Source organism: Ovis aries, chromosome 7, assembly GCF_016772045.2.
Source record: "Ovis aries strain OAR_USU_Benz2616 breed Rambouillet chromosome 7, ARS-UI_Ramb_v3.0, whole genome shotgun sequence".
NCBI classification, from domain to species: domain Eukaryota; kingdom Metazoa; phylum Chordata; class Mammalia; order Artiodactyla; family Bovidae; genus Ovis; species Ovis aries.
Window position 1 is genome coordinate 59,639,844 of NC_056060.1, and position 567,971 is coordinate 60,207,814.

General features: G+C 40.3%; 3 protein-coding genes, 1 long non-coding RNA gene and 1 other non-coding gene across 9 annotated transcripts; 3 read left to right on the forward strand and 2 right to left on the reverse strand.

The window, feature by feature from the left end:
• The first annotated feature begins 38,038 nt into the window (after positions 1-38,038).
• LOC132660052 (craniofacial development protein 2-like) lies at positions 38,039-41,656 on the forward strand. Its single transcript, XM_060418054.1, has 2 exons — positions 38,039-40,636; positions 41,489-41,656. The coding sequence occupies exon 1, from the start codon at positions 38,077-38,079 to the stop codon at positions 39,103-39,105; it is 1,029 nt and encodes a 342-aa protein (XP_060274037.1). The 5' UTR covers positions 38,039-38,076; the 3' UTR covers positions 39,106-40,636; positions 41,489-41,656.
• An 85,118-nt stretch (positions 41,657-126,774) lies between these two features.
• FBN1 (fibrillin 1) lies at positions 126,775-404,022 on the forward strand. Of its 2 annotated transcripts, XM_012181624.4 has the most exons (66): positions 126,775-126,923; positions 127,551-127,895; positions 162,121-162,203; positions 165,021-165,119; positions 177,202-177,297; positions 180,600-180,695; positions 255,269-255,466; positions 258,770-258,895; positions 266,628-266,753; positions 272,570-272,728; positions 281,194-281,373; positions 281,975-282,115; positions 284,135-284,254; positions 287,678-287,803; positions 289,573-289,695; positions 292,816-292,938; positions 293,997-294,149; positions 297,731-297,784; positions 299,287-299,412; positions 302,138-302,263; positions 302,827-302,946; positions 303,140-303,277; positions 304,103-304,153; positions 306,038-306,163; positions 307,914-308,141; positions 309,911-310,036; positions 310,157-310,285; positions 311,076-311,201; positions 311,304-311,429; positions 313,752-313,874; positions 315,009-315,134; positions 317,319-317,444; positions 325,926-326,048; positions 326,204-326,326; positions 327,775-327,900; positions 329,713-329,835; positions 331,531-331,653; positions 331,950-332,114; positions 334,415-334,483; positions 334,580-334,705; positions 336,170-336,292; positions 337,015-337,173; positions 340,447-340,518; positions 344,037-344,162; positions 347,665-347,787; positions 352,409-352,534; positions 354,464-354,580; positions 355,439-355,567; positions 356,142-356,261; positions 358,670-358,795; positions 363,246-363,395; positions 363,724-363,789; positions 364,059-364,175; positions 365,920-366,039; positions 367,545-367,667; positions 368,963-369,094; positions 374,323-374,448; positions 375,021-375,227; positions 376,480-376,605; positions 376,848-376,970; positions 388,601-388,717; positions 388,974-389,102; positions 390,048-390,167; positions 398,442-398,673; positions 401,371-401,545; positions 402,722-404,022. In XM_012181624.4, exons 2-66 carry the CDS (start codon positions 127,732-127,734, stop codon positions 403,109-403,111), a joined length of 8,616 nt encoding a protein of 2,871 aa, XP_012037014.1. In that variant the 5' UTR covers positions 126,775-126,923; positions 127,551-127,731; the 3' UTR covers positions 403,112-404,022. The 2 variants fall into 2 exon arrangements, with proteins under 2 accessions (XP_012037014.1, XP_060274039.1); XM_060418056.1 differs by lacking the exons at positions 325,926-326,048; positions 326,204-326,326; positions 327,775-327,900; ... (29 more) ...; positions 401,371-401,545; positions 402,722-404,022 and adding an exon at positions 318,296-322,640.
• A 127,917-nt stretch (positions 404,023-531,939) lies between these two features.
• LOC132660131 (uncharacterized) lies at positions 531,940-546,997 on the reverse strand. Its single transcript, XR_009601363.1, has 2 exons — positions 539,726-546,997; positions 531,940-537,008 (listed from the first exon to the last, which is right to left on the reverse strand). It is a non-coding gene; the product is annotated as an uncharacterized LOC132660131 (long non-coding RNA).
• A 421-nt stretch (positions 546,998-547,418) lies between these two features.
• On the reverse strand, positions 547,419-559,115 carry DUT (deoxyuridine triphosphatase). Of its 4 annotated transcripts, none has more exons than XM_027971850.2 (7): positions 559,065-559,115; positions 557,917-558,055; positions 555,773-555,864; positions 554,129-554,173; positions 548,691-548,765; positions 548,449-548,519; positions 547,419-547,543 (listed from the first exon to the last, which is right to left on the reverse strand). In XM_027971850.2, the coding sequence occupies exons 1-7, from the start codon at positions 559,087-559,089 to the stop codon at positions 547,487-547,489; spliced, it is 504 nt and encodes a 167-aa protein (XP_027827651.1). In that variant the 5' UTR covers positions 559,090-559,115; the 3' UTR covers positions 547,419-547,486. The 4 variants fall into 4 exon arrangements, with proteins under 4 accessions (XP_027827651.1, XP_027827650.1, XP_042108439.1 ...); XM_027971849.2 differs by having other exon boundaries at positions 559,011-559,115; XM_042252505.1 differs by lacking the exon at positions 559,065-559,115 and adding an exon at positions 558,596-558,830.
• A 3,246-nt stretch (positions 559,116-562,361) lies between these two features.
• LOC114115932 (small nucleolar RNA SNORA72) lies at positions 562,362-562,485 on the forward strand. Its single transcript, XR_003590037.1, has one exon. It is a non-coding gene; the product is annotated as a small nucleolar RNA SNORA72 (small nucleolar RNA).
• The last annotated feature ends 5,486 nt before the right edge of the window (positions 562,486-567,971 follow it).

Sequence of the window (567,971 nt, forward strand, 5' to 3'; positions counted from 1 at the left end):
ATTGGCTAACTTATTAATGCTGTGATTGACGGTTACATTCTAAACCAGGCAGAAATGAATGACCACTTGAATATGGTTGCCTCTGTTTTGAATTCCTAGAGATGGGTATTAAAGTATTAGGAGTTTGCAGGTACAGGTACTTCCTGAAAATGCCATAGCTTTCTCTCATCTGTCACCCCAAATGTATTATGGACTGTATTTGTGGGTTTATCCCATATATTTGGCTTCCCAGGTGGCTCAGTTATAAAGAATTTGCCTGCCCATCGATCCCTGGTTTGGGAAGATTCCTTGGAGGAGGAAATGGCAGCCCACTCCAGTATTCTTACCTGGGAAATCCCATGGACAGAGGAGCCTGGGGGGCTACAGTCTGATTTGTCCACCAGGCTAACTTTTATGATGGCTGGGTGGGTGGCAAGGTGCATCATCCTCCTGCTGATAACCATCTCTAAAAGCAAGAACCTAGAAGTGAACCTTTTAGGAGCTGGAAAATTCTGTGAACTGGTGACCAGATATCGATAAACCTAAATATTAGCACTGATTTCAGTGCTTGAGTTGACATGAAGCTGGAGAAAGGAACACGCTGCCATCTCTTCATTCTGAAGATACAGTGCCTTTTCTCCAATGATTAGGGTGTCATTTCTCATTCTAGGAACACTAAAACAGCTAAATTTATCTTCCACATGGATCTGGTTGGTTCTTGATTATTTTGAGTCCTGGATATTAGCAAACTGAGAATCAAGCCCATTGCTCTCCTAATTTTTCATCTTTGTCTGTTTGTTTTAAATCCTATTTTAACCCTTAGCATCAAGGCTAAAAGTGGAAATCTTCTTGCTCCTTTTGTGGTATCCTTAATCTCTTTTTGGTATCCATAATTTCAAGAGTATTAGGTTACTTTATTTCATACACCTTACACATAACCACCAAGAAAGGTATACATTGGTTCGTGTATAAGTGAAGGGACCACACAGCCAAACTCCCATAGTTTAAATCTGTCTGAAGGGTGATGTCAGAACAAAGAGAAGAGAGGAGCCCCATAAATATCATTGTCACATAGATCTCACTTCATCATGGTTTTAATCTTTTTATATGTTTCTGCATTTCATTTGTTAACATCACGTTAGAGACTTTCATGTGCATGCTCACAGGGGATACTGATCTCTAGTTTTCTTGTTATACCTGTCTTGCTTTGATGAAAACATAATACTGGTCCTGTAGAATGAGTTGAAAAGTTCCCCTGCCTCTATTTTATGAAAGAATTTGTGTAGGATTGCTATAATTTATTTGTTGTTGGATAGAATTTACTGGATAAAGCCATCTAGCTTGGGCTTTTTGTGTATGTGATAGGAAAGGAGGGAAGATTTTTAAGTAATGATTCTCTTTTTATGATTATAGAGCTTTAGATTTTCTATTTCTTCCTTAGTCTTGGGTGAAATAAGGGACATCAATTACCAACCCTTCATAAATTAGAATGATTATAAGAGAATACAACAGGCAACTTTACATGAACAAATTGGACAACTTAGGCAAAATGAAACCTTTCTTGTCTAATATAGGTACTTAAACTTCTGAATTTCCCTCTAAGCACTGTATAAGGCATACTTATAAATTTTGACATGTTGTGTTTTTGTTTTCATTTAGTTCAAAATATTTTCTAGTTACCCCTGTGATTTCTTTTTGGACCTATGTATTATTTAGAAATGTATCACTTACATTTGAGATTTATCTTTTGGGCCTAGCATATGACCTAGCCTGGAGAATGTTTCACACGCATCTGAAAAGAATGCATATTCTCCTCTCATTTGATAGAGTGTTAAAAAATATGTTAGGCCAAGCTGGTTGATAGTATTGTTCAGATCTGCTGTAGCTTGCTGATTTTTGGTCTACTTGTTCTGTTATTAATACTGGGACATTTTCAACTATAATTGTTAATTTGTCCATTTCTCCTTTTGATTCTCTGATACTTCTATCAGTGAGACAAGTATGCCAACAACAATTCTCTCTCCAGTTTTTATTTGTACTGTATTTCAAATTCATTTTAGAAGGATAGCATCTAATGGATTTAGAATTCTATGTTGGCATTTCCCCACCCCTGCCGGGCCCTTTGATTATGTCATTCCACTGCTTTAAAGGCCACCATATGTTTGCTGAAAAGTTAGCTGTGAATTATGTTGTTCATGTATGCTGAACTGGTTTTAGGTGCATATATCTTAATATATTTGTTACATAAAAGGTACTAATGCTTTATCATTAAACTTTTTATCTAGTAATATTTCTTAGAGTTCATTTTTAAGATATTACTACAGCCATTCCAGCTCTCTTATAATTATTGTTTGCATGCCATATCTTTTTTTGTCCTTTATTTTTTAACCTATTTATGTCTTTTGATTTCAAATGGGTCTCTGAAAGACAGCACATTGTTGGATCTTGCTTTTTTACACAGTCACTGTTTGCTTTTGGATTGGAGATTTTTAGTCTGTTTAATAAAATTATGATTGGACTTAACTACATTTGCCATTTTACTTTTGGCTTTCTCTATTAATCACTTTCTCTGTTTCTCTCCTGTGATATGTCTGTTTTTTCCATATCTTATGCCTTTTTTGTTACTAAGTTGCTTGTTTCAGTTCAGTCCAGTTGCTCACTTGTGTCCGACCCTTTGTGACCCCATGGACTGCTGCACGCCAGGCTTCCCAGTCTATCTCCAACTCCCGAAGCACGGTAAAACTAGTGTTCACTGAGTCAGTGATGCCATCCAACCATCTCATCGTCTGTCATCCCCTTCTCCTCCTACCCTCAACTTTTCCCAGCATTGGGGTCTTTTTTAGTGACTCAGTTCATCGCTTCAGGTGGCCAAGGTTATTGGAGTTAGAGCTTCAGCATCAGTTCTTCCAATGAATGTTCAGGACTGATTTCCTTTAGGATGGACTGGTTGGATCTCCTTGCAGTCCAAGGGACTCTCAAGAATCTTCTCCAACACCACAGTTCAAAAGCATCAGTTCTTCAGCTCTCAGCTTTCTTTATAGTCCAACTCTCACATCCATACATGACTACTGGAAAAACCATAGCTTTGCGTAGATGGACCTTTGTCAGCAAGATAATGTCTCTGCTTTTTAATATGATGTCTAGTTTGTCACAGCTTTTCTTCCAAGGAGCAAGGGTCTTTTAATTTCATGGCTAGAGTCACCATCTGCAGTGATTTTGGAGCCCAAGAAAATAAAGTCTGTCACTGTTTCCATTGTTTCCTCATCTGTTTGCATGAAGTGATGGGATTGGATGCCATGATCTTCGGTTTTTGAATGTTGAGTTTTAAGTGAGCTTTTTCACTCTCCTCTTTAACTTTCATCAAGAGGCTCTTCAGTTCCTCAACACTTTCTGCCCTAAGGGTGGTATCTGTGTGTCTGAGGTTATTGATATTTCTCCCGGCCATCTTGATTCCAGCTTGTGCTTCATCAAGCCCAGCATTTTGCATGATGAACTCTGCATATAAGTTAAATAAGCAGGGTGACAATATACAGCCTTCACGTACTCCTTTCCGTATTTGGAACCAGTCTGTTGTTCATGTCTGGTTCTAACTGTTGCTTCTTGATCTGCATACAGATTTCTCAAGCAGATCAGATGGTCTGGTATTCCCATCACTAAGATTTTTCCACAGTTTGTTGTGGTCCACACAGTCAAAGGCTTTGGCATAGTCAATAAAGCAGAAATAGATGTTTTTCGGAAACTCTCTTGCTTTTTTGATGATCCAACAGATGTTGGCAATTTGATCTCTGGGTCCTCTGCCTTTCCTAAATCCAGCTTGAACAACTGGAAGTCCATGGTTCACGTACTGTTGAAGCCTGGCCTGGAGAACTTTGAGCATTACTTTATAGCGTGTGAGATGAGTGCACTTGTGCAGGAGTTTGAGCGTTCTTTGGCATTGCCTTTCTTTAGGATTGGAATGTCTCTGGTGTCCGGAGTCTCTGGCGGAGGTGTGGATCAGCTGTGGCCTGCTGCAGGGTTGGGTGCACTGAGTGTAGCAGTGTGTTCATGGGACCTCTTGAAGGAGGTTCATGGGACCATTATCTTCATTACCTCCACCATAGTTTGGCCTCAGGTCAAATAACAGGGAGGGAACACAGCCCCACCCATCAACAGAAAACTATTAAAGATTTACTGAGCATGGCCCCACCCATCAGAACAAGACCCAGGTTCCCCCTCAGGTCAGTCTCTCCCATCAGGAAGCTTCCACAAGCCTCTTATCCTTCTCCATCAGAGGGCAGACTGACTGAAAACCACAATCAGAAAACTAACCAATCTGATCACATGGCCTATAGCCTTGTCTAACTCAATGAAACTATGAGCCATGCCAGGTAGGGCCACCCAAAATGGATGGGTCGTGGTGGAGAGTTCTGACAAAACATGGTCCACTGGAGAAGAGAATGGCAAACCAGTTCAGTATTCTTGCCTTGAGAACCTCATGAACATTATAATCATAAGGGATTTGATTTAGGTCATACCTGAATAGTCCAGTGGTTTTCTCTACTTTCTTCAATTTAACTCTGATTTGTCAATAAGAAGTTCATGATCTGAGCCACAGTCAGCTCCCAGTCTTGTTTTTCCTGACCATCTTTGGCCACAAAGAATATGATCAATCTGGTTTCAGTATTCACCATTTGGTGATGTCCATATGTAGAGGCTTCTCTTGTGTTGTTGGAGGAGGGTGTTTGCTATGGCCAGTGCGTTCTCTTGGCCAAACTCTGTTAGCTTTTGCCCTGCTTCATTCTGTACTCCAAGGCTGATTTTGCCTGTTACTCTAGGTGTTTCTTGACTTCCTGCTTTTGCATTCCAGTCCCCTATAATGAAAAGCACATCTTTTTTAGGTGTTAGTTCTAGAAGGTCTGGTAGGTCTTCATAGAACCATTCAACTTCAGCTTCTTCAGCATTACTGGTCAGGGCATAGACTTGGATTATTGTGATACTGAATGCTTTGCCTTGGAAGCGAACAGAGATCATTCTGTCATTTTTGAGACTGCACCCAAGTAGTGCATTTTGGAATCTTTTGTTGACTGTGAGGGCTATTTCATTTCTTCTAAGGGATTCTTGCCCACAGTAGTAGATATAATGGTCATCTGAGTTAAATTCACCCATTCCAGTCCATTTTGGTTCACTGATCGCTAAAATGTCAGTGTTCACTCTTGCCATCTCCTGTTTGACCACTTCTAATTTACCTTGATTCATGGACCTAAATTCCAGGTTTCTGTGTAATATTGCTCTTTATGGCATTAGACTTTGCTTCCATCACCAGTCCCATCCACAACTGGGTGTTTTTGTTGGTTTTTTTTTTTTGCTTTGGCTCCATCTCTTCTTTCTTTCTGGAGTTATTTTTCCACTGATCTCCAGTAGCGTATTTGGCCTCTACCGACCTGGGGAGTTCATCTTTAAGTATCATATCCTTTTGCCTTTTCGTACTGCTCATGGGGTTCTCAAGGCAAAAATACTGAAGTGGCTTGCCATTCCTGTCTCCAGTGAACCACGTTTTGTCAGAATTCTCCACCATGACCCATCCGTCTTGGGTGGCCCTATATGGCATGGCTTATAGTTTCACTGAGTTAGACAAGGCTGTGGTCCATATGATCAGTTTGATTAGTTTTATGTGATTGTGGTTCAAAGCCAAAGGGAAACTCTTAGAAGCAATAGGAAAACACAAAAAAAACCCAAAGCACTGTAAATAGAAAAACAATATGATTTCCAGCTAACTTTTCATCAGACATATCATGGCCACAAGGCAGTGGAGTGACATAATAAAGGCCATGTTGCTTGTTTGTTAACTTCTTTTCTGTTACACAGATAGTTATTCACTTTAGTCACTCAGTTGTGTCTGACTCTTCGCAACCCCATGAACTGCAGCACGCCAGGCCTCCCTGTCCATCACCAACTCCTGGAGTCCACCCAAACCCATGTCCATTGAGTCAGTGATGCCATCCAGCCGTCTCATCCTCTGTCATCCCCTTCTCCTTCTGCCCTCAATCTTTCCCAGCATCAGGGTCTTTTCAAATGAGTCAACTCTTTCCATCAGGTGGCCAAAGTATTGGAATTGCAGCTTTAACATCAGTCCTACCAATGAACACCCAGGACTGATCTCCTTTAGGATGGACAGGTTGGATCTCCTCACAGTCCAAGGGACTCTCAAGAGTCTTCAACAACAAAGTTCAAAAGCATCAATTCATTGGCTCTCAGCTTTCTTTATAGTCCAACTCTCACATCCATACATGACCACTGGAAAAACCATAGCCTTGACTAGACGGACCTTTGTTGACAAAGTAATGTCTCTGCTTTTTAATATGCTGTCTAGGTTGATCATAACTTTCCTTCCAAGGAGTAAGCGTCTTTTAATTTCATGGCTGCAATCACCATCTGCAGTGATTTTGGAGCCCAGAAAAATAAAGTCAGCCACTGTTTCCACTGTTTCACCATCTATTTGCCATGAAGTGATGGGACCGGATGCCATGATCTTAGTTTTCTGAATGTTGAGTTTTAAGCTAACTTTTTCACTCTCCTCTTTCACTTTCATCAAGAGGCTCTTTAGTTCCTCTTCATTCTCTGCCGTAAAGCTGGTGTCATCTGCATATCTGAGGTTATTGATATTTCTTCTGGCAATCTTGATTCTAGCTTGTGCTTCCTCAAGCCTAGCGTTTCTCATGATGTACTCTGCATATAAGTTAAATAAGCAGAGTGACAATATACAGCCTTGCTGTAGTCCTTTTCGTATTTAGGGTATCATTTTAATTGATTTTTATTTATTTTATTTTATTTTTTTACTATTTAAAAAGTTATTTTCTGACGAATTGTGGTTGACTAGAGAAGGAAATGGCAAACCGCTTCAGTATTCTTGCCTTGAGAATCCCATGAACACTATGCAAAGGCAAAAAGATAGGACACTGAAATATGAACTCCCCGGGTCGGTAGGGGCCCAATGTGCTACTGGAGGTCAGTGGAGAATAACTCCAGAAAGAATGAAGAGATGGAGCCAAAGCAAAAACAATACCCAGTTGGGGATGTGACTGTTATGGAAGCAAGGTCTGATGCAGTAAAGAGCAATATTACACAGGTACCTGGAATGTTAGGTCCATGAATCGAGGCAAATTTGAAGTGGTCAAACAGGAGATGGCAAGAGTGAACACTGACATTTTAGGAATCAGTGAAAAAAATGGACTAGAATGGGTGAATTTAACTTAGTAGAGCATTATATCTACTACTGTGGGCAGGAATCCCTTAGAAGAAATTAAATACCCCTCACAATCAACAAAAGAGTCTGAAATGCAGTACTTGGATGCAATCTCAAAAACGACAAAATGACCTGTGTTCATTTCTAAGGCAAAGCATTCACTATCACAATAATCTAAGTCTATACCCTGATCAGTAATGCTGAAGAAGCTGAAGTTGAATGGTTCTATGAAGATCTTTAAGACTTTCTAGAACTAACACCCAAAAAAGATATGCTTTTCATTATAGGGGACTGGAATGCAAAAATACTAGGTCAAGAAACACCTGGAGTAACAGTCAAATTCGGCCTTGGAATACAGAATGAAGCAGGGCAAAAGCTAATAGAGTTTGGCCGCGAGAACGCACTGGCCATAGCAAACACCCTCCTCCAACAACACAAGAGAAGACTCTACACATGGACTCTAAACCAGACGGTCAACACTGAAAACAGATTGATTATATATTCTTTGCAGCTAAAGATGGAGAAGCTCTATACAGTCAGCAAAAATAAGACCAGGAGCTGACTGTGGCTCAGATCATGAACTCCTTATTGCCAAATTCAGACTTGAGTTGAAGAAAGTAGGGAGAAGCACTAGACCATTCAGGTATGACCTAAATCAAATCCCTTACGACTATACAGTGGAAGTGAGAAATAGATTCAAGGGGTTAGATCTGGTAGACAGAGTGCCTGAAGAACTATGGACGGAGGTTCATGACATTGTAAAGGAGACAGGGATCAAGACCATCCCCAAGAAAAAGAAATGCAAATAAAGCAAAAATGCTGTCTGTGGAGGCCTTACAAAAAGCTGTGAAAGGAAGAGAACTGACAAGCAAAGGAGAAAAGGAAAGAGATACCCATTTGAGTGCAGAGTTCCAAAGAATAGCAAGGAGAGATAAGAAAGCCTTCCTCGGTGATCAGTGCAAAGAATAGAGGAAAACAATAGAATGGGAAAGTCTAGACATCTCTTCAAGAAGATTAGAGATACCAAAGGAACATTTCATTCAAAGATTGGCACAATAAAGGACAGAAATGGTATGGACCTAACAAGTAGAAGATGATAAGAGGTGGCAAGAATATACAAAAGAACTATACCAAAAATATCTTCACAATCCAGATAATCATGATGGTGTGATCACTTTTCTAGAGCCAGACATTGTGGAATGTGAAGTCAAGTGGGCCTTAGGAAGCATTCTACGAACAAAACTAGTGGAGGAGATGAAATTCCAGTTGAGCTATTTCAAATCCTAGAAGATGATGCTGTGAAAGTGCTACACTCAATATGTCAGTAAAATTTGGAAAACTCAGCAGTGGCCACAGGACTGGAAAAGGTCAGTTTTCATTCCAATCCTAAAGTAAGGCAATGCCAAAGAATGCCTAAACTCCTGCACAATTGAACTCATCTCACTCGGTATAAAGTAATGTTCAAAATTCTCCAAGCCAGGCTTTAACAGTACGTGAACTGTGAACTTCCAGTAGTTCAAGCTGGATTTAGAAATGGCAGAGGAACCAGAGATCAAATTGCCAATATCTGTTGGATCATCAATAAAGCAAGAGAATTCCTAAAAAACATCTATTTCTGCTTTATTGACTATGCGAAAGCCTTAGACTGTGTGGCTCACAACAAACTGTGGAGAATTCTTCAAGAGATGAGAATACCAGACCACCTGACCTGCCTCTTGAAAAATATGCATGAAGTTCAGGAAGCAACAGTTGGAACTGGACATGGAACCACAGACTGGTTCCAAATAGGGAAAAGAGTACGTCAAGGCTGTATATTGTAACCCTGCTTATTTAACTTACATGTGGAGTACATCATGAGAAACACTGGACTTGATGAAGCACAAGCTGGAATCAAGATTGCTGGGAGAAATATCCGTAACTTCAGATATGCAGATGATACCACCCTTATGGCAGAAAGTGAAGAAAAACTTAAGAGCCTCTTGATGAAGTGAAAGAGGAGAGTGAAAAAGTTGGCTTAAAACTCAACATTCAGAAAACGAAGATCATGGCATCCAGTCCCATCACTTCATGGCAAATAGATGAGGAAACTGTGGAAATAGTGGCAGACTTTATTTTCTTGGGCTCCAAAATCACTGCAGATGGTGACTGAAGCCATGAATTTAAAAGATGCTTGCTCCTTGGAAGGAAAGTTATGATCAACCTAGACAGCATATTAAAAAGCAGAGACATTACTTTTCCAACAAAGGTCCATCTAGTCAAGGCTGTTGTTTTTCCAGTGTTCATGTTTGGATGTGAGAGTTGGACTATAAAGCTCAGCACCAAAGAATTGATGCTTTTGATACGTGGTGTTGGAGAAGACTCTTGAGAGTCCCTTGGACTGCAAGGAGATCCAACCAGTCCATCCTAAAGGAGATCAGTCGTGAATATTCATTGGAAGGACTGATGTTGAAGCTGAAACTCCAATACTTGGCCACATGATGGGAAGAACTGACTCATTCGAAAAGACCCTGATGCTGAGAAAGATGAAGGTGGGAGGAGAAGGGGATGAGAGAGGATGAGATGGTTGGATGGCACCACCAACTCAATGGACCTGAGTTTGAGTAAACTGTGGGAGTTGGTGATGGAGAGGGAGGCCTGGCATGCTGCAGTCCATGGAGCCGCAAAGGGTTGGTTGTGACTGAGCGACTGAACTGAAGTTATTTTCTAAGTGGTTATTCTAGGTAGTACAATAGAATATTACAGACTCGTTCAGACTAAAATTGACTGACTTCTGGTATAATATAGTAGTTTTCCTCTAGTATGACTTTATTTCCTTTCCCTTTCTTTGTGCTATTGTTTTATATATTACATCTGTAGATGTTATATATGTGGCAACATTTATTATAATTGTTGCCTTGTATGATGTCTTCTGAAGAATTTAAGAGAAAAATAAGGTGTGTGTGTGTGTGTATATTCCTTTATATTTCCCACATATTTACCATTTCTGCTGCTCTTCATTTTTCACCATGAGTTTTAGTTACCAAGTCTGTTCTCCTTTCCTGTCATCTGAAGGGTTTTCTGCAAAGCAAGTATGCCAGCAAGAAATTCTCTTCAGGTTTCATTTTGTACTATATTCAAATTCATTTTTGAATGATAGCATCTGATGGATTTAGAATTCTCTGTTGGCATTCCCCCACCTCCTCACCCCTGGCCATTTGATTATGTCATTCTACTGCCTTATGGCCACCATATTTTTTTTATAAAACGTTAGCTGTGAATCGTATTGTTCTTCTGTATGCAGTGATTTGATTTTTTTTCATATTCCTTTTAAGATTTTCCCTTTGGCTTTCATCCATCTGAGCATGGTTTGTTTGGGTGTGCATTTGTTTGTGTTTATCCTGTTTAAGATTTGTTGAGCGTCTGGGATTTGTAGATAAATAGATTAATATTTTTAGGATACTTAGAAGTTTTTTTTGGCCATTATTCCTTCCATTATTTTTTTTTCTGCCCTGTTTTTTGTTCTCCCTTCCTTCTGAGGATCTTATGTATAGTGATACACTTGCTGTTTTGCCACAGGTCTCTCAGGATCTGTAAATTTTTCTTCTGTCTTAATATCTTGTTTTTCAAATTGGATAATTCTTATTCATCTGTCTTCAAGTTTATTGATTTTTCTGCCATCTCAATTTTCCTGTTGAACCTATCCAGGCATTTTCATTTCAGTTATTGTGCCTTTTGATTCTAGAATTTTCACAATTCTTTTTTATAATTGTTATTTGAGATTCCCCCTTTGAGTCATGGTCCTGATTCCCTTTAACTCTTTAATCATTATGTCCTTTAATTTAAAAAAAATTTACAGTAGCTGTCTTGTAGTCTTTTATTATTGTGGTATGAATATTTAAATGAGATTTACTTTTTAAACAGAATTTCAATTGCAGAATGCAATATTGTCAACTATAGGCACAATATTGTACAGCAGATTTCTAGAACGAATTCATCTTGCATAACTAAAATTGTATATCCTCTTAACCCAGCTCCCATTTCCTCCTCCTCCTAGAAACCACCTTTCTTTTCTGTTTCTATGAGTTAAACTATTTTAGATAAATAAGGAGATTCATGCAATATTTGTCTTTCTGTGAGCTGTTAGTCTTTTTCATTTGAATCAGTTCTGATGAGATGGATGAAACTGGAGCCGATTATACAGAGTGAAGTAAGCCAGAAAAAAAAACACCAATACAGTATACTAACATATATATGGAATTTAGGAAGATGGCAATGACGACCCTGTATGCAAGACAGGGAAAGAGACACAGATGTGTATAACGGACTTTTGGACTCAGAGGGAGAGGGAGAGGGTGGGATGATTTGGGAGAATGACATTCTAACATGTATACTATCATGTAAGAATTGAATCACCAGTCTATGTCTGACGCAGGATGCAGCATGCTTGGGGCTGGTGCATGGGAATGACCCAGAGAGATGTTATGGGGAGGGAGGTGGGAGGGGGGTTCATGTTTGGGAACGCATGTAAGAATTAAAGATTTTAAAATTTAAAAAATAAAAAACTAAAAAAAAAAAAAATTAAAAAAATAAATTCAACATCTGAGCACACACACAGTTTCTTTTGAAAGCTTTTTGTCTTGAGTATGGGCCACACCTCTATTTCTTACATACTTCATAAATTTTCTGTAAAATAAAGGTTTTATGTAACATATTGTATCAACTCTGGGTTTGACGTTTGTTCCTTTGAGAGTTGTTGCTGTCATTTGGTTGTTGTTGCTGTTGTTTTGTTAGCTTTGTGATTTGCCTGGACTTAATCTGAAAAATCTCTCCCCTCTGTTATGTGTCTGCTGACTTTTCTGCTCAATTTGTTTTAATTTGAGTTTTTAAGCCTTTTTTTTTTTTTAAGGGATACCTCTGCATCTATGCAGTTTAGGTTGTAAGAGACTGTGCTCAGAAACTTCGAGTCAGTAGCTCTTCCGCCCTTGGCTGATTATCTCTGGGTGTGTGGAGCATGTGTTCAAGGTTCAGGCAATATGTGGAGATATTTGCTATTTTAGATTTCTCTACACGGGTTTCACCTGCTATCCAAAAGTAGAACTGCAGACTTTGATTGCTTTTGTCCCTCTAACGTTGCTGTTTTCACTAACAGTTACCCCTGGGTATGGGCTTTGCCTTTCACTCCAGATCAGTTCCTCTCACTCTACCAGAGAAGCTGTTGGTTTTCACTGCCATCCCTGCCCTGTTAGCTCTTCCTCACCCATCAGGCTCCATGGAAAATGGGAGTAGCTCAGGTAAGGATGCTCAGGGGCCCACCGATCTTCCACAGCTCAGTAGCTTCTAAATTTATTTCCCTTTACTTTATTTCCCTAGCCCTGAAATGGTTGTTTTTGAGTATTTTTTCCAGTGTTACGGTTATTTTGGTGGGGAGGAAAGGAGCTGCTGACCTCTTCTCTCTACCAGTAGTTCTCTTATTTTTATCAAGTATGGGTATTCAATGTCCAACTACTTATTGTTTCTGTATTTTTTTCAGTATTTTATTTTGAAAAACTTCACAATCTGTAGAAAATAAACACCTGTGTAGATTTACCAATTGTTAAATTTCTAATTTGCTTTATATTTGTGAATATACATAAATATGCATGTATATAATATGTAATTTTTTTCCTTAACCATCAAAGTTAGTTGCAGACACCATGGCAATTTATTCTTCAGTACTTAAGCATCCATCTCCTAAGAACAAAGATAGTTTTTAAGGTAAATACAATCATATTTAGGAAATTGAATATTGATAAACATACACAGTCTATATTCAGATTGTACCAATTAACACAATACTGGGTTATAACTTTAAAAAAAATCTTTTCTCTTTGCCTTCAAACTGTGGACTCATTGCTGTTCTTCCTTTATAAACAATACTCAGCTATTAATTTTTCAGTCATATATTTATGAAATATAACAATTGCTGGTTAATGTTCTAAGGGATACAACATTTATCCAAGTGAATGTGTGTGTTAATATCCTCATTAACTCTCACATTCTAGAAGGAGGTGGCAATATATATGCATAATTAATATAGTCCTTTAGAAGCTGATAAGTGCTATGGAGAAAAGTAAGGCCAAATAAGGGAAAGATGGAATGAGAGCTAGAGGTTGTCACAATTTTAAATGAAATAGAGGAATTAGATTATACTGACCAGGTAACATTTGGATAAAGACTTGAAAAAGATGAATACAGCTTCATCATTTTTAGATTGTTACCCTCGGGAGCTCTTATTACACACAGTCTTATCCTCTGTATCTCTTGACTGTCATTTTGTGTATTTTTAAAAATCTCTTCCTGTGCCGCTTAGTGGAATCCTCAGTGTTGTCTTCTAGTTTGCTTGTTCAATCTTTATTATATTTGTTGGGGTTTTTATTTTATTTACTGGATTTCTAGTTGGTGTGTTTATACCTATACTTTTTCATCTTTTGTGTAGTAATACTGTCTTTTTTGAAGAAATATTTAGATTCTATTTCCTTAAATTTTTATATTTTTATTTTTGGCTGTGCCACGTGGCATAGGAGATCTTAGTTCCCCAACCTGGGGAAGAACCTGCACCCCCCTTCAGTGGAAGTGTGGAATCTTAACCACTGAACTGCCAGGGACCTCCCTTCCTTATATTTTTAAAGACTTAAAAGTAAAGTTACTTTTAGAATAATTGTTGATATTACTTGGGAGTGAGGACATATCCAAATTGTTGCTTTTGTTGCCCTTCGTAGAACTAGTTTCCCCCTGTGTCTAGAATTCTAGCAATCTAACAGTGAAGAGGACGTTTTTCCTTCTGAGTTCTGTTTCCCCACCCTGTCTAGATTTTTGTGGTTGCCTCCACCTGGACCCTTGGGTTCCCAGTCCAAGATCAGATCTTATATGGGTGGTTTCTGATCCATTAGGGTTATTCTGAATTTAATCACTGCCCTAGCAGGCAGCTTGGCCCAGGTCCTGGCTGCAAGGCTCTGCCTGTACCCTCCACACTCTTTAGGTGCACAGCTTTTATGTAAACTATGACCTCAGATAGAGACTGTAGTTTTTCCGTCTTTCTAGGGTAAGAGAAGCCTTACTTGAGTTACTAGTTTTAGCAGTTATCTTTTCCTTTGTCCTCTTCCAGTAGGATGCTTTTAGTCCTTGCTATTCTGAGAAACTCCTGGCCACCTATGTAGCTTTTCATGTACTTTATTTTCAAGTCTTCAGAGATATCTTGTTTTTTAAAATGTCTCTTCCTGTTAGTTTGTTTTTTCTTTTCAACATTGCTGTGGCATTTAGGAGGTGTGCATGTGTGGTAAGTTGCTTTCATCATCATCCAACTCTATGCAACCCTATGGACCATAGCCTGCCAGGCTCCTCTGTCCATGGGATTCTCTATAAAGAATACTGGAATGTGTTGCCAGGCCCTCCTCCAGGGGATCTTCCTGACCCAGGGATCAAACCCACATCTCTTATGAGTCCTGCATTGGCAGGCAGGTTCTTTACCGCTAGCGCCACCTGGGAAGCCCAGTTACTGGAAATATCCACAGTATTGACTTACAGTGCCATCTGTGACCTAAAGTCTGCTTTGCCATGAACTCTGTGACCTTGGCTATTTTCTTAGCACCTCTGTGTCTCAGAGTGTGCTCTCATTGAGGTTTAGACATATCTCATAACTAGCTAATAATTGAGGTCAACCACATCTAAGAGTATATGAAGTAAGAGTGGTAGGAAATACAGCTGGAAAAGTAAATCGAAGCTAGAAAATAGATGGTCATGAATTCAGAAGCCAAAGAATGAGAAATGTAGTCGATAAAAAAAAGTGGAGAGTTGTGGAATGTTCAGTTCAGTACAGTTGTTCAGTTGTGTCTGACTCTTTGTGACCCCTGGACTGCAGCATGCCAGGCCTCCCTGTCCATTACCAACTAGCAGAGTTTACTCACACTCATGTTCATTGAATTGGTGATGCCATCCAACCATCTCATCTTCCGTCATCCCCTTCTGCCTTCAACCTTTCCCAGCATCACGGTCTTTTCAAATGAGTCAGCTCTTCACATCAGGTGGCCCAAATATTAGAGTTTCAGCTTCAAGATCAGTCCCTACAATGAACACCCAGGACTGATTTCCTTTAGGATGGACTAGTTGGATCTCCTTGCAATCCAAGGGACTCTCCAGAGCTTTCTCCAACATAACAGTTCAAAAGCACCGATTTTTTGGCATTCAGCTTTCTTTATAGTCCAACTCTCACATCCACACAGTACTACTGAAAAAACCATAGCCTTGACTAGATGGACCTTTGTTGACAAAGGTCTCTGCCTTTTAATATGCTGTCTAGGTTGGTCATAACTTTTCTTCCAAGGAGAAAGCGACTTTTAATTTCATGGCTTCGGTCACCATCTGCAGTGATTTTGTAGCCCAAATAAATAAAGTCTGTCACTGTTTCCACTGTCTCCACATCTATTTGTCATGAAGTGATGGGACCAGATGCCATGATCTTAGTTTTCTGAATGTTGAGCTTTAAGCCAACTTTTTCACTCTCCTTTTTCACTTTCATCAAGAGGCTCTTTAGTTTTTCTTTACTTTCTGCCATAAGAGTTGGTGTCATCTGCATATCTGAGGTTATGGATATTTCTCCTGGCAATCTTGATTCTAGTTTGTGCTTCATCAAGCCCAGCATTTCTTATGATGTACTCTGCATGTAAGTTAAATAAGCAGGGTTACAATATACAGCCTTGACGTACTCCTTTCCCTATTTGGAACCAGTATGTGGTTCCAACTATTGCTTCCTGACCTGCATACAGATTTCTCAAGAGGCAGGTCAGGTAGTCTGGTATTCTCATCTCTTGAAGAATTCTCCGCAGTTTGTTGTGATCCACACAAAGGCTTTCAAATAGTCAATAAAGCAGAAGTAGATGTTTTTCTGGAACTCTCTTGCGTTATTGATGATCCAACAGATGTTGGCAATTTGTTCTCTGGTTCCTTTGCCTTTTCTAAATCCAGCTTGAACATCTGGAAGTTCCTGGCTTGGAGAATTTTGAGCATTCATTAGCATGTGAAATGAATGCAATTATGCAGTAGTTTGAGCATTTTTGGCATCGCCTTTCTTGGGATTGGAATGAAAACTGACATTTTCTAGTCCTGTGGCCACTGCTGAGTTTTCCAAATTTGTTGGCATATTGAGTGCAGCACTTTTGCAGTGTCATCTTTTAGAATTTGAAATAGCTCAAGTGGAATACCATCACCTCCACTAGCCTTGTTCATATTGATGTGTCCTAAGGCCCACTTGCCTTTGCATTCCAGGATTCTGGCTCTAGGTTGGGGATCACACCATCATGATTATCTGGGTCATGAAGATCTTTTTGTACAGTTCTTCTGTGTATTCTTGCCACCTCTTCTTAATGTCTTCTGCTTCTTTTAGGTCCATACCATTTCTGTCCTTTATTGAGCCCAACTTTGCGTGAAATGTTCCCTTGGTATCTCTAATTTTCTTGAAGAGATGTCTAGACTTTCCCATTCTATTGTTTTCCTCTATTTCTATGCACTGATCACTGAGGAAGGCTTTCTTATCTCTTCATACTATTCTTTGGAACTCTGCGTTCAAATGGGTATATCTTTCCTTTTCTCCTTTGCCTTTTGCTTCTCTTTCTTTCACAACTATTTGTAAGGCCTTCTCAGACAACCATTTTGTTTTGCCTGTCTGCATTTCTTTTTCATGGGGATGGTCTTGATCACTGCCTCCTGTACAGTGTCCATAGTTCTTCAGACACTCTATCAGATTAATTCCTTGAATCTGTCACTTCCAGTGTATGATAGTAAGGGGTTTGATCTAGGTCATAGCTAAATGGTCTAGTTGTTTGCCTTACTTTCTTCAATTCAAGTCTCAGTTTGGCAATAAGGAGTTCATGGTCTGTGCCACAGTCAGCTCCTGGTCTTGTTTTTGCTGACAGTATAGAACTTCTCTATCTTTGGCTGCTGCTGCTGCTGCTAAGTCGCTTCAGTCATGTCCGACTCTGTGTGACCCCATAGGTGGCAGTGCACCAGGCTCTGCCTTCCCTGGGATTCTCCAGGCAAGAACACTGGAGTGTTCTCCAATGCATGAAAGTGAAAAGTGAAAGTGAAGTCGCTCAGTCGTATCCAACTCATAGCGACCCTATGGACTGCAGCCTACCAGGCTCCTCCATCCATGGGATTTTCCAGGAAAGAGTACTGGAGTGGGTTGCCATTGCCGTCTCCTCTTTGGCTGCAAAGAATATAACAATCTGATTTTGGTATTGACCATCTGGTGATGTCCATGTGTAGAGTCTTCTCTTGTGTTGTTGGAAGAGGGTGTTTGCTATGACCAGTGAGTTCTCTTAGCCAAACTGTATTAGCCTTTGCCCTGCTTCATTCTGTACTCTAAGGCCAAATTTGCCTGTTACTCCAGGTATTTCTTGACCTCCTACTTTTACATTCCAGTCCTGTATAATGAAAAGGACATCTTTTTTTGGGTGTTAGTTCTAAAAGGTCGTGTGGGTCTCATAGAACCATTCAACCTCAGCTCCTTCAGCATTACTGGTCTGGACATAGACTTGGATTACTGTGATATTGAATGGTTTACCTCAGAAACGAACAGATATCATTCTGTCGTTTTAGAGATTCCACCCAAGTAGTGAATTTGGACTCTTCTGTTGACTATGATGGCTACTGTATTTCTTCTAAGGGATTCTTGCCCATAGTAGTAGATGTAATGGTCATCTGAGTTAAATTCACCCATTCTAGTCCATTTTAGTTCACTGATTCCTAAAATGTCAATGTTCACTCTTGCCATCTCCTGTTTGACCACTTCAAATTTGCCTTGATTCATGGACCTAACATTCCAGGTCTTCCTTCTGTGGAAGGTTAGGTAGCATGATTTAGAGAGATTAATGAGGCCATGCTATAGAGGGGCCTTCAAGGTGCAAAGGAAATAGGGAATAACAAGAGGACAGTGTCCTGTTATAATTAGGCAGGAACAAGGATTAAACCAGAGTAGAAATGGTTGGAAGAAAGAGGTTACAAGATTGAGAATATTGCAGCAACAAGTTTAACAGAATCTGCTGCCTGATTGAGTATAAGGTCAAGGGAAAGAGAAGCCCTGAAAGGGGTTTAGAGCCTGGGTGATTGTGAAGAATACTGTGCTATCAACAAGTGTTGGAGAATCAGGACATGGTGAGTTTTAGTGGCTGTGCCCTCCATTGAATACTGCAGTGCTTGGCCCTTTGATGGGTAATGATTGCAAGTAATTTACAGATAATAACTTCATGCGGAGCATTGTGTCAAGCTCTTTGCTAGCTCATCTAATCCTCACAACAGTCTTTTAAAGTAGGCTCTATAAGGGTACTTTTTCAAAATTGAAGTATAGTTGATTTACAATAGGATGTTAGTTTCAGCTGTACAGTATAGTGCTTCAGGTTTTTTGGGTTTTTTTTTTTTGCAGATTGTATTCCATTATAGGTTATTACAAGATACTGGGTATTATTTCCTATGCTACACATCTTTGTTGCTTATCTGTTTTATGTGTAGTAGCTTATATCCATCAATCTCATACCCCTAATTTTCCTTCCCATCCCATGCTTTGATAACCATAAGTTTATTCTATTTCTGTGGATCTATTTCTGTTTTGTATGTACATTCATTGTTATTATTTTTTAGATTCCACATACAAGTGGTGTCGTACATTCTTTGTCTTTCTCTGATTTATTTCACTAAGCGTAATCTCTAGGTCTAGCCACATTGGTGCAAATGACAGCATTTCATTCTTTTTTATAGCTATGTAATATTCCATTTATGTACACACCACGTTTCCTTAAGCCAGTTGTCTTTTCATGGGCATGTGGGTTCCTTCCACGTCTTGGCTATTGTGAATAGTGCTGTTGTGAACACTGGGGTGCATGTATCTTTTTGAATTAGTGTTTTTGTTTTTTCTGCCTGATGTATGCCTAGGAATGGAATTGCTGGATTATAAGGTAGATTTATTTTTAGTTTTTAAAGGAAACCTCATACTTTTTTCCATAGAAGCTGCACCAATTTACATTCTCACCAACAGTGTACAAGGGTTCTCTTTTCTCCACATTGTATCTGACATTTCTTTTTTGTAGGCTTATACACGACAGCCATTCTGACAGGTGAGAGATGATGCCTTACTGTGGTTTTGAGTTCCAATTCTCTAAATAATTAGTGATGTTGAAGCATCTTTCCATGTACCTCTTGGTCATCTGTATATCTTCTTTGGATATACAGAAATATCTTCTGTATATTTTCTTTGGAAAAATGTCTATTCAGGTCTTCTGTCCATTTTTAACTCAATTGTTTTTTCTATTGAATGGTATGAGCTGTTTATGTGTTTTGGATATTATTTGTATCATTTGTTCTATCATTTGCAAATATTTTTTCCAATTCTATGGGATTTCTTGTTTTGGTTTGTTTTCTTTTACTGTGCAAAATCTTCCAAATATTTTAATTTTAAAAATTAATTTATTTTAATTGGTGGGTAATTACTTTACAGTATTGTAGTAGTTTTTGCCATACATTGATATGAGTCAGCCATGGGTGTACATGTGTCCCCATCCTGAATCCCCCCTCCCACCTCCCTCCCCATCCCGTCCCTCAGGATCATCCCAGTGCACCAGCCCTGAACACCCTGTCTCATGCATCAAACTGGGACTGGCAATCTATTTCACATATGATAATATACATGTTTCAATGCTATTCTCTCAAATCATCTCACCCTCGCCTTCTCTCACAGAGTCCAAAAGTCTGTTCTTTACATGTGTGTCTCTTTTCCTATCTCGCATATATGGTCATCATTACCACCTTTCTAAATTGCATATATGTGTGTTAATATACTGTATTGGTGTTTTTCTTCTGACTTACTTCACTCTGTACAATAGGCTCCAGTTTCATCCACCTCATTAGAACTGATTCAAATGTATTATTTTTAATAGCTGAGTAATATCCCATTGTGTATATGTACCACAGCTTTCTTACCCATTTGTCTGCCTATGGACATCTAGGTTGCTTCCATGTCCTAGCTGTTGTAAACAGTGCTGCAATGAACATTGGGGTACACATGTCTCTTTCAATTCTGGTTTCCTTGGTGTGTATGCCCAACAGTGGGATTGCTGGGTCATATGGCATTTCTATTTCCAGTTTTTAAGGAATCTCCACACTGTTCTCCATAGTGGCTGTACTGGTTTGCATTCCCACCAACAGTGTAAGAGGGTTCCCTTTTCTCTGCACCCTCTCCAGCACTTATTGCTTGTAGACTTTTGGATCATAGCCATTCTGACTGGCGTGAAATGGTACCTCATTGTGGTCTTGATTTGCATTTCTCTGATAATGAGTGATGTTGAGCATCTTTTCATGTGTTTGTTAGCCATCTGTATATCTTCTTTGGAGAAATATCTGTCTAGTTCTTTGGCCCATTTTTTGATTGGGTCGTTTATCTTTCTGGAATTGAGCTGCATGAGTTGCTTGTATATTTTTGAGATTAGTTGTTTGTCAGTTGCTTCATTTGCTATTATTTTCTCCCATTCCGAAGGCTATATTTTCACCTTGCTTATAGTTTCCTTTGTTGTGCAAAAGCTTTTAAGTTTAATTAGATCCCATTTGTTTATTTTTGCTTTTATTTCTATTACTCTGGGAGGTGGGTCATAGAAGATCCTGTTGTGATTTATGTCAGAGAGTGTTTTGCCTATGTTTTCCTCTAGGAGTTTTATACTTTCTGGTCATACATTTAGATCTTTAATCCATTTTGAGTTTATTTTTGTGTATAGTGTTAGAAAGTGTTCTAGTTTCATTCTTTTACAAGTTGTTGACCAATTTTCCCAGCCCCACTTGTTAAAGAGACTGTCTTTTCTCCATTGTATATTCTTGCCTCCTTTGTCAAAGATAAGGCATCCATAGGTGCGTGGATATATCTCTGGGCTTTCTATTTTGTTCCATTGATCTATACTTCTGTCTTTGTGCCAGTACTATACTGTCTTGATAACTGTAAAAGCTTCTAAGTTTGATTAGGTCTCATTTGTTTCTTTTTCTTTTTATTTCTTTTGCCTTGGAAAACTGATCTAACAAAATATTGCTATGATTTATGTCAAAGTGTTTTGCCTGTGTTCTCTTCTAGGAGTTTTGTGGTATCATAACTTAATTTAGGTCTTTAAACCATTTTAAAACAAGATTGCCAGGAGAAGTATCAATAACCTCAGATATGCAGATGACACCACCCTTATGGCAGAAAATGAAGAAAGTAAAAAGCCTCTTAATGAAAGTGAAAGAGGAGAGTGAAAAAGTTGGCTTAAAGCTTAACATTCAGAAAACGAAGATCGTGGCATCTAGTCCCATCATTTCATGGGAAATAGATGGGAAACAGTGGAAACAGTGGCAGACTTTATTCTTTTGGGCTTCAAAATCACTGTTGATGGTGATTGCAGCCATGAAATTAAAAGACGCTTACTGCTTGGAAGGAGAGTTATGACCAACCTAGATAGCATATTCAAAAGCAGAGACATTACTTTGCCAGCAAATGTCCATCTAATCAAGGCTATGGTTTTTCCTGTGGTCATGTATGGATGTGACAGTTGGACTGTGAAGAAAGCTGAGTGCTGAAGAATTGATGCTTTTGAACCATGGTGCTGGAGAAGACTCTTGAGAGTCCCTTGGACTACAAGGAGATCCAACCAGTCCATTCTGAAGGAGATCAGTCCTGGGTGTCCTTTGGAAGGACTGATGCTAAAGCTGAAACTCCAGTACTTTGGCCACCTCATGCAAAGAGCAGACTCATTGGAAAAGACTCTGATGCTGGGAGGGATTGGGGGCAGGAGGAGAAGGGGACGACAGAGGATGAGATGGCTGGATGGCATCACCGACTCAATGAACATGAGTTTGAGTGAACTCCGGGAGCTGGTGATGGACAGGGAGGCCTGGTGTGCTGCAATTCATGGGGTCGCAAAGAGTCAGACACGACTGAGAGACTGAACTGAACTGAACTGAGTCCAAGTTTTCCCAACACCACTTAAAGAGACTGTGTTTTCTCCATTGTTTATTCTTGCCTCTTTTGTCATAGAGTAATTGGCCATAGTTACATGGGTTTATTTATGGGCTCTCTGTTCTGTTCATTGACCTATATGTCTGTTCTTGTGCCAATATGACACTCTTTTGATTACTTTAGCTTTGTAGCATATTCCAAGGTCTAGAAGGGCTATGCCTCCATCTTTGTTCTTTTTCTTCATATTTGCTTTGGCAGTTCTAGGCCTTTTGTGTCTTTATTTGAATTTTAGGATTATTTGTTCTTGTTCTGTGAAAAAATGTCCTTGGTATTTTGATAGGGATTCCATTAAATCTGTAGATTGCTTTGAGTAATATGACCATTTTAGCAATATTCTTCCAATTCAAGAATATGGGGTATCTTTCCATTTCTTTGAATTATCTTCAGTTTCTTTAACGTGTTATAGTTTTCAGGATATAGGTCTTTCACCTCCTTCAGTTCAGTTCGGTTCAGTGGCTCAATCGTGTCCGACTCTTTGCGACCCCATGAATCGCAGCCCACCAAGGTTATTCCTAGGTGGTTTTTCATGTGGTTTTACACATTTTTTTTTCTTTCCTCTTTCTGATATTGCATTATTAGTGTATAAAAATACAACAGGTTTCTGTGTATTCTTGTGTCCTACTACCATGCTGAATTCATTTATCAGTTTTAATCTCCAACTTTGGGGTCCTCTGTATAGAGTATCATGTTATCTGCAAACAGTGACAATTTTACCTCTCTCTTCCAGTCTGGATACATTTTATTTCTTTTTCTTGTCTGATTTCTGTTGCTAGGACTTTCAATACTACGTTAAACAGGAGTGGTGAAAGTGGGCATCCTTGTCTTGTTCCTGAATTTAGCAGGAAGCCTTTCAGTTTTTCACTATTGAGGATGAACTCTTTGGGTAAATGAAATTGAGGCTTAGAGAGGTTAAATAATTTGCTCAAGGTTAACACAGTTAACACATGGCAGAGCCAGAAGTCACACCCAGGCCTCTGTCTTTTTTTAAAACAAACTTTTCACTTAAATTAGTTTTAGGCTCACAAAAAGTTTGCAAAGATAGTACAGTGTCGGTATACCTCCTACCCAGATCCCTCTATTTTTTTCTTTTTAATTTTTAGTTGTTTATCTGTTTGGCTGTGCTGAGTCTTTGTTGCTTTGCGGGGGCTTCTTCTCATTGTGGTGAGCAGAGGCTACTCTTTGTTGTGGTGCGTGGGCTTCTCGTTGCGGTGTCTTCCCTTTGTGCAGCTCACAGGCTCAGTGGTTGCAGTTCACAGGCTCTAGAGTGTGGGCTCAGTAATTGTGCCACACCAGCTTAGTTGCCCCAAGGCATGTGGAATCTTCCTGAAACAGGGATGGAATCCATGTCCCCCGTGTTGGCAGGATTCTTATCCACTGCGCCACCAGTGAAGTCCTCTCCAATTGTTAACAGCCTTCAGAATGATGTATTTGCCACTGCTAAGGAACCAATTTCATCCAGCTTATCTCCCCCCTTTATTGTTTTACTCCAGAGTTCATGGTCTTAATCCCTATGCTGTCTTTATTTGACTTGGTTTCTGGCTTCCCCAATGGCTCAGCAGGAAAAGAATCTGCCTGCAATGCAGGAGACACAGGACATGTGATGATCCCTTGGTTAGGATCCCCTGGAGGAGGAAATGGCAACCCACTCCAGTATTCTTGCCTGAAAAATCCCATGGACAGGGAGAGGAGCCTGGCAGGCTACAGCCCAAAGGGTTTCAACAACTCAGACATGACTAAATGACTACAAAGCACGCATGGGTGAATTAGAATTCATTTTAAAGGGAAGTTTTTTCCTCTTTCCTCTCCTTCTGCTTTTCCGCCCATGTTCCCATGAAAGAAAATGAGTTCAGCAGGCTTCTCTACATGTAAAATTCGTTTAACTTGCTTTCTTGGTAGGACATGGGGAAAAAAATAATATCTTAGTGGAGGTTTATGGATTAGGGCATTATATGGAGGTTATGTTGCGATTCCGAATTTACCAACACAACTGGAAAACCCATAATACAATAGAACTGTCTTTTGTAATTTTAAAATCCAACCAGTAGTGATTCATCTAAAAATGAAAAGACATTCAGAAATTTCGAGCAGTAAATATGCCATTCTAAAACTTCTTGATATCATTATAACATTTTTTTCTTAAGGACCAGAACAGGAAATTAATTAGAAATCAAAATGTTAAGTGCAATTAAAGAGAAAATTCTTTATTTTTAAAAGTAACATAAATGGAATGGCTTTTTTTCCATAAAATTCGGGAATAATATGGAAATTTTGTGATCGTATTAAATCTTGTGCTCTTAAAAATGTTGTCTAATGAGTAAATTGAATAGAACTAACAAAATATGTGGTTTTAAAAATTGTTTTGTTTTGGTTCAGACATAGTCCCTGTCTGAAGGATTTTGTTTTCTCACAACAAATTTGATTTGACAGTTTTATTAATCATGTGTGTACTTTATGAACTGGACCAAATTTTGCTTCCTGTTCTCTGATCTTATGAACCATAGAAATGCAGTTCATTTATAAGAACATAGGGTGAACCCAGTTCTTGCATTATCACAATGGCCCTATAGACACTAATGGTTTTATTGGCTGCCAATGTGTCTTTCTGGAGATTTTTTTAAAAATGTACAGTTTCACAATTTGCTCTGCAGAAGCTCCAAGACTGATTAGTCATCAAATAGTTACTTTGATTTTTGAATGCCTAAGTATTCCCATGAATGAATTCAAATTTCTGTTTTAATTGGCCAGAAGTTTTTCAGAATTCTTACCTGCTGGGTTTCTTAAGGCTTGGCTCATGTATAAACACACAAAAAATAGCATATGCCTTTGGGGTACCTATTAATACAGTGGGCCAGTTGGCGAGGGCCACTTTCCAGATATCTTACCTACTGAAAGCAAATTATCATCTTCCAGTTGCCTTCTGAATAAATGTGGTAGGAAGTTCACTTTTAAAGGTCTTTTCCATGGAGCAAATCGAATTGTTAACATATATTTGCCTAGTCTGAAGCAAAAGTGAATACCAGTAGAAATTCCCAACTTGCTCAAAATCAAAACATTAACCAGAGATTAACCAGAGACTCCCTTAGGAGAAATGAAAAGTTCTTTTTTTCTTGGAAGAAGTCTTCAAAGATTATAGATCCAAACACACATGGGTTTGAGCAGCATACGATTTTTAAAAAGATCTCAAAAAATGAAAATGTCTTGTCTCTAAGTTCCTCAGAGTAATTAACATATTGTAGCTGACAAAATCTGTCGCCAGATAGACAGAAGCCTGCAAGTTGAAAAATCTGGAATGCTCTCTCTGACTTCCCATCTCTGCCTAAGAGCATGAACAAACATCAGCTGTCTCCCTCTTTCCATCAGCCTGCTTAGAGTCAGACTCCCAGAGAAGGGGCAGAGATAAGTGGCAGAGGGACCAAATCCCAGTGCCAGAACTTAGCTTTCAAAATGTTCCCTGGGATGAAGGCTCAATTCAGAACACCCACTTGGCCAGAGAAAGGGTTTTGGAAACAGCAGAGTGGCTAACATTCTTCATTCTTTTGTGCTCATTTTCCAGCAAGGACAAATATTTGATTATATAATGAAGAAGTTATGTCTCCTGGCACCCAAAGAACTGACCTACAATGACAAATGTGCAACTTATTAAGCAAATTCCATGGGGCCTGCAACACGTACTAGTCGTTTTCTCAAGACACGTAGTTGCTTTACCACCAAGAGCCCTTTCCCAGTGCTTCCAGCTGGCAAATCGCACTCTCATTCGGATCCATTACTTCATAATCACACAAAGCTTCTCTGTGGCTTTTTTAAAACAGAAAATAACTTGATGTGCTCTCGTTTGGTTTTGCTGCCGTGATTCTAGAGACCATAGATAATCATTAAACTCAAGCCTATGATGTGCATTTCAACTGGAGAAAAAACAGAGCAAGAGAGCCCCCTCCCCATGAGTCTCATCTATACTGCCTCTTTGTTTCTTTAATTGAGAGGCACATCCTGAGCAGAGATGCCTGGTTTCTATTTAAATGGCTCCAAAATGTGTTCCCTTTGTTCTGGAGCGCTCACTAAAGCTAGTCCAGAAAACTTGGCTCTATGGGCTACTGGAGTTTCTCCTTTTCCAACAAAACACGTGGGATGGGTGGTCGTGCCAACGGTGAGCATAATCACAGCAGCTCATTAAGTTGACTGGCACAAATCCTGTGTTTGCTGAGGAGGAATAGTATTATGAGCGGAAATACCTCCATGGGGAGTATTGCGTCGCTGTCATAACAGGTTAAGCTCTGGAGAGCCTTAGGAAGGAGATAAGGATTGCAGTAGCTGCTGGTTGTGCATATTTCACTTGTATCCAAACATACATTACAGTTGTAGTATATAGAATGGTTGATATGCATATGGTGAGAATTTGTTCATAAGTGAGTTTGTATTGTTTTTAAAATACTCATAGATACAAATGGTAGTTGAACCTTTCAAGATGTAAAGTGAAAAGCCTCCTTTCCAGCTCTGACCCCCAGTTCCCTAGTTTTCCACCTTACAGCAGAATCTTCTACTCTCAGTCTATGTACACAGGTGTATATGCATGTACAGCTCTTATTTTATGTAAGTGGTAGCATCTTATATTCTGTTCTGTACCTTCCTTTTACAACAAAAAATTTAAAGCAAGCTTTTTTAATGCTAAAAAATAATGAAAACTGGATATAAAAAGATCAGTCACATAAGTATGGGGTGATCCTTCACAGATAAGTTACGACTGGAGTGTAGGGTGAATTTCCAGTGGAGACAGCCATCATTACCCCAAGGTTGGAGGGAGGCAACCTGGCAAAGGACAAAGCTAAGCATAGGCATCCCCTGCTAGCCTTCTCTTCTGCCTTACTGTCCTGCTCTGTGTCTCTTCCTCTAGACCTCCCCTCTGTGCTTTTTCCACCATCCATCCGCTTTCCCACCCCTCTTCCTCTCCCTTCCTCTGCAGATTATTCACTCAGTTCTTTTGATCTACTCTTTTCCACCTCCATCTCTTCCACCAGCCCATTCTTCTGGATTCTTTGACTAGTGCCCTTTCTTGCCTTTGAAGTTTTTCCTCTTTAGTTGGAGGACAGGAGCTGCCTGTGGTAGTGAGGGTCATGAGAAGGACATTAAGGGTCACACCAGGCTGCGTCTGAAGAGGGTGACATTGAGCTGGTGTCAAAGAGGGGGTTTCAGGGTCTGGAATCAGATTGCCTTTCCTGCCTGCTCAACTGTAAGTAGTGTTTTCTGCCAGGGTTCAACTAGGGAGGGAGAACCAGTAGGAAGGACAGAAAGACAGAGAGGGAAGTACGTAGGTAGATAGATGGATAGATATTAAGAGACTTATTACAAGGAATTTGCTCATGCAGTTGTGATGGCTAAATAAGCAGGTCCAAAGTCTGTAGGACAGGCAGTCAAGAAGAGAGGAATGCGGCTTCAGCCATTGTCTAGAGGCAGGGTCTCTCTTATAAGGCCTTCCAGCCTATTAAGTTTGGCCCTCCCAGGATAATATCACGAACTGAAAGTGATGATTTTGTGTGACTTAAAATCACTCAGATCAGCAAACTCCCTTCATAACAACATTGAAATTAGTTTTTGATTGAGTAACTGGAAGAAGGGACGTGAATGTAACAGAATGTCTGTCATTTTCTTTCCATCCTCCAACTCTTACAACAGAATATCATTTCTAGCCCACACTGTCCAGAAACATATGAGAAAGGGAATTCTGCATCATATAGTTTAACTCAAGAAAATTGAAATACTATGAAATCATCCCAAATAGTTAACATACTGAATAGTTGCTAGATAAATGCCCCAGTCCTCACCAGGTATCCTAGAAGGACTTGGAGCTATTTTGCTTTTTTTTCTTTTGCTTTCCTGCTGCTTTTGTGGTGTCCTTAAGAAATGGCATGGGCAGAAGTAGGACATTCCTTACCCCGTCTCTGGCTTCTAGTTGGGTTTGGCCAATGGGTCGTGCTGGCAGGAGATAGGAGAGAAGAATAGCGAAGTCCAAGTGTTTAATTCCCTGGCTCCAGCCCTTGGATTATCTCAGGATGCCTGTGTCCCTGAACTAAAGGGAATACTTCCCTCAAGGCGTCCTTCTCTACACTGGCACTTCTCAAGCCATATGTGCTGAAGAACCAGGTTTTGTTGTTTTCATGTCATCACTGACTGATCTTGTTGATCTTTTATAGTAAGATACTATAGGCTTGTATGTCTCAGTAAAGTCAAATAGTTATAAAAGTTTTAAGCTACATTCTCTCAATTTTTGTACTCTCATCTCATTGTGGATCACTGACTAGACCATTCAGATATGACCTAAATCAAACTCCTTATGGTTATACAGTAGAAGTGAGAAATAGATTTAAGGGCCTAGATCTGATAGATAGAGTGCCGGATGAACTATGGATGGAGGTTCGTGACACTGTACAGGAGACAGGGATCAAGACCATCCCCATGGAAAAGAAATACAAAAAAAGCAAAATGGCTGTCTGTGGAGGCCTTACAAATAGCTGTGAAAAGAAGAGAAGTGAAAAGCAAAGGAGAAAAGGAAAGATATAAGCATCTGAATGCAGAGTTCCAGAGAATAGCAAGGAGAGATAAGAAAGCCTTCCTTAGCTATCAGTGCAAAGAAATAGAGGAAAACAACAGAATAGGAAAGACTAGAGATCTCTTCAAGAAAATTAGAGATACCAAGGGAACATTTCATGCAAAGATGGGCTTAATAAAAGACAGAAATGGTATGGACCTAACAGAAGCAGAAGATATTAAGAAGAGGTGGCAAGAATACACAGAAGAACTGTACAAAAAAGATCTTCATGACCAAGATAATCACGATGGGGTGATCACTCACCTAGAGCCAGACATCCTGGAATATGAAGTCAAGTGGGCCTTAGAAAGCATCACTATGAACAAAGCTAGTGGAGGTGATGGAATTCCAGTTGAGCTGTTTCAAATCCTGAAAGATGATGCTGTGAAGGTGCTGCACTCAATATGCCAGCAAATTTGGGAAACTCAGCAGTGGCCACAGGACTGGAAAAGGTCAGTTTTCATTCCAATCCCAAAGATAGGCAATGCCAAAGAATGCTCAAACTACCACACAATTGCACTCATCTCACATGCTAGTAAAGTAATGCTCAAAATTCTCCAAGCCAGGCTTCAGCAATACATGAACTGTGAACTTCCAGTGTTCAAGCTGGTTTTAGAAAAGACAGAAGAACCAGAGATCAAATTGCCAACATTCGCTGGATCATGGAAAAAGCAAGAGAGTTCCAGAAAAACATCTATTTCTGCTTTATTGACTATGCCAAAGCCTTTGACTGTGTGGATCACAATAAGCTGTGGAAAATTCTGAAAGAGATGGGAATACCAGACCACCTGACCTGCCTCTTGAGAAACCTGTATGCAGATCAGGAAGCAACAGTTAGAACTGGACATGGAACAACAGACTGGTTCCAAATAGGAAAAGGAGTACATCAAGGCTGTATATTGTCACCCTGCTTATTTAACTTCTATGCAGAGTACATCATGAGAAATGCTGGGTTGGAAGAAGCACAAGCTGGAATCAAGATTACCGGGAGAAATATCAATAACCTTATATATTCAGATGACACCACCCTTATGGCAGAAAGTAAAGAGGAACTAAAGAGCTTCTTGATGAAAGTGAAAGAGGAGAGTGAAAAAGGTGGCTTCAGTTCAGTTCAGTCACTCAGTCATGTCCAACTCTTTGCAACCCCATGCATTGCAGCATGCCAGGCCTCCCTGTTCATCACCATCTCCCGGAGTTCACTCAGACTCATGTCCATCGAGTCCATGATGCCATCCAGCCATCTCATCCTTGGTCGTCCCCTTCTCCTCCTGCCCCCAATCCCCCCCCCAGCATCAGAGTCTTTTCCATTGAGTCAACTCTTCTCATGAGGTGGCCAAAGTACTGGAGTTTCAGCGTCAGCATCATTCCTTCCAAAGAAATCCCAGGGTTGATCTCCTTCAGAATGGACTGGTTGGATCTCCTTGCAGTCCAAGGGACTCTCAAGAGTCTTCTCCAACACCATAGTTTTAAAGCATCAATTCTTCAGCACTCAGCCTTCTTCACAGTCCAACTCTCACATCCATACATGACCACAGGAAAAACCATAGCCTGGACTAGACGGACTTTAGTTGGCAAAGCTCAACATTCAGAAAACTAAAATCATGGCATCTGGTCCCATCACTTCATGGGAAATAGATGTAGAAACAGTAGAAACAGTGTCAGACTTTATTTTCTTGGGCTCCAAAATCACTGCAGATGGTGACTGCAGCCATGAAATTAATAGACGCTTACTCCTTGGAAGGAAAGTTAAGACCAACCTGGATAGCATATTAAAAAGCAGAAATATTACTTTGCCAGCAAAGTTCTGTCTAGTCAAGGCTATGGTTTTTCCAGTATGTATGGTTTTTCTAGTATGTATGGATGTGACAGTTGGACTGTGAAGAAAGCTGAGTGCTGAAGAATTGATGCTTTTGAACTGTGGTGTTGGAGAAGACTCTTGAGAGTCCCTTGGACTGCAAGGAGATTCAACCAGTCCATTTTAAAGGAGATCAGTCCTGGGTGTTCTGTGGAAGGGCTAATGCTAAAGCTGAAACTCCAGTACTTTGGCCACCTGATGCGAAGAGTTGACTCATTGGAAAAGACTCTGATGCTGGGAGGGATTAGGGGCAGGAGGAGAAGGGGAGGACTGAGGATGAGATGGCTGGATGATATCACCGACTTGATGGACATGAGTGTGGGTGAACTCTGGGAGTTGGTGATGGACAAGGAGGCCTGGCGTGCTGCGATTCATGGGGTTGCAAAGAGTCGGACACAACTGAGCGACTGAACTGAACTTATTTTGCACACTGGGCCCTACTTACAGGCCACACTTTGAGTTGCACTGCTTTCCATGACTCTCTGGGTCGGAGTAATCTCTCCCTCCTCATCGCTTGGGGATAGAGTCAGTCCAGTTGTTACTAGCCCTAGGGTTCCCGCATTAGCTCTATGGTTACCCCACATCTACACCTTTATGAATAAACCATTCTCAAATCATCCCATTTTGATTTTTATGTTTCCTGTTACAGTTTGCACTACTCTATTTTTAAAAGCATGGTTAGTACTTTTACCATCATTTACTAATTTATCAATTCAACGTATTTTTCACTTAATATTTAACTGGCATAGCTCATTAAAATTTTGATATAATTTTCTTAACCTATGCATGTGTTATTGAATTATTTAGATTGTAAACCTTAGAATGTTAAGACCATGCTTTGAATCTAGAAGATGTGAGTCATATGGTGTACTAATTTGAGTCTGAGCCCTCCCTGAGGGATTAGTGGCTTTTCAGAAAGCTGTTTGCAAGAGGGACCTACGTGCCTCCAAGGAGATGACGGATCATGATGGAGAGGAGTCCTCATAGTGAAAGAAAAATTCTGAACATGGCTTGGTGTTTGCCTCCCAGATTACTCTGTGGGCTAATGCCTGAGGCCGTTGGATGACAGTGTAGTTGTATTTAACCACCGAAAGCTGGTTCATGAAAACCTTTTTAAAAATCGACATTGTAAGTTAGCACACCTAACTTCTCCCTCTGACAATGTGCAAAGCAAAGGAGCGAGTAGTTTGCTGGCAGAGGTGGTGGCGTCAGGGGTGTGTGCAGTGTTCTGTGGAGGTAGTACAAACGGTAGGCATCAGAACATTATATAGAAACTTACATGACATACATGTGAGTTTCTGAACTTTCCTGTGTTTGCTCACGTGCAGATCAGATAAGTATGTCCCAAATAGTGCATGGGCACAATTAGAATTTAAATTTGAATTTCAGATAAACTAAAATACTTGTTTAGTGTAGGTATATCCCTAATATTACATGGGACTCAAACTAAAAATTACTTGTTCATCTGAAATTCCTTTTCATTTGGGCATCTTGTATTTTAACTGGCAATCCTAGTCATTAATCTTCTCTCCTTGGTCATAAAGGTAGGCGTGTGACTTAGGCCTGGATAGGGATGCACATAAGACTCAAGCTTAGGCAGTCGGTCTCCTAGGATTTTATGTATGGTTGTTGAAAGAAAAAGAAAGACATTGTCTTTCTGAAATGAAGTCAGTTTTGAGATCCTCTTCAGTTAGCCAAGTGAAGGAAAGCATATGCTGATCAAATGCAATACAGTGACTCTGGAATGACGACAGAAAGAGGCAGACCTGGCGACATTGTCCGCATAACATAGTTTGAGTTGGATTTCTGTCCCTTGTAACTGAAGAGTCTTGCTTCATATTTTGTGACTCTGGAAAGTTAGAAAGTCAGTTCACCTATCTAGAGCTTGTCTGACCCCGAAGTTAATGCTTTCTCTACTTTGTCATTCTGCAACTACTAGGAAATTTAAAAAATCATGAAACCCTGAAGAAATAGAGAACACGTGTGTGACTAGATTCTTCTAATTTCTGGTCCTCTGAGCTGAGTCTCTAGTAGAGTCCTACCAAGGTACCACCCTCCTTCTCCTTCCTCTGTTCCTCCTTCCTGTCCCTTGAAACTGACTCCCCAATAATAAAAACCAGAAGCCCAGGTCTCCTAAAACTACTCTGAAAGAAAAGAGGAACTAATTATGTTAAAATCATTGTTCTTGAAAGTAAAAATGTTAAACCTATGGGTCAGGGGTCTCTAATCATCTTAATGTGAGGGGACACCCCCACCACCTAAGACATCTTTCCTTCAGCCTTCATGGTACAAAGAACTAGGAACACAGTTAAGGTTATGAGGTCTCTTTATATCTTACTAGTCAAGTGTTGGGAACGCAGGAGTTGCTCTGCACTTTCATTAAGAATAAGTTGTTTGGATGAAGTATCTTTTCTGAATTAAGAATCAGGGCATCTTTTGATCACTGTAGGTTGTAAATAAAAAGAAATCTAGAGATCAAACAGGCACCGTGGTTCTCAGGAACTGCTCTTGTTCCATTAGCAAGAGTACATACAATCCCTAGCCTCAGGCCTAGGGCTTTATTCCACAGAATAGAAAATTTCCACATGGAAACTGTGATTCCCTAACATTTTTGTATTTTAAAGCAACGAAGTGAGATTGGTCTGGGACAGTAGACATTAGGCAGTAATTACAAATATAATTTATACAGTATATCCAAATTGAGTTGTGGTATGCTGTCATCTAATGTTTTACTCCCCTCTAGTGGATTTTTATATAGCACACGATACCATAAGTATGCTATAGGATAGCAGATTTTAGAGGAAAAAATAATTTTAAATGTATTTAAAGCATGTTCATGTTCCCCAGAATTTCTATGCAACTCTTTAGAATTCCAAAGGTAAAAAACTTAAACTTGGAGTTCTCTTAGTCTTGTCAAATTACTATGCAATTCTTTGGAATTTCAAAGTTAAAAAACTAAATTTGCAGTTATTTTAGTACATACTCCTATTTTGCAGGTGAAGAAACCAAGACCCAGAAAGGGGAAATGATTCACCCAAGATCACACAGTTGGTTTCCAGCTGAACCTCTAATTACTAATAGCAATATGGAACATGTAAACCTCTGGTTTCCACTGAAGTAGCTGACATGTCCACTGAGATGCTTGTTAACTGAGGAAAGAACTATGTCTTGGAGGAAATTGGAAATCAAATTCAGTAAATGTATTATGGGTTCTGAGCACTCTGGAGGGGAGTGGTTTGCACTGGGAAGGTAAAGTTAAGTGTTAACAAGGACCTAGAGATGGAAATACTGACCAGGTAAACCTGCTTGGCTTTCTCTTTGCTAGTGCTGATGGGGCAATGCCTGCTCAGGGGTGTCTTTTGGCTTAGAGATATTTCTGTTTTATAGTCTGGATTATGATTGTAATATTCAGCTCTGCTTATTCTCCTAAAACTTTCACCATCATTCTCCAAAGAATTCCTGCCTCCCCCTGCTCTCCAGATAAACGTGAAGTTTCTTTCTTTTTTTTTTCGGTATTGGAAGTTTCTATTTGAGATACAGTACTAATAGTTTTTAAAACTTGCTATATAAAAGTAATTCTCATTCATTGTGGGCAATATATTAAAATATTTTTTTCATAAAAGCGTAAAAATCTGTCACAATGCTGATTCACTTCAAAAATGTCTAAGAGTCTAATAGACTAGTCTTCCACAGATAACAACTCTAAACTCTGTGTAAAATGAAATAAATGTACAAGCAAAAGCTACCTGAACAAAATTAAACAGGTTATGGTGACAAATTGTCATTTGAAAGAAGGAAATAGCAAAGAGTGAATTTTCTTTGTTTTTTTAAGCTTTTCGCTTCAAGGCATACTACATTTGGCCACTTGGGGCAATTAAAGGACTTCCCAGGTGGTGGAGTGGTAAAGAATCTGCCTGCCAATTCAGGAGACATACGTTTGATCCTTAGGTCTGGAAGATCCCCTAGAGGAGGGTATGGCAAGCCACTCTAGTATTCTTGCCTGGAAAATACCACGGACAGTGGGGTATGGTGGGCTACAGTCCATAGGGTCACAGAGAGTCAGACACAACTAAAGTGACTTAGCACACACAGCCTCTGGAAAGTTAGAGAAGAATCTTAGCAGTGAGAAAGCCAAGAGGGGAACCTAAACTTCTGTGTAACTTCTGTTATCTCAAATTCTGCCTGAATGGGCGGTCTAAGTAGCTTAAATGAGAAAAGCACATCTGAACTGAAATTTGAGTTTAGTGCCCAAGAAACTAGATTTTAATAGTTTAAATCCATCTACTAAACCAACCAACCAGAAAACAAACATAAAGTTAATACTCTTCTGAGGAACATAGCAGGATACATTTTCCCCAGATAATGTTTACAAATATCCAGGGTATAACCCTAAATTATTGAATATAATAGAAATACAATATAAGATCTATTATTGAGGAAAATAACAGTAAACATAGGTAATACCAAATATGATCTAGTTGTTGGAATCAGCAGACAAAGATTATTTTATTGAATTATAGTTGATTTACAATGTGCCATCTCTGCTGTATAGCAAAGTGACTTATTTACATATAGACATTATTTTTTACATTCTTTCCCATTTTGGTTTATCATAGGATATTGATTCATTATGCTTCATCATAGGATATTGAATAGTTCCCTGTGCTATACAGTAGGACCTTGTTTATCCATCCTATATATAATAATTCACATCTGCTAATCCCAAGCTCTAGTCCTTCCTTCCCCCACCCACCTTCCCCTTGGCAACCACAAGTGTGTTCTCTATTTCTGTAAGTCTGTTTCTGTTCTTTAGATAGGTTCATTTGTGCCTTGTTTTAGATTCGACGTATAAGTGATATCATGGTATTTATCTTTCTGACTCACTCCACTTAGTTTGGTAATCTCCAGTTGCATCATGTTGCTGCAAACAGCAGTATTTCATTCTTTTTTTATATCTGAGTAGTTGTCCATTGTATTAATATAGATGTACCACACCTTCTTTACCCAGTTATCCGTTAATGAACATTTAAGTTGTTTCCATGTTTTGGTTATTGTGAATAGTGTTGCTATGAATATAGAGGTGATTATATCTCTTTTAAATATGGTGTTGTCCAGGTATATGCCCAGGAGTGGGATTGCTGGATCATATGATAATTCTGTTTTTAGTTTTCTGAGGAATCTGCACACTGCTTTTCCATAGTGACTGCACCAACTTACTCTCAATAGTAAGGGAGGGTTCCCTTTTCTCCACACCCTCTCCAGCATTTGTTATCTGTAGACTTTTAAATGATGGCCGTTCTTGCTGGTGTGAGGTGGTACCTCATTGTAGTTTTAATTTGTATTTCTCAAATAATCAGCGGTGTTGAACATCTTTTCATATGCCTGTTGGCCATCCATATGTCTTCTTTGAAGAAATGTCTATTAAGGTCTTCTGCCCATTTTCCAATTGGATTGTTTGTTTTTTTGTTGTTGTTATGGAAAATTGTATGAGCTGTTTGTATATTTTGAAGATTAATCCCTTCAGACAAAGCAACTATTATAACTAAAATAATGATGTAAAGATGTAAAAAGTATAAAAATATACTTACAGTGAATGAAAAGATAGAAAATTTCAGTAAAGAAATAAACCATGGAAAGAACAAAACATATTAAAAAATTACCTTATATGTAAAATTTGCTTGATGGGCTTAATAGTAAAAGGAGATGATAGAGGAAAGAGTCACTGAACTTGAAGTTAGATCAACAAATATCTAATCTGAATGTCAGTGAGCAAAAACACTGGTATTTCTGCTATAATATCAAAAGATTAACATGTGTATATTTTGCAACCCAGAGGAGAGGAGAAAAGACAAATGAGATGGAAAGAAACATTTTAAGAAATAATGGCCAAAATGCCCCTAATTTTGTGTAAACTATAGATTTACATTTCACGCCAGTCAGAATGGCTGTGATCCAAAAGTCTACAAGCAATGAATGCTGGAGAGGGTGTGGAGAAAAGGGACCCCTCTTACACTGTTGTTGGGAATGCAAACCAGTACAGCCACTATGGAGAACAGTGTGGAGATTCCTTAAAAAACTGGAAATAGAACTGCCTTATGACCCAGCAATCCCACTGCTGGGTATATACACCAAGGAAACCAGAATTGAAAGAGACACATGTACCCCAATGTTCATCACAGCACTGTTTATAATAGCCAGGAATTGGAAGCAACCTAGATGTCCATCAGCAGATTAATGGATAAGAAAGCTGGGGTACATATACACAATGGAGTATTACTCAGCCATTAAGAAGAATACATTTGAATCAGTTCTAATGAGGTGGATGAAACTGGAGCCTATTATACAGAGTGAAGTAAGCCAGAAAGAAAAACACCAATACAGTATACTAATATAGGAACGGCCAAGAGGAGCTACCCTGCGTCCGAGGTCGGGAGCGATGGCCGGGAGCAGCCACCCCTCATCCGAGGCCAGGGGCAGCACCTGAGGCCAAGGGCGGCAGCAGGACGGAGCAACCCCACGCCCGAGGCCAGGGCAGCGACCCGGAGCAGCAACCCCACACCCAAGGCTAGGGACGGCGGCTGGGAGGGGAAGCCCCACGTCCAAGGAGTGGTGGCTATGCGGGCGCAGGAGGGCCTAGAGGAGCCATCCCACAATGAATGTCAGGAAGGGTGGCGGAAGGAGATACCCCTCATCCAAGGTAAGGAACAGCGGCTGTGCTTTGCTGGAACAGCCGTGAAGAGATACCCCAGGCCCAAGGTAAGAGAAACTCAAGTAAGATGGTAGATGTTGCAAGAGGACATCAGAGGGCAGACACACTGAAACCATACTCACAGAAATCTAGTCAATCTAATCATACTAGGACCACAGCCTTGTCTAACTCAATGAAACTAAGCCATGCCCGTGAGGCAACCCAAGATGGGCAGGTCATGGTGGAGAGGTCTGACAGAATGTGGTCCACTGGAGAAGGGAATGGGAAAGCACTTCAGTATTCTTGCCTTGAGAACCCCATGAACAGTATGAAAAGGCAAAATGATAGGATACTGAAAGAGGAACTCCCCAGGTCAGTAGGTGCCCAATATCCTACTGGAGATCAGTGGAGAAATAACTCCAGAAAGAATGAAGGGATGGAGCCAAAGCAAAAACAATACCCAGCTGGGGATGTGACTGGTGATAGAAGCAAGGTCTGATGCTGTAAAGAGCAATATTGCATAGGAACCTGAAATGTCAGGTCCATGAATCAAGGCAAATTGGAAGTGGTCAAATAGGAGATGGCAAGAGTGAACGTCGACATGCTAGGAATCAGTGAACTAAAATGGACTGGAATGGGTGAATTTAACTCAGATGACCATTATATCTACTACTGCAGGCAGGAATCCCTCAGAAGAAATGGAGTAGCCATCATGGTCAACAGAAGAGTCCGAAATGCAGTACATGGATGCAATCTCAAAAACGACAGAATGATCTCTGTTCATTTCCAAGGCAAACCATTCAATATCACAGTAATCCAAATCTATGCCCCAACCAGTAACGCTGAAGAAGCTGAAGTTGAACGGTTCTATGAAGACCTACAAGACCTTTTAGAACTAACACCCAAAAAAGATGTCCTTTTCATTATAAGGAACTGGAATGCTAAAGTAGGAAGTCAAGAAACACCTGGAGTAACAGGCAAATTTGGCCTTGGAATACGGAATGAAGCAGGGCAAAGACTAATAGAGTTTTGCCAAGAAAATGCACTGGTCATAGCAAACACCCTCTTCCAACAACACAAGAGAAGACTCTACACATGGACATCACCAGATGGTCAACACCAAAATCAGATTGATTATATTCTTTGCAGCGAAAGATGGAGAAGCTCTATACAGTCAGCAAAAACAAGACCGGGAGCTGACTGTGGCTCAGATCATGAACTCCTTATTGCCAAATTCAGACTGAAATTGAAGAAAACAGGGGAAACCGCTAGACCATTCATGTATGACCTTAATCAAATCCCTTATGATTATACAGTGGAAGTGAGAAATAGATTTAAGGGCCTAGATCTGATAGATAGAGTGCTGGATGAACTATGGACTGAGGTTCGTGACATTGTACAGGAGACAGGGATCAAGACCATCCCCATGGAAAAGAAATGCAAAAAAGCAAAATGGTTGTCTGGGGAAGCCTTACAAATAGCTGTGAAAAGAAGAGAAGTGAAAAGCCAAGGAGAAAAGGAAAGATACAAGCATCTGAATGCAAAGTTCCAAAGAATAGCAAGAAGAGATAAGAAAACCTTCCTCAGCAATCAGTGCAAAGAAATAGAGGAAAACAACAGAATGGGAAAGACTAGAGATCACTTCAAGAAAATTAAGAGATTCCAAGGGAACATTGCATGCAAGGATGGGCCTGATAAAGGACAGAAATTGTTTGGACCTAACAGAAGCAGAAGATATTAAGAAGAGATGGCAAGAATACACAGAAGAACTGTACAAAAAGGATCTTCACTACCCAGATAATCATGATGGTGTGATCACTCATCTAGAGCCAGACATCCTGGAATGGGAACTCAAATGGGCCTTAGAAAGCATCACTACAAACAAAGCTAGTGGAGGTGATGGAATTCGAGTTGAGCTATTTCAAATCCTGAAAGATGATGCTGTGAAAGTGCTGCACTCAATATGCCAGAAAATTTGGAAAACTCAGCAATATGCCAGAAAATTTGGAAAACTCAAAAATTTGGCCACAGGACTGGAAAAGGTCAGTTTTCATTCCAATCCCAAAGAAAGGCAATGCCAAAGAATGCTCAAACTACCACACAATTGCACTCATCTCACTTGCTAGTAAAGTAATGCTCAAAATTCTCCAAGCCAGGCTTCAGCAATACATGAACCGTGAACTCCCTGATGTTCAAGCTGGTTTTAGAAAAGGCAGAGGAACCAGAGATCAAATTGTCAACGTCTGCTGGATCATGGAAAAAGCAAGAGAGTTCCAGAAAAACATCTATTTCTGCTTTATTGACTATGCCAAAGCCTTTGACTGTGTGGATCACAATAAGCTGTGGAAAATTCTGAAAGACATGGGAATACCAGACCACCTGACTTGCCTCTTGAGAAATCTGTATGCAGGCCAGGAAGCAACAGTTAGAACTGGACATGGAACAACAGACTAGTTCCAAATAGGAAAAGGAGTACGTCAAGGCTGTATATTGTCACCCTGCTTATTTAACTTCTACGCAGAGTACATAATGAGAAACGCTGGACTGGAAGAAACACAAGCTGGAATCAAGATTGCCGGGAGAAATATCAATTACCTCAGATATGCAGATGACACCACCCTTATGGTAGAAAGTGAAGAGGAACTAAAAAGCCTCTTGATGAAAGTGAAAGAGGAGAGTGAAAAAGTTGGCTTAAAGCTCAACATTCAGAAAACGAAGATCATGGGATCCGTTCCCATCACTTCATGGGAAATAGATGGGGAAACAGTGGAAACAGTGGCTGACTTTATCTTTCTGGGCTCCAAAATCACTGCAGATGGTGATTGCAGCCATGAAATTAAAAGATGCTTACTCCTTGGAAGAAAAGTTATGACCAACCTAGATAGCATATTCAAAAGCTGAGACATTACTTCGCCGACTAAGGTCCGTCTAGTCAAGGCTATGGTTTTTCCTGTGGTCCTGTATGGATGTGAGAGTTGGACTGTGAAGAAGGCTGAGCACCGAAGAATTGATGCTTTTGAACTGTGGTGTTGGAGAAGACTCTTGAGAGTCCCTTGGACTGCAAGGAGATCCAACCAATCCATTCTGAAGGAGATCAACCCTAGGATTTCTTTGAAAGGAATGATAGTAAAGCTGAAACTCCAATACTTTGGCCACCTCATGAGAAGAGTTGACTCATTGGAAAAGACTCTGATGCTCGGAGAGATTGGAGCAGGAGGAGAAGGGGACGACCGAGGATGAGATGGCTGGATGGCATCACTGACTCGATGGAGGTGAGTTTGAGTGAACTCAAGTTGAGTTGGTGATGGACAGGGAGGCCTGGCATGCTGCGATTCATGGTGTCGCAAAGAGTCAGACACGACTGAGCGACTGAACTGAACTGAACTGATGGTATATATATGGAATATAGAAAGATGGTAACGATAACCCTGTATGTGAGATAGCAAAAGAGACACAAATGTATAGAACAGTCTTTTGGACTCTGTGGGAGAGGGTGAGGGTGGGATAATTTAGGAGAATGGCATTGAAACATGTGTACTATCATATATGAAATGAATTGCCAGTCCAGGTTTGATGCAGGATACAGGACGCTTGAGGCTGGTGCCCTGGGATGACCCAAAGGGATGGTACGGGGAGGGAGGGGGGAGAGGAGTTCAGGATGGGGAACACGTGTACACCCTTGGCAGATTCATGTTGATGTATGGCAAAACCAACACAATATTGTAAAGTAATTAGCCTCCAATTAAAATAAATAAATTTATATTTTAAAAAAAATGCTCAGCAAACCCCAAGTCAGAGCACAATCAAACAGCTGAAAACTAAGAATAAAGAGAAAATCCTGAAAGCCACCGGAGAAAAATAATATATTACATATAGGAGAACAGTGATTTGAATAGCACTGAAATCTCAGAAACAAGGACAGAAGACAGTTAAACAACATCTTTAAATAGATACTAGGGGGAAAAAAAAAACCTGTCAGCCCCAAATTGGATATCAACAAAAATATTATTCAGTAAATGAAGGCAAATAAAGACATTTCAGATAAAAGAAAGCTAAGGAAATTCAGAGAACTTGTCATCGTAACTCCACTAAAGAAATGCTAAAAGAAGTTCTTTGGGTTGCAGGGAAAGAAGCTCAGATGGAAACCTGGTTCTTCAGAAAGGAAGAGAAGATTAAAAAAAAAAAAATGAAGGAAGGAAAGAAGGGGAAACACTAGAACTGGTAAATATAAAATAGTTTTCTTTTAGTTTGTTTAAAATACATTACGATTTTGAGCAAAACTTATTGTCTCATGGGCTTGTAATGGAAAGTCAACCCTTGACAACATGGATTTGTACTGAGTAGTTCCTCTTATATGCAGATTGTTTTCAATAAATACATTAGAAAAATTTAGAAGAATTTTGAGACATTTTGAGAAAACTCACAGATGAACTGCACAGCCTAGAAATAGCAAAAAAAAAATTTAGAAAAAGACATGTCACAAATGCATAAAATATATGTAGATACTAGTCTATCCTTACAAAAACATAAAGTGAGTGATGCTTTGCGCTCTTGTAATTGGTGGAACTGTATATCAGCCTATCATCATAGGTAATTGGTTTTTCATTAAAAAAAAGTATGACAATGTTTCTGATACTATATTATGAATATGACTAATAGTATATATCATAAAACTTTATAGTGATGTATTCATTAGTGTATAGACTAGGCTGCTGCTGCTGCTGCTGCTAAGTCGTTTCAGTCGTGTCCGACTCCGTGCAACCCCAGAGACGGCAGCCCACCAGGCTCCCCCATCCCTGGGATTCTCCAGGCAAGAACACTGGAGTGGGTTGCCATTTCCTTCTCCAATGCATTTGAAAGTGAAAAGTGAAAGTGAAGTCGTTCAGTCGTGTCCAACCCTCAGTGACCCCATGGACTGCAGCCTACCATGCTCCTCTGTCCATGGGATTTTCCAGGCAAGAGTACTGGAGTGGGTTGCCATTGCCTTCTGAAGCAATTGTATCAATTATACTCAGCTACTATAAAGCTTCTATAAATAATATTGCTTTTTTTTGTTAACAGTGCATGACATGTTATACCTATAAATATGAATTTATTTTTCACATTATCTTTTTATTTTTGATGTCTAATTAGAAATACATATAACATTTACACTGTTTTGTATCATATAAGACAGGATTGATAGAGATACTGACAGATAATTCATCTTGGTACACAGTTGATGTAAACTTACAATGTTGATGAGTATAGTGCAGTCACTATATATAAATGTATTTTCTCTTCCTTATATTTTCTTAATGATTTTTTTTAGCTTTTTGGTAAGAATACAGTATATAACACATATAATATACAAAATATGTGTTCATCAGCTGCTTATGTTATCATTGAGGCTTGTGATCAATACCAGGCTATTAATAGTTAAGTTTTGGGGGGGTGGTCAAAGAAATATATAGATTTTTGGCTGTACAAGGGGTCATGTTGTTCAAGGGTCAACTGAATATAGGTGTAATATTATGCATATGACAATTATAGCATAAGGATGGAAATGACTGTTAGGTAGACCTATATGGTTATAAGTGTGGTTCATTTTACATAAAGTATTACAGTGATATTATATTTTGATAGCAGTTTCGATTGAACAGATGTATGCATTTTTCAAAACTCAGAGTACATTACAGATTTGTACATGTCTGTATATGTGAATTTTATCTTGAAAGAAAAGTAACATAAACAGTATTAAACTCTAGTTGATAATATGCAAGCCCCAACCTTTAAAGAGATGTATACAATGTGATGCAGTGTTAAGAATCTGCCTGCCAATACAGGAGACGAGGAAACACGTGTTTGATCCCTGAGTTGGGATCAAAAAACTAGCTTCCCACTCCAGTATTCTTGCCTGGAAAATTCCATGAACAGAGGAACCTGGCAGGCTACAGTCCATGAGGTTGCAGAATTGGACATGACTTAGCAACTAAACAACAATGACTACAGGGTGGAGGACGAGGGCTGCTGATCCTGGAGGCACCTCTCCAACTATATTAATGTGTTATATTTGTTTGAAATGCATGAAAAATTAAGAGAGATTAATGTATAGCTAGTTGTTGTTTAGTCACGAAATCATGTCCTACTCTTTGCAAGCCCATGGACTGCAGCACCCTAGGCTTCCCTGTCCTTCACCATCTCCTGGAGTTTGCTCAAACTCATGTCCATTGAGTTGGTGATGCCATCCAACCATCTTATCCTCTGTTACCCCATTCTCTTTCTGCCTTCAATCTTTCCCAGCATCAGAGTCTTTTTCCAGTGGGTTAGCTCTTCACATCACATGGCTCTACACATTAGCTCCAATGTATGGCTCTAATGTATGGCTAGAGGAATGCATAAATGGATAGGTATGTGATAAAGCAAGTATAGTAAATGATGTTCAAGCTGGTTTTAGAAAAGGCAGAGGAACCAGAGATCAAATTGCCAACATCTGCTGGATCATGGAAAAAGCAAGAGAGTTCCAGAAAAACATCGATTTCTGCTTTATTGACTATGCCAAAGCCTTTGACTGTGTGGATCACAATAAACTATGGAAAATTCTGAAAGAGATGGGAATACCAGACCACCTAACCTGCCTCTTGACATATCTGTATGCAGGTCAGGAAGCAACAGTTAGAACTGGACATGGAACGACAGACTGGTTCCAAATAGGAAAAGGAGTGTGTCAAGGCTGTATATTGTCACCCTGCTTATTTAACTTCTATGCAGAGTACATCATGAGAAACGCTGGACTGGAAGAAACACAAGCTGGAATCAAGATTGCCAGGAGAAATATCAATAACCTCAGATATGCAGATGACACCACCCTTATGGCAGAAAGTGAAGAGGAACTAAAAAGCCTCTTGATGAAAGTGAAAGAGGAGAGCGAAAAAGTTGGCTTAAAGCTCAACATTCAGAAAACGAAGATCATGGGATCCGGTCCCATCACTTCATGGGAAATAGATGGGGAAACAGTGGAAACAGTGTCAGACTTTATTTTTGGGGGCTCCAAAATCATTGCAGATGGTGACTGCAGCCATGAAATTAAAAGACGCTTACTCCTTGGAAGAAAAATTATGACCAACCTAGATAGTATATTCAAAAGCAGAGACATTACTTTGCCGACTAAGGTCCGTCTAGTCAAGGCTATGGTTTTCCAGTAGTCATGTATGGATGTGAGAGTTGGACTGTGAAGAAGGCTGAGCGCCGAAGAATTGATGCCTTTGAACTGTGGTGTTGGAGAAGACTCTTGAGAGTCCCTTGGACTGTAAGAAGATCCAACCAGTCCATTCTGAAGGAGATCAACCCTGGGATTTCTTTGGAAGGAATGATGCTGAAGCTGAAACTCCAGTACTTTGGCCACCTCATGTGAAGAGTTGACTCATTGGAAAAGACTCTGATGCTGGGAGGGATTTGGGGCAGGAGGAGAAGGGGACAACCAAGGATGAGATGGCTGGATGGCATCACGGACTCAATGGACATGAGTCTGAGTGAACCCCGGGAGTTGGTGATGGACAGGGAGGCCTGGTGTGCTGTGATTCATGGGGTCGCAAAGAGTTGGACACGACTGAGCAACTGAACTGAACTGATAACCTAAGTAGTAGATATATAGTTGTTGACTGATAAATTTCTTTAACTTTACTATATGTCTAGAATGTTTATTAAAAATATTGGAAGTATGATTAAAATGACATTTATAAAGATTTATATTAATATGCTCCTTTATTGATTTTATAAGTAATGACATTTATTACTGTTGTAAAAATGACTTTTAAGATGGCATAAGGACACCTTTCAAACCCAACTGTGAAAATAAACACAGCTTCCAGAAATGTATTTAACATGGAAGTATCTTAGCTTGAGCTGCTATAAGAAAATATCATAGACTGGGTGGCTTAAACAACAAATATTTATCTTATTGTTCTGGAGACTGGGAAGTCCGAGACTAAGGTGCTGACAGATTTGTTTCCTGTTAAAAACCCTGGTTCCAGAAAGCTGCCTTCTCTGTGTTCTCACATGTCAGTTGAGAGAAAGTTCTAGTCTCCCTTCCTATTCTTATAAGGACTTACTCCCATTATGGGGGCCCTACTTTCATGATCTCACCTAAACCTAATTACTTCTCAAAGGGCTATGTGCTCAGTTGTTCAGTCATGTCTGACTCTGTACAGTTCCATGGACTGTAGCCCGCCAGGCTCCTGTGTCCATGGGGATAATCCAGGCATGAGTACTGGAGAGGATTGCCATACCCTCCTCCAAGGGATCTTCCCAACCCAGGGATGGAAACTGCATCTCCCGCGTTGGCAGGCAGATTCTTTACCACTGTACCACCTGGGAACCATCATAGAATTGGCGGGAGGCTTGAGTGTCACCATATTAATTTGGGGGTAACACAGTCATTCAGTTCAGAACAAGAAGTTACTGAAAAAGCAAGCTCCACAGATGTCATCATATAGCAGTGCCACTTTTAATATTTTGATGAATACTTTCAGTATTTTAAAATATTATATAGTCTCTCTTTTGTCGGGTAATTTTATCATGACTTTAAATATTTCTCTAAAGTGTGATTTTAATGGGTAAATTACATGAAGCTATTAAATTAATAAATGTTCCTACTTGACATATTATTTCAGAATTTTCATAGAAATGTCCACATATTATAAAAAGAGATCACAGAGTAAGAATCAAGAATCAGAGGGCATGAGACTTCTCAGTTGTAATGAGTAAAATTGGAAGACAGTGGAACAGTGCCTTCAAAACTGGAAAAATGATTCTCAATTCATAATTCAATACTTAGCCTGTCAATAAAGTGAATAATGCAAATTTACCTCCAATAAAAAAACAAACCTACTATATGAGATATGCTTCACCAAAGCAAGTTGGCAAGCAAAGTGAAAAATACAGCCTCCGGAACAAGGATCTAATGCAACACAGTGGAAAAGGAAGGACATTCACAGGATGCTTGTGAAGGGAAGTCCCAATGGTACAACAAGCCTAGAGTGGAATCAGTCTGGAATAATGGGAAAGGATGGCAATAGCCGAGACATTAGCTTTTCTTTCTTTCTTAAAGAAAAAGGAAACTTAAAGAATATCTGCCCAGTTGAACTTGAGACAGTATTTTTAGTTCTGTTGAAGAATTGTGGATGAAGTAGGAGAGGTATGTTTTTAAAAAGTTGAGGAATTGTAAAAGACAGTATATCCTTTAGAGAAAACAAGATTGCATGTGAAAGGAGATCTGGAGGAAAGATTTGAAAACACAGATAAAGGAACGGAAAATTGTTGTCCGTGGAGGATAGTACCTAGGCATAGGAAAGGATGGGGCACTGTTTTGCTGTTTTTCATTATATGTGTTTTTCTTTATAAATTTCAGAAACTATTAATGGGAGATGGGTATGTATCCTGCTGGTCCAAAAATTGAATTCCTTGTATTCCAGGGTGCAAGAAGCTCTGAGACGGGTTTACGAAGGCTAACCACATTATCCTGAAACTCCACATAATTGCATTGCATGGTTAGACAACTGCTTTTAGTAGGCCCTGTCACCTACATGTAACATCTGGTGTCTGGGTAGAGTTTCTTACATCATCACCAGACCCATCCTGTGCCATTGTCCACAAACTAAGATAATGATTGGTTATCTCAGAGATACAGTTGAATTGCTGCGGTGAAAGAATGACTCACCTGCAGGCATGCCAGCTGGTTAAAGGCTGGGAGGGGCTAGAAATATAGGGCCACCCAGGACTACTACAGCTTTCCATCATGGAGAGACTTAAAAGCTAGATTAAGGCTTTAGGGGAATGTTGCAGTGACTTTTGTGTCAGGCATAGAGTTGCAGTGGACAACTCTGAAGTCCCTCCACCCAGAAATTCTGTAAAGATTTACTCTTAAAAAGAATGGCTGTTGTTGTTCCATCAATCACTAAGTTGTATCTGACTCTTTGCAACCCCATGGACTGAAGCATTCCAGGCTTCCCTGTCCCTTACTGGCTCTTGGAGTTTGCTCAAATTCATGCCCACTGAGTTGATGATGCTATCCAACCATCTCATCCTTTCCCACCCTCTTCTCCGTTTGCCCTCAGTCTTTCCCAGCATCATGGTCTTTTCCAATGAGCTGGCTCTTCACATCAGGTGCCCAGAGTATTGGAGCTTCAGCATCAGTCCTTCCAGTAAATATTCAGGGTTTATTTCCTTTAGAATTGACTGGTTTGATCTTGTAGTCCAAGAATGGCTACAGCTAGTATTTAGGGTGAGATTAGAACTTGGGAAGAGGTGTTAATTACCTCTCTACTTCTTTTTCTATCAGCATTAATTTATACTCTCTATCTTGCCATTTTCTGTCAAATGTTCCATGTGTGTTTTTTTAAAATGTATATTATCCATTTCAGAAGTCCATGTTCCGTATGTGATCATTGGATTAAACTTGACAAATATGTTAAAATTTTGCTTAAATTTTCTGTGTCCTTACAATTTTTTTGTTCACTTAGTCTGTGAACTTTATAGGTATGTGAAATCTCTCAGACGGTAAACTAATAAATTTCTCCTTGTAGTCATGTCAATTTTTCTTTATATGTTTTAAAGCTATTTTGTTATATTGATACACATTTAGGATTCTTATTCCTTCCTGGTTTATAAAACCTTTTTTTCTTCCAGTTTTATTGAGATATAAGTGACATACAGCACTATATAAGTTTAATGATTTGACTTACATACATCATGAAATTATTACCACAATAAGTTTAGTGAACACCCATCATGTTATATAGATACCAAATAAAAGAAAATATATGCTTTTTGTTTGTGATGGAACTCAGGACTTACTCTCTTAACATTTAATATATAACATACAGCAGTGTTAATTTATTAATCACGTTGTATGTTATATTCCTAGTACTTATATGTCTCATAACTAGAAGTTTGTACTTTTTAACTGCCTTCATTGAATCCCCACCCACACCTCCACTGCTTCAGGTAACCACAAATCTCATAGAAAAAAAATCTTTTTTGTCCATGAGTTTGTTTGCATTTTGAAGTATAATTGACCTATAATGCCATGTTCTTGACACACAAGATTCAAAATTCTATAAATTACAAAATGATCACCACAATAAGTCTAGTTACTGTCATCATATAAAGATATTACTTTATTTTTGACTATATTCCCCACACTGTACTTCTTATCCCCAAGCTCATTTATTTTTTTACTGAAAGTTTGCACCTCTTGATTTCTCTCACTATATCAGGTATCTCCCCCCGTCCGCCCCCGACCTCCAGTCCTCTGGCAACCACTAGTTTATTCTTGGTGTCTGTATGACACTGTTTCTGTTTTGTTATGTTTGGTACTTTGTTTTTCAGATTCCATGTAAAAATCAATCATAATATTTGGCTTTCTCTGACTTACTTTGCTTAGCATAATACCCTCTAGGTCCACCAACACTGCGAAAGAGCAATATTTCATTTTTTAATGACAGTATAATATTCCATATATTTATATGCATATATAATATTGTGTGTATATATGTGTGTGTGTATATACATACACAACACCAATTCTTGTCCACTTATTCATTGAGAGACAGATTGCTTTCACATTTTGGCTGTTGTGAATAATGCTGCAAGGAACATAGGGGTGCATATATCTTTTTGAATTAGTGTTTTTGGTTTTTTGGGGGGAAATATTGAGAATTAGAATTGTTGGATTATATGTTAATTCTATTTTTAATTTCTTGTGGAACTTCCGTGTTATTTGCTGTAGTGTCCACCTATAAAAGCATGCCTTCCTTTTTCACCACATCCTTGCCAACATTTGTTTGTTGTTGTTTAGCCACTTAGTCGTGTCTGACTCTGCAATCCTGTGGACTGTAGTACGCCAGGCTTCCCTGTTCTTCACTACCTCCTGGAGTCTGCCAACACTTGTTATTTGTTGTCTTTCTGATAATAGCCATTCTGATAAGTGTGGAGTGGTATTTCATTGTGGTTTGATTTGCATTTCCCTGATGATTATTGATGTTAAGCATCTTTTCATGTGTCTTTTGGCCATCTATATGTCTTTGTTGGAACTGTGTCTACTCAGGTCTGCCCAGTTTTTAAACAGGTTGTTTTTTTGATTGTAACTTGTATGAATTTCTTATGTATTTTGGATATTAACACCTTATCAGATATATCATTTGCAAATATTTTTTCCAGTTCAGTAGACAACTTTTTCATTTTTGTTGATGGTTTCCTTTGTTGTACAGAAGTGTTTTAGTTTGGTGGAGCCCGTTTGTTTATTTTTGCTTTTGTTTCTATTGCCTGAAGAAATAAAAACAAAAATATATCAAAAATATTGCTAAGACTGATGTCAAAGAATGTACTGTCTGTTTTCTTCCAGGAATGTTAAGGTTCCAGGTCTTACATTTAAGTTATATCAGGCCTTACATTTTGAGTTTATTTTTGTATTTGGTGTGAAAAAGTAGTCCAGTTTGATTCTGTTGTACGTTGTTGTCCAATTTTCATCTTTTCCCCATTGTATATTTTTGCCTCTTTTGTCATAGATTGCTGCTGCTGCTAAATCGCTTCAGTTGTGTCTGACTCTGTGTGACCCCATAGACGGCAGCCCACCAGGCTCCCCCGTCCCTGGGATTCTCCAGGCAAGAACACTGGATTGGGTTGCCATTTCCTTCTCCAATAGATTAATTGCCTATAAAAATATGGATTCATTTCTTGGCTCTTTATTCTGTCCTATTGATCTATATATCTGTTTTTGTACCTGTATCATATTATTTTGATTACTGTAGCTTTGTGGTATAGTTTGAAACCAGGGCATGGGATACCTCCAACTTTGCTGTTGTTTCTCAAAATTATTTTGGCTATTCAGGAACTTTGGTTTTTTTATGACGTTTTGAAACTTGTTTGTTCAGTCTGTTAAAAAAAAAACTTTGATATTTTGATAGGGATTGCATTGAATCTATAGATTTCCTCAGGGATTATGGTCCTTTTAACAGTACCAGTTCTTTCAGTCCATGGTCAGAGATATCATTCCATCTTTTTGTGTCTTCTTCAGTTTCTTTCATCATTGTCTTACAGTTTTCTTAATATAGTTCTTTTACCTCTTTTGTTAGATTTATTCCTAGGTATTTTTTTTTTTGATGCACTTGTAAATGGATTGTTTTCTTAATTTCTCTTTCTGATAGTTTATAATTAGTATATAGACATGCAACACATTTCTGTGTAATTTGTAACCTGCAAATTTCCAGAATTCATTAATGAAGTCTAGTAGTTTTTTTCTGGTGGTATCCTTAGGATTTTCTGTGCATATTATTATGTCATCTGTGAACAGTGGACATATTCTTGCAACCCCAGGGCCTGTAGCCCACTAGGCTCCTCTGTTCATGTGATTTCCCAGGCAGGAACAACATACTGGTTCCAAATAGGAAAAGGAGTATGTCAAGGCTGTATATTGTCACCCTGCTTATTTAACTTCTATGCAGAGTACATCATGAGAAACGCTGGGCTGGAAGAAACACAAGCTGGAATCAAGATTGCCAGAAGAAATATCAATAACCTCAGATATGCAGATGACACCACCCTTATGGCAGAAAGTGAATAGGAACTAAAAAGCCTCTTGATGAAAGTGAAAGTGGAGAGTGAAAAAGTTGGCTTAAAGCTCAACATTCAGAAAACGAAGATCATGGCATCTGGTCCCATCACGTCATGGGAAATAGATGGGGAAACAGTGGAAATAGTGTCAGACATCATTTTTTTTGGCTCCAAAATCACTGCACATGATGACTGCAGCCATGAAATTAAAAGGCACTTACTCCTTGGAAGGAAAGTGATGAGCAACCTAGATAGCATATTCAAAAGCAGAGACATTACTTTGCCAACAAAGGTCCATCTAGTCAAGGCTATGGTTTTTCCATTGGTCATGTATGGATAGATATGAGAGTTGGACTGTGAAGAAAGCTGAGTGCTGAAGAATTGATGCTTTTGAACTGTGGTGTTGGAGAAGACTCTTGAGAGTCCCTTGGACTGCAAGGAGATCCAACCAGTCCATTCTGAAGGAGATCAGCCCTGGGTGTTCTTTGGAAGGAATAATGCTAAAGCTGAAACTCCAGTACTTTGGCCACCTCATGCAAGTTGACTCATTGGAAAAGACTCTGATGCTGGGAGGGATTGGGGACAGGAGGAAAAGGGGACAACAGAGGATGAGATGGCTGGATGGCATCACTGACTCGATGGATGTGAGTCTGAATGAACTCCAGGAGCTGGTGATGGACAGGGAGGCCTGGCGTGCTGCGATTCATGGGGTCGCAAAGAGTCGGACACGACTGAGTGACTGAACTGAACTGAACTGAATACTGGAAAGGCTTACCATTTCCTTCTTCAGGGAATCTTTCTGACACAAGGATCAAACTTGTGTCTCCTGCATTGCAAGAGGGAAGCTAAGTCCATGATCTATGATTCTTAACTTCTTTTTCATGTTTTCTATTTGTATATCTCTTGAGTTACATTCTGCTTAATTCTTTCAGCTCTATTATTCATTTTGTAAAGCCTTTTCTCAGCTGTGTCTAATCTGCTGTTTCGAATTCCAGTTTAAACATTTGTGTGGTTTTCAAAAAATGATTTCTCACTAGTTTTTATAAACTCTTGCTCCTTTCCATATTTTTGATTGTCTTCTTGTTTTCTTTAATTAAGCATACTAAATAGTTATTTTATTTTAACTTTTGATTATTCTAGCATATCTAGTCTTTAGAGGTATAATTCTGAAGTCTGTTGTTTGTTCTGTTTCTGACTCATAGTGTTCTGTTTCTTTATGAGTTTTGATAATGTCTTTTAATGAGAGCTCAAGTGCCTTGGAACTTCATCCTTAGGAATTTACCAAAATCTGGGTTTAATTAAGGTATGCTACTCTGCGAAGAATTAGGTTTGCAGCTCAACATAACTGTAGGGCCTTTCCATAAAAAAAATTTTTTTTTTTCACCCGGTAGAAATTCAACTGCAAACTATGACTTTGGTTAGAAATTCCAAGGAGAGAATTTTTTTTCCTTCTACCTGAGTCAAATATGAAGTAAGGAAGTTTTCTTATATTTTACCTCTTCAGGGCTTTTGTTTTTTGTTTTTCCGTTTTGCTCACTAAGAGCTCATCTTCCAGGGGGCTCACTTTCTTCTATATCCCTTTTCCCATTGGCCACCAGAGACTGACAGATGCAACATTTGGCTTCAGTGCTGACTCACCCTCTCAGCTCATGCTTTTTTTGTGATTTGGGGCCTTGGAAGATTTTCACTTCCTTTCCACATCAACTATTCATTTAATGACTTGTGCATTTTTAAAAATATACATATCTTGTATTCAGTATTTTAAAGTGCATTATACTAGGAGAAAATCTATGACTAGCATATTGAAGGAATTGTAAATACTTTTGCTTCCTTTATTTCTTTATTGATTCACCCCTCTTTTCTTCTCTGTTGCCTTTATTCCTTTTTAATCCTTTTTCCTTATTTCATTTTCTTTTTTGTCATTGTGGTTTTATTTTCATCTCTCCTTGCTATTTTTCTCTTTCTTGTCTGCTTGTTCTTATGTTTCTTTTATTACTGTGTTATCCCTCTTGCCCTTTCATTCCTTTCCTTTTTCTTTTTCTGTCATTCATTTTTGTAATTTTTCAACAAAGGCCAAAAAACAATTGTTACTTTAACACAGGATGATACTTTAATAATCTCTCTCTCTCTTTTTTTTTAGAAAGTTAGCTTAACCATCAATTAGAAAAAAGAGGTTCTTTGTCACTGAAATTAGATCAGATATATAGTGCCTTTCACATAGTAAGTGCTCAATAAATGTTTGTTTTTGAATAAAACTTCACTAAAGGTTCTAAGTCTACTATGGTGAGTACATTGTGGAATCAAAATGTTGCCAAATAGACTGTACCTGTGACTCAGTCAAGCCTAACCCAAACTGACAGAGAAATCGATGGAATGTTAATTGATAGCAGCTGGATGACTGGCATGAGTGCAGCCACAGCGAAGGGCCAAGGATCTCTCAGGGAGTATAAAATTTACATTTATCAAAGACCCCAGAGGCTTTTTAATGAGAATGACCTCTGGTTAAAATTAGAGTTAAAGGGAAATAAAGATAGTAATTTGGAGACTTTTGCTCTTAGCATGTTTTCCACTTAATAGCCACTGACTTAGAAAATTAAACTACGAAATTCTCATAATAGTAATGACTTAGCCTTAATGATCTGAAAAAGCCCATTAGGTGGGTTCATGACTTGTTGGTTAGCAACACTGGGAAATATACTTACTAAGTGGAGAAAACAGGGATATGTCCCAAATTTTACAATACTCTTATCAGTGTCTTAGCTGGTAGCAAGCAGACTGTGGTGACTGATTTTTGCCTCTTAGAGTAGCCTCAGAGAGATTGCTTATTCACTAGAATTGAAAGATAATCTAGATGGGTTTGAAGGAAATTAGACTGAAATTTTTGTGGATTACTAGCTTACTGTATAACTAGAAGACCTCCCACTATACAAAAAGTCCTAGGTTGATACTGGAATAATGTCGCAGGACAAAACCTTAGTGCAGGTTCTAAGATACAGTTTGATTAGGGGACCCAGACAGTTTCCTTTCAGGGCTTGGGATTTTCCCAAGAGAAATTAGTAATCACCCAGTCCACTAAATGGGGTCTCTGGTTTTTGAATATAAAGCTGGCTGATCCAATTAGATAGTAATACACTAGTCCAACTTTTGGTATGTTTGAAATATTGAAATATAATTAGTGTTTAACTATATACTGGTGTGTTTTTTTTTAATCTTTTTTTTTCTTCCTAAGTAGACAGCTTTATTTTCTGTAGCATTTTAAAGTAAATTCCTGACATTGTTTTATTTCATCTATAAATAAAATCCTGGCTATTCCTGAGAAAGGTCAAAGTTATACCCAACTGGTCTGGTAGATAGAGGAAGCCACAGGACCTGAATATGGTCCACGATACTTCTTCCTTACATGCTGATGCTAACATTTGCGTAGTCATTTCTATGTATGTGTCAAGAACATTTTAAGTGCTTTACATTTGTTAGCTTATTTAATACCCTTGACAAACTTGGAGGAAGTTGATTTACTTAGGAATCCGTAGGATATCAAATGAACTCTATCATCATCTAGACATGGCACATGTCCCACTCTGTAAAAAGTGCTGAGAACTGTAGCCACTATTAGGGTTTATCCTTTTTTCTTTCTCTCTAAGCCTCAGAAGGATGGAGCTGACTTTAGTTATTACTGGTGTTTTATCCATATGTAAAAAATTTATTTCTCTGAATAAAAGACCGTTAATTCAAGAGACAAAGTTCTGTCTTCATTGTTTTAACTTGAAAAGTATTCCTTTATCAGACTAATACTCTATGGCATCTTTACATTTTTTTTTTACCCTTGAACAGTGTTATCTAAGTATGGATTCTGCTTCTTTATCATGATCATGAAGAAATGGAAGAAGGTATATTGAACAGGAAAATATAACAGAAAAGGAAAGATATACCCATCTGAATGCAGACTTCCAAGGAATATCACGGAGAGATAAGAAAGCCTTCTTAAATGATCAGTGCAAATAAATAGAGGAAAGCAACAAAATGGAAAGAATAGAGATCTCTTCAAGAAAATTAGAAACACCAAAGGAACATTTCATACAAAGATGGGACCAATAAAGGACAGAAATGGTATGGACCTAACAGAAGCAGAAGATATTAAGAAGAGGTGACAAGAATACACAGAACTATACAAAAAAGATCTTCATGACCCAAATAATCATGATGGTGTGATCACTCACCTAGACCAGACATCCTGAAGTCCAAAGTCAAGTGGGCCTTAGGAAGCATCACTATGAACAAAGCTAGTGGAGGTGATGGGATTCCAGGTGAGCTATTTCAAATCCTAAAAGATGATGCTGTGAAAGTGCTACACTCAATATGCCAGCAAATTTGGAAAACTCAGCAGTGGCCACAGGACTGGAAAAGGTCAGTTTTCATTCCAATCCCAAAGAAAGGCAATGCCAAAGAATGTTCAAAGTGAAGTAAAGTCGCTCAGTCATCTCCGACTCTTTGCGACCCTGTGGACTGTAGCCTGCCAGGCTCCTCTGTCCATGGGATTCTCCAGGCAAGAATACTGGAGTGGGTTGCTATTTCCTTCTCCAGGGGATCTTCCCAACCCAGGGATCGAACCTGGGTCTCCTGCATTGCAGGCAGACGCACTCCGAGCCACCAGGGATTCCAAGAATGTTCAAACTACCGCACAACTGCACTCATCTCGCACATTAGCAAAGTAATGCTCAAAATTCTCTAAGCCAGGCTTCAACAATACGTGAACTGAGAACTTTCAGATGTTCAAGCTGGATTTAGAAAAGGCAGAGGAACCAGAGATCAAATGGCCAACATCCATTGGATCACAGAAAAAGCAAGAGAGTTCCAGAAAAACATCTACTTCAGTTTTATTAACTACACCAAAGCCTTTAACTGTGTGGATCACAACAAACTGTGGAAAATTCTTAAAGAGGTTGGAATACCAGACCACCTTACCTGCCTCCTGAGAAATCTGTATGTAGGTCAAGAAGCTACAGTTAGAACCGGACATGGAACAACAGACTGGTTCCAAATAGGGAAAGGAGTACATCGAGGTTGTATATTGTCACCTTTTAACTTAATATAAGTACATTATGCGAAATACCAGACTGGATGAAGCACAAGCTGGAATCAAGATTGCTGGGAGAAATATCAATAACCTCAGATATGCAGATGACACCACCCTCATGGCAGAAAACGAAGAAGAACTAAAGAGCCTCTTGATGAAAGTGCAAGAGGGGAGTGAAAAGAACTGACTTAAAACTCAACATTCCAAAAACTAAAATCATGGCATCCAGTTCCATCACTTCATGGCAAATAGCTAGGGAAACAATGGAAACAGTGACAGACTTTATTTTTTTGAGCTCTGAAATAACTGCAGATGGTGACTGCAGCCATGAAATTAAAAAACCCTTGCTCCTTAGAAGAAAAGCTATGACCAACCTAGACAGCGTATTAAAAAGCAGAGATATTACTTTGCCGACAAAGGTCCATCTAGTCAAAGCTATGGTTTTTCCAGTAGTCATGTATGGATGTGAGAGTTGGACCATAAAGAAGGTTGAGTGCTGAAGAATTGATGCTTTTGAACTGTGGTGTTGGATAAGACTCTTGAGAGTCCCTTGGACTGCAAGGAGATCCAACCAATCAATCCTAAAGGAAATCAGTCCTGAATATTCATTGGAAAGACTGATGCTGTAGATGAAACTCCAATACTTAGGCCACCTAATGGGAAGAACTGACTCATTAGAAAAGACCCTGATGCTGGGAAAGATTGAAGGCAGGAAGAGAAGGGCAGACAGAGGATGAGACAGTTTGATCCATCACTGACTCAATGGACATGAATTTGAACAAGCTCTGGGAGTTGATGATGGATAGGGAGGCCTGGTGCTGTATTCCATGGGGTCACAAAGAGTTGGACACAATTGAGCAACTGAACTGATATTGAACTGATAGTCTTAGTCTAGAGTTAACCAGCTTACTTTCCCTCAGAAGGAAGAAGGAAAGTAGGTAAGTTGATAGGGTATAATACTATATCCCTCTGCTATAAATTATTATCTACTATGCTGATTGTTCGTGGGGCTTCCCCGGTGGCTCAGAGGTTAAAGTATCTGCCTGGAATGCGGGAGACCCAGGTTCGATCCCTGGGTCAGGAAGATCCCCAAGGAAATGGCAACCCACTCCAGTACTCTTGCCTGGAGAATCCCATGGAGGGAGAAGCCTGGTAGGCTACTAGTCCATGGAGTCGCAAAGAGTCGGACAGGACTGAGCGACTTCACTTTCACTTTCACTTTCATGCTGATTGTTCAGGTTTAATATTTTAGGTTGGAAAAAGGAGTCTTTTCCAACTCTGTAACTCAAAGAAGTCTGATTATTTGCATTTTAACTCAAAAAATAGAGAGTTGTTTGGATGTTTTAAATGGAGCAGGTGAAGAAATTTATTTATTTTATTTCATAATTTAAAAATTTCTGAATATAGAGTATTGTCTTTGAGAATTCAGATATATAAACAAAGAATTTTTCACTGGACAAAGGCTCTAAGTAGGAATATTCCTCCAAAACCATGTAACTATTTTCATATATAACTGTTTGTATGAATGTGTGTGTGTGTCCTTGTAGCATTCTTATGAGTTCACATTTATGTTTAACGTGTAGTCCTTGGAAGTCCTTTTGGTCAGTATTACATATTCCTAAGGAATCAGATAGTTGTCACAATGCTTTATATTGAGTAATCTATCCTTTCTTCAATTGTATAAAATCCTCACTTGTCTCCCAGAGTGGTTTCTTAAATATAATTGCTTCTGACCTTTTATTCTGTCTCATTAGTGTCCATAGTTCTGGGACCAATATTGTAATTCAGGTAACTTCAAAATAAACTTTTATGTCTTATAAGGGAATTCTGTATCAGAATTATTTTGTATCAGAAGTCTCTAGAAAGTTCTAACAAATTCTGATTCTCAAACACATTCTACACCTACTTAATCAGACCCTAAGAAGAGTAAGTCCAAGAATATGTCTTTTTGGAAAGCTCCCCTTCAACCAGTTAATATAGAGCAATATCTATCAAAATAGTTAATGGCTATATAATATCCATTCTATTGTATATATTTTATTGCTATTACAAACAATATTGTAACAAATATTCCTGATCCATAGGCATTTATCCAATAATTTACTTAAAATCAATGCCTAGAAATATATTTTCTGAGTCAGAGTGTGCATATTTTTATGCGTTCTGATGCTGAACGCCTATTGGTCTTCTAGAACTATTTAATGCATGCTCCCTCTTGTTATTGTAAGAGAGTAGCCAGTACCCATGTCCCTCCTAATTCTGGGTTTTCTATTTAATCTTTGCTCATTGTATAAAGAATGTATAAACTACTGTACTACTATTGTAAACTACTATTGTAAACTACTATTGTATAAACTACTCTTCCTGTAGTTTTAATTTGCATTTTATTGAATGTGTTTGTATGTACATGGACAGGCAACATTTTTAGACTGAATTCAATGAAAATTATTTCTTTTACGGAGAAGTGTATCTGTGTGGGAATTGAGCCTGCAGGACCTTAGGAAGAATGAGCAGGAAGCACTGTGGAGAGTTCACTCTTGAGGGAGATGGGATTTGGAACGAGCCTGTTGTACTTGTTTTCCCAGGTCCTTCCTTGTAAGGAAAAGTATTAATAGTTCTAAAAATTACTGACGCCTAGAGGTTATTATCTTGGGGTGGAGTGGTGCTGAGGGAGAAGATTTATATATAAGAAGTGGAATTTTCTGTGAACATGTGGACATCAGATGGTTGTTCTAAAATGGGAGAGGCCATACAGGGGAAAACACAGGTGGGAGTTTGGAGTGCAGTTGGTGAGCAACCATGCAAAAGAAAAAGTCTCTTGATATTTCAAGAAATATCAAATAGGAGACTAGATTTCTTACAATTACCTATGATGGAGGTTTAACTTATTTTATTTGTTCCTTTTTTACATCTCAAGTGTTTTCCTTGTTTCATAGATAAATATTTTCCTCAATTTGTTTTGTTCCTTTGTAATGTTTATGATGGCTTTTTTTTTTTGATACATAGACATATTCTTTTATGATTTCATCTTTAGTGCTTGGCTGTTATTCATAGCTTTCTAGATGAAATTTTTAATCATTCTAAGGTTTTAAAATGGCATTGAAATCCTGTGAATTTGATGAACTTAGGTAAAGTTAATATGTTAGTGATATTGGATTTTTCAGTTTGAGACATTACCTCTACCTTTTTATTTATTACTTTTATTAATTTTTATTTTACATTAGACCACAGTTGCTTAACAATGTTGTGTTTCAGGTTTATAGCAAAGTGATTCAGTTATACACATACATGTATCTATTCTTTTTCTACTTGTTCCCATTTAAGTTATTACCGAATATTGAGTAGAGTTCCTTATGCTATACAGTATGTCCTTGTTGGTTATCTATTTTAAATTTAATACATTTGTGTTTTTAATTTTTTATATTTTTCAGAAAATTTCTCTAGTTGCATTGCTTTGCTTTCTTTGTATGTTGCTCCGGCATATTCCTTAAGTTTATTCCTAGAAATTTTTAATTTTTTGTTCTGTATTGTAATTTCTAATAGACTAATAATGGAACAAAAGGAAATGATTTTATGTGTTCATTTGTAAAAAGCTGATTTCTTGCTAGTTTTGATAGTCTTCCAGTTGCTTTTCTTGTTTGGCTAGGAAGGCAGTCATTATCAGTAAACAACAATGATTTTGCTTTTTCCTTTTCAAAAAATATATATCCTTTGTTTTGTTAGCTTCTCTTATTGTATTGGTTAACACTTCTAGAATAATTTTAAATCATCATGGTAATAGGATCCATTCTTACCTTTTATCTACTTGAAAAGAGAATGTTTTTGTAGCACTGATTCTCACAGTCCCATCTGATATTCTTTAAAAGAAGAGCTCAGGAGTCAAATATGTTTGGAGACCCATATTTATACATTTGAGCTTCCCTGGTAGCTCAGAAGGCTTTGAAGTATCTATAGTAAATACATTTGTTTAAATTTGTTTAATATATGCTTGTTGTTTTCTAAAAGTCCTTAATCAGTTCAGTTCAGTTTGGTCACTCAGTCGTGTCCGACTCTTTGTGACCCCATGAACTGCAGCATGCCAGGCCTCCCTGTCCATCACCAACTCCTACCCAAACTCATGTCCATCAAGTTGATGATGCCATCCAGCCATCTCATCCTCTGTCGTCCCCTTCTCCTCCTACCCTCAATCTTTCCCAGCATCAGGGTCTTTTCCAATGAGTCAACTCTTCGCATGAGGTGGCCAAAGTACTGGAGTTTCAGCTTCAGCCATCAGTCCTTCCAGTGAACACCCAGGACTGATCTCCTTTAGGATGGACTGGTTGGATCTCCTTGCAGTCCAAGGGACTCTCAAGAGTCTTCTCCAATACCACAGTTCAAAGGCATCAATTCTTCGGTGCTCAGCTTTCTTCACAGTCCAACTCTCACATCCATACATGACCACTGGAAAAACCATAGCTTTGACTAGACCGACCTTTGCTGGTAAAGTAATGTCTCTGCTTTTCAATATGCTATCTAGGTTGGTCATAACTTTCTGAATGTTGAGCTTTAAGCCAACTTTTTCACTCTCCTCTTTCACTTTCATCAAGAGGCTTTTAGTTCCTCTTCACTTTCTGCCATAAGGGTGGTGTCATCTGCATATCTGAGATTATTGATATTTCTCTCGGCAATCTTGACTCTAGCTTGTCCTTGTTCCAGCTCATCATTTCCCATGATATACTCTGCATAGGAATTAAATAAGCAGGGTGACAATATACAGCCTTGATGTACTCCTTTTCCTATTTGGAACCAGTCTGTTGTTCCATGTCCAGTTCTAACTGTTGCTTCCTGACCTGCATATAGGTTTCTCAGGAGGCAGGTCAAGTGGTCTGGTATTCCCATCTCTTTCAGAATTTTCCACAGTTTAATGATGAATCATAAACCCCCTCATACCTTATTTTTTTTAACATAATAATTATAATCTTATCCAGCTCATGCTCTGAATGCTTAAGCATGCTATTGGATTTGATTTTAAACAATTTTAAACTCACTTTATATAAAACCCTTTGATTCCTTTTTTTACTAGTAATTGAATGACAGTTCTTACAAAATACCATTTAGTATTTAATTAAAATGATTTAAATGCATTTTTCCTTAGATCAATGTGATAATTCATATTAATAGATTTTTAAATATTAATCTCCCTTTGAATTCCTGAAGTGCACTGTTCCATGACCATGGGATTTCCTATGTGTATGTAGTATTATTTGTAGTATTATTTGCCAATGTTTTATTTCATATTTTTGGATTTATTTTCATAAATGATATTGATTTCCAGTTTTCTTTAACATGTTGTTATCAGCTTTATGCCAGCTTTATAAAATGAATTAAAGTCTTTCCTACTTTCCCTATAGCAGGCCAGTATTATAGCATAAAAATTCTCTGTTCCTTGAGTATTTCAAAGAACTTGCTGTTGAAACACATAGGATCTGATATAAATTTTGGAAGTAGCCACTCCATAGGGTGGAAAAGCCACCCTTTCAGTGGCTTTTCATGGTATATCCAGATTTTTCTCCTTAGTCAGCTTTCATGGCCAGTGGAATGAATCAAAGGACACAATTAATGCCCTCCTTGTATTTGTATTCTTTGCAGTGTGGCTTTGTAGCTCTTCCCATGAAAATGTGAATTCCCTTTCTCTGTGCGTTAAATCTTGACTGACCTTGTTACTTGCTTTGGCCATTAAAGTCTGATAGAATTGACAGTGTGTCATGTCCAAGCTTGGACCATAAGTATTTAACTTGTGTAATTCTGCTCTTGCAACCCTGCCATCTTTATTTGAATAAACCCAAACTAGCCTGCTGGGTAATGGGAGAACACATGCAGGAAACTGCATGGGTCTCGATCCCATCCAAGACCATCCTAGACCAGCCTGTAGCCAGTCAATCCACTGAGCACAGATGGTGCAAAATTCCAGGTAGGATTAGCAGAGCTGTCCTATCAGTCTGCAGCTGACTGAAAACTAATAATAGAGCCCAACAAAATCAGAAGAACCATACAGTTGACACACAGATGTATGCAGCTTTAGTTAACTAATAGTTATATTTCCTTAGAAAATTATCCTTTATGAGGATATTTTAGAATTTATTACAGTAGTTTAACATGGCATTCTTTTATGAATTTTCTCTATTTCCTTCATATCAATAGTAATTTTTTATTGTTATTCAGTAGTTCAGTCATGTCCAACTCTTTGTGACCCCATGGACTGCAGCACACCAGGCCTCTCTGTCCCTAACCATCTCCCAGAGTTTGCCCAAGTTCATGTGCATTAAATCGGTGATGCCATCTCATCCTCTGTTGCTCCCTTCTCCTTTTGCTTTCCCAGCATCACAGTCTTTTCCAGTGTGTTGGCTGTCAAATGGCCAAAGTATTAGAGCTTCAGCTTTGGCATCAGTCTTTCCAATGAGTATTTAGGGTTTATTTCCTTTAGGATTGACTGGTTTGATCCCCTTGCTGTCCAAGGGACTCTCAAGAGTCTTCTCCAGCACCACATTTCAAAGGCTTCAATTCTTCAGTGCTCTGCCTTCTTTATGGTTCAGCTCTCATGTCTGTACATGACTACTAGAAAGATCATAGCTTTGACTATGGACTTTGTTGGCAAAGTGCTATCTTTCCTTTTAATATGCTGTCTAGGTTTGTCATAGCTCTCCTTCCAAGAAGCAATTGTCTTCTAATTTCATGGCTGCAGTCACCATCTGCAGTGATTTTAGAGCCCAAGAAGAAGGAATCTGTCACTACTTCCATCTCCCCCCTCCTCCCCATTCTATTGCCATGAAGTAATGGGACCGGATGCCATGATCTTAGTCTTTTTAATACTGAGTTTTAAGCCGGCTTTTCCTCTCTACTCTTTCACCCTCATCAAGAGGCTCTTTAGATTGTCTTCGCTTTCTGCCATTTAGAGTGGTGCGTGCTAAGTCGCTTCAGTTGTGTCCAACTCTTTGTGACCTTATGTACTGTTTGTAGCCTGCCAGGCTCCTCTGTCAATGGGAATTCTCCAGGCAATGCCCTTCTCCAGGAGATTTTCCCTACCCAGGGATCGAACCTGTGGCTCCTGCATTGCAGGCGGATTCTTTACCACTGAGCCACCAGGGAAGCCCTCATTAGAGTGGTATTATCTGCCTATGTGAGGTTGTTGTTATTTCTCCTGGCATTCTTGATTCCAGCTTGTAATTCATCGAGCCCAGCATTTTGCATGATGTACTCTGCATATAAGTTAAATAAACAAGGTGACTGTATACAGCCTTGTTGTACTCTTTTTGGTAATAATACCTTCTCTTTAAGTCTTAATGTCTTTACTTTTATGTGTAACTGTTTAGTTTTACAAAAGTTTTGTTTATTTTGTCTTTTCAAATAATAAGCTTCTAAATATCTTAACTGTAATATGTTCTAGTATATTATTCTCATTCTCATATTTCCTTTTTTGTACTTTCATAGAATTTATTTTGTTGCTATTTTTTCTAGATTTTTGGGTTAAATTCTGACTTCAATTCTGTTATTTCTTGTTTAATGGAAATGTATTAAGACTATGAATTTTCCTGTCAATTCAGCTTTGGCAGAATATCATGTTTTAAGATACAACATTGTTGTTCTAGTTATGTCTAATTCTCTCTAACTTAGTCACTTTTGTTTCTTTTTTCCTCTAGAAAATTATATATAAAACAAATGTTTAGGTTTAGTTTTAGTCTTTGAAGTTTTCTGTTTATCCTTTAGTTATAAACTCCTAATTTTATGGCACTCTGATCAGAAAATAGCATAAAATGCAATTTCATTACAATTTTGAGAACTTGAGATTTTTTGTATATGGCTTGGGATAGTATTACTTTCTGAAAAGGAACCACTCAATTTTTAACCAAGTAAACCTCTTCATTTGGCTTATTAGTAAGATATGAGACTCTTTATAGCTAGGGTGTTCAGTAATACATTGGGTGGTTAATATAATATTATAGAAGAGAATTATAACACAAACAAGAAGGAGGTAATAGGAAATTTGCATAAGGAATGTTGATGGAATTTCCAGGATAAGCAGAAAGGGAAAAGAGTTCTGGTTAGCCTTGGTCTTTGTTGATAATATTGCTTTATTGTTTTAGTTTAAAGAAGAAAGTGAGAGTAGGTTGCTTTTTCTCTTTGGGACCTTTCTGTAGAGAGTAAAGACTCAAGATTGTATAAATCAAAGCATCCTGAATGTTATCCCACCCCCCCCCCCCATCCTACCTCCACTCATCCTGGTCCCTGTGTGCTATGCTAAGTCGCTTCAGATGTATCTGACTCTGACTCCCTAAGGATTGTAGCCTGCCAGGCTTCTCTGTCCATGGGATTCTCCAGGCAGGAGTACTGGAGTGGGTTGCCATGCCCTCTGCCAGGATCTTTCCATCACAGGGGTTAAACCCTCATCTCTTATGTCTCCTGCTTTGGAAGGCAGGTGCTTTACCACTGATATCACCTGGGAAACCCCTATCCTAGTCCATGGGAATGTAATTTTTATCACTTGGGTGAAAAGAGCAATTTTGCCAATAGCTATCAATAGGTGTAGCATTCATAGTGTGGATTTGCATGTAAGTTCTATCACCTAGCCTGATCTGGGGAGAAAGCTATGGGGTTCCCCACCTGGGCAGCTAACTGGGAAGACAGTTCATAATGTGAACAGCCAGGCAGTAATGATCTAGAATGGTTAAATACAAGTAACCCGCCAACCCTTGGAAATGATTTTTTTTTTTTGCCAGCAATAAACAAGATATCCATGACTACATTCAAACTACTGAGTTCTATTCAAGTTGTATTCTCAATATATACTGATTGATCCCAGTTGATAATTTCACTGCTATTCACATCTTTGTCAGTGAAAGATGGATATAAGTTATCAGAAAATAAAAAAGAATTTCAGCTCTTTTCACTACTAAAAATACAATTACTTTCTTCATTTTATCTGACATTTTAAAAATACAATTTTATCCAATTTTGTTAGTTTTTAATCTCAGTGGATAGGAGAAGAGAAGGGGAATGATTATGGTTTGTTAATGAGCCAGAGCAAACCACCCCTGTCAAATGGATGATTTGAAGGAGGAATAGTAGTAAATCTTGACTAGATTCTGAAGTAGATAAACAGAGTGAAATCACTCAGTCTCTTTTTTAGGGGAAAAAAATGCTTCTTCTCACATCAGGAAGGAAACCACCAGGGGGCCTAGTGGTGTACAGGCATGTAAGTTATCACTGTATCTTTCTACCGTATCTTAAGTTGCCAAGAGCCGTTAGCAACTTCAGATGTCAGATTGTTTGTCTTCTTTTTTCTAGATTGATGTTTGTGAAAAAGAAAAAAACCCAACACATTTAAATGAAATTCTGTATTTGAGGTTGAAAATCTAAAGTCCAAAAGACTGAATCTAGGCTTTTGCTTAATAATTATTCGGTATATGAGGACAATTCTGAAAACAAGTCTATTTTAGTTGCAAGTTCAACTTCAATAGCATTGTTAGTGGGGGTGAATATTTATGGGTAAGCAGTAACTTGTGAATTTTGTTGCTGATTGTATCTGTCAGTGGTTGATTCAAGTTATAGAAATCATCCTATAGAGGACACTGTCCTCCATGTACCGCCTAAGTCCTTGTTTAATATTTCTGTGTATCATTCTCCCAGATTCTATTGGCCTTTGCTTTTTACCACCCAGACCTCTCCAGAGGACTGATCTCATGATCCTGGAGTCACTTTATCTGCATGCACAGGGCGTCTCCCCCCTGCACCCACAGTGTGGCCCATGGCCAGTGACAGATGGTGTGAGGATATGAAAGCCCAGCTAGCCGTCTTGGCTCAACTTAGGCCAACCTCTGAGGTACAATTTATCACCAGAGCACTTCTGTGGGATCTGGCTGAGACTGGAACTATATACCTAAAATTGTACCCTCACTTGGCTTCTACCCTTTCCCAGTCTCACTCCCCCTCCACCCTTAAAAATTTCTCCTAGAAGCACTTCATTAATAAATTACTTGTATACAAACCTTCACCTCAGACTTGTTTCTGGGAAACCTGACCTAAGGCAAGCTCAAGTATTTTAAGAAGAAAGGAATTTATTACAGGGAAGTAGATGTTTTCAAAGACACTGAAAGAGAGCAGAAATCAGAGGCTACCCTTAAGTTTAAGAATATACTTGCCATGGTCATAATCCAAAGGAAACTGCTGCCACCATGGGTACAACTACTCAGTGGCCAAAGCTGGAGACTAGACATCAGAACTCTGTGCCTGGCTCCTCTTGTGTAGCTGCCATGTCTTTAAGACATTGCTTCCAGTTGGAGCCATCTAAAATCTAGAGCATGTTGGGCCTGACTCAATTCCAGCTTCCTACTTATGATACTGCATCTGCCTATTTTAAATGTAGAACCTAGCTGCAAGGGAGTCTGGGAATTGTAGTGTTTACTTCCTAGTGTCGACAGTACAGAAAGACCCTAAAAGTAAGTAGAAGCAGAAACTGATGGCTAAATGATCATAATCACAGCACTAGGGGTGACAGGAAATGAGTTGACATGCATTAACTTCAGAGACCCTGTGTGTAATGTTTTTTGTCTGGGACGTGCGTCTGTTACTCTCACTTCCTACTGTATGTAGCCCAGAGTTGGCTAGTTTAGTGTTTATTTTAGATCAGAGTTTTTCAAACTTTAGTTTATCAGTAATTAAAGGATCATGAAATTAATGTAGTAGCTATTTTTTAGCAAAAAAATTACAGACTTGAAATTGGTCAGAAAAATTGTATTGTTTCATGAGATATCTGTTTTAGTTTTATATGAATATATGTGTGTGTTGGGCTGCAGCCTAGATTATATTTCTTAGTATAAGTCATGGTCAAAAGGCTTGAGAAACAGTCCCTTAAGTGTAACTCCCTCAATTCCATGGTATTTTAAGTCCGGGTGTGGTACTTCTCCTGTGTATTGCGGAAAACTGTGATTCACTTAATTCTGTACACACACAAATACAAACACACACACATATTCAATATCTATGCTGCTCGTAGAGGAAAGGTCAGATACTGTGTTTGCTTTGCTTTCTGTTACCTTTGCACGAAGTCTGTCACATAGTAGTTGTTTAAATCTGTTGAATGAATAAAGGAAAAAAGGATTGTTATGGACTTTTTTTAATCATTTAGCTTCTCTTCAGTTTAGTAAGAAAACTCAAGACTCAGAGAAAGCTTTGAAGACGTGCATGAGCTAGAAATAAGATTAGTAACAGGAGAGCTAAAGCTAAGTAAAAGATATCCCAGCACGGATCAAGCAGTGAAATAGAGCAAGAGCATTGTGGTTCCTCTCCACAGAGGAGAAATTCTGACCAGGTCAGCACAGGGTCTCCCCGTCTAGCCTCACTGCAAAAGCTAGTCACCAGCTCCACAGAGCAAGGGAGTAGGAAGCATGTGGAAAACACATTCCAAATGGGTAGCTGTAATTTGTTGACTAGAGTTTTCATCTGAGCATGGGTTCCATTATTTTCAGTGTTTATGTACTCCCTGTGTGTGTGCTCAGTTGCTTAGGTCAACTCTGACTCTTTGTGACCCCATGGACTGTAGTCCACCAGTCTCCTCCATCCATGGGATTCTCCAGACAAGAATACTGGAGTGGGTTGCCGTGCCCTCCTCCAGGGGATCCTCCTGACCCAGTGATTAGACCCGTGTCTCCTGCATTGCAGGTAGATTCTTTACCACTGAGCCACTGGGAAAGCCCATGTACTCCCTAGGAAGTCTGAAATCAACAAACTATTAATGGTATGATATGTAGATTCCTGTTAGGCGTACCTACCTAACCACAAAGTGAAGATTCTTATGAATATAGCCAGTAACAGTTCCTTAGCCCTTGGAGAATTCTGCTGGAGGGTGGCTGTGTGCAACTGCTGTGTTACTTAATGGAAAGTATGATGGGGAGTTGAGTCCTACTATAACAATATATTAAAAATAATACATGAATAAAGCCAGCCTATATTAAAGGCTTATTAATGTGCCAGGGGCTGTGCTAAGACTGTCATGTAGTTCCTACAACTGAGGAAAGTTTTACCCCTATTTTACAGAACAGAAAACTCGGACTCAGAGAGAGTAACTAACTTGCTCAAAGTGGTGGAGTGAGGGCCTGGTGGTAAGGACTCAAACCCTTGTCTGTCTCACCCCTGCGCTTATGCTCTCAACCACTCTGGCAAAGCAAGTGGTGACTAATTGTTGAATCCCTTCTCTAGCCCTTAATTATTGCTTTCTGCTTCTTTGTGGCCCGAGATTTATTTTAATTTTTCCTGTGGTTGATGACCCATGACATAAGATTCCACATTCGTGTACTATAATCGCAAAAAGCTTATGTGGATGGCCAAGAAAAACTTCCCTTTCAGATTGCAATCATTTGAAAACACTTGCCTTTACTCTCACAGCTTGTATTTATGGTTGGAATGCGTAAGCATTCCGAGTGATTGTGCCTATTCATTTATTTTAAAAAAAATTTGTTAAATACCTACTATGTTCCAGGCAGACTTCTAGACATTGGAGATATTGACCAAGTGCCTGCTCTGACACAGTTTACATTCTCATATAGACGTTATCTTATTGGAGAAGACAGACAATTAAATTTAAATTTGATGTATATAATATAAAAGGTGGTTGAGGGAGGAGAAAATAGTGGTAGGGAATGAAACAATATAAACTATTAGTATAAAAGAAGCTGCAAGGATATATTATACAACAGAGGAAATATAGCCAATATTTATAATAACTATGAATGAAGTTGCTGTTGTTTAGTCACTTAAGTCATGTCCAACTTCTTTTGCAACTCCATGGACTGTAGCCTACCAGGCTTTTCTGTCTGTGGGATTTTCTAGGCAAGGATACTGGTGTGGGTTGCCATTTCCTTCTCCAGGGGATCATCCTGACCCAGGGATTGAACCTGCATCTCTTGCATTGCAGGCAGAATCTTTACCATCTGAGCCACCAGAGAAGCCCCCCTATAGAGGAACAAGGGTGAGAATTACAAGGCTTCCTGGTAGTCCAGAGGATAAGATTTTGTACTGCCACTGCAGGGGGTGTGGGTTTGATCCCTGGTCAGGAAAATACTGTATGCCACCTGATGAGGCTTAAATAAATAAATACAATATTACAATAAGACTTATCATGTAAGAAGAAAGCAAAGTACTTGAAGTGATGAAAGAAGAAGGAAAAAAAGAAAACCCAACCAACCTGGATTCTATGTCCAATGAAATTGTCCTTCAAAGTGAAGGAAAAATAAGGTTTTTTTCAGGGAAACAAAACTGAGAAAATTCATTGCCAAAAGACCTGTCCTGCAAGAAATATTAAACGAAGAGTTTTAGGGAGAAGGAAATTTGTATTGTTAGAAACTTGGACTGTGTAAAGTGAGGAGAAGCATCAGAGAAGAAATAAATGACCATATATTAAAATCGGTTATTTTTCTTATTCTTAATTGTTTTGATAGATAGCTGTTTGTTTTAATTAAGGATAATAGCCATGTATTGGGTGATTATATCGTATGGATAAGTGATGTGAAGGGCACTGCTGCCGTAAGGGACAGGAAGAGTAGGAAGGGACATATTCTGTTGTGAGGTGGCTGTACTACGTGCGAAGGGCAACAGTGTTATTTGAAGGTGGGCTTCAGTTAATTAAAGCTGTCAACCATTCAAATTTCTTTCAAAAGAAGTCTCATTGCTAAGAGATAAAATGGAATTATATAAAATGTTCAATTCAGATCAGAGAAGGAAAAGGGAAAAACAAGAAACAAATACAGTGAGTGGAAAACAGTTACAGAGATGGTAAATTAGTTCGCATTATATATCTTTGGTTAAAATACAATGTTTAGGACTTGCGAATCCCCTTAAGCGGCTTTTGCATTACCTTTCAGGGCTCAGTTCCAAACAGATCAGGTATGAGGGTGCACACTGCCTTTGTGGGACCTGGAGCAACAGTGCCCTCAGTTTGGGCTCCTTTGCCTGTTCTTAGGCCTCTTTTGCCTCCGCTGCCTCCGTTGTGCAATTGACTGGAATGAAACCCAGGGAATCTTAGACCAGAGGGAATGCTGTCAACCAGTGTTGGGGAAGAGGTGTCTCTGCCAGAGGGAGACTGTGCTGACTGTTCTGCTCATTTCTCTGCCCCACAGAGCCCTCAGGAAAGATGTTTCACTCAGAATTTTCTGATAAACTCATGTAGGTAAAAATGACAATAAACCCTTGGGGAAATAATCATGCAATTTATATCCTGGAATTCCATGACACCATCGACTCCTGAGAATAATAAGCAAGTTCTGGCTCTCTGCTTCACCCACCGGAATAGTCTAATTTCCAGGTGCATTTAATGAAATCTTAGTTTTGCTATAAGGCATGTATCATAAAGGCTTCAAGACTTGATGTTGATCTAATAAGTAATCATTGGATAAATATAGTCAATAGACATAATGTTAAATTTTGGGATTCCTATGGAGTCGGACACGACTAAGCAACTTCACTTTCAGTTTTCATTTTCATGCATTAGAGAAGGAAATGGCAACCCACTCCACTGTTCTTGCCTGGAGAATCCCAGGGACGGTGGAGCCTGATGGGCTGCCGTCTATGGGGTCACACAGAGTCAGACACGACTGAAGCGACTTAGCAGCAGCAGCAGCGTGGAGTAAGTAAAAGGGCTCTTGGCAAGGTAGGGTGTTCAGAAATATACCCATGCTTTTTCCCATCAAGCATATCCTTCCCATGATGTTTTCTATCTCTTTTTCCTGTATTAAAATTCTATTTTTAATCTTTATTTTTACTGTAGAACTAGCATAGTCTCATTTTGTCATATTAAAATGTATGCAAGTGATTCACTGTCATATTTAGTTGTCACTGAATTGAGTCCATCTTTCATGCCTTATATAAAACTAACATTTAACTTGATCATGATAAATGTGCTTTCTAGTACTAAAAAGTAATTGCCTAGGGTTATAACATTCCTAAGTGACAAAAGATCAGTTTTGTCAGTTCTCACTATTCAGTTTTTCCTAAGGATTCCAAGAATGTCTGTTAGGAAAAAAATAGGATCTGTCTTTATTTTCCATACTCAACAAACACTGGTCAGTGCATTGGCCGTCTAAAGTCCATCAAGTGGTAATCATTGTAGATTATCACTGTAGAGTACTACAACTTCAAGTTCCCAAGAGGACATTTAAAATGTTTCCCATATTTTAGTGCATTCAGATGCTTTCATACAATTAGACCAATACTTCTTAAATTGGTGTTCCACGAAGTTAATTGCTTGCCACAAAAGTTTTTTGCTGAAATATTTTTGAGAAATTGTACCAAAATAACTTTAAAAGTATACTACACTAATATAAATTTCTAGAACATGGTATATTGTTAAATATTTGGACAGTGTTTAATAGGACAATTTTTTGAATTCCCTGCATGATGAGTTTAGCAGTAAACAAGCAGTTTTAGTATTTTTAGTAGGCATTTTCAAGGGAAATTATGATGGTATATTAAAATTCAAGGAGTCTGAACTCACAAAAGTGTAAATACCTTAGTAACCTTGTTTGGTTTTGTGCATGAGGCAATCACTAATCCCATAGGGATGGGGCTTGAAGATAAAATGATAACATTGATGATAGAGCCAATGTTATGGCTCATTAGAAGAGATGAAAAGATCCTTAGGACAGATCAAATACTTACAGTAGGAAGCTGGAGGTGGGGATGGGGGAGGGGATGAAGATTCCTGATTAAGCACTTGGGAGTGGAAAATAGGTCAAGGGGTTGGTGTGAGGAAGAAAAGAAGAAATGACTTCAAAAGCAGTACCGCAGAGAAACTAGATCTGTAGAGAGAGCATCTAGAAATGAAGCAGTAACATCCTCTTCTTGCTCCACAATATTAAGGAGCCTTCCTAGTTGGCTGGCAGTTTATGGCATCCTGTGCAGACTTCTTGCTGAGAAGAATGGAGGTAGTCAGAGAGCGCTCATACATGGTGACTAGGGAAGGATGCATTTCTCCTGGACTACATTTCCAAGACAAGATGGCCAGTGCAACCCAAGTTGTTGCTATGCACTTCTGCAGGTTATGGTGAAACAAATTACATTGCCTCGGGAGATAAGAGCTGCTTACCTAACGGTTACACTCCTGAAAATGAAGCCAAAGGGCATGTAGAATATAATGAACTTTGGAGTAAAAGATAATCTGGGCCCCAATATGGATTGTCTCTCACAAGTAGTGTGATTTAGGAAAAGTTACTTAACCTTCCTAAGTCTGTGTTTTTGGTTTTTATTTTCATTTCTAAAATAGGTATGGTGTCTGCTTATTCAGAATGTACTAAGATGTCTAGAATAGAATTTTGCATGTAGAAGCCACTTACATGAATACATTTTATTTTTTTTTCTTCTATTTATTTTTGCCACCTCTATTTCAATCTGAGTTAAATTCAAAGGGCATTTTTACAATAATTAGTATGTGACACCCATGTATTAATAGCATCTTTGGCTTTTTTTTAAAAGCCCCAGATATCTTTAATTAAGCTTTGATTAAAATTAAAAGGCCCACAAGTTATTTCAGGTGAGAAATGTTAGAGACCAAGAAGAAACGTATTTTTAAAAAATCAAAATTTGACATTCTGAAAAATACTATGGAGGTTCATTCTCTGAGTTCATAGTCTGAGTGCTCACTTTCCCTCCCTGTCTTCCTCATCCCTGGCTTACTTTTCTTTTAGGAGTGACGTACAGCTCTGAGGGGTTCCATGCCAACAAAGCTCAGGTCCTTAAGCCACACAGTTTCACTTAGGAACTTGAATCAGCCTGCTCCCGGAAGGAAACACATGTTGCAGAAGCCCTGATGCCGAAGCCTGGGCACAGTACATAGAGTGAGATGGCAGCACACCAGCAGGCGGCCCGGTGGACATATGGATGTTCTCACTGTCCACATCCTTCTCAGCACCCGGTCTGGGGAACTTTAGACAGGACTGCTGCTGCTACTGCTGTCGCTTCAGTCGTGTCCAACTCTGTGCGACCCCATAGACAGCAGCCCTCCAGGCTCCCCTGTCCCTGGGATTCTCCAGGCAAGAACACTGGAGTGGGTTGCCATTTCCTTCTCCAATGCATGAAAGTGAGAAGTGAAAGTGAAATCGCTCAGTCGTGTCTGACTCTTAGCGACCCCATGGACTGCAGCCCACCAGGCTCCTCCATCCATGGGATTTTCCAGGCAAGAGTACTGGAGTAGGGTGCCATTGCCTTCTCCATAGACAGGGCTACTTCCTTTCTTTAGGCAAGTCCATTGATTGGAAATCAAACTTGGGCTCAAATTTAATAAGTGCTTTAAAATGTAGTGAGTAAGAGAAACTTTGGAATGTAGTAAGACCAACAAAGCAATTGCCATTGGAAAGATGGCAGTTCTTAAGAGAGGGGGTAAGTGATGCCACGGCAAGGGTGGGGATAGAGGGCACATGGAGAAGCACCAGCGTGTTTGAAAGGCAGAGGAAAAGGGAAGAACAGTTGGCAAAAGGCTTCACTGTGTTTTCAGCAGGGATGGGATTTATAATTGGCATCAAAAGCATTGTTATACCCTGGACTGGGCAATTTGTGTTACGCTCTCATTCTATCATTGGTTTCTTTCTTTTTCTTATTTATTTGGCTGTGTTGAATCTTAGTTGTGGGCTTCTCTCTAGTTGCGGTGCATGGGCTTAGTTGCTTCACAGCATGGGGGATCTTAGTTGTCTGACCAGGGATCAAATCGACCTTCTCTGCACTGGCAGGCAGATTCATAACCACTGGACCACCAGGGAAGTCACCCCACCATTGATTTCTTAATGCTCCATAATATTAAAAATTATGTAAAATATTCAGATTAAAATAGAGTTATCAACAATCCAGAGGCAAAGGAAACCTTTAGGTTAAGGTAGGATGGTTTTGACTGTCCAGAGTCTGCATAATGGCTGAGTATGAGGAGAATTCAGAGCTTTCTGCATAGTTATACAGCAGGTAACTCAGACTGAAGATGGTAGACTTGACATTTTTGTGGTCCCCAGAGAGTAAAGAAAAAGAAAGTGAAGTTGCTTCATCGTGTCTGACTCTTTGCAACCCTATGCCCTGTAGCCTGTCAGGCTCCTTAGTCCATGGGATTTTCCAGGCAGGAACACTGGGTTGGGTTGCCATTTCCTTCTCCAGGGGATCTTCCTGATTCAGGATTGAACCCAGGTCTCCCATACTGCAGGCAAACTCTTTACCATCTGTGCCATCTGGGAAGGCAGCCCCCCCACCCCCCCACCAGAGAGTAGGCTATATGTAAATAAACTGTAACCTGTGCAGCTATAGGGTCATAAGATAATAGATGGGAGCAACTCAAAGAGAGATGTCAGTAGGGCAGCAGCACCCCCAGTTCAAGTCTTGGTTTTCATCTCATGAGTAGCAGGCCACAAAGAGCTCAGCACCACTTCTGGTCAAAATAGAGCCAGAGTTATTTGCTGTGTCTCCATAGAGGGAAGTTGCTGCTGACATCAACCCCAACTTATCTTAAATAGGGAGGCTAAAGGACCCCTAGACAGGACCAACTGGGAAACTGTATGTGGAATGAGTCACACTAGGAAGTGAGCAGAGGCAGTGTTGAAATAGAACAGAGGATCCTGAAACAGTGGAGGAGATGGTCATGTTGGTGTCTCTAACCTAGGACACCTCCCCATGGGTTTCTGGTGTTTGTGTTACTGGTAATTTTTCTGCAGCACTGAATAATAAATTGAAGGCTGAATGGGGTGGTGAGTGCCATCTAAGTGCCCACGGGGGTGACCTCTCACTTCTGACTTTGTTGAATCCTTGCCTTGGATCCTTGCCATTTTTGTCTTCCTCAGCTACCTCCTAATCCCTTCCAGTTCATGTATTTCCCTAATGATATCTGACTCATGACTGGCCCTCTCGAGAGTCTGAGGAACATTTTATATTAAGTGCCTGCTTTGGTCACCTCTGTGAAATCAGTCGGGGTTTTGGACCATTGGATCATTTGTTTTTATGTTGGGCCACCTAAGAGGGCATTGGCTTTCCTGCCATCTAAGTTTGCCCTCTCCCCTGTGGTGTCTGGCTCCAGACTTCGGAGGATACCTCAGGGTATATCCCCTTTACATGTGTTTTGGCCACCCAACTGCCAGCTAGAACCAACTTAGATGTCCTGGGTGGTAAGATTTAATGAGTAGATTTTATTAATTCCTAGATAATAAAATTTAAAAATAAGTCTTCAGATGGATTTAAAAATGTGTCATGTATTATTTTAGGCGTGTGAACTATGAAATAATGGCAATAATGATGTGTTTAAACCCATTAAATCATGTAACTGGTTGAAAATGTTCCATAAAATAGAGTGGGAGTAATAACTGTAGGTCAAATTGCATTCTGAAAGATGACCACACAGGGACTAGGCAGGTTCAAGAACATGAATATACTCTGAGGCAGAAATCATTTTAATGGAATTTCCGCAGAGAACATATGTAGTTTATAAGACAAGGAAAGTGTGAAGGTCTAGACATTCAATAATTGATGCAGAGGTCAAGTGCAGTAGTCCTGGGATGTGTCAGTCAGTGCTGGGGAAGTCCTGCCATTTGTCAATCAGTGTTGGGCAAGTTCTGTGTGTAAAGGAACATGGAAGGCACTGTGGAATTCACACTTGATTGGCTCTAAGGTGCTTTTACGCATCCCATTCAGTTCTCTCATGAATCCTGGTAAGGTGGACAGAGAAAATAGTCGTCTCCCCATCTCACAGATGAAGAAATGGAACCTGTGATACCTTTCAAATTTTACTCCATACATGGAGCAACTGCAGCTTCTGCTAAAACGCAGATTTTGGTACTGTAGATCTAGAGTGGAGCTTACAATGTTACATTTCTAACAAGTTCCTAGATGCTACCAATGCTGCCATGTGCAGTGAGCTCTCACAGGGTGTGAATGATTCCAGCTGGTCTCACCAGGAAAAATCAAAGTTTCAAGCCATGGTGGAAAAAATCAATGGGCATCATATGTTTACTTGAGTAAGTTTGGGCTTCCCTGGCGACTCAGAGGATAAAGAATCTGCCTGCAATGCAAAAGACCCAGGTCTGATCCCTGGGTCAGAAAGACTGAGTTTTATGCTAATGCTATTGGCTAATAGTTAGAATATTTAGTGCATACCTCCATAGCAGAACTTACCATGATGAATTGTATCTTACTGAACACTGAACTGCTTCCTCCAGCAGCCTGTAGTTCCTTGAAAAGAAATAATAGCAGTAATGTTGGGGTTTGGGTTAAGGGGATGAAGTGGTAATAAGTAATGACATACATGTCAGTCTGAGATTGAATAATAGGTAAAATTTTTTCATTACTTACCTTGTGCCAGACTTTGTATTAAGTCTTCACATTACTGCCCTTAATCATTACCACAATCTTTGCCATGAAATAAGTACTATCATATCCCTAATCAAAAAAGAGGTATTTAATGGTTAGAGAAGATGAGTAACTTAGAGCTGATCTTTGAACCCAAGTCTGTCGAGTTCAAGACAAGGGCCATGTCTTACTGGTCTTTGTATTTTGAGAGCTGTTATACAAGTGGAGAGGGTGGCTCTCCAGTTCTGTGGGACCAAGAAGAGGCTAGGCTTCCTCATATCTGTCACAATAAAATAGGCTGCCCCGATGGAGTGAGTTCTCTGACTTGACGGTTTCTTGAACTAGGTGGACAGTTGGACTAACTTGGTGGTTTTCCAACTGTGCTTTTCAGCACGGCCTCAGTGGTAACCTGAATGGAGCCTGAAGTATAGGCTTAAAGGGCAGGCTCTGGACCCCCTTTTTCTTTTACCAGAGTAGCACTGTTTTATCTGATTTGTATATTTGAGTTGGTATAAGGTTGCATTTGAATAAGTACTTCTGATACTATATATATATTCAAAGTCTTCAGACCAATTGATCTCTAAGATCTTATCTAAAATTAATGTTGTAAATTCAGCCAAGGTCTCATGCCCATGAGTGGGCAGAGCTTGGACTAGAATTCAAATCAACTGACTCTTCTAATCCATGCTATCCTGATGCCCAGACCTAGTACCCACTTCCTCACACAATTCACTGACAGAGTTACTGCTGAGGCCCAGTAGTTTAGGGAAAAGAACTAAAAGTTGAGTGACCTTGGTAATAAAAGCTGACTCCTCCACTAATTAGCTGCAGAACCTTGAGCAGTCATATATTTATTCATCAAAAATTTATTCTACCTGGCTATGGATCAGGCACTGTTTGGTTCACTGGGAATATAATAGTGAACAAGGGGAGGTCCCAACTCTCATCAAGCTCACATTTAAAGGGTAATAGAATAAAAGGTAGATAGATAAACAAGGTAAAAAGTGAAAGCACTAGTCATTCAGTCATATTTGATTCTTTGTGACCCCATGCTGTAGCCTGCCAGGCTCCTCTGTCCATGGAATTCTCCAGGCAAGAATACTAGAGTGGGTAGCCATTCCCTTCTCCAGGGATCTTCCCGATCCCAGGGGTCAAACCTAGGTCTCCTTCATTGCAGGCAGATTCTTTACCATCTCACCCACCAGGGAAGCCTAAGATAAACAAGGTGATTTTTACGAATAAGGACCACCACACACACTAAAAAAATAAAACAAGATCAGACAGTGGAAGTGAGAACCCATGAATGAGGATTTACCTTGGGCTGTAGCAGAGGCTCATGAATACCTCTTAACTTTTTCACCTTCCAACAGAATGGAAACTTTTCCAGAAAAACAGAGATCCATGTCTCTTCTAGTTGGATTCATTCTTTTGGTGTTGGCTGACCATACTCAGTGGGAAGGAGCAGACACGCTCAGATCTTCTGAGATGCCCTCTTCAGAAGGCCTGCCTGGGGACCCTGGACAAGTGCTCAGGTAAGGACAAGAAAGTCCTGTGTGTGGCTCTGAGGTATTCTGGGTCTTCCTCCTCCTTGGTTCTCACAGCCTGCCTAAGCTGTGAACAAATGTAAGAAGCATTGGAAACATTGGCTTCTGCACAGTTATGCTGTTTCCCCCTTCTGCCTTTCTTGGCAAGTGGTTTCCTTTTGTAAAAAGAACACCAAAAGACCCAAACTCCAGTTAGAGATTTGTCACTAACTAGTTCCTAAAATTTTAGGGCACAAGAAGATCTTAGGAAATTCTTTATTTACAAAGGAAATGAGATTCTAAGAGGTCGACCTTCATTCAAGGTCATTCAGTGTGTGCAGTCAGGCCTAGACCCTCAGATTTTCAGGGTAGAGTTCTTTCTATCATAAATTGTTCTTGCCCTTTCTCTGGGCCTCCAGTACCTCCTCTGTAAAAGGAAGGGACTGACTTGACTCGTGGGCGTGAAGAGTGCACAGATGTGCTTTGTCCAGCCAGCACAAGGTTGTAAAGTCCTTCAGTGGGAGTCTTTGAGATAGGTCATTGAGTCTCCAGTTTGACACAGACACTGTCATTTCCATTTACTGTTGTCATCTACCGAGCCCTTGTTTGCACAACTTTAGGACCCTGGACCAGGGGATTGCTAAGATTCCTTCTAACCTTGAACATAATAGACCCCATCTTTCTTCTCCCTTCTCATTTTAGACAGCAGTCGGGATTTCTGATGGGAAAAGAGAATACTTTGGACTGCCTTTGTCCCTTTCTGGCAAAAATACCACACATCAAATCAGAGAGGAGTGAGGAATTACAAAAGTTTAGTCATCTCAACCCAGAGAGGCCAAAGTCTGACTAAAGACAGCCTCAACTTATTAAGTTTAACTCATAGAAAACCACCCGGCAAGATCAAGGGGGCAAGTTCCTTTGGGCTGCAGAAGAAAGGGCCCCTTATAGCTAAAACTCCACCCTTTCGGGGAGACCCCTGCATCACACATGCAGAAAGTATGCAAGGCTGGAACACCATGTTTTCTGGGATGGCAGCGTCCCAGTGGATCCAATCTGAAGCTTAATGCTGGGAGGAGCAATGTTGGCCACATATACTGGCCTTGAATGAAACAATGACTATGCATGCTTCAGGGAATTTTACTCAGTATGAGATCACCCCGGCTGTACTGGGCTTTCTTCACACAGCCTGTTATCTGTAACGATGAAGTTAGAGAAGGCAATGAGTTTAAGTATCCCAGGGAGACTTTTCTCTGCCCCACAGAGTGAAGTTCCTTTTCCACCCCTGCCGTACCCCTGCGTACAGAACACTGGCCTCAGATTCAGGGCTGGATTTTAGCTCATATCTCTCCGCTATAGAAATGCACATTGCCACAGGGCTTGTTCTGTCAAAAGACCTGTGTAGCCCGGATGACAAAATGTCAGTTCCATTTTGCCTCATCTTCCTGATCTCTTTATCCATTCACATACTCATTAATTCAGCCCTTGATGCCTGCTATAAGTGCTTACTGTGTCTTACTATGTACCAGACATTACTCTAATTCTTGGGATACATGAGCAAACAAATCGAGAAAAAAAAAAATTCTCGTGCTTACATTCTATCTGTGCAATAGGTGGTAATTCTGTATGAATCCTAAAAAGGTCTAAAGTTTTTATGTGTATCTTCCTAGCCACCTGACAGTCTCTTTGATGGCATTTTAAAGGATACTAAGGGTCTAACACACTTTTTCTTCACTCACTTTTCTCCTTACACCCACTGTGATTGTGGGGAGCAAAAATATGATTTCCCAGATTCTATACCTCTTTTTCTTCCTCCAATTTTATAAACACTAGAAAGCCTCAAGGCTTAATTATCAGCCTTAACTTGCATCCTAGACTTCCAAATGCCCCAAAGGGGCTTTTTAACACATTTGGTTTATACCTAGAGTGTAAAGGCATTTCTTCGATGTTCACATGAAAACTCAAGCTGCTCATAAATGACTTGGTCTCTCCACAACCAGCTATCCATCCTGGTTTTGATATCTCTGTCATCAACACCAGTTTTTGGTTTTTTCCCTTTCTCATTTTCCAGGTTTGAAGCCTTGTCTTCAGTCACTTCTGATATCTCTGATACTCAGTCAACTAATCTACTGCCTTCTTTCATGTTGTTCCTGGTGTCTGTCTCTTTGCTGTCACTGCCTCCCCCTAGCTCCTCTCCAGCCCATTCTTGGATCAGAACATCAGCCTTGCAGGGAACCTCCCTGACTTCAGCCTCCCCGGCCTTACTCCAATCTCTCCTGCACGTGGACACCAGACGACTGTGCCTTAAACACTGCTTTCATCTCACCACCCCCTACCCCTATCAAATGTAACTCCCTTGCCAGGTTTCTGAGGCCCTTCACGGTCAGACTCCCCTCTACTGATCCAACAGCTTTTTCCATTTTCCTCCACACGTACTTTCTGCTCTGATTTGGGTGGGTCTCTTAATGTCCTCCAAACACACAAAGCTCATTCCATTTTTGTTCTTTTTTTTTTTTTTCCTCTCCCTAGCCTGGGCAGCCTTCTCTCTTTCCTTTAGCCTAAATATATCATGTATCTGTTGCTTGGAGTCACCTCCTCCATGAAGGCTTTGTTGACCAGCTAAGAATCCCCTTCCTGTGCGCTTCTATAGGTCTGCAGTTTAACCACAGTGTCTAGTGATTGTTTACATTAGTCTTTACTGGTTTGTGTATTGTTTCATATATTAATCACATTCCAGGCTCTTTGGCCAGGAACTATAGATTATACTGTGACACATATAGTCCAGTGTACTACACTGTGCTACATCATACTATTCAATTTTGTACCTAAGCTTTTGAGCCTAAGTGCTTTGGCTGATTTTAGTTACATAGACTCTGTCCCACCCTACATTTCCCCATGAAATAGAATGCTATTGCACTTAATCATCTCCACCATGTCAAAGATAAACACAAGTTTATTTTTGTTAAGGAAAAAGTATATATAACTAGCCATGTTTATCCCACCTTTCAGAATCCTTATTTATGCACACAGATACATTATGGATTTTCAGGTACCTGGTTTATTCTTCTGTTCTTGGTCCTATCTTTTTAGATTTGCTTGAAAGTATTAATCAAATAAGAATTAACTAAACCCTGCACTTTTAAAAATCCTCTAGTCATCTGATCTCAAAGGAGAAAAATAATTTTAAAAGATTATTATGGAAGTTCACTCCTCTTCAGTAAAGGTATTTTCTTATCACAGAGCTATGGTTTTATCATCATCTATATGGAAGTAAAGTCACTTTAAGGCTGTCAACATGAAAAATAATTTGCTTAGAAGAAACAGGGATATGGTTGTTTATCCTTTGGCAGTATATGCAACTTCAAACTCAATGAGTTAAAAATCTGTTCTTTTCAGAATATAAATTAACTGTTGGGAATCTGTGTACCAAATGATTATGTGCTGCATATTTCTCTCTTAATTCATGCACACCATGTATTGTATAACATTACCTCATATGCCGTAATCATCACGTGTCACATGCAAGATACATAAAATACATCATGAATGTCCCACCAGATATCAAAGCCAACCAAGTTCTAATTAACTTATTCACAGACTGTTTCTAGTTCTTGCCCCAGAACATATAAACATCAGAAATAAGAAGTCAGTCTAAATGTTTGAATATCCTGTTGTAGTAAATTATAATATCTTAAGTTTGCTATTCTTCAGTTATCTGTATGTTTAGTCTGGATTTCTTCCAAGTGTAGTACTTCTTTTTTAATATCACTTTGGAGCAATTTAAAAGATGACATAAACAGAAACTCCTTTTCATATTGAATAGGCTTGTGAACTGTGAATTATTGCATGTGGGTCAGTCACCATTTTAATGCACTGTAGGTTTTTCCAGAGTTAAACAACTCTGTCTTGCTTCATTGCAGAGCAAAACATACTCTTTTTAATTCAGGAGAGTCCATAGGGGATAGCAAAATCTGTAGAAGATAATGGAGCTGATTTTCTTTATAAATCTCATGGATATATTAAGGTTTCTAGCTATTTGGGATCTGTACTGCCTCAGTGGAAGATAATACCCAGAACTTGGAGGCCAGACAAGGAAAATGCATGGTGTGGCTTGGCCTCCATTATCTTTTCAATGCAGAGTGATTGTGTCCAGTGAACTCAGACATAGAGAATATGAACTCTGGTCCATGACTGTGAGTGTCCCTTACTCACCAAAGTCACAAGCCTTGTAAACACATTTCTCCTCCCTACTCCATTCCCCTCTTCTTCTGACACATGCTTTATGTAGCCTCTACTTTTCCCATGTGCTTCAGGGCCTGGGACAACATGAAGAAGGCCAGGCAGGTTGGGGAAACTCTATGTTAAGAATAGTTATGTGCTCCCCTTATCTTATACCAGTCAGAATGGTCATCATCAAAAAATCTATGAACAGTAAATGCTGGAGAGGGTGTGGAGAAAAGGGAACCTTCCTACACTGTTGGTGGGAATGTAAATCGGTACAGCCACTATGGAGAACAGTATGGAGGCTACTTAAAAAACAAATCAGAGCTACCACATGATATAGTAATCCCACTCCTGGGCATAGGTCTGGAGGAAAACCATAATTTGTAAATATACATGCACCCCAGTGTTCATTGTAGCACTATTTATTAATACAATAGCCAGGACATGGAAACATCCTAAATGTCCATTGACCAAGGAATGGATAAAGACGATGTCATGTATATATATATATACATCACACATACACACACACACACACACACATATATATATATCTCAGAATATTACTCTGTCATAAAAAAGAATGAAATAATACCATTTACAGCAAGGTGGATGGTTGTAGAGATGGCACTAAGTGCATTAAGTAGACAAAGACAAATATCATATGGTATCACTTAATTGTGGACCCTTCCCTGGTGGCTCAGACAGTAAAGAATCTGCCTGCAGTGCGGGAGACCTGGGTTCAATTCCTGGGTTGGGTAGATCCCCTGGAGGGAGGGCATCGCAACCGACTCCAGTATTCTTGCCTGGAGAATCCCCATGGACAGAGGAGCCTCGTGGCTACAGTTTCTGGGATAGTAAAGAGTAGGCCACAGCTGAGTGACTAAGCACAGCACAGCAATTGTGGAACCTAAAAAATTGTTACAAATGAACATATTTACAAAACAGAAATAGAGTCACAGATGTAGAAAACAAATTTATGGTTACCAGTGGGGAAAAGTGGAATGGGGGTAAACTGGGAGATTTGGATTGACATATACACACTGCTGTATTATAAACTAACTAGTAAGAACCTACTGTATAGCACAGGTCCCTCTTCTCAGAACTCTATAATGACCTATCTAGGAATAGAATCTAAAAATGAGTGTGTATATGTGTCTATATAACTGATTCACTTTGCTATACAGCAGAAACTAATACAACCTCCACTAAAAATTAATTACAAGATAATGTAAATAAACAACAAGAAAAAAAATGAACAGTTATGTACTCCTTGCCTTGGAAGAAAGAAATTCTTCCTTTCAAGAATACTGGCTGCATTTAAACAAAAAGTAGTCCTCACTCTTTAGAAGCCCCCACCCATGTCTGTTTTAGAAAGCAGGACCCTGTGCCTCTTGAAACAAAACCCTCAGGCCAAGGTTTGAAACGTCTGCAGTTCAGAAGCTCACTCAGGTACTCGTTGCCAGTCAGGAACCAGTGGTTAATTGTCAGGGTTCACCAACCATCTAGTGCAAGGTAGCTGGCTGTCTCTACGTTCACTCTGGTAAATCTGCTAGAAAGAACCCCCAATCTCAGGGTGGAGGAAGCGCCTTTCCAGAGGACCACAAAGGAAAGAAAAATTCTAAGAAATCTTGCCAGCTTGGATTGCAATTTCAGCACTTTTATGATGAATTCTTGTAACATTTACTCATTTTTCCAATTTTTTCCCAGAAAAGGGTACATCTCTGCCTCCCAGGGTTTTGCAAGTAATGCTGAAACATTTTTGTAGCAGCTGTCATTGAATAATACTTACTTTTCTCCTAGTTTTCATCATAAAGTTAGAATTCATTGATGTGGGACATATGAGGTATTTTTCTCTGTGGTTTTGAGACCATCTTGAGGCAGCAGCAATAAAGGAAATGGGTGGAGAATTGTTACTGACTCTATTGAACTTGAGTTCTCCCAAATTGAACACAGTATCTTCCTAGAAATTTATTCTGAGCTCCCTAAACACCAGATTCCTTTCTTTTGCACATTCCAACTTTATCTCCTCTCTCTTTAAGTGGTCTAAAATGTGAATTATTTTTCCTAGTGAATGACATAGAGTAACTATGGAAGAGCGCTTTGCAAATGGTAAGTAGTCAATAAATAGTTCCAGAATAAGAGACAAGTTCAATTGTAGATTTAACTGTCCGTGATTCAGATCAGTTCAGTTCAGTCGCTCAGTCGTGTCCGACTCTTTGTGACCCCATGAATTGCAGCACGCCAGGCCTCCCTGTCCATCACCAACTCCCGGAGTTCACTCAGACTCACGTCCATCAAGTCAGTGATGCCATCCAGCCATCTTCTCCTCTGTTGTCCCCTTTTCCTCCTGCCCCCAGTCCTTCCCAGCATCAGAGTCTTTTCCAATGAGTCAACTCTTCGCCTGAGGTGGCCAAAGTACTGGAGTTTCAGCTTTAGCATCATTCCTTCCAAAGAACACCCAGGGCAGATCTCCTTTAGAATGGACTGGTTGGATCTCCCTGCAGTCCTTGAGAACCCCATGAACAGTATGAAAAGGCAAAATGATAGGATATTGAAAGAGGAACTCCCCAGGTCAGTAGGTGCCCAATATGCTGCTGGAGATTAGTGGAGAAATAACTCCAGAAAGAATGAAGGGATGGAGCCAAAGCAAAAACAATACCTAGTTGCAGATGTGACTGATGACAAAAGCAAGGTCCGATGCTGTAAAGAGCAATATTACATAGGGACCTGGAATGTCAGGTCCATGAATCAAGGCAAATTGGAAGTGGTCAAATAGGAGATGGCAGGAGTGAACGTCGACATTCTAGCAATCAGCCAACTAAAATGGACTGGAATGGATGAATTTAACTCAGATGACCATTATATCTACCACTGTGGGCAGGAATCCCTTAGAAGAAATGGAGTAGCCATTATGGTCAACAAAAGATTCTGTAATGCAGTACTTGGATGCAATCTCAAAAATGACAGAATGATCTCTATTTGTTTCCAAGGCAAACCATTCAATATCACAGTAATCCAAGTCTATGCCCCAACCAGTAATGCTGAAGAAGCTGAAGTTGAACAGTTCTATGAAGACCTACAAGACCTTTTAGAACTAACACCCCAAAAAGATGTCCTTTTCATTATAGGGGACTGGAATGCAAAAGTAGGAAGTCAAGAAACACCTGGAGTAACAGGCAAATTTGGCCTTGGAATGTGGAATGAAGCAGGGCAAAGACTAATAGAGTTTTGCCAAGAAAACGCACTGGTCATAGCAAATACCCTCTTCCATCAACACAAGAGAAGACTCTACACATGGACATCACCAGATGGTCAACACCAAAATCAGATTGATTATATTCTTTGCAGCCAAAGATGGAGAAGCTCTATACAGTCAGCAAAAACAAGACCGGGAGCTGACTGTGGCTCAGATCATGAACTCCTTATTACCAAATTCAGACTCAAATTGAAGAAAGTAGGGAAAACCACTAGACCATTCAGGTATGTCCATGCTTGGGGAGATGAATTCCAACAAATGATTCTTTTCTTGCCCTTTAAAATAATGTGTATTTCTTTTTAACATGTTTACTTCTTTCTTGCATGTTTGCAGAAAATTATATATGGTATAAATGAGATAATCAAAGATCATCTGTAATTGCCTCAGTACCATGATAATACAGAGCTGTGGCTGCACTGTGCTGGAGCGGCTATGAGTAGGTACCCCACGTCCAAGGGCAGAGAAGCCCTGGCAAGACGGTAGGTGCTGGAGTGGGAGCTACATGATGCTGGAGCGACTTTGAGGAGATACCCCACATCCAAGGACAAAGGAGAGAAGCCCCAGCAAGATGGTAGGAGGGGTGAAATCGCATTTAGAATCAAACCCCATCCCTGTCATAGTTGCTCAGAGGGCTCAAACAAGCCTTGTGCACACCAGACCCAGAGATCCCACAGAAACTGAGACAGAGCTATGTTTGAGTATCTCCGGTGGAGATACAGGTCAGCAGTGGACTGCTGCAGGAGCGGGGCTCTAGGTGCAGCAGACTTGGTTACAGCATAAGCACTCATGGAGGAGGTCACCCTTAACCCACCACAGAGCCACCAGAACTTATACAGGCCTGGGAAACAGACTCTTGGAAGGCACAAACAGAATCTTGTGTGCACCAGGACCCAGGAGAAAGTGACTCCATAAGAGCCTGACCCAGACTTTCCTGTGAGTGTCCAGGAGTCTTTGGTGGAAGTATGGGTTGGTGGTGGCCTGCTGCAGGGTTGGGGGCAGTGAGTGTAGCAGTACATGCATGGACCCTTTGAAGGAGGTCACCATTATCTTCATCACATCCACCAGAGTTTGGCCCCAGGTAAATAACAGCACCGAAGAATTGATGCTTTTGAACTGTGGTGTTGGAGAAGACTCTTGAGAGTCCCTTGGACTGCAAGGAGATCCAACCGGTCCATCCTAAAGGAGATCAGTCCTGGGTGTTCATTGGAAGGACTGATGCTGAAGCTGAAACATCAATACTTTGGCCACCTGATACGAAGAGCTGACTCATTTGAAAAGACCCTGATGCTGGGAAAGATTGAGGGCAGGAGGAGAAGGGGACAACAGAGGATGAGATGGTTGGATGGCATCACTGACTCAGTGTACATGAGTTTGGGTAAGTTCTGGGTGTTGGTGATGGACAGGGAGGCCTGGCATGTTGTGGTTCATGGGGTCACAAAGAGTCAGACGTGACTGAGTAACTGAACTGGAATAACAGGGAGGCAGCACAGCCCCACCCATCAACAGAAAATTGGATTAAAGATTTACTGATCATGGCCCTGCCCACCCATCAGAATAAGACCCAGTTTCCCCTTCAGTCAGTCTCTCCCATCAGGAAGCTTCCATTAGGCTCTTATCCTTCTTCATCAGATGGCAAACAGACTGAAAACCACAATCACAGAAAACTAACCATTCTGATCACATGGACCACAGCTTTGTCTAACTCAGTGAAACTATGAGCCATGCCCTGTAAGGGTCACCCAAGACAGATGGGTCATGCTGGAGAGTTCTGATAAAACGTGGTTCACTGGATAGGGGAATGGCAAACCAGTTCAGTATTCTTGCCTTGAGCACCCCATGAACAGTATGAAAAAGCAAAAGGATAGGACACTGAAAGAGGAACTCCCCAGGTCGGTAGGTGCCCAATATGCTACTGGAGATCAGTGGAGAAATAACTTCAGAAAGAATGAAGAGATGGAGCTAAAGTAAAAACAATACCCAGTTGTGGCTGTGACTGGTAATGGAAGTAAAGTCTGATGCTGTAAAGAGGAATATTGCATAGGAACCTTGAATGTTAGGTCCATGAATCAAAGCAAATTGGAAGTGGTCAAACAGGAGATGTCAAGAATGAATGTTGACATTTTAGGAATCAGCAAACGAAAATGGACTGGAATGGGTGAATTTAACTCAGATGACCATTATATCTACTACTGTGGGCAGGAATCCCTCAGAAGAAATGGAGTAGCCATTATGGTCAACAAAAGAGTCTGAAATGCAGTACTTGGATGTAATCTCAAAAATGACAGAATGACCCCCATTCATTTCCAAGGCAAACCATTCAATATCACAGTAATCCAAGTTTATACCTGACCAGTAATGCTGAAGAAGCTGAAGTTGAATGGTTCTATGAAAACCTACAAGACCTTTTAGAACTAACACCCTGAAAAGATGTCCTTTTCATTATAGGAGATTGGAATGCAAAGATAGGAAGTCAAGAAATACCTGGAGTAACAGGCAAATTTGGCCTTGGAGTACAAAATGAAGCAGGGCAAAGGCTAATAGAGTTTTGCAAGAGAATGCACTAGTCACAGGAAACACCGTCTTCCAACAACACAAGAGAAGACTCTACACATGGACATCACCGGGTGGTCAATACCAAAATCAGATTGATTATATTCCTTGCAGCCAAAGATGGAGAAGTTCTATACTGTCAGCAAAAACAAGACCAGGAGCTGACTGTGGCACAGACCATGAACTCCTTATTGCCAAATTCAGACTTGAGTTGAAGAAAGTACAGAAAACCACTAGACCATTCAGATACGACCTAGATGAAATCCCTTACGATTATACACTGGAAGTTAAGAAATAGATTCAAAGGATTAGGTCTGATAGACAGAGTGCCTGATGGACTTTGGAGAGATGTTTTTGACATTGTACAGGAGACAGGGATCAAGACCATCCCCATGAAAAAGAAATAGAAAAAGGCAAAATGGTTGTCTGAGGAGGTCTTAAAAATAGCTGAAAAGAAGAGAAGCGAAGGCAAAGGAGAAAAGGAAAGACATACCATTTGAATGCAGAGTTCCAAAAGAATAGCAAGGAGAGATTAGAAAGCCTTCCTCAGTGATCAGTGCAAAGAAATAGAGGAAAACAATAGAATGGGAAAGTCTAGAGATCTCTTCAAGAAAATCAGAGATACCAAGGGAACATTTCATACAAAGATGGGCACAATAAACGACAGCAATGGTATGGACCTAAGAGAAGCAGAAGATAATAAGAAGAGGTGGCAAGAATACACAGAAGAATTATACAAAAAGATCTTCACGACCCAGATAATCATGATGGTGTGATCACTCACACTCACGTAGAGCCAGACATACTGAAATGCAAATCAAATGGGCCTTAGAAAGCATCACTATGAACAAAGCTAGTGGAGGTGATGGAATTCCAGTTGAGCCATTTCAAATCCTGAAAGATGATGCTGTGAAAGTGCTGCACTCAATATGCCAGCAAATTTGGAAAAGTCAGCAGTGGCCACAAGACTGGAAAAGGTCAGTTTTCATTCCAATCCCAAAGAAAAGCAATGTCAAAGAATGCTCAAATTACTGCACAATTGCACTCATCTCACATGCTAGTAAAGTAATGCTCAAAATTCTCCAGCCAGCCTTCAGCAATACCTGAACCGTGAACTTCCTGATGTTCAAGCTGGTTTTAGAAAAGAGATCAAATTTCCAACATCCGCTGGATCAATGAAAAAGCAAGAGAGTTTCAGAAAAACATCTACTTCTGCTTTATTGACTATGCCAAAGCCTTTGATTGTGTGAATCACAATGAACTGTGGAAAATTCTGAAAGAGATGGGAATACCAGACCACCTGACCTCCCTCTTGAGAAATCTGTATGCAGGTCAGGAAGCAACAGTTAGAACTGGACATGGAACAACAGACTGGTTCCAAATAGGAAAAGGAGTACGTCAAGGCTGTATATTGTCACCCTGCTTAGTTAACTTATGTGCAGAGTACATCATGAGAAACACTGGGCTGGAGGAAGCACAAGCTGGAATCAAGATTGCCAGGAGAAATATCAATAACCTCAGATATGCAGATGACACTACCCTTACGGCAGAAAGTGAAGAACTAAAAGCCTCTTGATGAAAGTGAAAGAGCAGAGTGAAAAAGTTGGCTTAAAGCTCAACATTCAGAAAACTAGGATCATGGTATCCGGTCCCATCACTTCATGGGAAACAGATGGGGAAACAGTGGAAACAGTGTCAGGCTTTATCTTTCTGGGCTCCAAAATCACTGCACATGGTGACTGTAGCCATGAAATTAGAAGATGCTTACTCCTTAGAAGGAAAGTTATGACCAATTTAGACAGCATATTAAAAAGCAGAGACATTACTTTGTCCACAAAGGTCCATCTAGTCAAGGCTATGGTTTTTACAATGGTCATGTATGGATGTGAGAGTTGGAATATAAAGAAAGCTGAGCGCCAAAGAACTGATGGATTTGAACTGTGGTGTTGGAGAAGACTCTTGAGAGTCCCTTGGACTGCAAGGATAGCCACTCAGTCCATCCTAAAGGAGATCAGTCCTGGGTGTTCATTGTAGGGACTGATGTTGAAGCTGAAGCCCCAGTACTTTGGCCACCTGACTCATTTGAAAAGACCCTGATGCTGGGAAAGATTGAGGGCAGGAGGAAAAGGGGACAACAGAGGATGAGATGGTTGAATGGCGTCACCAACTCAATGGACGTGGATTGGGTGAATTCTGATAGTTGGTGATGTACAGGGAGGCCTGGTGTGCTTGTGGTTCATGGGGTCACAAAGTCGGACATGACTGACTGAACTGAAGTGAATTACCATACTGTCGATCCACTTTATTTTACTCTCCTCAACTCCTTTTCCTCTGGTGATCACTACTCTATTCTCTGTATCTACGTGTTTATTTTTGTCTGATTGTGGTTATTCATTTACTTCTTTTTTGTTTATTTGTTTATATTCTGCATAGAAGTAAAAGCATACAGTATTTGTTTTCCTCTGAGTTATTTCATTGAACAGAATGCACTTCATTTCCATTTGTTTTGTCTCAGATGGGAAGGTTTCATTCTTTAGTGTGAGTAGCAGCCCACTGTGTGTATGCATATATATACGTGTGTGTGTGTGTGTATATATATATTATATATGGCTTCTTGATGTATTTATCAGATGGCTCTTAGTTTGTTTCTGAATCTTGGCAATTGTAAATAGTGTGATGCCTATAGGTGACAGAGGATGAGATGGCCGAATGGCATCACTGACTCGATGGACATGAGTCTGAGTGAACTCCGGGAGTTGATGATGGATAGGGAGGCCTGGCGTACTGCGATTCATGGGGTCGCAAAGAGTCGGACACGACTCAGCGACTAAACTGATTTGAACTGATAGGTGTACCTGTATATTTTTGAATTAGTGTTTTTGTTTTCTTTGTGTAAATATCCAGAAGTCTGGGTCATATGTTAGTTACATTCCTAATTTTTTGAGGAATCTCCATACTGTTTTCTGTAGTAGCTGCACCAATTTACTTTCCTACCAAGAGTGTATGAGGGTTCTCTTTCTCCACATCCTCACCAACTTTTTGATTGCCTATTTCTTAACTTTTTGATTTATTTCCTATTTTTTTAACTTTCCATAACATTGTGAGAGTTTTCCCAAATCATTAGATGATTTTAATAGGAATATCATATAATATCATATAACATATTCATATGTATATATTAATATCTTTATTACCCTTTTGTTACTGCACAGGATTATTTCTAATATTTTAGTCTTATAAATATTGAGATAAGTGTGCTGTGACCGATCTTATTTAAAAGTCTGTTTTTAGTTCTGAGTGTTTCCTTAGGGTTGATTTCTGGAATCAAAATTACTAGGTAAATATGTATTGACATTTTAAGATATTTTTATTATATGCAATTTAACACAAAAAGTGTAATGAAAGAAGTGTAAAGTGAAACCCATGTACCCATCACTCAGCTTCAACAATGCTCAACTTATGAACAGTCTTGTTTCTGCACTATTACCCACACTCCCACCATGCCACCACATCCCTCAACATTCTGGGGTGTTTTGAAGCGGATAATACCTTCTAGGTCCATCCACATTGTTGCAAATGGCAAGATTTCATTCTTTTTTAATGAGTGAATAATATTCCATTGTGTATGTATGTGTGTGTATATAGTGTTTCATTTTTATTTCATGAGTAAATAAAAAAAAAAAGAAGCACAATGGAGCAAAATATCCTAATACTGATTGCCTCATTTTTAACAACAGAGACTTGTGTGTGTGTGTGTGTGTGTGTGTGTATACACACACACACAGAGACACAGATATAAAACATTCTCTTTATCCTCATCTAATGATGGACACTTCAGTTGCTTCAATATTTTGGCTATTGTATTAATAAATAATGCAACAGTGAACATAGGGGACCATGTATTTTTTTAAAGTTATTATTTTTGTTTTCTTTGGAAAAATATTCAAAAGTAGGCTTGCTGGATCCTGTAGTAGTTCCTGGTTAATCTTTTGAGGAACGTCCGCACTGTATTCTGTAGTGGGTGTACCAATTCATAGTCCCACCAGTAGTATCTAAGGGTTCCCTTTTCTCCATATACTCGGCAGCACTTGATTTATGATGTCTATTTGATGATAACCATTCTGACAGGTGTGAGGTGATATCTCACTGTCATTTTGATTTGCATTTCCCTGATGATTACTGATGTTAACCATCTTTTCATGTGTCTTCTGGCCTTCTTCTTGAAAAATGTTTATTCAGGTCCTCTGCCATTTTTAAATTGGATTGCTTATTGTTTTAATACTTAGCTAATACTCCCAAATATTTGCAAACATCTTCTCCCATTCAGTAGGTTGCCTTTTCATTTTGTTGATGGTTTCCTTTGCTGTACAAAAGCATTTTACCTGATACAGTCCCATTTGTTTATTCTTGGCCCTTGCCTGTGGAGACATATCCAAAGAAAAATATAGCTAAGACAGATGTCAGTGAGCATACTGTCCATGTTTTTTGTAGAGTTTCATGGTTTCAGGTCTTACATTTAACTTTTCATCCATTTTGAGTTTGTTTTTGTATAAAGTGTAAGAAAGTGATCTAGTTTGATTCTTCTGCATATAGCTATTCAGTTATCCCAACAGCATTTATTGAAGAGATTGTCTTTCCCCTATTGTATATTTTTGCCTCCCTTGTCATAGATCAGTTGACCCATGTAAGTATGAGTTCATTTCTGAGGTCTTTTGTCCATTCCATTGATCGATGTATTTGGTTTTATGGTAGGATGATAGATAGTTTTTTATTACTGTAGCTTTGTGCTTAGTCACACAAATTGTGTCCAGTTCTTTGTGACCCTTTGGACGGTAGTCTGCCAGGTTCCTCTGTCTGTGGGATTTGTAGTGTAGTTTGAAATCAATGGGCCTGACACCTCCTCTAGCTTTGTTCTTTCTTGTGATTGCTTTGGCTATTTGTGATCTTCTGTGGTTCAGTACAAATTTTAGGATTATTTGTTCTAGTTCTGTGAAAAATTCCCTTGATATTTTGATAGGGATTGCACTGAATTTGTAGATTGCTTTGGGTAGTATGGATTTTTTTTCTATAATATCAGTTCAAATTCATGAGCACAGTGTATTTTTCCACTTATCTGTGTTATCTTCAACTTCTTTCATTGGTGTATTAGAGTTTTCAGAATACAGGTCTTTGACATCCTTGGTTAGATTTATTTACAAGCCTTTTATTCTTTTTGATTCAGTTGTATTTTTTCTCCTTTTTCCTTCTGATAGTTCATTGTTAGTGTATATAAAACAATATATTTTTGTGTTTTAATTTTGTATTCTGCAACCATTTCATTTATTAGTCCTAATAGTTTTTTGGTGGTGTCTTCAGGACTTTCTCTGTGTAGTATCATGTCATCTGTAAACAGTAACAGTTTTAACTTTTCCTTTTAGATTTAGATGTCTTTCTTCTCTTTTTCTTCTCCGATTGCTGTGGCTAGGACTTCCAAAACTATGGTGAATCAAAGTGGTGAGAGCAGGCATTCTTGTCTTACTCCTGATCTTAGAGGAAGAGCTTTCAGCTTTTCACTGTAAAGTATTTTTTAAAGTTTTTACTGGAGTATAGTTGAGTCACAATGTTGTATTACTTTCTGCTGTACAGCAAAGTGAATCTGTTACACATATATCCACTCTTTTAGATTCTTTCCCCATATAGGTCATTGCAGAGCATTGAGCAGAGTTCACGGTGCTATACAGTAGGTTCTTATTAGTTATCTACTTTGTATGTGCATGCTCAGTCTCTCAGTCATGTCCAGCTCTTTGCAACCTCATGGACTAGGGCCCCCCAAGCTCCTCTGTCCATGGAATTGTCCAGGCAAGTATACTGGAGTGGGTTGCCATGTAGTAGTGTGTATAAGCCAATTACAGTCTTCCAATTTATCCTTACTCCCTCCACCCCCCACCCCCACCCCACTGGTAACCATATGATTGTTTTCTACATCTGTAACTCAATTTCTGTTTTATAAATAAGTTCATTTGTATCATTTTTTAAAGATTCCACATATAAGTGATATCATATGATATTTGCCCTTCTCTGTTTGACTGACTTCACTCAGTGTGACAGTCTCTAGGTCCAAATATTCACTTTTTTTTTTTTTTTTGGCCCCACAGCTTGTGGGATCTTCGCAGACCAGGGATTGAACCCAGACCCTTGGCAGTGAGGGCATGGAGTTCTAACCAGTGGACTACCAGAGAATTCCTCATGTTGAGTATTGTATTAGCTGTGAGTTTGTCATATATGACTTTTATTATGTTGAAGTATGTTCCCTCTATACCATTATATTGAGAATTTTTTATCATGAATAGGTGTTATTTTTTTCTGTTTATTTATTTTTTAATGAAAGATAACTGCTCCGCGACACTGTGCCAGTTTCTGCCACACATCAACATTAAATAGCCACAGGCAGGGTGTTGAGTTTTGTTGAATAATTTTTCTGCATCTGTTGAGATAATCATATGATTATTATTCTTTTTTTCTTAATGTGATATATTACCTTAATTGATTTACAAATATTGAACCCCTTGTATCCTGGAATAAATTCCACTTGATCATGCTATGTGTGCCTTTTATTTTATTATTGAATTGGGTTTGCTAATATTTTGTTGAGAATTTTTACATGTATGTTCATCAGTGATATTTGCCACTAATTTTCTTATTTTGTGATGTCTTTGGTTTTGGTATCAGGGTGTTACTATCTTTATAGAATGAGTTCAGAAGTGTTCCTTCCTTCTCAATTTTTTGAAATAGTTTCAGAAGAATAAGGGTTAATTCTTCTTTAAATGTTTGGTAGAAATACCTATGAAACTCTCTGATCCTAGACTTTTGTTTGGGATTTTTAAAATTTCAGATTCATCTCATTACTGATAATTGATCTGTTCGTATTGTCTTTGTTTCTGATTCAGTGTTGGGAGATTTATCTAGGAATTTACTCAGTTCTTCCAGGTTGTCTGTCTTATTGGCATATAATTGTTCTTATTAATTTCATATGCTCCCTTGTATTCCTGTGGTGTTTTTGGTAATTTCTCCTTCTTTTGTTTCTGGTTTTATTTGGACCCTCTCTATTTTTCTTTTTTTTAAATTTATTTTTAATTGGAAGATTATTGCTTTATAATATTGTGTTAGTTTCTGCCGTACATCAACATGAATCAGTCATAGGCATCCATATGTCCCCTCCCTCCTACCGCATCTCACCCCGCGGGGTTGTCAGCACTGGGTTTGAGCTCCCTGTGTCAGAGAAATTTCCCGCTGGCTATCTGTTAATGTTTTACATATGGTAATGTATATGTTTCAGTGCTACTCTCTCAGATCATCCCACCCACTGCTTCCCCCACGATGTCCGCAAGTCTGCTCTTTATGTCTGCTCTTTATGCCCTGCAGATATATGTTCATCAGTACTGTCTTTCTAGATTCCATATATGTGCATTAATGTACGGTATTTGTTTCTCTCTTTCTGACTTACTTCACTCTGTATAATAGGCTCTAGGTTTGTCCACCTCATTAAAACTGACTCAGATGTCTTCTTTCTATGGCTGAGTAATATCCCATTGTACTAGAACTTCTTTATCTGTTCATCTGTCGATGGACATCGGAGCTGCTCCCATGTCCTAGCTGTTGTAAATCGTGCTGCAGTGAACATTGGTGTACTTGTGTCTCTTTCAATTATGGTTTCCTCAGGGTATATGCTCAGTAGTGGAGGGTCATATGGTTGTTTTATTCTTAGTTTTTAAGGAATCTCTATAATGTTCTTCATAGTGGCTGTATCAATTTACATTCCCACCAACAATGCAAGAGGGTTCCCTTTACTCCACACCCTCTCCAGCATTTGTTTGTACATTTTTTTGATGGTGGTCATTCTGAGCCGTGTAAAGTGATACCTCATTGTAGTTTTGATTTCCATTTCTCTAATAATGAGGGGTATTGAGCATCTTTTTCATATGCTTATTAGCCATCTGTATGTCTTCTTTGTCTTCCCTGGTGACTCGCCAGTAAAGAATTCATTGGCAATGCAGGAGACCTGGGTTTGATCCCTGGGCTGGGAAGATCCCCTGGAGAAGGGAATGGCACCCCACTCCAGTATTCTTGCCTGGTAAATCCCATGGACAGAGGAGCCTGGTGGGCTGTGGTCCATGGGGTCACAGAAGAGTCGGGCATGTCTGAGCTTTTCATGTCTTCTTTGGAGAGATGTGTGATTTAGGTCTTCTACCCAGTTTTTGATTGGCTTGTTGGTTTTTCTGGTATTGAGCTGGTTGTACAATTTGGAGGTTAATCCTTTGTCACTTGTTTCATTTGCTATTATTTTCTCCCATTCTAAGGGTTGTCTTTTCAGTTTATTTCTTGTTTCCTTTGCTATGCAAAAGCGTTTAAATGTAATTAGGTCCCACTTGTTTATTTTAGTTTTTATTTCTGTTATTCTAGGAGGTGGGTCATAGAGGATCTTGCTGTGATTCATGTCAAGGAGTATGCCACCTATGTTTTCCTCTAGAAGCGTTTTATTTTCTGTCCTTTACATTTAAGTCTTTAAAACATTTTGAATTTATTTTTCTGGATGGTGTTAGGAGGTGTCCTTCTTTCATTCTTTTGTGTGTATCTGTCCAGTTTTCCCAGCCCTACTTGGACCCTCTCTCTTTTTCTTGATGAATCTAGCTAAAGACTTACCAATTTTGTGATCTTTTCAAGGAAACTGCTCTTAGTTTCATTGCTCTTTTCTTTTGGTTTTTAAGTTTCTATTTTGTTTCTTCTTTGATCTTTATTGTATCCTTTCTTCTATTAACTTTGGGTTTTGATTGTTCTTCTTTTTCCAGTCCTTTCAAGTGTAGGGTTAGATTGTTTATTTGAGGCTTTTCTTGGTTTTTGGTAGGCTATATTGCTATAAACTGCCCTCATAGATCGACTTGTGCTTCATCCCATAGGTGATTTTGGAATGTTGTGTTTTCATTTTCATTCATCTCAAGATATTTTTTGCTATACTCTTTATTTGCTGACTCATTGGCTTAGTAGTATGTTGTTTAGACTCCACTCCATGTATTTTTTTCAGTTTTCTTGTAATTGATTTCTAGTTTTCTAAAGTTGTGGTAGGAAAAGGTACTTGATATGATTTCAGTCTTAAATTTATTGAGACTTGTTTTGTGGATCATCATGTGGTATATGCTGGAGAATGTTCTGTGTGCACTTGAAAAGAATTTGTAATCTGCTTCTTTTGGATGGGATATTCTTTATTTATTAAGTCAATCCTATCTAAAGTGTCGTTTAAATGCAATGTAATTCTTAAATGCAATTCTTATAGATTTTCTATCGAGATGATACATCAGTTTTTGTAAGTGAAGTGTTAAAGTCCCCTACTATTATTATATTACTGTTCATATCTCCATTTATATCTGTTAATATTTGTTTTCTATATTTGGGTGCTTCTATGTTGGATAGGTAAATACTTATATGTATCCTTTTGTCTGATTGATCTCTTTATTGTTATGTAATGTCCTTCTTAGTCTCTTAATACAGTTTTTGTTATAAAGTCTGCTTTGTCTGATGTAAGTATTGCTACTCCAGCTTTTATTTCAGATCTACTTGCATGAAATATCTATTTTCCTATCCCTACACTATCTATGTGTATCTGTAGATCTGAAGTGAGTCTTTGTAGGCACTACTTCAAAAAACAAGAAAAATCTCAAATACTCAATCTACCCTTATACTTAAAGGAACTAGAAAGAGAATAACAATAGGTATGAATCTTTTTTTTTTTTTAATTCATCCAGCTACCTTATCTTTTTATTGGAGCATTTAGTCCATTTACATTTAAATTGATTATTGATAGGTATATAGTTATTGCCATTTTGTTAATTGTTTTCTGGCTGTTTTGTAGTTCTTGTCTGTTCCTCTCTGCTTTCGTTCTCTCCTCTTGTGATTTGATGACTTCTTTTAGTGTTGTATTTGTATTCCTTAGGTTTATGTTGAAAGTTTTTGTTTTGTGGTTTGCATGAAGTCATCTATAACAACTGATGAATACAGCAGTCTATTTAACTTGATGGTCCCTTAAGACTGTAATAATTCTAAAACTATTACATTTTTCTAACCCCCCCAATGTTATGCTTTTGATGTCATGCTTTACATCTTTTATTTTGTGTATCACTTGACTAATTAGATATTGATGATTTTATTACTTTCTTAACCTTCATATTAGCTTTACCATTGTTGACCCACTACCTTTACTATATGTTTGCTTTTACCAGTGATATTTTCTTCCCCATAATTTTCTTGTTTCTGCTGTGTGCTGTGCTGTGCTCGCTAGCTCAGTCATGGCCAACTCTTTGTGACCGCTATAGGCTGTAGTCCGCCAAGCTCTTCTGTCCTTGGAATTTCCCAGGCAAGAATATTGGAGTGGATTGCCGTCTCCTACTCCAAGGGATCTTCCTGACCCAGATCAAACCCACATCTCTTGCGTCTCTGCATTGTCAGGTGGCTTCTTTACCTCTGCACTGTCTAAGAAGCCTTTCTTGTTTCTGGCTTAAGCCCTTTTCTTTTCTATTTAATGAAGTCCTTTTAACATTTCTTGTATGACCAGTTTAGTGGTGATGAACTCATTTAGCTTTTGCTTGTCTGGGAAACTCTCTATCTTTCTATTCTGAGTGATAACCTTGCAGATACAGTGCTCTTGGATGTAAGTTTATTTTCCCTCTAAGTTCTTTGAATACAAAAACGTAACAGTCCCTACTGGCCCGTAAAGTGTTTGCTAAAAAAAATCAGCTTATAGTCTTATGGGAATTGCTTTGTAGTAACAGTTGTTTTTATTTTGCTGCTTTAAGATTATCTCTTTAACTTTTGACATTATAATTATAGTGTGTCTTGGTGTGGATCTCTTGGGTTCATTTTGTTTGGGGCTTTCTGTGCTTCTTGCACTTGGATATCTGTTTCCTTCACCAAGGGAAGTTTTAAGCCATTATTTTTTCAAATAGGTTTTCTGTTCTTTTCTCTGTCTTAGCTCCTTTGGTATCCCCCTATAATGTAAATGTTAATATGATTGATGTTGCCCCAGAAGTTACTTAAACTATCGTTTTAAAATATTGTATTTTTTTCTTTGCTGTTTGGACTGGATGATTTCTATTACCTTGTCTTTCGGATTGCTGATCTGTTCTACTGTATCCCTTAATCCATTGTTGATTCCTTCCAGTGTATTTTTCATTTCAGTTATTGTATTTTTAAGTTCTGATTGATTCTTTTTTATATTTTCTGTTTCTCTGTCAAAGTTCTCAGTGAGTTCATCCATTCTCCTCCTGAGTGTAGTGAGCTTCTTTGTATTACTTGAAACTTTTTATTCGGTAAACTGCTTATCTCCATCTCATTTAACTTTTTTTCCCTGAGGTTTTGTCTTGTTCTTTGGTTTAGAAAGTATTCTCTGTCTCCTTATTATGTCTGTTTCTCTGTGCTTGTCTGTATGTGTTAGGAATATCAGCTACATCTCCCAGTCTTGAAAGCATTGCCTTATGTAGAATGTGTCCTGTGTGGCCTGGTGGGGCAGTTCCCTGGATCCCCAGAGCTAGGTGCTCCAGGGGTATCCCCTGTGTGGGCTGCATGTACCCTCCTGTTGCAGTCAGGCCACAGTTGCTGTGGATACACTAGTAGGTGTGGTTGGCCACCAGGCCAGCTAGCTGGGAGTCCTGGCAACAACTGCTGCAGTTGTCTGGGGTTGGCCCCCAGCCTGACTGGCTGAGACGTTTGGCTGCAACTGCTATGGGTGTCCTGATGGGCAGGGCTGGCCTCCTGGAGGGGGAGCTGCTTTGGAGGAGTTCTGGTGCCAGATAGGGCTGCCCACCAGGTGGGGCAGGGTGGGAACTGCCTTGGAGGAGGTCAGTTCTGGTCCAGGCGTGTAGGTTGGGTGACGCTGGTCCTCAGGGGGAGAACTGGGGCAGAGAGCATGATATTAGCTACTCTGATTCATAGTGACAGATATGGCACCCTTCAGCAGTGGGCCAGTGAGATGGCAGGAGAGTAAAAGGGAAATGATGCCTGCTAGTGCTTCCACTGCCAAAGAAAGTCCCACCAGATCCTTGCCCTTCCGGCACACACCCTGAAGTTAGTCAATGAATCTCTCTCTTGTATGACCTAGGGACTTTTCAAGCTCCTGCCTCTGCCCTGAGACCTGATGGAAGTCTGTGGGTGAACCCCTCAAGGGCAGGCTGGATTTCCCACAGCCCTTCAGCCCTTTTGAACATAAGCCTTGTCGGTTTTTAAAGCCATGCCTTGTGGGGGCTTCCCAATGCAGGTCTCCTGGTCTGGGGAGCCTGAAGTGGGACTCAGACCCCTTACTCCCCGGGGGAAAACTCTGAGACTGTGATATCCTTCCTGGTCGTGGGTCACTGCACTCAGGGTGTGGGTTCTGACTAGACTGTTTCTCTGCCCCTCTTCCTGATCTTGCTGTGTTTTCTTCTTCATATGTTTAATGGTAGGAAATCTGTTCTGTTAGTCTTTAGGGTATTCTCAGAGAAGGCAATGACAAACTACTCCAGTACTCTTGCCTGGCAAATCCCATGGACGGAGGAGCCTGGTAGGCTGCAGTCCATGGGCTCGCTAGGAGTTGGACATGACTGAGTGACCTCACTTTCACTTTTCACTTTCATGCATTGGAGAAGGAAATGGCAACCTACTCCAGTGTTCTTGCCTGGAGAATCCCAGGGACGGGGGAGCCTGGTGGGCTGCCGTCTCTGGGGTCACACAGAGTTGAACACGACTGAAGCGACTCAGCAGCAGCAGCAGCAGCAGAGATAGTTGTTTTTTATGTAGTTGTAGTTTGGGTATGTTGGAGAAAGAAGGTGAACTCGGGATCTTCCTACTTCCCATCTTGATCAGGACCCTCAGGCAGCTCTTCTGAAATACTTCTGATCCCTTTGTCTCACTGATCTGTTTGGCAACACACCCTCTGCAGACTTCTTCCAGTTTCATTCAAGTACTGTGGTATAGCCTCTCCCTCAAGATGGCCCCATGGCCCTTCGCATGCCTCTGACCTTCTGCACACATCTGCTTCCCAAGAAAACTCATGCTTGGAAGAATGAAAGAGTTGATGCTTTGTGGGACAAAACATTAATGGATAAATGTTATTTCCTTTCTTTTCCTGGATTCACTTCTAAGAAGCATTTTGCAGTGTTCTTCATCCATTTGCTAACACATCTTGTACTGACTCCATCTTTCTTTTTTTTAAAAAATTTATTTCTTTAATTTTGGTTGTGCTGGGCCATTGTTGCTGCACGCGGACTTTCTCTAGTTGCAATGAATGGAGGCTACTCTTCATTGTGGTGCACAGGCTTCTCCTTGTGGTGATTTGTCTTGTGGCAGAAAATAGGCTCCAGATGCAAGGGCTTCAGTAGCTGCAACGCTCAGGCTCAGTGGTTGTGCCATGTGGGTGCTAGGCCACATGGGTTTCAGTAATTGTGGCACACTGGCTCAGCAGCTGTGGCTTGTGGGCCCTAGAGCACGTGGGCTCCAGTACTTATGGCGTGCAGGCTCAGCAGTTGTGGTGCATGGGCTTAGTTGCTTCACGGCATGTAGAATCTCCCCAGACCAGGGGTCAAACCCGTGTCTCCTGCACTCCCAGGTGGATTCTTATCTACTGTACCACCAGGGAAGTCCCTGACCCTCCATCTTTCCCCACACTGTGGCCCTGTAGGCCGTCTCACAATGGCCCCCAATGTACTACCTCATGGTATTCGTACCCTTGGGTAATCCCCTCTCCTTGACTGTGGGCTGGACCTAGTGACTCTTCTAAAAACAGAATATAATGACAGTGGTAGGATGTCGCTTCTGAAATTAGGCTATAAAAACACCCTGACTTCTACCTCGTTTACCCTGTCTCGCTCACTTTCCCTCTTTCTTTCTCCCTCTTGGAACTTAGCTTTTGGGGAAGACCGCCTGCCATGCCGGGAGCCCTGTGTAGAGGCCCATATGGCAGAGAACAGATGTCATCAGCCAATAACCAGTGAGGGTGTAAAGGCTGCCGACATCCACCTGTGTGAGTCCAGCCTTGGGGTGACCACAGCCCCAGCATTTGGCTTGTTTGCATCCTCTTGAGAGATCCCGAGTGAGAGGCAGGCAAGTAAGCTGCTCCTGGATTTCTGACACACAGAAACCGTGAGGTAATAAATGCACTGTTTTAAGCTATGTTCTGGGGTATGCACTTGTAACACAACAATAGATAATGAATGCATCCTATATCCTACATCCCACATCCCCCTTATCCTTCACTCCTGTTCCTCAGATCACACTCCACAATAAAGTGCTCACATATAGGATTTGGTCTCATGCTGTGCTTCCTGAGGAACCTTGGCTAAGACATACCTTCATGTTTTTTGGTGTTTATTTGTTCATTAGCTTATTCTTCACATGCCATGCAAACTTACTTATTTACCCTAGTATAAGGTAAACGCTTTTGATTTGCTCACTACTCTCTTTTCTTAGCTCGGGGTGGTTTTCCTCAGGACAGTGGTGTTCTTGGCTGTTGTTTCTATACTAAGTGTTCTCATTTTTCCCTTGGGAATGCTTATAAGTTTTTGCCATGCATGTCTCTTCCCTGCCTGTTACCTTCATTCACTCTCTCTGTTTCATTTTTCCTTTGCATTCTGACATATATTCTCATGTTGGTTTTTCACATTTCTGATTCAGTTTTCAGCTAAGTTACTTTCACTACCAGCTTCAAATGATAGTGGCTTATATAATTGATAAAGATACCTTTTATGAAAAACCCTTAGATATTTCTAATTAAGTTCTATATTGCCCTTTGCTTGGCTGATGATATTTTTGAGATATAGAAGATTATGGTAAAAGCCTAGAGCTCTGGGGAGCTCAGGAGAGGAGCAAATCAGTGCAGGACCAGGTAGCAATGACTTGAGGACAATGTAGAGAGAGTGACTGGGTTGCTGTTGTTGTTGTTCAGTCACTAAGTCCTGTCTGACTCTTTGCTACCCCCATGGACTACAGCACACTAGACTTTCTTGTCCTTATTATCTCCTGGAGTTTGCTCAAACTCATGTCCATTGAGTGGATGATGCCATTCAACCATCTCATTCTCTGTCACTCACTTCTCCTGCCCTCAATCTTTCCCAGCATCAGAATCTTTTCCATGAGTCAGCTTTGCATTAGGTGGCCAAAGTACTGTAGCTTCAGCTTCAGCCTCAGTCCTTCCAATGAACATTCAGGACTGATTTCCTTTAGGATTGACTGGTTTGATCTCGTTGCTGTCCAAGGGATCTCAAGAGTCTTCTCCACACCACAGTTTGAAAGCATCCATTCTTCAGTGCTCAGCCTTCTTTATGGTCCAGCTCTCACATCTGTACATGATTACTGGAAAAACCATAGCTTTGACTATATGGCCCTTAGCTTGCTTTAATAATAAGCACAACTATATTATGACTAGCCTACATCTCCCATGAGATTTCACCGTGAGAAGTACAAGCTGCAGAATATCATCCTCTTATATGTTCTCCTAAGACTGCAGGTAGCCTTTCTGTGATTTTTTTTTTATCTCCTTCAAAGCTACCCTTTATATGCGTTTGAATTAGGTTTTATTTATGTCAGAATATTTACAGTGTGATCATACCACTGTGGTTTATTCCAGGTTCCACCCTCTCCTAGAAATGGCCTTGGCGATAAGCAAGCAGTGTCTTTATTTCACAGCTGAGAAAAACTGGTTCACAGAGAAGTTAAATAATTTATCCAAGACCAGAAATTGAACGGAATGGCAGATAATTTTATAACATTCTCCAGTATGTAGAAATTATTCATTTTCTCAATTACACTGTTTTGAAATTAAGTATATTTAAAAGTTGGTTTTTTAAAATGGGGATGAATTTTGGTGGTCCTCAAAATTTATCTTCAGTATATCTAGTTTTCCATTTCTGGGTTTTTTTCTACCTTCTGTCTTTTTCTCATTTATGTTGATCTGTGATGTTTCAATAAATGATCCCTTATCAAAACCTGATCTCAGTAGAAGAGGTGAATCTCTACCTTCATATAAGAGAATCATTTATTAGTGTTTATGGTACTACTTGGGCTTCCCTCGTGGCCCAGGTGGTAATGAATCTGCCCGCAATGCAGGAGACCTGGGTTTGATCTCTGGTTTGGGAAGATCCCCTGCAGAAAGAAATGGCAACCCACTCCAGTATTCTTGCCTAGAGAATTCTATTGACGGAGGAGCCTGGAGGGCCATGGTCCATGGGATCGAAAAGAGTTGGACACAACTGAGGCACACACACACACAGTACTACTTCTCCCTAAGAGTTACAAATAAATGAATCTCTAATTGTGGAATTTGGAAATTACAAAAGCTGGGGTAGAGAGTTGGAGAGCTGAAGACTGACGAAAGGAATTTAGAAAGTTCCTTTTCTTGGTTCTTGGAGCTCACCATGGAAGTCCCACTTACTTTTCCTGTTGTTCATATATGCCTTCCAGTGACTGTCAGGATGCCCCAAGCAGACTACATCAAGAATAGTTATCCTATTTGTTCAGGCTTGAACAAAGAAAAAAAAATAGACTCTATTTTTAGATCAGTTTTAGATTCACAGCAGAAATGAAGAGAACATACATATTGTTTGCAAGTATCCCCTAACTGTCCTCCACTCCGGCCTGCCCACCAACATCCTGCATCAGGGTGGGACATTTACTCCAACTGATGAACCTGCACTGACTCATCATCATCATCTGAAGTTCATAGTTTACATTAGGCTTCACTCTTGGTGTCATACATTCCATACATCTGGGCTAATATAAAAGGACATTATGGCTGCATACAAAATAGTTCTCCTATCCTAAAATCCTCTGTGTTCTGCCTATTCATCTCTCCCTCCCCCAACCCCTGGCAATCACTGATTTTTTTTTTTAATATGGAGCATTTTAAAGTCTTTATTGAATTTGTTCCAATATTGTTTCTGTTTTTTTTTTTTTTTTAATGTTTTGGTGTTTCGGCCACGAGCCATGTGGGATGTTAGTTCCCCATTCAGAGATCAGACCTGCACTCCTGCATTGGAAGGCAAAGTCTTAACCACTGGGGAAGTCCCTGTCACTGGCCTTTCTACTGTTCCCATGGTTTTCTGTCTAGAATGTAATATAGTTGGAAATATACAGCGTGCAGCCTTTCAGACTGGCTACCCTCACTTGGTAGTAATAAGGTTCTTCCATATGTTTTCATGCTTGATAGCCCATTTCTTTTTAGTGATGAATAATATTCCATTTTCAGGGTGTATCAGTTTTTATGTCTAGTTTACCTAATTAAGTATATCTGGTTGCTTCCAAGTTTTGGCAGTTGTGAATAAAGCTGCTGTGAACATCCAGGTGCAGGTTTTTATGTGCAATAAGTTTTAAATGGAGTGTGATTGTTGGATTGTATGGTAAGAGTATGTTTATAAGAAACTGCCAACATGTCTTCCAAAGTGGTTTTACCATTTTGTATTCCCACCAACAATGAATCAGAGTTCCAGTTGCTCCAAACTCTAGTCAGCTTTTGGTAGTGTCAGTATTTTGGATTTTGGCCATTCTAATAAGTGTATAGTATTACCTCATTGTTTCACCTTGTAATTCCATGGTTACATATGATGTGGAACATCTTTTCAAATGCATATTAGTCATCTGTGTATCTTCTTTGGTGGAATATATGTTTAGTACTTTTGCCTATTTTTAAATGTGGTGTACATTTTCTTACTGTGAAGTTTTAATGAGTTCTTTGTATATTTAGAATAACAAGTCTTTATCAGCTAAGTCTTTTGCAAACATTTTCTCCCATACCGTGGCTTGTGTTTTCATTCTCTTGAGACTCACATTTCTATATATAAAAAATAGTTTCTTTTTCATGTTCATTTACTTCCTGGTTCCTGAGAAGCAGCCAAAAAAGCAGAGGTGAAATGAAAAGGACATTGTGTTCTGGTACCCATGGGGTATGGAGATCCTAAAATGTACAGTTAATTTCTTGTACCTTTTAGCTACTGAATTATATGCATCGCATCACTAGCAGCTTAAATAGAGAAGCCAAGGAATGGGGTGTGTGGTCGCTGGGACCAAATTTGCTCCCAGGGATTTCTGCTATATGTTTTGGAAGTTTAGGACTTTGTTGTTTTGGAACTTTCAGATCACAAATCTGTGTTTCTGTGCCATACTGACTGCAGGATCAGCCTTGTCTCACAGACCTAGTTATCAATAAAATGAATTAATTTCTCCAGTGTGTATTCATATCATTGTGGTTTTAATATCAAATACTTTTTATGTACTATTTGCATGTCTTCTTTTGTGAAACTTAAATATTTTGTACATGTAAAAATGAGTTGTTTTCATATTATTGAGTTGGAGGAGTTTATTATGTATTCTTATATAAGTCCTATGTCAGAGATATATATATGTGTGTGTGTGTGTATGCACACATGTAGATAGATACATAGATCTAAAACAACCATTTCTCCTTTTATCTTTACATTTGCTTAACAGTATCTTGGTAAGCAAAAGGTTTTAATTTGGATAAAGTTCAATTTATCATTTTTTTCCTCTTATGATTAGTGCCACAGGATTGAAAAAGGTCGGTTTTCATTGCAGTTAGAAAAGGCAGAAAAACCAGAGATCAAATTGCCAACATCTGCTGGATCATAGAAAAAGCAAGAGAATTCCAGAAAAACATCTACTTTTCTTTATTGACTACACCAAAGCCTTTAACTATGTGGATTACAACAAACTGTGGAATATTCTGAAAGAGATGGGAATGCCAGACCACCTGAGCTGCCTCCTGAGAAACCTGTATGCAGGTCAGGAAGCAAAACTTAGAACCAGACACGCAACAACAGACTGGTTCCAAATTGGGAAAGAAGTATAATAAAGCTGTATATTGTCACCCTGCTTATTTAACTTATATGCAGAGCACATCATGATAAATACCAGGCTGGATGGAATCAAGATTCCTGGGAGAAACATCAATAACCTTACATATGCAGATGACACCACCCTTATGGCAGAAAGCAAAGAGGGACTAAAGAGCCTCTTGATGAAGGTGAAAGAGGAGAATGAAAAGCTGACTTAAAACTCAACATTCAAAAAATGAAGATCATGGTATCTGGTTCCATAACTTCATGGCAAATAGAGGGGGAAATAATGGGAACAGTGACAGACTATTTTCTTGGACTCCAAAATCACTGCATATGGTGACTGCAGCCATGAAAGTAAAAGACACTCCTTGGAAGAAAAGCTATGATCCATCTAGACAGAAAAGCAGAGACATTAATTTGTGGTCAAAGGTCCCTCTAGTCAGAGCTATAGTTTTTCCAGTAGTCATGTATGGATGTGAGAGTTGGACCATAAAGAAGGCTGAGTGCTGAAGAATTGGTGCTTTTGAACTGTGGTGTTGAAGAAGACTCTGATGAGTCCCTTGTTCTGCAAGGAGATCAAACCAGTCAACTATAAAGGAAATCAACCCTGAATATTCATTGGAAGGACTGATGCGGAAGCTGTTCCAATACTTTGGCCACCTGAAATGAAGGGCTCACTCATTAGAAAAGAACCTGATGCTGGAAAAGATTGAAGGCAGGAGGAGAAGGGGACGGCAGAGGACAAGATGGTTGGATGGCATCACCGACTCTATGGATATGAGTTTGAGCAAGCTCCGAGAGTTGGTGATGCACAGGGAAGCCTGGTGTGTGGCAGTCCATGGGGTTCACAGAGTTCACAGACTGAGCAACTGAACTGAACTGATGATTAGTGCTTTTGTTTTTCCTATCTAAACAATCTCAGGCACCCCAAAGTTCAGAAAGATATTACCCTACATTCTAATCTAAAAATTTAAAGTTTTTATTTTTCATGTAAGTCTTTTCTGAGTTTTTTGTATGGCGTTAGATTAAGGTCAAGGCTCATTTCTATACACGTGACTATCAGTTTTCTATTATCATTTATTGACGAGACTCTCCTTTCCTTGTTGATTCACCTTGGCACTTGTATAAAAACCAATGGCTCATGTACATGTGCTTCTTCTTCTGGACTCTATTGTTTATTCCATTGATCTATGGAATATCCTTTTACCAGTACCACACTGTCTTGATCACTCTTTTGATTACTTAGTCATAGTGTAAGACCTGTAACTTTGAGGCTTATGTTTCACAATTGTTTGGGGGAAATTCTGGTTCACCCAAGATTGCATAACCATATTCCTCTTAACTCATTCTCTTTACAAATAAAAATCTCTGCGCAAAACACAATTTTGAGCAAAGGAAGTCTCTGAAAGGCAGAAAAAAGAGGATGCGCTGTCTAGAGATTTCAGGACTTAAGGAAGAACAGATGATATGTTTCTGAGCTTTCCTGTAACTTCTCATGTATCTTGAATAGGGAGTTGAAGAAACCTCCAACCCAGAACCGCCAACAGGCACAGACAAAAAGCTCCCCCAAATCTCCCAAAACCAATAACTCTCTTCCTCCTTGTCAAAGAATGGGAGAAAAGGTGGCCTAACAACAAAAGCATTTTGGGCCATAGCTTCCCTACTCCATCCAAACACTAATGGGAAAACCACAGCACCCTCTCCAACCCCTCAAAAATATAGACAGTGTGCTCCAATCCCCCAGTCTGTTAGCAAGGCTGAGTAGGAAGGTGATCTTCCAGTCCCTGCTCTGATTTTCACATCAGGGTAATGTCTGTAGAGTCCAGTGAGCTGAGCCCATGCCCACTGAGCAGAAAAGGAATTAAGGAGACAGCGCAGGGCAGTGCTAGTTACCATTAGGTTGAAAGAAGAGAGACGAATCCACAGTTATAGTTGGGGACATTAATACCCTATTTTTAGCAATTGACAGAATTACTAAACCTAAAACTGCTCCAGCTATTCTAGGTCCTTTGTCCTTTACCTATAAATTTTGAATCAGTCTTTCAATCTGCATAAAAGCCTACTGGGATTTTAGTTGAAATTATATTTATCTATAGGTTACAGATATATAGATCAGTTTAGGAAGAACTGACTTCGTAATATTGAGTCTTTCGATCTGTAAACTGTTATATCTCTCCATTTATGTAAGTCTTTAAATTATTTTTGCAGCATTTTACAGGTTAGTATATAGGTCTTGTGCACATTAAGTTTATTTTCTATTTTTGATTGTATATTAAATAAAATCTTTTTAAAACGAGAATATCTTTATTGAGCCTTCCAGATATTTTTGCTGGATATAGAATTTGGGGCTAATATTTTTTTTGTTTGTTTCACCTCTCTAAAGGTATTATTCCATATTTTTCTTCCCTCCATAGTTTCTGATGAGAAGTTCACATTGATCTGTGTCAGTGTTTCCCTGTATGTAGTGTGTCATTTCATTGTACCTTTTCAGGATTTTCTGTTTCTCTTTGATTTCCAGCAGTATCAGCATAGTTTTCTTCATGTCTATTCTTTTTGGGGTTTGCTGAACATCTTTAATATGTATATATGGTTTTCCCCCAAATAAGAAAATTTTAGGTCACTATTATTAAGAAATTTTTATGCTGTCTGCTCTCTCTCCTCTCTCCTTCTGTACTGTCAAATACGTGTTAAACCCTGATGTATTGCTCTAAGTCCTTGAGATGCTTTTAATTTTTTTCTCCTGTGTTCTTTTATCCCTATATTTTCCATATTGGATGATATCTATTGATTGATACTCAAGTTCACTGACTTTTATCATCTCAATTCTACTGTTAAGCTCATCCAGTATATTTTTAATGTCAGATATTCTATTTATCAGTTCTAGAATTTCTCTTTTTTTTATAATTTGTCTACTTTTTCATTCGTTATGGGCATATTTTCCTTTACTTCATGGATCAGGATTATAATACCTTAAAAATGTTTGTCTTCTAATTCCAACATCTGAATCACTTGAGGGTTTGTCTCCGTTGTTTGTCCTTTCTCCTGGAAATTACTTGCATTTTTCTTTTTCTTTGTATGTTTAGTATTTTAGATTGTATCCTAGACATTGTGAATTTTATTTTATGAAGACTTTGATTTTGTTATATTTCTCCAAAGAGAGCAGTAGTTTTGTTTTCTTAGGAGGCAATTACCTTATTGGACTCAAACTATGATCTCAGTTTTTTTGGCACTAGTTCACATTACAATTCACTTATTATATCCTTAACTGGATTTGTAGGCAGTCTGTCCACTTATACAAATTTAAGGGTTAAGCAGATATGGGGGATGGATATATACACAGAATTTGTGGCTCCCCCTCCCACGTGTTCTCCTTTTTGGGCTTATACTCTCACTTCCCAGCAGCTGTGTTGCCTCAAACTTTGCATTCTATTTCTTTGGTCCTAAAGTCTGTAGATTGTCTCTCAAGTTGTAGGCATCCTACACAAGGCTGGTTGCAGCCTCTCATCAGATGTAAGGCCCTAAAAGAATGGGATATGCCTTTAGTGCCATATTCTTTCTTCAAGTGTCAGCTCTCCTCCATAATCTGATTCTTTTTGTTCACAGTCCAGTATTTTAGGTAATTTTATTGTTGTTGTTGTTTTGTTTTTATATATTTTCCAGGATTTATTATTATTATCTTTGGAAGACTCAGTCCAGTAGGAGCTTATTCTGTCAAACTAATCATAGTATTTAAAATTTTTAAAAAATCCATTCAACATAATTTTTAATGCTAGCAAATATAATTATAATGGATTTTTATAGAGTTGTGTGCTGAATCCTTGCTGAATTTATAGTTTCAGTCACTTTTTAATAGATTCTTAGTGCATTCTGTAGATTCTTGATGTGATATCAACCATCATTCTAAATTTGGAACATACCATCATACTGTTCCTTAACCTTTTAATGTCTGTAGAATTTTTAATAATATCCCTTTTTAAAATTCCTGATAATGGTAATTTGTGTCTTCTCTCACTTTATCTTGAAGAGTGCTGAACTTACACTATTCATAACAGGCTTTTAAGAGTGTTGAAAATGCTGCATTGCAGTCAGGGAGATGGTGTCACCTTGGGCTAGGCAGTTCCGAGTGGCCAAGGGCAACGTCCAGTTAGGGACCCAGCTGTGAGCTGTTAGCAGTTAATGTTCCCAGCAACTGGGGGATGGGTCCATCCATCCAGAAGAAGAGATCTTGGCAGAGAACAGCATTATCCACTTTGGAAGAGAAAACACATTTCGAGTGTGAGATAAGTTTGAGCAAAAGCAGTGTGTTAAGTAGCAAGAGATTTGCAGAGACAGTATGAAATTGGGCTTGATGAGGGCCAAGAGGCAGAGAGGTAAATATGGAAAGGGCCCCAAATAATGCCCAACAACTTGGGTTCCCTGGGCCCCTAAGGGCCAAGGAAACTAGTAATGTCTGTCCTAGAAACCATGATATGTCTGCCCAACCAATGATATAAACTTTAGTTTCTTTTTTGTTTTTAATCTTTGCCATCTAAAAATTTATTTATTTGACTTTGCCCCATCTTAGTGGTGGCATGAAGGATCTTTGATTGTGGCATGTGGGATCTAGTTCCCAGGGATCAGACCTGGGAACCCTGTATTGGGAGCTTGGAGTCTTAGCCACTGGACCACCAGGGAAGTCCCTAAACTACTTTCTAAAGCTGATGGTTATCTTGTGCTGATGGGCACCTAGGCTAATGGAAGTGGATACATATTTGTACTTACTACAGAATAAAACCTTTCAAAGCCTAGGTCTCCAGTGACAAATTGATAAAGGAAGCCTTTGGTGGTAAAAAGTTGGAGGTCTGGCCTGGAGCATCAGGTGAAGGCATTTTGGTTTAAAGTCAGCAGCAAGAATATACTTCTAGGTTTCTGACCAAGAGAGTAATTCTAATGTACTCTCAAACTTTAAGTAAATGTAAATTTGTTATTGCATAGTATCAGTTCAGTTCAGTCTCTCAGTCGTGTCCGACTCTTTGCAATCCCATGAATCGCAGCACACCAGGCCTCATTGCATAGCATAGATAGGTTTTAAATAAAGAATTCTCTTCTCTTAAAACACATCAGTAAGCCTTTCTTTATTGATATCATTTGGGTATCCCACATGCAATTATAATATTTATCATTCTCATGATAAATAATTTTCATTCACAGATCATCCAGAAGTGAATGTGATACATGGATATAGTTTCTTAATTTTCTCCCCAGATTCTAATTACTCTTCCAAATGGAGATGTGTAGATATTTTTCATCCTGATGCTGCTTGGAGCTGAGTCCATTTCTGGTGTCCCACCTTTCCTCCTTCAGTTCAGTCCAGTTCAGTCGCTCGGTCATGTCTGACCCTTTGCAACCCCATGAATTGCAGCACGCCAGGCCTCCCTGTCCATCACCAACTCCTGGAGTTCACCCAAACTCATGTCCATCGAGTCGGTGATGCCATTCAGCCATCTCATCCTCTGTTGTCCCCTTTTCCTCCTGCCCACAATCCCTCCCAGCATCAGAGTCTTTTCCAATGAGTCACCTCTTCGCATGAGATGGCCAAAGTATTGGAGTTTCAGCTTCAGCATCATTCCTTCCAAAGAACACCCAGGACTGATCTCCTTCAGAATGGACTGGTTGGATCTCCTTGCAGTCCAAGGGAATCTCAAGAGTCTTCTCCAACACCACAGTTCAAAAGCATCAATTCTTCGGCGCTCAGCTTTCTTTACAGTCCAACTCTCACATCCATGCATGACCATTGGAAAAACCATAGCCTTGACTAGATGGACCTTTGTTGGCAAAGTAATGTCTCTGCTTTTGAATATGCTGTCTAGGTTGGTCATAACTTTCCTTCCAAGGAGTAAGCATCCTTTAATTTCATGGCTGCAATCACCATCTGCAGTGATTTTGGACTTAATTACTCAAAATTATTACCCTGCTTGCCTTCCGAATCTCTTCCTAAGAATATATCTGAAACAAAAAGAACAAATGCTGGTTAACAAGACAGGTTTATCTGTTCCAGATCGATCTGCAGGTTTATTAGCAATCAAAACTCTAAACTCTAGGAAAATGCGAATTTGAATTAGCTAGTAAATGTAATTTCTTACAGATGCTCACAAATCTAAACCCCGGATCTCTCCAAAGCAACTCCCTGCATCTCCTTTGCCTCCTGGCTACTCACCTGGGTTTAGGTGTCTTCAGAATTGCCACATAAAATAAGAATCAAACTCTCCATCTTTTCCCTTCTGTGTTCACAATTTCTCGCCACCTCTATTCCTCAATTTTGTTCACCAGCCTCATCCAACCAGCTTCAAGTTTCAGTGTCATCTGGCTTCCCCTCTCCGTTGCTTTTCACATCCCATTGTTCAGCCAGCCGTGATGATTCTACTAAGAAATCACAGTCACTTTTCTGTTCTGTTTCATGTGTGTTCTCACGTCCCTGGAGCATATCCTCATCACCAAGACCCAGAGACTACATTAGCCTCCTGGCCCCTTCCTTAAAGATTTCTGTTCTTCAGTCTTTCTAGCATGGTGACAAAACATTAATTTTCTGGATCATGTCATGCCTATGCTCTAAGCTCTTTAATGAGATGTATTTCTCGATAGTCCTCAATCTTCTGACCCCAACAAACCTTCTGATCCTGTCTCTTTCTCTCCTTCCCTTTTATGCTGCCCACCTAGTTTTGTCCACTTTCTAAGCATGTTAATATACTTCCATGTTTTGTCTTTGGTCTTCGCTTGTATAAGAGTCTCCACTCCCATAGGAGAGGTGGGCTCCACTGCTCATCTGTAAAAGATTTTTCTAATTTTCAACTGTTGGCTAACTTCCTCTTGTCCCCATGGCCTCTCTTGCTCCACTTTGTCTCTCCTCTGAACATTTAGAATCCTGATTCTCTTTGTCTTGTTTTTGTTGTTCAGTTGCTAAGTTGTGATCGACTCTCTGCAATCCCATGGACTTCAGCACTCCAGGCATCCCTGTCCTTCACTATCTCCTGGAGTTTGCTTACACTCATGTCCTTTGAGTCGATGGTGCCATCCAACCATCTCACTCTCTGTCACCCAATTCTCCTCCTACCCTTAATCTTTTCCCAGCATCAGGGTCTTTTCCAGTGAGTTGGCTCTGCATTAGGTGCCCAAACTACTGGAGCTTAAATTTCAGCATCAGTCCTTCCAGTGAATATTCAGGATTGATTTCCTTTATGATTGGCTGGTTTTGATCTCCTTGCTGTCCAAGGGACTCTCAAGTGTCTGCTCCAGGACCACAATTTGAAAGCATCAATTCTTTGGCTCTTAGCCTTCTTTATGGTCCAGCTCTCACATCCATACATGACTACTGGAAAAACCATAGCTTTGACTAGATAGACCTTTGTTGGCAAAGTAATGTCTCTGCTTTTTAATATGCTGTCTAAGTTGGTCATAGCTTTTCTTCCAAGGAGCAAGCATATTTTAATTTTGTGGCTGTAGTCACCATCTGCAATGGTTTTGGAGCCCAAGAAAATAAACTCTGCTACTCTTTCCATTGTTTCCCCATCTATTTGCATGAAGTGGTGGGACTAGATGCTATGATCTTCCTTTTTTTGAATGTTGAGTTTTAAGCCAGCTTGTCCACTCTCCTCTTTCTCCTTCATCAAGAGGCTCTTTAGTTCCTCTTTGCTTTCTGCCATTAGGGTGGTATCATCTGCAAATCTGAGGTTATTGGCAATCTTGATTCCAGCTTGTGATTCATCCAGCCTGACATTTCATATGATGTACTCTGCATATAAGTTAAATAAGCAGGGTGACAATATATAGCCTTGATGTACTCCTTTCCCAATTTTTGAACCAGTCCATCATTCCATGTCTGCTCCCAGTTCTAACTGTTGCCTCTTGACCTGCATACAGGTTTCTCAGGAGGCAGGTAATGTGATCTGGTATTCCTATTTCTTTCAGAATGTGCTACAGTTTGTTGGGATCCACACAATCAAAGGCTTTAGTGTAGTCAATGAAGCAGAAATAGATGTTTCTCTGGAATTTATCTACTTAATAGTTAAGTGTACATTACTTATTCTGTTAGTTCTACTTTCTTAGTGAAGAGAGTTAAAAAATGTTATGTTAGATATAACTGTGACCCCGTGTTGGCCTTCAACTGAAGGTGAATCTCAGGCTGATCCTTTTCTTTTGTGGAACAACGGGAGAAGCTGAAAAAGGGGAGAACTCCCTCTACACAAGGTCTGTGGATTGGGAGGGTAGGCTGCAGAATCCTAGGAGAGAGGGCTGGGGAGGAGAGGAAGAGAACCAGGGTGCGGATGGGTAGAGTAGTTGATCCGAGAGATTTGGTAAGAGAGAAATAGTTTGAGGGAGGGTTTTAGCAGTACAGAAATAAGTCTTGTTATGTGCAGCATGGGATAAAATTCCCTTTACACCTCCTCAAGAGATCTTCAATAAAGACTTATAGTACTTTTACTGAAGATTGATGTTTCTCATGAAGTCAGATTCTGCTTCATTTTTTGTGTGCTAAGGACTGAATATGTCCTCCTCAAATTCACATATTGAAGCCCTAATCCTTATTGTGATTATTTAGAAATGGGGTTCTTGGGAGGTCCTTAGGATTAGATGAAGCCGTGAGGGTAGGGCACCCATGTTGGGGTTAGTGGCTTTATAAGAAGAGGAAAAGAGAGAGATTGCTCATTCCCTGCCGCATGAGGGCTCAGAGAAAAGACTGTCTGTAAACCAAGAAGGTGGTCCTTACTAGGAACTGAATCAGCCAGCACTCTGATCCTGGACTTCTGGCCACCAGAACTGTGAGAAACACAACTGTCTGTTGTGTAAGTCAACCAGTCTGTGGTATTTTGTTACAACAACATGAACCGACTAATACAATGTGACATTGTGTTGTGATAGGCTTTCAGGTGAGGACCAGAAGGGCTAACTCTGTGCATACACACACGCGCGGGCACACACACACATATTCGTATCTAGTCTGTAAATTATTTTGGAACATTATCTTTGACTTCTTAGTGTCTCATACGATGCGGTGGAGTAGTGTAAATATAAGAATCCCTTTGCTACCCTGGCTGTTTGTCTTTGGCAATCCTGGGCCTCTGTGCCCCTCTTCACCCAGTTCCAATAGATCTGAGATCTGACATGGTCTCCAGGGGCCTCTCCCAATGAGGTGTGTGGGTCCCAGTGACCATGCAAGGAGACACGTTAGGGTTTGGGAAGAAGAGAACATGAAGACACATGCACACAGTCACACAAAATCATCCTTTAGGATTTTAGCTTTTTGTATGTCTTACAATGTACACGCCAAGTGGAATAAGCATATAGTGGATGCTTCTTGGTAATTACAGTATTAGAATTAAAATCTCCTTTGAGAGAATGTAGTTAAGGATTCCCAAAGAAGAATTTGCTTCAGGGAGCTGGTCACTTTAGAAATACTGATTCCGAGGGCCTGTCTCAATCTTTCCACCCCAGCCTGGAGCGTGTTAGGGGCAGGAACGTGAAATTTAATAAACTCCTTAGTTCATCCTGAAGCAGCCCCCTCATGGTTCAGTTTCTCACTGAAATCTAACCCCTCCTTTTCTTGAAGAGGAAAGTGACTCTTGAAGGAGTAAAGTGACTTGCTAAGGACACAGCAGATTTGTAGCAAAGTCCAGACCCATGTCGTCTGTCTTCTAACCCTGTGCTTGTTCCATCTCACATAAAACATGGTTGAATTTCAAGCTCCAAGCATAGCTTCCTAGCTTTCCCAGACTCTCTCTTCACCCATTCTATCACTCTGGATGCTTCCCAGGGGTTTATTATCTGTGGAAAGATATCCAGAGTGATGTCATTAATATCGTTGCTAGCAGAGTCGTGCAGAAACCGAGAAAGTTCAAGCTGCAGCATGTTATGCTGCACAAATGACTTGATTTCCAGATGGAACTCACAGGGGGCAAAATTTTAAAACCACTAAGTCATGTTCATTGTGATTAGCAATGCAAAAGCATGTGAGCTTTTGAAGATGTGAGAAACACAAGAGGAGGACTTCTCGCAAACCTCTTTTCAGCATAGGTGGAGTCAATGCATAGTAGCCCTGGCAATTACAATAGAGAATTAAGAAGAAGGAACAGCTTTAGAGAGTTTGCCAATAGATTTGTTATCTCTTTCCATGGAACAAATAACCTCAAAATTTAGTGACTTTTAACACCACACATTTATTATCTCATAGTTTCTGTGGGTCACCAGTTGGGCACTGCTTAGCTAAGTGCCTCAGGCTCAGTGTCTCTCACAGCTGCTATCAAGGTGTTGGCTGGGGTTGCAGTCTCAGCTGAAGACTTCCAAGCTCACTCAAGTGGGTGTTAGCAGAATTTAGTTCATCCAGGACTATTAGACTGAGGGCCTTAGGTCCTTAATGGCTGTTGGCCTGAGACCTCCCTCGGGTCCTTGCCATGGGCCTCTCACAGGGCAGTTCAGAACATGGTGGCTGGCTTCCAGCAGTCTGAGCAGGCAGGAGAGCCAGAAAGGGCAAATAAGACAGAATCCAGGGTCTTTTTGCAGTTTAATATTGGAAATGATGTCCCTCCCATCAGCCCCGCCATTCACCAGGTCCAGCCCACATGCAAGGGGAGGGGATTACCCAGGGGTGTGAGTACCAGGAGGTGGGGCTCATTGGGGGCCATCTTGGAGGCTGCTGACCATGCCTTTGGGAGGACTAGGTGGAGATACCCAGCAGGAACACGGACATCTGAGTTGGAAGCTCTAGGGAGATATCTGGGCTGCAGATACAGATCTGGGAGTTAGAAGCATTTTATGAGCAGGAGGTGAAATCATGGGAATAGATAAAGTCAGCCAAGAGGAACATTTTTTTTTAAGTATTCACTAATTACTACTATCTACAAATTGTTAACTTCTTAGAGAAACTTCAGACTGAGAGTAAAAACTAAAACGTGTAGAAAAAGATAAATGTCACCAACCAAAGCTACTTGTCACTCCTAATGTGATTAAAACGTTCAGATTAGGCCATAAAAATCTGGGCTAGGGCATGTGGCTTTTTCTGTTATGATTAGAATATTATTAAGATTCTGAGAAGAAGCTCATTCCCCCGAAAAATTCCATAAAATAGGTGACTAATTGAAAATTGGAAGGTCTCCTGATGAAGAAAAATAGTCCAGTTCATTTTCCATCAGTTTTAAGCTACAAATCTCATGGATCTCAGTGTTTCCAAGTTTGGGGTAGTGAATATTATAAATATTCATATAATTTGATTAATGGTAGTCATTTACAGGCCGACTCCCACAGGCTCACGATACACCTCCCCTTGGTAAACACCCAGCCCAGGGCGTGTCACAGAAGCCTTGGAGAGCTAAGAGTATGTCACAGTGAAGGATGAGGAAACACCTCCTATGTCCCCTTTGGCCCATGATCTTTTCTCCCTCTGTGCCTTTGCCTCATGCTCATTTCTTCCTTCTGGAATGTTCTACCCGGACAGTTCTATGCAGCCAAATCCTACCCTCCCTTCAAGGCTCTGCTCAGATTTTGTCTCTTCCACTAAGGCTTTCTGACTGGACCACCCCACCCCACCTCCCTCCTCTCTGGACTCTTGCTTTGGTGCCACTCATTTTTGAAGACTAATGGCTGGAGCCACTTTCTCTGCTTGCTTTTATCTTACTCATCAGGGGTTGGCAAACAATGGCTTGTGCGGCAAATATGTCCCCAGTGTCTGTTTTTATATGACTTGCACTTGCAGAGTTGTTATTGCATTCTTAAATTGTTGAGAAAGCTTGAAGAATAGTATTTTGTTTCATGCAAGAATGATATGAAATTCAAATTCAGAGTCCATAAAGTTTTATGTTGGTCAATAAAATGCTTGCGGAAATTTGCTCTCTTCTGCCTCTCGGCCCACAAAAGCTTAAAATATTTAGTATCTGTCACTTTGTGGGAAGTTCGCTGACCCCTGCTACAGGCACTCAATTCCTGCCTCCTGAGAGAGGGTGTAGCCCTTCGGGGAGGACACAGTTCTGACACTTCCTGGTGGCTTCTGCAGAGTCTATCATGGTCTGGAGCACAGAGCTGGTGTTTAGTAAATACTGTTGAATGGAGCTGAGAGGGAATGTGTTTTTAATTTGAGATGGATACAATGTTATGTCCTTTCTTGCTGTCCAGGCCTTTTCTTTATTCCCCTCTGCTGTTGGGCTGGTATCTGTTATGTCTGGTAGAAAAAATGACAGGGAATGCCAGGGTGGGTCACAGAACTCATGGAAAACACAAATGAAATGAAGTCTGGGAACCAGAGGTTTTGTTTTGGGTGGAGAGGAACTGTTTGCTTTGGGGGATTGAGGTAATGAAAGTTATTTCAATAACATAATTTAACAGTTGTACACGCTTTCTGCCAGAAGTACAGCTAGGCAAACCTCACCCAGGGACCCCATCTGCAAAATGAAAAGGGTAAACTCTGAGTGCTAAGCAGAGCACAAAGCTATAATGCACACCTTGGTTCTACTATGTTAAAATACACCATATGGTCAAAGACTGGAGGGGAACTGAAGAAATACAAATTGTTGTGTTAGGGTGATAGGATTATGGGAAAATAATTTTTAAAAGAACCCTTTTCTTTAGTGGCTAAAGTATTTCTACAACAAACAAAACTTCTGAAAATGATTAAAATGAAAAAAAATTTTTTTAATTTATTTTTTTTATGAAGCATAGTTGGTTTACAGATTATGGCAGTTTTATGTATACAACAATTAAAATGAAAAATTCTATTCTTTCTCTGTTGTGAAGTTGTGAAGTCAGTCGTGTCTGACTCTTTGTGACCCCATGGACTAGCCCACCAGGCTCCTCCATCCATGGAATTTTCTAGGCAAGAGTACTGGAATGGGTTGCCATTTCCTTCTCTAGCATGCAAAATTTTTACCTGTTTCTTTTTTTTTTTTTGCTCTTTTTTACCTTCCCCCTCTCTAAAACATAATTTTACAGTGAAGTGGGAATGTCTTAGGATCCTGACTATAAATACAGACACAAACATGTACAAATAAAAGAGACATTGATTTATATAATTTTAGACTGTTCTCAATTAAACTCTAAACTATCTAAAACACTAAGTGGGAAGAACATTACTAACCTTCCACTTAATGCAGTATCTGCACAACCAAGGCTTAATCAATGGTAGTTGTCACTATAAAGCCCTATTTCTGTGCCCTAGATCTTGTGATTCCTCTAGACAGAAAGGGCATCTCCGTCATGGTTGAATCCTTATTGTCTGACATAATGTCTGGCACACAGTGCCTGGCTTTCAATTAAAATGGTTAAGTGAATAAATAAACAATAATTTTAAAAAGTGGGGGGATATAACATGGAGATACTCTGCTAGTAAGAAGGACTAGTTTGCACCTGCTAATCCCAAATTCCCAATCCATCCCGTTCCCACTTCTGTCCCCGTTGGCAAGCACCGGTCTACTCTCTACATTGGTGATTCTGTTTCTGTTTCATAGATAGGAGAAGGCAACTTAATTCTACCTTTAGTTCTTTTTCAAGCCAAGACCCATTCATTCATATCATGTCCCAAGAGGGAGTGATGGACACAGAAGCACAACCAGGCGATGTGACTCTGTCTGAGGCTAGAGGGTTTAGGCCTTTCCTTAACACACAGAATGATAAAGAAGCCTGAGGTGAGGTTTTGAAGTAGCCATCATATCACCCTCTTGAAAGTAAGTTAGTGCATCTCTTTGTTCATTCAACAAATGGTCTTTGAGTCCCTGTTATGCACACGGAATTGTTCTATGTGATGGGGATGTAGGAGCTAAAAATGGAAGCAGGGAGGCGGGGAAGTTGACTATAGTATCTCTTAGTATCCTTTCACTTCCTAAGAGGTCTCAGTGATTGCTGCATAGAATAAATGGAGCTCTCAAATAGGATGCAATAGGTTCAGATTGCAATGAAGCTCCATGGATGAAAACCTTGGCTTCCCAGAAGACATCAGGGAAGTTTTAATGGATGCAGGGAGTGGCTCCAGTCTACCACAAAGATTTAACTGAGAATTTTGTGACAGATGGATGAAGTGATGAAATGAAAAGTACCCTTAACTTGTTGTAAAACACATTGTTTTGAATCCAGCCCTGACTCTATTTCTAGTTCTATGAAAATAAGCAAATTTCTCATATTTCTGAATGTGATTGTATTCATCTATAAAACTGAGACAGAGCTATTTCCCCACAAGTTTGTATTAGTGATCTATCCCTGTGTACTAGACTGTCCTAATAATTAAGTGGCATAACACTGTCATGAAAAGTGTGTGTGTGTGTGTGTGTGTGTGTGTGTGTGTGTGTGTGTATGCTTAGTTGCTCTGTTGTGTTCGACTCTTTGTGACCCTTTGGACTGTAGCCCACCAGGCTCCTCTGTCCATGGCATTTTCCAGGCAAGAATACCAGAGTGGGTTGCCATTTCTTTCTCCAGGGGGTCTTTCTGAACCAGGGATCGAACCTGTGTCTGTCTCCTGTGTCTCCTGCATTGCAGGCAGATTCTTTACCTACTGAGCCATATATTTATTCTGTAAATTCTCTGGGCAACTTTTCTGCTGATCTGTTAGGATCACATGTTGTTGTTGTTGTTCAGTCACCAAATGTCCAACTCTTTGCAATCCCATGGACTGCAGCATGCCAGGTCTCCCTGTCCATCACCATCTCCTGGAGTTGGCCCAAGTTTATGTCCATTGATGCCATCCAGCCATCTCACTCTCTGTCACCCTTTTCTCCTTCTGCCTTCAATCTTTCCCAGCATCAGAGTCTTTTCCAGTGAGTTGGCTCTTTGCATGAGGTGGCCAAAGTACTGAAGGACTGCCTTCAGTCCTCCCCATGAATATTCAGGGTACCTTTAGGATTGACTGGTTTGATCTCCTTGCTGACCAAGGGTCTCTCAAGAGTCTTCTCCAGCACCACTGTTCAAATGCATCAATTCTTCGGCTTTCAGCCTTCTTTATGGTCCAACTCTCACATCCATACATGACTACTGGAAAGACCATAGCCTTGACTATATGGACCTTTGTCAGCAAAGTAATGTCTTTGCTTTTTAATACACTGGCTAGGTTTGTCATAACTTTCCAAGAAGCAATTGTCTTTTAATTTCATGGCTGCAGCCACCATCCACAGTGATTTGAGCCCAAGAAGAGGAAATTTGTCACTGCTTCTACCTTTTCCCCTTCTATTTGCCATGAACTGATGGGACCAGATGCCACGATCTTAGTTTTTTCTAAAATTGAGTTTTAAACTGGCTGTTTCACTTTCCTCTTTCACCCTCATCAAGACTCTTTAGTTCCTCTTTGCTTTCTGCCATTAGAGTGGTATCATCTGTATATCTGAGGTTGTTGATATTTCTACCCATAATCTTGATTCCAGCTTGTAACTCATCCAGCCCAGCATTTTGCATGATGTGCTCAGCATCAGTTAAATAAACAGGGTGACAGTAAAGAGCCTTATTGTACTTCTTTCTCAATTTTGAACCAGTCAGTTGTTCCGTATAAGGTTCTAACTTTTGCTTCTTGACCTGCATACAGTTTTCTCAGACAGGTATTATGGTCTGATATTCCCATTTCTTTAAGAGTTTTCCACAGTTTGTTATGATCCACACAGCCAAATGCTCTAGCTTAGTCAATGAAACAGAAGTAGATGTTTTCTGGAATTCCCTTGCTTTCTCTATGATTCAATGAATGTTGCCCATTTGATCTCTGGTTCCTCTGCCTTTTCTATACCTAGCTTGTACATCTGGAAGTTCTCAATTCAAGTACTGCTGTAGCCTATCTCGAAGGATTTTGAGCATGATCTTACTAGCATGAGAAGCGAATGCCATTTTCTGATAGTTTGAACATTCTTTAGTACTGCCCTTCTTGGAAACTGGGATGAAGGTGGACATTTCCCAGTCCTGTGACCACTGATGGTTTTTCCAAATTTGTTGACATATTGAATGCAGCACTTTAATAGCATCATCTTTTAGGACTTTAAATAACTCTGCTGGAATTCCATTACCTCCACTAGCTTTACTGGCAGCAGTGCTTCCTGAGACCCACTTGACTTCACACTCAAGGATGTCTGACGCTAGGTGAGTGACCACACCATTGTGGTTATCTGGGTCATTAAGATCTTTTTTGTACAGTTTTTCTGTGTATTCTTGCCATCTCCTCTTGATCTCTTCTGCTTCTGTTAGGTGTTTACTGTTTTTCCCCTTTATTGTGCCCATCTTTGTGTGAAATGTTCCCTTGATTATCTCCAGTTTTCTTGAAGAGATATCTAGTCATTCCCCTTCCATTGTTTTCCTCTGTTCTTTGCAGTGTTCTTTGAAGAAGGCCTTCTTGTCTCTCCTTGCTACTCTCTGGAGCTCTGCATTTAGTGGGGCATACCTTTCCCTTTCTCCCTTGCTTTTCGCTTCTCTTCTTTCCTCAGCAATTTGTAAGGCCTCCTCAGACAACCGCTTTGCATTCTTGCATTTCTTTCTTTTGGGATGGTTTGGTCACTGCCTCCTATACAATGTTATGAACCTCTGTCCATAGTTTTCAGGTACTCTGTCGACCAGATCTGATGGCCTCGAATCTATTCATCACCTATGTATAATCATGAGGGCTTTGATTTAGGTCATATCTGAATGGCTGAGTGGTTTTCCCCACTTTTTTTAGGTTAAGCCTGACTTTGGTATAAGGAGGTGATAATCTGAACCACAGTCAGCTCCTGGTCTTGTTTTTGTTGTCTGTGTAGAATTTCTCCATCTTTTGCTGCAAAGAATGTAATCAATCTGATTTTGTTATTGACCGTTTGGTGATGTCCAAATCATCTCTTGTGTTGTTGGAAAAGTGTATTTGCTCTGACCAGTGCTTTCTCTTGGCAGAATTCTGTTAGTGTTTGCCCTACTTTATATTGTACTCAAAGCCAAATTTGATCCCATATGTAGCTGCATTTAATTGATGAGGGCCTCAGATTAGCTGGGACATACTTTTTCATCCTGAACTTCTTAAAGCCATGGCCATTTCAGGGCAGCAGCTAAGAATTTGAAGGAGGAATCTGATAGGTCTGTTAAGGCTTGGCTTTGGAAGTCAGGAGGAACCTGAGCAGATTCTTTCCGGATTGGTGAAGTTTTTTGAAATGAAGAGGGGAAATAAGAGAATTCTAGTCCCATAGACCAAAGAGTATGATAAGTTTTCAAGAGAGGTGGCTCCTGAATCATCTGGCATCAAGAAAATCTTATTGCAAATACATAATTTTCTTTGTGACTGAATTTTGTGACTGGTAGCACACTGCTCTAATGTGTGTTGATTGCCTGGGTTGGTGAATCTCTTTTACCAATCTCTCTTTTTTTTAGAAATCTCCTTTTTCCCCCTTTCCCTCCAACTCTTTAGTTAAACCATGACACTTATCACTCAAAAAGGGGACTATACGACCTAGGGCTCCCATCTAACATGAAGAGGAATTAGAGAGTCTTTACTGGAGGAAGGGACCAAGGAGAAAAAAAGAGGGCTAAGGCCTAATGAAGGAGATCAGCCCTGGGATTTCTTTGGAAGGAATGATGCTAAAGCTGAAACTCCAGTACTTTGGCCACCTCATGCAAAGGGTTGACTCATTGGAAAAGACTCTGATGCTGGGGAGGGATTGGGGGCAGGAGGAGAAGGGGATGACAGAGGATGAGATGGCTGGATGGCATCACGGACTCGATGGACGTGAGTCTGAGTGAACTCTGGGAGTTGATGATGGACAGGGAGGCCTGGCATGCTGCAATTCATGGGGTCGCAAAGAGTTGGACACGACTGAGTGACTGAACTGAACTGACTGAAGGCCTGAAGAAAGCATTTAATCTAAATCTCTCCTTTAGAGGTGAAACCCTGGAAAGCAATTTAGGGATAGGGTAGGAGGTAATACAAATGTTCTGAAATGCTGGAATGTTCAGACTTGCAGGGCACCAGGGTTTGCTCTTTGCTCCGTGAGCACAAACCTTAGAAAAGCCCTATGTTCAGCTGCTGCTGTCCAACACATCACTGAGCAGAGTACTCTGAGAGCAGAGTGTCTCACATGCTGCTGGAGTATAGAGAAAACAGGCAGTTTCTGGATTCCCCAGAGGGTGCAGAACAGTCCAGAAAACTGGTGGGCAGGACAGGGCCTCCGTAGATCTCCAGTCTAACTGTTTCTCTTGAGCCATGGTCCCTCTGCCTAGACTTTTTTTCCCACTCTGAATCCCACCCTTACCTCTTCCTACCTGGGGGAGCTTTTAAAAATGCCTATGTTATGGCTCCATTCCAAACTATGTAAATCAGAATCTCCAGGGGTTGAGTCCTGGTGTCTGATTTTTTGCAGGTTGCCAGGTCATTCTACTGTATAGCCTGGGTTGAGAACTACTACCCTAATTGAAGTTTAGTCATGTGCTTGGATTTAAGTTAAACATCACTTCCTTAAAAAAACCTTCGCTGATCAGCCACAGCCTAGGTCAAGTACTCCTATTATATGTCCTCCGAATAACCAGGACTTCTTCCTCTTGGCATTTAAAAGTTGAGTCATCATTTGTTTCGCATCTGCCTTTCCCTGTAGACTTCTCTGTGAGGGGAGAAACATTTCTGCCTTGCTTACCCAGGAACTTGGTTCAACCATGCACCAGCTGGTACACAGTTGGTGTCCAGTAAATGCATCCTGAACAGAGGCTTGCCTTTACTCAGTCTTGGGTGTGTGATCAAGGCTTCAAGTCATGAATCTGCTCAGAGGATTTTTATAGGGCTATGACTTTAAATAGGCTTCATGTTTTCATCTTTGAGACCATGGTGTTATGACACTTCAGCAGACTCATCATCACCATTATAACCCTGTGCAGCCAACATTACTCTTGCCATCTTGCAAGTGAAAAGAAGTTAAATAACTTGCCCAGGTCCCTATACTCTATTGCCTGGGCACAAATAATTGCTGGTAAGGAAAACCCCTTTCAACAGGATTTCTGTTAGTTTGTGCTGAACTCTTATTTCTGTCTTGACAGCTGGTGGCTACTACATGGGGGATTTTCTGGGGGTCTCCAGTTTCAGTGCCTAGGGCCCCTTTCCCCTAGGGAAATCGATTGCGATTTCCTGCCCTACTATACCCTTACAGGGTGCAGGCAACATGGGGCCTTGCCTATAGAAGGATATCATAAATGCTGTATTCTTCAAAGTCACCCTGTCGTGTTTATCCTGGAGAGGCAGGTGTGTGTGTGTGTTTGCGTGTATATAAGAGAGAGAGAATAGGAATGTCTGGGGAGGCGCAAGAGGGTCCTCCACGGGAAGCCTAGGATTAGTTGTGGGCTGGGCCCGAGATCCGTCCCTTCACTGCCTCCACCCCAAATCCCAGGTTCCAACATCCACAGGCCTCTGGGTGGGAATCCCACTCAGACTCTTGAGGCATCTTGGGTTCAGCCTGGGTGACTTGAACTGAAGCTCAGAACCATGCCTCCTCCCTCGCCTGCACATCAGCCCCTGAGTCCACAGCGGGGGGACCCCCTGACTTGCCCTGCCCGGGTGTCGGCCTCTGCTCGGTGCCCGGCCCCAGAGGCGCAGTGAGGCGGCCACCGGGGAGACCGAGATGGGTCTCCTTTCGCGCTGGGGCCTCCGAGTTGCCCTCTCCAGCGCGCATTCTTGGTACAGGTGGCACAGCTTCACGCGCCGGCCGGGCTTCCCAGATCACGGGAGAGGCTAATCTCGGGTCTAGATCTCCCAGCCGTGCAGCGGGTGAAACCGCTACTCGACTTTTTCCCGTTCCCTTAACTCCTCACCCCAAAACGCTAAATCCTAGGCTGGGCAGGACCGGATCACCTCTGCCTCCTCCCATTGCGCCAGTCCTGCGAGCGAGAGAGGCCCCCGCGCCGAGGCGGTGGCTGGCAAAGGGGAGTGGAAAGGGAGGATGGATGGGGCCGAGGGGTGGAGTGGTGATGAGGGGGATGTAGGAGGGGGTGTCATTTTCTTTTTCTTTCTTTTTTTTTAGAAGTATTTCTCTCGCGAGAAACCGCTGCGCAGACGATACTTGAAGAGGTGGGGAAAGGAGGGGGCCGCAGGAGCGGCGGCAGAGACTGTGGGTGCCGCAGGCAGACAGGCGGCCACAGCTGGGACAGCTGCGGGCGGAGTGGGGCAGCGGCTGCCGCGGCCAAGACCGAGGAACAGCCGCCGCCGCCGCCTTGGGAGCCGGATCCGCCGCTTCTCCAGTGGGTGCAGCCAGGGTCCCCAAAGGGATCGGGCGGCCGCCGCGGCTGGGGCTCCAGCCACGGAGGCTTTTGCGTTTGCGCCGCGCCGAGGGCAGAGACAGGGACTGGGGTGAGGGGCTGTCCCGGAACGTCCAGAGCTGGCGCTGGCCCTCCCCTGCCTGACAGCTTCCTGGCCCGGGGCTCCTGGTGCCGGGCTCGGCGTCAGATGTTGAGGGGTGGTGGCAGTGCCCGGAGCCGGCCGGGGATGGCGCGGCGGGCTTCCAGCCCGGCGGCTTGGCGGAGAGGACAGACTGGGAAGCTGGGGCGTCAGAGCGCGCATTGCGCACAATTCGTGCTAGTAAAAAATACACCCAGCGAGCTCGTCCGGGGGTTTAGATCTGCTCAGGACACAGGGACTTTTGCAGGGCTTTTTTCAGGCGGCGCCCGGGAGGCCAAGGGGTTGGCTGGAACCGATGCTGCCGGGGGCCTGGGGCTTTTCAGCCAGCTGTGGAGCAAACGGTCTTCACTTACCCAAAGTGCGCCACGCGCAGGCGGTGCGCGGATTGGGCTCGGGAATGGGGACCCTGAGGCTTCAGCATCCTGATGCCCTGAATTTCTCCCCCCGCCTCGGCGATTTGTCTGTTGCAGCTGGCAGGGGCCGCCTGAAGTGGGAGCAGCGCCTGGAGAAGGCGGGAGGAGCCCGGCCCGGGGGACGGGCGGCGGGAGAGCGGGACCCCGGCGGCGCGGCGCGCTCCAGGGCGCAGCGGCGGCCGCGGACACAGCCCGGGGCGCGGCGAGAGGCGGCGGGAGCCGGCGGCCGCTCGGCATCATGCGGCGAGGGGGGCTGCTGGAGGTCGCCCTGGGATTTACCGTGCTCTTAGCGTCCTACACGAGCCATGGGGCGGATACCAATTTGGAGGCTGGGAACGTGAAGGAAACCAGAGCCAACCGGGCCAAGAGAAGAGGCGGCGGAGGACACGACGCGCTTAAAGGGTAATGGATCGGGCCAGCTGCTTTGGTGTGGGTGTCCCCTTCCTCTTTTCCCGAGTATCAAGATCCAGAGGAACTGACAGGGTCGATTCTCGACAGTAGAAGGATCCTTGATAAGACTTCCTGGGAGCACCTCAGAGATGCAAGGGTTACCCAGTCCTCGCTGCAGTTCCTGGCCAAACCACCTTGCTTCTACTCTTTACGGATTTCTGCCCCAGAGTTAGAGGTCAAGGCTAAAAGGAATCCTGGGCCATTGTCGAGGCTGATTTGGGGAGGCGAGGAGGTTCTTTGAGGAAGAAGGGGAGGAGCTGCGACTGAAAAGAGGGGCAGCCCATCCTTTCCCTTCATACCAATTCCGGTTGTGTGTAGGGAAAGCAATTGCATGGTGGGCATCTTAGTAGATGCTCTGTTTGTAGGGGAGCAAGGAAAGAAAGGGATTCCAAGGACAGCCGTTCAGAGGAGACACATAGCTAATAGTTGGTTCTCCTTGAAGGTGCGCTTATTAAAATTAGGGACTTTTTCCTTTAGATGTCTACACTGGAAGCAGAGCAGGGCAAGTGTTTCTGAGAACTTGTTTTGCGGTTTTAAGAAGCTCCTTATTTCATGGGGGCAGTAATGCTGCTGTGAAAGGCTTTGAATGAGCGTTTTTAACCAGTCGTGTGTGTGTGTGTGTTACGCACATGTAGTTGAACACTTCGCCAGTCTTCTAATGCCCCTATTACAGAAAATGTTTCAGCAGAAAGTATTTAAATTAGGCGGGTTGACTGCATAAATATTGTCAGTTTCCTGAATCAAAGAAGGGTGGGAGTGCCCTTCCCTTAAAATTGTTCAGATTGAAAGAGCAGTATCTCTGAGAGTGTTTAAATTCAAGACTCTATAGAAGCAGCAGGATGGATTCTAAATGACCCATTTTGTCTCTTTGGAGGATTCTGTAATGAATCCAGAGAGTAAATACACAGAGGTTTCTGTTCATTTGTTGCTCTTTTAATATTTAAAAAATTTTTTGTTTAATTGGGATATCGTTGCTTTACAATCTCATGTCAGTTCTGTCGTACAGTAAGGTGAATCAGTTATACGTATACATATATCCACTCTCTTTTAGATTTCCTTCCCATTTAAGTCACTACGGACCATTGTTGTTCTTTTTTGAATAGTTGTGTAGTTTGACCACATGGCCCTGAGTGATCAAATGATGGTGTCCACTTGGATATGTGGCTGAACCTTTCACATATTCTTTTTTGTTATGGGTTGTTTTAATTATATGTATGCAGTGAAATTTGTGTCTGTATGGCTCAGGTACAGAAAAAAAAAAGTCCAGTAAACTGAACAAATGTGTTTTTGAGTGCTGGTCTAGATCTGGGGCAACACAATGGTCAGAGCTAAGCACTTAGACCTTGGTGAAATATGCAGGATTTCCTGACCCCAGGAAACAGTTATGATTAACTTAGTCCCATCCTGGTCTTTGTGGAAAATAAATCAAGGATTCCAACAAGTGTTGGAAAGGAAATTTGCTTATCATATTAAGCCTGATACTGATCAGACAGCAGATATTTTTTGCCCTGTGTGCATGGCCCATGGCAAGTTCGGTAAATGAACTGAAACTCTGATTTTCATCCATTCTTGAAAGGACCTGATTTAGTCTAGCATTTTTCCTTTAAAAAATATATTTCTGCTATATATATATATATATATATATATATATAGTATATATATATATATACTATATATATATAAGCTTAGAAGCTAAGCTTGACAGCATTGCTCCTAGGCAGAGATAGGAAGTAGGGGGTTTAATTCTGTGGATGAAGGTCTGCAGGGAGACATTAGGCCTGGCCAGACATTTGTCTCATCTCTCTGGGCTATCACCAACCAGCCTGTTTCCTCGGGAGGCACTGACTCAATGTGAAAACAGAAACTAAGCCTTGCTTTGTTGCTTCACAGGATGTCCATGCTTTTACTCACACCAACACTTAGTTTTTTTTGGTTTTACATTTTTTTTTTAAGTTTATAAAGAAACACTTCTCTGTGTTTAGTTAGTATGTAGTTGCTGAGATTTTGCATATATATGAAAAATTTAGCAAATAATTATAATTAACCTTTGTAGCATAACTTTATATTAACATACTATAATAATGAACCTTTATAATATAAAGGTTTTTATTTTTATAAGTCTGTTATTTATAATGTTATATGCATATAATGTATGCATTATATATATATACATATTTGAAGTAAAAAATTAAACTTCAAAAGGATATACAATTAAAAATATTTCTTGCCTACCTCTCAAAGACTTTTCTTATGTATTTTTCTAGAAACAGTATAATACATGTACAAATATAATATATGCACATATATATATAAACTCACTTAGATATGTGTGTATATCCTTTTTAATGTCTGGAATGTACTATAAATACTGTTCCCAACCTGTCTTACTTTTGTATATCTTTACTGCATCCTTCTATCAACTCATAGGAATCTACCTCATATGTTCTCTTGTACAGAATCCCATAATGTGGCTGGAACAGTTTCCTAATGATGGCTCTTTAGATTATATTAAAGTTTTTGCTCTTACCAACATTCTTCTACCTGCATGTTGGTGCCCATGTGAACATTTATGTGTAGTATAAACTGATGAAGGAAAATATAATTGCTGTTTATCAAAAGTCTTCCCATAGGTTTGAAATGAATGCCAACTCTGTTCTTAAATTTGAATAGCTTTTAAAATGTATTCTCTCTGCTTATTGGATTACAATCTCACATGAATAAGTCTTTAACCATGCCATGCTGTATACATCATCAGGAAGAGCAGTCGTGTGTTCCATTTTTCCAGTTATTGCTTAAAACTCCTATTTTGGCTAGTTAAAATATTAGCAGCTTCAAAATCAACCTCTTTGACTATAGCGAAACCTGTTTGCCATTTTGATGTACAGTTTATGAAATGAAAGTGATCTGAAATCCCCAAGTCTGCTTGATGCCCAGTTGGTGGCAGCAACTTTCAGCACCTCACTAATATTTCCTCTGTTTAAAAGGTGCTTTAAGCTCATCAGTGTCTGCCACCCATTGGTCTGGGCTCTCCTACAAGTTACTGTCTTCTTGTCTTTCTCTGATGTGACAGGTGACCGCAGAATTTGCCTGGGTATTCTTCTTGGGATATGTAGTACTTTCCTGTCAGCTTCCTTGAGTCCCTGTCTAGGGACCTGCATGGTTTTCCCCTCTTTGGGTATATAGTCCTAGCTTGTCCTTCTCTCCTCCCATCCTGTTGCAGGTGTTGTTTTTTTTTTTTTCTCTCTCTCTCTCTTCCCACTGGGCAGCAGAAGTTGTTCCACAGTGGAAATTTAAGGATCCTCAAGTTTCTTCCCAGCTTTCACTGTGTTTTCTTAGAGTAAATCGCCAATTTCTGTTTTTACAGGAAATCCTTTTTTTTTTTAATGGAATGAGTGTGGTCCCTATTCACTCTGCAAAAACTGCATTTCTCTCTATTTTGAAATGAGGGTTTTGCAAGTTTTAAAAGTGTTTTCAAGTAATAAATGTATAATAATTTTTGTTTGCCTGGGCACAGCTTAACATGTGCGAAATGACTTTATGAGACATAATAAAATCCTAGCTTTATCGTTTGAATTTCAGGTCACAAGAATTTGCTCAGCTAAATTCTTAACTTCTGTGATTAGGCAAAAAGTGTGCAAGACAATCTAATTTTAAAAAAACATAGCTCTACTTGAATAGCAATAGTCTAACCAGTCTATCCTAAAGGAGATTAGCCCTGGGTGTTCTTTGGAAGGACTGATGCTAAAGCTGAAACTCCAGTACTTTGGCTACCTCATGCGAAGAGTTGACTCATTGCAAAAGACTCTGATGCTGGGAGGGATTGAGGGCAGGAGGAGAAGGGGACGAAAGAGGATGAGATGGCTGGATGGCATCACTGACTCGATGGACATGAGTTTGAGTGATCTCTGGCAGTTGATGATGGACAGGGAGGCCTGGTGTGCTGCAATTCATGGGGTCACAAAGAGTCAGACACGACTGAGTGACTGAACTGATGCACCATTTATGTTTGCTTTATTGCTTTAGCTCCCAGATAAGGAAATATTATAGCCTCCCATCAAAGGGAAAAATTTTTGAGAGTAAAACCCCCTTTTCCCAAATCTCTGATAAGATGGATTGTTGCACTTTTGCCGTATTGCCTGGTTTATAAGTATATAAGACTGGTTGTATTTCACACAATCCCTTGTGCCTGATTCCTTTGGTCTTTGTTTATTTGTTAATTTTTTTTCCAGGGGTTTTATTACCAAAAAAATACACGCGGAACCATTCGTACACAGGATAGATTATGTGACGGCAAACTCTGAGGGATTAATTACACAGAAATCTGTTATTAAAATAAAGAACTTTAACAGGGCACACAGAAAAATTCTGCAGACTTCATAAAATCCATTTTACTTTATAAAGAGGATTTTAAGACTTCATCCAAAGTCAGATAGGCTAATAACTAAATATGAGGCAAAAATCCTGCAGTGGTATGGTTTGTCCTTTCATTTATTGAATAGATTAAGCTAAAGTATTGCGACACCATGAAAAAAGAGGGATATTTTTAAATAAAAGGTTTCAGCAATTCCACATTTTAAACAAGACGGGAGACAAAGTATTTATTTCTGGGATTCATTTTGTAACATTTGAGACATAAAACTTGGTATTAGGATCCTCAGACATAGTTTGTTTGCTTTTTCCTACAATAAACCAACAATAAGCCTAACCAATTTGTGAATTTTAGCCTTAATTTCCAAGGTGAAAATAGATGTTTTCTTAAAATAGAAATAAACTGTATCAACAATTTCTTTGCATCTAGAAACCCAACAAATAGGCCTATTCTAGAAACAGGATTTTGTTTCATGAAATTTTTAAAGAAAGCTGAAATGAAAAATCTGATGAGGGCTGAGTTAAGTAGCAGACACATGGGAGTTTAATATTTTAAGTTTGTTAAGCTTGACTTTCCCATTAGATTGTAAAATCATCAGTGGCAAGAAATGAGCATTCTAACACTAACTTGTTGAAGCTGGGATTGAAAGAGTTCATTAATTCAAAAAGTCTTGATCGAACGCTACCTTGAATTTAGCTTTGTGGTATGCTGGAGACATACTGCCCACAGCCTGGAGGAGTTGAATATTTCCTAGGAGAATAAGATGCATTAAAAAAAAATTGGGAGGCAGCAGAAAAGTAGGAAAAGGCATGGGGTCTAGGAGGAAGTAAAAGTAAATAACAATAACATCTGTAGCAGTGGTAGTGACGTTACGATGACTTTTATGTGCCAGGCATGGTTCTCAGTGTTCTGCATATGACAGCACATTCAGTGCTCACCCCATCTGTGTAGGGCCAGTCCTTTCATCACCTCCCCTCTACAGCTGCGAGAGCTGAGGTATGCAGAGGTTAAGTTTTAAAGACAAATTCTTAATATTAAATTTTCTTTCTCCATTAATTTTAGTTATGGTTTTGGTTTTCATTCCTCTGGACAAAAATGCAGAACTAAGACATTGGTAAAATTCCACTTAAAATTCCTAATATTCCTTCATGCTAGTTCACAAATCCCAGGTATAATTAATAATGTAGTAATATAATATTTTGTCAAACAGGAAGCTTTGATATTTCTGCAAAGACTAATAAAACACAGAGGGGCTTATAGCATGTCTGAACGGTGGATTCTCTGGGTAGCACATGCATTTTAGTATTATATCTTGAACTTTTATTGAGGATGTCAGGTAACCATCACAGGCATCCTTCATCTGCATTGCCCATGGTTCTGAACTGGAGACATTCCTCATTATGTCATTCAGAATCTCTTGCTCTCATGTCCCATGTGAGAAACTTCTCTCAGGATAAACGTGCACGAGGTGTTTCTCTTTCCAGGGGAAACTCGTATGTCTCTTAAGTTTTCATCAGTATGATGAGTTATTTAATTCTTTCATGTCATTTTTCACCTTGGTTGCCTGTAAGCTCAGAGTCATTAATATAGTATAATTTTTTACATTAAATTGCAGCAATAATGATAAAGGATAGCAAGCTCTGGCATATTGTTCACTATTGCATTGTTCATGTATTACTCATTTAATACACAATTATACATACATGTCCATTTAACAGATGAGGAAACTGAGGGATACAGTTTTTCAGTGATTTTAGTTAGTCCTTCAGGGACATAAACTAGTAAGAGATGGAGCTGGGAAATCTGGCTTCCTGGTCAGTGCTCCTTAACCATTGTATTTTGATGATTCTCAATTACAATAAAGCCTATACCTGATAAGTTTCTTCCTTTCTTCCACATTCGTGACACCTTCATTTCCCAAGAATCGTCTGCCATTGCTGTGGAGAAAGGCTCAGCGTTTATCGAAGGCAGACGCACTCCCATGACAAGCGAAGTATCGTGGTGGGAATGGGTTTATTCAGAAGTGACTCGGCAGTGGATGACTGTCAGGAATCAGCAAACGATGGAACGTGCTGCCTGTTTTGAAATAAACTGTATTGAGTGCAGCCACGCCCACTTGCTTGTGTGTTACTATGCTTTCTCACTGGCAGAGTGAGAGCAGTCGTGGCAAAGACGGCAGGGCTCGGCAAAACGGAATTATCTCCCCTTTCGCCCTTTTCCGAAGAAGTTTGCTAACCTCTGGTCCGTGTAAAAAATGAGTCCTTAGTAGGACAGAAAACTTACTGAAGGCTGAGTTTTCGTTTGTTTTATCACTAGGGATATCTAGAAACCGGGCACATACTAAGTATGCAATAGGTAATTTTTGAATGGTTGGCCAATTTTAATTGACTAACTGGGTAAGGTACATTATATATATATATTAGAGCCTGGAGGAAGTACAGGAGAGAAATAAGGAAAAATTTGAGTGAAAAAGGCATGAAACAGAAAGTATATAATATTCTGGTGATTGAGGGACACTGAATACAATGGGCAGGGTTTGCACTCATGACTCAGGGTTTGTGCTACATGTCTTTGCGGGCATGGTTCAAAGTGTAGCCTATGAAAGTGGAGCCCCCTGTAAGTGTGCAGTGTGCCACCATGTATGCCTGTCTGTAGGCCAGAGTGGGAGCGGGTCTAAAGGACACATGATGGTATACTGTCTGATTGTGAAAGCTGAGGATGGCGACGTAATACAGGATTCTAAGATGGGAAGATGATCAGATCTTAGCCACTCTGGCCGAGATGTAAAAGGTATATGATAAAGCGAGTAAGGAGACTAGAGGCAGGGAGACTTGGAAGGCTAGTATAGGAGTCCTGGTGAGAGTGCGTGATGGTCAGAGCAACAGTGGCCGGGGAGATGTGGTGGTGGTGATGAGGAGGCTCAAGCGGCAACATGAGCAGTACTTGACCATTTGGTTATGAGAGGCAAAGGCGAGGAAGCTTCCAATGTACATGTACCTCCATGTACACTGAAACTTATTGCATATAAAAACATTGTAACATTATTAATGAGAAACTAAAGAGAGAGTTATTCCTAGTCTCCTTACTATAAGGAAATAAGCTATTTTATTTGTGTTTTGGTTATCTTATTGCTATGTAACCTATTACCCAAACTTAGTGGCTTAAAACAACAACAATTTTATTATTTCTTATGATCCTGCAGGCCAGGAATTTGGACAGGACGCAGTGGGGAGTCTTGTCTCTGCTTCCCACAATGTCTGTCGGGTCTGAAATGCGTAAGATGACTTCTCCACGTGTGTTTCTGGTTCTGTGATCGTGGACTGGTGCCTGTAGTCCTGTTTACTTTGGTGTGGTTGAGCTAAATGGATGGACAGAGGAAGGGATAAAAGAAGCAAAGAGCCACTTGTCTGACTCTGCTGGGAGCCTTCCAGATTTCAAAGCTCTCTCCTATGTGATCTTTTGCCTGGGCCGGCCCCTGGGGATAGGCCACTGAGTGTGTTTTTGCAAATGGGGAAACTGAGCCCCAGGTGCAGCTACCAGATTTTGTTCAGGTTAAGTGTCTGTTGGGGCTGGATGGTGAACAATAGCCTCTTCATCGCTGGTCACATGTTTTAACCCCACCAGTTGACCACAGACAGAGATGAATGGCTAAAAGCTGGCTGGAAGGGCCTGAATGAGTTCATATGTTATCAGGGTTGGCTGGGTTTCTTGGTTCTCTTCCATATAGTCTCAGATTGTCTCCCTTTCCCCGTGGACCATCCAGCAGCATCGCCAGACTTTGTACAAGGCAGCTGAGGATACCAAGAAAACAAAAGTGGAAGCTACCAGACTTTCTTCAGACAGTCTTGTCTGAAATTCTATGCAAGTCACAGACCTTGCTCAGATTCAAGGGCGTGGGCTAAGAAGCTCTGCCTCTTGATGGAGGCGAGGGGCAGCCTGTGTCTACAAGGAGAGGAGGAATTAAGGGGCAAAATCTTTGGAGAGCAGCTACCACAGTGAGGCAGTGGGTTTGTGAGAAGTCTAATCAGATGTTTCAATTCTAACTTGATCTAGTCTGATTGACTTTGTTTCCCATCCTGGCTGCTTCATTGTATTTTGTTTCCTGCCACCTCAGAATGCTACATTAGTATCTCTGTGATCTTTTAGGTTAATGTTAAGGGCTTTGGTCTTAACTTTGGCCACAGTTCTGCATTTAAAGAATTTGCAAATTCCAGGAATAAGACTATAGTTCCTAAAAATCTGGCAAGTTATGAAACTCCTAATTCCCCCTCCCCGCAGAAGGGGAGGGGGAATTTAGCCTCTAAGAAGCTCAAGGACAAATTTAATGCACAATCACTTAATTTTGTTAATTTAGGTATCTAATATGTTTTATCTTCCTTCTATATGGAATTTTACTTTAAATTTCTGTTAATAGCTCCCTTTTATATATCTGTTGGTGTTATTTACCTCAGAAACACTTTTTTTCTGGAATCTGGGATTATAATTAAAGAAATAGATGTACAGTTGTCAATAGAACTGATATGATAGTGAGCTGAACTCTTTTTTTGTTTTTTTTTTTTTCATTAGTGGAAAAGCTACATTGTTCATAGAATAAAATTGGATTAGGAATACAGTGAAGTTTGGATTATGGATCCAAAACTCTATTATGTCAAATCTTGGTCTTAAGTTCCTATGACTTTACCACTTTCTCAAGTGGTTTTTTTTTGTTGTTGTTGCTGAAGTTATCACTGAGTCTATTTATTCAGTCCCCTCTGAGGGGAAGGGAGAGAGGAAAATTCACTATCTCTGCCATTCCCAGCCAAAGATGTATTCCAGACGGCAAGCAGGCCCAGAGTGGGGGAACTGCTCCATTAGACAAGTGATTTGGTTCAGTGTTTTGAAGGGTTGTGAATTCCTAGACCATCAGTCATACTTACATTCAAATATAAGTATCCAAACACATCTAAGTCCAAATATAGTACAACCATTCTGTGATGTTGGTGTTGGGACATAGGATTTATGTCGGCCCTATGGACTCATTATGTCTGCTGTCAAGTTCGCGGTTTTGAACTGAAGCATAGTAGTGTCTCTGTTAATAAATATATTCCAGAGACAGACAGGTTTTTGTTTTGTTTTTCTGTTTCTTCTCCTTTGCCTCCATGCTCTTCCTCTTTGCCTTCTTTCTCATCATAATCTCCCCCTCCTTTCCTTTTCATTGTCACCTCATCTTCTTTTTCTTCTTGTAACTTTGTAAGCTGAACTACCTACCGATAAAATAGGGATGATAAAGATCAAATAAGGGTTAAAACATTAAGAAAAAGAAATTCTTAATAAAATGTTCATTTTTAACTTGAGGGTCTTGGGGTGTTCAAAAAGAAAACCAGGGATAATGTTTTTGTTAGGAGAGGGAAGGAGAAGGATTGAGGGAGGCCAGAGAAGAGAGTTCAAAGAAAGTTCTATAGTGGAGTTCATCAGCCAGTGGATCTGGGCTAGACAGAGCAGGTGCCGGCGTCTAACAGATCCTGATGACGACTCCTGGCAACACTGGTACCAGGCTCTTCAGGAGACTGAGGGCTTTGGAGGGGAGTCAGGACACTAAAGAAAGACACTTGGATGTCAGAAAACATTCCTGTAAAAACATTCAAAGGAATGTAGTGGAAAAGCAGGTTAATCTATCATTTATTATGAACCTATATATATGGTGCCATGTTGCTCGGCACATCTCCCTTACCTCATGGATAATGGTTCATTGTCTGCCATTTCTGCTGCCCATTCACTGCTAATTTATAATATCATATAATCAGACCCTAATAGGTTGGTACCTTCGCTGAGTAGCTTTTAAAGACTCTTTTATTTGTTGATTTTTTTTCATGATTCAGATTTTATTCCATTATCAGTCCATCCATTACATTAACAAAACAAAAACATTACAAAATATTTATAGTGGGACCAACTTTTGAAATTTATCGATGCTTAAACTGAGGCCCAGAGAAGGTTCATTAAAAGTGTTCAGGGTACTCATTTTTTCTTCTTAACTTCATAGGTATGGAAGCTGAGTCACACCATAGGAAAAGGGGATTTAAGTAGAAGTATGTTGTTGGGCTTCCCAGATGGTGCTAGTGGTAAAGAATCCTCCTGCCAGTGCAGGAAATGCAGGAGACTTGGGTTTGATTTCTGGGTTGGGAAGATCCCTTGAAGAAGGGAATGACAACCCACGTCAATATTCTTACCTGTAAAATCCCATGGACAGAGGAGCCTGACAGGCTACAACCCATGGGGTTTCAGAGAATCAGACATAACCGAGTACACACAAATGAAAATTGATGTTGTTGCGTAGGAGATTATGCTTCTTGTTTGTCTTCATACCCTGGAGAGGGTGACTGTTATCTGTAAGTCCTCAACTGTACTGCAAATAAGCAAAATTCCTGCATTGCGTGGGCATGGACATTTTTCCTGTTGTTGTTTATTTGGCCTCAGACAGTGCGATCAGTCTGTGGGCAGCCTTAATGGCAGGCTGGACACTGGGGTTTTAGCTCCCCAGTCCTACCCTGTTGTCAGTGAAAGCCTCCAGATTAGGTGGGGTTGAGTGGGGTGGGGCTTTTTAAGGGAGGTGGTTGCTAGTAAGGGGGTGGGAGAAAGAGAAATGGGAGGCTCCTCTGGGAGTCTCATGGGTGTAATCCTCCCATCTCCACACTCACACTGATAATTAGCAATTAGTCCTGGGATGAACCCTGGCAATTCTAGGTCTATAAGTTCAGACGCTTATCATGTAACTTGTATCTTGCAACTTATCTTGATTCAACTACCGACACTACCAATTTATACATTTAGATTCCGTGAGATAAGTGTGCCTGTGAAGAAGAAAAAAACAATCTTAAATTCTTCAGTATCATCTATCCCACCAATTTTGTAGAACACTTGCCTACTCCAAGTGACAACGATTTATTGAGCATCAGCTGTGTTTGAATTGGACCTAATGCTGAATTCTCAGAATGAACACCCTGTCTCAAGCCTGTTGATACTATTATCTTCTTCCAGTGACTCTAGGCAGAACTACGTGTGAACTGTATTTCCCCCTTTACTGTTGGGGTTAATGTCCAAGGCGACATGAGCAAGTACCTTTCCGGGAAGGACTTGAGATGCAACCGTCAAGTCGACACCTAGTTTTTAATCTTTCGTGGACTACTGCTGCCTCCCTCCCCAGAGTTGAGGCCACTGACCTCAAGTTTGCAAATTTTATATCCCATTACCACCCTGTGAGCTCTGTCCTCCCCAGGGCCACATAGTTGATGTTTTAGCTGGAATCTGAGAAAGTGTCTGCACATTTCCTGAAGAGTTGGCTAGGAGTGATTTGGCAGTTCAGTCATAAAAACCCAGAGCTAGTGGCTGGGGTATACGTTATAATTACTTCACACCGTTTCCTATTTGAGCCTGGTTGTGGGTAGCTGGGTAGAGTGGTATTGCTTGTGGGATTATATTTGAAGGACCAAGGAGTCATTTTCAATGAACTCTAATAACCGTTGGCTGTGTTTTCAGGGAGGCTTGGAAGTGTGGTTACAGACATGCCTGGGGTCAGATTCTGGCTCCATCACCTACTAGGCAGAAATCTCTGGCTTGACCTGGCTGAGCCTCAGTTTCCTCACTTGTAAAATGAGGTTGTAATATTCACCTCTCTGAGTTTCCTAAGATTGAATGAGAGGATACACTTCAAGTTCCTAGTACAGTGCCTGATGGATTTATCTACAGTATACAATATATTTAACTGTATATATACAATACAATATCATTGGTATCTGGCTATCAAAATCTCCACTTTCTCATCTTGGAAATCATTATTTCCAGAAACATAGGAAGCAAACTTGAACTTCAAAGTTTTTTAATTATAATCTTAATGGAAATTTACTTTGTGAAGGTCTGGTTAAAGTGAAGTCGCTCAGTCGTGTCTGACTCTTTGCGACCCCATGGACTGTAGCCTGCCAGGCTCCTCTGTCCATGGAATTATCCAGGCAATAGTACTGGAGTGGATTACCATTTCCTTCTCCAGCGGACCCAGGGATTAAACCCAGGACTCCCGCATTGTGGACAGACGCTTTACCATCTGAGCCACCAGGGAAGGTCTGGTTATATATACCTAAAGGCAACATGCAGATAAGATTTTTATTTTTCAATTTCCCCTTCCCCCAGATTATTTATAATTAATATGGCCCCCCACCCCCTGCCAATTCCTCCAAAAAAGTTTGCATTTTTTTTACTGGCAGATCTGGCAGATGGCTTTGTCTCCTTCCTGATAAACCTTCCCCCTGCCACCCCCCAAGAACCTTTGTGGAAAGAATTTATATTTCAGGAGATGGAAGCACTAGTCTGAAAACCACTTTCATTGGAAGTATTGCAAAGAGATGCCCTGAGAGTTGGGACTGTTTGTGGTGAGGTTGTTGGGTATTTTGGAAATGGGCTTTAATTGCCTTGTCAGAGGAAGAGTTTGGCTATGATCAGGTCGATAGGATGACCACTGGTAATTCCAAGTCATACTGCCTTTCATCTCATGATCTCACAGGTAAAGAGAGAAGCTTTCCCAGCTTCCACACATCAGATCTCAGAGAGAGCTCTGGCCCTGCTCCTGTCACGTGCCCCTCACTGTGGCCGGAGAAATGGGGCAAGTGGGCTGGCCAGGACTGAGGGGTGTGGAATGGCTTCCTCTTCCCCAAGAGGAGTTAGGGTAGCAAAAGGAGGAAGAGATGGTGAATGAGAAACACAACACATCTGCTCTGGACCAAGAAACCTATCCTTCCCACATTATTCCCACATCCCAGGACTCATTTCATCAGTCCTTGCTCTTCTCTCTGGACGCCTGTGGGCAGGACTTGCTTGCATGATCTGGGGCTGGACTGACTCAGATTGTCCACCCTTGAAAAGAGCCATTGCCTTCACTTTCCAGCTGAGTGTTCCCATCCTTTGGCTTCATGCCTTGCAGCAACATAATGCTCAGTCGGTATAAAGGGATTCTCATTTGTCGTTTTTCTTCTGTGCCCTGTTTCTTTTGAGAAATTGAAAATATTTGTAGTTTTTTCATTTTCCTTTAATGATTCCCGTTTTGATTTTAACGAGAGTTGGCTTTTAAGAGATCTTAAACTATTGAACATCTGGGAAAGTGGGCCAAAACATACTTTATCTTAATTTAGGCAAAGCTTTGGTAGAATTCCTATACCCTTGCACCCTTACACATTAACCTCTAGTTAACTGGTTGGCAATAAACTCTAAGAAATTGTGGTTGCTTTATATTCATTCACAGCCTATAAAAATAAAAACTTCTTTAAATAAGGAATAGTTTAAACAGATAATAGTTATTTTTCTGCTTGTCATTAAAAATGTTCAAATTACCTAATACCTCTTATTCCCATGGGGGTAAATCATACAACCAAAGTTAATAAAAAAGCAAAAATGCAGAAGCAAACAAATACCAAGTACTTTGTCTGTCTGCTAATTTCCCAGGAAATAAATAAACCTCAAATAAAAATTAATCTTTTATTTTTAAACTTTTGAAAACTTTTCAAGAATCTTACAAGAATATGCAAGTCAGGTTTTCCTTCTTTTTTTTTTGGTCAACAGTTCTGACATTATGTTGGTGAATATTTGGCAGAATTCTAGACAAGAGGATCTAATTTAATCTTAGATTGACCCAGGTGCTTATTTGCATTTGGGCCTCTCCTTGAAACCTTGTCACCATTGAAGAATCAGGAAACATATCAGGCTTCCTCACTAAATTATTTCCTCCTCTCATTTTCTATTTCCCATGACTGTAAGAATTCTTCCACTCGTGAAAAGGCAAAATTCAGCCTTCTTATGGACCTGATGCAAATCAGTCCCCTTTCCTTCAAACTCCTGTTAACTGATGGATTTATGTTTTTGTCATAAAGAAAGATATGGTGTCCTTATGAAAATGAATCGTGTCAGAAAGTAGTTTAGTGCCCAAGAAAACCCACTCCCTGGACTGCTATTTTCACAAGGGTGAGTAAGTTGTTTGTTCTGAACATTAGCCTTATTGAATAGCTGCATATATGAGATTCACATTCTTGCCTCTTGCTTAAGATGGTACACAGGTTGGAATTGGACTGTTGTTGGCTTTTATTGGTAGTCCACATCCCACTCAAAAATGCTGAGTTACATAACAGGTGGAAACGGTTCTTGTATGAAGGGGAAAAAATAAAGCAGAAGTGTGGGGTTATGATGTATAAAAGAGTAGGGCTACTACAAGAAGATCTAGGCCAGACGCTGCTGCAAAGTTGTTGTTTTCCAACATTTAATGTGGAAAATTTCAAATGTAAACAAAACTAGAGAGAATACTCCAGTGAAGCTCCAGTTTCAGTAGTTATCAATGAATTCCAGTCTTATTGTGTCTCCTTCTCTTCCCTGCCGCAGATTATTTTCAAGTAAATCCCTGAAAAATAATTAGTCACCATTTCAATATGCATCTGTAAATGATAAGGACTCTTTAAGAAACAAACACAATATTACTATCATTTTTCAAAGTATCGTTAATTGAAAAATATTATCAAATACCCAGTACTTGATGTTATTTTTATATTTGATAATATTGTATAAATTTGATTAGTATTATCAAATTTCCCTGATTAGATTATAAACTTTATTTTTTATAGTTCATTCAAATCAGGATCTAAATTAAGTCCGTCTTTTAAGAGTAATTGGTTGATAAATCTCTTGCTGCTGCTACTGCTGCTAAGTTGCTTCAGTCATGTCTGACTCTGTGCGACCCCATAGACGGCAGCCCACCAGGCTGCGCCATCCCTGGGATTCTCCAGGCAAGAACACTGGAGTGGGTTGCCATTTCCTTCTCCAGTGCATGAAAGTGAAAAGTGAAAGTGGAGTCGCTCAGTCGTGTCCGACTCTTCGTGACCCCATGGACCGCAGCCTACCAGGCTCCTCCATCCATGGGATTTTCCAGGCAAGAGTACTAGAGTGGGTTGCCATTGCCTTCTCCAGATAAATCTCTTAAATATTTTTAAATATATAGATTGGCCCTCTTGTCATTTTTACTTATAATTTATTTATTGAAGAAATTGATTCATATTATATATCACTTCTAAAAATCTGAACTCAGAAACAAAGAGAAGAATGGTGGTTTCTAGGGGCTGGTGGGTAGGGGAAATGGGGAAATACTGGTCAGAGGGTTTATAGTTCTAGTTATAAGGTGAATAAGTTTTGAGGATCAGAGGTACAACATGATGAGTATCGCTAATAATGTTGTATTATATGCTTGCAGGTTGCTAAGAAAGATCTGAAATGTTCTCACCACACACACAGACACGCACACAAACACATAAACACAAAATAGTAATTATGTAACCAAGTGGAGCTAATACTTTGGTGGTGATCATTTTGTAGTGTATAAATGTATCAAATTGTCATGTACTATACTCTATAATATTATCTGTCAATCCTATTTAATAAAGCTGGGGGAGAACAAGAAATTGGTTCACTTCCTACAGAGCAGTGGCACTTAAAATGCCAGACCATTAGCTGCTTGTTTTCGATCTGTGATGAGACGAAAATCATGTGCCAGTAAACGCAGTGTGTCACTAAGCACACCATTTAGCTGAGCTGTTATTTTTTTTTCATAGCAAGGCTTTCTAGATGAAGGAAGCAGGGAGATGATTTACATTCCAGCTTAAGTTCCTTATCTCATTATAGATTAGTAATATATAGTGTGTGGACTAGCACTGATCAGCCCTTGGGCCATCCTTGGTACACAGAGCTGCAGGGTTTCTCACAGTCTGTTGATGACTGCATCCCAGGGGTGGTGGTGGTCACTGTGTTCTGTCCCCTGTTGTTGTTGTGACTTGCTAGTTAGAGCTGGGAACTAGATTCAATTCAGAATCAACTTTTTGGTAAGACTTTGTAAGTGATGTTTGTACTTCCATTCAAAGGTGTCTTCTTGTCTGCCAGCCTCTCTTTTTGTAATGTTAGCTGCCATTGATGATCATTGTCTAGGTCCATTAATTTATTAGGCTAGGAGAATGGGAATATTTGAATTCTGTCATTTCTTCTTTGTTTATTAGCACTGGAGAGTTTTATGTCTCATTTTGAACTTATACTCAATGCCTCACACCCAGCGACGTCTGCAATGCTGCCAGACATGCTTTTTCCACACTTGTCTAAACTGATCCATGACTTCGAGGGTTGTGGAAGAATTATTTAATATCTAGTGCTGAGGCATAGCAGTGATGAGGTCTAACACTGTGGAAAATTTACAGAGAAGGAACCAAGCATTTGAGAGGGCAAACAAGGAAAGATATAATTCTGCAGGGGCCCATTCCTTTCCCCTCGGCCCATGATTTTTTGTGTAAGTGAAGACAAGACTCTCGATGTGTCATTTTTGTTTACAGTAGGAATTTCAGGCAAGGGGTTATAAAAGGTTGGTGAGATTTTGAACTATGAGTGGATAGAAGAAGACCTTTACAGATATTTTAACATTCACAAGTGAATTTTTTTACCCTCATTTCTTTTATTGCTTTTCCAGGAACACTCTTTTTATTTAAGAAATAGGCACTTTTAATTATACATATTGTAGTAATCATTTTACCATTTAAGTCATATAATTAAGCACCTTAAGCTTATACAGTGCTGTGTATCAATTAGTAAACTTAGTCGCTTCAGTCATGCCTAACTCTTTGTGACCCCATGGACTGTAGCCCACCAGGCTCTTCTGTCCATGGGATTTCCCAGGCAAGAATACTGGAGTGGATAGCCATGCTCTCCTCCAGAGGATCTTCCTGACCCAGGGACTGAACCCGCATCTCTTATGTCTTGCATTGGCAGGAGGGTTCTTTACCACTAGTGCTGTCTGGGACATATGTCAATTACATCTCAGTAAAACTTGGAAAAACAATCAAAAAGAAATAGGAACTAATATAGCTTTAGTGATTCAAATGAAACATTCTGTAAAACACTGGTCTATCCAAATCCCCTTGGGAAAGGTATGCAGGGATAAGAACTGCCCCCATGGCTTCATTCTGAGTGTTTGTGGGGGATTGTGTGTGTGCACGTGTGCTCGTGCTAACATACAAGTTGTACTTCCTATGTTTCATGTCAGTGAAAGATGCATGCCGTTCTTTGAGGTCTGACATATTTCTACTGCCTGGTATCAAACTCCCTGGGAAACTGGTAGACTTCTTAGGAACAGAAGCTTTGTCATTGGGAGCTGCTACAGAGGGGATTTGGAAACTGCTTCCCTGGTGGCTCAGAGTGTAAAGAATCTGCTTGCAGTGCAGGAAACCTGGGGTTCGACCCCTGGGTCGGGAAGATCCCCTGGAGAAGGAAATGGCCACCCACTCCAGTATTCTTGCTGGAGAATTCCCTGGAAGAGGAGCCTAGCAGGCTACAGTCCATGGGGTTGCAAAGAGCTGGACACATCTGAGCAACTGATTCTTACTTTTACTAGGTAAGGAGGTAGAATGGGTGGCGTGCCAGCATCAGTTCCTTCTCAGAGGTTGTCACGATGTGGAAGCATTGCCCAGTATTTAGCACCCATTCTTCTCAGTGATGATACGAAGACCGTCACCTTCCTCAGAGCCCACAAAGTATTGAGAGCACAGTGCTGGCATCACTCTGGCTGAGCAGGAGATCTTTTAGATTGGATTTCAGGGCAGAGCTGTGCTGGTGTTTGGGATGGAAGTTGCCACTTTCTCTGTGTGATGGACAGTGTACCGGCAGCCTCTGAATTAGGTCATAGAGACGTGAATCTGGAGGGTTTTTTAGAATATCATTTGGAATATCACCCTGGCCTTTGTGCAGCTTATTGTCTTCCTAAGATGGGTCAGATAGTTGCCTGCATGACCCGATAATTTTGCTTGAAGCTGCTTTTCAAAGCATGCTTGGGGCTGGTGCATGGGGATGACCCAGAGAGATGTTATGGGGAGGGAGGAGGGAGGGGGGTTCATGTTTGGGAACGCATGTAAGAAATAAAGATTTTAAAATTAAAAAAATAAAATAATAATAATAATTAAAAAATAAAATTAAATTAAATTAAAAAAAAAAAGACAGGATGTACCCATGTTCAGCATATACACAAAGCACATTCCAATGGCAGCTAGGAGTAGGGGTTAAATTATCTGCATTTTGAGTCTCTACATTGCTCTCCACTTACCCACTCCCCTAAACATTGAACATGTTAAGAGCTGAGAGATTTTGTGTTTTTTTTTAACCAGGGTGACCAGGGCAGGATATTCAACATGTAGAAACTTTCAGAAACAAAAGTACTGGTCTGTAGGAGTGAATATTCCCAAGATGTGTTCCTTTTATCATTGCTTTTCTTTTCTGGTATACTTTGTGAGGTGTGTCTTAAAATTTTTGGTTCTGCAGACCTCAGAAAAGAAAAGAGCACACAAAAAAGTTATACGCAAATGAGATTATTTAAAGGAACACATTCTCTCTGGGGTATTTATGGAAACATCTTTCTAATCTCTAATCTAAAATCTTTAGTACTAGCCTTGGAATGTTTTATTAATAAATTCTTTTGGTTTTTAATTAGTGATTTATGACATGTTTCCATTGGGTAGCCTTTGAACTATTACTTCACTTCTCTGAATTTCAGTTTCCTCATCTGGAAATGAGCACAGCAGATCATATTCTTGATAGAATTTAAGGAAAGAGTCACACAATCATTTTGTAAATTACAAAGCTCTCTATAAGTTGTTCATTATTATTTTTATTCTACATTGCGACTTCATACGGACTAGATAAATTCAAGATTCAATCAAATTCCCTTAAATTTTAATTAGGCTATTTTTATTCAAAAAACTTCCAGATAACTAATTTTTTAGAAGTAAATGCTTACAACTTGCTTAAATTACAAAGTTAAAAAAACAAATTGTCAAGTTCTTGATTCCTAATTTATGAATTGTTAATTTCTATGAAATAATCTCAACCACAGCATGCCATTAACTGACTTCTTTTAGAAACAAACTCTGTCAATGATATTTTTTCCCTTTTTTTTTTTTTTTGGTTCCTTAGCAACACTCTTGTGTCTGTTCTGATGATAAGAGTCAGTATAAAATTATTTTAAAAGATCCATTGCCTGTTGACTCTTATGAAATAGAGTTTGAGATACAAGCCCTTCAAAGCTTTTGAAGCTGTAAAGTATTTTCAAATGATCCATCTGAAAGAAGGAAAAATTTTACTGTCATACTCCATGAATTCCATTTATGTGGGTCTTTTGTTATTTGATTTTTCATTTTAATTTTCTAAAATTAAAAAGTAGATGGAAACATTGATTTCTTATTAGAAATTGTGTTTTTCATTCCTTTATTTTATTATTTGGTTCCTTAGAAACACGTTTATCTTTTTGTCAAATTACATTCTTACCACTCTGACAAAATTCTAACTTAGATTTCTTAGTTGAAAGTACATGTGAAATCCTAAGCCTTCATTTACCATTTAAGATGCAGGTATTGTGCTAGGTGCTAGGGCTGTATAGATAAATCTGCACTTTCTGTCTTTAAAGGGTTCACATTCTATATAAAAGAGAGAGTAATTACTCAGTTCCAGGAAGTCTGAAATGCTCAAATAACCTGAGTATAAGAGCAAAGCCACCAAATAGCATTCAAAAATGACCTGTTTCCTTGCTTCATTTGGAAGCCACTCTTTCTAACCTTTGGTCTGTGAACTAGCACCGGGTCCTGATTTTACATCATAGTTGCTGGGATCTTCTGCTTTGTAAAATAATGCAGGTACATTGAGAATTAGAATATCCAATCACTCCTCGGTTTTTAAGTTACTGATTTATGGGCTTAGGGATATCCCATACTGGCCCTAATGGACTCCTGCTGGGGGTTGGGGGTGGGCCTGGGCCTGGGGCTGGGCAGCCTTCCAGCCTGGCTGCCCTCTCAGGATTGCGTGGAGTAGCCTGAGTTTAAGGTGGTTGGTGCTCACAGCTCACTGGGCAGCTGGCTGGAGCTGCAGGGACCATGGGTTTGAGTGGCCAAGTTTCCCTCTGGTTGCCTGCCGTGGAATGTGTTTTCCCATAGAAACAACATTTTAAGTCTGTGGTCAGGTTCCCAGACCAGCCTACAATAGCCCATTTAGCTGATAATGTGGCCGAGAGACTGCTATTTGACTAGCCCGGGGACCAAACCACCACCTATTAACATTGTTTCTATTGGAAAAGCCTGTCCAAGTTCTAAATACCAATATAGAAATGACATTTTGGAACCCTACCTGTTTGTCAGCTGGGAGCTGCCAGTCCTCAGAACTGGAGAGTTGAATCACTCTGCCCTCCCGGCTGCTGAAGGACACCATTCTTTCCCCTCAGCCTGATCCCATTGGCTGGCTTTCCTGTCTTTTCCTGGGGCTGCCAGGACATTCAGAAGATATTATCTCCTTGGACAGAGCTCTCTGTTTGAGAACTTCTGGGAAGTGGTGAGAATCGTGGTTTCGATCCCTTATTTCTTCTGTGGGTGGTAAAGAGGTGGGAAGGGACCAGTTGGCCCTTGGGAGTGGTGAATTCCGCAGGACCGTCCTGGGCCTGCCTGTTCTGGATCACCTGCTTACTTTACTTGTTTGCATTTCAATCATTTCTAGAATTTTGCCCACCCTTTAGAAAAGTACAGTGTGGCTTTGGCTTGGGTAAATGGAGCAAATATCCCAGTCTAAGAAAATAACCACGCTCGTCTTGAACTCATGGGTAAATCCAAGGGATTGCTGGGTTCTGGGAAACAGTTCTTCAGAAGCACGATGCGTTTATGTGATACCATTGGTTAAATCCTTGTAAAGGCCGGAGAGATGCAATTATGAGGCACATTTTTGTTGTTGTTTGTTTTTTATTTTTTTCCTCTTTTGAAGAAACCCCTCCTCATCCTTATAGGTTGAATAGTAATTTCAACTTCATAAACAAATACACCTCTCCCCATGTTTAGATGGGAGTTCCTTTTATACTCACAACCAGTAGTGTGATGCCAGCGGGCAAGATACAGATCCCTTGCCATGGAGAGAAGTAGGTTTAGTGCAAGTTTACCATAACAGAAGGCTAGTCAAACCATTACCTTTAGAAGTTTGAGGGGGCTCACACGGGTGGTTTAGTGAACTGTGCAGACGTGTGTGTTCCCAGTATTGTGTAATCCACAGTTCTAGACGTAGAAAGTGCCCTGTGTGGTCAGTAGGAGCAGGACTTGCCGCACACATCCGTGTGCTTCTGGTTTTCATGGGTCAATGTCTGGTTTCCTATTCCAGTGCACCCTGTGGCTTTAAATTCTCCCTCTTTTAAAACTTTTTTTCCCCCCAAAGTAAAGCACAGACTTTTACATGTTCCAGTTCAGGTCTCAGTGTAGTCATGTCAAACTCTTTGTGACCCCATAGACTGCACCGCATGCCAGGGTTCCCTGTCCATCACCAACTCCTGGAACTCACTCAAATTCATGTCCATTGAGACGGTGATGCCATCCAAACATCTCATCCTCTGTCATCCCCTTCTCCTCCTGCCCTCAGTCTTTCCTAGCATCAGGGTCTTTTCCAATGAGTCAGCTCTCCATGTCAGGTGGTCGAAGTATTGGAGTTTAAGCATCAGTATCAGTCCTTCCATTGAACACTCAGGACTGATTTCCTTTAGGATTGACTGGTTGGATCTCCTTGAAGTCCAAGGGACTTTCAAGAGTCTTCTCCAAAACCACAGTTCAAAAGCATCAGTACTTTAGTGCTCAGCTTTCTTTATAGTCCAAGTCTCACATCCAGGTATGACTACTGGAAAAACCAAGCTTTGACTAGATGGACCTTTGTTGGCAGCGTAATGTCTCTGCTTTTTAATATGCTGTCTAGGTTTGTCATAGCTTTTCTTCCAAGGAGCAACTTTTAATTTCATGGCTGTAGTCACCATCTGCAGTGATTTTGGAGCCCCCCAAAATTAAATCTCTCACTGTTTCCATTGTTTCCTCATCTATTTGCCGTGAAGTGATGGAACCAGATCCCATGATCTTAGTTTTCTGAATGTCAAGTTTTAAGCCAACTTTTTCACTCTTCTCTTTCACTTTCATCAAGAGGCTCTTTAGTTCCTCTTCACTTTCTGCCACTTTAGTGGTGTCATCTGCGTATCTGAGGTTATTGATATTTCTCCCAGCAATCTTGATTCCAGCTTGTGCTTCATCCAGTCTGGTATTTCACATGATGTACTCTGCATATAAGTTAAATAAGGAGGGTGATAATATACAGCCTTGACATACTCCTTTCCTGATTTGGAACCAGTCTGTTTTTCCATGTGCAGTTGTATCTATTTCTTCTTGACCTGCATACAGATTTTCCAGGAGGCAGGTCAGGTGGTCTGGTATTCCCATCTCTTTAAGAATTTTCCACAGTTTGTTGTGATCCATATAGTCAAAAGCTTTGGTGTAGTCTATGAAGCAGAAGTAGATGTTTTTCTGAAATTCTCTTGCTTTTTTGATGATCCAACTGGTGTTGGCAATTTTATCTCTCATTCCTCTGCCTTTTCAAAATCCAGCTTGAACTTCTGCGAGTTCTCAGTTTACGTACTGTTCAAGCCTGGCTTAGAATTTTGGGGGTTACTTTGCCACCGTGTGAGATGTGCAATTGTGTGGCAGTTTGAACATTCTTTGGCATTGCCTTTCTTTGGGTTTCGAATGAAAATTGACCTTTTCCAGTCCTGTGGCCACTGCTGAGTTTTCCAAATTTGTTGGCAAATTGAGTGTACCACTTTCACAGCATCATCTTTTAGGATTTGAAATAGCTCAACTGGAATTCCATCACCTCCACTAGCTTTGTTCGTGGTGATGCTTCCTAAGGCCCACTTGACTTCTCATTCTAGGATGTCTGGCTCTAGGTGAGTGATCACACCATCATGGTTATCTGGGTCATTAAGATCTTTTTTGTATAGTTTTTCTGTGTATTCTTACCACCTCTTCTTAATATCTTCTGCTTCCGTACCATTAGGTCCATACCATTTCTGTCCTTATTGTGTCCATCTTTTCATGAAATATTCCTTTGGTATTGCTAATTTTCTTGAAGAAATCTCTAGTCTTTCCCATTCTGTTGTTTTCCTCTATCTCTTTGCATTGATCACTGAGGAAGGCTTTCTTATCTCTCCTTACTGTTCTTTGGAACTCTGCATTCAGGTGTTTATATCTTTCCTTTTCTCCTTTGCCTTTAGCTTCTCTTCTTTTCTCAGCTATTTGTAAGGCCCCCTCAGACAACCATTTTGCCTTTTTGCATTTTTTTTTTCCTTAGGGATGGTCTTGATCACTGGCCCCTGTACAATGTCTAGAACCTCCGTCCATAGCTCTTCAGGCAGTCTATGAGATCTAATCCCTTGAACCTATTTGTCACTTCCACTGCATAATTGTAAGGGATTTGATTTAGGTCATACCTGAATGGTTTAGTGGTTTTCCCATTTCAGTCACCTATAAAAGATTGCAAAAGGATTTAAATTGGCTGCCACTCCAAAATGATCTCCCAGGTTTGGAGAACTGCCTTAGCAACTTGGTTTCCTTAGCTCAGAAATGCTGAAGGGGTGTGTGTGTGTGTGTGTGTGTGTGTGTATGTGTGTGTGTGTGTTTGTCTGTGTGTCTCTGTGTGTGTCTGTATGTGTGTCCTTGATATGGCAACCTAAATTCTTTGGCTTTCAGGTTCTTGGGCTATTGCTTTGGATCAACACAAAATTTCCACAAAACACAACTTAGGGTGTACATAAAATGAAACTGTGGAAGCCTCATCCTCTCTGTGCTGCTGATGCAAACAGATTAGGGAGGGAAAAGCCTCCGTTGTAGCAGTGCATCCAGAGGAACCTCTCCAAGCTTCCTGCTGAGTTCTGTGATGCTCGTCTTTAGGAATTGACCACAAATGCTGGCCCCATCAGTGACTTTGATCAGACACAACAATCTTCCATGAGAAAGTACACTTCAAACTTTTGCTGAGACAAGTCACTTTTCGGATTTATGGTTTTCTTTTGCTGAAGAAATAAGTAGAATCAGATATTTATATATGAGTGTTTTCTCTACATTTATATTATATTTTCTCAAAGGAAATACATTGATCCTTGAGTTAAACTTCACTGATTAGAATAAATTAATGATCAGAACACCAGCAAAATGGCCAAGCCGTGAAACCATTATGCATTACTATTTAACTGTCTGCAAGTGTTAGTAACTTATATGCAGAGTACATCATGAGAAATGCTGGGCTGGAAGAAGCGCAAGCTGGAATCAAGATTGCCAGGAGAAATATCAGTAACCTCAGATATGCAGATGACATCACTCTTATGGCAGAAAGTGAAGAGGAACTCAAAAGCCTCTTGATGAAAGTGAAAGAGGACAGTGAAAAAGTTGGCTTAAAGCTCAACATTCAGAAAACTAAGATCATGGCATCTGGTCCCATCACTTCATGGGAAATAGATGGGGAAACAGTGGAAACAGTGGCAGACTTTATTTTTGGGGGCTCCAAAATCACTGCAGATGGTGACTGCAGCCATGAAATTAAAAGACGCTTACTCCTTGGAAGAAAAGTTATGACCAACCTAGATAGCATACTGAAAAGCAGAGACATTACTTTGCCAACAAAGGTCCGTCTAGTCAAGGCTATGGTTTTTCCAGTAGTCATGTATGGATGTGAGAGTTGGACTGTGAAGAAAGCTGAGCGCTAAAGAATTGATGGTTTTGAACTGTGGTGTTGGAGAAGACTCTTGAGAGTCCCTTGGACTGCAAGGAGATCGAACTGGTCCATTCTGAAGGAGATCAGCCCTGGGATTTCTTTGGAAGAAATGATGCTAAAGCTGAAACTCCAGTATTTTGGCCACCTCATGCGAAGAATTGACTCATTGGAAAAGACTCTGATGCTGGGAGGGATTGGGGGCAGGAGGAGAAGGGGACGACAGAGGATGAGATGGCTGGATGGCATCACGGACTCGATGGATGTGAGTCTGAGTGGCCTCCGGGAGTTGGTGATGGACAGGGAGGCCTGGCGTGCTGTGTTTCATGGGGTTGCAAAGGGTCAGACACGACTGAGCGACTGAATTGAACTGAACTAAACTGAAGTGTTAGTCACTCAGTTTTGTTCGACTCTTTGAAACCGCACAGACTTAGCCTGCCAGGCTCCTCTGTCCATGGAATTCTCCAGGCAAGAATACTGGACTGGGTTGTCATTCCCTTCTCCAGGGGATCTTCCCAACCCAGCGATCAAACTCAGGTCTCCCACATTCCAGGCAGATTCTTTATTATCTGAACCACTAGGGAAGCCCATTTAACCGTCTATAACCATTTAAATGGGGCTTCCCTTGTAGCTCAGTCGGTAAAGAATCTGCCTGCAGTGCAGGAGACCCAAGTTCGATCCCTGGGTTGGGAAGATCCCCTGGAGAAGGAAATGGCAACCCACTCCAGTATCCTTGCCTAGAAAATCTCATGGACAGAGGAACCTGGTGGATTGCAGTCCATGGGGTCGCAAAGAGTCGGGCATGACTGAGCGACTAACACACACACACAACCATTTAAATAGGCATGGGATATTCTTCTCTTAAATAGATTAATTTATAAGAATTAGTTCTCACTATGAGACACTTTTCTATGTTGGCCTCATTTACAGCTAGCCTATTTATGACACCAAAGAGATGATATTAATCTTTGTTAATTATGATTTGTACTTACCAAGGCATTTAGTCAGTGTTATCTTGTGTGATTCTGAACAGACTCCAAGATATTCCTGGCATAACAAGCATTGTTTCTCTGTTTGAAGAACTGTTAGACTGGGATCAGAGGGCCTATGGGTGGGTTTCACAGATGAGAATCTGTACATAAAATTATTTAAAGTATATAATTGCAGTATAACATACGTGGGTTTTTGAGAAGTATATTTGGAATTGTGTTGGTAGGTTGAAACATGATGGGATTAATCAAGGAAAAGAGATTAGTCTTATGAGGGGAGATGGAATTATACACTAAACACAAAGATAGAAAAGAAAGTGAAAGTGAAGTCGCTCACTCGTGTCTGACTCTTTGCAACCCCATGGACTGTAGCCTACCAGGCTCCTCTGTCCATGGGATTCTCCAGGCAAGAGTATGGGAGTGGGTTGCCATTTCCTTCTCCAGGAGATCTTCCCAACCCAGGGATCGAACCCGGGTGTCCCACATTGCAGGCAGACGCTTTAAGGTTGTGTGTGTGTGTGTGTGTGTGTGTGTGTGTGTGTGTGTGTGTGTGTGTGTGTGTTGGGGGAGGGGGCTTGTACATGAGTGACTGCTGAGTCCCTGAAGAGGAGGAGCAGAGCAGGAGTGTAGAAGTTGATGGCGCTGAAAGGTATCTGAAGCTAATAGTGAGATATATAACATTTTATGGTGATTAAAGGTCTATCTCTGAATCCCAGGAGAATAGAATTAGGCATGGTGAATATGAAAAGATGCTTAGCAACTAACGAGAACCTACTGTATAGCTCAGGAAACTCTAGACAATGCTGTGTGGTGACCTAAATGGGAAGGAAGTCCAACTGCTGTATAGTAGCAACTAACACAATATGGTAAAGCAACTGTGCTCCAATAAAAGTTAATTTAAAAAAGAAGCAGCTTAGCTACATTGTCCTGATGGAGCAGAGAGGAACCAGGAAGCCAGGAAAAAGGAATGTGATGTTAATCCAATAGTGAAACACTAGGATTTGGACAAGGGATTCACTAATGGGGTTAGAGGATTTGAGAGCAATTTCAACAGTGGGATGAAATAAAACTAGTGACCCCTCTTAGCAACTGGGAAACATCAAGTCATAACTCAGACAGTCCCCTTCCAAGCTCACCTCGGGTGATGAGGCTAAGTGCTCTTGTTCTGAGCTTCCTTAGTTCCTCAGGCAGACCCAGATGTCTGTGTCTTACCTATCATATTGGCTTGCTTTGCATACTTGTCTGTCTTCTTTCAAGAGCAAAGACTCTTTTCTTAGTCACCTTTGAGGGAATGTAACAGTTTATTTATAATTGCATGGTAACAATACTATTGTTCTTTTACTTTTAAATAAACTTCAAAAGTTCTAATAAATTTTAGAACAGTTTTAGATTTACAAGAAAAAAAACAACAAGAGGATAATATCAAGAGCTCCTATAAACCCTGGACACAAATTTCTCTGCTGTTAGCCTCCTATACTAGTTTGATACATTTATGACAATTAACCGAACCAATATCGATACATTTTTGTTAACGTCCATTTTTTATTCAGATTAATTAATTTTTTAACTGAATGTCCTTTTTAATGTTCAAAATCGCATCCAGGATGCCACATTACATTTAGTTTTCATATCTTCTTAGGATGTGACAGTTTCTCAGAATTTCCTTGTTTGTGATGACCGTGGTAGTTTTGAGGACTCTTGGTCAGGAATTTTGTAGATTATCCGTCAATTAGGATTTCTTGGGAAATGCTTAAGGAGTAGTGAGTTATGCTTCACCTTTTTGAAGGCAGAGTATCTACATAAATTATTTGGAATTTATTAGCACAAGAGACTTTGCTCTTTTCTTGCCTTTATTTATTCAATCATTTATTTATCAATCTTGACTCATAGACATTTATTTTGTACTTTGGGTTATAATCCAATGCTACTTTTGTTATTCTGCTACTTAAATGTTTCTAGCTTTGGCCACTGGGAGCTCTTCATTTGGCTCCTGTATCCCTAACATATGTTCATCATTGTGAGTTCTGTTTCTTTGTTTGGCAGTTACCTTGTACTTTCTATCGCCACGTGATACTCCAGACTCACCTTGTGCACTTCTTGCCTAGTCCTCGAGTCAGCCATGTCAGGAGAAGTCAGTCATTCTCCTTTTATTGGAGAATGGTATTAGAAACCTTGATCTTGGTGTTAAGTATGCTTCTCTTGAAAGTGAAAGTGAAGTCGCTCAGTCATATCCGACTCTGCAACCGCATGGACTGTACCCTATCAGGCTCCTCTGTCCATGGGATTTTCCAGGCGAGAGTGCTGGAGTGGATTGCCATTTCCTTCTCCAGGGGATCTTTCCGACCCAGAAATCAAACCCGGGCCTCCCGCATTGTAGGCAGACGCTCTACCATCTGAGCCACCAGGGAAGCCACTTTTATTTCTTATCTAACAGGGCCGTAGAGTCTCACTGAATATGGTTGAATTGCTTTGTGCTTGTCTACAATCATCTTGTAGACAAGGCAGTTAGTCACATGCCTTACTGTGTGCTCAGTAGTGAATTTACTGGCTATACCAGATGATGAGTTATGTGATCTTGGATACCTTGTTGCTGTTGTTGTTCAGTTGCTAAGTCTTTGTGACCCCGTGGACTGCAGCACACCAGGCTTTCCTGTCCTTCATTTTCTCCTGTCTCTTGGAATTTGCTCAAACTCATGTCCATTGAGTCAGTGATGCCATCCAACCATCTCATCCTCTGACTGTTGGAGGTAATAACAGACCATTTCATTCTAGAGGCCCTGAGAGTAGAAACAGAGAGAGAGAGAGAGAGAAAGAGAGAGAGAGAGAGAGAGAGAGAGAGAGAGGGAGAGAGAGAAAGGAAGGAGGGAAAAGAAGCGAAGGGAGGGAAGCCTTGAGAAACAGACACTGGCTTTGGAGGTGAGCATAATGGAGTTACTAATCTAACAGAGATGGGAGAAAGCAAGAAGAGGATAAAGCTCCTGGAAGCCAGAATAACAATGGTTCATCTTCCTGTTCCTTTTGAAATCATTTCATTCAGAAAAATTGTGTGTGGTAGGTTAGAGAGGTTGGCTAACTGGCTTAAGTCTTCCAACGAGAAAGCCAAGATTGTCTGTGTCCCAGCCAGTGTTGATCCAGACAATCCAGAAATACGTCCCTGGGTCTGGAGAGCCTGGCTGATGCCTGAGGAGGCCATGGAAGCCAATTTCAGTGCTGGGGTTTGAAGTTTCATTACTCGATTTGTTGTGACTGGCAGACGGGTTGGAATGGTCACATGTAGTATTCAGATCACTGCTGTGACCTCTGGCTTCGGCTAAGAAGAGAGCCAGAATAAAATAAATAAAATAAGGGCGGAGCAGTTGCAAAGTTTACTGAAGCAGTGGAGTCATTTATGAGATAGCACAGATAGTTTTTCTTTTTACCTGGCTAAAATTTGTCAAAGTACTCATAAAATAATGATGTGTGGTTCCACAGTATATATAGCTCATTTGCATATTATGGTTTTTTCATCTCATTTTTTTATAAAATTGTAATTATTTTTAAACTCTGAAACTGGACTATTAGGATGTCTACCTTGAGGTGTGTTACATGGGCACCTTTTGTCACGTGGTGGCATATGCTTTTTGATACCTCTCCATAGTTATGCTCAAGAGGACTAAATGATAACTTTTTCCCCTGAAGGTCAAAGACGCCAGCAGGGTCCTTATCATTTAACTTTTACTTAATGCTTATTATTCTGTTTGTCCAAAGTTTTATCACTTCACAACTGAGAAACTCATGCATATAAAATAAGAGTCCCTTGAATTTGTTTTTATTACCCCGGTCTTATCTGAAAAAGACTTTGCATTTGGGATAGGAAACAGAAAGGCTATCCTGGCTGTAAGAGGCCAGACTCACAGAAGTGGGCTCTGGCTTAGGAAAGTGGACACACTGCAGACATCTCACACAGAGGCCAATTCTGGCAATGACGTGGTCAAACGTGGTAGAGCCCAGCTGTTTGCTCCATTGAGAGGGCCTTTAGCTAGCCCACACAATCTCTGAGAGCTGTGTCTGAACTGGATCCAAATATCCAGCCTGCCGAGGCTCACCCCTCCCCTAGAGTGACTGGAGTTGGGTTGTTGCAGGGCTAACATTCAGAGCAACTGGTAAGAAAAGTTACAAAGAGTAATTGAAAAAATGTACTGTATAGCAGTAAAGTGGAATAGAAGCATATCCTTCCCACCATCAACTATTAAGAATCAGGTAAAACAGTTTATGTTTGTCTTTGGTCAGTTGATGGACATTTTGTGATATTTTTAATCTATGCCACCATCAATGCTGCTGAGTGGATATCATCTTATTACCTAAATACATCTTTGCCTTAAGACAGTGTGCTCTAAAATAAGATTTCCTGGGTTCAAATCCCCATTCTTTATTTCTAAGCTATGGGACTTTAGCTAGCTAGCTTGTTTACCCTTCCTAAGACATAGTTTCCTTACTGTTAAAATAGTAATAATAGAATTTAGCTCAGAGAGTTTCTATGAAGATGAAATAATGTATCTTTAGCACGGTGTATCTTTTCTTTTTGAATTTTACCTTTAATTTGCTGAATGCTAACTGCCACTTGCATGGAGCTCTAACTCTGACTCTTTTTTAAATGATGGGTTGGTTGGTATATCTGATGAAGCACAAAGGAAGACGTTTGAATGCTACACTTTTATTTACACAAGAAAGTAACTTCATTAATGATGTCTCCTTTATTAATGATTTTTTGTGCTTAAACCTGAGAGTAAAATCTTTTAGAATGGAAATAATCCAACATGTCTACTTTAGACTTCAAATATCTTAGTGCTTTCCAACTTAAATAAGACATTCATTTCTAGAATTAAACCTGTTTTTCTTTTTTTTTTTCCCTGTGTGTAAGTAGAATAAGTGCCATCCAGTTAGTTTGCAGTTCTCAAGACCAAAGTCAGCAGAGGAGAAAACTTATATCTTTCTAATACTTTGTGTTAAGCCACAAGACATAGTAGTGTTCAGTGTTGTTGAAGAACAAATGGCAATAAGACAAAGCAATTGTCATTTGGTGATATTGGTTGAAGTTAAATAATATATTACCTATTAAAAAGGACAAAGTTATTAAACTCCAAAAAGTCAGAGCATGAAAACAAATCATAATTCAACATTATATAGAATTTTAAGAAATGCAATGAAATGAAAATGTGATAATTAATGAAAGGGAGCTATGAATGCTTCATTCTAATGAAGCAGGAAGTAGTCTGTTTATGAGATAAGAAGTTCATGCTTTTAAAGTAAAAATTGTTGTTTTAAATAAAAGATGATGATCAAAGTATAACAGGACATATTTTTCAAATGAATAGTTATAGATGGGTATTCATTGAGAAAGCAAAAGAACTTTCTATTTCCCCAGATCTCCATCTCCCGAGGCAACCAGTTTTAACCATTTCTGTTTTTATTTCTTCTCATATTCATCCTCTTGACACCATGTACTGTGTTTGTACTTCTGTGTCTACATTTAAACAGTATATATTGGCTTCTTGCCGTGAAAGATGGGGACATAGCTCACTTGGGTCTATACTTCTACTCTCTCTTCTCTTTCCCATTTTTAAAATAATTATTGAATGACTTTTAGTTATTGGTATTTTAAAAAATTAGGTTCTTAAACCTCTATTTCCTGAATCAATTGCTTTATTTCTCTCCACACTTTTCTTTCCAACTTGTATCTTGATTTATGACACATGATGGTTTAAGACATTTACCTTTTGTTTTGTAACCATTGTAAATTGCAATGTCTTCCATGTTTTGTCTGTAGGTTGATTCTAAACATTGAAGGAACAATAAAGAATGTCTATTACTGTGATTTTTCAAATACCTTGGGAAATCTTTTGAATATCTTGCTTTGTAGGGCTGATTTTGTACTCTTTTTTTACCTACCTTTTTTTTTTTTAACCCTGTTGTATGTGTTTACTCCATAAATACACTCATTTTTGTCAGACAATGTGTCCTGGATTTTGTTTGAAAAACACAGTTACTCTGAGTACAGGATACCCTACACAAGGCTCAGGGATTCTCTGAAGCTCTTCCAGGGTTTGGTTTGGAGTTGCATTGGATCCAATGGAGCTGTTGGTGGGGAAGGTTTGAGGTGGTTGACTTTGGCCTGGATTATCATTTTAGATTGAGAGAACTTTTATGACGTTTTGGTGTTCTCTTGCCCCAGCTGTCTGTCCTATCTCTTCCTCTCACTCCCTTTTCCAAGATTATGAGTTGCCCTGGGAAGTTCTGGGCACTCCGAACTGAAGTTTAGGGCACTACTTTGTCACAGGAGGGACAGAGCATGGACAGCATTTGGCTTGGAATTCCCAGCAAAGTTTCTGTCTTCCTTAATCTCTTTTGGTTCCTTTGGCTGAATAGCTAATTTAGATCAGAAGATAATTCCACCACCATGCTGCTGCTGCTATGTGTTTTCATTGTCCTTTTCATTTATAAGCTTCTCATGTTCATTAGGAGAAGGCAATGGCACCCCACTCCAGTACTCTTGCCTGGAAAATCCCATGGATGGAGGAGCCTGGTAGGCTGCACTCCATGGGGTCACTAAGAGTCAGACACAACTGAGCGGCTTCCCTTTCACTTTTCACTTTCATGCATTGGAGAAGGAAATGGCAACCCACTCCAGTGTTCTTGCCTTTAGAATCCCAGGGATGGGGGAACCTGGTGGGCTGCCGTTTATGGAGTCGCACAGAGTTGGACGCGACTGAAGTGACTTAGCAGCAGTGGCATGTTCATTATTTCATCTGATACACACACATTTGATGTGGACACATTCCATTATCCCAATTGTAGAGAAATAAACTAAGGCTCAGAGAGTTCCCAATACCAGGCACATATTAAGCCTCTATCCAATAATTATCTGTCTAGCGTTGGAATAGCCCTGGCTATTTTACCCTGGCTAATCCTACCCTGGCTAAGTATGTATATGGGGCCCTCTCCTTGGCTCCTCCATCCTTCTTCTTTCTCTTTCTGATGTCAGCATCAGTTGGTCTGAAGTATGCATTTTTTCCTATAGGATGTTCCAGGTTCTCTGGGGCTATAAAGGGAGTTCAGGACAGGGCAAAGACTTGAGCTCATTTTCCAATCCTGCATTTTGTTAAAGTGGTGAGTTCAGGGAGAATACAGGAGGGTTCTGTGCAAATATAGTGAGAATATGTGAGTACCCCCCCCAACAGAAAAAGTATTTTAGCTCTGCAATCGTTTTTAAAGGCTTTTACTTATGGGACTATAGTATTTATACCAGCAAGGCTTGGGATAGCTGCTATTTTGTGAAATCAATTGTAAAACCTTTGGTCTGCCTTATCAGCCCCTCACCTTGAAGAACTGGCGTCAATGTTTAGGCTCGCAGATGTGGCAGAATGAATGGTTTCTTCTGGGTGTCTGTATTATATCCTCTGCCTTAGTTTCCAGTGTAAAATTTGCTAAATCTTTACCCAGTTGTTCCCTTAAAGTGTTAAATATGGATCATCGGGATCCTAAATGTGTGGCTTTGTTCCAAAACATGTGATGAACTGTCTGTAAACAAGAAATCCAGAGTGACATGGACTTTATTTTCCTGTAACTGTTGGTATCAACTATGCTTCCAGACTTCGGCTGAAGAAATATTTACATGTTTTGGCTTTTTTTTTTTTTTTCTGACTAATGTCGGAGTTTGCATTCCTGTAATTCTGGTGAAAGGAAGAATTTGGTCATATTTTAGAGGGTAGATTGGCCATAGGAAAAAATTACACACAACTTCAATGAGTAAAAGTATAAGACCTCACATTCAGTAGACTTTATGATGACTTTGCTTAACTAGATTGGTAAATGTATTGTTCAAACTAGACTTGTATAAAACCATAAATTTTTATATCTGTGCATTGTGATAGAACTGTGTTTTGTTTCTATGGTTTTTATTTTCCTGATGCTCTGTGTACATTGGTGATATTAAGCATATCTTTATTGGTATCGTTATGTTAAAATGTACCAAACTACTAAGCCAGCATTGAGTCCCATGAGCTTACTGTTCTTGTCTGCAAAGATTCATACTGTTCTAATAACTTGGGAATTTTTTCCTTTAATTTAGTCACGTATTCTTTTTTGAAAAAAAAAAAAAAATGGAGTTATCATGATTGAATTTTTTTGTTTGTTTTTATTTCAGACCCAATGTCTGTGGATCACGTTATAATGCTTACTGCTGCCCTGGATGGAAGACTTTACCTGGGGGAAATCAGTGTATTGTCCGTAAGTAATAGGCAATCTATTATTTTTCATCATTTTTTTTTGTTTTGGTTGCATGGTGATTCTTCGTATTCTGTCCTGTGTAACTACATACCATTAATATGTTTATAGCAGAGCCTTCCAGCTCTAAGATTTTCCTACTTCCTCTGAATCCAGCTTGGGAATATAGTAACTCAGGCAAGCCACTGTTAATACTTTAATTCAGTGACTTCCTTTAGAATGTTTCTGAGATAGAGGGAATAGAGCCACAGGGATTCTTTGATTAAGGTTTCAGGTCATTGCATCCATTATTCCTGGCTGTGTAGATTATGTCATCACTTTGATTTTTTTTTTGTTTTAAGTTTATCATTGCTGCCTTCCTTATTGTAATTTCTGTGCTGGCCACCTACAAGCCTACCAAACCTTGCATGTTGAATTTGGGTGATGGATACTAAAAGGAAACCTAATTGTTAGACAAAGAGGGGAGGAAGCAGATAGAGCATCATATGAAAATGAGTGAAAAGACTGGAGGAGGAACTCTGATGGTACCAGAGATTCCTGTATTGATTCTGCTTCTGTGGCAAAGCTCAGATTCTCATATCCCACAAATATTGTGTGACAAGCCTCATGCCAGACAAGGTGATGTTTAATGGAGATACTAAGTCAGATTAGTTATGGCATTGGTCCTCCATGAACTTCTACAGTCATCACAGCTGTGAAATAATTTTCAGTTTTTGGAAAAATCCATTAGTATAATAGGGAAATTTAGAGCTGAGAAGCCATTAAGGAATCATGTCACCCCCCTTCTCATTTGGCCAAAAATGGTCCGTGGAGAAGAAGAGATTATTTCAATCTGCATTCTCTTGGTGACCTGAAAAAGTTAATTTCCTTTCCAGTTCTTGATTTTGACTAAAAAAACTTATTCCTTTGGCACCTTGTGGTTTATGTCAAAACCAAAACTGACTGAGAGAGGGATGTAATGGGTTTTGGAGTTTTCTAAATGAACTTGACAACAACACCCTTTCACTAGTGTTTTGTGGAATCCCTGAGAAATGCCACCTTCAGGTATTTAAACAAATGTGTGTAGAGCCTTTTGAAAGCTTATTTCTCAATAGTTTTCAATCTCCATCCTAGGGCTCTTCTGACGTTTTGATGCACTTTCTATCAAGGGCATTATTTTTGGCCTTGCATATTTCATTTACTTCTTGCAAGTTTGTGCAGGAGTTTGATGGGAAGAATCAAGTCTATGAGTATAAAAGAGTAGTGACCAAATCTTGGTCTTTTGATTAAGTGTAAACCATTTGCCGTTTGAACTTACTCTTCAGTCCAGTTAGCAGAGCATTTGGTACCAGGATGATATTAGTCTCTGGGTGGCTTGAAGATGTTAATGGCTTCCTGAGTGTAGAATCAGTACTATTAAGTGGATTCGCACTTCTCTTCTCAGACTGTCGATGTGGTTCACAACAGGACTAAATGTGTAGGATACAAGTTGCTCTGTAGATCAGATGTTCTCAGCTGGCAGGATCTGAACCAGGAAGGAGTCTGAGCCAGGCATGAAATTTTTTATAAAGATATGAAATTTTAAGCATTTACAATAAAATAGGCTACCAAGAATACTGCTACAAGTTTTATATCACTAACTCTAAGTTAGTGTAAAAACAATGTGTATGTGTCTTAGTCACTAAGTCATGTTTGACTCTTGCGACCCCATGGACTGTAGCCCACCAGGCTCCTCTGTCCATGGGATTTTCCAGGCAAGAGTACTGTAGTAGGTTGCCATTTCCTTCTCCAGGGAAATCTTCCAGACCCAGGAATCAAACCCAGGTCTCCTACATCGTGGGTGGATTCCTGCATGGCAGGCAGATTCTTTACCCACTGGGCTACAGAAAGCCCCCATACATACACACATATATACATGCACACACATATACACACACATATATACATGCACACATATATACACACGCACATATATACACACACACATATATACACACACACACATATATACATACATACATACATATCTATATGGGCTTCTCTGGTGGCTCAGTGGCAAGGAATCCTGCCAACGCAAGAGACACAGGAGAAGCAGGTTTGATCCCTGGGTTGGGAAGATCCCCTGGAGGAGGAAATGAACCCACTCCAGTATTCTTGTTTGGGAAATCCCATGGACAGAGAAGGCTGGCAGGCTACAGTTCATGGGCTCACAAAGAGTTGGACACTACTTAGCTACTGAACAACATATATATGTGTGTGTATGTATATGCAGGAATATATATACAAATATACACAATATATATGTGTGTATATATATAAAACACAAATATATATGTGTTTTTTTTGTGTGTGTACATACATACATACATATATGAGAGAGAGAGAGAGAGAGAGAGAGAGGAGGAAATGGCAACCCACTCCAGTATTCTTGCCTGGGAGATCGCATGGGCCGAGGAACCTGGCGGACTACAGTCCATGGGGTCACAAAAAGTTGGACCACGACTGAGCCACTAAACAACAACAATGCAGGATTTTTTTTCTTGTTTTGTTTTCCTTTTATAGACTGTCCTGGGCTTATTGACAGGTTGTGAGCTGTGGAATAAGTAAAGAGAGGCTAGAGAGCTGCTCGTACAGATAAGAGAGCTTCCCAGTCTTAGATTCTATTTAGTCCAACAGGTTTGTTTTATAAATGAATAGACCTGAAGCCTAAGGTCACACAGGTCATGATAGCAAAGTTATCAAGGAACTTGATAGTCCAAGTTTCCTCACCTGAGGACTGGGGCCCTGTGAATCACCGTGCTCTGAAGCCATGTGCTAACAGACCTCTGGTTTTATTCATAGCCATTTGCCGGCATTCCTGTGGGGATGGATTTTGTTCGAGGCCAAATATGTGCACTTGCCCATCTGGTCAGATAGCTCCTTCCTGTGGCTCCAGATCCAGTGAGTATAACATGTCATTATATATAATATTATTTTATGTGGTTATGCCCTATTTTCTCCTAAATTTGCTTTTGGCTTTTCTCTTGCCTGCAATACATTTTTTTTTTTTTTTCACTAGAACATCTGCCTTCTCTGCTCTGCCCAAAATACTTGGAATGGCTCTCCTCAGTCTGGCCTCCCATTTCCCTTCTTCACTCTTTATAGGGAAATTACCTGTGGGACATAGTTACTATGAATAATATAAAGATTGTGGCCTCCTTCTGTGTAGGTGTCATTTTATTTATCTTTGTCTCTCCAATGTAAATACCATAAAAGATACTCAATGACATGATCGTTTAATGAGCATTTTTGACTCAAGGAAACTAGGCATTCTTCCTTGTGGCACTGAAGCAGGAATCTGATTAAACACTTTTGACAACTTGAGACCCCTGCCTTTTGCAAGAGGACAGTGTTAGGAGTCATCATGGCAGTTTATTGGGGATGATTTATCATGAAGCACAAACATATTTTGCCTTTTAGAATTTTACCACTTTGTTCATTCCATGATGCCAAGGAAATATCCACAGTTCATTATTCAGAGACTTTGCTGGCATATTCTGTTGTTTTTGTTTTTAAATGTGGGTGCTCAGCAGTGAATTAGGGGAAATGTGGGGGTTGGGAAGGAGGTGAGTCATTGGTTGTTAAAAAATGAAGTTCATATCTATATAAACAGCCCCTCAACATCTTGACCATTACCAAGGCAAAAATCTTAGGTTCCTTTTCCATGTCCAGTTTCTGGTGAGAAAATACACTTCCCTTACAGCATGTTCTGGTTTTGGCCTGGTTTTGAGAGTATTATGGAATGTTGTGAGCTTCCCAGGTGGTGCTAGTGATAAAGAACCCACCTGCCAATGCAGGAGATGTAAGAGACACAGGTTCGATCCTTGGGTCGGGAAGATCCCCTGGAGAAGGGCATGGCAACCTACTTCAGTATTCTTGCCTGGAGAATCTCATGGACAGAGGAGCTTGATGGGCTATAGTCCATAGGGTCGCAGAGTCAGACACAACTGAAGCAATGTAGCATGCATGCATGCATTGTGGAATAAGTGCATTCTCTTTTGTCGATTGCAAGTAGAGACTTGAGCATGATCAAGATCCTGTTACCTATTAAGGGTCCTAACGTTTAACTGTGGTTCTCATGAACCAACTAACAGAATGGGGCCAATAGTGCAGGGCAGCAGACCTTCTTGGTGCCCACTCACATACCTTGGCATTCATGGGTTACACAAACAACTCTGCCTTTAGAGCTCTGTAACATTTTTCTGGCCAGGGAGCATGAATGGCAAGCTGGAAAGGCTAAGGGGATTAATTAGAAGCACCTTTTAACCAGTGACAAATGGAAAGTGTTGGATTAATGCCTATACTTCCTTGCCTCTCATTTTGCTCAACTGTGAGGTGTGTTATGCACTGTCTTCTAAAGTTCCCTAGTGGGATGGAGCCCAAGCTGCCCATGTAGGAACAGGCTTGAGAATGTACTTCATTAGTTTCCTTCCATTACCTGTCTCACTTTCCCAGTGTTTCCTGAAATTACTTCTAAAAGAAGCCACTGACATTTGAGTTATTGTCTCAGAATTTGCTTCTGGTGGAAACCAAGTGGAGACAAAGTGAAAGTGAAGCCGCTCAGTCGTGTCCGACTCTTTGCATCCCCATGCACTGTAGCCTACCAGGCTCCTCCGTCCGTGGTATTCTCCAGGCAAGAGTACTGGAGTGGGTTGCTGTTTCCTTCTCCAGGAGATCTTCCCAACCCAGGAGTAAATACAGACAGTTGTAGGTTGGGATAGAAATTCTCCTGTGGGCTGGGGCTCATTTGCTTATTGCAATGAGTATAGCATGTTCTTTTTTTGTTTGTTTGTTTTTTGCTGTTTTTTTAACTTTTTATTTTGTATTGAGGTATAGCTGATTAACAATGTTGTGAGAGTTTCAGGTGAACAACAAAGGGTAGAATGTTCTTTCTTGATCTCAGCTTGGTTTTGAATGTGTGTTCTCCAAGCAACAAGAGGTTAATTCCATGTATCAGGAGCACTTGAGCTGGAGGAGTAGGAGGAGGCAGAGTGCTCAGTTGGCAGCACTTTGGGGAACGATCTCCAGGCTGCCTCTGAGGAGTGAGAGCCTCGGGTGGGAAAGGAGACTACATAGCAAGCTGGGAGTGGAAGCATCCCTCAGATTGATCCTTTGACCAGCCACTAACACACCACTCCATAAGGGGGAGAAAGTACAGTCAGGTGGCAAACTGGATATCCAGCTGGAAAAGGTCTTCAATGATAGTGTGAGCTGCTAATGATTTAGTCAAGTAGAAATCCCGAGATGTGGAGAAACGAGGTTAATAAGATCAGAGGGAAAAGCCGTGGTTCTAATAGCTTTCAAGCTGGTAGCGAGGTGTGAGGAGTGCAGTGGTAAGGTCCTGTGGGCCAGATTAGGGTAGAGGCTGAAGTCCAAGACTTGTGCGTGGTAATCTTTGAGGAGGTTTGGGTCTGTTTGTGGTGCTTGTTCACTGGACAAAATCCCCAAGTACTTTGTGGATGAGAGTGAAGTGAGGGGGAGGACACGGATTCATGAGGGTTTTTGAGGCCTTTGGAGCCTTTAAAATCATTGGCTTGGACTCTACCTGAACTAATAACGTCCAGACAGCTTACACAACTAAAGCTGGCAGAATGTTTTATTAATAAGTTAAGGGTAGCTGAGGAATGATCAGAATTCATTTCTGTTCTTTTTAAATGATGTTCTAGGAAACAGCTCTGCCATCCTATAGAGGAACTTGCCCATGGTGTGGTAGACGCATGTGGGTAGGTCCCTTTGCTAATGCCCCTGGTAATAGAAGGCTGATCTAACTCAGTGAAATGTTTGCATTCACAACTTGTGGTTCTGGTAAGAAGGAGTAAATTTAGGTCATTTTACCAATATTTCCTGTGAGAAACTGTATGCTTGTTATGTGATGGAGTCAAGGAGGTCCAAGTGAGTTGTAGGACCTCGGAGGCTTTAGCCTTATTTGAAAATATAAAGAATGAAAGGAAGGTTTTTCTTTCAGGTTGTTTCCAACTTGTGTCCTGTGACTTTTAAAATAGGAAATGATCTCTTAGTGACCTGAATAAGAGATTGCATTTCCAGAAAGTCCAAACTGCCAGCCAGCAATTCCTTTGGACACCAGGAAGTCGTGGCTTCCGTTAACCTATTGGGAGTCTTGCCATCAGTTGTTGAGGCACCAGGGCAAAAAGAGGATTGGCTAGACAGGCTCAGAACAGTGGGTTTTCTGGACTTTAATTCTAGGTATATTAGGACTGCTCTCTACTCTCCCAGTCTCCGAGGCTAGAGATGGATCCTGAGCAATTCTAATTCTCATAAAGACCTGTCATGCGCGATCCATGAATTTTCTCACACTCTCCTTAAATATATATAAGTATAATAGATAAGTAAAATAGATAAAGTATATAAAATAAATATATAAAATAAATAATATAAATAAAATAGATTATCTTTTTAAATAGTATATAGTATATTATTATAAAAGGTGTTTCCTAAATTTCATATTTTAGAATTTTGAGTTGAATTTATGCTCATTCTATTTTATTCTTCATGCTTCTTAAAAGGATTAAAAAAAGTTAAACTTACTAGTTTGAGTTAATGGTAGATTCACATCCAATTGTAAGACATACTTCGTAGTGATCCTGGGTGTCTTTTACCCAGTTTTCCTCATGTTAATGGCTTGTGATACTATAATACAATCTCACAACCAGGCTATTGACATAGATATGGTCAAGCTACAGAATGTTGCCATCACCACCAGGATTCTTCATGTTTCTCTCATATCCGTTTCCTCCTACATCCTCCTTAACCCTGGCAACCACTAATCTGTTCTCCATTTCTATAATTTTGTCATTTCAAGAATGTTATACAGATGGAATTGCATAGTATATAACCTTTGGGAATTGTCTTAATTCTCTGGAAATTCATCCTTTTGTGGTTGTTCTGTGTATCAGTACTTTGTTCCCTTTTATTGCTGAATTTACATGCTATGAATGTCAGGTTTGTTTAGCCATTCACCCATCGAAAGATATCTGGGTTACTTCTAGTTTTTGGTTATTCAAACAAAGCTGCTATGAACATTTATGTACAGGTTTTTGTGTGAACGTAAGTCTATTTCTTTGGGATAAATGCCCAGAAATGCAATTGCTGGGTTGTATGGTAGTTACATATTTAGCTTTTCTAGAAACAGCCAGCTGTTTTTGGAGTGGCTGTACCATTTTACATTCTCACCAGCAATGTATGAATGACCCAGTTTCTTTGTATTATCACCAGCTATCAGGGTTGCTGCTGTTTTCAATTCTAGCTGTTCTAATGGGCATATGGTAATTACATCACTGTAATTTTAATTTGTGTTTTTTTCTACTGGCTTATAATATTTACCATTTTTTTCCTGTGCTTATTTGTCACCTGCATATATCTTCTTGAGTGAACTGTTGTCTCTTCACATCTTTTGCCTAGATTCTAATTGGATTCTTTACTAATTTAGTGTTTTGAGAGTTCTTTGTGTACTTTAAATCCTAGCTCTTCGTCAGCTATGTAATTTGCATACATTTTCTCTCACTCTATAGCTTGCCTTTTCCTCTTCTAATAGAGCAAAACTTTTAAAATATGTTTGAGTCCAATTTATCAATTTTTTCTTTAATGGAAAATAATTGTGCTTTTGATCTCAAGTCTAGGAACTCTTTGTTGAGCCATAGATCCTGAAGATTTTCTCCAGTTTTTTTTTTTTTTTCCCCTAAATGTTTCATTTACATTGAGGTCTAGGTGTTGTTGATACCTGTGGATGTCTGATTCCTCCAACCCACTTATTGGTTTGGCCAAAAAGTTCATTTGGGTTTTTCCATAGGATGTTTTCGGCCAACCTAATATTTCCAAAAAGGCTGTCCTTCATCAGTAGAATTACTTTTAAAGTTTTGTCAAAAAATCAGTTGGGCATATTTGTATACATCTACTTCTGTTTCTCTATTTTATTCCATTGATTTATTTGTCTGTCCTTTCTCCAGTATTGTACAGTCTTGATTACTGCAGCTTATGGTAAGTTTTCAAAATTGAGTAGACTAATTCCTCCTACTTAATTATTCTTTTTCAAAATTGTTACTCTAGTTCCTTTGCTTTTCCATATGAATTTTAGATTCATCTTGTCTGTATATACAGAAAAATATTCTCTAGGATTTTGATAAAACTGCTTTAAATCTGTATGTCAGTTTGGAGAGTATTGACATCGTTACTGTTTGGAACCACTTTTAGTTTGGAGAAGATTTTATCATTTTTAATTCATTTCAGTTTAGTTAGAATTTGGGGTACTTGTACCCCCAACCCAAATCCAAGCTTTAAGGATGTAAGAAGCCCAGGGGAACAATTATAGAGCAGTGGGCTAGCAAGTTTGAGCAAGTATGGTGCAACCATTACTGTAAGTGCAAGTATGAGACTACTGAGAGGATGGGAAGGTAGCACTGTAGCTAGTCTGGAAGAAGTGACCTTGGGAAGGTTTTTCAGGAAAGTATGGGTTTTATATGAACAGAGAGAAGAAGCTTGGGTGGAATCTGCTCAGATTTGTCCATAGAAACAATTGAACTCTTTGCTTTCTAGTTAACCCTCTATGGAAGTGCCTTTATCACTGCTCTCATATAACTTGTCTTTCTTTGTATCTTTTTCAGCTCCGCTAGGTTTTTTGTTTTGTTTTGAGATACCTTAGTGAAGTTGCTCTACTAATTGGTGTGTCTTTAGGCACCACAGACTATGCACTTAGAATGTCATTGCCTCTCCCAGTGAAAATCATTTTTGTCCTGCAGTGGTCCTGGCTGCCCCTATGGACTGTTTTCTCAGGTTTCGAGTCCAGAAGTTAGTCTAGCTGTTTGTCTTGTCCTTTTCCAAGGGCTTAAATTAAAATCATATGTTACCATACAGATGCTTATTTGCAAATGGCTCCCAGTGTTCTTTCTGCCCCTTGTGCCTGCCAAGATAGTGGAAGAATTTTAGGATCATTCCCAACCTAATGCATCCCAAAGAAAATCATTACCTGAGGTATGTAGACCTAAGCACCAGCCCTGCATCTCTGCTGTTCCAGTAGTGTGTTCACTTTGCTCTCTTTGGGCTGATTGTTCTTAAGAATTAACTTGTGCTGGGCTATAATCGAAAGAAAGTTTCTTCTGCTCTTTCTGATGCCTGGCAAATGGAGAGCATTCCGTAAATATTTGTTGAATGACTGAGATGACTGACCTCTACTGGAACATACATAAAATTCGTTTGGGACTCCATATGGATAAGGGTTAATGGCAATATTTTCGTTAGTTCTAGGATGTTGAACCTTACTTGAAACCCTTTGAGGCTTTTTACCCATCTTGGAGGGGAAGTTCTCCTTGGAGCTAAATGCGTGTGGCAGCCATAGACCTGTGTGCAGGCATTTGAACTCCCCTAGTATTTTCAGTTTCTGGTAAAGTCTTAACGCTGATTGAGTTTAGGAATATATTCTAACCTGAGGTGTTTAGAGCATCCTATGAGTTCAAATGGAGCCCTTATTTTTCATTTGGCTTTTTCTAGAGAAATAGAAGTTGGTCTCCTAATTGCCACATATCTGGAATTTTTTGTCACATTAGAGTAAATTTAGAATTTGCATCAATGGCAGGACTCAAACACAAATAAAACCAGTTTGTATACTCTCTAAACTATAGTGAAACTTCGTATCCAGTTCCTTTATTTCCCACAGAAATCCTGAATGAGTGCTCCTGCCATTAAGGAAATACTTTTTCTCTTAAAGGTCTAAGACTCACAAAGAATGCAAATTTGGTAAACATGTTTGTGGAAAAGCAGGTGATTAAAATCCTATTATCAATGGACATGAATTTGAGCAAACTCCAAGAGATAGTGGAGGGCAGGGGAGCCTGATGTGCTTACTACAGTCCAGGGGGTCGCCAAGAATACGATGCAACTGAGCAACAACAGCAATCTGTTGATGAGCTTGCTCCTCTGGCCTAAGGATACATGGTTCACCGGTTTATTTGGACCGTTGGACTAACCGTGCCTTAATGTTTCACAAGTCTGATCAAGGGCTTTTATTTTTTAAAGGAGAAAGAATATTTTATGCTGGAAAAAGTTTACCTGAAAGATGGGGTAGAAAGAAAGTATAAGAACGTATCAGGGAGGTTTTTATTATATTCCATTTAAATATAAACGTATCATTCTTTTCAGAAAGAAGAACTCATTCTGTTTTTTAATTTAAACAAGTCATGTAAAGTCACTGTTTAAACTACTGTTCGCTTTTTTATCTCAAAGTAGCTAAATGGCTTTGTTGCTCATGTGGGAATGGAAATTAGCTCTTGGCATGAACCACTTTAATTGAAATCAGTTTGTGGGTTGAGTTCCTTTGCTGCTTGACAGATGACATCATTTCCTGTGCTTTTCCCAGCCTTCACTGTTTTGCTAAGATAGGATGAAGCGAAGTTTAACTTCAGATTTTAAAGCAACTTACACCTTTTCCTGACCTACTTAGAATATTATCCAAGTTTTTCACCAAATCATTTCTTTTGTATACTTGTAAATAGTTTTTTAGTTTGAAAACACATTTTGGCCAAGACATTTTAATAGAACTGTAGGAGCTTAAAATAACTGTTTTAATCAGTTTCCTGGGTTGATTGATTTCTATAACAATGTTCTGACAGAGAAGTTATTTCTGCTTTTATATATGGGGAAACAAAGATAAAAATATTTTTAATAGCAACCCACTCAGAGCTATGTAAGTGCTTAGGACACGATGGGCAACTTCACAGTCTCTGTGTTTGAGTATAGCTTGTGGTGTCGTTATCACGGAGCACAAGTTAAATAAACAGAAATTAATTTGGCAGAGTTTTATACAGCACCTACAAGCAGGCAGGGAATGCTCTGAGCACTTATGGAGATATAATTAATAATCATGATGCTTCCCACTCCCCACCCTGTGATGCTTGATGTTTTTAAACAAATGGGCTACAGATAGGAGAAATAACTTAAAAATAGTTTTGGTTATAGAACATACCTTTCTGAAGAGAAGTATAAAGTACTCTGGAGTCAGAAGAAAGAGAGTTCATATTTAGTGGGGGAAGGGAAGAGAGAATAGAAGTCAGAAAAGATCAAAGGAAAGAAGAGACATTTGCCATGGATCTTGGAGACAGGATTTCAGGATTTGGTAAGAACATTGTGTAAGTTGTATGTTGGAGGTTGAGAGTTCAGGGCAAAGACAAAGAGATGGGTGAAAGAGGAGATTCCATGAAGAGACTATCACACAGTACCAGGTATTGGGTACAGCACTTTGTAGGTACTCAGAAATATTTGTTGAGTGAATGAATGACTGATAAAGAAGCCTGGAACAAATTGTTGTTGTTATTGTTCGGTTGCCCAGTCATGTCTGACTCTTCGCAACATCATGGAATGCAGCTTGCCAGGCCTCCCTGTCCCTCACCATTTCTTGGAGTTTGCCCAAGTTCATGTTCTTTGCATCCAGCCATCTCATCATCTGATGCCCTCTTTTCTTTCTCTTCTCAATCATTCCCAGCATCAGGGATGTTTCCAATGAGTCATCTGTTCACATCAGATGACCAAAATACTGGAGCTTCAGCTTCAACATTAGTCCTTCCAGTGAATATTCAGGGTTGATCTCTATTAAGATTGACTGGTTTGATATCCTTGCTGTCCGTGGGACTTTTCAGGAGTCTTCTCCAGCATTGCAGTTTGAAGGCATCAATTCTTTGGTGTTCTGCCTTCTTTATGGTCCAGCTCTCATAACAGTACATGCCCACTGGGAAGACCATAGCTTTGACTATACGGACCTTTGTTGGCAGAGTAATGTCTCTGCTTTTCAGCACACTGTCTAGGTTTGTCATTGTTTTCCTGCCAAAAAGCAATGATCCTGATTTCACCACTGCAGTCACTGTCTGCAGTGATTTTGGAGGCCAAGAAGAGGAAATCTGTCACTACTTCCACCTTTTCCCCTTCTATTTGTCATGCAGTAAGGGGGCCGAAGAATTGATGCTTTTGAACTGTGGTGTTGGAGAAGACTCGTGAGAGTCCCTTGGACTGCAAGGAGATCCAACCAGTCCAGTCTAAAGGAGATCAGTCCTGGGTGTTCTTTGGAAGGACTTGATGCTAAAGCTGAAACTTCAGTACTTTGACCACCTCATGCAAAGAATTGACTAATTGGAAAAGACTGTGATGCTGGGAGGGATTTGGGGCAGGAGGAGAAGGGGATGACGGAAGATGAGATGGCTGGATGGCATCACCGGCTTGATGGACATGAGTTTGAGTGAACTCTGGAAGTTGGTGATGGACAGGGAGGCCTGGCATGCTGCAGGTCATGGGGTCGCAAAGAGTCCGACATGACTGAGTGACTGAACTGAACTGAACTGAAGGGGCCAGATGCCATGATCTTAGTTTTTTTTAATATTTACTCTTAAGCTGGCTCTTTCACTCTCCTCCTTCACCCTCATCAAGAGGCTCTTTAGTTCCTATTCACTTTCTGCCATTAGAGTGGCATCATCCTCATATTTGAGGTTATTGACATTTCTCCCGCCTATCTTGATTCCATCTTGTAACTCATCCAGGTCTAGCATTTCTTATGATGTGCTCAGCATATAGGTTAAACAAACAGGGTGACAACAGACAGCTCTGTTATAGTTTTTTCTTGATCTTGAACCAGTCAGTTGTTCCATACAGGGTTCTAACTGTTGCTTCTAGACCCACATACAGGTTTCACAGGAGACAGGTAGGTGATCTGGTATTCCCATCTCTCTAAGAGCTTTCCACAGTTTGTCATGATCCACACAATCAAAGGCTTTAGTGTAGTCAATGAAACAGAGATAGATATTTTTTCTGAAATCCCCTTGCTTTCTCTATAATCCAGCGAATGTTGGCAATTTGATCTCTAGTTCCTCTTCCTTTCCTAAACCCAGCTTGGACTTTTGGAAGTTCTTGGTCTGCATCATGCTGCAGCCTAGCATGCAAGATTTCAAGCATGACCTTTCTAGCATGGGAGATGAATACAACTGTCTGGTGGTTAGCACGTTCTTTGGTAGTACACTTCTTGGGGATTGGGATGAGGGTTGACCTTTTCCAGTCCTGTGGCCACTGCTGCGTCTTCCAGATTTGCTGAAATAATAAATGTAAAATCTTGATGACATTATCGTTTAGAGATTTGAATAGTTCTGCTGGAATGTCATCACATCCATGAGCTTTATTAACAGCAGTGCTTCTTAAGGTCCACTTGAGTTTGCATTCCAGAATATCTGACTCTGGATGACTAACCTCACCATTGTAGTAATCTGGTTCATTAATATCTTTTTAAATATAGTTCGTCCTTGTATTGTTTCCATCTCTTCTTGATCTCTTCAGCGTCTACTATGTCTCTACCATTTTTATGCTTTATTACGCCCATCTTTGGGTGGGATGGTCCCTTGATGTTTCCAATTTTCCTGACGAGATCTCTAGTCTTTCCCTTTTAGCCATTTTCTTCTATTATTAAGGCATTTTTCATTGAAGAAGGCCTTCTTGTCTCTTCTAGCTGTTTTTTTTTTAAAACTCTGTGTTTAACTGGAACATATTAGGGGTAGGCAAAGGAGCCCTGAAAGACCCATACGACCATCCAGAAGAGGACCTTAAATGCTGAGACGGAGGGGGTTCTTGGTACAGTAGAGATGGGCGCCTTTGATGGTGTTTCAGGATGTACATGACATGTTGTTGAAAAGGTGCATCACTCTCAACTTAGCTCTTTCATACTCTGTGAGGGCATAGGGACTGGGTTTTGGCACCTTCTTTTTCCTGTTGTGGTGCTGAGAGCTGTGTAGCTCTTTATAAAAATAGCCCTTTCTCCTGGAATCAGCAGCCTCTTTGTGATACTGAACTGAGCATCCTAGCAGAGTGTACTAAGAAGCAGGCTGCTGGGAGGAGCCTCCTCTCTGCTCCTGGGAGAAGATGGAGGCCCAGTGCTCCATAAAGGCTAAGCATATGAGCAAGCCTAAGCAGCTGATTTCTGCTCTTACACAGAAAAAGGGGTTCTTTTCTCTTTATGTGAAGTTATTGAGGCTTTTTCTCTAGGAATTTACTCCCACAGCACAGAGTAAGCCAAATTTCCATGCCCAAGCCTGGCCTCCCTGTACAGGGATGTGTCAACAATGATGAATGATTAATTCAATCAAGCCTTTAGTCTTCTCCAAGTAAGGTGGTTGATTGTTTCTAGAGGACTAAGGAACAGCCTGGGATTTGGAAAGTGTCTGAATTACTGAAATAGAGACAGCCTCGGCACTGGAGGAATCAGGGGCGTATGCTGTGCTGTCATTGTCTTTCCCGAGTGTCTTTGCCTCTGGCCAGCTCTAGCATCTCATCGTCTCAGTCTGAGTCAGCCTGCTGCCTGGGGTCTTCCTGCCTTGGGTGTTGAAGCTTTCACACTTCCATAAGTGACAATGTGATGAAGAGTGGATTTACAACACTGCAGGTCTTAGATGGTTCAAGGTGACAGTTTAAACAAGGTGCTCTTTCTGAGCCAAGTCCAGCTGTCTTCATTATCATGCAGTCTTGTTATTAAGTGCCCTTGTATGTCTTCTTTCCCTTCTTTCTGCTGCCTCCTCAATTTCTTTTAACACCATTTCTTGGAATTTGTCACTCCGAATGTCTTCTGCCCACCCACCTGGGACTCTGCAACTTTTAACAAGAAAAATATTGCTATTGTAATCTTGCCTCGTCTGGTCCCTCAAGGCGCTATTTTCTTGGTGTAAATTACAGAAATGACATTGAATGGTAAGGTCTGCTAAATTAAGGAAGTCATTGAGCAGTAAAGTCAGTATGAAAGATACAGTTACATTGAACTGTAAATGATTTTATGCACACAAAATATGACATTTTAGCATTGTCAATTAGGTTATTTCTGCATAAATATATGATTATTGATAAACCATTTTATTTTCTCTTCATATCACTACAAATCAACTTCTGTGAACTGTTGAGATCTATGTACTTAAATTGCAGAAATAAATCAGTCCTTTTTTTCTTTCTTTTCAAGTCCAACACTGTAACATTCGCTGTATGAATGGAGGTAGCTGCAGTGATGACCATTGTCTGTGCCAGAAAGGATACGTAGGGACTCACTGTGGACAACGTAAGTAAACTGTGTAGATGTTAACCTACATTAACAAAAAGAATACAGAGATAAGTGATGGTGGCTTTTCTTTGACTGCCTAGGATATGGCATTTTTACAGGTGCCCACTAACTCTTGCAGGTGAACAGATCACTTCCCTGGCACACAGAACATCAAATTTCTGATCAGAACTGGGTTATTTGATTCATTCTTCTTTCATTTACCTTCATCACCCTGCTTACCTCATTTCTGATCTGCAGTCACCACCCAAGGTGCAGAATTGTTGTTCATTCCACATGTATGTCTTGCATTTGATTGCCAACATCTCCCCCTGGATTTTCGAGAAGCATCCTCAATAAGGTATTTCAAAACTCAACCTCGTCTTTCTCCCCAGACATGTTCTTTTTCTTGATTAATGGTGTCTGCATCTCTTTAGTTTCCTAGTCTGGGTTCTGCTGTTATAACACTTCTGGTCAGTGTATTGGTTTACATGTAAACACTGTTTGTTGTGTGTCTGCTGTGTATCAGTCCCAGTGCTTTGCAGAGATGAAAGTTCCTCTAAAGAACTTATTTTTTACTATATCAAGAATACCCTGAAGAAAATTTGAAAAGCTTAAATATATAAAAAGTAAAAATTTCCACAATCCCACCTTTCCAGATGTTATCTTCCAGTCTTTTAATGCATATTTGGTACATGAGCTCTCACTGAATGCATAATTTTTCATATAACTTTTTTACTTAATATTTTATTAGAAGTTAATTCCATTTATTGAATGTTTAAAAAATATATTTTAATGGTTGCATACTAGACCCCTGTTTATTTATTGCATCCTTAATGATGAACATTTATTCATGTTGTTTCCAACCTTTGCCCATGTGTATGTATTTGCTATGATGAATAATGCCATGATAAGTAAACCAAAGTTTATTTAATACCCTCCTGACTGTCTGTACACTATGATATAAGTAAGAATGGGTATTAAATCTTTGACAGCCCCCAGCAATAGTATGGAGGTAGGACAGCCTCCCCACCTGGGAGACCCTTTAGCTGAGTGTTAAGGGGTTGGGTAGGAGTTCTTTTGTCAGATGTTGGGAGGTGGGCCTTTTAGGCAGCTGGCTAAGCATAAGCCAAAGCCTAGAACATGACTAGCATGTGATGCCAGGCTTTGGTATTGCTAGGACTTAAGTGCCGAAGGGAGTGATGGGAAGGGAGCTAAGGTTGGAATAGAAGTCATGGGCCAGGTTTGGAGAGCCTTTATGCTTCTCCAAACATGTTCTCATCCAAAATAGAACCATGCAGTCATGCAGGGGAGGGAAGTGAGAAAACAATAACCAACAACATTCATCTACTGAGTTATTTACTCTGTTTACCATGTGCTCGGCACACATTCAGACTCTTTACATGTATTGACTCATTTGATATAGCAACAGCACTTACAGAAAGAGGCCTTTATTATTAATACCTACATGAAATGAAGATCCTGGGGTACAGGCATTTCAGTGACTTGCCTAAAGCTATACAGGGAGTAATCAGCAGAGTTGGGATTTGAACCCATGCAGTCTAACTTCACAGCCCAGGCTTTTAATGCTGTGAAATACTGGCCTAATATACTTCACTCGCAACAGTTTACAATGAGGAAGATCTCTGTGGCCACACTGCAGGGGTTGAACTTGAGGGAGAAGGAACAGGAAGCAGGAAGACTAGTACTAAGGCTGTGGCTCCAGAGATGGTGGGATGGGGTGGATTTAAAGTCATTTTCAGAAAGTGGATCAGAAGGAGCCACTGTCATCCTCCTGTTCCCTTTCATGCACCTGGAGGGAGCAGAGCCCAGTGTACAACAGGCACTCAGGTAACACCTGTAGATTTCGAAAATCTTTCCTAGACTTAAGTTTCCTAATCTGTAAACTAGGAGGCAATCTCAAACTGGGAGCCTAATCTGCAAAGTTAGGCAATCTCAAACTTTCTTTTCTGCTTAAAATCTCTTAATTATTACCTGACTATAAATTAAGAAGCAAATTAGAACAGTGGACATACATAAACCTCTCTAATTTTGTGATGGTAAATGGACTACTGCCCTGACTTGTGGCTATAAGGGGTTGTCTCGGTCCAAGTACACTGATCCCAATGGATGTCAAGATAGAATTAGATGCACGAGAGATTTACTAGGGAAAACCCTCACCTTCAGACTATGATGCATGTCGCACCCCTGTGCAAGGAGAGAGGGAAGGAAAGACTATCACAATTGTGCGAAAGAAGCCTCAGACTGTAGTGCAACCTCCAAGAAAGATTTGGTCAGGCTGTTAGGGAGTCCAGAATCAAGACTGCCCATCACAATAGCTTCATGATGGGCAGAAATGTCCAGTCTCCACAATGCTTAGTTGCTGAGTGGTCCCCACCAGGTCGTTGGCATAAACATAGTAGCAGATCAGCCAGCTAAGCTCCTCACAGTAGGTTTTCTTGGAAGGAGATCTGAGTAGCTCAACTGCATGACTGCCACAGGGTACAGGAAAAGTGTATGGGGGATATATGAAGGGGGAATTAATGTAAATGGAGGTGTTAGGGAAGCCTCTTGGAGGAGCGAGGTTTGAGCTGGGCTTTGAAGGGTGGGTGGGACTGGCAAATTTGGCAGGGACAGCCTACCACCTGTGGATAAAAATGCCTAGGAAGAGGCTATGCTTGAGTGAGTCGCAGGAAGTTGTACAGAGAAGAGTTATTCAGGGAATGAGCTTTCAAGTCTTATTTTAATATCTTTCTTGACAAGTAAAATGTCCCTCCCTCAAGGATCTCTGGACTTATCTTACCAGTATTTTCCAGAGATTCTCTTGTAACACTCAATTGGATCTTCATTATGGTACATAAATTACTGAGTGTCAGTATTTGTGTTTTGTCTCTGGCAGTTAATAGTGTGATTTAACATGCTGCATTTTTGTAAAGAAGGCCAGTGTTTTCCCTCATGAAAACTGTCTGGAAATGAAACATAAATCATAAGCAAAAGAATCAGCTTGTAAAATGCAATTCTCATCAGGGTTGTCTGTTTTAAACCACCATTGTAGATACAGAACTGAAAAGCATTGCTCAGATGTTTTCCAGAATGAAACTGCCAACATTAACGCAGGTATATCCTCACCTATTCCAAGTAGTTTTACCTGAGTTGTCTGAGGGATGTCCAGGAAACTGGAACTGTACAATAAATGTTTAAAACAAATACCACAGTGACTATTTAGATTTTTTTTATTGTCATCCTTTCAGGGAACAGTCAGTGTTCCTTTATTAGCATCTACTCAAGTGAAGTTTCTCAGCTTCTCTCTTCTTATTTTACAGCTGTCTGTGAAAGTGGCTGTCTTAACGGAGGCAGGTGTGTGGCCCCGAATCGATGTGCATGTACTTATGGATTTACTGGACCCCAGTGTGAAAGAGGTAATTTTTAAAAATGTATCGGCGTAAAGATGTTCTGGTGGCTAAAGCTATGATTGATTTCAACAAGCATCTGGCTTCTTGCAGCTGCTCCGTAAATTTTGTTGAGTTTTGATGAGGTTTCTGAATTGTCATTGGGAAGGTTCCTAGGATGATACGACAATGGCCCCAAGCCTCTGCATGTTATTCAGTAATTCTTGTCAGTGGACTGCAGGACTCAATAGTGAGCCTATGCATAAGTACCAGTTGGCATCAAGATAAAAAGAAGAAAATTTTCCATAGAGTAAGGATTGAGCTCATTATTATCCTAGTAAGTTAGGGAAGTGGCTCCAAACAAAACAACTGTGTGGAAATGGGAAACATTTAGAATGAAACAAAAATTACACCTAAAGATCTCTTAGGACCTATTGGCTATAGTGGCATACAAGCTTAGCATTCACAGTTCACTAGAAATATTAATTGCCAAGAAACTGCTTTCACAGCTGTGATTTATTCAGTACTCATTGTGGCTCATCGACGTGTATATTCATCCCTGCTTTGCCATGTGAGATGATTGAGGCTCTGGGTGGTCAAGGAAGCTGCCTAAGGACAGACACACATAATAAGCAGCTTTAATTTGAATGTGGCTTTTCTGATTTCAAGTATACTGCTGCTCTTAATTGAAAAAGATTTCTACCTGCTTTGCCTACCTATCCATGCAAACATGACATTGAGATATATGTAGATGTGCAGTCCCCTAACTGTGGCTTTGTTGATCATCTTTCTCTACCTTGATAGGCATGTTCTCACCATTCCTAGTTTTATAGTGAAGGTTGAGGTGATTCATTTCATACCAAATGGCAAAAATACTCTTGAAAAATACCGTATGAAAAATATTCATGAACATTTTAAACTACAATCATCACTTTTCTCAAAGTTGTATAAAGATCATTTTATTCTAAGATGGAAAGTGAAGATTCAGTTGCAAATGTTGACTATACGTTATTAAAAACAAAGAGTAGAGGGTGGTATGTGAGAAATTGTTTTCTATTTCCATTTTTATGAGTTTGTCTAAATTCAGTTCTTTGCTGATGAAGCAGCAATTCCTGTTTTAGCAAGTAACTCTACTATTACTGGTTAAATTATATTGAATTTCTGTTCACAAGGCCACCACATGGCACAGATATGTGAGGCACTGTGAACTCTTGGCCTTTCCATTGTACTTGGCATCATTTTGGAGTCCCTTTTTAAAACTGCTTCTTTTTTACAAATTGATGTATTTTTATTGACTTGGAGCGAATGTATAGCTAATAGTCTCAAGAGTAACAAAGACAACTGTTTTGATTAGATAGTATCATTCTGTGGCCTTATTATTTTACTCAGTGACAATGATATAGGATTTGAATTGTTGAGATTAAAACTTCGTAACATGTAACTTGAGCAATGTGTGAAAATAATTCGACAAGTGATAAAGGTGGACTTAATTTGTTTTAGAAAAATCACTGATAGAAAGAAGTTACAGGGCATTTTACCTCTAGGAATTTATGGTAAAGAATACTGATACCCATAGTTATAGTTATTGATAACACAGTCTAGAACTATTTGACCAACTACAGTTATCTCTTTGACCAAGATTAAGAAATGATGTGAATGGATTAAGTTGCTAAACTAGTCATGAAAACTGGCATATTTACTTAGGGATATCTCCAAATTTTGGCATGTCTTTAACTGCTCTCCTCTCTGATAAAGGTATCCTAAAATTTGCACTTAGGTGTAAATACATGTTGGCCCCAAAGAATCTTCAAAGTGGTCACCTAAATCAAATTGACCATTGAATGGCAGATTTTCAGGCATTTGTGGTTGTGGAGAATGGGGAGGAAAAGGCTCTCTTTAATCATTGCTGTTGTTGTTCAGTAGCTCAGTCATGTCTGACACTTTGCTACCCCATGGACTGTAGCATGCCAGGCCTTCCTGTCCTTCACCATTTCCTGGAGCCTGCTCAAACTCATGTCCATTGAGTTGATGATGCCATCTAACCATCTCATCCTCTGTTGTCTTCTTCTCCTCCTGCCTTCAATCTTGCCTGGAATCAGGGTCTTTTCTAATGAGTCAACTCTTCGCATCAGGTGGCCAAAGTATTAGAGCTTCAGTTTCAGCATCAATCCTTCCAATGAATATTCAGGACTGATTTCCTTTAGGGTTGACTGGTTGGATCTCCTTGCAGTCCAAGGGACTTTCAAGAGTCTTCTCCAACACCACAGTTCAAAAGCACCTCAGCCTTCTTTATTGTCCAAATCTCACATCCATACATGACCACTGGAAAAAACATAGCTTTGACTAGACAGACCTTTGTTAGCAAAGTAATGTCTCTGCTTTTTAATATGCTGTCTAGGTTGGTCATAGCTTTTCTCCCAAGGAGCAAGTGTCTTTTAATTTCATGGCTGCAGTTACCATCTGCAGTGATTCTGGAGCCCAAGAAAATAAAGTCTCTCACTGTTTCCATTGTTTCCCCATCTATTTGCCATGAAATGATGGTATCAGATGCCATGATCTTAGTTTTCTGAATGTTGAATTTGAAGCCAACTTTTTCACTCTCCTCTTTCATCTTCATCAAGATGCTCATTACCCTTTGCCTGTTTCACCTGAGGATAGTCTCAAACCTTTAGAGGGAGAAGGGAAATATGAGTGTAATTTCCCTCACCACATGGGAGAGGGGGGTTTCTTTTATTCCAGGATTATATTTCCATTTATAATCTTCTCCATTTTCTGTTGTTAAGGAAGTCATCTACTTACCTCTCTAAAGAATTAGAGGCAATATATCCTTTTATTCAAATGAGTACTGTGATTTCAAGAATGATTAATAAAAATGTCAAACTGAGTCAGCACAAATCCATCCTGAAGCCTAGAAAAGTATCCAGTGTTACTTCTGATGGTGGGTCTGTATACTTGTTAAGTAGTATAACTACTTAGGCTAGTTCCATTATGTTTTCATTGGAATATGGCTCTTTACTTTTAAAAATGAACTTCTGGAAAGTCTTTACTGACTTCCTTTCCTTCTTCCCAGAGACTGAGCCCAGGTCTGCTTCTGCATTCTCCCTGAGCACACTCTCCACACCTCTTTTAATAGCAGTTGCACGACTGAGTGTCTTCACTTTCACTTTTCACTCATGCATTGGAGAAGGAAATAGCACCCCACTCCAGTGTTCTTGCCTGGAGAATCCCAGGGATGGGGGAGCCTGGTGGGCTGCCGTCTATGGGGTCGCACGGAGTCGGACATGACTGAAGCGACTTAGCAGCAGCAGCAGCACCACATTGTATTGAAATAGCTCATTTCCACATCCTGCTCCCCCACTAGATTATAAGCTCTTCAGCAGCAACTGTGGTTTCATCATCTCTCAGGTTTCCAAACCAAACTCAACGCCTGATGCATAGTGTATGGCCAGTAAATGTTGAACTGAAATTATTTTGAAGCACCAGAAAACCACCTGGAGATATGATTATCAGATAGTGAACAAGTATCCCCTGAAAGGAATTGCTTCTTGCCTACTTGTGATCAATCCTAGTGTTTTTCATTGGTTTCATTTTAAGCAGAGCTAACAGTGCTGATGCCTAATTGAATTTGGCCCCATCTTTCAGAAGTTTGGTCTTTCGGGGTCAAATGACTGTCATTTTTAAGTTGGGAAAGATGCATAAAAGAAGATATGTTTTGACCTAAGCCAGGTGGCAATAAACAAATAATGTCTTATCATGATGTAACACACAGGGAAGGCGACATTTCTAATGTCAGTTACAAGCACGTCTCAGGATAAGCATCTTTGTTCTGGGAGAGCTTGGAACTTTATCTGCAACTACTTCAGAGAGTGACGGTAACTCTTCAACTTATATTGAAGATATATTCGCTATCTAGATGTAGAATGTTTTTGAGGGGTGATACTGGCAGGATTTAGGTCACTTTAAGCCAGTAAGTGACTCTTAAGAATCCATGAACATACTGTTTTGGTTTGTAATGGAGACAAGCAGTGGATCCATGCTTGGATTGCAAATCATAACATTCATTCAACCAATGCAGTCAGACTATGAAGCAAAATTTGTCTCACTTTTTAAGCCAGTAAAGTGAATATTTTTTATAAGAAATTTTTTTGCCAATCAGTCTGACTGGGCAGGTGACAATGATACTCTTGCCTGTTTACATTCAGAGAAAGAAAAGTAGAGGCCTGTGACTTGTTTGGCCTGTAATGTTGAAATTTTAAAAACTGAATTAGAGTAGCTTTAGTTACAGTCTCCAGTTTGCCACAGTCCCTACCACTCCCAGGATGCCATACATCCTGCTCACTTTGTTCATTTAGCTTACCTTTTAGCCCCTGTGGGCATTTGAGTTTGCCACCTTCTACTACATTCTGTATCAAAGGTGTGTTTGTGTTTTCTTTCATACCCCAAGTTTCTTTCATTATTCTTCCTCTTATATATTTTTTTCTGTAAATTCACATTTATGATTTTCCTGATTGCCCCTCTGCCTCATTCTTGCCCTCTCTCTGCTTGGGTCTTGAGGAACCAATACAACTTATCATTGCCTAAGCTGAGTGGTACGATATGTTCAGGTTTGTTATTAGAATACTGAAATGAGGTCAGTGCCTGTTTTGGCAATGACAACATAAGCTGGTTGTGTATTGCCATAGTTACTGCCAACAAGACTGTTGGAATCACACTTTCTCTTGCCCTCTTGTCTCAGAATGCAGGCTATTTAAAATCTTGTTAAATGCTCTTCTAGTAAATCCAGTAAATCAAGTAAGTGGATGAGACTTCTCAAGGTAATGAAAAAAGAGAGAAGAATGTTGGAGATAGACCTGAACTTGGAGATAGGGAGGGGTTAATGATGAGCAAGCCCAAGGAAGAAGAGAGCAAAACATAGACACTGAGAAAACCCGAAGAGAACCAGGAGAAACAACAGCACTGAGCACACGAGGAGGACTTCAGGAAATAGAACAGACTTTCCAAATCTAACACTTGACTCTGGTGATTTGCAACAACCTTATGAGAAAAGTCCTAAGATGAGTCCCATTTTCTAGAGGAGCAAACAGAGGCAAAGGGAGGTCAAAGAGCTTGCCCAGGGTCTGATAGCTTGTAAGTGATACAGTCAAAAGCTAAACCCAGTTAAGTCTGGCTCATAAGCCTACGTACATAACCACTGTGCCATGTGTGGGTTTTACTTGGGAAGAGGTCATTAGTAAGCATAGAAAATTTTCTGAGAAATTATAAGTAGAAATCTAGAATTAAGAGTTTTAGAGTGAAAGTTATAGATTAGGTGGAGGAAAAAGCCCTTCAAGAAATTTGGCTAGGTAGGTAGTTTTCCTCTCTGGAGGGAGAGTTGAGCTAAGTTGCTTTTAAATCATTTTAAAAGCCAAGAGAAAGGAATCTTGAGTATTGCTTGGGTGTGTGTAATGCAGGGTTTGGGGCTATTTCTCTGTTTGATTGATTTTGATGTTTTAAATATAATAATCCATTCTTGGAGAGAAGATGATTCCTGTCTGTTTGCAGTACATATAAATTGACTCCAAATGACTGAACCAACATTCTTAAATATAGACATAGAAAATGAATATTGTCATTTAGTGCAGTTACCATGGAAGGTTGTATAGTTTTCCTACAGTATTACAAATGTTTAAGCCATATTCGGAAACTCTTTTTTGGAATTACCTTTACAGAGTCAGCAGTTCATTCAAATGAGTATGTGACCTTTTTTTTTTTCTCCTTTATGAGACTCATTTTAGTTTTTAGCCTAAAATAGTGTCAGCTCTAGTGAAGACAGTTGATAAACACATTAGATATTTGGTGTCAAAAATTGACTGATTAAAAAGCAGTGAAAAGAATTACCTTGCATGATTCTTAAAGCATATGGAATTAGATCAATATTTTAATGTCAGACTTTATGTGAGCCAGAGTGTGAAGCCTTTTGGAAGCATAAATTCTAATAAGAAGAAGTTTTCTTTCATTACTCCATCTAGAGGTCTTCATTATGTACTGTCTGAATGTAAGCATGGACAAGAATTCTTCAAAATCCTGAATCATTTGTTCAGTGCTAATTGCCTACCCAAGTCCAAACTGTGAAGACAGTACTTGGATTTTTGCCAAATCAAGAAGGTCTGTTGGCTGTTCTGCTGACTAATAGTAGAAAATGTATACTAATTTTTCTGAGCCATTAGCCTTAAGAAAGGAACAGTGGAGGTCAAATGTAGAGTAGAATAAGAATGAAAGAATGGCAATACTTCATAGTCCATCAGAGAAGCGTGGCAGTGGAAGGTGAACTAAGTCTGGGCGTCATCCTTGCTCTTTTAAGGTATTCTAGATTTAGTGGAGCCAGAAAAGGCATTTAGCTTTTGTTTTTCTCCAGCAGTTGAAGGACAGAATGGAAGATAGGTAGGTTGGTGGTAATTCTCCTTCATTCTCTCATGCACGGTTGATATACGAGAAACTGTTATTTTCGTAACTTAGTTTCTCTGATGATTGACAAGTGATGATTTTGCATGGGGATCTTTTTTAATGCTTCACTGAACAAAATTCAAAAAACTATCCTGACAGTAGTTGATTAGCCTTTATTTGTTAAGCCAGAAAAGTAGGGTCTTCAGTATGTCTAATGAATGGGAAAGACTAACATATAGTGATCCAAATACATAATAACCAAGTGGTGCATTTCAAAGGCATTTGCTTCTTTAAAAGAAAGTAGAATCTTGACCTCAGAGGTTTGTCTAGATAGCATCATGGAATCAAGATCTGATTTTCTTGTGGTTTTTTTCACCAAAGTTTTTCTAGAAGGTATTGATGAAATGTTACTTCTTTTCCACTCCCACCCCACCCCCAACCTCATTTGGAAGTAAGTTTTACAGAGCTGCATTTATGATACTAATTTTACATAATTTTACACTTTGAGTCAGTTCAGTTGCTCAGTTGTGTCCAACTCTTTGTGACACCATGAACTGCAGCATGCCAGGCTTCCCTGTCCATCACCAACTCCCAGAGCATGTCCATCGACTTGGTGATGCCCTCCAAACATCTTATCCTCTGTCACCCCTTCTCCCTGCTTTCAATCTTGCCCAGCATCAGGGTCTTTTCCAATAACTCAGTTCTTCACATCAGGTGGCCAAAGTATTGGAGTCTCAGCTTCAACATCAGTCCTTCCAAAGAAATCCCAGGACTGGTCTCCTTTAGGATGGACTGGTTGGATCTCCTTGCAGTCCAAGGGACTCTCAAGAGTCTTCTCCAATATCACAGTTCAGAAGCATCAAATTCTTCAGCGCTCAGCTTTATGGTCCAACTCTCACATCCATACATGACTACTGGAAAAACCATAGCTTTGACTAGACAGACCTTTGTTGGCAAAGTAATATCTCTGCTTTTTAATATGCTGTCTAGGTTGGTCATAACTTTTCTTCCAAGGAGCAAGCATCTTTTAGTTTCATGGCTGCAGTCACCACCTGCAGTGATTTTGGAGCCCCCAGAAATAAAGTCTGTCATGGTTTCCATCGCTTCCCCGTTTATTTGCCATGAAGTGATGGGACTGGATGCCATGATCTTAGTTTTTTGAATGTTGAGTTTCAAGCCAGCTTTTTCACTCTCTTCTTTCACTTTCATCAAGAGACTCTTCAGTACCTCTTCACTTTCTGTTGTAAGGGTGGTGTCATCTGCATATTTGAGGTTATTGATATTTCTCCTGGCAGTCTTGATTCCAGCTTATGCTTCATCCAGCCTGGCATTTCGCATAATGTCCTGTGCATATAAGTTAAATCAGCACAGTGACAATATACACCCTTGACGTACTCCTTTCCCAATTTGGAACTAGTCCGTTGAATTTTACTCTTTAGGTGGCTATTATTAAAGTTCCCAGAGTATATACCATAGGCTGATTCCTATTCTCAAAGTGTCTTTGGAGATCAGAGCTCTGTGAACTCTGCTTGTGTTCTTTTCTCTGTAAAGGTAACGGGAAGACCTCTGCAAGCCTAGCTTTTGGTATTTAGTCTTAATGGAAAGTAAATACTAGTGTGTAGATAGCAGAGGCAGAATGGTTTAATGTTACTATGCATCTGAAGTGGTATTGCAATATTTGGCAGTTGGTGGCTCATTGAATAAACTTGATTTTCCTAGAATCGTCTCAGGAAATACATCTGTTGACATAGATATTCAGTTTCCATGGTTTAGGAACTGTGTGCACATAGGAAACACATGCTACCGTACCATGCGCACACTTGGTATGGCCAACAGGACTGGTGGGGTGCACTCATAAAGCAGTTTAGTTTTTGTTTCCCATGCACCATCCCTTTCAGTCCACTTAGTGACTAGTTTTCTCCTTGCTGAGGGTTGAAATCTTCTGGTCCTTTTCAGACTTTCTCTCTGGTGGGTCTCTCACATGAGCAAGGGCATCTATGTTATGCTTTTTTTAAAAAAAAATGTTAAAGTATATTTGATTTATAATGTATTAATTTCATCTGCACAGCAATGTGACTCAGTTACACACACACAGTGAAAGTGTGTGTGTATATATGTGTGTGTGTGTATATATATATATATATATATATATATATATGCACTTTTTCATATTCTTTTCCATTATGGTTTGTCACAGGATATTTGAATATAGTTCCCTGTGCTAGGTAGGACCTTGTTTATCCATACTATATATAATAGTTTGCTTCTGCTAATCCCAAACTCCTATTCCTTCCCTCCCTTATCCCCTTCCCCTTGGCAACCACCAGTCTGAGTCTGGTTTTCATTCATAGCTATGTTGATGTATTTTGTATTTTAGATTCCACATATGGCCTCTCTGTTCTGAACCTAGAGCATCCATTGATACCTCCAGCCATTTGAGGCCTCCTTGCTGCTCCAGACAAGCCATTTGAGAAAGATCGAAGCTCACTCCACATCAGCTTTCTCCTGCACTGGCCCACAGCTAGTCATTAGGAAACACTCATGCACTTTTTTTTTTTTCCACAATAAACTGCCAGAGTCAAACTAACTTTGGCATGGTTACAGCCTCTCCTGTGAACCATGTCCGAGTATCTGGCCAGCCAGTTTCCAGGCATTAGACAGTTCATGGTCCACAGTGTCCTCCAACTTGTTCTGGATGCATATCATACATCATGCAGTCTGTGAAGTCTCCTGTGAAGCGAGTTTTTATCAGTTAATAGCCACATTTAATATTTGGACCACTTTTCTGTTTTTGGATGCTCAAAATACTAGAGCAGCACTGACTAATAAAAATATAATGCAAGCCACATGTATAATTTTAACTTTTCTAGTAGCCACCTGAAAAAGTAAAGGGCAATGGGTAAAATGAATTTAAATATTTTAATTAGCCCAATATATCCAAACATTTTATTAAAATAGGTACTCAGTATTAAAAATTATGAAATATCTAGCATTCTTTTTTCCATACCAAATCTTTGACCTCTAATGTATATATTATGCCACATCTCAGTTAAGGTCAGCTAATAGCCACGTGTGACTCAGTTCAGTTCAGTCGCTCAGTCGTGTCCGACTCTTTGCAACCCCATGAACCACAGCATGCCAGGCCTCCCTGTCCATCACCAACTCCCAAAGTTCACCCAAACCCATGTCCATTTAGTTGGTGATGCCATCCAACCATTTCATCCTCTGTTGTCCCCTTCTCCTCCTGCCCTCAATCTTTCCCAGCATCAGGGTCTTTTCAAATGAGTCAGCTCTTCCCATCAGGTGGCTAAAGTATTGGAGTCTCAGCTTCAACATCAGTCCTTCCAATGAACACCCAGGACTGATCTCATTTAGGATGGACTGGTTAGACCTCCTTGCAGTCCAAGGGACTCTCAAGAGTCTTCTCAGCACCACAGTTGAAAAGCATCAATTCTTCAGTGCTCAGCTTTCTTCACAGTCCAACTCTCACATCCATACATGACTACTGGAAAAACCATAGCCTTGACTAGATGGACCTTTGTTGGCAAAGTAATGTCTCTGCTTTTGAATATGCTGTCTAGGTTGGTCATAACTTTGCTTCCAAGAAGTAAGCGTCTTTTAATTTCATGGCTGCAGTCATCATCTGCAGTGATTTTGGAGCCCAGAAAAGTAAAGTCAGCCCGTTTCCCCATCAGTTTGCCATAAAGTGATGGGACTGAATGTGGGTACCACATTGGATAGCACAGTTCTAGAGCTTTGTTTCTGGTAATACATATCATCACTTCACTTCCATCTCTGTCTCCAGTTTTCTTTCTTCCTGCTGCTGTTTTTTCAACTTTTAAGAAAGCAGCATCTTAGAGAATCACAGCCTGGGTTGATGTATAAAAGTAAACCAATTAAAAAAAAAAAAGAGTTAGAGACCTCAGATCAGAGTCCAATTTTTCAGTGGAGTTTTGTTCAAGTATAAGTGACAAATGAAATGTCTTGTAGTCGTGTCAATTAGATATAACAGTGATAAGAAATATTTCATAAATGCTCAGCCCTTAGATAGTACTGCAATGAAATCAGAAGGGAAGTATATGGCTCTTATCATCAGGTACTTAAAAAAATTTTTTTGAAAGATAGAAATGCAGAAAGAGTTAAAAAACCAAGCAGAGCAAAGATGTAATTAGGCAGAGTAGATGGGGGAAAGTGTTACAGATGAAGGGAAGAGATAGTACAAAGATGCAGAGGCTGGAAGTGACCAGGGGAAAAGGGGAGAAACCATCACCCTTAGGAGATTCCTGCTATGCCAGATTTTCAGTGTTTGGAGACAACCACCTAGGAGAGAAGAAGAGGGGGGTATGATGTCAATTTGCTTAACTCCAAAGAAGGAAGGGTCTACTTCAAATCTCTCTGTGGTACCTTTCTATTCTGCTGAACTGTGCTTTCTGCACAATTTCTATATGAGACATGGTATTGGGGTTTTAAAATATTCTCCTTTGTATATATAAACTAGTGGGTGGACTGGTCTATTTCTGAAACTGTTTTAGCTTAATCCTATGAATAGCAGTCTGGAGACCCTACTACTTGTACATGCTCGATTGAGAGTCCTTGAAAATACTTAGTGTTTATGTTCCCTGGTAGCGATGGCCTCTAGAGAGTCTGTGCTGTTTTTGGTTTATAAGTATATACTGAACAAATATATGGGACTTTGTGGTCCAGATGATGTGCCAAAGTACTTTTCATAGAACATTAGTCCCATGGAGGTTCCACGAAATGAAGTTTTCATGGTCAGTAGGCTATTGGAAATTCATATACTATGTCCTCATCTTGAAGAGGCACTGGATGTGTTAGCATATTAGCTCTTGGAAGTCCTGCGAGAAGGGATCTATTTTCACTTAGTTTAACCCAGCACTTTCAAATTGATTAATTTTAGAATTAATTTAATTTATAAATTAAATGTAACACGTGGGGTTAGGTTCTGAAATGTTCTAAAGTATGATGATGAATGGAGAAAGAAGATGTGGTATATAAATAAAATAGAATATTACTCAGCCATAAAAGAATGAAATTCTGCCATTTGCAACAACATGGCTGGACCTCAAGATTATCATATTAAGTGAGGTAATTCAGAGAAAGACAAATACTGTATGTTATCACTTATATGTGAAATCTAAAAAAACAGATGAATGACTATAACAAAACAGAAGCAGATGCTCAGATACAGAGAACAAAAGAGAGGTTACAGGTGGGAGAGGGAAGTGGGGAGGGACAAGATAGAATAGAGGATTAAGAGATACATACCACTATGTATAAAACAGATATATATTGTACAACACAGGGAAATGTAGCGTTTCTTTTACAGTAACTTTAAATGGAATATAATCTGTAGAAATATTGAATCACTACGTTGAACACCTGAAACTAATATGATGTTGTAAGTCAGCTATGCTTCAGTTAAAAAAAATACAGTATGACTTAGGCAAAGTGAACTGTCCCATTAAATAGTGATAAATTCCTTGCTCTGAAAATTTGATGTGGTTGTCTTTCATGTCATCTGGTTCTCTTCAATATTTGGGGGTACTGCATACCAGAATTAGCAGTATCAGATATTCTTGGAGCTAGAACTTCCTTTTGTAGATTGGTTAAATTCTTTCTTTCAAAGCCAGGATTAAGACATATTGCTTCCACAGTTCTTTCCTGACCATAGGGACCTCCACTACCAACCCCCATCAGTTTCATTGCAACTTTGCTGACATTACCACCTCTGTCTCCCTGGACCCCAGTCACATTTCCCTTTGATGGTTAATGCATGTGTTAAACTTGTGGTGTGTGTCATGCACTTTAAGCCAAATCAGCCATTTTAATATTTTGACTCCTCTAATTAATTCTTATTTTTCTTGTATTTTATTACATTTTTGAATAATTGAGTGACCTAGTCCTTGTCTTTGGGAATATATACTGACGGATTTTAAGGCCGTTTACTGAGGCAAGGGATGAATATTCATCTTGTCAAAAAAATTTTTTCCATGTCATTTATTGATTCTTGTGTTGAAATACTTACATCAGCATAAAAATATCTATAATCCTATTTCATGGCTTTTAAGAAGCCTTATAAGCAAGTTATAATATTTTAAGTTTTCTTAAAAATAATTTCAGGCTTCCCTGGTGGCTCAGTGGTAAAGAATCTGCCTGCTGATGTAGGACATGCAGGTTCAATCCTGGGTCAGGAAGATCTCCTAAAGAAGGCAATGGCAACCCACGCCAGTACTCTTGCCTGGGAAACCCCATGGATAGAGGAGCCTAGTGGGCTACATCCATGAGTTGCGAAAGAGTCAGACACGACTTAGCGACTAAACAACAACAACAAAATATTTTCTTCACTAAATGAAACACAAATGACTTTAACCTAAAATACATGTATATGCAGAAATATGAATATATGTAAATATATATTCAGTATTTACTATAAAAATTAAATTCAGCCTACAGACTCCAGGATTTGGGAATTACAAAATTTGCTAATCTAGTTCGAGTTTGGGGCTAATAATATGCTAATTTATATATAATTTTCCAGCCAGATATGATCCCTCCCATAGACCAAAGAGGAAAAACTATATCTGATTCTTCTTCCTGCCTCACTGAGTACAAAGCTCACTGCTATGAAAAGGTTAGGTGTTGATTTACTCAATTTAACTGTGGGATATCAAGATTGATGAGAGAGAATATTTAAATGTGAAATATATTTTAATATAATTTTATATCTGTTGAATACAACATTTTTTAAAAAATGCTCTGAAAACTACTCTGAAAACAGTACCTACAAGTATATCTTATCGTGGGTACAATGTGAGTATGGTTATTGATAATTGAAGTATGTGGGAAGTGAGTTCTGTGGGACACATGAAATGTTCTCCAGCTTTCCTACCATATTCCCTTTGCAGCAATCCCTTTCCTCGGAAAGTTTTCAGAAGAGATTTTTAAGTAAACAAGAGCTTGGAATATTTGTTTCCTCCAGAAATAAAGAATCTTCTGATGGCAAAACTCATAAAGTAGGACCATTTCTATCTCTTTCCCCAGAGAGCCCTCATCTTGCCTGCCTTCTTTTAGGAGACATTGTTGACCTTCACTGTTGGACACTCAACCAGGCAAAAAGATAAGACTTAAAGCTTGGGGGCAAATTTTACCTACATTGAAAATGTTTTTCAAAATATGTATTAGTTCTTAGGGATCATAATCTGTCTGATGGGGATAATAATAGTACCTATCTAGTGAGATTGTAAGGAAGATTAAGTGAAATAATTCACACAGTCCTTAGCATAGGGCCTGGCACATACTCAATACATGTTTAATAGGTATTTGCTATTAAATGATCTCATTCTTATAAAAATGAGAGTAATCTTGTCTGAAAATTGTTTCATAAACAACATTATGAAACTTGCAGCTACCTCCAGAGTTAACCTCAATGTAGCGGCCCCATTGGTACTATGCTTTCCACTAAGAGGTTTTGTTCTCTTACTGGACTAGCATATTTTTTTGTATCTTCTACACGGATGAAGCCCAACATTCTTATTTGGATATCCTATCAATATCATATCAACTATATGCTTTCCTTTAATATACACCCAATTGTTGTATTGTAGCAAAAGCTAGGACCCCAGCAGTGCAAATAGTAATGAAGGGAGGAGAAAGTGAAGAGGTGAGTGACAATCATTTCCATGAAATGTAATGGTGACTCTAGCACTGAAAAACATCTGTTTTCACAACAACCGACCAACGGTTACTAAATAATTTGCTTACTTACATGCACAGGTACATAAAGGGAATGAACTTGTTTCTTCATTCAAGGCCAGCCGTGAAATTAAGAGGTATCTGGCTATTTTAGAAATGCAGCATTCTAAAGTCGATGAGAGGTAATGGAAAATTATCCATCAGTGAAGAAATTGAACACCTATCTAAAGTATATATCCAGCCTTCTAGGTGGATATGAGAATACAAGTCTATAAATGTAGCATAGTCGTTTGTGTGGTGAGGTGCTTTTACTATAGGGTCTACATGCCATTCTTCTTTAGTTGCAAAGGACTAAAATTATTAGTCCAAGAGGACTAAAGCCAGAAAAGCCAAACATTTTAAGCCCGTACATTTCTAACCTCACTTATTAGAGTTCAGTTTTGTCAAATGTATCCATAAAAAGATATGATGGTAAGCTGAAAGGAAAATGTTCTAAGAAGAAGAGATGTGAGCTAATCCATCATGCATCGGTTATATCCCACACACTGTGCTAATGACTGGAGATGTATGATCATACATGAAAGACACTTAGCCCTACCCTCTGGAGTTACATTCTAGTGGGGGAAGCGGAGATTAAAGAAATAAACGCAGAAACACCTAAGTACCAGTGAGGCAAAGGCCATGCGGGAGAATAGAGGAGATGAGAGTAGACAATAGTGACGTGTATAGACTTTTGGTCATGCTGGACTGTTTAGAGAGGTGGGGCTCTCTAAAGAATAAGTTGCCAGCCATTTCTAGAATGATGGGAGCTATCTAAATAGAAGGAAGAGTGTGTATAAAGGTCCAAAGATGGCAAGCATCTGTATTGGCAAACATCTGTGTATTTGAGGGGATGAAAGAAAGCTTTATGGACAGAGTTCAGACAGAGTGAGTGATGGGAGACGAGACAGGAGCACTGGTCAGGAGAATGTTGTGGGGAAGTATGGCGCAGAGCACGTTTAGATGTGTGCAGTGGCACCATGACATCAGGGAATAATCAGAGCACTGTCGAATTTTCTACAGATGGTAGAAGCCTGGTAGCTCATGTTGTCTATGAGAATCTGCCCTGGAGAACCCTCAAGCACTGACTCACGGTAGGGAATCTTGTAGATTTCCTTTGCCCTTCAAGGCAGAGGGATCTTGAGTTTTATGTTACATGTATTGCTTTTCCTATAAAAGGATTATAGGAAAAGCTAGGGGGACTCTGACCCTTAGCTTTGCTCCAGGAAACTGGAACTTAGATGCCCTTCAAATACATAGAACAAGTACATCATGAAAATGGTTTGTTCAGGCATCAAGTATTTTGAGATAATGCATGCTTTTGAGTGGACGCATGCAAACTTGTCCCCTGGGGAGTGCCTTTGGATGTCATAATAGCATTTCTGGTATCAATAAATCATTCACTGCTTGGACAAGTCATGGCCACCACCTCAGTCACTAGATACATTTGTAATGGTTTCTGTGAACAACAAAAACAACCACCTAGCAACATACTGTTTGGTCACATCATTTTTATAATACCACATGTGGTTTTGTGGGCTTTGGATGGATAAACTGTGTCTAATATATCTTGAAAATTAAACAGCAAATATTGGTGGAGGCGCGTTGTACACAGTACATGAAATCATGCTGCATGGTGTGTGGGTTTATATAAGAATGACATGAGAATGTTTTTGCTAGCTTTTCAGTCCTTTTCTGTTCCATGAGGGTAGGTCAGTATCTCTCTTGTTTACCATTTAATCTCTAATTTGGGGCACCTAGTAGCTCGATAAGTATTTGTTGAATAGATGAATGGATAAGTTAATAGTTTTTAGGGGAAGTTTATTGTGTTCCTTAGAACTCAAATAAGAAATAGGTGACTTATCATCTCTGTGTTTAATGGATTATTTTCTCTTTGCCATTTTTAAGCCATGAGGAGTAGCAAATATAGCCAAGTGAATTCTGCAAAAACTTAATAATTTAGAGAAGCCAAAATTAAATGAATGATCCCTTCCATCTACTCTGTGCTTTACAGACATACACGTGACCTCATTTGGTCCTTGGAGCAATCTTGAAAGACTGTTCATATTGTACAGTAAAGGAAATGCATTGTATCTCATCTAAGGCAGGGGTGTAGGAATGAGATCTCTGTTTTTTTAACTCAGCCTATACTGTGTGCATCCTTTTTCTCTAACAAATATTTGCCTGGCTCTTAGATCTACAATCATTTCTAGGATTGATTTTAGCTGTTAGTAGTTATCTTTTCTTCTGAACTCTTTCTTCTTTCCTCTCCATCTCATGTACCTCTTTGTTTTTTAGTTTATTATTTTTACTAAGTTATAGTCGACTTACAATATTATGCTAGTTTCAGGTGTACGGCATGGTGGTATGAAATTTTATAGACTATTTTTCATTTATAGGGCTTCCTTGGCTCACATGGTAAAAAATCTGCCTGTATTGCAGGAGACCCAGGTTCAATCCTTGGGTCAGGACGATCCCCTGGAGAAGGGAATGGATACCCTCTCCAGTGTTCTTGCCTGGAGAATTCTTTGGACAGAGGAACCTGGAAGGCTACGGTCCATGGGGTCACAAAGAGTCAGAGTTATTATAAAATACTGGCTATATTCCCTGTGAAAAGTGAAAGTATTAGTTGCTCAGTTATGTCTGATTCTGCAACTCCATGGACTGTAGCTTTCCAGGCTCCTCTGTCTATATTCCCTGTGCTATACAGTATATCCTTGTAGCATATTTATTTTATACATAGTAGTTTGCGCCTCTTATTCCCCACCCCTGCCTTGCCCATTCCTGAGTCTGTTTCTGCTTTGTTATATTCTCTAGTTTGTTTTATTTTTTAGATTCCACATGTAAGTGATAATATAGAGTATTAGTCTTTTCCTGTCTGACATACTTTACTAAGCATAATCCCCTCCAAATCCATCCATATTGTTGCATATGGCAAAATTTTATTCTTTTTTATGCTGAGTAGTATTCCACTGTGTGTGTGTGTGTGTGTGTGTGTGTGTGTGTGTGACATCTTCTTTATCCGTTCATCTATTGATGGACACTTAAATTGCTTCCATATATTGCCTATTACAAAAAATTGCTACTATGAACACTGGGGTGTATGTATCTTTTTGAATTAGTGTTTTTATTTCTTTGGATACATACCCAGGAATGGTGGAGAGGGAAATGGCAACCCACTGCAGTATTCTTGCCTGGAGAATTCCTTGGACAGAGGAGGCTGGTGGGCCACAGTCCATAGGGTCACAAAGGGTCAGACACGACTGAAGCAACTTAGCACGCATGCACCCAGGAATGGAATTGCTGAATCGTGGTAGTTCTATTTTCAGTTTTTTGAGCAACCTCCGTACTGTTTTCCACAGTGGCTATACTAATTTACGTTCCTACCAACAATGTACAAGGGTTCCCTTTCCTCCACATTGTCACCAACATTTGTTGTTTGTAGTCTTTTTGATGATAACCATTCTGATAGGTGTTAGTTCATATCTCATTTTAGTTTTGATTTGCATTTCTCTGTTCATTAACAATGTTGAGCATCTTTTCATGTGCCTATTGGCTTTCTGTATGTCTACTTTGGAAAATGTCCATTACATCTTCTGCCCATTTTTAAATTGGGGTGATTGTTTTCTGGATGTTAACTTGTATATGAGCAGTTCATATAGTCTGGATAATAGCAGTTATTGGTCATATCATTTGCAAATATTTTCTCCCATTTGGTTGTTTTTTGGTTTTTTTTTTTAATTGTGTCAGTGGTTTCCTTTGCTCTGTAAAAGCTTTTAAGTTTAATTAGGTCTCATTTGTTTATTTTTGCTTTTGTTTCCTTGGTCTTAATAGAGCCAAAAAAATTGCTATGATTTATGTCAAAAAATGTTCTGCCTACATTTTCTTCTAGTTTTTTTGGTTTATGGTCTTACATTAAGGTCTTTAATCCATTTTGAGTTTATTTTTATATATGATATGAGAAAATGTTCTGATTTCATTTTTTTTATTTTTTTATTTTTTAAATTTTAATATCTTTAATTCTTACCTATAGCTGTCCAGTTTTCCCAGCACCACTTGTAGAGAGACAGCTGTTTTTCCATTGTACATTCTTGTCTCTTTTGTTGTAGATTAATTGACTCTAAGTTCATAGATCATTATAGATTTAATTTCCCATAAAAGTGTGTGTTCATTTCTGGGCTCTTTGTACTGTTCCATTGATCTATTTGTCTGTTTTTGTGTCAGTACTATGATGTTTTGATTACTGTAGCTTTGTAGTAGAGTCTGAAGTCAGGGAGCATGATACCTCCAGCTTTGTTCTTTATTCTCAAGATTATTTTTGCTATTTGAGATCTTTTGTCCCATACCTCTTTGATTGTCATTTGGGCTGCTAATACTTTCCATTCTCTGTATCTCTCAGTCTCTAGACAAAGTTTTAAAATAATTTTAGGTGACTAAGCAAATCTCTCAGATTGAATTGGCTGGGGAGAACTTGATTTTAATTGTAAGTAAATGTTACATGATGAAAACACTTTTTCCTAGGCTAAAGATCAATATAGTGATAGATGTGGGAATTTAGCTGAAATTGAACAGTGAGTAGAATAAAAAGGGAATGTAGTCCCAGTGGAGCCTGAGTATACACAGGCGTGGAGAATCTAGCTGTATGAATGAATGTGCTGCTGCTGTGTCATTCTGCTCTGCTGGAACTCCCATTGCATGACGTTAGGCCAGCTATACTGGAGTCTGTGTTTAGCGAAAGTCTTGGTTTCTTTTTATGATGAGTTTATTTACTTGATGCACATGTCAGGAGGTTTGCTGTTTTGTCCTTATAAAAACAACTGGGAATTTAGAGTTGTGAAATAGTTTTATCGAGAGCATGAGTTCCATGAGAACAGGAATTTTTGCCTATTTTGTCACTGCACCTTGAATAATGCCTGATGCATAGGAAATGCTTGATAAGTATTGAATAGAAGACTAGACCTGGCATATACCCGGCCTATCACTTTTAGCAACAGAACTGAATTCAGAGTGGGCCAAATAATTTACTTGTTTGTGACTGTGATGATGTACGAGCTAACTCTGCTTCACTTATTCAATGACAGTCGGCTCAAGCCGAGCTGGAGTTGGTGTTTGGCTCTTGTCTACCCCTCTATACCAGTGTATGCAGTTCTTATTCACTGTTTCAATGGGTAGCTTCCTACTCTTCTGACTTTCTGTACTTGATTATAAAGTTATAATTAGTTTTAGCTTAACCCTGTAGGACAGAATAGTAACTATAGCTAATCTGTGGCTGAAAATAGGGGGATAAGAATGAAAAGAATTGAAATGGATTGCTTTGAGTAGCCTGAAGTGACATGGATTAATATGCTATCAATTTTCTTCTCCTGGGAAACATTTGGTCACAAGGAGATCTGGCTTTCAGAAGACATTCAGATTTGAGTGTGTGGCTTTTGGCATAGTCTAGCACCACTGGAATGGTCTAATTAGGTTTTTTTCTTTTTTCCCATGCCCTTACCATCGTTCCTCAAAAAGACCCAATCTAATCTCTGGACCGTAGAGTTATCTGTCATCTATAAGCTAAGTATTATCTTGCCAAGTTCCATTGAAAAGCCAATTTCTGGAATGCACTTGGGGCAGTATATAATAGTGTGTGAAGCATCTCAGAAAGCCTAAAAAGTTAATATGAGAGGGGTTATAATGTGGAATTTTCGAGGAGAAGCTGAGAGAGAAAGAAACCAATTGATTGACTGATCTCCAAAGGGCAGGGAATATATTTCATAGTGCTAGGAAACTGAAGATTTTTGACAGATGCTGTTTAGTTGCCCCAAGAAATGCAAATGTCATGTTTGGTAGATTTTCAGGAACTAATGGTCCAAAAGACTCTGTGTTTTCTTTTAGCTATGGTGCATGCATAGTGGTTGTATGTTCTTCTTTGACAGTGTCACGGTCTGGGTAGGTATGAAGATCTGTTGGCTGAAAAGCAACTGGGAAAACTGGAGAGGGGAAAAAAAAAGAAAATTAAAATAAGATGTTGGATTGAGAAATAACATGAAGGGTGAATTATTTCAGGCTTTCTTTTTTACTTTGGTAATTGCAAAAAAAAAAAAGAAGAAGAAACACAAATGTCATAATCTATGTTTTCACTTTCAAAATTTACATTTTGTAGCTACCCAGTGACTCCTATTTCTTTTTAAAACTCTAATTATACAGTATTAAACATATTTCAGAAACTTCTTCTTCACTAAATAAGTAAAAAATGTTAACATGAGGTTATGCTATCACAGCAAGTATTCACATCCAAAATATTTCAAAGAAACTACAGGGAAGGCCAATTACTGTCTTGAGAAACAAGGAAAAACTTGTTCCTTTATCCATCACAAATTTATCCTTAGACTCTTTTTGTTTGGGTTCTTTTCCCATGTTATCTTTCATTAATTTGTTCCAGGTTAAAACAACATTTGTATAAATGTAGGATTAACTGATTTTAGAATAAATAAATTATTTAATGGACTCCCTCTTTAACATCAGGAAGTTAATATTAATGCTAACTCTCTTAGTCCTAATGGTTGCTAAAAAGGATATGAACCGTACCACATTTAGGGCAATTTGGATTAATGAAGTCAAAGTGTGCATAGATTTGATTAAATATGGAATTCACACTTCCTAGGACATGGTGCCTGAAAAGCCCTGATTTATAACTTAATTTTTCTTTCCTTAATACTTTGTAAAGGGATAGGACATAGAGTGCTCTTGTCTTACATAATTCTCTGGATCCATGTAGACTGAAATGAGACTTTAGTTCAACAAATTCCACCTCTGCGTTAGAAGATTGCCTCAAGTTTTCTCCTCATTGCTCTTCAAAGTCCCGAGCTAGTCCAAACATCCATAGGCTACAGAAGCCTAACTTCTGGGAAGCTGAGACGTTACAGAAAATAAAAAATGGAAGTACCAACTCCCTTCCTTGCTTTTTTTGAGAGGGTGTTAGAAATATATGTTCAACAATATATGAAACCATATTGTAAAAAGAAAAAAGAAGGGCCATTATTAAAACTAAGCCACAGACATACAGGTCTCATGTAAATCTTTTATTTCATACATGAAATTAGTCCTAAATTCAATTAATATATTTTCAAGATTTGATTTTTGCCAGGAAATTATCCATCACACACACATAAAGAACAACTTAGCATTTGTCACTATAATTACTACATTCAGACATTTATCATGACACCCCATGAGACTTTCCATTGTTCCTGGTGGCATCTCTGATCCTTACATGGCATTGGCATGGCTTGTCCTCCTTTCTAAGCTGTGTTCGCCACGTGGGTATACGGTCACTGGAAGTGTCTACAGCCTTCACCAAGTTGGAGATGTGTTTTTGCGGCTGACATTTTGTACTTAAAATTAATCACAGGATGCACTTTGGAGAGCGCAGGTCTAGAAATGGAACATTAACAGAGGATAGTCAAACCACAAACATGTCTGGTCCGTTTGGTTCACAAAGTTGCCATACAGCCTGAAAAAATAACATTATTACCAGCAAAAGTATTGTCTTGTCTATAATATTCAGTTCATCCCCTGAACATACTTTTTGAGCACACATGGAGAGAGAGGTATCCTGTCCTCTTTACCTTGGAGATGTGTGAATCCTTTTCCTTATTTTTCTTTTTTAACAAATGAGCTAAAAATCAATTTGAACCACTCGCCAACTTTTGAAATTTTGATTAAAAAAATGTTTTTTCTGCTTATATTTTTGAACTAATAGAATCACTTTTAATTCCCTTCTCCCATGCCTGGCCAAAAATACATATTCAAATCTTTGAGTTCTTCTTGGTGGACAGCCTCTTCCAAGATCGTTTTTTTGGTATGAAAAGTATCATTCTAGCAACAACCATGTAATAGCAGCTTAGTTTCTTTTTGAATTGAATTGTTAAGTTGCACAAATCCATCATTTTTTGTGCCAACTGAAGATTGCTTTTACAATAAAATATATATCATAAATATGCTAATCTTACCTTGTATGCCATCTCAGATATTATGGGAAGGGGTTGCAAATAGGATGATCATGTTGTGTTAGGAGGGTCACTTCCTAACTTTCATTAATTAATTCATGTATTATGCAGAATCACCAACGCACAAAATAGAAAAGTAAAAATGACACTGTTGAGTAATCACAAGCTGTTGACTATGCAGTCTTCTGGGAAGGAGGGGCAGTGAGCATTCTTTGGACCTTTTAATTCGGGAAAGAACAGGCTATGTTTATTTAAGAGACTCATTCGTCTGTTTCCTGATTGCATTCTTATTGTGCAAATGCCAGAGTGTATTACAATGGATAAAATGGGGAAAAAATAAAGTATAATTTAAGTGGGCCAGGAAAGAGTGGTGGTAGATGTTTGAATGTTCCCTTGGAGTTAATCAGTGGTTCATAAACCTGAAATACTTTATCTCGAGAACTGAGTTTCTGAGTCAAGTTACACAGGAGAAAGTATTAGTTGGCTTGAGAAAGGAAAAACCTTAGTTCACATCAATTTGTACACAGATCCCTTTATCATGGGAGAACTGTAATTAGGGATTGAGAACCCTGAGAACATGATTGTGACCTAGTTATTCCTGTACTGCAAGTGCTCATTGGAGGTACTGGCTAGACCTGCAAATAATGAATTAAGAGATTCCAGCTGGGATATGATGAAAGCATTTTTGGGAATCTCTGTATCTTGGCTGGACCACATGGGTTATAACTTGGAGAGGCCTAAACTAGTAGTACTATATGACAGATTTATAGCCCAATTGATGTTGGGCATCAGAAAAAAAGGCTGAGGTTAAAAAAAATGACTTGAGAATTATGAGCTTTAAAAGAATTGCCATTGAAAGGGAGGCTGAAGGAGGAAAGCATGAATTCCTTATATGAAGGGAAATAAAAATAATAAAGATCGATGGTGAGGCATTGAGTGGAAAGCATAGTAGTTTGTTTTTTGCAGCACCCCTCTCCTCCAAGACCCCCCAATCCACCTTCTATGCCTCGTAGCACTCCCTGCCTCTTCCACCCAACACACTATGTAGCATGTCAATGGTCTAGATCTTCCACTACGGAATTAAATTTTATGAGGGTAGGGGTCCTCATAAAGAGTCAGAGGAGTTACTTTTATGACCTCCACTTTCAGCTACTTTTCTATTTCTTCACTGTCAGAGTGGTGTTTGACACAGAGTAGGCTCTCAATGAAAGCTTGTTGAATGAACGAACCAAAATTTTATCTTGGTCAGACTTTCCTTTTTCCTTCCCACGTCACTCCTTTTTCCTTCTGGCAAGTACTTACTAATGATGTTTGTTGTTGTTGTGTAGTCGCTAAGTATTGCCTGACTCTTTGCGAGCCCATGGACTATATAGCCCACCAGGCTCCCCTGTCCATGGGTTTTCCCAGGCAAGAATACTGGAGTGGGTTGCCATTTCCTTCTCCAGGAGTTCTTCTTGACCCAGGGATCAAAACTGAGTCTCCTGGTTGGCAATGGATTCTCTACCACCGAGCCACCTGGGAAGCCCACTTACTAGGATATACCAGGCCGCAAAGACCAATAAAACAAGATTCCTGTACTCACAGAACTTACATTCTGTTGGTTCAAATCTAATTTTTCAAATAGGACAGTCCAGGGTAGGGTTATAGCATGGGATGGACATTTGAACAAGGAGTAATGAGAATCTAGAAACAAAGAAGTATTTAAGTCAGACTGAGGGGTCAAGGAAGATTTTTCTTGAGGAATGGAAAATTAAGGATTTGTGGAACCTGGAAGGGTTTGTATGAGCTGATGAAGAGAAAGACCTGGTCTGGAAGAACAAAACAGCATTATCAGGGAAACTGTTGGTAGCTCATTGTGAATGTAGAGATGATGCCAGAGCAAATGGAGCTTGGAGGTAAGCAAACTGGAGTGCTGTTTGAAAAGCATTGACTTGACAAGGGGTTTCAGTGTTTCCACTGATGAGTCAAATGTACTGAGACTTCATAATACTTTAGACAAATAGGCAAGACCGCTCCCTATGACCATCTTACCTTGTCATTTCCCAGCTCCCATTTGCTGATTCCCAGCTTGATATCTTAGGCTAAGGAATAGGAAGAGCTCTAAAGGAGGGTTGCTGTTTCCCTGCCAGGACATTTTTTGGAGTATGGAGAGATTCTTGTTAGCTTATAATGACTGGTTGCCAGGTTATAGAGGCTATGTTAGGATGACAGTCCTTTCAGCCTAATTTTGTCATCTGTGAGTGTGAACAATGGTTATGTCTGAGGGGATACTCTTGCCTTCCATGTTCTTTACACATGAACCGTTTCCAGGCTCTAATCTTCAGATGTTCTCTTCTGGAACCTGTTTTTCTGTTTAGCCTCTAGGAATGCCTAGCTATTGGGTAGTATAAGTGGTAGTTCTTGTGTTAATTTGATTTAATATAATCCCCAAACCTTCAGTACTATTATCTTTTTATATGATGGGTTTACCACCCGTATTTGTTAATTTAAATTGGCATTTTAAACAAGAAGAGTTTGGAGAAAGATATACATATAACTGAATCACTTTGCTATACACTTGACACTAACACAACATCGTTAATCAGCTTTAAGGTGAGGTGAAGGTGCTCAGTCGTGTCCGACTCTTTGTGACCCCGTGGACTGTAACCTACTAGGCTTCTCCGTCCATGGGATTCTCCAGGCAAGAATACTGGAGTGGGTTGCCATTTCCTTCTCCAGGGGATCTTCCCGACCCAGGGATCGAACCCGGGTCTCCCGCATTGGGGGCAGACGCTTTAACCTCTGAGCCACCAGGGAAGCCCTATACTCCAATATAATAAAAAATATATAATCAGCTATACTCCAATATAAATAAAAAAATTTAAAAATAGTATCCCATCTCCAACCAAAAAAATTAAATGAACAAAGCCACAGTGAGTTTCATAAAAATCAGGTGCTATTTTATGTCTTCCTTTAGTTTCCAAATGGGAGACTCCTAGTTGGCCTGATCACATGTCATCTGGAAGCCACTGCACACTCTTGACCTTTCCCGTGTTCTTGATCATTTTACCAGTTCTTGGAATATTTCTAACTCATTGTGTTTATATATTCTTTATAATAATAAGAGGAGTAGAAAGTGTTTAGGTTATGGATGTGTCTGTACATGGTGCCTACACAAAATAGATGCTTAGTACATATTTGTTGAATGGGAAGATGTGAGATATTTTTAAAACATACACCTGCATTAGCAACGTTGACTGTCTTTAGGAGAAAGTCCAGACTCCTTTGCAAGAGCCTCCAGACCATTTGCAATCTGGAACTTATGTACCTTTCTGTGCTTGTGTCTTGTTTTCACATCTAACAGTTCACATTTTGCAATACTTGTCCATACCTCCATGCCCTTGCCTTTTTACTGGCCTGCCAGATAGGAAAGCTTCTTACCCTTAGCCCTACTGCAGAAGAAGAATTTCTTTACCATTTCCAAAACAACTTGTACACCCTTCTGTGATAACATCCATATTGTCATTCCCCTTTATGTTCTTATCTCCAAGACAGAGGCCCTGTCTTACTTATCTTTGCGTGTTAGGGTCTGATATTGTGCTTCTGACCCTAGTGAGGACTCAGCAGTGTGTTGTAAATGAATAAATGAGGTGACTAGGCCAGTGCCAGGCCCCGAGGATCACCCATTCTTATGATCCCTGCTCCCCACCATGAGGACAGGAGCCCTAAAGGACGAACAGGCAGGGTGAACAGGCTGAAGATACCAGGGATCTGCAGGGAAGGGTGATCATTGCCAGCTTCTAGAAATCCATGGTAGGCTGGCCTGTCTGCCCAGCTGGCTCTTTGGAGAAGAGTCTCTGAATGGGGCTGACCTTGGTTTCTTGCCAACAAAGTCTTTCCCAAGAGAGCAGGCTCAGTTGGAAACCTGAAGTCTCATTTGCAGTTTTTCTTTAGTTGTTTGCCAGGTTAAAGGAAGTATGACAGACTTCAAGGGACTGATGAGAATCCGAGATCTACTTGCTGGGTCACAAATGGTCATTGAGAGCCACGTTTTAGGAGCATAATAGAGATTAGTTTCCTTAAAAGTGTGATTTTATGTTTGCTGAAGCTTATTTAATACCCAACTGCCCATCCATTTCAGTTTGTAAAAGCTTATTGTCTTACAATAATAGGCATTGGGCTTTTTATTTTTATTACATAATAAGCCATATTCTTTAATTCATGATTTATTAGATTCTGTTGAAATATAATGAGTAGTGGTGTTTAGTACAGTGATGTGATAGAATATCATTCATTGTACCATGTGAGATACAGTTATTCCAACATCTGATTTGGATTGTGTTGTGTATTCTGGACCATAATTGTCACATAACTCAGACTGTGTAGATATAAATAAGTGATTCCCTGGTGGCTCAGCAGTAAAGATTCAGACTGTCAATGCAAGAGATGTGGGTTCAATCCCTGGGTCGGGAAGATCCCCTGGAGAAGGAAATGGCAACCCACTCCAGTGTTCTTGCCTGGGAAATCCCATGGGCAGAGGAACCTGGTGGGCCACAGTCCATGCAACCCACTCCAGTGTTCTTGCCTGGGAAATCCCATGGACAGAGGAACCTGGTGGGCCACAGTCCATGAGGTCGCAAAAGAGTTGGACACGGCTCAGCAACTAAACAACAGACATAGATATAGATGCAGAAATACAAACTTCCTAAACTTGCTGCTACTGCTGCTAAGTCGCGTCAGTCGTGTCCAACTCTATGCGACCCCATAGATGGCAGTCCACCAGGCTCCTCTGTCCCAGGATTCTCCAGGCAAGAACACTGAAGTGGGTTGCCATTTCCACCTCCAATGCATGAAAGTGAAAAGTGAAAGTGAAGTCGCTCAGTTGTGTCTGACTCTTAGCGACCCCATGGACTGCAGCCCACCAGGCTCCTCCGTCCATGGGATTTTCCAGGCAAGAGTGCTGGAGTGGGGTGCCATTGCCTTATCCATTCAAAACCTGAGAGTCTCAAAAGATAGATCTCAGAGAAAGGTCTCTTTCCTAATTGAAATGCCTTTTTAACTTCCTGTTTTCGGATGATGTTCAAACTCCTAAGCTTGGGAAACAACACCTCTCAGGATCTGGTCCTTGCCTTCCTCCCCATCTTCTTCCTCTCTGGGGCTGCCTGCCAGCAGGTACCCTTCATTTGTCAGGGGAACCACACCCATTTCCTCTTTTTGTCCTGCTGTTTCACACTTAAAGGTTTTTCCAAACACTGGTTGGCTTTGTCTACTTTCAGTGCTCGTTGCCTCTTGTTTAAAATTTTTTTTGAAATGTAGCAAATTACAGAGAATAATAGGACAACAATATGTAAAATTTCCACCTAGTGTTAATAGATGGTAGCACTTCATGATTTTGCCTCTTTGTAAAATGAACAAACCATTACGTATCCAAAAAAGCTGGTGTCTTTCTCTTTTTCTTCCTAGTTCCTTTGCCTTTTTCTTTCCAGAAACAACTGTCATCACACTTTCCTAGACAGAAGAGCTCATGGCCATTTGTAAATGTGTAGATTTTCCTGTATACTTTCTCTCCAGAATTTTAAGAGCAGACCAACTTAGACAATCCCATCGCTGCCCTCCTATCTGGGAACTCTTTGCTTCCTGTGGTTTGTGGGTTCTTTGTTTTGTTTTTAACAAACAAATTCAATTGCTGCTTCTTTTTTAAAAAGTTTTCTAAAATTTCTGGTCTGGTGCTTCTTCAGAGATTTTGTGAAAGTTTTTAGATTTTAAATTTTACTGGGAAAGTTGGGACTTTCCCTCTTCCAATCCCCCTCCCCACGCAAATACAGATCTTAATTATAAATAACTTCTTTTTACAGAAATCATATTATCTTTTCATGAACTTGATAGTTGTAGCAGTGAGAAACTTTTATTAATAATGTTCAGAATTTTTACTTCAAGCCCTTTAAAAATTCTGGCTCTTTAAAAATATCCTGATATCAAAATAATACATGTTTATAATAGTGTGAAAAGTATTTTTTAAAAGTCAGAAAAGTGTGAAGCAGTTGGAAGAGATATTCACAGGCTCCTGGACAGCTAATATTTAATATGCTCATTTGATACAATCTGAAAAAGAGGAAAAAACTACCTAACTTTCTAATACGTGTGCATGCTCAGTCACTCGGTTGCGTCCGACACTTTGTGACCCCATGGACTGCAGGCCACTCAGCTCCTCTGTCCACAGGATTGTCCAGGCAAGAATACTGGAGCAGGTTGTCATTTCGTGCTCAAGGGGATCTTCCCAACTCTGGGATCAAACCCGTGTCTCTGACAAGTCTCCTCCATTGCAGGCAAATTCTTCACCACTGAGCTACTGGGGAAGCCCTAACATACTAATATAATCACAGTTACTACTTCCTTGAGTTTACTTACTTTTAGTTTTTATTTTTCTTTACAAAGTCATTTACTTTGCAATCAGGGCATAAATGTAGTTTGTATTATATGTTTATCCACACGTACACATTTAAAAATATTATATAACCCTGTGTTCCCATCTTTTTGCACATCTGGACTCTACCTTTAGTTTTTATTTTTCCATTATATTACCATGTGTAACATCTTTGTACATAGAGCTTTTTCTATTTTTAGAGTAAAATGAAGTTATTAAAGCATGACTATTGGCACCTTTAAGTTCTTGATTCAAGTGTGCTTTTGACTGTCTGAAGTCCTGGTTTCTCCTCTTTCTTAGCAACATATACATTTTTTAAGTAAGCAAAAGAAAATAAATCCCTGCTCATTTCTGATAAGAGCCATCAACTCTTTCAAGAATTAAATTCTTAAATCTTTTTATCTTATTAACTTTAAATATTTCCCCCAATATTTTTGTTTTTATTGGTATACAGATATTTTTATTTAATGTGACATATGAATCTTTTCCTTATGGTTTCATCTATGGCCTTTGAGATTAAAAAGTTCTCCTGTTTCCAAAGATTTGACAAATATTTTGATTTATTTTCTTCAGAGGTTTTTGTGTTTTGATTTTTAAATATATTTGATGCTTTAGTCCAATTTGGATTTGTTGTAGACTGGATGTATCACTAAAGTACCTAGTGATGTAGACGGTGGTGGGGAGATAAATCCCAGGATTTATTTTGCATTTCTTTGTATCTGACTCCTATAAGAAGTATTATCTAAATCGTACTAATGCTGTGCTGTGCTTAGTCGCTCAGTCGTGTCTGACTCTTTGCAGTTCCATGGACTGTAGCCCGCCAGTTGTTCATGGAATTTTCCAGGCAAGAATAGTGGAGCAGGTTGCCATTTCCTACTCCAGGGGATCTTCCTGACCCAGGGATTGAACCCATGTCTCTTGCGTCTCCTGCACTGGCAGGCAGATTCTTACCACTGCGCCACCTGGGAAGCCAAAACTCAGACTGATGGATGTTAGTAAGATGTTGGGCTAACCTAGGACTTTCCACGCTCGTGACACCCTGCTGTGGCTCAGGAGTCTGACATTTGAAGGGTGTATTGCCGTTTGTTTTGTTAGTCTTCCAGCTAATTCACGCTGGTCTTTGGCCTTGGAATTGAATCTCTGGTCTGTTGGAATTGTGATCTCTGCCTTCCAACAGACAATTCACATTCAGCATTAGTCAACAAATCCGTTTTCGCTAGGCTCTGGAAGGTGTAAACACAGGGTCATTCATCTGCAGGCAGGATGCCTTCCAGTCACTGTTCCTCTGGGACCTGCTCACCCATCTCCTGCGGCCTGGCCAGCAGAGGCCAGTTTGCCTGGCTTGGCCAGCACATCTAGGCCCACTCTCCCTCCTTAGTTGGCTGGAAGCCTTTTTTTTCTAGCTCCTCTGCTCCAGAATAAACAAAAATTCTGTTTATAGCAACAACATTGTTTTTGTGTTTTAAAGGAATGAGTATGGGGCAAGTGATTCAATAACTGATCAAGAACTGACTTTAAGCAAGACTTTGTGGGTGGAACGGCTTTTGAAACTACCGAGTTTAAATGTAGTGAGCTCCCTTTTAACCAAAGCATTCAACAGAGATGGGAAGCACTTTTTGTTTTGTTTTGTTTTTGAAGTGGGAAAGCATTTTAAGTAATGGTGTACTGGGGAGTCAAGCGTTTTATGAGGATAACCTTTTCGCTGTAAGGTTCTAAAGTTATATGAACATCTCACTTCCCACTGCCTTTTTCTTTTCTCAGTTTTCCCAAAATTTATAGTAGCAGAGGCCCCAAACAACATTTCAAGTTCTAGGGTCAGTTTGGAAAAAATGAATTCTAAAAAATATGGGAAAAATACGATTGGAAAATATGTTATCTGCCCCATGTGGTTAGAAATACAAAACTTATCCAGTAAGTAAAATGGGCAAACAGAAAGAGTAGTAAGTTCATTTAGCTAAAATAGAACTATGACATCTAACTTCAGACTTCTAGGGTTTCTGTCCTAAGTCATTTCAGTCATGTCTGACTCTTTGTGACCCTATGGATCATAGTTCACCAGGCTCCTCTGTCCATGGGATTTTCCAGGTAAGAATACTGGAGTGGGTTGCCATTTCCTTTTCCAGGGGGTCTTCCTGACCCAGGGATTGAACCCTTGTCTCTTAGGTCTCCTGTACTGGTCGGCCGATTCTTTACCACTAGCACTGCCTGGGAAGCCTTTCTAGGGTTTAGCGTATGACTGTAACAGTTGATAATATGTGCATGCTTAAGGTAAATGTAAGCCAATTGATTTTTTAAAAGACAGCTTTATGGAAGGTTAGTTTATATACCAAAAATTTCACTCATTCTAAGTGTACAATTCAATACTTTTTAGTTAGTTTAGAGTTATATACCATTGCAATCATCCAGTTTTAAAGCATTACCTCTCAAAAGATCCCTTGTGCCTGTTTGCAAACAATTCCAGCCCCAGCCCAGCAACCACTAAGCTGCTTTATGTCTCTATTTCAATTCGGTCAGTTCAATTGCTCAGTCATGTCCATCTCTTTGCAACCCCATGGACTGCAGCAGGCCAGACTTCCCTGTCCATCACCAGGTCCTGGACCTTGCTCAAACTCACATCCATCGAGTCAGTGATGCCATCCAACCATCTCGTCCTCCGTTGTCCCCTTCTCCTCCTGCCTTCATTCTTTCCCATTGTCAGTGTCTTTTCCAGTGAGTCAGTTCTTCACATCAGGTGGCCACTGTATTGGAGCTTCATCTTCAGCATTAGTCCTTCCAATGAATATTCAGGACTGATTTCCTTTAGGATGTACTGGTTTGATATCCATGCAGTCCAAGAGACTCTTGAGAGTCTTCTCCAACACCACAGTTTAGAAGCATCAGTTCTTTGGTGCTCAGCTTTCTTTATGGTCAGACTCTCACATCCATACATGACTACTGGAAAAACCATAGCTTTGACTAGTTCGACCTTTGTTGGCAAACTAACATCTCTGCTTTTTAATGCGCTGTCTAGGTTGGGCATAGCTTTTCTTCCAAGGAGCAAGCATCTTTTAATTTCATGGCTTCCGTTACCATCTATTGTGATTTTAGAGCCCAGGGAAATAGTCTGTCACTGTTTCCACTGTTTCCCCATCTGTTTGCCATGAAGTGATGGGACTGGATGCCATGATCTAATGTTGAGTTTTAAGCCAGCTTTTTCACTCTCTTCTTTCACTTTCATTAAGAGGCTCTTTGGTTTCTCTTTGCTTTCTGCCATAGGGTGGTGTCATCTGCATATCTGAAGTTATTGATATTTCTCCCGGCAACCTTGATTCCGCCTGACATTACTCATGCTGTACTCTGCATATAAGTAAACAGGGTGACAATATACAGCCTTGACGTACTCCTTTCCCAATTTGGAACCAGTCTGTTGTTCTATGCCCAGTTCTAACTGTTGCTTCTTGACCTGCATATAGATTTCTCAGGAGGCAGGTCAGGTGGTCTGGTATTCCCATATCTTTAAGAATTTTCCACAGTTTGTTGTGATCCACACAGTCAAAAGCTTTGGTGTAGTCAAGAAAGCAGAAGTAGATGTTTTTCTGGAACTCTCTTGCTTTTTCGAGGATCCATCAGTTGCTGGCAATTTGATCTCTGGTTCCTCTGTCTTTTCTAAATCCAGCTTGAACATCTGGAAGTTCTCAGTTAATGTACTGTTCAAGCCTGGCTTGGAGAATTTTGAGCATTACTTTGCCACCATGTGAGATGAGTGCAGTTGTGTGGTAGTTTGAACATTCTTTGGCATTGCCTTTCTTTGGGATTGGAATGTAAATTGACCTTTTCCAGTCTACTGGAAAAACTCCACTGCTGAGTTTTCCAGATTTGCTGGCATATTGAGTGCAGCACTTTCACAGCATCATCTTTTAGGATTTGAAATAGCTCAGCTGGAATTCCATCACCTCCACTAGCTTTGTAGTGATGCTTCTTAAGGCCTACTTGACTTTGGACCCCAGGACGTCTGGCTCTAGGTGAGTGATCACACTATCATGGTTATCTGGGTCATTAAGATCTTTTCTGTATAGTTCTTCTGTGTATTCTTGCCACCTCCTCTTAATATCTTCCATCATTTCTGTCCTTTATTGTGTCCATCTTTACATGAAATATTCCTTTGGTATCTCTGATTTTCTTGGTGAGATTTCTAATCGTTTCCATTCTATTGTTTTCTTCTATTTCTTTGTGTTGATCACTGAGAAAGGCTTTCTTATCTTATGTCTCTGTAGATTTGCCTTTTCAGTACCTTTCATTTAAATGGACTTCTATAATGTATAGTCTGGTATCTGTCTATTTTGCATAACACTGTTATGTTTATTATGTATTAGTAGTTTGTTCCTTTTTTCGCTGAGTAACATTCCATTGTGTGAATATATCACATTTTGTTCATTCATTCACTAGTTGATGGACATTTGAATTGTTTCCAGTTTGAGGCTAATAACCCTATTACGAACATTCATGAGCAAGTCTTTGGCCATATGTGTTTAATTTTTCTTTGGTAGATACCTCAGTATGGAATTTCTGGATTACATGCTAAGTTCATGTTTCACTTTTTAAGAAACTGCCAAATTGTTTTCCAAAGTGGTTGTACCATTTCACACTCCCGTTAGCAGTCTGAGGGTTGGTTCCAGTTTCTCATAATATCCTCACCATCACTTGTTTGTCTGCTACATTGTAGCCATTCTAGTGGGTATGCAATGGTGTCTCATTGTGGCTTCTAATTTATATTTTTCTCATGACTAATGATGTTGAGCATTTTTTCATTTGCCTTTTAATACATCTTATTTGGTTACATGACTATTCAGATCTTTTACCACTTTGAAAATAAGGTAGTTTTTCTTCTTTTTGAGTTTTAAGAGTTTCTTATGGTTTTTGATGCACATTCTTTATCAGGTATTGCAAATATTTTCTCCTAGTTTTACCTGTTTTTATTTTTAATGGTGTCCTTTGAAGTATAAAGGCTTTTGATTTTGATTATGTCCAGTTTATCAGTCTTTTTTTCAAAATGAATTATGCTTTTGGAATTGTACCTAAGAACCCCTTGCCTAAGACCTTAGAAATTTCTCTTTTAAGTTTTCTTCTAGCAATTGTGTAGTTTTAGATTTTATAGGGCCTTCCTGGTGGCTCAGATGGTAAAGAATCTGCCTGCAATGCAGGAGAAAGTGAAAGTGAAAGTCACCCAGTCATATCCAACTCTTTGCCACCCCATGGACTATATAGTCCATAGCATTCTCTAGGCCAGAATACTGGAGTGGGTAGCCGTTCACTTCTCCAGGGATCTTCCCAATACAGGGATTGAACCCAGGTTTTCTTCATTGCAGGCAAATTCTTTACCATCTGAGCCACAAGGGACGCCCAAGAATAGTGGAGTGGGTAGCCTATCCCATCTCCAGCAGATCGTCCTGACCCAGGAATCAAACTGGGGTCTCTTGCATTGCAGGCAGATTCTTTACCAACTGAGCTATCTGCAGGAGACCCGGGTTCAATCCCTGGATGGGGAAGATCCCTGGAGAAGAGAATGGCAAACCACTCCAGTATTCTTGCCTGGAGAATGCCATGGACAGAGGAGCCTGGCAGGCTACTGTCCATGGGTCACAAAGAGTTGGACACAACTGAGTGGCTATCAGATTTTATATGAGTCTGTGATCCATTTTGAATTAATTTTTGTGATGGGTTGAAGTAAAGGTCATTTTTTTTTTTGCATGTAGATATCCACATTTTTTAGTACAATTTGTTTGTAAAAAAACAAATAACAACAACAACAACAACAAAAACCCTCTCTATCTTGTTGAATTTCCTAGACAATGTTGTTGAAAATTAGTTTTGGAAGGGTTAATTCTGGTCTGTTTAGTCTGTTCCATATATCTATATCTCTACCCCTACTCTAGTACCATAGTCTGTTGATTACTATAGCTTTATAGAAAGTTCTGAAGTACTCCAACTTTATTCCTCTTTTCCAAATTGTCTTGGTTATCCTGGGTCATTGCTATTTTCATATACATTTTAGCTTCAGCCTGTCAATATCTTCAGAAACGCCCCGTGGGATTTTAGTAGCAGTTGCATTGAATCTATGGATCAGTCTGAGGGGGGAATGTTACATTAACAATATCAAGTTTTCCATTTCTCTCATTTAAAATTTCTTCAGTTCTCTCAGAAATGGTTTGTAGTTTTCACTGTGCAAATTTTGCACTTATGTTTTTAAAGTTTTTTTATAAATTTTACTCTTTTTGATGTAATTGTGAATTAAATTGTTTTTTAAATTTCATTTTCAGATTGTTCATTTGTATATAGAAATATGATTGCTTTTTGTATATAGGTATTTTATGACCTTCTTGAACTTGTTTATTAGTTATAGTAATTTTTTGGTAGATTCCTTAGGATTTGCTACATACAAGATTGTGTTGTCTGTGAATAGAAATAGTTTTACTTTTTCTAAAGTGTGTTTTTAATATCTTTGCATTATTGCAGTGGCTAGACCCCTGGATTCAAGTTCAAGAGAAATGGCAAGAGCAGATATCCTTGCTTTGTTTCTAATCTTAGAAAGAAACTATTTATTATTTTACTAATATTTTTGATGTTAGCTATAGGTTGAGTAAGTTTACTTATACTTATATTCTTTTGAGAGTTTTATCATGAACGTACATAGGATTTTGTCATATGCTTTTCCTGAACTTATTGAGATGATCATGTGGTTTTTGTTCTTCATTTTCCTAATATGGTGTATTTGTTGATTTTCAGATGTTAAGCCAACTTTGCATTCCTGGGATAAATCCTACTTGGTCATGGTGTATAATCTTTTTTATATGATGTCGGATTCAGTTTGTTAGTATTGTGTTGAAGGTTTTTGTGTCTCTGTTCATAAAGGATGTTGGTTTATAGTGTCCTTTTCTTATGATTTTTTTGGTCTGACTTTAGTATTTGGTTAGCACTGGCTCATGGAATAAGTTGAGAAGAAAGCCAATTGATTTTTTTTTTTTTTCAGTTAGTCTCAGTAGAGAGCAGGGAAGGACAGTGTAGAAGGATTTATCTATGGTGAAATTCCACTTAAAAATAATTTTTAATCTACTATAAATAATAAATCAGTAGAAAATGCCACAAAAATATACAAATACTGGTTTCATTTCTTGATTCCAGCTTGTGTTTCTTCCAGTCCAGCATTTCTCATGATGTACTCTGCATATAAGTTAAATAAGCAGGGTGACAATATACAGCCTTGACGTACACCTTTTCCTATTTGGAACCAATCTGTTGTTCCATGTCCAGTTCTAACTGTTGCTTCCTGACCTGCATACAGATTTCTCAAGAGGCAGGTCAGGTGGTCTGGTATTCCCATCTCTCTCAGAATTTTTCACAGTTTATTGTGATCCACACAGTCAAAGGCTTTGGCATAGTCAATAAAGCAAAAATCGATGTTTTTCTGGAACTCTCTTACTTTTTTGATGATCCAGCAGATGTTGGCAATTTGATCTCTGGTTCCTCTCCGTTTTCTAAAACCAGCTTGAACACCAGGAAGTTCACGGTTCACGTATTGTTGAAGCCTGGCTTGGAGAATTTTGAGCGTTACTTTACTAGCATGTGAGATGAGTGCAATTGTGCGGTAGTTTGAGCATTCTGAAGGAGATCAGCCCTGGGATTTCTTTGGAAGGAATGATGCTAAAGCTGAAACTCCAGTACTTTGGCCACCTCATGTGAAGAGTTGACTCATTGGAAAAGACTCTGATGCTGGGAGGGATTGGGGGCAGGAGGAGAAGGAGACGACAGAGGATGAGGTGGCTGGATGGCATCACGGACTCGATGGACGTGAGTCTGAGTGAACTCCGGGAGTTGGTGATGGACAGGGAGGCCTGGCGTGCTGCAGTTCATGGGGTCACAAAGAGTTGGACACAACTGAGCGACTGAACTGAACTGAAGTTTCATTTCTAAAATGGATTTAGCTTATATAAAATTATTCTGTGAAACTTATACAAAAGTTTCTACAGACTGCTTACTACTTTTTAAAAATTTGTGATACAGTTGATATAACATTATATTAGTTTCAGTTGTATAATGTGATTGATACTTATATATATTGTGAAATGATCCCCATAACAAGTTTAATTAACATACATCACTAACCATATAATTTTTTTTTTCTTGTGATGGGAACTTTTAAAATTTTCTCTCTTAGCAACATTCAAGAGGTTTATCACTCAGTCTCTGTACTTACCTCCTCACAGACTGGACACAAACAGTTCTCACAAATTTTTGTGAGAACCAGCTTTGAGTAGCGCTGGTGTAGGCTCATGCTTCTCAACCTTTAATGTGCATAGAAATCCCCTGGGAATTCTGTTAAAATGGATTTTCATTTACTAGTCTGGGACAGAGCCTGAGGTTTTCCATTTCTTTCAAGCTCCCAGGTAATGCCTACGACGCAGGTCCATGGACCAGACTCTGAGTACGAAGGCTATGAAATATAATACAGATAATAAAATAAATGTGATATTTTTTATAGCCCTGTTGTAAATTGCTTTGAGACATACTTTGGTTTTTCAAAGATTGTTGGGTTGTTAATCAACAGTCACGATTGTCTAGATACCAGTTGTTTTTCTTGGCATCTGATCTTCCCTGGCTTCCAACTGCTCATCCGTGAATCCAGCGTGTTGGACTAGGAGATCTCTGAAGTCTCTTCCAGATCTCACAGTCTGTGATTTTAAGCATCCGTGTCAAGGGAGCGTTATGGCTGAATTTGCATTTTCTTTTTACATAAACTTAATAAAACATGAACCCAAAGTCTGTGTTACAATAGTTCTTAACAAGATGTTAAAAATTAATAGCAAACATGCTTTACTAAATTTTGGATGATACAGAAAGATTAATATCAACATTCAAAGATTTCTCCATGTTTGAAGTCTTAATAAAAGCGGGTGGGAGTCCTGTTTAAACTTATAGTTGGAAATCAAATTAAAAAATAATTGACTTGCTGTGGAGAGACAACTGAAATAGGTGTTTACACTATGAAATTCAAGTTGACACAAAATAGCTGAAAGGCTTTAATTTCAGCCAAGTTGAAATGATCTCATTTTCCTTTCTATTTCACTTTATTTACTGAGATACTTGAAACATTTTCTCCCATTGCTTAAAAGCAAGTGAAAAGGGTGGTAAATCAGTGGTAGAAATGTGTTGTCAAAACCTCCAGGGGTCATATCCTCTTATCTTCAGCACATATTAATGTGACCTGCTCTTCTTTCTACAAGATGATTACAGCACACCCTGCAATGCAGGGTGGAGGCCTTTGGTTAGCCTCCAAAGAAAGTGACTAATAATTGACCTAATGTACAGAGCACATGAATAACATATTCTTTGGGTACAGGGTGTGTGAGACTTCATATCCCTGTTTTCATTTCTTCCAAAAGATTTAAGATAGTTGCTTTATTAAATTTTTAAGCCTCAAATTCATATCATGCACTGGGTGCCACTGTGCAATTCAAGACCAGACTCCTGCCCCCAGCATTTTCTTAAACGAGTTGTTTAGAATTTTGAAGAGAAATAATTTTGTTACCTGTAAGTCAGTGGCCTCACACAGTAAAACATTTTTAGTTTATGTACTGTTAAACAATTGTTTCCCTTGACAAAGAGATTTGAAGTCTACAAAATATATGAGTTTTTACTTGCTGAGGAGATTAGTGGAAAGTTAGGACTTCTCTTTTTTCATTTAACATGTTGAACATCACTTGAATAATACACTTACTGTATTTCTGTTATTCTTGGATGGTCTGCAAGATATTTTATTTGGTGGATTTCCTTTTATTCATTTTGTAATAATGGGGTCAGCTCGGTAGACCTTTTTATTTTTTATTGACTAACCCTTTATTATGTTATGCACTAAGGCATATCCATTAGTGTTAGGAAGGACATGGATCAAAACATGTTACAATGATTCTTTCTGGGTGGTTATAGTTAAATTTTGTTTTCTGCTTTCTGATTTTTTTTGGTACTTTTTGAATATTATGCAAAGGCCATTTTTTAAAATTAAAACAATCACAGCCATAAAAATTAACAAAATATAGGAATTTCTAGTTATTTCTCTAGAAAGAGAACTTTCCATACATGTATTTAATATATATGATGTACCTACTATATGGCAGGCATTTTGGTGAGTTTGGGGTGATAAGTTAGGTTAGACTGAGCTGTTATCCTGGTTGAGCTCAGACTCTAGTCATCATCTCACCAATAAATGGTACCCCCTCCCCAATGAACTATTATTACCTGTGAACTGATAATCATTCCATGCCTCTCCCATGGGGTTTTAAAGAGGGTTAATTGAGATTGTATACGTAAAGTGCTTGGTCTAGCCATTGGCACATAGGAAACTTTGTTCATTATTATTTGAACATTCATGATAATAGGGAAGTTACCACCTCCAGAGGCAGCCAGTCTATGCCTGGCCCCTCTGGAAGAAAGTGAGACCATACTTCCTAGGCAGTGTCAGTCTCCGAGGCACCTCCCTCATTCCTGCAGTCGCTGTTACACATGACATCCCTTTAAATACCATTAGCTCTTTGGGTTATTACCTTAGTTCCTCTGAAGCCAGATTTCACTTGGAAGTTTTCTAAGAATCCACCTTAATTTGCATTATGAACGGTAGTGAGAAACTAGGATTTATTTTGTAGTTGCCACTGTAGATAGTTCTTTTGTAGATTGGTGAGGGCCACATGGCTTTTTGCCTTTTAATTAATTAAGTTAATTTTATCTTATTAATAGAAAATAAACATTTGAGAAGACAAAGATATAACTAGGGAAACAAAATATGTACCAAATCATCTAAAGCAATTCAGATGGAGACATTGAGTCCAGGAACTTCAGCTCCCTCCAAAATGTCTTTTCTTTGACCTCACGGCAAAGCACACATAAAACTCACTGGCTTTGTATCACAGAAAGGCTTCCTTGTCCCAGCAGATAATTCTAAGATGTATGCTTTATTGATCTGGTTGCAGGGGGCACTGTCCAACAAATAATCGTATATACTCAGAAGCCTTTTCAGGGGATCGTGTAATAGTTAGGGTAATGCTGGTGTCTGTATGATGACGAGGACAATGGGCAAGCAGAGTTCAGCTAATCACAGGTTTATTCTTCTACAGTTAAGCTGCCACAGCGTCACTCTCGAGCTTTCCAAATGCCTGCCTCCCATACCAAGCATTACAGTCTTCCCCTAGAATTTCCAGACCACCCACTGTAACAATATAGTATATAAAAGGATCCAGATGCTCGGAAAGAGAACGGGTGAAGTGCAGAGCACGCGTGATACCTTCTCGTTTGTCCTTCTCAATTCTGAGCACGGTTTTTACATAGCTGGCTCACTAGAGAGATCAAACTTCATCTCCAAGTCTCCTTTCCAGAGCATTTAAAAATGTATACGCGAATTAAAGTCACCACCCCGAAATATGCATTTTAAGATTGTACTTGATTCAGGGCGCTATGTGTCTTCCCAACTTTGCACCTCTCTTCACCATTCCCTAGAGAATAGGAGAGGAACAAATTATGGGATGTGCACACACACTGAGCTCTAAAGACAGATTGGACACACAGAGTAGAGTGGGGAGAGCATCACGTAAGAGAATGATAACCAAGAGAAAAGAATACCAGGTATGGGTGAGGTATCCATTTGCAAAATGGGAGAAGAGAACTGGCTAAACACAGAGAAATTATTATAGCTTAATGCCTAATTTCTTGCAAGTTTTAAAAATGCTTCATTTTATACACATTTTGGAAATGAGTGTATACTTGGAATTTAGGCCATTTGGCCATTTTGTGGTGGTTCAACTTGTGGTCCATGCATGGCTTTGAGATAGTTTGTTTGAAATACGTTTAGTGGATGCGACCCCTTCCCAAATACTCCATTCAGGACACGTTATTTATAAGAAGGAATTTTTTCATATGAAACTCATTAATTTAGTATACTACCGCCCTTTGATTTTTCTTGGTGGCTATGACGGTAAAGAATCTGCCTGCAATGTAGGAGACCAGGGTTCGATCCCTGGGTTAGGAAGATCCCTGGAGAAGAGAATGGCAACCCAGTCTAGTATTCTAGCCCTGGAGAATTCCAGGGACAGAGGAGACTGGCAGGCTAAAGTCCATGGGGTCACAAAGAGTTGGATACAACTGAGCACTTTAACTTTCACTTTCAGCCCCCTGTATTTTCTCTCATCATCCTAATATCCCCAGTGCTTCTTTATCATGTTACTATATTTAAAAGGTTTTTTTTTTTTTTTAACCTAAAATTATCTCTCTTGCTCTAGAAAGTCAGTAATGGTAAAACAGGAGCCTTCTTCCTATTTTCTGCCTTCAGTGCCTAAAATGGTGCCTGGCACCCAGTAGGTTCCCAGTAAGTATCAGTGATAAAATCTGGCCCATCAAGGAACTCTGGACCAGATCATGAGGACAACATCTTCTTGGTTCATTTGTTCACTTACTCATTCATTCATCCCCCAAGTGTTTATTGAGGGCCTAGTATTTGTCAGAGACTAGTGCTGGTTTATAGGTAAATCTTGCTCTGAAAAAACTTACAAATAGATAAAAACACATCAACTATAATACAACCTCTTCATTAAAGAAAGAACACAGTAATGAACATGGTGTTGAAAATGTTTCATTAAAATTTTTAGTCTTTCAAAATATTTCTTAAAACAGTCAGATTTTCCCCTCTAACTTAAAAGCTGTGGGCAGAGGTTGTGAGCACAGAGCATGTGTGGGCTGCTGTCTTTGCCTGGTTTAGGCTGGGGTCCCACACTTGTAGGGAAGGTACTTTTCCCACACCACTCACAGAACTTTTTTCTGCCTGTTTGCACGTTGGCATGTCAATGTTTGAGTAGTGATCCACCAGTGGGCCATCACCCATGAAGTGCCATCTCTAAAAATAGCAGAGCTTTATCCTTGAAAATGAAAATGCTTTGGTTTTAAAATTATGTTTCTTTTTCTAATGAATCCAAGGTTTGGATTTGTTTAAAGGCATGCACATTTCCCTTTGCTGATGGCAGAAAACAAAACTTTCATGCCCATGCATGAAGAGTTGTTCCATTTAGAGTCTCCTGACATTGACTCAGTTACCCATTTGTAATACAGAACCTGGCCACAATTTGGGGGAAAAAAAGGAAGAAAGTGAAGAAAAACCATAGGTTACTATGTTGTGTCAAAATCTGTAAGGTTTCTCTAAAAGAGACACATCACACTAACCCATGGTTTCTTTGGAGCCTACTATGCATCAGGATTGCCTAAGATGTGACAGGATCACAGTATGGACCTTTGCAAAGGAACCTTCGTGACCATCTGGCCCAGTCTCTGCCTTTTGTAGAAGATGCTATGAAGATCCCGTGAACCTAAGTTACTAACCAGAAGTCACAAAACTAATTGAGGGGAGTCCAGACTTGAATCTAGTCTCTTCATTTCCATTGTAATGTCTCCTAAAATGTGGTCCATCAGCCGCTTGCATCCTCATTTCCAGGGTTGCTCAGTAAGAAAGTAATTCCTGTTCCTCACAAGAATCAGGATTGTTGGGAGTCCAGCCTAGAAATTTGCACTTTAATAAGACCCTCAGTTATTCTTATGTACCTAATATTCTAGTCTGAGAGGTGAAGCCCCTACTTAAGAGAGAGATTATTTTTCCATAGTCTAACAGTAGGAAAGTTTTCTTTTGAAGGTTGTTGATTCAGTGGCTCAACTGGAAATTGTTGATAAAAGTCTGAAAAGATAAATGTGAATACTTTAAAATTTTGAAGAGTCTAATGAAGCTTGAGTTGACATTTAATATATTCTCATCTGCTTGTGTTTTCATAAACACCTTTATGGATGAATGTTGAGGACATTAATAAGGTGGTTATATGTTTGGTGGGAGGAACTGGGCAGAGGGTAATGAGTGATGAATGAGATTTTTCAGTGAATACTTTCTAATGCTTCTTGAGTTTTGAACCCTGTGAGTCCATTGCTCGTGCTGAATTTTAAAGTCATAGAAAGGTTTAAAGTGTTGACATTCTTTGGGACCTTAGTGGGTGATTGCTCTGACTCTGCCCAGGCTACATGAATGTAGAACACTGGAATCTAGATCTCTCCATAGCAGAAGGCAGTGAACATTTCCAAAGGTCAAGGCCAGGAAGGGAAAGATTGCAGATTCAGCTGGTTTTAAGGAAATCACTAATTGGCTTGAAAAGATAAGTTGTTATGACTGTGTACATATGCCCATAATCTTAAAGCCCTCCCTGACAGACCACTCATCACTGGGAATTCAGATGACCTTGGGCAGATCACTCAATCCTCTTGGGATTCAGTTTCCTAGTCTGTAATAATAACGATGAGAGCTCACTCCTCTTCAATTTGCCATTATTTCCTTCAGCCTTGACAACAACCTCATGGGGGTGGGTAGTATGGTACCGTCTCCATTGTTCAGATGAGGAAGTTATGGCCCAGAGAGGTTAGTTGGTTTAGGAAGGGTCACATAGGGGTGGGGCGTCTAACTTCTAGTATTGAATTCTTTTCACTGTGACACAAAGTGGCATGACTTGGACACTTTCCAAAGCTCCTTCCAGAATTAAAGTCATTGAACATATGAGCTATTCAAGAGTTCAATCAAGTTTTGTTAGTCTTTGGAGAAATCCAAAAGAAATTGAAGGCACAGTTCCTCAATTTTAGGAGCTCGCGTTTCAATTATAGTATCAGAACATTCTTATATGAAGAAGACCAAGGAGAAATGGCACATTCAGTACATACCAAATGCAAAGTATAATACACTAGAAGCTCTCATATCACGTGGCACAAACTGCACCTAGCTACCAAGTGGCCACGCATGGATGCGAGAGCTGGACTGTGAAGAAGGCTGAGCACCGAAGAACTGATGCTTTTGAACTGTGGTGTTGGAGAAGACTCTGGAGAGTCCCTTGGATCTCCTGCAAGGAGATCCATCCAGTCCATCCTAAAGGAAATCAGTCCTGGGTGTTCATTGGAAGGACTGATGCTAAAGCTGAAACTCCAATACTTTGGCCACCTCATGTGAAGAGTTGACTCACTGGAAAAGACTGTGATGCTGGGAGGGATTGGGGGCAGGAGGAGAAGGGGACGACAGAGGGTAAGATGGCTGGATGGCATCACTGCCTCGATGGACATGAGTTTGAGTTGGTGATGGACAGGGAGTTGGTGATGGACAGGGAGGCCTGGCATGCTGCGATTCATGGGGTCGCAAAGAGTCGGACACGACTAAGCGACTGAACTGACTGACTAACTGACCAAGAGGGTGGGGAGTTCCACTTCCCAGCAAATGACATTCTCCTCCATAAATAAAAATAGGAACACTCTTTGAGCATCCACTGGGGTAACCATTTGTTACTTATTATCTCGTTTATACATCACCACACCCCTCTGAGGAAAATATTATCCTGCTTTTATAGATAAGGAAATTGAAGCTTAGAGATCAAGTGATTTGAATCATTATGTTGTAGGTGGTAGCGTATTGTAGGTAGTGTTTTGTAGGTGATCCAGGTCACTAACCAGGATCCTATACTGGTTTTTGATGTGTAAGCTTCACTTCATGCCTGTTTCATCTTCATGTTGGAGAATGCATAGGATGGTTTTGGGAAGGATGTGTTGTAGAGAAAACTTAACCAACCAGCCCCTACCAACACCAAGGGCAAGCTTGGCTTTACATGAAGGCAATTTAAGTCACCTTTAGTGTGTTCATCGGTAAAAGATGGGCCTGGGAATTCTGCATTCATGCCTCAAAACTGTCTGTTCTATCAGCCTGGCTTCTCTTGCATTACCTCATTTTATAATCCGTTACCTCATTTTGTTTCCCACATATATGGACTCAAAATAGACAAACTCCCCATTGCAGTTAAGTGATGACTGAAAGCAAAGGATGGCACACTCAACAATTTGACAGGCTTTGTCTCCATGAAAAAAGAGTTTCATGGATAAAGTACTTTTAGTCTTTGTCTTCTGCATAATTCATCTGTTACTTTTCTGCTACCAGATATGAAGCCTTTCCTCTATCGTCCTCATCTCTGTATATGCCACCATCACTTTCCATCTTTTCCCCACTGCCAGAGTGAATCCATTCTGTACTTGAATGCTACAGAAACCTCTTGATAGTTCAGAGTCTTAGCATTTACCCAGTTGTCCTGGGAATTGAGGACAGTTTACATTGTTTCCTTAGTTCACATGGACACAGGCAAGTTCATAGCTTGCCTGGGCTGGCAGACAGTTTTTGAGGATTGTAAAAACTGTGCTTTGCTCGGGTCCCTGGCTCCTCGTAGAGGTCTGCCTGCCTGTCCTTGGTCTGTGTCCTCGGCAGGCCTTTTGCTTGAGTCAGACTCCTCTAATGAGAGAGTTCTTGGGTTTCAGTCTGGGGGAACCCAGCCTCCACCCGCCAGACTTCCTGGAGAGCTCTCTGCCGATGCTGAAAGTGCCTGGAGCCTTGAGGATTGGATCGCGCTGCCTTTCGAAGGGGTCTCAAAATTCCTTAGACATAATATATTTGTGGCTACAATTTGTTAAGAAAGGAACCAGGGTGTTCCAGCCAATAAATTGTCAAAGGAACACATACCTAAGATAGAGAAAATGGTTTGCAGTGCACAATCCTATGACTCCCTTTTCTGGTGCTCTGCATTCAATATTTCCAGTAACTTTAAGTAAAGCTTATTTCTAAGCAGACCCTTGGTTTCTGCTCTTTGCATTTACCAAAACCCTTGGGGCATATGTTGAGTGAGGGCAGGCCTTTTTATTCACCTGCTTCCTGGCCTGAATAATAGCACTTTTTGTTCCTCCTGTGAATTCCAAGAGCTCTTGAAACAGCTTTCTTTATGGAAAATCAGGTAAGCAGGGCTTCTCTCTAAGAATGCATCTATACTGTATATGCAGTGCTCTGTAGCTCCCTGAGGAAGCTCTGAGAAGTAAGTCAGAGCTATGTAGCACCAAAAGCTACTCTTACGTCATTGCAGAGATCACATGGCTTTATAAAAATTAGCTATCAGGAAAACAGACCCAACCATATCACCCCAAAGAGGCTTTGCTTTTTTGAAAACACATTTGATGTCCATTCCCACCTAATCTTCTCTTTGAATCTCAGCTCTGTTGTTCATTTATCTCTGTTTTTATATTAGTGTATACTGTAGCCAGATATTTTATGTGATTTGGGGGAGACTTTTCATAATTTTGCCCAACTTCCTAGGTATAGAATTCCCAATGCTAGTTGTCAGTGTGCCAAAATAGCCTTTCCTTTAGCAAAATAACTTTATGCTTTGCTTGACTGGGCTATAAGATGACTTAGATAAGTTGTGCTTCTCTTTACCACACTTTAGGGAGTACCTGCTTAGAAAGGATTTTATATCCTGGCTTGGAATAGCTCTAAGAATTTAAACCCTCTCTCTTGAAATTACCAAGATACCACAAAACTATACCTCCTGGTAATAATGTTAAAATGGTGTTCCAAATGATACCCCCAAATTTATAGTATTATTTGTATCCTGAACTGTATTATTATACTTAGATAAACTGGGGGAAGGTATTCTGAGATGGGGAATAGTTGAAGGAAGCAAATGTGCATGCATAGAAGTAGAAGAAATTTGTTGTAGGATCAGAGATTGAGCAGTTCAGATGGAATAAAGATAATTCAAGTAGGGAAGTGGAAAATGAAATTGGGTGGCCACTTGACCTGGCCAGGAGGACTTGGGGTGTGAACCAGCCTGTGTGGGTTGTTCTTTGACAGGAAAACATATTTATCTGGAGAATAAAGCCACTCTAATTTGTGACTTAGCCACCAAATGGAAGCCTAGTTATTCAGACCTCAAAGCCTTAACCCTAGCAAATTCATCTCCTGGTGGTGCTGTGATTGTATTTTAGGCATAGCATTTAAGGTGTCGATTCATTCATTCATTCATTTAACTGAAGTGTAGCTGATTTGCAATGTTAAGTGAGCACCTTGTAAATGCAAGCATATCAAACGATGGCCAATGTCATAGGGACCCTCCGCAAACAGCTAAGTGTGCTCAGAGCAGCCCCAGTGGAGGAAGGATGCTGTAGAAAAGAATCTAGTAGCCTAGTACCTTTCCCTCAACCTTCACCTGATCCCTTTCTCTTCACTTTCCCAACCTAGACCCATCTTGCCTAGCCTTTTCAATGAATACTTGGCTTGAACTTAGTCCACTCAACTTTGTCGCTGACACACCCGTCGTACTGACGGAATCCTGGCTTAAATGGAGCTTGCTCAGCTGTGCTTTAGACAAACCCTTCTGGCTGACCTGGTTTAAACCTGGCTTTCTTGACACCATTTCTGGCATGTTCTGCAGTTAAAAAGGACTCTGCTGCCCCTTCCATTGCTCCCCGGGAGGGGAAACCAGTTGCCACTTGGAACCAGAGCTTATGAGGCTCCCATCCAGAGTAGTAACATGATTTAGCGAGAATAGTAGTGGCCTACGAGGCGGGAAACCAGTTCTAGTGCTGGCGCTGCTTTTCAGTAGCCGTGTGACCTTGGGCAAATCATTTCTCTGCCTTCATCAGCTTTTTCATCTCTCAGGAAGAGTTAGGACCTTTCTGATCCTAAAAGCCAGAGATGACATAATGTTAACCAACTTGTAGGATTGGAGGTTTTGGTTCTAAGTACTCATCTTTCCACCTGCCAAACCGCTTCATTGCACAAAGTGTGGACCCTCTCTATTGTAGTTTTATAGTATGCATTCAACCCCCACTGTCTTGGGGCAGATGATTCTGCTTATTAATTTATCTTGCATTAAGAAGCTTTTTCTTCAGTTAAATCATTGTGTTTTCAGTACCTTTTTGGATGATGACTTCAAAAATATCACTAGTATAAACTGTGTACTTGGGACCCTTCTAGCTATCTGACAATAATATTTCGCCTAAACCTTAACAACCATATAAGGAGCTGTTCCTATATCCACTTGTCTCATGAAGGAATTGAGTGGCGCAGTGGATGGGGCTGGAATTCAGATTATACTCCTCTGTGACCACTGTGTGCCACTATTTTCGCCATGAGAAGTACCTGCCATTGACATAAGAAGTACCTGGTGTTTTGTGCAAGAAATTGCAGGGAGACTCTCTTGTTAAAGGTCTCAAAGAAAATGATCTTTAACTACATTTCAGATGCTTGGAATTTATGCTGTGCCAAGCACTTTTCCACTTAATTTTAAATCCATGGGTATTTCAAGGGGAATTTAACCCATATGTTTCTGATTCCCTTGTACTTAACTCATCAAAGAGGATTGTTTTGTAAACCTTAGCCTCTTCTTATGAGCACTTTCAAGCTCATATTTGGCTGGCATTGACTGGATTTCGAATCTGCCATGGTTGAAGCTTGATTTTAAATCCTTCTTTCCAACCACTATTTCATGGTGGTTTTATTCTTTGAGTGGATGGAAATTGAAGGTGAGTCATAAAGACTCTTCTAAAACTGTACCAAGATTCCACTGATATAAAAATGAGAGCCACTAAACTTTGAAGTTGGTTGTACTCACCTAAAACCTTCCCACATTAAGCTGTTGACCTATGCATGGATATAATCTGTAAGAGTAAAAATTAAATTTATAGATACTGCATTTTCTCCTGAAATGATGTAGATGTAAAATTGTCTTTAAGAGATAAAATATCAGCTGGCTCATTGGAAAAGACCCTGATGCTAGGAAAGATTGAAGGCAGAAGGAGAAGAGGGTGACAGAGGATGAGATGGTTGAATGGCACCACTGATTCCGTAGAAATGAACTCGGGCAAACTCTGGGAAATGATGAGGGACAGGGAAGCCTGGCATGTTGCAGTCCATGGAGTTGTGAAGAGTTGGACACGTCTTGGCAACTGAACAACACTTGTGGTGGTTAGGTATATTACTACCTTTAAAAAGCCCTTTAGCTTAGAATCCTCTATTTGGGAAAGACTTTGGGGTGTCCAGCCAGTGAGGAGTTTCTTTCAGAGATCACCATTAGAAATGTAGCAGGCAAAAACCTTGTTTATTATCTTAGCATGTAGATGAGTTGGGTACATTCAGTTCTGATAACCTGCTGAGTTGGAGAATTAATTAACTTCACATGAGCTCATCTAAGGAATGTGTATAATTGCTAGGAGTTGTGCTTGACTCAAAGGGAAACAAGAACAATTTTTGTATCTGGTTAAATAGTTCAGCAAACATACATATTGTCTTCTGTTCCTGGCGTCTGGGGATAGAGGGTGAAAGTTCAGAGACACATAAGAGACTATCCCTTCTCCTAGGGGATGTACCGTTCAATAGGCTATACCTGTATGTGTGAGTGCCAGATAGACAATGGAAACGCAGTGCAGCAGGGGAGCTTGGGAGGTGAAGATGTTCATTTTGACTGAAACAAGGATTGTGTGTGTTCCTTGGGCTTCCCCCAGAATGAAATGTTTAAGTTTAGGCTTGGAGGATGAGAAGGTTTTTGAAGGGGGAGGGGCATTCTGGGATGAGACAACCAGACATGTTCTTGGAGAATACAGGCTGTGCCAAATAGTTTTCCCAGATCTCTGCCCTATGTGTAGACGTGGGGTGGGGTGAGTCTGCAGAGGTGGATCAGAGCTCTGAAGCTCAAGCTGAGTTAAAAGGGATTGTGTGCGTTCCTCAGTAACGAGCAGCTGGGGTCAGCATGACAGCCTTTAACTGGGCACAGATTTTTAGTGCTGGAAACCTCTAGTCTTGAATCAAGGGGAGAACATGGCAAAGGGTCAATAAGACATAAAGGAAAAGTGTGTGAAATTTACATAAAAATGGACATCTGTGCCACATATAGATGAAATGAACACGCAGTATATATGCTATCATGTTTGAATAGTGTAAAAATGAGGGTCAGTTCTATCTGATGCAGAAAATACAAATCCAGTGATGCATCACAGTATCATTGTCATAGAATAAGAAGAACTACTATTAGATAAAAGATGAATTAGTTTGCATACTTTACCTTATATTATTATCATCCCTATTTATAATTAAGAAAAGTGAAGATAAGAGAGTAAATAATTTTCCCATGGTCATATTAGGGGCTTCCTTGGTGGCTCAGCTGGTAAAGAATCTCCTGGCAATGCTGGAGACCCGAGTTTGATCCCTGGGTCAGGAAGATCCCCTGGAGATGACTACCCACTCCAGTATTCTTGCCTGGAGAATTCCATGGACAGAGAAAGGCTATAGTCCATGGGGTCGCAAAGAATCAGACTGAATGACTAACACTTTAACTTTCTATCATGGTCACATAGTTGTATAAGAGACCTACATCTCTGTTTATAGATATGATGTGTATACGTGTATGTGGCTTAGCCTTTTCTCTTGCTAATACTTTTCAATGCAATATATGACACATTTAAAGAGTATGTCATGCATATATTAGTTTCAAAGCTAATAAAAGAATATATATCACCCAACATAAGCAGTGAAACAATGCCAAAACCTACTTGGGGTTCCCCATCCTATCTCGGGCTTCCCTGGTTGCTCAGCTGGTAAAGAATCTACCTGCGATGCAGGAGACGTGGGTTCAATTCCTGGGTTGGGAAAATAACCTGGAGAAGGAATAGGCTACCCACTCCAGTATTCATGGGCTTCCCTGGTTGCTCAGCTGGTAAAGAATCTACCTGCAATGCAAGAGACCTGGGTTCAATCCATGGGTTGGGAAGATCCCCTGGAGCAGGCCATGGCAACCCACTCCAGTATTCTTGCCTAGAGAATCCCCATGGACAGAGGAGTCTGGGGGGCTACAGTACATGGGATTTCAAAGAGCTGGACACGACTGTGATTAAGCATACACACATGCACATCCCATCCCCATCTTTTTTCCACAGAGGTAACTACCTCTGTTGTCAATTTTAATGTATATATATTTCAAATGACACCAGAATTGCTTCTGTACTTTCATGGTTTAGGGTGAATATGTTAATAGAAACAAAATTACAGTAATGTGTATTTCGTGCTAACACCTGAACACCACACTGAGAGTTTAAATAACTCAAGATTTAAAAGTATGGAAAGTGGGACAGACACTGATACAAACATTGCTTTAGTCTCAAGGGTTGTGGTTCAATCCTGGGGTATAGAAAGATAAAAATAAATGAGACCTAAAGGGAGGTATGAAGTAACAGACAGGGCCTGATCCAGAATTTGAGAGATTTAAGTTCTAATTCCATCTGCCATCAATTTACTTTATGGCATTGAGAAATTACTTCACCTCTCTCAGTTTTAATTTACTCTTATATAAATTACATGATGTCTTTTGAGAAAAGCAAAGTAGTATATGGGAGAGCACAGATTTTAGAATCAGAAACACCAAAATTAGAATTTTCATCCTGCCACTTCACCTTTGGGTAGCCTTGGGCAACTTTCTTTACTCTGAGTTTTAGCTTCCTCTTTTGTAAAATGGTGTGTGGGGGGCAGGTGAAGTCTCAGAGAACTGTTGTGAGAATTAGGTGAGACAGCTTGTAAAAGCAGCCAGAACAATAATGTGTAAATGTTTGTTTTCCTTCTATAAGATTTCTTCCGGTTCTGAAATGAGAAGTTCCAATTCTCATCTTATATGTAAATTTTTGAAGCATACCAGCTCATAATTATGGAATTTCCTGTTTAAAGGACTAAGCATTTCCTTCAAACTAGACTTGTCATTAGGAAATTTTCCAAGGGCTCAATAAAGCTTTGCAAATTAACAACAACTGGGATGAAAACAAACAAACAGACAGACAAACAAAAGCCAGTTCCACTCACACAGAAGTGAAGAGAAGAGAGTGGAAAGGAAAGTGTGATGAAAGTTCGTGTCCCCACCTTCCCCTTTGCCTTTTCTGAGACACAACAGATTATGAAGCTAAGAACTGTTTTATTGGTTAGGTAGACCATCTGCATCTGCATGAAGTATCAGCACTATTACCCCATTTCGAGGCCGACTAATTCCCCATGTTAACACAAAGGCAGTAACTACCTTCCAGTCTCTCTGGACCCACCCAACCGCTTTGGCATTTACGTAGTTCTTCTCTTTCTGTTCAGTCCATTCTTATTGACATATAGTTTGAAATTGCCACTGTTTGGGAAGAGCTCCAGAATTCCATTAGTTCCAGATGTCCACTGTATTTGTTTATGCTTTTATGATTGTTATGGTAACAAATCAAATACATATAACAATTGGGAACCTGGGGGAAGGGATAGTGGTCTTTATTTTCAGTGAAGGGATGTGTATGGGGCACACCCCGTTAAAAATACCTCAACTGTTAAGAAAATTGCAAAGGGAATAATGGTCTTTTCAAACAGAGGCATCAGTGAGCTTATTTTAAAAATGGAATGTATTTTACAAATGAGACCTGGCAATAACTCTTGTGATGGTGATGATGCATATGGCCATTTCGCTGTTGATTAATTTAAAACGTGTGGACATCAGAGAGCAGAATATTTAGCAGAGGCTACTCATATCCCAATGCTAGACACTTTATCCATTTGCCAGGAAGGAAAATCAAGTTGATTTTTAGAATATGAGTTCATGAAGGAATAATATCTGGAATTCGCTTTTGAATTTGGGTGAAATTTATTTATGCACTTGACCTGCTTTGCTCAATCATTTTTTTCCCCCTCAATCTTTAAAATACGTTCTACATAAAAATTCCAGAAATGTAGTATCTTATTCTTGGATCATTCCCTCAATATATGTTGAATGACAACAGAATCTATGTATTTGGTGTCTCAGAAATGAGTTTGGGTGAAGTAATAGAAAACCCAACCACACTGGCTTTAACAAATAGGGGTTGATTTTTTTAATGTCACAGATGAATTTGGAGTTATAAAAATGTCACCAAAAACCAAGGCTCTTTTTTCTTTCTGTTTTACCACCCCTGGTGCATGGACTTTTGTCCTCGTAATGGTAAGTTGACTGATGGACTTATAGGTATCATCTAAAAGGGTGAAATGAAAAGGATAAAGGACCAGGGGTTAGTTCAGATGAGTGGGTTTCATTTTATCAGAGAAGGAAAAGCTTTCCTTGACACTGTATCCTATATATCCCCTCTTGCTTCTTATTGACCAGACCTGGGCACATGTCCACTACTAGTTGGAAGGTAGCTAAGGAGAAAGGGATTGTGGAGGAGGCGGATCGTTGTCTACCTGTGCCTTTCAACACACCCCGGGTAAGGGCTTCATGAATCCAAGCTTGGACCTGGTCTATACATCAGCCTTCACTTTTGATCTGTTTTGCAAATCCCAGCTATTGTTCACGAGAGAGTAGAGATGACTTAGAACAAATCTCTCAGCCCTTCACCACAGATTAAAATATATATGTCCTGGCTTCCCCAGTGGCTCAGCAGTAAAGAATCCACCTGCAATATAGCAGATAAAGAAGACATGAATTCCATCCCTGGGTCAAGAAGATCCCCTGGAGGAGGAAATGGCAACCCACTGCAGTATTCTTGCCCAGGAAATCCCATGGACAGAGGAGCCTGGCAGGCTGCAGTCCAAAGGGTTGCAAAGAGTCAGACACAACTAACTGAATGAGCACACACGAGCGTGCACATCCTGCTGTCTGTGCATCAGTAGCATTATGTGTTTTTAAGAATAGATCAGCACTCTGTAACCATGATATGCGTGGCAGAAAGGGAGAAGTGGAACTCAGACGTCTTTTATGCATGAGAGATAAACCACCTTTATATGCATAGTTTATTACTCATGCAACCCCTGGAGATAGAAGAAACTGGTTTAAAGGGTAACTGCTCACTGCCACATTGATAGTTTGAGATTTAGGATACAAATGTGGTTGATTCAAGGAATCATATGTAATTAATTACAGGTTGGGCAAAGGGATCGAATAGTGTAAGTGATTATGATTTTGACTAACTCAAAAGATAAGGAATTTTCCATATTCATCCATTTAGAAGTACTTGAATGCTTGTTATAGATGCACAGACTATTCTAAGCCCTGAGAATACAAAGTTTAATGAGATGAAATATTTATCCTTAAGCTTCACAGTCTGATAAGAGAGTTATATAAGCTAGTGATTACTATGAAGTTTAATTAGTACCACAGAGGGAGGAAGAGGAAGGTGATCAGGGAAGATTTCCAGAAGAGCCATTAACTGGAAAAATAGGGGAGGAAGGGCATTCAACACAGAGGGAACAGCATTTGCAAAGACATGTGGATTGGAAACAGTGCCATGAGCTGAGGAACATTCAGTGTCACTAAACAGGGACTGCACATTTGGGAGTGGCAAGGGACAAAGCTGGGTAGAGACCGTTTTGCAAAACATGTTAGGTTCCAACTTCAATTCAGGTTCCTCCTGTGGGTTAGAGGAGAAGGGAATCTTCAGCAAGGTGATGACAGGTTACAGAGAAGGAGATAATTCAGCAGCTTTGGGGGTGATAAGTTCTACAGGGTTTGTGGGGGTGATTGAGCATGGGGTATGAGGGCTTCCATGACACCCTCATCCAGGTTTGTGGACTGGGTGATCTGGGCTGCGATGGCAACCTTCAAAGATGACCAAAAAGTGAAGAGCAAGTCTGGTGGATGAATGAGCTCCTGTCGGACACATCTTTCTCCTCAACACTCTACCCTTCTAGGGTGATGGAAGTGACCTCCCCTCCCTAACCTGACTGCTGCTGTCCTGACTCAGACCAGCTGAAAGGCCACTAGGGTATCTGAATGGCCCATGACTCAGCCACTTGAAGTCCATCGGACAGTTGGAGTGTCTGATTCAGGATCCATAGCACATTAGTTGCTGAGCTGATACTGGAAAGCAGGTGTCTTGACTTTCGAAGCTTACCATCTTTCAGTTCTACCCCCAGGATATATTCTGCCTAAACAGGTGGGATAAAATCATCAACAGGTGCTTGCTGCTGTTTGGAGATAATCAGCTAGAACTTTGTGTGTTACTAGGAGTTAGCTGGAGAAGGCAATGGCACCCCACTCCAGTACTCTTGCCTGGGAAATCCCATGGACGGAGGAGCCTGGTGGACTGCCATCTATGGGGTCTTACAGAATTGGACACGACTGAGCAACTTCACTTTCACTTTTCACTTTCATGCATTGGAGAAAGAAATGGCAACCCACTCCAGTGTTCTTGCCTGGAGAATCCCAGGGACAGGGGAGCTTGGTGTGCTGCTGTCTATGGGGTTGCACAGAGTCGGACACGACTGATGTGACTTAGCAGCAGCAGCAGGAGTTAGCTTGGGTTTCCCAGGTGGCGCTAGTGGTAAAGAACCCACCTACCAATGCAGGAAACTTAAGAGATGCAGGTTCGATCCCTGCATTGGGAAAATCCTCTGGAGGAGGGCATGGCAACCCACTCCAGTGTTCTTGCCTGGAGAATCCCAAGGATGGGGGAGCCTGGTAGGCTACAGTCTGTGGGGTCATAAAGAGCCGGACACAACTGAAGTGACTTAGCTAGCTAGCTAGAAGTTAGCTACCAATTTATGTATGTCTGTGATAATTTTCTTGAAAATTTGTCTGTTTCTATGTGGCCCCCACTTGAGTTACAATTGACCTGAGAATAAAGCTTGCTGAAGTGGTTTTGGTGTGAGCTTGTGTTAGGAAGGGTTTTATATTTTCTTTTTTTAGAGAGAGAGTGTAAAGTTATGTATTCCATAAAACTCAGATAAATCTGAACTAATTATCAAAGTAGTGCCACAGTCTTATGAATGACTTTTAATTAAATAATACAGAGGCTTATTGCCTTTTTCAAGGAAGGGATACCTTTAAGAACCTGATGAAAAAGGCACAGATTTGCACACTGTATTGGATGAACTTGGCTGGTTTCAAGTAACAAAACTAGCTTACGATGCAGAAGGGGAGATTTGTTATGAGGAATCCTGGCTGGGCCCAGGAGCTCAAGGGCAGTGGTGCAGCAGGCTTTCTTGAGGGCTGGGAGCAGGGGCCAAACGTTCTTGCAGGTTCCCCTGGTGCCTTGTGGTCTCTGTCTGCTCCTCCCTGCAGACCTAGTCCCTACTCCATGCAAATAGCCTGCTCTGTGCTGCTTTCAGTACATCTAGCCCTTAAAAGACACTTACTCCTTGGAAGAGAAGTTATGAGCAACCTAGATAGCATATTCAAAAGCAGAGACATTACTTTGCCAACTAAGGTCCGTCTAGTCAAGGCTATGGTTTTTCCAGTACTCATGTATGGATGTGAGAGTTGGACTGTGAAGAAGGCTGAGCGCCAAAGAATTGATGCTTTTGAACTGTGGTGTTGGAGAAGACTCTTGAGAGTGCCTTGGACTGCAAGGAGATCCAACCAGTCCATTCTGAAGGAGATCAAGCCTGGGATTTCTTTGGAAGGAATGATGCTAAAGCTGAAACTCCAGTACTTTGGCCACCTCATGCGAAGAGTTGACTCATTGGAGAAGACTTTGATGCTGGGAGGGATTGGGGGCGACCGAGGATGAGATGGCTGGATGGCATCACCGACTCGATGGACGCGACTCTGAGTAAACTCTGGGAGTTGGTAATGGACAGGGAGGCCTGGCGTGCTGTGATTCATGGGGTCGCAAAGAGTCGGACACGACTGAGCGACTGAACTGAACTGAGCCCTCAGCTCCCAAGTAACAACATCTGAGGTTCCAGCCACATGGGAGTGAAGTTGTTCAGTTGTGTCTGGCTCTTTGTGACCCCATGGACTGTAACCTACCAGGTTCCTCTGTCCATGGGATTTTCCAGGCAAAAACACTGGAGTGGGTTGCCATTTCCTTCTCCAGGAGATATTCCCGACCCAGGGATTGAACCCAGGTCTCCCACATTGGAGGCAGTTGCTTTACCATCTGAGCCACCAGGGAAGCCACATGGGAAGATTAAGATTAATAAAGATTAAGACCAGTTCTCTCCAATCCCATTTCTAAATTCCTGGAGGAGAACATGTGATTGGCCTGCTCAGACCTAGCACTCAGATACAAGGTCCGCTCTACTCTGTCTCCAGGTCTGCTGTGCTGCTACATTAAATTTACATACAATTTCAGGGCACCTTTGCATCTCCTGAGACCCAAATGTGATCTTCAAGTTAAGAACCCCAGACTAGGGAAATTTGAATGCCAGTAGCCCATCAGCACTACCTTTTAGCTGTAAAACTTATGTTGGGAATGGAACATGCATTTGAATAGAAGGTATTTGCACAGGCATAGAGCTTGAGAGCACTTGCTCTGTGCAGGAGTTGTGAATTTTGAACATCAGTGGTTAAATCCCAGGATGGTGAATACGACATAGATTGAATTATAACACTCTCCAAGGTTGTGGATATTATATTCCTAACTTTTACCCTTAAAGGTTTGGAAATTCAATTTTAATTATTGTTAACATGCTTCGTAAATATCCAAGGGAATACAATATAGACCTGTTCATACATTCAGAGAGCCAAAATCTGGCGCACGTTGTTTTTTCTTCCACAGTTGGAGAAAATTGTGGTGTTCAGCTTGCCTCTTGGGGCATGTTAAACCACTTTTAATGCTGTCTCTTATTATTTTCTAACCATATGCACTTTCCACACGTATCTAACTAGCTGCTTTAGATGAAACCCCAATGTCTGGCCAAGCTGATGTAAATCTTTAGTAAGTGGTAAGAAAGAACAGGGTAACACAGTGCCTCTTTAGTGTTCAGACAGGACACGATTTAACAGTTGTAGACTTCATAGTCTCGGGCACAACTTTAGATATTTTTACCAGTTCCATAGAGTGGAAATTTCTGAACCATACAGCATTCTCCCACTGGCTGCACTAGGTAGAACTTAGCTACAACTGGCTTTTCCTATCTGCCTGTATTGTGTAGTATTAATATTTTGCTCTTCAGATCATTAACCTGGGATGGCTGGGACATAATTATTATTTCCAAAGAGCTTGGTGTGTATTTGTGGAATTGCTATCCTGTGCTATAAAACAGTGATCACGTGCAAGTGTATAAATGTCCCCGATCATCAAAACCTGTGTGTTACCAGTAAAGTTGCCAAGAGGCCACCATGGTTGTCCAGTTAGTGAAACATTTTCAGTCCATGGAGTAGATCTTGAAAATGGATGACTGTAAAATAACAGCAGAAACTCAGTTCTGAGGTTCTAAGTGCTTTTAAGTCTTCAGTCTCTGCCATATTTTGATACCAGTCAAGCACAGATTTTTGTCAGGAATCTTCTTTTGTTGACTAATTAAACCTAGTGATTGGGTTTTGCTTCTGTGGCCTCGCTCGTCCCCTCATCTTTGGTGTCTGCCTTCTACACAGTTCACTCACGTGTTCTGAGTAATGCTTGTTCTTTCTTCCAACTTGTCTGTCTTCAGTTGAGTTCAGCGCCAGACCCCGTGCTGGAAACAGTCTCAGGAATTTTTCATTCATCAGATATTTTCTTCCAAAGAAAAATTCTGAGAATAGGAGGGTCACCTTGAGAGTATATTAACGTAGTTCAATTGTGTGTATCGTGTGTGTGTGTGTATGTGTGTGAAAGATGAGAGAGAGAGAGAGAGAGAGAGAAGCAACGTACGTTATCACATACCCATAAGCAATTGAATATTTGGTAGGAAGCCAATTCTAGAAATAACACTTCCCAACCAGCATATCGAAACTATCTCACTGTCATTTATCTCTCTTGATATTACAGAAAGCCCATATTTATATGAGGCACCTCTCAGATGTGGTTAAATAGCTGAACTTTTGTCCTTGCTTTAAGTTTTTCCCCAGATCTCTGAGAATTGATAATATCACTGGAATGTGGTATGTATCTGTTTCCTGTAGAATGAACTTAGGGCTGGCAGCTAGAATGCTAGTGGTCTTGGATTCCCTTGCCCTGTCATTTCATAGAAGCAGCAGTGAAGTTCCCCTGGAGGAAATCCTACCCACCACGCCAGGATTCCGTCACATATCATTGGTCTGAGCCGTGTGTACTTAACACTCAGGTTTCTGGGAGACTTGGCCAAATGTATCTGAAGTAAGAATTCCAACCATAAAATTTATATATAAATATCTGAATGTGATATGATGAAAGGCTTGCCCACAGAGGAAGGAAAGGAAGAGAAATTTCATGAAAAAACTGAAATACATAGCATAAGATATCATTTCATAATGCGTAGGTTTTGTTTTAGTAGATCAAGACTGGCAGAGAATAGTTTTATGCAGGGCCTGCCTCATCAATTCAAATCACCTGTCCCCACTGGGAACTTGATTGTGAAAGTGTTGTTGTTTTAGTTGCTAAGTTGTGTCTGACTCTTTTGCGACCGCCCGGGCTCCTCTGTCCACGGGATTTCCCAGGCAAGAACACTGGAGTGGGTTGCCGTTTCCTTCTCCAGGGGATCTTCTGACCCAGGGATCAAACTCACACTTCCTGCATTGGCAGGAGGATTCTTCACCAGTCTGCCACCTGGGAAGCCCTGTGAAAGTGTAAAGAACCTTTATATTGGTTATTGGTAGTTAGAGCCTAGTCTTCTATCAGATTCTCCACTTCAGTGAGTGACTGGCTACTGAAGTCAGACACCCAGGAGACATCCTTGTCCTTTCAGTTTCCCTTATGCTTCACACCCAGTCTGTCTTTACATTCTGTTGGTCCTGACACCTGCCAAGGACATCCCCCACCTGTCGACTGCTCTCCATTTCCACATCATCACCTCCTTTAGTCACCACCGTGCTTTACCTCATTTCCACTCTTGAACCTTCTAAGCAGAACTCTGAAAGTAACACGGTGTGTTTTCAGTGGCTTCCTTTTGCGTCTAAAGCCAAACCCAAGCTCCTCATCTTGGCCTGGAATGTGCTGTGTAATTCGGTCCCTGCCTAACGTTCCACCCTCATTGTGTGCCCTGTTCCCCTTCCTCTCTCACTGGTCAGCGTGGCCTTCTTTTGTTACTAGAGAAGCCAGGCTATCTCCCAGCTCTCTCCTAAACCTGGGAAGCAGTTACTCTCATTTTCACAGCTGGCCTGCTGTCAGCTTTGAGGCCTCACTTTGAATGTTGCCTCCTCCAAGAAGTCTTTCCTAATAACTCGTAGCAAGGCAAGTATCCCCAACTACTTTTCTTTTTTAGTCACACCAGCATATTTATTTAATTTGTAGGCTAAATCAAAAGCTCAAATCTGTCATTCCTTTTAATATATTTACCTATATTTATTGACTACCTCCCCCAACCAGGTGATAAACTACATGTGGTTAAGGACTTTATCCCACACTGCCCACTGATACAGCACAATTAATATTTGTTGAATGAATAAAGGAATCCCGACTGCATGTTATAGTTGTCAGGTTTACTCACTGAACCTAATCATTGAAGTCAGAATGTCTGATTATTTTATATTTATATTTATTTAGTATTTATTATTTTATATTATTTTATTTTTTGCAGTGGGATTTTTTAAAATAGTAGTAAAATACATAAAGTTTGCTGTTTTAGCCATTTTTTTTAAAATATTTTAGTTTTTTATTTCTTACATGCATTCCCAAACATGAACCCCCCTCCCACCTCCCTCCCCATAACATCTTCCTGGGTCATCCCCATGCACCAGCCCCAAGCATGCTGCATCCTGCGTCAGACATAGACTGGCGATTCAATTCACATGATAGTATACATGTTAGAATGTCATTCTCCCAAATCATCCCACCCTCTCCCTCTCCCTCTGAGTCCAAAAGTCCGTTATACACATCTGTGTCTCTTTCCCTGTCTTGCATACAGGGTCGTCATTGCCATCTTCCTAAATTCCATATATATGTGTTAGTATACTGTATTGGTGTTTTTCTTTCTGGCTTACTTCACTCTGTATAATCGGCTCCAGTTTCATCCATCTCATCAGAACTGATTCAAATGAATTCTTTTTTACGGCTGAGTAATACTCCATTGTGTATATGTACCACAGCTTTCTTATCCATTCATCTGCTGATGGACATCTAGGTTGTTTCCATGTCCTGGCTATTATAAACAGTGCTGCGATGAACATTGGGGTACATGTGTCTCTTTCAATTCTGGTTTCCTCGGTGTGTATGCCCAGCAGTGGGATTGCTGGGTCATAAGGTAGTTCTATTTGCAATTTTTAAGGAATCTCCACACTGTTCTCCATAGTGGCTGTACTAGTTTGCATTCCCACCAACAGTGTAGGAGGGTTCCCTTTTCTCCACACCCTCTCCAGCATTTATTGCTTGCAGATTTTTGGATCGCAGCCATTCTGACTGGTGTGAAGTGGTACCTCATTGTGGTTTTGATTTGCATTTCTCTAATAATGAGTGATGTTGAGCATCTTTTCATGTGTTTGTTAGCCATCCGTATGTCTTCTTTGGAGAAATGTCTATTTAGTTCTTTGGCCCATTTTTTGATTGGGTCGTTTATTTTTCTGGAGTTGAGCTGCAGAAGTTGCTTGTATATTTTTGAGATGAGTTGTTTGTCAGTTGCTTCATTTGCTATTATTTTCTCCCATTCAGAAGGCTGTCTTTTCACCTTGCTTATATTTTCCTTTGTTGTGCAGAAGCTTTTAATTTTAATTAGATCCCATTTGTTTATTTTTGCTTTTATTTCCAGCATTCTGGGAGGTGGATCATAGAGGATCCTGCTGTGATTTATGTCTGAGAGTGTTTTGCCTATGTTCTCCTCTAGGAGTTTTATAGTTTCTGATCTTACATTTAGATCTTTAATCCATTTTGAGTTTATTTTTGTGTGCGGTGTTAGAAAGTGATCTAGTTTCATTCTTTTACAAGTGGTTGACCAGTTTTCCCAGCACCACTTGTTAAAGAGATTGTCTTTACTCCATTGTATATTCTTGCCTCCTTTGTCAAAGATAAGGTGTCCATATGTGTGTGGATTTATCTCTGGGCTTTCTATTTTGTTCCATTGATCTATATGTCTGTCTTTGTGCCAGTACCATACTGTCTTGATGACTGTGGCTTTGTAGTAGAGCCTGAAGTCAGGCAAGTTGATTCCTCCAGTTCCATTCTTCTTTCTCAAGATTGCTTTGGCTATTCGAGGTTTTTGTATTTCCATACAAATCTTGAAATTATTTGTTCTAGTTCTGTGAAAAATGTGCCTGGTAGCTTGATAGGGATTGCATTGAATTTGTAAATTGCTTTGGGTAGTATACTCATTTTCACTATATTGATTCTTCCAATCCATGAACATGGTATATTTCTCCATCTATTAGTGTCCTCTTTGATTTCTTTCATCAGTGTTTTATAGTTTTCTATATATAGGTCTTTAGTTTCTTTAGGTAGATATATTCCTAAGTATTTTATTCTTTTCGTTGCAATGGTGAATGGAATTGTTTCCTTAATTTCTTTTTCTACTTTCTCATTATTCGTGTATAGGAATGCAAGGGATTTCTGTGTGTTGATTTTATATCCTGCAACTTTACTATATTCATTGATTAGCTCTAGTAATTTTCTGGTGGAGTTTTTAGGGTTTTCCATGTATAGGATCATGTCATCTGCAAACAGTGAGAGTTTTACTTCTTCTTTTCCAATTTGGATTCCTTTTATTTCTTTTTCTGCTCTGATTGCTGTGGCCAAAACTTCCAGAACTATGTTGAATAGTAGCGGTGAAAGTGGACACCCTTGTCTTGTTCCTGACTTTAGGGGAAATGCTTTCAATTTTTCACCATTGAGGATAATGTTTGCTGTGGGTTTGTCATAGATAGCTTTTATTATGTTGAGATATGTTCCTTCTATTCCTGCTTTCTGGTGTTTTAGCCATTTTTATGTGTATGGTTCGGTGGCATTAAGTACATTCGCATTGTGGGTAGCCATCGCCTCCATCCATCTCTAGAACTTTTTAATTTTCCCAAAGTGAAATGCTATACCCATTAAGCAATAACTCCCTATTCTTACCTCCTCCAGCCCCTGGCAACCACTATTCTACTTTCGCTCTGTGAATTTGACTATTTTAGGTACTTTATATAAATGGAACTTGTAGTGGAATATTTGTAATCAATTTGTTTTTATTACTCCTTTACTAACATAGGATTTTACCCTCCACATGTGAAAATCTCATTTATAATAATAATATTCTAAAAAGTAGTAATAATTTTCAAATTTTAATGATAAAATATTCCATTGGACTCCTCTGGAAATTTAATTTGCTTTTCGTAGAACTTGTATTTGGGACTTCAGCAGTATTACAGGGCACTTTTGAGATATAAGAGTTGATCTAAGAATATGTTGGTCCTGGAAATTTTTATATTGAATAGCATTGATCATCAGGCCCTTTACTCTTATGTCGTTAATCCTGCTTTTGGATGGTAGAGAATGTTTTCTACTTCCTGGCTTTGAAGAAAATACAAAAGAACAAATAAATCATATTGTTACATAATACTATTGTTTTTGTCTTGCTGTTCAATAGCTGATGCTCTGTGGTGAAACTGCAGTTTGGTTTAATGTGGCACTCATACAAGCCATTTTAACAGTGAATAATATCAGAGCCAGCTGGTTCTTTCAAGTTGAATTTGCAGACCATTAAAACTGAAGACACTCTGTGATTTGATCATCTTGATGGTAAATATATCACCTAAACCAGAATTTGACTTTTAGCCACCACCCCAACCATTTTTATTTTTTTCTAATAAAGTAGTTTAGAGATAACTTTGGGGGGAAATGGAAATCAGTACAGACTTGTAGGACGTGCTGTGAGGGAATGAATAATGTCAGGTAAGTGATTATTTGGAAATGAGATCTTCTCTTCCCTGAACAAGATTGCTTACTGTTTTCTTCATCATGGAGTAGAGTAAAATGTGGTAATAATTTTCTGTAGTCAAATTGCTGACACACAAAATTGGGTCCACAGAACTATGGCCTGGATTTTGAATTGCTTAGTCTGCGTGTTAGATTAAATGCTGTACAGCACATCACCTTGCTATTGCAGTTTTGAATGATATTTGTTTAAAATTTATATGTCAGTACTTTTAACTTACAGATGAAAGAAGCTGAAAGTCACAGCAAATATTCATACAGAAAGTGTTGTTCTTATTCCTATGCTTTGTTTCTAAAATGGTTTTTTAAAAATTAGTTAAAATTAAGCTGTATCTCAGATACAGTTGGGGCTTCCCAGGTGGTGCAGTAGTCAAGAATCCACAGGCCAATGCAGGAGGCACAAGAGACTCGAGTTTGATCCCTGGATTGGGAAGATCCCCTGGGATCCCCTGGAGTAGGAAATGTCAGTGTACTCCAAGATGTGGGTTCAATCCCTGGATTGGGACGATCCCGTGGAGCAGGAAATGGCAACCCTCTCTAGCACTCTTGCCTGTAAGATTGCTTGGACAGAGGAGCCTGATGGGCTATAGTCCATGGGGTCGTAAAGAAGTGGACATGACTGAGCTGCTAAACACTAGCAGAAGCAGTTTCTGAAAGTAAACATTTTCTGTAGTGTAGTTTAGTAAAATTTGCCAAAAGATCATATTCTTTAAATAACATTGTGTAGACCATGTTTTGTAGGCAGTCTTGCATGTAGTATTTTATAGAAAGTAGATTAAAAGTGTATTGGGTCATTAAAAAAAAACAGCTTGAATGAAATAGGAGAGGCACTACTGCATAGGAAAATTAGCTCTGAAAGGATTTCCACCCCTCCCTAAGAGTTTTTATTACCAAGTATTTCAAACCTCCATTAAAGTTGAAATAATAATAGGATACCCATATATCTTCTACCTACACTAAATATTTGTTAACATTTTCCCACTTCTATACATATGCTCTCTATGTATATCAGTTCAGTTCAATTGCTCAGTCGTTTACAACCGTTTGTGACTTCATGGACTACAGCATACCAGGCTTTCCAGGCTTCCATCACCAGCTCCCAGAGCTTGCTCAAACTCCTGTCCATCGAGTCGGTGATACCACCCAGCTGTCTCATCCTCTGTTGTCCCCTTCTCCTCCTGCCTTCAATCTTTCCCAGCATCAGTATATATGTGTGTGTATATATAATATATATATGTACATAATTATATTAATATATGTATTATATATTGTATGTGTATATGTATATATGTATGTATGTTCCATATTATATATAATTTTGTTTTTGTTATTGTTCAGTGCTAAGTCGTGTCCAACTTTTTCTAACCCCATGGACTGGAGCACACCAGGCTTCCTTATCCTTCACTGTCTCCCAGAGTTTGCTCAAACTCATGTCCATTGAGTCAGTGATGTCATCCATCCATCTCATCCTTTGTTGTTCCCTTCTCCTCCTGCCCTCAGTCTTTCCCAGCATCAGGGTCTTTTCCAGCAAGTCAGCTCTTCACATTAGGGGGCCAAAGTATTGGCACTTCAGTGTCAGTCCTTCCAATGAATATTCAGGGTTGATTTCCTTTAGGATTGACTGGTTTGATAACTCCTTGCTGTTCAAGGGACTGTCAAGAGTCTTCTCAGCACCACAGTTCAAAAGCATCAATTCTTTGGCTCTCAGCCTTCTTTATGGTCCAACTCTCATATCCATACATGACTACTGGAAAAACCATAGCATTGACTATGTGGACCTTTGTCAGCAAAGTGATGTCTCTGCTTTTTAATACACCATCAAGGTTTGTCATTCTCCCGCTGGACAGCCCAGGGATTGAACCCAGATCTCCTGCATTGCAGATGGATTCCTTACTGTCTAGGCCACCAGAGAAGCCCATATATAATTTTGTGTATATTTAATTTGTATATATTTAATGCAAATTATATATTTAATTATATAACATATGATATCAGTGTGATTTATAATGCATATTATAAATGTATGTATTATTATCTATGTATAATTATATATTATGTCTGACTCATTGGAAAAGACCCTGATGCTTGGAAAGATTTAGGGCAGGAGGAGAAAGGGGTGACAGGGAATGAGATGGTTAGATGGCATCAGTGACTCATTGGACATGAATTTGAGCAAACTCCAGGAGATAGTGAAGGACAGGAAAGCCTAGTATGTTGCAGTCCATAGGGTCACAAAGAATTGGACACAACTGAGCAACTGAAGAACAATAGCAATACATTTGTGGTCTGTTTTGCTAAATCGCTTGAAAATTAAATTGCATATATCATAGCACTTTACCTCTAAAAAATAAGGCCATCTCATATATAACCACAATCCCATGATCACATCTAAGAGAACAGTTCCACAATATCTTCTAGTGTCCAGCTCATATAAAATTTCTCTAGTTGTCTCTTTTTGAAACAGTATCCAGTAAAGTTTTGGTTATTAGTATCTTTTTAATCTAAAAACTCTACCTTCTTTTTTTGTGTATGAGGGGTCATTTACTTTTGGAAAATTTCAGGCCAGTTGCCTTTGAAAATCATGCATGCTTGGTTTTCTGATTCCTTCTTCATGGTGTTACTTATCTTGCTCTTCTATCCCTGTATATCCTCTTGACTAGAAGCTAGGTAGGTCTGGAAGCTTGATTTAAGGTTTGACTGTTTTTGGCATCAACTTCTTAGATAATGTTTAGTATTTCATATTTCATCATATCAACAGGTGTGTGGAAAGATTTCAAAGTGTTCCACGGTAGGGCAGTTCTGGAGGAAATGAAAAGTTAACTTTTGGTGTTACTGACGTGAAGTTTGATCAATGTCTTTGGATCCCCCTGGAATTTTACTCAACTACCAGCTAAGATCAAGTGGTGGTTCAGACGGAAAGCGTCTGTCTACAATGTGGGAGACCTGGTGTTTAATCCCTGGGTCGGGAAGTTCCCTGGAGAAGGAAACGGCAACCCACTCCAGTACTCTTGCCTAGAAAATCCCATGGACGGAGGAGCCTGGTGTCCATGGGGTTGCAAGGAGTTGGACACAACTGAGCGACTTCACTTCACTCACCAGCACCCATACTAGACAAGGAAGCTGGAAATGGGAGTTTATGGTAGTACAGTGATATCGTGTATATAAATGTGCTTTGTCACACTGGAAAGAGAGAGCTTGGCAATGTGAATTCATAGACTGTTAGAACAGTGGAATAGTTGCTGGTTTTCCCTCTTAAATTTTGATTTGTTGTTTGGCTTAATGAGCTTGTAGTCAATATAATTACTAAGGGATATAATAAAGTGCCTCTTAATCAGTTAACCCTATGGAAATGAATACGACTTTGTTGTGATTAGAATGCCCATCCTGATTGAGAGACACAGTTATGTTGTGTGGCAGTGATCCCAGTTTATGGCCTGTCTCACATTTCTAAGGTTAGACATTCAGGTGAGCAGTCAGCTGTGTTGTAAGCACTTTGCAAACTCACTTATGGATGCCCAGGCACCATGCCACATCTACTGAATCATCTTCCATGAGGGAGGTGTATGGCAGGGCAGGGCTGAGCCTCAGGCATCAGTTCAGTTCAGTTCAGTCACTCAGTCATATCCGACTCTTTGTGACCCCATGAACCGCAGCATGCCAGGCCTCCCTGTCCATCACCAACTCCCGCAGTTCACCCAGACTGATGTCCATTGAGTCGGTGATGCTATCCAACCTTCTCTTCTCCTTCTGCCCTCAATCTTTCCCAGCATCAGAGTCTTTTCAAATGAATTAGCTCTTCACATCAGGTTGCCACAGTATTGGAGTTTCAGCTTCGACATCAGTCCTTCCAATGAACACCCAGGACTGATCTCTTTTAGGATGGACTGGTTGGATCTCCTTGCAGTCCAAGCATCAGTATTTTGAAAACATCCCCAGGTGATTTGGTTAGGTTCTAAGGCTAAGAATGATTGGAATGAGAAGAAGTAGTAGCAATTATGAGACTGATTATGATCTTGGAAATTCTTTGCCTTCATTTTGCTCAGACTGAAAGTTCTCTGAACTCCTTCCTCAAAAGGCTGTATTGAAATTCTACATGTCAGGAGCTTACCGTGTCCTAGGCCAACCTACCTGGAAGGAATAAGCATACTGTGACCCTCTGTGTTGTAGATAAATTGATATCTTATTGTTTTGTTTATAATTTTTATGAAAAGATGTATTTAAAATAATTGGAGCCTGGTGCCCAAAATTATATCCTTGTGTCTTCCCTGCAGTTTGTGGTTTAGTGACTGGGCAGGAGTGACAAGAAATCATTGTACCACAGAATATTCTTTTTCTATGAATGATGCATTTGCTTCAGGGTGAAGTCTGATTGCAAATGAAAGTGAAATAATACCACAGGTCACAGCGTTCTGAGCTGTAGATCTGGGAAGGAGCTGAGGATGGGAGGCTGCAGATATACATTGGTTCAATCCCAAGCCTTGAGGCCAAATCTGTTGGGACTGGGGAACAATCCTTGAGCCTAACCACTCATAATGGGAACATGTAGATGCAGAATTTCCCATGAACTAGCCACACTAGAGTAAGCCAGTTAAAAACAATTAAAATTGCACTTTTATTTTAGAAAGGCTTGGCCCATTGCCCTAGTTCATGGAGGTCTTATAAGGAAGTGATTGTAGAGCAATCTGTGAACACAAAATGTTTTTAATGCTATATTTTATTTGCACTAGGAATAATGATTTACATTGCAAGAATGAGTCAGATATTATCCAAGCATTGAATTAGGCACATTCCCTGTCTAAAGCTGGGACTGTCTGAAAAAGAGTATGTAAATTTAGCCTAGTATCGCAAAAGTGCTATGGGAATAATTGTAAATAATTGGATTATTAGTAAGGAATTGAGAGTATGGGCAGATTTTTTTCTGTGGTTGGAGTATTGGACAAAAAACAACATAACTTTGGCAGTCTAAGTGAAGCACAGGACAAAAGGCACATGCTGCCAAATAAGAATGACATTTGAAAACCATGTTAATACAGCATTTACCTTCCAAGAGATTTTTAGATCCAATTCTGTTTCATCCAGATTATGCCTCTCCCTCTTTGATCAGCCATTTTTATTGAAAGCTTGACTCTTCAAGGACCCTTACATCCACTTACTAAGCTGCACTGTCAAATGAGCTGGTTTTCCTCTTTGTCTATAGTGATAAGGATCTAGTGAGGAAATGTGTCAAGTCAGAAGATTTCTGTTGTACATATTCCAACTATTTGCCAAATATTTAGTGTATTTAATAAAGATGGATCCCTGTGGGCTCTAGAGATGCCTAATGAATGTTGTCAGAATTGACAAGTATTGTTTCTATTCCATGTGTTTCATATTGAAATGAGGGCAAAAATTATTGACCCTGGAAAAGTCTTAAGGGTTATTTTTCTTTTGATGAAAACCTTCCAGTAGGAATTCATGTCTAAAGTCTTGAACCAGTGTTAGATAGGACTGACTCAGATTTTCCTAGCATTTTCTAGTGTGCCTTGATTTTGCTGGTGTCGCTCAGAAAACACTGTATTTGCATATACCCTGAATCTTTGCATTCCTCATATGTAAGAATTCCATAGAGTATCTTGGCAAAACAAAGAGGAAAAACAAACCCAAACAGTGTTGAAAACTATAAATTAAAATTCATGTTCCGTTATGTTTTATAAAGATTGAAAAATGGCATACCAATGTGAGTCTGTTGGATTAAAATATTTACATTTGTCTCAATAAGTCAGAAAGAAAATAGGAAATAAACCTAAATTTCTTTCTTTGTTACCTAACATGGAAGATTTAATTTTATAAGTAAAAGATTATGTTGCTGTGACCTTTAGTCTCAACTGTAAGATGTATATAGTCATAAAAGTCTTGATGTGTGTTGCATAAGATTAAATTAAATTATCGAATCAGTTCAGTTCAATTCAGTTCAGTCGCTCAGTCGTGTCCAACTCTTTGCGACCCCATGAATCACAGCATGCCAGGCCTCCCTGTCCATCACCAACTCCCGGAGTTCACTCAGACTCACATCCATCGAGTCCGTGATGCCATCCAGCCATCTCATCCTCGGTCGTCCCCTTCTCCTCCTGCCCCCAATCCCTCCCAGCATCAGAGTCTTTTCCAATGAATCAGCTCTTCACATGAGGTGGCCAAAGTACTGGAGTTTCAGCTTTAGCATCATTCCTTCCAAAGAAATCCCAGGACTGATCTCCTTCAGAATAGACTAGTTGGATCTGCTTGCAGTCCAAGGGACTCTCAAGAGTCTTCTCCAACACCACAGTTCAAAAGCGTCAATTCTTCAGCGCTCAGCTTTCTTCACAGTCCAACTCTCACATCCATACATGACCACTGGAAAAACCGTAGCCTTAACTAGATGGACCTTTGTTGGCAAAGTAATGTCTCTGCTTTTGAATATGCTATCTAGGTTGGTCATAACTTTTCTTCCAAGGAGTAAGCGTCTTTTAATTTCATGGCTCCAGTCACCATCTGCAGTGATTTTGGAGCCCCCTCAAATGAAGTCTGACACTGTTTCCACTGTTTCCCCATCTATTTCCCATGAAGTGATGGGACCAGATGCCATGATCTTCGTTTTCTGAATGTTGAGCTTTAAACCAACTTTTTCACTCTCCTCTTTCACTTTCATCAAGAGGCTTTTTAGCTCCTCTTCACCTTCTGCCATAAGGGTGGTGTCATCTGCATATCTGAGGTTATTGATATTTCTTCTGGCAATCTTGATTCCAGCTTTGTGCTTCTTCCACCCCAGCGTTTCTCATGATGTACTCTTCATATAAGTTAAATAAGCAGGGTGACAATATGCAGCCTCGACGTACTCCTTTTCCTATATGGAACCAGTCTGTTGTTCCATGTCCAGTTCTAACTGTTGCTTCCTGACCTGCATATAGGTTTCTGAAGAGGTAGGTCAGGTGGTCTGGTATTCCCATCTCTTTCAGAATTTTCCACAGTTTACTGTGATCCACACAGTCAAAGGCTTTGGCATAGTCAATAAAGCAGAAATCGATGTTTTTCTGGAACTCTCTTGCTTTTTTGATGATCCAACGGATGTTGGCAATTTGATCTCTGGTTCCTCTGCCTTTTCTAAGACCAGCTTGAACATCTGGAAGTTCACGGTTCACATATTGCTGAAGTATGACTTGGAGAATTTTGAGCGTTACTTTACTAGCGTGTGAGATGAGTGCAATTGTGTGGTAGTTTGAACATTCTTTGGCATTGCCTTTCCTTGGGATTGGAATGAAAACTGACCTTTTCCAGTCCTTTTCCAGAAAACTACTGAGTTTTCTAAATTTGCTGGCATATTGAGTGCAGTGCTTTCGCAGCATCATCTTTCAGGATTTGAAATAGCTCAACTGGAATTCCATCACCTCCACTAGCTTTGTTCGTAGAGATGCTTTCTAAAGCCCACTTGACTTCACATTCCAGGTGTGAGTGATTACGCCATCGTGATTATCTGGGTCATGAAGATCTTTTTTGTACAGTTCTTCTGTGTATTCTTGCCACCTCTTCTTAATATCTTCTGCTTCTGTTAGGTCCATACCATTTCTGTCCTTTATCGAGCCCATCTTTGCATGAAATGTTCCCTTGGCATCTCTAATTTTCTTAAAGAGATCTCTAGTCTTTCACATTCTGTTCTTTTCCTCTATTTCTTTGCATTGATCGCTGAAGAAGGCTTTTATCTCTTCTTGCTATTCTTTGGAATTCTGCATTCAGATGCTTATATCTTTCTTTTTCTCCTTTGCTTTTCACTTCTCTTCTTTTCACAGCTATTTGTAAGGCCTCCCCAGACAGCCATTTTGCTTTTTTGCATTTCTGTTGCATGGGGATGGTCTTGATTCCTGTCTCCTATACAATGTCACGAACCTCAGTCCATAGTTCATCAGGCACTCTATCTATCAGATCTAGTCCCTTAAATCTATTTCTCACTTCTGCTGTATAATTGTAAGGGATTTGATTTAGGTCATACCTGAATGGTCTAGTGGTTTTCCCTACTGTTTTCAATTCAATTTGAGTCTGAATTTGGCAATAAGGAGTTTATGATCTGAGCCGCAGTCAGCTCCTGGTCTTGTTTTTGTTGACTGTATAGAGCTTCCTCATCTTTGACTGCAAAGAATACAATCAACCTGATTTCAGTGTTGACCATCTGGTGATGTCCATGTGTAGAGTCTTCTCTTTTGTTTTTGAAAGAGGGTGTTTGCTGTTATAACTTGATGGTAAATTATGGAGCAATTAAGGTCATATTTTGGAATAGCATTTACATGGGGAAATGATTTTGGCAATATTAAGTAAAAAAAAAATCACAGGATTCAAATTTGACTGTTGGGTATAATTCCAATTTTGTGACAAAAAAGATAAAGCTTACATATAAAATTATGTAGGATAATGTAAGAAATCAGGTTTCTTTAGGTGCCATTATATGTGATTTTTATTTTCTTATTTATATGTTATTGCCTTGTTCTGCTGCTGCTGCTGCTGCTGCTAAGTTGCTTCAGCCGTGTCCAACTCTGTGTGGCCCCATAGACGGCAGCCCACCAGTCTCCACCGCCCCTGGGATTCTCCAGGCAAGAACACTGGAGTGGGTTGCCATTTCCTTGTCCAGTGCATGAAAGTGAAAAGTGAAAGTGAAGTTGCTCAGTCGTGTCTGACTCTTTGCGACCCCATGGACTGCAGCCTACCAGGCTCCTCCATCCATCGGATTTTCCAGGCAATAGTACTGGAGTGGATTGCCATTGCCTTCTCTGTGCCTTGTTCCAAGTAACTGAAATAATTATTTTTGAATCAGAAAAATATATAAAAGATTATAATATAAAATAAACAACATCTATCAGAGAAGTATTTATTAAATGCCCTTAGTAGTATTTGGGGGTTCCCTGGTGGCTCAGGCAGTAAAGAATCTGCCTGCAGTGCAGGTGACCCGGATTTGATCTCTGGGTTAGGAAGATCCCCTGGAGAAGGTAATGGCTACCCACTCCAGTATTCTTGCCTGGAGAATGCTACGGACAGAGGGGACGGGTAGGCTAGAGTCCATTGAAATGCAAAAAATTTAACATGACTGAGTGACTAACCCACACAAGTACTATTTGGAAGAACTAAATATTCTTTAGAAATTTAGCCAAAGAAAGAATGATGGCTTAAAGCATTTGACTTTGTCCAGGCACTTACTGTGTTTAGGAGCAAGTTGATTGTATACCACCATGGCGCTGAGTGACTTCTTTATTGACAGAATGAAATGAGGGCAGAGATTTTATTCAATAGCTCAAGCACTTTTATATTCTTGTTTGAATACAGTGTCTATGGAAGACAGTAGTAGATTTTTAATAGATCTGGCGTATTATGAAGGATATTAAAATATAATTTGACAATATAAAAGGCTAATCAGGTAAAAAAAATGTGGAACAGAAAAAGACAATAGTAAGCTGAGGAAGTATCAGGAAATAGGGCTGGAAAGATAGGCAGGGGCAGCAAAGGTCTAAGGTTAGTTTTCTGAAAAGATAACGCTAGTGCTGTTTATGTACCAATTACACAACTTGTGGCCTGTTTGCACTTTCCTTACTAGTGTTTATGTAATATTTTTCTTTATATTTAAGGTTCTTTTATTCATTCTTGTCATAGCAAACACACCTATGAAATTATGAGTCTGGTGTGTTTGTATTTGTTAATAATATGAATTAAAATTAATATTTAACTATTAAAACCATATGATATAAAGCTGCCTTGCATTCCATTATAGCACACTTTGGTAAGCACTGGAGTACAGAGACAGAGATGTGGAGATAAGGGCTTGACTTTTGGACCATTCTGCCTCTCTCTCAAGTGCTGCCATAATTTGGGCTGATTTCCTTGCTATACTTGACTGGATGAAGCTTTGTGTTTGGGATTTCCTAGAAGGCTCATCTTCCAGCACAGACATTAGGGCAGTGCCATTGACCACAGGTGACCCATTCTAGCAAGATAGAAGGGAGAGTGAGGAAGAACATTTAGTGATGGGGAGCAGATGGGGTCACAATTGCAACAGAGAGGAAGGAGGGAGAAATACACAGGATGGAGGTCCGTCAACTGGTAAGAGTCAGCTATTGCCCAAATATTGTCATGGTTCAGTCTGTTCACTCTTGTGGGTACTGTGATAAAGAGTTGTCCTGAGTAAATTTCGTCTCCTGTCCCCTGAACTACTTGGAGAAAGAAAAAAGAACATCAGGGATGAAAATATAGCCCAGTCACACCCAGTGATTTTCATAAACCTGTAGAATTCAGTGGTGAAAAGAACTTAAATGGGGTCACTTAGTCCACCCCTAGACTCATAGGAAATGCTCTATCTGTGCACTTCCGAAAATGACATGAGGAAGCATGCAGTGTTGGCTTGTGGATAGGAGCCCGTGAGTCTCGCCAAAGCCCAGCCTCCCTTATCTGCCAAGACCACTGTAGAAGAGAAGGGGCCATTATGGCCCATATTTCCACTACAGGGAGGCTGGCGACGGCCTGGCTTTGGTCCACTGTGCTCGCTATATCATAATCTTTCTTGTTTGCTGGCTGCTGAATCCAGATTGACTTTCTCCCTTTAGGGAAAAAAAAAAGGAGATTTTATATTGGGCAAGAATACTTGAAAATGGAACTTCTCCTGGGGTCTCAGCTTATCCCTGTTTGCTTTAAGATGATCCTTTTGCCTGTGGGGTATGGTGATTTCAGATCAGTGCCCTCTCTCTTAAATATCTGATGTCTTTTGCAGAGCTAACTGTTTTGGTGGTGGTTCTTATTTTGAAAGAGTTTTTTTTGTTTGTTTGGTTGGTTTTTTTTTTTGGTTTGCTTGTGTGTTTTTTTTTTTGTATTTGAAGTAAGATAGACCCAATCAAAAGAAACAAATAACTATTTCCTTTTTTCAAGAAACTCCAGAGAAAAAGGTGTGCTGACTTGCCTTGTTGCAAGTTTGAAATTCTTTGTTTTCGCCAATAGACTGTAAGCTTAATGAGGGCAGGGGTTTGATCTCTTTTAATCACCAAATCATCTATATAAAGCATGGGAACTGATTTGTAATAGTTCCTGATACATTTTCTTAGGTGAATGAATGTGTAAATAACATTATTGTGTCATTTTTGGATAGCATGTTCCAGTTGTAAAGTATTTTCCATTAGCTCATGTGACCCTCACAACAGCATCTTCAAAGTGGATAGAAGGTGATATTTTTATCCTCATTGTGTAGATGAGGTAAATGCAGTTCAGAAGTGGAATGGTGCACCCCAGGCTCACATGGAAGTTGGTGATGTGTGGTTCTTTCTATTCCTAAAGACCATTTCGCAGTTCGGAATCCGGCCAGATGGGTCCAGCTGTTCTTCTGTGTGATAGTTTCTGCTTTCCTAGACCTTCATGGAATTCTCCTTCTTTATTTTCAGATTACAGGACAGGTCCATGTTTTACTGTGATCAGCAACCAGATGTGCCAGGGACAGCTCAGCGGGATTGTCTGCACGAAAACGCTCTGCTGTGCCACGGTCGGCCGCGCCTGGGGCCACCCCTGTGAGATGTGTCCTGCCCAGCCCCACCCCTGTCGCCGCGGCTTCATTCCAAATATCCGCACAGGAGCTTGTCAAGGTAAAGCCCGGGCCAGTGGAGTTATTAATGGATCCATCTTATTTGCTCTGGAGAGCCATTCTCCAGTGAAGTTGGAGAGAATGGAAAAGCAGTGTCAGAGGCATAACTTCACGATTTCGCTGACGGCATGATCTCCAGCTTAGGCATTAGGAGCGTGGCTCAGGAGAGAGCAGCTGGCCCCTCTGGATTTTTTCCTTGCCAGCAGTCCCCCTACCCCCGCCCGCTCTGACCCCCAAAGTGTTTCCCAGGAGTGATATGATTCTGTTTACAGCAATGATGTACATTATAGTAATGCTGTGTATAAACATGAAACAAAATTTGTGACAAGGTAGTTTGTTTTTCTTAGTTTTTTTTTTCCCCCTTCGTTTGAAATTGTTGGAGTTCCTCTGTCTCATGGGTTGTACTTAGTTGACCTGAAAAAAACTGTTCCTCTCTCCATTTTACATGCTACATTATGCTTTTTCTTTTTTATAAAACAAGTCAGAAATAAATTAGGATTTGTTTCACAGTTTTAAATATCCCCAGATGTCGCCCGCTCGCTTCTTCTCCTGCCTCCCATAGAAGCCCTTACTCTGGTTTTGGCTTTTACTCCTGTTCTTCCAGCTGTACAAATTCTTTTATTGTCTGGATGTCTGGCAGGAAATAGGAGGAAGTGAACAGAGGCAGCTCTCCACTAAACTGATGGGCCTGAAAACTTCCAGCCTGTATCTGTTTCCTTTAGACATCTTCAGTGCTTTTTTAGAAAGTTGCAGTATTTTCAGAAAATTCAAGGTATGCTTTTCAGAGGCACATAGATCCTAGTTTAGTTTTGTTCTGTATGTCAATTCTAAGGATAATGTGCAATGAAACAGAGCTTGAGCTTAATCACACAGTTCTGTGGAACTCCTTTAAATTATACTTCAATAAATTCTATTTCTCGTGAACACTGCCAATCCTAGCCCTTTGAATGTAAGCTTCTGAATGTTAGGAGTAGCAGGAAGTTACTTTGAAACCCTAGAATCACAAAAGGGTAGACTGTACAATTTTATGTAACAAAGAGTAAGTTTCATTCTGCTTTTCCTCTGGTGCCTTCTTATTTTTCTCATCCTTGAGAAGTCTTAGGGAGTTTTGAAAAAAAAATGTTGGCCTTGGTGTTCTGAAGATGGCTAATACCCCTGAACTCACCAACAATGACCAGAAAGCCCGGATTTGAGGGCCCTGCTGCCTGTCCATGAGCCGTAGACAGAGGTGGAGGTACTGAGAGAATCTGGGGGAAGAGAGTAAAGAGAAGGAGGGAAATGCTGCTTCTCCATAGCTTTGATTTTCATTTTGTACAATCCAGACTTTTCCACCATTTTCTTTCTGTTCCTTTCTGACTCTGCTATTCAACATCCAAGGGAAAAAATAGTTTTTTAAGAAGAAAATTAATGAAAACCCATGGAATCAAAATGGCACATATAGTACCACTTTGAGAATGAAATTCTTCATGCTTTTTTTTTGAAAGAATTTGTTATCAGCTTGGGACACTGTTTCCCTGCTAGTGTTTTTAGTCCTTAGTCTAGATGAGGGACTGTGGGCAATGGGCTCAGAGAAGAGTTTATTCCATCTTCAATCTTGGAATATATGACCAGTGGAGTGTCCTCATACATATTTCCTCTTGGCTGGAAATCGTGATTGACAAAACTATCTAGTTTTGCTTCCATGTCCAATTTTAATTTCAAGTAACATTTTAATGAACACATTCAGCATATCAAGAATGGAAAATTCTGGTGTAAGACAAAATTGAGATCAGCTATAAAACATAATCTAATTATACTCCCATATTGTCATTGATTTGTGAGGCCAGGACATTTCATTTAAAACAGCAAATGACAATTTATACCAAAATAAATTGTTGTTCAGGCAGCAACCCTCCTCCAAAATGGCAACTTGTTTCAAAAACACAGATTACTAGAGATTTTACAATTGGCAATTGCTCTCTCACTTCACACAATGAAGAGTAAAACTAAAAGGCAAATAGGCTTCCATGTTTCCAAAAAAATACCCAGAGGAAGAAAAGTTAGACTGCCTTCCTAGGGTTTTTTATTAAACCGCAGTTTTGTGTGTATGGATGAAGAGATTGAGAGAATATACATGTACATTTACCAGCATCTTTCTGATGAGCCTGGAATGATAACTTTTGTTCCTGGAAAGTTAATATTTGGGGTTCCATGTAGGACCACAGTTATTTCTTGAGTGCTGAGGTTTTAGCAGTGAACAAAACAGACAAAGAAACTGCACTCTGGAATCTTGTATTGAAAACATCAAAACAAAGCAAACAGATATTTATTAGGTCAGCTGGTGATTGGTCTTATGGGAAAACATGAAAGAGTTAGGAAAAGTGGTGAGTGATGGGGAGCAAGGTGGGTGGCATGGAGAGGGTCCCCTGCTGCAGTAGAACAGAGATCTGATGGGGGTCGGGGACAGCATGAGCCGTGCAGCTCTGTGGAGGAACGATAGTCCAGCCAGGGGCCCTACTACCAAGCCCTGAGGCAGGAGCAACTTTGCTGTGTTTGAAGAATGACAGGGAAGCCAGTGTTGATGGAGAAGAGTGAGAAAAGGGAGAAGGTTAGGAGATGAGGTCAGAGAGCAGAGGGGTCAGTTAGACTCTTGCAGGACTTAGCATGGAGCTGGGACAGGAGCCGACTTACCTTTAAAAAGGTTCCCTCTGATGGCTGCTCTGCTGTCTCTTCTTGGCTTAATTGCCTGGGTTGTTTAATTTTTATTGTGCAAGACAATTCTCCAGAATTTATGGTGAACATTTTCCATTTCATTTGTGTAAAAACATGAGCTGTCTCGTGTAGTCTGAGTGATCTCATTCAAGTAAATTCTGTTTGAACTGAATCACTCAGTATAACTCTTAAAGACAGTGTTACTATAGAAATGTGTTGCATTTTGACTCTGAGGATTTCTCGAATACCTCTAGTTACCGCTGTCAGTCTTTTCATTATCGTATCTTTATACTTTGCCATGTGCATAATAAAGCTCACAAAAGTTAGCACCAGCATGCTTCTGTGCATGAGGAGAGATGGAAGATGGGGAAATAAAAGAATACCTGTGACTGCTAATAGAGCATTACTGACAAAGTCATGTTACTCGAATTATTCATTTTGCATAATGTAATTGGGAGAAATGGTTTCTCTCATCATGTTCCACCTGCGGTTATGGACAGATAATGCCTTGATATAAATGTGATAACTGTGGACAAGCTATCATATTTTCTTCTGCAGTGAATTTGATATGAATTTCTTTCTTTCTGTCTTGCTCGCTTCTAAAATCTGACAGATGTGGACGAATGCCAGGCCATCCCTGGGCTCTGTCAAGGAGGAAATTGCATTAATACTGTTGGGTCTTTTGAGTGCAAATGCCCTGCTGGACACAAATTTAATGAAGTGTCACAAAAATGTGAAGGTAAGAAATATTGTGCTTTGCAGTTAACGGGTGGAGGGGCGGACAAAACCCACATCAGTGATAAGCTATTTTCAGATTGTTCCTAAATCCTTCTGTCTTGGTTATTCCTGTGAATGTGTAAATATAATATTCTTACCAGGAATAATATGCCTTTCTGCTATTGAACCAGAAAAAGCCTGCAGCTTTTTCCATTTTTATAGACCTAAAGTAAGAGATCCATCTGAATCAAATTAAATATTAAAACATGAAATGTTCTTGAACCAATATCTGGGTTAAAATGTTCAAGACACATGTTTTTGCATAGTTCTAGAGACATGAATTTGAATTTGATCATTACATATCATTCAGAATGACATATCTTCTGTTTTTTTTCTAGTTAAAATGTATGTTTGATTTTTTTTTCCTCCCTGTGAAGAGAGCTACTAACTCATCTATTTATGTTCCTGGTACAAGTTTAGGATTTTCTTTTCTTCCTATCAAATGGAAACCTTTTAATGTTAATCAAACAGAAAAATAACTTGAGGTAACTTTATATATTTGAATTTATAGATTGAACTTTTAAAAATGTGTGTACGGAGAATGTGTTCATACTCACCATTTCTGCTCTTTGCCAAAATGAGGCCTGGCTTCCAAGTGTAATAAATAAATTTTTTTTCATGAGAGGGAAGCATCCAGGAAATAAAAGTAGGCAGCACTGAATTCTTTTCTTTAGTGAGTTCATGTATTGTATATATGTAATGTTTGACAGTGTAATAGCATTCTCAAGGCAACATCTTTCATCAGGCTGAGCACGAAAGACCTTTCCCTTCATTCTCCACTCACTGTCTTTGGGGTGAGAGAAGGTTTCATTTTGAGGCAAGCACTTTTGTTGAAAGCAGTTGCTGTTGTATCTAGACTCCTAAAACCTAGCAATGAGGAAAACATACTAAGTCATTTGTCAGGAATTGGATCATTAATCTTTCCTTGTTGATGGCCAGGGTATATCATATGTGCAAAAGGCAGCTTTAAATATGAATTACATTTAAGAAGTTTAACATCTACTTGCCCTGAAACTGAATAATCTGTGATAAAATTATCTTTATGGGTTAGACTTGTTTTTAAGTTATTAATCATCCTATAATTTGTAATGATATGTTCTTGAACATGATATAAACAGGTGAGGTAGCTGTGAAAATACTTAGGTTCTTTCTAAGGAAGCAGGGCTTCTTAAAAACATTGTTTCAAGCCAACAAAGTTGACTCCATAGGCTAATGTATTTTAGACGTTATATTGTGGATTAAGTTAGAAGTAGAAAATGTTGATACTAAAAGGGCAAAGAATTTACTTGGTTTTACCCTTTTACGTTATAAATTAAGAAATTGTCTTGGGTGTGTTAAGTGCCCTGACTAAGTCATCAGATAGTGCTAAAATTTAACTTCTTTTGATTCACACTGTGGTCCTTGTGGTATCATATTGTCTTTTTTTCCTGGATGCAAGTCATGGCTCCTACTTTAATAACAATATTTCCTAATATTTTGGAACATTAAAAATATTATGGTATAGATTTCCAGGTAGTATCATACATATTTTTTATGACATTCATAAGCTTTATGGTTTATCATATGAAAAATCCACATCAACAACGTGTCATTTTTAGGCTTTCTCAGCTTATTACATTCAACTTCGACATGTAGTTAGCTTTAGGGCAATATGCTACGTATCGCTTGTCCAGTCTGTGTTTTGTTTTCTGGGATTATAATAGCTTCCAGTTTCAACTAGAAATGCTTTCCTGTGACCCTTGCTTTCATTCAGCCCAGTGAATCTGCATCAGTCAGGATTGCTCGTTTCCTTTCATTGTGAACTAGACAGAAGATGCACAGATTTAATGCTCAGACTGAAAGAAAAGTGATTCAAAACACTTTCATTAATGCTAAGAAACCTATTAGAGTAGTGTGTCCAATGAACCAAAAATTCAGTCTGAAAATTACTTAATCCTTTTCCGCAAATATGTTTTTTTCTGGCTACATATTGAAGTCAGTAGCCAGATAAAAACAGAATACTTTTGGCTAAACCTTTTTTTTTTCTTTGCCATCTCCTGTTACATTAAATTTAGATGATGGTTTTTCCACTTCCTTTTAAGTTTTTCTATGCAAAACTGACATGAGAAGAGACAATCCCATTAGTACCATACGGACTGTGACCTGGGGACTGGTTTGGGCACTGTTGCCCTGTCTAACTCTGGTAGGAAAGTAGTCAGAACATCCTCTGAGAACGCTTGGTGAGGGGTCCCCTCCTTCGACTCCCTGGCTCTGGGAGTGGGGTCATCTCCGGGTGGTAAATAGAAGGATTTCTGGAAAATCTGGCACCCATCACAGAGAATATCAACAGCCCACATGTCCCCTAGGAAGATGGTCAGGCCATGGGCTAGGGAGTGTTCTGTGCTCTTGTCAAAATGGTTCCAGAACCTTTACCATTACTTTGAGTGGTTTTTAAATGTATCTTCCTCTTGCTGTGGAGAGGAGGGAACTGGGTACTTGGAAGCCCAGAGTCATTTTTTACAATTCAATCAGAAATTGGTTTTACCCAATTTATAAGATGCCAACCTCCACACCCTCAGTGATGGCAAAAGCAGCTTTGTGTGACATCCTCGTTTTGCAGAATGCTACCTTACTTCTTAAAATATCCCCCTTTTCCCAAAACTTTTTGGAAAAGCATGGGCCAAGTTTTATAGCAACATGTCCAATTTAGGTACCTTTGAAATATAAATTAACAAACTGGAGCAATTAAATAAAAATGATTAAATTTCCATAAATTTAAGAAGAAAAAGATCAAAATTTAGAGCTGTGATTTGGGAAAAAGGGAAGCAGAGTTCATGCCCACCTTTGTTGTTGATTTTTCCAGTGACTCTAGAGTGTGCACACTGAAAGAACACACGAGCCTTTTCTTTTTGGAAACCAAGTCCGTATTTGCATAGGTTACTGTGGGAGGAAATTAAGAAATAAAAAGTGTAATTAAAGGATTACGTTTTATTTCTGGAAGAAGTCCCTTGGATTCCTAATTAACCACTAATATTTTGGGATTTAGATTATCGCCAGCCCAGTCTTTAGCAATTATAACACTGCGTGATGCAAAGGACTTTTTTCAAAATGCAGCTCTTAAGTCTGTGCACTCCCTAATATGTGAGCCAAAACCCTTAAGACTTCCCCTTTCTAAAATAATGGTGTATTTATCTGATGCAGGGGCTCTCATCCTCTCAGGCACCAAGGAGAATTCCTGGGGCCACTTAATACATTTGCTATTGATCGGGCTCCATCCTCCACAGCTGGGACAGGCCCTGACTCACTGTTCAAACTCCCTGGTTCTCATCCAGTTGCTAAACAGAAACTCTGTGATAGAGGCACAGGAGCCCTGGGAATAAGGTATCCTAGTCCTGGCAGTGTCCCTCCTCCTGTGTGTAATCTTGGACAAGTCAGTTACCAGCTCTGAGTTACATCGGCTTTCAAATGAGGAGGTTGAATAAGGAGGTATCTGGGCGTTCTTTCTAGTTCTGCAGTCAGGCCTCCATCTTCACATTTCTCACTGTTTCTCTCAGTTGGGATCAGACAGCTGGTGCTGCATGAATAAGGAACCATGCAAACTGGCAAGCATGGTGTGACTATAAATTACAAATAAGGCTGATGTGGGGTTTTTTGGACACAGCTTGAAGAATTAGCTTGTTAGCTTTGTAGTCACCTATTTTATACTGGATTTCAGGTGTCTAATAAAGCAATAATGGTAAAAAATCTCACAAGCTCGGTGGCACTTAAAATTATTAGTGTCACATAATGCTTTTGAACAACTGCCACACTTTTTAGTTCCTTTTTTTCTTACTTTGTTAGTAATCTGGACAGTCGGGATCTAGAGAGTCATGTTAGCTGGTTTCCCCCATCTCTCAGTCATTTCGACATCTGTGATCCTGGATGAAGCTCCCAGATGCTTGTCTCAGAACTGGGACCCAACTCCATCTGCCTGCCCTCCACCATCCTTCCTCCCATCCTGCTAAAGGAGTCCCAGGATAGGCAAGAGGCTGAGGGATGGGAAGACTGCCTGGAGAGAGCAGATGAAACAGAGAGATAACAAAGAAGAACAATAAAGACCGGGGCAGTAAATCAGGAGGAAAGGGACCAGCCATCTGTGCCTCTTCCTAGGTCCACAGCAAGAAGCCAGTGAGGCCAAGGGTATGCTGCTTCCCAGCAGCTCTGTCCTGCCCCAGGGAAACAGGGCGAGCTATTCAGAGCACAGAAGTAGCTCTCCTCAGCCAAGTTCTACTCCCCACCAGACCCCTCAAAATGGATTTACTTTTGTGGCTGGCATTTGATACAGATTTATTTTAGTTGATCAGTTGATACAAATGATCAACTAGTTGATCATTGATACAAAAATGCTGAGAAATCCACTGATCTCAAGTTCTTTCCTATGTGGGATCCCTGTTATTCTATTAAAAGAAGATAAACTCAGTATGCTAAGAGCCTGGAAAAATAATAGTACAAATGAGTTTCAGAGTATCAGTGATTTTGATTCAGATGCTTTATTTCAGACTTTCACTGTCAGGGATTCCCACCACAGCCTGCTCATGGAATCACAACTCACTCCACTGCCAGGAAGTGATGAGACTGAGAAGCGGGTGGTTCAGGAAAGTGCAAAAGCCCTAGACTCAGGAAGGGAAAGGGTGTGTCACCGAGGAGGGGATGTTGAAGGGGATTCAGAACCATTTAAGAAGCTCCTTCAAATTGAACAATTTGACCTGGTACTCTAGCTTTATTTTTGTGCACAGTAAAGAGGTACACCCTGCAGTGTGTTTCCTGACCTGTTGACCTTTGAAGGTGTGCATCTAGGTGGAAACTCTGCTTCCTCCCTGTCCAGCCCCGGGCAGTTGGAGACTTGGGTTTAACATCACTTTATACATGAACCTCTTTGTTCTTGTTTTGGGTTTTATTCATGCCAGTTTTCTAAAGACCTAAGTGGAATGCACTTAGGTCTTCAGCAAATTATAGAATTATAGAAATCAGGTTCTATGATCATGTCTATAGTGTGAGGGTTCGATGAGTTGACATATAATGCATTTGGACAATGCCTGACACTCAATAAAAATTAACTCTGATTATTGCTGTGTTGTCTTAAGGGTCCAAGTCTAAAGTAGCCAGCATGTGAAAGAAGATGTTTCCTCCACCTGGCCAAAATTAATTCTTGTTTTTAAATAACTTTTTTATGATATACCCTATCTACTTGAATAACCTCTTTGGATATTGATGTCTGTTAAGTGACCTTAATGAGGATGATAGCAGTCTTTTTTACAAACACATAGAAAAATGTTTCTTTTAATAGATACTATCTGCTCACATAATTTTTGAGAGGTGTTAGTTATGTGACTCAGACATTAACTTTTAGGGATACTTTGAGAAAGGTGCACTTGTCTTAATACCTTTGTGTTTCTTTTAATAGATACTATCTGCTCACATAATTTTTGAGAGGTGTTAGTTATGTGACTTGGACATTAACTTTTAGGGATACTTTGAGAAAGGTGCACTTGTCTTAATACCTTTGTGTTATAACCTCCTCTCTCCTTTAGATGAGGTTGTCAGATCCTCTAAACTCTTTGATATAGCTGTTTGGCCTTTTGTTGATTTTAGGTAGGAATGTGACTGGTAAATACAGAAGAATTGATGTTAAAGAACTGCCTTAAAATGATCCTTGAGATTATGGTTAGAGAAGGACTGATGTTGAAGCTGAAGCTTTAATACTTTGGCCACCTGATGCGAAGAGCCAACTCATTGGAAAAGACACTGATGCTGGGAAAGATTGAGGACAAGAGGAGAAGGGGGCAAGAGAGGATGAGATGATTGGACGGCATCACTAATTCAATGGACATGAGTTTGAGCAAACTCAGGGAGACAGTAAAGGGCAGGGAAGCCTGGCGTGCTGCAGTTCATGAGATTGCAGAGAGCTGGACGCAAGATAACTGGCATAACAATAAGGTTATGCCAGTTCAGGGCTCTTAGGCTCTGTCCTTGGCTGTTTCTCTGCTTGACTTTCACTGACTCCACAGTGATGTTTATATCTGTCAGAGTAGAATATGCACCTTTTCCCTTACACAGCTTCACAAGGACGATCTGTCTGGGTTAGCACTGACTCTAACGTAAGCAGTGACATATTGGTTGGTTTAGCCTCTAACCTAGCCTAGAAGAAAAGGGGTTTTGCTTTTAAGAAGGTTAAACTGCATGGAAACAGTGTCACTGCTGTCTTTTTTACTAACCTGGTGAACCTGAGTCAGAAGACACACTCAGAACTCTTATTTTGTTTTGCCAGTGAAGAGCAGTCCTGAACCTAGAGAAGAAAGGTTCTTATTTTTAAACTCCTTACAGTGGCAGTCTAGCCATTGCAGTGTTCCAGGAAGCTTGGTTCAGACTGTCCCTCTCCCTAGGTCAGTGCAGAAAGCCCCACTTGTCTTAGAGAAGAGGCCATGCAGATACCTGGGGCTTTGAGTTCACTTTTAGCCTAAGCAGGAAGTCCTCTATTTCTTCTCTCCCCTCACTGGTGCGCATCTATTGACAACGGTCAGTGTCTGATTGTGGCTGTTGCAAAGCTCTCCTTGAAGGAAATGATCAGATTTGTCCTAAGCAACTCCCACTGCTTCCTTAAGGAGAAGGAAGTGGCCTTCTGGCCTCAGGCCCTGAGGACTAACCACAGCTCTGACCTCAGCCGACCCCACAGGGGCTTGAGGGATTTGAGTGGTTTTTATAGTTGTACCCTTTGGAGCGAGATGACCAGACCATTATCCCTCCTCTACAATCAGCCAGTGGATGTGGGCGCCTGGGAAGGATGTAAGCTCAGATGAGACAGCCCTCGGAACTCAGGCACTCCCGAGAGGAGCTGGGAGCTGCAGGCCATCTCCGGATGGCACTCCCAGCTCTGGGACAAGTCATCCCCTGAAAGGGTATCTGGTGAAGCGTCTCAGTGTCTGCCACAATTCACTCCCTGACCCCACAGAAGATCATTATAGTGCCAGTCTGGGAGCCCCTGAGAACCAAGTTGGCCATGTCTTGGCCAGTAGTCAGACCACATGGTCTTCTCTGTAGGATTTCAGTATCTGTGGAAAATCAGATCTAAAGTTCAGGAAGCAATGCAGAACATAGAGTGAATAGAAAGGGAGCTTAACTCAATGCAAAACATGAAAAGGGAAAAGAAAATTTTAAACAAAATATTTGAAACATTAGCATGCTGTAAAGGACTTGAAACAACTGTCCAATTTTAGATTTTAAAGGCAAAATTTCTTTCATTTTGCTCTAATCTTGCAAATCTGGTAAATTTCTTGGGTAAACCTGTGTGGAAATAAGAAGCACTCTGACTTTGAATTAATAATTCCATGGGCAGGTTTTTTTTTTCCCCCCTCGTGTTGCTGGGAAAGATTGAGGGCAGAAGGAGAAGAGGGTGTCAGAAGATGAGATGGTTTGACAGCATCACTGATGCAATGCACATGAACTTGGGCAAACTGTGGGAGATGGTGAAGGACAGAGAGGTCTGGCGTGCTGCAGTCCATGGGGTCGCAAAGAGCTGGACACGACTGGGTGATTGAACAAGCACAGGCAGCTTTTATTCTATAAAGATCACTATTTCTGGGGACACGATTTGACAAGACTTAGACTCTGAGTTCTTGGAATGACAGACGGTTTTATACTGTGTCCTAAGAATACTGAAGCTCTTCTTTTCATTCCAGATATTGATGAATGCAGCACTATTCCTGGAATCTGTGATGGGGGTGAATGTACGAACACAGTCAGCAGCTACTTTTGTAAATGTCCCCCCGGTTTTTACACCTCTCCAGACGGTACCAGATGCATAGGTAGGTGTGATTATAAACAGCGTGCAGTTTCTCTAAATCAGTTCCGTAAGAAACATCATTCTAAACAGCTTGTCAAGGAAGATACATACTCTTACTTGAAGTAAAACGTACTTTCATGAAGATCTATTAAATAGTTGACCATTCTCTTAAAGAACAGAGGTGCTTGCAGTCTTGCTTTGACATTTCTACCTCCCATAAAGAGATGGTCCTGGAGACCTTACAGATATACTCAATGTGAATTAACTTTGCAACGATGTGACTATCAGACCTGGAAGCCATCCTCGACACCTCTCTCTCTTTACCCTCGCCTTCAGTCATTTCCTGGGACCTATGTTAATTCAGGTCCGAAGTTTTGCGGTAATCTCTTCATTGCTATCCATGCTTTGTGGTTTCCCTACGATCCACCTTCTTAGATTTATCTTCCTAAAACGATGCTTTGATTAAATAACTCTCTTGCTCAAGAATGTCTGGTAGTTTTCCACTAGGATTTGGTAATTAGTGGTTTTCAGTTTATGTCCCACGGAATCCTCATGGGACTGCCTAGCCCTCTAGGATTGCTAGGATGGGATAGGGGGCAGGAAAAAAAGGGGTAGGCTGAGTGCAGAAGTTTCCTGCCACCCCCACCCCCATAAACACATGCTAGGAAATTTTCCTTTTATCTGGATGGGTGTTAGGCTTCCATGTAAAACATCAATTAAACAAGAGGTTCTGTTGTAAAAAAAAAAAAAAAGAGAGAGAGAGAGAGAGATTTGACAATTGCTGGATTTAACAGTTGCTGAGACTTCCTTCAAGGTCCAGTATTCTAGAATAAAGTTGGAGTTCAAGAATGCACAGCCCAATAGTGAAGAAGCTGCACTCTCTGACCCCTTCCCACCTTGCAGACTTGTCATCATAGTCTCCCCTTCTCACCCCCAAAATGGGCCATTCATGGCAATTCCTTCATTCATGTTGTGGCACTTAGGATACACCCTTCAACTCCAGCCTCCTTTCAACTTCTCCTCAGATTCTTTGTCTTTGAAGGTGTTGCAGATCAGCTTACCTGAAAGTGATTTCTCCCCTCATCCCAAACCTAAGGATACACTCATTATACATGGTTTTATAGGGAAATTCTGTGTTTCTATGTGTTTTATCTCTTAATGAAGAAGATAGTTCTTCTTAAGAAACACTAATTGCTATCCTTAAGTTCCCAGTGGTGATTCTCAGCACGAGTCCTGACATATAGTATGCACTCAGTAAGTATTTGAATATCGACCTAAGTAATTTCCTATTATAAGGGCAAAGTTAGGAAGCCTGTGGTGAAAGGCCCTGGAGAAAAATGAATGCTATCGTTTGATGTTTGTTTCTGGCTCAAATTTTCAAAGACAACTTCATATCCTCACCACAGGCCACGAATTTCAGACCAAAACAGAATTGCACCAAAATTCTAAATTCCTTTTTAGTTAGTCACACATAATAAAAGCTGAGGGCAGTCTCCCAGTTGACATTTGAATAAGATCAACTCGTGAGGGAAGCATATCTGGGTTTTTCTTAGAAACGATGGTCATGGTGCCTAGATGGCCTAGTTTTCCAGAATCTATCCATAGATCTTGGAGTTGCATAAAAGGATGGCAAGTACAGCTCATGTAGCTCCTTTTTCTCTCCATACTAACCCAATGAGCACATGACCTCCAGTGCTTATGCTTAGCAGAAGTTCTTTCCTGGCCAGATAATAGGTAGACTTTTGTTGTTGTTGTTAACCTTCAAAGAGCGCAAATGGCATTAAAATAATTCGCTTTAATCATTTTAACACATTTACATATCAGAGAGTTTGCATTTTTAAAGTTGTTTCCTTTCTGCCTGATATATCGACACTAACTTTTTTTTATGAAAGGAGGGAACTAGGATTCCTGGGTCACCTCCTAGGTGTGAGGTATTTTATGGAAGTTATATGACTTAATGTTCAAAACAGTACTGTAGAAGGGGAAAAGCCAAGGTTTAAGAAATTTAGATAAGTAATTTGGTCCAGTTGTTTATGCAGTTAATAAATGAGGGAGCTCATATTCCGACTTGGGCTGAGTTCACAGTCCAGACCCCGCCCGCTGCTTCTGACCCCTCCCAAATGAACACTGGATGCAGTAAACCTTTGCTTGCCATACCCCTAGGCAAGCACCGTTTCTGCCTCCTTGGAACTCCATGGTACCCGTAATTAGCAACTTGCTATATAGAATGATCCCAATGACATTTCTGCCTTCTCTACTGCTGACATTTCCTGCCTTGGTAAACCACAAAGACCCCTAAAATTACCCCCAGTGACAAGAAAATATGTATAGTCTCCAACTTATGAACAAATCCAGGGTTTGTTGGCAAGCTGGTTGCTTGGAAATAGTGAATCTAACCAGTAGGAAAGCCCATGTGTAGATCATGGAGTGTGGTATCTTCCTTAGACATCTCTCTGAACCATGATATTCCACCTGTTACCTTCTGTTATCATGTTCAGCAACTCACAGGTCTCACCAGTCCCAACTCTCCCTTTATCCTGAAAGATATTGCAGCCTTACTGCATTTTATTTTTCGCTCTGTGATCTTCCTTTGGCACTTTATAGTACTTTTCATAGGGTTGTCTTTTCATTACTGTGTTCCATCTCATCAGTTTCTAGGAGTCTTAAGATGCTGTGTACCTAGCATGGGCCTCACAGCTCCTAGCTCCCAGTTGGCCACACTAGTGTTAATGATTGGTTAGGGGAAGCCTGTTGACAGGCTAAGATGACCTGCAAACACACGTTTAATCCATCATATATTTGTTTTGATAGAATGTGATTTCTGGGTCCGGAGAGTAAGGCCAGGTGATTCAGAAGTGGAGAAAAGAAGAAAGTTTCCTTCTCCTCTTCTGCCAAGTGTCTTGGCCAGGTCTACAGTTCCTACAGTTCCTCCAGCCTCCCTTTTCTCCAGGGGATCTTCCCAACCCCCAGCAACTAAACCCCAGTCTCCTGCATTGCAGGCAGATTCTTTGCCATCTGAGCCATCAGGGAAGTCAACCTCCCTTTACCTCCTCCAAATCTTACCATTTTCCCCCCTCTGTTCCAATTCCTATAGATCTTTAGATAAATTTAAATCCACCCCATATCCTCTGGGCAAAGTGATCTAGCGCCAGACGATTTCCTTTGGCACTGCCATCTGATGACAAAACTTCAGGCTGGTGTGTCCAAGGGTCAGTTTCTCTGAATGGTTTCTGCTTTTCACAAATCTTCCCATTGGTTTTCTTTATAGTTATGTTATGTGAATGTGTATTCTCTTAACAGAACCCCTCCTTCAGAAAAAAAGAAAAAGAAAAACTAGTAAAATGATTATTGTAGATGCAGGTGCCATTTATAAATCAGGACCTGCCAGCAACCCAAATGTGGTTGGTAATTGTTCCAGCCTCAGCATTCACCATTTTGTTCAAAAGTCTCTGACCAACTGATTTATCATATAAGTCAGCCAGCTGAGCAGTAAAATAATATCATAGATAATTTGCAAAATAATAGACATTAGCTCATTAGGAGTTTGCAGTTGGCAGCTGTAGGTCTCAGTTTTGCTCTGCAAGATAGCCCACACTGAAAATTGTATATACAAATTTTGGTCAAGTGTTTATACTGGGTTTTGACCACCAAATTCACTTGAAGCTGGGATATAAGCCAGTTTTTGAACATCTCTTCCCATTCTTAACAGTCTTTGGTTTTCATGCCCAAAATATTAATCCTGGAGTATATGATGTATTAGTGGCTTTAAGGCAATGCAAATTAGGAAGCAGGAAGTTCTGTTTCTCCCCCTTCTTCCTAGGGGAGATGCCACCCATATCTCCACAGAGCATTCTTTGTCTTCACTCCCCTCCCCATTCATTTACCCTGGATCAAACTTGTTCTGCCTCTTTGCTGAGACTATTTGTCTGACCAAAGGTGCAGGAGCTGGGACCACAAAACATTTCTGGAAAGCATACTCATACATGCTAGTGGTTTTAAGTACTTTTTAGAAATAATCTCATATCCTTTAAAGCTGACCCACAATTTTCTCTTAATGATTTCTCTAGGTTTGTTGTAGCCATCTTCACTTGACGTTAATAATTTAAGTGTTTCCAAGTTAGCCTTGGTTTTTTCCTTGTCTTTCATTAATTTATTGCAACCTGTAAGATTTTAAGGCTTTGTGTTTTCAAGAATGATGTAGATGAAAGCAATTATGGGTCTGATCCTCTCTGATCAAATGATGGTTAATGTGCACACTTACAGGAAACATAGGGACAGGTTTTTGACTATAAACAAATTCCTCACCTTACAAAAGGATTTCCCAGTTGTATTCCTTCATATGACAAAATACTGGTTACATTTAAAATATTGGTTACATTTCAAAAGTTTATTTTATAGAACTGTATAGAGATACGTTTTACTTGGAGAGGTATACCCCTAACACATGATGGATCAAGGTGCTCTGCAGTTGGCTCCCTGCCTCTGCTACTCCATGGCATGACCTCAAAGCGTCATGGAACAGTTAGGGTTTTCCTTTGTCTTCAGCTCTTTTCTGGTAGCTCAGAGTTGTAGTTCAGTGTGTCAGTGTTGTCGTCACAACAGTCAGACATGATGTAACCCAGTAAAAGTGATATATATATATGTGTGTGTATATATGTATATGTATACACACACACACACACACACACACACACACACACACACACACACACACACACACACACACACACACACACACACACACACACACACACACACACACACACACACACACACACACACACACACACACACAGGCTTTCCTGGTGGCTCAGTGGTAAAGAATCTGCCTGCCAATTCAGGGAACATGGGTTTGATCCCTGATCTGGGATGATCAGTCATGCTGCGGAGCAAGTAAGCCTGTGTGCTGAGACTGTGCTCCAGAGCCCATGAGCTGCCACTACTGAAGCCCGTGTACCTAGATCCTGTGCTCCACAGTAAGAGAGCAACTGCAATGAGAAGCGCACGTACCACAACCAAGATTAACCCCCACTGTGCACAGCTAGAGAAAGCCCAGCACAGCAATGAACACCCAGCACAGCCATAAATTAATCTTTTTTAAAAGTGATAGAAACATCTTCCTCTGTTGCTTTGAGAAGATACCTTTCTGCCAAAATAAACTTTTAATTTCTTTAAGAATTACTGTATCCTTTAGCACTAAGAACTTGCAACTGTGTATCTTTTGAACTTGTATATCATTAGTGCCTTATCAAATCTGTTAGGGCCTCAGGACCAAAGGAAATCTTGACTAACAAGCATTGGATCTGACTGCAAAGTGGCTCATTCCTTTTCAAAAAAACAATCTCACAAGTCTGACAGTTTCAGACTGAGAAATAAGATCTTTTAGAAATGTAGACTATCTTGCAGACTTCATATTGTTTTAAAATAGATTTGTATCAACATTTGCCTAAAGTGACTCAAATTAAGTTGTTTTAAAGGAAGGACAACACAGCCTCCCTTTAGTATAGAGACACGACTCTGTCACTGCAGGGATTTTCTGCATCTCTTTTCCGCTGGTCTCGTATGTTTATAACCATTCGTCCCCACCTTGGGGATAGAATGCGGGACTTGGGCCAAGTGCCCCAGCCCTAGGGACAGAAGGTGTGAGACAGAGGAACAGAGGAACGGGAGCATTGTTCCCGGTGCAGGGCGCACAGCTTCCCTTCCAGGGCACCGCTGCTTCCGTCAGTCTGTTCACCTGGCTCCAGCCCCAGAGGGAAAGGTGGAGGTGTGGGGGCAGGAGTCTTCCCTAAGTTTGGTCTCAGTGACGCAGGTGTGTGGGTTTCTTTGTCTTCTCAGATGTCCGCCCAGGATACTGTTACACGGCTCTGACGAATGGGCGCTGTTCTAACCAGCTGCCACAGTCCGTCACCAAGGTGCAGTGCTGCTGCGACGTCGGCCGGTGCTGGTCTCCCGGGGTCACAGTCGCCCCCGAGATGTGTCCCATCAGAGCAACTGGTGAGAGCCCTTCCATTTATCCACAGAGCCTCCCATCTCAACCCCTGCAAGCCCTAGTGATGATGTGCATGCTGCAGTTCTAGTGGGAACTGGGGTAAGTGAATAAGATTCCAGAAAATAAGACAGAGGACCTTCAGAGAAGTTTCCCCAGGTAGTGAACAGGGGAAACACAGAGGTCTGTACACATGACACTGTTCTCAGGCACTTAGAATCTTACTTAGCTTGCAAATTACCGCTGGCTAGCAGCCTGACCAGCCTGGAAGAACTGGCTCTTCCTTATCCTCAGGTATTTCTTTCAGCTCTCACGTAGGGCTCAAAAGCTCACTAGTATCAGAGTCAACTCATTTAGAGTTGTTCAGGTGAGTTGTTGTGGATATAAATTCTTCCTGCCCAAATATTTGACACTCCCCTCTTCTTCCTTGCCACGTAGTCCTGTTGATTTTTTTGTTTTGTTTTGACTTCTCTTCCATGTCTTATTCATTTCCATGTAAAGCTCACTTTCTCTCATCTGCACTATTTAAGTGGCCTCCTACCTGCTCTCCCTGAAGTCCACAGCTGCCACAGAACGTTTTCCAAAGCCTAACTCAACTGAAATTCAGTTTTTAAAAATTGTGTCTGGGGAAAATGTAGAGAAAGATGTCCAGAAAATTTTTCTCAGGATGAACTCAGGCTTATCTAGTGGTCCAAGTCACTCCATTTCTTGAAAACAAGGTGAAATGAAGTCGCTTAGTCATGTCCGAATCTTTGCGACCCCATGGACTATAGCCTATCAGGTTCCTCCGTCCATGGGATTTTTCCAGGCAAGAGTGCTGGAGTGGATTGCCATTTCCTTCTCCAGGGGATCTTCCCAACCCCGGGATCAAACCTGCGTCTCCCGCATTGCAGACAGATGCTTTACCATCTCAGCCATCCCTGAAAATAAAATTTTACTTTTTAGCAGAAAAGTCTCCAAATCTGATCCCAGTTTGTCTTTTAATTCTTGTTCTTTGTAGCAGCTTTATTTTCTAATTAAATTATATAATTCAGCTTTCCTTGAACCCAGCCTGTGCATTTCTAAACTCAAGCATCCTTTCTTTTTTTTTTTTTAATTTTTATTTTACAATACTGTATTGGTTTTGCCATACATTGACATGAATCCACCACGGGTGTACATGCGTTCCTAAACATGAACCTCCCTCCCACCTCCCTCCCCATAACATCTCTCTAGGTCATCCCCGTGCACCAGCCCCAAGCATGCTGTATCCTGCATCGGACATAGACTGGCAATTCATTTCTTACATGATAGTATACATGTTTCAATGCCATTCTCCCAAATCATCCCACCCTCTCCCTCTCCCTCTGAGTCCAAAAGTCCGCTCTACACATCTGTGTCTCTTTTGCTGTCTTGCATACAGGGTCATCATTGCCATCTTTCTAAATTCCATATATATGTGTTAGTATACTGTATTGGTGTTTTTCTTTCTGGCTTACTTCACTCTGTATAATTGGCTCCAGTTTCATCCACCTCATTAGAACTGATTCAAATGTATTCTTTCTAATGGCTGAGTAATACTCCATTGTGTATATGTACCACAGCTTTCTTATCCATTCATCTGCTGATGGACATCTAGGTTGTTTCCATGTCCTGGCTATTATAAACAGTGCTGCGATGAACAGTGGGGTACATGTGTCTCTTTCAGTTCTGGTTTCCTCGGTGTGTATGCCCAGCAGTGGGATTGCTGGGTCATAAGGCAGTTCTATTTGCAGTTTTTTAAGGAATCTCCACACTGTTTTCCATAGTGGCTGTACTAGTTTGGATTCCCACCAACAGTGTAAGAGGGTTCCCTTTTCTCCACACCCTCTCCAGCATTTATTGCTTGTAGACTTTTGGATCACAGACATTCTGACTGGTGTGAAGTGATACCTCATTGTGGTTTTGATTTGCATTTCTCTAATAATGAGTGATGTTGAGCATCTTTTCATGTGTTTGTTAGCCATCCGTATGTCTTCTTTGGAGAAATGTCTATTTAGTTCTTTGGCCCATTTTTTGATTGGGTCGTTTATTTTTCTGGAATTGAGCTGCATAAGTTGCTTGTATATTTTTGAGATTAGTTGTTTGTCCATTGCTTCATTTGCTATTATTTTCTCCCATTCAGAAGGCTGTCTTTTCACCTTGCTTATAGTTTCCTTTGTTGTGCAGAAGCTTTTAATTTTAATTAGATCCCATTTGTTTATTTTTGCTTTTATTTCCAGAATTCTGGGGGGTGGATCGTAGAGGATCCTGCTGTGATTTATGTCTGAGAGTGTTTTGCCTATGTTCTCCTCTAGGAGTTTTATAGTTTCTGGTCTTACATTTAGATCTTTAATCTATTTTGAGTTTATTTTCATGTGCGGTGTTAGAAAGTGACCTAATTTCATTCTTTTATAAGTAGTTGACCAGTTTTCCTAGCACCACTTGTTAAAGAGATTGTCTTTACTCCATTGTATATTCTTGCCTCCTTTGTCAAAGATAAGGTGTCCATATGTGTGTGGATTTATTTCTGGGCTTTCTATTTTGTTCCACTGATCTATATTTCTGTCTTTGTGCCAGTACCATACTGTCTTGATGACTGGCTTTGTAGTAGAGCCTGAAGTCAGGCAAGTTGATTCCTCTAGTTCCATTCTTCTTTCTCAAGATTGCTTTGGCTATTCGAGGTTTTTTGTATTTCCATACAAATCTTGAAATTATTTGTTCTAGTTCTGTGAAAAATATCGCTGGTAGCTTGATAGGAATTGCATTGAATTTGTAGATTGCTTTGGGTAGTATACTCATTTTCACTATATTGATTCTTCTGATCCATGAACATGGTATATTTCTCCATCTATTAGTGTCCTCTTTGATTTCTTTCATCAGTGTTTTATAGTTTTCTATATATAGGTCTTTAGTTTCTTTAGCTAGATATATTCCTAAATATTTTATTCTTTTCGTTGCAATGGTGAATGGAATTGTTTCCTTAATTTCTTTTTCAACTTTCTCATTATTAGCGTATAGGAATGCAAGGGATTTCTGTGTGTTGACTTTATATCCTGCAACTCTACTATATTCATTGATTAGCTCTAGTAATTTTCTGGTGGAGTCTTTAGGGTTTTCTATGTAGAGGATCATGTCATCTGCAAACAGTGAGAGTTTTACTTCTTCTTTTCCAATTTGGATTCCTTTTATTTCTTTTTCTGCTCTGATTGCTGTGGCCAAAACTTCCAGAACTATGTTGAATAGTAGCGGTGAAAGTGGGCACCCTTGTCTTGTTCCTGACTTTAGGGGAAATGCTTTCAATTTTTCACCATTGAGGATAATGTTTGCTGTGGGTTTGTCATATATAGCTTTTATTATGTTGAGGTATGTTCCTTCTATTCCTGCTTTCTGGACAGTTTTTATCATAAGATTTGAATTTTGTCAAAGGCCTTCTCTGCATCTATTGAGATAATCATATGGCTTTTATTTTCAATTTGTTGATGTGGTGAATTACATTGATTGATTTGCGGATATTGAAGAATCCTTGCATCCCTGGGATAAAGCCCACTTGGTCATGGTGTATGATCTTTTTAATGTGTTGTTGGATTCTGATTGCTAGAATTTTGTTGAGGATTTTTGCATCTATGTTCATCAGTGATATTGGCCTGTAGTTTTCTTTTTTTGTAGCATCTTTGTCAGGTTTTGGTATTAGGGTGATGGTGGCCTCATAGAATGAGTTTGGAAGTTTACCTTCCTCTGCAATTTTCTGGAAGATTTTGAGTAGGATAGGTGTTAGCTCTTCTCGAAATTTTTGGTAGAATTCAGCTGTGAAGCCGTCTGGACCTGGGCTTTTGTTTGCTGGAAGATTTCTGATTATAGTTTCAATTTCTGTGCTTGTGATGGGTCTGTTAAGATTTTCTATTTCTTCCTGGTTCAGTTTTGGAAAGTTGTACTTTTCTAAGAATTTGTCCATTTCTTCCACGTTGTCCATTTTATTGGCATATAATTGCTGATAGTAGTCTCTTATGATCCTTTGTATTTCTGTGTTGTCTATTGTGATCTCTCCATTTTCATTTCTAATTTTATTGATTTGATGTTTCTCTCTTTGTTTCTTGATGAGTCTGGCTAATGGTTTGTCAATTTTATTTATCCTTTCAAAGAACCAGCTTTTGGCTTTGTTGGTTTTTGCTATGGTCTCTTTTGGGGTTTTTTTGCATTTATTTCTGCCCTAATTTTTAAGATTTCTTTCCTTCTACTAACTCTGGGGTTCTCCATTTCTTCCTTTTCTAGTGCTTTAGGTGTAGAGTTAGGTTATTTATTTGACTTTTTTTCTTGTTTCTTGAGGTATGCCTGAATTGCTATGAACTTTCCTCTTAGCACTGATTTTATAGTGTCCCACAGGTTTTGGGTTGTGTTTTCATTTTCATTAGTTTCTATGCATATTTTGATTTCTTTTTTGATTTATTTTTGTTGGTTATTCAGAAGCGTGTTGTTCAGCCTCCATATGTTGGAATTTTTAATAGTTTTTCTCGTGTAATTGAGATCTAATCTTAATGCGTTATGGTCAGAAAAGAAGGCATCCTTTCTTCTCAAACTTCTCCTCAGTTCAGGTCCTTACTCCCCACTCCTCACCCCTACCACCTCTACCTGTTATATGCCCTCTTGTTGGTTAAGTTCCCACTCAGATATGACCTAATCCATGCACATCCCAAGATAGCCATAGCGGGAAGTGCTACTTTCTAGCTCAGTGCTCTAGGCGTGTACACTGTTGCTATGATAGACACCATCTGCTCAGCTTTGGGCCCGTATGTGTTCCTGTATTGCTTTTTTGCTAGCTGATAAATTTCATTAGGGGGTCTCAGTCATCATTACAGTGCCACATTCCTTCTGCTTTTTTAACACTTCACCAGTACTTGGCAAAAACTTGCTGATGGGAGGCATTCAGTTAGTGTACAACTTATTAGGTGACATCTTTCTCACCAGTCGTAAGTAAAAACTGGGGTTATAGTTACTTCTCAATCTGGTTCCTGAAAGTGTGTTTTAATCAGGAAATTTTAGGAAAAAAAGTCAATATGAGGATGGATGAATGCAGAGTTAATGAAATACTTCAGAGTGTGCTATTCACAGACTATGAATGCCCCAAGATCATGGATTATAGACCTGCTCACAGATGTTATTTTAAAATTTCTGTTTATTATTGAGAATTATATATATGGATTATAAAGCAAGAAAGTCTTTTCAATATTTTAACATATAACAAGCTATATATTGCCATACATTTTGACTGTCTACAGCCTAAAAATATAATGCTGCCTCCTTAGTTCATTAGTGGGACCATATAGTAGATCACTATTTAGAAGCACATGACTTTCCACTAAAACATACAGCATGGATATCAGGAGAATTGCTTTTTAAATATATATATTAATTTAGGAATCAGCAGCATTGATGTGAATTCTTTCCTGTCTCGATCAGGCCTTGAACAGAAGAAAGAGGACTAGAGTAGCCATATGTGCCTAAGGACTTACTTTAGGGCACGTGGAGCAGAAGGCCTGGTTCCCCTCTGTGACTTTCCAGGCAGCTGCTCTCCCAGGGGTACCACTGAAAGATGTACAACCCCAAGATAGGCTCAGAGTAGAGCAAATGGATAGAACAAACTAGTTTTCAGGTAGATGTGTGTGTTTGCTCTTTGTTTGTTCAAATGTTTCATACCAATACCACAGAGCTCTAGGTTCTTAATGAATGAAGAATGATAACATAGGAAGGATTATTTCAGATTGGTCAGCTTTTCACTTTAAAAATAAATCAGTTTCATCTCCAAGTTAAATAGAGATAGAAAAGATGGACATCAGTTGAACAAAATTAGCCCCATGTTGCTGATTTTGAATGTGAAGGGGCTCAATGGAAAGTTCCTAAACTAAAATAGGAAAAAGTACAGAACCAGACTGGTATACTTTCATGGAGAGGTTAAGATGAATTTAATGGCATGCTTGGGCTTCCCTGGTGCCTCAGTGGTAAATCTGCCTACAATGGTGGAGACCCAGGTTTAATCCCTGGATAGGGAAGATTCCCCTGGAGAATGGAATGGCAACCCACTCCAGTATTTTTGCCTGGAGAATTCCCATGGACAGAAGAACCTGGCAGGCTATAGTCCATGGAGTCGCAAAGAGTCGGACATGACTGAGCGACTGACACACTCTCAAATAATATAACCAAATTAGCAGAAATGTTGATAAGCTACCCAACTTCTTTTATAGGAATCCTAAAAGACCTTTAAAAGAGAAGATTGATTGGTGCTTGGAAACTCAGTACAATTGCAATTCAACTAAATCTATCATAGTTAATAAATTCCTCTTATGTGCAATTTTCCAGGTGAGGCTGAGAGTAGGAATTAAATGTGAGTTTGATATGATCCTTGGTTAAAATGCTGCCGCACAGTCTTAGTGGTAGAAAGTTGTAAGAAAGCAGGTAGCCAGGAAATGATACGGCACATCCAGGTAATAATTCTATAAGAAAGATCACTGTGATTTGAAAATAGGGATTGTAGCATTCTGATTCAGGGAAGCATAAACAACATATAAATCCTTTCCAAATTCAGTCAGGCATTACTGAATCTCTGTGGATTAAAATTCCAGATCAATAATGCAGTAATAGAATTCTCTGAAAACATAAACTTAATCTGAGTTGGAAATGTCAGATATGATTGAAAACGTTTCAGTAATGGATCAGAAAATAACAACAAAGTACATGGTAGCTAGGTATGTTTGTTCTGTGCTGTGCTAAGTCGCTTCAGTCGTGTCTGACTCTGTGCAGCCCCATAGACGGCAGCCCACCAGGCTCCCCTATCCCTGGGATTCTCCAGGCAAGAACACTGGAGTGGGTTGCCATTTCCTTCTTCAATGCATGAAAGTGAAAAGTTTAGCCAACTGTTAATGGACAATATGTCCAATGAGGTTTAAATATGCATACATTTCAGTAAGACATATTACTGTGTGATTGAATAAGTCAGATTTTAGTCCACAAGGAAAATAAAAATACTAGCCTAATTTCTATTAATGGATGAAGGTAGCATGAAAAGTTTCTATGGGAGAATTCCTGTGTGACAGAGATTAAAAAAATCATCAACATTCTGGAAAGAGGGGAAAAAAGAAAATTTAAGTCATATCGTTTACTTTTTGAAGTGAACTATGACAAAATATGGCTATTTACAGGAAACATGAAAATGGATAGTTAAGTAAATACCCTTCTCAAAACTTGAATCCTGCTTAAAAATACCAGTTTGGAAGTCTCCCTCCCTGAGCCCCCCACTCCCTGAAATGTGCCACAAGTCTAAACATGGTTTATCCTCATAAGGAACTGGCATTGTGGAAAGTAGGAATCGGTCTGCACGTGCAGTCACAGGGGAAACAGCTGATCATCACCCTTGGTGCTTCTTCTGCCCCGTGGGCTGTTTCTTCTCTGTCATGTTCTTGTCTTTTACAAATAGGTATCCATCAGGGCTCTGTCTCCTTACTCCCTTCTCTTCACTTTCCACGCCTTCCTCATGGGAGCTCACCCATCCCCATGACTTTAAACACCACCTATCCACTGAAAACCCCCAAACTTAGCAGCAACCCTGACGACTTCTCTAGGCTCCAAACTCTTTTATAAAACTGCTATGTGACATTTCCATGTGGATGTCTGATATCTCAGAATTCACCTGTTCAGCTTTTAGCTTCTGTTCACCAAACCTGCCCCCGTCACAGTGTTTCCCATCTCAGCAGACGGCACCCCACGTCAGCCTTGTTTCTCAAGTGGAGAACTACAGCTCACTCCTGATTTCCTGTTCTCCTCAGCTACGACTTTCCTGTGATTTCCTATTCCCTTATTTACTGACATTTACTCCTTCCCTGAGCACAATCCATTTATCTTATCTCTAAATATGCTTCAGATGTGTTTACTTCTATCCGGTTCTATCATTAGCTCCCTGGTCCAGCCATCCTTGTCTTGCCCTTGGGCTTCTGCAGCAGCCTTGTCTCTTTCTGGTACATGCTCCAGATCCAATGAGAATGATCTGAAAATGTTCATCTGATCATGTCTCATCCCCACTAGAGACCACCAGCAGCTTTCCAATGTACATCAAATAAATCATGTGTTCTTTAGAGCCCTGTGGGAGCCATGGGTGGGAAGACTGGGTAGAGATCGTGGCATCTTATTCTATTCTACCTCGAGGTCAATTTTGACATAGGTAAAGACTTCTTAGGTTTTAGGAGGGGTATGTGGTCCTACCATGGGAAGTTTTTCTTTTTGGGGGGTTTTGAATTATTGTTTCTGTGTGGTTGCTGCTCTAGGTATTAGGGATGGGAATGAAGTCTGTTGGCTTTTTGCCTTTTCTTCAGTTGACCTATGTCATTTGTGGATCCATTTTATTCAGAATTCCTTTAAACAGTAAGGGTGATTCCCATGGGCCTGTGACATATGCTGTAGCTCAGCTATTGTGTTGTATTTTTTCCAGAGGATTTCAACAAGCTGTGCTCCGTCCCTATGGTAATTCCTGAGAGGCCAGGATATCCTCCTCCACCCGTTGGCCCCGTTCCTCCCGTTCCCCCTGTCCCTCCTGGCTTTCCTCCTGGGCCTCAAATCATGATCCCTCGACCACCAGTGGAATATCCATATCCATCGCGGGAACCACCAAGTAAGAATTCAAAAAGTCATCCAATTACTTTTCTTGCATTAATTAGGTTAATTTTGTTGTCATTGTTTATGCTAAGTCATTAAATTTAGAATTCTTAAGTATTGCATTTACACAGTCTCATGTATAAAGTTCTCAACTAGCCTATTACATAGAGGAAAATGGACAATTTCATATTCTCCAGAAATTAGCATCCTTTTGTTATTGATATTGTGGGAGAGATTTAAATCTGATTCATAGAGGGGAGGTGTAAAATTACACTTTGGGTTATGTATCATGCAAAACAATTTTGCAAGTAGTTAAATATTAAGCTTTTCCCACCAACTGGTGGCTTGAACATGAGGCAGAGAGATGGGGAGGGAGACGTGGGCAGAGGAGCAGGCTACTGCTGGGCTGCAGTAGCTGGCTGCATGCGCCGGGATGCACAGGTACTCTCTGTAGGCAGGAACGGAAACACTCTCTGTTGGTACCAGATAACCTTTGCCCAACGAGTGTCCTCCTTCCTTTAAGGTTCAGCATCTTCCCTGTTATTACGGAATTCAGTGCTGATGAAAGATGCTCTAATTTTAAATAATTTTAATGGGGTCTCATGCTGTTCTTTTAGGGGTGCTACCAGTCAATGTCACTGATTACTGCCAGCTCTTTCGCTATCTCTGTCAAAATGGACGCTGCATCCCAACCCCCGGGAGCTACCGGTGTGAGTGCAACAAAGGATTCCAGCTGGACCTCCGTGGGGAGTGCATTGGTACGTGATGGACCACTGTGCTGGCACCGAGAGGCTGCCGCATGCAGCTCTGCTCCATGACTGGATAGGTTTTCTATGACTGCTGTAACAGATTGCCTCAAACTTAGTGGCTTTAAAGCAGCACAGATTTATTATCTTATATTTCTATAGGTTAGAAGTCCGACATATTTCTTACCAGGCTAAAATCAAGGTGTCAGCAGGGCTGTGTTCCTTATGGAGGCTCTTGGAGAGAATCCATGTCTCTGCCTTTTCCAGCATCTAGAGGCTGTCTGTTTCCTTGCTGAAGGGCTGTTTCTTCATCTTCAAAGTCAGCAGTGTAGCTTCTTCAAATTTCTCTCTAACTCTCTGGTTCTCTCTTCTAACACTCTCCTTCACGTTTAAGTATCTTTGTGATTACACTGGACCAGCTATATATTGGGCTTCCCTGGGGGCTTAATTGGTAAAGAATCCGCCTGCCATGTGGGAGACCTGGGTTCGATTCCTGGGTTGGAAAGATCCCCTGGAGAAGGGCATGGCAACCTACTCCAGGATTATTTCCTGGAGAATCCTTATGGACAGAGGAACCTGGTAGGCTATAGTCCATGGGGTCACAAAGAGTTGAACACGACTGAGTGACTAAGCACAGCCCAGCACAGCACAGCTGTGTATTTCAGGAGGAATGGATATTCTACCAACTAGTAGCTTAATTTGACTCCCCTTGCCATGTAGCATATTCACAGGTTCTGGGGATTAGGACATGACAATGTTTGCGGGGGCATTCTTATGCCTACTGTTGTTTGTTGTTGTTTAGTAGCTAAGTCGAGTCTGACTCTAGTGACACCATGGACTGTAGCCCACCAGGCTCCTCTGTCCATGGGATTCCCCAGGCAAGAATACTGGAGTGGGTTGCCATTTTCTTCTTCAGCTGATCTTCCTGACTCACAGATCAAAGCCAATCTTCTGCATTGACCAGCAGATTCTTTACCACTGAGCCACCAGGAAAATCCTATGCCTACTATAGTGGCTTTTAACTTTCACTGTAAAATAAATTCAAGGCATTGCTGGTAACTCTTACTTAAGACATCGTATTAAAGCCTGACCATTAAAACAAAGCATTAAAAATACCCCAAAATTGTGAAACTTTGCATGTGTTACTAATTTGAATGAATAACTCACCAACTATGTCTAGTTAGTCATTAAAGAATGAAGCAAGGAAATTTAAGTGTTGACGAGGCAGTCAAGTTAGTGAAGAAGGAAATATAACGCAAGAATAAAATGTTTTCGGAAGCCCCTTGGAGTAGCCCGCTAGGAGAGAGTGCTTCAGTCCTTAGAGGTCCTCCAGAGCTAGGTGGGAGAGGGAGCATCTAGCTCAGGGTTGAGATCAGACCTGCATCTGCCGCAAGAAGCTTGCGACTTCAAACAAGTGGGTTATCTTCCATAAGCCTTAGCTTGCTTGTCTTTACAGAGGAATAAAACCCAGTTTACCTGTAAGTATACCGGTAGCTCTAAATGACTATAAAACTAGTGAGAGCCTGTCTGGGGGCAAGGTGGTGGTGGTGGCATCCTCAGTGGTGGGCGAGATGTGTCCTTCAAACTGTGATAGCTTCATGGTTTGTTGTAATATTCTTAGCACAGCTCAGAAAGGAATGATTAGATATGGTTGGGCCTTCTTTTTATTGAAGTAACGAGTTTCAAGAGACACTCGGAATCCTACCCAGAAGCCACTTCTGAAATGTCAGTCTGTTTGATTCCCTTAGACCAGACCCAGGGAAGAGAAAACGTTTATTAGCTTGGAGTGTTGAGTTGCTATTCTTTGGCATTTTACTCTGAAGAATGACGCAGGAAAATAATACACTTTAACTGCTCAACCCGACCAGTCTTCAAGTGGCTGGTGGCACCGTTATTGTAGTGGAAAGAAAAAGGAACCTTTCATTAAGCTATTTATTTCTTGAAAGTGTTTTAACATGTAAAGGAAACCAACAAAATGGTCTTAGAGTTATGGCCATCTAACTTCTTCCTAAAATATACCGTGCTTTGCAGATGTTGATGAATGTGAGAAGAACCCTTGTGCTGGTGGCGAGTGTATTAACACGCAGGGCTCTTACACCTGTCAGTGCCGACCTGGTTATCAGAGCACACTCACGCGGACAGAGTGCCGAGGTATGTTCAGTCTGGGCTTGGCATGGGGGACATGTATGCTAAGTAAGGAGTTTGCTTTGGAGGAATTCCATGGAGCTTAAGTAACCCTTGCTTGGAGAGACTAAGATACTCCCATTGCCTTTTGCACTTAATTCCACATATTGTTACTCCGAATTATGTTACATCATAACTTTATGTTACATCATAAAATCTGGCAAACGTTCCAGTTATTTTAAAAGATGCTTCTGGGCCTATGGGAATATCTTCTTTTTACCAACCTCCCCCACCCCCTTTATTTTTGCCTTGTCACTATTGTCTCTTAAATTGTAATCAGAAAGCTAGGGAATAGGGTTGTCCTTTGTTGACAGAAAAGCAGAGGAAACTTTCAGGTGAAATTTTCTGCAATTAGTTGCTGAATGGAAAGGCCTGAAGGATAAGAAGTGCCTGTAAATTCTTGCTGTTGATTTATGTGGTCAGCAGTAGCATCAGCTAGGGGCAGGTTGGACATGCAGCAACTAAAGCCCCACTTGAGACCTGCTGAATCCAAATCAGCATTTGAACACGGTCTTCCAGGGATCCTTACGTGTGTTAAAGTTGGAGAAGCCCTGCTATAAAGTTTCCTCATAAAAATTTGCCTTCAATTTTGTTTAATAGTTGACCTATTAGTCCACCCAAAAGTCATCTTAGGTGACTTTGATGTACTGAGTTTCTTCTTTATTTTTTTTAATGTTTTATTTTGTATTGTAGTATAGCAAAGTAACGATGTGACAGTTTCATGTGGACAGAGCAGGGACTCAGCCATACATATACATGTATCCATTCTACCCCAAACTCCTCTCCCATCCAGGCTGCCACATAACATTGAGCAGAGTTCCCTATGCTATACAATAGGTCCTTGTTGGTTATCCATTTAAAATATAGCAATGTTATACTGAATTTCTGAGATAGAAATAATTAAGATGTGCTTCCCACTTCAGGAGACTCAAATATCTATATCTCTATAAATTTGGTGCAGAATGATCTCTTATCATGGATCAAGTAAAGGCAGATAAAAGCAAGAAAATTCTCTGTTGAAATTAAATACAGGGAAATATAGGGAAGTTTGTATGCTTTAAAAATTTGTCAACCATTAATGAGTTAATTTTATTTGCCTCTTTTAGCAAAAGTTCTTTATATGAGTTGAAGACATACAAGTGTTGTTTTTGTTTATTTTTATTAGTGACTGTTTTCAAAATCTTTGAATTTGGTTCTGACTTCGAGATTTCTTGCCATCAGTGTGTCTTAGTACACTACTTATAAATGGCAATTTTGAGCAGAAAAACCTGGAGAACAACACATGAATCTGTTAATATTTCTATTAATGGTCTACTTACTGAATTACAAGTATAGTTTGAATTTTTAACTGAGCTTAGGTCCTTCTTTATGACTTTTGTTTAAAATAATCAGTGCATACACACAGTATATTAGGCATTTTTCAATAGTGGAAAATAAACTGAAACCAATGTTTCAGAAGACAGCACTATTAAATAAGCAAATAGAAGACATCATTGAAAGCACTCTTCTAGGGTGGGAACCAGCCAGTGTAGGTGCATGTTACTGTCATCAGTCTGAGACTTCATTTATTAGAGACTGAGGATTACCTAAAAGCCTCAAGTACTGTGTTCTTTAAGGGCTGCTGCTGCTAAGTCACTGCAGTCATGTCCGACTCTGTGCGACCCCATAGACGGCAGCCCACCAGGCTCCCCCGTCCCTGGGATTCTCCAGGCAAGAGTGCTCGAGTGGGGTGCCATTGCCTTTTCCGTCTTTAAGAGATAGTGCTAAGTTTATCTCAAACATGAGAAGTTGATAACATGCTCACATTTGGAGATAGATGACAGTGGTCACAGAATGGTCAGAAAGGCTGTATACTCAGCTGAGAAGGAGGACAGGTGGAACTGAACAGAAGGGGACAGTAGAAGCACAGATACACAGACAAGACTTTGAATGGCAAGCTTTTCATTTATTTTTGTAAGGCAGCGGAGCCCCGATGGCATTTTCAAATTAGCGAGGAGAGAAAGAGCTGAACTCTTTTTCCTGTTTATTTTATCCCTGGGCCTCCATAGATTATAGAATCCTTAAAGAAAAAAAAAGTAGATTATAAAATCTTAAAAAAAAAAAAAGTCTGCTGAAGAATATGTGGCTTTTTACTATTTTTTTTTTTTTAGAGTATGGAATGAGTCAGATTTTAGTAAGGATTAAGAAATAAATGAGAGAGAAAACGATTGTAGGTTGTTGGCACAAAGATCAGACAGAAGGAAAGCCCAGACTGCCTCAGCTAGTCCAATGACTCGTGTGGAAACCACTGCTGGATCTGCCCAGAAAGAAAGTGCGTCTGAGGGTCAACCACAAGACACCGTGCAGACACAGGATAGACAGTCAGAATAACCAGTATGCCATGAGTGCACATTCTTGTCGCCCAGAGGACTTTTAGAGCACTTACACCCAGGGACACGTGGCCTCCACTCAGCGTGGAGAGGTCTGCTCCCATCCAGCTCTGCTCGGCGCCCTGGCCTCTGTCTCCTGGGGAATAAGCCCTGGCATAGGTTATGTGCTCGGTAGACAGGATGGTTTGTGTTCATCCCCTTTGATGTTCATCCAGGCATGTAGCCTGGAAACTGAGGGGAATAGATAATCCAGGGTACCTTGCTGTCCACTTTATGTTAATTATTAATCTTTAAATGCAAGATCAGATGCAGGTTGTTTGAATTATTGTCATTTTTAACACTTTTGTATCCTGCTCTGTTATATAATTTGGCATAATTTTTAAACACAAAAGAAAAAAAAGGGAAAATATCCCCGAAGTACCAATATTTTGTTTGGTAGACAGAATACTCATAAAGTTATAAAAGAGACTAGGAATTTATAAACAAAACTGTATTTGGACCAGAATTGCCATAAGGAAGATAGACATTTAAGAGCCAAATGATTGATAGTTTTCAGATGGAATTAAGTTTTTTAGCTGTGGTTTTTTTAAAATGGCATTTCTGTTTAATTATTCTGATACAGCTATCATCAGATTTGCCTTTTTGATCATGTCTTAACAGAAATCGGCCAAAGCTCACTGTAAATAATGATATATTCTGGCTCATTAAATTAGCTAGGAAATGATACATAAGAACCTATTTTGTTTACAGAATTGAGATTTATTAGAGTCTCATTAGAAATTAGAGTTAGATTGAATGCTGTTATGTCAGCATCTTTTCTTTCGTATGTCTTTCAAACTTTTATTAGTCATCCTAATTACATTTAATATTGTTTAATTCTGAATTTATGTTGAAGGGTATTATTTAGTAACTGAAACCCAAGACTAAGATCATGAGTTTGGAGATGGTGAGAAGGAGCAGTAAAATAATTTTAAATCCCCTAAATAAATCTATTTCTTTCTTTTTAACTCTTGCTTTTTAGACATTGATGAATGTTTACAGAATGGCCGTATCTGTAATAATGGACGCTGCATCAATACAGATGGCAGTTTCCATTGTGTGTGTAATGCAGGATTTCACGTCACACGAGATGGGAAGAACTGTGAAGGTAATATAATGTAATAATAATGTTATTTGGCTTTTTCCGTTGCAGTTTCAGTACCAAAAATCTTTAACAAGACAAGATCAAATACTTAGTAAAATGTATATATTCACCTGTGGTTATCTGGGAGGAAACCTAACTTTTCAATAGTATTAATTCCTTTAATTCATTTTTGTGTGAGTCAAGTAACATTTTAAATATAGGAGCCAAGCTTGCTTTTCAAAGATTCCTAATGATGAAACTTCTACAACATAAATCATTACTTATGAATTTTAAACAGTCAGAATTTGTACATTAAAAAAAATAGAACACATATAATATCATGCATTCTTCAGTCACTTAAAAGTCTTTTGTTTAAAGTATCTGTGCAGTAATGAAATATTACTAATGAGTATCTGAAAATGTAAAATTTGAGAGAAATATTGACAATTGAGAGTTAGCCTTCATATTGCCTGTTGAATTAATCACCTCACTTTGAATTGGGCTTTTTCATTCTGTCTTTTCCTCTGCCTATTTTTTCTGAAATTGAGAATATGACAATTACTGATGAGTTTCTACTTCTTAGACCTTTAGCAAAAAATGAAGAATGCTCCTTATCATCTTTCCCAACGTCTTTGGGAAAGACCCCAAGAATCTATTCATACGTTAAAAGAATTTCAAAATTGTTCTTAGAAACATTTTTGGCAGAATATTATCTCAGTGATTCAATTCAAAGACTTAATGCCAAAATTCTCAGTTGGGATAGAATCTTGTTTAAAAAAGAAGAAATCATAAATTACTTTGGTCTGACTAAAGCCTGTAAGTGAAAACACACTGTGTCTAGAAGAGCAAGTGCCTCCTAAGAGCTGCAATGTTAAATAAAACAGCATATTGATGAATTTCAAGAAATATCCCTATGATCAAGGAATCCTAAGGGTTAACTGTCATGGCTATGCTCTATAGTTGTCTTGCATTTTAAAAATACTTTTTTGCTACCCCTATTAAAATTCAAACTATAAGCAGTTCTCTGGTTTCTCCTTTTCAAAGAATCAGGAAGTAGCCTAAATACATTTCAAATTTCATCATTCTTAATTTTGATTTTGTTTTTATTTTCAGTTTATTAGAAGTTATATGAATCTCTAAATATATATATTGGGTTGGCCAAAGAGTTTGTTCAGGTTTTTCTGTAAGGTGAATTTTTTGGCCAACCTAATATTTATATGAAATTTCATATTTATATAATTCTATATGAATGTAATATATGTACATATGATATGCATATACACATATACATATGCCTTTCATAATCTGTATATGTTTGTGTATACATATATATGTATATATGCATTCTTTCTAAGTCGCTTCAGTCATGTCTGACTTTTTGTGACTTTATGGACTGTAGTCCACGAGGCTTGTCTGTCCATGGGATTCTCTAGGCAAGAGTACTGGCATGGGTTGCCGTGCTCTCCTCCAGGAGATCTTCCCAACCCAGGGACAGAACCTGCATCTTTTGTGTCTTTACCACTAGCACCACCCAGGAAGCCCATATGTGTGTATATATCTCCACGTCCTATAGTTTAGCCCTATAGCACAGGTCAAAAATTGAGAACTTGAAATACATATTTCATATGTCACTCTTCTCTTTGTATGCTGTAATTTGGATGAAAATTAACCTTAGACAATAATAACAAGAAGTAGAGAAATGTGAAGAAATAAAAGTATATTGATCCAGATTGGCTTCCTTTGCAAGCTTACTTATCTGGTCATTAAGAAAATACACCTTCTATATTTTTCAGATATGGATGAATGCAGCATAAGGAATATGTGCCTTAATGGAATGTGTATCAATGAAGATGGCAGTTTTAAATGTATTTGCAAACCTGGATTTCAGCTGGCGTCAGATGGGCGTTATTGTAAAGGTTTGTGCTATGAAACTCTCAGTCATATTCTTCACCTGTTTTTCCTCCTCTCTACATTGCTTAAAGCTACTGCCTTTCCCTATTAATTCTCCCCATTTACAGTACCCTTAGTTCTGGATTAGTAAACCTGACTGGAACTTCTTAAATTAAGCCATCCAGAGAGCTATGGTTTATACTCAGAAGGCTGTTCTTATTTCAGAAAGGGTGTTTTGGTGTCTTCTCAAAAGAGCCCAAGGCTCCATAGAAAATGAATGAGAAGTTGAACTTTCGTTTGGACTACCAACAGCCATGAGCATCTTATTGCATAAGCTGAGTTACATCTCTTGTAGTTGAGGAATAATTGCAATTGGCTTCTTGATGGCTGTCATTTGCCACCTCTTATATCTTCACTGAACAAAATACTGTAGACAGTTACTACAATGATCTATTAGTAATTACCTCAAAATACCTTAAGAAACACAATTTATTTAAACTTTATCAAGTCACATTAAGCAAAAAGGGAAAATAAGATTAAACAGAAGAAGTGAAGGAACCAGGAACCATTGTTTAGTTCTGTAACTTTTGGAATAATCTTTTTGCTCCAGGTAGTGAAGCAAAATGAAAATTTTTATTTGTGCTGTTGAACACTGAGGTCCTGAGCAAAGTCATCAGAGATAAGTTTGCGCTTAGTGTCTCTTGCCTAATGTAGTCAAGGATGAGTAACTGTTGTATGTGTGTCCAAGATCTGAGTTGGAACCAGACCCTCAAGGAACACCATACTGAAAACAGGTCCAGGAAATCTGCTAAAATACGGCATGCATTCAAAGCCTTCTGCTTGTAGCTTCAGATGTATAAGTGTAGAGTGTCAAGCGATTCAAGATTGAGAAGGCAGGAGCAAGTTGTATGGTGCTTCTCTGAGTGCCCCTGGTGGGCAGCTTTGGTAAAGATGTTATGGTAGAAAGCCTTGTGTTTATTAAGTCTTCTGCATGATGTGTAATTTCTCTAGGCTTAAAAGAGCTTCTAGCCCTTGGTTGTTTACTTACATTCTCTATGACCTTCACATCAGTGGCTCTTAATATTGTGCAAATCTGCCTTCACAGCAAGAGAAACTTTTTTCTTTTTTTAAAAATTAGAAGTAGGAAGTTGGTTTCTGTACTTTTGAGCTATGTGTCGGGAGGAGCTTATAGTCAGGAAGACAAGATTAACACATGGAAATATTAAGACAGCATACAACAAAGCACCAGATTGTTAGATTAAGTGCTGTACAAGTGAGAAAGAAAGAGGAAGGGAATGATTGCTGGAATATTTGGAGCTAGGCTTCCAAACAAAATAACACAAGGAAATGTGAAAGCCCCTTTGTGAACAGACCTTTTTTGAGAACACACACTCCTCTTACCTTGGAGCTTGCTAAGATTCCCTTTCGATGCCTACAGGCTGCCAGTGACCCAGGCCACAGCCTCTTCAGGGAGGCCAATAGATGATGCTGATGTAACTGTTTCAGAGCGCATTATGACCTCATAGGTGAAACTAGGTTTTGCAACTGTTTGCAATTGGTGAACTAGTGTCTGATTGATAAACCGAGTGTTCCATTCATTTGGAAGTGCCTGATGATTAAAAGTTCTGCTCTGACTTTACCATTCTAGCTTAAGAAACAGAGCTAGAAAGAGAAGGGAAGAATGCTTCCTATTATTCCCTATGTCTTCTTTATTTTGATATATAGAGTAAATAGAATGCATATACTGTAATAAGAATAAAGGAAGAAAAAGGAAAGAAATTTCTTATATGCTGTATTTGTTTTCCATAATTTTTCTCTCAATATCATGAAATAAGATTTTCTCTGAGTGCTAAGGACTTGGTTCTGATCCCCCAAAGCTGTGACTGTTCAAAGCTGAATGAACAATGCTAATTTAATCTCTACAGTTGACTAATCTGATGACCAGCCTGGCCTCCCTTGATCACTCTCTGAAGGTTGAGGCCGCTCACTTTGAGCAATGCTCTCTGGATCCCCATTCCATCTCTGTCCGCAGTAAAAAGACTTTGTGTTACTTTTCAGGTGGTAGTCACCACTGCTTTACTGTAGATCTCAACTTGAACAAAAAAGTGACCTGAATAACTGAACCAATTTGAGTTCATGTATTAAAATATAACTGCTGTTTTAAAATACAATCTGTACACGGAATCTTGGACCATCTGCATGTATTTTGTGCCAAATAACACAAGCTGAGTAAAACGCAGAGGTGTTTCAGTCTCAATTTGCCTTTTTAAGGTCAGAAGAAAGGAAATATTCACATATACTCGTTGTATATTATAAACGGAGTTGTTATAAAATGACTTGTTTCTAGGTGTTATATGTTTTCCAAAACAGAATTTTGGTATCATTTCTATTTCCCCATATTGAGGGGGAAAATATCTGCTATTATTAGTATGTGCCCAATAAAGTCTTTTACCAGACCTCCCTAATATACACATATGATACTGTAAAATATTTGTAATGTGTAAGAGAGATTTTTCTTTGCTGGGTTCCATTTGCTTACACTGCTGTTGTTGGCTTGGAACGGTCATCAAAATCATCTATATTCATTTTCTGTTCCTTTTTTATGGTGTTCCATCTAGGCTTTAGTTCTGTGTCTCCTTATGCCATTCTAATTGTCCCAGAGATTTAAAGTGTGAGTTAAGGCATGAGTGATAACTGGAATGGACACCAGTCTGAGTGTTGGATGCCAAAAGGAGAAGCTTCCTGCCCAGGTCAAAGATGCAGTTTATTATCAAGTTAGATTTCTGACAGTCCTGGAAGAACTGCCATGTGAAACATTACACAAGACCCTTTGTCTTTTAGCTGTCATTTTCCTTCTTCTTCCAATTCTGTTTTTGCTTTATGGTTCTTACTTTGGATTTAAAAAAAATCTCCGGAGAATGTTATTGAAATAGCTTTATATGGAAAAGAAATAAACTCAGACAGTTTATCTCTCAGTTTTCGTTCCTCTTTCCTCAAAGGAAAATGAAAGGCATCTCGTTGAGCTTTTATTGTTGATGCTGCACATTACTGTAAGTCTTCTCTATTTTCAAGTCTTAGACTTGTAAGCACATTATGGTTTTAGATGAAGTGACTTCATTTTTAATAAGTGCTTCTCCCCACCACAGATATTAATGAGTGTGAAACACCTGGAATCTGCATGAATGGGCGTTGTGTCAACACTGATGGTTCCTACCGATGTGAATGCTTTCCTGGACTGGCCGTGGGTCTGGATGGACGTGTGTGTGTTGGTAAGATTACGGCCATAACTAGATGTACTATAGAGATCCACCTTCTGTCAGTAAAATCAACCAATAGCAAATGTACTCTACTGCAGCAGGTATGATACAATTAATATCTGTGGGCAACAGACCAACAGGGTCAGTTTTTTTCTTGTATAAAGTGAATATTAATTCAAGGGATAGAAAGATGAGCTGAGATAAATGAAAACCAAAGGACTCCACACCTGTCCTTCTTCCTTGTCCTAGTTGTCCTCAGTTTTCTCCAGCCCTCCTTTGTTGATAATGGTCTTTGAATTGACCTATATGTCCCTAATTATCTCACGATGAACATTTCATTTTCATCTAAGGAACTGAATGTCCAAAGGGAGGTAGAGAATTCAAAAGAGGATATAGATAATCAAGAAACTTATATGATAATAGTTTTTTGTGGCTTTATAAGAAGTTTCCAATTTGTTAATAAATGGATACAAATTTTATCCAAATTATTCTTAGAAAAGCGAATTTTTCCCAATCCCCTTTGAACTGGGAAAAGATTGGTCATAGCTGGAAATCCCCTCCTGGTGGTAAAGATGATACTGCTTAGTTAGACCAATATCTAAGATTTATATAATTTTACAGATCAGACAGCCTCCTTTTTGAAAGTACATCTAATTCAGATACTCAATAATTGTATGATTATGTTGGAGTGGGCTGTATTTCTAATAAAAATCTTATTTATCATATGGTGAGATTGAATGATCATCCATCATTCATTCATCGTTTATTAACTGCCTTCTCTGTACAAGCCTGGGGAAGAAAACTATGAGTGAGGTATAATCCTAGCCCTTAAGGATCTCACAGTGGCTAAACCATAATAGTCCCTAGAAAACTGGAAGAGTCTAGTAATTGGTTTCCAGTGCTTGGAAGCTGAAGAATTTGTTTTGTTTTCTATTGAGGCCTAATACCAGAGGCATTCTCTGTGAGTAAGAACAGTGACATGGCTAAATAAAGCCAGCTTCAACTTTAACCTGGGGGGTTCCCATCTGTTGGAAATGACAGTGTGATGACAGATGCTTCTTCCTGTTCAGACACACACATGCGGAGCACATGCTATGGTGGATACAAAAGAGGCCAGTGTGTCAAACCCTTGTTTGGTGCTGTTACCAAGTCTGAATGCTGTTGTGCCAGCACCGAGTATGCTTTCGGGGAGCCTTGCCAACCATGTCCTTCACAGAATTCAGGTATGTTGTGTCATGGGGATGCCCTAGTACTGCCAGCCTTCTGCCCCCATCTTCAGTCTATGTATTTATGGAAGTCATGGGGAAAGATTACATGACCCTCTACAGGTGCCTCGCATACCTGGCAGGGGTCTTGAAAAGGGCTGGTCAGGCTTTGATCACACATTACCCACCAACTCAGCTATCATCTGGATTAGGCTGCACATTTATGCTTCCCATCTGAATTTCTCCAGCTCAGTAATATTCCTGTTCTTTAGAGTACATGCAACTTACCTTGTTTTCTAAAGTTGTTTCACAGTGTTACATTTTGCAGGAGCTGTTACAAAAGCAGAATTTTACAGAGTGTAAAAATAAATAATTTTCAGATTACTTGACTGTTTCCAACTTTTTTCCAAAAGTCCATTTGTGAATTTTGTTCAAATCCTTCATGTTGACTTAGGTGTGCGTTCCCTAAATGATTTTATTCCACTCTAGGGAAAAAGTATTTTTCTCAATTCAAAGTGACATAGCTTAGTGAAAAGAAAACTGGTCAGTGAGTCAGAATTCTGCTCTCCAGCCACAGGAAGGCAAATTACATAATTGGAGGGTTCAGGTGTTTTTGTGAGTTTTTGTTTATTTAGGAATATTTCTTACCTAATTTCAAAAGGATTTGAGATGGTTTACATTAGTAAACAATTATAAAATTGGATAATATGGAAAAGGGATCCTTGGCCTTTTAATCTGAAAATGAATTGTCCTAGATAATCCGGAAGATCCTCTCCAGTTGCAAATTATTTCTATTTGTAAGACAAAAATAGTTTATTGAAATGAAAGCAATAGACTGTCAACATTTGAACATAATTTTAAGGTACTTTGGCTGTTGGTTTCTAATGTCCTAAAATAGAGTAAGTCCTAATATTGAAAACACATAGCTCTGATTGGTTGATTTACATGTAAGATACAGTTAGTTTATTTCTGGCCTAAATACTATCAATTAAAGATGAACTCACGATTTTTAAGCATTCGCCATTTTGAGAATGTTATTATTTGAAATTAGAAATTAAAATCTGTTATAAGAAGTTAGAGAAAGTGAAGTGGAAGACTTTTAAAGTCTTTAAATTGGGGGAATGTCAGTTAAAGAAAGCAAGCTTTATTTCGGATGACTGCTTCACCTGGTGAATAATATACAAATTATCATTAACTATATGATCACTAATCAATGAAATGCATGTTTGCAACAATACTTCAGTTATATAATATACAAATGTAATCTAAAAATATACTTCCATGTAACTTTATAGTAGTGTATTATTAATATTATTTGTTTGCCTGTTGCTTTAACTTTTCAAAGTAGTTTCCTTGCATATTTTGAATTTACAAGGTAGATGAGTATCCTGAAACCTAGTACACAAGAATATAGGTGATCATGTCTTGAATGAATAGAATAGCCAAAACTTAGAATCCAGGACCCTTGATGCATACAGTTCTTTGTTTTTACATTTTCCTCTGGACCAAGTACATCTCCAAAGAATTCTAGTGATACATAGGAAAGAGGTAGACTTATAATAAGATGACCCAAAGAGAGCGGATTTCTGTAAGCATTAAAGCTTAAAGATAGTCACATTTGAAGCTTAGTTCCACTAGCTTCTGTTGTATATTTGAATGAATTTACACAGAAATGGTCCGCTTGTGGAAATGGTTCCATTCAGTTTGGTTTCTCCACCTCTTTGATGAATGAAAATGCCAAATAATGAAGGATCAAAGCGTAGGATGTCCCTTATTTCAGGAGAGAGGGGGAGTTTTAGAAGGTATTGAAAGTATCCGAAAAATGTCTTTAGACACTTTAATGAGAAGCACTAACCATTTAACATGCAAAGCTCATCTCTGTGCTCTGGAAATCAAATAAACTATATGTGAAGCTACATCTCCCTGACTGCTGAGCATTTACTCCTTGTAGCAATCAGTCCGGAGAATGATGATTAGGAATTTCTCTTCTGCCCTTATTCTACTGTGTCTGGGGCACGACACTTAAGTTAGCTCAGGTCACCTACCATGTATTAAGTGCTTGAGTTGTGCTGAGCACTTTACATGTTCTCTCAGTAAATCTACAGAAATTGGGTATCCTTTTCTACACTTTATAGAAGAGGAAACTAGAGGAGGCAGAGGGCCTGTTCCCGAGACCCTCGGCAATAAGCATTGTCATCAGTGTTCAAACCCATGCTGATCTGAATTCACTGCAGTCTAGTACCAGATCCTGCCCAAATGGAAAAGAATAACAACCACAATTTGCTTCCACTTAGGCCAAGCATCAACTAATTTAGTGCTAATTATAAAACTGCTTTTAGCAAAACTAGCATGATGTTGTTTTTCCCTGTTTTACTACTTACTGTATTTCACCAGTGCTTTAATTAATTGCTGAAGTGAGAAAATAAAGAGGACGTATTTATTTTTGCTGCCAATCCCTGGCTTTCAAACACAGTGGCAGCCACCTTCCCATCGGTTCCCTTTTTGGCCCCTTTTAAGATGATTTTAAAAAGTAAGGGGTTTTACCACTTTTCTCAAATTCCTGTTTGCTGGAAGACAGAGGCTCTGAAGGGTTAATGGTCTTTTTTTTTTTTTTTTTGGATATGTATAACTTCTTTGCATCCCCTGTCATCAGGAATGCAATTTTCTGGCACATGGAATTATAGGTGTGTTTGCTTCAGCACCAAGGTGCAAGTGGCTTCTGTTAAAAAGGCCCATCCCTAATTTTTAATTCTCCTATTGCTTAAGCACAAAGGATCTGCATTTGACTATAAAACTCTGTAGTTGCTTGAATCCATAGGCATCTATAGGAAAATTAGTTTCTTTTCTTGGGATTAAGTGTGATTTCGTATTAGTTCTCCATTTCCATCATTCACTCTTAGATTCATCTAAATATTGTTGGAATTGTGTCTAAAACACTGTGTGAATTTTAAGAAATAGAAATCAGATTCCATCACAAATTTGGGAACATATTCTATATACTGCCATTTCCTCAATAAGATCCTGTTTTAATGTTATGCAATATTTTCCCTATGGATTTAATGTAAAGAATGAGTCTGGCATCCTGATGAATATTAACTAAAAATACACATACATGCAGGTGTACACACCCTCGTATTCTTGTGAGGAAAGGCTAGATAATTTGCAGAGAAATGAGAAAATGTTAAGAACTTGTTCTGAAAAAAAATAGCTTGAACGAAGAAAAAATGTATTCCCAAGATGGTGGGAGAGAGTTTTATTAAGAGTTAAGAAACCACATTTTAACAGGCACATTTCACTGTAAGTGTAAAGTGTTCCCTGGTGAACAAAATCAAGTCATAGGAAAAACACCTTTTCCTAAAGCGCTTTGCACAAGGAATTGCTGGAACTTGCGTATATCCTTACAAGTCGTTTTCCATGGTGATTGCGGAGCCTTTAAATGGGAGCCTGGTGTGACTCCCCCTGGGGGGATGCCTCCTTTTCCGTTACCACTTTATTTCAGTTCCACTCACTTTGGAGGAAATGATGTGTGCAAAGCCAAGGGCAGGATCGACCTGTTCTGCAAACAAGGGAATCATTTACTATCTGTTAATTTATTGCAGCGGAGTATCAGGCGCTCTGCAGCAGTGGGCCAGGAATAACGTCAGCAGGCAGCGGTAAGGACTTGTTTTGAAATTTACTACCTTAAGCATGTGCAGAGGCAGCCTTGGGCCTCCCTGTGGGTTTCCAGTTGGTCCCTTTACACCAGTCTCATCTGAACCCCCTCTCTGACTCTCACTGTGTGATCTACCTGGGACACTTGGAAGCCCCCAGTGGCAGAACAGAACAGTGGCACAGTGGGTCCTGGGGCCTCTGGGTGTGGGTGTGGGCGGGCTGTGGTGGCTCATTTATGAGAAGGGGCAGCCAGGCCCTCCTTTGGGTCTACTGCGGTCGAGCACAATTCAGGGTTACAAGTTCAGGTGAACCCCTGCACATTTTGAACATTTTCTTAACTAGCAAGTGGTCAGTCATTAACAGATGGCAGTAGGGAGCCATCTTGTATTTTGTAGCAGGCAGTGATAGCAGTTAGCTGAAAGAAAATGAAATGTTTAAGTGTAGGAGTTAGAACTAGAGAAATACTGGTGCCATGAAAGAAATTAAAAGGGAGAATTGAAACAAGTGTAAACACAGATAAGAAAGAGGAAGAGATTAATGTATAATATTAAACTAAATTATTTGATTCAAGAGAATTATGGCTGAATTGATTGTCAGTTCATTCTCTTGATTGGTTTCATCAGTGTGTATGGATGAGGAAGGGCTGGGGGTGGATATTTGGAGGCGAAAAGAGAAGTAAGGAACTGTATAATGAAAGAATTAGCGGGGAATAAATAAGTTGTGATAGGAATCTGAGAAAGAAAAAAGGTCAATCTTGATTTATAGAAGAGTCAGGGAACAAGATTTGAGACTAGCCACTCACTGATGGTCACTTTGCATCACCCTTGACTATGAGAGCTCTCCTTGGTCTGGAAGCACCCAAAAGAGGGTGCTCATCCTTACCCAGCCAGAGTAGCAGAGGTTTCTCCAGAGCAGGTGATGATTGTGCACGTTTTGAACCAATGATTAGGCTTGCTCCAGGCATTGCCAACACAGAGTGAAGAGGGCATTATGTATTGTTCATGGCAGAGTAAATTATTTGAAGTGAACAAATAACATTCATATTTTAATTTAATATTGATATTATCAAACCTACAAAAGTCTGAACCTTGAGAATGACACAATCACTTTGTTTTTAGGCTAAGTCTGGTGGCAATATAGAAGGTAGATTGAAGAGGGACAAGCTGATGGCAGGGAGACCAGTTGTAGGAACTTGGACTCTGTATTTGATCTACTTTCCCATCTTGGTGTTTGGACAAGAGAAGTCCAGGGGTTCTCCTTTTGATTAAGGGTTGGTAACCTTGTAGTTCTAGCTCATATGCCAGTTTCCTCTCAGGGACTGATGGAGGGAAGACTTGATTCAGAGTATCTTGCAGTAAGAAAAAAGGGATCAAGTTGCTTATTAAGGAGAAGCCTTTTTATTTTCACAAGGTCCTGATGTCTTTACATTTACTGTAATTTTTTGACAGTCTGTTTGACATTTACTTTAGCATGTTAATGCTTATGAGCTTTTTTTGTGGTCCAGATATAAATGAATGTGCATTAGATCCTGATATTTGCCCAAATGGAATTTGCGAAAATCTCCGTGGGACCTACAAATGTATATGCAACTCAGGATATGAAGTGGATTCAACTGGGAAAAACTGTGTTGGTAAGAAGCTTCACTGTTTTCTAAGACATTTCATGCATCATGCATTCTTCCTTTTGTTGCTTGAGCAAACTGCTTGAGTACCTTAAGGACTTGACAGATAGATGCTCTATACTGCGGGTATCAGCATAGCTGCATCCTAACGGCTTATATCTTTTGTTTAACTCTACATCAAGGGTGGACCATGGCAACCATCCCTCTCATACAGTGTACAGTTCTCTAACTGTGCAGGTTGGAACTGAGTGCTACCCTACTGGATGCCTTTGTTGTTAAGGCTGCTACCAATTGTCATTGTGGGCAAAATAGACATAGCACTTATTTTCAAAGAAGCAGAAATCTTACTTTCAGTATTTTTACCTGCTTTCCTTCTTAATATGTGGCATTTGCACTCACATAAGAAGAACTAACAACAAATCAGAGCATCTTCTCTGCCCCCATTCAAATCAGCTTTCCCCCCATGTTTCAGGCTGAATATGTACCTAAGAAAATGGAAGATAGAAGCAGATCAGGGGAGACACAGACTTACCACAACACCCTCTTATTTTGACTAGTGGGTTTCTTTTTGTCTCCCTAAATTTTATTGCTGGCCCCAATCTGACGTTTCAGAAGGAAAAGTCTACATTTATGATATATACTGAATTTTGAGAAATGATTTCTTTCTCTCTCATACCCTTAATTTTAGGGCCCCCTTTTTTGGGAGAGTATGGTTATTATTTGAGTACACATAGTACTTTCAAACTAGACTCACCTCAAAATTTTTACGATTTCATTTTTCTATAAGAGCCTCTCTACATTGGCAGACTTAAAAAAATCATTGTTTATTTGGACATGCCAGAAAGACACAGAGATGTTTTAGCTTTATCCTGAAATCACCCCATGCGAAGCAAACAGAGAGTTTGGGAGGCAGAAGGGATTCTTCTTTCAGAGTTCTAGTGTCTATTCCAGAGTCGGACCCATTATCATCAGAAGGATGTTCATATTTCAGGGCTCCCTGGTGGCTCAGTGGTAAAGAATTCTCCTGCAGTGCAGGAGACATGGGTTTGATCCCTGGATCAGGAAGACCCCCCTGGAAGAGGAAATGACAACCCACTCCAGGATTCTTGCCTAAAAAATTCCATGGACAGAGGAGCCTGGCGAACTACAATCCATGGGGTCACAAGGAGTCGGACTTGATTGAGCATGCATGTTCATATTTCAGGTTGTGTTCAGAAGTGTGAAGTTAGAAATCAAAGATCCACTCCAGCCACTTTCCAGAGAATTCCAGGGATTGGCTATTTTATTTCTTAATCCTCAAGTCCTTAATTTAAAGTTCCGTATTCTTCTGACATCATCTGTTGAGAATTGCAATATTGACCCTTTGGGGAAGTGTTAGCATTTATTATACAATTTTGACAGAATTCTCAGCATGCTATTTGCTCAGACAATAGCATCACTTTATATTTGATTTTCCCATATTTTAAGTACTTTATAAACACAGCCCTCCACATCTGTGAGGTTTGCATTTGCATAGCTAACCAACCTCAGATCAAAGATATTTGAAAATAAATTCCTGAAAGTTCCCAAAAGCAAAACTTGAATTTTCCATATACCAGCAACTGTTTACATAGCATGTATGTTGTATTAGGTATTATAAGTAATCTAGAGACACAGAGTTGAACACGACTGAAGTGACTTCACAGCAGCAGCAGCAGAGCTGGTTTAAAGTACACAGGTGGATGTGCATAGATTATACACCAGTGCTATACCATTTTATATAAGGGACTTGAACATGCACAGATTTTGGTAACCTGGATGGCAGGGATGGGGTTCCTGGAACCAATCCCCTGCAGATACCAAGGGATCACTGTAAATTGCTGATTGAAGTATATTTACTGATGTGAGCCCATGCAGTTCTCTAGTACTGAATTTGTGTATACTTTATGTAAGGACCACTAGCTTGTCAGATGATAATCTAAGCAGAATCACTCGGTGTGTAAAAATTCCTTGTGAATGTGTAGCCTGCTTTGTGGGCTGTAGTTTAGCTCAGTGTGGTATAGCAGACTGTTCAAGTTCCACACTTCCTCAATTATCTAAGTAATACATAGCAGAAGTTTGATTCTGTATCAGACAGGCCTATTACTCAGCTCTCGGAGTCTCTAGTCTGCATTCTTCGTGGCAATTTTAAACTCTGCAGCTTGCTTCATACTTTATAAACATAACTGGAGACCACTTAAATTATTCTGAAGAAGAAACACCCATCCTGGAACTCATACTTATTAAAGATGGACCATACTTTCTAAATATTTAGTCAGTTCCTTAAAACAGTGGGATTAGTCCTTTTAACTTTGGCACAATGAAACAATTATATATTGGGTTGGCCAAAAAGTTCATTCAGGTTTTCCTGTACAATCTTATGGCAAAGAAATAGAAAAAAAACAAACATTTTGTCTAACCCGATAAATAATAATTTTCAGCAAATCTAAGTTTTTTTGTTTTTTTTTCCTGCCAAAGAAGTGAATTAAATGGTCTGGTGATTTTAGACTTTGTAGATGCCTAGTAAAAATAATCAGATCAGTCACCTTTTTTCTAAAACTAGGTAATTTTGGCAAAAACCAATGGTATAGGAGTTTTGCTTCTTCCTTGAATTAATCATATCATTATGACCTTAAAAACATAACTTAAAAAAAGCAAAGAAATTGCATGCAAAGGATAAGATCTTTTAAAAGTTTATGTTTTCTTTATTTTCCAGATATTAATGAATGTGTATTGAATAGTCTGCTTTGTGACAATGGACAGTGTAGAAATACTCCTGGAAGTTTCGTCTGTACCTGCCCCAAGGGATTTATATACAAACCTGAACTGAAAACCTGTGAAGGTAGGAATAGTGTTTGTTCTTATACCATGTACTTTGTTGCCTTTTGGAGCTCCACTGGAGAAGCACAAAGATAAATTAAAGCCACTTCTTATTTTAGACAGTTGTGTCACGTAGTTGAAATTCTGTAATCCTGAATGACACTTGTATACACTTTATAAGCTGCCGATAATACTTATCTGCAATTGGCCTTTTAGTCACCATTTATTTCACATTCAAATGCTATTTAAGAGTATCCATTTTATATTTTCCTGCATTTGGTATTTTATTTGCCAACATTTACTAGATTAAGAAAATATTAGATATATGCTATTTGAGTTAATTCAGAAATCACGCTTACATTTGCTCCAGATTTTCTGAATTAAAAAGATTCAGCCGTGTGCTGAACATAGAGACGTGCTCAATTATTGTTTTTGGCATTCCATCTAGTCTAGGGAAAAAAATCTATCTAGACCAGCTTTATTATCTAATGAAGAATATGTGGTAGCAGTTGAGACCAAAGTTTAAAGATTCGTTCGTGCCCAAGACTAGTTTTTGGCAGTAATGTAGACCTATTTTTGTTTCAGACATCGATGAATGTGAATCCAGTCCTTGCATCAATGGAGTCTGCAAGAACAGTCCAGGCTCTTTCATTTGTGAATGTTCTTCTGAAAGTACTTTGGATCCAACAAAAACCATCTGCATAGGTATTTATCTTTCCAAGAATGATTTTCCTGTGTTATCAATGCTGCTGTATTTAATGTCCACTTTCATTGCGAAAGGGTTTCGGTATGGAAAAACAAAATTTTAGACTATCATTATCCCAATGTACATGTTTGAATTTTTGAGATAGATTCTGTTAATTGTCTATTAAATATCATCACTCCCCTGCCCCTACAGAAACCATCAAGGGCACTTGTTGGCAGACTGTCATCGATGGGCGGTGTGAGATCAACATCAACGGAGCCACGTTAAAGTCCCAGTGCTGTTCGTCCCTCGGTGCTGCCTGGGGGAGCCCATGCACCCCCTGCCAAGTCGGTAAGAGAAGCGGCTCCTCTGCTCACTGGGCATTTTACTTGGAACTTTGTTCATTTAAGTTCACGTGGGAATTATAGAAGATTTCTTTCTGATGACCTCAGTGAAACATGTTGCTGTGTAGGAAATTAAGAGAAGTGTCACGGGCAATGATTGTATGTGATTTGGTTATTCTTTTCTATCACCACACTGTAGTGTAGTTATCTGGTGTGGCTTTCCCAAATCAGCAGTTCTTATTGGCTCTCTTTGGAACTTGACGATTAAGGGTCCTGAGCTTTTTACAGGCACAGGTTTTCTTCCCCCCAAAAAATATTGATGTAAAGGAACGAGAGTTCACGACTAAAGTTATTGCAAAACTGAGGTTTGAGATCCTTGCTAATGATTCTGTTGATTCAGTGTTTGGATATATAAATGTGTGAACTGATAATAGTGTGACTGCTGCAGGGCGTGAGACCTGCCAGTTCTAGACTTTGTTTTCCGCATTTATGTTACAGTAATCCTATAGTATGATTCATGTTTTAGGGGGTCACAGCAAGAGGGAAATCGAGTACGTTTCCTTCTTAGTCATCACCATAGTGTGATCTTTAGGGTATCTTTGAGTCTTTCAGAATCTCACAGATGGACTGAGCTTTATTCAAGGAGACATTTCATTCTTCTCCTTCACCTATACAATCTCAGTGACACTTTGTTGCCTCAGAATTATTCATAGCAATAAAATCAATTCCATGTTAAAGGGCCTCTGTCATGTTTCTAATATTGTCTCATAAAGTCTGGATATTGTTATCTCAGATTTGTTTTTTGCTTTTTGTTTGTTTTTTTTTGATACAGATCCCATATGTGGGAAAGGCTATTCAAGAATTAAAGGAACACAGTGTGAAGGTATTTATGATTATTTATAAATCATAAATGTCTGCATGCATGAAGAAGAATGCTTGAATTAACTTGGACTGCATAAAGCTGTCATGTAACTTCCCAGTGAGAAATATGTAGCAAGGGAAAAAAAATAACGAGAACTGCCGAACCTGTAACAGACATGAATTTCACAAGCACGGGTGCTCTTGCCAGTGTCAGAGCTCTATGGCCAAAGGGCAGGGTGTCTTGAAAATGATTTAGGCTGACCATGGTTTCGAGTGACTACAATTTCAAAATGTTATCTATAGGGAAGAAAAAAAAGGAAGTTTGTGATGAGGCTGTAAAACTTGCATTTCTCTTGATTTTGTCCTGGATTCTTTTGTTGTTATTGTTGTTTGTTTCATGGTTATGTATGATGAGAAAGACACACCTCTATTGCCTCTTTTTTGAGAGTCTACATGGATTCTTTCTACTTCCCTGTGATTTTTCTTTTCTCATGGAGTCCCGGGTAGACAGACATAGGTCAGGGTGACTAACACAACCTGACATGACACAGCAGCTGAAAAATTTTAAAAACAGCAATTAGTCCCATATGTGGAATGAAATGAACTTTTTTTCCCTGCTAAAATAAAGAGGAACACTACAACCCCCACCCAAGAGCTTGCTTTCCAAATGATGACTGAATCCTTTGGCCTCTCTCTGGTCCAGACCCACTGTTAATAACTTATCTGACCTCAGCAGCATATTTTTGTATACAAGTGGCCCCAGAGCAAAACAGCCCCAAAAAGGTAAATTTCCCCCTCCCCATTTATTTCTCTTATAAGGAAAGATTTAGAATTTTTTTTTCAACATCCCTGGCTTGGAAAGTTATTTCTTCTAAATAGAGACACAGTGTGTGTGAGTTTCTTGACTAATGCTCCCCCTTTTTGGCATTAGCAAGTAAGTGCGTTTCTTTGGGTTAACTTGATGGTGAGTATTTTTCCAAAAACAGTGCAGAGAACACAATGCTCTCCCTTAAGCAAACTGGGAAGGGCTAATATGTTTGAGACAGATGCAGTGAATGATGAACGAATGAGCATGAGCATCTTCCAGCTCTCCCCAACCCAAGCTGGAACCACCAAGGCTTTGACAGGATAGCTCGAGACCATTGCTGAGTTAGAACTAGATACACACTTTCTTGGGACATCTCAGCACCTCTCAAAGGAGACTCTTTTGATTGGCCGCACATATTCCCCAGTGGTAGATTTTTTTTCTGTGCTTATCTTCAAGCTATTTCTTCTTTGCTAATTTGAAAGATCAGATTTCTGTTTCTTTTCTTAATTCCAGCCATCTGGTCTAGTAAAGCTAATTAAATGGCTCCTGGGAGCCTTAGTGCTTCCCTGGTAGCTCAGATGGTAAAGAATCTGCCTGCAATGCAGGAGACCTGGGTTCAGTGCCTGGGTTGGGAAGATCCCCTTGAGAAGGGAATGGCTACCCAGTTTAGTATTCTTTCCTGGGAAATCCCATGGACAAGGGGACCCAGCAGCCTATAGCCATGGGATCACAAAGAATCAGACATGACTGGGTGACTAACACTTTCACTTTCTTGCACTTGGGAGCCTTACCTGGGATGTCTGTGGTACCCAAACTTGTCTCTAAGAACTCCCACAAACTCCCTGTCTTTACAACTCAAAAATTACTCCCTGGGACTGATAGAGAAGCAATAATATCTTTGTTAATGGATGAGCTCTATCTGGTTGCTTTTTAAACATCCTAGAAATTCTATATGAACTATTTAGAAGCAAACTAGTTTTCTACTTACTAAGTTCAAAATGGCCTTTTCAGTTGTGGGAATATGACTCCCTGAATGGAATAAAGTAGAATTGTGCTATGCAGATGTATTAACGTCATGCTTTCTTTTTTTCTTCATAGATATAGATGAATGTGAAGTGTTCCCAGGAGTCTGCAAGAATGGCTTGTGTGTTAACTCCAAGGGATCATTTAAGTGTCAGTGTCCCAGTGGGATGACTTTGGATGCCACAGGGAGGATTTGCCTAGGTAAATACTGAGCTCATTACTTTTCTAATGAACATTTCTTAACAATTATTCAGAACTCAGAAGAGAGAGCTGAATATTCAGTTCCAAGTACAGACACACACACATCCCAAATTCAGCATTTCTATTAGCATTCATAGTGGTTTCCTTGACAAATAGCCTTCCTGACTCAGCTCTTTATTCCTTATAAAGAGTAGGGAACCTGACAGTTCTTTAAAGATATGTAATTATTTATTAAACTGCTACCATCACAAATATTATTCTAGAGCTCTTAAATCTGTCCTCCATATGCCATGGATGTAGAATTCTAGGTGATCAGTAAGGAGAACATTTTTGCTTAATCGGAAACTGTAGCCTCAGCCTGCTAGGCAGGCCTGCCATTAGCCAGAAAGACAGGGCTTTTCAGGAAACTCCTGTGGATATCAGCAGTAAAGACTGTAACAGCCTGAGTAGTGAACCTGAGGGAACGAGGGCTGTTGTCTCCATCAGCCATGGTGTGACTCTCCATGACAACTGCTAGAACCCAAGTGACAATGATGTGGAAGAGACTGGACACAAAACTGTGATTTTTAGAAACCTGCCCTGTGGACTCGGTGGCGGCAGATTTGAGATCCTACAGTCATGCATGTGGAGTCTTGGGCTTTTTCTGGTGTTACTGTTACGGCTTCTGACTCCCAGGAATAACATCCTTTGGATCACTGGGTTTGGAGTCCATGACTCTGGAAATGATGCTCAGCCACATTGTGGATCTGAAACTGTGTGATCCTGAAGAGCATCTTTAGGGAAAGGCCACTGTAGGTGGTTGAAAGAGTGGCATGCATTTAAAAGATACAGCTCCTGTATGAATTAGGATTAATCACCCTTTAAATGTGAAACTTTATGGTTTATAATGTAAGCAATGCAGAATATAAAAGCTGGAATTTATAACCATGGATGTCAGTTAATCCCATTTTGAGCCTTTGCTTCTTTGTTTAGGAGGATTTGGCGTTTAATGAGAACCTTTTTCCAGGTTCTTAAGTTGAAAGATGCTTCAGTGTTTAGTCCAGGATTCATTTTGAAATTAACCATTTTAATAGAGACAACCCAAATGTGGAATTTCACAGAAGGCTTCCATAGCTTTCTAGCATTAAAGGAAGCCCACATTCCCACATGTACACAGAAGAATGTGCACATAAGCACATGTTGAGGTAAAAGAAATACTTGAGAAGAGGAGTCAATGGCTCTTCTTTGCTGTTTTCCCTCTCTAATCACAAGGAAGGCAGTCCTCCTTTCAGAGTTCACCATTCTACCTCTCCAAAAATGAAGTGGATCTGAGGAAAGGGTGCTGGAGCCAGCTGAGATGTTTTCCAACAATAAAGACTGCAGTTGGCTTTCAGCTAGAGCGATGTCAAGACAGCACAGAGTACATGCATTGGTAATCAGCCTGGTTGGATAATGAGGAATACGTTTCCCAAAAGAGCATTGCAGGATTTCTCTGAACACTGCTGCTTCTGGGGAATTATCAGAAAATGCCTAACATTTAATGGATTCTTGCCACAAGAGGAGATGCAAAAATATATGAGCTGCCAGCAAGCCTTTATGAAGCAGGAAAACCCACCACAAAGCCTTTGAGGGAAAAAAAATGAGTTTTAGTCAATCAGTTTATAGTAAATTACTGTGTGTATTCCACTTGGCCTAACACAACGCTGGCTATTTGAGGCAGTGAAAACAGAGTAGCTCTCCTCAGCCTGCCTCTGTTTGCTCCCTCGGGCAGATATCCGCCTGGAGACCTGCTTCCTGAGGTACGAGGACGAGGAGTGCACCCTGCCTGTGGCGGGGCGCCACCGCATGGACGCCTGCTGCTGCTCGGTCGGGGCAGCCTGGGGCACCGAGGAGTGCGAGGAGTGTCCCATGAGAAACACACCTGAGTACGAGGAGCTCTGTCCCAGAGGACCCGGATTCGCCACAAAAGAAATTACAAATGGCAAACGGTTTTTCAAAGGTACAGTGGTTTCAGTGGTTGATTGCTCTTCTTTTAGGTCAATAGGATGCCTTTTCAGGAGTGCAGAGTTCTGCCAGCAGAATTACAGTAAATATCATCAACGTGGTCATCCCTGAATCATCATCTTAGGATGCCTTCTTTGCTTTCTGAATTTTATAGGGCAAAATATTCACTCCATTATGAAATTTCTTTTTCTACAGCTCGGGGCTTACAGTGGTCACTTTCCTCTCCCATCTAGTCACTATTAAGTATTACAGTAGATTTTTATATTATCCTAAAGCTAAGCATAAATGAAAGAAAAATCTTGGGAAATGTTTATGCCATCTGCTGAGGCCTTAGAGATGACCTTTATCTTGTCATCTGTGGTTCCTGTATTTGCAGTATTCATTTGAGGTATTCATGTCACCGTGGTCCACCTGAGTATAGATAATGGTGTGAGAAACCCAATGGCAGGTCCTCCTTGTCCAAATGCACTGAAATTCATTCCTGTAGCAAACACACTCAAGTGACTTAAGATATTTCAAATTTTATCTTCTTTTGCTAAACATAAAACTCATGTTAAAAAAAAAAAGAAGTCACAGATTTAATCTGATTCCAAAGTTGGGTTACCATTTTATGCACCATGATACAAGAACATGTTTACTTCAGCATGTGGAAAAAATCATAATTGGTTACTCAATATTCCAGTTATTCAGGGATGCCCAACTTTAGCTCCCAGTGTAGAATTTTAAGTCACTTTCCCATTGTGTCTGAGCCTACTTGTTATGCTTCACATTTAAATGAGCTTATAAAAATGGGAAGTGAGTATATAAATAATACCATCCGTAATTAAAAAGTGTAGACATTTTTCCTACTGAGCATTTGGTTCAAGAAGTCCTAGAGATAAAGTTGTACCATCTAGAGAGACAGTTTCTAGGTCGCCTTCTTACATGTCTCTCAAGAAAATTCAGAGAAACGTAGGTGATTTGAATTCAAAGGTTGTGGTGGTCCATTGCAAGAGAAGGACTAGATGTTCCTGAGATTTAACCTGCCAGTTCTGTGTCTCATAACATTTGGTAGAAATGAACTTCATATCTTAAGCTCTAGGTCTTGCTTAAGAAAGACCCCTATAAAGGGAAACTCAAATCACATGTTACAAGTGCAGTCCCCACATACATAAGAAATGCTTATACACTTTAATTGTATTAATGAAACCTTCATGTTAATTGAGAAAATATTTTAAATCAGTACTCCTTATTTAGAATGTGTTTTAAATAGTGTACAGCATTTATAAATAATTAAATTATAAATGACATCTCTTTTGAATTTATTTTTAGGTATAAAAGTGTCAGGAAGCATAAATGAATGTCTCATTCCACTACATACTCAATTTGGTTGCTATAGGACAGTCTATTTGAAAATCTATTACATGCTTTACATATAGACACTAGAATTTACTTTACATATAGCCACTAGACTATAGACTTTAGAATTTTTATTCATCCATTCATCAAATAGTTCAGTGTTTGGTATGTATCAGATAGTGTTCTGGGCTTTAGAAGGCCAAATAAACCCGCTCTTTACTTCTTTAATAATACTTTCTAAAATGGAGACGTTTAGAAGTCTAAAACTGTTTACAAAGTCCTATTTCTGATAGTCATCACATTTTTTAAAAGCGTATGACCAAGACCTTAAATCAAGCCCTTGTGTCTCCCTGGGTTTCACATGGGGTATGGATTCCTCCTGATGGATCACTTATGGATTTGTCCCACGCTTAATTTTTCTTGAAGACATCAACGAATGTAAGATGATTCCCAACCTGTGCACCCACGGCAAGTGCAGGAACACCATTGGCAGCTTCAAGTGCAGATGTGATAGCGGCTTTGCTCTGGATTCTGAAGAAAGGAACTGCACAGGTCAGTGAAGGGACCCACCCTGGAGGGATACCCGTGGGCACTCTTAGTCTTTAACATGTGGCCACAAGGAGTAAAGCTGTTCTGATGCTCACCTGCTGCCTACTTACCTCTTTCGCGCAGACATCGACGAATGCCGCATATCCCCTGACCTCTGTGGCCGAGGCCAGTGTGTGAACACCCCCGGGGACTTTGAGTGCAAGTGCGATGAAGGCTATGAAAGCGGATTCATGATGATGAAGAACTGCATGGGTGAGTGCGTGACCATTGGATCAGCCCAGGGAAGAAACAAGCCAAGACGCTTGGGTGACTCATCGCCTGTGTGGGTTCTCCCTGCTCCCCCAGTGCGCTGGTCTCCTGACCAGTGAGTCAGGCGTTGGTCTGTGGCAAAGGAAGACTGACATACAGAAGGAATGAGGGAATTCATGCCGTGGGCTGGTAGGTGGTCTGTAGGTCCCTGAGAAGTGACCTGGAATAGACACCCTGGGGGAGAAAGAACAATTCAAACACAAGCTATGTTTTAGGAGTCACATTCTAGAGTTTCTATTCATTTCTCTAAAAGGAGATTGATTAAGACAGTTGCATTAGATCAGGTTCCCTAGCAATAGGCCTGAGATGGGGTTTTTTTTTTTTTTTTTTAGTGTTCTTGGGAGAAACCTGTAAGAAACGGAGGGAAGCCACTTAGGGCAGGGGAGGAATAGAAGCAAAGTGTTAGGCTGGATTTTAGCTTTAACCTGATCCCACAAGGGCCTTGGAGTGTGAACAGCACCCAAGAGTTGTCCCAACTCAGGGGCAGGAAGCTGAGATTTTATACTCCCATGTCAGTTCAGCTAGGAGCAGCCCCCAGCATGGGAGGGGGTATAATTTCTCACCTCCCAGCCATTTCTGAGTGAGGTGGGTATCAGTTCTCCAAGAAGGGAGCCTGTGAGCCACTAGCAGCCAGGACTTCCAGCACCTGGGTGCTGAATGCACTGCCCAGGTCATGGGAGTCTGGGGCAGGACACCTCCCACATCATCAACAGGGGTCATTTCTGTGTTGCAGATATCGACGAGTGTCAGAGAGATCCACTGTTGTGCCGAGGAGGCGTGTGCCTGAACACTGAGGGAAGTTACCGTTGCGAATGTCCTCCTGGCCATCAGCTGGCCCCCAACATCTCAGCGTGTATAGGTGAGGAGGAAGATCACTGACCTGGGGCTGGTCATTCGGCCCACATCCTAGTCAGAGTCAGAGGCTGACGGCTGCATGTTTGCTATTCTTATTTTTAAACAGACATCAACGAGTGTGAACTGAGCGCACACCTCTGCCCCCATGGCCGCTGCGTGAACCTCATAGGAAAGTACCAGTGTGCCTGCAACCCTGGCTACCACTCAACCCCTGACAGGCTGTTTTGTGTTGGTAAGTTCTGTAGCTTATGCTATTTCTTATTTTCTTTAGTATCTCTCTAAAGCACTCAAGCCATGTTCTCTGAGTTCCATCTCCATCACTAGTTGCTTTTACTTAATGTTTCCAGTTTTCCTGGAAGTAAAAGTCTTCTCACGGTGGCTTGCAATCTTTGGATCTGGCCTCCCTCATCTGTTTAAAGAACCAGTTCAATGAAGACTGTAGAATGTTTTAGCTCCAGCAAGTACTGTTTGATCCACGCTGATCTAGCTAGTGAACGGTAGCATATGCTTTGTTTCTGCATGTGCACACCCAGGCACATCAGCAAGTGATTACCGACTGCCTGAAATAAGTGCAGTCTGATGAGTGCTGGGAGAAAGACAAAAGGCACAGGGTGTGATCTCCGCCCTTAGGTGGTTTGGAGCAGCTCAGATTCCAAAGAATAATTATTGGGAAGAAGACCATAGTATGTTTATAGCTCACAGAGCAATAGAAGCCAGGTCTGGCACTCCTTAAAGATGGAGCTTTGTGTGACAGGCATTTTGCTTTGTGGCTGGCCCTGGGAAGGTTTAGTTGTACTGGGAAGAGTGGCGCAGAAAGCCCTGTGGCTTTATTGTGCTCAGAGTCAAAGTGAAACCTTGTAGAAGACCGCCAGTTTCTGCCTGCTTTGGGGTATACCCCTTGTGGAACTGCCAAGTCTCACATGGTTTCCACCCAAAATCATAAATTAGTCCAGATTCTTCTGACGCATGGCCCTAAGCAACTCAGAACTCCAACTCAGGCCTTTGACGGGGATTGGAACTTCAGCCAAACTGAGCGTCAAGTTTGTAACAGAATCTGTGACCCAGAGAATTTCACCCACATGCCCATTGTTGTCACTGAGCTGTGTTCTAGCACCCAGTACTTCTGCAGTGCCTGTGGCACACCATATATTGTATCATTAATCATTCATCCAACTCCCCAACTACGGTGTAGGTGTTATAAAGGCAGTAAGTATGTCCATCTCGTTCACTGTTAGGGTCTCATCTCTAGCACGTGGTTCAGTTCATTTCAGTTCAGTCGCTCAGTTATGTTTGACTCTTTTCAACCCCATAGACTGCAGCACACCAGGCTTCCCCATCCATCACCAACTCCCGGAGCTTACTCAAACTCATGTCCATCAAGTCAGTGATGCCATCCAACCATCTCATCCTCTTTCATCCCCTTCTCCTCCCACTTTCAATCTTTCCCAGCATCAGGGTCTTTTCCAATGAGTCAGTTCTTCAAATCTGGTGGCTAAAGTATTGGAGTTTCAGCTTCAGCGTCAGTCTTTCCAACAAATATTCAGGACTGATTTCCTTTAGGATGGACTGGTTGGATCTCCTTGCAGTCCAAGGGATTCTCAAGAGTCCTCCAACACCATGGTTCAAAAGCATCAATTCTTCAGTGCTCTGCTTTCTTTATAGTTCAATTCTCACATCCATACATGGCTATTGAAAAAGCCATAGCTTTGACTAGATGGACCGTTGTTGGCAAAGTAATGTCTCTGCTTTTTAATATGCTATCTAGGTTGGTCATAGCTTTTCTTCCAAGGAACAAGCGTCTTTTAATTTCATGGCTGCAGTCACCAACTGCAGTGATTTTGGAGCCCAAGAAAATAAAGTCTATCACTGTTTTCATTGTTTCCCCATCTATTTGCCATGAAGTGATGGGACTGGATGCCATGATCTCAGTTTTCTGAATGTTGAGTTTTAAGCCAACTTTTTCACTCTCCTCTTTCACTTTCATCAAGAGGCTCTGTAGTTCTTCACTTTCTGCCGTAAGGGTGGTGTCATCTGCTTATCTGAGGTTATTGATATTTCTCCCAGCAATCTTGATTCCAGTTTATGCTTCATCCAGCCCAGCATTTTACATGATGCATATAAGTTAAATAAGCATGGTGACAGTATACAGCCTTGACGTACTCCTTTCCCAATTTGGAACCAGTCTGTTGTTCCATGTCCAGTTCTAACTGTTACTTCTTCACCTGCATCCAGATTTCTCAGGAGGCAGGTCAGGTGGTCTGGTATTCCCATCTCTTTAAGAATTCCCCACAGTTTGTTGTGATCCACACAGTCAAAGGCTTTGGCATAGTCAATGAATCAGAAGTAGATGTTTTTCTAGAACTCTTTAGCACACAGTAAGTGTGCAGTTAATATTTGTTGAAGGAACCAAATGATACAGAGACTTGCAGTTGCCCTGGAAGGCTCTTATAATTTTGTATTTTGTTTTGTTTTACTTGACTCATACATACCTGAGAAATTCAAACATGGGCCATCATCACATAGAGGAAGGTAATATTATTTTCCTTTTTCTTAGACATTGATGAATGCAGCATAATGAACGGTGGCTGTGAGACCTTCTGCACAAACTCTGAAGGTAGCTACGAATGTAGCTGTCAGCCAGGATTTGCACTGATGCCTGACCAGAGGTCCTGCACAGGTAAGTAGGTTTTAGCTTCCTGGAAACTCAATAACAGGTCCCTGCGTGGAGTGGTTCAGGGCCTGGGCGTTGGAATCAGACAGTCCTGAGTTCCAGTCTTTGCTTTGTCACATGGTTTAGCTGTCTGTCCTTGATGAAGATCCTTGACATCTGATTCCTCATCTACAAAATGGGGTTCAGATTGCCTGTATGGAAGAATATGTACAGCAGTTAGCATAGTCCCTGGCACATGCTCAGTAAGTGCAATATAAAATAGATTTTCTTCATTGATTAGAATTTTAAGAATCTGATCTTATGGCCTATTTCAGTGCTACTCAGGGTATGTTCCCTGAACCAACATCAGCATCACCAAGAATATGTTAGAAATGCAAAGTCTCAGCCTTCCCTCTGCACCCACACCTACTGAATCAGAAACCCCTGCGGGTAGATCTCAGTAATCTGTTCTCTCAAGCCTTCCAAGTGATTTTGGATGCATGCTAAAATTTGAGAACTGCTGATATAATTTATACTTCCTGCTGTATCACCTGGGCTAGAAGAGCCATGTAGTCAGAGATGGGAAATGAAGTGGGTAATATAAGTTTTCATTTTGGCTCAGGTTAAGAAGAAAACTTAGGTTTAGGAACCACAATTATGTTATTGGACCTAGTAAAATCTCTCTTAAAGTCACTAGGTATAAATTTGGCTATAAAAATTAAAATTTGAAAATAGGTATTATGCTAAAAGTACATCTAAGCAGATAGGCTTATTTTCAGCATTATTTTTTATCTTAAAATATCTATAAAACAGCAAATAAGAGACTTAGGCTTTTAAATTTGAAAGTTAAAAAAATAAGATTGATGATCTTTCAAATGATAAGTTTATATCAGAGATAAAAGTGCTAATTAAATGATGGTCTTTTAAGAGCATGTGGACCTCCATCCTGAACTGTATGCTGTAGATCTTGAAAATGATTCTCTCTTGTTTTACCCAAGATAACCTGATGGGATAATTTATGCAAAGCATTATTTGGATTTCAGAGCAAATAGTCCTATGCAAGCAGCCTGAGTTTACTTGACTTGGGTCAGTTAACTTTTTCATCACTGATGAATGAAACCCTTATCAACAACATGTCATCGTTGGCTTTATTCTCCACAGACATTGATGAGTGTGAAGATAACCCCAATATCTGTGATGGCGGTCAGTGTACAAACATACCTGGAGAGTACAGGTGCTTGTGTTATGATGGATTCATGGCATCTGAAGACATGAAGACTTGTGTAGGTAAGCAAAGAAGACAGGATTTTCCAATTTGCTGGTTATTCACAAGTGCTATTGTATTACATAGACTTGTTTCAGTAGTGAATATATCCGATGGGAAAAGTAAAAATATTTAAGAGCATAGTACTAATAGTATTCCAAAGTTAGCATTCCAAGAAGCACCTTTCTTGTGACTGTGCTGTGATGCTCTAGTCAGTATGTTATATGGACCGAGCTAAGACTTGGTCAACTCCAGAGGGACATTTCTTTTATGTCTGTGCATTATTTTTGGCCATTTAACCCTCCTTTTGCTCTACCTAGAGTTTGGCTTTTCAAATGTTTGCAAGGCAGCAAAACTGACTTCTAACAAAAATGCAATACATTCTAGAATTGATTGTTTTGGAGGGTTTCTATTACTGTCTTCAAATCTGTCAGACCTTTTAATGCAATATCTAATCTGCCTTTAATTCTATTCATTATATTTTTAATCTCAGACATTGTAGTTTTTACCTCTAAAAGTGTGATTGGGTCTTTTTCTGGTATCTTCAATATCTCTACTTAATATGCCCAATCATTTCTCTAGCTTTTTAAATGCAGGGAATACAGTTACAATAACAGTTTTCAGGTCCTTGTCAACTAATTCTGTTACCTATGACAATTCTAGTCCATTTCAATAAATCATCTTTCCTTTTTATTATGGGCCATATTTTCCTCTGTCATTGAATGCCTGTTAACTTTTGATTGGATGCTGGTGGTGGTTTAGTCCCTAAGTCATGTCCAACTCTTTGAGATTGCCTGCAGCTGTAGCCCCCCAGGCTCCTCTGTCCATGGGATTTCCCAGGCAAGAATACTGGAGTGGGTTTCCATTTCCTTCTCCGGAGATTGGATGCTAGACATTGTAAATTTTGCCTCACTAGGTCCTGAATGTATTTGAATTCTTAGAAAAATTTCTGAGCTTTGTTTTGGAACATAGTTAAATTATTTGGAAACAGATAGGTCCTTTCAAAGTCTTGCTTTGAAGCAGCAGTTGGGTTGGGCTCATTTTCTCTATTGCCAAGGCAAGATCCCCCTGGATACTCTATTCATTTCCCTCTAGATGATGAGGTTTTCCAGTCTGGCCAGTAAGAACAAGTACAATTCTGCACCTTCTGGGAACTCTGATGATTATTCCCTCTAATTCTTTTGGATGATGCTTCCTCCAAATTTAAGAGTTTCCTTACATGAATATACTGGTCACTACTCATCTGGGTATTGTTTGGGTCCCTCCGCAGATCACTGTAGTTCTGTGTGTGTGTATGTGTGTACATCTTTTTTCTGTCCTTTACTTGGCACTATGAACTCTGGCTATCCTGGCCTTCCACTTTCATCTCTCCAACTCATAGACATTTCCTGGTTCCATCTGCCATCCCCTCCCCTGTGCTATTGCTTTAAAACTCCTGCACAGTAACCTGGGGCATTTGTAGAATCCACCTAGTTTCTTTCTCTGATTGATCATTGTCTTTGTTGTCTATATTGTCCTTTTTTGTTGTTTTTATTTTAAATGAGAAATAAATTTGGTTCCTATTACTCCATCATGGTCAGAAACAAGAGCCTAGAATTAATAAATATTTAAATTATATCACATTTGTATCTTTTGAAAATGCTTACCAAATATTTGTGAAGTCCTCAAAATTAAAGTCATATCATTCAAAGTAAAGAAATGAATGTCATAAAAAAGATAATTTTTAATTGAGAAATTTGTAGAGTTTGTAACCATCTGCCTTTAGACTATTAGTTCATCTATCTTTTTTTTCAAAATATGGAACTAAAATGTTAGCATCATGCAGTCAGCATTAAAATTTTCATCTTGCAACAGAATGTGCTGTTCTAAAAAGTTTTCCAGACTGTCAGAGAAACAGGCTCTGATTGAGGACCAGACCTAGAGTGAATCAGTTTATTTGATTATTTGACCTCCTTCTTGTGGTCCAAATAAGAAGCCAGTCTGCAAGGTTAGCCTTCAGTTAGAAGCATTGAGTTAGAAAATGCTTTCAGTTAGAAAGCATTGAGCTATGTAATTGTTATGTAGTTGAGCTATGTAAATATACTTTTATTTGCATGAAAACATTTCATCTTTTCCATTTATTTGTCATAGTTGCTTTATCTCAGGGAGAGTCTGTCAGTGATATCAAACAAATGGTTATATGTATTAATAATATCTGTACTTTACAGATGTCAATGAATGTGATCTGAATCCAAATATCTGCCTAAGTGGAACCTGTGAAAACACCAAAGGCTCATTCATCTGCCACTGTGATATGGGCTATTCAGGCAAAAAAGGAAAAACAGGCTGTACAGGTATGTTTCTTCCAACTGAACAATAAAACCTTTAGTGGTTAAGAGATTGCTACCATAATTATAGATTAATATATGTTTTAAAAACTATTAATATTTTAATTGCACTATAAAGCATTTTTCATTATACTACATTTTTCATTAACTTAGCCTGCACTTCTTTGAAACTTGTCACATTTTAGATTGGTTCTAAGCTGAGGATTTTTTTTTTCCCCCTTTACCTAAGAAAAAAGGCATATGAGAAAAATTGCCACCATAAATAATTTTGTAAATATCAACATTTTATGAGGTTAAAAATAGCATTTTATGTCAAAGTAGTTAACATGATAATTACTAAACATTCATCTCTCTTTATTAAAGCCAACTTTTCCCAATAGCCTCCACTGTCAACTCTTTCTTTAATGTTTTATAAGTGAAATTACTTTTTGAAGAAACACATCCTACAACTCATATATTTCATCAGTTCTCATCAGTCTTCAATTATTTTTAAATTAGTGTGCTTTTGATGCATTAAATTGCTCTTGCCCTATAGATTCCTGTAGATCTCATGAAATGGAAATTAAACCATAACTCTTGCTTGTTTAATAGCACAAAAGAAGGTCTTTTCACAATATTTGTAGGAGATTATTCAATTAAACATCAAATGGAGGAAGTCACTCTGAGTTAATAATGTTGCTTCTAAGTGTTAATTGATTTTCAAACTTGAGGCAATGATGGAGTAGTACATGGAATAATGAAGTTTTACTGTAGTCGCCTATAGTAATGAAACAGATTATGGGATTTAGCATAATTTAAGACACAATGAAGGAACTTCCCTGGTGGTCCAGTGGTTAAGAATCCACCTGGCAATGCAGGGGACACCGGTTCAATCCCTGATCCAGGAAGATCCCACATGCCTTGGGGCAACTCAGCCCATGCACCGCAACTACTGAAGCCCATGCGCCCTGGAACCCGTGCTCTGCAACAAGAGAAGCCACCGCAATGAGAAGCCTGCTCTCCTCAATTAGAGTCCCTGCTCTTCGCAACTGGAGAAAGCCGGTGTGCACCAATGAAGACTCAGCACAGCCAAAAATAAATACATTTTAAAATAAAATAGAAAAATCACACATCATGGAGACCATGGTGGGCTTGAATTAGTTAACTGCATAATTTCTTTACAAATAATAGACTTTAATTTCAAAAGCCAGTTTGGTAAGCCATTGTGACTTAAACATTAAAATACTTGCTGTTAACTGATGTTAGTTATATCAATCTTTTTCAAGAAAGTTTCCAATATATGTGCTATTAAACTGTTCAATAATGCGATTTAAAAAATATAGATATACAGATGTCACCAATAAATTGCTGTTCATTCAAAAAAATGACAGATTTTAGCCAAGTTATAAAAAGAAGCATGTAGCTAGAATGCTTTCATGTCACTATATTAGTCTTCATATGAAGCATGACTAGGGTTCCATTCTGTTACATGGCACAGAGTTTAAAATCCCTAGTCCTCATGTGTTCCCTGGGGTACAAGTGATGCTTATATCAGCATGTGTGTGGTTCAAGATTTATTTTTAGCTTTCAGTAACAATTTAAGACTTAGGGTAAGGGGTGTTGGTCTGGTAGTAACACAAGGGAAGGTAGGACGGTTGTGTATTTCATTTTGCCTAGTAGAGGCTAATACTGTTGCTTGGCCAAGTTGAACTCACTGAAATTCAACCCAGAGAACCGTGATACTTAGGAAGGGAGATGTTAATCCAATGGGACAGTCTTCATTCCCTATACAAAAAAGATCTCTGGAATTTCATACTCTAAATTTCAGCTAAAGAGGCACGTGCAGAGGCTGACTATTTTAGATCTCTTACCATGAAGAAAGCTTAAATTTTCATGCAACATTAATACCATTTTAGGTAAATAAGGTATAATGTATATAATGTCCTTGGCATAGTGCTTGGCATATAATATCTGGTCAGTAAATAGTAGTTATTGTTGTCATTATAAAATGAGTCACATAGATGCAGTGTCTAGAGCCCATTTTAATTAAAAACATAACTTCTAGTCTAGCAGAATTCTGTGATACTATTTACTAAGATGCTTAAAATCAGTTTAAAGAAGGAAAATCTTACTCTCTATATTAAAAGGCTTGCTTTTGTAACTGAGTTTATACAGACACTAGAGTATAGTTAAAAGAGCTGTGTACTCCTCATTAAATGAGATGACCCCAGTTTTACATTAAGAACAGCAGTCTTAGTAAATCGCATGAACAGAAACATGGATTTGAAGTCCAAGAAATATTCTGTATCTTCTCCCAAGGGCCAGCATCCCCCTTCCCACTTCAGATTATAGCCTATAATGATTTTTCAATTGCATAAAATTCAGCTAGTACTGTAGGGAGAATAATTGAATTTCATGGCCCTTTTGATATCACAGTAGCATGGCATATGATATTCTCATGTAATGGAGTAGAATTCTGAATTTTGTTCCTAGTTCTTTTACTGGTTCAGGAGCTTTGGGAAAATCACCAGGGTGCCCCATAGTTATGCAAGTGTTCCCCTTGGGTTAGAAGCCCTGCAGTGGAGGATGGAGGAGAGGGTGCCTTAGGGCAGGAAGAAAAAGAGGTTCTCTGTAAATCCTGCTATTAACAACCAAGGGTATCACATTGGATTGGAAATTACTTACACAAACAGGAATTGGCAGCAAGTTTGGTATACTTAAAAACAAGTTTTTAAAAATCTGAGCCAAAATGTTTTTTTTTTTTTAATCCCATCTAACTGGGACTCTTTTAGCCTGCTATTAGTTTGAAATTAGTGTCACTTACAACTTAGAATACCATCAGGTTACCCTGGTGATTGTACATTAAAGAAAAGTGTTTATAATGTCCCAGGCAACTAATGTAAATAGAGATGTGTATCTTGCCTAATGGGATAAGAAGCCCTGCAACAAATCACAGTGAAGAACAAACCTGGAAATATATTTTGATGATGGATAAAAGAAATATATCTACTTATATTTCTGTACATGTATAATAAGTATATGTATATTTTAAATGAGTTACCTTATAAAGGAGTCATAAAAATATGTATGTTATTTCATAGAGAGGAATTTTGTTTCATGAGAACTTTAAAAATGTCCTCTGGGTTCCATTACAGCTTTGTCTAAATATTTCAGCTCCCCTGTCATTACTGATTGTTTCCATTTTAACAAATAAACATGTTTTTCCCCCCAATCACTTTAGCAGTGTTCAGAATCCACCCACTGACTTACATTCCCAGCCCACACAGATGTTAAGGGTTTCTTCTTGCTCCTTAAGCTTTGTTCAAATTGTGGATAAGGCTGAGGGGAACATTTGATTTAATGAAAGGAGAAGAGACATTTTCTTATAACCTAGAATGTGGCTCTTCAATCCTTGTTTTATGGGGGCTGGATTACAGGTTTTCCTGTGGTCCACACATACAAGGAATGTGTATTCTGATTCTCATTCTGATTCTTCTGGTTCTCATTCTACACAGTTGTGATCAGACAACAGTTTGGAAGAAGGAAAACTGAGTTTCTGAGTTTCTCGGTGGCTCCTAGCTTTCTCATGCTAATCTGTTCGAACCACCTCCTATCACGTGCTTACTCAGTCAGTGAGTAAAGCATATGATTTTTTTTTTTGGAATATCAGTTATTTTATTTTATTTTTTTTATTGGAGTATAGTTGCTTTACAGACATGTGATTAAAATCAGGATTGTTTTCAGTTAAAACAGCATGAGTAATTCAATATTCTGTAATGGTCCATAGGAGAAAAGAATCTTAAAAAGAGTGGATATATGTGTATGTGTAATTGATTCACTTTGCTGTCCACCTGAAACTAATACAATATTGTAAATCAACTATACTCCAATAAAAAAATTTTTTTAATAGCGGGATTGCTGGGCAATTTCATTTCAGTCTTTCTGCTTTACATAGGAGACATGTTGCTGTGGGTGTAGTCCATGAAAGAGAATCATATACTTCAAAACCACCAGCCCTCAGTGAAAATTTGCCCTCATTTCCTTCCAGCTCCTTATCACTGCTAATTGTCCTCCACTGGCTGGTAGCCTGTGAAAACTCCGTGGGTGTTCAGTTAAATAATCTTGGCTCAAATGTGGGTCCAAATTGAAAAATGCAAGTAGCCTTCACGTTTGGCCTCTCCATTCACTCTCAGGTCCCCTTCCCCACCGCCTCCCCACAGAGATTCCACAGCATGCCAGCCCTGCTGGACTCGATGCCCAGAGACTGACCCCACCTGGCAGGAAGGCAAGCATTGGAGTGGATGACACAGCCTCCCCTGACATGGCTGTCCAAGGGGGCCAGAGCAGCTCAGAGCACAAGCTCTTTCTCTAGTGTCAGATTCAAGTGGAGCCCACCCCGAGCCTGGGCATGGGGTCTGCCCACACAACACCGTTGCTCTTCACAAGAGCCACGCCAGCGGGACCTTGGAGTCTCTGAGAGGGAGCTTTAGTTGGGGGGAAGGAGGTTGCAGTGTCAGCCCTAAATTTGAATTTCTTTGCTTTTCTTGGCTTGTGCTTAATCTTAAAAAGGAATTTTCTGTCTGGAGCAAACTTGTGGGGGAAAGAGAACACTTGTGCAGAAAGAGATGTTCTTGGCAAGCGTGTGCTTTGTTTCCTTCGTATTATTGAAGAATAGAGTGTTTGAATACGGTGTTTTTGTTTGCTTCTTTCCCTTATGGCTCAGTTTCCCCTTCTGTTTGCTTTTACAATGAAGTACAGTCTTAGGCCCAAGTCTTCCATGGAAGCAATTAATGAATAATAGTTGGTGTGTACACACACATACACACACACATGCAGAAAACTTTTATTCAGTGATGTCTTTAGACTTTATGACCAAGTCTTTTTAATTCATTTGTTGTAAACCGGTAGTGTAAGCTATTGAGATAATGACTTATGCTAAGATTCACAAAATAGAAAATTGAATATGGCCTCCTGACTTACTGTCTCTCCTTCTATTCCATAGCCCACGATACATGGCCTCCTCTTACAAACATAATTTCTTTTTGCCTTGAAAACATTGTGGTGAAATTGCAAATATTTTCTTGCATTAGAAATTTATGTTTGTATATTGTTAATGGTAAAAAAAAAAAAAACAAAAAAAAAAAGAAGGGAGACTCTCCTTTAAAAAAAAAAGTAGTTATTTTCTTAATAGAGATTAAATATGGAAGGTAAAAAAAAAAAAACCACATGAAAAGATTATCTTTGGTCATTAGAAAATTGAAAAGGAAAAGATAACAGGATTATCATATTGACAGGCTATGGATCATCTCTGAAAATTGTACTTAGTAGAAAAGATGAGTGAATATTTCTGTAAGTCTATTAATACTCAACCAAGACACCTGAAAGCAGACTTCTCATCAGGACTTAGAACAAAGTACTGATGTGACTGAAGAAGTCAGCCTGATATAAGGCAGCCGTGGCTGAAGACAGACAGCATCAAACAGGGGATGGGAAACTGAGTCCCAGGTGCTTCGGGCTCTTCTCACTGACCTTGGGGCCCTGGCAAGTTCCCATGCCTTTGGGGACCTCTGTTTCCTCCTCTGAGAAATTGGGGATTAGGAAAGTCATATCCTAAGTTCTTTGCACTTAGAAAATTCCTTGATTCTTAAACATCTGGAGGTTTCAACTCTTAGGCAATGGAAATTCATTGTTTCTGCCTAACTCAGAGATCAGGACACATGAAGATGGGCCATTAAGGCAGGACACTGCAGGGAGTGATTATCTGAGGAAGAAGGAAGTGTTGGTGGCCCTGCCTGGGAGCCTGGAGTTCAGGGTTACTTTTTTGAATTCCCTGCTTATTTACCACTATTATCCTTCGGCTGGCCCTCCTCCTCATTTCCTTGGAATGTGCCATGCTCAATTAGTCAGTTGGTTAAAGCTCCCAGTCATAAGTTTAAAGCTGCCTGGTATGTGCCTCCCTTGACCTGCCTTAATAACTCAGTAGGTTCATGTGGCTGCCAAGGTTACTTTAAAATTCACCTACACAATACATTGTCACTATCAGGACATTCTTCCAGGCATGTTTTCATTTCACTTATTAGTGATACTGCAAAGTATTTTTATAGGAAAAAATGGCATTATTGTATTTTGTGTTTGCTCTAGAAGCTATAAAGAAGCCAAATGATCTCAGGACCATTTCAGAACTGCAGATGGAGCATTTGGCAAATAGCATGCTTCCAAACACTTTCAAACCATCTAATTGGGCTTCTTAAGTAAACAAAAGGGTAAACATTAGTTGCTTGCCCAGTTTTTTTTTATGCCACTATTCAAGTGATTGCTGAAAATTCTTGCAACATTTCATATGCCAAGATTTGCCTTCTTGATCTAAGTTTTGTGTTAAATGTTGGTTTCCATATAGAGTCATAGTATCCATCCATACCTAAGAGCTCTTGTTCTTAGTTAATGAAAAAGTTGATTATGAGGTTATAATGTTTTTCATTATATAATGGATTAATTTTGGGAAATAAGATTGTGGTACCAGTTCCAATTACGATCACCAACTCCTTGTCTTACTTTTCAGCTCAAGTTCTGACAACCATCTACCTGGAGATAGTGTCAGATTCCACAGGTTAAGGGATCAGTCCCATACAATTATGCCCACTTCAGATGCCAAATACAAGTCTAGGTTGTTTGTTACGTGAGCTTCTGACCAATTGGCTATAAATCAGAAGCTCCTATTACTCCTTCCCTAGGTTTGATTAACTTGCTAGAGTACCTCACAGAACTCAGGAAACCAGTTTATTCATTTGATCTATCAATTTACTATAACAGTGTATAGGGGTTTCCCAGATGGCACTAGTGGTAAAGAATCCACCCGCCAATGCGGGAGATGCAGGTTCAGTCCTTGGGTGGGGAAGATCCCCTGGAGTAGAAAATGACAACCCACTCCAGTATTCCTGCCTGGAAACTTCCATGGACAGAGGACCGTGGCAGGCTGCAGTCCATGGGGTTGCAAAGAGTCGGACGTGACTGAGCATGAGCACAGCACGTTAAAAGTGTGTAACTCAGGAGGAGGCTTTCCATACTGTTCATGGAGAGCTGGACCATAAAGAAGGCTGAGTGCCAAGGATTGATGTTTTCAAACTGTGGTGCTGGAGAAGACTCTTGAGAGTCTCTTGGACAGCAAGGAGATCAAACCAGTCAATCCTAAAGGAAATGCTGAATATTCATTGGAAGGACTGATGCTGAAGCTGAAACTCCAATACTTCGGCCACCTGATGTGAAGAGCTGACTCACTGGAAAACACCCTGATGCTGGGAAAGACTGAAGGCGGGAGGAGAAGGGGATGACAGAGGATGAGATGGTTGGATGGCATCACCAACTCAATGGACATGAGTTTGAGTAAGCTCTAGCTGTTGGTGATAGACAGGGAAGCCTGGCGAGCTGCAGTCCATGGGGTCTCAAAGAGTCGGACATATGTAACTGAGCGACTGAACTGAATCAGAGATTGGTTCTCTTGGCAACCAGCCCCATCCTGAAGTGCTTTCCAAAAGTTGCCTCATTAACATAACAAAAGACACCTTTATCACTCTTAGCACTTAGGAAATTCCAAGGGTTTTAGGAGTTCTGTGCCAGAAACAGGATAAAGACCTAATATTTATTTCTTCTTATAAATCACAATATCACAGGAAGCAAAAAATATTTCACTTCATGCTTTATATTCTCTTCTATAACACTTCTGTATTACAGAATCTATCTTGATTACATTTGGAAATGGAATTTTTAAGAATTGAGAATTTTTGAGAATTTAGAGTCTTTTAACAATGTGACCTTAGACTGGTTCTTGTTTTACTGAAAAATCTCTTTTGAATTGATTTGAGTTTTACAAGAAATATTCAAGAAGACTTGGGTCCCAAAGTGCTAGGACTCAAAAAAGATGGTTCACACACTACCTTAAGGAATATTCTCTATAAATGCTTGAATTAGCAATACCTAAAGTGAAACATTTATAGAAGTGAAGTGTGATTACACTATTGTACAATGTTTTACATTTTAAACATTACATATATTTAGTTAATAGACTAGGATTGAAAATGTTTTCTAACATGCCAACATTGTATTCCTTTGTCTATAGAAGATACGAAAGCAATGTGCATCATTTCTCTATAGTTAATTTAGTGAAAATGTTGGGAATAGAAACATATGACCATGAGCATTAATAGAATGTTAGGCAGCTCACTTTTTTTGAGATCTTCAACTGGAATGAGGTTTCATTTTGTTTTGCGGTAACTGGACACTTAAAATAATGGAAAATAGTTAAAGTTAACAAAAAGAAGTAGCATCATATTGTTCTTTGTATCTTGAAGTTTAAAATCATTCGTTTTAAGTAAAGTATGAACATCAGTGCTGAATTGATCGCTGTTACACTGTCAGAAGTGTAAAAGCAAGTCAACTGTTGAATATTGCTGAGTTATTTAGCATCTGTGCTAAACTTTTTTTTTCTTTTTAACCCACTGGTTATTTTCCCAGACATCAATGAATGTGAAATTGGAGCGCACAACTGCGACAGACACGCTGTATGTACCAACACAGCAGGAAGCTTCAAATGTAGCTGTAGCCCCGGGTGGATTGGAGATGGCATTAAGTGCACTGGTGGGTTGGAAAAAAAAAAAGAAATTGCTTCTTATGAACTGCATGGATTATAAATATGAAAATCTCAGTCCTGTAAAGAAAAATTTAACATGTGTATTATTGATTTTAAATGTCACAGTTTCTGTTCGTAATGACATGTCACCTCTTTCCTTAAGACCTGGACGAATGCTCCAATGGAACCCACATGTGCAGCCAACATGCAGACTGCAAGAACACCATGGGCTCCTACCGCTGCCTCTGCAAGGAGGGGTACACGGGCGATGGCTTCACCTGTACAGGTATGCTCATGTTGGAAACAGCCATGTAAAGGGCAGTCAGAAAAGCCAGGTGCTCCATGTCCTTAAGACAGACCGTCACTTGTGTTTTGAAGGCTGGGTCATTTATAGACAATTTGGAACAGAATACAGTTATTTGAAATGACATTCCTGTGGAATGGAAATTTGTAGCTGAATCAATCAGGGAGATCTCAGAAACTAAATATATATTTACATAGATATATATAGTTAGATAGTTGATATATGTGTCACTGTATGTGATGATGTCATGAGTTTAAAACAAATCATGCTACCTTTTGTAAACCTTAGCCTTGATATTTTGTGCCTGTGTCTCACTGCTGACTTGTTTTCAATACTGAACCCAAGAGTGAACTTGATGCAAGAACCTATATGAAGAAAAGAAATGAGATATTCTGGAGCAGATTATCAGCATATATTTTTTTTCCCTCTAGCCATCATTGTGATCATTCCACATTGGTATAAGTAAGAATTTCATAACTGCTTTGAAAGGAATTCATTCACTTCCAGTTTTACAACATATTAATGACATCTTCTTGTCAGTGCTAATGCATCATCATAGAATTAACGTGGACTGTCACATATATTTAAATATATATGATTAGAAGCATTGTATAAAGAGATGATACACTTATGACCATATATATACAGACAGCATTTTTTAAAGTCAGGGCACTGGCATTAAATAAGATACTGAGGAGTATTTCTCATTGGCCATTAGGTAGCATAGCTGCTTATATGACCTGAAGCATTAATTTACCCTGAGCGCTCTGCTCACAAGAAGTCATTTAAACATAAAAAAGGTTGAGGCCCAGTAAGTGATTTGCCTGGATTTTGTTTTAACTCACTAAAAGTTTCATCATATTTGAAATTGTTTTTGCTTAACCCAGTAAAGTTTTGTCATCACAAACCTCCCATCGCTTTCTAGAAAATACTCCAAGTTTCATGTACCAGGCATGTATGGTTGGTGTGTTTGATGTTTAATGACTGTGATTATTAGCAAAACTCAGAAGATATTAAGTAGATAGGACTTTTTGGTCTCTTCAATAGCTGCTATTCTAGGTCTTTTGCTGCCCATCTGATCTGAGCCTGGATTTTGAGAATCAGGCACAAACCATGATATGTTATTTCCTGCCATGGATATATCCTCATGTTGATTAGCCTGCTTGCAGAAGCCTGAATGTGAATGATCCCTTTAACTTATTACCCACTTTATATCATTAGAGATAACTTAGCATTCAGGATTCTGTCTCTGAACCCCATGTTCACTACATATTTAATACTGGCATTCAAAAGAGAAAAGTGAGTTTCAATGTTTCAAGTAGAAATTATGGTGACTAGTACCTTCTGGAAGTTCACAAGTATAAAAGTTCTCAGACCTGAGCAACAGAAAGCTCCTAAAAAGAGTAACTTGTGTTTCTTTCTGGCTATAGATCTTGATGAGTGCTCTGAGAATCTAAATCTGTGTGGCAACGGCCAGTGCCTTAACGCCCCAGGAGGATACCGCTGTGAATGTGACATGGGCTTTGTGCCCAGTGCTGATGGGAAAGCCTGTGAAGGTAACTGACGGGGATGCTGCCCTGGGCTTTGCGGGCCGGATGAGATTAGGTTATTTAAGTGTTCCTGGTGGTTTTTGTCTGGGTTTTTTGTTGTTGTTGTTTTTTACACCAAGGTGTGTTTTGGCTTCCCATCTAACGTGTTGGTGCAGTTTGTGTAGAGATTGGGTGTCCAGCCAGACCACTTCTCTTTGTGCAGAGAGAAATCTCAGCTTCTTGGCCCTAAGCTTCTTCACATCCAACTTTGGCCAGGTGGTTTGCAAGAGCACACCCATTTAGTCATAGGGAGAATGAGGATAACCAACTCAATGCAGCATATTCATCCTCATTGCTGGGGGAAAGAGCTCAAAGTGCTGGTGCCCTAATAGAGAAGGATTCTTTTTAAATACAGGAACACAGTTTCTATCTCAGCTATGGTTTGGTTTCTAGAAATAAAGGTTTTAAAATACCAGCAGACTGAATGGTCTTGTCCATAGAATAATGTCCTGCGTATGTCTCAGATGGTCTCTAAATATCTAATACATATAACATGGAACAGTCTTTTGCAAATCCATTCAGTAAGGGGTCCCTAGGGATAATACCGTAGGTCACAATGTCTCTTAGCATAAGGCCCTGTCTTTCTGAGAAGTGCTGGTCAGACAGGAAGAGTCCTGAGAACCTGTTGCCTAAGGATGGATCCCACCAGGAAACACAAGATTCTTCTCTTTTACCCACGCTTGTCAAATCTAAGCACATTATCATCCCTCATTGAGAAGAATTAGTGACCACAGTAAACTGAGAAGATTTCAGTAGAAATAAACGCATGATAACGATTGACAGTAGAAGTTTAAACAAGACCTTGATTAATGTCTCAACTAATAGTTGTTGCCTGTTACTAGGACATTAACTCCAAAATTAATCTTTAGGTATGAGCTGTATACTGATTCCCTCATATAGTTCTACGTAAATACTTTTCTTTGTTATGAAACCATTGGGTGTTCTTCACACAGTTTATATGAAGTAGGCAGAATCTGATAAAAAAAAATTCCTCTGAGGCAAGAAACTAATAATGCTCTTGACCATGTGCCTAATGCCTTGTTTACTTTTCTTACTGCAAACATCCAAGGAAAACAGGTACTGTGCCACCTCTGGGAACAGAAATAGGCACAGTGAAAGTTTTGCTTCCCTTAATGCTATAAGGCAAGGTTTTGTTTGTTTGTTTGTTCTTAATATAAATCATCACTGGCAGAATGCTCATGGCGATTAAAAAGCCAGTCTCAAGGCTGAAAATGTGCCTGTGTGCACAAGCAGAATGTTAACGTGAGGCCAGGACAAGCCTGGAAAATGCGTCTGCAGTTTTTAGATGTCCATCAGCAGTTGCAAACACACACCACAGTACTAGGGACACAGAGGACTATATAAACTGATGATAAAAGTTACCGCAAAGACTTTGGGGTTCTTAAAATTTTAACTCACTACCAAAACAAGAATATATAGATGAGAGCAACCAAAGAATTTAGTCTTAAGTGGGCTCATTTGGTTCTTCCTTTACAAAAGTGATGTGGACCCACATAAAACACCATAAATGGGCTAACGTACAGGTGAAATGCCTAGCCCTCTGCTTGGCATGTAGTAGGGGCTGAGAAAAGGGAAGTTCTCACCTAGGAGGCTTCCTAACAGATGGCAGATCATCTGAAAGCCTGTAGGAAAAGGACCTAGATTGATGTCAGATAGTCTTCATTTTCTTAATAATAACATCACTTGCCTTATTACATTGGGTAGCTTCTTTGGCAAGAACAATAGTTTAATTGCTCCCCTTTTCCGTTGTTCCCCAAGATATCGATGAGTGCTCTCTTCCGAACATCTGTGTTTTTGGAACTTGCCACAACCTCCCTGGCCTGTTCCGCTGTGAATGTGAGGTCGGCTATGAACTGGACAGAAGTGGTGGGAACTGCACAGGTAAGGCTTCCATTCGCACCAAGATCTGCTCTCAGGCGTCCCAGGGGACCCAGCTGCTGGTGTCTTGCGGGGACCACACCAGGTTTTTCATGGAGTTGCAAAAGAAAAGCAGGGCTTTTCAGACCTGCACCAATTAGATGTGAGGGTGCAGAGGAAAAAGTGGAGGAGAGCTCAAAGTGCAGTCAGTAGCCTTAGATACAAGTTTGTGGCTACAGAGGCATGTTCCTGTAGTTCCGTTTCTTCTTGGACACATTTTGGAGAGTTTGCTTTTGCAAGCTGTGCCCTGGGATCGTGGATTTCATCTTGAACTTCTCTGCTGAGACACTCACTTCAGAGTGTTACCAGAGAACATGGTCCATAACAGTCAGCCACCCATTTCTAGTGTGTAGATCATTTTCTTGTGGAGCAAAGAACCCTCCAGGAATGTAAGGAAGAAGCTAGGAAAGCCATAGGAGGCATTCTGTAGACGACTGTCCCTCGGTTCGCTTCGGCACTGAGTTAAAACTTTGAGAGCCATTTTCAGGTCTTCATCCTCCTTCCGTTCAATGATCCTAAGGAAACAGATTCCATTCTCTATGGGATCAGGATTTCAAGAAAACCCCAGTTTTTCCAGCTACCTAAACAAACCGTGACTCAGTGGCTTTCCAATTATGACCACCATCACCACCTCCCTGAAATTGCTCTGGATCACAGCATTCTTCCCCAGGCACCCCTTCTTCTCTTGGTTTTCCTAAAAACAATTATGACCCCAAGTCAGTCTCTAGCATACTGCAGTGAGTCACCTCTCCCTGGCCATGCTTCTCCCCCATGTCTCTCATCACCACCAGCATCATTCCTTCCTCCCCACCCTGATTGCTCTTAGTCTGCCCTGCCCGCTCTAAGATCCCATGAGATTTGAGCGAAAGCATTTTTCACAACAGAACCTCCAGAAGGGTTACCAGGTCCGAGCAGGAGGAGCAGAAGGGAAGGGATCATCCTCAGTCCCCCATCTCCTCTCTCTGAATCAGCTTGTCTGGTTTTGAATATTTCACAAGTGTTCAAAAGAGACAAAAGGATTACACAGGGATGGCATTTGCCAAAACCCATGTCCTAAATATCTGGAACTCCGTTTTTGAATAGAAACTGAAAGGGAAATATTCAGCCCAGCATCAGTAACGGGAGAGAGACTCTTAGTAGGCCTGAAGGAACATGCTAAGCTTCGTGCATGCGGTCTGTGCTTGCGCTCAGCTACAGCAAGGCCAGTCCACCCAGCGGGGGAAGCAGCAGAAGTCGCCTGCTCCGGCCGCTTCCCTGAGACATCTTGCTCTCATTTGATAAAATAACAAGCTGCACATATTAAATATATTTTCTTAAAACCTGTGTCTGAATTTTTGGTTGACCTGAGGTCACAGTAGTGTTTTGTTTTCAGTTACCTTCACTGGAATATTTTTCCTTGTTCCAAAGTTATATTTTCTCCTGATGACAAATTTGAATGTTAAATGTGTTCCAGGGGAAAGAGACCAAAGGCTATGACATATTTCCTTCCTGAGGGATTTTGTTTCAGAAGTGGAAGACTATATTTCTAGGGGCAATTATAACTGGAAACTCTTTAAAAATTCGAGTTGGGAGCCCGAGATTTTGGTGCTACTGTTTTACAGTGACGCCCGCCCCACATTGGCTCAGGTAATAACTCTGGCCCTTGCTGTTCGGTTCTAGACGTTAATGAATGCCTGGATCCAACCACGTGCATCAGTGGGAACTGTGTCAATACTCCAGGCAGCTATACCTGTGACTGTCCACCCGATTTTGAGCTGAATCCAACTCGAGTTGGCTGTGTCGGTAAGATCTTAAACACTTTTCAGAGAAACACACTGTTGGTTATGTCTAAGGCAACATGGAACATTGCTTCTCAACTTCTGAAAAAAGTAATAAAATAATACAATGAAATGTAAACATTTCCTGGATCTGGTTTGTATTTTCAGGTCCTTTTCTCTAGGTCAATTCCCAGTGTCTGTGTTGTGGCACTTTTAGTTTAAATTATGGTTTTTAAACAGTTTTAGAAGTAGGTTTGAATTTTCAACCCTGACGTAGAAAGAATTTGCCTGACACTTCTTTTGTTTGCATGTGGTAAATAGATACCCGCTCTGGAAACTGCTATTTGGATATCCGTCCTCGGGGAGACAATGGAGATACAGCCTGCAGCAATGAAATTGGAGTTGGTGTTTCCAAGGCTTCCTGCTGCTGTTCTCTGGGTAAAGCCTGGGGCACTCCTTGTGAGCTGTGCCCGCCTGTGAACACATGTAAGTGGACATCCTCCTATTCATTATTATTATTAGTCCAGCTCCACCCAGTTCTCCTGTCTAGCTCCAGAGGATAGAAGCCACAGAGAGAGGGAGCTGCTACTGGTCTGTATTCTTCAGTTGGTGAAGGGAGTGGGGGTTGAGGGGTCGAGATCATTCATTTCAGCCCTGCTGGGGACTCCCACTCCCAATGTGGGAGTCTGAATGCCTCTCCAGTTGGCTTGCACTCAAAGGTCAGGTGGCGCAGGTAACATCTCATTTCTGTCTGAGTATAAAGAAGAAAGCATTATTTTAAATAAGGTTTTCCAGACTAGGTTACTTATGTCATATTTGGACACGTTGATCTCTCCTCTTGTCATCTGTTGGCTGGTTTTAGAAGCTCTAGGACAGAGTGGAGTTTCCCTGGGTAAAAAAGAAGCCATTAGTTAAGCAAATATGAAATGGAAGATTGTTCCAGTCTTATGGTATGACTTAAAGGTTTAGAATGTGTTTTAAGGACAGAAATAATTAGTCTTTGAAAAACAAACAGTTTTCCATTTTTCTAAGTGGATGCTGTATTATGACTCAGAGTCAGATATAGCTTCCAGAGCAAAAGTCAGTGCCTGCTCTTTATCAGGTATATTGAGATAGGTATTGATTCTTTCTGTGTTGAAGGGTCACTTACTCAGTTTCTCCAAGGTAATTTGTTGAGTACCTAGAAGATATACTCTGTGTGTGCAAAGGTAATAATTCATGGATAATTGGATGGATAATTCTAGTCTAATTGCTAGTTCCTGCTTTCCGGGAGCATGCTGCTACTGCTAAGTCACTTCAGTCGTGTCCGACTCTGTGTGACCCCATAGACGGCAGCCCACCAGGCTCCCCCATCCAGTGTAGCAAAATACTACCTAAACATGAAAGCTGTTATTCAATGTAGACCTCAATAAGAGAAGAAACAAGAGCAGACTGAGTGCCATGAGTGGAAGAAAGAGTGTTCCTGTTTCCAGTTAGCACTCTGTCACTTGCCACGCATGTAACCTTGGAGTAATCAAGCCTATGTCTTCATTCATAAGGTGCCTCATAGGATTAAATGAAGTCATTCCTATAAAGCACTCAGCACAGAAATGAATGCTTGGCAGGCACCCCTTTCTTTCCTTTCTTCAGAAACAGAAGTCAGTTCTGAGTGGCAGTGTGTGGTGATAACTTGGTACATTTTTCAATTGGGGCTTGAAGGAAGGGAGTGACATGAAATAGGAGACTTCAGAAGAATGGACGGTCACAGAAAGAGGAGGAGAGAAAAATAAAAGAGGAGGATAGTTATTAATAATTTCATTGATGCTGAAAGAATCAAACCAAGATGTTTAGGTGTGTGTGGTGGGGGAGGAGGGTGGGGGGAGGGGGGTGGGCGGGGATCAGTTCCACTGAGTAAGAATGATAAGCCAAGCATTAGAAGTCCACCCTACCTCAAACTGGATCAGAGCTAGAACTGAGATCTGTGCATATATACATTTATGCATATATTCATATAATTTCAGAAAACCACAAGGGGGATTATCAGATTTGGAAAGACCATGATGATTATGAAAGAATTGATTCATATAGATGCTTATCAGAATGCTATAGCAGATGAGGGTCATTCTTATCCATGTGTTCTTGTATGGATCACACTGGTATGTGGTGCTGAAAGAAATGTTTTTGAGTGAAATACTTGGATGACAGAATTATTGCAGGAAACCAAAGGACCCTGTAAAAAGCTGGTTTTGGAAACCAGAGGAATCATTGTTGCCATCAGCAGAAATGGTGGGGCAAGAAAGCCCTCTAGTCATTAAGGAGAGGAGAGGTAACATCTCATTCAAGAAAGAACAGCTTTTCCTAAGGCTCTGTTTGGAAAAGGTTTTGGGGATAAGCTGGTGAGCAGTATTTAAGGGAAGCTGTGATTCCCAGGAAGTAAGACTGAACAAAACATAAAAATGGAGGAGTTTGTTATAAAATAAAAATGGAAAGAAAAATCTTTAAAAGAAAGAACAGTAGCAATAAAGAATAAAATAGTTCGTAAGAACATAAGACCAGAGAGTAGGTGGAAGGTTCACAGACTGAGGACAGGAGCCTTATGTTTGGCACATGTAGAGAAAGCCATTAGAGAGCACAAGTATATACAAAGATGTCAACTTGCTTCAGTTGGGTGGGGTAACTGCCCAAAATTCCTGTAAATGAATATTTTCAGGTGATGTCTATATTTCTCTTGAGGATACTATTTCTAAAGAAATTTTAGATTTCAGAGAACTCAATCTGGTTTTTGTTTTGTTTGATTGCTTCTGTAGCTGAGTACAAAATTCTTTGTCCTGGAGGAGAAGGTTTTCGACCCAACCCTATCACCGTTATACTGGAAGGTAATTCTGTTTCCTTTATCTTAAAGCATGCCCCTTTGGAACTTCCTTGAGTTGATTAACAATGCTAAAGACATGCTGTTGTTTTCATCTTGATAGATATTGATGAGTGTCAGGAGCTCCCAGGGTTGTGCCAAGGCGGGAAATGTATCAACACCTTCGGCAGCTTCCAGTGCCGCTGTCCCACAGGCTACTACCTGAATGAAGACACCCGAGTGTGTGATGGTAAATGGCCGTTTTAGAATGATAAGTTCTTTCAGATATTGAGAACTGACCTCAAAAACCAGCGTACAGTTAGGCACCAGGAAAACTGAGACTCTAGCAAAATGTCTAAATGCCAATATGGCCAGGTAACTATGCCACAGATGTGGCAGCTTGCACTCATATCAGTGATGTAATATGTTCAGCATACCCTAAATCTCCTTCTTTTCATGAGAAAATTGGCATTTTTGTTATCTTGAGCCATAGTCCCATTTACGCCTACAGTGAATTTTCCATTCTCTTCAGAAAAGCCATTTTTATTGGAGTAGCCCAGGTCTCATTTCAGTGGCTTCTATATTCTGGGCAATTCTGGGCTCCTCGTCTTGTCCTCTACCACTCATTATTTGTACGCAGCATTTAAATGAGCTTCTCTTCTGAGGCAGCTCCTTTGGTTGTATTGTGTAAATGATGACTCCTGTTCATCCTGTGTTACTGAAAAGATGGAGATTATTGACTGTTGTTAGCTTTCAGAGCATGTGGACCACTGACTAGTGTGGGGAAATGGTTTTCATCCGTATATAGGAGTTACACACTGATTAGGGAAGAGACCTTCTTGTGTCCTGAAGGAGAAATATTCCTCTGATTTTCCAAAAGGCTTAATAGGTGACTTCAGCAGTGACAACCTTGTTGAGTAGTAGTCAAACATCACAATGTATACAACATGGCTTAAGACCCATAGAGTTAACATAAATTAGAATCAACACCTGTGTTTGAAATGGGGAAGGATGCATGATATACGTATTTCTGTGGGCTTATCTTCTGTGCTGTCTTACCACTGCAGATTCATGAAGCCAGTGTTTGATGGCTTCAGTTCAGTTCAGTTCAGTTCAGTTCAGTTGCTCAGTCGTGTCCAACTCTTTGCGACCCCATGAATTGCAGCACGCCAGGCCTCCCTGTCCATCACCAACTCCTGGAGTTCACTCAGACTCACGTCCATTGAGTCAGTGATGCCATCCAGCCATCTCATCCTCTGTCGTCCCCTTTTTCTCCTGCCCCCAATCCCTCCCAGCATCAGAGTCTTTTCCAATGAGTCAACTCTTCACATGATGGCTTCAGGTTATATCAAATTCTTCCTGAGATTTTGTGAACGTATGAAGGACATAGTTGTCTTTCTAAAAGATATTTGAGAATTATCATTCCTCCACATTTCCATCGCTGCATGTGTTTGAGGATGTTTTAGACTCATTTATTAAGAACTCACATCAGAAGGTACATTTTCCTTTTCTAAAAGCCTTTTCCTGAAAATGCACACACATCGGCACAGGCTAAGGACACTGATGAACGAAACATCCACATTCTTATCCGGATTGCAAAGTGCCCTGTGGATGTTCTCTTCCATTATCAACATGTAGATTGACCCCCAAGTCCCAGACCATTCCAAAGAGTGAAATTTCTATATTCACATATCACTTTCTTTTTGGATTATAGATGTGAATGAATGTGAAACTCCCGGAATCTGTGGTCCAGGGACATGTTACAACACTGTTGGCAACTACACCTGTATCTGCCCTCCAGACTACATGCAAGTGAATGGGGGGAATAACTGCATGGGTAAGTCCCAGCTTTTCTTTATAAAGCATGTTCGGTCCTCATCTGCAAAGAGAGAAAGAGCCTCCAACCCTAGCAATTCATCCTCGGTGTTATGTTACTCATCAGAGCGAGTGCTGCCACCCTTTGCCTCCTCCCCTGTAAACCATAAGTTTGGTCTTTTCTCAGCACCTCGTGTGGGTGGTTGGGAGTTTTCTTTAAAATGTAATGTTGGAAAATCCCAAACAAAGGTTTAATAGTACTTCTTTTGTTTGACTCTGGGTGTATCTTTATACAGTGATATTTACAGCACTGACCTACAGTATTAAAACATCATGAGTCGGAAATGAGAAAGTCACTGCCAAGAGCAGTGGAGAATTGTTACTAGGCGACTGGGTGGAGAGTCATGTAAAGTTTATTAAGGCCACAGCTACATAATGACTCAGTTCCGTGGCACAAAACACCAGGGAATATATTAGGTTGGCCCAAAAGTTCGTTCGGGTTTTTAGTAAGATGTTTTAGAAAAACCCAAACAAACTTTTGGGCAAACCCGATATTTCTTAAAGTCCTTTTCTTTGTGGCAGCAGAGGTAGATGGAAGGTTGAGAGCCAGCTTTTACTGCTCTTATCGAAGCCAAGTTATGATACAGTTCAAAAGAGACTCCTTCCTTGAGCATCCCTGTTCGAATCTCCCTATCAGGATTTCCCCACAGCATCACCAGTCCCTGCCTTCCTCCTCTCCTCTAGATATGAGGAGGAGTCTGTGCTACAGGAACTATTATGCTGACAACCAGACCTGCGATGGAGAACTGTTGTTCAACATGACCAAGAAGATGTGCTGTTGTTCCTACAACATTGGCCGGGCCTGGAACAAGCCCTGTGAACAGTGCCCCATTCCAAGCACAGGTGGGTTTTAGTTTCGCCATTACCAGAAAGATAACTTGATACCTTCCCCGTGAATTGTTGGAGAAATGACTCTCAGCCAGGGGAGGAAAAGGGTGCGTTGTCCGTCTTCATAAAAAAAGATTAGCTCACAAAGGCAAATGTTGAAATTCACCGTTGATCTGGTCCTTTCAGCCAAAAATATATTTTCCAGTTTATTACACAAGTTCATTTACCAGCCTATAAACTCAGCATATCACAAAAATATAGAAGTTGTTATTGTTAGGGAGTTTGCCATATAACTTAAAGTCTGGAAACAGTGCGCAAAGCAGTTTGACAAGTAAACCATATTCCTATATTGTTTACTTACTTATTACCATCAATTTTATTTATTCATAACTAATCTTGTTCCAAAAAGAATTCAAGATGGCCCACAAAGATGCATATGTGAAATAAGAAGGCCTAATGCAAATGGAAAGCATGGGTAAGAAACTCAAAGCAAGGGTAATTACACAAGATCCAAGCCTGGAGGTCTTACACACTTGCCAGTGATGAGCAACAGCTTGGGCTCTACACCTTCTAGTAGCTCATATAAAGAGAGATATGATCGAGTCTAACAGTCTCAATGACCACAAAGCAAACTCAGAACTAAAGAAAAGCATGACTCAGGGACTTCCCTGGTGGTCCAGTGGCTAAGACTCTACACTCCAAATGCAGAGGGCCCAGGTTCCATCCCTGGCCAGGGGCCTATTAATAGATCCCACATGCCACAACTAAGAGTGCATGCTATAACTAAAGATCCTGGATGCCCAACAAAGATGGAAGATCCTGTGTACTGCAGCTAAGACCCAGCGCAGCCAAATTAAAAAAAGAAAGGCATAACTCCTTGATACAGAGAAATTTCTTCTTATATCCTCATACAGAAAAACCTATGTAATATTATCTATTTGAAAAAGGAAAGAGCCAAATTCATATTCTAAGAGTAAATGAAGCAAAACCTTTGGTGCAGTGTTCTTATATGGGAGATGGTTCATATCATGATGGTGTCATTTAGTGATGATCTAGATCATCTTTATGATTTTTAAAAATTAATTAATTAATTTGCCTGTGCCAAGTCTTAGTTGTGGCATATGGAATCTAGTTCCCTGACCAGAGATTGAACCCAGGCCCCCTACAATGGGAGTGCAGAGTCTTAGCCACTGGGCCACCATCTTTATGATTTAGAGTCAACGAACTACTGTGCAAAGTACTGATCTGAGAATTGTGTAGTATCTACTCCATTCCCCACAGTGATATGTAAAATACCCAATCTATTGTCTGGTGCTAACTGACAATGCAAAAAAAACACAGATGATTCTTGTTTAGTAAAATGTACCATTTCATCCACTGTTTCCTCCAGAAATAATGTTAATAGCTATCACTTAGAATTGCAAGTTGTCTCCACTCTGCAAGATGTTGTTAGACCTGGGTTTGGCAAACAAGAGCCTGTGGGTCAAATCCAGCCTGCCTCCTATTTCTGTATGGCCCACAAGCTAAAAGTAATTTTGACATCTGAAAATTTTATGAACTTCAAATTTTAGTAAATAAAATTTTACGAGAATATGGCCCCACTAATTTATTTGCATATTATCTATGGTTGCTTTCATGAAATAGTTGAGTAATTTTAACAAAGACTGCACAGTTTGCAAAACCTAAAATATTTACTTTTTAGCCTTTTAAGAAAATATTTGCTGACCCCTGATCCTGACCGTTGGTCTTCAGATCTTTTATTATACATTGTTATTGTTGTTCAGTCACTCAGTCATGTCCGACTCTTTTGAGACCCTAGAGACTACAGCATGCCAGGCTTCCCTGTCCTTCACCATCTCCCAGAGCTTGCTCAAACTCGTGTCCATTGAATTGGTGATGCCATTCAACCCTCTTGTCCTCTGTTGACCCATCTCCTCCTGCCTTCAGTCTTTCCCAAGATTATATATACATAGCTATCATTAAAAAACCTGGCAGTTACCCACACTTGATGTGTGTATATTTACAAGTAAAAGTATATGTACATGTGTCTCTGTATGTTTGTTTTTGATTATATTAAGAAATGTATTTATATTTTCATAAACTGTTTTATTATAAAATGTACACAAAATTAGTTTTTAAATTAGATTTTACAAAGATAGATATCCTAGTATTTTTATTTTTTATCTTGATGCACCATTGTACGTTCCCTTTCAGACCACTATGGAGATCTCTGATCATAACTGTCATTTACTTTCAGAAATATCTGTCTGAGTTCTAGGTATCTGCATACCCTTAATATAAAATGCAAGAGTTCATCTTCACGTTGAATATTGGCCAAATCCAATCATGGCTTTTCATTAGCTATGCAGTCTGCACACATTTTAGGAGTCCCTGAAGTTTGGATGGTCAGTGGAGCTGGTGTAACACTTGTTGGACGTGAACACTCATAGATTAAAGAAAGAAAGCACTAGGAAAAGAACATGCTATGTTTTGTGTAAAATACTTCCAGAAACCTTTTACTGATTTTCAGTAGGTTTACCCATAAGGGAGTGGCCATCTTGAGCTTAAATTGATACCATGCCATATCAGTTATACTCATGATCAGGAATTACAGAGTCTCAGAGTTAAAGGGAACCACAGATGACGTTTAGCGCATCCTTAATTAGCAAGTTTGATGAAAATTCATGTCAGGGGGAGAAAGACAAAGGGTCGGGGGAGGGAGAGGGAGCAAACAAAAGAACTGCAGCAAAAATAATAATTCAGCTCCAAAAATGAGAGTAATGAGGGTAAGTTGGTTGTTTGACATGAATGAGTCATTAACAGACCTGAAATCAAGAACTTAGCTACATTTGCTATTGCTATCCCCAGTCTGCCAAGGAAATGGCTTTTGTACACATTCGTTAAATCCTAGATTCCTTAACCCAGAGTGGAAAGAGGCACTCAGACCAGTCCCAGGTTTCAGAGCTGAACAACATCCCCATAGAAACTTAAATTCCCTCAGGCAAGCTCATACAAATGAGTGCATTTGATATAGAGACCTCTGCTTCAGCCTCATTATTACGTCAACATGAGGTCACTTTTCCTTCATCACTTTTCTTAGGGACAAAGTTACACCATCTGTAGAAATTCTCAATTTTTTTTTTACAAAGGTCAATTTATTTTAAATTCTTCCAAATACAGGTAAATATCTTTTAAGAATGTTTTCAAAGTAATTTTGTTCAGCTCATTATTGCTCTTCGCCTACCCTATTCCCACTCCGCTTACCCCACCTTTGTTCAATCACTGCAGATGAATTTGCTACACTCTGTGGAAGTCAACGGCCAGGCTTTGTCATCGACATCTATACTGGTTTACCTGTCGGTGAGTTACAATGCCATTGTTGCAAATTTTTGTCTCTGCCTTTGTGTTAAGAAAAGGAAGTACACACTGTTATTTTCTCAAATGTGCTTTTTTTTTGTTTGTTTCTTAGAAGGAAAAAGCATTAGACAGTGCCATTTACCTTTATTGAAATTCTGATTCTTAGTTTGAAACAAACTGTGCAGACACCCTGTGTAGCTCCACCTAATTGGCAGCAGCATTTGTTGGTCATGATTAAGGGGACTGGAAAGCTTTTCACAAAATCACAATCAAGCTTCGTTAAACCAACCCTAGGCATCAACAAAAAGAGAGATTCTGGGAGGAAAGCCAGTTGACGTTTGATTTGACTGTAGTTCCCAATCCTTCCGTCTGACTAAGACAAGAGTTTAATATGACTGTTCATACCAATCCTTATGTGTGGGTTGTTCATATAAAGCCCTTTTGGTGGATCACTTTTATCTCACAGGGAATCTCCACTGGTCATCTGCTTTGGGATTTTTAGATGTGAAATATAAAAGTCTTTCCAATCTGAGGCCTGTCTGGTAACTGGAGCAGAGACCACTGCAGTGCTCAAGATGCTTATGTGAGATTCAGAAATACTGCACAGCGTTCAGCCAGTAGAAGCAAGGCCTTTGTGGTTTAAAACCAAATAACATAAAAATAGATGGAAAGCCATTGCATTCTCTGAGTTTTTCCCCAATGTGATTTATACGGATCCTCAGATGCCCCTCTGAATTCTGAGCAATTGTGTCTAGTAGCAAACATCACCACTTGGTCTGTTCCACCTTATTGCTAATAAGTAAACTGAAATCCACATCAGCCTTTCCAGTGACCTTGTTTAAGAAAACAAGGGTCTGGTCCAGCAATCAGCCTGGCTCTCTTTGTGCCAAATCCATATGGCTCCGCAGCCTAGTCAACATCCAAAGAAACTTCATGGTTTGGAAGGAAAACCTGCTAAATGACATTGGCATGAAACACCTGGCCCCAGCTGCTTTGTTTTTCCCCTTCCCAAAACAGATCTTTTCATCTCCCTAGACTCTCTGATCCGAAGATAAGTGGTCTTTAATAGTAGTGGTTCTCCATGGACGAACCAGGCATGTACCCCAGCAAGGCCTGCCCTCCAATGTTGGCAGCAGGCAAAGACTCAAAACAGCATTAAGAGCATCCACTAATAAAGCTGGAAAGGCCTCAGGCATCCTTAGGCCAAACGCCTTGCCTTACAGTTGAGGGGACAGAGGCCCAGACAGGGAAGGGGACTCAGCCGAGGTCACTTGGCTAATTAATAACAGAACTGGGATCAGAACCCAGTCCTGACTCACAGCTTGCTTTGCCTCTAGCTCTTGAAAACTGGAAATGTGATAGTTAGCAGTATACTTATTGTTAGCAAATTCCAGCATGACAAAATATTTAGATGACTGAGAAACTTTGTTTTATTTAAGCTTTCTACTCTCCTTCTGAAAGGTCTGAAGATTGTTGGCATATAGAACTCATTCGTGTGGGGTTAAAACTATAGCAAGTTTATTAATCTTGTCTTTAAGTATAAACTTTTCCAACTTGAAGTTCAAATGGAATCCAGACAGGAAAAGAAAATATAATTTTTAATATGTGCTTTTGCTATGTTTTGCCTAACAATGGCTAGAAATTTGACCCAGCCTGTTATTGTTAAACTTGATAATACATCACTTATATTTAAAACAAATGAATGTGAACATAACACTTCATGTTTTAACCCGTACATAGTTCAAGAATGTCTGAAATTTTTTTTTTTGCTTCTTGCTGATGACACATAGTTGTGATATTTCTTTGCCTCACTTTTTAACAACATACGTGACAAATGTGTGCAAAATCTAAAGCATAATTACTTATATTCAAAATAGAAATATACTCTTTGATATTCTAAGCTTTTTTTTTTTTTTTTTTTGTTAAAGAGATCAATTTGTCCTCAAACAAAATCAAGCCCTTTAGAAAAAGGTCTAACATAAATCTGTGGCCTGTAAACTTTCCCCTTCAAAGCAGATTGGCTTTAGGGTATGATTCTTCTGAAAGTGCAGCAGCTCTTGTGGGTTCCATGAAAGTCAGTGGCCATGTTACAACTTGGGCAAAGTACCTGGCAGAGGTGCCTGACTCTGACATGTAAAGAAAAGTATCTCAACAATGGCATCAGAAACCTAATGGATTGGAAAGACCAAAACTTTGTATCCCCTCCTGGCTTCTGAACTGTTTTGTGAAACTCTGCACAGGACTGGTAGAAGGGCCCTCCGGGATAACAAGTCCTTCAATAATGGTTTTGTGAGGATTGTTTGTGGAAAAGCATAAGGGAGGAAGGGTAGCTTGGTAGCGGATTCCTGGTATCAAATCTACTTCCCGGTGGTTGTATGGTCTTTGGTGAGTTCCAGCCTCCGACCTGTCCTCAGTTCCATCACTTGCATCGGGGGGATGGTCAGAGTGCCTAGAGACCATCTCACAGGGTGGCTGTGATGATTTGGTAACTACATCCAGGTTAAATGCTTGAGAAATGCACCATGTATATAACAAGTAAGGCACCATACCATTGCTGCCACTGTTACTGTTATTATCCTAGAGGACACTGAATGGTTGAAAGTTCAGGCCAGGTCAGGCAGAGAGTGGACCCAGCAGGCTGGTGAGGAGACCTGGCTTGCCCACACAGCTCCCTCGCCAGCTTGCTTTAGCAGCCTGGGTCCTGGCTGTGCTCTCACTTCTACTTTGGTCCTGCTTTAATCCTCATCAACCCCACTTCCAGGTATTGGTTCTTAATCAAATGTCCCACAGCATTCCAGGGGCCAGTAGCACCGTGGTGCAGCAGCTCCCCTGGCCCCGGGCCTGGGGAAGCCACACTATTGTGACTGTCCTTCCTCAGTTCTGGCTCTGTCTACATGGTCAGCCTGGGCCCAGCTTACCTCCTCAGACCTGACTTACTTCCTTAACTTCCTTAGCAAAGCCATGCAAAGGAGGAGCAAGGCGTTGAGCTGAAATTTGGAAGATCAGAGTTGGCTCTGACCATGGGATCGTCTTCTGTTCTCCAGCAGCTCTCTGCTCCCATTCCCACCAGCCACCACCATACACTTGGGGTAGAGGGACCACTTACTCTTGGCAGTCGCTTTCATTCTGCTCCATTGGCGCACAGGGCCCAGTGGGTGCAAAATCTCCTACCTGGACAGAGCTAATGTTTTGTAACAAAACCAGAAGGATAGATGATCAGTGAGATAGACACAGGAGTGTCTGACAAGTGGCTTAGTGATCTCAGTTTGCTCTTCATTGACTTCCCCCACTTCCATCACCACCCCAGCACATGAATATACACGCCTGCACACACACACACACACACACACACACACACACACACACACACACACACACACACACACACACACACACTGTCTCTTCCTTGGCTTTAGACCTTACACGGAACTAGTTAGAAGCAGCCAACTTTCAATTCCAGTTTACCCTGCCCAGGGATCACATGCCAGGCCATCACTCACATGTGCCTGCTCTGTTTCCAGATATCGACGAGTGTCGGGAGATCCCAGGGGTCTGTGAAAACGGTGTGTGTATCAACATGGTCGGCAGCTTCCGGTGTGAATGTCCAGTGGGCTTCTTCTATAATGACAAGTTGTTGGTTTGTGAAGGTAAGAGATGTTGCTCTGTATCACATCCAGAAATGAGCCAATTTTACAACATTGGAATTTCAGAAATTCATCAAACTCTAGCTATCGTGAAGGGCACCCTGTGGATCAACAGACATTTCACTGCCCAAAAAAAAAAAAAAATTCCCTAACTCTACTCCCAGTGGGCAAAGCATGATGTCCATTCCCCAGCCCTCTCCACTGCCCCCTCCCTCAACACAGAGTGTATTAGATTTCCCAGCTGATATGAAAAAGCCTTGAGGTCCTAGGTGTGTCCAATGGATGGCTATTGTTTTACACAGCTTGAAAGTGAGCACGAGTGGTGGGCAGTGATCTTGAGTTGAATCTCAAAATCAGTGTTCTCTTCCAAGCGGAGCCTTTGCTCCTCCCCAGTGAAAACACGGTTAATGCAAATATTTCAAATGCATGAGAGAATTCCAAATGGCAAGAACAGCAAATTCGATTTTATACGAAGAATGTTGGCATGCGTGCAAATGGTACTTTTTTCATTTTCAAATTACCTCCCCTCGCCATGTGTATGTACTGTGATTCTGCGCATTCCTCACCGCACTTCATATTTTTCCGACATCTGGGGAAGATAGTGTTCTTTTACATTTTAGTAAAAGGGACGTTGCTGGTTATTAAATATACCATGGGCCCTAGGACAGCTAGAGTAATTTTCTTATTTCATACTTAAACTCAGAGCCTCTAACAGAGTTCTTGTTCATGTTAGAAAGGCTTATTGCTCCTTAGAGCATGTATTACACCACATAGGTCAACATTTTAATGTTAAAAAATCTTTTTCTCCTAAACTAGGGACAACTTAGAGACCACGAGTAAAGCTATAACCCCAAGCACAGGCTTGTTAAACTCTCCTCACCAGGCTTTCTGTTCCTGTGGCCAAGCTGGCAAGCATCCCTTATTCTGCCTGCTGTGTGGGGGACTGGAAATGGGGTGACAGCTATTCCTAGCCTTCCTAAAGAGACAGTCATCTGGGGGCTTTGGTTCAGACCCTGGGCTTCTGAAGGCCGTCAAGGATCAGGTGTAGGGAGGAGGCAGGATGTGGAAAAAGAGAAGAGTGCCCATAGCAAATGACCTATGGTGCTAGGGGTAGCTGCCTGCTCATCGCCACTGTCTCCCACCTGTCATGCATGCCTAAGGATGCCTGTCCGCTTCTGTGGCATCTCCTCTTCTCTTCCATTCAGAGCTGGTTACTCTACCCAAGTGCCTCTTTGATACGTATCTCTGCTGAAGCTGCAGCCCTTGACCAGAAGCCAGAGGCACAGCCACCCATGACCACCATGTCAACCTAGACCTTGTTACACCCTTGAGATTGAAAACCTACAGCTGTGCCCATGGAAGGTGGCTCACTGTCAGGGTAGCGGTCGGCTGATACAGAGATTACAAAGTGCTCCAGCTTTTGGTTTCCGTTTCATAGGATATCCATCTTCAGGGTGAACGTTTAATCCAGGGTCAGCTGCTTCCCAGCACACTCCTAGCTCTCAGACTCAGAAAAGGAAGGTTGATTTAGCACACGCCTCAGCCAGACTGCAGTTGGAATGGGTTCCAGAAGTGAGTCAGGGAGGATCTTTGTGTCTGCTCTCCCCCAGCATGCATAGGATCAGATGTTAGGCATCTGAGGCATCAGGGAAACGCTTGTCTATGACACCGTTTGGCTTTTCCAGCTACAGAAGCTACCCTCTGTGTTTCTGTACACTCTTTATGAAAAGTAGGGCAGGCCTGGTGGGTAAGGTGGTGCTGGATCCTGGGCCCATAGTAACCTATGGTGGGCATACTCTGCTCCTGTATGAGACACACACCCCATATTAGACAGATAGGACCACTGACTGCCCACAGTCCTGAGGTTTTCCCACCATGGAGCACACACCTCGGAGGCCTAGATTGGCATATTTGCCGCCCCCTAGTGGGAACTTTGGCTGAGCCAACTTCCGCATGAAACCCCAGCACTGGTGCTGAGAGCTGACTTTGACCTGTGTTACTGGCTGCTCCCTATACTGGATTTAGACTGAATTAGAAAGCTTGGAGAAGGAAATGGAAACCCACTCCAGTGTTCTTGCCTGGAGAATCCCAGGGACGAGGGAACCTGGTGGGCTGCCATCTCTGGGGTCGCACAGAGTCGGACACGATTAAAGCGACGCAGCAGCAGCAGCAGCAGCAGCAGCAGAATGCTTCATAGGAGCAGGGGAAGACAATATGCGTTTTTGCCCCATTGGTATCGCCTGGACTGTGAAGTATATTCTGCGGTGCCCTAAAGCTAAACTGAATTAGATGGCTGGTAACATTTTTAAAAGATAGGCAAGCAACTCCCTGAGCATAGGCAAAGCTCTGGAGCACACAATAGCCACTTTATTTGCTCTTTGATAGTGAGCATTTGGTTATTTTCAGTGGTTTTATGTGTAATCTTTATGTTAAGTTTCCTAGATTTGACTGCCATGTGGCAGGAATTTAAGCAGGAACTTCTGCAGCTCTGCAGCTCAAAGCACTGTCTGTGGACCAGTGGACCAACATCACTTGGGAGCTTATTGGACGCATAGACTCTCAAGCCACTCCCCTGACACGCTGAGTCGGAATCTGTCTTTCAATAAAATCTTAAGCGATTTAAAGGAACATCAAAGTTTGAGATGCTCTGCTCTGCAGGCCCTACAACAAAAGCAACCTGACTGATTTCCCAAACCTCCTGCACTTTGAGCAAATATAAGACTTCCTAGGATATTAGTCTATACCCTTATCAAATCTTCCCTTGAGGCTGAGATTCACAACTTTTTCTAAAGATTAACATAATTAGAACCTGTAGATGGTAATAAATCCAGTAGTTGCATTTATGATAAATATTTGTAAAGCAGGTAAATTAGAAAAGCTTTCCATCTTCCAATGTTCGTTCAATAGAACCAATCAAAATAAGAAAATATAAATCCGTGTTGTGTGAGAGCCTTCATTTGCCTTTGTTACCAAGTCCAAGCTCAACCTGCTTGCCACACAATAGGCCAATAATCAGGAGATGAGGTGTTGAGGCAAGAAATAGCAACTTTGTTTGGAAAGCCTGGCATCAGAGAAGATGGCAGACTAGAGTTTAGAGTACTATCTCATCAGGGTCTGGATGCCAGTTTCTTTTATAGAACAGAGGGGAGGGAGGAGGTGAGGAAATAAAGTAAAAAGGCCATACCATCTTGCAAAATACCTCCTGGTTTGGCCAGCACTGGGGAGAGGATGTGTCAATTTCTTTTTTCCTGCAGGTGGGCAGGATCAGGGTATTTCTCTGTGCACTGAACAAAGGCACTTTAGTTTAACGTTCAGGCAGAAGGGCAGGATTCCCCGAGGCAGACCACTGTGTCTGCTTGTAGCTATGGACTGATTATAGTAACAAGAGCAAAGAAAGCAAAGTTTCACAAAACAGATCCAAAGTAAAGTCAGATTTTGTTCTTGCCTCCTGCCTGTTGACACTGGATTCTGCTCTCCTTGTAATTCAGTTCTCTCCTGCTCATAGACATTGACGAGTGTCAGAACGGCCCAGTGTGCCAGCGAAACGCGGAGTGCATCAACACTGCAGGCAGCTACCGCTGTGATTGCAAGCCTGGCTACCGATTCACCTCCACGGGGCAGTGCAATGGTAAGTCCCCACCTGCAGGCACCTACCCAACGGGCCAGCCCCAACTAGCTGCAGATCCCTGCATTTCTTTGGGATGGTAAGATTCAGACTTCTGTGTTCTAGTAACTAAACTGGGAAACAGGAAAATTGTTGAAATGCTTTAACACTTGGCTTTTTTCCTCTTTAGAGAGGTGATTTTTCCAAATTTCCCTCCCTGCTGCCCTGCTGGAAATACCCACTCCCACAAATGCACACAGACATATACACACACACACACACACACTCCCTAACTGGTGCTATGTGCTATGGTTAGTCACTCAGTCATGTTCAACTCTTTGCCACCCCATGGACTGTAGCCCACTAGATTCCTCTGTCCATGGGGATTCTCCAGGCAAGAATAATGGACTGGGTTGACATGCCCTGCCCTCCTCCAGGGGATCTTCCCAACCCACACGTTGAACCCAGGTCTCCTGCATTGCAGGCAGATTCTTTACCATCTGAGCCACCAGGGAAGCCCAAGAACACTGAGGTGGGTAGCCTATCCCTTCTCCACGGGAACTTCCCGACCCAGGAATTGAACCAGGGTCTCCTGCATTGCAGGCAGATTCCTTACCAACTGAGCTACCAGGGAAGCCCTCCCTACCTGGTATTTAGGACCAAATACTTTTTTTTCCTTTTACCTACTCCCCCTTGAGTGGGTGAGGTTTTCACCATCCTAGCCACATATACCAACTCTAGACAGCAAAGCTCTCCTGAGCTGGGCTGGGTTAACCTTCACAAACCAAGCAAAAAGAACCAACAGTATTATGTTTTTTCCTTAGCATCTTATAGAACTGAGGGCAGCAAACTGTAACAGCCTTTTATTTGCAATGTCACCTACAGCAAAATGAGAGACTATTAGAGGTTAAATTTTTTCGGTATTCACCTTTGTCAGGGACGTGGTAGAAATGAGAAGGATGAGTAAGTATGTCACCAACTTACTTTGACAGTGAAATTATCCCTGGTGGCTCAGCAGTAAAGAACCCACCTGCCAGGGCAGGAGATATGGGTTTGATCCCTGAGTGTCAGGAAGATCCCCTGGAGGAGGAAATGGCAACTCACTCCAGCATTCTTGCCTGGGGAATCCCATGGACAGAGGACCCTGGTGGGCTACAATTCTGGGGTCACAAGGAATGGGACACAACTTATCGACTAAACAACAACAGCAAAAGTTATTAAACATCTGATGGTATTTTGTAGCCAGTGGTAGCAAAATGAAAACACTGGTGTTTCAACCCAGCAGCAAAGTAACACCTCAGAATGACTTTTATGTGAGTTTTTCAGTAATTATAAACCATTATATATTTAACAAGGAGGTCAGGAAGAATCTGTTGTTTTGCCTCTAGTCCATTTCACAAGGAGTTTCCTGGATAGTTTATGCATTTGTGAATGAAACAACACCAAGGAACATGGTCAGATTTTCCTTGGATTTCCTTGCGCACCAGTGATTAAGTGGCAGGAAGCACACTGCTCTCCGTAGGGCATTTTGCATTGTTTTATGAGACTTGGGTGGGAAGAGGGTGTAATACCAGAACAAAAACTCACTTTGAGAATCAAGACTTGTTTTCTGGCTTTAAAGGAACATGTGCAAGTGTTTAGCTTTTTGTCAACAGAGCACTTGTAATCCATGTATTAACAACAACAACAACAACAAAAACAGGACAGGAAAAGTGAGGATGTCTCTGATAGGAGTCACAATACCCTCATGAAATTTGGCATTCATACCACTTCCCTGCATTTTGCTCTTAATTTATATTTATTTGGAACTGGGTGAAATAATTCCAATCAAAATAAGGAATTGCTGGTAATATGGAATGTGTAGTTTCACACCATTTCACGTTAGGCGAGATGTGGGAAGAACTATTGTAAACATCAAGACGAGATATCCAACCAGGGCCTGGCTGGGGCTTGCGTCCTGTCAAAATTTTTGGAGAGTACTAACATAAATACGCTGGGTAAAGCTCATCCAGCGTTAATCAGCAGTAAGCACCATGAGGGAGTGCTGTTTGTAGCCCAAGTTTTGTTCCCCTGATTCAATGAAATTCTTACAAGAAAGGGAATGTACTTGAGTTTGAGTTTTGCAGTTGTTCAGCCTCTAGGGCTGAAGACTTCACTCTGGAAATGTCTTCATTTAGTCCTACTTTTATTTTTTATAATTATCACTTTTTAATCTTTTTGACCACACCATGTGACATGTGGAATCTGTTCCCCAACCAGGGATCAAACCCCTGGCCTCTGCAGTGGAAACACAGAGTCTTAACCACTGGACCTCTAAGGAGGGCCCACATCTTACTTATAAAATCTCTTAAAATGTCTTTAAGTACTATCCTGTACATGGCATTTTTCAGATGTATTGTAAAATATTGCTTTCTTCCTGTGTTTAAGATGAAAGGAACTAAAATTTCCTTATCATAGTAAGATTTTTATTTGAACTTGTAAGTACATCATTTCACCAGCTGGCCGTAATACCCATGTTTCTGAGCCAAGGATGCTAGTCTGACCTCAGGAGCTGAGTAGTTGGAGCACAGGCAGCCACTCCTGAAATGCCTTGTCCAACTAAAAACATACTCTTCCCAGCTATTTCCTTATGGTTTTCTCTCTCTCTGCTGACTGTGTGGGTGTTTTCCCCCAATACTCTGTTTAAATCTCCTATCTCAACCTCAGACATACTCTTCTGGGAATTTAAATCCTGATGCTTGTAGAAACCTCAAGACAAAGTGAACTTCATAATCAAGTTCTCTACAATTGTAACTTTCTATTTCGCCAACAGAACTGCAAAGTAATCCATGATTCATTAAAAAAAAAAATCATCATGAAATAGGCAGTGTAGGAAAGAAAATTCCTAATTGAGGATCCCTTTCTAGTAAGATTCTTAATGCTCTCCATTCCCTGTGGGCCCCAGAAATGAGACAGACCTGATCCTTGCATTTGCCCAGACTCAGTATTACCTGAGGGTGCCCATGGTCTAGGCTGACTATAATAAGCCCCCAAGACACCATTCCTCAAAATCAACTCTCTTCACTGAGCTTGGTAGTGGAAATCAGTGTCCTCTGCCTATCCCAGGGAGCAGTTTACTCATTTGAAATTCATTTTTATCCAAATGTGAATAATTGTCATCTGTTCTCGGGCTTCTCTGGAAGCTCAGATGGTTAAGACTCTGCCTATAATGCAGGAGACCTGGGCTTGATCCCTGGGTCAGGAAGATCCCTTGGAGAAGGAAACGGTTACCCACTCCAGTATTCTTGCCTGGAGAATTCCATGGACAGAGGAGACTGGTGGGCTACAGTCCATAGGATTGTAAAGACTGAAGGACTGGACACGACTGAAGCAACTTAACACACACATCATCTGTTCACTAGCATTTCTGCAGACTAGCTGTATCTCCTAAGATGCTCTACCCTAGTTTCCCCTTTTCATGATACACCCACCCCCGACCTGAGATTTCTAAAGGACATGGTGATTCATCGACTCTAGATGTTTTGTGTACTTGGAACGAAGTAGTTGTATAAATGGCAGCCTGAGCACATGAAATGGAGGAAGTATATTCTGTCCTGGCGTGGGCACAAGTGTCCTGGGCAGCAAAAGGTACCCATTCCCTGTTTTTGTCTTCTCAGTAGCCAGGGTGGGCAAATGGCAAGCTTGAATTATTCAGCTGAGAGCTGGGTACCAAGCTGCTCTCCAGCATCTGCACCCACGGCAGCATTCTGCCTTTTGCTTTCTTTTGTGACAATAGGAAAATCAGTGCTCCTCGAGTTACATTTTCCCTAAACATGAAATCTTGAGAGCTTTAAAACATTATAGAGATGTGAGTAGGTATGCAATTATGTCATTTGTGAATTCATGCAACAAGTTTGGCCCCTGAGATACTTAGATTTCAGGAGAGCAAGAAGTATTAACTTGATACTAAATGTAACTTAGAGCCCAGCGAGTGGCAGAAGCAAGATGAGAGGGCTTCCTTTTGAAAGAATATGGATTTTTAAAAGAAAGAAAGAAACATCATTAGGATTGTCAGGTGCTGAAAGGAGTCCTATGTAGACAGGAAGGCTTGGTTAAGATGGAACAAAAGGTTATAGGAGTAAGACAAAATAATGGGGTGAAACTGGAGCAAGGGACCATGTAGGCTGCCCATCATGAAAACCTAGCTTAGCAATGGGATTTGTTTAAATTTCCAGAGGAAGCCATGACACTTCCGTGATTTGAGACACCAAATCTTGACTAGACAAAATACTTCAATTAATTCCATAGTCTAGGATACTGTGTAGGCAGATAATCAAATGGATTATCTCCCAGCTTGCATGTCTAGTCTCTGTTCTATATCTGTTTTCTCATCTTTCAGAAGATTTTTTGGATACTGCCCCTGGTTTTCATTGCTTGTGTATTGTTAATATGCTCTGAATGTGCCTAGTAAATGAGAGTAAGTTTTAACCAATTTTGAGTCAAAAATAAATATTGAATATAATGTCAGCAGCAGTTTTACTGGCTTAGTTTAGAACTAGGATTAATCTTGAGGCCAATACCTAGAAGTAAGTTATCTGATTTGAAAAAGAAAAAATGATTTGATTTAGCCTTCCAAGTTTCCACTTAAGATGCTTTTTATTTACAGATCGCAATGAATGTCAAGAAATCCCCAATATATGCAGCCATGGACAGTGTATTGACACAGTTGGAAGCTTTTATTGCCTTTGCCACACTGGTTTTAAAACAAACGCTGATCAAACCATGTGTTTGGGTGAGTATGTGGCTATCATTTCATTTTTCATATCCTATTGAAAAATTAATGTGTATCTGAATATATAAAAAAGCTAACACTAATTGTTTTGTTATTTATAAAATACAGAAGCAGGTACGTAGCATTAATATCCTTTGATATTTAATTTTTGGGAATCTGAACATCATAAACCTCTTTCTTGATATTCATTTGGCTGTCAGTTCAGAGAAACTTTTGACAAAGGGATAAATTGAGAAAGATATTAAGACAAAAAATACTTTTATTAATGGTAATAGTCTACTGTTCCTTTATAATATTTATGTGAATTTGCCTTATTGGAACAGAGTGCAGCTTTTGAGTGGTTGAGTATGAGCATTTTTTGAGAAGTGTCTGTGTATATATATAACTGTTACATATATATAAGGATATAGCAGGTCCTTAAAGGCAAATTTTCAGATCATTTTCCTAGGGGAAAAGAGCTCAAGATTTTAAATCTTTTCCTTAGTTTTAGTACTGAATCGGAATGTTGATTTAGACTAAACTTCAAATATGTAATCAATCAATTTCTCTCCTTCCCTCCTTTCTTTTTCTATTTTAAAGCAACATCCATTAAGTCTTTTGGGGACTATATGAACATGAATCAGGAAAAAGAACAGTCAATAACGTTTAAAGTGCTTGCCTTTGGATGTAATTAGATTCATCCTTTAGGGAACATTCTCATAAAGTTTTGTCATCTTCAGAGCAGATAACAAGTTTTAAGTTAAAGATTATAATCAGTCCCACTAATCACTGGAGAGATAACCCAGTGTATTCATGAAGCCCTGTCCAACTTTCATTCTCCCTCTCCCATCTGAGTTATCTGTAATCCCCACCAGAGAACCTGCCCAACCAAAGAACTTCACTTGGCTAACAATGAATCAAGGCAGAAGTTCTTGATTGCTGGAAGGGTGACTCATTTGGATATAGTCTTCAGACACACACGTTGGAGTCACATTCTGCTTAGCTATAGCATCCTGATTTAAGATCACAGATAATTCATCTTTACATCCAAAGTTTGAAGGCAAAGGAAATTCTAACTCTAAACATCACATTTTACTAACCTGAGGTGTTACCTTCCACTCCTTCCCCATCCCTGGCCCTCCACATTCTGCCTGTCGATATCGCAAACTGGGAATATCAATGGTTTTCATTTTAATTTCTTATGTCCTCCTTAGTAAAATATACACCTGCTAGAAAGATGATAACTGCTGTCACAAGATGCAAAGACATCATAAGACGCCAAAATAGCTTTACTGGATAGTCAAAGTGAAAAGTTGTAGACCAACCAAAAGACAACTCATACTGCTAGAGAAGAGCCAAATTGAGTGCCATCACATTGAGATAATTTAGAAGAGAGATAAGTCACCATTTCCTGGGAGTGGTCGTGGGTTTTTAGGGGCAGACTGGGAAACAGAAACAGACGTCTTCCAGGTGAGTGAGAAAGCTAATTTATTTTGTTGCTGATTTTGGGGTAATATCAGGTGACTCACTGCTTTTTGGTAAACTGGAGTGAGAATCTTAAAGGCTGAAGTTTGCCAGAGGTGGCAGCGAATCAAGACCCAGATGCGCACAGAAGTTTCCATTTCCAAGTGAAAATATTTGAGAAAAGTGGCAAGGGTGGAGAATTCTAGAAGTAAATAGAATAAAATAGTTCTTATCCAGTTCTCATGTCCTTAGCTTGCCTCCTTTCACATGCCAACCAAGGAGAGGATTTTCTCCCAAGGCTTAGAACTTCGCCTTTTGCTAGTTTCTCACAGGGAGCTGCCACTGTGGGAGCTCACGCTGACATCAAATCTAGAAGTTCTCAGCCGATGCACACCACTCTGTGAACTCTAACATGCCTTTTAACCCCAGGTGACCATATTCCCCCTTCTTCTGTTCACAATCATGTTTTCCCTTTGTTCCTGCTAGACATAAATGAGTGTGAAAGAGACGCCTGTGGGAATGGTACTTGCCGCAACACGATTGGTTCCTTCAACTGCCGCTGCAATCACGGTTTCATCCTTTCCCACAACAATGACTGCATAGGTATGTCTGCAAAACAGCCAGCTACCAGAGGAAGGCAATTTCATGTGTGTCTTTGTAATTAGCATCGTCTCCAGCATGCCGGCTATCATTTTTAATATAAACCAATTTAGTTGGGACAGTTGGTTAAGAGTTATATGCTAATTAACTAACAATCAGTAATGTGCTAATTAAGTGTCAAATACAGTGAGGACATCTATGACTTTTATTAAAATACTCATTAGCAACTATAATTTTTATGTCTGCTATGCTACAAATTAATTAAATTCATTTCAAAGTAAATTCAATGTTTTAAAACATATGAAAACGATCCCTTGTAAAGAAATTACAAAATTCGGGAGCAGTGTGGACCTACTTGTCTGGGTGTTTCACTGTAGCCTCTCTTCAAAGAAGTAAATTATTGAAGCTATAAAATTCTTCCTATAAAATACGCTATAGTATTCACAAGCAAGGGTGAGGAACCAAATTCTGTATTGTGCAAGAGGCCACTTTTATATACTTCTGATTACAAGAATTGTTAATAATACTCTCAGCTGTATTGTGTATTAGTAATTCAGTTTTAACCTTTAAAAATGAAACCTAAAGTATGATCAAAGTGAAACTCAGATAAAATCCTAACATAAATTATCAAATTAGTAGAATTATTTCACCTTTAAAGTTTTGATATAAAACTTTATTTATTTAGGTAAATAAAGCTAGGTTTGTTGTTATAAACTAACCAGAAAGGAATTTCTTAAGTTTGTCTGAGCCAGCAAAGCCACTGAAATTCAGAATAAGCATTTTTCCCTTTAAAGGTTTTTGTCATTGATGGGATTATGACATTTTTCTTTGGAATATATCAAAGGATGTTTTTCTTGGCAGATGTTGATGAATGTGCAACTGGAAATGGGAACCTTTGCAGAAATGGCCAATGTATCAATACAGTGGGGTCCTTCCAGTGCCAGTGCAATGAAGGCTATGAGGTGGCTCCAGATGGGAGAACCTGTGTGGGTGAGTGCTGCTTCAGAAAGACCCTGAGACCATGCCAGGAATCACACAATCTGTATCACAATTCTTCCTTTAGAAGCCTAGAGGGAAAAGATCAGAATAGAATAATCCTGCCTGTAGGTGTATATGGTATATGTAGCACTCTTCCCCTTTACCTTTTAAGTTTCTATACTTACAGAAAACAATTACAATGTTACAACATTCAGTGTGACAGTGGAATTATCCTATAAAAATTGTAATTCCCTTTCTTGTTTTCTTCCACATAGCTTTGTAGTACACTCTTCTATAAGCTGCTAGGTGCCCTCAAAAATCTTCATAGCCATTCACTTTTTAAATGCTGTACTTTTCTGGAAATATTTAATTTTCTGTAGATCAAATAAAGTATGGCTGTTACTTTGCACACTTCCAAAAGCTGATAAAGCTGATTTTTATTGAGGTGTTAATTTTTATTCATGGTGGAGTTTTGGGGCTTTAGATTTATGTATTAGATTTGATTCCAGTGTCTTTGGATTTTAATTGCTTGATGAAAAATCATGCCAGTGGGAAACTCTTTCTTCTTTTCCCCTTTTCTTTGCAGATATCAATGAATGTCTCCTAGATCCCAGAAAATGCGCCCCAGGCACCTGTCAAAACTTGGATGGGTCCTACAGATGTATCTGTCCACCTGGATACAGTCTCCAGAATGACAAGTGTGAGGGTAAGAGGGCAATCAGTAGTTGGAAATGAGCAGTATTGGCTACCTCATTGACAATATCAGAGTCAAAATTTTTGAGATGGTGTAATGATGTCTTCATTTTGCAATACTTTATCAGACAAATCCAAGGGTAGGGTGTGACTTATGGGCTCATAATTAGATGGTGAGACAAGAACATCTAGTTCTCAGGCTAATCTCTGATGAAGCTGTTTTGCTCTGTGTACTTGGGTGGTTGCATGACCCTGACCCTTTTCCAATGTGTTTTTATGCAGCTTATAAAAACTCCTGAATTACCTGTTTTTAAGTGCCAGTGGGTTGCAACTAAAAATAGCTTCCTGATTCCAGTTAAAATCTTTAAGTGATCACATTCAAGGTTGGATGGATGTGGCTATGTAATTTGTCATTTTTGTTTCTACTTGTAGAGTGGTAGAAAGATGTAACTACAAATAAATTCTCAGCAAATTTTATAGTACTGCATTCCTCAATACATGTATCATTGCATTAAATGAAAGCCATTAATTGTCAGAAATTCATAAATAAATAGAATGAAAAGGACTCTTAAGAAGTCACCTAGTCCATGCTCCCACCTTTAAACAAGTCTGTGTCTAGTCCCTAATGAGTAAGAATTGTCCACTTTTAATATCATCAATGAAAAATGTTTATTATATATCTAATTTAAATCTCAGTCAAGGGATAATATTCTAAGTGAAAACATCAAAATTAGACCTAAATACAAATTACTGTGTCATTTTACTTCTATTAGAGGTCAGCATTATTCCCTCCATGATTAATGCAAAGTTACTCCTAAATGAACAGAATGAAAATATATAGAAAAAATGATTTTCAGAATAGTCAATAGATGTGTTCATTCTAAATCTTTGTCCCTACCCTTATGAAGCTGGCACCTACGGTTTGATTTCTACCATAAGAGAACCATAACAGCAAAAAAAAAAAAACAAGAAAAAAGGGAAGCATCTGAGCATTTTTACAAAAGTTGACTTTTAAGAAAAGATTGGATGTGGGGGTGGAGGGAGTGTAGGGATGGATTAATTCGTCATCATCAGCTTTGTTAGCTCACATTTGTTCAGATTTGTTAGTTAATAAACCACAGGAAGCATGATGCAGTTATAAATGTGATATAACATGAAATGAGGAGGAGGCTGGTTTTACATTGTACAGAAAGATAATCACTTTGCATTGCACATTTCTAGAGTATCTGTTGTGTGGTATTTACAAAACTAAGTCAAGATAAGAAAGTTAATTTCATAACTTCCCTTTACTTGGACCTCATGGGAATAAAGCTGTGTAATACAAATACATTTTGGTGTGGGTAGAACTTGTACAAACCTGAAGATAAAGAGTCCCAAGATCTAAGAGATAATCTCTTTTGTTGGAAAAAAATATTTCCATTAAAATAGCGTGGCTGAGACTCAAGACTTACCTCTTTTTCACTACAAATTCCTGCTGAAAGTCAGGGGAAAAGATGGGTAAGCCTCTTGGAAAGAGTGGTCATATTTTTTCCATAAGTAGGGTCATCATATACTTGGCTCACCAAATGAAGACAATTTTGACCTGCACTCATGAATAGTGAGTGTAGGTCCAACATGCATAAACTAGGACTCTCCCAGGCAAACTAAGACATACTCAAGCCATTCAGGATGCAGACCATCCTTAATTACCCCTTTACAGTAGATAAGGTATACTAATATGCTCGAGGAAACATGCCACAATTATGTGTGTCAAATTCATATTATCTAGATGATAAAACAAAAACTATAGTCTTTACATGGAAGATATCTTTGTGTCTTCGGAAAAATTAAACTGCAAATGAGAGACAGGAGCCTCATTTCCTGTGATGTCTTTAGTTTGTATTGCATTAGGATTATTTTCACAAGTATTAGTGTCCTTGTAAAAGTCACAGTTTTAGGTTGATCGCATAAGATACTGGGGAAAACACTGTGGATGGGTAGAGAGGAACAAATTTGGTTCAAAGGCCTAGATCTCTTACTGAGTAACTCATTGTTAAAATAATTAAAATTTCAGAGCATCTGCTTACTTTTTAGTGAAGTCAGACTCTAGAGTTTCTTGCTCCTTCCCAGTTGAGGGTAGTGCAAAATTACTGCAACTTTTCTAATTATCTAATAAACTCAATCTGGGTAAAAAATGTTTCTCACTTCATCCCAAAGAAGGCACTTGCAGAGACCATTTTTATAATAAGAACCAGCAAAACTAGTTTTTTAAAAGTCATCACAGCCTAAAGTCCACTCCAGCATTATGATACAGGAAAAATTTTCATTATTGGAAGAATTTTTGAAACTCAGTTAGGCTTTGTACTTCTACATTGTGCTTTTAGTATCTGACAGTGTCTCCACTGTGTTTTGACTTTGTTTGACATGTGTACTTTTTTTTAGATATTGATGAATGTGTTGAAGAGCCAGAAATCTGTGCCTTGGGCACGTGCAGTAACACTGAAGGCAGCTTCAAATGTCTGTGTCCAGATGGGTTCTCCTTGTCCTCCACTGGAAGAAGGTGCCAAGGTAAGTGCTTTTGACTTTTGGCTTTACACTTTCATTACTCTGTGTTTATTTGTTGTGGTTTTATTTTTTTTAAACATGGCAAAGCTTTGATTCTCTGTAAAAGAGAAGATGGAGTGTTTTCATTCACCCAGAGGTCTAATGATTACCATATGTCAGAAAGTTCATTTTTACTTTTGAGGTTAAAAACTCATCCATCATGTTATGGTTGCTTGTACAACAACTGTCCTGGCACTTTAAACCTGCCTCTCCCCCTGAGAACACAGATGCTGACAGGTCAGTCAGCAGGGGATCAGCCATGAGCCCCTGAACACGGAAAAGCCTAGGGGAAGTTCAGTTACAAGTTCTCTGCCTCAGAAGAGGTAACCTGTGTAAATGTGGGCCAAAACCTAGACTTTCAGACAGAAAATGCAGATTAACTCATGTGCTCCCAGGATATAGTGCCCATCTCTTACATCAGAAGTTTTCTAAGAAAACAGAAAAATAAATGTGAGCTGACCAGGATTCTTGCTGGCCCATAGTCTGTTTTCAGGAATAACACTTGTGAACTTCAGAAAAAGTCAAAAGGGGAGCCTGAACTTACGCATGACAGAGTTTATTATGTCTCAGAAAACTACTTAGACTTTACTAAAGAAGGCAATTGTATATGTCTGTCTACTTATACACACCAGTTTAATGAATTCAGGACCAAAAAAAAAAAAAACCACATGGAAACACACATATCTCCCCCACAACCCCTACCCCATTCCAGTGGGGTTTTTGTTTGTTTTATTGTTCAGGATTTTTTCTTAGTTTTTTTTTTTTTTTAACTTCCGTATTACCAAGTAAAAGGCAATGGATGTTATTTAAGATTCCAAAAATTGGGCTTTAGGGATCTCAGCCTTGTCATTTATAGCCTAGGGCAAGTCATTTAATCTTTTGGAAGCTCAATTTTCTTATTAAACAAATAAGAATACCTACCCAAACAGTCTTATTGAATACATGACAAAGCTTTGTTCATTTCTGAGTCTTTCACAGACTCTTATGATTGTTATTCAAATTGATCAACCTTTTACTTTTCAACTGGTCATCTTGTCATGTGATATTTAGGGATGTGAAGGGGGACCATTGAGAATTCTCTGTTGGTTTGATCTTGCAGGTAGCTATCCGAGCCCCATGTGGATTTCTGGGTTGTGGGTGGGGCAGTGCTTGATGCAAGCAGATAATCAGTCTGTTTGGTGCAGACCAGCCAGATAAATTCTAGCTCTTGCTCCTTTGTTTTTGTGTGCCTTTGGCTTGGCCGGAGTTTGGAAGGAAAGTAGTGAGAAACCAGGTGTGAATCTGCCGATGTGGCAGGCCAGAGGAAATTCAGAGGCTATTAATTCAATTTGCACTGGCCTGTCACTGAGCAAGCTAACGCTGCAGGAAGACTCAGCCCAGCTGTGAGCAGCCCTGCCACAAGCTCAGCTCCAAGAGGCAGAGCCAGGATTGAGGAATGCGAGCAGGGAAAGTGACTTTTGTAGCTCTGATGAAATTTCAAAGGTCATTAAGGGTGCTTCACAGATGGACTGGTAAACAGGCATCCTAGCAAGCCCTCGTTAAAAGGATGCGGGCGCACACAAACTCTTTCCCAGTGCATGGCACCTTTGATTAAAACACCAGTTCCAGAGAGTGACCACAAAGCCAATGTAAATCTCCCACAGCACACAGATTTTGCTGGAGCCAGGGAATTAAGAGCTGTGTTTTTATTATAAGATGGCAAATTAGGAGTCAAGCTTCTAGTGCTCATAAAATTAGAAAATCCCATAGAAGAGAACCATGGATAATGTTTTTGAAGGAACAAATGGGATCTAGGGCTCAGGTGAACAGCCTCTGGCCCCTGCAGGCCACAGAGGTCAGTGAGTCACTCCTACCACGAAGTTCAGTGAAGGCACGTGTCACTTTGGCTCACTCTAAACTTCATACCTAGATTTTTTTCTGGGGTGAGGTGATACAGTGGTGCTGGGGAGGTGGGCTGGGGTATGGAACAGGGTCAGTAATAAAAGGAAACGAGAATGAGAACATAACAGAGCAATACTAGTACATGCATGTATCCAGGTTTTAAAGATACATTTCAAGCTGGAAGACAGAGGAAAGAACTGAGTTTTGATATGCTTGTTGAGATTTCTTTTGAGTAGTCGTTAAATTATATCTTAAAATAGTGATAGGCATAAATGATAAAAATAGGACCAGTAAACACAGAATGCTGTATGTGACAATGGACTTGAGTAAAGCAAATTCTGGGAGGAACGTGAGGAAGCCATGAGACGTGCCTGCAATTCAGAGACATACGTTCCATGCTGGGTGTCAGCAGTAATAAACCTAATATTTTGATTTCTGAAAAAAAAAAAAAAAAGAGAGAGAGCAATTAAAAGGTGTCCTTTAAAAAACTACAGTTTGTAAAATCTTGAAGCTTCTCAACAGAGACAACATTTGAATAGAGGAGATGTTGCAGGACAAGGATCAGCTTTTATTGCTCTTCACCTTCAGAAGAGTAGTTTGCGAAAACGTGACTATTAGGTCCCCACCCATAACAAATGTGAAAATGCAGTAGACCCCAGAGAGATCGTTTATCTGAAGAGTTGGTAGCCATGATGAGTTGAACAAGTTCATTGCAAAAGCCAACTGAATTTGACTTATTGGAGCCTGGTAAATATGGTTGGCTGATACTTTTACTTTAATTCATGAAAATTTTCCTGCTGTGATCTTTTGCAACTTAGTTATTCTCACATTGTCTCATTAAGATGGTTAAATTGTCTTAACTGAAATCATAAATGACTCTAATAATTTGCTACCTGGACTTGAAAACATTGACAGGAGAGAGCAGACCTGGTCATTCATAAAGAAAGGAGTATTGTGCAAAGTGGAGCTGAAAACATTTCCTTAAAACCTGCAGATTTTAGCATCTGTGTAACTCAGAGGAGTTTGCAAAACTTTGGAAGTCAAATTTGAGGGCAAACACACTCCAGGCTCTTGGATGAGCTCACTTTTCAGAGGCACCCAATTTGCTCTATAAGAAATGGAAAAGTCAGTTTCCAAAGCTGCATCAAGCAATATTGGAGAATTTTGTAGGACCTAGATCCCAGTCCCATGCTCCATGTTGGAGTTGCCAAGAAAGAACTGATGTTAAAGAAATATATTCTTTATAGTAACAAATAAGTAAATTTTAATAAAATCAAAGTATACTAGAGATACAATTTATGTACCTCAAAATACTGATATTTTCTGCTTCATTCTTTAGTTTTAAAGCACAAAATAACCTAAAAAGAAGCATAAATTTCGGTTTCAAAGATTACCCAAAGCCAGTAGAATCTGTCATGTATAAGCTAAAATTTATGTTTACCAAACAAAAATGTTATTATTCATTACTGTGACAGAGTAATATATAGGTTTACATTTTTTCTCACTTAAAAATACATTAATTAGAAAGAACCAATTCTTTAGTTTCCTTTTTTATACTGTAATATTACTGGTATGGTAATATATTAAAATTGTAATAAAATCAGAAAGGAAAGAAGTATACCCTTTGAAAGGATGATTATTCTCCTTCACATCCACCTGTCTTCCTGTCCTCTTTACCTTCCCTCTCTCTGTTGAGCCAGACAAGCTTCTGTGTGTGTGCAAGTGTGTACACATATGTGCATAAAATCTGCAGAAAACCTCACATATATTTTGTAGACAGAAACTGAATAGCTGCTTCAGTGAAATATCATTGAGTTCGTCGTATTTTTGCTAGTCCACAAGACTGCCACATCTGTATTTGCTCTATGCCTGGCATCTGGGGTTTTGTCTCCAGGGCTTAGGTGACACAGAATACACAGTGCAGTGTGTAGTATCACAGTGAGACCTAGAACTGGGAGATCTAACTTAACAGAGTGTGCTCACTAAATGTTAGTCCATCTCTGAATAAAGTCACTGATGATGACAGCCCTGGAATGTGACAGTGCTGGTTTTAATTATTCACATCAGATTGCTTTGGAACCTTGGATAAAATGGAAAGTAATAAGGTAAAAGTCACACAGATTTGTTCTTCAGATCATACTACAAAAGTTATTTATCACTTTAAAGGTCTCAGGCTTCTCTGGTGGCTCAGATGGTAAAGAATCTGCCTGTAATGCATTAGACCCAGGTTCAATCCCTGGGCCAGGAAAATCCCCTGAAGGAGGGCATGGCCACTCACTCCAATATTCTTGCCTGGAGAATCCCATGGACAGAGGAGCCTCATGGGCTATGGGGTTGCAAAGAGTCAGACACAACTGAGCAACGAACTCTTTCACTTAACAATCTCAGCTCAGTTACTTTTATAATCACCTAAAAAGTATGACTTTAGTCATAAGAGATCACATTTAACAGGGTGGACTGTTTCTTACTCAATGTTATACAATAATGACTTAGCAGGAAAGCCACTGAGGGGTCTCTTGAATTTTTGCTGCAGATTTACGAATGAGCTACTGTTACGCGAAGTTTGAAGGAGGAAAGTGTTCATCACCCAGATCCAGAAATCACTCCAAACAGGAATGCTGCTGTGCCTTGAAGGGAGAAGGTTGGGGAGATCCCTGCGAGCTGTGCCCCACTGAACCTGATGGTATGTCTCCCATCTGCATCTCTTTGGGGCATTCATAGGCCAGGCTGTAAGACTGCAGGCTTTCAGAAAATAAGACAATTTAATTGTTAAGTCCAGTTGAAATGTTCACTAAGATTATTTTATCTTAGGAGCAAGGTAGTTATTTTTTTCTGAAGTATGTTATGACTCGAAGCTGCCCAAGTAGTAGGTACCACAGCTCTAAGCTTTGTTAACTTTCCCTGGCTGCTGGGCTTGGACTGTTCATCATGGTCCAGTATGTGCAGCCTCCACACGATACTTGCTCAATGCCATTGGCCCACCCATTAACGAGGGTTCATCTCCACCACAGAGGCCTTCCGCCAGATCTGTCCCTATGGAAGTGGCATCATCGTGGGACTTGATGATTCAGCAGTTGGTGAGTGGCTTGCACCGGACTCTCAGCATTCTATAATATTCTCAACCAGTCTCTTCCTTGTCCTTTCTCTCGCTGTTATTTCTCCACATTTATCTTGGTAAATGAAGCCCTATTTTTTGGCATTCTCATTTAGATACCAATCATATTATTATATTGTATGTTAATATTATAATGCATTTCATTGACTAGACACTGAAACAATCGTAATTTCCCTTTGTGTTTCTAAAAAGTTACTTTGTTGTTCACTGTTTTCTCCTCCTATGCTTAAGACATGGATGAGTGCAAAGAACCCGATATCTGTAAACACGGGCAGTGCATCAATACCGATGGGTCCTATCGCTGCGAATGTCCCTTTGGCTACATTCTGCAAGGGAATGAATGTGTGGGTGAGTAATAGAGTGGCTTCTTCTACAGAGATTTTACAAATCAGACATTAAGCAATTTAGCATTCACACAAGGCTATATAAACACCAAGATGGGACAGAAATAAGTTTTATATACTCATTCATGTATCATTCATCTAGCAATACTGGCTGGCTCCCTGCCAGGTACCAGGTACGGTGCTTGGTTCTTTGGCTACACTAGTGAACTGAGCCACAGGGTCCTTCCTTGAATGGGCCTTACAGTCTGATGACAAGGACACTGAACACATTTGAAGAGATGGTAAAATGGACAGCATTATAGTGAAAGCCTTTAAAAAATTTGAAAAAAAAATGTTAACTGTCATAATCTTATTCTCTCGGTATGGAAAACACAAAATTTACCCAGATTTCATTATACTTAGTACTATGAGAGGCTGCGTACCCAGGGTATCCTCTTGTTTTAGCCCCCTTATTAAAATTTCAAAGAATGGCTCCTGTGACTGACCTTTGACCTCTTTTATCTAAGAAATTCAAAGCCATTCAATGTAACCTAAATTAATAATGGCATAAATGGTGAAGGTTTGTCTGTGTGCATTAGAAAATGTTCTTTCCATACAGGGAATCAAGGTATGTGGTTTTTATCCACAACCATGGCTGTGGGAACTTAAGCAAGTTTTTCAGCCCTCTAAGCCTCAGAATATAATAAATATCATGCAGATGGATTAAAATATTTCTAATTACCTTACAGCTCTAAAAATCAATGATACTGTGATTTTTATTAACTTGAAAGAGATGTAATAATCCTGATAGTGAAATGCAATTTCCTAGCAGAACAAAAGCAAAGCTGTGTTTTCTGTTCAATATCTTCAGTTAGTGCTACGATATATGTGAGAAATACACCTCCTCACCAGGGTCTCTCAGCCCTGCCCTCTTGCCCTCACTTTCTGACTTCAGAACCTAACCTGAGACACAGCCCTCAATAATAATCCATCACTTTTCTGTGCTCTAGACAGCTGAGATAGCAATGTTATTTCTCTGGAATGTTCCTTTCCCAGAGGAAGGTGTTCTCCCCAAGAAATATGTCAGAATAAGAACAGTCAATATTCTAGGTGGATAGATTAGGAGACATATATTTTTTAGACTTCCTTGGTAAGACTTTGTCCACAGCTGTTTACAGAGATCATACCCTAAACATATTTCTTTCTAGCCTTTCTTCTGCCTAATGGAATCCATCTGGTTTCCACAAATTCAACAAAATCTACTTGACTCTTGACTTTATCCAGTGTCTTAATTTTGCTTAACCTCTGGTCTCTTATTTTGCGTAAGTTTAGTCTTCTATTTTATATCTGGCAAAACTCCATCATGTTTAAGGCTTCTTGGAGAATGATGTAATGTAAGGCCAAACTGGAGGTGTATTTCTAACATTAAGTAAGCAAAAACTTTTGACTTATAAGAGAAGCCTTGTTTTAACCCTTTGAGCATCTCTTCCCAGTAGATGTATTTCATAACAGGAGGCTGGAGGCACCCATGGCAAAGAGCACAGTAAGGGCTAAGAAGCCTGGGTACTGTTACTGCCACTTAGCAAGTCAAATTTTACAGCTATAAATCTGTGGTAATAAGATGTGCACTCCTATCTTGCAAGGACAGAATGAGAATGAACCAAAATGTTAGAGATCAAAGTACTCCAATGGAATTTGAAAGGTACTATCTGAGTCCGAGTCCATTTTCTCTCAATTCATATTTTGACTACACTTCTGATCACTTGCAGACACTGATGAATGTTCAGTAGGCAATCCTTGTGGAAATGGAACCTGCAAGAATGTGATTGGAGGTTTTGAATGCACCTGTGAGGAGGGATTTGAGCCTGGGCCAATGATGACTTGTGAAGGTAAGCCTCTTAAACGTAGGATAGTTGGTTGCATGTTCTGATCATAGGGATAGTAGTTGGTTGATTATAATTCTTAGTATTAAATACCACCCAGGGTATATAAAATAAAGAAAATCTGGGCCATGTCATTTCTTCTCTATGTGGCCTCCTCTCTGCAGAAAGTATCTGAAAAAGATGTAGGTGGTTCATGACCCAGGTGATGCCACATCTCATGCAGAGTTCTTCTTGGGGTCTCTACTACCACTAATATTTGAATATAACACCTGTCCTGTCTCCTACCCTCTTTCTTATTTTCTTTGCCTCCCCTTTTTCCCACTTTATCCTATACACCCTTTCTTTTTCTTTTCTCTTCCTAGAAACAACTACACACTAAGATAACTCCAATATCCTTTCTCTCTCTGGGGGCAATCACTGCAAAAGAGGCTGTCAATACTCTCTAAGCAACTGCCAGTATGTCTGGTAGGATGCAAGGAAAGAAAGGCAAGGGAGGGTGTGTCTAGAATAGCAGCTCTCAAAGGGTGGTCCCTGGATCAGCCACATCAGTGGCTGGAATTTGTTAGAAATACAGATTTTCAGGCCTTGTCCCAGAGCTCCTGAATCAGACTCTAAGGGTGGGACCCAGCAGCCCTCCAGGTAGTTCTGATGCACTCTTAAGTGAGAGCCACTGGTTTAAAAAAAGAATGAAGGTGACGCGATGGTACAGTGGGTATTAAGGTGAGCTTTTCATTAGAGATATTATCTATCAATACTCCTAGTCAAAGATGTTGGTGAATCTTTAAAGGCTGTTACTAGGTCGCAATGTGGGATCTCATAGATGTTCTTGTCAGGATCATTGGCCTTAGGGAGAAATGTGCTAATCAAGATCTGTCCTAACCCTGCTTTTCTGAACCATATTCTGATGGTTCCAAACTATGCAATCTATAGAAACCACTTTTATCTATCAATCTATTACTATTATTCCTATTTAAGGCTATAACTTAAGCCTCAGTGTGAACTAAGTACAATATTTCTATAAGTGTAAAATTATTCAGAATACTTTCTTGGGCATGAGAATCACTGTTACTTCACAGGATCCTCTTTTATCTGGAGAAGGATACTGGGGGTTCTGTCCTCACCACAGTTGACTTAGCAGTTATTCTGGCTAAATGGGGTAAAACTGATCCCCATTTCACTGTGACTTTAGGGAGTGGTAACTGGTCAACTTGAGACTTCAAAGCCAGCATTTCTGAAAAGCTCCCTATATGTAGGATGACCTATAATTTCTCATCTGCCTAAATAACAATAATTATACCAGCACCATAAGTATAAACTGAGATTGTGCTGGAAGAACCAAGATGTATGATCACCCTACTTGGGCCAATTATAAAATAACCAACTCATTTTATAATCCTGGAAATGCAGAGACTGCTTGGTCTATCCATGTTTATGGCAGCTTTTGGTAAAAGTATATTCCTTTTTCGGTTGATGCTTATGGTCCATTATTCTCGTACTGCCTTCTCCTGCAGATATAAATGAGTGTGCCCAGAATCCTCTGCTCTGTGCCTTCCGATGTGTAAATACTTACGGGTCATATGAATGCAAGTGTCCTGCTGGATATGTTCTGAGAGAAGACAGAAGGATGTGCAAAGGTGAGACATTCACGTCAAAGTCATCTAAGCCAGGGCGTTCTAACTCTGTCTATGATGGGAAGTGTCCTTCCAAAGCATCCGCTAGCAGAGAAAGACTGGAAATTGGGGAACACTGCTGTAGTCCATGGACAATATGAAGGTTGTCATTGCTACATTTTCTCCTAAATTGTAGCTTAAAGCTGGGTTGAGGGTGGCACTACAGACCGTTTTTAGTTCACCACACATTGCATGCCTGTGACATGCCAGCCATTCTACGAGATGTGGAGATATAAGGGGGAAAAAAAAACTTCCCCACATATAAGCAGCTCAATATGAAAAGGCTGAGAGAGAGCTATGAATAATCATAGTATGATAATTGAGAACATGAGAACACAAGGAAGGAATGTGAATAATAAATAGTCACCATCACTATGGAATATTATATTCCGAGAATGGGGTAGCACATGGAGCTGACTTGGAACAATTTCCTTTAAAAGTGCTTACTGAACACCTGCAATTGCCAAAGTACTAGACTAAGCTCTGTTATACAAAGTTGGGTAAATCCTGGGGATCCTTGAAGAGCTCTGATTTGCTTCTCCCAAGTTCTTAAATGAGCAGATATCTGTTCTTTTCAAATAATTTACATAGAATTTTTCTTAAAGGTAGGAAGATTTCCAAAGCAAGAGCTCCATGTCACATGCAGGCTAAAGTCCAAATTTCTCAATTCAGATAACATAAAGGGGAAAGATAAAAAGAAGGAAATGCAATATGATAGAAAGTAAAGATTGAAGAAGAGCCACACTGTGCCAGAAAAGAGACAATGGAGGGAAGACCTAGTAGAGAGGATATTTGTAGATGCCTGTCTTTTCCTCAAAGTGTAAAAACCGAATCTTTCATTATTATATTTCATGATGATTCTAATATGTCATATTAATACTATGATATTAAGATATCATAAGCTATATTATTTAAGTATTATATAATGGAAGCATTGGTTTATTATTAGTTTGATAATGCTGTTATAATTATCATATTATGAAAGCTTTATATAAGGCCTTTTTAGTTCAGTATGTCAAAACTAATTAGAAATCACACTTCCTGCCTTTGACAAATTTATCAGCTAGAGAGAAATTTCTTAAGTTCAAAGAGGCTTAGAAGATGCCTTCCCATCTTAAGAGACCAGCTCCCAAGAATGAAAAAGGAAGTAGGTTAATGTTGAAATAGTGTCAGTAAAAATTGGCTGCTTGATACTGTCTTATGTTTAAAGGGCAGGGAATTAAGGCAGCTCCTTTTATGAATTTGTACATTCTTTCCAGATGAGGACGAGTGTGAAGAGGGAAAACACGACTGTGCTGAAAAGCAAATGGAGTGCAAGAACCTCATTGGCACATACCTGTGCATCTGTGGACCCGGGTATCAGCGAAGACCGGACGGAGAAGGCTGCGTAGGTGAGGGCAGCCCCAGCAAAGGGGCTTTGAGTGAGTGGGAAGCGACAAAGGACGGAAGGGACATGGGCTGTGTCCTTGTGGATGCTGTCTTCTCCTTGGCCAGAGCCATCCTGCCTCTCTTACCTCCTATCACGACTTTCCGTGCAGGCCTCCCTGCCTCTTGATTATCTATGAATTCCACCAGCAACATCATTTCTCTCCCTCTGAGCTGGCCTTTGAGTGCTTTTCCAGGTCCATTTTGCTGCCAGGAGTAGAAGACCAGGTATTTCCCCTTGTCCCTTCCTTTACTATTTACACTGCTTTGCCGTTGTGGGTTCGGTTCTTCCCATCACATTGGAATGCCTCCCGACTGGCTTAACTTTGCTGCTGCCACCCTAACATTGAGTACAGTTGTTCAGTAAATTTCAATAAACCAATGGGATCTACATCCAGAGAATCTGGTCTTACCGAGATTGAGGCCCAGGTCCTGGTAGTTTTAAAAGCTCCCCAGGTGATTCTAATGTGGATTCAGCCTTGAAAAGCATAGTAGACTGGGGATTGGCAAACCACAGTCCTAGGGCCAAATTCAGCTCGCCAACCTACCACCTGTTTTTGTAAATAGACTCGTTTTGGAACAGAGCTGTAACCATTCATAATTTTCCATGGCTGCCTTCATGCCACAGTAACAGAGCAGAATAGCTGCAACAGAGATCAAATGGCCTGCAAAGCCTATATTATTACTGTTATTACAGAAGTTTCCTGACTTCTGCTTTAGTTAATGAAGAAAAAATACTAGAAAATTTCTACATATGCCCTTTCTTATGTTGTCAGTCAAGAAGCTTAAGAACCATATTGTCCCCTTCCTCTGTAAGATACAGATTTAAATGGAAGTTGAAGAGCAGACTTTAAAAGCATAGAAAAAGCATGTGGACTTATGATCACTCACTGGATCTTCTAGGAACAGTGCTTCTCAGCCTCAGCTGCACATTGGAATCACTTGGAGAGCTCAGGTCCCACCCTCAGATATTGGTTTAATTGGTATCAAGGTGGCCTTGGCATTGCAAATTTTAACCTGTTCCAACTCTCTGGCTCTCATAAGATCTCTACCTCAGGGGCTTGGAATTATTCTCAATGGGAGCACCTAGGCAAATTAATTTATGATCTTTCAACTCTCCAGCTATTATCAATACTTTTTTTTAAACTGGGGAGACCGAATTATGATTTATTATTCCTTAATACTGTTGAAGTATTATTATAGGCATAATCTACATTGCATCAGAAGATTAGCGTAGACAAACTCCCTCAGGTTAAAACTCACCATCATAGACATTATTCTAGTGAGTACTGTAATATTTCTTGATCTTAAGGATTTTTTCCACCTTCATTTAAAATAACACTCTGAGAATTCTCTACACATACAGATACGGCAAGTTTTAAATATAAGTGAAAAACCTAAGTGTACCTAAAGTGCTATCATCTATGTTTAAGTATATAAACATGCTATCAATTATGTTCTTAAAAGGGTGGAGGTAAATCACAGATATGGCTGTATTTGTTTGTAATGGGTATAATTCATCTCTAGGAGGATACTCCAGAAATGAGCAGTAGCACTGGTTGCTTCCTAGGAAGGAAGTTTGGTGGCTGGGGAAGAGGAGAGGGAGGGGCACTTTGGGCTGTATATTCTTTTGTACCCTTTGAATTTGGAACCATGTGAATAGGTTCAGTTCAGTTGCTCAGTCATGTCTGACTCTTTACGACCCCATGAATCGCAGCACGCCAGGCCTCCCTGTCCATCACCAACTCCTGGAGTTCACTCAGACTCACGTCCATCGAGTTGGTGATGCCATCCAGCCATCTCATCCTCTGTTTTCCCCTTTTCCTCCTGCCCCTAATCCCTCCAAACATCAGTGTCTTTTGCAATGAGTCAACTCTTCGCATGAGGTGGCCAAAGTACTGGAGCTTCAGCTTTAGCATCATTCCCTCCAAACACCAAGGGCTGATCTCCTTCAGAATGGACTGGTTGGATCTGCTTGCAGTCCAAGGGACTCTCAGGAGTCTTCTCCAACACCACAGTTCAAAAGCATCAATTCTTTCTCGCTCAGCTTTCTTCACAGTCCAACTCTCACATCCATGCATGACCACTGGAAAAACCACAGCCTTGACTAGACGAACCTTCGTTGGCAAAGTAATGTCTCTGCTTTTCAATATGCTGTCTAGGTTGCTCATAACTTTTCTTCTAAGGAGTAAGCATCTTTTAATTTCATGGCTGCAGTCACCATCTGTAGTGATTTTGGAGCCCTAAAAAAATAAAGTCTGGCATTGTTTCCACTGTTTTCCCATCTATTTCCCACGAAGTGAAGGGGCCAGATGCCATGATCTTCGTTTTCTGAATGTTGAGCTTTAAGCCAACTTTTTCACTCTCCTCTTTCACTTTCATCAAGAGGCTTTTTAGTTCTTCTTTGCTTTCTGCCATAAGTGAGGTGTCATCTGCATATCTGAGGTTATTGATATTTCTCCTGGCAATCTTGATTCCAGCTGGTGCTTCTTCCAGTCCAGCATTTCTCATGATGTACTCTGCATATAAGTTAAATAAGCAGGGTGACAATATACCTTGACATACTCCTTTTCCTATTTGGAACCAATCTGTTGTTCCATGTCCAGTTCTAACTGTTGCTTCCTGACCTGCATATAGGTTTCTCAAGAGGCAGGTCAGGTGGTCTGGTATTCCCATCTCTTTCAGAATTTTCCACAGTTTTTTATGATCCACACAGTCAAAGGCTTTGGCATAGTCAATAAGCAGAAGTAGATGTTTTTCTGGAACTCTCTTGCTTTTTCGATGATCCAGGAGATATTGGCAATTTGATCTCTGGTTCCTCTGCCTTTTCCAAAACCAGCTTGAACATCAGGAAGTTCACAGTTCACGTATTGCTGAAGTCTGACTTGGAGAATTTTGAGCATTGCTTTACTAGCGTGTGAGATGAGTGCAATTGTGCAGTAGTTTGAGCATTCTTTGGCATTGCCTTTCTTTGGGATTGGAATGAAAACTGACATTTCCAGTCCTGTGGCCACTGCTGAGTTTTCCATATTTGCTGGCACACTGAGTGCAGCACTTTCACAGCATCATCTTTCAGGATTTGAAATAGTTCTACTGGAATTCCATCACCTCCACTAGCTTTGTTGGCAGTGCTGCTTTCTAAGGCCCACTTTACTTCATATTCCAGGATGTCTGGCTCTAGGTGAGAGATCATACCATCGTGATTATCTTGGTCTTGAAGATCTTTTTTGTACAGTTCTTCTGTGTATTCTTGCCACCTCTTCTTAATATCTTTTGCTTCTGTTTGGTCCGTACCATTTCTGCCCTTTATCGAGCCCATCTTTGCATGAAACATTCCCTTGGTATCTCTAATTTTCTTGAAGAGATCTCTAGTCTTTCCCATTCTGTTGTTTTCCTCTATTTCTTTGCACTGATCGCTGAAGAAGGCTTTCTTATCTCTTCTTGCTATTCTTTGGAACTCTGCATTCAGATGCTTATATCTTTCCTTTTCTCCTTTGCTTTTTGCCTCTCTTCTTTTCACAGCTATGTGAAAGGCCTCCCCAAACAGCCATTTTGCTTTTTTGCATTTCTTTTCCATGGGGATGGTCTTGATCCCTGTCTCCTGTACAGTGTCACAAACCTCATTCTATAGTTCATCAGGCACTCTGTCTATCAGATCTAGGCCCTTAAATCTATTTCTCACTTCCACTGTACAATCATAAGGGATTTGATTTAGGTCCTACCTGAATGGTCTAGCGGTTTTCCCTACTTTCTTCAATTTGAGTCTGAATTTGGCAATAAGGAGTTCATGATCTGAGCCACAGTCAGCTCCCGGTCGTGTTTTTGCTTACTGTATAGAGCTTCTCCATCTTTGGCTGCAAAGAATATAATCAATCTGATTTCGGTGTTGACCATCTGGTGACATCCATGTGTAGAGTCTTCTCTTGTGTTGTTGGAAGAGGGTGTTTGCTATAACCAGTGTGTTCTCTTGGCAAAACTCTATTAGCCTTTGCGCTGCTTTATTCCGTATTCCAAGGCCAAATTTTCCTGTTACTCCGGGTGTTTCTTGACTTCCTACTTTTGCATTCTAGTCCCCTATAATGAAAAGGACATCTTTTTTGCTTGTTAGACCTAAAAGGTCTTGTAGGTCTTCACAGAACCGTTCAACTTCAGCTTCTTCAGCATTACTGGTTGGGGCATAGACTTGGATTACCGTGATATTGAATGGTTTGCCTTGGAGACGAACAGAGATCATTCTGTCGTTTTGAGATTGCATCCAAGTACTGCATTTCGGACTCTCTTGTTGACCATGACGGCTACTCCATTTCTTCTAAGGGATTCCTGCCTGCAGTAGTAGATATAATGGTCATCTGAATTAAATTTACCCATTCCAGTCCATTTTAGTTCACTGATTCCTAGAATGTCGATGTTCACTCTTGCCATCTCTTGTTTGACCACTTCCAATTTGCCTTGATTCATGGACCTGACATTCCAGGTTCCTATGCAATATTGCTCTTTACAGCATTGGACCTTGCTTCTATCACCAGTCACATCCACAGCTGGGTATTGTTTTTGCTTTAGCTCCATCCCTTCATTCTTTCTGGAGTTATTTTTCCACTGATCTCCAGTAGCATATTGCACACCTAATGACCTGGGGAGTGCCTCTTTCAGTATCCTATCATTTTGCCTTTTGATACTGTTCATTGCATTCTCAAGTCAAGAATACTGAAGTGGTTTGCCATTCCCTTCTCCAGTGGACCACATTCTGTCAGACCTCTCCACCATGACCCATCCATATTGGGTGGCCCCACAGGGCTTGGCTTAATTTCACTGAGTTAAACAAGGCCATGGTCCTAGTGTGATTAGATTGACTAGTTTTCTGTGATTATGGTTTCAGTGTGTCTGCTCTCTGATGCTCTCTTGCAACACTTACTGTCTTACTTGGGTTTCTCTTACCTTGTACATGGGGTATCTCTTCACGGCTGTTCCAGCAAAGCACAGCTGTTGCTCCTTATTTTGGACAAGGGGTATCTCCTCACCACCGCCCCTCCTGACCTTGAACGTGGAGTAGCTCCTCTAGGCCCTCCTGAGCCCATAAATAGGTTATCTAGTCACAAACTAAACTTTTCTTTTTTGAAAAAAAAAAAAAATCTATCTTTGTACAAAGTGGACAGATGACACCTCTTCTCTTTGGTCCTTCAATTACACCACACAGATGAAAATGAATGTCAGACCAAGCCTGGGATCTGTGAGAATGGGCGCTGCCTCAACACCAGGGGGAGTTATACCTGCGAGTGCAATGACGGCTTCACAGCCAGCCCCAACCAGGATGAGTGCCTTGGTGAGTACAGACTACAGGATGCTTTTGTAACCCCAGCCTCCACACTGGGATGCTTGAAACCAGATCACTTATTTGAAATAATAGAAAATGTTGAAATTTGAGGAAAGGTTAACAATGTTCATATTTTGGAGATGATTCTATGACCATGATTGTCCACTGGGCTTAGCACCACCCTGCCGCTAAATTCTTTCTTTGCTAATTGTATCATTGAATCACTTGTTTGGAATTCTTTCTCAGCTGCCTATTTAAGCTCTTGATGCTCAGGATCAGTTTCCATGTGTTTCTCTGACCCTTGCTATAGCCTGGTTCTCCATATTTCTGGGAACAGAGAGAGTGATAATCTTGTTGATACCAATGCCTTTCTGCCCACTTACTGAATATCTTGTCTTGTTTTCCCCAGATGTCATCCTTTTTCTCTTACTGCTGCTTCCAGCTTTCCCTTCTTGCTCCTTCTCAGCCAGGGTAAAGTGTTACATCCTTCTTGGGTTTTACTATCTGAGCAAATTCGGAATACCATGCTATGCTTCTAAAGCTCCCTAAAATCTTCTTTGCATTCCTAACGTCCTTTCCAGACAACCGGGAAGGGTACTGCTTCACGGAGGTGCTCCAGAACATGTGTCAGATCGGCTCGAGCAACAGGAACCCCGTCACCAAGTCTGAATGCTGCTGCGATGGAGGGAGAGGCTGGGGGCCCCACTGTGAGATCTGCCCTTTCCAGGGCACTGTGGCTTTCAAAAAACTCTGCCCCCATGGCCGAGGGTTTATGACCAATGGAGCAGGTACTTCATTTTGTTCTGATTTTTGACCAGTGGAGCAGGTACTTCATTTATGGTCCAAAAATACTTTCAGGGAATGTTTTATGAGGAACAGATGAGAATATAGAATCTATAATGTGGGCCTAGGTTGAGTTGCACAGTTTAGGTTGACCAAAAAAAAAAAAAAATCATTATGGTACTTTAGATATGGTACTTTAGATATTCAAAGCCATGTTGCCAGAGTGTCCTTGGTCTGATTAATGTGTGTGCTTCAGTTCGTGTCTTTGCATTACAAGGAGTCCTCAACTTTTTAAGCTGGTTTGTTATAAGAATATAACCTTTTACTCAGAATATAATCTTTTAGATACATTTTGGAATAAATGATCACTAAATTCCTAAAGTAGCCCACCAATATGTATTTTATCTTGTAAAACTGGCTGAAATATATCACATGAAAGAAGTATAAAACAATGCTGATACAGTCAGCCTTCCATATCCACAGATTCCATATCTGTAGATCCAACCAACCTTGGATTGGTTTCTACCCAATGTTGATTGAACCTGCAGTGCCAGCTGTACTATGCCATTTTGTATATGGGGCTTGAGTGTCCATGAATTTTAATATTAACAAGGTAGTTCTGGAACCAGTGCTCTGGATATGGAGGGATGATTGTACTGGGAATTAAGACAGCTGCCTCTGGAAAAGTACAAGCCATGTCAACTTGAGAGGGATGAGGAGGCTGTCAAGGTGTCTGGGGCTGCTCTGAAAAAGACTTCCAGGCCTTTGTTTGTTAACAATGACTGCAATTGTTTGCAGTCTCATAAAGAGAGACTTTGAGCTCCTTGGGAGGAAATCAGAAGTGAGAGGAGAATAAAGAGATTAAATAGGATTTATGTTCATGTTATAAAGTTGTGACTAAAGGTTAATAACAGAATTGGATGTGGTAAAGACAGAATAGATGGAATAACCAAAGTGATTTATCATTCTTTGGCAGATGTGAAAATGAGATGGTAGACGCATTTCTTCAGACCAATGAAAGTATGCTATATTGCATTTCAGAGTAATCTTGAAAAGATCAGGAAAAATAAGAGCTATGGGTATAAAATTGTTATTTAACAATCCAAGGCTAAGAACTCACTTGCTATTGGCACCCTACTAAGTAGTAATGAGATAGAAGGGTCAAGATGTGAGTGTCAGTGGCTTTAATGCCCAGTAGTACATATTGACCCTTTTATAATGCCTTTCTCATTTTAATTGCTATTTATTAAATTACAGATATTGATGAGTGCAAGGTTATTCATGATGTTTGCCGACATGGGGAATGTGTCAATGACAGAGGATCATATCATTGCATTTGTAAAACTGGCTACACTCCAGATATAACTGGAACTGCCTGTGTAGGTAAGTGCTCTGATACTCAGGTTTATTCTCGGGTGGAAATTGTACATTATGAGGAAGAAACCCTCAAACTAAAACTCTAAAAAGCCTGTGTAATTTCATAAGGAAATGTAAGACAGTGATCAAAGACCATACAGTTTACCTTTTCTTTCTTTAAAACTAAGATTCTTTGTTAGACGCTGTGGGTATTGAGCATTGAAACATCTTTTGAGATGGGCAGTGACACTGTGTCTTTTTGATCATAGATCTGAATGAGTGCAATCAGGCTCCCAAACCTTGCAATTTCATCTGTAAGAACACAGAAGGGAGTTACCAGTGTTCATGCCCGAAAGGCTACATCTTGCAGGAGGACGGAAGGAGCTGCAAAGGTAAAGTAGAAAGTGCTTCCACCCACTTATCTGCCTTATGGGAACATGGTTTCATTCCTTGTGCCTTTGAGGGATCCAAAGCTGAAAGACCTCCCTCTGGGGTTAGTGCCTCCTTGGCGACATTTTTCTTACACCAACACTAGAACCTCCTAAAAAGGATCCTATATCTAAAGACAAAGAAGTAGCCAAAATGAAATGGTAGGAGGGGGCACAATCATGATAAATCCCACACCTGCTGGTGGATGCCCCACAAAGTGGAAAATAACCACAGAAATTCTTCCACAGGAGTGAAGGTTCTGAGCCTCAGGTCATGCTCCCCAGCCTAGGGGTCTGGAAACAGGAGGAGCCCCCAGAGAATCTAACTTTGAAAGCCAGTGAGGTTTGATCACAAGAATTCTACAGGACTGGGGGAAATAGAAACTACATTTGTAGGGCACATACAAGTTCTCATGTACACCAGAAGCCAGAGAAAAAAGTGGTGACCTCATAAGAACCTGGGCTGGACCTACCTGTTGGTATTGGATGGTCTCTTGCAGAGGTGGGGGGTGGTTATGGCTCACTGTGGGAACAAAGACACCAGAGGCAGTGATTCTGGAGAGTACTCACTGGCATGAGCCCTGGTGGAGACTGCCATTTTTTCACCAAGACTTGGCTCCAAACAACATGTAGGCTCTGATGCCTCAGGCCATACAACCAACAAGGTAGAAACACAGCCCCGCCCATCAGCAGACAGGCTGCTTAAAGTCTTTCTGAATAAAGTCTTTCCTGCTAAACATATTCCCTGACAAAGCCTTGCCCACCCACCAGAGGGACAAGAAAGGCTCCACCCAGGGGCAGGCAGGAAAAAAAGTCCCTCCCACCAGGAAGCCAGCACAAACCTCATCCACCAGAAGATGACAGCAGAAGCAAGAACTACAATGTTGCAACTTGAAGCATGGATACTGCAAGCCACAGAAAGTTAGATAAAATGAGAGAGCGCAGAAATGTGTTCCAGATGAAGGAACAAAATTAAAAACCCAGAAGAACAACTAAGTGAAGTGGAGATAAGCATTCTACCCCAAAAAAAGGAATTCGGAGTAACAATAGTAAAAATGTTTCAAGATCTCAGAAAAAGAATAGAGGCACAGATCTAGAAGATATAAGAAAAGTTTAATAAAGACCTAGAAAAAATAAAAACAGATGAACAATAACTGAAATAAAAAAACACACTGAAAAGTGAAAGTTGCTCAGTCGTGTCTGACTCTTTGCTCCTCTGTCCATGGGATTTTCCAGGCAATAGTACTGGAGTGGATTGCCATTTCTTTCTCCAACCAGGGATCTTCCCAACCCAGGGATCAAACCCAGGTCTCCCTCATTGTAGACAGACGCTTTACCATCTGAGCCACCAGGGAAGTCCTAGAAGGAATCAATGGCAGAAAACGTGAGGCAGAAGACTGGATAAGTGAGATGGGAGATACATGCTGGAAATCACTGTTGAGGAACACAATAAAAGAATGAAAAGAAATAAAGGGTCACGAAGAGTCGGACACAACTGAGCGACTTCACTTTCCCTTTTCACTTTCCTGCATTGGAGAAGGAAATGGCAACCCACTCCAGTGTTCTTGCCTGGAGAATCCCAGGGATGGCGGAGCCTGGCGGGCTGCCGTCTATGGGGTCGCACAGAGTTGGACACGACTGAAGCAACTTAGCAGGAGCAGCAGCAGGAGACCTCTGGGACAACATTAAATGCAATGTTCACACTATAGGGATCTCAGAAAGAGAAGTAAGAAAAAGACCTGATAAAATATTTGAAGAAATAATAGCTGAAATTTTCCCAAATATGGGAAGGGAAACAGTCACCCAGATCTAGGAAGCACAGAGCGTCCCAGCCAATATAAATCCAATGAGGAACACACTGAGACACAAAGGAATCAAACTAACAAAAATTAACGACAAAGGAAAAGTATTAACATAGAAGGTAAATTGCAGCTGATTTCTCAGCAGAAACTCTTCAGGCCAAAAGGGAGTGGAACAATGTATTTAAAGTGATGAAAGGGAAAAACCTACAAGAATAATCTACTGAGCAAGGCTCTTACTCAGATTCAACAAAGAAATCAAAAGCTTTACAGACAAGCAAAAGCAAAGAGAATTCAGCACCACCAAGCCAGCTTTGCAACAAATGTGAAAGGAACTTCTCTAGGCAGAAGAGAAAACACCCCAACTAGAAATAAGAAAATTACAAATGGAAAACCTCACTAATAAAGGCAAACATACTGAAAAGGTAGGAAATCATCCACACACAAATATGCTATCAAACCCAGAAATGGTGAGAAGAGGAGAGCATAAATGCAGGATATTGGAAAAGGATTTGATGTTAAGAGACTAGCAACTTAAAACAATCTTTCTATATGTAGACTGCTATGTCAAAACCTCACGGTAACTGCAGACTGAAAATCTATACTAGGTATACACATACAATAAGAGAAACATCCATACACAACGGTAAAGTCAGTCATCAAATGACAAAAAAGGAGAACAAAAGAGGAAAGGAAGAAACAAGACCTTTTTAAAAAAAGCCAAAATTTTTTTAATGACAGTAAGAACTTACATCCCTTCATGAATCACTGCCTTATCATGGCTAAGGGGATTGTGTAACTCAGTGAAGCTATGAGCCATGCCCTGCAGGGCCACCTAAGACGGACGGTTAATAGTGGAGAGTTCTGACAAAACGTGGTCCACTGGAGGAGGGAATGACAAGCCACTCCAGTATTCTTGCAGTGAGAACCCTATGAACAGAATAAAAAGGCAAAAAGATATGACACTGAAAGATGAGCCCTCTCAGGTTGGAAGATGTCCAGTATGCTACTGGGCAAGAGTGGAGGGCAATTACTAATAGCTCCAGAAAGAATAAAGTGGCTGGGCCAAAGCGGAAACATTGCTCAGTTGTGGGTGTGTCTGGTGGTGAAAGTAAAATCCGATGCTATAAAGAACTATATTGCATAGGAACCTGGAATGTTAGGTCCATGAATCAAAGTAAATTGAACACAGTCAAACAGGAGATGGCAAGAGTAAACATCGACATCTTAGGAATCAGTGAACTAAAATGGATGGGAATGGGTGGATTTAGTTCAGATAGCCATTATATCTACTACTGTGGGCAAGAATCCCATGGAAGAAATGGACGAACCCTCATAAACAACAAAAGAGTCAAATGCAGTACTTGGGTGCAATCTCAAAACCGATAGAACAGTCTCAGTTTATTTCCAAATCTAACCATTCAACATCACAGTAATCCAAGTCTATTTACCAGCCACTGATGCCGAAGAAGCTGAAGTTGACCAGTTCTATGAAGTCTTACAAGACCTTCTAGAACTAACACCAAAAAAGATGTCCTTTTCATCATAGGGGGTTGGAGTGCAAAAGTAGAAAGTCAAGAGATACCTGAACTAACAGGCAAGTTTGGCCTTGAATACAAAATGAAGCGGGCAAAGGCCAACAGAGTTTTGCCAAGAGAATACACTGGTCATAGCAAACACATTTTGCCAACAACACAAGAGATGAGTTTACACATGGACATCACCAAATAGTCAATACTGAAATCGGATTGATTATATTCTTTGCAGCCGAGGATGGAGTAGCTCTATACAATCAGGAAAAACAAGACCTGGAGCTGACTGTGGCTCAGATCATCAGCTCCTTATAGCAAAATTCAGGCTTACACTAAAGAAAGTGGGAAAAGCCACTAGGCCATTCATGAATGATTTAAATCAAATCCCTTATATAGTAAAGGTGACAAATAGATTCAGGGGACTAGCTCTGGTAGAGTGCCTAAAGAAATACGGACAGTTTGTAACAACGTACAGGAGGCAGTGACGAAAACCATCCCAAAGAAAAAGAAATTCAAGAAGGCAAAGTGCTTGTCTGAGGAGGCCTTACAAATAGCAAAAAAAAAAAAAAAAAAAGAGAGAGAGAGAATCCAAAGGCAGAGGAGAAAGGGAAAGTGAATGCAGAGTTCCAGAGAATAGCAAGGAGAGATAAGAAGGCCTTCTTAAATGAACAATGCAAAGAAGTAGAGGAAAACGATAGAATGAGAAAGACTAGAGATCACCAAGAAAATTAGAAGTATCAAGGGTACATGCAAAGATGGCTCAATAAAGGACAGAAACAGCAAGAACCTTTCAGAAGCAGAAGAGATTAAGAAAAGGTAGCAAGAATACACAGAAGAACTGTACAAAAAAAGTCTTAATGAACCAAATAACCATGATGGTTTGGTTACTCACCTACAGCCAGACATCCCGGAATGTGAATTCAAGTGGGCCTTAGGAAGCATTCAATCAAAGGGCCTTAGGAAGCACTTAACTACAATCAAAGCTAGTGGAGGTAATGGAATACCAACTGAGCTATTTCTAATCCTAAAGGATGATGATGTTAAAGTTCTGCACTCAGTATGCCAGCAAATTTGGAAAACTCAGCAGTAGCCACAGGACTGGAAAAGTTCTCTTTCTAATTTGAAAGAAGGGCAATGCCAAAGAATGTTCAAACTTCTGCACAATTGTGCTCACTTCACATGCTAGCAAGGAAGACAGAAAATCCTTCAAGCTAGGCTTCAACAATACATGAACACAGAACTTCAGACACACAAGCTGGGTTTAGAAAGGGCAGAGGAACCAGAAATCAAACTCCCAACATCTGCTGTATCATAGACAAAGCAAGGGAATTGCAAAAAATCTTCTGCTTCATTGACTACGCCTTTGACTATGTGGATCACAACAAACTGTGGAGAATTCTTGAAGAGACGGGAACACCAGAGCACCTTAACTGCCTCCTGGAAAACCTGTGTGCAGGTCAAGAAGCAACAGTTAGAACTGGACTTGGGAAAATGGACTGGTTCAAAATTGGGAAAGGAGTACATCAAGGCTGTATATTGTCACCCTGCTTATTTAACTTATATGCAGAATACATCATGTGAAATGTGGGGCTGGATGAAGCACAAGCTGGAATCAAGATTGTCGGGAGAAATGGCAACAACCTCAGATATGCAGATGATACCATACTAGTGGCTTCCCTGGTGATTCAAACAGCAAAGAATCTGCCTGCAATGCTGGAGACCCAGGTTCGATTCCTGGGTCGGAAAGATCCCTTGGAGAAGGCAATGGCTCCCCACTCCAGTATACTTGCCTGGAGAATTCCGTGGGCAGAGGAGCCTGGCAGACTACAGTCCTTGGGGTCACAAAGAGTCAGATAAGACCGTGCAACTAACACTTTCACTTTGGGGCTTCCCAAGCTGGCACTAGAGAACCAGCCTGCCAATACAGGAGACACAAGAGATTCAGCTTTGATCCCTGAGTTTCAAAGATCCCCTGGAGTAGGCCATGGCAACCCACTACACTGTTCTTGCCTGGAGAATCCCATGGAGAGAGGAACCTGGGGGGCTACAGTCCATAATTTTGCAAATAATTGGACACAACTGAAGTGACTTAGCATGCACACAATGGCAGAAAGCAAAGAGAAACTAAAGAGCCTCTTGAAATTAAAAGACAGTTGCTCCTAGGAAGAAAAGCTATGACAAACCTAGACAGAATTTTAAAAAGCAGAGACATAACTTTGCCAATGAATATAGTCAGAGCTATGGTTTTTCCAGTAGTCATGTATGGATGTTAGAGTTGGACCATAAAGAAGGCTGAGCACTGAATAATTGATGCTTTCTAACTGTGGTGCTGGAGAAGACTTGAGAGTCCATTGGACACCAAGGAAATCAAACCAGACAATCCTAAAGCAAATCAACCCTGAAAACTCATTGGAAGGACTTATGCTGAAGCTCTAATACTTTGGCCACCTGATGCAAAGAGCCGACTCATTGGAAAAGACCCTGCCTGATGCTGGGAAAGATTGAGGGCAAGAGGAGAAGGGGGTGACAGAGGATGAGATGGTTGGATGACATCATTGACACAATGGACAAGAGTTTGAGTAAACTCAGGGAGATAGTGAAGGACAGGGCAGCCTTACATGCTGCAGCTCGTGGGGTCACAAAGAGTCAGATATGACTTAGTGACTGAACAACAGCAGCAAATATCACTGGTGAGCTTAGATGCAAGTATCCTCAACAAAATACTAGCAAACCGAATCCAACAATACATTAAGTGGATCATACACCATGATCAAGGGGATTTACACCAGGAATGCAAGGATTTTTCAATATCTGCAAATCAGTGTGATAAACCACATCAACAAATTGAAGAAAAAAAAAACATATGATCATCTCAATAGATGCAGAGAAAGCTTTTGACAAAATTCACCAGGCATTTATGATAAAAGTTCTCCAGAATGTGGGCATAGAGGGAACATACATTATAAAAGCCATATAAGACAAACCTACAGCTAACATCATACTCAACAGTGAAAAGCAAAAGCATTTTCTCTATGTTCAGAAACAAGAAAAGAATGTCCACTTTCACCACTTCTATTCAGCATAGTTGTAGAAGTCCTAGCCACAACAATCAGAGAAGAAAAAGAAAGAAAAGAAATCCGAATTGGAAAAGAAGACGTAAAACTGTCACTGTTTGCAAGCAGATTCTTTACCATCTAAGCCATCAGCAAAGCCCAGATGATATGATACAATACATATAAAACCCTAAAGATGCTATTAGGAAACTACTAGACCACATCAAGGAGAGATAAGAAAGCCTTCCTCAATGATCAATGCAAAGACATAGAGAAAAACAATAGAAGGAGAATGACTAGAGAGCTCTTCAAGAAAATTAGAGATACCAAGGGAACATTTCATGCAAAGATGGCACTAATAAGGACAGAAATGGTATGGACCTAACAGAAGCAGAAGATATTAAGAAGAGTGGGCAACAATTGACAGAAGAACTATACAAAAAAGATCTTCATGACCCAGATAATCACAATGGTGTGACCACTCATCTAGAGCCAGACATCCTGGAATGTGAAATCAAATGGGCCTCAGGAAGCATCACTATGAACAAGGCTAGTAGAGGCGTTGGTATTCCAGCTGAGCTATTTCAAATCCTAAAAGATGATGCTGTGAAAGTGCTGCACTCAATATGCCAGCAAACTTGGAAAACTCAGCAGCGGCCACAGGACTGGAAAAGGTCAGTTTTCATTCCAGTCCCAAAGAAAGGCAATGCCAAAGAATGCTCAAACTACTGCACAATTGCACTCATCTCACGCTAGTAAAGTAATGCTCAAAATTCTCTAAGCCAGGCTTCAACAGTATGTGAACCGTGAACTTCCTGATGTTCAAGCTAGATTTAGAAAAGGCAGAGGAACCAGAGATCAAATTGCCAACATCTGCTGGGTCCTCGAAAAAGCAAGAGAGTTCCAAAAAACCCTCTACTTCTGCTTTATTGAATATGCAAAAGCCTTTGACTGTGTGGATCACAACAAACTGTGGAAAATTCTGAAAGAGATGGAATACCAGACCACCTGACCTGTCTCCTGAGAAATCTGTATGCAGGTCAAGAAGCAACTGTTAGAACTGGACATGGAACAAAAGACAGGTTCTAAATCAGGAAAGGAGTAGGTCAAAGCTGTATGTTGTTACCCTGCTTATTTAGCTTATATGCAGAGTACATCGTGTGAAAGGCCGGGCTGAATGAATCAGAAGCTGGAATCAAGAATGCCAGGAGAAATATCAATAACCTCAGATATGTAGATGACACCACCCTTATGGCAGAAAGTGAAGAACTAAAGAGCCTCTTGAAAGTGAAAGAGGAGAGTGAAAAAGTTGGTTTAAAACTCAACATTCAGAAAACTAAGTTCATGGCATCTAGTCCCATCACTTCATGGCAAATAGATGGGGAAACAATTGAAATAGTGGGAGACTTTATTTTTAGGGCTCCAAAATCACTGCAGATTATGATTGCAGCCATGAAATTAAAAGACGCTTTCTCCTTGTAAGAAAAGCTATGACCAACCTAGACAGAATATTAAAAAGCAGAGACATTACTTTGCCAACAAAGGTCTGTCTAGTCAAAGCTATGGCTTTTCCAGTAGTCAAGTATGGTGTGAGAGTTGGACTATGAAGAAAGCTGAGCACCGAAGAATTGGTGCTTTTGAATTGTGGTGTTGGAGAACACTCTTGAGAGTCCCTTGGACTGCAAGGAGATCCAACCAGTCAATCCTAAATGAAATCAGTCCTGAATATTCATTGGAAGGACTGCTACTGAAACTGAAACTCCATAACTTTCTCTACCTGATGCAAAGAACTGTCTCATTGGAAAACACCCTGATGCTAGGAAAGATTGAAGGTGGGAGGAGAAGGGAATGACAGATAATGAGTTGGTTGGATGGCATCACTGACTCGATGGACATGAGTTTGAGTAGACTCCGGGAGTTGGTGATGGACAGGGAAACCTGACGTGCTGCAGTCCATGGGGTCACAAAGAGTCAGACACAACTGAGCGACTGAACTGAGCTGAGAACACGTCTATGAATTTGGTAATTTAGTTCCAGGATACAAATTTTATACACAAAAATCTGTTGCATTTGTATACACTAACAATGAAAGATCAGAAAGAGAAATTAAAGAAACAGCCTTTCATCAGAAAGAATAACATACCTTGGAATAAACCTACCTGAAAAGGCAAAAGACCTCTATCTGAAAGACACTAATGAAAGAAATTGCAGATGACACAAAGAGATGGAAAAATATACCATGTTCTTGGATTGGAAGAAACAATACTGTCAAAATGACTATGCAACTCAAGGCAATCTACAAATTCAGGACTATCCCTATCAAATTACCAATGGTACTTTTTGCAAAACTAGGACAAAAAAATTTAACATTTGTATGGAGACCCAAAAAACCCTAAATAGTCAAAGCAATCTTGAGAAAGAAAAATTGAGCACTCACTTCAGTCTATCCTACAAAGCTACACTCATCAAAAGAGTAATGTTTTTGGTACAAAAACAGAAATATGAATCACTGGAACAAGATAGAAAGCCCAGATATAAACCCATGCACCTATGGTCAATTAATCTATGACAAAGTAGGCAAGACTATTCAATGGAGGAAAGACAGTCCAGAAAACTGGACAGCTACACATAAAAGAATGTAGTCTTTAACACCATACACAAAAATAAACTCAAAATAGATTAAACTCTTAAATATCAAACATGATACTTTAAAACTTTTGGAGGAAAACAGGCAGAACACTCTTTAAGTTGCAGCAATACATTTTTCAAGCTATCTGTTTGAGTAACGGAAATAAAAGTAAATGAATGGGACCTAATTAAATTCAAAAGCTTTTGTACAGCAAAGGAAACCATAAACAAAATGAAAAAAAAAAGTTCACGGTATGGGAGAAAATTTTTGCAAGTGATGCAACTGACAAAATCTCCAAAATCTACAAACAGCTCATGCAGCTCAATATCAAAACAAGCAAACAACCCAATCAAAAAATGGATGAAAAATCTAAATAGACATTTCTCCACAAATGGCCACATGAAAAGATGCTCAGCATCACTAAATTGTTAGAGAAATGCAAATCAAAATTACAATGAGATTTAATCTCACACTAGTCAGAATGACCATCATCAAAAAGTCTACAATAGTAAATGCTGAGAAGGGTGTGGAGAAGAGGAAACCCTGCTACACTGTTGATGGGAATGTAAATTGGTACAGCCACTCTGCAGAACAGTTTAGAAGTTCCTTTAAAAATGAAAAATAGAACAACTGTATGGTCTAGCAATCCTCCTCCTGAGCATGTATCTGGAGAAAACCATGGTTCAAAAGTTTACATGCACCCCAGTGTTCATTGCAGCACTGTTTACAATAGCCAAGACATGGGAGCAACCTAAATGTCCAATAACAGATGAATGGATGAAGTAGATGTGGTACATGTATACAGTGGAAACGGCAGCCCACTCCAGTGTACTTGCCTGGAGAATCCCAGGGACAGAGGAGCCTGGTGGGCTTCCATCTATGGGGTCACACAGAGTCGGACACGACTGACGCGACTGAGCACTTGGTCATTAATGATGCAATAGCATTTGCAGCAAAATGGTTGGACGTGGAGACTAAGTGTAGTAAATCAAAGACAAATATCATATGATATTGCTTATATGCAGAGTCTTAAAAAAAAGAGAGAGATACAAGTGAACGTATTTACAAAACAAAAACAGACTTACAAACATAGAAAACTAACTTATGGTTACCAGAAGGGAAAGCTGGGGGCAGAGGAGGGATAAATTAAAAGTTTAGAATTTATTTATATACACTACTATATATAAAAGAGATAACCAACAAGGGCTGACCAGATAGCACAGGGAACTTGGCTCAATATTCTGCAATAACCTACATGGGGAAACAATTTGAAAAAGAATAAATCTGTGTATATGTATACTGAATCACTTTGCTGTACACCTGAAACACAACACTGTTAATCAGCTATACCCCAATATACAATGAACGTTTTAAAAAAATCACTGAGTTGGCCCCCTCACCTATCTGCAGGTAGTGAGCTGCAGCAAACATGCGATGGTGCTCTAGCAAAGCCCCTGGGGTCACAGAGCAGGCAGGACGCCTGCTAGCAGGAGACAGACAGCTGTCAATAATGCAGAAGCCAGAAGAGCAGAAACAGCAATTCCCCAGCAACAGAAAGAGCACAGGATTGGCTCGTTCCTAGGAGATGTCAGCACTAGGAGAAATATGGGCGGTTCTTTCAGTTCAAGCCCACTCCAGATATTAGTCTAGCCAGGAGCTGGCACAGATCTGCAGTTCCAAGCACAACTCTGTCTGCAGTGATAAAAGAAGCTCGCAAGGAAGGGGGGCGGGGCACGGGGGCGGGCAGGCAGAGAGCCAGGCAGGAAGGGGAAGGTAGGTAGATTCCTAAATTCACAGCAATTTTTTTTTTAATTAAAATTCAACTAAAAACTGGAACACACTTTGTATCTCTTGAGATTTTAAATAGCAATGGTGTGGAGAGAGAACCTACAGGTTCCAGGCAGTGAGGAAAGAGGCCTGGTCAAACAGAGGATTTTACTGAGAAGTGGAAAATAATCTTGGATAAATATTGTAGATAGTCTTTTTTAAAATTGCTGTTGGCTTATCAGAATGAGGTGGTTTGTTTTTTTTTTTTTTCCTCTTCCTGATTGCTCAATTTTTGTTTTATCCAAAGGAGGAACTCTAAACAAAGCAGTTATTTTGGTTTGGTTTGATCTGGTTGACCATTTCATTTGGGAAGATTAAAAAACAGCAAACAGGAAGGAACCAAGCAGAGAAAATTCACTTTTACCCTCAAGTATTATTTTTATATTTCAACTTGAGATTTTTTTCAGTGCTTTGGAAGTTTTTGAGAATCCTTAATCTTTTATTTCATTTTGTAATTTATTTAAATTTTATGATGTATTGGACATTCCTTTGTTGAGAAAATTCTGTTTTCCTATAACTAAAGGGAATGGGTTTTTCTTGGATCACCAAAGAAATGCATTTTTGGTCTGAACTGAAACCACATTTTATCTTTAAACCCCATATCTCCTGGGTTTCTCCTAACCATATGCTGTGGTCCCATTCTGACAAGGTCATTTGAGATGTAGAAATGAAAACTCAGAGCTCCTCCCTAGGGTGGCTTCTAGGTTCCTGGGCTTCAGCTCAATTCCAATGCCCATCTTGCATTTTCTTATAGATCTTGATGAGTGTGCAACTAAGCAGCACAACTGCCAGTTCTTGTGTGTTAACACCATTGGCAGCTTCGCATGTAAATGTCCTCCTGGATTTACCCAACACCATACTGCCTGCATTGGTAAGTGGGAGAGGGAAAGTCCTCTGTAGTTATTTTTTGAAGGGTTTGTTTTCAAGGGCTCCTGCGGTTGGAATAAGAAGATAAAACTCAAGAAAATATGTGAATATATGTAAATATGTCTGTGTGTACATGCATGCATGTTGTGAAAAGCTATTGGCCTTTTCTGAGCAAATCACTCTTCTTTCTTCCTTTTAAACAACACAAAGAGAGCTTTGGGGAAGTCCCACCCTCTCCTTTCTCCCTCTGCTTCTTACAGATAACAATGAATGCACCTCTGACATCAACCTGTGTGGGTCAAAGGGCATCTGCCAGAACACTCCTGGAAGCTTCACTTGTGAATGCCAGCGGGGATTCTCACTTGATCCGAGCGGTGCAAGCTGTGAAGGTAGGTAGAGCCCTCAGCTTGATCCAGCTGGTTGCTCCTCATGAGGTGGCCTATAAACACCTGCATTGTCATCCTCTATGAGACATCAGAACTGAGCACAGGGGAGGCAGCCAGCTGCAGATGGAAATGTTTTCTCTGGTTTGTACAAGTCCCATATCTTAGAGATACACCTTTTGTTTCATGCTTGACCATGTCCTCAACACATGCTTTTCCTGAATGTAACAAGACTTTCTGCTCAGTTGTTAGTCTAATTGGAAATGACCCAATCAAGAAAAACAGCTAGATTCCTGAATTTGGTCACTTAATTTTCTAGTCACTGGATCCAAAATCTTGAAAGGATTCCCTCAATGTGGATTAAGTGTATAAGGAATAACTCTTCTGCCAACATATGATTAAATATTTTACTCTTATTTTTTAGGATTTTATTTTTGTATTGGCCTTTTGGTTTCCAATTCTGGCAGAAATAAGGAAATATAAATAGTTTACACAGCTATCCTATACTGCATTCATGTGCCTTGCATTAGTGTCTTCATTATTTTTATTTGTGAATTTTACCAGGGATGTTTTTTCCCTTGGACTTATCAAAAGCTCCAGAGTAGACATTCTTGAAATTGGTGGTGGAATATTGGTGATGCTCGGAAAGACTGAAGGCAAAAGAAGGGGGCGGCAGTGGATGAGATGGTTTGAGAGCATCACTGACTCAATCAACATGAATATGAGCAAACTCTGGGAGATAGTGAAGGACAGGGATGCCTGGCCTGCTGCAATCCATGGGATTGCAAAGAATCCCACATAACTTAGCAACTGAACATCAGCAATTTTTTATGTGTCAGATGTCTTACTAAAATTGCCTTTCACGTTCGTATGCTGATAAATGTTGCTTCAGAAAATACCTCTGAGATATGCACTGATGTGACTTAAACGCACCTCTGCCTTCTTTTTCAGATGTGGACGAGTGTGAGGGGAACCATCGCTGCCAGCACGGCTGCCAGAACATCATCGGGGGCTACAGGTGCAGCTGCCCCCAGGGCTATCTCCAGCACTACCAATGGAACCAGTGTGTCGGCAAGTAGTTTTCCCTTGTTCACAAGATGAACTGCTGTCAGCTCTTGAGTCAGAATACTGCTTTCTTTCTGAAAACTTTAAACTTATCACTGAAGCAACAAATACTCATTTCAAATTGTCCATACCTGGTTGAAACCAGAGGGAAGTCATAGCCTTTGCAAAGTAGCAAACTAAGGAAAAAAAATAATGATAAAGGGTACTTTGAAGGCATCTGAAATGAAATGCTGACAGAATTCCTTTATTCCTAATATCTCCTTGCTCTTCTGCTTCACTGCTAGTCATCAGCCCACACTGGAGTTCTCTTTAGGCCAACAAAATCCTCCGTCTGACTGAAAACTATCCATCAGCCAAAGGCTACTTTGAGCAGCTTTTGGTCAGAAGATGCAGGGTGGTTCATTGAATGCTATACACTTTTGGGGCAGGGTACAAGTTTTTTTCAGGACTGCTAAACTCTTTCGAAAATTAAGGGAGTCCCAGACTCTTGTCGTTAAATTGAAATTGTCACTTTTTGGTCCCACAGTGTCATAGGAAAATAACTTTTAATGGACATCAGAGAATCCCAACATTGCAAGTTTAGAAGGACCCCAATCCATCTAGCCCATGCCATTATTTTACTAATGAAGGCTTAGAAGCCAGGAAGGAAAGGCAGTCTGTCCTTACCCATTCTTTTGTGGCAGCACCAGAGCTAGAATCCAAAGCTCTTTCTTCACTTCATGTTTCAGGGCTGCCCTTCTAGTGTCACCTCTACTTGTTTTTTCTTTTTTTTAATTCACCTGGTAGCACTGCAAGCTTGGTGCTCTGGTGACCTGTTTGGCTGCCACTCTCTTGGGAACAGGGCCCTCCTTCTCAAAAACAGAGTGACTGCCTCTGGATGACTGCTCCATGTTGCAATGCTTGATTTTACTCCAAATGAAGACACATTTGGTATGTGCTCATTTATCAAATATGCGTCTTTCTCATCTGGTCTGATTCTTTACAAAACACAGTTTTGCAGAGGTGAGTAGGACTGGCTGAAATAACCACAGTGCTAGAGCTTACACTGCACAGTTTGCTGGTTAGTGATCTGGTTTTAATAAAAAATGCCTTTGTTTATTACCAGCTCAGGGAGGTCTTGGATTTTAATCACCAGTTTCTGACATTGTTCACAAAATTTCCAGCATAAGCTTTGTTGATTCAATACCCAGCATGTGAGTCTATTTGCCCTTATTACATATCTCCCTTGGATGAAACTGAAGCTATGGGGAAGAGTATAAAAGAGGTGAGATCTACCACTGCTGGGCATTCTCCTCCTCCTCCTCTGCTTAGTTCAGAGATGATAGAGATGGCCAGGTCACGTCCTTGTTGCCTGAAGATTCTTCGCTGGCCCCATGAAGACTGTGTTCTGCTTGGGACTTGGGAAGAGGAGGAGGATCAAGATGGCAGAATAGGAGGATGTGGAGTTCTCCTACCCCTACAGACACATCAAAAATACATCTACATGGGGAGCAATTCTCACAGAAAACCAACTGGAAACTGGCAGAACACCTCTTATTCAGCCAAATCTGCAAGAAAGATCTCCATGAAATGAGAAATCACAGAAAGAAAAAATGGACATGTGGAGACTAAACATATTATTAAGAAACCAGCGGGTCAACAGTGAAGTCAAAGAAGAAATCGGAAAATACCTTGAGACAAACAACAATGAAAACACAACCTTACAGAAGCTATAGGGTGCAGCAAAAGCAGCTTTAAGAGGGAAGTTCACAATAATATAGGCCTTCTTGAAAAAAAAAAAAAAAAACCCTCAATTTAATCTGCCACCTAAAAGAATTAGAAAAAGAAACAAAGAAAGCCCAAGACAACAGAAGGTAATAAAGATCAGAGCAGGAATGAATAGAGATTTAAAAAATAGAAAAGATTGATAAAACCAAGAGCCATTTTTTTGAAAAGATAAACAAAATTGAGAAACTGCTTGACAGACACACCAAGAAGAAAAGAGAAAACCCAAATTAATAAAATAATAAATTGAAAGATGATAAATAACAACTGATACTATAGAAATTAAAAACATCCTAAGAGAATCATATAAGAGTTATATGCCAAAAAATTGTGGAGCTCACCTAGAAGTGAGCTTAGACAACCTAGAAGAAGTAGACAAGTTTTAGAAACATAAAGGCTGTCAAAAATGAATCAAGAAGAACAGATCATTTGAATAGGCCCATCACCAGAAGTAAAATATAATCTTAATGAAAAAAATTCCCTGTAAGCTGAAGTCCAGAACTAGATGGCTTCACTGGGGAATTCTACCAGACATTCAAAGAAGAGCTTATACGCATCCTTCCCAAACTATTTCAAAAAATTAAAGAGGAGGTAATGCTCCCAGAGTCATTTTATGAAGCCACCATCACCTTGATGCCAAAACCAGACAAGACATTACATAAAAAGAATTACAGGCCAGTATCAGTGATGAACATAGGTTCAAAATACTCAACAAGATATTAGCAAGCCAAATTCAACAATACATAAAAAGGGTCATACACCATGACCAAGTTGGATTCATTTCCAGGTCTCAAACATAGTTCACATGAAAAATCAGTATGTTATACCACATCAACAAAAGGAAAGACAAAAAACACATGATCATCTCAATAGAATCAGAAAAACTATTTGATAAAATTCAACATCCATTCATGATTGAAAACTCTCACTAAAGTGGTTTTAAAGGGAGCATTTATCAACATAATAAAAGTCATTTACAATGAACCAACAGCCAATATAATATTAAATGGTGAAAAGCTGAAAGACTTCCCACTAAAATCTAGAACAAGACAGGATACCCACTCTCACTGTTCCTATTCAAATTGTACTGAAAGGGAAGAGGTAAAATTGTCACTGTGTACAGATGACATGATAATCTTTATAGAGAACCCTAAAGACTGCACAAAAAAACTACTGGAACTGTTAAATGAATTCAGAAGGTAATAAGGTACAAGATTAATATACAGAAATCTGTTCCTTTTTTTTACACCAACAATGAAATATCCGAAAGAGAAGATTAAAAAAAAAAAAAATCCTGTTTAAAATCACATGAAAAGATGAAATAAAATATCTAAAAACAAAGTTTACCAAGAAAGTGAAAGACCTATATGCTGAAAACTATAAAACATTGATAAAGGAAACTGAAGATGATTCAAGGAAATGGAAAGATAGCCATGCTTTTGGACTGGAAGAATTAATATTGCTAAAAGGGCCATACTACCCAAAGCAATCTACAGATTTAATTCAATCCCTATCAAAATACCCATAACACTTTTTACAGAACTAAAAAAATAATAATTCCAAAATTTATATGGAACCACAGACGACCCAGAATTTTCAAAGCAATCCCAAGGAAAAAGAACAAAGCTACAGGCATAACCCTTTCAGAATTCAGACTATGATATAAAGCTGCAATAATCAAAACAGTGTGGTATTGGCACAAAAACAGATATATATATCAGTGGAACAAGTAGAGAGCCCAGAAATAAATGCATGCACCTACAGTCAATTAATCTACACTAAAGGAGGCAAGAATATACAATGGAGAAAAGACAATCTCTTTAGCAAGCAGTGTTGGGAAACCTGGACAGCTGCATGTAAATCAGTAAAGTTAGAATACTCCCTCACACCATATACAAAAGTAAACTGCAGTTGCTTTAAAGACCTAAATATAAGACGTGATACCATAAAACTCATAGAAGAGAACATAGGCAGAACATTCTTGCACATAAATTGCAGCAATATTTTCTTAGATCAGTCTCCCAAGTCAAAAGAAATAAAAGCAAAAATAAACAAATGAGACCAAATCAAACTAAAAAGCTTTTTTACAGCAAAGAAAACCATCAACAATACAAAAGACAGTCTATGGAATGGGAGAAAATATTTGCAAATGATGCAACTGACAGAGGGTTAATATACAAATATATAAACAGCTCCTACAGTTCAGTACCAAAGAAATAAACAATCTAATGAAAACGTGGGCAGAAGACCTAGATAGTCTTCTCTGACATGGCCAACCAGCACATGAAAAGATGCTCACTATTGCTAATTGTTAAATAAAAAGAAATCAAAACCACAACAAGATATCACCTCACATGGTCAGAATGACCACCATCAAAAAGTCTACTACCTTCAAATATGTCTGTTATCATCAAAAGGTTTATATATGAAGAGGGTGTGGAGAAAAGGGAACCCTCCTACACTGTTGGTGGGAATGTAAATTGGTATAGCCATTATGCGGAGCAGTATGAAGGCTATTTTTAAAAAACTAAAAATAGAGCTACCACATGATCCAGCAATCCCACTCCTGGGGGTATATCCTAAAAGGATGAAAACTCTAATTTGAAAAGATACATACACCTCAATGTTCATAGCAGCACTATTTACAAACAGATAATTGGTCTAAAAAGATGTGTGCATATGCAAACACAATGGAATATTAGCCATAAAAACAAATAAAATACTGCCATTTGCAGCAAGAAGGATGGACCTATGTAAGTGAGTCACTTTGCTGTACATATGAAACTAACACAATATTATAAATCAACTAAACTTTAGTTTAAAAAAGTGGGAAGAGGTTTGGGGGTTTTGATGCCCAGAAGATACCAATTCAAACTATTATCATAATTCTTGGGATTATAGTTATCCAGAATGAGCACTGCCTTGGACCAGAATGACCTCCTCAGAGCCTTGCAGAGCAAATCTCTTGGACCAGCCCTCTCTGGATCCTTGCTTCTAAGCAGCCAGAAGCTCACTTTTAGAAGATGGATAGGTTTAGGGTATGGGGCCACTGATATCACTGCTTTCTAGAAAATATCAAACTTGTAGCTTAAAGTTGGAGCTGACCCATTTTAACCTAGAGAAAATTAGTAAAGGAAAGCCCATTCTACATTTTGGAATTCTCTCTTAACACCACAGCTAAGACACACTGTGGAAGCCTGATGCTGGAACCTTTGAGTTTAGAGGAGGTAGGTTTCCATCTGATTTTTAAGGAGTGTCTTTCAGAGATTCTAACCCTATTTCATTCAAATTAGAATCATCTCTTTTTATAAAAAGAGCAAAACTCTTACCAATTTAAGTAACAACTGAAAGAATAAAACAAAGATTTTGTAGTGTAGAAAAATTCCTTGTGCAGCCATTTGCTCCAGGGTACACACACAGGATGAAAAAGGTCAGGAAAAGTGCAAAACATGTTAAACAATCATGGTATTTGTATATTGATAGAAAGGGTGAGTGCAAAAACAGATTGTTTTCAAGCTTCAAACATTGAACATTTGCCAATTTCTTATCTTAATCCGTGGTCCACTCCACCCCACTTCTCCAACCCAGAAAAGCAAGTTTAAGCTTATTAGATTTTCAAGGAGGGAAAAAACAAAAAAAGTAAAATAAAGTAGAAAAGAATTTGAAAAGGGGATAGGGAGAGTTCTTGACCAAAATAGATGCTCTAAGTTAGAAAGAACCTTGACAGTGATCTCATCTGATCTGTTTCCTAACATGTCAATCCCTCTCCAACCAGGAAAGGTACTCACCTTCTTTTTCATAAAGAATGAACCTTTTCTGCCTCTGACTCCTAACCATTGGTCCCGTTTCTGTCCTTTGGAACAAGAGAGAGTAAATCTTAAGCTCTATATTAACAGGTCTTTCCCACACATACCTGTACCTTAGAGGATTTATCAGTCAGAGTCCCAGCAGGTAAACAGATGGCTGCGCCTGATCAAAAAGCATAGGCTACAGAAGAAGAGCCTATTGGTGTTCCATTCTGATCAGCCTTGTAGAGCTGAGCACAGCTGAGAAGTCTAGAGGTTACGGGTATGCAGGGCACAGAGATACTTCCCTCACCAAAGGAACCACCCTTGGTTCTTCGTTCATCCTTTGATGCCCGTGGTCTCCACTGGTTTCTATCACATAGCTCATCTCTAATTTAAAAGAAAGGGAGGGGAACACAGATGATGGCATATTAAATCATTTTGTTTTAGGAACCCTGGAACCTAAGTGACCTTGATTGGGTACTTGAGAGTCCTTTGATAGAAAGGGTCGCAGACAGATGCATGGCTAGGCACTGTGCCATAACAGGCACCTCAACCAATGGCTTTCTTACTGTATATCTACTCCTTTTCTCTGTAACCACATACAGATAAGCAGGGGGAGTTCGAGGAAGGAAGGGAGATGAAGAGAACGAAGAGAAAAAGAAAGGGTGGAAGGCATATGAAGTGTGTATATGTATGCAAGTACCCCACTCTTACCATTTTACCCACCTGTTTTCCTAATTTTAAAAAAAAAGTTGTTTTTTTTTTTTAGGAACAATTTTTTCTTGAAAAATGAAACTACCTTAGCAAATAAGGAAAAACTAAAAGAGAAAGGAACAATGTAAATGAGGGCAAATCTCTTGAGAGACACTTTGATATAAAGGAAACCATGAGACTTATAGTCAGACAGACCTGGGTGTGCATGTCTGCCCTGCTGCTGGGAGATCTTGGAGGGGCTTTCTAAGTCTCACTTTCTTCATCTGGGAAACAGGGATTTTTAATACCTACCTCCATTATTTTGAAGCACATTAAGCAAATGAAGTACCTAGTTAAAAGACAGTTGCTCCTTGAAAGAAAAGCTATGACAAACTTAGATCGCATATTAAAAAACAGAGACATCACTTTGCCAACAAAGATCCCCATAGTCAAAGCTATGGTTTTTCCAGTAGTCATGTACATGATGTAAGAGCTGGACCATAAAGCAGGTTGAGCTCTGAAGAATTGATGCTTTCAAACCGTGGTGCTGGAGAAGACTCTGGGAGTCCCTTGGACTGCAAGGAGATCAAGCCAGTCAATCCTAAAGGAAATCAACCCTGAATATTCATTGGAAGGTCTGAGGTTGAAGCTGAAGCTCCAATATTTTGGCCACCTGATACAAAGAGCCGACTTGCTGGAAAAGACTCTGACACTGGGAAAGATTGAAGGCAGGAGGAGAAGAGGGTGACAGATGATGAGACAGTTGGATGGCATCACCGACTTAATAGACATGAGATTGAGCAAACTACAGGAGATAGTGAAGGACAGGGAACCCTGGAATGCTGCAGTTCATGGGGTCACAAAGAGCTGAACACAACTTAGTGACTGAACAACAACTTAGTATCCTATCTGTCACACAGTAGGCATCCAATAAGTGTTAAGTGTTACTAAATTGCCTTCCTCCTCTTTTCCATTGGAAGTAGATATTTGCTAAGTGAGGAGAAGCTCAATCTACATGCATTCAAGTGGGCATAAGCCTGAAAATGGGCTATAGCAGTTAAGAAATGTCTTACCAGCAAACTTCTGTGCTGTCCTACAAAGGCAGATCTATAAAAATATATTAGAAGTTTCAAAAAAGTATAAATCAGAGATAATAAGAAATTTGAGGGGTTTTTCCCTTTGAATTAATTTGTGAAAGTTAGATTTCTTTTTCCTTTGTATTACCATCAGACTTGGCTGGTCCCTGCGAGTAGCCCATTCCACAGCATCTGTGTCTCTTGTGGGTTTTCCCCAATTAGTGCCCACGAAGTCTGCACTGAATCTCTTCCAGCCGTACTTAGCTTTAGACACAGCCCAGATGCTCTGGGCAGGAGGATGGTTTAGATAAGGAGGTTCATTCAGAGATGGGAGCAGACATACCAGAAGGCACCATTCATCCCCTGAGCAAGCACCTGGGGGCTTTTATAGACTTTTGAAAAGGAAATCCAGGTGAGCAGGACACTTCCTGCAGGATGTCAGCCCTTGTCAACCCTATTCATGCTGAAAAAGGAGTAGGAAACAGCCTCCAGGAATATGGCTCATCTTGGCTGTAGAGAGTCATCCCATTGCTGGGTACTTCTAAAGCAAAGACACTGAGAACTGCTCCCTGCCCTCCCACCCCGATCCCAGAACCTTGGCCATGAACCACCCCTGCATTCTTCACCAGATGCTCCTGTAGAGCAGGACACACTGCCATTGGCTTCAGATGAGGACTGGAGTCTACTGGTCCTCAGAATGCCATCCTCTAACACACTGCCTGATGCACTTGACCTCAGAGACCACGTTTGCTCACCATATGGCAAGAAGCCACATCTGTCTCCACACCTTTCTCTCTTGTTCCCTTTCCTACCTCGGCCACTTCCACCTACCTTCCCTTCCCAAGAGCCAAGGTGAGGGCCAGCTGGCCAGCACTGGGTCAGAGTGGCCTGACCCAAACTCCTCCATAGAAACCTCTGCCCAGTATCACACATGCGGCGTCTTCTGGTTTTCCCTGCAGATGAAAATGAATGCCTCAGTGCTCACATCTGCGGAGGAGCCTCCTGTCACAACACCCTGGGGAGCTACAAGTGCATGTGTCCTGCCGGCTTCCAATACGAACAGTTCAGTGGAGGTTGCCAAGACATCAACGAATGCGGCTCTGCTCAGGCCCCCTGCAGTTATGGCTGTTCCAATACTGAGGGCGGCTACCTGTGTGCCTGTCCACCTGGCTACTTCCGAATAGGCCAAGGGTAAGCAATGCCGGTCGTGGTTGGAGGCTTTCTCATTCATAGTATAATTAAGAATATTGAACTCAAAATGACCTGTCCTAGTAGCACTGAACCATGCTTTTTATAATCCTTGAATTAAATCCAGTTAGCTCTGCAAAGGTTTTAGGTTATTTTATTTGAAGGGGGCCATCTAGATTTCTGGAAATTCATAGAACATGGAACAAAATAATGAAATGACATTGTAAATACCTCAAGATATGGCTTATATCTCCTTCTCTTGATCCTCACATCTTGTTGGAAGGCGAGTCGTTTCTCAGGAAATACAGGGACTGTGATCCATGACAGAGCTGGACTCAGACTGCATATTGCTGATGCAACCTTCTCCTGGGGCAAGCAGGATTCTGTCTTGACTTAAAATACCTTCATGTAGCTCCTGTTAGGATAAATCATAAAGATATCTTTTGGGGAGTCAGGCTCAGAGGCTAAAGCGTCTGCCTGGAATGCAGGAGACCCGAGTTCGATCCCTGAGTCGGGAAGATCCCCTGGAGAAGGAAATGGCAGCCCACTCCAGTACTCTTGCTTGGAGAATCCCATGGGGAAGGAGCCTGGTGGGCTACAGTCCATGGGGTCGCAAAGAGTCGGACACGACTGAGCAACTTCACTCATTCAGAGTTTCAAAATATATTTTACATTTTAGATTTAAATTTACATTAAAAGTTGCAAAAGAACTTTAAATATAAGAGTTAAAATAGTTGTTATATTTTCCAGGTAGCATACCACATTGTATTGTGAGAGTTGGGGCATGGAAGATATATTGTTGTTCCATTTAGTAATATAAAAGTTACTGTTTTCATTTTCAACGTTTAGGTCTTCTTCCCAGTTGAATTAGTCTGGATTTGACTGTCTTAGTTTTGGCTATCCTGTGAAGGAGCTCACAGTTTAACTTTTTAGTTAGGAACACAGAGACATTAAATACACACACACACATATACCAGTGCACACACATATATACTCCTCCCAAGAAAAAGTCACATAGTCCACAGCACACACATACGTGTATATATCAAATTGTTAATTTTGTGGTCTTTGGTTTCTTGACACAGAAACATCAAGTGATTCATTTTGGGGTGTGCAGAAGGTAAAAGAATGCTTCATGGGAAGCGTACAGAATGCCAGCAGTAGGACTCAAATTCCCAGATGTTTGTGTCTGGCTCTCAGTAGACTCATTCTTTATAAATTTAATGCCAGAATCATTTTCCCAGCAAAAATTGTGACACTCCAAACTGGCTTCTGGCCAGTGGGACTTTATAGTCACACTTCTTGTAAGTGGTGTTCCAGGCATATAAAAATACTGGGAGTTCTGAGAAAGGAACCAAAGCCTGTGAATTTGGGGTTTGCTTCCAACAGTTTCATAATTATGTGAATGCACACACACAAAGAATGAACACTTATCATTTCATCCATATTATTGTTTCTATACATTTCATGGTAGAAAAGTAAAGGATTAGGAAAGGAAATGTGTTGTGCTCAGCAGAATTACAGAAAATACTAGAAACCTGTAAATTGCTGCAAAATACAAAAAAAAATGTTAATGGCATTATATTTTGAATATTAAGGGCATTAAGGAAAATGAGTTATAAAAAGTAGATCAACTAATACAGAGAGAAATAAATAGTATTTAGTCTACATTATGACCTATTAGTAGACCCATTAATAGAAATTCACCCATTTATAACAGTTTGGGCTCCTCTGTGAATCACTGGAGTGGACAAGCCTATCCTAATATAAAGATTCTCTTAAGATCATTCAGATATTTCAAAACATTTTGAAAGAGGAGCCTGATAAATATATTCCAAGTGACCTATGAAATAATAAGCAGAATAACAAAACAAGGTACTTGTGAGACATGCAAGCCTCCCTCCATAGCTTGGCTTTAAAAACTGAAAGGCAAAGAAAAACAGCTGAACTAGTTCTCTCTTGGGCATGGGTTTATTTATCCAGCCTCACATGAGTCAGAGCCAGTGGACCTAGTGGTTTTGAATGACTTGAAACAATTTCCCACAGTTGGGCAAGCTCTGATACATGTATTTAATATACTGCATATCTTCACAATATATTTCTAAATCAACCTAAGTTATTACCTAGAGCTTTCTTTCTATCTTCAGGAGCCAAAGTGAGAGGTCTGATAATAGGAGAGATTGCTCAGAAGCTGGAGTGGTGAAAGGTGGTGCTGGTGGAATTGGAGGTGGCTGTAATGGTATCAGTTAAACAGGGAAAGAGCAAGGAACTGAACACTGATGTGACATACCTTTCTCACTCCTGTGGAGCCTATTTTATAAGAAGGCAATTTTTATTCAGCCTCCCGAGTCACATGGTCTCCCCCTCATCTTCCACTCTTCCCTTGTTCCCACTCCCTGTCTCCTCTCCACCAGTATAGCAAAACACCTGCCACGTTACGTTTGGGAAATAAAGGGGCAAGTAAATATGCAAAATAGGGCCTTGAGAGATAGTAAAAAGAAATCAATCAACTCAGGGAACTGAGAATTCAAGACCAAACACAGAGGGCTTCAGTGTGGTTCTAGCACCAGCCCATCATCCAGTGGACACATAATCAAAGGCTGAATGTCACCAGGCAGGATCTGGGCTTCACCAGAACTCTTGCTCCTCCTCCATCTCCCAATTCTAATGAAAACTATCTACGCTCCCCTTCCACCATAGGCACTGTGTTTCTGGAATGGGCATGGGCCGGGGAAACCCAGAGCCACCTGCCAGCAGTGAAATGGATGACAACTCACTCTCCCCAGAGGCTTGTTATGAGTGTAAGATCAACGGCTACCCCAAACGCGGCAGGAAGCGGAGAAGCGCAAATGAAACAGATGCCTCCAACATTGAGGTGGGTGAGAAGGTGGTTTCTCCTGATGCCTCCTATTGCAGAAAGGCCCTCCAGATTCCTGTGGTTTCCTCCAAGGATGCTCCAAAGTGTGAAAAAGCTCCCTGGGGAGAAAATCCAGACATTCCCTGAGCTCTAGGCTGCATTTTACACGAGTCTGTGGGGCTCTCTGGAGTTTCTTGCTGCCTTTAGGGAGTGGCCATTCAAAGGTTTTCACATACTTGCTCATTTCCTCTGTCTCGCCAAAAAGAAAGTTAAACACCCGCCCAAAGTCTGATGAAAGGACAAGGTCTGAGATCCAGGAGAGCAAGTGGGCAGAGTAGTGAAGTGACATAGTGCTCCGTACACAGGGATGCCAAGTTCTGAAAGCTAGAGGCTTCTCTACCGAAAGAGCCATGTGGAGTGTGAGGGAACTTGGATTCCAGACAAAAACAACATGGAGCTCCAGCCGCCTGGTTTTCTTTGCCTACGGCTGCTGCAGCCTTTCAGTCAACTCAGAAACGCAGATACTCAGACCTCTGGCTGCGGGCCCGGAGAGCCAGCACATGTGGTCCCAGAGAGACAAGCAAGAAGCCAGGTGAAAAGCATTGAATATTAGCAGATCATCAGAGCCAGGAAGTAGGTTCATAGGTGTGTCCTTTGGTGAGATGGTTTTGCGTCAGTGAACAAAATGGAAATAAACTGGTTCTTTCTTAGCATCGGTGCTGCAACCCATCCATTGTGGTTTGGGAAATGAGATAAGTCTTTGAAAAGAAAATAACATATTAAAACAGTCATTCTCAAACTTGAGTATGCATCTGAATCATCTGGAAGGCCTGCTAAAATGGATTTCTGGGAAATGTCCCCAGGGTTTCAGATTCAGTAGGTCTCAGGTGGCACCAAGAACTTCCATCTCTAACAGATGCCCAGATGATGCTGATGCTGTTGGTTGGGGGACACTTTGAGACCCACTGCAATACAAGACCAAATACAAGTGGTTTCAACTTCTTTCTTGACATGTTTAGTATTATAAATATGTGCTAATGTAACACTTGTGGCTTAAACAGTATTTTATGAATATTCATTTTCAGTAGAGTATATGCAACATGAGAAGAAAGTTGTATTTGAGAGAGAGTCACTTTTCCTTTATAAGTGGCATATTTACCTTTTATATTCACACGTTGCCATATGTCTTTCCAGGATCAACCTGAGATAGAAGCCAATGTGAGTCTTGCAAGTTGGGATGTTGAGAAGACAGCCGTGTTCGCTTTCAATATTTCCCACATCAGTAACAAGGTCCGAATCCTAGAACTCCTTCCAGCCCTCACGACTCTGACGAATCACAACAGATACTTGATTGAATCTGGAAATGAAAACGGCTTCTTTAAAATCAACCAAAAGGAAGGGATCAGCTACCTCCACTTCACAAAGAAGAAGCCAGTGGCTGGAACCTATTCATTACAAATCAGTAGTACTCCACTTTATAAAAAGAAAGAACTTAATCAGCTAGAAGATAAATATGACAAAGACTACCTCAGTGGTGAACTGGGTGATAATCTGAAGATGAAAATTCAGATTTTGCTTCATTAATTCACCATCCAGAGACCAAATAATTAAAAAACCAAGATAGATAGGTAGAACTGAATTTTTCCCCCAATCAGAATCTTCATATTATAGGTACAGTCTTTCACCACGTAAATTTCTATAAATAAGCACTATTCTTGTATTACAAAAGCAAGGTACAGGTGACTACCCTAGTTCAAAACAACCACTTTCTCAGGCTTCTCATGTATGTAGCTAAGCTACCTTGTCATATGTGTTGATTCTTGAAAACTGGGACATGTATTTCCACTGGGGGTTGGCCATTCATGCTGACATGCCATCCTTCTAGCAGACGTACAGGAACGTGCTTTCAATCGATGGACTGTTCTGTTTTTTCAAATTGTAAAACTTTGCTTCTCCAAATGCAAGTATTAGGTTGGCCATTTATAATATCTATTTGGTGCTAGTAAATTCTCAAACTAGATTTATAAATGCACTGTAATATTTACACAACTTAGAAACCAAATTACAAGTATTCAGTTCAAATACTTCATTAATTTTTTTCAATCAACCAAAGTTAGTGCAGTAGCTTATCTCAGTTATGAGTATAATACCTTACATGTAAATTAAGTGTGTGTATACTGTAATCGTGCTATTTTTTATCATTGAAACATTTATAAACTAGAATAATAATGCCCTTAATGTGAGGGTTTGTAATGGTGCTTATTAAGACCAAAGACTTCTTAAATGTATACACCAAGTGGTAATGAAATTTCTGTGACTGGCCCACGCATGCATGGAGGTCTGGGAGGACCAGGAAGCAGCCTCAGCAGCCGGAGGATCACCAGTGCATCCTTCATCACACCTGTGCAATATGCCAAGACTACCCTCGGTCATTCCTGTCAACAAGGGGTCCATGTCATAAATGTCACAATAAAACAGTCTCTTTTTTTAGTGTACCCCTCGGCTTTGTGTTCTTGCATGGATGTGGGAGTGGAGGCGCCATTCTGGAGATTTCATAAAGTCTCCTGAAATTAAATTATCCTCGATGTGTTAGTTAGACCCCCTAAAGGTGCCAAATATATAACCACCTGAAAAAAATTTAACATATTTGAGTCAGTCCTTTGTTTTATTCATTCAGGACAGCAGAGTTATTTCTTACCGACAAGATACTTGGATTGTAACATTATTTCTAAAACATGACCTAAAATTAATCCCATGGCTTTTAAACTACTAGACCTCAGTGCTTTAAAACACCAAATTCATTGTCTTAGAGCACATGCATTTCATTATAAAAATGTATCATGCCCCCTCCCCTCAAATATACACAGTGTTGGCAAGATTAGATGTTCTATCCTATTTTCTCCCCTAAATATCTGTTGTTAGTTAATGCTAGTCTAATCACAAAGGGGTAGTCCCAAATTGAATCCAACTGAATGCTATAACTCTTGTTTTCTGAATGTCATAGTTTGAAAATGCTGTTTTATTTTAAGGGCAAAACTGAATATTTAATAGTTAAGCTCATTCAATCGATATGAATTTTTAAAACCCCTTAAGGCATTAAAGGATAGTGGAAACGGAGGTGAAATGAGATTGCCACATGGAGAAGAAACCATACAGGACACAGAAAAGTAAGCTTCAGAAAACTAAGCTAATGAAGATGGAGTAGGAATATTCTAAAAGACAAATCCAGGGTCTGTTGGTATAAAGCTCAGTTTAGCACATACCTTCCTAATCGTCAAGCTACCCATTGAGAGAATGGGTTTCCTTCCAAGGTGTTGAGCTCCATCACTAGAGGGTTTCAGACTAGGCAGCCAGTGTACAAGAATGCTTTCTTTCACCTGACAGGCTACAAACATCTCAAAGTATTTTTTAATCTATTATTTTGCCATCCAAAAAAATCTCAGTTCTACTGAGCATCAATTATGAGCGAGTGGAATGACTAGGTTGGAAGGGATTTGTACCCTGGTTAGGAAGTTAAAATATGTTTCAATTTCCTTCTCTCTCTGTGCCTATGGTTCTCTGATGGACGTGTACTAAAATTGTTGAGAAGTATAGCATATGGTAAACAACAGCTTGCAAGTGGAAAATGTCTTTGATAAGTTAACCAGAACAGTATTATATTCAATAATGGATTATCTTTATAACAACAGAACAAGATAGAGTTGGCACATAGTAGATCACTTTGATATTTTTAATAGTCTCAGTCTGGATTTTATTTATTTCAGAGCCAACAATTTTCAACAGCATATTTTCCGTGTTTCTGACTGTAACGAAACATTTTCCTCATTGTTCCATTGTAAATATTCTTCTTGTTGGAACTTTTTTTAATCCTGAGATTTAAACCTGTACCTTTTAATTGTCTGTGACCTTTTGATTTTACTTTCGATGGCTGAAGAATTTGGTTTTATAAATCTCAGAAGCTTGAAAATGTCTTGTCTCTACCCCTCAGTCCATTTCACTTGCCAATAATTATTTTGTAAGTAGGTTGAAAGGAACTCAGCTGGCCTTATGAAATGTTTAAACTTGCACAAACAACTACATTTTTGTTCAACAAATAGCATTTCACTCAGCCAAAACTGCTTTGGACATTGCCATTACAAATACTGTTTGACTTCAGAAATCATGTTTGTAAATTAGATGAGCCAAAATAAAGGACAATTAGGTTGATATAAGCATACTTTAAAGTTATATATCTCTAAACTGTTAAATTTTTTTAAGCAGTCAGCTTTGCCCATGGAATGTACTATATTCTGACTTTAACTTTAGTTGCTAAAGATAGGTTACAAAGCTAAATATAAAATGGTTTAAAGACATTGTTTTTAAGTGCTAGAAGATTACTAGGAGAAAGAGTACTTCTCACATACATAGCTGAAGACAGAGTTATTTGCCCCTTGCCAATTTTAAACACTTTGTTTAAAAAAAAAAAAAAGCAAACCAATTTAATTTTTTAAACATTTTGAAACCCAATATGAGCCTCACATTATGTATTGTTAGGAAAGGATTCTCAGTAGTACAAGTTCAGGATTAAAGAGAAACAAGGCAACTATGAATTTTATTTTGCAGATTCCATATGTATCTAAGACTAGGTTCACATACAAGATTGGGTCTCAATGAAAGGGTCTAACATTCTCACAAGTGTCTGTGTAGACATAAGGGTCTTGTACACTTGACACCTGACATACACTTGGCAGGACCTGGCAATGTCACAGAATCTGTTATTCCAGCTAACTGCTAAGGAATCCAAAATGGTTTTTTGGCAAAGTCATAAACAATCTTTTCAGGACACAGGCTGTTTTGCATCCTTGATGGATGCCTGAATTATGACCTCTACAAATGGAAGTCAGTTTCATTTTTACTATTGGACAGCAGAAGGTGCATCCCTTTTAACTGAATGAAGTCACAGCAGGTAAGTGGCTGTGATTTTCCACAAGCTCAACTCTACTCTATCATTTTTGTTCTACACAAATATTCACTGTCATTTTTGGTCTTTACAACTATTCCTATTTCATGAATCAAAGCAGTATTACCCTATGTTACTTTTGCCCCTCAAGGGTTGGTTATAGTGTCAGCTAGAAGGCATCAAGTATATTTCCAGAATCCTTGAGTTCAAAATTAAGCAACACTGAGGTAGAGACATTTAGCAGAAAGCAGCTGCTCCATTCAGCAGTTTCTGGGTAACTTTCAACCCCCTCCTTGATGTGTTCTTTGCAGTTGTACTCAGAGTTGCAGAAATCAGAAAAGGTCTGTTACCTTTGTAAGGTAAAATTCTCTCTGGTGGATAATTAAATCAAACCTGTATGATTTAGCTTTTGCTGGAAATGGAGACACCTGAAAAAAATCTCAGTGATAAATACACATCTCATCAATCCCACCAGTCATTTACATAAAGAGGTCACAGGCCTGTATAGTTGTATCTGCACCAGGAAAGCACACCCCAGAGCACAACATGGTTTAAAGGCTGGTGGGGCTTACTTTGGGGAGTCACAGAAGGCTAACAGAAATAGAGATTTCACCATTAAATGATGTACACAAAATCTCACATGCTCCAGGATTCAGGGCAGAAACTGTGATTTGAGAGAAGCCCAGGTCAGGTATATCTGCTGATATTGGAGATTACCCAAGAGAGGCAGGAGGTAATCACAGTTTACCCTAGGAACACAGACACTGGTAGCAGCCATTCTGGGGAGCTTCTACCATGTGGACATTACTACTTCCAGTGCCATTGTGGAATCCTCCCTCTAGCTCATTAGTGCTAAGACCTGGGATCACCCAAAGCCTGTAGGAGCCAGTGCTGAGATGCCTCTAGCCAAGCAACTAACTGTGGGGGACACAGCCCCAATCATCAACAGACAGGCTGTCCTAAAACCCCCTTGATCGTATAGCAGAATGTGGATCTGCCCACCAGAGGGCCCAGAAGCCAACTCTACTCACCAGTGGGCAGGCACAAGGCCTGAATGCCCTGGGCCCTAACCCTGCCCCCCACAGAGCCTGTTCTAGCCTTGGGACTAGCCTCACCCACCAGGAGGCAGACATCAGACTCAAGAAAAATAAAATCTGACCAAAATCACAACTAGCCATTGAACAATCATCAAAGGAGGAAGCTGGAACCTACCAAAAAAAGTAACCCTACACCCAAAGACAAAGGAGAATCCACAGCAAGATGGTAGGAGGGGCACAATCATGATAAAATCAAATCCCATACCCACCAGGTGGGCTTCCCTGGTGGCTCAGATGGTAAAGAATCCACCAGCAATGTGGGAGACCTGGGTTTGATCCCTGGGTTGGGAAGATCCCCTGGAGAAGAGAATGGCTACTCACTCCAGTATTCTGGCCTGGAGAATTCCATGGACAGAGGACCCTGGTGGGCTACAGTCCATGGCGTGGCAAAGAGTCGGACACAACTGAGTGACTTGCGCTCCTCTCTGGGTGGGTGACCCACAAACTGGAGACCAATAATACCAAAGAAGTTCTCCCACTGTTGTGAAGGTTCTGAAGCCCACATCAGGCTTCCCAGCCTGGGGGTTCAATAAAGGGCCTGAGAATTCCCAGGGAATCTGACTTTGAAGGCCAGCAGGATTTGATTACAACTTCCACAGGACTGGGGGAAACAGAGACTCCAGTCTTGGAGGTCACAAACAAAACCTTGCACACACCAAGGCTCAGGAAAGGAGCAGTGACTCCATAGGAGACTGAAGCAAAACTACCTGCTAGTGTTGGAGGGCCTCCTGCGGAGGAGCAGGTCAGCAGGGGCTTGCCACAGGTAGGGAGGCACTGGTAGCAGCAGTCTAGAAGGTCCACTCTTGGAGGGCGGGGTCGCCTCAGGCCAAAAAATTACCAGGGAGTGCAACCCCATCCTTGAGCAGATAATTGGATTAAAGATTTACTGAGCGTGGGCCTGTTTTTCCCACCACCAGCCCTTCTCAGGAGGGAGTCTCCAGTGGAGGCATGGGTCCCTGGTGGCCTACAGCAGGACTGGGGGCACTGAGTGTGGCAGTACATGCACAGGATCTTTTGAAGGAGGTCACCATTATCTCCACCATAGTTTGTCCTCAGGTAAATAGCTGGGAGGGAACACAGCTCCACCCATCAACAGAAAACTGGATTAAAGATTTACTGAGCATGGCCAAAGATGGAGAAGCTCTATACAGTCAACAAAAACAAGACCAGAAGCTGACTGTGGCTCAGATTATGAACTCCTTATTGCCAAATTCAGACTCAATTTGAAGAAAGTAGGGAAAACCACTAGACCATTCAGGTATGACCTAAATCAAATCCCTTATGATTATACAGTGGAAGTGAGAAATAGATTTAAGGGCCTAGATCTGATAGATAGAGTGCCTGATGAACTATGGAATGAGGTTCGTGACATTGTACAGGAGACAGGGATCAAGACCATCCCCATGGAAAAGAAATGCAAAAAAGCAAAATGGCTGTCTGGGGAGGCCTTACAAATAGCTGTGAAAAGAAGAGAGGCGAAAAGCAAAGGAGAAAAGGAAAGATATAAGCATCTGAATTGTGCGGTAGTTTGAGCATTCTTTGGCATTGTCTTTCTTTGGGATTGGAATGAAAACTGACATTTCCAGTCCTGTGGCCACTGCTGAGTTTTCCAAATTTGCTGGCATATTGAGTGCAGCACTTTCACAGCATCATCTTTCAGGATTTGAAATAGCTCACCTGGAATTCCATCACCTCCACTAGCTTTGTTGGCAGTGATGCTTTCTAAGGCCCACTTGACTTCACATTTCAAGATGTCTGGCTCTAGATTAGTGATCACATCATCATGACTATCTGGGTCATGAAGATCTTTTTGTACAGTTCTTCTGTGTATTCTTGCCACCTCTTCTTAATATCTTTTGCTTCTGTTAGGTCCATACCATTTCTGTCCTTTATCGAGCCCATCTTTGCATGAAATGTTCCCTTGGTATCTCTAATTTTCTTGAAGAGATCTCTAGTCTTTCCCATTCTGTTGTTTTCCTCTATTTCTTTGCATTGATCACTGAAGGCGGCTTTCTTATCTCTTCTTGCCATTCTTTGGAACTCTGCATTCAGACACTTAGATCTTTCCTTTTCTCCATTGCTTTTCGCCTCTCTTCTTTTCACAGCTATTTGTAAGGCCTCCCCAAACAGCCATTTTGCTTTTTTGCATTTCTTTTCCATGGGGATGGTCTCCTGTACAATGTCATGAACCTCATTCCATAGTTCATCAGGCACTCTATCTATCAGATCTAGGCCCTTAAATCTATTTCTCACTTCCACTGTATAATCATAAGGGATTTGATTTAGGTCATACCTGAATGGTCTAGCGCTTTTCCCTACTTTCTTCAATTTGAGTCTGAATTTGGCAATAAGGAGTTCATGATCTGAGCCACAGTCAGCTTCTGGTCTTGTTTTTGTTGACTGTATAGAGCTTCTCCATCTTTAGCTCCAAAGAATATAATAAATCTGATTTTGGTGTTGACCATCCGGTGATGTCCATGTGTAGAGTCTTCTCTTGTGTTGTTGGAAGAGGGTGTTTGCTATGACCAGTGCATTTTCTTGGCAAAACTCTATTAGTCTTTGCCCTGCTTCATTCTGCATTCCAAGGCCAAACTTGCCTGTTACTCCAGGTGTTTCTTGACTTCAGTTTTCATTCCAATTCCAAAGAAAGGAAATGCCAAAGAATGCTCAAACTACCGCACAATTGCACTCATCTCACATGCTAGTAAAGTAATGCTCAAAATTCTCCAAGCCAGGCTTCAGCAATACGTGAACCGTGAACTCCCTGATGTTCAAGCTGATTTTAGAAAAGGCAGAGGAACCAGAGATCAAATTGCCAACATCCCCTGGATCATGGAAAAAGCAAGAGAGTTCCAGAAAAACATCTCTTTCTGATTTATTGACTATGCCAAAGCCTTTGACTGTGTGGATCACAATAAACTGTGGAAAATTCTGAAAGACATGGGAATACTAGACCACCTAATCTGCCTCTTGAGAAATCTGTATGCAGGTCAGGAAGCAATAATTAGAACTGGACATAGAACAACAGACTGGTTCCAAATAGGAAAAGGAGTGCGTCAAGGCTGTATATTGTCACCCTGCTTATTTAACTTCTATGCAGAGTACATCATAAGAAACGCTGGACTGGAAGAAACACAAGCTGGAGTCATGATTGCCGGGAGAAATATCAATAACCTCAGATATGCAGATGACACCACCCTTATGGCAGAAAGTGAAGAGGAATTAAAAAGCCTCTTGATGAAAGTGAAAGAGGAGAGGGAAAAAGTTGGCTTAAAGCTCAACATTCAGAAAACGAAGATCATGGCATCCAGTCCTGTCACTCCATGGGAAATAGATGGGGAAACAGTGGAAAGTGTCAGACTTTTTTTGGGGGGGCTCCAAAATCACTGCAGATGGTGACTGCAGCCATGAAATTAAAAGATGCTTACTCCTTGGAAGAAAAGTTATGACCAACCTAGATAGTATATTCAAAAGCAGAGACATACTTTGCCGACTAAGGTCTATCTAGTCAAGGCTATGGCTTTTCCTGTGGTCATGTATGGATGTGAGAGTTGGACTGTGAAGAAGGCTGAGTGCCGAAGAATTGATGCTTTTGAACTGTGGTGTTGGAGAAGACTCTTGAGAGTCCCTTGGACTGCAAGGAGACCCAACCAGTCCATTCTGAAGGAGATCAGTCCTGGAATTTCTTTGGAAGGAATGATGCTAAAGCTGAAGCTCCAGTACTTTGGCCACCTCATGCGAAGAGTTGACTCATTGCAAAAGACTCTGATGCTGGGAGGAATTGGGGGCAGGAGGAGAAGGGGATGACCGAGGATGAGATGGCTGGATGGCATCACGGACTCGATGGATGTGAGTCTGAGTGAACTCCGGGAGATGGTGATGGACAGGGAGCCCTGGTGTGCTGCGATTCATGGGGTCGCCAATAGTCGGACATGACTGAGCAACTGAACTGAACTGAGCATGGCCCCGCCCATCAGAACAAGATCAAGTTTTCCCTTCAGTCAGTTTCTCCCATCAGGAATCTTCCATAAGCCTCTTATCATTCTCCATCAGAGGGCAGACAGACTGAAGACCACAATGATCACATGGACCACAGCCTAATCTAACTCAATGAAACTATGAGCCATGCCATGATCCACACAGTCAAAGGCTTTGGCATAGTCAATAAAGCAGAAATAGATGTTTTTCTAGAACTCTCTCACTTTTTTGATGATCCAGCGGATGCTGGCCATTTGATCTCTGGTTCTTCTGCCTTTTCTAAAACCAGCTTGAACATCCGCTAGTTCTCGCACTGTTGAAGCCTGGCTTGGAGAATTTTGAGCATTACTATACCAGCATGTGAGATGAGTGCTTTTGCGTGGTAGTTTGAGCATTCCAATCCCAGAGATAGGGTTCCTGAGAAGACCTGGTAGGATATTTACATCTCAAAGATAGAGGCAACTTTGTCCTAGGGTGACTTTGTTTCCCCCTTAGTTTAATATTTCCATGCCTCTTAAGCTAAAAAGGAAAGGTTTGGGGAGCAGTGGCTGCGCTGTGCAGGAGCCACTGAGAGAAGATACCCTGCATCCAAGGTCAGAGAGGAGCTACCCCACGTCCAAGGTAAGGAGCAGTGGCTGTGCTTTGCTGGAGCAGCCATGAAGAAATACACCACATCCAAGGTAAGAGAAACCCAAGTAAGATGGTAGGCGCTGAGAGAGGGCATCAGAGGGCAGATAGACTGAAACCACAATCACAGACAACTAGCCAATATGATCACATGGACCACAGCCTTGTCTAACTTGTCTAAGGCAACAACCCTGAGGTGGTTTGCCATTCCCTTCTCCTGTGGACCACATTCTGCCAGACCTCTCCACCATGACCCAGCCGTCTTGGGTGGCCCCACACGTCATAGCTTAGTTTCACTGAGTTAGCAGCAGCTGCTGCTCCCACTCCCCAAACCTTTTCTTTTTAGCTTGAGGCATGGAAGTATTAAACTAAGGGGGAAACAAAGTCACCCTAGAACAAAGCTGCCTGTGTCTTTGAGATGCAAATATCCTACCTGGTCTTCTCAGGAACCCTATCTCTGCCATTCTTTTAAAGTGCAAATTTTAAAGAAGAGAAAGTAATTTAGAAGTTGGCTTGTTCTGCTGCTGCTGCTAAGTCGCTTCAGTCATGTCCAACTCTGTGCAACCTCATAGACGGCATCCCACCAGGCTCCCCAGTCCCTGGGATTCTCCAGGCAAGAATACTGGAGTGGGTTGCCATTTCCTTCTCCAATGCATGAAAGTGAAAAGTGAAAGTGAAGTCGCTCAGTCATGTCCGACTCTTAGTGACCCCATGGACTGCAGCCTACCAGGCTCCTCCGTCCATGGGATTTTCCACGCAAGAGTACTGGAGTAGGGTGCCATGGCTTGTTCTAGGTAAATACAAATCCTAAGTATCTTTTCTGCAAATATTCAGCCATCTAACCCAGTGAGTTTGACTAATTCCATCTGCCAAAACCCACTTTTAATCCAACCTCCTTTGTAATCTGATGGGTTTTACATTTCTGTACCTGATTTAGGGCTGAAATCTTGAAATAAGAAACAAGGTCTCTGTCTGTCTGTATATATCTTTGTCTTTGGATAACGTTTCTGTGGTTGATCTGTAAAAGAGCTCTATTTAATTGACTAAAGAAAAGTAAGAAATTACAAACCAAACAATTCTAAATACAACAGAAGCTAAGTGTCAGGTTCATGTGAACTGGGAGTTAATATTAAATTAATACTGGTATTAATGTTTGTTCACTGATCTAATTAATATAATACAGACAATGTTAGGAATCATCACCATTAATTATAATACTTTTATTGTGCCTTGGCTTAATATAAGTGAAATAAAATCTTGTTCTGTTATAAATTCATCAGCAAGGAAAGAAAATGAAAATGAGATAAGAGCTTTGGGTGAACTTTTAGAAATAATTATATTTTAGGATCTCTTCAGATATTCCATAATTGAAAGTTAGAATTGTGCTAAAATATGTTAAGTGATGGAAAGTTTGTGGAAATTGGGCCCCCAAAAAAGACTTTTGTACATAATCAGTGAGGATTACATTTAAATAAGTTTGAATAAATAAACCTTAAAAAATACACTGATGCAAAACTTGAATTTGGCTTTTCTCACTATTAAAAAGACAAATTTTCTTAAGATATTGCATTGCCTTTGATTACAGATTTTAAGTTTCTTTACCTCTTAAGTGATCTGTTCTATATTTGTCTTAAAAATATTTTATTGTTACTTTGGCTAAGTGAATATCTACTGCTTCACACTGACCTAAGATCCTGTTGTGTTTCAAAACTTTGATATTCTTTTCACAAAACTTCCCAAATCAAAATATAATGAAGTTCCTTTGACCTCTACCTAACTCTGAAATGCTTCAAAGGGCCCCTAAACTACCCCAAAGGGAGATATTAAACTAATTAGGTTCACTTTGTATGTTAATGGAAAAAGCTACAAATGAGTAACAAATGTTCTTAGGTTATTTTTGTTCTTGTTAAGTTGCTAAATCATGTCTGATTCTTTGTAATCCCATGGACTGCAGCCCAAAAGGCTTCTCTGTCATTTACTATCTCCCAGAGTTTGCTCAAACTCATGCCATTGAGTCAGTGATGCTATCCAACCATCTCACCCTGTCACCCCCATCTCTTCCTCTCCTCAATATTTCTCAGCCTCAGAATCTTTTCCAGTGAGTGAGCTGATTGCATCAGTTGGTCAAAGTATTGGAGCTACAACTTCAGCATCAGTCCTTCTAATGAATATTCAGGGCTCATTCCCTTTAAAATTGACTGGTTTGATTTCCTTGCAGAACAAAGGACTCTCAGGAGTCTTCTGCAGCATCACAATTTGAAAGCATCTATTCACCAGCGTTCATCCTTCTTTATGGACAAACTCTCAGAGGCCAAGTGAACTGGTAAATTTGGTTATAATTTTTATGATTTCTATCTAAAAAAATTACTGTTTTAAATCTAGGTGTGCCACGTATAAAGAAAACCTTCCCCTTTAACTATGACTTACTGTAATTTGGCACATTACACTTTCGTAAGCAGAATTGAAACATTTATCTTCTTCTCTCGACCTGATTGATCCTGCCAAAAATATATGCTTGTCTCCAAGAGTAAGCTGTGCCTGTCTAGGAACCCATGGCTGGTACAGTGAAGCTTCTGATAGCTAACTGAATCTGTTATGGCTCATTTGATTGCTGGATTATAGCAACTGAATTACAACTGGATTAATCTTTTTTTTTTAGTTTTTTATTTTTTAAATTTTAAAATCTTTAATTCTTACATGCATTCCCAAACATGAACCCCCTCCCACCTCCCTCCCCATAAGATCTCTCTGGGTCATCCCCATGCACCAGCCCCAAGCATGCTGTATCCTGCGTCAGACATAGACTGGCGATTCTTTGACAAAGGAGGCAAGAATATACAATGGAGTAAAGACAATCTCTTTAACAAGTGGTGCTGGGAAAACTGGTCAACCACTTGTAAAAGAATGAAACTGGATCACTTTCTAACACCGCACACAAAGATAAACTCAAAATGGATTAAAGATCTAAATGTAAGACCAGAAACTATAAAACTCCTAGAGGAGAACATAGGCAAAACACTCTCAGACATAAATCACAGCAGGATCCTCTATGATCCACCTCCCTGAATTCTGGAAATAAAAGCAAAAATAATCATTTTTTAACTTGTTTTTTGTTTTCAAATGTTTGTGATTTCTGTCTCCCTGCTGTGCTATGACTTTGTCAATGTTACTAGCTCCATTACTAATATGCTGTCTTATTAATAAGATTGTTATCTCGTACAGTACCCAGTGTGTAACCAGACCTCCAACAAAACTTCTATGACTAAACATCTTGAGGAAATAAGTCACATGTATAACATAAAATAATTCTAATAGTATGATTCTAGGTATGGGAAGATGCAACAAGGGAAAGCAGCTACTGGTTCACGATCAGACAAGATCCAGACAATCTTTAATTATCAATGGAAACTGAAAGTGCAAGTTGCTCAGTCGTGTCCAACTCTTTGTGACCCCATGGACTGTAGCCTACCAGCCTCTTCTGTCCATGGAATTCTCCAGGCCAGAATACTGGCGTGAGTAGCCGCTCTCTTCTCGGTTGGGGACTTACCCAACGGAGGGTACGAACCCAGGCCTCTGGCATTGCAGGTAGATTCTTTAACATCTAAGCCACCAGGGAGGCCCATTATCAATGTTGTTGAACACAAAATTTAACACCTAAAGTGGCATATTAAGAATTTTCACCTGCGCTGGGATGAACCTCCCAGAAACATGGGACCAAATTTGATCATAAAATATGGTCAAATTACTGTCCAGTAGGAAAGGATCTGAGGTAGCCCTCCAATGTGAGCCAGTGATCCCTGAAGAAACTCAGGAAGGAGACAAATACCTGCCACCCAGCAGCCATTAGACTATAGTTACCCCCTGTGGTGAGCCCTGAGGAAACTCAGGATACAGGCCCCCAGACAGCTGAGGTGCATATCAAAGAAATAATTTCACTGAGCCCAGATTTTTGCATCTTCCCATACATAAAAAAGCACTCAATTCCTTCACTTGACATGTTGCCTCCCCGGCTTGAAGTCCTCAAAATTCCCACCTCTTAAAACGTAACTCTTAACTTACAGTGTGTAAATATTTTTTAAGTCTGCAGGTATAAAGTATGCACTTGCAATATAGGAGCAAAAGAAGGAACATTTGGAACACTGGCACCAACAGTGGGCATTCCCAGAGAGATCCATCTGACAAGACACAACACGAAGCAGTTCAATGGTCATTACCCCATTTTCCATAAGATTGTGGAACGGACACTGATAGTGGGGAGCTGTTTGTTACACGGAAGAACTGACTCCATGTTGAATCTGTTTCTTTAACCTATACTTCCTATTGCTTTAATTCACTAAAAGGATAATGTCCATATATAATGGCCTGCCTCAGGGAAGCTTACTCCTGCCTGAATGATAAACCAAAATGCCTTTGAAGAGGACTCTATCCACCTGTGGATGGCTACAGGAAGAAAGAAATTAACACATTCCTCCCCACCAAGATCAGTCATTCCAGGAGAGATTTGTAAGAGGCATGGCCTTTTTACTTCACCTGCTCACCTCCCTTCCTTATTCTATAAAAGAACCTGGCATCCAGACCCCAACAAGTTGGTTGTTAGGAGACATTAGTCTGCCATATTCTGGGTCTGCAGGCTTTCCAAATGAAGTCGTATTTCTTGCCTCAGCATCCAGTCTCCGATTCATCAGCCAGGTGTGAGGCGAGTAACAAGAGCTTCATCTTGACAATAATTTAAGTTTGATAAAGAGATCAAAAGCTTTACAGACAAGCAAAAACTAAAACAGTTCAGCACCATGAAACCAGCTTTGCAAGAAATATTGCAAGAACTTCTCAAGGTGAAAATAGAAATGTTGAAAACTGGAAACATGAAAATTACAAAATGAAAACACTCAACAGAAAGACAAACATCCAGTAAATGGAAAAAGCATCCATACACATAGCTAGTAGGAAGGTTAAAAGACAAGAAATAGTAACATCACCTATATCCATGTAAGAAGTTAAGGGATACACAAAACAATAAGCTATAAAATATGTCATCAAAAACAGTTATCCTGAGGCGATGAGAGTACTAAAGATTGTTAAATTGCATTTGAGAGTAAGATCAGAAACTTAAACACACTGGTCATAGCAAACACCCTCTTCCAACAAAACAAGAGTTGACTCTACACATGACATCGCCAGTTGGTCCACAGCGAAATCAGATTGACTATATTCTTTGCAGCTGAAGATGGAGAAGCAATCAGCAAAAACAAGACCCGGAGCTGACTGTGGCTCAGATGATGAGCTCCTTAATGCAAAATTCAGACTTAAAATGAAGAAAGTAGGGAAAAATCACTAGGCCATTCAGGTATGACCTAAATCAACTCCCTTATGATTATACAGTGGAAGTGACAAATAGATTCAAGGGATTAGATCACATAGACAAGTGCAGGTTCATAACACTATACAGGAGGCAGTAACCAGAACCATCCCTAAGAAAAAGAAATACAAGAAGGCAAAATAGTTCTCAGGAGGCCTTACAAGAGGCTGAGAAAGAAGAGAAGTGAATTCCAAAGCAGAAAGGGAAGGGTATACCCAACTGAATGTAGAGTTTCAAAGAATAGCTGGGAGAGATAAGACAGTCTTCTTAAGTGAACAATGCAAAAAATAGAGGAAAACATTAGAATGGGAAAAACGACAGACCTCTTCAAGACAATCAGAGATACCAAGAATATTTCATGCAAAGATAGGAATAATAAAGGACAGAAATAGTAACCAGTCAAGAGAAGCAGAAGACACTGAGAAGAGGTGGCAAGAATACACAGAAGAATTGCACAAAAAAGTTCTTAATGACCTGGATAACCACAATGATATGATCACAAACATAGAGTCAGAAATCCTGGAATATGAGGTCAAAGGGATTTAGGAAGCACTCCTACAAACAAAGTAACAAAGCTAGTGGAGGTGTTGGAACTCCAGGTCACCTATTTCAAATCCTAAAAGATGATGCTGTTAAAGTGCTGCACTCAATATGCCAACAAATTTGGAAAACTCAGCAGTGGCCACAGGACTAGAAAAGGTCAGTTTTCATTCCAATCCCAAAGAAGGGCAATGCCAAACAAAGTTCAAACTGCTGTACAACTGCACTCATTTCATATGCTTGCAAGGTAATGCTCAAAATCCTTCAAGCAAGGCTTCAAAAGTAAAATTGAGAACTTCCAGAACATAAACTGAGAACTTCTAGATGTACAGGCTGGATTTAGAAAAGAGGAGGAACCAGAAAATAAACTGCCAACATCCGTTGGATCATAGAAGAAACAAGAGAATTTGAGAAAAACATCTCTTTCAGCTTCATTGACTATGCTAAAGCCTTTGACTCTGTGGATCACTACAAGGAAAATTGCTGAAAATTCTTAAAGAAATGAAGACCATATTACCTACTTCCTGAGAAACCTATATGCAGGGTAACATGCAACAGTTAGAACCAGACATGGGACAATGGATTGGTTCAAAATTGGAGAAGGAGTACAATAAGGGTGTATATTGTCACTGCTTAATTTATATGTAGAGCACATCATTTGAAATGCTGGACTGGACGAATCACAAGCTAGAATCAAAACTGCTGGGAGAAATATCAACAACCTCAGATATGCAGATAATACTCTTCTAATGGCAGAAATCAGTCAACAACTAAGCAGCCTCTTGATGAGGATGAAAGAGGAGAGTGAAAAAGTTGGCTTAAAACTCAATATTCAGAAAACAGAGATCATGGCATCAGGACCCAAAACTTCATGGCAAATGCATGAGGAAAAGTGGAAACAGTGCCAGATTTTATTTTCTTGGACTCCCAAATCACTTCAGATGGTGACTACAGCAATGAAACTAAATTTGCTCACTCCTTTGAAGACAAGTTATGACCAACCTAGACAGTGTATTAAAAAGCAGAGACGGTACTTTGCCAAAAAAGATCCATAGAATCAAATATATCATTTTTCCAGTAGTCACACATGGATGTTAAGGTTAGACCATAAAGAAGGCCAAGCACCAAAGAATTGATGCTTTTGAACTGTGGTGCTAGGGAAGACTCTTGAGAGTCTCTTGGACTGCAAGGAGACCAAACCAGTTATTCCTAAAGGAAATCAACCTAAATATTCACTGAAAGGACAGCTGCTGAAATTCCAATACCCTGACCACCTGTTGTGAAGAGATAACTCATTGGAAAAGACTCTGAAGCTGGGAAAGATTGAAGGCAAAAGGAGAAGGGGACGACAGAGGATAAGATGGTTGGATGGCATCACAGACTTAATGGACATGAGTTTGAGCAAACTCTAGGAGATGGTGAAGGACAGGGAAGCCTGGCTTGTGCAGTCCATGGGGTCACAAAGCATCAGACAAAACTTTAGACTGAACTGAACTGTGACCCCCCATGTCCTACAATCAAACTCAAGGTACCAACTTTATCACGAGGAGGCTGGCATCAATCCCAGGACCTGGCTTCAACCACCAGGGGGCAGGCAATAGCCCCAAAGTTTTCTGGACCATTACCCTACCCAAAAGTGAGTTAGTATAAGCCTGGAGTTCTGCAGTCAGCCACGTAATGAACTAGAAGCACCAAGTCAGCAGCCTCTTCAGAAGGCAGGACCTAGCAACCAACCAGACTGGGGTTCAACCGAGCCTACCAGATATCCCACATAGCTTACCACAATAAAAGGACCCACACAGCCTTCATGGGAGAGCCTACAAAGTATATAGACTAGAAACACGTATGTTTGGTACTGAGACACATGTATCTCCTACAAAAGGACATTTCTCTAAGGTCAGGAAACCTAAGCAAGCTACCAGTCACATAAAATAAAAACAGCAACTTATATAAAAAATGATGCAACAAAGGAACATATTCCAGATGAACAAACAAGCAAAAACCCCAGAAGAACTAAGTGAAGTGGAGATAGGCAATCTACCTGAGAAAGTTCAAAGACCTTGAGAGAAGAATGGATGCATAGAACAAGAAGTTAAAAGTTTTTAATAGAGCTAGATAATACAAACTTGATGAAGAAGATAATAACTGAAATGAAAAATACACTAAATGATACAAAGGAATGGATCAGCAAGCTGAAAGAGTAGTGGGAATCACTGACGATGAACAGGAAAAAGAATGAAAAAACACGAGGACCATTTAAGAGAGTTCTAGGACAACATAAGCATACTAATACCTGCATTATAGAAGTCCTAGAAGGAGGAGAGAGAAAGGGGCTGAGAACATGTTTAAAAAAATGGTAGCTGAACAGTTCCCTAACCTGAAAAGGAGACAGGTATCAAAGTCCAAGAAGCACAGAGAGTTGCTAAACACAAGGAGGAAGACACTAAGATATGACCATTAAAATGGCAAAGATTAAATATAGAGAAACTATTAAAAGCAGCCAGGGAAAAGAAAAAAGAAAAAAAGTTATATACAAAGACTACCTGATGAATTTTCAGCAGAAACTCTGTAGGACAGAAAGGAGTGGCATGATATTTACAATGATGAAAAGGGAATACCTACTGCTGAGAATACTCAGCAAGGTTCTCATTTCGTTTCAGGGAAGAATGACTCCGTATTAGATCTGTTTACTTTAACCTTTGCTTCTCATTGCTTCTGTTCAAAAAGTATACTGGCTATGCATAACTGCCTGCCTTGGGAGAAGCTTGGCCCTCTACCTAAATGTTAAACCAAAATAATGCCTTGTTCAGGCCCTTGTCCACCTGTGCATGACAACAGGAAGAAATTGACACATGCCCTTCCTTAGGCTGGCCATTCCACGAGGGATTTTAAGAGTAATAAGCTTCCTTATTTTACCTCCTCACCTATCCCTCTGTTCTAAAAAAGAACCTAGCATCCAGACCCTGATTAGATGCTTATTTTGAGACATTCATCTGCCATCCTCTCAGCTGACTTTCTAAATAAAAATTTATTCCTTGCCTCAACATCTCATCTCCGAATCTCTGACCTCTATGTGGTAAGCAAAGCAAGGCTGAACTCAATAACAAATTTGGTTTAGCCAGCCAGGAGCCTTGCTGCTCGTGGCTAGCCAGCCCCAGTCAGGGAATACTGTGGTAAGGCCCTAGCAGCTGCCAGGACCATCTGTCCTGAGGATTTTCCCTTCCAAATTCTCTGATGCAGCACCCATTGCCCCAGCGCTTTGCAGCTGAAGCCTGGACCTGGAAAATTTCTATGAGCTAATGGATACTATTTCATAGGTAAGTCCATCTGATTCGATAATCACTTTGTTGGTGTTATATCATGGTTGTGTACGTCCTTTTGTGATATAAGTCTACAGACTTGATTTTATAGGGTAAGTTGCTCTGGTTTGCATGCTAGGAACATATTCTCCTCTTAATTTGGGTGTTTCCTTTATGGAACAAGTCAAATTGGTTGCAGCATCTTACTAGAGAGGGGAATTGTTGGACTCTACCTGATTTAGAACCAGTTTGTTGGGAGCTAATTCATTGTTTTTGTATGGTAAGTCTACCAAGTTGGGAACCAGTTTGCTGGGTTTTGTCATGGTTTTGCATCCATCAATGTTGGAATTTGTGCTTTTTGTGCTTTGGTAGGAGAAGACTCTTGAGAGTGCCTTGGACTGCAAGGAGATCCAACCAGTCCATTCTGAAGGAGATCAGCCCTGGGATTTCTTTGGAAGGAATGATGCTGAAGCTGAAACTCCAGTATTTTGGCCACCTCATGCGAAGAGTTGACTCATTGGAAAAGACTCTGATGCTGGGAGGGATTGGGGGCAGGAGGAGAAGGGGATGACCAAGGATGAGATGGCTGGATGGCATCACTGACTCGATGGATGTGAGTCTGAGTGAACTCCGGGAGTTGGGGGATGGACAGGGAGACCCGGCATGCTGAGATTCATGGGGTCGCAAAGAGTCGGACATGACTGAGAGACTGAACTGAACTGATAATCAAACTTATGAAAATAAAAAATATTTCATCTATCCCAAAAGAAAGCTCTCTGGGGTGTATATTAGATATATTAGGATCACAAGAGTGAGGGCCCTGAATGGCTCACTCAATTGTTACACGATCTCACATTTTAAAAGTGTTTTCCAAAAGAGCTAGGAAAAGAGGTAAGATTACATATTTAGAAGCATTTGTGCAATTACATAAGGAGAAAAATGTCAGAAGGGCACCCAGCTTGGAGCCAGAGCCACTTCCATGGCAGGAATATTTCCCTTGTGCCAATGTCCTATAAAAAGCCAGGAGGTTCCATTAGAGTTAAGGCATCTGATACTAATTTCCCCACAGGAAGCTCAGGTAAATTTGATGGTGGGGAACAAATTGACTGACTTTCTAATATGGGTGCCAAATATACTGAGGTAAACACCAAGGTGGTATAGAAAATATCTCACTCTATCCCTGTTATTGGTGTTTCTGGAGAAGCACAAAGCTTTTTAACCTTACAACCTCTAAAATGCTGCTGATTGAAACACAGGGAAGATCCTCGTAAGTTTTTGTAAATAGAGTGCCAAAATGGGAGGCCCATGGGTCTGACTAAGCTAACCATAGCTTATAATCAGAGTCTGATAAAAAATTTTGGAAGAGGCCTTTCCTTCTAAGCTAATTACGAAAATGAAAAACTTTGCAACAAATGTAAATGGGTATGTCTATCCTTCAATATCATTGAGGGATACTGAATACTTCAAAAAAGAAAGAAAGAAAAACAAAAACTGTCCTTGTTTTAGAAATGTAGTCTGCATAAATACAAGTATGGTCCATCACTTCATGGCAAATAGATGGGGAAACAATGGAAACAGTGAGAGACTTTATTTTCTTGGACTCCAAAATCACTGCAGATGGTGACTGCAGCCATGAAATTAAAAGACGCTTGCTCCTTGGAAGAAAAGCTATGGCCAACCTAGACAGCATATAAAAAGCAGAGATATTACTTTGCCGACAAAGGTCCATCTAGTCAAGCCTATGGTTTTTCCAATAGCCATGTATGAATGTGAGACTTGGACCATAAAGAAAGCTGAGTGCTGAAGAATTGATGCTTCTGAACTGTTGTGCTGGAGAAGACTCTTGAGAGTCCCTCGGACTGCAAGGAGATCAAACCAGTCAATCCTAAAGGAAATCAGTCCTGAATATTCATTGAAAGGACTGATGCTGAAACTGAAACTCTAATACTTTGGCCACATGATGCAAAGAACTGATTCACTGGAAAAGACCCTGATTCTGGGAAAGATTGAGGGCAGGAGGAGAAGGGGATGACAGAGGATGAGATGGTTGGATGGCATCACTGACTTGATGGACATGAGCTTGAGTAAGCTCCGGGAGTTGGTGATGGACAGGGAGGCCTGGCATGCTGCAGTCCATGGGGTCTCAAAGAGCTGGACACAACTGAGTGACTGAACTGAACTGAAACCTTCCCTTTTAGCTTAAAAAGCATGGAAGTATTAAACTAAGGGGGAAACAAAGTCAACCTAGGACAAAGTTGCCTGTATCTTTGAGTTGCAAATGTCCTATCTGGTCTTCTCAGGAATCCTATCTCTTCCATCCTTTTAAAGTGCAAATTTTAAAGAAGATAAACTAATTTTAAAGAAAGTAAAGTAATTGATGCTTTTGAACTGTGATGTTGGAGAAGGCTCTTGAGAGTCCCTTTGGACTGCAAGGAGATCAAACCAGTCAATTCTAAAGGAAATCAACCATGAATATTCATTGGAAGGACTGATGCTGAAGCTGAAGTTCCAATATTGGCCACCTGATGTGAAGAACTGACTCTTTAGAAAAGACCGTTATGCTGGGAAAGATTGAAGGCAGGAGGAGAAGGGGACGACACAGGATGAGATGGTTGGATGGCTTCACTGACTCAATGCACATGAATTTGAGCAAGCTCCGGGAGTTGGTGATGGACAGGGAAGCCTGGTGTGCTGCATTACATGGAGTTACAAAGAGTCAGACACAACTGAGTGGCTGAACTGCACTGAGTGTAATTTAGAAGATGGCTTGTCCTAGGCAAAAACAAATCCTAACATCTTTTCTGCAAATATTTAGCCATCTAGCCAAGTGAATTTTACTTATTCCATCTATCAGATACTCAATTTTAATCCATTCTCTTTTGTAAACTGGTGGGTTTTATATTGTCTTATCTGACTCAGGGCTGATTCTTGAAATGAGAAATAAAGTCTCTGTGTGTTTGTATGTATGTTTGTCTTTGAATAACATACTTGTGGTTGATTTGTAAAGGAGCTCTATTTAAATGACTTAAAGAAAAGTAAGCAATTACAAACTAAATAATTCTAAAAACAAGAGAAATTAAACTAAATTGTGGTGACCCAAGGATGAAAGAGCAGGTAAAACCAAGGAGGGTCTTGGAATGCAGGAACAGAAAAACCAGACCCTTATCATCCTTCCCTCCCCCATGTTGTAATTATTAATGGATTTCAGGTCCTCCTGAGCAGTGTAAGCTGTCTCCCCACCTAGCCCAGAGGGAGAAGATATTTGCCTTATTCTCCCCCTGCCTCCAACCACTATATGTGCCTCATCCAATCAGCAAATGACCCTCAAAACCCGTATCCCACTCCTTGTACCCTGGGTATAAAGTGGACCAAGGACCCCTGTTCAATGTCAGTTCTCCCTTGAGCTGGCCCACTGTTCGAACAGCATCTCTCACTCTAATAAACTTTATTTCCCTCTCATTCTGTCTCATGTCTGGAAATTCTTTTCCAACCCACACCTGGACCACATTTTTGGTGGCCCGTACAGGGACCTTGGGGTTTCTTCCCCCACCTCCTTGCTTCTCCTTTCTCATATGGACCCTCTGTAAATGGCAAGTGCTGTGGAAGCAACTAGGAACTCTAGCCAGGGTTACCCTCTGGTGTGTTCCAAAGGCCCCACTGCTCACTGCGCCCCAGTAACTGCCGCCCGAACAGGTGAGGGTCTCTCCTTTGTCTTCTTTCCTACTGAGGACTAGGCCAACCAATATCGTGTGGGCACAGGTCAGGCACTTAAAAGCCATTAGGGCGCCTGTCACCTGAAGATACCTGTGTCAGTATAAGGGGGACATGGAACGGATCAGGCCACAAGGGCATCTGCCTCCAGCAAGACAACTTCCATGCACCAGGTCAGGCACATAGTGGTTGAAGCAAAGCAGAGACCATTGTCCCCTGGCGGTGGCCTCCCCAATTGGATTGTAAGGTGGATTCCTCAGCCTTCTTCCCTGTTGCTTTCACTTCTTTCCCTTTCAGTCTGGATTGATTTAATTAGCCTAGATGTTGCCTCTGAGCCATCCCAAGAGTGCCTTCCACATTTCAGGGAATCCCCAAATAGTGAATCACCTGGTTGCTCCCAGGAATCTCTGTCTTTCTCTGCCCGGGTCACATGGTGCCTTAACTGCACGGTTCTCAGAGGTCACCTCTCACTGTTGGATGTGACTGTTGGGACGGTTGGCCATTTTTATGCTGTTAGTTGCACGGAGACGTCACTGAGACAAAAAGGGACACCTTTTTGCCAGTCAGTGACTCTCAGTACCCCCATCCTATGGCATATAGGCTAAGGATGGGTTTTGGTACGTCTCAGGAGCCTCTCTTAGACTTACCCCTTGGATACATTCTCAGAAACTGGAAAAAATTTTGACCCTGCAGAAGGCTTGGCCCCAATACAAACTGGGGGACCCCCTAAAAAAAGAAGGCCTCTGAATGGCACACTAGCTTTTGCCAAAAGCAGGGAAAAGACAGCATTTCCTTACATTCCGTTCTTCATGGCTCTCAGAATTCAGATTGAGGGACCCCTGCCGCATGTGTCTTTTTGTTGCTTCCCTTTCTCCTGTCCCCCTGTCTCTCTCAGATTTCCTAGATGACATTTCAGTCTGGATTGATTTAATTAGCCTAGATGTTGCCTCTTGACCTTTCATATCCACATGACCTCTAGGAAAGAATTCTAAGCTTCCCCTTGGTCCAGGTTTTTCTCCTGTATTCAAAAGCCTGAAGGATCAAAAACTCGACTAACATTCTAAAGAATCCCCTTTCTAACTACACTTCTCTCTCAGGTGGAGAGGGAACCAAGCTTCTCCCACTTGGTTCCTAAACATTCTAAAAAATTCCCTTCTAACTACTTCTGTTTCTCACGGTGGGGAAGGACCAAGTTTTCCTCACTCGAGCAAATTCCCTTAACCATTCAGATTCCTCTGATGGGACGAAGACCTCACTTCCCACCACAGGGACAATCCAAGATTTTTATCAACAGATCTGCCCCTGATATCAAAGTCAATTTGGGCACTATTCGGTCTATATTTTAGCTATAAAACCATGACTACAGAAAGGAAAGATGACTTTTTGACACAGGATGGCCATGATATTCTTTAGACTCTGGAGAAAACTGGTTAAAGTGAATTTTTTTTCCTTGGAAACTGCAAGCTGGTTCTTTTTGCACATGCAACTAAAAATAACTAGCTTGTTTAAAGACCTGCCTAGGGAAAAGCCTGAAGTTAACCCTTTCCATGTCCTTGAAATTCACAGCCCACTTTATCTGAGACCTCAGCCTTGGGCAAATTAGAACTTCAAGCAAAAAAAAAAAAAAAAGGGTCAAAGAGATATTTTAAATCTCGAGCAGCAAACTATCAGATCTCTGTCTGTCTGTCTGTCTGGATTTATGTATGTCTCAGTATGTGTCATTTGGTCTTTTTGATAATATTGCTGAAGCTGTAAATGAATTCTAATTTAATTGGCCTAAAGAAAAGTAAGCACTTACAAATCAGACAATTCTAAATACAAGAGACATTAACCTAAATGAATTTCAGATTCACGTGACTGGGAAATATTCAATATTAAATATCTAGTATTAATGTTTGTTTGCTAATCTAACATAGACATGTCTAAGAGTCGTTAACATTAAGCACAATCTTTTCATTGTGCCTAGGTTTATTATAAGTTAAATATTGTTACATTGTTATATCTGTTACAAGTTTGTCAGAAAGGAAAGTAATTCAAGTGAAGAAACTTTAAAAAAAAAGAAAAATATAAATGAGACAAGAGCTTTTAGATAAACTATTAAGAATGATTATACTTTAAAAATGTCTGTCTAAAATAGTCTCTCCCGACTGGGGTAACTTGAATTCCTAGGGTGGTACTAAACTAAATGACAGAAGTTTGTTGAATAGCTAGGTCATTTCCAAATAAAATAAGATTCTGAAACATCCATTACTGAAAGCTAACTTCCTCTTACAGAGAAACTAGAGATTTTGGACTATTAATGAATAATGTTTGATGCCATCCTGAGATGGCATTTTAGAATTTTTTTAGAAATTGTCACCGCTATTTATGTTCACCAATCTAAAAGTGAAGTGAAGTCGCTCAGTCGCGTCCAACTCTTTGCAACCCCATGGGCTGTAGACTATAAGACTCCTCTGTCCATGGGATTTTCCAGGCAATAGTCCTGGAGTGGACTGCCATTTCCTTCTCCAGGGGATCTTCCCAACCCAGGGATCAAACCCGGGTCTCCAGCATTGCAGACAGACGCTTTACCGTCTGAGCCACCAGGGAAGTCTTACCAATCTACAGAATGCTAATATAAAGGTCAGTTCTTGGCTGCTTAAGGAAAGCAGGATGTGTGTTTTCAGTAGAGAAGGTTTGAGGAATGAAATTACATTTTATGAAGGAGAAAGGAAGTAGGTCTGACTTACAGGTGGCTGTTTCAGGATGGGGGAACAAAGTAATGGGGACAGAAAGTGATAAGAAGGTTTCATGGAAAGTGCACCCCAAGGGAAGAGTTTTGTGTATAGATACAAGTTTTATTGAGATGTTGAACTGCCTTTGCTAATGGATTTTAAGTTTCTTTACCTCTGAAGTGATTTATGTTTACCTTTGAAATCTTATTACTTTGGCTAAGTGAATATATTGCTTCATAGTGATCTATATGACTGTATCTGACTGTTATAAACTCTTTTGATATTTATCGACAAAGCTTCCTAAATAATTTGACTTCTAGCTAACTTTGGGATGCTTCAGAGGGCCCTTGAAACATCCCAAAGAGAGATATTAAACTACTGAATACTGACATTAAACTACTGAGTCAAATTAAATTAAATTACATGTTAAATTACATGGGAAGTATTGCTAGACGAGTGATAAATCTTCTCAGGTTATACTGTATAGTTGATGTTACTAATATAGATATCCTAAAATTATGTGGAATTCATATAGATCTGATATGCTCTGATAAAATGTGGTCAATTATAATTTGAGTTATCATATTAAAGTGTTATATATCATAACAATGACCAGGCCACTTGTCAATTGCAATTTAATCAGATTTTAAACATGCCTTCTATTGTTTCACTCTGATGCCCTTGCAAGAATACTGCTACTTCAAGATTTATGGAAAACACTTTTCTAAGATTAAGCAATAAACAAATTTTGTTTGTTTGTTATTTGGTAAACTGGTAACAGATTGGAATTTAGTCTACTCTCTATGTTAAGAGAACAAAGTTTTCTTAGAATGCAGCTTTCGATAACAGATTATATATTTCTTTGCCTTTAAGTGACATATATTTGTTTCTAAAATCTTTTGTTACTTTGGTCAAGTAAAGAAGCATTATTTAAGATTATGGTACATATAGACAAAACTCATTCTGCTTCTACAAAAAATAAGCCCTTATGGTTACATTTTTGCTATCCTGATGTCCTTTAAACATGGCAACAGTCTACTCCTAAATCAGGGAATTAAAAATGGGTGAACAATAGCTGTAAATCAGAGTCAGGGCTGTGGGAAATCCAAGATAGCTGCTTGGACTTCCCAGCTCCCTGAAAAACCTCTTTTTTTTTTTTTTTTGATGGGTTAACACCTTCCCTAGCTACAGGGTTAATGCCCTCATAATGAAAAAATTATGTTTCACTGAATATTAAGTTAAGGTCTAGTGTTTACTAAGACTCACTTCTGAGATGGTTCCTTGTTATTATATTGCTAAAAGATTTACATTATTAAAAAGGACACTCTAAGTTTGTTTCTAAAGTTTATCTCAGTCAGCAATCTTCAGATAAAGATCAGATACTCCATGATGTACAACCAAGAGATTAACACCAGTACTCCTTGGAAGAAAAGTTATGACCAGCCTAGATAGCATATTGAAAAGCAGAGATATTACTTTGCCAACAAAGGTCCGTCTAGTCAAGGCTATGGTTTTTCCAGTGGTCATGTATGGATGTGAGAGTTGGACTGTGAAGAAGGCTGAATGCTGAAGAATTGATGCTTTTGAACTGTGGTGCTGGAGAAGACTCTTGAGAGTCCCTTGGACTGCAAGGAGATCCAACCAGTCCATTCTAAAGGAGATCAGCCCTGGGTCTTCTTTGGAAGGAATGATGCTAAAGCTGAAACTCCAGTACTTTGGCCACCTCATGCGAAGAGCTGACTCATTGGAAAAAGACTCTGATGCTGGGAGGGATTGGAGGCAGGAGGAAAAGGGGACGACAGAGGATGAGATGGCTGGATGGCATCACTGACTCAATGGACATGAGTTTGAGTAAACTCCGGGAATTGGTGATGGACAGGGAAGCCTGGTGTGCTGCGATTCATGGGATTGCAAAGAGTTGGACACGACTGAGCGACTGAACTGAACTGAACAGTCATTTAACAAATGAAGTCAGATGACCTGCAGTATACTGGGCTATACCTAACAAAAGTTCTTGACTTAAATTCTTGCTTGTGACCTTACTTACTAATAACTGCTAGCTATATTATTTTCTATGTTGCTTGTTTCAGAAGATTGTTTCTTATGTTACTAAATGTGTAACTGAGCATGTGATAAAATGCTGATATGCAGTTCCATATGAGATCAATGACTGTGATAAGAAGCACCAAGAAGGAATATTTTCCTGGACCAAGAGGCTAGTAAGACAGGTATGGTCCAGAGACTTTGACTACACGCAAGGCCTGGGTCCAGCAACAGCACACTGAGTGGCCTGTCAATGAATCTTCATTAGACCTGGGAATGCACCGTCCCAGCACTGTAGGACACAATGCCCATGAAATGCCCCCAAAGCATGGTCAAATATGTGGCTATGAAAGGATGCTATAGACTGGAAGTTGGCGCTTGCCAGCTGCCTCTACAAGGATTACATAGTGACCACTGCAAGCTGCTGACCTTCAACATCCCCTGAAAGGAGTTCAGGGTGGAGATCAGAAATAAGGCACTCTATGCTCTGGGAAAAACCCACAAGAACTGGCCTTCAGATAGTCAGATGTCTTCAGGTAAAGATTTTATGAACCCAAATTCTTGCATCTTCTCATACCTAGAGAAACACTAACATCACAAACCAATGTCCTGTCCTGATTCTCCTGGCTACCTCCTCAGCAGCTTCTCTAATTCTATTAATCTTTGGGCCATGTACCTTTAACTTTCTTGTTAAATTTGTTTCTTCTTGAATACAACAAATCTCCAAGTGGTAGTACAACAAGAATATTCCCTGACCAATACCCAGATGATACTGAAACAAGTAACCTTAGCATTCCATGAACTCTCATTTCCCTCTGTAAATGTACCCTGACAGAGAGCAGGCAAAGGGAACCCAGAGCCCCATGACACCCTGTACAGCCTGAAGAAGCCAGAGCGGTCATTGCCCCTTTTCCTTTGAGACCAGGTTCCCAAATGCCTGAAAAAGGAAATAGGTAGATAGTTAGACATGAACAGGGTATCTAAAGGGGCCAAAGAATTGGCCCTAAAAATAAAGAGAGGGAGGAATGTGGTGACCCAAGGACGAAAGAGTAGATAAAACCAAGGAGGGTCTTGGAATGTGGGAATGGAAAAACTAGACTCTTATCATCCTTTCCTCCCCCACATTGTAACTGTTAATGGATTTCAGATCCTCCTGAGCAGTATAACCTGTCTCCCCTCCTATCCCAGAGGGAAAAGATATTTGTCTTACTCTCCCCCACCACCCCTCACCAGTATATGTACTTCATCCAATTGTCAAATAACCTGCAAGACCCCTATCCCACTCTTGTACCCTGGGTATAATAGTGGACTAAGGATCCCTGTTCAACACTGCTGGTTCTCCCTTGAGCTGGCCCACTGTTCTAACAGCATCTCTCACTCTAATAAGCTTTATTTCCCTCTCATTCTGTCTCATATCTGGAAATTCTTTTCCAACCCATGCCCAGACCACGACATAAATGAGTTTCAGGTTCATGTGAACCAGGAATTAATATTAAATTAATACTGGGGTCAACTACAAATTAGCATTTGCCAACGACTAAATAACAATAACAATGGTATTTGCCATCTGCAGAGATTGAACCCTATGCTGCAACAGCTGTTGAACTTCAACACTCCCTGAAGGAATTCAGGGTTGAGTGATGCAGATAGTGAAGAGTAACTAAAGAATCACTTGATGAAAGTGAAAGAGAGTGAAAAAGCTGGCTTAAATCTCAACATTCAAAAAACCGAAGATCATGGCAATCAGTCCCATCACTTCATAGCAAATAGATGGGGAAACAATGGAAACAGTGAGACTTTACTTTCTTGGGCTTCAAAATCACTGCAGATGGTGATTGCAGCCATGAAATTAAGACACTTGCTCCTTGGAAGAAAAGCTATGACCAACATAGACAGCATATAAAAAGCAGGGACATTACTTTGCCGACAAAGGTCCATCTAGTCAAAGCTATGGTTCTTCCAGTAGTCATGTGTGGATGTGAGAGTTGGACCATAAAGAAAGCTAAGCACTGAAGAATTGATGCTTTTGAACTGCGGTGTTGGAGAAGACTCTTCAGAGTCCCTTGGACTGCAGATCAAACCAGTCAATCCGAAAGGAAATCAGTCCTGAATATTCATTGGAAGGATTGATGCTGAAGCTGAAACTCCAATACTTTGGCCACCAAAGTGAAGAACTGACTCATTGGAAAAGACCCTGATGCTTAGAAAGACTGAAGGCAGGAGAAGGGGACGACAGAGGATGAGATGGTTGGATGATATCACCAGCTCAATGAACATGAGTTTGAGCAAGCTCTGAAGTTGGTGATGGACAACTGCTGCAGTCGATGGGGTCTCAAAGAGTCAGACATTACTGAGCCACTGAACTGAACTGAGGTTCTCTGTGCTCCGGGGAATCTGTTAGGACAGGTCTTTAGATGGTTGGATATTTTTAGGAACAGGTTTTATGATTCCAACCCCCGCATCTCTTCATATCTAGGAAAGTACTAAATTCATTCACGGTGACATCAGAGCTTTGTGACTAGGAGAAAACATCTTGTAAACTAAGCACTTGATTGTACTGAGCTCCACCTTTACCAAACCTTATATATTGACCTTCCCCCACTACCTTTTTTAAATTAATTAATTTAATTGGAAGATAATTTCTGTACAATATTGTGGTGGTTTTTGCCATACATTGACGTAAATCACCCATGGGTGCACATGCATCTCCCCATCCTGAACCCCCTTCCCAACTCCTTCCCTACCTCATCCCTCTGAGTTGTCCCAGAGCACTGGCTTTGTGTGCCCTTCTTCATGCATCAAACTTGCACTTGTTATCTATTTTACATATGGTAATATACATCTTTCAATGCTATTCTCTCAAGTCATCCCACCCTCCCCTTCTCCCACATAGTGCAAAAGTCTGTTCTTTACATCTGTGTCTCTTTTGCTGCCTTGCATATAGGATTGTATTTACCATCTTTATAAATTCCTTATATATGCATTATTATACTGAATTGGTGTTTCACTTTCTGACTTACTTCATTCTGTATAATAGGCTCCAGTTTTGTCCACCTCATTAGAACTGACTCAAATGCATTCTTTTTTATAGCTGAGTAATATTCCATTGTGTATATGTACCACAGCTTCCTTATCCATTCATCTGCTGATGGACATCTAGGTTGCTTTCATGTCCTAGCTATTGTAAACAGTGCTGCAATTAACATTGGGATACATGTGCCTCTTTCAATTCTGGTTTCCTCCATATGTATGATTAGCAACCCCACCACCTCTTTAGAGCAGTCTCTGAGAACTATCTGAGGTGCTTCTTCTTGGGCTGTAGTTCTCATTTTGCCCCAAATAAAGCTTAACTCACAACCCTGAAGTTGTGCATCATTTTTATTCAACAATGGTATTAATGTTTTTCCAATGATCTAATTAATATAGACATATGTTAGGAATCAACATTAAATATAATACTTTGATTGTGCCTTGGTTTAATATAATCTAAATAAAATCTTATTCTGTTATAAATTCATCAGCAAGGAAAGAAAATGATATAAGAACTTTTAGAAGTAATTATATTTTAGGATCTCTTCAGATATTCCATAATTGAAAGTTAGAAAATTGTGCTAATATAAGCAATGGAAAGTTTGTGGAAAGTAGGCCCCTAACAAAGACTTTTGTACATAATCAGTGAGGATTAAGTTTAAATAAGTCTGAGTAAATAAACTTTAAAAATATGCTGGTACAAAACTTGGATTTGGCTTTTCTCACTATTAAAAAGACAAATTTTCTTAAGCTATTACATGGCCTTTGATTACAGATTTTAAGTTTCTTTACCTCTTAAGTGATCTGTTCTGTATTTGTCTTAAAAATATTTTGTTACTTCGGCTAATTGAATATCTACTGTTTCACACTGACCTAAGATCCTGTTGTGTTTCAAAACTTTGATATTCTTTTCACAAAACTTCTCAAATCAAATTATAATGAAGTTTCTTTGACCTCTACTTAACATTGAGATGCTTCACATACCCCAAAGGGAGATATTAAACTAATTAGATTCACTGGGTATTCTAATTGAACAAGATGTCAAATGAATAATAAATGTTCTTAGGTTATTTTTGTTCTTGTTAAGTCACTAAATCATGTCTGATTCTTTGTAATCCCATGGAATGCATCTGTCCTTTATTGTCTCCCAGATTTTGCTCAAAAACATGTCCATTGAGTCAATGATACTATCCAACCATCTCACCCTGTCACCCCCATCTCTTCCTCTCCTCAATCTTTCTCAGCATCAGAGTCTTTTCCAATGAGTCGGCTGCTCACATCAGTTGGCCAAAGTATTGGAGCTTCGACTTCAGCATCAGTCCTTCTAATGAATATTCAGGGCTCATTCCCTTTAAGATTGACTGGTTTTATTTTCTTGCAGTCCAAAGGATTCTCAAGAGTCTTCTCCAGAACCACAATTTGAAAGCATATATTCATTAACATTCAGCTGTCTTTATGGACAAACTCTCAGAGGCAAAGTGAACTGGTAAATTTAGTTATAATTTTTATGGTTTCAATCTAAAACAATTACCCGTTTAAATCTGTATTTCCAGGCATAAATAAAACCTTCCCCTTAAATTAATTGTGACTTATTGTAATTTGGTACAGTATACTATTATAAGCAGAATTACAGCATTTATCTTCTCCTCTCAACCCGGTTGATCCTGCCAGTAACATATGCTTGTCTCCAAGAGTAAGCCGCGCATGTCCAGGCACCAATAGCCAGTACAGCGAAACTGGATAGCTACTTAAATCCATTATGGCTCCTTTCCTTGCTGGATTACAGCAACTAAATTACAACTGGATTAACCATTGTTTTAATTTGTTCTTTGTTTTCAAATTGTTTGTGCTTTGTGTTTCCCTGTGGCACGGTGCCTTTGTCAATGTTGCTAGCTGCATTACTTACATGCTGTCTTATTTATAAGATTATTGTCTCTTATAGTACCCAGTGTATAACCAGACCTCCAAAAAACTTCTATGACTAAACATCCTGAGGAAATAAATCACATTTACAATATAAAATAAATGCAATAGTGTGATTCTAGGTTTGGGAAGATGCAACAAGGGAAAATAGCTCCTGGATCACAATCAGACAAGATCCAGACAATCTTTAATTATCAATGTGGTCTAATCCCAAATTTTACACCTGTAGTGGCATATCAAGGATTTTCACCTGATCTGGGATGAGCCTCTCAGCAACATGGGACCAAATTTGATCATGAAATGTCTCCCAAATATTGGTCGAATTCCTGTCCAAGAGGAAAGCATCTGAGGCAGCCCTCCAGTGTGAGCCAGTGATCCCTTAAGAAACTCAGGAAGGAGACAAATACCTGCCATCTAGCAGCCATCAGACTACAGCCACTCCCTATGGTGAGCCCCGAGGAAACTCAGGATATGAGATACATGCCCCCAGATATATGAGGTGTATATCAAGGAAATAATTTCAGTGAGCCCAGATTTTTGCATCTTCCCATACATTAAAAAAACACTGAATTCCTTACCTTGACATGTTGCCTCCCAGGCTTGAAGTCCTCAAAATGCCCATCTAATAAAACATAATTCTTATAGTTTGTAAATATTTTTTAAGTCTACAGGTATAAAGTAGACACTTTCTATACAGGAACAAATGAAGAAGCACTTGAACACTACCACCAATAGCGGACATTCCCAGAGAGATTCATCTGACAAGACACAACATGAAGCGATTAAATGGTCATTACCCCTTTTCCCACAAGATTATCAAATGGACATTTATAGTGGGGAACTGTTACAGGGAAGAACTGACTCCATATTGGATCTGTCTCTTTTTCTTTAACGTTTTCTTCCTGTTACTTTTGTTCACTAAATGGATACTGTCCATACATAATGGCCTGCCTTGGGGAACCTTAACTCTCTGCCTGAATGTTAAACAGAAATGCCTTTGATCAGTAGCCTAACCACCTGTGGATGGCTACAGGAAGAAAGAAAGAAATACATGCCCCTATCAAGGCCAGTCATTACAGGAGAGATTTGTAAGAGGCATGCCCTTATTCACTTGGAGAAGGAAATGGCAACCCACTCCAGTATTCTTGCCTGGAAAATCCCATGGACTGAGGATCCTGGTAGGCTACAGTCCATGGGGTTGCAAAGAGTTGGACACTACTGAGCGACTTCACTTTCACTTTCCTCACCTCCCTTCCTTATTCTATAAAAAAACCTGGCATCCAGACCTCAATAAGATGGTTACTTTGATACATTAGTTGCCATATTCTCAGTCTGATGGCTTTCCAAATAAAGTTGTATTCCTTACCTCAACATCCAGTCTCTGATTCACTGGCCTGTTGTGATGGGATCAGAGGGAGCTTGACTGAATAATAACTTAAGTTTGATAAACAGATCAAAAGGTTTACAGACAAGCAAAAACTAAGAGTTCAGCACCATGAAATCAGCTTTGCAAGAAATATTACAGGAATTTTTCTAGGTAAAAAAAGAAAAGTCAAAAACTAGAAACATGAAAATAACAAAATGAAAAAGTTCAACATTAAGACATACATACAGTAAATGGAGAAAACCATCCACACACATAGCTAGTAGGAAGGTTGACAGACAGGAAATAGCAACATCATGTATATCCATGCAAGAAGTTAAAGATGCACAAAACAATGAGCTGTAAAAAATGTCATCAAAAACAATTATCATGAGGGGAAGAGAGTTCAACAGATTGTTAAACTGCATTTGAGAGTAAGATCAGAAAATTAAACACACTGGTCATAGCAAACACCCTCTTCCAACAAAACAAGAGTTGACTCTTACACACTGACACCATCAGTTGGTCCATAGCAAAATCAAATTGACTATATTCTTTGCAGCTGAAGATAGAGAGGCTCTATACAGTCAGGAAAAAAAAAAAAAAAACGACCTGAAGCTCACTGTGTCTCTGATCATGAGCTGCTTAATGCAGACTTAAATTGAAGAAAGTAGGGAAAACCACTAGGCCATTCAAGTATGACCTAAATCGACTCCCTTATTATTATACAGTGGAAGTGACAAATAGATTCAAGGGATTAGATCTCATAGACCAAGTGCCTGAAGAACTACGGTTGGAGGTTCATAACACTGTACAGCAGGTGGTGACCAAAACCATCCCCAAGGAAAAAGAAATGTGAGAAGGCAAAATAGTTCTCAGGAGGCTGAGAAAGAAGAGAAATGAAATTCAAAGCAGAAAGGGAAGGATATACCCAACTGAATGCAGACTTTCAAAGAATAGCTGGGAGAGATAAGACAGTCTTCTTAAATGAACAATGCAAAGAAATAAAAGAAAACAATACAATGGGAAAAAGGAAAGACCTCTTCATGACAATCAGATACCAAGGGAACATTTTATGCAAAGACAGGCACAATAAAGGATAGAAACAGTAAAGACCCAAGAGAAGCATAAGAGATTAAGAAGTGGCAAGAAAACACAGAAGAACTGTACAAAAAAGGCCTTAATGACCCAGATAACCATGATGGTGTGGTCACTAAACTAGAGCCACACATACTGGAGTGTGAAGTCAAGAGGGATTTCAGGAAGCATTACTACAAACAAAGCATCAAATCTAGTGGAGGTATTGGAATTGCAGCTGAGCTATTTTAAATCCTAAAAGATGATGCTGTTAAAGTGCTGTATTCAATATGTCAACAAATGTGGAAAACTCAGCAGTGGCCACAGGATTAGAAAAGATCGGTTTTCATTCCAATCCCAAAGGGCAATGCCAAAGAATGTTCAAAGTGAAAGTCGCTCAGTTGTGTCCAACTCTTTGTGACCCCCATGGACTATAAAGTCCATGGAATTCTCCAGGCCAGAATACTTGAGTGGGTAGCCATTCCATTCTCCAGGGGACCTTCCCAACCCAAGGACTGAACCCAGGTCTCCTGTATTGCAGGCAGATTCTTTACCAGGTGAGCCACCAAGGAAGCCCAAGAATGTTCAAATTACCATACAACTGAGCTCATTTCACATGCTAGCAAGGTAATTTTCAAAATCCTTCAAGCAAGGCTTTAATACTACATAAGCCAAGAACTTCCAGATGTACAAGCTGGATTTAGAAAAGGGGAGGAACCAGAAATCAAATTACCAACATCCCCAGGATCATAAGAGAAACAAGAGAAATCGAGAAGAGCATCAGTTTCAGCTTCATTGACTATGCTAAAGCCTTTGACTGTATGGATCACAACAAACTAGGGAAAATTCTTAAAGAGATGAAAATACCAGACCACCTTACCTATCTCCTGAGCAACCTATATGGAGGTTTCTCCATGTAGGAGATGCAATAGTTAGAACTGGACATGGAACAACAGACTGGTTCAAAATTGGAACAGGAGAACAATAAGGGTGTACATGATCACCCTGTTTATTTAACGTAAATGCAGAGAACATCATAGGAAATGCTGGGCTGCATGAATCAAATGCTGGAATCAATATTGCCAGGAAAAATATCAACAACCACAGATACACAGACGATACTACTCTAATGGCAGAAAGAGAAGAAAAACTAAAGAGCCTCCTGATGAGGGTGAAAGAGGAGAGTGAAAAGCTGGCTTAAAACTCAATATTCAGAAAGCTAAGACCATGGTATCTGATCCCACCACTTTATGGCAAATAGATGGGGCAAAAATGGAAACAGGACAAACTTCATTTTCTTGGCCTCCAAGATCACTGCAGATTGAGACTGCCACCATGAAATTAAAAGACGCTTGCTCCTTCTAAGAAAATTATGACAAACCTAGACAGCGTATTAAAAAGAATAAACACCACTTGCCAACAAATGTCCATATAGTCAAAGCTATGGTTTTTCAAGTAGTCATGTAAGAGAGGTAACTGTTGGACCATAAAGAAGGCTGAGTGCTTGGTGCTTTTAAATTGTGGTGCTGGAGAAAACTCTTGAAAGTCCCTTGGACTGCAAGGAGATCAAATTGGTCAATCCCAAACGGAATCACGTCAGAATAGTCATTAGAAGGACTGATGTGAAGTTCCAATAATTTGGCCACCTGATGCAAAGAGCTGACTCATTGGAAAAGACCCTGCTGCCAAGAAAAACTGAAGGCAAAAGAAGAAGGGGACGACAGAGAATGAGATGACTGGATAGCATCACCAACTCAATGGGCATGAGTCTGAGCAAATTCCAGGAGATGGTGTAGGATAGAGAATCCTGATGTGATGCTATCCATGGGGTTGCACAAAGTCAGGCAAAACTCCGTGATTGAATTGAACTGCTATCCCCAAGACCTATACCTACCAGGAGGACGGCACTAATCCCAGGCCCTGGCTTCACCTGCTAGTGGGCAGGCAATGGCCCCAGAGTCTTCTGAACCATGACTCTACCCAACTGTGAGCTAGTATAAGCCCCAGGGGCCCCTGGGATTCTGCAGTCAGCCACCTAATGAGCCAGACGCACCAATTAAGAGAGTACCCTCTACAGAAGGCAGGATCTGGCAACCAACCAGACTGAGGTCCAATCAAGCCTACCAGAGATCCCAAATAGCCTACCATGATAAAAGGACCACACAGCCCTCATGCGAAAGCCTCCTAAGGATATAGACCAGAAACAAGTCATATATGTTTGCTGCTGAGACACATGTTATCTCCCACAAAAGACCATTTCTCTAAGCTCAGGAAACCTAAACAACCTACCAGACACATAAAAATAAAAACAGCAACTTATACAAAAATGAGGCAACAGAGGAACATATTCCAGATGAACAAACAAGCAAAACCCCCAGAAGAACTAAGTGAAGTGGAGATAGGCAATCTACCTGAGGAAAAGTTCAAAGAACTTGAGAGCAGAATGGAAACACAGAACAAGAAGTTAGACATTTTTAACAGAGCTAGAAAATATAAAAACAAACTTAATGAAGAAAATGATAACTGAAATGAAAAATACACTAAATGATATAAAAGAATGGATCAGCAAAATGAAAGAGTAATGGGAATCATTGATGATGAACAAGAAAAAGAATGAAAAGAAATGAGGACCATTTAAGAGACTTCTGGAGAACATAAGAATACTAACATTTGTGTTATAGAAGTCCCAGAAGAAGGAGAGAGAATGAAAGGGGCTGAGAACATGTGTGAAGACACAGTAGCTAAACACTTCCCTAACCTAGAAAGAGAACAGATATATAAGTCCTGGAAGCTCAGAGAGTCTCAACACAAGGAGGAACTTACCAAGACATATGACCATTAAAATGTCAAAGATTAAATATAGAGAGAATATTAAAAGCACCAGGAAAAACAAATAAGTTATATACAAAGGCTATCTGATGACTTATTAGAAGAACTGCAGGCCAGAAGGGAGTGGCATGACATATAACTACATACGACCAAGAATACTCAGCAAGACTCTCACTTTCTTACAGGGAAGAATGGACTCCATGTTGGATTTGTTTCTTTTATTTTAACCTTTGCTTCTCATTGCTTTTGTTCACTAAAAGGATACCGTCTATACACAATGGCCTTCCTCAGAGAACCTTGCCCCTCTGCCTGAAAGTTAAACCAAACTGATGCCTTTGTTCCGGACCTTCTCCACCTGTGGATGGCAACAGGAAGGAAGAAATTAACACATGTCTTTCCCGAGGCTAGCTATTCCAGGAGAGATTTGTAGGAGTAACTGCCTTTTTCATTTTGCCTCCTTACCTCCCCCTCTCTCTGTTCTAAAAAAGAACCTACCATCCAGACCCTGATTAGATGATTATTTTGAGACATTCATCTGCCATCCTCTTGTCTTCTGTCTTTCTGATAAAATTGTAGTCCTTGCCTCAACACCTCATTTCTGACTCATTGACCTCTATGTGGTGAGCAGAGCAAAGTTGGACTCGGTAACAAATTTGGCTTAGCCAGCCAGGAGCCTTGCTGCTCGTGGCTAGCCAGCCCCAGTCAGGGAATATTGGGGCAAGGCCCTAGCAGCTGCCAGGACTATCTGTCCTGAGGATCCTTCCTTCAAAATTCCCTAACGCAGCACCAACTGCCCCAGTCGAAGCAAGGAACCGACAAACTTCTAGGAGTTAACAGATATCTGTTTGTAGGTAAGTCCATCTGATTGGTAACCAGTTTGTTGGTGTTACGTCTTGGTTTTGTATGTCCTTTTGTGTTGCAAGTCTACAGACTTGATTTTGCAGGTTAAGTCGCTCTTGCGTGTAGCTCCTCTTAAGTGGAGCTAGGAGCATAGTCTCCCCTAAATTTCAGTTTTTCCTTTTTGGGACAAGTCAGTCTGTTTGGGGCACTTTGCTAGGGAAGGGAGTTGTCATTGGAGTGTAACATGAGTTAGAACCAGCTTGCTCAGAACTAATTCATTCTTTTTTTTTTAATTCACTGTTTTTGTGTGGTAAGTCGACCCAAGTTGGGAACCAGTTTGATGATTTTTGTCATGGCTTTGTTTTGGTTTTGTGTCCATCAATGTTGGAATTTGTTTGTGCTTTTTATAAAAATGGGAAATATTTCATGTATCCCAAAGAAAGCTCTTTGGGGAGTGTATTAGATATGTTAAGAAGAGTGATGGCTCAAAATGCCTCACTGAATTATCACGGTTAACTGGGTTAAATAACTTGTGGTTAAAAGTGTTTTACAAAAGAGCTGCGAAAAGAGATAAGATTACATATTTAGAAGCATTTATGCTATTACGTCGGGAGGAAAAGAAGTCAGAGGGCACCCACTTTGGACCAGGAGCCACTTCCTCAGCAGGAATATTTTCCTTGTGCCAATGTCCTGTGAAAAGCCAGGAGGCTCCACTAGACTTGGGGAATCTGACTCTAATTTCCCCACAGGAGCCCTGGGTAACTTTGACAGTGGGAAACAAATTGACTGACTTTCTAATATGGGTGCCACATATCCTTGGAAACACCACAGCAGCACAGAAGACATCTCAGTCTATCCCTGCCACCAGAGTTTCATTCATTCTCACAGCTTCTAGACTGCCACTGATTGAAACCTAGGGAATTCCTGAAAGGTATTTGCAAATAGACTACCAAAATGGGAGACCGTGGGTCTGACTAAGCTAACCATAGCTTATACTCAGAGCCTGATAAAAATTTGGGAAGAGACCACCTCCCCTCAGCTAATTAAGAACATGTAAAACTTTCAACAAAATAAATGGGTATGTCAGTCCTTCAATATCATTGATGTAGCCACCCAATACTTCAAAGAAAGAAAAACAAAACTGTCCTTGTTTTAGAAATGTAGTCTTTACATAAACACAAGCATGGTCCAGAAATAATTTAAAAACCATCAATTTTTTTTTTTTACCACTCCCCAAAACTTCCTTATTCAGCTTAAGAAGCATGGAAGTATTAAACTAAGGGGGAAACAAAGCTATCCTAGGAAGAAGTTACCTGTAACTTTGAGATGAAAATGTCCTACCTGGTCTTCTCAGGAACCTATCTCTGCCATCCTTTTAAAGTGCTAATTTTAAAGAGGAAAAAGTAATTTAGAATTTGGCTTTTCCAGAATAAATACAAATCCTAAATGTCTTTTCTGCAAATATTTAGCCATCTAGCCAAGTGAGCTTGACTTATTCCATCTGCCAAAACCCAATTTTAATCCAACCTCTTTTGTGATCTGATGGGTCTTAACCGGACTCAGGGCTGAAATCTTGAAATGAGAAATGGAATCTCTGTGTGTTTGTGTGTATCTTTGTCTTTGGATAACATTGCCATGGTTGATCTGTAAAAGAGGTCTACTTAACTGGCTTAAAGAAAAATAAGCACTTACAAACAATTCTCAGTACAAGAGAAATTAAGCTAAATGAGGTTCAGGTTCATGTGAACCAGGAATATTAAATTAACACTGGTATTAATGTCTATTCATTGATCTATTTAACATAGACATGTCTTAGGAATCATCAACATTAAGTATAATATTTTATCGTGCCTAGGTTTGTGTGTGCCTGCTAAGTAACTTCAATGGTGTCCAACTCTTTGAAACCCTATAGACTGAAGCACATCTGGCTCCTATATCCATGGGATTCTCCAGGCAAGAATACTGGAGTGGGTTGCCATGTCTTCCTCCAGTGGACCTTCCTCACCCAGGGACTGAACCCATGTCTCTTACGTCTTTTCCTGCATTGGCAGGCAGGTTCTTTACCAGTAGTGCTATCAAGGAAGGCCAGTTTTAATATAAGCTAAATAAAATCTTGTTTTATCTATTATAAACTCATCAGCCAGAGAGAAAATGAGATAACAGCTTTGGGTGAACTTTTAGAAATAATTATATTTTAGAATCCCTTCAGATATTCCGTAATTGAAAGTTAGAATTGTCCTAAAATAAGTGATGGAAAGTTTGTGGAAAGTGGGCCTCAAAAAAAAGGCTTTTGTACATAATCAGCCAGGATTAAGTTTAAAGTAAGTTTGAGTAAATAAACTTTTAAAATATGCTGGTCCAAAATTGAACTTGGCTTTACTATTAAAATGACAAATTTTCTTAAGATATTGCATTACCTTTGATTACAGATATTGTTTCTTTACCTCTTAAGTGATCTGTTCTGTATTTGCCTTTAAAATATTTTATTGTTAGTTTGGCTAAGTGAGTAACTACTGTTTCACAGTGACCTATGATCCTGTTGTGTTTTAAAACTTTTTATGATATTCTTTCAGCAAAATATCCCCAATCAAATTATAGTAAAGTTCCTTTCACCTCTACCTAACTTTTGTTGTTGCTGTTAAGTCACTCAGTCATGTCTGACCCTTTGTGACCCCATGGACTTCAGCACACCAGGGTCCCTATACTTCATCATCTCCCGGAGCTTACTCAAACTCATGTCCATTGAGTCACTGATGCCATCCACCCATCTTATCCTCTGTCATCATCACCTCCTGCCTTCAATCTTTCCTAGCATCAGGTTTTTTTCTAATGAGTCAGCTCTTTGCATCAGGTGGCCAAACTATTGGGGCTTCAGCATCAGTCCTTCCAATGAATAGTCACAATTGATTTCCTTTAGGATTGACTGGTTTGATCTCCTTGCAGTCCAAGGGACTCTCAAGAGTCTTCTCCAGTGCCACAGTTCAAAAGCATCATATCTTTCGTGCTCAGCCTTCTTTATGGTCCAACTCTCACATCCATACTTAACTAATGGAAAAACTAATAGAAAATACAGACCTTCATTGGTAAAATAATGTCTTTGCTTTTTAATGTGCTCTTTGGGTTTGTCATAGCTTTTCTTCCAAAGAGCAAGCATCTTCTAATTTCATGGCTGAAGCCACCATCTGCAGTGATTTTGGAGCCCAAGAAGGTAAAGCTTCTCACTGTTTCCACTGTTTCCCCATCTGCCATGATGTGATGGGACCATATGCCATGATCTTTGTTTTTTGAATGTTGAGTTTCAAGCCAGCTTTTTCACTCTCCTCTTTCACTTTCATCAAGAGGCTCTTCAGTTTCTCTTTGCTTTCTGCCATAAGGGTGGTTCTAACTGTTGCTTCTTGACCAGAATACAGGTTTCTCAAGAGGCATGTAAGGTGGTCTGGTATTCCCATCTCTTGAAGAATTTTCCAGTTTATTGTGATCCACACAGTCAAAGGCTTTAGCGTGGTCAATAAAGCAGATGTTTTCCTGGAATTCTCTTGCTTTTTCTATGATCCAATGGATGTTGGCCATTTGATCTCTGGTTCCTCTGCCTTTTCTAAGTCCAGCTTGAACATCTGAAAGTTCACAGTTCATGTACTGTTGAAGCCTAGTGTAGAGAATTTTGAGCATTACTTTGCTAGCGTGTGACACGAGTGCGATTGTGCGGTAGTTTGAGCACTCTTTGGCATTGCCTTTCTTTGGGATTGGAATGAAAACTGACCTTTTCCAGTCCTGTGACCACTGCTGAGCTTTCCAAATTTGCTGGCATATTGAGTGCAACACCTTCCCAGCATCATCTTTTAGGATTTAAAATAGCTCAGCTGGAATACATCCAATAGCTTTGCTTGTAGTGAAGCTTAAGGCCAATTTGACTTCACACTCCAGGATGTCTGGCTCTAGGTGAGTGATCACACTAACATGGTTTATGGGTCATTAAGATCTTTTTTTGTACAGTTCTTCTGTGTATTCTTGCCACCTCTTAATATCTTCTGCTTTTTTTAGGTCCATACCATTTCTGTCCTTTATTGTGCCCATCTTTGCATGAAATGTTCTACCTACGTAACTTTGGGATGTTTCAAATGGCCCCTTAAACACCCCAAAGGGAGATATTAAACTAATTAGGTTGACTTGGTATGCTGAATTATATGGGAAGAGCTTTCTAATGAGTAATAAATCTTCTTAGGTTATTTTTGCTCTTGTTAAGTGTCTAAGTCATGTCCTACTCTTTGTGACCCAATGGACTGGGGTACACCAGGCTTCTCTGTCCTTTATTAATTCCCAGAGTTTGCTCAAAATCATGTCCATTGAATCAATGATGCTATCCAACCATCTCATCCTCTGTCATCCCCTTCTCTTCCTGCCTTCAATCTTTCCCAGCATCAGGGTCTTTTTCAATGATTCAGCTCTTTGCATCAGGTGGCCAAAATACTGGAGCTTCTGCTTTAGCATTAGTCCTTCTAATGAATATTCGGGTTCATTTCCTTCAAAATTGACTGGTTTCATCTCCTTGAAGTCCAAGGGACTCTCAAGAGTATTCTCCAGCACCACAGTTTGAAAGCATCTATTCTTCAATGTTCATCCTTCTTTATGGAGCAACTCTCAGAAGCCAAGTGAACTGGTAAACTTGGTTATAAATTTTGTGTTTTCCAGGTATAAAGAAAACCTTCCCCTTGAACTAATTGTGACTTATTGTAATTTGGTACATTATACTTTAATAAGCTGAATTGTAACAATTATCTTCTCTCAACCTGGTTGATCTGGCCAGTAACATATGCTTGCCTCCAAGTGTGAGCAGTGTATGTCTAGGTATGCATGGCCAACACAGTGAAACTGTGGATAGCTCATTATATTAGCTATGGCTCCTTTGGTCACTTGATTATTGCAACTGAATTACAACTGGATTAATCATTGTTTGAATCTTTTTTTTTTTTTCAAATTGTTTGTGATTTGTCTCCCTGTTGCACTCTGCCTTTGTCAATGTTAATAGCTGTATTACTTTTATGCTGTCTTATTTATAAGATTGTTATCTCTTACAGTGCCCAGTGTGTAACTAGACCTCCAACAAAACTTCTAAGACTAAACATCTTGAGGAAATAAATCACATTGATAACATAAAATAATTGTAGTAGTGTGAGTCTAGGTATGAGAAGATGCAACAAGGGAAAATAACTCCTGGATCACAATCAGACAAGATCCAGACAGTCTTTAATTATCAATGGGTCTAATCCAAAATTTAACACCTGAGTTGGCATATCAAGAATTTTCACCTGATCTGGGATGAGCCTCTCAGCAACGTGGGACAAAATTTGATCATGAAATGTTGAATGACCAAATATTGGTCAAATTCTTGTCCAAGAAGAAAGGATTTGAAGCACCCCTCCAATGTGAGCCAGTGATCCCTTAAGAAACTCAGGAAGGAGACAAATACCTGCCATCTAGCAGCCATCAGACTACAGTCACTCCCTATGGTGAACCCCAAGGAAACTCAGGATACAGGCTCACAGATAGCTGAGGTGCATAATAATTTCAGTGAGCCCAGATTTTTGCATCTTCCCATACATAAAAAAGCACTAAATTCCTTAACTTGAGGTGCTGCCTCCTAGGCTTGAAGCCCTCAAAATTCCCACCTAATAAAACATAACTCTTAACTTTTTGGTTATGAATTTTTTTTTTAAGTCTACAGGTATAAAGTAGGCAATTTTCATACAGGAACAAAAGAAGCAGCATTTGGAACACTACCACCAGTATTGGACATTCCCAGAGAGATTAATCTGACAAGACACAACAGGGAGCAATTAAAATGGTCACTGCCCTCTTTTCCAGAAGATTATGGAATGGATATTGACATGGGAAATTGTTATAGAGAAGAACTGACTCCATGTTGGATCTCTTTTACTTTAATGTTTGCTTCCTATTGCTTTTGTTCACTTAAAGGATACTGTCCATACATATGGCCTGCCTCAGGAAAACTTACCCCTCTGCCTGAATGTTATACCAAAATGCCTTTGATCAGGACTCTGTTCACCTGTGGATGGCTACAGGAAGAAGGAAATTAATACATCCCCCCACCAACATCAGTCATTCCAGGAGAGGTTTGTAAGAATCAGAGCCATTTTTACTTTACCTCTTCAACTTCCCTGCTTATTCTATAAAAGAATTTGGTATGCAAACCTCAATAAGATGGTTATTTTGAGACATTAGTCTGCCATACCATCAGTCTGTTGGCTTTCCAAATAAAGTCGTATTCCTTGGCACAACATCTGTCCAATTCATTGGCTTGTTGTAAGGCGAGTAGAGGCAGCTTTGACTCGTTAATAACTTATGCTTGATGAAGAGATCAAAAACTTTACAGACAAGCAAAACTAAGCACCATTAAACCAGCTTTGCATGAAAATTATAAAATGAAAAAGCTCATCAGTAAGAAAAACATACAATAAACGGAAAAAATCATCCACACATATAGCTAGTGCATGCTACTCAGTCTCTTTAGTCATGCTTGACTCTTTGTGATCCCACAGAACATAGCCCACCAGGCTCCTATGTCCATGGGTTTTCTCTAGACAAGAATACTGGAATGGGTTGCCATGGACTCCTCCAGGGGATCTTTCCGACCTAGGGATTAAACTGACAACTCTTATGTCTCCTGCATTGGCAGGTGGGTTCTTTACCACTAGGACCATCTGGGAAGCCCACACATAGCTAGTAGGAAGGTTAAAAACAAGAAATAGTAAAATAATCTCTATCCACATAAGAAGTTAAAGTGAAAGAAAGAAAGTGAAGTCACTCAGTCGTGTCCGACTCTTTGCGACCCTGTGGACTGTAGCCCACCAGGCTCCTCCGTCCATGGGATTCTCCAGGCAAGAATACTGGAGTGGGTTGCCATTTCCTTCTCCAGGGGATCTTCCTGACCCAGGGATCGAACCCAGGTCTTCTGCATTGCAGGCAGACGCTTTAACCCCTGAGCCACATAAGAAGTTAAGGGATGCACAAATCAATTAGCTGTAAAAATCTATCATCAAAAACAGTTATCCTGAGAGGAAGAGAGCACAAAAGATTATTAAATTGCATTTGAGAGTAAGACTAGAAAATTAAATTAAACATACTGGTCATAGCAAACACCCTCTTCCAACAAAACAAGAGTTGACTCTACAGATAGATATCATCAGATAGTCAATAATGAAATGAGACTGGTTATATTCTCTGCAGCCAAAGGTGGACAAGCTCTAAATAGTCAGCAAAAACAAGACCTGGAGCTGATTGTGACTTAGATCATGAGCTCCTTCTTGCAAAATTCAAACTTAAATTGAAGAAAGTAGGGATAGCCATTAGGCCATTCAGGTATGACCTAAATCAAATCCCTTATGATCTGACAGACAGAGTGCCTGAAGAACTATGGATGGAGGCTCATAACACTGTATGGGAGGGGGTGCACAAACCATCCTAAAAAGAAAAAAAATGCAAGAAGGCAAAATGGTTGTCTGAGGAGGCCTTACAAATAGCAGAGAAAAGAAGAGAAGCAAAAGGCAAAGGAGAAATGAAAAGATATACATAACTGAATGCAGAGTTCCAAAGAATAGCAAGGAGACACAAGACAGCCTTCTTAAGTGAACAATACAAAGAAACAGAGGAAAACAATAGAATGGGAAAGACTAAAGATCTCTTCAAGAAAATTAGAGATACCAAGAACATTTCATGCAAAGATGGGCACAATAAAAGACAAAAACCATAAGGACCCAAAAGAAGCAGAAGAGGTTAATAAGAGGTGGTAAGAACGCACAGAAGAATGGTACAAAAAGTGTCTTAATGACCTGGATAACCACCACTGTGTGGTCACTAACCTAGAGCCAGGCATTCTGGACTGTGAAGTCAAGAGAGACTTAGAAAGCATTACTACAAACAAAGCAGCAAGGCTAGTGAAGGTGACGGAATTCCAACTGAGCTATTTCAAATCCTAAAAGATGATGCTGTTAAAGTGCTCCACTCAATATGCCAACAAATTTGGAATACTCAGCAGTGACCACAGGACTGGAAAAGGTCAGTTTTCATTCCAGTCCCAAAGAAGGGAAATGCCAAAAAATGTTCAGCTACTGTACAACTGCACTCATTTCACATGCTAGCAAGGTAATGCTCAAAATCCATCAAGCAAGGCTTCACTACTCAGTACATGAACTGAGAACTTCTGGATGTTCACACTGGATTTAGAAAAGGCAAGGAAGCAGAGATCAAATGACCAACATCTGTTGGATCACAAAAAAAACTAAAGAATTCCAGAAAAATATCTATCTCAGCGTCATTGACTGCACTAAATCCTGTGGTTGTGCAGATCACAACAATCTATGGAAATTTTTTAAAGAGATGGAAATAACAGACCACCTTATCTATCTCCTGAGAATCCTATTTGCAGATCAAGAAGCAACAGTTAGAACTGCACATGGAACAAAAGCCTGGTTCAAAATTGCGAAAGGAGTACAATAAGGCTGTTTGCTGTCACCCTCCTTATTTAACTTCTATGCAGAGTACATCATTTGAAATGTTAGGCTGAATGAAGCACAAGCTGGAATCAAGATTGCCAGAAGAAATATCAACAACCTCAGATATGCAGATGATACAACCCTAACGGCAGAAAGCAAGAGGAACTAAAGAGCTTCTTGATGAAGGTGAATGAGAAGAATGAAAAAGATGGCTTAAAACTCAACATTCAAAAAATGAAGATCATGGCATCTGATCTCATCACTTCATGGCAAATAGAGGGGAATAAAATGAAAATAGTGACAGGCTTTATTTTCTTTGGCTCCAAAATCACTGTGGATGAAGACAGCTGCTTTTTAGAAGAAACGCAATGACAAGCCTAGATAACATATTAAACGGCAGAGATGTTACTTTGTCAACAAGGGTCCATATAGTCAAAGCTATGTTTTTTACATAGTCATGTACAGATGTGAGAATTGAACCATAAAAACGGCTGAGCACTGAATAATTCATTTTTCAAACTACAGTGCTGGAGAAGACTTTTGAGAGTTCATTGGACTGAAAGTAGATCAAACCAGTCAATCCTAAAGGAAACCAACCCTGAATATTCATTGGAAAGACTAATGCTGAAGCTGAGGCTCTGATACATTAGCCATCTGATGCAAAGAGCCAACTCATTGGAAAAGACCCTAATGCTGAGAAAGATTGAAGACAGGAAGAGAAGGGGATGACAGAGGATAAGAAGGTTGGATGACATCACTGACTCCATGGACATACCCACCCACTCAATGGACATATCCATGGTGGGACATACCCACTGACTCAATGGACATACCCACCTGGGAGAACCCAGGTATCAAATCCAAGTCTCCTGCAATTCAGGCAAATTCTTCACCATCTGAGCCACAAGGGAAGCTCTAATGGATGTGACTTTGAGCAAACTCTGGGAGATAATAAAGGACAGGGAAGCCTAGTGTGCTACAGTCCATAGGGTCACAAAGAGTTGCACATAACTTAGCAGCTGAATAACAACAAAGATGCATATATATCTCATGGTAACCACAAACCAAAAATTTATAATAGACATTTCAAATGTGGATACCAGGAGTGAGAGACAAGATGGTGGAACAGAAGGATCAGAGCCCACCTTCTTTCACAAAAACCAAAATCACAACTAACTTCTGAATAACCATTAGCAAACAAGGCTCAAACCTACCAAAAAAGAATCTGCACCCGAAATGAAGATATCACAATGAGATGGTAGGAGAGGTGCTTCTGTTATATCAACTCACATGTCCATTGGGTGGGAGACCCTCAACTCAAACTCAAAAATAATTTGTTGCAGAGGTTCTCCCACAGGAATGAGAGTTCTGAGCCCCACATCAGGCTCCAAAGCCAGGAGGAGGAGCCCCCAGAGCATCTGGCTTTGAAGGTCAGCAGGACTTCAGCACAGGAACTCCACAGGACTGGGAGAAAAAGAGACTCCTCTTGGAGAGCACACACTAGGATCTAGGGTAAAGCAGTGACTCCATAGGAGCCTGGAGCAGACCTAACTGCAGTGCTTAGAGAATCTTCTGGGGTGGGGGCGGTGTTGACTTTGGCTCACTGTGGGGCAAAGACACTGGTGACAGGTGCCCCAGGAAATACCCATTGGCATAAGCTCTCTTGGAGTCATCATATTTGCACTGAGATGTGTCCCCACCCAAAAGCCTACAGGCTCCATTGCTAAGATGCCTCAGGCCAAACAACCAACAAAGTGGGGACATGGCCCCAGTCATAAGCAGACAAGCTACCTGAGACAAGAGCCACCTATTAAATACACCCCTTGAGTTGACCTTGCCCTCCAAAGGGACAAGACTTAGGTTGACCTACCAGCGGGCAGGCACCCAGACCCTCCAAACAGGGAGCCTGCACAAGTCACTGGAGCTACTTCACCCACAAGGGGTTAGACACCAGAACCAAGAGGAACTGCAAACCTGCAGCCAGAGGAACAAGGACCGCAGAGAAAGTTAGACAAAATGAGGCAGCAAGGAAATATGTTCCAGATGAAGGAAAAACAAACACAGAACAGCTAAGTGAAATGGAGATAGACAATCTACCTGAAAAATAAGTATCTTGGCAAAAGAATGGAGAGACTATGAGGATAAAAGAAATGTTTAGTGAAGAGCTCAAAGATGTTAAAAAAAAAACACTAACTGAAATGAAAAAAGGAATCCATTAAAGAATAAATGAGGCAGAAGAACGAATATATAAATTGGCAGACAGAAGACTGAAAAGTGTAAGTTGGAAGACAGAAGGTGGAAAACACCGCTGCAAAATATAATAAATTCAAAATGGATTAAAGACTTAAATGTAAGACTAGAAACTATGAAGCTCTTTGAAGGTAACATGCAGCATAGCCTTCATGGTCCAACTCTCACATCCGTTCATGACTACTGGAAAATCCATAGTTTTGACTATATGGATCTTTCTTGGCAAAGTGATGTCTCTGATTTTTAATATGCTGTCTAGGTTTGTCATAGCTTTTCTTCCAAAAAGCACAGCTGGAATTCCTTAGGAAGCATTCCTATAAACAAAGCTAGAGGAGGTCATAGAATTTCAGCTGAGCTATTTAAAATCCTAAAGGGTGATGCTGTTAAAGTGCTTCACTCAATATGGCAGCAAATTTGGAAAACTCAGCAGTGGCCACAGGACTGGAAAGGGTCAATTTTCATTACAATCCCAAAGAAGGGCATGCCAAAGAATGTTCTAACTACTGTACACTTGTACTCATTTCACATGCTAGCAAGGTAATGCTCAAAATCCTTCAAGCTAAGCTTCACTAGTACATGAACTGAGAACTCCCAGACGTTCAAGCTGGATTTAGAAAAGGCAAAGGAACCAGACTGACAACATCTGTTTGATCACAGGAAAAGCAAGGAAATTCCAGAAAAACATCTATTTCTGCTTCATTGACTACACTAAAACCTCTGACTATATGGATCAAAACAAACTATGAGAAATTGTTGAAGAGATGGGAATATCAGACCACCTTACCTGCCCTCTAAGAAACCTGTATTCAGGTCAAGAAACAGTTAAAATGGGACATGGAAGAACAGACTGGTTTAAAAATTGAGAAAGTAATGTATCATGACTATATTTTCACCTTGTTTATTTAAGCTATATGCAGAGTACATAATGTGAAATGTGAGACTGGATAAATCACAAGTTGGAATCAAGACTGCCAGGAGAAATATCAACAACCTCAGATATGCATATGACACCACCCTTATGGCAGAAAGCAAAGAGAAACTGAAGAGCCTCTTGATGAAGGTGAAAGAGGAGAATGAAAAAACTGGAATAAAACTCAACATTCTAAAAACTAAGATTATGGCATCTGGTTCCATCACTTCACAAATAGATGGGGAAGCAATGGAAACAGTGACAGACTTTACTTTGTTGGGCTCCAAAGTCACTGTGAATGGTGACGGCAGTCATGAAATCAAAAGACGTTTGTTCCTTTGAAGGAAAACTCTGACAAACCTAGACAGTGTACAGTGTATTAAAAAGCAGAGACATTGCTTTGCCGAGAAAGGTCCATAGAGTCCAAGCTATGGTTTTCAAGTATGGATGTGAGAGTTGGATCATAAAGAAGTTCAGTTCAGTTGCTCAGTCGTGTCCGACTCTTTGCGACCCCAAGAATCGCAGCACGCCAGGCCTTCCCTCCCAGAGGTCACATAGACTCAAGCCCATAGAGTCAGTGATGTCATCCAGCCATCTCATCCTCTGTCGTTCCCTTCTCCTCCTGCCCCCAATCCCTCTCAGCATCAAAGTCTTTTCCAATGAGTCAACTCTTCTCATGAGGTGGCCAAAGTACTGGAGCTTCAGCTTTAGCATCATTTCTTCCAAAGAAATCCCAGGACTGATCTCCTTCAGAATGGACTGGTTGGATCTCCTTGCAGTCCAAGGGACTCTCAAGAGTCTTCTCCAACACCACAGTTCAAAAGCATCAATTCTTCAGTGCTCAGCCCTCTTCACAGTCCAACTCTCACATCCATACATGACTATTGGAAAAACCATAGCCTTGACTAGATGGACCTTAGTCGGCAAAGTATGTCTCTGCTTTTGAATATGCTATCTAGGTTGGTCATAACTTTTCTTCCAAGGAGTAAGCATCTTTTAATTTCATGGCTGCAGTCACCATCTGCAGTGATTTTGGAGCCCCCAAAAATAAAGTCTGAGACTGTTTCCACTGTTTCCCCATCTATTTCCCACGCAGTGATAGGACCGGATGCCATGATCTTAGTTTTCTGAATGTTGAGCTTTAAGCCAAATTTTTCACTCTCCTCTTTCACTTTCATCAAGAGACTTTTAATTCCTCTTCACTTTCTGCCATAAGGGTGGTGTCATCTGCATATCTGAGGTTATTGATATTTGTCCCGGCAATCTTGATTCCAGCTTGTGTTTCTTCCAGTCCAGCATTTCTCATGATGTACTCTGCATATAAGTTAAATAAGCAGGGTGACAATATATAGCCTTGACGTACACCTTTTCCTATTTGGAACAAGTCTGTTGTTCCACGTCCAGTTCTAACTGTTGCTTCCTGGCCTGCATACAGATTTCTCAAGAGGCAGGTCAGGTGGTCTGGTATTCCCATCTCTTGAAGAATTTTCCACAGTTTATTGTGATCCACACAGTCAAAGGCTTTGGCATAGTCAATAAAGCAAAAATAGATGTTTATCTGGAACTCTCTTGCTTTTTTGATGATCCAGCGGATATTGGCAATTTGATCTCTGGTTCCTCTGCCTTTTCTAAAACCAACTTGAACATCAGGAAGTTCACGGTTCACATATTGCTGAAGCCTGGCTTGGAGAATTTTGAGCATTACTTTACTAGCGTGTGAGATGAGTGCAATTGTGTGGTAGTTTGAGCATTCTTTGGTATTGTCTTTATTTGGGACTGGAATGAAAACTGACCTTTTCCAGTCCTGTGGCCACAGCTGAGTTTTCCAAATTTGCTGGCATATTTGAGTGCAGCACTTTCACAGCATCATCTTTCAAGATTTGAAATAGCTCAACTAGAATTCCATTACCTCCACTAGCTTTGTTGGCAGTGATGCTTTCTAAGGCCCACTTGACTTCACATTCCAGGATGTCTGGCTCTAGATGAGTGATCACACCATTGTGATTATCCGGGTCATGAAGATCTTTTTTGTACAGTTCTTCTGTGTATTCTTGCCACCTCTTCTTAATATCTTCTGCTTCTGTTAGGTCCATACTATTTCTGTCCTTTATCGAGCCCATCTTTGCATGAAATGTTCCCTTGGTATCTCTAGTTTTCTTGAAGAGAACTCTAGTCTTTCCCATTCTGTTCTTTTCCTCTATTTCTTTGCAATGATCACTGAAAAAGGCTTTCTTATCTCTTCTTGCTATTCTTTGGAACTCTGCATTCAGATGCTTGCTTATATCTTTCGTTTTCTCCTTTGCTTTTCACTTCTCTTCTTTTCACAGCTATTTGTAAGCCCTCCCCAGACAGCCATTTTGCTTTTTTGCATTTCTTTTCCATGGGGATGGTCTTGATCCCTGTCTCCTATACAATGTCACGAACCTCATTCCATAGTTCATTAGGCACTCTATCTATCAGATCTAGGCCCTTAAATCTATTTCTCACTTCCACTGTACAATCATAAGGGATTTGATTTAGGTCATACCTGAATGGTCTAGCAGTTTTCCCTACTTTCTTCAATTTGAGTCTGAATTTGGTTATAAGGAGTTCATGATCTGAGCCACAGTCAGCTCCCGGTCTTGTTTTTATTGGCTGTATACAGCTTCTCCATCTTTAGCTGCAAAGAATATAATCAATCTGATTTTGGTGTTGACCATCTGGTGATGTCCATGTATAGACTCTTCTCTTGTGTTGTTGGAAGAGGGTGTTTGCTACGACCACTGCATTTTCTTGGCAAAACTCTATTAGTCTTTGCCCTGCTTCATTCCGCATTCCAAGGCCAAATTTGCCTGTTATTCTAGGTGTTTCTTGACTTCCTACTTTTGCATTCCAGTCCCCTATAATGAAAAGGACATCTTTTGGGGGTGTTAGTTCTAAAAGGTCTTGTAGGTCTTCACAGAACCGTTCAACTTCAGCTTCTTCAGCATTACTGGTTGGGGCATAGACTTGGATTACCATGATATTGAATGGTTTGCCTTGGAGACGAACAGAGATCATTCTGTCGTTTTTGAGATTGCATCCAAGTACTGCATTTCGGACTCTCTTGTTGACCATGATGGCTACTCCATTTCTTCTAAGGGATTCCTGCCCGCAGTAGTAGATATAATGGTCATCTGAATTAAATTCACCCATTCCAGTCCATTTTAGTTCGCTGATTCCTAGAATGTCGATGTTCACTCTTGCCATCTCTTGTTTGACCACTTCCAATTTGCCTTGATTCATGGACCTGACATTCCAGGTTCCTATGTAATATTGCTCTTTATAGCATCAGACCTTGCTTCTATCATCAGTCATATCCAGAGTTGGGTATTGTTTTTGCTTTGGCTCCATCCCTTCATTCTTTCTGGAGTTATTTCTCCACTGATCTCCAGTAGCATGTTGGGCACCTACTGACCTGGGGAGTTCCTCTTTCAGTGTCCTATCATTTTGCCTTTTCATATTGTTCATGGGGTTCTCAAGGCAAGAATACTGAGGTGGTTTGCCATTCCCTTCTCCCATAGACCACATTCTGTCATAAAGAAGGCTGAGTGCCAAAGAATTGATGCTATCTAACTGTGGGTGCTGGAGAAGACTGTTGAGATTCTCTTGGACAGCAAGGAGATCGAACCAGTCAATCCTAAAGGAAATCAACCCTGAATATTCATTGGAAGGACTGATGCTGAAGCTAATACGCCAATACTCTGGCCACTTGATGGGAAGCATCGACTTATTGGAAAAGGCCCTGATGCTGGGAAAGTTTGAAGGTAGGAGCAGAAGGGAACAATAGAGGATGAGATGTTTGGACATGAGTTTGAGCAAACACAAGAGACAGTGAAAGACAGAGAGGCCTGGCATGCTTCAGTCCAAGTGTTGCAGAGTCAGATGTGAGTGAGTTACTGAACAACTACAAGGAAAAGTCCAGGAACAAATAGCTTCACAGGCAGGTTCTATCAAACATATAGAGTAGAGTTAATATCTGTCCTTTTGAAACTGTTACAAAAAAAATTGTGGAGGATGGAACATACCCAAACCCATTCTATGAGGCCACCATCACCCTCATAACAAAACCAGACAATAAATCCACACATAAGAAATTTTAGGCCAGTATCACTGACAACAGATAAGGATAAGAGGTTTAAAGAAGCTTCCTGATTGGAGAGACTGGGTCTTATTCTAATGGGCGGGGCCATTCTCAGTAAACCTTTAATCCAATTTTCTGTTGATGGGAGGGGCTGTATTCCCTCCCTGTTATTTGATCTGAGACCAAACTATGGTGGAGGTAATGAAGATAATGGTGACTTCCTTCAAAAGGTCCCATGCATGCACTGCCACACTCAGTGCCACTTACCCTGCAGCAGGCCACCGCCCACCCATGCCTCTGCCAGAGACTCCTGGACACTCTTAGGTAACTCTGGGTCAGTCTCTTATAGGATCACTGTTTCTTTCTTCTGGGTCCTTGTGCACACAAGGTTTTGTTTGTGCCCTCCAAGAGTCTGTTTCCCCAGTCCTGTGTAAATTCTGTAATAAAATCCCACTGGCCTCCAAAGTCAAATTCTCTGGGAGTTCTAGGTCCCTTTGCCAGATCCCCAGGTTGGGAAATCCATTGTGGATCTTAGAACTTTCTTAACAGTGCAAGAATTTCTTTGGTATAATTGTTCTACTGTTTGTGGTTGGTCTCAACATCACAAAAAGAAACAAATGTTAGTTACTCAGTCCTGTCCAACTCTTTGCGACCCCATGGACTGTAACTAGCCAGGCTCCCCTGTCTGTGGAATTCTCCAGGCAAGATTACTGGGGTAGGTAGTCATCCCTTTCTCCAAGGGATATTCCTGACCCAAGCATCAGACCTGGATCCCTAACATTGCAGGCAGATTCTTTACCATCTTGATTTTCTCATTTTCTGCTTTCCAGAAGGAAAGGGCTCATCAGTTCCATGTCCTGCCTCCTGAGAAATCTGTATGCAAGTCAACAAGCAATAGTTAGAACCAGACATGGAACAATACACCAGACTTAAATTGAAACAGTAGGGAAAACCACTAGACCATTCAGATATGGCCTAAATCAAATCCCTTACAATTATATAGCAGAAGTGAGAAATACAGTCAAGGGATTGAATGTGATAGACAGAGTGCCTGAAGAACTATGGACAGAGGTTCATGACATTATGCAGGAGACAGTGATCATGACCATCCCCAAGAAAAAGAAATGCTTGTCTGAGGAGGCCTTACAAATAGCTATGAAAAGAAGAGAAGTGAAAGGCAAAGGAGAAAAGGAAAAATACCCATTTGAATGCAGGGTTCCAAAGAAGAGCAAGGAGAGACAAGAAAGACTTCTTCAGTGATCAATGCAAAGAAATAGGAAAAGAACAGCATGGGAAAGACTAGAGATCTCTTCAAGAAAATTGGAAATACCAAGGGAAATTTTTGTGCAGAGATGGGCACAATAAAAGACAGAAATGGTATGGACCTAACAGAAGCAGAAGATATTAAGAAGAGGTGGCAAGAATACACAGAAGAACTATACAAGAAAGATCTCCATGATCCAGATAATCATTATGGTGTGATCACTCACCTAGAGACAGACATCCTGGAATGCAAAGTCAAGCAGGCCTTAGGAAATGTCACTACAAAGCTACGGGAGGTGATGGAATTCCAAGTGAGCTATTTCAAATCCTGAAAGATGATGCTGTGAAAGTGCTGCACTCAATATGCCAGCAAATTTGGAAAACTCAGCCGTGGCCACAGGACTGGAAAAGGTCAGTTTTCATTCCAATCCCAAAGAAAGGCAATGCCAAAGAATGTTCAAACTACTGCACAGTTGCACTCATCTCACACGCTAGCAAAGTAATGCTCAAAATTCTCCAAGCCAGGCTTCAGCAATACATGAAGTATGAACTTCCAGATGTTCAAGCCGGATTTAGAAAAGGAAGAGGAACCAGAGATCAAATTGCCAACACCTGCTGGATCATCAAAAAAGCAAGAGAGTTCCAGAAAACCATCTATTTCTGCTTCATTGTTTATGCCAAAGCCTTTGACTGTGCAGATCACATTAAACTGTGGAAAATTCTTCAAGAGATGGGAATACCAGACAGCCTTACCTGCCTTCTGAGAAATCTGTATGCAGGTCAAGAAGTAACAGTTAGAACTGGACATATAATAACAGACTGGTTACAAATAGGGAAAGGAGTTATGTCAAGGCTGTATATTGTCACCCCACTATTTAACTTATATACAGAGTACATCATGCAAAATGCCAGGCTGGATGAAGCAGAAGCTGGATTCAAGATTTCCAGGAAAAATATCAATAATTTCAGATACACAGATGACACCACTCTTATGGCCGAATGTGAAGAGAAACTGAAGAGCCTCTTAAAAGTGTAAGAGGAGAGTGAAAAAGTTGGCTTAAAACTCAACATTCAAAAAACTAAGATCATAGCATCTGGTCCCATCACTTCATGGTAAATAGAGGGGAACAAAATGGAAATAGTGACAGAGTTTATCTTTGGGGGGGCTCCAAAATCACTGCAGATGGTGACTGCAGCCATGAAATTTAAAGAAACTTGCTCCTTGGAAGGAAAGCTATGACCAACCTAGACAGTATATTAAAAAGCAGAGACATTACTTGTTAGCAAAATTATTTTGCCAGCAAAGGTCCCTCTAGTCAAAGCTATGGTTTTTCCAGTAGTCATGTATGAATGTGAGAGTTGGACCATAACTGAAGAATTGACACTTTTGAACTATGTTGTTGGAAAAGACTCTTGAGAGCCCTTGGACTGCAAGGAGATCCAACCAGTCTATCCTAAAGGAAATCAGTCCTGAATATTCATCAGAAGGACTGATGCCAAAGCTGAAACTCCAATAATTTGGCCACCTGATGTGAAGAACTGACTCATTGGAAGACTGTGATGCTGGGAAAGATTGAGGGCAGGAGGAGAAGGCGACGACAGAAAATGAGATGGTTGGATGGCGTCACCAACTCAATGGACATGAATCTGAGCAAGTTCCAGGAGTTGGTGATGGACAGAGAAGCCTGGCATCCCACAGTCCATGGGGCTGCAAAGAGTCGGACACCACAGAGCAACTGAACTGATCACTGATGAACTTAGATGCAAAAATTCTCAACAAAGTAGTAGCAAACCCAAATCCATTAAAAGATCACACTCCATGATCAAGTGGGATTTATCCCAGGGATATAAGGAGTTTTTAATATCTGCAAATCAATGTGACACATCACATTAACAAATTGAATAAAAATCATATGATCCTCTCAATAGATGCAGGAAAAGCTTTAGACAAAATTCAACACCCATTTATACTAAAAAGCTTTCCAGAAAGTGGGTAGAAAGGCAAACTCATCCCTCAGCATGCATGCTGTGTGCTTCAGTTGTTTCTGACTCTTTGTGACCCTATGGACTGCAGCCCACCAAGCTTCTCTGTCCATGGGATTCTCCAGGCAAGAAAACTGGACTGAATTGTTATTTCCAACTCCAGGGGATTTTCCTGACCAGGGATCAAACCCACATCTCTTAAGTCTCATGCATTCTCAGGCTGGTTCTTTACCAGTGGTGTCATCTGGGAAGCCCCTGTGACAATCCTATAGATAACATCATACTCAATGGTGAAAAGGTGAAACCATTTCATCTAAGATTAGGAATAGCCACTCTTGCCACTGCTATTCAACATAGTTGTAGAAGTCCTCACCACAACAATCAGGGAAGAAAAAGCAATAAAAGGAATCCAAATTGTTAAAGAAGTAGTAAATGATCACTGTTCCCAGATGATATGATACTATACGTAAAAAAAATTCTATCAATGCTACCAGAAAACTACTAGAGCACATCAATAAATTCATTTATGTTGCTGGATACAAAGTTAACACACAGAAATCTGTTGTACTTTTATACACTAACTATGAAACATCAGAAAGAGAAATTAAGGAAACATTGCATTTACTACTGCATCAAGAAGAATAAGATACCTAGAAATAAACCTACCTAAGGAGACAAAAGACTTGTACTCTGAAAACTGTAAGATGCTGATGAAAGAAATCAAAGATGACACAGATGGAAAAATATACCATGTTCTTGAACTGAAACAATCAATATTGTCAAAATGACTACACTACCCAAGGCAATCTACAGATTCAATGCAATCCCTACCAACTTACCAATGGCATTTTTCACATAACTAGAATAAAATTTTTTAAACTTGTGTGGAAATATAAAAACAAACAAAATAGCTAAGGTAATCTTGAGAAAGAAAAATGGAGGTGGAAGAATCAGGCCCCATGAATTCAGACTATCGTACAAAGCTACAGTCATCAAAAGTTTGACGGTGACACAAAAAAGGTCAGAGTAACAGGATAGAAATCCCAGAAATAAACCCATGCACCTATGGTCAACTGATGACAAAGGAGGCAAGACTGTACAATGGAGAAAAGATAATCTCTTCAATACATGGTGCTGGGAAAACTGGACAGGTACATGTTAAAAAAAGAGAAAGAGAAACTAGAACATTCTCTAACACCATACACAAAACTAAACTCAAAACAGATTAAAGCCCTAAATATAAGACTGCTGCTGCTACCACTGCTAAGTCGCTTCAGTGGTGTCCAACTCTGTGCGACCCCATAGATGGCAGCCCAACAGGCTCCCCTGTCCCTGGGATTCTCCAGGCAAGAATACTGGAGTGGGTTGCCATTTCCTTCTCCAATGCATGAAAGTGAAAAGTGAAAGTGAATTCGCTCAGTCGTGTCTGACTCTTCGTGACACCATGGACTGGAGCCCACCAGGCTCCTCCATCCATGGGATTTTCCAGGCAAGAGTACTGGAGTGGGTTGCCACTGCCTTCTCCAAAATATAAGACTGGATTCTATAAAACTTCTGGGGGAAAATATACTCCAAACACTCTGACATAAATGGCAGCAGTATCTTTTTGGATTTGTTTCCTAGAATAATGGAAATTAAAAAACAAAACAAATGGGACTCAATTAAACTGAAAATCTTTCACATAGCAAGGAAACAAAAAGACAACCTAGAGAATGGGAGAAAATATTGATACTTGAAAATGATGCACCCAGCAAGGGATTAATCTCCAAAATGTATACAGTTCATACAGCTCAATGTCAAAACAAACAATCCACCCAATACAAAAGTAAGCAGAACTAAATAGCTACTTCTCCAAAGAAGACATACAAATAGCCAACAGGCATAAGAAAAGATGGTCAAGATCACTAATTATTAGAAAAATGCAAATCAAAACTACAATGAGATGTCACCTCACAGCAGTCAGAATGGCCATCATTAAAACATCTACAAATAATAAATGCTGGAGAGTGTGTGGAGAAAAGGGAAGCTTCTTTTTACACTGTTGGTAGAAATAAAAAGTGGTACAATCATTGTGGAGAACATATGGATGTCCTTTAAAAAAAACAGTAATAGAACTATCATAAAGTCCAGCAATCCCACTCTTGACCATGTTTGGAGAAAACCATATTCAAAAAGACACATGTACCCCAATGTTCAATGCAGCAATATTTACAATAGGCAAAACACTGAAGAAATTTAAATGTGTACAGACAAATGAATAGATCAAGAATCTGTGATACATACACACACACACACACACACACACACACACACACACAGAGGAATATTACTCAGTCATAAAAAAGGTAGAAATAATGCCATCTGCAGAAACATGGATGGACCTAGAGATTATCATACTAAGTGAAGTAAGCCAGACAAATAATACAAATATTATATGGTATCACTTATGCGGATTCTAAAAAACAAATGATATAAGTGAACTTATTTACAAAACAGAAGCAGATTCACAGACTTCAAAAATATGTCTATGGTTATTAAAGGGGAAAGGTGGCAGAGGCATAAATTAGGAATTTGGCATTAATGTATATACACTACTATACATAAAATACATAATCAACAAGGACCTACTGTATATCACAGGGAACTCTATTCAATATTTTGTCATAATCTATATGGGAAAACCTGAAAAATAATGGATATATGTATACTATAACTGAATCCCTTTGCTGTACACCTGAAACTAACAACATGGTAAGTCAACTATGCTTGTGCATGCTCAGTTGCTAAGTCATGTCTGACTCTTTGTGACCCCATGGACTACAGCCCGCCAGACTCCTCTGTCCATGGAATTTTCTAGGCAAGAATACTGGAGTGAGTTGCCATTTTCTTCTCCAGGGGATATTCCTGACCCAGGGATTGAATTCAAGCCTCTTGCTTGACAGGCAAATTCTTTACCATTGCGCCACCAGAGAAGCCCAAGTCAACTATAATATTAAATAAAAATTAAATTTAAAAAATCTATAATAGTTAATATGCAAAAGAGAAAAAGGAGGGGCAGTCCCAACACGGCAGAGGAATAGGATGGGGAGACCACTTTCTCCCCTACAAATACATCAAAAGATCGTCTGCATGTGGAACAACTTCCACAGAACATCTTCTGAATGCTGGTGGATGACCCCAGATACCCAGAAAGGCAAACCAATCTCTCTGGAATGAAGTAGGACAAAAAATAAAAATGGAAAGGAAGACAAAGGATTTTGGAACTGAGACTCGTCCTGGGGAGGGAGTTGTGAAGGAGAAATTTCCACACAATAGGAAACCTTCTCACAGGGAGGATCAGTGGGGAGTTTTGGAATCTCAGAGGGCATCAAAACCGAAAAAATTCACAGAAATCATCCCAATCAGCAATTACCAGCCAAGAAGTGGCTCACATGCTCGCATCCGCTGGCTTTGAAAACCAACAGGGCTTAATTCCAGGAGAGCTAGCTGAAGGGCTGTGGGAAATCAAGACTGCCCTTGAAGGGCTCATTCACAGACTCACTTGCATCAAGTCTCAGGGCAGAGGCAGGAGCTTGAAAAGCACCTAGGTCATACAAGAGAGAGATTCATCAATTAATTTTAGGGTGTGTGCCAGAAGGGCAGGGATCTGGTGGGACTTTCTTTGGGGATGAAAGCACTGGCAGGCACCATTTCCCTTTTACTCTCCTGCCATCTTGCTGGCCCAGTCCTGGAGGGTATCATTTTCTGTCACTATGAATCAGAGTAGCTCACACCATGCTTCCTGAACCAGCCTCACCCAACCTACACACCTGGGCCAGAACTGATCTCCTCCAAGGCAGTTCCCACCCTGCCCCACCTGATGGGCAGCCCTACCTGGCATCAGAACTCCTCCAAAGCAACTTCCCCTCCAGGGAGCCAGCCCTGCCCATCAGGACACGCATAGCAGTTGTAGCCAAACATCTCAGCCAGTCAGGCTGGGGGCCAACCCCAGACAACTGCAGCATTTGTTGCCAGGACTCCCAGCTAGCTAGCCTGGTGGCCAACCACACCTACTAGTGTATCCACAGCAACTGTGGCCTGACTGCAACAGGAAGACACATGCAGCCCACACAGGGGATACCCCTGGAGCACCTAGCTCTGGGGATCTAGGGAACTGCCCCACCAGGCCACACAGGACACATTCTACATAAGGCAATGCTTTCAAGACTAGGAGATGTAGCTGATATTCCTAACACAGAGAGACAGGCATAATAAGGAGACAAAGAATACTTTCTAAACTAAAGAACAAGACAAAACCTCAGGAAAAAAAAATTAAATGAGATGGAAATAAGCAGTTTACCAGATAAGAGTTCCAAGTAATAAAAAGAAGCTCACTACACTCAGGAGGAAAATGGATGAACTCACTGAGAACTTTGACAGAGAGACAGAATATATAAAAAACAATCAATCAGAACTTAACAATAAAATAACTGAAGTGAAAACACAATGGATTAATGGATGCAGTAGAACAGCTCAGCAATTAGAAGGACAAGGTAATAGAAATCATCCAATCAAAATAGCAAAGAAAAAACTAAAATATTTTAAAATGATAGTTTAAGGAAACTGTGGGGCAACATCAGTCATATTAACATTTACATTACTGGGGTTCCAAAGGAGATAAGATAGAGAAAGGAACGGAAAACCTACTTGAAAAAATAATGGCTGAAAACTTCCCTTAGTGAAGGAAACAGACATTCAAGTCCAGAAAGTACAGAAAGTCCCAAATAAAATGAACCCAAAGGTATCCACACCAAGACACATTATAATTACATTGTCAAAAATTAAAGAGATCATCTTAAAGCAGCAAAATAAAAACAACTGGTACGTACAAAGCAACTCCTATAAGACTTAAAGCTAATTTTTTAGCAAAAAGCAAGTTTCATAAGACTGTAAGATGATATTTTTGCAAAAACTTTATAGGCCAACAGGGATTCTAAAGTTTTATGTTCAAAGAAATTAAAGGAAAAAAAAAAATCACATCCAAGAGTGCTGTATCTAAAAGGTTATCACTCAGAATAGAAGGACAGAGAGTTTCCCAGACAAGCAAAAGCTAAATGAGTTCATCACCACTAAACTGGTCATACAAGAAATCTTAAAGGGACTTCATTAAATAGAAAAGGCCATAAGTAGAAACAAGAACAGCTTCTTAGGTGGCACAGTGGTAAAGAAGCCATCTGCCAATGCAGGAGACACAAGAGATGTGGGTTTGATTCCTGGGCAGGGGATATACCCTGGAGTATGAAATGGCAACCCACTCCAGTATTCTTGCCTGGAAAATTCCATGGACAGAGCAGCTTGGCAGGCTACAGTCCATGGGGTCACAAAGAGTTGGACATGACTGAGTGATTGTGCACAACACACAGCAAAAACAAAAAAATTATGGGGGAAATAATATCACTGGTAAAGGCAAACAAATAGTAAAGTTAGTGGATCAACCACTGATAAAGCTAATACAAAGGCTAAAAAAAAGGTAATAAAATCAACAATATCTAAAATAATTAGTTGAGTGATACACAAAATAAAAGATGTAAAGTATGACATCAAAAACATAACACGGGGGGGGGGGTCATAAAAATGTAATACTTTTAGAATGTGCTCAGTCTTACGTGACCATCAAGTTAAACTTCTGTATTCATAAGTTGTTATAAATGAACTTCATGCTAACACACACACACACACACACAAAATACCTGCAACACAAAACTAAGGAATACAAACATAACACTAAAGGAAGTCATCAAAGCACAACAGGAGAGAACAAAAGAAGAAAGGAACAGATAAGAACTACAAAACAACCAGAAAACAATTAACAAAATGGCAATAAGGACATACCTATCAATAATCAATTTAAATGTAAATAGACTAAATGCTCCAATAAAAATACAAAGTAGCCAAATGAATGAATGAAAAAAAGACTCATATTGTCATTTTTCTACTTCCTTTAAGTGTAAGGTTAGATTGTGTATTTGAGATTTTTCTTGTTTTTTGAAGTAGTGCCTACAAGAGATTCACTTCAGATCTAAAGATACACATAGACAGTGTAAGGAAAGAAAAGATATATTATGCAAATAGATCTGAAAAGAAAGCTGGGGTAGCAATATTTATATCAAAGCTGACTTTATAACAAAACTCTAACAACAGACTAAGAAGGACACTATATAACAATAATCCAACAAGAGGATATAATACATATAAATATCTATGCACCCAACACAGAAGCACCCAAATATGTAAAGCAAATACTAATAGATATAAAAGGAGATATTAACAGTAATACAATAATAGTAGGAGACTTTAACACTTCGGTTACAAAAATTGATATATCGTCCAGATGGAAAATCAGTAACAAAGGATTGGTTTTAAATGACACTTTAGGTAAGATTGACTTAATAAATAAAGACTCTCCATCCAAAAGAAGCAGATTACACATTCTCCTCAAGTGCACAGAGAACATTCTCTGGCATATATCACATGATAATCCACAAATCTCAATAAACTTGAGACTGAAATTATATCAAGTAATTTTTCCTACCACAACTGTATAAAAAAACTAGAAATCAAATATAAGAAAACTGGAAAAAGCACATGGAGTGGAGTCTAAAAACATGCTACTAAACAAACCAATGAGTCAAAAAATAAAGAGTATAGCAGAAAATACCTTGAGATGAATGAAAATGAAAACACAACATTCCAAAATCCATGGGATGAAGCAAAAGCCATTCTAAGAGGGAAGTTTATAACAATATAGCCTACTTCCAAAAATAAGAACCACCTCAGATAAACAATCTAACCTAACACTTAAGGGAACTAGAAAAAGAAGACCAATCAATATCACTCGTTATTAGAGAAATGGAAATCAAAACTACAATGAGGTTTTACCTTATATGGGTCAGAATGGCCACCATTAAAAAATCTACAAACAATAAATTCTGGAAAGGGTATGGAGAAAACAGAACATTTTTGCACTGTTAGTGGGAACATAAATTGATACAGCCACTATGGAGAACAGTATGGAGACTCCTTTAAAAACTAAGAATAAAACTACCATGTACCTAGTCACTCAGTCATGTCCAACTCTTTGTGACCCCATGAACTGTAGCCCGACAGGCTCCTCTGTCCATGGGGATTCTCTAGGCAAGAATACTGGACTGGGTTGCCATGCCCTCCTCCAGGGGATCTTCCCAACCCAGGGATTGAACCCAGGTCTCCCTCATTGCAGGCAGATTTTTTACCACCTGAGCCACCAGGGAAGCCCATGAAAACTGGAGTGGGTAGCCTATCCCCTCGAACCAGGTTCTCCTGCATTGCAGGCAGACTCTGCCGGCTGGGCTACCAGGGAAGCCCTAAAACTTCCATATGACCCAGCAATCCCACTACTGAGCATACACCCTGAGGAAACATGGGACACATGTATCCCAATGTTCACTGCAGCACTGTTTACAATAGCTAGGACATGGTAACAACCTAAGTGTCCGTCAGCAGATGAATGGATAAAGAACTTGCGGTACACAGACACAATGCAGTATTACTCAGCCATAGAAAGGAAAGCATTTGATTCAGTTCTAACGAGGTGGATGAACCTAGAGCCTATTATACAGAGTGAAGTAAGTCAGAAAGAGAAAGCCAAATACTGTATACTAATGCATTTACATGGAATTTAGAAAGACAGTACTGATGATCCTACATGCAGGGAAGCAAAGGAGACACGGACATAAAGAACTGACTTTTGGACTCAGTGGGAGAAGGCAAGCGTGGGATGATTTGAGAGAATAGCATTAAAACACATACATACCATATGGAAAATAGAAAACCAGGTGAGTTCGATGCATGAAGCAGGGCACCCAAAGATGGTGCTCTGGAACAACCTAGAGGGATAGAGTGGGGAGGGTGGTGGGAAGGGGGTTTAGGAAGAGGGGACACATGTATACCTATGGCTGTTTCATGTTGATTCATTGCAAAACCTTCACAATATTGTAATTATCCTACATTTAAATACAATTTTTGAAAAAGGAAAGAAAAAGGAGTCCAAAGACAATGAAATCACAAGAGAACCAAAGAAAGGAACAAAAGATACCTATGAGAAAACAAACCCAAAACAATTAACAAAATGGCAATAAGAATAAATATCAGTAACTACCATAGATATGGATATAAATGGCCTAAATGAGCCAGTCAAAAGACAGAGTGTCTGAATGGATTCAAAAATAAGACCTATATATACAGTGCCTACTAGAGAACCACTTCAGATCTAAAAACACACAGACTGAAAGTGAGGGGATGTAAAAATTATTCCATGCAAATGAGAAATTCAAGGTAGCAATACTTAAACAAAATAGACTTTAAACAACAAAGGATGATCAATGGATCAATCCAAGAAACTATAATAACTTAAAATACATATGCATCCAGTGCAGGAGCATCTAAATATATAAAGCAAGTATTAGTGGACGCAAAAGGAAAAATTGACAGTAACATGATAGCACGGGATTTTAAAACCCTATTTACATCAATTGACTGATCACCCAGATATAATCAATAAGGAAATATGGCCTTAAATGTCACATTAGACCAATGGACTCACATTTGATCAATTAATCAAATGTGTGTGTGTGTGTGTGTGTGTGTGTGTGTGTGTGTAAAACTTTCCATCTGAAAGTAACAGAATACACATTCTTTCCAAGTGCACATAGAATATTCTCCAGGACAGATCACATTCTAGGTCAAAAACCAAGCCTCAGTAAATTTAAGAAAAATGAAATCATACCAAGCATCTTTTCTGACTAAGTGGTTTAAGACTAGAAATCAACTATAAGGAAAAAACTTCAAAAAATACAGACATATGAAGACTAAACAGTATGCTACTAAATCAATCAATGGATCAGTGTAGAAATCAAAGAGGAAATTAAAAAATACCTGGAGCGAAATGAAAATGAAAACACTGTGACCCAAAATCTTGGAGACTCAGGAATAGCAGTTCTAAGAGGAAAGTTTACAGCTACTGCTACGTGCTTATCTCAGGAAAGCGAGAAAAATTTCAAACAATCCAACTTTACACCTAAAAGGAACTAGTAATGGAACACCTAAAGGAAAGAAACCATAAAGATCACAGCAAATGAGATAAGTTTCCTTGATCTTTTCTCTCTCTTTTTTTTTGGTCTCTGAGGGTTTGTTCTTTGAAAAGATAAACAAAATTGATAAACCTTTAGCCAGACTCATTACAAGAACGTGAAAGTGAAAGTCTCTCAGTCGTGTCTAACTCTGCCACCCCATGAACAAGTCCCCGGAATTCTCCAGGCCAGAATACTAGAGTAGGTAGCCTTTCCCTTCTCCAGGGGTTCTTCCCAACCCAGGGATTGAACTCAGGTCTCCCACATGGCAGGCAGATTCTTTACCAGCTGAACCACAAGAGAGGCCCAAGAATACTGGAGTGGGTAGCCTATCCCTTTTCTAGAGGGTCTTCCCAACCCAGGAATTGAACCAGGGCCTCCTGCATCGCAGGCGGATTCTTTACCAACTGAGCCATGAGGGAAGTCCTAAAGAGGGCCCAAATGAGTAAAAGCAGAAATGAAAACCCAGGCCTCAGAGGATGGGAACTTTCAGGTACCACGTCAGAAGGAATATTGACCATGAAGACAGGATAGGTCAAAGTAAACTCAGTATGTTTTCAGAAGAAAAACCCTAAGGGAGCAGGATGGCATGTGTGCATGCTCGGTCATGTCTGACCCTTTGTGACCCTATGGACTGTAGCCCACCAGGCTCCTCTGTCTATAGGATTTCCCAGGCAAAAATACTGGAGTGAGTTGCCGTATCCTTCTGCAGTGGATCTTTCCAACCCAGGGATTGAACCTGAGTTTCTTGTATTTGTAGTAGGATTCTTTGCCACTGAGCCACCAGAGAAGCCTTCTCTCTCAAAACTGAAAAATGAAGCAATAGAAAATATAAAGAGACCAATTTAACAGAAAACTATTAGAGCTTAATGAATTTGGCAAAGCTTCCCTGATAGATCAGTTGGTAAAGTATCTGCCTGCAATGCAGGAGACCCCAGTTCGATTCCTGGGTCAGAAAGATCCCCTGAAGAAGGGAGAGGCTACCCACTCCAGTATTGTGGCCTGGAGAATTCCATGGACTATATAGTCCATGGGATCTCAAAGAGTTGGACATGACTGAGGAACTTTCACTTCACTTCAGGATACAAAACTAATACACAGAAATCAGTTGTGTTTCTAAACACTAACAATAACTCTCATAAAGAAAAGTTAAGGAAATAATCACATTCACCATTGCATCAAAAAGAGTAAGATGCCTAGGAATAATTCTGCCTAAGGAGGTAAAAGATATCATACTTGGAAAACTAAGGCACTGAGGAAAGAAACTGAAGACAACACAGATGGAAAAATATACTGTGTTCTTGGATTGCTAGATTTAATATTGTTAAAATGACCATACTATGACATAAGGCAATCTATAGATTCAATGTAATCTCTTATCAAAATACCAATGGCATTTTTCAGAGAACAATTTTCAAGTTTATACAGAGACACAAAAGACCCTAAACAGCCAAAACAGTCTTAACAGAGCTGTAGGAATCATACTCCCTAACTTCAGACTATACAAATAAAGCTATAGTCATTAAAGAATATGGTACTGGCACAAAATCAGACACACAGATCAATGGAACAGAGAGCCCAGATACAAGCCCACACATTTATGTTCAATGAACTGAATTGAATCTCTGACATAGGAGGCAAGAGTATACAATGGAGAAAAGACAGTCTCTTCAGTAAGAGGTGTTGGGGAAACTAGACAGCTACAAGTGAAAGAATGAAATTAGAACATTATCTATATGCAAAAATAAACCCAAAATGGATTAAAGACCTAAATATAAACCATAAAACTTTTAGATGAAAATGTGGGCACAAATTCATTGACATAATTGTAGTAATATTCTTTTAGGTTTGTCTCCCAAATCAAAGGAAATTAAAAAATAAATAAATGAGACCTAGTTCAAAAGTTTTTGCACAGCAAAGGAAACAAATGAAAAATGAAAAGACAACCTACTGAATGGGAGAACATTTGCTAATGATATGACCAGTAAGGGGTTAATATGCAACATATATAAACAGTTCATATAGACCAATATATAAAAAAACAACAGCCTGATTTTTTAAATGGGCAGAAGACCTTAAGACTAAAAGACATTTTTCTCAAAGAAGACATACATATGGCTAACAGGTACATGAAAAGTTGCTCAACACTGCCAATCAGAGAAAAGGAAATTAAAACCACAATGAGACAGCACCTCACACCTGTCAGAATGGCAAACATCAAAAAGAACATATATAACAAATGTTTATGAGAATGTTGAGAAAAGGGAGCCCTGTACACTGTTGGTGGGAATGTAACTTGGTGTATCCCCTGTGGAAAATAAACTAAAAACAGAACCACCATATGACCTAGCAGTTCCACTCCTGTGTATATACACCAAAAAAAAAAAGACAAAAAAACCTCCACTAATTTGAAGAGACACATGAACATCAATACTCACAGCAGCACTGTGTGCAGTTGCCAAGATATGGAAGCAACCTAATTTTCCATCCACAGATGTATGGATAAAGATGATGTATATAACAGAATATTACTAAGCCACAGAAAAGAATAGAAATTTTGCCATTTGCAACAACATGGATGGACCTGGAGTAAATTATGCTGAGGGAAATATAATTAGGGAAAGACATATAGTCTGTTATCACTTATATGTGGAATGTAAAAAATAAAATGAGAATAATGAAACAGAAACTTACCCATAGATAGAGAGAACAAATAGTGATTACTAGTGGGAAGAGGGAAGGGGGCAATAAAAGGGTAGAGAATTAAGAGGTACAGACTATTACATATAAGATAAGCAAGCAATAAGGATATATTGTACAGCACAGGGGATGTAGCCGACATCTTATAATAGTCATAAATGTGCAGCTCTTAAATTGTGAATCAGTATGTTGTATACCTGTAACATAATATTTACAACTATGTCTCAAGGAAAAAATTTTTTTTTAAAACCACTGTATTCAAGTCTTAGTTCCCTTTATAAGTTATTTGGTCAGTGCAACTTCTTATTTATTCTCATCAGCATTTGGGGGTTAGAAACAATACTTTCTCCATACCCTCACAGTATCAGTATTGCCCAATATATATGTATATTTTAAATCTAACATTGTTAGTTTAAGAAGCATTTTTGAACAGTGCACTTCAACCACTCACAATCCTCAGTAATTATCCTCATTGTAGGCTGGAATCCACCTGCAATGCAGGAAACCCCGGTTTGATTCCTGGGTCAGGAAGATCCACTGGAAAAGGGATAGGCTACCAACTCCAGTGTTTTGGGGCTTTCCTGGAGCTCAGCTTCTAAAGAATCTGCCTGCAATGCAGGAGACTTGGGTTGGATTCCTGAGGTAGGAAGAGCCCCTGGAGAAGGGAAAGGCTGGAGAATTCCAAGGACTGTATAGTCCAGTTCGGTTCAGTTGCTTGCTCAGTCATGTCCGACTCTGCAACTCCATGGACTGCAGCACACCAGTCCTCCCAGTCCATCACCAACTCCCGGAGTTTACTCAAACTCACATCCATAGAGTCAGTGATGCCATCTAACCATCTCATCATCTGCCTTCTCCTCCTGCCTTCAATCTTTCCCAGCATCAGGGTCTTTTCAAATGAGTCAGTTCTTTGCATCAGGTGGCCAAAGTGTCGGAGTTTCAGCTTCAACATCAGTCTTTCCAATGAATATTCAGGACTGATTTCCTTTAGGATGGACTGGTTGGATCTCCTTGCAGTCCAAGGGACTCTCAAGAGTCTTCTCCAACACCACAGTTCAAAAGCACCAATTCTTCTGCACTCAGCTTTCTGTGTAGTCCAACTCTCACGTCCAAACATGACTATTGGAAAAACCATAGCCTTGTCTAGACAGACATTGTTGGCAAAGTAATGTCTTTGCTTTTTAATATGCTGTCTAGATTGGCCATGACTTTCCTTCCAAAGAACAAACATCTTTTAATTTCATGGCTGCAGTCACCATCTGCAGTGATTTTGGAGTCCAAAAAAATAAACTCTGTCACTGTTTCCATTGTTTCCCCATCTATTTGCCATGAAGTAATGGGACCAGATGTCATGATCTTAGTTTCTTTAAAGTTGAGCTTTAAGCCAATTTTTCACTCTCCTCTTTCACTTTCATCAAGAGGCTCTTTAGTTCTTCTTTGCTTTCTGCCATAAGTGTGGTGTCATCTGCATACCTGAGGTTATTGATATTTCTCCCAGCAATCTTGATTCCAGCTTGTGTTTCATCCAGCCCAGCGTTTCTCACGATGTACTCTGCATATAAGTTAAATAAGCAGGGTGACAATATACAGCTTTGACGTAGTCCTTTCCCAATTTGGAACCAGTCTGTTGTTCAATGTCCAGTTCTAAATGTTGCTTCTTGACCTGCATACAGATTTCTCAGGAGGCAGGTCAGGTGGTCTGGTATTCCCATCTCTCTCAGAATTTTCCACAGTTTATTGTGATCCACACAGTCAAAGGCTTTGGCATAGTCAATAAAGCAAAAATAGATGTTTTTCTGGAACTCTCTTGCTTTTTCCATGATCCAGCAGATGTTGGCAATTTGATCTCTGGTTCCTCTGCCTTTTCTAAAACCAGCTTGAACATCAGGAAGTTCATGGTTCACATACTGTTGAAGCCTGACTTGGAGAATTTGGAGCACTACTTTGCTAGCGTGTGAGATGAGTGCAATTGTGCAGTAGTTTGAGCATTCTTTGGCATTGCCTTTCTTTGGGATTAGAATGAAAATTGACCTTTTCCAGTCCTGTGGCCACTGCTGACTTTTCCAAATTTACTGGCATATTGAGTGCAGCACTTTCACGGCATCATCTTTCAGGATTTGAAATAGCTCACTTGGAATTCCATCACCTCCACTAGCTTTGTTCATAGTGATGTTTCCTAAGTTCCACTTGACTTTGCATTCCAGGATGTCTGGCTCTAGATGAGTGATCACACCATCGTGATTATCTGGGTCGTGAAGATCTTTCTTGTATAGTTCTTCTGTGTATTCTTGCCACCTCTTCTTAATATCTTCTGCTTCTGTTAGGTCCATACCATTTTTGTCCTTTATTGTGCCCATCTCTGCACAAAAATTTCCCTTGGTATTTCCAATTTTCTTGAAGAGATCTCTAGTCTTTCCCATTCTGTTGTTTTCCTCTATTTCTTTTCATTGATCACTGAAGTCTTTCTTCTCTCTCCTTGCTATTCTTTGGAACTTGGCATTCAAATGGGTATATCTTTCCTTTTCTCCTTTGCCTTTCACTTCATTTCATAGCTATTTGTAAGGCCTCCTCAGACAACCATTTTGCCTTTTTGCATTACTTTTTCTTGGGGATGGACTCGATCACTGCCTCCTATACAACGTCCCGAACCTCCATCCATAGTTCTTCATGCACTCTGTCTACCAGATCGTATCCCTGGGGTCCATGGGGTAGCGAAGAGTCGGACACAACTGAGTCACTTTCACTTTCCACTTTCAGGTGTCTTGCCAGATGTCTCTCATCTTGGAGAGTTAGATCTAGCAAAACTCCAGATGTTCTGGCAACACAGCATGTACTCAACTCACTGTATGTGCCAAAAGAAGAACAAATGGAATACAATCTATAAAAGCAAAACAGGACTGCGTAAAGCTACAAATTATGTTTGTGAGTCAAGATCTAGCCTCTCGGCTCTCCTAGCAACTCACTGAAGACTGAGAGAATGAGCCACTCCTTGCTCAGCCCTCCTGCTTCTCCTTTCCCTTCCCCATCTCCACCTCCCTCCACCCTCAGTAAATGTTCATCATGACCTCGTAGCCCACTGCTGCCTCCCCTGTGTCATATTAAGACCTCTGATGGCAAAGAGTCTGCCTTGTCTTTGGAGGTCCATTCCCCAGTTCAGTACTTGGCTATTGGGCTGCACCACACAGGCCTGCAAGCCTTGTGGTTGCCCAGCTCAAAACCAAAGAGCCCAGAAACAGCAACAGAGACAATAATGGTTTATTGTCACATTTCCCATAGAAGTCTGAAACAAAGATCCTAGATCAGCAGCCCACCGTGTAAGATGATGGCAAGTGGGACATAGCAATCCTTGCTAATGGGGGAAGAAAGAGGCTACCATAATAGGGGGAATTGATGTCAGGTTGGCTTACCAATTACCAGGGAAACCAGGACTGGGGCACAACCCTCAAAGCCCCTCAGATTAATGACCATCACAAAGGCTGATGATTCCCTCTAATAAACTAGCAGATGGAGCCATTCTGCCCAAAGGATTCAAGCAATCACCAGCTGGGGCAGAGGGCAAGCACGTTCATGTGAGACGGTATAGGTGAAGCAGGGACTGGTGGGGCAGGGCATGTAGAGAGAGAGCAAGAGAACAATATCTTGAGTGGCCTGACCATACACTCCACCACTACATTCCCTGCACAATTCTTACAATTCTGGTCCACCCCTCTTCCAAGATATCCCTGCGTTCAGGTATGTAAAGGTACACTGCAACCAGACACCACAAATGCAGTACAGATAACACTAACTCAGGCGTGTGAGCATGCTAAATCACTTCAGTAGCGTCCGACTCTGTGACCCTATGGACCATAGCCCACCAGACTCCTTTGTCTATGGGACTCTCCCAGGAAGAATACTGGAGTCAGTTGCCATGACCTTCTCCAGAAGATCTTTCTGACCCAGGGATCAAACCTCTATCTCTTATGTCTTCTACATTGGCAGGTGGGTTCTTTACACTAGTGCCACATAGGAAACCCAGTGACAGCTCAAGAGTAAAAAAAAGTAAGCTGGGTACTTACTGGGTCAATTTTTCAGGGAAGCCCCATGGAGGACAACAATGGCATTTCACTGTAGACCCAGCCATCAGGCCCATTTTTCAGTGAGACCACCATTATTGCCCAGTCTAAGAACAAATTCCCACCACTAAGACTCTGGATAAAGCATAAGATGTTTAATAGGCACAATACAGTGGAGATCATGACCACTAAGCCAAATACAAGCAGTAACAGCACTCTGAGTTACCACCACCCTTGCCTATGGTTTTGGGGCCTGCATCCTGCCAGTCCAGCCTCAGTCCACCTGGCCATGCCGAAATCTGGAGAGGCAGTATAACAACACAGGGTACAGGGTAATGGTGCCTTTCTCCAGTGGGGAGCCTGGACTCATGCCCTTGGGGTCTTAAGTGAGGCTGGGTGGGAGACAGGTAAAATCTGTTGCATGTGCATGCTCAGTCATGTCTGAGTCTTTAGGGACCCCAGGGACTGTACCCCACCAGGCTCCTCTGTCCATGGGATTTCCCAGGCAAGAATACGGGGGTGGGTTGCCATTTTCTAGTCCAGGGGATCTTCCCAACCCAGGGATCAAACCCACATCTCTTGTATCTCCTGCATTGGCAGGCAGATTCTTTACTACTTGTGCCACCTGAGAAGCCCCTTTCTGACTCTGTTCCCCATGGGGCCACAAACCCAAGTCCCCAAGGATTCACCTGCCAGCCCTAGAGTCATTTTACGCAGTGTTTTCCTGGTTGTAGATCCTGTGGCAAGGGCAAAAGTGAATTATCGTCCTGACCAATATTTGGCAATGGTTCTTCCATGGTCAGTAGCAAATCAGATGATGCTGACCATGGGTGAAGATGGTGTAGGCATTGGGTGACTGCTCCCGGGGTGTCTGGTTATAATGCAGAGGGCTTGAGTCAGCCTCTGGTCCTCAGAGGAGTGAGAGGGTTTCTGACTCAACTGCTATTTAAGTAGGCCATTCAACTTTTCCATTAGCTCAATAGCAGTGGGGTTATAGAGCAGGTGAAGTGCTAGCATATATCATTTTTAATCAGCTCATGCCTGAACTTTATGGCCAATAAAGTAGATTCCTTGGTCACTATTGATGTCCATGGGGGTCCTGTAAATCACATACATTTTTTTTAGACCCTAAATAGTGGTTTTTTGCATTGCTCAATGACTCGAGTAGACCTTTGGTAATATCTTCCACCTGTTGTAACACATTGAAAGTGAAAGTTACTCAGTTGTGTCCGACTCTTTTCAACCTCATGGACTGTAGCCTACCAGGCTCCTCTGTCCATGGAATTCTCCAGGCAAGAATACTGGAGTAGGTAGCCTTCTACTACCAGGGAATCAGAACCAGGGGATCTTCTCAACTCAGGGATTGAACCCAGGTCTCCTGCACTGCAGGATTCTTTACCATCTGAACCACCAGGGAAGCCCCTTAACACACATTAGAGACTATATATTGATGTGGGTCCATCACAGTGTATCATTACTCTGCCTTCTTCCATAGCTGAGGCCAGAAGCCCTAGGGTACTCCTATTATTTTGCTCCCTACAAGCCCCAACCAAAACCTTCCAGGTAACTAGCCATGTCCAATTCACAATCCTGTACCTGAGCAAATATCCCTAAAGTCTGTTTCTGTGATTGTTTAGGAGTGCTGAGTTGGGGTATGCTTGTATTTTGTATAAATCTGAGTCCTTTCATTGTGTCTGTATTTACCAGCCATCCCTGTCCTGTCAAATGAGCATGAGACTGCTACTTTTACACTGGAAACAGATTCTGAGGTTAGCAGAATAGCATCGATAAAATGGATGAGAAAGACACTTCTCACACCAGTCAGCTGCCATGGGGCCCCACACGCTAGTGGACAGCCACCTCAGGATTACTCCCTCAGCTTTCTATTTCCCAACATCAACACTCATGGGAGTTTCCTCAGCCTCCTAGCTGGCTTGTCAATTTTTGGACTGCACCCACAGGCCTGCAAGTCTTGCAGCTGCCCAGTCTCAAGACTAGAGAAAGAGCCCAAAGACAGAGACGTTATAACTGAGCTGGACCCTCTGGGGACTGTCCAGGAAGACCCTGCCCCCTATCCTCTGCTTTATCTCCTCTCTGAAGTACCCAGATAATAGTACCCCATATTTCCTGAGTTTTTCAGATGCTAAAGTATATGCACGTGTGCTCAGTCAGGTCTCTTCTGTGACCCTATGGACTGCAGCTCACCAGGCTCCTCTGTCCGTGGGATTTTCTAGGCAAGAATACTGGAGTGGGTTGTCATTTTCAACATCAGGGGATCTTCCAGACCCAGGGATCTCTTGTGTCTCCTGCATTGGCAGATGGATTCTTGACCACTGCACCACCTGGAAAGCCCTTATAACCCCCTCAGATTCGAAAATCCACCAGCTAATGGAACAAATGAACCACTTGATGATCATGAGCACGTAGCACCCCCAGACCTACAGGCCTAAGGATTAATAAAGTTAACCACCCTATTACTTCAACATCAACCAATCAGAACTGTCCGCAAGCTGATCATATACCCCGCCACACCCCACTCCCTCACCTGTCCTTTAAAAGTGCTTTGCTGAAACCCTTCGGGGAGTTCAGGATTTGTGGGCCATGAGTCACCCATTCCCTTGCATGGACCTGCAATGAACCTTTCTCTGCTGCAAACTCCATTGTTTTGGTACTGTTTGGCCTCACTGTACACTGGGCATAGGAACTTGTGTTCAGTAACAACATCAACAATTTATTGGCTAGGGGATCTTACAGGTCCACAGCAAAATATCCCAGAGTGACTACCCACCATGTATGGCTGATGTCTCGATAGATGGCTGGCTGTTAGGCAGGCCATGGCAGCAATCTTAGATGCTCAGGGGAAAAGGAGGCTACCATTTATGGGTGAATTGATGTCAGGCTGGCTTATCAGTTACTAGGGAAATCAGGACTGGGTCATATTGCTCATAGCCCCTCAGGTTAACAACCATCATGAGGGCAGATGTTTCCCTTTAATAAACGAGCAGGTAGAGCCATTTCAGGCTAAGGACTCAAAGAATCACTAGCTGTGGCAAGGAGCAAGCATGTCCATGTGAGTAGGATATAGGTGGAGCAGGGGATGTTCAGAGGGCAAGAGAGCAACTATCTTCAGTGGCCTGACCTGGCATTCAGTAGGCACTTAATATGTATTCAGTGGATCAATGACAGAGTGGAAGAAATAAAAATACAAATGAGAACAGGAAAAACCCATGCAGATTAACCCACTTCTGTCTCTCCTCTTCTCCTTCCTTTCGTGTTTATCAGCAAATGTTTTGTGAGCACTTACCTTATGCCACCTGCATGAAGCAGTACCAACAAAGATGAACAAAAATAGGTTTCTAGGCAGAGCAGCTCTTTCCCAGTTGTATCTTCAGTGAGGACATGGTTAGAATTTGTAGACTCCTGAAGGAAGAAACAGGGTGTAGGGGTCCCCACTTCTCACAGTCCTAGGAATGAGAGGACAAAATATGAGTCTACAGTAAATTCATCTTTGACATCCACGAGGCGCCTTGTCAAGATCTTTATGATCTGGCTAAATCATAAAGAAACACAGTTAGAAATTAGAAACGCCATTCTAACATTATCTCCCCCACCTAATACTGACAAGTAGTGGTTTTCAGTAGAGACTTCACATTTAGAATCTTAAGTTTAAATAAATATTATGCTGAAATCTAAATATAAAAATCTACATATAAAATATAGGCAGAGCTGCTTGGGTTAAAGCAGAGCTAGAAAGCCTGGGGTCTCTCTACTCACTGCCTCCAAGGTAATTCTTACTGAAAATTATAACTGAAAGGTCCTTTAGAGTCTTATTGATCTACCAATGTAAGACAAATATAATTCATAAAAATTTATTTAAAATGTTGACACAAACTGTGAGCCCAGGGCACTGTAAACATATTCATAATATTGACATATGGCAGAAACTGACTAGAGGCTTACCAACCCTGATTTTCCCTCCTGGGCCCACAGTAACACTGCCTCTCCTAACTTCCTCTGCAGTTAGGTTGAGGTCAGATGATGGTTTCTAACCACTGAGATGTCAGGAGAACTGCTATATGCCAGTTCCAGGTCAAGCCAAAAAAACACATGCATAGTCCCCCACACTCAAAAGAAATTTTATTGCACTGAACTACTGATATATGGGGATTATTTATTATGTTTGTTTTATTTCTAAACATATCTAGATTTGTACCTATGTATCTTTGTCTAGGTTGTCTAGACTCATATGTGTATATATACATGTAATTGCATTACTGCTAACTGCTAAGTCACTTCAGTTGTGTCCAACTCTCTGCGACCCCATAGATGGCAGCCCACCAGGCTCCCCCATCCCTGGGATTCTCCAGGCAAGAACACTGGAGTGGGTTGCCATTGCCTTCTCCAATGCATGAAAGTGAAAAGTGAAAGTGAAGTCGCTCAGTCGTATCCGACTCTTAGCGACCCCATGGACTGCAGCCTTCCAGGCTCCTCCGTCCATGGGATTTTCCAGGCAAGAGTACTGGAGTGGGGTGCCGTACCCTCCTCCAGGGAATCTTCCTGACCTAGGAATCGAATCTGCGTCTCTTATGTCTTCCACATTGGCATGTGGGTTCTTTACCACTAGCACCACCTGGAAGACCATATTAATATATATCTCCACTTTTCTTTATCACAAAGAATCTGCAACAATGGTTTTTAACATCAGCTGCACGTTAGAATGACTCTAGTAATTTTTTCAAAAACTTGGTGTCCTGGCCACAATTCGGAATCCAGTCCATCAATTCAGAGTCCCTCCAGCTGAGACCTAGCCATTATCAACTGTAAGACTCCATGTGATTCCAATTTGCTGCCAAGTCTGAAAACCAGTACTCTAAATCATTAGGCTTATTGGGAAAGTCTGGCAGCTCAGGAAAATTCAACAGGTAATTGTCTTCTTAGGAAAATTTACCAGGTAATTCAGATATGCATTCAATCTACTGCTAACAATGCTGGTCTACAAGATGTTGTGTATCACATAACAATGTTCACCTTAACATTACCTGACTCTGCAAGCTGCATCTTCTCCCTAGAGTTTGGGGTGCAGCATCAGAAAGGAACAATCAAGTGGCAGTGAGGTGTGGATGTAGCCTGGTGTTTGCCTGGACTCATTAACCTATCCTACGACTGTCACTCTAAGCAAGGAGAAGACTGCAGCTGTTGCCTGGGTAGTTCTCAAGGAGTCAACATCCTCAATGTGAAGTGTGTTCATAACAAAATGTTAGTGAAACTCCCTAAAAATATCTAAATCAGAAAAACATAGTCCAGTTAGCTCGAGTTTCCTCATATCATCTTTACCAAACTGGAAAAGATAATTTAGTTCTTTTGAAGCAGACAGTTATCTGGAGTGAAAATGAAAACTCATTTTGAGAAACGGTTTCTACTAAGAGTATGCAAACTACGTGGTGAGATATGGGACCAGCTACCACCAAGCCCGCTGACCTGCCTCCAGCCTCACACCACTGAAGCCAGAAATGCTGAAATGACAACATTGTTCCTCTTATCAGGAATAGGTAATCCATTCTGTTACCTAAAATAAAAGCCTCTAATATGCCTCTCAAGATGTTTTCTGGTTCAGAAAACCACAAAGGAAAATCTAAAGATAAAAGAACTACAGAAAAGTGGGACATGGTTGCCAGTATGAAAGGCATAAAAAGTTTTAAAATATGTTTTAATAAGAATGCTCAATTACATTCCCATGTACTTCACTGTGAAGGACAATCCAATTATCGATGACAGAAAAGATGTGAACTAAATCATTCCAAATAGGTTTAAATGTTATGTTACATTCAATGCACGTAATAAACTCCCAAAGTTGAATATGAAGAGATCCATTTTACTTGAAAAAAAAAAAAAATCAAATGCTTCCTGCCTGCCTCTACTGAGTAAATTTTAAATAATACTTAACGATATCTAGTTGAAGCCACTAAATTATTAGCCTGCCTGGGGCAGCCAAATGCCAGTTTAGCTTTCTTGGAATCTCTAACACAGTCCTTCTCTAGAGCAGTTCAGACTTTAATGAACCCACATATTAGTCACAAATCTTATTAAAACGCAGATTATGAATTCAAGTTCTGGGGTGGGATCTGATATTATGCACTTCTATCAAATACCGACAGGACGCCAATAATGCTCCAACAAAACCTTATTTACAAAAATAGGCAGCGACCCTACAGTTCACAGTTTTGTTACCAAGCCTCCTGCATCAGACCACAACAAAAATCCTTCTGTCCAAGTCACTTACGCCCATAGAACCAGGCCGAGTTCGGTTCGGAAGCGAAGGAAAGTTTCGTTCTCCATCAAAGAATGGAGAGGTGCGAGGGCCCAGGCTCCTCAGGAAAGAACACTGGTAATAGCCAAACGCAAGGAGGTTTTACGCTTCTGTCAGCGGAAAGGGGCGGAGCTCTTGTGCGTCTGAGTGGGTGCGTCTGTGCGTGTACGTGAGCGTCTGTGTCCCTGGCCAAGCCTCAGATCACCGTGCTGGGCGCGCATCCTCTCTGCACCCGGTCTGCTGATCCCTGGTGTCACGCGCAGAGCTTCTGCAAGACCTACGCCAAGCTCTAGGATCGGGTGCAGCCGCTTCACCCTAGGAACCCTCATCTGAATTGCTGGGTAGAAGGCCGCTGCTCGCAGGACCCTTCGATCAAGCGAAACTAAGCACAAAGGGAAAAAAAAATTAGATTTTATTTTATCAGATTCTATTTCCCAGGACCTGTTAGTGAGTTTTAATCCTTCCTTGGCCCTGTGTCTTACTCTTCCTTCTTGAGGGGCAATTAGGGGTAAAGGTCCATCTTCTATAACTATCTCTTGCTGGTTTGGGTCACCGTCATAACCATGGGTAGAAGAGCAGAGCTTCTCCCCATCTGTCTTTAGGCCCCATAATTCTTCATGTTTTCGGACCATGTGCCTTTGAAAGTAGTGGCCAAGATCTTTTCATACCCCTTTGGGAACTGTGAGGTATTCTGGCTTTCTGCAACCCTCTTGTTTGGGGATAGCCCATTAGGGTACATCCTGTAGAACTGGAAGTTTTTTGGGTATCAGCCCCAATACAAAAACATTTAATCTTCCTATTTAATACATCTTGGCCCCAATACCGGCTGGCAGATGGAGAAAGCTGATCCATCAATGAATCTCTAAATTATAACACCATCATTTTCTTACCGGGGCTTCCCAGGTGGCTCAGTGGTGAAGAGTCCACCAGCCAGTGCAAGAGACCTGTCCTTGGGACAGGAAGATGCCCTGACATAGGAAACGGCAACCCACTCCAGTATTCTTGTTTGGCAGATCCCACGAACAGAGGAGCCTGGAGAGCTGCAGTCCAAGGGGTTGCAAAAAGTCAGACAGGACTGAGTTACTGAGCATAGCACACCATTTTATTACCCAGATTCTATTTTTATTTCCCAGGAATTGTTAATGAGCTTTGCTGGTGACAGTTTGAATTTGAACTTTTAAAATATTACTTATTTTGGTTACTGAGTGTTTTTGGTGCACTCAAGTAGAGTGCCTCACTTCCCTTGCCCTGGTCCTGTGCTTGGTGCAGCCTGCAGACCACGCTTAAGGCAGTGACGCCCTGGTGGACTCCCTCTTTGTTTACTGTTCCTTGCCTGAGACTGATTCCCATGCACTTCACTTTCAAATCCCTCAGTTACACCACCTAGCCTGCCTCCACTCCACACCACTAGTGCTCATCTCACATAAAATATGATCAAAAGTCCAAATTTTCTATAATATATAAAATTGTATATATAGTATTATATATAATTAATAATATATATTTATAATTAATAGCATATAATATTTATATAATATATAATTTTAATTATATATATTGTTTCTTAAATTTTACCATTCACTAGATGAAATTCCTATTTCAGGGAAATAATTTTTTAAATGCTTTACTATAGTTGTAGATGTTACATTTCCTGATGGTGTATGTGCAACTGTGTGTGTGTGTGTGTGTGTGTGTGCACTCTTTTTAAAGTGAAGTCCAAACATTTAAAAATTTTTCATAAATAAGCCTCATGAAAAAAGTTTGCCTCCACTGGTTGGGCATTTGTTCTCTATCTACTATTATCGGGATACTCTGGTGTTACCCTGCTTTTCTTTTCCAGTGCTTTCATTGGAAGAGGTTAGGAAATATGTTCACATGTAAAAAGCATATCAAACATGATAAGACTTAAAAGAAGCTTCAACTGCCTCTTTAATAGTGAGGAGGCAGAGACTGAATTTTTTAAAGATAAGCTAAACTCGAGTAGCTTAAAATGACTTCAGATAACCCACCACTTTTTCATTGCTCTTACTCTTTAAATATGTGTCCTCTTTTTGAAAACACATCGACACAATTCCCAAAGTCTCAACATACCGATCTGATGAGATGGTTGTTCTTCATCAACTTGATATTTTATACTGGGCAGAGGTGTTTAGCAATATCTTCCAACTTCATCATAAGAGATTTCACCATGAAACTCGTGTCTACAGCTCATTTACAAAAATATGAAACAAGGTCACCTCCAACATGGTTTCCTCACTATCTGTTTCCAAAAAGCTCAGTAATCAGTCCCTCCCTTGCAGTCTTGCTTCTGCTGCATTGTAAACAAACCACAAAAATATTTTATCCAAATAGATACACCCATTAACTCACATATTGAGCAAACAAGTTTACACGAAAATAGACTTTAAAGGTTGTGGATTGGTGGGAAGCCAAAGGAACTGGTAGTGGGAGAGGGTCAAAGGTGGAAGAGAATAAAGGGAGCTATGTGATGGAGTGGGTTGTGGGTGGCCAAGGAGGGGAGATGACCTAAAAGGTAGCGCAGGAAGATAGCTTTGCCTAAGCTTTTTACCAAGTTGGTTTTTGCGTCTTAGTAAATATTTATTGGAAAAGGAAATGGCAACCCACTCCAGTATTCTTGCCTGGGAAATCTCATGGATAGAGGCGCTTCCTGGGCTACAGTCCATGGGGTCCCAAAAGAGTTGGACACAACTTTGTGGCTAACAACAATAACAACTATTTATTGAGATCTTCTATGGGCTTTGCACTGTGTTAGATTTTAATGGCAAACACAGAAGTAATCTATATCATTGAACTACTTCTCCAGGGGTTTACAATCTACAAGCAAGATTTAACACACATGAGGCAACTGCATTGAGAGCCCAGTGCACACACATAAAGATACAGAACATATTCGGTTTCTTCAATGTCTCGAGTACTTCCTAAATACCTTATTTATGCCTCATAACCATTCTGCAAAGTTAGGTGCTGAAAATCCCCTCTTTTCGATGGAGAATCTGAGGTCTGGAAGGGTAAATAATCTTCCCAACATCACACAGCTATCAAGTGGCAGAGATAGGATTCAGTTTTAGATTTACCTAACTTTGTTTTAGTCTCAGTGGTTTAACTTAATAAAAGCTTATTTTTTGTTCAAAGTCTGAAGATATTCCTAGTCAGTTGTGCTTTCCTAGAAGGTTATTCCTCAGCTATCAATGCAAAGAAATAGAGGAGAACAATAGAATGGGAAAGACTAGAGATCTCCTCAAGAAAATTAGAGATATCAAGGGAACATTTTATGGAAAGATGGGCTCAATAAAGGACAGAAATGGTATGGACATAACAGAAGCAGAAAATATTAAGAAGAGGTGACAAGAATACACAGTAGAACTGTACAAAAAAGATTTTCATGACCCAGATAATCACAATGGAGTGATCACTCACCTAGAGCCAGACATCCAGGAATGTGAAGTCAAGTGGGCCTTAGGAAGCATCACTACAAACAAAGCTAGTGGAGGTGATGGAATTCCAGTAGAGCTATTTCAAATCCTGAAAGATAATGCTGTGAAAGTGCTGCATTCAGTATGCCAGCAAATTTGGAAAACTCAGCAGTGGCCACAGGACTGGAAAAGGTCAATTTTCATTCCAATTACCAATTCCAATTCTTTGGCAATGCCAAAGAATGCTCAAACTACCGCACAATTGCACTCATCTCACATGCTAGTAAAGTAATGCTCAAAATTCTCCAAGCCAGGCTTCAGCAATGCGTGAACTGCGAGCTTCCAGATGTTCAAGCTGGTTTTAGAAAAGGCAGAGGAACCAGAGATCAAATTGCCAACATCCGCTGGATCATCAAAAAAGCAAGAGAGTTCCAGAAAAACATCTACTTCTGCCTCATTGACTATGCCAAAGCCTTTGACTGTGTGGATCACAATAAACTGTGGGAAATTCTGAAAGAGATGGGAATACCAGACCACCTGATCTGCCTCTTGAGAAACCTGTATGCAGGTCAGGAAGCAACAGTTAGAACTGGACATGGAACAACAGACTGGTTCCAAATAGGAAAAGGAGTACATCAAGGCTGTATATTGTCACTCTGCTTATTTAATTTATATGCAGAGTACATCATGAGAAACGCTGGGCTGGATGAAGCACAAGCTGGAATCAAGGTTGCCAGGAGAAATATCAATAACCTCAGATATGCAGATGACATCACCCTTATGGCAGAAAGTGAAGAAGAACTAAAGAGCCTCTTGATGAAAGTGAAAGAGGAGAGCGAAAAAGTTGGCTGAAAACTCAACATTCAGAAAACGAAGATCATGGCATCCAGTCCCATCACTTCATGGGAAATAGATGGGGAAACAGTGGAAACAGTCTCAGACATTATTTTTGGGAGGCTCCAAAATCACTGCAGATGGTGATTGCAGCCATGAAATTAAAAGACATGTACTCCTTGGAAGGAAAGTTATGACCAACCAAGACAGCATATTAAAAAGCAGGGCCATTACTTTGCCAACAAAGGTCCGTCTAGTCAAGGCTATGGTTTTTCCAGTAGTCATGTATGGATGTGAGAGTTGGACTGTGAAGAAAGCTGAGCACCAAAGGATTGATGCTTTTGAACTGTGGTGTTGGAAAAGACACTTGAGAGTCCCTTGGACTGCAAGGAGATCCAACCAGTCCATCCTAAAGGAGATCAGTCCTGGGTGTTCATTGGAAGGACTGATGTTAAAGCTGAAACTGCGATACTTTGGCCACTGATGTGAAGAGCTGACTCATTTAAAAAGACCCTGGTGCTGGGGAAGATAGAGGGCAAGAGGAGAAGGGGACGACAGAGGATGAGATGGTTGGACGGCACCACCAACTCGATGGACATTGGTTTGGGTGGACTCCAGGAGTTGGTGATGGACAGGGAGGCCTGGCGAGCTGCGGTTCATGGGGTCTCAAAGAGTCAGACACGACTGAGCAACTGAACTGAACTCAACTGATGACTCAGAAATCTAGTCCTTTCCATCCCAAAGCCCTGCTGTTTCCCACTTCTGGCATCCAAACTTATCAGTGGAGAGGAAGAGTGAGTGATGATGGCATGGAAGATACTGTAACAACCTCTGCCCCAAACCAGTACAAACCCCTTTTAGTTCATTGACCAGAATTAGTTTCATAGCCCCAAGAAGAGGCAAAAGGGTTGGGAAATGGAGTAACTGAGGAGCTGCGTCCCACAGCAACTCGACCAGATGGAAGAAGAGCACATAGCTTTGGTGGTCAGCTAGCTCTCCCTGCTACAAACTCCAAAGCCACTGAGTGTCACACTTCTGAACCATGTGAGGAAGAACTAATGTGTGTGTGCTAAATTTACAAGTTCCTGAAAGAAGTTCAAAGCAGTGGGAGATCGTAGGGTTGGAGCAGAAAGAAAGGAACCTGAGTTCTGAAAAGCACCAAACCTGGTGCTGAAAAGAGGGTATGAGAAAGACACTGTGGGCTGAGAAGAACCAGAGTCAGCATGTAAAGTAGGAAAGATAATGATGCTCACAGTCATGTTATGGAATATACTTATGATGTATGTCACATGCAGTGATATGTAATCAAAAGCTCAGTTACCAGGGGAGGGAAACTCTGAAAAAACAGGGCTTAGTAAGTGCTTTTCAGCTGATGCAGACTGCAGCCTTCCCAGGGACTGCTCAAAATGTAAACTCAGGCCAGGGACCATGGTTTTCTGTTGTTGTTTTTACATGTTGTATTTTGCTCTTCAGTGCCTAGAACTTGGCTGTGGTTCAGAAAAGGTGAATTGTGGATGTTCCTTGGACAAGGGTTGGCTTTCAAAAATGTGCCCAGAAGTGGATAATCCAAGGGCTTCCATTTTCATTGTCCACCACTGGGCTTTTCATTACCTAAAAGAAATTAGGAAGTCCTAGAATCTTGTAACATGTATCTTTTCCATAAAATTAGTCCTAAAAATTGATTAGGGAGTATATAGCAGAGGTGGAGAAAAATCTTTTTCATCAGAGGTGTTGGTGAAAGCTTCTTGGCGATGTGGCAGCCAAACTGGACTTTTGCATAGAAATAACACCCTGCATACAGACACTGAAGTGGGCAAGGACAGTGGGCAGTAGTGCCCAATGGCAGGGGCAGTGTGTGTCATGGAGGGGCTAGAATGCCCATCTAGAGCAATCTGGAATACAGTGTACTGTTTGGGGGAGTATTATGACACTCCAGCAGGAGTGTATAGGACTCTCTGAGAAGCTGAAAGGCTGAAGCAGTGGAACAAATCAGGAAGCCTCTGACTTTCCTTTTTCCTTTGCTCATTTGCAATCGTTTGTAAATGATTTGATGCCACTGCATACCCCCCTCCCGCAACACCTCCCCCATCACTGGTCACTTAGGCATGAGGCAAGGGCTTTTGTCTCAATCATTTGTTAAATGAATGAAATTCTATGGGGGTCCAGGCAGGAGGCCCTGGCAAGGCAATGGTTGGGGGAATGGAAGGGAGGGGATAGATTTAAGGGCAGCAGTGAGGTGACAGCTCCTTCCCCTTGCTCTGCTGTTCTGTTTGTTTGTTTGTTTGTTTTTTGGTTTGTTTTTAATGGGAATTTTGAGTAGTATTGACAATTAAGTTGAGGTGGAATTTAAAATATTTTTTCAAAAAAATTTGTGTTTCTTTTGACTGCACTAGGTCTTCGGTGTGGTGTGCAGGTCTTCGGTGTGGTGTGCAGGTCTTCATTCCTGTGTGTTGACTTCTCTAGCTGTGGCACAGGGGCTCTAGAGCATGTGGGCTCAGTAATTGCAGCCCTCAGGCTTAGTTACGGTATGTGAGATCTTAGATCCGCGACCCAGGGATTGAAGCTGGTCCTCCTGTTTTGGGAGCATGAGTCTTACCCATTGCACCGCTAGGGAAGTCTCTCTTGGCTGTACTGTTGAATGACCTAGGGAGAGTCCATCCATGCTGGTCTCCATTTTTTCATCTTTACCTGGTCCCCTACATGTGAATACAGAGGAGACAGGATTATAGAAGGGGCTTCCCAGATGGCACTATTGGTAAAGAACTCACCTGTCAGTGCAGGAGACATAAGAGATGCAAGTTCGATCCCTGGGTTGGGAAGATCCCCTGGAAGAGGGCATGGCAGCCCACTCCAGTATTCTTGCCTGGAGAATCCCATGGACAGAGGAGCCTAGCAGGCTACAGTCCATAGGGTCGCAAAGAGTCGGACATGAGTGAAGCGATGTAGCGTGCATGCAGGATTACAGAAGAGGTTATGGATGACTAGAAGTAAAAGGGCTTACATAAAAGCTTCACATAAGAAAAGTGAAGTGAGTGGAACCAGGGTCTCAGAAGTTTTGGGAATGAGTAACATCTCAGGTACTGGGTGCCTTTGTAGCTGTGGAATGAGGAGGACCCTGTGGTCAAAGGAAGATCTGAAAACAAATATCCAAGTTCATCATGTGTATTTGAGGATGGCAATTTAAATAGCTTTGCTTTGGTGGCTGGAAAAAACAGTTACATATAAGAAGTAAAACTGCTTAAAGCTTATAGAAGGCTACCAGGGCCAAAGGAGGTCAACGACCTAGTGCAGCAAGAGGTGGATCTGGGTGAGCAGGTGAGTCTTCCTGTGCTCCAGCTGGCACATCTATAAAAGGACATGATATGGCTCTTCCTGAATGCTGTCCTTGATGACCTCCCATGTCCACCTACCTCCTTCTCTCCCTCCTCAGAGCTCTGTGCTTCCAGCTCATAGGTACTATGAGAACCCACGCCTGGGATGGCCCAGCCCAAGTCACTGTCTAGTTGCCTTGTGTCTTAAGAGATACAGAAAGGGTCCTGGCAAGAACATGGGTCCCAGGGCTTACTAACTGCAGTGGCTAATGTGGTACCTCCACCCCAATGAGACTTAAGTGATGTGAATCCCCTTTTGAGAACATTGACACAGGATCCTACGCTCCAAGGGTTGGAAAGCCCTACAGCTGAATCCCAGGTGGAGATTTTGTACATTTGGAAAGTACTTTCCAAGTTTTAAAGCCCTGTCATGTAGGCATGGTCTCTCCAAGACTAAGGATGATAAACAACCCTATGAACCCATGATCTGGCTATCATGTGTTTCAAGGGAAGGGAGGCCTTCCTGACCACATGAGGTGCACCACGCCCTCTCTCCTCCCTTTCCCACAGCCTTTCAACCCCCAGAGAGTGCTGAAGGAGATGAGCTATTGCTCAAGGCTCCCAAATCCGGGTGAGTTCTGGTTCACCCCCTCTGTCTCCCAACCACAGCCAGCTAACAGGATGGATGCTCCCGGCTTGGATCTGTGGCTGGAACCAGAAAGTCTCTGGAGGCCAGGCAAATTGGGTCAGACTTCTGTGCTGGGATGGGAGATTCCTTGTAGTGACCGGGTATGTGTCAGCCACTAAATGATTCCACTCTCTTCTCTCAGCTCCTAAGCTGCCGCCCTCCCCTTAGAGAGCTCCAGCTGCCAAGGAGCACTGCCTTGCCCTCTGGCTGCTGCAGCACGCGTGTTTAATCATAATGAGCGTCATTTATGGGGCCCTTAAAGTGTGCCAGGCAGCATGTTAACCACTTTACACGTAGGACCAGTTTGCCAGCTTGGGACATGAAATGAGACCACATTTTCTCAACCTCAAACATTGAATGCCTCTACATCCATGTTATATCTGTGTTATATCCAGGCTCCAAGGCCCCGGGAAGACACTTCTGTCCAACGGGTCAGTCCAGATTAGTATTGCCTTAAGGCATCAAACCCAAACCCAAGTCTGCCAAGTAACCTCATTTTTTTTGGCTGTGGTTGCCACTGCTAGCAGTCACTAGTGAGATGCCACAAAATCTCCTCAAATCAATGAGCTGGCATCTGAGGTGGCCACTGCTCATTTCAGTGGCCAGAGCCCTTCAAGCAGACATTTTGAGCAATGGTAACAAGTCCAAAAGCACAGTGCATGTTAGAACATGCACCTGCCACGTTCCATTGTCCTTTGTCTACATCATTGTCTCAACTCAGGAACCTTTAGACTCTAAACATCAAGTGCCAGCACACGGCTCCAAATTTTACATATCACACTCTGAGGTCACAAAGTTATTTTTCCCGAATCAGCTTCTGATCATACTTCCTATTAGGCTGTGGATCTCTCATCCCTTAAATATTGAAGAAGGGACCACCTTTCCATATGTAACATCAACCTTATTTCCTGTCTCAGTAGGACTAGCATATTTCTCAGGGAATCGCCCACCTTATTATTTGTGGGTTATCTTTCTATGGATTCTCACGCCCCATTTGCTTTATTAGCTCCATTTCACAAACGAGGAAGTAGGTAGAGTGATGTGAAGGAATCAGCTCAAGGCTACACAGCTATTATAAAACTGGGATTTAAACTCACACTTGATTCACAACACAGCACTCTTCCATCTCGCTAACGTGTCCTTGGTTGAGACATTCATCCAGGTCAGAGTCAAGAGAAGAGGCTCCTTAAGTAGGTAAATGTGTTTCTCTTTGGAATGCTCGACCTGGCAGAAATCATGAGGAGACAGCCAGGCTGAAAGCCCTTATCTGAACTCCGCTGGAGGAGATGGATACTCCAGTGGTTTGTGAGTAGCCAGGGCTTGTCATGCTGCATGTGGGGTGTGGTGTGGTTTAGTACACATGTTGATGTTGAACTGTGGCCTGGCCTGGCACTTTCCTTAGGCCAATGACCTAGGTTAAGAAGACCCAGGAGGGTATATGTGAGAGAATCTAAAGGCATGTGTGCCAACTATGAGCCTCAGTCCATTCCTAGGCTGGTTTTTGGCCTCAATTCAGCACTAGCCTCCTTGGTCATGACTGCCTCTGCATGGAGCCTGAAGCTTTTTGGACAGAAACCCATGGGAAGAAGGGCTTTATTTGGTCTCTTTATTTGGATATATAAACTTGACTCTTCAAGTATCAGCCCCGATCACCCTCTTCTATCCCAACAAAGGTCCACACCAGTGAAACACAACATGCTCCAAACAAGAAGTTCACATGGAAAATATTTGAACAGAAGTTGCATTTGAGGCCCAGACAAGAGCCAAATTGCTGATGGAGAAATCAGAGAGCAAGGCTATGGGTACTGAGAAGAGAAGGAGCAGGTGGCTCTTGGAGAGACCTGTATTCCAAGGTGAGGGTGGAGGAATGTTAAAAGGAAGTAAGAGGCAAACCAGTGAGTGAGAGCAAATGCAGGATCCAAAGCTGCCCATAAGGCGTATTCATAATGAATGTTGCCAAGAAGGAGCACAGCAGAGAGAAGAAGAGTTGAACATTTATCAGCACCTTGCTTAGCAGCCAACAACTGGGGGTAAGTGGCGCAGCAAGACATTCTGGGCTCTACCTCTTGAGTAACTCCAAGTGTTTCTGTCCCTTAGATCTGGGCATAAGAGACTTGAATTTTATCCCCACCCCTACCTTGTGGAAATTCAACCCTCTCCCTCAAATGCCTATGAGTTGGAATGAATCCTATGGACTGGATTCCTTTAAATGTGGAAATTCAACACTCTCCCACTCTTGCTATGAATTCCTGAGGACTGACTTATGACTGTCTCCTTTGCCACTTAAGCCTCTACTTTCCAGAGTGTTGTGTCTGTTGTTCATTGTACTGAACCAGATGTCAAACACCCTGACCTCCCTCCAACTTCCACACGCCTCTGCCCCCTCCCCCACTTCCAAAGTAGACTTTGAAGGGAAATGGAAGAGTGGATTCATCATGGTGATATAAAGCAATTGTTATAGATGCCAGTGTTTCTGGCTTGTTTTGGACTTTTTCAAGGAGTGAACATTTTATTACTTACATGTACTAAAATATGATATCTCTTTCATGACAGTGGGTGAATAGGCTTTTTAGTGTAAGGATCAGATAATAACCGTAAGTGCAACTTACATTTATTGAGAATGGACCATGCTCCAGGCAATATTAAGAAACTTCTAAGGAACAATTCATTTTATTCTAACAGCCATCATCATTTTAGAGGCTAGGAAACAGTAAGTTAAGAGACTGAGTGATAAAGTAACTTCTCCAAGGGTACACAGCTAATAAATAACTGGAGTGGAATTTAAGCCCAGACACCTTGACACCCGGGCTTCCCAGGTGGCACTAGTGGTAAAGAACCGGCCTGCCTTTTGATCCCTAGGTCAGGAATATCCACTGGAGAAATAAATGGCAACCCACTCCAGGATTCTTGCCTGGAGAATCCCATGGACAGAGGAGCCTGAAGGGTTGCAAAGAGTCGGACGTGACTCAGGTGACTTAGCACACACACAGCTCGATGCCAGATCTTCATTCACCACTATTGCCTGTCTAGATCCCCTATTTGGAGCCCAAACATCACAAGAGAGAGTGAAGAAGAGTTACACTAATACCTAGACTATCTGTGTGAGAAGCAGAAGGTGGGGGAAGTGGGGAGGAGATGAGAGAGCCTGAGAGATTATTAAATCGTCAATAGAATCTTGGTTCTGAGAGAGAGAGGGCTTCCCTGGTGGCTCAGTGGTCAAGAATCTGCCTGCCAATGCAGGAGACATGGGTTCAAACCCTGGGTCTGGAAGATCTCCTGGAGAAGGGAATGGCTACCCACTCCAGTATACTTGCTGAGAAAACCCCATGGACAGAGAAGCCTGGTGGGTTACAGTCCATGGGGTGGTGAAAGAGTTGGAAATGACTTAGCAACTAAATATCAACAACAACTGAGAGAGGATAATCTATTTCACGAAGAGGCCGATTTTCTCTTAGAGTCATAGGCTCTGGACCCGGATCAGAACAAAGTTCAGAAAAGAAAAGCTCTAGTGTAGTGGTCCTGACCTTTTTGGTGCCAGAGACTGGTTTTGTGGAGGACAATTTTTCCACAATGGCTGGAGGATGGCTCAGGTGGTAATGAGAGGGATGGGGAGTGATGGGGAATGGCTTGCCAGCTGCCCCCTGTGAGGGGCTGGGTTCCTAATGGGCCATGGACCTGTAATCACCTGAGGGTTGGGGGGTACAGAGGAGGTACCCTTAGCCTGAACCAGGAGAAACTGGGCATGAGAACTAAGCCGAGAACTCAGGTTTCCTGGAGGCTGTGCAGGCGGCTCTGTCTCTGTTCTGTGCTGCAGATACAAGAAGCTTCTTGGCTATTTGCTACAGAAAATGAGAATGTTGGAAAATAGGAAAAGCAGCAAAAGAGAAGTCTTCCTCTGGAGTCAGAAAATCTCTAAGCATCCTTTGCTATTGACCTTCAACTTCTAATTTTTTTAATTGAAAAAATTTAATTTTATTCTCTAAAACTTTTTTCCCGTTGTATAAATGATATATCCTCACTGTGGGACATTTGAAAAAAATGTATAAAGAAGACAGTTGTCTTTTCTCTGAGAATCATCTCCATGGGAATTAATCTTATAGTAAAAGGACACAATGTAGATTAACAGAGGAAATGATATGTTTCCATAAGTGGTGATGGGATAATTTGATGTCCATTTGGCAAGAGAAATGGAATCTTTTCTTTTGAAAGATCTCTATCTTTCACCATCATCATCATCATTATCAAAAAATTTCTGGGTGGCCTAAAGATCTAAATCTAAGCTACATATAGAAAGAAAAAATAAATACATGTAAGAAATTTATACATATATGTATATACATACACATACACATGAAATTTTTGTGAAATATCCAGAATAGAAAAGTCTATAGAGATAGAAAGTAGATTATATATTCATAGTAGTTGACTTGGGCTGGAGGAATATGGGGGAATTGGAAGTGACAGCTAAGTGCTACAGCATTTCTTTCAGGAAATTGTTCTAAAATTGATTGTGATAATGGATACATAGTGAAGTGAATATATTATAAGCCATTGAATCGTATACCTTAACTAGGAGGAAGGACATGGCATCTTCAGAATGGTTTGAGTGAAGAGAGTTTTATAAAGGATGGTTTACGAAGGTGTGAGCAGGGTTAAAGGAACCACAAGGACGGCAGTGCGCTGGAGACTTAACCGGAGGTCTTTGCCGCTGCTGGGCCCCAAGTGGCAGGGGGAAGGAAGAGTTTCCAGAGCCTTGTGAGAGCTAGAACTGAAGAAGAAATGCAGTGCAGCTGCTCCCAGAACTGTGGGGAGGCAGAGAGGTAGCCAGGGGAATTCAGACTCCAAGAGTTGTACCTCCCACGCTCCAAGCTCATGCTGTTGCCTCCCTTTAGCCAAAGGTAACTAAAAGCTGGAGGCCAGGCAGTCTGGTGATAGGGTTCTTAAAAAGGCAAAGAGCAGGGATGAATGGATCAGGATGGGAAGCTTGAAACAAAATAACCAACACCTCCCGGGACCAGCAAGCACACTTAGAGGCTTTAAACGGTAAAGAAGCTCAATACACTGTGTGCAACCTGCATGTACAAGAATGGTGGTTGTACCATTGTGTGTGGAGACAGCTCGGATGCCCATCCATGCTAGAAGGGACGAGTGACCAGTGCTGTGTTCACTCACACAAACGGACAGTGCAGCAATGAAGTGCTGAACTCCGCACACGTGATGTGGAGCCAAAGAAATGAGAAAAGCATCATTCCATGTATATAAAGTTCAAAACTGACAAAAGTAATTTACATTACTTAGAAATACAAACAGGATATATGTAATGATCATAAAAGTCAGGAGAGTGTTTATTTCTAGGTAAGAAAGAGGATTATTTATGGTGAATGCTGTATGAGGGAGAGGAGGTCCTTTGGGTGCTGTCAGAATTCCAGTCTTTGATCTGGCTGCGGTCACACAGATGTTTGCTTGATATATGTTCACTAAAATATATTTTATATGCATATTTATAATTCAGTTAACAATACAAAGAAAAACATTTTGGTCTAATTTTCACATATTATCTAGGCATATGCATACATCTACATGTATATATATATGTGTATAACATATTTAATGTTTCTGCATTTGCAACTTTATGTAATTAATAAAAACAGAGGATAAAGTTTTTATGAAATGCATAAAAACTTTTCCAAGTTAATTTTAAGGCTATATGATATTGCCATGGCACCCCACTCCAGGACTCTTGCCTGGAAAATCCCATGGATGGAGGAGCCTGGTAGGCTGCAGTCCATGGGGTCGCGAAGAGTCAGACACAACTGAGCGACTCCACTTTCACTTTTCACTTTCATGCATTGGAGAAGGAAATGGCAACCCACTCCAGTGTTCTTGCCTGGAGAATCCCAGGGATGGGGGAGCCTGGTAGGCTGCCATCTATGGGGTCACACAGAGTCGGACACGACTGACGTGACTTAGCAGCAGTATATATTATAAATACCTAACCGTTATTTATGGAGAGCATCTACATTGTATCAGTACTCTCATTTATGACACACCTTACCTCTTTTAATGAGTAGCTATTTTAAGAAATTCTAACCCAGACTTTCATACCTAGGCTTCCTTTATGTGATGGGAGAAAAAGAAAAGTGTCATAATTAAAACTCCAACTGACCCCCAGTCTGGGTCTGTCTCCCTATGATTAGCCCTTACCACACTTTCCACTTGTCCTTCACGCCATTTTCCATCATTATAAATAGTGTAATTAGTTACCTGTTTACTTGGTCTTTAATGTCTCTCTCCCCGTCTGGGAGCTCCACGAGGGCAGAGACCACATCTCCTCTCTTGACCTCTGTCCTTAGAGCCAACTCAGAACCTGCCTGACTCAGAGAGGCTCAGTAAACATCGGTCAAAAGAATGAGTGAACACATGAATGACCAAATTAGTTTGTATCCAGACCATCTGTGCTGCCCATCTTTGAAAATGAGTCCATTTCCTTCAGATAATAGCCTCACAAAATACAGACACTACTGGGTGTCCAGCAGAGACCACATGATCAATTGGGAGGGGCAAAAGTGTGGACAGAATCCTTTCACTGTTTGTGATTAGGAATAGAAGTCTCTAAGGTCCTTTCCCAAATCCTGGGATCCGTCACCTGGTCAGAGCCAGGACTCAAGATATGTAGAGTGGAGCTTGGTATCTGACCAGAAAGACTTTGTTTAAAAGTAACTGATGAGTTACTGGAAGCCATTTTCTTACTGAAAAAAAAAGTAATGTTTTGAACCTAATTTCACAAGTAAATAAGCTTCAAAGGAATAACAAAAAGTAGAATCTTAATGTCTTAGGTACAAAAACAATAGTGTTACTAAAATTTGGCAACACTTAAAAGATGCATTTTTTAAATCATTTGTCTCAAAAAACTAGGCCACTAACTGTCCATGGCTCATATTTTACTTTTTATACTATGAGTTGAGAAGATTTAAAAAGACTGTGTTTTCCCCCTTTGTTGGAATTAGGGACGACTGACATTTCTTATTAGAATATAAAATAGTAAAACACAGTTCACATGTTACATAAAATTATTATTTTAAAGAGATTACCTCTGGAAAGAGACAGAACTCTATACAATGGAAACTTGAAAATTCCCCAATATCAAGATGAGTCAGCAAATAACTTCTCCATGACAGCAACCTGGCAACTCTACTGAATAGACAGACCTACTTTAGTGGGAAATCCACTCTATTTCCTGATTTGCAGGAACTATTGTCATTTGAAGACCTTTTTAGGTGATCTATCTGTGTCTTTGCCTGCTGAAGCTTATTAGGAACAGAGCATGATATCCCCAGGACAATATTTACCCACAGGAAAGGGTTTTCAGTTAGTGGAATGTGATTACATCAGGCCTCTTCATCCCACCCAAACTTTCAGTCCTTGCTTTCCCACAGGGTGCAAGTTATTTGGTGTGGCTGCCAACTTTTAATTAGAAATTATCATATTTGCAGAGAAGTCATCAGCACCTGGCTTCATGCTTATACCTCCCCAATCCCACCCCCAGAAAAAATATTAATTTCCCCCTTGCTCTAAAGGGAAATGCTTTTGCCAAATATTCTTAATACTTAGTGACATGTTTACTCAAAGGGAGGTGGGGAAGGCAAAAAGGAAGAGAAAAGAGATCATGAGTTCTCTCCTTTCAGCTCTGGTCATCCAAATTAATATTGCCATTTCCTGGTGCTGTATTTGGCACCCTCTTACTTCTGAGATGATACCACCAACTATGTATCGAAAAAATGCCCACCTCTTCTTAAATGATGAAATTGATGCCCTCTATTCCAAATGAAATTTACCAATGAGACTAAATACTTGAGAGTTTCTTGGTCCTCAGGCAATGACACCAATCTGTGTAGTAGGTCCTTATGTTCCTCCTAACTCTGAATCTTCAAAGCTCAATATTACGTTTTCCTGTAAAAATGACATAAATGGAGTATGATACCTAGTTTTCTATAGTGAGAAAAGGGACCAGCTGGAGTTAAATAGATGATTGTTTTCTCCTCTCACGAACCCAAGGTTAACCAGCCACAGACACACTTTTAAATGTATTGGTCACCTTTCATCTGTCCTCTCTTTTTCTGGGAATAGCAATGCCCTCTCTCTGGGAAACCGCCTCTCTAACCAGGTAGATCTTGTTGGGGCTGAAAAGCTGTCTCCACCCAAGAGTCTGCCCAAGGTTATGATACCCTGAAACATTGTCATATTTCCCTAGGAGGATGTCTAGTGAAGCATAACTTGAAAACATTTTTGTGTATTTAAAATCTGATCTAAGTTGGATACATTTTAATGCATTTGTTAGCAGGCAGCTTTTGTGCCTAGGTTGATGCAGAAAACCGCCCTGGGACAGATTAGCTTCGATGTTGGCCTGTAATACTTGAGTGGTCTCAGTTAAGTAGACTTGGATAATCTCCAGGGAGAAAGATGTGTTACACGCTCCAGTATCAGTAGCAATGGGATGCTTGTGGAGTTCAGCAGAATTAAAAAGCCCTTCCAATGAACAAGATGGCCCAGACAGAGGTTTACTGGGACATGAAGAGACCGAAAGAGGACCTCCCTGGGCAGAAAGGAAAGCCTGGATCAATGGACAGGGCTGCTGTTTTGTGGGAAGAGCTATTTCCAGGAGCACAGCAGATGCCACAATCACTTGTTCATCTCAGACTGGCTGCACTGGCGAGATTGCTGTGTTTGAGAAGCAATAGCTGATCCTTGGCATACAACCAAATGCAGTCTAAATCCTGGAGCCCAGTGATGAGGTGTGTTCAGAGCCAGCGCAGGACTCACAAGGTTGGACAGGTCTCACATCAATAGACAAGAACATAATGGATTCTACCATCCACATCAGGGCATTAGCAACACAAACATCCTGGAGCTTAAAATCTAGACCAACCATTTAGACTAAATAAGACCCTCAAATTTCTGTACAATTCAAGTTGTGGGCAAAGGCTTGAAGAGGAAACACCAAATTTCCTGCTGATATGGGCAGGTGGAAAAGGTGTCCAACAGTTACTTAGAACAAATAAAAATGTTCCTAATACAGGGCAGATAGGCACCTAAATGAGTTAAATGAGTCATGCTAGTGACATTTTTCACAGTCACCTCTATACTTAAATATTCACTCAAAGAGCCTTAAAAAGAAACAAACTCACTCTGTCAATGGTGTGTTATCAGTAGGAGGTACTCGAGGCAGAGCAATGAATGCACATAGCTTAAAAGTGTTTATACATGCCCCCTCCACCACCATACGACCACGTATTGAAGTGTGTCTATCACTTCAGGGTTAAGACTGAGTCATCTTCATCTCTGTATCAGGGGAAACACATTCTAGACAAGAAAACCCGAGACCTCAGAGGACAAACACCTGAAACCAAAACTTAACACTTCATGCATGGTATTGGTGTTTTAGCAGAATGGTTTACGAGCATGAATCCTAAAACTAAACTGTCTTGGTTCAAATCCAAGCCTGACTACTAACTAGCTGTTTGACTTTGGAATAATTACTTAAACTGTCTGTGCCTCTGTTATTCATAAAATAAAGATAATAGTATCCATTTCATAGGCATGTAGCAAAAATTAAGTGAAACATAAAATTGGGGTTTCCCAAGTGGCACTAGTGGTAAAGAACCTGTTTGTCAATGCAGGAGATGTAAGAGACTTGGGTTCTATCCCTGGCTTAGGAAGATCTTCTGGAGGAGGGCACAGCAACCCACTCCAGTATTCTCACCTGGAAAATCCCACGGATAGAGGAGCCTAGTGGACTACAGTCTATAGGGTTGCAAAGAGTCAGACACAACTAAAGCAACTGAGCGCGAAGTTCCTGACATATAGCAAACACTCAACAAAGTTTAGCTAGTATTATTACTATCAAACATATTTGCAAACAGAAGATAAATAGTTGTATTGTGATTGGTGATAACAGCAAACACAAACATCGTTGTTTTTGCTGTCCTCCCCCCGCCCAAATCCTCCTTATTCTGGTAATAACTTTTTTTTTTTCTTTCGTGAGAAATGTTAGTTAAGGGAAGGACACTTAGCTAAGTCCATCCAAGAAGATTCACCCCAGTGAGTCTGTTGTAATTTGGGGGGAAAGGATGATCTCTACTAGAATTGCTAGCTGGGAGGATGGTATAAGACAGATTGCTAAGAGCTGCATTAGAAAGAACTACCTACAAGTGAAGGTATCAGTGTATTTGGTATCTCACATCAGCTGCATTAGGTATCTGTTGCTGCATGAAAATTACCTCAAAACTTAGTAGCTTAACACAACATATATTATCCCACATAATTTTTGAGGGTCAGGTATCCAGGAGTCACTTACCTGGATAACTCTGACTCAGGATGTCTCATGTGATTGCAGTTAAACTGTCACCAAAGGCTTGACTGAGGCTAGAGGATGCACTTCCAAGAGGTACCCTCATATGGCTGTCGTCAGGAGACTTCAGTTCATTACAAGGTGGGCTCTCCATAGAGCTGTCCACAACATGGCAGCTGGCTTCCCCCACAGTGAATAATTGGGGAAAGGGGAAGACAGACAGAGGGACAAACACACTGAGAGGGAAGCCGCAGTGTCTTTTTATAAATTTGGAAGCAATCTGTTATCTCTTCTGCTGTATTGGTCACACAGACCAACTCTGGTGCAATGGAGGAGGGGACACGCAAGGGTAGTACCAGAAGGCAGGGCTCACCGAGGGCCTCCTGAGTCACTAGCTACCACAGTAACAGAATCAGTAGAGGTAGGGGAGACTGAGTTTTACTGATACTGCTTGAGCCCCTAGAACATCCATGCTTTGTATGAATCAATAAATGCCTTTCTACACTTAAGTTCTGGGCTGTTTTTTTTTTTTTTTTTTTGGTTCTTTGCTACCAAAAGCTTCTTGACTAGTACAATTGCTAACTTTTATTGATTATGTTCTCAATGACATGCAGTGCCTTTCCAAGGAGAACCCTCATGACAACTCCATGAAACTTTAGCAACTATTATTATTATTTTATTGAGGAATATTTGACAGATAATATTATGTGAGTACTAGTGTGAATTTGAGCGAACAACATCGTTTTCTGACAATCAAATACATTATGTAACGATCACCATGACAAATAGGGAGTACACACTGCGATTCATGGGGTCGCAAAGGGTCGGACACGACTGAGCGACTGAACTGACTGAACTGACTGAACTGAACTGATTTTTAATCTTCTTATCCAAGTTGATAAAAGGAGACAGAGAAATCACGTGCTTTGGCAAAAAATCATGGCAGTTGGTAAGTGGTAGATGTAAGTTTCAAACCCAAATGCTCCTTCTCTGCAACCTGCTCGTTTGCCACATAGAAGGTTACTCTGCACGCATTTCTCCTTTTGTTTCAGTCTGAGATCTTTTCCCTATGAGATGAGCTCTGAGCTCAGTTCTCCTGTGGACTGGTTCACACACAAGCTGAGACTGGGCTCATGCCCATTGAGAACAGGGTCCATTGCCCAGGACAAAAACTGCCTGGATCACAGGAAAGAAAATGTTACTCTACGAAACCATTCTCACTGTGGCAACCATGGTTCATATTCAACAGAGAGTAGGGCCAGCCAGCCAGCCATCCATCACCAACCCAAAAGGTGCCTGCAGTTTCTGGTCCCAGTAATTGAGGACATGTGTTACTTTGCAAACAGTACTGATGGGAAATGGCTGATAGTCCTTCCCCTCTGAAGCTTGGGAAATGAGAGGGAAAAAGAGTGGGGGAAGGAAGGAGGCCAAACATTTTCATTTTCTTATGTTAACAACTCTAAATGATTAAGCGTAAGGAGAGAATGGCCGTAGAATATAAAAATGCTTTGTGTAAAGTTCACATCGACTCGCTCTGTTAACTCCACTGTGGTTTATTAGTTCATGGGAAAAAATGACAAAAAGGAATAAAAACCTGACTAGGAATCCAGTATCAACAATTTGCAGCCATAGTAACAAAGAAAGTGCAACTCATGAATAGAAAAAAGGAAAAAAAAAACAAGCGTGTGTGAGAGTGTGTCATCGGGAGGATGTCAGAAAATGGTTACTGAGTGAAGAAACTAGTTAACCCCTGGTGGTGAAGAGGGCAGCCATGCAGCGGCTGAGATAGACATCAGGAGTTGGCAGAGAAGTTCTAATTCCTACTTGATAGACTTTCCAACTCAGCTGTAAAAATTCACTCAAGGATAAAACGACATAAAAATGTTCTGCCTAACAAGAATTTCTTGGTTTAAATCAAATTTGGCTTGCATTAGTTCAGCCCAGCTTCACTACGGGAAGACAATAGGGTATGTGGCTTTTCGTGTGTTTCCACAACTAGCTCTGGAATGACTTGGAGCTGCCTTGTAAATACAACTGTGGGTGAAGTACAGCATCCCAGGGTTCAGAACCACACCCCATCCTCTTCACCTTTGGGATATGTCATCCGTTTCTTATTTGTGTAGCCAGATGCCAATAATGTATTGCTCCAGGACCCTGGAAGGAAGTTCAAGCAAGTGCTAGTGGTTTTGGAGGTCTGGGAGCAATCACCCAGATGGGAGTTGTGGGCAATTGAGGAACCATCCAATTATCAAATTTGAGGCTGGAAGCATCTTTAAGGGTCATCTAGTCCAGTGAATCATATGACGCTTGAATCCTCCTTTTCCCACAAACTTTGTGCCATGCTCAGGCCCTAGCCTTGAGAAGGACCTACTCACTCTGAGACAATCCATATAGTTTTGACTACAGAAGACTTAAATTTAGTAGAAATCTTTCTTCCTGTAAATTACCACTCACGGTCCCTTAAAGGAAGTCAAATATTCACACATTTGAGGATGAATGGATTTTTTTTTTCCTCAGAGGACTTCTCCAGTCTAACCAGAAAGAGTTCTTTATCATTCTGCATTTAGCTCTTCTGAATACCTCCAGAGGACCTTCCAAAGTATAGTTCCTCAAATGAGCACAGTACTCAAAGAATAGTCTGTCCAGGAAAAGGAAGTAACACCATTATGAGTTTTATCATTTACTTCTATTTATGTACCCTCATATTTAAATGTTTCTAACAGCCTTATGGTATTTTGGATGCAAAATGAATTTTCACTTCAGTTCAGTCGCTCAATCATGTCTGACTCTTTGCAACCCCATGGACAGCAGCGCGCCAGGCCTCCCTGTCCATCACCAACTCCCTGAGTTTACTCAAACTCATGTCCATTGAGTCAGTGATGCCATCCAACCATCTCATCCTCTCTCGTCCCCTTCTCCTCCCACCTTCAATCTTTCCCAGCATCAGGGTCTTTTCAAATGAGTCAACTCTTCGCATCAGGTGGCCAAAGTATTGGAGTTTCAGCTTCAACATCAGTCCTTCCAATGAATATTCAGGACTGATTTCCTTTAGGATTGACTGATTGGATCTCCTTGCAGTCCAAGGGACTCTCAAGAATCTTCTCCAACACCACAGTTCAAAAGCATTAATTCTTTGGTGCTCAGCTTTCTTTATAGTCCAGCTCTCACATCTATACATGACTACTGGAAAAACCATAGCCTCGACTAGACGGAACTTTGTTGGCAAAATAATGTCTCTGCTTTGTAATATGCTGTCTAGGTTGATCATAACTTTCCTTCCAAGGAGCAAGTGTCTTTTAATTTCATGGCTGTAGTCACCATCTGCAGTGATTTTGGAAACCAAAAAAATGAAGTCTGCCACTCTTTCCCCATCTGTTTGCCATGAGTGATGGGACTAGATGCCATGATCTTAGTTTCTGAATGTTGAGCTTTAAGCCAACTTTTTCACTCTCCTCTTTCACTTTCGTCAAGAGGCTCTTTAGTTCTTCTTCACTTTCTGCCATAAGGGTGGTGTCATCTGCATATCTGAGGTTATTGATATTTCTCCCAGCAGTCTTGATTCCAGCTTGTGCTTCATCCAGCCCCACGTTTCTCATGATGTACTCTGCATGTAAGTTAAATAAGCAGAGTGACATTATACAGCCTTGATGTACTCCTTTTCCTATTTGGAACCAATCTGTTGTTCCATGTTCAGTTCTAACTGTTGCTTCCCGACCTGCATAGATTTCTCAAGAGGCAGATCAGGTGGTCTGGTACTCCCATTTCCTGAAGAATTTTCCACAGTCTATTGTGATCTACACAGTCAAAGGCTTTGGCATAGTCAATAAAGCAGAAATAGATGTTTTTCTGGAACTCTCTTGCTTTTTTGATGATCCAGCAAATGTTGGCAATTTGATTGCTGGTTGCTCTGCCTTTTCTAAAACCAGCCTGAACATCAGGAAGTTCACAGTTCATCTACTGTTGAAGCCTCGTGCAGAGAATTTTAAGCATTACTTTACTAGTGTGTGAGATGAGGGCAATTGTGTGGTAGTTTGAGCATTCTTTGGCATTGCTTTTCTTTGGAACTGGAATGAAAACTGACCTTTTCCAGTCCTGTGGCCACTGCTGAGTTTTCCAAATTTGCTGGCCTACTGAGTGCTGCACTTTCATAGCATCATCTTTTAGGATTTGAAACAGTTCAACTACAGTTCCATCACCTCCACTAGCATTGTTCAGAGTGATGCTTCCTAAGGCCCACTTGACTTCACATTCCAGGATGTTTGACTCTAGGTGAGTGATCACACCATCGTGATTATCTGGGTCATGAAGATGTTTTTTGTACAGTTCTTCTGTGTATTCTTGCCACCTCTTCTTAATATCTTCTGCTTCTGTTAGGTCCATACCATTTCTGTCCTATATTGAGTCCATCTTTGCATGATGTGTTCCCTTAGTATCTCTAATTTTCTGATGAGATCTCTAGTCTTTCTCATTCTATTGTTTTCCTCTATTTCTTTGCACTGATCACTGAAGAAGGCTTTCTTATCTCTCCTTGCTATTCTTTGGAACTCTGCATTCAAATGGGTATATCTTTCCTTTTTGTCTTTGCTTTTCACTTCTCTTCTTTTCACAGCTATTTATAAGGCCTCCTCAGACAGCCATTTTGCTTTTTTGAGTTTCTTTTTCTTGGGTTTGGTCTTGCTCCCTGTCTCCTGTACAATGTCATGAACCTCCATCCATAGTTCATCAGATCTAGTCCCGTAAGTCTATTATTTCTCACTTCCACTGTATGTTATAGGCAAATGAGCAGTACTTCTGATTGTTAACCACCAATTCCATTCTCTTCTCCAGGCACATAGGAGGAACACGTGTCCCCACCCTCTGTGGTCATGTGACCAGCTTTGGCCATTAAAAAATGAGCAAAGGTCTCATTTGTCAATTCAGTGTTGAGGTATTTAAATACTCACTCTCAACTTAGCAGCCCACTTTTTCCCATCACAGCAATTGTCAACGCATATGTTGATTAGGAAGTGTCATGGATTGAATCAAGCCAGAATGTTGAGCCAACACATGGAGGACAGGTGCGCTGGCACACTGCCTGGACCTGCAGTACACTTTCTTGAGTGAAAAAGAAACTCTTGTTGCATTATGTGGAAGGTTTGGGGGTTATTTGTTACTGCAGTATAAACTAAACTTTCCCTGACTCAATGTACAATTTTTCTTTTTAATTTTCACAAGTAGATTTAGATTTCCCACCCTGCACATCTCCCTATACCACCTTTTTATATTTTAAATTATATATTTAATATATATTTTAATATAAATATATTAACAATCTGATTCTGGGACTTATATGGTTTTTTTTTCATGAAAATTAGTTTTAATCACTTTGGTCCAATAGACTTCTATTAAAAATTTTATTTTTGTATTTCGATTCCATCAAAAGTGTTCACTCTTCCTACTGCCTCCCTTTTATTTGAAACTCTGATAATAAATAGTTGAGGACCGGAAAAAGAATATTTATGATGACTTAATTTTAGCTGTCTACACTCTATTCTCAACAATATTCAGCCCTAATAAGACTGTTTCAGGCTTTCTTAACTCAGCGTAGAGACTAAAAAAAAACAAGAAAAGTCCATAGGGGACTAGTAATCACTGGAGTCTTTTTTTTATAAATTATGTCTGGTTGTACTGGGTCTTCGTTGCTGCACGTGGGCTCTCTCTAGTTGCGGCAGTGGGGGCTGCTCTTCGTTGTGGTACACAGGCCTCTCATTGTGGAGGCTTCTCTTGTTGCAGAGCACAGGCTCTGTCTAGGTACACAGGCTTCAGTAGCTGCAGTGTGCAGGCTCATTAGTTGTGAAGCATAGACTTAATTGTTTCACAGCGTGCAGAATCTTCCCGGACCAGGGATAGAACCCATGTTTCCTGCACTGGTAGGCAGATTGTTTCCACTGTATCACCAAGGACGTCTCCTGGAATCTTGTTTTGTTAACTTGATAAGATCTCAGTAATGAACACAAGATATAACTATGGAAAAAATATATATATATAATAGATTCACCTTATTTAACTACAAAATCATTCTGTGTATTTTGGAGGGAATCTAATGATAAATAAGACTCTTACTATTCTCAAGAAGTCTAAAGCACTGACTTGGGAAAAATGTAGACTGAAATCAGATTGCTTACACTGAGAAACAGCTCCTGCAATATCACTATGGTTGACACTGCTGGTTTTGCACACAAAGACCATCACCCCAGTTCTTTCCTCCACATTAACCAAACTTTGACTTTGTTCAAATATCAGGAGCAAACAGGATCTAGGAAGTATAGGCCCCTTCCCTGTAGTACAGTTACAGGGATTATATTTTCTTCTGCAAGTTATTGGTTGGGATGGTCATGTAATAAAATTTTGACCACTGGGATGAAGATGAAGTCTGCAGAGAAGTTTTTGATAATTTAAATTTTTTTTTTTCCTTAAAAAGGGACACAGGGAAATAGGTTTCTCTCTTCCAGCCTTAAATACAATTGTGTGAGAATATGGTACTTATAGCTGCCTCAGGCATCTCTCATCATTAGAGGATTATCATGAGTGTAAAAACTAATACTGTTAGCCAAGCAAGTCAGAAAAGGTGGAAAGAACCAGGTTCTTTACTACATAGCCGAGGTGTTGAATTAACCAGTTCAAGAACTTCCTCACCCAGTGGACCTCTTATGTGAGATAATACATCCTTATTAGTTAAGCCATTTTGAGGTGGGTAATTGTTTTGTTACTTGCTGTCAAAATCATCCTGATTGATATTATCATTAAGATGTATTGGTATTTTATTAAAACATCATTATGCTGTTTTGTATGGATGTGAGAGTTGGACTGTGAAGAAAGCTGAGCGCCAAAAAATTGATGCTTTTAAACTGTGGTGTTGGAGAAGGCTCTTGAGAGTCCCTTGGACTGCAAGGAGATCCAACCAGTCCATTCTGAAGGAGATCAGCCCTGGGTGTTCTTTGGAAGGAATGATGCTAAAGCTGAAGCTCCAGTATTTTGGACACCTCATGCGAAGAGTTGACTCATTGGAAAAGACCCTGATGCTGGGAGGGATTGGGGGCAGGAGGAGAAGGGGACGAAAGAGGATGAGATGGCTGGATGGCATCACGGACTCGATGGACGTGAGTCTGAGTGAACTCTGGGAGTTGGTGATGGACGGGGAGTCCTGGCGTGCTGCGATTCATGGGGTCGCAAAGAGTCAGACACGACTGAGCAGCTGAACTGAACTGAGGCTGTTTTACAGAATCATAATAGGAAGAGGAAAGTAGCAGTAGTAGTGGTAGTAATAGTAGAAATGATATACTCTCTTAATGTTATCAGGACCTACTTTGTATGAGACACCATAAGAATCATTTTAGGTAGGTTTTTACCTTTACTTTTCTAATTCAAGACTATATTTCATCCATTCTGGATTCACTGTGTTACTCCACTTTGTCTCATGTGCTCTTTTATACCTGGACCCTAACATTCAAAGAAACCAGGACACTGGGTTGTAGGTAGTCAGCACGGTGCAACTCAGCAGTGGTCTTAGTCCATTCACAGAGAGGGTACAATGCTGTCCTTTCTGCATTCCACTTATGCTGCCATTGGGTTGTCACCACACTGGGATCTTCCACTTTCGGTGCTCCATGGAGAAAGATGTGGTACACCAGCAATACAGTTCTTTAATGGCCTTAATGATTTCTGGCCAAAGTGAACACCTTAACTCATGCCTTTCCAAGACAGTCCCTGGAAGTAGGAAGAGGGAACCCATCACCACAGCTTCCCGTATTCCCCTCCAGACAGACAGAGCTGCCAGGGAGATATGGTACAGAAAAACATGGGTAAACAGGATGCAAATTGCTGTTTACAGTTTTCCTCCCACATTTCAGCAAGGAGACCATCTGTAAAAACAGAATATTCTCAGTGTCATCACCCATGAAAAGAAAACAAAGGCATGTGGGCATTTGGGACGATGCTTCCTGGCCCTCTCATCCAATTCCAGCTGTGCTAGACCTGGTAAATAAATTGCTCTTCTAATTAGTCATAAAATCCCAGCTTGGAAATGGTCATGTTTGTTTTCTAAGAAATGACATTCTAGTGCCAGAAGTCACCACCTCAGCCATCCTATTCTGAGGGAAACAGGGGGAAGGAAAAGGAAAATGAACATGTAGTGTGTGGTTAACATAAGCAAAAAAATTTATACCTGTTGGTTGCTCAGTATTTTCTGTATTAAATAGGCACAAATATATAAAGTGGGGCCTGACTTACTTTTAACTTAATTAAATAAGAATAAATTTGAATTTTTTTAAAAAAAGAGAGAGAGAAGAGCTTTAAAGCAGTAGCTTTGCCCTGCACCTTCCCATCTTACCCTCCCTATCCTGCCCAAGCACTCTGACATCCATAATCCTGGGTAATAATCATATACATCTATTTCTTGATCTGTTAACTCCAAATGATACCAACTTACCCTTTAAGTGGTGATTTAGCTGTGTTATATTATCCTTCACCTTTTTCTCCCCCTTAAACTCCTGATCTTTAATAATTACATTACTACTTTCAGTTTTTCCATTGGCTACCTTTGTGCCTTTAAATAACACATTTATATCACTATTTCATCCTCCATCAATCTCAGTCAACGTTTCAGTCCCTTTTTTTTTCATAGAAAAAACTACAACTATAGACATAATATTTGTGTTACCAAAACTGTTAATGTTTCTTTATGTCCCAGTGCCAGGCATGTGTGCTCTGTCCATTGACTAATTTTAAAAGATAAAAGTGGGAAAGAAAAACATAAGAGTGAATACACAGCATTTATTTTGTGAATGAGTAAATATTGCTCACTGCTGAACCAAGTAGCGTACTAAGATTGTGTTTCATTTCCAACAGATCTCCTGGGCTGGGTAGAGGAAAATAGTTTTGGTATCTAGTCCAAATTCTTTCTTACACATTGTCCGTTGCTTAAAATCATACCTCTTTATTATTTTTGTCGTGTCTGGACAAGACTTCTTCTCTAGGTTTTTGTCTTCCCTGGAATTTCCAATGGCATTTGCCTCTTTTTTTATTGATTAAAAAAAAAAAGAATAATGTGCTTTTACACCTTGCTCAGGTTTTTTCTTCCCGCAGTCATGCATGCAATGTGGCCTCTCCAAGCAGGAAGAGTACCTTGTGGATTCGTGACTGACATCCGAGTTCTCTCTTTTCCTGCACTCAGGCTGAGAGCACCTGAGGTTGAAGCACCAGTTTTCTGAACCCCATGTTTTAGCTTTCTTAGTTTTCTTTCTCATGTTTTTACAACATGCATCCTCGAGTAACTTCAAGTGAGGATGCTCTTGCTTGTCTGGAAATATCTTTATTTTATTTTTTCATATTCATTTGTATTTTTAATAACATGAGGAAATACTTATGCTATTTTTCCTAAAACTAACATAAGTGAATAAAAATGGTCAATTAATATTGGTATACTCATTCAACATATGATCATATCATCATAAGAGTTAAACACAAGCACCCAGATGAATATCAGACATAAAATCCTGAGAGAAGAGAGCAAGCCAGACAAGAATATTTCACTTAAAGTTCAGAAGCTGGCAAATTTAAACTATGTATTGTTTAGGGATACATGTGTAAGGGCAACCTATTTAAAGAAAAGCAAGTATATAATGCTTATAGTTATTACAACTTGTCATTTAAAAAAGTACTCCTCAGGAAGGATTTATGGTAAAACCCTTATTTCCCTGTCTTCCCATCTGCTACCTGGAGTCTAGTTGATTTCAAGTTGATTTCTAGTTGATTTCTAGTTGATTTCATTTTCTGGGCATCTCTGGAATTGATCTTTATTTTGACCTCACTTTGACCTCACACTTACTGAATAGTTTGTCTGAATTCGAGATTCAGAACCCTCAGCCTCATGTTGTTGTTATTTAGTTGCTAAGTTGTGTCAGAATCTTTGAGACCCCATCGGCTATAGCCTGCCCAGCTCGTCTGTCCTTGGAATTCTCCACGCAAGAATACTGGAATGGGTTGCCATTTCCTTCTCCACGGGATCTTTCCGACCTGGGGATCGAACCTGCATTTCAGCCATCATCAGGCAGATCGTTTACCACTGGCACCACATGGGAAGCCGTCTCAGCCTAATACTCAGCCTCAAAACAATTTTCATAGGCTGAGTACACATCCATAAACATATTTTCCCAAAGTTTCATCAAAATGAGAACATGCAGGGAATTTCCTGGTGACCGGTGATTAGGATACTGCAGTTCCACTGCAGGGGGTCTGGGTCTGAATCCCTAGTCCGGGTACTAGGATCTCACATGCCATGCAGCACAGCCCAAAAAAAGGAAAGGGGGAAAAAAGGCAATTTTGTAAAAATCTCCTTGTGCTTCTGACTCGGCCCTTGACCATACCTGGAAACAGATGGCTCAGAGATCACAGGTAACTGCCCCATGGAACACGCTAGTTTCCACCTGCCTAGTGATGAAGACTGCCCTTCTTGACTGATCTGCTCCTTGACTTGGAATGCATAGGTCATTTTGATAGGCAGGACCTGTAAGCATTTGGGAACTGAGGATTCTCACTGACACAGGAGAGGCGAGGGAGAGCAAGAGAAAGGCCGCCAAGTGAGGGTCAGAGGAACAGTAGCATTGGGAGTGTGAGAGCAGAAGGGGAAGAAGAGAGGGGAGGAGGAAGGGCAGTAACTCGGAAGGAATGCTTTCTTAGGTCTTTAATAGCTATATTCTACTCTTGGCTCTTCCCCTGGCTACTCTTGTGACTTCAATAACACATTGACATCACTCTTCAGAAAGAATCACATCAGTATTCAGAAAGAAAAGCAGAGGGTTTGGCCTATCTGTGAGTTGATTGGGCCCATATTTTAAAAGTCACTTTATTGACATATGATTGACATGTAAAAAGCTATCCATATTTAATGTAGACAACAGGATGTGTTTGGGGGTAAATATACACCCATGAAACTGTAACCATCATCAGGACCATAAAAGTTCTGATTTTCAGAAGGAGGGTATGGGTGAGAGATGAAAGGAATTCTCTAAAGAGCACCCCCACCCTCTGAATGAGGGTGCTTAGGAGCTGGCAAGGGAATTGAGATCTTGAGGGGCTTCAGTTTCCTCTCTGCTGCACAGAGAAGCTTCTGGGCTGAGATGACAGACATAATGGGTACCAAACCGTCTGCCTACCTACAGGGAACAGAATAGGCTCCAGTGCAGCAGATCCAGAGGACCCTGTTGTCACATGAGTGCCCTCAGGCTTCCTGCTTTGGGAGCACCAGGATATAGCGCAGAGGGAAGGGAACAGACACCTTCCAGAGGGTTTTGCACTGGGGTCAGGGCTGTGGCAAGGTACCACTCTCAGTGGGTGAGGAGGCTGGAATGGTTAGCTACCACCAGAATTAGGTGTGAGCACAGGTGAGGGCCCCCTGGAGATGCCTGGAAAAACCTAGGGAAGGCTGAGGTCTTGCTTCCTGCATGGGAAGTGGGGGCAGGGGTGGCACTCAGACCCTGGGAATACAAACCATGACTGTTAGCTTGACTCTGTACCGGCTTCTTGGGGACAGCTATAAATCTGTAGTCAAGCTGGTAAGGCAGAGAAAATAAACTGCCTCTTTACCGTGTTTAAAGGGCCCTCCTCCAGTAACAAGTTGTATGCCACAAAGAAACCCAATCCAGTTCAGTCTTTGAAAACCAGATTAAGCTGGCTCAACCTTCACATTTCAGCTTCCAACTCCTCATTTCGCAGACTGGCAGAAAAGGGAGGGTGGGAAGGAGAGAGAAAAAGAAAGAGAGAAAGAATGCCATTTCTTTTTCTTTTCCTTTTCACCCCATCCGTTTACTTCCCCTAATGTAATAAACAGCAATTTACCCAAGATTTTTGTCAGGGAAACTACTCTATCCCTACTCCAAACCAGGTTTTCTATGCATAAAGGAGTAAGTACGCTCTTAGAAATACTGCCGAGAAACAAGAATTCAAACGATGAATTAAATTGCAGCTCCAGACATGTAGAGCTCATAAGGATGACAGAGATTGGCCAGTGAAGCACTTTCTAGATCCATATATTACATGATTTTGAATAAAGTCTGACAATGGACAAGAGAGATTGAGTGTTAGAATGTGGAACGTGATGAGACATGCCAACCCCTTGAGAAAATTTGTTTTGAGGGACAATATAGGGAAAAAAAAAAAAGACAACTTATTTTGTTTAAATCTCAGCATTACGATATTTAAAAAAGAGAAAAGTGGTTAGAGAAATAGATGAAATGAGAACTGTGATGAACATGGAGGCGTGGAACTCAGGAAAGAAAGAGTAAGGAGAATGGGAAGAAAAGGATTACTAGGAAAAGGGAGGTGGGAGTGAGAGTGGAGAGGCCCTGCAGGGAAGTATGAGTGGGGAGGGGAGGGGATGCCCAAAGAGATAATGGCAGCCCAGGGAAGCAGAAGCAACCGCAGGAGTGGAGACAGGCCGGGTGGGAGTGGACCAAGCCAAGGGACTTAACAGTCCATCTGGGGAGAGGCTGGGAGGAGAGGGGTTGAGGAGAGGAGGAAGGATGGCTCAGGTCCAGAGAGCCACACAGGGTGGACTCAGAGCAGTGACTCATGGCTTTCGTGCAGGAGACGGGCTGCCCAACCCCTGGGGTATACAATTACTTGTAATCATTAAGAAGCTTAGCACATTGAGAAGTTATCAGAAAACATAGAGGAGAGCCAGCTATTGTTGTAACAGTCACTCTTGAGCCCTGTGGAATTCAGCTTGTGGTTGACAACTCACGGTCCCTTAGGCCATTCTTCCCTTTTAACGCCCCATGGTTTCCTTCCCTTAACGTTGCTCTTGCTGGGACTGGAGTCTCCCTTCACCTCATCTCATAGTAATTTGACTGAGTGGTCAGTGATGTTAGCATGCTGTAGGAATTTACCAAAATCTTAGAAGACGGTATCTCTGCCTTTAAAGGACTATCTGTGAGGGAGGGGAGATGCTGTACAGCAACACTCAGGAAAGGAGATGTTGTGATCACTGTTTGCAGCTGTGACAAGGCACCACAGTTCAGCAGACAGGCAGTGTCTCCCTCGCTCTCGGTGTCAGTGTCATTAATCACTGACTGGTGGTGGGGTAAGGATAGGAGTCAGGGTAGAACTAGATCAGAAACGGCTCATAAGTTTCCTCTAGCATCTGGGAAGCATTCCTATGATGCTGTGGTGAAAGGGATTCTGAGACTGTATCATGGCTGAAAGGGCTAATAAGGGTCAGCAGTAATAATAGCAGTTTTTGAATATTCTGTGAAAGTCACTTTTCTAAGTGATTGATTTACACGAATTATCTCATTGAAGGCTCAGAGGTTAAAGCGTCTGCCTGCAATGCGGGAGACCTGGGTTCGATCCCTGGGTTGGGAAGATCCCCTGGAGAAGGAAATGGCAACCCACTCCAGTATTCTTGTCTGGAGAATCCCATGGACAGAGGAGCCTGGTGGGCTACAGTCCACGGGATCGCAAAGAGTCGGACACGACTGAGCAACTTCACTCACTCACTCACTCTCCATTTTACAGATAGGAATAAGTTAGAGAATCTTGATCAGTAGTGTGTGCCATGATCTTGAAAAAGGTAAGAGACAGGGTGAGTGCTATGAGTTTTCTACTTGGGCACCCAATAATCTCTAAATTCTTTCTTTCTTTTTTTCTTCGAATGATCTAATACTGTATGACTGATTCCAGCAGTGCTCTTAGATTACTGTCCTAACAGGTGTCACTTTTTGTCACTGCCTGTCCTCATCACCCTTCTTTCCAGGATCCTAAGAGCTTCTGCTTTAATTCACTGTAGCAATCACGGGCTCCATGGAAACTTTCACACTGCAGACCCACACAGATGCTGAAACTTGCCTTAGTCTTTCTGTGGCCTCATATAGGTGCTTAGTTAAACACAGTGTATTGGTTGTTCAGAAATTCACTATTTTCCCAGTGCTACCCAAGACCCAAGTTTGGCAACCAACCTCTGACTCTGTGGCATGTTACTGATGGAGATGTCTACTTCCTTAAAGTTCCTTCTGGAACATACTGAGATTCATGACCATAGGTTATAGGTCAACTCAGTATCCATAGCACTGCGAGGATGCTGAAAAGAGGCAGGTCATTTTCCTCCTAATTTTTTTTTTTTTTAATCTTTTAATGCGCCTTCAGGGCCATCAAGGTTTTAAGAATGATAATTTCTTCTTGTTTCCAGCACTCTAGTGTATATATTAACGATAACTTTGCAAGTATATAAAGTGTATAGTTTACTCAATTCTTTTATAAAATTAGCTTATTTTTATTTTAATCTTTACAACAGTTAAAATATGTATAAGTATCTCTACCAACCCAGAAAGAAATCAAGTCTCAGGGAGTCCTCATACGCAGCTGGAGAGAAGCAGAACTGAACTGGAATCTAGATCCTTTGACTAGAAGCTCACAGAATTTACATGAGCAGGAAGCTGGTGAAAAACTTGAAGAATGAATTAAGCGAGGGGATGGGCAGCTAGCTTCACTATAGGTCACCCCATCCCTTGCTCTGAAGAGGATCCAGGAAGCTTGGGTTCAGAGGCAGGTCATGGGAATAAAGCTATAATAACTAAGTGAAACAGCTGTTGAAATGAGCCACAGACGTCTCGGCTTCCCCTTCCCTCGCAGAAGCCTGTATGCGAGTGGTTTCCAATCCATGTCCTGAGAAGCTTTGCAGTTGGTGAAGTTTCCTCAGGGTTAACACAAGAGCATGGTGGAACCCCTCTGCAGGGCCACTTTCATCTCCTTCAGATACTGGGCATCTGCATAAGATTCAGTTTAAGGAGAGAAATCATCCCTCTACTTAGGAAAGCTTCTTCGAAAATAATCATGAATATTTAACCTGTTGCCCACTTAGTTTCTCCAGACACCTGAAAATTTTCAGCCAAGGAATTTGCCATTAAAAGAGGTAAAACTATGACCTATACTGACACAGAAGGACCTAGGATCTGGAGTAAAGATCAGGATTAAGACATAGGATTTAGAAGTCACAGGAACATGGTTGTCCAGGGTCAGAGGAGGTGATTCACCAAGGCTGTGATAATGAAAACTCTGAGTTGAGCAGGACCTCATCAGAAATGTGTGTGGTATGAATAGGAACTGAAAGATGGATGTAGGGGATCACATTCCAGTTTTCTTCCAAACCTACACCAGAATTCTCCAGAGGTCTAGTAACTTCTAATGATCCAGGTTGAGCTTCATTCCTAAGAGCCTCCATATATTAAGTTCGACTAGAAACACCGCCAACCACATTAAATAGAATTGGATCTTGTCTTCTATTTTCACCTGATACTTTCATAAATGTGTGAAATCATTATTCAGCCCTGTCATCTGACTAGACTTGCTGAACTCCATAAATTCTACTAGCAGGTCTGGCTCATTTCGGGTTAGGATTTGGGTCTGGGGCTTCTCAGGTGGTGCTAGTGGTCAAGAATCTGCCTGCCAATGCAGGACATATAAGAGATGTGGGTTTGATCCCTGGGTCGGGAATCAATATTCTTGCCTGGAGAATCCCATGGAAAGAGGAGCCTGGCGGGCTACAGTCCACAGCATCACAAAGAGTCAGACATGACTAAAGTGATTTAGCATGCATGCAAAGAATCAGGAGCCAGAATGAATACAGGTTGAATGAAACTTGATATAGAAATGACTAAATTTAATCACAAGGCATCAGAATCCTGAACCTGTTATAGAAAGTCAACAAACACTTTTTTTTCTAAACTGCAAAGGAAAAATCAGGGATCTTGTTAGAAATCATTTTGGGGAGTCTGAAATAGAGACATTTCAGAGGCATGAAAACAAGACTAGCAGTGCAATGAGATGCTATCCTTTCCCTGACCCCTTGTATGATAGAAACAACAGCTGATATACAGTATTACTATGGAGAGAAAGAAAAGACCTTGGAAAGTTTAATCCTGGATATCCTTGGCCTGGGGTTGAATATCAAGGTGGAGCACTGGCCTGCCCATGAGTTGTGCATATTAATTCCTATGCACTGCAACCACTCAGCCCACGATACCCCCCTGGTAATTACACCTCCCCAAGGCAGTGCCCCCAAAGCACTGTTACATTAGGCAATTGTGGCAAACTGGTAACCTGATAGCAGCACATTATGTCGTTATGTGGGAACTCTGGTTTCTGGAACAGATTGAGGTTCCCAAGCTCGGGTCTTGAGCTGTTTGGGCGTGTCTTGCATGAAACACTCTTTATGTAGAAAACAGACTAAAACACTAACACCATCTTTAAGATATTTTTCAATCACAGCCTGAAGTTAATCCACCTCTTTCATAAGATTTCTTGACAAAAAGAAAAAAAGTTGTTAAAAACAATAAATAACTGCGTTCTCCACCTGACATTACAAAGCTTGTTTAAATACTGTCCTTTTGAGTAAGTCTGTGTAACATTTCAGATTTAATAAATGAAAATGGGTGGGGAACAGTAATGAAGATTTAAGTCCCAGTTTTCAATCATTGTGATAAGAACCAAACTCTCTGTGCCTGGGCATCCACCCCTTAGAAAAGCTGACTTCAAGAAAATAAGAAAGAGAGGAAAAGAAGCAGAGAGGAGCATCTTCATTGTTCAAGCTGAGGGACTTGAGTTACATACTCAGAAAGAGAAGAAACACAGGAAGTTGGATGTCACATCCCAGGGGCAGCAACACAGTCAACTTGAACCATGCAAGCTGTGTTCCCAGGTCTCAGAGGGGGTAATTCAGATGATCTGGGGGATTTGGCTTCACTAGTCAGATATCCTTCAAGGTTCCTTCTGGAGCCTTGTTGGAGGAGCTAGAGAACATGGATCGACCATGACCAGGTGGAAGCGGGAGCTCTGGGAAGAGGAGGAAGGGAGGGCGGAGAGATGGAGAGAGGACGAGAAGAACTCACGAAAGCTTAGGAGATTTTACCATACCCCTCTGATATATGAAGAACTTTAGGCATGATTTGAAATAGGAGACGGGCAATCTGAGGAAAGAGAATTTTGGACGATATGTTTAACTTTGTGTCAACAGTTTGGCTTGGACCTGGAGTTAAGTGCCAGGTCCCTGGCATAGCAGGCAGGGTTCTTTTGGGTCTACTTCCCTTAGGAGCTCCCTCATCAACCATGATAGCACCTATGAGGGAGACAATTGCTGGTGACATACCCGAGGGCTTGTTTCCCATCAAGCTATAGACAGATAAGCTAACTCAGTTGTCGCACATGCCCCTTGGCACTGCCTCTTAAATGAGCTAGGGAAACAACCATTCGATGTGTGATAAGTGAGGCCACATCTTAGGAGCTTCCAGAGGTAAGATTTTAAAGTTTGGGATGATGGCACTTCAGAATGATTTGCCAACAGCTTTCACATATAGGAAAATTTCCAAAGGAAAGAGAAGGATCACTCAGGTATCTGAAATACCCCCAAACACTTTATATCATAGCATGTTGTCTTTTTATGACATGTTAATTGGATTTAAAATTTTTTCTCATTTAAAATCAGCATTTGAATTTTTTTTTTTTAACCAAATTCAGTGTACTGCTATGCTTGGAGTCATAAACCCTGGCCCCACTGTGTCCTAAGAGACTTGTTTTAGCGGGAAGGGGCAGGCCCACAAAGTCACAGAAGTTTCAAGAGCTGCTATACTCTCTGACAACGTCCAGTTTGACTAGAGTGCACTCTGAGAGAGAACAGCTCAACCATTGGAAGGCCAGTGACCTATGGTCTGGTGAGAAAAGAAGAACTGACCCAATTGGATTCCTTTCTTGAAATGTTTGGATTTGGGAAACTGAGATATTGACTTAGCTGTAAAAAGGTCATATAGACCCGAGGGCTACAATAGTCATCATGGGACAGGCTAAATGAGAAGAGAAGAGAACAGAGGCATAAAAGGGAAGGGGAAAGGAGAGAGGAGGAGAGGATGCCCCCTGTTTGGTTCCTTGTGACATTCCAGGTCCCATGAGCTCTTGTGGTGCTTCACTTGTTTTCACATCCCTGTGACTCTCCTCGGTTTCCTAACCTTCACACTCCCTACCATCACTCCCAACTACTTCCCCTTCCAAACCACCACCACTTTCACAAGTGGGCTTGTCTGGCTCTTTATTCCTTCCAATCATAACAATGACTGCCTGAAAAAATTCCCTCAAACTCTATCTGGGATTTCCCTTAAAGCCATGAAACCAAGAGAAATACAAAAGTGCCAACAAAGAAGAAAGGAAGTATAAGAAAAAAAAAAAGGAAATAATCAAAGCTACATATGAGACATGACCAAAATTTAACTAAATTTTCCTCAATTTAAACTTTTAAAGTTACATTGAAGCTAAAAAAAATGTCCTCTGTGATAAATAGTAAGAAAGAAGACAACACTCTGAGTAGAACAGGAAAAGACTGAAACTTTTAAAAAGAGCAAACAGTAAAAGAAAAAAAAAACAGAAAACTAGAGAGACCTCTGACATTCTTTCTGAAAGGCCAAATGCCAAAACAGGATACCTACTACGTGCTAGCAGCTTAGTACATTACCTTGTTGGATTTTCACAACCAGCCCTATTTTATAGAAGCACAAACAATTCAAAATAGTTAAGTTAACCTGCCAAAGTTAGAAAGCAGAAAAGAGAAAAATTCCATGTCTGGCTGGCTCCAGAGCTGATGCTCTAAAGGAACATTCTGAAGGAAAAACATGTTTGTCCCAGAGTCTCTAATCAGGCGGCTGTCAGAAAAGGCTGGGGCTGAGATGAAGTGTTGAGAGAGGGACTAAACTTCAGTAGGTTTTCCCACCTGAAAGTCTCAGCAGCAGAGCATTGAGGTGTCTGTTCTAGCAAGTGTTTGCAATTGTTGGGAATTTCCATACAGCTGGATCTTTTACAAAACAAATCCTGGCCTGAGCCATGATTACTGGGAGAGACAGCTGTAGGGTGGGACTTGCATGTAGCTTCATCTGAGGTCAGCATTGAGCAAACAAGATTAGGCAAAAAGGGTGCATCTTGTGAAAAAGCCTTGGTGATATTTATGGAAGGAGGAAACTGCCAGTGGGAACAGCACAGCCTCAACGAAGGACAATTTATCTTGTCTAGATGTAGGGCATTCACCAATGAGGGTATCCTTGCTTGCCAGGCATTAGAAGGAAAGACCTTACCTAGAACAATTAAAACAACTCAGCTACAGCATGTGAAACAGAGGTGCCCTGACTTTATTATAACTGTCAAAGCCTCTCCAAAATATGACATTCTGTGAGATCTCCCTGTTCTATAAGGAAGCACATTTAAGAGCAGAAAGACAGGAGTGGATTATGCTAGATTATATACTGCAAGCTAAATCAGTCAAAAAGCAGAACCCAGAAATCCTGACTCACAGGTGTAGGGTTTGCACTTCGGTACACTTGTTTTACAGCACCCAAGGGGTCTTGCATTATATCTTCTTTATTTATTCGTTGGTCACATATATATTGATATATATATATATAGAGAGAGAGAGAGATGATATTATATAAATATATATAGAGAGATGTATAATATTTGAGTTTCCCTGCTGGCTCAGGAGTAAAGGATCCACCCGCAGTGCAGGATATGCAGGAGACGTGGGTTCGATCCCTGGGTCGGGATGATCCCCTGGAGGAAGAAATGGCAACACACTCCAGTATTCTTGCCTGGGAAATCCCATGGACAGAGGAGCCTGGCAGGCTACAGTCCATGGGGTTGTAAAGAGCTGGACATGACTGAGGACGCATATATATATATATATATATATATATATATATATATATATAGAGAGAGAGAGAGAGAGAGAGAGAGAGAGAGAGATGAAAGTAACTTTGCCAAGAGCTAAAAAATTCAAAGAAGACAAAATCTTAGTCCTTGAGGCCTGATATATATAGCAGCCCTCTATTGTGGGGCTAGGAAATACTATATCTAAATTCTCCATTGTAGGATTGGGAAAATAGAAACATTCTATACAAGTATATTAAGTGTTATGTGAGCACTTAGGAAGAGAACTATTATACATTATACTTTGGTCTGGAGGAGTCATTCTTCATAGGAGAGGCAAGTAATAAGTAGATGTTTCATGGGAAGAAGAAAAACAGTCCTCAAGTAACAGAAGCAGTCTATTCATGGCTTTGAAAACAAGAAAGAGCAAGCCTGTTTGAAAAATAGCAAATAACTTTTTATGCTAGACTGGTGGGTTAAGATTAGAAAAGTTACCAAGAGTCAAATCATGAAAGATTTTGTATGATAATATTAGAATTAATGCTGTGACTATTGCAATTCTATAAACAGATTTTAGAAAGGGGAGTGCTATGATTACATTTTGGCTTTAGAAAATAACCATAATTCAAATTAAACATTAAAATTAAAAATAAGTATTTGTATAAACTCTCAACCTGATAGTAATTAATAAAGGTATAAATTAATAAAGCAGACATTAATAAAGGTATAAATTCCAAAAAGCTGTAGAGGCAACATCAGACAAGAACTGTCAACTACATTTTGGATGATGGTAAGCCAAAAGAAGAGGAGTAGCTGACTGAGTAGAGGAGAGAAAGCTAATAAAAGCTAAAAGCCTAATAAAAACTAAGAAGAGGAAGCCAAGAAGAAGCAAGATGAGCTGCTCTAAGGAATTTTGGAAAGGTCAGGAATTGATGGTCCCTGTTGCTTGTGAAGATGAAGGAAACGGGTGGAGCAAAACCAAACAATTTATGAATTGAGAATCTGCATAAATTACAGACCCTTCTCTATGCCCCAAAGTCAAGTAAGTATCTCTCCCCTGCCCTGGGAGAAAGCAAGACATTTGCCCTCTGAAGATGCTGAGCCAGCAGGGTTCTGGTCTCTATGATACCAGGGGACTAGACAGAAATAGTTTGAAGTGGAAGTCCACGTTTTGAAGGATGAGACTTGGAAACTTTCCCTTAGCTCCAAGAATGCTGACATCCAAGCTTATACTCCCTATTGAGGTGACTGGGGAGTCACCTTTCTTTGGAGAAAGTGACCAGTCTTCCCCTCCAAAACACTACCAGTACTGACAGGGGAGTTACCTAACAAAATGCCTGGGTTTCACCTCATGACTCTACAGGGAAGTTCACCAGTCAGTAACTGATACCTGAGTACAAAGGATTTCAGTTAGCTTTTTATTCCTTGACCTCTAAATGTAAGCAGGCAGCCAAAGCCCTCAAGATATACAAGGAAATTCTCTAATATGAAAGATAGACTTAAAAATCAAAGGCAAGTATAAATAAATGGGAAAAATTATTGAATCTATAAAGCAACACGATGCAATAAAAAGGAAACGGTGAGTGAACAGGAAAAACCTCTTGAAAATGTAAAAGTAGAACTATTTTTTAAAATCAATAAAAGAATTGGAAGGTAAAGTTGAGAAAATATTCTAGAAAGTAATAGAAAAACATAATGATGAAATATAAGAAAGTGAAATACCCACACCAAGGCATATCATTGTGAAATGTCTGAATACTAGGGATAAAGAGAAAACCCTAAAGACTTCCAAAGAGAAAAACAGTTCCCACATAATCGCAATGGCATTGGATTTCATAAAAGCAATACCAGAAGCTAAAAGATAATGGAAAAATGACTTCAAGATTACAAGGAAAATAATTACTTTCTACCTAGAATTAAACACTTCGCTAAACTTTCACTACAGTATAACATTAAACTACAGGTATTGTCAGATATGTGAAGTGTGATGCACATTTACAGTCACCAATATTTGTTTCTCCTTTCTTTCCTGGTGCACAGAAGACTATACTTCCCAGATCTCTCCAGCTTAGGCTGGGTCATGTGCTTTGATCAGGTGGCTGTGAGCAGAAGTGACATGTGCTGCTTCCCGGACAAAGCACTGAAGAGAGAATATGGGCTCCATGTTTTCTGAAGAGCCTCATGTTGAGATGGTGGAGCCACATGTTTGAAGTGGTTTGGGTCATTGAATCACCACGTGAAAAACAGCTGCCCTGGAGAGTTACCAGACCTTCAGCAGACATTTGTGAGCCAGAAGAGACATAATACATTAAACCATTAAGATTCAAGTCTTATTTGTTACTATAGCACAGTCTACCCTAACCTAATACACAACCCATCAAAAATATATCTAAATGCACCATTTTCAAGAAGCTAATGGCTATACTGTAATCCAGCAATTCCACTCCTAGGCAATATTCTAAAAAGAAATGAGTGCACACAAACAATATACCACAGCAGAAAAAAAAAAAAAAAAAAGAATAAACCACTGGGTACAGGCAACAACATAGATGACCCTCGCAAGTATAATGAAGACTCAAAAAGCCAGATATAAAAGAATACGATTCTTTTACATGAAGTTCAAGAGCAGGTAAAACTAACTGACAATGATAGAAGTCAGAATAGCAGTAACCTTGTTGGGGATGGAGTGATGGTGGAGGCATTGGGAAGAGGCCTGAGGGAGCCCTGAAAGCACTAGAGATATTCAATATCTTGATCTGGGTGGTGGTTACACAAATATACATATGTGTGTATGTGTGTGTATATATATATACACACAAAAATTATTGGGTAGGACATTTATGTTTAGTACGGATGTACGAGTTGGGCCATAAAGAAGACCCAGTGCCAAAGAATTGATGCTTTCAAACTGTGGTACTGGAAAGGACTCTTGAGAGTCCCATTGACAGCAAGGAGATCAAACCAGTCAATCCTAAAGAAAACCAACCCTGAATACTCATTGGAAGAACTGATGCTGAAGCTCCAATACTTTGGCCACCTGATGCAAAGAGCTGACTCATTGGAAAAGATCCTGATGCTGGGAAAGAATGAGGGCAGAAGGAGAAGGGGGTGACAGAGGATGAATGATTGGATGGCATCACTGACTCAACAGACATGAGTTTGACCAAACTCTGGGGGATGATGAAGGACAAGGAAGCCTCCAGGGGAGTGCTGCAGTCCATGGGGTTGCAAGGAATCAGACATGACTGAGCCACTGAACAAAAATAATGATACTTTACTATATGTTTGTTGTACTTCAACTAAAAAGAATGCTTTAAAAGAAACTACTGGAGACTGTGACTCACCCAAATGAGGACAGAAGCCCAAAGTAGGAAAGTATGGGATCCAGGCAATAAGAAATCCCCCAGAGGACAGAGATGAAGGGAATTCCTAAGCAGATGGTGGGTCTGAGGAGGGCAGCTGTACAACAGGCTGGAGAGTCATGGCTGGAGCCAGAGGCAGAGGGATCAAAGAGAAGCATCTAGAAAAAAGGAAAAAGAAAAGGAAACTAGATTATCTTAGTGTTCAACTCTATTCAAGGGAATGTTACTGTTCTTTCAAAGAATTTGGGGAGGAATTAATGATAAACACATGAAAAATGAAGCAACAACACACAAAAAGGCTATTATTAATATTAAAAATTTCATAAACATGTCACATTAACTATGGCTGAGCTATAAATTTAGCCAAAATATCGTTGTACAATTACATTGGGAGGATGGGAAGAAGGATAGCAGGGTGGGAGGAGTGTGCAGGGAAAGGGTATGGTGTAAAAGCTGAATTTTCATCAGCTGCAGAAGAAAACCAGAAGAGACTGCCTAAATTAAAAAAAATAAGGAATAGCTGCCAATGCATATTATTTAGCAACATGAAAGCAAAGAAAATAACAGTTGAAAATGTTTCAACTCAAGATGGAGAAGGGTAGACAGAGGACTGCTATTTTTCATTGCACACCTTGTTATATCATTGACTTTTAAAGCTACATACATAAAGTATCTCAGCACCATGCTGAAGCAATTAAAAGACATCTCACAAAACTCTAAGAAATCTAAAATAAAAGAAAGTAATTCATTTCAAAGTATATTTTGATCCAATTAATTTTTTTTAAAGACACATTTACGGTACCTAGTAATATTCATTGGTGGAGGAGACATTGTAAAATCATGCTGTAATCCTTTCAGGGATCCAAAAAGCTGGGATATCAAACCCTGTCAACTTCAGATGTTTACTTCAAAGAAAACAGGATCATGAGGGAGAAAAAGTTCTATCAGTTATCAACTCTATCATAGCGAACAGCATGATAATATTATACTACAATTTTTAATGTAATCATTTGTGGTCACTGTTATAAATCCTGCTTGTGCAATTTAAATATGCTCTTAAAAAGTTAGGTTCTGTGTTAAAGGAGTGTGGGCCCATTAAAACAAGGTAATTTGTACCTAGAAGGACCTAGTCTTGCAACTTACGTAGACCTTTAGAGTCACCAATGTGGGCAAAAATAATTGAACATTGTTGGCTAAGATGCTAAGAGTAACAAATAACAAAAAAACAACTCAAAGTGACTTTAAAAACTTTTAAAAAGGGGGAATTTACTTATCTGAAAATGCCCAGATGTAGAGCTGCATAAAGGATGTCACGAAATACCCAGTTTCCTGCGATTGCTTTCTGCTTCACACACCATGGTGTCAGCTCTGTCCTAACGCTGGCACCTCTCTTGGTTTAAGATTGCTGCTGCTCTCTTCTGGGGCTAATGCTTTCTTGTTCAAGTACATTGGGAACTGTGGGCATCTTTGACAGAAACTCCCAGAAAAATTCTCAAATTTGCTTGCAATGGACAGGCTTATGTCACATGCCAACCGTTGAACTAGTTGTTGGCCAAGAGGTGAAAAGTACCGGAGCATTTTAAGTGAGTACAGCCTCCCTCTAACAACACTAATGCTTAAATGGAAAGGAAAAAGCTATTGGGAGAGGAGGAGTTGAGACAGACGGAGAAATAACCATCAGTTCAGTTCAATTTAGTCGTTCAGTCGTGTCCGACTCTTTGTGACCCCATGAACTGCAGCATGCCAGGCCTCCCTGTCCATCACTAACTCCTGGAGTTCACTCAAACTCATGCCCACTGAGTCAGTGATGCCATCCAGCCATCTCATGTCCCTGAAGGGAGACTTCCCTGGTGCTCCAGTGGTTAATGCTCCCTACTGCCAATGCAGATGATGCAGGTTGGATCCCTGGTTGGGGAACTATGATCCCACATGCCATGCAGCATGGTCAAATGATAAAAAATAAAAATAAATACAACAACAATTTAAAAATATATCCCAAATGCACTTTAAAAGAAGGAAGCTCAGGACTTCCCTGGTGGCTCAGTAGATAAGAATCCTCTTGCCAATGCAGAGAACACAGGTTTGATCCCTAGTCTGGGAAGATTCCTTATACCATGGAGCAACTAAGCCTGTGCAAAACAATTACTGGACTCTATGGGCTCTAGGGCCCCTGCTCTCAACAAGAGAAACTACCACAATGAGAAGCCCATGCACTGCAACAAAGAGTAGCCCCTGCTAGTCACAACTGGAGAAACCCATGTGCAGTGAGGAAGACCCAATACAGCCAAAATAAACCAATAATTAATTTTTAAGAAAGAAGGAAGCTCAGAATGACATTGTACAGGAGGCAGTGATCAAGATAATTCCCAAGAAAAAGAAATGCGAAAAAGCAAAATGTTCTCTGAGGAGGCCTTACAAATAGCTATGAAAAGAAGAGAAGAGAAAGGCAAAGGAGAAAAGGAAAGATATAAGCATTTGAATGCAGAGTTCCAAAGAATAGCAAGGAGAGATAAGAAAGCCTTCCTCAGGGATCAGTGCGGGGTGGCGGGGGGCGGGGGGGGGGGGCGGACAGAGGAAAACAATAGAATGGGAAAGACTAGAGATCTCTTCAAGAAAATTAGAGATATCAAGGGAACAATTCATGCAAAGATGGGCTCAATAAAGGACAGAAATGATATGGACCTAACAGAAGCAGAAGATGTTAAGAAGACATGGCAAGAACACAGAAGAACTATAAAAAAAGATCTTCATGACCCAGATAACCATGATGGTGTGATCACTCATCTAGAGCCAGACATCCTGGAATGCAAAGTCAAGTGGGACTTAGGAAACATCACTACGAACAAAGCTGGTGGAGGTGATGGAATTCTAGTTGAGCTATTTCAAATCCTAAAAGATGATGCTGTGAAAGTGCTGCACTCAATATGCCAGCAAATTTGGAAAACTCAGCAGTGGCCATGGGACTTGAAAAAGTCAGTTTTCATTCCAATCCCAAAGAAAGGCAATGCCAAAGAATGCTCAGACTACCACACAATTGCACTCATTTTACACGCTAGCAAAGTAATGCTCAAAATTCTCCAAGCCAGACTTCAACAGTATGTGAACTGTGAACTTCCAGAAGTTCTATCTGGATTAGCAAAGGCAGAAGAACCAGAGATCAAGTTGCCAACATCTGTTGGATCATTGAGACAGCAAGAAAATTCCAGAAAAACATCTACTTCTGCTTAACTGAGTATGGCAAAGTCTTTGACTGGGTGGATCATAACAAACTGTGGAAAATTCAAGAGATGGGAATACCAGACCCCCTGACCTGCCTCCTGACCAATCTGCAGGTCAAGAAGCAACAGAACTGGACATGGAACAACAGACTGGTTCCAAATTGGGAAGGGAGTATGTCAAGCCTGCATATTGTCACCTTGCATATTTAACTTATATGCAGAGTACATCATGCAAAATGCCAGGCTGGATGAAGCAGATGCTGGAATCAAGATTGCCAGGAGAAATATCAATAACCTCAGATATGCAGATGACACTACCCTTATGGCAGAAAGCAAAGCACTAAAGAGCCTCTTGAAGAAAGTGAAAGAGGAGCGTTAAAAAGTTGGCTTAAAACTCAACATTCAGAAAACTAAGATCATGGCATCTGGTCTATCACTTCAAGGCAAACAGATGGGGAAACAGTGGATACAGTGATAGACTTTATTTTTTCAGCTCCAAAATCACTGCAGATGGTGACTGCAGTAATGAAATTAAAAGACACTTGCTCTTTGGAAGAAAAGCTATGAACAACCTAGACAGCATATTAAAAAGCAGAGATGTTACTTTACCAACAAAGTTCTGTCTAGTCAAAGCTATAGATTTTTCAGTAGTCATGTATGGATGTGAGAGTTGGACTATAAAGAAAGCTGAGTGTGAAAGAATTGATGCTTTTGAACTGTGGTGTTGGAGAAGATTCTTGAGAGTCCCTTGGACTCAAAGGAGATCCAACCAGTCCATCCTAAAGGAAATCAATCCTGAATAGTCATTGGAAGGACTGATGCTGAAGCTGAAACTCCAATACTTTGGCCACCTGATGCGAAGAGCTGACTCATTTGAAAAGACCCTGATGCTGGGAAAGATTGAGGGCAGGAGGAGAAGGGGACAACAGAGGTTAAGATGGCTGGATGGCATCACTGACTTGATGCACATGACTTTGAGTAAGTTCCAGGGGTTGGTGATGGACAGGGAAGCCTGGCATGCTGCAGTCCATGGGGTCTCAAAGAGTTGGACACGACTGAGCAACTGAACTGACTGAAGCTCAGAATGTGTTGGCAGTTGCAAGTGGACTATCTTAACATTGTCACATAGTCCATATATTGTACCTCAAAATACTTATTTCTTTAATTCCTGTTGAAATGTTGAGAAAGTCAGTAAGAACAGGATATTTGGAAGGACAAATGGAGACTTTTCTATATGTTATATGTGGGGAAAAGCATGTCTCTCCTGATAGAATAAGACTAGGATAGCAAACATAACACTATGGTAAAGCAAAGGCTATAGATTTCTGACTAAATCAAGTGATCTCAGAATAATAGGCAAGCCCAAAGAAGGTCCCTAAATTGACTCCAGCATGGGGGAAAACTATAGCATATCAAGCTGTAACTTAAAAGTAGTTTTGGTACCATCAAAAGGGTTTGTCCAAAAGGTAAAAAGATATACGATTGGATTTTCCTGAGATTCATAGGTTGAATTATTTATATTAAAAAAGGGACAACAGTGTCCACCCTATGTATTAATCATGAGGATTAAAACAGATATTATTTGTTTTAAGTGTGTGTGAGGAATAAGCATGAGGCAGTTTGAAGAGGATATAAACAACTGTAAGAGGTTGAAAAAGCAGCCTCAGTTCATAATTTAAGATCTTTCTCTATTTCTAAATGCACCATTTCTCAAGAAGTTAATGGCTGCCCTATGACCCAGCAATTCCACTCCTAGATAATATAATGGGGAAAAAAAAGAAATGAGTGCATACATACTACATTCCATAACAAAAAACAAAAATAAACTACTGATACATGCAACCACATGGGTAACTCTCCCAAGTATAATGAAGAGTCAAAGAAAGCCAGATATGAAAGAGTATATACTGGATCCTTTCACATGAAGTTCAAAACCAGGTAAAACTAAGCGATGGTGGTAGAAGTCAGAATAGAGATTACCTCGATGGGGATGGAGTGATGGTGGAGACACCAGGAAGAGGCATGAGAGAACCCTGAAAGCAATGGAGGTATTCAATATTTTGACCTGGGTGGTGGTTATATGAACGTATACATGTATGAAAATATATAGGCCTGAACATTTAAGTTTAATACACTTTACTATGTTTGTTGTACTTTAACTAAAAAAAACCTTTTTTTAAAGAAACTACTGGCAACTGTGACTCATTCAAATGAGACATAGCCAAAAGCAGGAAAGCATGGGATCCAGGTAATAGGAAACCCCCCAGAGAACAAGAGATGAAGGGAATTCCCAACCAGATGGCGGGTCCAAGGATGGCAGCTGTACAATAGGCTGGAGAGTCATGGCTTGGGCCAGAGAAAGTCTGATAAATGTTACAGTTAGATGTAAGTGTAAGGCACTTAAAATAGAAAATTATATAGTTGAGTGGAAAATTACACTACCTTTGACTCCTTTTACCACTTGTGAGGCAACCTAGTCCCAGGAGGGAATAAAATCACTCGTATTATGCTGTCTTTGCAATCTCAAATCAACGAGGTGATGGAAAATGTCACACAATGGAAGAAAAACACAGAAAGATTCCATAATTTTAACAAGCATGAGAAAACACAATTCTGGTGTGCATATGTCTTCAAGAGATTGAGTGAATCATTTTAAGATATCTGAATTTCATCATTTTTACTGTTTGTATTACTTTGGTCAGTATGTTTGTTATAAATTCTATAACTGAATATTTGACCAGAACTCATTGTTTAGGTTGGACTGCTGCCACAGTAGAACCATAGTACTTAATTTTCTCCACTCTTATGAAGATTATTTATATTAATCGTGTGATCTTTTAACCTATTAGAATTAACATTGCTAAACAATCTCAACATGGTAGCTAACAACAAGACTGGTCTATGAGTATAGATTGTATTTAATATTAGGTAATATTTAACTGTAGTTAATGTTTACAAAATATTGGCGATATTTTAGACTAATTTTTAAAATGACAATAAATGGCAAATGAGTATTTAATTTTCCCTAATAGCTCATTAGGACTATAAAGAAAGTTGAGTGCCAAAGAACTGATGCTTTTGAACTGTGGTGTTGGTGAAGACTCTTGAGAGTCCCTTGGACTGCAAGGAGATCCAGCCAGTCCATCCTAAAGGAAATCAGTCCTGAATATTCATTGGAAGGACTGATGTTGAAGCTGAAACTCTAATACTTTGGCCACCTGATCTGCAGAACTGACTCATTTGAAAAGACCCTGATGCTGGGAAAGATTGAAGGTGGGAGGAGAAGAGACCAACAGAGGATGAGATGATTGGATGGCATCACTGACCCAATGGACATGAGTTTTAGTAAACTCTGGGAGTTGGTGATGGACCAGAAGGCCTGGTGTGCTGCAGTCCATGGGGTCGCAAATAGTCGGACACGACTGAGCGACCGAAATGAACTGAATATCTCATTGCATTTTCTCTTAAATGAGCAAATAATTGTTAAATGAGCAAAACAATTGTTTTGCAAAATAGCCTTTAAATTAAAAGATGTTCTAAAACAAGTTTTAAATATATATTTTTAATTTATTAGAGATACGAAGAATTTATAGAAAGCAAGTTCATTGATTTCTGTGCTTGTATTTAAGGTGATAGAACTAATCAGAAACCAAATTCAAGATGTATTCTCAGGTATTTTAGTGACATAACAAATTTGACCCTGAAGACTCAATTTTTTGCAAAGTTCTCATCAGACAAATATGACCAATGATATAAAAATGGCCAAAGTTTGTAAGGACATAATTGTCTGGCTTCATAATAATTCTTATGATAGTAAATCCTGTTGAACACTTACCAGGGATTAGGCTTCATCTAAGCATTTTGCAAATATGTTCTGCAAATTATTTACTCTTCCAAAAAAAGTAGCATAGACAATATGATTTCCCCCATTTTACCAGAAGAGGATACTTAAGTACAGATTAACTGGCCCAAATCCACAACTAGTAAGTGATAGAGCTAAGGTTTGAACCCAGGCAGTCTAAATTCAAAGCCCATACCTACACTACCAACTTTATAGTACAGCTAAGACTGCCCAAAACTTTCAGGTTTCATTCTGGATTTTCATCTTTTTTACTTGAAGAATGTTTCTTGAATCAGGCTGGCTTTTGTTTTAAATACTTTTCATTTTATTATGTCATATTAAAACTTTATATTAAAAAGTAGAAAAGATGATAAATCAATTTCTAGTACTCTACTTCTTTTTTATTTCTATAAAAGGAAGACAATAAAATAGTGTTTGGATTACAGTATAGGAAAGCATATGTGTGTGGTACAAATGCAATACATCTTGATAATACTATATAAATCTCTTTAGATTCAGCTCTGGAAAAAAAAAGAAATGCTTAATGACAATAAGCAACAGAGGGAAGTTTGAGGACAAGTATAAGATGATCTTAAACTGAATTTATAGCTCTGTGTTTCACTTTTAGAGAAAAAAAAAATTCCAGATCAGTTTGATACATGTGTCTTTTTAGTCCTCAATTTTTTTCTTTGTTACTGCCTATCTCAGGCTCTTTATTAGAATAATATTTCTACAGATGAAAACCAGAATTGCTCAATGACAGTATTTTTTATCAAATTCCATCTACTTCAGATATTTAGGAAAAAATTTTTTAGCTGAGACTTTCAGAAAATAACCTGAATTACTGCCATATGATTATAAAAATTTATTCTATGACGTTTTCAAATCAACTCAATCTACCATCTTCATGTTCCAATTACTTCTCAATATTTCAAGACAAATATTTAGCAGTTGTTAATCTCTAAAAGTAAGAGATGTTCACCTTGGTTTTGATTCTCATAATATGTGCATTATTGAAAGAAAAATGACAGAAAATGCTATCAAATAGCCACCCATTTATTTTTTTTTTTATGCTTTAAGGTTAACAATCATTTAATGTATTAACATTTTCACTTATAAACATACAATTTGCATATACAGGGAAAAACTGGTTCAGAGGACACAAAAGAATACTGGACACAGGCAAGCAATCAGAAGAGAAAAGAAAAGATCAACCCGAGGGGAAAAAAATGGAACTGCATTCCATGCCGGTGTCTATAAACTTGGGAGGAGAGAAAGATCGCACAGAATCACAATTAATGTAGAAAACAAACGTGGGTCATTCGGTATCAATGGCAGGAACTTCTCCCATTTAAAAAAGTGTGGGATGGTTGAGACTTTGGTGGTTCTTATGTTATAGAAACCATTTGACAGACATTTAGATCTGGATATGTAAAGGCTTCCCTGATGGCTCAGAGGTTAAAGCGTCTGCCTGCAATGCAGGAGACCTGGGTTCGATCCCTGGGTTGGGAAGATCCCCTGGAGAAGGAAATGGTAACCCACTCCAGTATTCTTGCCTGGTGAATCCCATGGACGTAGAAGCCTGGTAGGTGACAGTCCACGGGGTCACAAAGAGTCGGACATGACTGAGCAACTTCACCTTCACCTTCACCATGTAAAGGTTAGGCAACTAGGATATTCATGCTCTTCCTTTACTTGGAATAATGCTACCTCCTCTGCCATCTCCTATATGTTGGTTTGAAAATATATTTTTTAAAGTATGAATTAAACACAGTAATTGAATACAGTAAATAAAAGCACAATATCTTTGTATAGCTAGGTTAACTGGAGGAATACTATAAGTTTAATAGTAGCAAAATGTTCACCAAGTATTCACTTGTTTGACAGTTTTAGTAATGTAGCCAAAAAATCTAGTCTTCATTATTATTTTTTATATTTGGGGGAATAAATATGCTGATAATCCTTTTGCAACTCTCACATGTATGCAGCAGGACTGTTTGTAAGATTAGGACCCCATGAGGTACTAAAGCAAGCATTCACTTCTCTCACACTTAAGGTCACAAATTTTTGCAAGTCAAAAATGTGGAGCATGCCAAAAATATCATGCTGCACACTACCAAATAAAAGAACACTGTTATTCTTACAAGGAAAGGTTTGACAAGACAGGAAATAGGCAGGGTCAGAGAAGTTTACTTAATACCAAGTTTTATTTAACCATCGTGAAGCCAAAATACAATGACAGTTTAAAAAAATAAACAAATAGCTGTTACACAAAACAAAACCCCAGGATACATGGTCTCTACTGGAACTGATTATTAGATTTTTAGCAAATACAGGAAGTGGATAACCCCAGAGAACCCTCGCAAAATTTCTAGACATCTTCTCCATTTACTTTGGTCACATGCCCTTCAATGAGATAATGTGGATTTAAAGGAGTTTTAATTGGTGAGTAGATATTTGAACAAAGAAAAATTGATCTTAAAATGCTGTGAAATACCTTCACTAAAGGGCCATCATTTTAAAATTGCATTCTCCTAAAAATGAGGAAGGAAAAAACAGAAAAAAGAAAATGGAAGATAGGAAAAATCTAGTTGTTCATTACAATTTTCCATTTTTTGTTTAAACCCAGCAGGAGGGCAAAGCTGCTGGCTTCTCCTCACCCTTGCAAATGCCAGGAGGGATTATGCAAACCCCACAACCACCCAAATCTTATTGAAAATTATAATCATTGTTCTCATTTAATGACTTTTGCCTGTGTTCACTCAAACATTGCTGCATCTTGGTTTCTGCCAGCTTGGACCCACTGGGAGTCATTGATTCATAATTGCAGATAAACCAAAAAAGAAATATGCTACCTTTACAAAAAGCAAACATCAAGTGACATCTAGTGGATGTTTGAATATCATTTTCTAAGGCCTCTGAATAGTAATATTCTCAACAATATTTTATCTTAATATTACTTATAATTTGTGTTTCTTCAGATAGAGCCTCTGTCTTTTCCTAAAACAGAAAGATGTTAGAAAAGTTTTCTTCTCTCAAAGAAAAATTTCTCTTTCTACTAATATATGGATAGCAATTCTCAGGATAATGCACTTTGGAAATAACTCATTTGTCACTCATGCTGTGTATGTGTGTGCTTGGTCATGTCTGACTCTTTGCAACCCCATGGACTGTAGCCAACTAGGTTCCTCTGTCCATGGCAGTCTCCATGCAAGAATATGGGAGTGGGTTTCCATGTCCTCCTCCAGGGGATCTTCCCAACCCTGGGATTAAATTGGCATCTCCTGCATCTCCCATATTAGCAGGCGGATTCTTTAACCACTGAGCCATCTGGGAAGCCCCCATAACTCATGCTGTAAGTATGCAAAAAAGGTCACAGTGTATGCATCAGTAGACATATTTGAGCAACTATCAACCGTGTAATGGTTCTTAAGATGTCACCTGCAATCTCAAATTCCTCTTTTTATTATCTATAATCTTCAGTTCACTTCAGTTCAGTTGCTCAGTCATGTCCAACTCTTTGTGACCCCATGAACCATGGCACACCAGGCCTCCATGTCCATCACCAACTCCCGGGGTCTACTCAAACTCATGTCCATTGAGTTGGTGATGTCATCCAACCATCTCATCCTCTGTCATCCCCTTCTGCTCCCGCCTTCACTCTCCCAGCATCAGGGTCTTTTCAAATGAGTCAGCTCTTTGCATCAGGTGGCCAAAGTATTGGAGTTTCAGCTTCAACGTCAGTCCTTCCAATGAACACTCAGAACTGATCTCCTTTAGGATGGACTGATTGGATCTCCTTTGAGTCCAAGGGACTCTCAAGAGTTTTCTCCAACACCATAGTTCAAAAGCATCAATTCTTTGGCATTCAGATTTCTTTATATTTCAATTCTCACATCCATACATGATTACTGGAAAACCATAGCCTTGACTAGATGGACCTTTGTTAGCAAAGTAATGACTCTGCTTTTTAATATGCTAAGATGGTCATAACTTTCCTTCCAAGGAGCAAGTGTCTTTTAATTTCATGGCTGCAATCACTATCTGCAGTCATTTTGGAGCCCCACAAAATAAAGCCTGCCACTGCTTCCCCATCTGTTTGCCATGAAGTGATGGGACCAGATGCCATGATCTTAGTTTTCTGAATGTTGAGTTTTAAGCCAATTTTTTCACTTTCCTCAAGAGGCTCTTTAGTTCTCCTTCACTTTCTGCCATAAGTGTGGTGTCATCTGCATATCTGAGGTTATTGATATTTCTCCTAGCAATCCAGCATCTGCTTCATCCAGCCCCACGTTACTCATGATGTACTCTGCATAGAAGTTAAATAAGCAGGGTGACAATATACAGCCTTGATGAATTCCTTTTCCTATTTGGAACCAGTCTGTTTTTCCATGTCCAGTTCTAACTGTTGCTTCCTGACCTGCAAACAGATTTCTCAAGAGGCAGATCAGGTGGTCTGGTATTCCCATTTCCTGAAGAATTTTGTACAGTTTATTGTGATCCACACAGTCAAAGGCTTTGGCATAGTCAATGAAGCAGAAATAGATGTTTTTCTGGAACTCTCTTGCTTTTTCGATGATCCAACAGATATTGGCATTTCGATCTCTGCTTCCTCTGCCTTTTCTAAAACCAGCTTGAACATCTGGAATTTCATGGTTCACTGACTGTTGAAGCCTGGCTTGGAGAATTTGGAGCATTACTTTGCTAGCGTGTGAGATGAGTGTGATTGTGCAGTAGTTTGAGCATTTTTTGGCATTGCCTTTCTTTGGGATTGGAATAAAACTGACCTTTTCCAGTCCCATGGCCATTGCTGATTTTTCCAAATTTGCTGGCATATTGAGTGCAGCACTTTCACAGGATCATCTTTTAGGATTTGAAATAGCTCCACTGGAATTCCATCACCTCCACTAGCTTTGTTCGTAGTGATGCTTCTTAAGGCCCACTTGACTTTACATTCCAGGATGTCTGGCTCTAGGTGAGTGATCACACCATTGTGATTATCTAGGTCATGAAGATCATTTTTTATATTTCTTCTATGTATTCTTGCCACCTCTTCTTAATATCTTCTGCCTCTGTTAGGTCTATACCATTTCTGTCTTTTATTGAGCCCATCTTTGCATGAAATGTCCCCTTGGTATCTCTAATCTTCTTGAAGAGATCTCTAGTCTTTCCCATTCTATTGTTTGCCTCTATTTCTTTGCACTGATCACTGAGGAAGGCTTTCTTATCTCTCCTTGCTAGTCTTTGGAACTCTGCATTCAAATGGGTATATCTTTCCTTATCTTTGCTTCTCTTCTTTTCACAACTATTTGTAAGGCCTCCTCAGATAGCCATTTTGCTTTTCTGAGTTTCTTTTTCTTGGGGATGGTCTTGATCCCTGTCTTCTGTACAATGTCATGAACCTCCATCCATAGTTCATCAGGCACTCTATCAGATCTAGTCCCTTAAACCTATTTCTCACTTCCACTGTATAATCATAAGGGATTTGATTTAGATCATACCTGAATCGTCTAGTGTTTTTCCCTACTTTCTTCAATTTAAGTCTGAATTTGACAATAAGGAATTCATGATCTGAGCCACAGTCAGCTCCCAGTCTTGTTTTTGCTGACTGTATAGAGCTTCTCCATCTTTGGCTGCAAAGAATATAATCAATCTGATTTTGGTACTGACATCTAGTGATGTCCATGTGTAGAGTCTTCTCTTATGTTGTTGGAAGAGGGTGTTTGCTATGACCAGTGCATTCTCTTGGCAAAACTCTATTAGCCTTTTCCCTGCTTGATTCTGTACTCCAAGGCTAAATTTGCCTGTCATTCCAGGTGTTTCTTGACTTCCTACTTTTGCATTCCAGTCCCCTATAAACTTAAAGAGCACTATTAATCTGGCAAATCTATATTTAGTCCAAATATCATCCCTATTTTCCTTGAGAATGCTGTGGCAGAATTATGCAAGTATTTAGGTCCACTTTTTATTACCATTGGTAATTTTCGCTGGTTCACCACAAGTTATTGGAAACAGTGACTTAATCAGAGCTACATACAAAGCAGTTGAAAACTGAATTGGGATTAGGGTTGCCGAACAATTCTTCTCCAGATATTTCATGTGTCTGAAAGGCTTCATGGAGAATAAATCCCTTGCATTGCTGTCTAGAAATTGTACAAGAGACAGAAAGGAAAATTATTGACTGAGAAACTGAAAGATGGAGTTTAAATTTAGTATTTTCTTTCCTTTCAAGGAAAGGAAACTTGGAATATTTAACTATAACCCAAATGCCAGCCGTCTGGCTGTCCCCAAGTCTTCCCATCTTTTAGAGTCACCAATTTTAATACTAAAACACACACACACAGAGCCCTGAATGAACTCTGACCTCCTGTACAAAATCTAGAATCACTTTCTTCCCCTTGTCACCCCCCCAATAATTTCAAGAATTCTTGGGAGCTCTGCTTAATCTCAGCTCTGCATCAAGTTTAATACTACTGTCGTATTCTTTATCCACTTTGGCCCAAATGCAAATTTGTTTTGCTCTTTACCTCCCTCCAGTGACACTTAAGCTGTACATGTTGGACACTATTGATGTTTGGGCAATAGGAGGGAAGCTACAGCACAGATGGCTCATCAAACAGATTAAAATGTAGTCTGTTCAGTGATAACTATCTCTGGACTTTGTTTCAAAATAATTCATTGGGGTTGGGGATGAGGGAATAGGTGGGAATCTTGAAGAAACAAAATCAGCTAAGAGCTGATAATTGTTGAAGTTGAGTGATGAATACGTGGGGTTCATCATACTCTATGTTCTATTTTTGTTCATGATTGAAATTTGCATAAAAATATTTGAAAGAACAAGCTCCTTTGTCATCTCTGATGCAGGAAATTTCTCTGGCTTCCACTTCCTTCTCCGATTAACCTCCTATCACATTTTGGGATCCCTTCCCACAACTTCTGAATCTCACCGCTTCTTCCTCCTTCTCAGGTTGCCCAAGCAAGCCTTGAGCTCTGGGACCCCACTTTAATACTGGGGGGAGCCCAGCAGAATGGTGTTTAGCTTCCCTAAAAATTCAAGAAATTCCTAAAAGGAATTCTGCTCCAGGTTTACAAAATATCATCATATAAAACTAGCATAACACCTGGAGTATATAGCATTTTGCTGCTGCTCCTGCTAAGTCGCATCAGTCGTGTCCAACTCTGTGCGACCCCACAGACGGCAGCCCAACAGGCTCCTCTGTCCCTGGGATTCTCCAGGCAAGAATAGTGGAGTGGGTTGCCATTTCCTTCTCCAATGCATGAAAGTGAAAAGTGAAAGTGAAGTTGCTCAGTGTCCGACTTTTAGCGACCCCATGGACCACAGCCTACCAGGCTCCTCCGTCCATGGGATTCTCCAGGCAAGAGTACTGGAGTGGGGTGCCATTGCCTTCTCCGAAAGATTTCCTGCTGCTGCTGCTGCTGCTAAGTCACTTCAGTCGTGTTTAACCCCATAGACGGCAGCCTACTGGGCTCCACCATCCCTGGGATTCTCTAGGCAAGAATACTGGAGTGGGTTGCCACTTCCTTCTCCAATATTTTAATAAAAGTTAATTCTCCTCCACTTACAATTTGTATTCTAATTGAAGTCCTGACAATAGATTCTAATAAAAGTTAGTACAGGGAATTCCCTGGTGGTCCAGTGGCTAGGACTCCGAGCTTTCAATGCTGAGAGCACGGGTTTGATCCCTGGTCAGAAGACTAAGATCTCACAGGCTGTGGGGTGAGCCGAAACTTATCTGTATTTTTTTTTAAGTAAACAAAAGTGAAAGTGAAATCGCTCAGTTGTGTCCAGCTCTTTGCGACCTCATGGACTGTAGCCTACCAGTCTCCTCAGTCTATGGAATTTTCCAGGCAAGAATACTGGAGTGGGTTGCCATTTCCTTCTCCAGGGGATCTTCCTGACCCAGGGCTCAAACCCGAGTCTCCCACATTGCAGGCAGATGCTTTACCGTCTGAGCCACCAGGGAAGTCATTGACATTAAAAAAAATTACAGATAATTACATCAGGACAAAGCAGTTTCTATACTTACAAAGAACTCTTGGGGAGAAATAATAGGTAAAATATGGCAAAAGAGTAATTATTCTTGCCTTTCGACAAAAGATGTTCAATGTAGGCATTGTGTCATACGTAAATAAAACTATCTTTAAAAACAATTTTTTGATTGCTACTCAACTATATTGCAATATCCAAGAGCTAGACAACCATCATGCTAGACCTACTGGAGGGGCATGCGAGACCCAGAGTCTGAACCCTCCTCCCAATTATGAACTTGGTGAGGGGGAGAAAGAGGGGCACCCCCAGCTCCTGATGGTGGTTAACCCAGTCTCTCTCTTATCTTAGCATCAGCTGGCAATGGCTCCTTTCACTGTGCCTACTTTGGCCTAGAAAATGAAAGCTTTGCTTAGCACAGCTCTGAAGTCAGCTGCAATTAATGTTCAAATTCCCTAAAAGGTGTGCTTACAAAGAGAGGAAGTGAAGTCATGTAAGAAAAAAAAGACTATTCACATCAAAACACATGTGCAGGAAGAATGAGAGAATTCACTCTGGATGATTATGCTAATAATACAAAGGTGGAAACTGCGCCTTTTGTCCTCTTTTAACATCCCCAAAGGGAGAAGAGGAGTCAGAGATTTGGCAGATGGAGGGGGGGAAAGTAGCTGTGGCTTCTGCAGCCTCTTGCCAAAGGCCCCTGAGCAAGGGACTTGGAAAAGGGGAGGTGTTACCGTTGGCATGTGCCATTGTCCCCAAACACATGCGAGACAATGTCAGCACTCACTTCTGGCTCTAAATTGAAAAAACACTTCCTCTGCTTCTGCCAGCACCATTTTCCCTCCTACTCACCCCTGCAGTCTGACACAGTTTCCATTCCAAGGAGACCCAGTAATGATTCCAAGGCAACTGGGTAACATATTCCAGTGAAAGAGCTGGCGGACAGCGTGAGACAGCACGGGGATAAGTTTAGGCTGAAATGAGTGAGGGAACATTTGTAAGTTACCCTTTAAGTTTTGTACTGCCTTATCATCAAACAGCCTCTCTTTGGCAGTACATTGATTTTTCTGACTAAGAAAACCTGTTTCATTTCTTCTATGATAATCAAACACAGTCTCAGTCAATGGGCACCCTTCTTTTTCCTGAGCGGTATTATTGCACAAAATATGGAATCATCCTACAATCCCCACCTGAGAGGACTTCCACACAGCATTAGCCTCTTTCTAATATTATTTTCCCTATATGCTCAACAATATAATGCTTATATTCCAAACATATATCTACAGGGGATTATATCATTATTTGCCTTTGCTCTAGTCAAGTCTCTTTTATGAGAGCTTCCTGTTATTTGTCCTGATCTATGCTACTTTTTGTCAAAATATCATCTCTGAAATTGCCTGCTTCTCTAAGATGTCAGGAAAAAAATATTTCATGTTCACTAAAATTAAAGTCATTATAAATCCCACAGAGGTTTTTAAATGGGGACACACTTAGGATTTTTTTCCCTCAGGTATAATGCCCTTTCTAATAAGAGTAGGCTGGACTTGACGAAGAGTATTTTGTCAAAACATTTCCCCTGTAGGCCTTTGCAAACTAGAAAATAGTCACGAAGTGTTTCTTTCTTATCTACTGGTACAATGTGTGGTGAGAAAGCTAGGCTTGTATTTGGTTCAGTATTTATACCTGAGTAGAAAGTTAACATCATTCCTGAGTGGAGAAGGGGTGAGTGAGTGAAAGTCACTTAGTCATGTCCGATTCTCTGCAATCCCATGGACTATACAGTCCATGGAATTCTCCTGGCCAGAATACTGGAGTGGGTAGCCTTTCCCATCTCCAGGGGATTTTCCCAACCAAGGGATGGAACCCAGGTCTCCCGCATTGCAGGAGGATTCTTTACTAGCTGAGCCACAAGGGAAGTCCCGGAGAAGTGGTGTGAGACCTTTAATCAGGAAGCTGGAGCTTAGCCCTGTAACTACTGTGGATGGTTGGTTTCATAACCCCAACACATTTCAGCCTCCTTTAGGCTCAGGCAGTTCATTTGGTATCTAACCATGTCTTGGGTCAGCTTTAAAGATTCAGCCTCAATTTTGTTTTTGTGGTTTCTCAGTGTCATTTCCGTCCATCTTTCCTTCGCCAACTTCTGTGTTCATTAGCTGGCTATTTCAGCAATGGCTTCTTAACCTCAGTGTCACAGATACTAGATTAACATCATCTCTTGAAGCTCAGCTCTGGTGATGTTACTCTTTGCCCCAAACATTTCCATGGTTGGCTATTGCTTCCCTGGTGTTTAGAACCCTCCAGAGTGAATGTGCAACCTACAACTCCAGAATACTTACCAACGATTTTCTACATGTCCCTTACACTCCAGTCTATTTGAATTTCAGTTTTGGCATTTTATGAGTATGCCTTGGGTCTCCTTTGTATTTTCAAGGCATATCGCCTGTTGTGGAGATTTCTGTGTTTATCTTACTTCCGCTGCTAGACAGTAACCTTCCTGAAGATAATTGTGATCATTTATTGAAAAAATATTCTTTGCTATGGACTGTGTGAGATACTTCACATCAACTCTAGATTTCTTATACTGTAAGGCAGATATTACTGTATTTTTCAGATAGGATGATAGAGACTCGAGTGGTTAAATGATATCCTCAAGGTCATGTTGCTAGTCTGTGACAGCTCATGTCTAGCTGTTTCACCTATATCATCTAGAAAAACACTAAATTGAAGGAATGATGATGCTAGCACTTGCCCAGCACATAAATGCGAGGCAGTTATGTGAATAAGTGGTGATTTTATACCTTAAACATAGCCTAACTTTAGATAATTGCCACCAGGTGGCAGTAGTTACCCACCGCCATACAGTACGGGCTCAAGATTCACTACATGGAATCGCAAAGCAAGAAAGGGACCCTGGAAATGATCAAGCACTCTTTCCTATTTTATGCTAAGAAAATTAAGAATCCAGAAAGTTATTTTACTTACCCAAGATCTTTTAGCTAGTAAAAGAGTGGAACTTAAACTTAGGTCTAAAATTCACAAAGCCAGTGTTTTACCATTACACCAACTTGTATGTTTTTTATTCAAAGCTTACAATTTAGTCATAATTTTCCCACTGAATATTAAAATATTCAGTAAAGTATTGAAAGTAATAAAAATTAAACAAAGCTATTTTATTATAAAGTTTTAAGTGTTTTTCTTAACCAAGTATCAAATAATATAGTTTTCATGTTAAAAATATTAAAATATAGAGGGAAAATAACAGCAATTCCAACAGCCAGAGATAATCATTATTTTGGAATATGTTCTCCCAGACATTGCTTTACTGATCTGTAAAACATGAGTTTGAGCAAATTCCAGAAGACAGTGAAGGACAGGGAAGCCTGGTATGCTGCAGTCCATGGGGTCGCAGAGTCGGACACAACCGAGCAACTGAACGACAAAAACAAAACCCATTTTTAAAAATTAGGATCAGGGGACTTCCTTAGTAGTCCAGTGGTTAAGACTTCGCCTTCCAATGCAGGGGGTGCAGGTTAGATCCCTGGTTGGGAAGCTAAGATCCCACATGCCTGGCCACCAGAAAACCAAAACCAAATTGTAACAAATTCAATAAAGACTTTAAAACTAAAAAAAAAAAAAATTAGGATCAAACCAAGACATAATTTAGTAATTTGTTAACCTAAAATTATCCCTGTAATCTTACTTTTGTAAATAGTTATTAGACATTTTCTTTAGGAAACTTCACAGACCTTTAAAAAGTCTCCCAACTTAACCGAGATTAGTTGCTAAATAAAGGGAGACCATTTTCAATATCCTTTTTTCCTTCATGTATTTCTGGAGAAGATTCCCTTCATGAAAACAGTTTTGCTTGTATTTTTCCCTTTCTCATTCTCTTTTCAGTAAGAAAAAGAGCAATGTCAAAACACTGTGCACATAGTCCATCTCCAGTGGCGATGTGTTTTATCAGTAAAAGGCATTTTATTTTTTTCACTTTTAAGTTGTTCCTCCCTACTCACCTCTCTTCTTAGGATGATATAACACTAAAGAGTATTTCTCAGCTAAAACTATCAGGTCAGTTACATAAAATGGTATATTTTACACTAAGGAGCAGAAAATAAAATGGCTTCAAGTGCCTAAGTACATATGGGTCACACTATTATCTTGAGTGATTACATGCCTCTTAGAGTGGATTTTGCATTGTACAGCTTTCTCTGTATCCAGGGGTGCTCTCTGAAATCTATAAATCTACTAAATTTATAAATCTACTAAAACTGTCATTGAATTTTGGCCTGGATGATTTCTGTCCTCTGTAATTGGCATTCTTGTGACTGGTACTCTATCCCCCTTACCTTAAGAGTATGTAGTAGAGGCTAGCAGTAAGAAAATGAAGTTGGGTGGGGGGTTTGGTACTCTTCTAACAGGGACCAATGCTGGAGTTGAAGATGCAGTGGGGAAAGGAGCAAATGAAAAATAGGATTAAGTGTGATTTGGGGGTGGTCAAAGCCAGGGGATTGGGGTAGGTAGAAACTCTGCTGAGAACACTCTATGTGACAACTTGGACTCAGCACTCATGTAATCATGTCAATATGTCCAAGATCCATTAACCCCAAACAGAAAACTCCAGGTACCTACATATTTCTAGCCAGGTGGGATGGAGATGGTCATGTGGCAAGAAATGCTGTGTGGGGAAGGTGCTCTGAGATCCAAATCTTGGGTCTTCCCCCACCTCTATTCACCATCCACCTAGGCCAGCTGTTTAAATGACTTCTACGGATAGCCATCAAGGAAGTTAACTGATGGAGCATCAGATTAGTTTGTAGGAGTCTCCCTGACTATTTCTCTCCTGACATATACAGCACCAAGGACAGGAGTGGAGAGTGGACATCATTAGTGAGTGAGGCAGAACTGTCAAGGGAGAGGAAAACTGCCTGGTTTCTGCCTGGAAAAAAATCGACAGAACGGTGACTGCTATTCAATATACAGTTGATAACCAAAGTGCAGGCCTGCCTCTGAAAATGATGCTTCTCTTTGGCCATCAGTAAAAAACTGGTGCCGTTTCTAGTGGAAAGGAAGACTTTCCCAAATAAAATGACATACCCTGGTTTCCCTTTGCTACCAACTGAATCTGCTTCCCTGTGGCTCAGCTGGTAAAGAACCTGCTGCAATGCAGGAAACCTGGGTTCGATCCCTGGGTTGGGAAGATCCCCTGGAGAAGAAAACAGCTACCCACCCTAGGATTTTGGTCTGGAGAACTGTCCATGGGGTCGCAAAGAGTTGGACACGACTAAGCAACTTTCACTTTCACCAACTGAATCTAGCATACTGAAAGAAGGCAAAGCTCAAATGAGCTCAGGAACCAAGCCTTGTTAACATTGGCTCTCACTTCTAGCAAACCAGTCGAGACCACTATTTAGGTGCTTCCTTGGTGGCTCAGAGGTTAAAGCGTCTGCCTCTAATGCAGGAGACCTGGGTTCAATCCCTGGGTCAGGAAGATCCCCTGGAGAAGGAAATGGCAACCCACTCTAGGATTCTTGCCTGAAGAATCCCATGGACGGAGGAGCCTGGTGGACTACAGTCCATAGGGTTGCAGAGTCGGACACGACTGAGCAACCTAACTTCACTTCATACTGTAGTTACTCACTATACCATCCACATTTGTTTCACACACTTGCCTAAACATTGTATTTCATAATAAACAAAGTAAAATTATCCTAAAATATTTGAACTTTACATATATTACATAGAAAATGTCTCCAAAAATCTCAACGGAACAGACTGTATTGTACTTTCCCATATGGCTTTTGCTTTTCCCATGCAGTATTTGCTTTTTTTTCACTTTTTTGGGGAAGTTCCACAAGTCTGCTCTATGCCATTGTAAAGGAGAAACAGACTTTTCCCTTCCTGTGTAGACAAAAGCCTAGTTCTCTCCTACCATGTCTTTCTTCCCTGTGAGTCTCCTCTACTAGTCACAGAAAACACTTCACTTCTGGGCACCCAATGTGTGCAGGCTTTTCCCTACATGAGGCAATTCTCTGTGACACCAGCTGGGGTGTCCTACAATTTCTCAATTCTGACACTGTGTACTTGGAGATAGGCTCAGATATCCTAGCACTACCTGTGAGCTCTCTGGGCTGTTCTTTAGGGGATTTTATGAAGGCTTCATCACATGGGAATGATCCATCATTAATTCCAATTTTGCCCTTCTCCCTTCACAAGAGAATGGGAGGAACTGAGAGTTCTAAACCTCTAATAATGGCCTGGCCTTTCTGGTGACCAGACCTCATTCAGGAGCCACATAGGGTCTGAGTCACCCTATTAGAACAAGACACTTCTGTTATCCACAAACTACAAGGAAGGGTTTCAGGAGCTGTGTGTCAAGAACAGAGGTCAAAGACCAAGAACAGAACAAAAGATGTTCTTACCACCAGGGTGACAGAGGGTAATATATATATTCTATTATCTCACAGCCACCATCTTCTATAGGTGAAACCCAATGATACTAACTTCAGTCCCTCAGGTCACATATGACAAGCCTAATCTGAGTCTTTAGATTCTAAAAACACCTATTATATTCCAGGGACTTTCTCTAGGCAACTGCCCCTCATGCCTCCCATCCCAACAAATACACTTTCCCAGGTGAAAACGTAGCACCCATGGATATCATTCCAGGTCTCTAGAGTAGCTTCAAATGTGAGCATCTTCCTTTAAGTATGGTACCCAGATGGAAACATATTCCAAGTACAAAAAACCTAGAGGAAGCTCTTCATTAACCATGTCTTCTGTTGTGTATCCTCTCTCCCACTTCTAAGACTGAAGATACTGCAGAGAACATGGGCTTTGAAGCCATAGGGCCAGTTTTAATAGTAGTCATTGTTAAATGAAATGTCTCTGAGCCTGTTTGTGTCACCTATAAAAGTGTTTTTCTATTCTCCACAAGCACGTTATAAGAAAAGAGCAGTTTGTTAAGTGCTTAACCGTGGACTTAACGTTAAGCTAAGACGGAATCTCTTAGCAGTCACATCATAGTCTTCAACTGTTACTACATATTGGTCAGAGTTCAGAGAACCAGACTCTAGCTAGTTTAGCAGAATTTATTTAAACTTTACTGACTTCAGAAATAATTTATACCATGACCCAGTAAACATGTGCACACATAAGTATGTAATTCAAATAATCTTCACAGAATTTACCCATCTGACCTGTTGTCCTCTGCTGTATTTCTGTTCAGTATTTTTTAACACTAGTTATGACCCACTGAGTTAATTTCATGACTCACTGATGAACGATAACCCATAGTTATATTTCCAAAGTCATGGAAAATACTATTGATACACTGCAGGTATAACATGGCCTAGGGAACCACTGGAACAGAAGAAACAAACTCTAATCCATGCTTCCAAAACTGGGCAGCCAAGAGTTGCCAGCTCCAGACATTCCATCTGTGTGACACTCCCCCCTAAAAAATGGCGCCTCCTGAGCCTCGCACTAGGGCATCTGATTGACAAAGCCTAGCTGACACCCAAAGTCCTGGTGCAGAGGGGTTTGGGAAATGCAGTAACGGAAAGCACACCAGAAACTGCAATAGATGATGTTAAACCAACTCATATGGCTGAGACATACTTACTCAGATACTTGGTTTGGATAAACCCAGTGGTCTAGGCATACCTCCTTACATCTATTTATCTGTACTAAATTGTGTATTTTCTTGGACAGCCTATTACTGCTACTTCAGTGAGGCAAATTCACATTACTAAAATTTACTTGTGTGCTTAGTCAGGTCCAACCCTGTGACCCCATGGACTGTAGCCTGCCATGCTTCTCTGTCCATAGAATTCTCCAGGCAAGAATCCTGGAGGGGCTTGCCATGCCCTACTCCAGGGGATCTTCCCAACACAGGGATCAAACCCAGGTCTCCGGCATTGCAGGCAGATTCTTTACCATCTGGGCCACCAGGGAAACCCCAACAGAATGAAATTCAGAGCAATAAACCAAATGCAGATTCCCAACTCACATTTTCTTTCACAAATAACCTGTACCCAGTTAACCTGGGGTCTACCAAAAAGGAAGATTAAAAAAAAAAACAGGGAAAACTTAAAAAAAAAAAAAAAACAACAAACGAGGATTCTCTTCTTTCCAACCTCATAAAGAATCTTAAGTTTAGAAAAACATTTTTTACATCACTGAAGAGAAAGGAAGAATTAGCAATAACTTTTTATTGCTGTTTAATTCAGTTTATGCAATAATTTCTATCTGTGAGAATTCAAATTTATTGAATGAAATACATTGCTTATGATATTCAAAGCATTTTAAATATAAGTTACTGAAAGGGTAGTATATAATGAATTAAACAATACAGATTTGGGGATAATTGATGTGCATTTAATTTAAAAAAGAAACGGCATGAGTTCACGAACAGTTCACTAAACGCAGAAAAACACAAGTAGGTTTCTATAGGATCCCAACAGAGGTGCCCTTTCCTTAAGCATAAGAAAACCAAATACTTTTAGAAGCTGAAGTGTTAAGTTTACAGAAATGCAAAACACCAAAACACATTGAAGCAAAGTCTTTATTTTCAAGAAAAAAGTACATTCTCATTTCCTGTTCTCGGCATAAGTTTTAATTATTTCCAGTGGAACCAAAGCCTCCTGAACCCCTTTCAGTGTCATCTAAAATCTGAAAAGACATAAAGATAGTGAGCCGTATAGTTAATTTTAGATCCTCTTTCAAGTCTCTCCAGCTCTCAATCTGTAAAAGTTTTATTCTTGCTGTATCATTCCTTCAAAAAGGAGATTACAGAAAATTAAAATTTTTTTAAATGTTCCATAAAATACTGAATAATACCAAAAAAGCTAAGGGAATAGTAAATTTCAGTCTATTTAAATGGTTTACTATTCAAAGTAATGCGATATAATAGCCATGGCAAACATTTTAAGAAGTTCTACAACTAGGATTTTAATTTTGCTTAAAATAGGACTAGTCAACTATTCTACTACAGGTGGTCTCCAACTTAGAATGGTTTGACCAACGATTTTTCAACTTGATGGTGTGAAAGTGATATGCATCTGGTAAAAACTGTGCTTCAAATAATGAATTTTGACCCTTCCCTGGGCTAGTGATATGCGATGTGATCCTCTTGTGATGCTGGGCGATGGCAGCGACTGCAGCCGCCAGTCAGCCATGCCATCACGGGTGAAATGCTGATACAGTTTCTGTGCTCATACAACCATTCTATTTTTCACTTTCAGGACAGTAGTCAATAAATTACATGAGATATTCAACACTTCATTATAAAACAGGCTTTGCATTAGACGACTCTGTCCAACTAGGTTAATAAGTGCTCTGAGCATGTTTAAGGCAGGCTAGACTAAGCTATGATGTTCAGTAGGTTAGGTGCGTGAAGTGTATTTTCAACTTAAGGTATTTTCAATTTACAATGGCTGTATCAGGATGTAATCCCATTGTTAAATTGAGAAAGATCTGTATTTAGTTACCAATAGCATATCAGATCCTCAAATTTTTATTTTTCCTTCACTGAAGATGTTATCGTGTATTCCCTACTCAGCTTTTATAATACTTACTTGAACTTCCTCTATTTCTGGGTAAAATATCCGTTCACAAATGAGCTGTGCAATTCGATCACCCTTTTTGACTTCAAAAGGAAAAAAAAAAATTATTACTGATACTTTATTGATGCATTCTCTGTATCCTGCCTTACACAATACAATGAGAATCAGAGGAGTTAATATGTGCTATTTAGACATATTTAATACATAATTCGGAAAACTCATTACATTGATGTGATTAGATATACTTAACATACCTTCAAACTTCTCTTTGCCAAAATTAAACAGGACAACACCAACATTCCCTCTATAATCTTCATCTATGACACCAGCTGGAGAAAAGAAACATGATCTTAGCTTAGTGTGTGGTACCGAGGACTGCTGCTAAGTCGCTTCAGTAGTGTCCGACTCTGAGACCCCATAGACGGAAGCCCACCAGGCTCCCCCGTCCCTGGGAGTTCTCCAGGCAAGAACACTGGAGTGGGTTGCCATTTCCTTTTCCAATGCATGAAAGTGAAAAGTGAAACTGAAGTCGCTCAGTCGTGTCTGACTCTTAGCGACCCCATGGAATGCAGCCTACCAGGCTCCTCCGTCCATGGGATTTTCCAGGCAAGAGTCCTGGAGTGGGGTGCCATTGCCTTCTCCGAGGACTAAGGGTATATAATTACCTCGAAATCATTCCTATGTAGCTCTGAAAGTTTTATCCTTGCAATGAATATGTGAATCTTGCTCTGCTACTATGTAAAGCCTCAAAGCTAAGAAATATTACTAAAATGCAAATATACTTAGTCACTCAGTCGTGTCTTACTCTGCGACCCCATGGACTATAGCCTGCCAAGCTCCTCTGTCTGTGGGGATTCTCCAGGCAAGACTACTATAGTGGGTTGACATGTCCTCCTCCAGTGGATCTTCCCAACCCAGAGACTGAACCCAGGTCTCCTGCATTGCAGGTAGATTCCTTACCATCTGAGCCACCAGGGAAGCCCAAAATTCAAATAAGAATTTTGAAAGTGGTCCTAATTTTACAACCTGTCATCCTTACAAATGGTGACCATTAACCTACTCTAAATTGGGAGTAGGTGCTTAGCGTCTCAGCCAAGACATCCTTAATTGCTCTCTTCCAGTCCTACTGTCTATCTGCTGCATACCTGCCAAAAGGACTAGGAGAAAATTACGATTTGGGTTTTAAAGGCTTTTCCTGGTAGCAGCTTGCCACTAATATCCAGACTGAAATATGATTGAGTCATAAATAAAAATGTCAAAAAGCCAGAAGATCTGTGGTGGAATAAGTTGATGCTGACACTGTTAAGCAGCAGTCTAGCAAATATCAGAACATTCCATTTTTATAATGAAAATGGAGCTGAACTGTTCATTTCACATTCTTCTTCTCCTTTCCATTTGAGCTACCATCCTTTGTTAAGAGCATGATCTCTCAGAAGACATTAGCACATAAGCTTAATAATGAGTATAATTTTATACACAACTGGGTATAATTAGAACCTGTTTGAGATTATAAACACAAAGGCAGCAAATTTTTGCAGGAGAGGATCTTGAGCCAGGGCCCTGCCACAGCCCAGAGAAGTACATCTACCCAACTTGCTAGCATTTATCTTTGAGCCAAGAATCCAAAACCGTCCCACAAACACAAGCACAGATAATGTAGGTGCACCAAGTCTTCTCATTTCCTTTTTAAAAATTAAGACATAATTCACAAGTCAACATTTTTTTAGTGTATTCAGTGCTGTGAAAACATGACCACAATCAATTTTTGAACATTTTCATTACCCCAAAAAGAAACCCCCTAGCTATTAGCAGTCACTTTCCTATCCCTATCTTTCCCCTCAATGCCTATTTCCTTTTATACATGTTAATTCTTCCCCTTCAGTTTGTAAAATGCCAGACAGGATTCATGTGAATCTAATTAAATGCAGCTCCATGTCATATCTTACATCTTCTTAATACCCCCCCTTCTCTGGGGCAACAAAAAACTCTTATCAAAGAAGAAAAAAAAAGAATCAGGAATTTAGTTCAATGGGTACTAATGCTGGTTGGCTAGACTCATAGTTATTTGAAGGTCAATTGAAAAAAAAGTTGATTTTATTTTTTTCTTTTTTAGAACAAGAGTAAGCATTCACTTTCAATTTTCTCATATAGGGGAAAAAAAGGGCAAATTTAAAAAAAAAATAAAAAGTTCCATCACAGGGAAATATACTCAGAAAAACTAACATTTTAGATTTTTCCAGTGGATTACTGTAGAAGTTTAGATGAACCCCTGTGCTTTATGAATGAATTAGTAGGGCTAAGTGAAACTGAACTTAAAATACTTCTTACAAGGTTCCTGACATAAGACTTAAGAGTCTGAATTAAAGATAAAACAAAAGTGGCTGAAAGTGGTTCATATCATGTCTAGACTGAAGGAAACAGTCTATTCTTTTCTGGTTCTACATCAATAAAACTTTGACCAACTCAAAGAATACTGAAGCCTGGCCTCTTTCCCCCACTGACAGCTGATCATTAACTTAGTCCTTGATATTTACTGAAAGAATGGATATAAAGATAGGACCAGCTGTTTTCTATATTATCTAGATGCAGAAAGTTTCAGCTGCAGGAATGGCTCAGATCAGAGTTAAGGAAGGAACCCCTCAGCAGCAGGTCATTCCCCGCTTCCCATGCTGGAACAAATGACCACAGGAGGCTTTGGCATCTCCAAGCGGGAGTGCTCAGGCTAGCACTCATTCACCCAGGGTGCCTTAGATAAAGACCATGTGTGCTGACTTCTGAATTCACTTCTTTACTAGAAAATTTTTAGAGTACCCAAACAGTACAAATACATATAAAGTAAAAGCTAATAATGCTTCCCAACTCTCCCCCTCAGGCAGCCACATATTTTACACTTTTTTTTTCACCTAAAATAGCATAGCTATCCTTTGAGAGTAACATATCTGAATCTTAGTCATTCTTTTAGATCCAAGATATGGAAATACAGCACCATGATTCCTATGCAACTATTTTCTTACCTATCATCAGACATTCAGGTCGTTTTTACATTTTTCCTATAATAATCAGAACAGTCCTTTAAATATGTCCTTGTGTATTACTGTATTGTATTCTCATCAAATAGTTTCCAAAAAAAAAAAAAAAAAAAGCACTTTCCTGGGCTGAAAGGTGTGTATATTTAAAATTTTAATGGATATTGCTAGATAACTTTGCAAAGAAGGTATAGCAATTCAAATTTCTATCCATATTTAAGAATGCCCATTTCCAAGCTCTCTTATAACACCAAATTGAAGCAATCTTTTTAATTCTGGCCAATATGATGAGTAAAAGATGATATTTCATGGATTTATTTACATTTCCCTGATGACTAGTGAGAGGCTGGGCTTTTTTACCTCAATATGTTTGTTCCACATTTGTATGTCCTCTTCTATATTTTATAATCAGTTTTTTTCCCCCCTTATCTGTTTGGATATTTAACTCTTCTTCATATGACTTGCAAGTATTTATTTGTTTACTTTATGGTATCTTCTACAATACCAAACCACCATACATTTCTAAAGGAGTCCTATCACACATATGGTTGGATGTCTTGAATTCCTCAAAGCCAGGTGATCTACCTAGACTGAAAGAAATTAAGTCCTTTCAAGTCAATTAGAATGTATGACAGAAAAAATGGTCCTTAATTACTCCTTTTTAAAAAAGCATGAATGCCAAAAGTATTAAAAATTCTGATAGTTCGAAGTTCATTTATTACTTGTTAATCAAAGGCAACTGACCATCTAAAAAAATACAAGACATTCCTTTCGTACATAAGGGACAAAAACATCAAGGGTATTTCTCTTCATGAGAAAGCAGAAAGTATTTTGAAGTTATCACTGGAAAAATCATGCATTGGAACTGGCAGAGTGATTAACTGACTTCAGGCGAAAGTTTTACTGTGTCAAGACTTTGGCACGTCATTCGTTGGAAACCTTCTTTACTGAAAACTATCCACACCTACCAGATGTGAATTCTGAACGGAATCCTGCATACTCAACTTTTCCCTTTGACCCTTATTTACAGCCTGGGATTTCTAACAATATCCCTCTTTGAAATAAAAACTGTGGCCAACTATGATAAATGTGTGCCTACGAGACATTTTTAAGATACTCTGCATCCAAGAACACACCACAATGTGACTGTGTGCATAATACCACAGGAACCACCAGGCAAACTAACTTTCCATTGCTTTGACATGAATTTTTTTCAGAGGATTGTTTTAAATAGAGCAAAAGTTAGTAACAAAGTCAGAAAAAGTTTCCATGTTAAAAAAAAAAAAATCATAGAGGACAGAAAATATGTAGCAAGCAGTGTTAGTGCTTTAGATACATTATAATTCAATCCTCCCATCTTTCAGGGCAAGCACACTAATTTTCATTTTACAGATAAGGAAACTGAGGCTCAGAAAAGTTAAGCAATAACTAGCAAGTTAGTGACAAAGTTAGAGCCCAAATCCAGTTGTTATTCCAAAGCCCATGTTCCTTTCATAACCCTTTGAAACTTATTTAAAAATACCATATTTTATATCCATAAGTTATCGTTTTAAGTGACCTTACTACTGCTGCTGCTGCTAACTTGCTTCAGTCGTGTCCGAATCTGTGTGACCCCATAGACGGTAGCCCACCAGGCACCCCCGTCCCTGGGATTCTCCAGGCAAGAACACTGGAGTGGGTTGCCATCTCCTTCTCCAATGCATGAAAGTGAAGTCGCTCAGTCATGTCCGACTCTTAGCGACCCCTCAGACTGCAGCCCACCAGGCTCCTCCATCCATGGGATTTTCCAGGCAAGAGTACTGGAGTGGGGTGCCACTGCCTTCTCCGAGTGACCATACTAGACCTTGTAAAAATATTCTTGAAAGTCAAGCATAAATTAGCCCAGGGAATTCTCTACCCCAGAGGACTGTCCATCTCTGTTGAGTTATATTCAGCTCCTCCTCAGTCTCCAGAGCTATTTTTGGGCTCCTGTTTTACCCCACAGCACCACCTAGTGACACTACAGGGAGATGGCCCAGGGACAGGCCTCAGCCAGAGAGGGAACAGTAAGTTAATTCAGGGCAGAGCTAGGTTGGTAGATGGACAGGGCAGGGTGATCCACGGCTTTTAACTGCAGTGGAAAGAACAAGGGGACTGGAATCATATGGATGGATTTCAGTTTCTAAAGAGGCAACTTGGGCCCATTTCTCAGTCAGTTTCCTTTTCTATTAAAAAGCAGCTTCATAAAAATGGCAGAAGGTGGAGAATTTAACATATTCACTCATCTGAGGGCTAAGAGGCCTTGTTAGAGAAGCACTAACTACAATTGCTTAAATAATGATATAAAAGCATTTCCTTTCCTTGTAATAACTTCCTTCTGTGAACAGTCATTTTTGGACTAAATGCAGATTATCACCAAACCAAGGCAAAATCCTATCTGTCAGATAGTGTCTAGCTTGTGAGTGAAATTACAACATTTCATATAATGATCATTAAAAAAGTAGACATACTCAAATAGCATTCAAAACTGTATCATAATCATCTTTTACTTAGGGACAGAAATTTCTAAAAGGCAAGATACAACAGAAACCATTTTCTTTTCTTGATGATAAAAAGAAAATCTGTCATTTGATTACTGCAAAAACAAAGAGTTGCAAATATTTACAGAATAAAAGTAAATATATTACCTCCTACATCTATGAAGTGTTTTGCTGCCAAGCCAGAACGAGGAGCTATAAAACAAACAAAAAGAAATTGACTATCTTAAGAAGGGCAATACTGAATAAAATTGACATAATCTAAGCATGTCACTCCCCTCCCTATAACATCTGTATCTTATCCTTAGCAGACAGTTCTGAATTAAAAATGTATTTATCACACTGTATGATCAAAGTAGAAAAGTTTAGAAAAATGTTGACAAGGTTTAATTCAAAACCAGCTTAAACCACTCCAGTATGTCTGTAGGCAACTGAGGATAAGTGCTGAAGCTGTGGTCTGCAGGAAAGAAATGGAAAGTGAACAAGTGGCAAAAACCATAGATGATGCTGTCCAGAGCAAAAACCATGGACGATGCTGTCCAGATGTTTGGTCACAAAGGGAGGACGATAGCTGGCACGGACATGGGGCAGAGGAAGGGACTTCAAAAAGATAGGAGATCCGAGCATGTTGCAGTATGGATAAGAAGGGGAGGGACATAAACCCAACCAGAGTAGCAGAGGTTAACCTTGAACTTGGGACTCCTATGCAGAATTCAGATGCCAAAAGACAAATCTGAATGAAACAAATGAACCAGAGTAAGAAGGTAAGTTTATACCTTACTCTTGCTGACTTGAGCAACAGGCCTACCATTAATTATCCTAACTTCTAGTATTTTATTCCAGAATAACTTAAATCAGGCACTTTGTCGGTAAATGCTACCCCTTCCTGCCTTCACTGTTATTTCACCCCATCTCCTAATCCACTCACCTCCCCCACCCCAGTACACTAAAAATGCCGTCAGTGCAGCCAAAAAGATGGAGAGAGAGCTCATTTCAGTTTTCTTTTAAAGGCTCAAGTATCAGCAGTTCTCAGACTCTGGCTAACAAGATCCCCCTGGGATCACAGTTCCATTTTCTCCTTTATGTTCACCCTGAAGTCAGTCAGCAAGTAATTAGACTCTTGAAAAGAAGTTTTAAACGCTTTCTACAGTGACAACTGACTTGCTGCAAAAAAAAAATCAAACCTGTTGGCTTGCCCTGCATTTTATCCTCTCTCCTCCCACGATGAGGCCTTGTCCTCTAGTGCACTGAAGAGCATCCCTTTCCTAGCACATCTCATGGGAGGAAACCCAAGGGGGAAAGGCTAAGGGCTTGATATCCTCAGGGGTGAGAAACTTTACTTATATCAGTGATATAAGTTGCCATGTGCCATTATCTTAACCCTGCATCTTTATTATTATAAAACAAATAAACATCTTCACAAAGAAATCTGACTCCATACGCCATCTAATGCCTGAAGGGAGGATTGGTGGTAAGACTGGAAACATCACCTATATTTTCAGTTTTTCTCACAGCGAACAGCTGTGAGAACAACCTCCTAGGCTAATGTGAGTGTCCTAAAACCTTAAGTAAGGAATCCGGGGAAGAAAAAAAAGCAAAGAGAGGCAAATGTAGCTACAAAAAGGAAAGTTTTCAAGTGACTGCAACTGCCATCGCAGGTGGCATGTCTTTATTTTAGGACACAGGCCAAGCAATATCCCTTTCCTCATTTATACACCCCAAATGAAAGTAAGAAGAAAGAACCGATCACAAAGGAAGAGCATGACAAATAGTTATGTGTCTCAAGTCACTTACCCACTCTTCCATAGCACCCAGAAGGAAGGGCTATCTGAATGTCAGTTTTCACAAGCACTTTCTCCATCGGTGGTACTGTGTAATCATAGGCACTAGGAAAATAGTGAAAGATAACAGGTATTTAGATATAGTAATTCTCTAAGCATTCTTTGGTAAAAAGAGGTGACAACCTGTAAACATATTTTCCTTTGAACAAAATTGTGTTGGCAAAATGAGATAATTTTTTAGCAGGAGGGGGCTGAAAGGCAGACTTTAGATTGTATATGATTCACTAACATGGTACAAAAAAAGATAAAGAATGAAGAAAGGCAGATAATAGCAAATAATAGCTAATATTTATTAAGCCATTACTCTGTCCCAGGTACAGTTCTAAGTCCATTGTACAACTCATTTTATTCTCACAACAATCCTCTAGGCATTAGGGAAAATGTACAGAAGAAGGGAGAAAAGGGGTGGGGAGCAGCATCAATGGGGGGAGGGGTGTGTCCAGCTGCGCTGCATCTGTTCTGCACTTGTACTTGACCAGGCTCACCAAGCGGTGGCTGTGAACTTCACTGGCTGAGGCAGAGAGGTGACCACTGTGAACAGGTCCTAGAGATGGGCACTGCCCAGGAACTGATCCTCTAAGGTCCACCCACCAAACGCTGCTACTTTGCTATCACTCTAGCGCCCTCTTTGCTAAAAATTTAACAGATTTTACAATAAGCAGAACTGGAAGTTACTTTGGAGCCCTTAAGTAAGACTGGTAAAATGCTGCTGTGTCTTTACTTCTTTCATTGGAATTTCCTCTCTTGAAACAGTGAAAACGCTAATTTATTGAAGAGATGAATTATGTCCATGTCTACATATAAACTCTTATGTTTAATAGGATGTTTATAAAGTACCCTAAATTAAGGTCTCTTCGTAGACTCACAACAGTGCCCAGCTGTGGTGCAGTCAATCTACATCACTATTTTTATTCATGAAATAAGGGACTGAATTGTATCCCATTCAGCTGCATCAGTCTTAGCTCACTTTTTCCTTCTTTTCTCCCACTATCATCACATACGCCTCTCTCCTCTTTTCCTGTACTTACAACTTATACCAGTGGTTCTCACATTAGAATTACCTGGGATGCTTTAAAATAAATCCTAGGCTTGGGAGTTAGTCATGTAATAAACACTGTCTCCCCTCCAGTATCACTTTTCACCTACCTTAATGGTTTGAAGAAGTGGGGACAGTACTCAAGGGGTTAAAAAACAAACAAACATTGAATTCAGGGTCAAAAACTCTATTATGTTCAAGCCCTTGGGCAATCAATTCATCTCTTCACAAACTCCCACATCTGTGAAGAGTAACACTCATCTACTTCAGGATTGCTGTATTAAATAAAATAGCACATGGGACAGCTTTTAGGACAGGTAAAAAATGCTGTACAAAAGAGGTGGTAGTATTAACTAACATTCCTACTTTTCATATTCAGACTTTGGGCAAGTCCTTGGGGGGAACTTAACTTACTAACCCTTAAAGCAGAAGCAACTTTCACTCATTTTTCCTGGGTATTTTATTACCTAAGAACCTCGGCTCCCAGCATAGCTTTTCTTTCTACTGACCACAGTACCACTCTCAGGCCACTACTTGAAGGCCAAAGTGGGCCTTCTTCATCTCTACCTTCCACTTGGAAAGGACGCAAAAAATGTTGCAAAATAAAATAACACCTGGGCGGTCGTTTATTGCTATTTACCATTCCACACATCTGCCCAAATCCGTACTGAATTTATGCTAAAGAGGAAAGCTAAAATTTTCAACATTAAAAAAAAAGCAGGACTTCCGTGGTGGTCCAGTGGTTAAGACTCCAGTCTTCCACTGCAGGGGGGTGCAGGTGCCATCCCGGGCTAGTGAAATAGGATCTCACGCGCCACGCTGTGGGCCCCCACTTCCCCAAAAGGCAAAAACCCGATATAATGCAAAATGCGTTTGTTTCTGCACTTTTCAATGACTATTTCAAATTGCAGCAGCAAGCCGGCATGTAAGCTAACCTGAGAGCTCTATCACTCGGAAACTGGGACTTTTCTGCATGAAGTCCGGACCATGGGATAGAAGGCGAGCCTCCTGGCCCGGGCCGGCCTTCCTCCGGCGCGCGGGCGGACAGGGTGCCCACTCACCTGTACAGGTCGTAGCCCGCGGCGCGTGCGGACCCCTTGGTGGGGGCTGTGGCGTGCTCTGAGAGCCGGGCAAAGCGGAGACGCATATCTCCCGCCTCCGTGGCCCGGGCCCGCTTGCTGGGGGAGACGACTTGTGCCTCTTGAGAGCAGGGCATGGCAGCGTAGAAGGTGGGCACAAGCGGGAGCAGGGGGAACGAGAGAGAGAGAGCGCGCGCGGGTGAATTCTAAACTTCCCGCCAACCTCGCCCCGCCCCCGTCCCCTATACCCCCCGGACCAACCCACAGTCAGTGCTGAGAAGGGAGATAGGACTCAAATTTGGGGCTGGAAATCTTTCTCAGAAGACAGATTTGGGAACGGAAAATACGGAGCCTCTCAAACTTTGTATACTCAGTGCCTAGATCCAAAACCAGTGGCAGCTTTTGTGGCCTTCCCCTCATCCCCAAATAGAAAACCACCCCCCTTCCCTGTGAGGGAATTGGAATGGACTGGCTCCCGCGCGGCTAAGGCCGCGCGCCCTCCCGTTTGCCCCTCCGCCTGAAGCCTGACAACTTCCTCTGGTGCAGCAGATTCCCGCTCGGTGCCGGGCGCGGGGGCCGCCAGCCGGGCTCCCTGCCTCCCCCCGCCTTGGAAAGCGTGTGCTTCCAGCCTGGGTCCCGACATTACTGGAGCCGCGGCCACCTCGGCTCAGCTTGCGGCCGCTGGAGAGCAGCCGGAGCGCCGGGAGCAGCACGGATCCCCGCGGGGTGGGGTCCCGGGGCGGGCCTGGCCGGGAGAGCCCCGCGGCCTCCGCCCCGGGCCGTGCGCGGCGCGCGCTGTTAAACACCGAGCGGAGCAAAGACGGAATGAAGTGGTGGCCGAGCACTGGGCGAGGGCAGAGGGAAGTCATCCGCCCGAGTTTGGGCGCAGCTCGTGCGGGCGCGCGCCAGCCCAATGACCTCGGAAGCAGTAACTGCCGCCGTCTGACGAGGGGCGCACGGAGGCGGCGCCTCGACAGCCCTCGGGCTGGCGGCAGGCCCTCCCGGGCAGCTGCGCTCTCGGCGTCTCGAATCTCGCGGCCGCCTTTGCCTCGCCCTCTCCCTCTCTCGACTCGCACCTTTCATCTGGCGCCGGTTTTCCGAGATCCGGGCCCTGCGCTCCGCCGGTTTACCTGGGGCGGCGCCGCCCGCGGCCATGATTCCCCAGGTTCCAGTCTCGAGGCACTCCACTCCCCCCACCCTCTGCAAAAGGAACGGAACCGCATCACGATGCCGGTGACGGGCACAGGGCTCAGTGCTGCGCCCTAGGCGATGGGCAAGGCAGCGAGTTCAGTTTCCTTCCAACACAGAGTGCAGGATGGGATTGTTGTTTATTCTCAGAGGGGCTGGGGATACCAGAGTCTTGAGGATACCACGGGGACATCTCAGTTGAAATCTTAGCACTCTTGGATGACCCCACAGGAGCAGAGGAGAAACGCTGTGGCTGTATTCGAACAAAGGTCCTGGGCCACGCTGGTGTAATTTACAGTGGGGATGAGTAAATAACTTTTCAGGTAATTTAAAATTGATTTTTCTAGGGTTCAGGTATCTTCACTTATGTCTGGAACTGACGGTAAAGTCTCAAATTGTAATGCATTTTGTCAAAAGAAATACAAACCTGTAGGGCAGTTAGGAAAATGACAGAAATGTTAGGGTATTGTTGGGGAAGTTTTCGGACTTCATTGCTTTGCCTTTCTTTACAACCCCCACCTTTCCAGTCTCTTACTGGCTCTTCCTCTTAAATGTTGGAATTCCTCTGGAAGAGATTATGGGTTACGCTCTATATAGTCTTCTCCCATGGCTTCAAATATCTATACTCTGAGGACTTACCAAATTTATATCTATAGCAACGTGATCTAGGACTTCTTCAACCGCCTCTAGAGCCATCATATGATTCACTTCTGTTGCTCAGGGCCACAGTTTCTAGACCCACAAGCCTTTCCTGCCTGCAAGTCTGTACACATCTTTCCTTGGTTTATGCCGTTTCAAGTCTCACTCATCTGAGAAAGACCCACCCTGAGAAACAACTAAAGTAGTTACCCTTTTTTCCCTTCACCACCATTCTAGCACACTTTTTTTTTCCCCTAGTCACACAACTTCTTGCTACAGGCTGTGTCTCTCCTTTGTATTTATTTTCTCATTTATTGTTTATTTGCTGTAGTGGACATAAGCTGCATAAGGGCAGGGACCAAGTGTGTCTTCATTCACCCTTGTATTCCTGGGGCCTGGTTTAGTGCCTGGCTCAAAGTGTTGCTTGAGAACTATTTGATATATAAATGAATGAATTGGGTGATGAGAACTCCTTCATTATATGAATAAATGATAGATCTCAGGTTCCATCCAGACCCTGTATATGATCACTTATCAAAGTCTTACGATTTTTCTATTTTTTCCATTCTTTTAATTTTTAATCAAAAGGTTTTTTTCTCCATATAATGCTTTTTCAAACCTACAATGAACAACATCAATCCCTTCCCAGTCCCTCCATGAATACAGTCTCAGCTCTCACTCAGGGGCAATACTTTCAACTATTTTTTTGACTTTTTCTATTGGTATTTACCTCCCCACCTGTGCCCAAATTATACGTTGCTATTTAAATGGCCTAGAGATTACCTTGTGGATTAGAGTAGTTGAGAATTAAGTCTTTTAATCTCCTCTCCACTGCTTTCTGTTCATAGTTTTGTAATGATCTTCTGTATAAGTCAGCAGTTAGTATTTACATTATCGTGACTAGTAAATATTGACTGTGGGGACAATATATGATTCTTTTTTTTTACACCTGTCACCTTCAAGTTAATAATTGCCTTGTTTTTCTATCTTTGTATTGGTGATGGTGTTTTTGCTTCACCCACTGCTTGTTTATTCCAAATGTTCCATGAGATTCTATACCTCAAACATCTATCACTTCAGATGAAACACTGAGATGTAAATCTCCAATCAGTTCCAGTTTTCCTTCCCTCACTCTATTCTCTTGTTCTCATCTGCACAAATGATCTAGTCCTGCTGAATAGCTGACATCCTGGGACTTCACTTTGTGCCTGCCTTATATTGGAGTCCTGGTCTTATGGATCTAGTATTTTCTTAGTTTACTTCCTCATTTTGCTGAAATACTTTCTCTAGGAATTTTCTAAGAAAGTTTGCATTAAAGGTAGTTTGAGTCTTCGCATATTCTAAAATATAGTAATTGTAATATTTCCCTTTACCCAGGCCCACACAAAAATCTCACTTCATTCATGAAACTTCCTTAGAGCCAGTAATAAACCCTGCCTTATCTTTTATAACACTTACCATATCATTCATTAGCCGTATACTCCCATTGTGCAATTATCTCAAGTACATGCATTTTATCTTTCACATTAGTTAGAGTCATAAATTTTTATGACTCCTTCAAAGCACCTACCTCAGTGTTTTACACAAAATGATTTGTTTGGCTCCTTATAATACCTAGCACCAAGGAAGTATTCAGCTATTTCTTCTGTTGGAGACTGAAAGTTTTATTAATGTCACTTTCCATCTGAGTTTATTTTAGATTGAAAAGAGAAAAGGGCATAATCCAACTGAAAAAGAGTAACAGGTTAGGGATCTGAACCACCAAACATTTGAAGAATATTCCTTATGACAACTGAAAAATAATTTTATATAAAATTATATACACCTTAAATTCAGGATACTACAGTAAAGAAGAACTAAATATATTCTAGCCATAGTTTATTTCATGCCATATGTTTATCAGAATATAATTAATCTTATCAGTCATGGTGATAATTTACTTCAGTCTTGTGCCAACGTGAACCTACTGAGAATGCAAGTCTGTACTCTATAAGCAAAGTTGTCCTTTCTATCTTTGCTATCTTAGAGATTTTTTACTTTTTAATAAGGACATACATGATTACTTTATATTTCACGTATATTCTAAGTGTTTTATAAATATTAACTTGTTTAATTGCAACAGCCAGAGAAAACAAGTACTGTTACTATCCACATTTTATGGATGGGGAAATCAAAGCACACAGAGGTCAAATAATTTGCCTAAGACCACATAGCTCACAACCAGAGACAGAGCTAGGATTTAACTTCAGGTTGAATCTGACTTCAGAGACCTTACACTTAGCCACTCTCTAGGTTTATGTATGCCTAATGAGACTATGAAACTCTTCTTAATACTGAGCCTGGCTGTGTTCTGCAGGTCTGGAAAAGATGTGTGTAAAAAATTAACCAGGCGTCCTTAGTGTCACAGTTGATTGTGCCCACCTTATTGAAACATTTCTTCACCAAGCCACACTCCGGTTTTCTTCCCACCTCGCCTACTGTCTTTTCAATCTCCTTTTTGTAGCCTCTTCTCTTTTCAACCTTTTCTCTTGCTCAAGATAAAAAGCCTTATAGAGTCTTTCTTCCTTCCTCTTTCAGGTCTTTCCTTATCTAAAAATAGTCTGCGAATATTCTCGCTGTTCTGATAGTCGAGGCAGGCTAAACATTTGCTATATTAAGACCATGCATGTGTCCCCAGATCTACTTCTTTTCCTAAGTCTGGTTTTATAAATGCTGGTGATAAACCAAGTCTGATTTATATGATGCATCTTGTGTGTGAAATGTCTGTGACTCTAGGTATCTGATCAATCTTGAGAAATGATAGCACAGCTAGTGTAACAATGTTTGAAGATAACCATTGCTAGTTTGATGATTGCCAGTTGCCATTAAATGAATTGTAAAATTTTTAAAAATAAATAAAAACAGTCTTCTAAGTACTACCTAATGTTTTACCCTATTTGATTTTTCTTCATAGCACCATATTATATGAAATTATTTACATACTTATTTCACATGTATGTTTCTTGTACTAGCATGTAAGTTCCATAATGGGTTTAAATTTATCTTAATTTGGGTTCCTTTAAAATACTCTGTTTTCTTTTTACCTCTTCTTGTCTTCTTTTAAATTTTATTATTAATTTTGTTTAAATTAATTATTTAATTATTTCAGTTTTACTCTCTGATTCTGTTGTTTTAGATAAGTTAAAACATGCATGCTTAATCCATCATTTTTTACGATCTAAAACAAAATTATTATCTTTCTCCTGGATAACATAGGGAACTTAGAATGCTTTAACTCCATTAATTTTTTTTTGGCATACATACTATTGTTGTCTAGTATTTTAAATGCATCTTTTCTTGAAATCTAATAAGCATTATTATTACTACTTTTTAGTCATTAAAAAAAAGTTTGTCCATACTTTCATCACTTTCTTTGCTTTTCTTTCTGCATCTCAAACATCCTCTCAAATCTCTCAGATTACCATCCTTTTGCTCAAACTTTCCATGTAGGTGAACTTTCTCAGTTTGGGTTAATTTAAACAAAACTCTTGAACTCTTCTTCAGGGATAGTGCATTCTTTGACAGTTATTCAGGAATGGAAGAGGTGAGAATATTAATGTGAAAGTTTCATAATGCCCCATAACTGCACAATTCTATAGCTGAATTTAGAACATCTGATTGTGGACCAAAATAGCTCATTTATCATGCCACACTTCACCTTGGCTAGAAATATGTGCAAGCCAAAAAATAACAGAAGCCATACTTTGGGTTATGGTACCAAAATTTACAACTTCCCCTTTATTTCAAGCCCAGAGTTTTTTTCATTTAGGACAAGAACCAGTTAGCCTGAAGACAGTGAGTTGTAGCCTATCTTTTGTAAAAGGGAAATTGGAATAAAAGAGATGGAAAAGAACCAGTATACAGGCAGAGCAGTTTCAGTAAAAAGTATATGTGGCTCAGTGGTAAAGAATCTGCCTGCAATGCAGTAGACACCAGTTTGATCCCTAGTTCAGGAAGACCCACTGGAGAAGGAAATGGCAATCTACTCCAGTATTTTTGCCTGAAAAATTCCATGGACAGAGGAGCCTGGCAGGCTACAGTCCATGGGGTTGCAAAAAAATTGGACATGACTTAACAACTAAATGACAACATATGTATAACTATCTAGAAATTCATTCTTTTAAAATTGTTTGGTCCCTAATGCCATCAAGAGGACTCCTGGAATGTCTTTTGTTCCTCTGAGAGTATCTATTTGAAAACACTAAACTACCATATATCTTGTGAAACCCACAAGACTGTTCCTTCAAGGCTCTTGGGAAGAATGCAAAGATCAGAAAAATATACGTAGCCTTTCAATTTCATAAAATCAGCACATGGATCTTAAGTACGTAAGTAGCTCAGAAGATTGACACTAAATTGAGTGACTGTTAAGAAACAATGAGAAACTAGCCAATAGTCAATAAAAGCATTTATTGCTACAAAACTACTTTGGACTAACTCACAAATTACTGCCACAAAAGTTCAAGGGAATCAGAATAGTTAACGTACAAACTCAGAACTATGCACTGGGTTCTCACTATATACTGAGTACACGATCTGTTAATTAACATAATCATGAAAAGCTGACTCTGAATTATGCCATTGTGTGTAGGAGTACCAGAAGGTGAAATTTCTGTGATTGTAGTCACAGAGAAGGACTATTGTTACTTCATTTTAAAGCATCATCAACTTTTCAGGAAGCAAATAAAACAGATGGCTTAAGAGCAGGGTACACGTGAGAATCAGTTAAAAAGCTTGCTCAAACGCACACATCCAAATCCCACTGCACACTGACCAAGAATCTCCAGGGTGATTCTCGTTGCCCACACTTAGTTAGGACCACTGCTTTAGGGAATCTGTTTCTAGAAAATCTGTTGTAGTCAAGACTTGCCGGAAAGAATATCTTCACATTTAACCAATATTACAAATTTTACCAAACCCACTGTACTCTAGGTTATTTTAATCGAGATTCCATTACCTTACACATAGAAGCAGGTCCTAAGTCTTTGTTCTTAATGATATATGTGTTATATAATTTTACTAAGAAAATTTGCAGACCAGGCATCTTTCAGAATATCTGCTTGTTTCTTGGTTAAGCCATAAGAGGCCATTAAAACTGGTCACAAAAGGTGCCCCACCAACAGTTAGATAGGACTAAAAGGCTGAAACTTACTATAGAGTGTAAAATGAAAGTTTAACCAACAAGAAACTTGATATATTTGACAATTTTGATTGCAAGATTAGTCAAAGAGGAAAGGGTTAGAGGAGGGTGGATTATATGGACTAAACTGGACAGTTGAGAACTAAGTCAGCTCTAAGAGAGGACTAAGTCTGTCTCTCTTGACTCACGTGATCTCTTTCAAATTATGTCTCCCTCTTTCATCTTTGAAGAGCACCTGATTGCTCTGGGAAATTAGCTATATAATATATTGTCATGTAACTGTCCCTGCTCACTAGCCCCTGGTTCAGAAATTAGTTGTATTATCCATTCTGGCTGGAGCACAAAACCAGTTTCATCCCAGCAAACCGACTGGTTTTATCAGCAGGGCAGTGTAAGTGGTCAACATTGCAAGACTTTATAAACCAACCAGTATATTGCTGTTGTTCAACATGTTTGGTGATGAAGCCCCAGGAAAATTCTGCTGACCAGTCTCTCCAAGGAATCTTTCTGGGTCATTTTCAGCAGTATTCACTAACCTTCCACTTTGAACTCTGGCAGGTCCAGAAGAGGCACTTTAGACATTCTGATATTTATAGGAGCTTAGTTTGAAAACTAAGCTTACTCCTTGGAAGAAAAGTTATGACCAACCTAGACAGCATATTAAAAAGCAGAGAAATTACTTAGCCAGCAAAGGTCCGTCAAGTCAAGGCTATGGTTTTCCAGTAGTCATGTATGGATGTGAGAGTTGGACTATAAAGAAAGCTGAGCACCGAAGAATTGATGCTTTTGAACTGTGGTGTTGGAGAAGACTCTTCAGAGTCCCTTGGACCGCAAGGAGATCCAACCAGTCCATTCTAAAGGAAATCAGTCCTGAATGTTCATTGGAAGGACTGATGTTGAAGCTGAAACTCCAATACTTTGGCCACCTGATGCAAAGAACTGACTCATTTGAAAAGACCCTGAAGGCAGGAAGAGAAGGGGACAACAGAGGGTAAGATGGTTGGATGGTATCACGGACTCACTGGACATGAGTTTGAGTAAACTCCAGGAGTTGGTGATGGACAGGGAGGCCTGGCGTGCTGCAGTCCATGGGGTCACAAAGATTCGGACACGACTGAGCAACTGAACTGAACTGAGTTTGAAAACATTGCCATTGGTAGACCCTTGAACAATAGAGTGATAGTTGACAAGAGTTTGGGGAGTAAGAATTACTATGATGACCTAGATATTTGAGAAGCTGGAGAAACTGAAAATTTTCTATTGTGTTAATCCAAGCTTGAGGTGATGAAGACTGTGTATGTTTTCACATTGCTGCTGTAACAAAATAACCACAGCAAATTACCCCAGTGGCTTAAACAATACAAATTTATTATCTTCAGTTCTTTACTTTGGAAGTCTTGCATGGGTCTTACAAGGCTAAAATCAAGGTGTTGGCATGCAATCCTTTGTCAAAGAGGGAACCCATTTCCTTGCCTTTTCCAGCGTCCGGAAGCTGAGCACGTTCCCTGCCTTATGACCTCCACCCTCCATCTTTAAAAACAGCGGCAGCGGCTTACTCCTCATGCTGCTATATCTCTAGTTCTCTTGATTGTAGTTGAGAAAGTTTCTCCACTTTCAAGGACTCGTGTGGTTAGACTGGACCCACCCAGATAATCCGGGATAATTCCTTTATCTCAGAGTTAGTAATCTTAATGACTTCTGTCAAGTCCCTTTTACCATATAAGGTAATACACGCATTTTCCAGGGGTCAAAGCGTAGATGTCATTGGGGGCCATTACTATGTTTATCATAAACACCTAGAATGGATATTTTAGACAATCAATAGGACTTCCCGTTCAGCTGGATTGATGGACCAAAGAGTCGATTTGGTAGGCTTCCCGGGTGGCATCGTGGTAAAAGAATCCGCCTGCCAATGCAAGAGACACAAGATACGTGGGTTCAATCCCTGGGTCAGGAAGATTTCTTGGAGCATAAAATGGGCAACCCACTCCATGTATTCTTGCCTGGAAAACTCCATGGATAGAGGAGACTTGTGTCCATGGGGTCACAAACAGTTGGATATGAATGAGCATAGTAGCAGCAGAGTCAATTTGTTATGGAAATAGGGTGGAAGAGGTAGGAGAAGATCAAGTATTAGTTGTTCAGGTAACTACACCCCTGTTCAACCAGTCTAAGACATATGAAAGTCTGTCTGCCTCCTGCCTTTAAGGGAACCACCTGGTTGTTGGGAAAGCATGGGTGTCTTGTGGAAGCTTCCAGATCTGAGATCAATAAGCCTTACGAAGGCAGACCTTTTATTCCCCCCAAATGTTCCCAGGAATAGGATTAATATCTCACCTTCTCTGAAAGCACTGATGCCTCTCCCATTGGCACCCAGTTGCCAGAAAGCATCTGCCTCTTTTTTCTCCTCTTCCTTCACATGGGCCTGGTCTTGGTCAGGCTTACTCCCTGGATGGCGCAAATGGCAGGGCACAGGGTATGGAGAATGACTGCAGATGCAGAAATCGATGCTGAGGCCACACTGGAATTGGTCTGCGAGTGGAAGACCACGGGGTACTTGATTCGGGTGGAGGTGAATGGTGTGGCCATCATTCTGAGTAGAGTGTGAGCGCTGCAGTCTTTCTATAACACTGAGGGTGGCTCCAGGAAAAAGGATGCCTAGTTAAGACAGTACCTCAGACAGTTCTGATCTCTTTATTTCTCAGTCTCCTTGGTTGCACCTGATTTCCTCCATGACATTAAACAACTGCTGTATGATTTTTCTGTTGGTAGCACACAATTTTTCCAAATTAAAAAAAAAAAAGACAGGAACAAAAAGGTTATGCTTTTCATCTGTGTCTGTGTAAACAAACCCAGTAATTACCATAACTCAAATTGCTGCTGAAACTCTCCATGTTTTAATGTGCACACGGTTGCTCTTGCTATTACATCTCTGCATATATCCTGGGAAGTTAATCCTGAATTAGGAAACAGAAAAACTGATTAAAATAAAACTGGGCCAAGTCCATGATTTTTATATTCATAAGATTCA

Coding starts and splice junctions, on each gene's coding strand:
- LOC132660052 (XM_060418054.1), top strand. CDS start 38,077: ATGGTCAACAGAAGAGTCCGAAATGCAGTACATGGATGCAATCTCAAA.
- FBN1 (XM_012181624.4), top strand. CDS start 127,732: ATGCGGCGAGGGGGGCTGCTGGAGGTCGCCCTGGGATTTACCGTGCTC. Junction 304,154..306,037: donor TAAAGGAACACAGTGTGAAG/GTATTTATGATT, acceptor TTTTCTTCATAG/ATATAGATGAATGTGAAGTG. Junction 389,103..390,047: donor GAGCGGTGCAAGCTGTGAAG/GTAGGTAGAGCC, acceptor CTTCTTTTTCAG/ATGTGGACGAGTGTGAGGGG.
- DUT (XM_027971848.2), bottom strand. CDS start 558,803: ATGACTTCCCTCTGCCCTCGCCCAGTGCTCGGCCACCACTTCATTCCG. Junction 555,865..557,916: donor GCGGGCTACGACCTGTACAG/GTGAGTGGGCAC, acceptor CTATTTTCCTAG/TGCCTATGATTACACAGTAC. Junction 547,544..548,448: donor CAGAAATAGAGGAAGTTCAA/GTAAGTATTATA, acceptor ATGTCTTTTCAG/ATTTTAGATGACACTGAAAG.